Source organism: Pan troglodytes, chromosome 10 (assembly GCF_028858775.2).
Source record: "Pan troglodytes isolate AG18354 chromosome 10, NHGRI_mPanTro3-v2.0_pri, whole genome shotgun sequence".
In the NCBI taxonomy this organism is placed as follows: Eukaryota; Metazoa; Chordata; class Mammalia; order Primates; family Hominidae; genus Pan; species Pan troglodytes.
The window spans coordinates 118,574,235-119,149,503 of record NC_072408.2 but is presented as its reverse complement, the minus strand read 5'-3'; the positions used below and the strand labels follow the sequence as shown (position 1 = coordinate 119,149,503).

Here is a 575,269-nt window from a genome sequence, read left to right as displayed (position 1 = left end):
CTGTGATCCTCCCACCTCAGCCTCCCGAGTAGCTGGGACTACAGGCACCTGCCACCATGGCTGGCTAATTTTTTGTATCTTTGGTAGAGACGGGGTTTCCCCTTGTTGCCCAGGCTGGTCTCAAACTCCTGAGCTGAAGCAATCTGCCGGCCTTGGCCTCCCAGAGTGCTGGGATTACAGGCATGAGCCACCCTGCCTGGCCTGGAGTTGCTTTTCTAGGAATTTTATACATTCTTCTACCCATTGACCCGTATGATCACTGGCATCTGTTTGTGAGAAAGAAGTTTCACTACCTTTGTTTTCCAGTAGACTAATTGCCTGCCTAGAGAACAGTTAGGACCACAGCCTGACAGATTAGTGTCAGTATTCTGTCTGTCTTCCGTAGAATTTTTTCCTTGGTTGGGATCTTCTTTCTTTTAGCCAAACATCTGTGGGAGAATTCTTCTTGGATAATTATGAAGTTCTTAGTTATAAGTCTTCTTGCCCTGTTTTTCTCTGTATAGTTTCAAAGTTGACCTTCAAATGATTGAATCTCAAGGGTTTTTTTAAGGCAAAATGGCACCAGTGTTTATTGTAAGTTTCTTTGCTCTGAGCAAGCTGTCATAGCCTAGTTTTAGATCCCCTAAAACTGTGGTTTGTGAATCCTGACATGTGCTTAATTCTAGAGTCATTGTGTGGTACTGAAATAAGTTTCCTTGTAAAGGCTTTATATTGGATTGATTTATTTTCTGCATATGCAGAGACAATTTCAAGTCCAAGATCTGTTATCACTGTGCAAATTCCATTTGAGAAAATGTGCTTTTAGACAGTACTATCTTTAGACAGATTTAGGATGTTAGGAATAATTATCAACTCTTTAGTTTCAAACAGTTTAAGTTATTAATTGTTGGTTCATAAAACTCACATTTTTATTGTGTACCCAAATTCAGCCTATACCAAAAATAGTTATTGAACTTACTTCCTGTGCTGGACATTCTAAATTTCATTCAGCAGAAATGTTGAAATGGATGTATTTATTTATTTATTCTTCTTGGGTTTTTTTTTTTTTTAAACATGGTTCCTACATTTTATTGCCAATATCATGTTCTGGACTTCAGAAGTCATGTGCTTTTCAGTGTTAGATCATCTTACTAAAGTTATTAGTGGCATATTATTGAATTTTTGGGTTGATGCTCTCAAAGACAAAGTAACCCTTCCCCAAAATTATTATGAAGATTATTCATTCAACCAACTAACATTTATTGAACATTTCTGATGTACAGGAATCTTGCCCGGTCTTAGGGATATAGTGATTCTAGGTTTCTTACCTCACAGAGCTTACGGTTGAATGGACTCAGGGTGAGTCATTCTGCAAAACCTTATTGCTCACTTACTGCACGGAAGGCATTCTCTTGGTGGTAGGGATACAGTGGAGAGCAGGTAGACCGTGCCTAAAATTGCAGAGCTTACATAGGAGTGAGGGAGGCAGACAGTGAGCAACAAATATAGGTAAAAGATCATTGTAGAGAGGAATATTCACTGTAGGAAAAGACAGAGAGATATTTTGATAGAGAATGACTGTGGAGGTGGAGAGCAGCATTAGCTGGAGATGCCAGGGAAGGCCTTACTGAAGAGATGACACTTGAACTGGGCACTGGATGATGAGAAGCAGCCAGTGGCAGAGAGTTCCACGTAAATGGAGTGGCGAGTGACAAAACTGACATTATTCTTGTGCTTGGGGTATCTGAGGGGACAGCACAGTGGGCAGGGTTTCTGGAACGTGATGGTAGAAGGAGAGGGGCAGGAGATGAGGTTGACAGGGCCCAGATCACATAGGGGCTTGTGAGCCATGGAAGGATTTTACATTTTACTCTTAAAATCTGATTGAAGGCTGGGTATGGTGGCTCACGTCTATAATTTCAGCACTTTGGGAGGCTAAAGCAGGAGCATCTCTTGAGGCCAGGAGTTCGAGACCAGTCTAGGCAACATAATGAGACCCTGTCTCTCTCTTTTTTTTTTTTTTTTTTAAGACATGGTCTCATTCCGTTGCCTAGGCTGGAGTGCAGTGGTGTGATCATAGCTCACTGCAACCTTGAACTCCTGTGTTCAAGCAATCCTCCTGCCTCAGCCTCCCAAAGTGCTGGGATTACAGGTGTGAGCCACTGCACCCAGCCAGACCCTGTCTCTTTTAAAAAAACAAATCTGATTGAATCTGGCAGGTAATAATTCCTTAGAGTTGGTTAATAGTTCTAAACTTTCTAAATGTTAAAGGTTTTGTTTCTTTATTTTAAACCTCACTGTTCCCCAGGAAAGTGTCCCTGTTGGGCAGATGAAGAAGCAAAAATCCATAGGAGTTAGGTGACAGGACTGAGATTGTGCAGCTGATGAGTGGCAGAGCCAGGTTTTAGAACCCATGTGTCCCGATTCCAACTTGTTTTTATATTCTATCTGCTGCCTCCTTGCCTTCTATTAATGCTATTCTTTTGTTTTTATTCTCTGAAACTAGAGATAGCGAAAGGGGCAATTAACAGGAAGACTCTAGGCCTACTTGGTTCTGCGTTAGGTATTCCATTTCTATTGGCGTTTAGGCATATGATACCCAGCAATTAAAGCCTTGGCTAAGAGACTAAGGCAGCAAGTCGAAGTCAGCCCGTCAGATACAGGCGATCATTTAGTTCAGGAAGTGTTCTTGTGGTGATTTGTACTTGGGATGCGGCCAGGTAAGTCTTGTGCATCTTAAAAGCACCTTCTTTTAGATCTTGCTGACCATATGACAGACTTCCCAGAGCCTTGAGTCTTGGAAACCACAAGGAATTCAGGTAGCGGTGAGCCCTGTTGCAAGTATTACAACTATGTGCAGTCAGAGGGATACAGAAGGAGCATCTCTCAGCACAGAGCATTATTTATTTGAATATATTCTTTTTGGTCATATTTAATGTGATGGAGTTTAGTTAGCTGTTTTTCCAAATGAATGAACTTAGCAAAGATTTTAAAATCAAGCCTGGAAATACTGTTAGACTTTATGATCCTCCAGAGGGTGACTTGGTGATATAGTAACCAAGCATAATAGCCACAAGTTCTTTGTGCTCGAGGCTTATGTTTTGAACTTTTATGTCAGGGGAAAATTGTTTACTTTTCCAAATGCAAGGAGAACTTCTTCATAATTGGCATGGTGTTGTTTTCGTTGTATCTTTGTGTATGAGCCAATGGTGATAGTTAATAATCAAGTATTTTTTTTACAACACATCATCTGACCAGCAGAAGCAGAGAGACACATTTTGGAACTTTTCCATGTGGTTAATTAAATTAGCATTAATGACCTAAATTATTTGATTTTAAATTTTGATGATTTACTGTTCCTTCCTTTTATTTTTAGGGGATCATTGAAAACTTTCGTCCATACAGTCCATCTATTACAGAAACAGACGGATCTAGGGTCCCTGCCTGTAGCTGATGTGCTATATAGGTAAGTTGTCACTTTGTATCCTTACCCTCCTTCCAAACTAGGCAGATTTGTGCCAAATGCTTCCTTTATTAAGTAGATTGCTAAACTCTTATCAATTAGTGATTCATTTTAAAATAAGTATAGACTCATATTTACCTTCTTAAGTAAGAATTTTATTTTTTATCTTTCCTTTTTGGAAAGTTTTTAGAGCATGTTATTTTTCATTATTTTTTAGTTCTATGTCTTTAAAAATGCAATAGCTGGTGGGGCATAATAACTCATGAGTGTGGTGGTGCGTGCCTGTGGTCCCAGCTACTAGGGAGGCTGAAGCAGGAGGATTGCTTGAGGCTAGGAAGCAGAGGTTACAGTAAGTCGAGATCACACCACTGCACTCCAGCCTAGGTGACAGGGCGAGACTCTGTTTCAAAAAATAAAGATGCAATAGCTTATAATGAATTCTGATGCAAATTTTGAGATGATAATATATTAAGGTATAATGAAGAAAGTGAAAATCATTCATAATCTCATTACCCAAAGATAACTACTCCTAACATTTTGGTACATATGCTTCCTAATTCATAACCCACTCTGTCTCTCTGTCACACACAAAAATACACATAAAATAGTATATTTTACACACAGATATAATTTTTATAAACATAGCTTCGTAATTTTTTAATTTAAAAATATTGTAGCCGGGCGTGATGGCTCATGCGTGTAATCACAGCACTTTGGGAGGCCAAGGCGGGAGGGTCACTTGAGGTCAGGAGTTCAAAACCAGCCTGCCAACATGGCAAAACCCCATCTCTACTAAAAATACAAAAAAATTAGCCGGGCGTGGTGGTGAGCCCCTGTAGTCCCAGCTGTTTGGGAGGCCGAGGCAGGAGAATGGCATGAACCTGGGAGGTGGAGCTTGCAGTGAACCGAGATCACGCCACTGCACTCCAGCCTGAGTGACAGAGCGAGACTCTGTCTCAAAAAAAAAAAAAAAAAAAAAAATTAGCCGGGCATTGTGGCAGGTGACTGTGGTCCCATCTACTCTGGAGGCTGAGGCAGGAGAATCGCTTGAACCCAGGAGGCGGAGGTTTCAGTCAGCTGAGATCGCACCACTGCACTCCAGCCTGGGTGACAGAGCGAGACTCTGTCTCAAAAAAAAAGAAACATAAATAAAAATAAAAATACTATAAATGTCTTTTTTGAATAATATTTGTATAAAATATTATACATCTTAGTTTTAAAATTTTGGTTTCTACTCTTTGGGGTAGCAGGTATACTTCTTGCTGAAATGGATTGTCTCAGTGTCTTTGTGATTTTCTTTCTCCCCCATATAGGCTGTTGCTTTTGGAAGGGGGGCCTGGATCTCCCTCCTGTTTGCTTGGGGGCAAACACATAGTATCATGGGGTTATGAAGACATGTTGCCTGCGCCGGATAGCAACACTGGCTCCAGTTCTGAAAATAAAGGTAATGTAAAAGTTTTTGTCCTGTGATTAATAGTAAGATGTAAATAAAGAGGTTTTAGATCACTGTAGCAAATGATATGGCTATAACTCTGTATGTTCCTTTTAATTAAGAGCTCCAGATTTCTATTCAGTATGTTCATTGTCTGCTTTATCAGTAAACGTATAAAAGCTGATACTGGTGAGGTAAGAAAATGGATAGGTTTTATTATCACAAGGAAAAGATATCATCCATACACTCTTGCCAAGGAGCCATGAATTACTTAAATTGGCTGCTGGATATTTGAGTTTGGGTATGATAGCCTTAAGTTGAATTTTTTTGTCTGCTAATAGAATATCAGGTCTTACTGCTTGATAATATTTCCTTTAGTAATTTATTGTGTGTGTGTTAATGAGCCCTCCTGTCCTAAAAGCAAAAAATGAAGAGGTTCAAGGGAGCATGAATTGTTAACATCTACTTTAAACAAATAAGCTAGGTTAAAATGTTTTTACAGAGCTTTACAGTATTACATGTCAGTTTCTTACATTATCTCAACAAAAATGGCAGAAGCTCTCTTAACTGACTTGCCAGATGGGATAGACCTCTCCATTCACTCAGTAAAATGTCTAGGCTGCTGCCCTGCCGTGGCCCACTGAACCCACAGGGCTGGTCAGCTCTGCTCCCACCAGCGGAGTTGCAGGCTTGCCAAGAGGTAGGCTTGCTCCCAAACCAGTTTGTTAATTGTAACTGGTACTTATTATTGTGATTTTATCATTAAATCTTACATAACTGATGAAATAGGAATTTTTTAAAAACCCAGGAAATAGTTACCATTAAGAAGTTGAATGTTTTAGAAAAACTCCACGAAGTGAGTCTCTAAGAAACTGGTGTTCATCAGGTGTGGGACAGAGAGTCTGTTCCTCCCTCCCTTTCATTTCCCACTTTCCATGGGGCGGCCTTCCTGGGCAACCCCACCAGCACGTTGGAGAATCTAAGCGGCAGGCCCCCTCGCATCTCTCAGCCCAGGGCTTGTACCTTTCCGTGGTCTACCATTTCTTCTAAACAGGCATGAGAGTGTGTGGAGAAGAAGCGGCAAGGCTTTTAAATGTGATTTATTTCCTTCACTAATTCAACCAGAGTCAACAGGAGAGGGAGAACGCCTGCAGTACCCAAGAAGTTCTCAGACATTATTGGCTCCAACTTACTTCTTAATATAGAACTAAAACTTCTTTCTTGATTCTCTCCTTTTAAAAAACTCCATTTGGTATCTCCCTTGGGGTAGTTTCTCACTGAGGAGGATGGCATTAAGCTGATCTGTTTGCTTTCATTTTCCTGAACCTTTGGTTTTGCATCTAGGGAGAAGATGGTTTTCTTTTTTTCTCTCTCTCTTTTTTTCTTTTTCTTTTTTTTCTTTCTTTCTTTTTTTTTTTTTTTTTTTTTTGAGATGGGGTCTCGCTCTGTTGCCCAAGTTGGAGTGCAGTGGTGCAATCACAACTGCAGCCTCGACCTCCCAGGCTCAAGCAGTCCTTCCACCGTAGCCACCTGAGTAGCTGGGACCACAGGCATGCACTAACATGCCTGGATAATTACTTTATTTATTTATTTATGTATGTATGTATGTATGTATGTATGTATGTATGTAGAGACGGGGATCTCGCTTTGTTGCCCAAGCTGGTCTTTAACTCCTAAGCTCAAGGCATCCTCCCACCACCTCAGCCTCCCAAAGTGCCAGGATTGTAGGTGCGAGCCACGGCGCCTGGCCTGTTTTTCTTATAATAGTTTTTAGACTAATTTATGTAATCTTTTTTTTTTTTTGAGACGGAGCTTCGCTCTTGTCGCCTAGGCTACAGTGCAATGGCGCGATCTTGGCTCACTGCAACCTCTGCCTCCCAGGTTCAAGCAATTCTCCTGCCTCAGCCTCCCTAGTAGCTGGGATTACAAGTGCCCACCACCATGCCCGGCTAATTTTTGTATTTTTAGTAGAGATGGGGTTTCGCCATGTTGGCCAGGCTGGTCTTGAACTCCTGACCTCAGCTGATCTGCCCGCTTCGGCCTCCCAAAGTGTTGGGATTACAGGCATGAGCCACTGTGCCTGGCCACAGTGTAACTTTTAATATTGAAACATTCCACATTTGACTGAAGTTGAGAGAATACTATAATAAGCCCTGTGTACTCATCACTCAGCTTCAACAAGTATCCATTCCTGGCCAATCTTGTTTGTTTGTCCTTTTCACTTCTGCGCCTCGACAGAGCCATACCCAGAAGGCCTTGGGCCTTAATCTAAAAATTGATGAATAAATGTAATCTGTAAGTTTTAAATTAAAATGTTTAAGATGTGAAATTAATGTTTTAAAAATGGTTACCCACTTTAACAAATTTTTTCATTGAGGAACCAATAGGTACAGGTCCCAGTTGTCTCAGATTAGTAGACTGAATTTTTAAGCTAACAGCATTTTTAGTACTAATTTGACGGTGTGACATTGCATTTCCTCCAGCTAATATGGCATGCTTCAGGTGGAAAGACTCCACTTAAACATAGTGAGCAGAATGATTATGAAAATAAACAATGAAAGTTTTATCCATAAGCTCTATTTTAAGGCAAATTCTTTGGAATTTGAGTTACTAAACCAATTACTATCATATAGAGAGATACTGTTTTAGATTGAGGAAGACAGAGCTAAGGGGAAACATATTGCTGTTTTAAAATAGAAAAGATATGAAACTTTTGTGCTTTGTCCCTCCAGAGACTAAAATTAGGATCTCTGAATGGAAAATCTACAGAGGCAGATTTTAGTTTAATGTATATCATTAGTATATTAACACAATTTCATTTGCCATTTATGGAATACTAGCTTTGCATCAGAGAGCAGTATAGATGTATTTACCTCTATTATCTCATCTGGCCATCACTGTAACCCTTGAGGTACATACTATTATCCTCATCTTACAGATGAAGAAACTGACGTTCAAAGAGGTTCAGGGTCACTTACTGAGCTCATAAGAGCTCATGCCTCTCTTACTATGCAATTACTAATAAAAGTGTACTGTATTCTTAGTCATTTCAAATTAGAATTATGATTAGTCATTTCAAATTAGAATTAGGAATGACTTGACTAAGTACAAGCTTTTCAAAAAAAAAAAGAAAGAAAAACATTTGGCGGGCTAAACCACATTCCCCTGCTGGTAACTGTCTGACCATATCTTGGTCTCTGGTCCACATGCATTTTGGATGTTTGATTTGGGGGCTTAAGCCATCTTCTCTGAAAGTCACATTGAAGCTCTTATTTTAGAAGTGAGAAGTAATCTTTCACTCAACCTCCTAATGGCTTTTTCATTAGAAAAAGCATGTTTATAATTTCAATAGAAAAAACATATATATAATTTACCTGTGAAAAAACGATTTCAGATGCTGACTTGGGACGCTGTCTCACGGCAGATGGTCTTTACCTGTATACTACTAACTCAGTTGGAAGAGGAGTAAGCAAATTGGGATCTGGATTACATGGTACTCTCAGGTCAGTTGCATGGAACTTCCTGAATGATTAGGCTAGAACATTTTCCTCCTTACATAAATCTCTGAAGAAGACACTGTGGGTAGATTCCAGCTCCCCATAGACGAGTAACTAAATAACAAGTCTGAACTAATTCAAATAATTCCAATCTTCTCTTATTGCCACCTTTCCCCATCTTGTTCTGTTAATGCATTTTAGCCTTGTTTTGGCCCAGAAGAGTTTGGTAGCCCCAAGATCATTGTTTCCAGCCAGAAAGTCCTCCGTGATCCGTATTTTTGTAACAATATCAGTGACTTCTCCATGTTAATAAGTGGACATTTTTCTACTTAAGTCTCTTTGAACTTGGGTTTGACATTGGATTAGCAAGTGATTTTCAGTTGGGATATAAGATCTATAAACTGCTGCCAAAAGAAACTACAGTTTGAGAGCCTTGTATACATTTAGATCTTTTCCCCCAAATTTTTCTCCCCTCTAAGTTATTGTGGAAAGTCAATATTTGCTATAGTTTGGCAGTCCTGAAGTTAATGTAATACATTCACTTTCCTTCAGATGTTTTACATACTTACTCATTTTTTAAAATTAGGTCGAAAATGTTGTTTGTGTCTGTTGTAGCTTGTGTGGGGTTTCTGACATAGCCAGGTGATTCAGCCTGTGCTCCATTTCATTCCACAGAGGTTTTGTGTACTGCCGGAACGAGGAGTTGGAACCAGGATGGGTGGCTTTTGGCAGCGGCAGTCTTCTCCACCGGCCTGTCTCTTTCGATAATAAACCTCACTCCCTTTTCCAGGTCATTGACCAGAACACCCTTCAGGTAAACAGAAAACCAAGGCATTTTTAAAACATATTTTAGAGGCAATAAAGAAAGTTCCTATATCATCAGAAGTAATAATAATACAGTTGATATATTTTCCTCCCAGAGTGGCATCCTTTTAATTGTTATAGTTTGGGCATTCTGTTTTTTATTTAATGTCTTAGACTTTTCCCATATGAACTGAGTGAATGTGTTCTCTAAGTTTCTGCAGCCTGCAACAAACTTTTTTTTATAATTAAGAAAAAATTCTAGACAGTCAAAGATGGTATAAATACTAGCTGGGTTTTTTTTTTTTTTTTTTTTTGCTTTTTTTGAACCAGATCTATTTTGGGAAGGCATCATTTCCTTATTCAATTTGTTCTAAACAGCCTCTCTGTGGGAAAGGGAGCTTTGAAATGAGTGTAGAGTAAAATCATTGTGTGCTAGGGATTGAGAGCTTGGCTTTAGTGCTCTCGTAAGCACTCTGCCATGGCACTTGCTGTATTATGCTGCAGTTACCTGCTTTTCTGTCTGACTTCACTGACCATGCACACCTTTAGGTATAGACCCTGTCCTACTCATCTGTGTATCCTTAGAACGTAACACACTGCCAGACATTTGACTGATAATAATAACAATGATGGTAACTACCATTCCTCAGCATCTCCTATGTGCTAGGCCTTGGCCTAGGCAATTAACATACACTTCCTCTTCCTACCTGTGAGGCATTACTATGTAGGTTTATCTTACAGATAAGGAAACTGAGGCTAGGCACCTAGTAAGCATTCAGTAAGTGTTTATTGTTGAGTGTAAGAATACAGCTCAGAGAAGTTAAGTAACTTGCCTAAGGCCATACAGCCAATAGTAGCGGCACCAGAACTTGAACCTTTGGTTCTCTGCCCAGTACTTTGAACTCTTTACTCTGCAACTTTCTGCCTTTCAAACAAAGTTGGATTAAATGATTAGAGTTGGCGTCTGTGGAGTGAGTGCTCTAAGAGTAGTCACATCTAGAAATTAAGTGTAATGTTACATTTCTTCTTGTTTGTCACTCAACTGCCTGTCCTAGAGAACAGGGACTGAGTCTTGTTCACCACTGTCATCTCCAGAGCACATAGTAGGTGCTCAATAATTGTTGGATGAATAAAATGAACAAATTAACAAATAGATGCCCAATTAACCTAATTTCTTGTCACAAGTGCAGACAGATGAGAATGTCTCATACTCATTTGAAATAGAAGTTATAAGACTGGTAGTTAAACAGATGTTAAATCTCAAAACATGATTTACATTTGAAGTAATGCCAGGTTCCTCAGTGTTGTTGCAGAAACTTTGACACTGTCCAAGAAAGCAGGGCTGTAGGTCACAAACTAGATATGTGCATTGCAATGGAGCACTTTGGGGATAGCACAGGCCAATTAGTAGCTGTCAACTTTCTAGTCTTCCTGGCACTGTAGGTTCAAAGTATGGTTACATCAACTAAAAGAGTTTTTACTTTTGAGCTAGACAAAACAGGTCTGGAAAAAAGTTCATGTGAAATCAATTGAGGGGTCAGAGATTGCCTTGGGAAAACTAGTGCCCCCTCCCAAAGTAATGGGGAATTGAACATTGTTCTCACTGTTCTCTGAAGGCATCTGACTTTCTCTAATTATTTTTATTTTGAGTTTCTCAGCTCTTCTATTTCTGGATTTTTTTTTTAAACCTAGCCAGCAGGTTTTTGTGGTTCTAATGTTCAGTCATTTTAAGTGCCTGTCTTTGGCAGTAAAAATTAGTATGTAGCTACACATTTAATGTGAAATGATGCAAAGCTTATTCATTATGCTGAAACAGAAGGATGTTTAGTATTAGAAACACATGCCTTCATGTTTAATATACAGAATTGGTGTTTGTCTTTTCCTCCTGATGGACTTGGTGAATTTCAGTAAGCCCTCATGTGCTAAGTTAGGATCTGTCATGGGCCTTTATATTTTTTTACTTTGTTTCTCCTTCTCCCTCTTCTCAGCTTTTCCTCTTGGCTTTCTTTTGCTGTCTCTTTTTTCCTTCTTTTCATATTCATTAAATAACTTTGAGTTAGGCTTTCCATTAGGTACTGGAGATATAGAGGTGAATAAGACACAGTTCTTGTCCTTTAAATAAAATTATCATAAATTCATTTACTAAAGAAATTTCAGAAAGTGTTGCTTCTCTAAAACTTTGTTTTTAATAAGTGTTAGATACAACACATATGCATAACAGATTCAAAGTGTTTAGTAAATACTTTTTCCTATTAAAAAGTAATTTGAATTAATCCCAAGAACCTTTTCATCTGTTGCATGGCTGTTCATATTTATTCTATTGCCCATTGTATGAACTTTTATATTTTTGCCATGTAATTTGTGTATGTTATTATTAGAGATAAATATCCATTTTATTTTGACCAGAAAGCCTAGTGAATTCTCATCTTGGACATAATGGCATTAATGATGAGCTGATAGGATTAATCAGAATTTATATGTGGCTCTAATGGAGATTTCCTCCCTTTCATGCCCAGGTGTGCCAGGTTGTGCCAATGCCAGCCAATCACCTCCCCATTGGCAGCACCATGAGCACTGTGCACCTGTCTTCAGATGGCACTTACTTCTATTGGATCTGGTCTCCTGCCAGCCTGAATGAGAAAACACCGAAGGGACATTCTGTCTTCATGGACATTTTTGAACTTGTGGTAAGTTTGAACTTTCTCGCTTGTGTCTTTGCAGAAACATTTCTGTTTGCTTTCTTTTTATATTGGTGTGCAAAGGGCCTAAGAACCTTGCAGCGTGTATAGTGTGTTCAGTGTTTCCTTAAAATTGATTTTTCTCTTAGATGTCTTTGAAGGTTTCTTTGTTTGGAGTTGTATGACAATAAGTAGAGCCAAGCTTTCTGAATGTTAATCTGATGACTGGAGATAACATTATTTAATGTGTAGACAGAAGGGTATTTAAGTAGAAATGCTCACAGTCTGTTGGAAATGTGGGGCAACATTACAGTAGCAAGAATGGGTCTACAGATAGAAATTGGGAGTCTCTGAGAGAGATAACAACATTGTGACACGTCACTTACCTTTTAGATATTAGCCAAATGCTCACTGAGAGCCAAGTGTGTTCTGTCTAGGTGGTGGGAGTACAGAGATGGGCAGGGTGGGCAGGGTTCTTGCCCAGATGTGATGTGTATTCAGGCTCCAGAGTTGGGTGGGTTGATGATGGTGGAGAGGCATAAAGATTAACCATAAACAAGTGAGCAAATAAGTGCACGAGATAATCGTAATTAGTGAAGGAAAAGTAGTCATGTACCAGATGAAGAGGCTGGGGAGTAGGTGAGGGAAGAACATTCCAGAAAGAGGATACCACACGTGCAAAGTGTCTGTGGCAGGAGGCAGCACGTTTTAGGGAGAAAAAGTGGGCCAGAGTGGCTGGAATGCAGAGAGAGGAGGAGGGCTTGGGGCAAGAAGCAGCTGGGAGCCACGGCGCTTTAGATCCACACCGTCCTGCACAGTGGCTGCTAGCCATACGTTGCTATTTAAATTTCACTTGAAATTTAATAAAATTAAAACTGGAGTTGCATAGCTTGACTAGCCACAGTTCAAGTGCTCAGTAGCCATATGGCTAGTGGCTTCTTCGTTGAACAGCAAAGATATAGAACATTTCCATCATGAAGAATGTTCTATTGGACAGAGCCGTTCTAGGTAGGATTTGTAGAGACTTATAAAAGAACAGATTGCCCCAAGCCAGGTCTGTGACAAAACCTTTTTTCATGAGGTAATTTACAGTCTCCTTCTGGGAAGAAATTAGCATTCCTGTAAAAAAAAAAAAAAACAAAAACACCGAAGCAATTTTCTAATAAATTTTAACAGGATTAAAACATGTTCTGGGAAGCCAGTCATCCAACCCAGCAGCAGACTATCCATCAGGAGTCTCATAACCTTTAACTGTGCAGGTTATTTTTCTATTGAATCTCACAGTGTCCTCTAACCATTATCTTATAAAATGTCCCTGCCAGAGTGAATCTTTGAATTGGTCTGCTACAGATTGAACATGTGTTCATAATTGTCAGAAAAGCTTTTTTTTTTTTTTAATTGGTTTTTAAAGAGACTTACCAGCTGTTTAAGGAATTTTCATTTAGGTCTTGGCTGAGCACAGTGGCTCATGCCTGTAATCCCAGTGCTTGGAAGGCTGAGATGGGAGGATCTCTTGAGCCCAGGAGTTTTAAAAAGGGAGCTGGAACTTAAAGTGGCAGTGTTTGTCTGAGGTGACGGTGCTCCTGCTCTGTCAGAGACTAGCCTGGGCAACATAGCGAGACCCCGTCTCTGCAAAAAAATACAAAAATTAGCTGGGTGTTGTGGCATGTGCCTGTAGTCCCAGCAACTAAGGAGGCTGAGCAGTAGGATCACTTCAGCCTGGAAGGTCGACCAGAAGGTTGATCGGGGTGACAGTGAGCCCTGATTGTACCAGTGTGCTCCAGCCTGAGTGACAGAGACAGACCCTGTCTCAAAAAAAAAAAAAAAAAAAAAAAAAAATTAGGTCTTTAGCCTAAGAATAATGGGAACATTGAAGAATTCCCTGATTCTCTGATATGCTTTTTTTTAATTAAAAGAAAAAATTGTATCAAAAAAATCCACACACTTTTTTCTTTTTGGATACAGGCTCATAATGAAAAACAGGAGACCCTTGCCCCACTCCTCCAATCCCAGCATGCTCTTCAGGCAATCACATTCTTCTGGTGATGACCTTCATATCCCTAAGTAAAACGCTTATATTGCTGTTTCTTGATTTATGAACGCCAGATATAAACAAAGTTGATTTTTCTTTCTTTTTTGCTGTGATAGATGAGAGTTTGTCTCAATTCTCCCTCTTTTCTTTTTTTCCTTCCTTTTTTTTTTATTTTTTATTTTTTTATTTTGAGAGAGAAAGAGAGGGTCTTGCTCTGTTACCCAGGCTGGAATGCAGTGGCACAGTCATGGCTCATTGTGGCCTCAACCTCCTGGGCTCAGGTGATCCTCCCACCTCAGCCTCCCAAGTAGCTGGGACTTAGGCGTGCATGACCACACCCAGCTAATTTTTGTGTTTTTTTGTAGAGACAGGGTTTCACCATGTTGCTTGGGCTGGCTTCGAACTCCTGAGCTCAAGTGATCAGCATGCCTCGGCCTCCCAAAGTGCTAGGGTAACAGGCCTGAGCCACCACACCTGGCCTCCCTCTTTCTTTTCTGATTCCGCCTAGCATATTGATTTCCTTTGTTTTAGTTTTTCTTTTAGTTATCTTTGTAATTTACAGTTAAACCTTTATTTCTTCTTTATGAACTCTAGGCAGTATCTCTTATCCCCCTACTTTAGAAGATAAGATGGAGAGTGTAGTATCCTTTCTCATACTTCCGTGTGGAGAAAGCCAAGTATACGTTTAGGGGAATACCCAGAGGAAGAGAGATGACTCACCCCACCAGCCTTAGAGCATGTTAGCAACTGGGACATCAGATGTGGTACACAGCCATTGTGAGACAAGGTGGTAGACCATGAGTTTACATAAGGGCCTGCAGGCCCCCTTCCTGTTCACACATTTGCATTCAGATGCTGGCTGTCCAGGCCCAAGACTTAGTTATTTTCTGAAGAAACTGAATGACCCTGGAAAAAAGACCTCTCATACTGATGTTGGGGTCATCTAGGAAAAAGACTTGCCTCCCTGGTGAATCACCCACAAGTGATGTCTTCCAGCAAGCAAGACTCAACCCTGTCCACAGAATTCCTGATTAGTGCTGAACTGTTAAAAAAAGAGCAGACAAAATAAAAACCCAAACAAACAAAATTCCAAACTTTGGAGAGGTATGTGTGTGGAGGGGAGGCAAATGGGTTAAAAAAATAGTGCTAATGATTGAAGCCAGGGGTTCAGCACATAGGAAGCTCATTGTTCTATTCTTTTTTCTTTTGTGTGTGTTGAAAATTTTCCCTAATAAAAAGTTTTAAAATTAAACAAAAAGAGCAGACTACCAAGGATCATTAGAAAAGTGAGGAAGCTTCTAATATGAAGATTAAAAATGAGAAAAAGTTAAAAAACAGCTAACTGGCCTCCCACTGCCCAAGACGCTGAAAGGAAAGAAGGCCAAGGGGAAGAAGGTGGCCCCGGCCCCTGCTGTTGTGAAGAAGCAGGAGGCCAAGAAAGTGGTGAATTCCCTGTTTGAGAAAAGGCGTAAGAATTTTGGTATTGGACAGGACATCCAGCCCAAAAGAGACCTCACCTACTTTGTGAAATGACCCGCTATGTCAGGTTGCAGCAGCAGAGAGCCATCCTCTATAAGCAGCTGAAAGTGCCTCCTGCGATTAACCAGTTCACCCAGGCTCTGAACTGCCAAACAGTTACTCAACTGCTTAAGCTGGCCCACAAATACAGACCAGAGACAAAGCAAGAGAAGAAGCAGAGGCTGTTGGCCCAGGCTGAGAAGAAAGCTGCTGGCAAAGGGGGCGTCCCCACTAAGAGACCACCTGCCCTTCGAGCAGGAGTTAACACCATCACCACCTTGGTGGAGAACAAGAAAGCTCAGCTGGTGGTGATTGCACACGATGTGGATTCCATCGAGCTGGTTGTCTTCTTGCCTGCCCTGTGTTGTAAAATGGGAGTCCCTTACTGCATTATCAAGGGGAAGGCAAGACTGGGCCGTCTAGTCCACAGGAAGACCTGCACCACTGTCGCCTTCACACAGGTGAACTTGGAAGACAAAGGCGCTTTGGCTAAGCTGGTGGAAGCTATCAGGACCAATGACAATGACAGATACGATGAGATCTGCTGTCACTGGGGAGGCAATATCTTGGGTCCCAAGTCTGTGGCTTGCATTGCCAAGCTCGAAAAGGCAAAGGCTAAAGAACTTGCCACTAAACTGGGTTAAATGTACACTGTTGAGTTTTCTGTACATAAAAATAATGAAAATAATACAAATTTTCCTTAAAAAAAACAGCTAGCTGAAGAAATAGAGTAAAACTTCACATAAGCACCCACTGCTCTGTGAGATATGTGAAGATATTGCATTCATATTATAAAACAGGACAGGATGCCTCAAAAAGGAATTATCAGGGAAAGAGAAAATTAAAACTATGATTATCCAAATTTGAAAATTAGTAAAAGAGTTAAGAAATATTTCAGAAAGGACAAGTAGATAAAGAACAGTAAATATGAGAGAAAAGATAAAAGATGTGGTGGAGCCATCCATCTAAAATCTTGCTAATAGGAGTTCCAAAAAGAGAACAGAAAATAAAGAGGATGACATGATCAAGAAATAATACAGGCGGAGGTCTGGGTGCAGTGGCTCACACCTGTAATCCCAACACTTTGGGAGGCTGAGGTGGGCAGATCATGAGGTCAGGAGTTCGAGACCAGCCTGGCCAATGTGGTGAAACCTTGTCCCTACTAAAAATACAAAAATTAGCTGGGCATGGTGGTGGGCACCTGTAAAGCCCAGCTACTAGGGAGGCTGAGGCAGGAGAATCATTTGAACCTGGTAGGCTCCACCAAGGCGGAGCTGAGATCGCGCTATTGCATTCCAGCCTGGGCAACAGGGCAAGACTCCATCTCAAAAAAAAGAAGTACGACCGGGCGCGGTGGCTCATGCCTGTAATCCCAGCACTTTGGGAGGCCGAGGTGGGTGGATCACAAGGTCAGGAGTTCGAGACCAGCCTGGCCAAGATGGTGAAACCCCGTCTCTACTAAAAATAAAAAAAAAATTAGCCGGGCGTGGTGGCAGGCGCCTGTAGTCCCAGCTACTCGGGAGGCTGAGGCAGGAGAATTCCTTGAACCTGGGAGGCGGAGGTTGCAGTGAGCCGAGATTGTGCCACTGCACTCTAGCCTGGGCGACACAGCAAGGCTCCATCTCAAAAAAAAAAAAAAAGAAAAAGAAGTAATACAGGCTGGGTGCAGTAGTTCATGCCTATAATGCTAGTAGGGCCAAGAAGTTCAAGACCAGCCTGAGCAATATAGTGGGATGCCACCTCTACAAAAATTTTTTTTAGATTATGCAGGCATGATGGCACACTCCTGTAGTCTTAGCTACTCGGGAGGCTGAGGCAGGAGGATTGCTTGAGCCCTGGAGGTCAAGACTGCAGTGAGCTGTGATTGCACCACTGCATTCCAGCGTGAGTGACAGAGTGAGAACCTGTCTTGGAAAGAAAAAAGAAACAATACAGGAAAGACTTCAGACTGAAGGACGTTGGTATCTGGATTAAAAGGTGTCTGACATAGTTAATGCAAAATGCCCACACCATCATGAAATTTCAGATTACCAAGGATAAAAGAGGATTCTAAATCTTCCAGAAATGTAAAAAAATAATATACAAATGTTGAGCAATTCGAAAAGCACCAGGCTATCCAATAGCATTCCTGGATGTGAAAATGGAGCAGTACTTTCAGAATTCTGAGGGAAATTGTTTTTGTTTCTTTCTTTTTCTTTCTTTCTTTTTTTTTTTTTTTGAGATGGAATCTTCCTCTGTCACTCAGGCTGGAGTGGAGTGGCATGATCTCGCTCACTGCAACCTCCACCTCCCAGGCTGAAGCGATTCTCCTGCTTCAGCTTCCCTAGTAGCTGGGACTACAGGCCATCATGCCCAGCTAATTTTTGTATTTTTAGCAGAGACGGGGTTTCACCATGTTGGCCAGCCTCGTCTCAAACTCCTGACCTCAAGTGATCCACCCCCTTGGCCTCCCAAAGTGCTGGACTTGTAGGCGTGAGCCACTGTGCCTGGCCTTGGGTCTTCCTTTTTAATAGTTCAGTGTCCCCTGCCTCCTGCCAGAAATTTTCAACCTAGAAGTACATATTCAACCAAAGTGTCAATCAACTGTGAAGACAACATAAAGATATATTTAGACGTATAGTTATGTAATCAAAAGCTGATACCTGCCTTGGAGGAAATAGAACAATTAAAAAACAGTCCCTGCCTGTGGCATGAAATAAAAAGTTGAGGAGGAAGGAACCTGCTCTACATTAAAAGAACAACTTCTGAATAATATTCAGAGTCTGAATAAAACAAACCAATTAAAAAAATCTTTTTGGAGATAATTTGAATATGAAAGTATTAGGAATATTAGATGAAACCAAGGGGCTTAGTCTTAGTTTACTTTGTTTGTTTGTTTGTTTGTTTGTTTTTTGAGACAGAGTCTGTCTGTCACCCAGCCTGGAGTGCAGTGGCTAGATCTCGGCTCACTGCAGCCTCAGACTCCTGGGCTCAAGTGAACCTCCCACCTCAGCCTCCCAAGTAGCTGGGACTACAGGCACGTGCCACCATGCCTGGCTAATTTTGGTATTTTTTGTAGAGACGGGGGTGGGAGGTTTCTCCATGTTGTCCAGGCTGGTCTTGAACTCTGGGCTCATTGGATCCTCCTGCCTCAGTCTCCCAAAGTGTTGGGATTACAGATGTGAGGTCCCCACATCTGAACTTAGTCTAATTTTTAAGTATGGTGGTGAAATACATAAGAAAATGTCCATATTTTTAAAGATGCTTAGTGAAGTATTCAGAATATTCAGAAATGGAATTGCGTGATGTCTGGGATTCACCTTAAAATAGTTGAGCAAAAAAGAAAAAATAGGAGGCTAGGTTAAACAGGTGTGGCAATAGTTGAATCTGAATCATGGATACATGGAGGCTCGTTGTACTATTCTCTTTTTTGCATATGTTTGAAATTTTTCATCATTGAAAAACTTTTTAAGTGTCACTCAGCCACTAATTTAGCAACTTTCCTTAAACGCTAACTTGGGAAGCTAAACATAGATATCTGGCTTACTGCCTATGGTACTTTCACAGAATGGAACACTGTGAAATATATACGGCAGCTGGGCATGGTAGCTCATGCCTGTAACCCCAGCACTTTGTGTTTTTTTTTTTTTTTTGAGATGGAGTCTCACTCTGTCACCCAGGCTGGAGTGCAGTGGTGTGATCTCGGCTGACTGCAACCTATACCTCCCAGGGTCAAGTGATTCTCCCGCCTCAGCCTCCTGAGTAGCTGGGATTACAGGTGCCCGCCACCACACTGGCTAATTTTTGTATTTTTAGTAGAGACAGAGTTTCACCATGTTGGCCAGGCTGGTCTTGATCTCCTGACCTCAGGTGATCCACCGGGCTTGACCTCCCAAAGTGCTGGGATTACAGGAGTAACCCACCATGCCTGGCCAATCCAAGCACTTTGGGAGGCTTGAGGCAGGAGGTTCGCTTGACTCTGGAATTTTGAGACCAGCCTGGGCAACATGCAACACAGTGAGACCCTATCTCTACCAAAAAAAAAAAAAATTAATATAATTTTTTAAAAATTAAAAAAGTGCGAGGCAGATCTACCTAGAATGAAGTAGATTAATTTCCATGTTTAGTACAGAAAGCTAAGCTCAGAACACTGTGTGTATTCACTACCTGCTGTGTAATAAAAGGGGCTAGGGGACAGAATTTTTCTGCAATTGTCTTTCTTCTGTGTTAACAACTTTTCCTCTCTCAGTTGATTGTCCACCACAGCATACAGATACGTTAGAGTATATCCCATCTTGAAAAAACAAAACCAACTCTCCTGATTTGTGCCCACCTCAAGGCACTCTATTTTTTTGGCTCCCTATTATAGTGAAACTCTTGACAGCATTTATTTTCATTGTCTTTGCCTCCTCTCCTTCCATTTTCTCTTGAACCCATCGCTCTTGATGTATCCTCATCATGCCACTAAACAGTTCTTCCGAAGTTCACCAGTGGCTCCCACATTGCTGAATTCAGTGGTCCACTATTATTTGACATGGTTGATCACTTTGGCTGTGGACACCCCATCATACTTCTACTTGCTGGTTGTTCCTGCTGAGTCTTATCTGTAGGACCTCTTCTCTCTGCTCTGTCTGCTTCTGTCAACTGTCTTAACTTCTTAGTTGATCTCCTCTTGTTTTGTGGCCTCAAACACCTGTATATGTTGATGATGCTCAAATTTTCTTCTCAGCCAAAACCTGTTACCAAAACTCTAGGTGCATATTGATGTGGCTGTTTGCTTGTATGTGCACAGAATATTAGACTTCTCCAGTTGGAAATCTGATGGTCACCTCAAGCTAAATATGCCCCCAGCTAAACTCCTGAGGTTAGCTCAGATTTGCTCCTTCCAAAATCTTTACCATTTCAGATAATGGCATCTGTGTCTTTCCAGTGCTGGCCAGAGACCTTTGGTGTCACTCTGGACTCTGCCTTCTCCCCCTACCCCTGCCAAATTCCATATCTAGTCAGCAAATACTGTCTGCTCTATCTTCAAACTGTATCCCATCCCATTACTTCTATAGAGGTGCTGAATGATTGGGTCCCCACTGCACCTACACCCTCTGTACTGCCATCCACTGCACCTACAACCTGTTGCACCTATATCCTCTGCACCTACATCCACTGAACTTACACCTTCTGCACTTACCACTTGCTGCATTTACACCCTCTGCACCTACATCCACTGCACCTACACCCTCTGCACCTACATTCACTGCACCTACACCTTCTGCACTTACCACTTGCTGCACTTACATCCTCTGCACCTACATCCACTGCATCTACACCCTCTGCACCTACATTCACTGCACCTACACCCTCTGCACCTACACCTTCTGCATCTACATCCACTGTACCTACACCCTCTGCACCTACATCCACAGCACCTACACCCTCTGCACCTACATCCGTACACCTACACCATCCACACCTACACTATCTGCACCTATATCCACTGCACCTACACCTTCTGCACCTACATCCTCTGCACCTACACCATCTGCACCTACATCCACTGCACCTATACCCTCTGCACCTACACAATCTGCACCTAGATCCACTGCACCTACACCCTCTGCACCTACACCATCTGCACCTACATCCACTGCACCTCCACCTTCTGCACCTACACCCTCTGCAGCTACACCATCTGCACCTACATCCACTGCACCTCTACCTTCTGCACCTACATCCACTGCACCTACACCCTCTGCACCTACACCATCTGCACCTACACCATCTGCACCTACATCCACTGCACCTATACCCTCTGCACCTACACCACTGCACCTAGATCCACTGCACCTACACCCTCTGTAGTTACCACTTGCTGCACCTACACCCTCTGCACCTACATCCACTGTACTCACACCCTTTGCACCTACATCCAATGCACCTACTTCCTCTGCACCTACACCGTCTGCACCTACATCCACTGTACTTACACCCTTTGCACCTACGTCCAATGCACCTACATCCACTGCACCTACACCCTCTGCACCTATATCCACTGCACCTACACCTTCTGTGCCTACATCCTCTGCACCTACACCATCTGCATCTACATCCACTGCACCTACACCCTCTGCACCTATATCCTCTGCACCCACATCCACTCCACCTACACCTTCTGTACTTACCACTTGCTGCGCCTATACCCTCTGCACCCACATCCACTGCACCTACACCCTCTGCACCCACATCCACTGCACCTACATCCACTGCACCTACACCCTCTGTACCTACATCCACTGCATCTACACGCTCTGCACCTACCACTGTCTGCACCTACATCCACTGAACCTACATCCACTGCACCTACACCCTGTGCACCTACCACCTGCTGCACCTACACCCTCTGCACCTACCATACCTTCTTGTTCATGCCACTTAGCCATGCTTCCTCCATGTTACTCACACACACCAAGTATGTTCCCCCTCTGTCCCTTGTGCTGGAATATTGGACTGTAGATAACCACATGGCTGCTTCTCTCACTTTTTAAATGTCTCTGCTCAAATATCACCTTATCAGGCCAGGCACAGTGGCTCACACCTGTAATCCCAGCACTTTGGGAGGCCAAGGTGGGAGGATAGCTTAAGGCCAAGGATTTGAGACCAGCCTGGGCAACAGAGTGAGACCACATCACTATGTGTGTGTGTGTGTGTGTGTATATATATATACATATATATATATATTTTTTTTAATTTAATGGTGCATGTCCGTAGTCCCAGCTATTTGGAGGGCTAAGGTGGGAGGATTGCTTGAGCCCAGGAGTTTAAGGCTGCAGAGAAGTACAATCACACCACTGCACTGCAGCCTGGGCAGCGGAGTGAGACAGACCCTGTCTCAAAAAAAGAAAAAAAGGGCCAGGTACAGTGGCTCATGCCTGTAATCCCAGCACTTTGGGAGGCTGAAGCAGGAGGATCACTTGAAGCCAGGAGTTCAAGATGAGCCTGGGCAACAAAGTGAGGCCCTGTCTCTACTAAAAAAAAAAAAAAAAAAATTAATATTAGCCAGTTGCTGAGGTAGAAGGATCACTTCAGTCCAGGAGTCCAAGGCTGTAGTGAGCTAGGATTGCACCACTGCATTCCAGCCTGGGTAACAGAGTAAGACCCTGTCTCTTAAAAAAAAAAAAAAATCACCTTACCAGAAAGACTTTTCTATATGAAATATTTTATATAAAACAAAAGACCATTCTATATGAAATATTTTGTATAAAATAAAATCCTGTTCCTCCCTATCCTCTTTGCCCTGCTTTAGTTTTCTTCTTACTGCTCATTTATTTGCTTATTTATTGACCGTCTCCCCTGCTTAGGATGTCAGCTCCAGCAGGGAAGGGATTTTTGTTTCTCTCTCTCTCTTTTTTTTTTTCAGACGGGATTTCGCTATGTTGCCTCGGCTAGCCTCGAACTCCTGGACTCAAGTAGTCCGGCCTGCCTTGGCTTCCCAAAATGCTGTGGTTGTAGATATGAGCCACTGCGCCCTCCGGTGCTAGAATAGTACCTGGCACACAGTAGAAGCTTATTAAATATTTGCTAAATGAATGAATGAATTAATTAATTAAACATCACAAGAGACTGGAAGCATTGGTTTCCCCGGGAAGGCAACTGGTTGGGGCAAGACTTACTTTCCACCATTGATCTTTTCATATGTTCTTAAAGTTTAACAATGGGCTTTTTAGAAAAATTAACTTTTAAAAAAGGAATTTTTTAATAAAAAGGAGAACTTGTTTAATAGCATTGAATTCTGCTGGAGAAGTCAAGGTCAGACTGAAAGAGGCCTTTTGAATGTATAATATGGAGGCCGTTGCAGCGCTAACAAGAGCTGTTTTGAGGAATAATAGGAGTGGCAGCCAGATGGAGTTGGTTGAGGGTAAGGTAGGGAGGATAAGATGGAAAAGAATAGATCTTTCTCTCCAGGGGTTTGATGTGAAAACAGGAGAGAAATCGGAGGGGGATGATGGAATGGACTGTGGGGACATGGAAATATTTTAATTTCATTTTTTAAAATTTAAGTTATCGAATAGATTTTAAAAAGTACCTGTTTCTAAATTCACAAATGATAGGGCTTAGCCATAGACCTCCTATGATTTGCTGGGCCAAACCAGGCAAAAAACTTTATGAAATAATGCTTTAGATGAAATGATTCATAGAGTTCTAGCCCTGAAATTCTCTACTGAGTTATGATTAATCTTGCTTTCTAAATAATGTAGATACTTGTCACATAGATGTGGCCAATAATAATTACTGGAAGGAATTAGATTTGCTGGGAATTATGATTTCACTCCGATACTTAGGAGTATTGATAAGTGCTCACTTCAGCAGCACAGACATCAAAATTGGAATGATACAGAAAAAATTAGCATGGCCTGTAAGAAAAGAAAAAAAGAAGACCAGTCTGAGCAACAAAGTGAGACCTCATCTCTCCAAAAAATAAAAAAAAATTAGCCAGGTGTGGTGGTGCACGACTGTAGTCCCAGCTACTTAGGGGGCTGAGGCAGGGGGATTGCTTGAGCCCAGAAGGTCAAGGCTGTAGTGAGCTATGATTGTGCCACTGCACTCCAGCCTGGGTGACAGAGTGAGACCTTGCCTCCCCGCCCACAAAAAAAGAAAGAAAACTAAGTATTGATAACTTTCTCTTCAAGCTTAGTAATAGCTATGTTGTTTTAATTAAAAATATTTTTAACATGATATTCACATAGTTATACAACTCAGAAGGTACAAAAGTCTCTCACCTACCCTGCTTCCTAGCCCAGTTTCCCTCCTCAGAGGCAAGTGAGGTTAGCATTTTCTTCTATATCCTTCCACGGACGGAGCACATGCAAACAAGTGCATGTGTTTGTGTTGTTTTTCCTTTTCTGTTTTGTACACAAATGGTGATTTATTATACACATTCTTCTGTACCTTGCTCTATTATTGAAGTAAAATTCTACTTTAAAGCAAGATTGATTGATTGATTGATTTTGAGATGGAATCTTTTTGTGTCACCCAGGCTGGAGTACAGTGGCACGATCTCGGCTCACTGCAACCTCTGTCTCCCAGGTTCAATAAATCCTCCTGCCTCAGCCTCCCGAGTGGCTGAGATTACAGGCGCAAGCCACCACCACCATGCCCAGCTAATTTTTTTTTTTTTTTTTTTTTTTTGAGACAGAGTCTTGCTCTGTTGCCCAGGCTGGAGTGCAATGGTGCGATCTCGGCTCACCGCAACCTCCGCCTCCCAGGTTCAAGCGATTCTCCTGCCTCAGCCTCCTGAGTAGCTGGGATTACAGGCACCACCACCACACCCAGCTAATTTTTGTATTTTTAGTAGAGACGGGGTTTCACCATGTTGGTCAGGCTGGTCTCGAACTCCTGACCTCAAGTGATCCACCCGCCTCGGCCTCCCAAACTGCTGAGATTATAGGCGTGAGCCGCTGCATCTGGCCCTCATTCGATATTTGAATCCCCTCAATAACATCCCTCATGAAATATTTTTTTACTTATTTTTTACATGGAGTCTCTCATTGCTGCCCAGGCTGGAGTGCAATGGTGTGATCTCGGCTCACTGCAACCTCCGCCTCCTGGGTTCAAGCAATTCTCCTGCCTCAGCCTCCCTAGTAGCTGAGATTACAGGTGCCCGCCACCACCCCTGGCTAAATTTTTGTATTTTTAGTAGGGACAGGGTTTCACTATGTTGCCCAGGATGGTCTCAAACTCCTGACCTTGTGATCTGCCCACCTCGGTCTCCCAAAGTGCTGGGATTACAGGCATGAGCCACCGCACCTGGCCGAAAGATTTTTTTCCCGGTATTTTTATTTTGTGGCATGCTTGTGATCCTAATCCACTGTATACAAATGGAAGCTTCTCATCCAGCCTTACTGATGTAAGTGCTGGGCACTTCATGCAGTAGCCTCAAGTTTAGATATCTATGTCTTCACATATTCATTCATCTCCTACATTACAAAGGGCCTTCTACATGCCAGGTAGTATCCTAGGAGCTGGTGATACAGTATAGAAAAGACAGTGAAATCTCTGTCCTCATGGAGCTTACATTCTTGTGGAGGAGACAGAAGCACAGTTTCAAGCATTGGTAAATATTATAAAGGAAGATGAAGTAAAGCAATAGAGAAATGATTTAGTGTGTGTTTGGTGTGGGACTATTCTAGGTAATGATCAGGGGAGCCTCTCTGAGGAGGTGGTATTTACATTGACACCTGAATAAAATAAAGGAATGAGACATGTAAAGATCTGGCAGGAGAGCATTATAGACAGGAAATGGCATATGCAGATGCCCCTGAGATAGGCATGAGGTTGGCATGTTGAGGAAGAACAACAAGAAGTCTGTGTGTCTCAAGTGGAGTGATGAGAGTGGGTAATGGGAGATGGAGAGGTAGCCAGGGCCATATCTTATAGGGCCTTGCAAGGTATTGGGATTTTATTCTAAGTGAGATGGGAGACTCCTGGAAATTGTTGAGCAGGAAAGTGATGGGATCGTGGTTTAAAGGTTCATTGTAGGTTTGGGGTAAAGAATAAAGCCAGAAGAGACTTAAAGAGACAAACCAAATGTATATAATGTGTAGGTTGCATCTTGTTTGGTTCCTGAATCAAACAAACCAATTGCCAACTGTAAAAAGTATTTTTTTTCTTTTTCTGAGATGGAGACTCACTCTGTCACCCAGGCTGGAGTGCAGTGGCGCAATCTTGGCTCACTGCAAGCTCCGCCTCCCCGGTTCACGCCATTCTCCTGCCTCAGCCTCCCGAGTAGCTGGGACTAGAGGGGCCCACCACCACGCCCGGCTGATTTTTTGTATTTTTAGTAGAGACGGGGTTTCACCATGTTAGCCAGGATGGTCTCGATCTCCTGACCTCATGATCCGCCCGCCTCGGCCTCCCAAAGTGCTGGGATTACAAATGTGAGCCACTGCGCCTGGCTCTTTTTTCTTTTTTTTTAAAGATGGGGGGGTCTCACTATGTTGCCCAGGTTGGCCTTGAACTCCTGGGCTCAAGTGACCCTCCCACCTCAGCCTCCCAAAGTGCTAGGATTATAGACTTGAGCCACTGCACCTGGCCTGTAAAAAGTATTTTTGAGAAAATTGGGGAAATTGAATTATGGACTCAATATTAGATGATGTCAAGAATTATTGCTAATAATAAGTGTGATTACATTGTAGTTATTAAAGAATATCTATATTTTATAGTGATATACACTGAAATATGTGGGGGTGAAATGACATAATGACTGGGAGAGATGAAGCAAATATGTTAAAATCTTGATAACTTGTATCTAGAGTGATAGTAAGCGGATATTACTAGTTCTTTTTGTGTATATTTTAGTATTAAGAAAAATTTTGTAAAGAAACATTTTTTACATGTTTCTTTTTGTGTATATTTTAGTATTAAGAAAAATTTTGTAAAGAAACATTTTTTAAAAGAATGCACCTTGTGAGAAGGGGGCAGGAATGGGATTAGTAGGAAGCTGTTGCCACAGACCAGGTGAAAGATAATAATGTGTTAGACTGAGGGTGAAGTAATGATGGAGGTGGTAAAAAAGTGAGCAGAATCGGGATATATTCTTTTAAAAATTGGTGACAAATCCTTTTATTGATCCCAGTGGTATCATGCAGCATCCAAAACTATCTGTGATTTGGTTTTTTTTGTTTGTTTGTTTGTTTGTTTGAGACGGAGTTTCACTCTTGTTGCTCAGGCTGGAGTGCAATGGTGTGATCTCAGCTCACCGCAACCTCCTCCTCCCAGGTTCAAGTGATTCCCCTGCCTCAGCCTCCCGAGTAGCTGGGACTACAGGCATACACCACCATGCCCAGTTAATTTTTGTATTTTTAGTAGAGACAGGGTTTCTCCATTTTGGTCAGGCTGGTCTCAAACTTCCGACCTCAGGTGATCTGCCTTCCTCGGCCTCCCAAAGTGTTGTGTTTACAGGCGTGAGCCACCACATCCGGCCTGATTTCTTCATTATATTTTATTTATTATTATTATTTTTTGAGATGGTGTTGCTCTTTTGCCCAGGCTGGAGTGGAATGGTGTGATCACAGTTCACTGCAGCCTAGAACCTTGCAGGCTCAAGCGATCTTCTCACGTCTGCCTCCCTCACAGCTGGGACCACAGGCGCCCACCACCATGCCCAGCTAATTTAAAAAATTATTTTCTAGAGCCTATGATTGATTGATTGATTGATTTTTTTTTTTGAGACTAGCTCTCACTCTATCACTCAGGCTGGAGTGCAGTGGTATGATCACGGCTTACTGTAGCCTCAACCTCCCGGGCTCAAGTGATCCTCTCACCTAGCCTCCCAAGTAGCTGGGACCACAGGCACACACCACCTTGCTGGGCTAATTTTGGTATGTTTTGTATAGATGGGGTTTCACCATGTTGCCCAGGTTGGTCTCAAACTCCTGAGCTCAAGCAATCTACCAGCCTCGGCCTCTCAAAGTGCTGGGATTAAAGACATGAGCCACCGTGCCTGGCCTGACTTCTTTAAATGCTAGAACTTAAAACATTAACTGATTATCCCTTTAAAAAGAAAGAATAGGCCGAGTGCGGTGGCTCATGCCTGTAATCCCAGCACTTTGGGAGGCCGAAGCGGGAGGATTACCTGAGGTCAGGAGTTGGAGACCAGCCTGGCCAACATGGTGAAACCCTGTCTCTACTAAAAATACAAAAATTAGCTGGGCGTGGTGGTACACACCTGTAATCCCAGATACTCGGGAGGTTGAGGGAGGAGAATTGCTTGAGCCCAGGAGATAGAGGTTGCAGTGAGCTGAGATCATGCCACTGCACTCCAGCCTGGCTGACAGAGTGAGACTGTCTCAAACAAACAAACAAACAAAGAATAATGGTAGCTTTTCTTATTTATAGTTTCCTTTCTTCCCCCCAGATTTCCAAGAGTAACCATATATTAGTTTTATCATTAGAAAAAAAAACCTAAACATTAAAAAAATTCTTGGAACACCATCTGTATTCCTCCATTATGTCATTTTTCATAAAACAGTCAGCTCAGCTTGATTATACCAAATAGATCTCTTGGTACCTAAGACTCAGGGAAAACTAATGGATTGAAACGACTAAGATCAGAGAGCAGAATCTAACTAGCCATGCTTACCTCTCAAAATGATACCTTGTTAACTAAGCATGGAATTAGATAACTAGTTGTTATAAAAGGCAGACTATAGAAATATATTTAGGCCAGCCTGGGCAACATAGTGAGACCCCATTTCTACAAAAAAAATTTTTTTAATTAGCTGGGTGTGGTGGTTCACACCTGTAGTCTCAGCTAATAAGTAGCATGAGGTGGGAGGATCGCTTGAGCCCTGAAGGTCAAGGCTGCAGTGAGCCATGATCGTGCCACTGCACTCCAGCTTGGGTGATACACCAAGACCCTGTCTCAAAAAGAAAAGAAAAAGAAGAGAGGAGAAGAGATATATTTAGGAATATGATGTAACAAAATGGAATGTCGAGATTATCCTGCTTAACTAACAAACTATTATTAATATAAAATGACCTCTAACATTTGGATCATAGAATTTCTCTGACTTTTAAGGTATTTCAGTTATTTACTTTTACTCAATGAACAATCCCCAAGCTAAGTAACTTCAGGTAACAATGATGTATAGGTTGATGGGGCTCAGCTGGGTGGTTCTTCCACTCTGCATGGTGAAGCTGAAGTCACATCTGCAGCTTCATTGAACTGGGAGCTTAGCTTGGGCTGTGCCACTGAAGATGGCCTGTCATCCTCTAGGGCCTCTCTCCACTTGGCATCCATTATTCAGTAATGTATGCTGAAGCTCGACATCATGGAAGCTGGTTTTCAGGAAGGAGCTTTTCAAGAGGACAAGTGGATATCAAGTCTCTGCTTGCATCATGCTTTCTTTTTTTGAGACATTGTGTTGCTCTATGGCCCAGGCTGGAGTGTAGTGGTGCTACTATCTCCGCTCACTCACTGCAAACTCCCCACTCTGGGCTCAAGCATTCCTCCCACCTCAGCCTCCTGAGTAGCTGGGACTACAGGCTCATGCCACCATGCCTGGCTAATTTTTATATTTTTTTAATAGACTGAGTTTTGCCATGTTGCCCAGGCTGATCTTGAACTCTTAGGCTCAAGCAATCTGCTAGCCTCAACCTCCCAAAGTGCTGGGATTACAGGCATGAGCCACTGCCCCCTGCTGCATCTTTTTTTTTTTTTTTTTTGAGACAGAGTCTTGCTCTGTCACCTAGGCTGGAGTGCAGAGGTGTGATCTCCGCTCACTGCAACCTCTGCCTCCTGGGTTCAAGCAGTTCTCCTGCCTCAGTAACTGGAATTACAGGTGCATACCACCACACCTAGCTAATTTTGTATTTTTAGTAGAGATGGGGTTTAACCACGTTGGCCAGGCTGGTCTCGAACTCCTGGCCTCAAGTGATCCACCTGCTTCAGCCTCCCAAAGTGCTGGGATTACAAGCATGAGCCACCGTGCCTGGCCAGCAACTTGCTTTCTAATGTAGAAAAAAAAAAAAAAAAAGTCATCTGACCAGGTCCAGACTTGGACGGGGACTATACAAGGGCATGAATACAAGGATACATCATTCATTAGGGGCCACCAATGTGACAGTCTACCCACATGGAGCAACAGGCCTTCTGAAACTCTAGAACACAATTCTGGTCTTTAAGACTACAAAATAGCTGAGGCATGTAATCTTTCTGCCTGATTTGGCTACTTCTACTCTGGACACATTCCTGCTTGAGAATCTTCTATAACTCTTTTTTTCTTTTTTTTAGAGAGTGGGGTCTCACTGTGGTCTCTAACTCCTGGGCTCAAGCTGTTCTCCTGCCTCTGCCTCTACCTACTGGGATTACAGGCGTAATCCAGCTGGGAGCCACTGCACCCAGCCTATAACTCTTTTTTACCTTTTCAAGCCTCTTTTGAAAAAATATCCTCACTTCTGTTTTGTTCTGAGAGGTCTTCTGCCCCCATGTGCTCTATATAAACTGCAGTTTTAAAATTTTATTAGTGACAATTTTATTGCTATTTTTGTCTCCTTATGTTACTTCCTAAAGATATTGTCAATGTAGTAATGGACACACTAAACGTCTTCCCCTCTTCTCCCTAAGGGTTTATTGTTTCCTTCCAGTTATGATCCAGATGACTAAGCTACCCTTCCTTCATTCTGTATTAATTGAGAGCCTATACTATATTGCCATATCTGGGTAGCCCAGTAAATAAGCTTTTGTTTTTGTGGAGCTTATGTTAGAGTATGGGAAGTGGGACAATACGGAAGTAAACAATAAGAACAAAATAATTTCAGCTAGTGATAAATGCTGGGGAGAAAATTAAACAGGATAATGTGAGAGGGAGTGCATGGGGTGGAGATGGGGAGCTCCTTTAGCTTGCGGGGCACATAAGGCCTTTCTAAGGAAAGACATTTGAGCTGAGACCTGAATGATAAGAAGCCATCCATCCTGACAGACAGGGTGACCAACTATCCCAGTTTGCTTGAGACTGAGGGATTGCTCATGACATGGAACTTTCGGTGCTAAAACCTGCAGTTCCAGGCAAACTGCAACGGATGGGTAGCACAAGAGGGAATAGCAAGTACCAAGGCCCAGCATTAGGAGGAAGCATGGTATTTTGGAGGTGTGACAGAAGGCGAGTGTAGCTAAAAATGTAGTGAGAGAGGGTTGAGTTGAGGCAGATGATGCTGAGGAGGTCAGCAGACATTGGCCCTTGTGAGGCCCTGTCAGTAATTTGGATTTTATCATAAGTGTGTTGGAAAACCACTACAGGGTTTTAAATGAGGGAAGACATGGTTTTACCTTTTTTTTTGGTGGGATGGGGTGGGACAGGATCTCCCTCTGTTGCCCAGGCTGGAGTGCAGTGGTGCAATCATGGTTCACTGCAGCCTTCCCTTCCTGGGCTCTTTCAATCCTCCCGCCTCAGTCTCCCTTGTAGCAGGGACTACAGGCGTGTGCCACTGCCCTTGGATAATTTTGTGTGTGTGTATGTGTGTGTGTGTGTTTGAGACAGGTTGGTCTCAAACTATGTTGCCCAGGCTGGTCTCGAACTCCTGGGCTCAAGTGATCTTCCCTTCTTGGCCTCCCAAAGTGCTGGGATTACAGGTGTGAACCACTGTGCCTGGCTTTATTTACATTTTTAAATGATCACTGGCTATGCAGAGAGTAAACCATTGGGGTGCCTGTGGAAGTGGGAAGACAGGTTGGGAGGCTGGTCTAATAATCTCTCTTGAGATGATGTGGACTTGGACCAGAGTGGTTGCCAGGAAGGAAGCCTGGGCTGCTTCTCACTCCTCCCAGCTCTTCCTCTCTTCCTAAATCAGCAGCTTCTTACCCTGAAGAGCACCTTTGCTAAAGTAGGGATTTCCAGCAGATTTACCATTTTGCAGCAAACTTCAGCCCTACTTGTATCACACAGGTGTTTTATCAGTTTTTCTTTGCAGTATTTTCAAAGTACTCAAATACAATAATATAGTGTTTTGTTTGTTTTTAAGGTATCTATTGATTTTCTCATAGGGCCAGATTGGGTAATGCTTTTGAATGCCAAGCTTAAAGTGATTGATTTTTATCTTGGATGCTTTTGAAGGAGTATATTTAGAATTGTGCAATGTAAATAGAGCTATGCTTGCTAAAAGTTAATCTAGTAGGAGAGTTGGGGTAAGACAATGAAGTAAGAGGTGGATGTGTTGAATTTTAGGTGACAGGAGGCTGTTCAAGTAGAAATGTCGGTGGGGAGGGTGAGGGGCAGTTAGAAAAGTGGAACTAGATCGTAGTAGCAAGGATGGGTCTGTAAATAGAAATGTGGGAGTCGCCATAGAGAAGTGGAGTTGGATTTGGGGGAGGGCCCTGATCTGTTTATTCAGCAAGCAATCGAGTATTCATTGAATGCCTCCTAAGTGCTGGGGATGTTATGGCAAACAAGGCAGGTGGATCCCTGTTCTCAGGGAGTTGGCATTCATTGGGACGTGTTAAGGTAGAAGGGCAAAGAATAAATGACTTCATGAGTAAAATAATTTCAGAGAGTAGTACATGCTGTGTAGATAATGAAACAGCATGATGTGCTCTGGGTTGGGGTGCTGGGGCGGATTCTTTTTTAGATTGGCAACCAGGGCAGACCTCTTTGAGTGGGTAACGTTTAACTAAGACCTGAATGATAGGAAAGAGCCAGTCTCTGGAAGGTCTAGGGATAGAGCATTCCAGGTGGAGGTCTTGGACACCAGGGGTAGGTCTAATCTTGGGAAAGGTCCCGTTTAAGCAAATGAAGATGTTGACCAGCAAAGAGAGAGACAGGAAGGAGGGCAGGGACTGTGCTGGCTTCACTCGCCAGCACAGTGAGCACTTTACACAGAGGTAAGCGTTCATGTTAAAAAGAAACAAACCAGGCTGGGCATGGTGGCTCACGCCTGTAATTCCAGCACTTTGAGAGGCTGAGGCAGGCAGATTGCTTGAGCCTAGGAGTTCAGGACCAGCCTGGGCAACATGGCAAAACCCTGTCTCTACAAAAAATATTAATACAAAAATTAGCCAGATGTGGTGGCGCATTCCTGTGGTCCCAGCTACTCGAGAGGCTGAGGTGGGAGGATCATCTGAGCCTGGGGAGATTGAGGGTTCAGTGAGCTGTGATCACACCACTACACTCTAGCCTGAGTGACAGAGCAAGACCCTGTCTCAAAAAAAAAGAAACAAAAAGAAACAAACCAGGCTTGTGTTCTGCCACCAACACTAAGGAATCAGAATCCCAAGAAGGATGGCAGTGATGGCGCGACCTGCAAGGAAGTCAAGGAAAAGGTCAGTGGTTTTGGTTTTAGGTCACTGGTGGACCATTGAGATTGCCGACTCATTAGAGGGTGCTGAATTCAGAGACTACGAACTGCAAAGGGTTAAAAAGCAGGGGGTGGGGAAATAGAAACAGCATTTTTGGACTCTGTAACAAAACTTTTTCTTTATCATTTGTGAATATGTCATAAAAGACTCCCCCACTACGTACATCCACCTTTGGGAATCTTTCCTGGCTGTGCTCCTGAGTTTACTCACTTTCTCTTGCCCCTTCTGTGTTACCAACCTTTCCCTGTGGACTCCTCTTTTGCTTTCCCTTTGCTTCTGAAGATTTGCCACTTTGCACTCCCATTCCCTCTTATCTCCACACCCCACAGCTGCAGGCCAGTCCTGCCTGTCTTTGCTGGTGGGGACCCAGTTCTTGGATCTAGAAAGGGGCCATGAGAGATTTGACAAAAGGGATGATATTTTAATGGGCCACGAAGGTTTTGTTTAAGACCTGTGAATATTTGAAAACAAAGAGAAGGAACTCAATAGAGAGGGAGACACTAATGATGAAGAGGCAGAGGGGAGCACAGGACTTGAGGCAGAAGTGGAAGGGTTCATCTTCAATAATATGAGGTGAAATCCTTCTTCCTCTGAATTAAGACAAAGGAAATAGTAAATGAGGCTGGATCCCAAGATTCTTAAGTTGGAAGAGACATGAGTAGGAGAAGCTTATAGTAAGTGGTCTGGATCTTTTTAGCAATACAGAAAGCCAGGTGGAAAAAGAAAAAAAAAAAGAAGAAGAAAGAAGAAAACCAGGTGGTCTGCTGAAAGTCAAGCTCAAAATTGGTGAAGGAATTTTGGAGTCACCACTCCAAAGATTTTTCTGGGGAATAACCAAGTGATGAATGAAAGAACTGGAAAGCACCAGCAAAGATCCAGTTGAAGTTGATGTGTATTTTTAGCAAAGTCTGGCTTTGTCCAGGCTTGCTCTGCCAGGGCCTGAGCAGCTGGTGCTAATGTTAACTGCTGTTAATAAAGAGTTTGGATTTTAGCCACTGAAGATATTTCGAGAAGACATTATCCTCATAGTTGTCCTTAACAGTAAATCAAAGACTGATTGATTTGTTTTCCTCTCATTTGACTTCAACCTGTCAGAGGCATGTAATTAGTAAGCGCTGCCTGTGGAATCCAGTGTAAGGAATTTTAATCAACAACTTTTCATAGACCTATTAAACATTATAGCTATTATGAAAAGTGAAAAATCTCAAACTTAGCATAGTCTCTTTTGTTTGTAGTAGTTTCTATAGCACATTTAAGTTTTAAGGTATACATCTACTCAGGAGCAGTTTTTGAAATATTTTTTATTTACTCACAATAATATCCTCAGTAGAAATTTGCTAACTAAATGGAAACAGATATCATTTTAGGACCTCCTTTTTTTCTGTGTTAGGTTGAAAATGGTGTATTTGTAGCCAACCCACTTCAGGAACGTACAATTCTAATGAGAAAAGAGGGCGAATCTGCCAAAAGCATTAATGAGATGCTTCTAAGTAGACTTTCTCGGTATAGAGCCTCCCCGTCAGCAACGCTTGCTGCCCTGACTGGTTCCACCATCTCCAACACACTGAAAGAGGATCAAGCAGGTATGTTACTCTGTGCTTCCCAGATCTGTTTCCTTGTATAGCTCTGTTCAGCTACGTCTTATTGAGCACTTCGTCCGTGCTGTACAAAGCCCTTTCCTTTGCATAGTTGACTTTATTTGGTCTTCCAGTCATTGTCCAGCTTTTTATTCCAAGCCAATACATGTTGTAGGCTATGGACACAAATTCATATGAACCTGTAAGAATGCAAAATAGCCCCATGTTAAATTGTAAACACCTTATCATCATCACCATTCATAGAAATTAGTTGATTTCATATTTTGCGTATGCTTTGTGAATGAGAAAACCTGATACTTAGCATCATCTTCCCTAAATACAGTCTTGACCAAGCAAATAACAGAAAAGCCTTCTACAGTAGATATTTTGTTTTTTAGAATTTATCATTTAGTTTTTTAATTTAATGTTTTAAAATAGATAATACACGTACAGAATTTGAAAGTCAAAACAATGTAAAAAGGTATATGCAGAGAAGTCTTATTCTTACCATGTTGGTAAATTTTATATTGTGACCCCACCCTACCCCACCACAGGTAACTATATTTATTAGTTTTCATTTATCCTTCCAGTGTTTATTTATGCAAATATAATTAAAGATAAATTTATATGTTCATAATTTCTGCCTTTTCTTAATAGAAGGTAGTATACTATATACATTGTTCTGCACTTTTTTTTTCGTTGTTGTTGTTTTTTGTTTTTGTTTTTGTTTTTTGAGATGGAGTCTTGCTCTGTCTTCCAGGCTGGAGTCCAGTGGCGCGATCTCAGCTCACTGCAAGCTCCGCCTCCCAGGTTCACGCCATTCTCCTGCCTCAGCCTCCCAAGTAGCTGGGACTACAGGCGCCCGCTACCACGCCTGGCTAATTTTTTGTATTTTTAGTAGAGACGGGGTTTCACCGTGTTAGCCAGGATGGTCTCGATCTCCTGACCTCGTGATCCGCCCACCTTGGCCTCCCAAAGTGCTGGGATTACAGGCGTGAGCCACCGCGCCTGGCTGTTCTGCACTTTTAAAGTAGGAGTTCTTAACCAGGATACACCTTTAAGGGAGTATGTTATTAAACATACTCCCTCAAAGTTTTAGATATCATTTTATATGTATCTGTCATAACTTTCATCAGATTTTCAGAGTCATCTATGACCCCCAAAACATTAAGAACCATTATTCCATAGAGTTTACAGATTACATACCAAATATTTGGATTTATAGCAAACTATGAACTGCAGTAAAAGATAAAGCTAGAAAAAGATGCCATATGTAGAAAACTGCATCTGAATTAATATGCATTTAATGAATTCAGTGTAATCTTATGCTTTATTTTTATAGTTGGAAATGCTAGGAAGAGAAAATATTTATAGTTAATTTATTATGAGACTACCAAATTAAATACTTATTAGTCCATATTAGAATTTAAGGACAGTATTTTATTTTCACAGGCTTCTTTTGTATCAAAGATAAGTGGCAAAATTGTTAATAGTTTTTATGATTTGGGTAAGTGGATAATTCCAACTGTAGAAGATACTTTCTAGAGGACAGTTTTTTTTGTTTTTGTTTTTGTTGTTACCTAAATAAACATTTTCATGACAAGCTGAAGGCCTGATCTGGGTTTGTCCCTTGGGAGAAAATGAAATCTTACCCTAAACAATGGAAATACTAAAAGAATGCTTGTTGAAAATATGTATAATATCAAAGAAAGACCTCAGAAGGCAAGGACATATTTAGAATTTGGTAGAAATGTGCATGCTTTGGCAGCACATATACTAGAATTTGGTAGAAACGGGTATCTGTATTCTAAACATGTGGTCTCATTGTACTTTTTTTTTTTTTTAAAAACATGAGGTCTTGTTATGTTGTCCAGGCTGGTCTCAAACTCCTGGGCTTAAGCAATCATCATACTTTTATGTGGATTCTTTAACGTGATGTTGCTACATTAAATTAAAAATTCACCAGTTATAAACTAAGAAACTTTTCAAAAGTAAGCGAACATTCAAGGTGTCTATAAGGTTTTGGCCAGGGGCAGTGGCTTATGCCTATAATCCCAGCATTTTGGGAGGCTGAGGTGGGTGGATCACCTGAGGTCAGGAGTTCAAGACCAGCCTGGCCAACATGGTGAAACCCCATCTCTACTGAAAATACAAAAATTAGCCGGGTGTGATGGCCGGCTCCTGTAGTCTCAGCTACTTGGGAGGGGCTGAGGCAGGAGAATTGCTGGAACACAGGAAGTGGAGGTTGCAGTGAGCCAAGATGGCGCCATTGTACTGCAGCCCAGGCAGACAACAGTGAGACTCAGTCTCAAAAAAAAAAAAGTTTTTATTCCATTAAAAACTAATACCTATTGCCATCTTAATAAGCATATGTCTATTGAAAACATCTTGGTGAAAATGTTATACTCACAAAGTTGCTAATTTTCCAATTATTGCTGTCTTTAGGTTTCTTACCAGTGGAAATTTATCTTCTTGAATTTATGTCCTTAATGAAGAATATACTTGGTGGGGGCTTGCAGCTTAAAAAAAAAAAAGCTTTTTAGAAGCACAAGCATTCAAAACAAATATCAGATAGATTAGGTTTCACTTTACTCACTCTTCTAATCTAAACCATCTAAAAATGATTTTCATCTATCCAGGCTATAGATAATAAGTTATATTTTATAGCCTGACAGCTTTCTAAGTAAAGCACTCCAGTTGATTCTCTGTTGACATAATCAATCCTCGCTAGGCTTGTATATAGAAAATCCGTAAATTCACTCCACTTTCTAGATATGCCAGTAAGGGAGATTAAAGTACATTTTACACCTCTTGATTAGAAACAATAATTATTTTCCTAATGACAGTTTATGTCATTGACCCTTAAAAAAAAGAAAAATGTATATAAGGGGTTATAATAAATTACACAGCTATAAAATTGTTTTGTGATAGATATTGTGAAAGCTTTCATTAGGTTGAAATTTTGGCCGATTTCATGTTGAAAGCTGTTTGTTATGAGTTTAATATCACAAGCCTGTCAAGAATTTGTTCTATATAAAATGGGAAAGAAAAACCAAGATCTTGATTGGAATATAGGTTGTTCATCCCAAATCTAAAAATCTAAAATGCTCCCAAATCTGAAACTTTTTGAGTGCCTACATGATGCTCAAAGGAAATGTTCTCACTAATCTCAGATGTAATGAGTAAACATAAATGAAAACAAAGGAAATGTTCACTGGAATATTTTGGATTTTGGATTTTTCAATTAGGAATGCTCAACTCTTAAGTATAATCCAAATATTTCAAATTCTGAAAAAATCTGAAATCCAAAACACTTCTGGTCCCAGGCATTTCAGATAAATGTACTCAACCTATATCAGTTTTCTAGGGGAAACACAAACAAATACTAGGATTCTTCTCTTATTTTGAGATTTAGTCCATGTGAGGATTTATTTTTTTGGAATAATTTGTAGAGGCATGATGGCATATTGAGGATTGGGAGCACTGTCAAGAAATGTTCAGACCATATAAATAGGAGGCTCAGGGTCAGGCTGTGGAGCCAGAAGATAATTATTTTTTTCCTTAGCTATTACTTCTTATTCTGTTTTCCTAATCTGGAAATCTGTTTTCCAAATCTTTGTTTGAGTTTGGGTCTCCCTCATTATATCCTAATCTGTGTTGGTAATCAAATTAACTTTTGTGTCAAATATTTTGACTTAGCATTTTCATTCCTTTCTCCAGCAAATACTAGCTGTGGGCTGCCTCTAAAAATGCTGCGGAAGACACCCATATATACCTGTGGCACCTACTTGGTGATGCTGGTGCCTCCTCCAGGGGGATCAGGCAGCTCTGCCACCCGATCTCTTTTTGGTGGAACAAGTGGTTTGTCATCTTTAAAAAGTAAGTGAATTTTACTTGTGGCACTTTCCTCGATTTATCTCAAACTCTGAAATTTAAAGCTTTCCTATTAATTATTTAAAACTTACTTTGTTAAATAGTTGTTTGCAATAGCTCTCTGATAAAAAAAATACCAATTATCAAATAGGCTAGGAAGATTTAACAATATAATTTTTTGTGGATGACATATTAGTATAGTTTTGAAAACTATTGTCCTATAAAATTAATAGAAATAATCAGTTCAACAAAGTTTTAGGAAATAAAATAATATTTTGTCACATTATTTACTGATGATACAGCAAGAGCTCTACTCACTATGATAGAATTTCTTTTTTTTTAGACGGAGTCTTGCTCTGTCGCCCAGGCTGGAGTGCAGTGGCATGATCTCAGCCTACTGCAACTTCTGCCTCCCGGGTTGAAGTGATTCTCCTGCCTCAGCCTCCCTAGTAGCTGAGATTACAGGCACATGCCACCATGCCCGGCTAATTTTTTTATTTTTAGTAGAGATGGCATTTCGCCATGTTGGCCAGGCTGTTCTGGAATTCCTGGCCTCAGGTGATCCACCCACCTTGGCCTCCCAAAGTGCTGGGATTACAGGCATGAGCCACCACGCCCTGCCAATAGAATTTCAAAGCTATTAAAATACATATGTAAAACACCTCCATTTTAGGACACATATACAAAATACTAAGCATAAGACATAGAAAAGCAAATGTGTAAAAATGTGTTAGTATTTTAAAATATCCATATATTATTATAAGGAGGCACACTATAGTAATGAAAGCAGTGTAATTTTGGCTTCAGAGTGCACACATAGTTAAATGGGATAAAGTATAGAATTAAATGTTCCTCAGGCTAGGGGCGGTGGCTTTATTGAAATATAACTCACACACCGTAAATTTCACCCCTTTAAAATATACAATTCAGTGGTTTTTAATATGTTCACAGAGTTGTGCAGTCATTACCACTAATCTATCCGTCACCCCAAAAAGAAACCTCATACTCATCAACAGTTGCTCTCCTACTCCCTGACCCCTGGCATCTACCAATCTACTTTCTGTCTCTGTGGAGTTACCTATACTCTACTTTTCATGTAAATGGAATTATACAACATATGGCCTTTTATGACTGCTTTTTCGTTTGTTTGTTTATTTGCTTGATTTTTAATTTTTGGTTTTACTCGATAGTAGCAAAATACCACTTATTGTTTTGTCTCATTCTGTGCATATTATGGTGGCTGAGCTACGAATAAAATCAGGAGCTATAAAAGTAGATGCAGACAGACATGTAAAAATCTTGTTTCTTTTAGTAACTGTTATCTTGGGGAAATTAATCATTCAAAGCCTCAACTTTCCCATTAAAAAAAATGTGCAGATGATTATACCTACCACATAGGATAGTGTGAGGACACTTGACACATTATGGAGAGTTATATATAAATATAGAATCATTTTTCCCTCAATGTAACTATAGTTGAATATTGTATCAACTGGAGAGCTGTGTGATGTGAGAAGAGATGGAGAGTGTTCTCTACTCATGCACAATTCCACCCTCGCTTGAAGATACTCCTTGCTGTAGTGGGCTTGGTCTCCAGGAAGAAAGTACATGGAGTGAGGTTTTCTCCTTAGTGCTTGCAAATGTGCATTTATTATTGGACACCAGTGATCCTAGATCTTTCTCAGTCTTTAGCCATGGGATCACTACGTGGTTACTGAGGCTCAGACAGGTGAAGTGATGTGGTCCAAGTCTCTTGACACCAGACCCAGCTCTTTTTTATTGGTTCCAAGTTGTTTTATCCATCAGTTACGCATTGCTGGAGAGGCCTTAGGAAACTTACAATCATGGCGGAAGGCAAAGGAGAAGCAGGCGTCTTCACAGGGTGGCAGGATGGAGTGAGTCTGTGACTGCTTTTTAAACTTAACATAATGTTTTCGAGGTTCATCCATATTACAGCATGAATCAGTACTTCATTACTTTTTATGGTTGAATTATATTTCATTGTGTGGATAATATCCCATTTTGTTTATCCATTCATAAGTTGATGGACATTTGAGTTGTTTCTACTTTTTGGCTATTTTGAATAATGCTGTTATGAACATTAGTATGTAAGTTTTGTGTGGATGTTTTTCATACTCTTGGGCACATACGTAGGAGTGGAATCGCTGGGTCATATGGTAACTGTATGTTTCCCCTTGGAGGGACTGCTAAACTGTTTCCCAAAGTGGCCATACCATTTTACGTTCTCATCTCCAAAGTATAATGGTTCTATTTTCTCTACATCCTCACCAACATTTGTTATTTTCCATTTTTCTGATTATAGCCATCTTTGTGGATATGAAGTTGTACCTCATTGTGATTTTATGCATTTCCTTAATGACTAATGATGCTTAGCATCTTTTCATGTGCTTATTGGCCATTTGTATACCTTCTTTGGAGGAATATCTATTCCTCCAAAGTCTTTTATCCATTTAAAGATTGGGTTTTTTGGCCAGGCGCAGTGGCTCACGCCTGTAATCCCAGCACTTGGGAGGCTGTGGCGGGCAGATCATGAGGTCAAGAGATCGAGACCATCGTGGCCAACGTGGTGAAACCCCATCTCTACTAAAATACAAAAATTAGCTGGGCATGGTGGCGCGTGCCTGTAGTCCCAGCTACACAGGAGGCTGAGGCAGGAGAATTGCTTGAACCTGGGAGCTGGAGGTTGCAGTGAGCCTAGATCGTGCCACTGCACTCCAGCCTGGCGACAGAGCGAGATTCTGTCTCTAAATAAATAAATAAATAAATAAAACAAAAATAAAAATTGGGTTTTTATGTTATTGACTATCAGTCTTTTCTTTTTTTCCCCCTCTTTTTTCCTCCTATTACCACATATTATGACCATTAGTCTTATTAAATTGTGTTTAGTCTCCTTGGCATGGCTTTTTTGCTCAGTTGAAATTGACCCCATTTAATTAAAGTGGGTCTTCATGGTACCATTCTTTCATGAGGATATAGCTTGCACAGTGATTCTGCTTTAGTGCAACAAATCAGTAAATGCTTAAATTCCTTCTGTGTCCTGTTCCTCTTCGGCTACTGTGGGGGCTGCTCAGAAAGTGGAAGAATTGGTGCTTGCCTTTAACAGCTCTTAGTCTAGTTAGGAGAGATGACGTAGATATGTGAGACAATGAGAAAATGATAGACAATGCTGCATCCCTGCTGGAAGGATCCATGTGGAGCAGATTTGTGAGCTGCACAATCTGAGAAAGGAAGGCTCATTGTGGAGTGGGGTAGAAAGGAGAGACTTCATGAGGTTTTGAGTTTAAGCCATAAAGGACGGATATTATTCATATAAGTGGCCAAGTGGGGAGAAAGCATATGTATGGTAAGTACCATGAAAAAAGAGATTTGGAGGTCTGTTTTCCACTGTCCCATTTTGTTTAATGAAACAGTAGAAAATAGAAAAAAGAGTATCATTTATGTTATAACTTAAGTTAGGCACGATGCGGATCTGGGCTACTAGGGTGATTAAAATATGAAAAAGAAGAAAACTCAAGAGACACAGTGCTAAAGTTTTGTTTGAAAATGGGGAAGAAAATAAAATCAATGATAGCAATTAATACATATATATATATATGCTGGTGTGGATCCTTGACATATTTTAACTCATTTATTCTTTAAAATAACTATATAAGGTAGGACTTTTATTATTTCCACTCTAGAAATGAGGAAACTGAAATGTTCAATGACTTTCCCAGGGCCACCCAAAAGTTTTAGAGCTGGGATTCAAACTCTGAAGCCCAAAGTCCATGCTCTTTAATACTGCACTATCCTGTGTTAAGGGAAAAAGCCAGGGTGTGTCCAAGTTGTAGAGCCAGTATTAGGAAAGATTGCAGCTGAGCTGTGTTTGAGTATACACCAAGCTTTATTGAACACTGACTAACTGCAAAGTGTTTCTTGTAAACATTTGCATCTTGTGATATTAGTGATCATAACCCCTCTTGCAGTTACCCTTTTGATAATGTATATCGGAAAGAACCGTCATGCAAAAGTTGCCATTTTAAAAACACTTTGAAAACTATGGTTCAGTATTAAATTTAGGAAAATTTCTGGTGGTGACAGTTTTCTTTCTGTGGTCTTATGCATGTATTCTCCATCTCTTTACCACCAATTACCACCAATACACAACAACAAGAAAAGGGTGTGATTTTTATAAAAGTCTTGTTAAAAGCCTAAAATTTAAACTTTAAAAATAATCTTCAGGCTCATTAAACAGCTTAATGTTTGTTTCCAAAGTCCTAGCCTCCAGCTTGGTGTATAATATTTCGGATGGTCAGTTTACAAGTCGTGCAGATCTCATAGATGCTGCTGGAAGCTCACTGGGGCGTGGTGCTCTCGTACCAGGATTGGGTAAGAAATAAACTTGCACATTTCTTTGGAAAATTTCAAGTTTTAGCAAATTTCTCTTGAACTGTCTTGCCAGTTCCCTGTGGCATTCTAGTTTTCTTGAAAAGAAAGACGTTTTTTGTTTTGTTTTGTTTTGTTTGAGACAGGGTCTCTTCTGTCACCTAGGCTGGAGTGAAGTGTTACGATCTTGGCTCACTGCAGCCTCTACCTCCTGGGCTCAAGCAGTCCTCCCATCTCAGCCTCCTGAGTAACTGGGACTACAGGAGCACACCACCATGCCCAGCTAATTTTGTTTATTTTTTGTAGAGCCAAGGTCTCACTATGTCACCCAGGCTGGTCTCAAACTCCTAGGCTCAAGCAATCTTCCTGCCTTGGCCTCCCGAAGTGCTGGGATTACAGGCATGAGCCATTGTGTCCAGCCAGAAAGAATTTTTTTATATTAAATTTTAATTTGGGGAATGAGTATAAGACATTGCCATATGTAAAATTCCTCTGAATAAACTGCAATTGAAGATACTGTTGATTAGGTTGTGTGATGATGCCTATAAGAAATTCTCAGGTTTATGCCACAAAAAGTTTATTTCCTGTGAGGAATTGGTATACCTGTTATTGTTAGAAAATGAACATTAAGTAATATACTGGATTTTCTCTTTGCCCTGGGTGGTAGGAAGCTTATTTCTAAGTTTTGGGCTCAGTTATTAGGGCTTTTTATTGTGTATTAATGTTAATTGGTCCTATTATACCTGTGTTTTTAATGTAAGCCACTTAAATCCTCTTTGGAAGTAGGTCACAGATAAATCAGTTACTAAGAGCTATCTATTTTGTGAGATTTACTCCTCACACAGGAGTTAAGCAAAATTAAAAATTAAATGCTGGCTTTTGCCGAGTCCCAACCTAGTGCCTTGCCAAATAAATCTGTGGGACTAGGGTTGTGGGTTGTCAACATTAGAGAGCATCCTTGCCCTTCCACTTTGTAGCAGTGCTTGTGAGAAATATGTATACAGGTAGCTGGTGGCATGGTGACTGAATACAGTATGCTCTTTTTGCAGGAGCGTGTTATGACACAGTGAACAACATGCTATGGACATGCTCAAATGACTATATCGATCAGTGGTGTAACCCTGGGAATCAAGCCTTCCATTATGTCTGCCAGAGACTTGGAGTCAGTCACATTATCACTGAGCCCAAAGGTGAGGTGCACTCAGGGTCTTGCAGGAAAAGATTTTCCTCTGAAATATGAGAGAATACCACAGCATTAGTAGGTGAAAACATAGCCCAACCCCAGAATGTGTCACCAGTTTTCCCTCTTTGAACTTTTGAAACCTAAAGTCCTTTGTTATCTGTAACCATGAAAGATGAGTTATGATTAAGTAAATAAGTATGTAAATAAATAGAGCTTTTGAGGTGGTCCATAGACTTTTTTAAAGGAAAATTGTTATGTCCTTCCTGAAATTGTTGGAACTTTGTTGCAAAAATTGATTATTTGTATTTGGCATGGGATTATTTGCTGTTGTAATGTTTTGCATTGGTAATGACTTAATTATACACAAACTTAGATAGAATTACCAGTGAAGGACCTTTGTATTTTTCAATATTAATATGAACATTCTTAATACTAAGTTAATATTAAAATCTTTTGGCTTTAAAGTCAACTATGCTAATATGGAGGAATTAATCACTCAGCAAGTCCCCTACCCATAAAGCAACACTAAAACAGGCAATTATCAAAAACAACTATTTCCAGGCCCTGGAAATTGCCAAGGCATACACTAAATTGAGAGTTGTTATTCATTTTAAAAAACCTTGAACTTTGGGTAAGAACAGTGGAAGTCCATGGTGTTCTTCGCTAGAACTGCTCCTATCCTCCACCTCAGTCTGCATTGAGAGAATTACTATGCTGACCACCTCAAGCTTGGTCAGCACAGTAATTCTCTCAGGGTGGAGAAGATTGTGAAAAGCAGCAGCTTTGCTGCCAGAGGGGGCTGACTTGATAGGGAGCAGAGCGTGGAAAAACCTCATGTCCAGTAGCATTGTCAGTAACAGTAGTCATCTTGGTGGCAAACAAACAGAGACCAGTGGCTCAGCAGGTCTTAGATCTTGATCCCAGTTAGGGCAAGCAGTGGCCCAGCTGACTAGCTAGAAGTTTACTAGGGAGATCTGGATAGTGAGAAAGCTGTGGGGGACCACACATCTACACAGAAGAGGCCTAAGACAGCCTAAGCTACTCACACAATTCTGGCTAAACATGAGTCTGCATACACATGCAAAGATGTGAGAGGGCCCAACAGGAAGTAAAAACCAGAGCAGAGTTTAAAACCGCTTGAACTTTGCTGCACTTCTCCTGAAATACACAGATCCATCCAGGGTGAAAGTATTACTGGCTCAAGGTGTTTGACCACAATCATTGGTTGACAACCACTAAGGAATACAGATAGGGGTGACCCCTAGGAAGCCAGGCTGAAAAAGAAAAACAAGAATAATTAAAAATAAATGAGGCTAGGCGCTGTGGCCCACACCTGTAATCCCAGCACTTTGGGAGGCTGAGGCAGGCAGATCACCTGAGGTCAGGAGTTCGAGACCAGCCTGGCCAACATGGGGAAACCCCATCTCTACTAAAAATACAAAAAAGTTAGCTGGGTGTGGTGGCAGGCGCCTGTAGTCTCAGCTACTTGGGAGGCTAGGGCAGGAGAATCACTTGAACTGGGAGGCTGAGGTTGCAGTGAGCTGAGCTCATGCCATTGCACCCCAGCCTGGGCAACAACTTAACTTTTTTGAAACTCTGTCTCAAAAAAATAAAATAAGATAAAATTAAAAAAAATAAATGCAAGAAAGAAACAAGTATTTGAAAAAATAAACTGAGCAGAGAAATCAGTAACCACGCAATGCAGGAGAAATGCAGATGTTGGACTGATGACTTTAAAGTCAGATGAAGACTTAAAGCAGCCATTATAAATACATTTAAAGAACTGAAGGAATCCAAGTTTTAAAAAATTAAAGGCAAGTATGATGACTATGATTAAGCAAATTGAGAATTTCAGTAAAGAGATTATTTTAAAAAACAAAACAAAACAACAACAACAACAAAAAGTGGAAATTCCAGATTTGAAAAGAAAAATTTAGTAGAGTGGCTCAACAGCAGATCTGAGCTGCTGGGAGAAGAAAGCAGCAAACCTGGGCCATAGATTAGTAGAGCTGTTCTGTCTGAAGAGCAGAACAGGACACTTGGGGAGTACTGGTCACACATTTGCAGAATAGAATGTCCTTCCCTGTGGGTTCATCTGATGCTTTCTCATGGTTAGACTGAAGTTACGGATTGGGGGAAGAATACCACAGAAGCGGTATCCCCTTCACATTACTTCTATTCCAAGGTACATGATATTGACATGACTTATTACTAGTGATATTAAAAACTGATCACTTTGTTTAAATGATGTCTGCCAGATTTCTCCACTATTAAGATTCCACTTCTCCCTTTCTACACTCTGTTAGTCTCGACCACACTGAAGGGAAGGGGAATTAAGCTCCACCTCCTAGAAGAAGCATATCAGAGAACTTGTAGACTTGGTCCTTCAGAGGACCAAAGCCAGTTCATGTAGACAAATGTTAATCACCACAGTAATTAGTATCTGTAGGGTCAGTGTTTTTTCTCAGCTTTCATTCTTGATTTTGGTATTTGTGTAAATTTACTAAAACTTGGTGAGTTGTGCATTTAGAGTGGGCGAGTTTTATGGAATGTAAATTATATCTTGATAAAGCTTTTTTTTTGAAAAAGTAGAAAAGAAAGTCCACTTTATATTACTGACTACCAAGCCTCTTGCCTGAACTCCAGACTGTGGATTCACTTCCACTTGGTTATCTAACGGGCATTTTCAGCTTAACATGTCAAAACATGAGGAGCTATTTATAGACAGGAGTTCTAATATGGAGCAGACATAGGATATGGAGAGGTTTTACTAGAATGGTTACCAGTAGGGGCTGTGGAATGAGGTGGCCTGAATCCAAATCCCAGTTCTACTACTTCTTAGCTGTGTGACCTAGGGCAAGTACCTTAACTTCTCTGACTCTTGGTTTATTGCTCTACAAAACAGGGCTAAAATAGTCTAAGTTGAGAACCATGTAAAGCATTCAGCCCATTCTTCAGCATATAAAAAGGGCTCAGGAAGTGGTAGCTACTTATGTTCCAAACAAATGAACTCCCCAGGTGTTTTCACCCCAGCACCTGTGGCAGGGAGAAGCGTTCTCTGGCAGCAGTGAAAGAGATTATAGCCAAAATATCCTTTTCTAGTGCGCACGCACCTTTTGTAAGTCAGAGGTCTATTCTTTGGGGACCACCCATAGAGATGTCTTTCCTCACTCAGTTTCCTTTTCATCTTCTAGAAGAGGCTATAACCACGAATGAGGTTATAAACCAATTATTGCACCACGTTGGTGCGATGTGCATACACCAACTCAATCTTCTTGCCACCAACCCCAATCTTCCAATCACAAGTGTCTTGGGCAAGCAGCATCCAATTGAAGCACATCATCTTAGCAGTATTTGTGACATTATGGAGAAGGCCATGGTTAATGGAGATACCTGTATTATACGCTGCATTCTCGTTGTCTTTCAGGTAAATACACTGTTTTGAAATAAATAAGATGATAGAGAAAAGGAAACGCATACCTTGGCTTCAGCCAGTTCATTTTTACCAGAAGAAAAATTTAATGATTTCCCTGTTCTGCATCTTACCACCTTCTAATCCTGGAGTTAGAATTATCATATTCATTGCACTGTGCTTAATGGAGTATTGCTATACATAGCTTATTACAATTAATATATGCAAAATATTTACTATAATTATACCTTTACACAGTAGAAGAGATTGTGGTTAAACAAAATCCACCTGGTTATTTGTTCATAGGATATCTACCATGTACTTTCTTTGTAGAGATAATTTTATCCCCAGTAGAATTAGCATTTTTAGATAGACTCCTTCTGTTTCTGTAGGTGGTATTTAAATTTTTCTTCAGCCCACAAACTGAAAGGAATCGAGACATCATTCGACGGTCGGGATTGCTTCTTTGGCAGTTGTTGATGGCTCCAAAAGATCAAATTTGCCCTGAAATTCAGAAGGAAGTCTGCCTTGCCATCAGGTAAACAGCTAATGATTTTTGTAGTGCTCTCTGCAAAATGATTCTTCTGCAAGGCATTGTAATCTTCCCTGAAAGCTGGTAGTATAAATGCCTCTTACCCCATCCCACAGTTGGGACCTCATGGATTGGGGATAATTTCACTGGAGAGGGGTTTGTGGCCCCACCTTCAGAGGACCAAAGCCAACTGTGTACCTGCATTTCCTTATCTCACTGTTTGGATCTAAAACAAACAAACAAACAAACAAAACCAACCCTTTAAGTGGATATTTTTATTGTTTCCAAGCTGATCTCATTTTGCAGAGTGTGGCAGGGTGGTTAAGAAGCAGGCTTTGGCAACAGGCAGACCTGGGTTCTAGACTTTGCCACTCACTAGTGTGATCTTGGTTTAAGGTTCGCATTTCCTTAGCTGTAAGATGGGCATAAAAATAGCACCTGTTTTATGGGTTTGTGAGGTTTTCCTAAGGTAAGGCCTGATGCAAAGTAAGTGCTCAACAATGCAAGCCTTTATCAACCTGTTTAAAACCTTTTCAGACAAGAGAGCAGAATTTATAGGCCATTTTCTATTTATTTTAAGTCTTTTTTTTTGTTTTGGTTTTTTTTTTCAGTTCAGTGAACTTTTTTTCTTTTTGCTTGTTTGAGACGGAGTTTCACTCTTGTTGCCCAGGCTTGAGTGCAGTGGTGCGATCTCAGCTCACCGCAATCTCCGCCTCCCGGCTTCAAGTGATTCTCCTGCCTCAGCCTCTCAAGTAGATGGGATTACAGGCATGTGTCACCATGCCTGGCTAATTTTTGTATGTTTAGTAGAGATGGGGTTTCACCATGTTGGCCAGCCTGGTCTTGAACTCCTGACCTCAGGTGATCCACCCACCTTGGCCTCCCAAAGTACTGGGATTACAGGTGTGAGCCACCACGCCTGGCCTCAGCAAACTTTTATACAGGAATACAGCCTTAAAGTGATTAAGTATAATTTAGTGTCCAAGAGAGAGCTGAATGGTTGGTCTGAAAGATCTGTATGACAGGGGTGAGCATAGATGACAGGAAGTTGTTTTCCTTCCACAGCACATTATGCTTCGAATCTCTTTCTGTGGAGCATTAAGGCAATGATTGAAATCTGATGCTCTGAGGAAACTTTTGGAGGGGATGGGTATATTCACTATCTTGATTGTGGTGATGGTTTCATTGGTGTATACATATGTCAGACTTATCAGATTGTACACTGTAAATATGTGCACTTGATTAAATGTTAAACCTCAATTAAAAAAGAAAAGAGGCTGAGTGTGGTAGCTCATGCCTGTAATCCCCAGCACTTTGAGGGGCCATGGCAGGTGGATCGCCGAGGCCAAGTTTGAGACCAGTCTGGGCAACATAGTAAGACCTTGTCTCTACAAAAAAAGTAAAAACAAAATTAGCCCGATGCCCTGGCAAGAACCTGTAGTCCCAGCTATTTGGGAGACTGAGGTGGGAGGATCACTTGAGCCTGGGAGGTCAAGGCTGCAGTGAGCTGAGATCACACCACTGCACTCCATGCACTCCAGCCTGGGTGACAGTGAGATCCTGTCTAAAACACACACATGCATGCATATAAGCACACACACAAATAAATTAATGAAAAGAAAAAAGATTCTGATGCCATTTGCAATATTGTTCTTCCCTTCTCTTCGGAAAAGCTGAGAATCAGAAATTTACTTTCTCAAGTGTTTTTTTGGGGAGGCACAATAGTTATATGTAGGCTTGACTACATTGACTTTTCATAGCTTACCAATTCTCTCTAACCAGTTCTGCATCTAGCCCCAAGTACTTATCATTTTGGTAATTCACAGGAAGAGGAGGAGAGGGATGCCACTTATCAGGGAAGTGATTGGACTGGATCGTGACAGTGAATTTAGGTTCAAATGCCTTTTTAGGCCAGGTGCAGTAGCTCACACCTGCAATCCCAGCACTTTGGGAGGCCAAGGCAGGTGAATCGCTTGAGCTCAGGAGTTTAAGACTAACCTGGGCAACATATTGAGACCCTGTCTCAATTTTTTTTAATGCCTTTTTAGTGATAAAAGTTATTTCACAGTTTTATGTAATCAATTGACATCTTGTTTGGAGGTTCTAGCAGGGGAGCGCAGCTACTCGTATACCCTTGACCGAAGACCGGTCCTCCTCTATTGGGGATGGTCGTCCTCTTCGACCGAGCGCGCAGCTTCGGGAGGGACGCACATGGAGCGGTGAGGGAGGAAGGGGACACCCGCCTAGCCAGCCAGATCAGCCGAATCAACCCTAGCGATCAATGGGGTGACAGATGTCGCAGCCAGATCGCCCTCACATCCAATTGACATCTTTAATAAAAATATGAATTTAAATATTTACAGTTGATTTTCTAGAACATTTGCTTAAATGTTTTTGACTTTTTTGTCATTTCAGCTCTGGTTTAAATATTTTGTACCCAGGTGAAACTGAAATCAATAACTTACTTAAACTGGTCTTAACAGAAGGTAAGAATTATCCTTTAATTATCTTTGAACAGCCGTCATTTTTTTGTCCCCAAGGAAACAACTGCATATTCAGATAATATTTACACTTCTTCATGTATGTTAGTCAGCATATTTAAGAAATGTATCTGCAGGCCAGGCATGGTGGCTCACACCTGTAATCCCAGCACTTTGGTAGGCCAAGGCAGGAGGATGACTTGACCCAGGAGCTCGAGACCAGCCTGGCCAGCATAGCAAGACCCTGACTCTACAAAAAATAAAAACAATTAGCTGGGCATGGTGGCCCATACCTTGTCATCCAAGCTACTCAGGAGTCTGAGGCAGGAGGATTGCTTCAGCCCAAGAGGTTGAGGATGCAGTGAGCTGTTATGACACAACTGCACTCTAGCCTGGGCAACAGAACGAGACCCTGTCTCAAAAAAAAAAGAAAGAATGTATCTGCATATATGCTTACACTTCAACCAGATTGAAAGCAAAAACCATGTTTTATATATCTGCAAGCTTTATAAACTTTCTGTCTCCACTGCTTAGCATAATGTATCTGACTATAGATGTTTAATAAATAAAATAATCACTTATTGGTGATTTCTAAGCCAGTTATCTTCACACATTAGAGCCTAACATTTTAAGTTAGACTAAACAACACAACAAAAGGTACTATGTTAAAGACAGTTGGCATTTAAAAGCAACATTAAGGAATAAAAAATCACACTTCATGATCTATCAAGAGGGTAATTACACTTTAATCGGGATGCTGGTTAAAAAGTCGGATTCGTTGTGATGTCATTTTTGCCACTCTTATTTGTATAAGTCCATATGTCTGGTGCCCCTAGCTTGCCGACAATCTATTTGTTTAAAAACTTTTTAAAAATAGCATCAGTATTCTAGGAGTCATTACCAGGGTAGTTGATGGAGCTTTCTTCTGTGTTAGGAGAGAGAAACAGTGGACTCTCCCAGCTACGGGATGTGATCCTAACCAACCTGGCTGAACAGCTCCAAAACAACCGATTTGGCAGTGATGAGGATGATCATTACAGGTGACACCAGTTATATTATTCACTTCTAGCCTTTGTGTTCTCAGTCGTTAGTTTACATTTAAATGTGTTTGATCAACTTTAGTCTCCTGTTATAACTAATACGATCGTTAGCATGTTAAACCTAAAGCATGGACCAGTTGAAAGATAATAGATTCCACAGTTCCCCTCAGAACTGATAATTGCACATTTCAGTTTTATCAGTAAAGTAAGTTGGGCCTGGGGAAAGGGTCTTTAGCAAAAATAACAGATGGAACTTACTTAGGAGATCTTGGTTCAGAGTACCATCCAAATTGCTGGTTTATGAGAAAGGCTGAGTATGTGTGTTAGAGCTGGTGAAGGGGACGAAGGTGTTGTTTTTCTATGTTATTTATAAAATACTTTGACTTTGTAGTTGGGTGCCATTTGATTTCTATAAGTTTGATTTAAATAATATACCTAATTGTTAGCATTATTACTAAGGTGATTTGCTTAAGAATCAATTATGTATCTTTTATTTGTCATCTTATACTAATTATATAAAATTTATCCTTTTATGAATAAACCATCAATATTTTATTGTTACATTTTTCCTGCATTTTAAAGACTAAATGATGAACTTTTACACTACATTCTGAAGATTGTTGTACGAGAATCCTGTATCTTAATCACCAAGTGCCAAACTGTCTCTAAAGATGATTTTCAAAAGCTCCTTTCAACTGTGCCTGTAAGTAAAAATGTGTTTAATGAAAGCAAAATTATATCAAGCATCCCTGTTTTCATTTTATTGTATTGACAGGTGTGTGTATACATACAGACTTACAATAATTTATGAAAGGCCGGGCGCAGTGGCTCACGCCTGTAATCCCAGCACTTTGGGAGGCCAAGGTGGGTGGATCACCTGAGGTCAGGAGTTCAAGACCAGTCTGACCAACATGGTGAAACCCCGTCTCTACTAAAAATACAAAAATTAGCAGGGTGTGGTGGTACAAATCGGTAATCCCAGCTACTCAGGAGGCTGAGGCAGGAGAATCACGTGAACCCAGGAGGTGGAGTTTGCAGTGAGCTGAGATCGCGCCACCGCACTCCAGCCTGGGTGACAGAGCAAGACTCCGTCTCAAATAATAATAATAATAATTTATGAAAGTCCGTGGATTACTACTTACCCTAGAAATGTAGAACTAGACAAATCCACTTGAAAAACTTTCCAAAGACTATTCCCCCTGCTTAAATTGCTTGATGCAATAAATTGATCAGATTTGGGAGTTTTTGTTTTATCTAGTGAGAGTGTTTTTTCCCTATTAATTTTTAATTTTACATTGTTTTCTAAACCATGAGTGTTTTATAGAGACCAATAGGAATCAAAAGATTCTTTTAAGGGTTTGAGTATTCTTCTATAATGGAGATGTGTGTGAGAGGGAGGGGGAAGAATAATTATTAAGAGGCAAAAATTCAAGTAAGTATTCTAATTAGTGAGGATTGTGTACCAAAAGGCAGAAAGTTATAGTAAGTGTGTCAAAGTATGTGTGGAAAGCCATGTGGAAATAAGGCACCTGAAAAACTAACTTGGTCTGTTTTTTTTATTTCTCTTTTTGTTTTCTTTGTCAAAATCTTTTAAAAACATGAGGATTACATGATCGCTCTTTCAGTAGGATTTAGATCATTTAAATGCCCTTATTTGTATTAAAGGCTGCATCCTCCTGCCTGCGCTATCTGATGGCAGTTCAGAATCACCTTCTCAGTAACACTATTTTGATTAAACCTGATGAGAATGATGACAGTGACAGCTCCTTGCAGGGAGAGACATTGAAGGTACAGGTAAACACCAAGCTTTATTTTAACGATGCGTTCTACCCAGTGTGAAAAGCAGCTTAATTGGCTAAATTTCTGTGTTTTATGATGTCAGAATTCACCTTGTGGCTTATATTCTTGTGAGAGGTAACATTAGGCCACTCATTCCATAGATTTTTTATGTCATTGCACAGTAGTCACCTACTTGTGACACTCATAATGTGTCATCCGTGTGCTCCTGTCAACCTTTTTGTGCCTTTGTTTACTTCCATCTTCTTTTAAGAACTATAAAATATGGCACTTACAAGTGATCTCATGTGTACCTGAGAGTTATAAGTTATAGCTACATAGACATATATATGTGTATGTATGTGTGTGTGTGTGTGTGTGTGTGTATATATATATATATATATATAAATCTTGGGAGCATTAAATAATTTCAAAATTTTAGATGGTTTATTATATTCTCTTGATTAAAATAACTTTTAAAAGGTGATAATTTTTTCATTCTTTGTATGGAATAATCTAATTTCTAAACCTATAGTCAATTTCATTTTCTGTGATTATTTTTAAATTAGCTTCTGTGTAAACTCACTAACTTGTTCCCACATGACAATTTATAGCAGTCCAAAGATTTTTTTATAGCCATGGTTGTTATAATTTTGACAGATGCTCAAGGCTGTTGTTTGCATTGTTCTTCAGAATTTCATGTTTGTGGGAGAATCAGAGAAATCAACAAGAACTTTATTCTTTCTTAAAATGTTAAACACACTGAAAAATCAACCAAGGAAGCCACAGTTAAAGATAAAAGCCAATGCAGTTTGCCCCTTTCTTACTCCTTTATGCATATATACTATTTAAATAATACATCTGATAGTTTGTACTTATGAGTTTACCTCATTGTATAATCCATTTTTAAATAGGCAGACATACATGCACTTTTAATTTAAGTTGTTGATAATATTTATTTAACTTCTCTTGCCTTAGTTTTCTCATCAGTAAAAAGGGACAATAACATCTTCTTTGTAAAGTTGCTGTATTAACAACAAGCCCTGTAAATACCTGGCACTTTGCTGCCATGTGGTATGGAGTCAGTAGATGATCATGAATGTCATTAGTGTGACTTAAAACATGATTTGGCTCATCATTAGTTCAGAGTTCCTACTCTCTTAAAGATTAAAAAATATCTCAATAATACTAAAAACAGCTGGGTGTGGTGGCTGACACCTGTAATCCCAGCACTTTGGGAGGCTGAGGCAGGTGGATCACTTGAGGCCAAGAGTTAGAGACCAGCCTGGCCAACATGGTGAAACCCCATCTCTACTGAAAAATACAAAAATTAGCCGGGCGTGATGGCACTCCCCTGTAATTCCAGCTGCTGGGGAGGCTGAGGCGTGAGAATTGCTTGAACCCAGGAGGTGGAGGTTGCAGGGAGCCCTGATCATGCCACTGCACTCCAGCCTGGGTGACAGAGTGAGACTGTGTTTCAAAAAATAAAATAATAATAATAATAAAGACCCCAGAAAATTCCAACAATGAGAAAGTTTTTTCTATTTGAAGGCTAAATTTTAGCCTTAGTAGATTCTTTTTTTTTTTTTTGAGATGGAGTCTCTCTTTGTCGCCCAGGCTGGAGAGCCGTGGTGCAATCTCGGCTCACTGCAACCTCCATCTTCTGAGTTCAAGCGATTCTCCTGCCTCAGCCTCCCGAGTAGCTGGGATTACAGATGTGCGCCACCATGTCCAGCTAATTTTTGAAATTTTAGTAGAGACGGAGTTTCACCGTGTTGTCCAGACTGGTCTTGAACTCCTGACCTCAAGTGATCCACCTGCCTTGGCCTCCCAAAGTGCTGGGATTACAGGCATGAGCCACCGTGACCGGCCTAGCCTTAGTAAATTCTTAATTAAACCTAGAAATGTAAAGACTCTTAGGAAAGGCTGAATAGGCTCAGTTGTCTAGGTTTCTGGGGAAACATGTCCCCCAAAGAGTTTGTATTTTTTTAACTGAAAATAATTGTAAACTAAACATTTCTATGATGTTAGCTAGTCTTTCTTAACACATTATTTAGTATTTGTACTCCCACGAACTCTCTAATAGTTATTTTAATGTTTAATAGCCTGTAACTGCTTGCTACTTTAATTGAATTTTTTTAGCTGCCTGTTTTTAACTGTGATTTGTTTAGGACATTGAGTAAAAGGTCACTTGTACTGTTTTAGAATGTTGTGTTTTTGTCTCATTTTATTCACCGCCTCTACATGTGCCTTTTACTGTTCTGTTTTTCTCTTTAGCTATCCTCATACCACCCAAGGCAGTCTTCCACCTGGACAGTTTCTGGGCTGGCCACCAGGAGCTCTCTTGTGCTGGATGGGATGGGAGATATTTCTTGTGCTGGCTGGGATGGGAGCCTTTTCTCCTAGGGACTCAGTGTGATCCCTCTGAAATACTGCGTATTTCTGTCAGCTCTCCAGACCTTGGCCTCCCAAATTGCTACTTGCCATTTACTGCTTTGGGCTTATTCTGGCCACCTCATTATTTCTAGCAGAATTTACTGCTTTGGGCTTATTCTGTCCACCTCATTATTTCATTTGGAAATACATCATTAAATACATCATTTAATGTTGTCATTGTGAACGTATGTTCATCACAAAGCTTAAAAATAATATGATGATATTTTCTGCCTAGGAGCTAAAAGTCAGTATTTTGGCTCTTGCCACCCAAATCCTGACTGGATGTGATGAAGTGTTGGAAATGCTACAGCAGGTCACAACTGCCCTCATAAATAGTGACATAGCAGACCGTGAGCAGAGGTGAGGAATGGATTGTGGGCTGTGACCAGCTGCCCTGTGGGAAGAAAAGTTTGTTTATTGAAATTAAATCTTTTTAGAATATAGAAGGATCAATTTTATATATAGAGATTTTTGTGAGAATAGGCTAAAAGGGCAAGTGTTTGAAAGCCAAGTGCAGTCACACTCTTTCATGTGCTTTCAGGTGAGATTGGGCCAACAGCCATGATCTAAGGGTAGCGAGGTTGTGGAGGGCACAGCCTAATCTCTGCCACTTGAGACTTCTACTGCCATCACTCCCAAAATGGCCTTTCCTTTAATTATCAAGGTCAGCACCATGCACACTTAGTTTCCTCATGATAAAGACTTTTGGGAGGAAGAAGTGACTTACCAACTGCTACACAAAGGATGACACTGATGTGGTACCTCAAGATTTTACTGTAATTTTACTTCTCCAAATACATGGCTGACCTATATAGAGGGCAGACTTCCCTTTCACAGTAATAAAGCCCTTTCTCAGCCTTTCACATTAAAATTTCTGCTGTAACCCCATCTCTACTAAAAATACAAAAAAAAAAAAAAATTAGCCAGGCATGGTGGCAGGCACCTGTAGTCCCAGCTACTCAGGAGGCTAAGGCAGGAGAATGGCCTGAACCTGGGAGGCGGAGCTTGCAGTGAGCCGAGATCGTGCCACTGCACTCCAGCCTGGGCGACAGAGCGAGACTCTGTCTCAAAAAAAAAAAAAAAAAAATTCTGCTCTGGTTTGTTTTTAGAGATGCATTGAATACTGTGTTTTTTGACAATTTGCATGTTGGAGCTGTAGATCTAAAAGAATCCTACAGTGTAATTTTTGCTTCCGTAACCCTGTCTGTTCCTATGGACTTGGTTCTTAGCCACTCCCAGAGAGTAGATAGGAGGTTGGGATTGAGAACAATATAACCCAGATAGGCATTGCATTGAGGCTTAGTAATACGTAGTTCTGTCTAATGGGAGAGCCTGGGTTTCTGGTTCCACTACCAATATCCTAAGTAGCCTTAAGGAATTTACATAATCCATTTCTTTCTACATTCCTTAATTCTTCTAGCAGAGGACAGGGATATTAAGAATGTGATTTTAAAGATAAATTAAAAATTTGCCTACTTAGATGAGTCAAAATCATAGAGACAGAAAGTAGAATGGTGGTTGCCGGGGGCTGGGGGCAAGGGGAAAATGAGGAGTTATTGTTTAATGTGCATAGAGTTTGGGTTTTATAACACAAAAAGAGTTGTGGAGATGGATGGTGGTGATGGTTGCACAACATTATTTAATCACACTGAAATGTACACTTAAAATGGTTAAGATGGTAAATTTTGTGCTATGTTTATTTTACCATAATAAAAAAAAAAAATTGGGGGAAGAAATCTGCCTGCTTCTGCATGCCCCAGACAAGCCTCAATTTCTCTAGACCAGTAATGGATGTCACAGCTCTGGGCAGGTGAATCAATGTTGTAGCCATTCACTTCCTCCTGTTTAGAGCCACTGTGTAGCATAGTGACCAGCAGCCCCAGAGGCAAGAGAACTTTACAGGTAGTAGCCATTGGCATTTTAGAATCCATTTGTAAAGTGCTTCAAACGTGCTATGAAATGCACCATGTAGCAACCTAGAACCTAGAACCTAAGTAGTTCATACCTGTAATCCCAACAATTTGGGAGACCGAGGTGGGAGGATCACTTGTACCCAGGAGATCAAGGCTGCAGTGAGCTGTGATCGTACCACTGCACTCCAGCCTGGGTAACAAGAGTGAGAGCCTGTCAAAAAAAAAAAAAAAAAAAAAAAAGGCAGCTTATAAATTTTTTGGCAAAAATCAGAGACTGAAGGTGAAATCTATTAATAGCTTTATTTCTGTTCTTCCCCTCTCCCTCAGTGGCAGAAGGTGGAAAATTTGTGGACTGAATTGCTATCGCTGAAAGTGCTTAAGTAGTTTAAGGAGGTGCAGTTTAGGAGAAATTGTCAGATAAAGATGACATTAGTGCTTCTTCACATGTTTGGGCATTGCTTAGGCTGTGTGTTTTTCTTGAACTTTTTGTAGGTTAAAAGGCTTGGAACAAGTTACTAAGGCTACTATGCTTGGTCACCTTCTTCCAGTGTTACTGACCTCCTTGATGCATCCAAATTTACAGACTCTGATCATGGCGGATGCCCTGATGCCTCAGCTAGTGCAGCTGGTACTCTATACCAGCCAGGTATGATCCTTGGTGTGCCAAAGTGAACTGCTTTTTGGCCAACCTGCTTCACAGGGTGGCTGTTTGCTTTCACTGAAGACAGAATAAACATAATCCTGCCTTTCAGAAACCAAGGGAAATAATGATGGAATGAAGAAAAATATCATGTCATAAAAATAAATAATAAGGGAAAACATTTTATTTGTTTGACTAAATTACTAACTGCAACCTTTTAGCAAGTGTTCATGGCTGATCAGCTATAAAAATGCTAATATACAATGCTACTAAAAACCTACCATTATAGTTTGTCTCCTGAGTCCTTGCCAGCTAATAGTAGCTAATATAAATGATGCATTCCATTACAGCATTAAGTAAAATAATGTTAAGTGGTCTAAGTAGCACAGCATTTCTTAATGAAGGAGAGCAGACTAGGATTGTAAAAAGATGATTTAAGAGAGACCTGTAAGTTTGGCTGTCATACCATTCAGATAACTGACAGTAGCCCTGGAAGACATAATGATGGTTTTGTGTTTCAGACGGCGTTGCTGCTTAAAACCCAGTGTCCGGTTTTTGCTGAGGTGGGCTGTTCCCCGTGTGGTGCACCAGACCAGAAGTGCAGGCTGTTCCCTGATGAGAGGTAATGAATGCTGCTTCCTTGCAGGAACCCTTTTCTTGTTTTCTTTGGGTGAAAGTGTAGTACTCCTTTTATGAAAATGATTTTTAGCAAGGATTATCTAGCTGTGAAAAGAAGAAGACTTCAGAATGAAAATTTTAGATAACTGTAGCATTGCTTTGTAGATTTATAGCAACTGGTTAGAATACATTTCCCCATGGATCAAGAGATTAGTTCAAAATTGATCTGAAATTCTCATATGCTAATAGTGGGGATGTAAAATATTATGACTTTGGCAGGCAGTTTGGCTGTTTCTTTTTTTTTTTTTTTTCTGAGACGGAGCCTTGCTCTGTCACCCAGGCTGGAGTGCAGTGGCGCAATCTCAGCTCACTGCAACCTCCACCTCCTGGGTTCAAGCAATTCTCCTGTCTCAGCCTCATGAGTAGCTAGGATTACAGGCGTACGCCACCACACCCAGCTAATTTTTGTATTTTTTAGTAGAGAAGAGGTCTCACTGTGTTGGCCAGGCTGGTTTTGAACTCCTGACCTCATGATCCGCCCACCTCGGCCTCCCAAAGTGCTGGGATTACAGGCGTGAGCCACCACACCCTGCCGGCTGTTTCTTAAAAAGTTAAACATACACCTATTGTATGACCCAACTATTTCACTTTTAGGTATTCACACAAGAAAAGAAAGCATAGGTTCTTACAAAGCTTTGACATTAAGGTTCGTAACAGTTTTGGTTAGAAGAGCCCAAAACTGGAAACAACATAAACGTCCATCAGTAAGTGAATGGATAAGCAAATTGTGATATAGTCATACAATGGACTCTAATCAGCAATAAAAAGGAATGAACTTTTGTTATATACAACAATGTTTATATAATCTCAAAATACTTAACCCTGAGTGAAAGAAGTCACATACTATAAAACTCTAGAAAATGCAAACTAATCTCTAGTGACAGACAGCAAATAAGTGATCACCTGGCAGAGAAATGGAGTGGTTACAAAGAGGAAGAAGGAAACTTAATGGTATAACAAATGTCCAAACTTATCAAGTTGTATGTTTTAAATATGTGCAATTTATTATGTCAATTATGTTGCATTAAAGCTGTCTTTAAAAAAGATTTCCTGGGTTTCTCTAGAGCAGCAGGCTATGGAATTGAGCTTTTCGCAGTGATGAAAACTTCTATCTGTGCTGTCTAGTTCCATAGCCACAGGTAGTTATTTAGCACCTGCAATATAGCTAATGTGACTGAGGAGCTGAATTTTAAATTTTATTTCATTTAAATTCAATTTAATTGAAATGGCCACATGTGACTAGTAGCTACCATATTGGACAGTAAGGCTTTGCAGCTCAAGCTTCGGAGTTGAAAGAATAAGAGAATTCCATGGTAACTAAGTTTAAGTCTTAGGAGTTTGTATTCCACAACCTCAGGCTCCATGTCGCCCTTGAGAGTTCAATTACAGTAGGTAAGAGAACCTTTGAAGTTACCTTTCTTTAGTAAAAATTATGGTGAAAAGTAGCTATGTAGACTCCTGGAGTTTTCAACAATTGTCGTGTAGATATCAACAAAAGGAAATGTTTACAGGATGCTAACCCTGTGGGATTTGCAAAGTGGCCAATCTTAAAGATCCTTTACAGTATCTTTTTTTTTTTTCTGAGTACCTTTAAATGAGAATTGATCAGGTCTTCTCTTGGATATCAACTGGGCTTTGCCCTTGAAAAAAAGAGGGAAAAATGAAAATATATCTCTGCTTCTTGTCCTGGAAAAAGGCAAAAAAGAAAAAAAAAAGCAAGTATAATATCTGACAACAAGGAAAGAAAAAACCCTTAAATGTAGGAATTTTTAAAATGTTTCTGATTGCCACTGATATCAAGCATTTAAAAGCCTCAGTGTTATCATACTGCATGCTGTGGAAAATTAAAGAGCAATTTAATGTTTACATTGTTTTTCCTTTCCTTGGCTGCTAAGCTAAATCACTTTCTCTTTTTCTGTTTAGAATGTTAGAAGAGAAGGAAGAGCCAGGATTTCTCACTGGTTTAAAGATTCCTGCCCCATGGGCTGCTGGAAAGACTGTGGAAACAGTCCACCCCGTCAGAGACAACTATAAATTTAAAGAAACGGTCCATATCCCAGGAGCTCGCTGCCTGTACCTTAGATTTGATAGCAGATGCTCTTCGCAATATGACTATGACAAAGTAAGTAAGAACTGGGTTACTATTGGTTCCACCTCGAGTAAGCTGATTCTTAGATGCTTCTTATTTTTCTTTGCTGCTGGTCACCATTCTTGACTGATTTCTGTCTGCAGATATCTCTAAGGAGAACTTTCCTAAGATAAAGTTCTTATCTTTGAAGGGTAGTGATTGAGGGAGTTAAAGAAACACCACCTCTGCAGTCTAAGAACAATGTTTTAATGATATGTTGAAAGTGTACTTTGTAAGCTTTCAGGTGCTTAGATATGAGAGGAAGGAAATGTTCCTTTTCATTCTGCTTACCCCCTGCCCTCCCTCTGTGCTTGAAGTTACCCCAGATGTGTGATGTCCATTAATCTAGAAAGGTCTCACTGCCCAATTCTTGGGGCTTCTCATGTATCTTTTGGGAAAAGGTGGCTTTTTAGAAGGGTTTCAGAGGTGCTAGGATCTGGTTTATATTTATTTAAACGTTTGTTCTTTTTTTGAGGAAGAGTAGTTTTCCAACCTGGTGGCTTAACAGTTATGAACGAAAGGAAGCATCTTAGGGGTTGAAGCATTTTCTTCTACTTAGAATTGTTGAATTGTAACCCGTCATGTGGTCTTAGGGGGAAAGGCTAATGAAATATGTAACGTATGAAAGAACAGTTGGAGGATTATCTAATAGCTTCGTGCATACTATTTTTATGTAGCTTCTTAGTGATCTGTTTTCTCTCTCCCCTGTGAACTGTGTGAGGGCAAATGGGCTTAAATCCTAGCAGGGGATTCTGACTTCTGAGGCTGACTTTTAAAAAAATTCTATCCGGGGAGGTTTTTAGGTTAAAAATAAAGGACTTCTTAACTGTATATACTATGAGATGGTGAAACACATTTCTGGGCAAGTTATAGAATCCTCTTCCCCATTATCTTTTAGGATAGTGAAGATTCCCAGGTGTCCCCAAAGCCTTGTCTTCAAAACTCACCTTAGCTGGAAGCAAGAAAATATATGAGATGATCTTTAGTAGGCCTTTCAGAAACATATCTCTCCTAGCATCAGTCCACCGTAATTCATAGCTCCTGGCATTGGCTACCCCCATTTCCCAGGTTCAGGTGAAGTGACTTTTAATATAGAAATGGGAGAGGCTGCCATTTTAGTTGGTGTCATTTTGTTTCTCCTTTAAAAACTGTATTTTGCATTTCCAATATGCGCTAACTTATGCCTGCAGTAGACATTAGTGTTAAATGGTGAAGCACAAAGAGGCTTACTACATGGATAAAAGTACATTTACTTTTCCAGTGGTCCCTGGCTGGTGTCAGCAAAAGGCCCCAAAGGGTAAGAAATCACGAAATAATAAGCATTCAGGGCTGAAGATAGAGCTACTAAATCTGAACTTAGATGCAGTGAGAAGCAGTCAGAGCGCACATTAGAAGACAGGGTTTGGTATTTACAGAAGCCAGAGCTTTATTTTTCCTATGGAAGTCTTTGAATGCCAAATGAGCTATAAATGTTTCTTCTGCTGATTAGAAAGTCAGCCAGCTGGTTATAAATGAATTAGAGAAATATTGATACATGAAAACTGACCCAAGAAGCAGCAGCCCCCTTTCTGGCCCAAATTTGTATCATTTTCTTTTTATACCATTAAGCAACATCCTAAGAATATATGGCTTATTTTCAATTTGTTGCATTTTTAAAAATTCTTATTTATTCATTGATTTTTTTTTTTGGTGCTTTTATTTTGTTGTTGTGTTAGATATAACCATATTTCCATCTGTATTTGCTCACTTTATTAATTTTGGGGAGGACTTAAGGGGCCAAACTGTTATTAAAGAGTTATTTGTTATTAATTAGCATTAAAATAGCTATTTCAAAAATATTGATGTACAATAACTGAGTATAACTATTTAATGTGAGGTCCCCAAGCCAATTAAAGTGTGGTAATATAAAAAGTATACTTCTTTTTATTAAGAATTGTTATTACTCTGTGGCTTCCCTGTAAATACCAATGACTGATTGCATCCAAACTAGTATCAGTTATACCTAAAAAAATCAGGAAATACTAGTTATACTATAATGACACCAATGCCTGGTTATAATTGTATTTTAAACAAATGTTTTTGCAGCCTTTTTATTTGTAGATGTTGTTTTTGTTTTTCTTTTACAGTCTAACAGTATATTTTCTGTTTTGAAGTTGGTGATATATGCGGGGCCTAACACAAACAGTAGGAAGGTTGCTGAATATGGAGGCAACACACTGGGATATGGCAGCCGTAGTGTCTTAGGAACTGGTTGGCCGAAAGACTTGGTGAAGGTATGGTATCCAGTCATAATCGCTTCCTAGAAAAGAAAATGAACTTGCAGTCCTCACAGGTCCAAGTACTAACTGTAATCCCAGAAAAACATTTGCCCTGGGGGCTTTTGTTGAGGTGGAGCCACCTTACCAGGCCTGTCAGCTCACTCCTTCTATTCAGAATGACCCTCCTTTCACTTGTAGGACATCAGACCCCTGTTCACTCCCTTTCACAAGTTACTCCATGCATAGAAGTTGTCACAGCATTTTCTTCCTTGTTGATTAAAAGGGTTGCTAGATCTTCCAGCTTAGTTCTCCTCTACACTCCCTGTTGACAAGTACCCTAGAACCACAAGGCCATTGCAGTGTAAAAGTATTGAGTTAATGTGTTCAGATGAATTTGGGCCTTTGGAGCAAAAACAATTATCCATTCTCAAACTGATGAAATTAGTGCCATGCTTTGTAATTTGGCCCTCAAACTACTTAACTGTGTATCTGCCTGGAATATGAATATAAGACTGAAATGTCTGTTAAAACCCAAAAATGTCTCCAAAGTCTGTTCCCGGGGCCTTTATTTCATATATGTTATGGACTCTCTTTAATTCAGCCATAGATGGCAAGCCATTTGTTAGAAATTATGGCCAGGTGCAGCTGCTCACGCCTATAGTCCCAGCACTTTGGGAGGCTGCGGCGGGCAGATCACCTGAGGTCAGGAGTTTGAGACCAGCCTGGCAAACATGATGAAACCCTGTCTCTACTAAAAATACAAAAATTAGCCGGGCGTGGTGGTGTGTGCCTGTCATGCCAGCTACTCAGGAGGCTGAGACAGGAGAATCGCTTAAACTCAGGAGGTGGAGGTTGCAGTGAGTCAAGATTGCGCCATTGCACTGCAGTCTGGGTGACAGAACGAAACTCCATTACAAAAAAAAAAAAGAGAGAAATTATGCTCAAGGCCGAGCAAGGTGGCTCACGCCTGTAATCCCAGCACTTTGGGAGGCTGAGGTGGACAGACTGCTTGAGCCCAAGAATTTGAGACCAGCGTGAGCAACATAGTGAGACCTTGTCTCTACAAAAAAAAAATAAAAAAATTAGCTGGGCATGGTTCTGCACACTTGTAGTTCCAGCTATTCAGGAGGCTGAAGTGGGAGGATTGCTTGAGCCCGGGAGATTGAGACTGCAGTGAGCCATGATTGTGCCACTGCACTCCAGCCCGGGTGACAGAGTAAGACCTTGTCTCAAAAAAAAAAAAAAAAAAAATTATTTTCAAGATTTGATTAACCTTTACCTTGATCTTGCTAATGGGCAACTGTGGCCCATTTCACAGATGCCTCATCCCAAAGGCGACCTCATCAGGAGAGACACTTAAAGGACTGGTTGTCTAAATGAGAGGGAATAGAATTTGAATCAAAAAGCAAATGAGAAAAGGAGTGAAATATTGCTGTGGTCCTTTTTGAAAGTAAACCTCTGAAATTCATTGCTCTTTTGAAATTGTGTATCTTGTTTTTAAAGTGCATTTCCCCCCTTGCTTAAATTTTAAGGTGGAAGGAGATACAGTCACCTTCTCCTTTGAAATGAGAAGTGGCCGTGAACACAACACTCCTGATAAAGCCATGTGGGGCTTTGCTTGCACAGTTCGCGCTCAGGTACTTGAATCTAACCACTGCCGTGGACAAAATGTACTATCTGCTATGTGCCTTGATTACATACAGCATATTTGCCTTGGAAACAGGGCAGAATATGAGTCACTCTTTCATCTTTCTCTTCTAGTTGGCACTAGTCAACTACTAGCAGTTAGTAGTACTTTTACAGAATAAAACTAGCCATGACCTAAAATCAACTCAGCAGCACAGAAATAAATCTATTGATTGGAGCTCCCTCTTCAAAGCTTGGGAGGTGACCTGACCCCAGCATCTTTCCACAGGGCAAAGAGGACTCAATAGAACTTAATAGAAATAAGCACTTAGATCCTGGGTTTTAAGAGTAGTTAAGCATCTGGCTGGGCGTGGTGGCTCACACCTGTAATCCCAGCACTTTGGGAGGCTGAGGCGGGTGAATCAGCTGAGGTCAGGAGTTCGAGATCAGCCTGGCCAACTTGGTGAAACCCCGTCTCTACTAAAAATACAAAAATTAGCCAGATGTGGTGGTGGGCACCTGTAGTCCTAGCTATTCGAGAGGCTGAGGGAGGAGAATCGCTTTAACCGGGAAGCAGAGATTGCAGTGAGCTGAGATCATGCCACTGTACTCCAGCCTGGGTGATAGAGTGAGACTCCGTCTCAAAAATTAAAAAACAAACAAACAAACAAAAAACAGAGTACTTAAGCATCCTACTTACCCCTCCAGTTGCCTGATTCCAAAAACGTATTTTAGACTTTGAGGTTTCTTAAGCTTAACCAAGCTAAGACTCTCCAGAGTGGCATTAACTGCTAGAATGTAAGCTCCGTGAGAGCAGGGATCTTCATTTCATTCTCCGATGTATCTCAGGCACCTAGAACAATGGCTGGCACATGGAGGACACCCAGTAAATATTTCTTGAATGAATTCACTGCAGTCATTGACAACATCACAGTTTGAGCACAGGGTGGAAGTGAAAAAACAAAATAGTGATTTATACTTAGGTGGGCACAACAGAGAGGAAGCTATCAAAGAATCAGGCTTCTTTATTTCATTTGTACTATTTATTTGATTTGTACTATTATATATGGGGTCTGATCAACTATTTTCTCTCCAGAAATGTGTTGAGACTTCACTCTGGTCATTCCAGTGCCACCATCTAGTCATGATTTGGGTGCTGTACCTGTGTCCCCTAGCAGTGATACTCGATGCTGCTCTGTAGAACCCTGTGGTTGGGGACAGTGCAGTGTGGGGCAGCACAGGTAGCAGCCTCTGCCAGTGTACACTGACCAGTGTGGTTTACCCCTGTCTGCATTGTAGGAGTCTTCGGAGGATGTCTCAGGAGGCTTGCCCTTTCTGGTAGACCTGGCTTTAGGTCTTTCTGTGTTAGCTTGTTCCATGTTAAGAATCCTGTACAATGGACCAGAAATTACCAAAGAAGAAGAAGCCTGTCAGGAGCTATTGCGGTCCAAACTTTTACAAAGGTAACAAAAAGGTTGAAATTGAGCTAGTGTTGCCTGCAAAGGAAAAAGGACTTTATGTGGAAAAATCCTTTTGGTACATTTCCCAGGTGATTGTGCCTACTGCCTGGCAATCTCATGGGTGTCATTGTGTCTAAGAAAAATAAGATGAAAATTACACCATAGTGCTTTCTGGCCCTTACTTTACTAAATTTAAAATTACATCTTTGAACTGCATAAGCTTTTCTCCAACACAATTATTGTCTAATTAAATTGAATGATCCCAAGAGGATGTGTGGATGTGTGATAAAGCAAACACAGCAAATGTTTATTGTACAATCTAGACAAGTGTCTGTGGATATTAACCATGTCATTCTTTCAGCTTTTCTGTACATTTAAAAGTTTTAATGATTAAATATTGGGGGGAGCTAGATCCCCAAAGATGGGCTTTCATACAATGCTCACTTGTCTTTAGCTTCTGGAGAAGGTTTGATGAGTAATTACTTAACACAGAATATGATCCTTCATATGTTTGATGTATCTGCAAACATCCAATAGCTTTCCAATACTCTTGTTGAGAGAGGAAGTGAAGAGCCTCTTTTCTGTCTGCTCAGGTGCCAGTGGCAGGTGGAGGCCAATGGCGTGATCTCCCCTGCCCTTACTCCGAGCCCCTCTCCACTGCCTCTGACCATAGAGGAAGACAGAGAATTCACCTACCCCTCTGATGTCCTCGTGCCTCCTGTTGGAAACTACTTTGATCTGCCTCGGATCAGACTGCCTCCAGGAATCATGATAAAGCTCAGGGAAATTTCTGGGCGTGCTAGACCTCAATTTAGACCAAGTATAAAGTATGTTGCTGTGTAGTGTTTTACTTTTCCCAATGGGAAAAAAAAGTTTAAACAATTGAAATGGGTATATTTCTTTTGTGGTCTAGTAAATGAAACTTTAATTTTATGTTTACTCCATGAATGTTAAAATTAACTGAGTCTAGAGGGCCCACCAGGCAGTATTCCAGACTAGGGGCTCTCAAAATTTGGCCCACCAGTCAGCAGCATTGGCATCACTTGGGAACTTGTTGGTTCTTGGACCCCATTTTGCACCTATTGAATCAGAAGGTCTGAGGATGGGGCGCAGCTTAACAAGTTTCCCATTTGACTGATGCATGCTAAAGTGTGACAAGTGCTAGGTTTATCTCTAGTATTTTGACCTTCTACTAGCAGTCAGCCTCTACTTTACTTTCCAGAGTCTAGAGACATGTGTTTATTTTTGATGCCTAGAGAAATGGTGAGGAGTTCTCTAATGTAGAATGTACATACAGTTACAAATGTCTGTGGTATTCTTGCTTAAAGTCAAGTCTGTTTTGCAGGCCTCTGCTCTGCCTCCTGAGGCAGGATTTCAGAGAGAAAACTTTAGAGAATATATGAAATTTAAAATGAAAAAAATACAGAAAACACTATCGTTTTTAGCCCAACATCCATATGTACTGAACACTGCAGGCCATAATACCGCATAAAATTAATTAGTGGATAGATGCTGCTGAAGATCTTTTCTTAGCCTTAGCCCTCTTCCAGCTCTAATATGTCTCTAACTCAAAATGTAGCAATCATAGAAAATGAAGTCTCTTTTTTTTTTTTTTTTTTGAGAGGGAGTCTCGCTCTGTCACACAGGCTGGAGTGCAGTGACGTGATCTTGGCTCACTGCAACCTCTGTCTCCTAGTTTCAAGAGATTCTCCTGCCTCAGCCTCCCTAGTAACTGGGATTACAGGCACACACCACCACACCCGGCTAATTTTGTGTTTTTAGTAGAGACAGGGTTTCTCCACGTTGGCCAGGCTGGTCTCAAACTCCTGACCTCAAGTGATTCACCAGCCTCAGCCTCCCAAAGTGCTAGGATTACAGGCTGAAGTCTCTTTACTCTTGATTTTCAGCTTTATCAGCCAATGTCAGTTTTATCAGTCAATATACTAAATTATTTGCCAACATAAGACTCCGACAATGCCATTATACTATTCATACCTCTTACTCTATTGTAATAAAGGAGGTGTGGTGAATGTTTAATATCTTTAGATCAAAGCCTAAGTTCTCCAACCTGTAAAATACTCTCTTGGGCCTGGGGCATGGTGGCTCATGCCTGTAATCCCAATACTTTGGGAGGCCAAGTCAGGAGAATCGCTTGATCCCAGGAGTTCAAGACCAGCCTGAGCAACATAGTGAGAAACCACCACCCTAAAATTTTTTTTCTTAAATTAGCTGAGCATGGCAGCATGCACCTGTAGTCTCAGCTACCTGGGAGGCTGAGGCAGGAGGATCCCTTGAGCCCAGGAGTTTGAGGCTGCAGGCTGCAGTGAGCCATGATTGCTCCACTGAACTGCAGCCTAGGTGACAGAGGGAGACCTTGTCTCTAAAGAAATAAAAAATAAAAATAAAATACCGTATTGAGAAGCTGAGAGCATGGCATATACCTGACTGATTTCCATTGTGATCACAGAGAAGTGATTCAGCCAGACGTGATGGAGGAAATGGTGGTATCTTGTGTTATTAAGCACTTGAACTTGGTTGATGCACTGCAGTCTCTAATAAATTTCCAATATCAAGAAGAACATGCTGAAGAATATGATTTATTATGTAAAATTATGGGAGAGACCTTTAAGAAACTCAATGCCATGGAGAGACAGCTGCAGGTAAATGTCTGATAACTGTTGGAAACAATTTCTTTTATGGAAATTTAAAGAAATTTAGAATGTGATCTAATTTTTAAAATTACTATTGTGACTAAAATTTTGAATCGTACTTGTTTTTATTTTGCATCTATTTTAATGTATTTATTAGAGTGTTGCAGAACTGGAACAAAAATGGCAAAGTGAAGTTGATGATGCCATGCAGGGGAAACTGGAGAACAACATACCTTTCTTTTATGATTACCATTTTAATGAGGTGAGCAAATTGTATGATTTGTCACTGGGGTATTGCCATTTAGAGAGCAAAGGTATATACTGTGTGTGTGTGTGTGTGTGTGTGTGTGTGTGTGTGTGTGTGTGTGTGTAGAGGTAAAATAATGTCATTTCCTAAAATGTTGCACACTCCAAAAATGTACCTATTCTTTAAAAGAGGTTAAATGAAAATTGATTAGATCAACATGCAGTATACAAATAATTACTCATTAGGTTGGTTTTTTAACTGATTAATAGTTTTATAAAGATATATAAAGAAGTTGTCATCATGGTCAAATTTTGCTTTCAAGCCTTAAAAAACAAAAAATAGGCAAAATTATAAGCCCTGAAAGAATTCCCAGAAAGTAGTCAATGCCATTTTTAATCATTAAAATATCAAATAATAACTTACAAATGAGTTTCAAGCATAGAAATGTAGACCAAAGGTGGTGGTTTTTCTCTGAAATTTTCTGTTCATTTTAATATATGTATAGTAAAACTTGGTTCTTGCAGATCCTGCATACCATCTTTTTTTTCTTTAGAACAAAATGAAAGAACTAGAACTTTTATGTTCAATGAAGGAAGTCTCCTTTGATGGGAATGATCTTGAAAACATGGTCCTATCACTGAGGTTAGTCGTATTAATAACTATTAAGGCTATTATCACCTTGATGCTCAAAACACACTGTAAAGGTCTAGTCTCTTAATAGATATATTTTTAAATGTTGTGAATTTACTAAATATTTTAGAGTTGGAACTCATTTGGTAAATTGGAAATTTTGGTTTTAGCCTTCCAAAGTTAGCATAGGCATTTGAAACAGAAAAAGGAGCCAGAAGTGGCCAGAGTTTCTAACACTGTTACTTGGATGAGGAAACAGGGAAGTAAGCAATGTTGATTAGGTTACTTTTGCTTAGTTTCCCCTGTGTCTTCTCTTATTCTTTGTAAACATTTTTTTTTAATAGTTGTTTTTGATAAGCTAGAGAACAACTCAATGCACATCAGTCTTTCTTTATAGGGAGAAGTTCCTACAAGAAGTGAATTCTCTTATTCAGAAACCCTCACACCCACTGGCTAAAACAAAGACGTTAGTGAAGAGTTTAATGAACCGAGCCGAGCTGTTGCTGCATGTCACCATCGCAGCCCAGTCGGGCCTCACGAGAAGCATCTCTGGGACCCCTGCTGAAACACCAGGTACTGCTCAAAGATAGCCCCTAATCGGCTTCTGTTATATGAACAGAGAATATACTCTGTTCATACAAGACACACAGCTATATCTTGAAAAATTCACTCTTGGGTACTCTGAGAAAGGAAAACAAAAGGAAATTTTAACATATTTAATTTTGCCTTATACTTTCTCTGCAAAGCACTTGAGTGACAAAAGAAAAACAAAGAAATACTTGTATGTCATTAAATTCCTGTGGTCAACTTCTTGTTTTCTTTATTTTATTTTATTTTTTGAGACTGAGTCTCACTCTGTCGCCCAGACTAGAGTGCAGTGGCGCAATCTTGGCTCACCGAAACCTCCGCCTCCCAGGTTCAAGCAATTCTTCTGCTTCAGCCTCCCGAGTAGCTGGGATTACAGGCGCATGCCACCATGCCTGGCTAATTTTTGTATTTTTGGTAGAGATGGGGTTTCACTATGTTGGCTAGGTTGGTCTCGAACTCCTGACCTCAGGTGATCCGCCCACCTTGGCGTCCTAACATGCTAGGATTACAGGTGTGAGCCACTGTGCCCGTTTTTGTTTTCATACTAACATATATAATTATATTTCATAGTAACATATACAATTAGTCAACATCATAAATCTTGTAACATTTTTTCCTCTTTACTTGAAGCTGAGTTTGCATTTCATCTTTAATAATTATGTGGAACCTTGTGATATGACTTCCTGGAAATTAACTTTTTCTAGGTCACATTTTATTTTATTTTATTTTATTTTTTATTTTTTTGAGACGGAGTCTCACTCTGTTGTCCAGGCTGGAGTGCGGTGGCACAATCTCTGCTCACTGCAGTCTCTGTCTCCTGGGTTCAAGTGATTCTCCTGCCTCAGCTTCCCAGGTAGGTGGGATTACAGGCGCTCACCACCATGCCCAGCTAATTTTTGTATTTTTAGTAGAGACAGGGTTTTGCTATGTTGGCCAGGCTGGTCTTGAACCCCTGACCTCAGGTGATCTGCCCACCTCAGCCTCCCAAAGTGCTGGGATTACAGGCGTGAGCCACCACGCCCGGCCTAGGTCACATTTTAATTGTTAGCCTAAAAATGCATCTCTCAGGAAAATCATTGAGTCTTCTTACTTAAGACAGGATCTGTAACATGGCACAGCCCACAAGCATTCATTCTTAACCTGAGAGATAAAGTTAAATAAACATGTTCTTAAATGAAAGAGTCCATGTTACGTAGCCCCATTGCCCAGTGGGCAGTAGAGAGCAGGCAAACTTGTTTTCATCCCAGCTGGTCATCTAAGGCTCTTCTTACTTGGGATTTGAAGTCTAGGAGGACTCCCAGGGTCTCGCTCTCTAATACAGGTTCTCCCTGAGAACTTCAGGGGAAGACACAGGTTTGGGAGAGAGTGTGTGGTACAATCACATGCCAGGATGGTCTGCTATACACATAAGCCCTTGTTAAAGGTCCTGTATATAGACCTGACCACTTGGTAAGGCTGTTAGTACTGTCCCAGAGGCTCTTGACCTCAGAGATAACAGTATCTTCAAAAATTATAATTTTTTTATATTTAAGCTATCTAACCACTCTTAAGATTTAAGCTGTCTAACCACTCTTAAGACAGATACAAAATGGTTTTCTCAGCTGGGCACAGTGGCTCATGCCTGTAATTCCAGAACTTTGGGAGGCCAAGGCAGGAGGATCGCTTACACCAGGAGTTCAAGACCAGGCTTTGCCACATAGCAGGACCTGGTCTCTACAAAAAAATATAAAAATTAGCCAGGCATGGTGGCATGCACCTGTAATCCCAGCTACTTGGGAGGCTGAGTTGGGAGGATTGCTTGAGTCCAGGAGTTCAAGGCTGCAGTAAGCCATGATTGCAGCACTGCTCTTCAGCCTGGGCAACAGAGCAAGACCCTGTCTCTAAATAAATAAATAAGTGAAAATTTTAGAAAAATAAAACAAAATGTTTTTTTTCCTGCACTTTCTCAACATCTTTTTTTCTTAGCTACTCTTGACATATAGTTTTATCTTCTTCCATTTAAGGATTGTTTTATAAAACATCTATTTCCCTGGATAGGGTTAAGGAGTATATCTTATAGAAAGACCAGTTCAGATTCCAACTCAAGTGTAATATTTATTCCTACCAACTATGATCAAAGCAGAGGTATCATTAAATGACAATAAATCAGTTAAATATATCTGGGGTTAAAGCAGGGGAAAAGGCCATCTCTGAAAAAAATGGATTTGGATGTATTTGAATTAAGAAATTTGGGCCAGGTGTGGTAGCTCACACCTGTAATCCTGGCACTTTGGGAGGCCAAGGTGGGCAGATCACTTGAAGTCAGGAGTTCGAGACCAGCCTGGCCAACATGGCGAAACCCCGTCTCTACTAAAAAAATACAGAGGTTACCTGGGCGTGGTGGTGCACGCCTGTAATCGCAGCTACTTGGGAGGCTGAGGTAGGAGAATCGCTTGAACCTGGGAGATGAAGGTTGCAGAAAGCCGAGATCACACCACTGCACTGCATCCTGGGTGACAGAGCGAGACCCATCTTAAAAAAATAAGAAATTGAAAAACTAAAAAAAAGAAATTTGTGATTTTCGGCAATACTTTCTATGTCCTCCATTGCTTTTTAGAATGCTTACATTAAAGTGAACATGGATAGCTATGAAATTCAATGAATTTTTCAGCTTTTCTTTGGAAAACCAATTTAATAAAAAGATTTTAATTTTTTTAAGTTAAAATAATTTTTAACCTAATACTTAGGTTAAAAAATTGATGTAAAAACCATCAGTATGCTGTGCTAGCTAGATTGGTGGCTGAACTGTGATAGAAAGCAAAGATACACTTAGACTGTTGGGTAGTTCTGTGTTGCATTTGGCTATTGTACAGATAGCAGAAATGTCAGCCTTTTTATTCCTTTTTTTTCTAGCTTGTAAATCAGCTTCTGAAACAAAAGTGATATCTCACGCTGTCAGGCAGCCTGTTTTTCTTCGCAGCATGTCAGCTCCTTCTGACCTGGAAATGATTGGTAATGAAGATTTGGAATTTACTAGAGCAAATCAGAGGTACATGGCTAATGGCCGGGGTTGGGTTCCCACATGCAGCTGAATGCATTCATCAAAACAAGCTCCCTGAGTGTGTTTCTCGTCTTGCCAGTCTGTTCTGTGTTCCCCGTAGGCGTCGCCACGTGACCAGCCACCGCAGCAGCTCCTTTACACTCCTGCAGTCGCTGGCCATTGAGGACAGCAGGGACAAGCCCACCTACAGTGTCCTGCTAGGGCAGCTGTTTGCTTTCATCGGCACCAACCCTGACCAAGCTGTATGTCACATTTTGCGGGCTCCAGATGAATAGCACCTAACAGCATGCAGGGTCTTGCGGCAGTTAGCAGGAGTCAGGTGTCCCTCCTTCTTGTGCGTTTCAGGTGTCCAGCAGCAGTTTCCTTTTGGCTGCACAGACAAGGTGGCGGCGGGGAAACACTCGCAAGCAGGCACTGGTGCACATGCGGGAATTGCTGACAGCTGCCGTACGAGTCGGGGGAGTGACGCATCTTGTGGGTCCAGTGACGATGGTCCTTCAGGGAGGACCCAGGTTAGTTGTTTCTGTTAGTTTATACTGTCCTTTCTAGAATGGTCAGAGCCATTCAAAAGATTATTCTTGGGACCCAAACATAGGCGGTAGTATTTGCTAATGTTTTCCTATAAAATATTTATATAAAAGTGGTACATGATCTTGCAAAAAACTCAACATATTAATAGAACGTAAAACTCTCAGTATTCACCTTCTTCTCCTGAATTCCACTCTGTCCATTAAGAGCTCATTACAGCAACCATACATGCATAAGCAGCTGTATAATTCTTTTTGTACACATAACTGTGTTTGTGTGTAAATTTTTTTCAACTTAATTCAGATTATATTATCCATGCCTTTCTATAACCATGGTTGTTTTGCTCAGTATGTCTTAGATATCTCAGATATCTGTGTTTTCATATCAGCACATATAGGTCTGGTCTGCTTTATCTTTTTTTTATTTGACACAGAGTCTCACTCTGTCACCAAGGCTGGAGTGCAGCAGCACGATCTTGGCTCATGGCAGCCTCTGCCTCCCGGGTTCAAGTGATTCTCGTGTCTCAACCTCCCAAGTAGCTGGGATTACAGGCACATGCCACCACACCTGGCTAATTTTTATATTTTTAGTAGAGATGGGGTTTCACCATGTTGGCCAGGCTGGTCTCAAACTCCCGACCTCAGGTGATCTGCCTGCCTCGGCCCCCCAAAGTGCTGTGATTACAGGCATGAGCCACCGTGCCCAGCCTTTTTTTTTTTTTTTTTTTTAAGCAGATTCTCGTTCTGTCACCCAGGCTGGCATGCAATGACGTGATCATGGCTCACTGCAGCCTTGACCTCCCCAGGCTCAAGCGATCTTCCCACCTCAGCCTCCCAAGTAGCTGGGACTATAGGCGCATACCACCATGCCCAGCCAATGTATTTATTTTTTGTAGAGATGGGGTCTTGCCATGTTGCCCAGGCTGGTCTCAAATTTCTGGGCTCAAGGGATCCTCCTGTCTCAGTCTCCCAGACTGCTGGGATTAAAGGCATGAGCCACCACACCTGGCTGCTTTAAGATTTTTAAGAGCTCATAGATATACATTATATAGATGACCTTTTCTAAAAAAATTAACACATCCTCTGCTGACGGACACATAGGTTCATTTGTCTTTATTGCTTTTGTTTTTGCTTTGTTTTGTTTTTGCAGTAACAACCTCCTTCTGCCTATATTTTTATACATTTCCATAACTGTTATTACTGAACCAATTTCTAAAAATGTAATCATAGATACTAACTCTGAAGATGATTTTATAACTCATTTGTGAGTTGTTCTATATGAGTTTCCTATTGGGCTTCAAAAATCTTCAAATAGAAATAGAAAATGCATTTCTCTGCAAGCCCTGGACTGGAGCTGCTGGAGGCTGCTGTGCTTCCTGGCAGTTCTTTGAGGAATTCTGGCCAACAGGCAGAGAGGGTTCAGTGGCTGGAGGAAAATGGGTTAATTAAGAGCTGAAGTGAGTATCTTGAGAAATCTTGAGATCTTCCCACCTCAGCCTTCCAAGTAGCTGGGAGTACAGGAGAGGTCAGACTATTATTTGGAAACAAGTCCAAAATTTAAGTGGCTTAAAAGACAAAATTTTGTTGGGCCCAGTGTCTCACACCTATAATCCCAGCACTTAAGGAGGCCAAAGCAGGAGGATCACTTGAGGCTAGGAGTTCAAGACCAGCCTGGGCAATATAGTGAGACCCTGTCTCTACAAAAAAGAAAAAATTAGCCGTAGTGGTGGGGCATGCCTGTGGTCCCAGCTACTGGAGAAGCTGAGGCAGGAAGATCACTTGAGGCCAGGAGCTTGAGGCTGCAGTAAGCTGTGATCGCACCACCCTGCACTTCAGCCTGGGCAACAGAGCAAAACCTTGTCACAAAAAATGAAGAAGACAAAATTTTAGGTCTTGCTTCTGTTCATGATGGGTTCATGCTGGCTCATGGTAATCACAGAGGAGGAAACCATCACCTCAAGAGCTGCCAGGCTCCTTGTCAGAACTCTGGCTCATTGACCAGACTTGTCACTGCCCAGCCAACCACAGGGTGCCCAGAAAGAAATAGGGAAAAGCCCTAATGATTACCACAGCCTATTTCCAGAATTTAATTTCTCCATAAAACTGGCAGCACTATTCCTTTTCCCTCAATTATTGTCATTTGTCAGAAACTTGAAAAAAAAATGTAGAAAATGCCAAAAAATACAATGAAAATCACCTACAAGTACACCCTCTTAAGATAACATTCTGTTAACACTTTAGTGTCTGTGTTCTAACTGTAGATGTCTCCTGTAGTGTTCTTAGTGGTTCTGTAGCACTGCATTATATGCTTGAAACTTTAACAAATTCCCTATTTTTGAACATTAGGTTAGTTTTTCTTGTTTTTGCTTTTATAAACAATACTATGTTGCATGTCTTTGTAGATAAATCCTGATAGTTTCAGTTCTAAACTAATATTAATTGGTATAGAATCGGCCCTATGTTGTGTTTTGCATTGGGAAAGTTTTATTTTATATCAACTAGGCTTTCATCTTCTGCTAATAACTGAAGTGTGAACTCAAAAACAGACACTTAGCTAATCCATTTGAGCCTTAGTTGTCTCATTAATAAAACTGCCTTGGCTAGGCACAGTGGCTCAGGCCTGTAATCCCAGCACTTTGGGAGGCCGAGGTGGGAGGATTACTTGAGCTCAGGAGATTGAAACCAGCCTGGGCAACATAGCGAAACATCATCTCTACTAAAAGTCAAAAAAATTAGCTGGATGTGGTGGTGTGCATCTGTGGTCCCAGCTACTTGGGAGGCAGAGGTGGGAGGATCACCTGAGCCCAAGAGATCAAGGCTGCAGTGAGCTGTGATCGTACCACTGCACTCCAGCCTGGGTAACAGACCAAGACCCTGTCTCTAAAAAAAAAAAAAAAGAAAAGAAAAGAAAAGAAAAGAAAAAGCACTTACAGTATTCAGTGCTACTTAGATTATTGTAGACATGTCTGAAATAACTGGTTTCATGATCAAATAAGTTTGGAAAATGTTGAATGTCCCCTGCTTGTAGAGAGGCCATTCGCTTTACCCTTACTGAAGGCTCTGAAAAGTCCTACAGTAGTCTGTTTTAATTTCCCTAACCCAGGATTTCCTAGACTTTTCTGGAGTGTGGACCGCTGTTTTGGAGGCACACCTAAAACTTCTGTCCAGCAGTCTTGCATAGTCTGGGAAACACTGAGCTGGATGTTCTCCAAGATCCCTTCAGTTCTGGATTCATCCAGATACTCTAGAGTTTCTCAAGAGGCCTCTCCTGCTCAGCCACTGTTCTTGACATGGTTCAGGAAGCCTGAGCTTTGGTTTCTCTTTCACAGAATTGAAGAACTCACATGTGGTGGGATGGTCGAGCAGGTCCAGGAAGCCTTTGGCGAGACCATGACCTCTGTTGTGTCTTTGTGTGCTCGTTACCCTATCGCTTGCGCAAATAGCATTGGACTCTTATGTACCATACCTTACACCAGGTAAGTACGGAAAGGCCTTTTGTTGTATGTAAGTTGCCCTGCAGTATAGTCGATTAAGTGAAAGTATTTTTAATTTTAAAAATTGGATTTTTTGCTTTCATTATCCAGAACTAGCTATACAAAATTTTTCTCCTGAAAGACACTTAAGGTTCCTATGTAAATTTCTTATTATTGAGTTCCTACATGACTAAATGCAGCCATTAGGATTATATTACATTGTGAAGATACAGAGGTTCAAAGAAAAATAAAAGGTCCCTAGGAAATTACTTACATATTTGGCAGAAATATTTTGCATATATACATTTATTTCCTCTCTTGGGTCACTTAGTTACTAATTTGAAGATGTCAAGCATTCATTGAATCCCCTTAGGACAAAATACATGATTTTTTTCCATCATGGCAACACTGAGTTGATTCCATCGATTTTTGCTTGATGTTGTATATAAACAAACCAGAATTTTAAGTTCCTTGTTAATGAAGGGAATCATCATTATAAGAAAATCATTTTGTGTTTGATTGCACATGGCAGTATCCTAAGTTGTAGGGAAAGAGCTGCACCAGCATGTTTTATGCCCCTTTGAACCTCACATGAGAGTTTCCTGAGTGTCGGTCAGTTACGTTTATCTAGTGTAATCCATGACCCTTTGTCAGGAGCGAAGAGAAGTGCCTGGTACGCAGTGGCCTTGTGCAGCTCATGGATCGACTGTGTAGCTTGAGCAATCAGACCGAGTCCAGCTCCAGTGAGAAACAGACCAAGAAGCAGAAGGTGGCCACCATGGCCTGGGCTGCCTTCCAGGTGCTTGCCAACCGCTGTGTTGAGTGGGAAAAAGAGGAAGGTGAGATGCCAGACTCCTTTCTAGAGCTCACTGATTTCTTCTATTGGTGTGTTAGTTTATTGGTTTTTTTATGCTAAATGAAAGAGAGAAAGGCTCTATTAAATGACATGATCAGATGGGTTAAATCAGTGGATGATTTCATGAGAGACTTTTCCTCAGTGTGGTTTTATAAAAACTTACAGCATTACGATGAGACTGAATGATATCCCTGTACCCTGAAGGAGTACAGTAATCCCAGGAAATTGAGAAGATATTTTTTATTCTCTCCTTGTCAATACTGCTAGTAGTTTCCAAATATATTTTTTTAATTAAAAAAAAATTATTAGACACAAGGTCTGTCACCCAGGCTAGGGTACAGTGGTGCAATCATAGCTCACTGTAACCTCAACCTCCCTGGCTCAAATGATAAGAGATCCCCCGACCACAGCCTCCCAAGTAGGACTATACGCGCACTCACCATGCCCAGCTAAGGTTTTTTGTTGTTGTTGTTGTTTGTTTTTAGAGACAGGATCTTACTATGTTGCCCAGGTTGGTCTCAAACTCCTGGCCTCAAGCAGTCCTCACGCCTTGGCGTTCAAAAAAACAAATATTTTTTGAAGTGGCTTTTCAGTTGCATTTTCAAGGTGATGTTTCCAAATTTTATTTTTAGTGACCAATCCAAATAAAAAGTAAACCTGGGCTGGGTGCAGTGACACGTGCCTATAGTCCCAGCCACTCAGAAGGCTGAAGTGGGAAGATTGCTTGAGCCAGGGAGGTCGAGGCTGCAGTGAGCTGTGATCGTGCCTCTACACACCCTGGGCAACAGAGCGAGACCCTGTTTCAAAAAAAAAAAGTAAACTTGAAGGATAAATTTCCCAATAAGATTCCAGGCCTGTGTGTATAACTTGTTTATTTATCTGTTTATTTGTTCACGATGCATTTTAATGTCTTGAGAGTCTATTATATGCCAGGCAAAAGATAAATAAGGCATTATTCCTCCCTTTAAAAATATGGTCTGTCATAGGCTGGGTGCAGTGGCTCACGCCTGTAATCCCAGCACTTTGGGAGGCTGAGGAGGGCGGATCACCAGAGGTCAGGAGTTCGAGACCAGCCTGACCAACATGGAGAAACCCCATCTCTACTAAAAATACAAGATTAGCCGGGCATGGTGGCACATGCCTGTAATCCCAGCTACTAGGGAGGGTGAGGCAGGAGAATCGCTTGAACCCGGGAGGCGGAGGTTACGGGGAACCAAGATTGTGCCATTGCACTCCAGCCTGGGCAACAAGAGCAAAACTCCATCTCAAAAAAAAAAAAAAGGTCTGACAGGGAAATAGACCAATAAGCAAATACTTATAGTGTAATCAGTGCCACAACCGAGGTAGATAGGATGTGCAGTGGGAGTGTAGAGGTTCCAGAGACCAGCTGTGCTAGGGATCCAGCAAAGCTTCCCAGAGAAGGTGACACGGGAGTTACTCTTGAAGGAAGGAGAAGACTTTCGAGCAGAACAAACAGCGTGTGTAGACTCAGGGATCTAAAAGAGCATGGAAAGTTCAGGAAACAACAAATACTTTTTCATAACTTTTACATGCTTGGGAGGTTCTGGAACTATGGTAAACATGGAAGAATCCAGAAAGGTCTTTTATTGTGTTTGGGAAAGTATGAGTTAAGAAATCAAGATGTTTTCATCACCGGTGAAGTAATGATTCTTCCCTATCAATCAAAGTATGTTCTTTGGTTATGTATGGATTAATCATATTCAATTTTCATTAATAGTAATGTCTACCCCCCACATTGAGTTATTTTTAAAATAACTATTATCCTTTTTATGTATAGATATTATCTAATGAGGAGACACTATTAGATGGTTCATGAAACATTAAGCAAGATAAATGGACAGGGCTCGCCGCCCCCTCAGGCTCACCATGGCACCCTTAGGTTTTCACCAATCTCTTTTTTTCTTTCTTTAACTGTGAAGGTGGCTCCACAGAGGCTGTGCACTCAGGTCTGGCCCGGCAGGTGTCCAGCCTTCTCACTAACCATCTTGCCCGAGCCACAGAGTGCTGTGGCAACCAGGCTGCTGGGAATGACGCGCTCCAGGATGTACTTAGTCTTCTCAATGATCTCTCAAGGTATGCAAGGTCCAGCCTGGAGCTCTGGGAGAAGCTGGCTTTCCTCTTGAACGATTGGGGTTTCTTTTGGTGGTGGTTGTCTTTTTGAAATAGCTAAATTACTAGGCCATTTTGACACACTCTTGCCTCAAAAAAATAATGGAGGATAAAGTCATTGAAACATAGTATTTAGTTCCAAAATATAAGGATTATTTAGGTGAATAGCTAAATCATAAAATAATATATCATCATTTGCTTTAATACCTTACTGACAGCAGCTGCTAACCTTTCCCATAGATGCAGTTGTATTCATTAACCAAAAATCTTACCCTCATTGTAGCAAGATTAAAGAGGAATGAGTCAGGGCCTGTAATTAACTCACTTTCTCATGCTGTGTCTTTAAAAGAAGATATTCTGTGCTGGTTATATACTCCCTGTGTGAGCCACGAGGCCCATAAAATATCCACATATGACTGACTGCATGTTATTTAGCTTTCTTGGAATATAACAGTTTTAGCTGTGGCAGATCCTAGAACATTGAAGCCTATGAAACACTGTATGATAGCTTTGGTCTTGAGGTACTCATTAAGAAAGAATAAATAACGTAAATTCCAAAGAGAACTATTTACAAGTTAATCTCTGTTCCCAGATCCAGTCATTCTCCCTAGCAATCATTTATTATAGAATGCTTCTCCCCTCTCCCTTAACCTGGTTTACCAGGATCCAAGCCCCCATTCTTTCTGTAACCTCAAGATGGTAGATAAGCTTCTGTAACTCATGGGAAATTGAGTCTTCACTCTGAAGGCTCCTGTGTATACATGTTAAATAAATTTGTATGTCTTTTTTCCCGTTGAAAAAATGAAAGAATAAATGACAAACTGAAAAGCTCTTAGTTTGAGTTTCTAAGTCTCAGTGCTCCATGAATCACTCTGAATTTAGGATCTCAAGTAAACATCAGAGATCAGAAAATATTCAAAAATCTTTCCTTTTAAGTATTAGTGTTGTTTGGTTTCATCAAATGTTTCCAAAATTCTTAATTCTTCACAGAAGCATAGTGCCACATTCATGATTCCTCGTGAAATCAGATTTCATTGGTTTGTTTCATTCAGAGAACTCTTGCTTCTGAATGTCTATAGGTCAACATTTCTAGCACTGTGTACCTTTTCTTCCTTTTTTCCCAGGAGCCACATAGGTAAAGCCATCCTGAGCCAGCCAGCTTGTGTGTCCAAACTCCTCTCCCTGCTGCTTGACCAACGCCCGTCTCCAAAGCTAGTCCTTATTATTCTCCAGCTGTGCCGGGCGGCGCTGCCCCTGATGAGCGTAGAAGACTGTGGAAACGTGGAGCTCCCACCCTGGAGCTACTCTGTCCCCTCCTTAAACAGTGAGCAGGAGGATCCCAGCGACCCAGCTTCCAAGATCGCCTCCCTGCTCTTAGCAAAGCTGGCAGATTATGTGGTTCCAGGTGAGAAGCTCCTCAACAGGAGAGTAGCATGGCAGTGCAGCATTCCTGTGCCCAGTCAGGTCCCCCTTGCATCTGTGCTTCCTATGATGAAAGAGTGAGTGACAGAGAAGGGAGCGGGGACAGGAATAGAGAAGGGGGAAGAAAGATTCCAAATCCCAAACCATTATTTTTCATTTTAGCAGAGCCGCCAAAACAACACTGCAGTTTTCCTGAATGAGCTTTGTTTTTTGCTTAAAGGATGTCAGACAGTTCTTTCTCCAACCGCTTCTGAACCTGACACCACATTGACAAAAACCAGTCCCAAGAATTCCTTGAAAGGAGATAAAGATCCTGGAGAAGAGAGTGAGGCTGTGGATGGCAAGCTCTCGATATTTATCCACAAGCGGGAAGACCAGTCATCCCATGAAGTCCTCCAGCCATTGCTAAGGTGACCGTAATGATTGTGATAGCTACACATCCTCAAGCACCACCCATGTCACAGGCACTGTGCTAAATAAGCCCTGTACATGTATCGACTGCCTCGGCCCTCTTTACACCCCTTTCAGGTAGACACTGTCACTGTGATTCCTGTGGTGACACAGAAAGAAACTGAGGCAGAGCTGAAATGCAGATGTAGTCTTCTCTGACCATAGAACCCAAGCTCTGAACCACAACTTGGTACTGTCTCTCTAAGCGCAACTGAGAGCTAAAGCCATGTGGACGATGTATTATTGTCTATGGGAAGCCTCCAGTGTGACTTGGGCTTTGAGAAGGAATAATGCCATTTGATTTTTAGTTGTTGGCATCCTTCAGCTGTTGGTAAATTTAGGTAAACTCCAACTCATTGACTGTGAGTTGGAGAAACAAGAGACACTTTTTTAAACCTTTAATTAGTTGAAGTATGAAATGGTGTGATTACTCAAGAAGAAAGTAAAAATATAGTCACTGCCCAAATATTACAAACCTGCAGGGCTTTGTTAGTGGGATCCAGGGCAACAGGAAGGCTTGCCACATAGCACAAGGGAATTCAGAGCAGGTATTTATGTCTCAGATTGAATAGGCCTCTCTTTACTTAAATGATCTGACGATGTTGTCATCCTCATAATTGAATCCCCTGTCTGCCATTATGGCAACCGAAAACACTAATGGGACCATGGTGTAAACTAAGCGGGATTATGGCAGGTCAGGGCTTATATGAGGAAATCTCCAAGAAACATTCCTGGACATTGCAATGCATCATAGTACAAATTTGATGAAAGATTTTTTTTGGAGAACCAAGTTCAGGAGGCAGGGGAAGAAGAACTATTAGAAAGGAACTCCAATAAATTTTTTCTTAGCTCTTTTAAGAAAGTTTAATAGTTTGAAGTTGAAAATAGTTTAATAGCCTAAAAATAGTTTGAGATAGGTGAGATAGTTGAAAATAGGTGAAAGGTTGCTAAGAAAATAACAGATAATAAGTATTACAAATACCTTATTAAAAATATAAAAATATACCCAGGCTCACAAATAATTAAAGGAAAGGAATAAAAACAATAGTAATATATCATTTTTCATCTGTCAGACAAGTAAAATCAAGAAAGATTAGTAATACCCTTTATTGTCAAGGTGAGGGTAAATTAAGTCTCAAGTGTCCAGGGAGAAACACACAGGGTGTTCTTCACAGTTTTGTTTGAAAAAACAAACAAAATAGGCCAGGCGCTGTGGCTCACGCCTGTAATCTTCCTTTCTAATAGATGTCATTCGCCAAGGGATCACATCTATGGTGTCGTTAAAGTTCCCTCTCGTTGGGGTTTAGATGATGTCCTCAGGCCCTGCTTTTGTTCTGGGTTCATGTCAGTTTTTCATTTTGTGCATTATTTTCATCTGGATTTCTAGATACCCTTACAACTCTAAAAACGCTGTTGTTTTGGGCCCTGAAGTGCTATAATTAAGCAGTAATAAATTATTTCCTTTTTGAAAAATTGAGTCTTAAATTGTGGATTTTAAAAGCTAGTGTTAGAGGTCCAGGCATGGTGGCTCATGCCTGTAATCCCAGTGCTTTAGGAGTCCAAGGCAGGAGGATGGCTTGAGCCCAGGAGTTTGAGACCAGCCTGGGCAACATAGTGAGATCCCATCTCTTCAAAAAATACAAAAATTAGGCAAGCATAGTGGCATGAACCTGTGGTCCCAGCTATTTGGGAGGCTGAGGTGGGAGAATCACCTGAACCTAGGGAGATCGAGGCTGCAGTGAGCTGTGATCACGCCACTGCACTCCAGCCTGGGTGAAAGAGCAACACCCTGTCTCAAAAAAAAAAAAAAAAAAAAAAAGCTAATGTTAGTGTATAATAGGGCCTCACCATGACTGGGTGACCCCATGGCATGCAGCCCACTTTTGGCAGTGCCTGTAAGGTGTGCTGTGTTCTCTGCCTGCCTTTTTTCAGTAGTTCAGAAGGACGGCCCTTCCGACTTGGTACTGGCGCCAACATGGAGAAAGTTGTGAAGATGGATCGAGACATGACCAAGGTAACCTCATGAGGTTAAAACGATGAAACCCGAAATTGTAGAGTATTTGTCATGCTTTAGATTTTCAGAACAAATTAAGAAAACAAAAAATTAGTTCAAGTTCCAACGAAGAGGCAAGGTGAGAAATTGAAGTCAGTGCCTTAACTGAGGCCATTTTAAAGAGAACTAGTTAAAATCAGTTTGTCAAAATCAAAACTTTTAGTTTTGACCTAGAAATTTTTTCTTAGCTCTTTTAAGAAAGTTTAATAGTTTGAAGTTGAAAATAGTTTAATAGCCTAAAAATAGTTTGAGATAGGTGAGATAGTTGAAAATATGTGAAAGGTTGCTAAGAAAATAACAGATAATAAGAATTACAAATACCTTATTAAAAATATAAAAATATACCCAGGCTCACAAATAATTAAAGGAAAGGAATAAAAACAATAGTAATATATCATTTTTCATCTGTCAGACAAGTCAAGAAAGATTAGTAATACCCTTTATTGTCAAGGTGAGGGTAAATAAAGTCTCAAGTGTCCAGGGAGAAACACACAGGGTGTTCTTCACAGTTTTGTTTGAAAAAACAAACAAAATAGGCCAGGCACTGTGGCTCACGCCTGTAATCCCAGCACTTTGAGACACCAAGGCAGGTGGATCACCTGAGGTCAGGAGTTTGAGACTAGCCTGGCCAACATGGCAAAATCCTGTCTACTAAAAAATACAAAAATTAGTCAGGCGTGGTGGCAGGCTCCTGTAATCCCAGCTACTTGGGAGGCTGAGGCAGGAGAATCGCTTGAACCTGGGAGGCGGAGGTTGCAGTGAGCCGAGATCGCACCACTGCACTCTAGTCTGGGCAACAGAGCAAGACTCAATCTCGAACAAAACAAAAACAGAAAATAGGATCCACATACTCATAAAGAGGGGATTGGTTAAAGAAATTATTATAGTCATATAATGAAATGCTGTGCAACTATGAAAAACAATGAGGTAGATCTCTGTGTATTGATGTGGAAGAGTCTCCGCGATACACTGATAACTGATAAAAGCAAAATGAAATGCAGCCTGTGTCGGGGCCCTGTGATATGTATGCCAGAATTTGCACAGAAGTTATCTAGATGACTAACCATTATCTCAGCCTGGATGAGGCCTGGGATGTCTATGGAAATTTTACTCTACATATAATATTTTATGTTTGAATTAAAAAAAATGAGTGTGGATTGCTTTGGTAATTGAGGGGAAATAGACTTGAAAAATATAGTGCTGGGAAGAGTGAAATGAATCTTCTCAGCGTCTTCAACCTCACCCCAGGGTGGCTGTTGCGAAGTGATTACAGAAGAGGCTGCAGCCGCCCTGCGGAAAGCCACCAAGTGGGCACAGTCGGGCCTCATCGTCAGCATTGGGCCACCTGTAGAGTCTATCAACCCAGAGACTGTGAGTGGACTATCCACAGGCGACAAAAAGAAAACCGCCCAAACTTCCATTTGCCGAGAGAGGAACTCGGAGCTTGCAAGGTAAACCTTCCACAGGTAGGAGCTGTCCACACTCATCTCAGGTTTACTTTATAATGGGTTTGTTTTTAGCTTTTTAATTTTCTACCATCCCCTTGACCTCTTGGAAATGAGGCCGCCATCTGCTGTAGTAGTTGCACTCAAGGTACAGCCTGGAGTACGTCGGGGAGTAATGACCATCCAGGTAGATCTGAGGTTGTCATGAAAGAATAGAGGGATGCTCCTGGCTGAGGGGACATTTATAGCCAGAGGATTCTTTTGAGTAGTATTAATAAACTCTGGTCTTGCTACCTTTATTTCTTGCAAATGGTACATCTCCACTGCCCCAACTGAACACAAACTTCTTTCTAGGAGCAGAAGCAGCAGTTAAGTGTTGCCTCTGTGAAGTTGGTTCGAGGTGATTTGTGCTTGAAAGCCAGGAATAGTTGCAATGCAGTGTCTTTCACTGATCCTCATGGCTTATAAATAAAGTTTGAGGTCCACTGTTTGAGGCAGTTCTTCAGATACCACAAAGAATATGACACAGTGATTTCTTCCTAATGATAATGTAGCTTCTTGTTTTCTCGGTCAATGGAATCCACTTTTTCTTGTATAAATAGAAAAGGTTTTCCTCTGATGCTAACCCTGAAAGCCACTTCCCTGCAGTCTTAACCATCACTGGGCACTGACACTTTTTCCTGTTGACACTTGCAGGACTGATCCTGTGCGTCCCTTCATCAGTGGGCACGTGGCAAACAGCATGGCTGCAGAAGTGATCGCCTTGCTACATAGCTTGCTCATGGCACCTGAATCAAATGCTGCTCAAATATGGACCACAACAGCAGAGAAGGTTAGCGCAGTGTTGCTACTCAACTGAGAAAATAAGAAGTAAGCTAATTAGAATTAGAATCATACCCAGCAAGGGGCATTTTAGTAAAGAGAAATTTTCCAAATTCATCAGATACCTGTTAACTGACTTTCCCCTGGAATTTGCTTTGCTGTAGTAGTTTCAACTCTGTTAACCTATATCACCTGTCACTCCCGGTTCTCATTTTGCAGACGATAGGACAGTATTCTCAGGGAAAGAGTGACAGGCCTTGTTTCTCTTCTTCTTGCTTATGTTAGATTGGTACTGACATTAGGAGATCATGCAGTGTTGGTTTATTGGATTTAAGTGTACTCACTAAGTCCAAGGAGGCCTCTGCATGATTTACACTGCCTGAGTGCCCTGTCAGTAAGTGATTCATCATTACAAACAGTAGTCCAGTTGCCTGAAACTACAGATCTGTAAGCAATTCCCCCTTTCCACAGCCACTCTTCAAATGAACCCCTTATGACATGTCCTGAAGGTAACTGAGTGTTGCCAAGTGGACAGTATGCTGGGATAGTTTTCCTTCAGATGAATGATTGTTTCATTTTAGAGGTTTTAGTGACATGATGTTTGATTCTCCCAGTTGTGTATTTCCAATTTTGTCCAGTTACATAGACAAATATGGGCAGATGTCATTGGCCATACCTGATAGTTTTTTGGTCCCTCACATGTCCAGAGTTCCTTCAATACATGGGACCCAGGCACTGTTGTAGACACTTTATCACCCTTGGCATCAAAACAACCAAAGCTTTAACTCCTAGTGCACGGGCTGCTTCTATATTTAGGTTCTGTCTCGAGCACTGATGTACATTCCACAATTGGGGAAATACGCAGAAAGCATTCTGGAAAATGGCAGCAGCAGTGGCAGGAAACTTGCCAAACTTCAGAGAATTGCACGCCAGGCCGTTGCCGCACTGTGTGCACTTGGAGGCTTCAAAGAGACAATCAAGATAGGATCCGAGGTTCAGGTACCAACCACCATGTTCCCCAAATCATTGCTTCCCCCATATATATAAGCATCCATTAATTAATTGATCATCTGTAAGACAAGTATTATCCAACCAGCTGTACAAAAAAACCTGTTTCTTCAAGCTAAATAAGGAATCTGAGAAATTCTTGAATTCAAATCCACACTGTGCCACACATTATTCAGATATTAATGCAATACTGTCTTAGGTTAACTACAATACTTGTGTCCTGTAGTGTGATCAGTATCAGTCTTAGAATTGATGATGGAATTAGAATGGAAGGAAAACAGTGTTTTCCTGCAAATATTTATTTACCATTAAACAGCAGTAACAAGTTTGTTTGTTTGTTTGTTTGTTTTGAGACAGAGTCTTGCTCTGTTCCCCAGGCTGAAGTGCAATGGTGCAATCTCAGCTCACTGCAACCTCTGTCTCCCGGGTTCAAATGATTCTCCTGCCTCAGCCTCCCAAGTAGCTGGGATTACAGGCGCCCACCACCTTGCCTGGCTAGTTTTTGTATTTTTAATAGAGATGGGATTTCATCAGGCTGGCCAGGCTGGTCTCGAACTCCTGACCTCAAGTGATCCACCTGCCTCAACCTCCCAAAATGCTGTGATTACAGGCATGAGCCACCACACCTGGCCTAGCAGTAACGAGTTTCTATTTGAGATGACAGCATGTTGTGATCACCTTGCAGTTAGGTTTTAGGGCCTATTATAAGTCATGTCTAGGGCTTGGTATCTGCTACCCTAGTAGTATAAACTATTACTGTAACGCCAACAATGACAACTATAAATTTACTTTTTCCTCTTGTCTCATAAGACAGCTGCCCACACGTCAGAGCTGGTTGGTAGTGCTAATCTATCTCTGTCTCCAGGTTTTAGGTAGAGGAATTTCAGGAAGCATTGGAGTAGTGGCTTCTATCAATGAACAGGAAGGTATAGCTACAGTCAGATTCCCACCCATAGACTGTAGAAAGACTTCGCAAGCGTCAGACACATTGACTATTCCATTGTCTAGACTTTGTGTTCCAAGATCAGAGGTAAGGTGATTTTTAAATGCTTTGTAAAATGTCTGCCAATGGTAACTGTACTGTAATGAGTCTATGCACATGCTCAGTGCAGAAGCACAAATGCTTGATTATCTTAAATTGTACTTGTGATGTATATTTATGTATTGGTTATAGTTATTTAATAGTAATGCTTATGTGAAAATTTTCATCTAGATGACCAAATTCATTTCTTTGTTGGTTAGGGCTCTTCTACAATGTATTTTTAATTGTTTTGATGTGGTTTGTAGTTTTCTGTATGGTGATTTTATTTTTTTAACGGAAAATTTAAGAATTAACTCCAGATAATAATAACACCCTCATTTCTTATAAACTAACTACTTGAATTTAACTTTTTGCCATGCCCCCCCACCACCATCAGGCATTGCCTCTTCATAAACTGTCCATTACTGAGAAGGTAGTACAGGCAGTCCAGTCCATGTTGCTTCCTCAGGAGGGAAGTCTCTCTATTCACACCTCACTTCCTGCAACAGGAGATGGGTCAGCTCCTGTGATGGCAGTCGTTCGGCTCCTTGCTGAAATAAGGACAAGGTGAGTACCCTCCCCACATTGCCTTATGTGCTGACATGGTGCAAGCTGACAGAAGAAGGGATCCTTGGTGGGCCCCTCCACTCCCAACTTAGTGAGTCCACAGCTTGAAGCTCACACTAAACTGAGCAACAGTAACCATTCTTTTACAGTTTTTACCATAGTTCGTTGCATTCCTTAATTTCTTCAATTTTTGTTGCATTCCCCAATGTCTACACTTCAAAATAAAGTTTAGCATACAAATGAAATGTGATGTATGAAACACATATATAAGGCTCCACTGATTTGCTTTGTTAAAAGAACTCTGTTCCATCACAGGAATAACTCTACTACCTTGAGGCAGGAGAATCGCTTGAACTCGGGAGGCGGAGGTTGCAGTGAGCCGAGATGGTGCCACTACACTCCAGCCTGGGCAACAAGAGCGAAACTCCATCTCAAATAAATAATTAAATAAATAAAATGGTTCAGGCCACATTGATACATATCTGGCCTATCACTTTCCAAACTGATGATGGGAAAACTAGGACATGCACACAGGGGTTGGTGTTGGTCTTTTCCTGCAAATACATTTATTTAGCGTTAAACAGCAGTAACAGGTGTCTCTTTTTGACAATGAAACTTCTTTTTTTTTGGACACAGAGTCTTGCTGTGTCACCCAGGCTGGAGTGCAGTGGCGTGATCTCAGCTCACTGCAACCTCTGCCTCCCTAGTTCAAGCGATTCTCCTGCCTCAGCCTCCTGAGTAGCTGGGATTACAGGCGCATACCACCACTCCTGGCTAATTTTTATATTTTTAGTAGAGACGGGGTCTCGCCATGTTGGCCAGGCTGGTCTGAAACTCCTGACCTCTGGTGATCCATCTGCGTTGGTCTCCCAAATTGCTGGGATTACAGGCGTGAGCCACCATGCCCGGCCAACAATGACACTTCTTAGAAACGTCTAGTGTGTATTTTGAATCAGGTGAGAGTGATCGCCATACAGATTTTCCCACTTTTTGAATCCCTCTTGCTTCCCTAGGGCAAAGTTAGGAAAAGCTTTTAAGAGACAGTGCTGATTTCTCACCCGGCACTTTGTATCTCCATTTAGTGGCGATGGCAACCATTTTTCTCTTTTCCAATTCTTCATGCAGTGTCAGCAGTTACTGTGTGGCAAAAGAGAAGTTATTTATATATTTCCAAGACAGTCCAGCTCAGAAAAAAAAGCAAGATGAGTGGGGTGTTTGAACCTTGTTGTAAACTGGGGGGCAAAATTGATTGAAATGTTTTTCACAGTTGACTTTTTTAGACAATGAACACTGATGACTTTGAAATATTGTAAATCTTTTAACATTAAGAGCATGCCTGGTCATGGCCCAGCTTTTAGAAGACAGCTTATTTTGTGAAGAATTCATACAACAATGTCCAGCAGCTGTTGAAGTTCTTAACCTAGTAGCCCAGGAATGTAGTGCTGGTGAGTACCTGAACTTGCCTTACCACCCTGTTTTATTGAATTTTCTCAGCACATTTGCAATTTGATAATGGTATGTTAAGTGTTTTCATACACACACATCAAAACAGCCGAGCTGTAAGGACAACACCTGTCACAACTCACGTGCATCACAGACCTAGAAATGTAAATAAAAAGCTTTTAATCTACACCAGTTAGGAAATCAGCATTTTTCAATTAACTTTAGGACCATGTCAGAGTGTTTTCTTTTCTTCATTCCTATTGATTTGTTGCCTTTATTTACCTATTAGAACTATAATATTTAGGAGCTGTCCTTAGGGCTGGCATGTACATTTTGACTGTTGTCATTGGCTACATTTGAATTCACAGTCAAGAGTTTGCACTAACATCCATCCTTGCATGTGTGTGTGTGAGTGTGTGTGTGTGTGTGTGTGTGTGTGTGTGTGTGTGTATGGAAAAGTCCAAACAAATACCAAAATTGAGAGACTAGTATAATGAACCTTCAGGGTTCCATTATCCAGTTTCAACAGTTGTCAACTCATAACTGATCCTGTTTTATCTGTGCTGCAACCCCTGGAATTATTTTTAATCCTAGATATTATTTTATTCATAAGTATTTTAGTTTACGTCTCTGAAAAATAAAGAATCTTAAATAACTACAACACCATTATCACCTGTCTAAATTATTAACAGTAATTTTTAAATATTATTAAGTATCTAAGCTGGGCATGGCAGCATGTGCCTGTAATCCCAGCTACTTGGGAAGCTGAGGCAGGAGGATCGCTTGAGCCCAGGCGTTTGAGTGCAGCCTGGGCAACATAGTGAGACCCTGTCTCTAAAAATATGTGTATATACATATCTAGTCAGTGTTTAACTTCCTAATTTTCCCATAAAGATCATCCTTGTTTTTACATTTATTTATTTGAATGAGGATCCAAATAAAGTTTACAAATTGTTACTTTGTTGCTGTGTCTTTTTAATCTATTTTAAAATATAGATTCCTCTTAGTCTTTTTTTTTTTTTTTTTTTTTGCCTTACAATTTGTTTGTGGAAGGTTTCCCAGTCTGGATTTTGATGACTGTATCCCTGTGGTGTCATTTACCATGTTCATTTGCCGTTTTGTTTCCTGTAAATTGGTAGTTGGCCTGGTTAAATGAAAATTTATCTTTTGTCCCCAAGGATATAACTGGACCCTAAGTGAAATTGTTCACAATTCAATTAACATAACTCCAATGCTAACATTTTCACAAACTACATGTTAGAAATGGACAGCTTTAAATCCCTTAGTGCTTGTAGGTTCATCCTCTTTTTTTTTTTTTTTTTTTTTTTTTGGTCTTTTAAAAAATCTGTATTACTTTTTCTCATGCCGTTTATTTTGTCAGTAACTCTCTAATACCTTTTCTGTTTGTAGTTTTTGTTACTCTTTCACATTGTGGTCATTTCTGTTGTTTTCTTTTTATTTTTAAATTTGTCTGTATCCGTTTTACTTCTCACATCTCTTTCTTTTGATAAGGGTAGTGCCTTGGATTCAGCAGAAGCTCCAGCTGGGAGATCCAGGAACCATTAATAAACCTCAGAGAGATCCTAAGAATAGAGAACAAGAACAGAAGCAAGGGGTGTGCTAGGCTTCAAGGGTGAAATTACTTGTGACTTCGTTTTGTACTCTTAGTAGGTCCTTAGTTCACTGCCTCTGACTTTTTTTATATTGTTGGCTTAGATTGCATTCGAAGACATATTTTGACTGATTATAGCAGCATATAACATGCTGAATTAATCACTTGCTTTTCTATGGGACTGTTTCTGGGTATCCTCTTATATATTTTATAGAATAAAGAGGTCTTAATTGTGAAATTTACATTGATACTTAATGCATAAGGTAGGATTTGTAATAATTTAGAGCAGTGGTCTCACATGGTTTTGATCATAGTCCACCTAACCTATTTTTCCTAGTGGAAAACCACTTTGTGGTAACAAAGAGTTGCAAAGAAATGTATGGGAAGTGCTTGTTAATTACTACAAAAGAGAAGACTATGAGCTTATGCGTATTGATTTGTATTCTAAATAGTATCCTATGTAAAGTTTAAGAATCCTTGGGCCGGGCGCGGTGGCTCATGCCTGTAATCCTAGCACTTTGGGAGGCCGAGGCAGGCAGATCATGAGGTCAGGAGATGGAGACCATCCTGGCTAACACGGTGAAACCCCGTCTCCACTAAAAATACAAAAAATTAGCCAGGCGTGGTGGCGGGCGCCTGTAGTCTCAGCTACTCTGGAGGCTGAGGCAGGAGAATGGCGTGAACCCGGGAGGTGGAGCTTGCAGTGAGCCGAGATCATGCCAGTGCACTCCAGCCTGGGCAACAGAGCGAGACTCCATCTCAAAAAAAAAAAAAAAGAATCCTTAATAACTCACTTATTAGGTTACCAGAAATGGTTCTGACATTTGAAGTAAATGGCAAAGTTTACTGACTCCTGTGTCAGTTAGTGATAAAAACCAAAGGGAAAAACCTACATTCCGGGTTACTTTGCAGAACAGTGGTAGATTCTTAGGCCTACAAGGGAGGCATAGACTATACTCAGGAGAAAAGCTGTTTAATAAATAAGATTCAAGGTGAGGAGTAGGTAGAAAAGACAGAGTTATTTGATTTTCATTTTTTAAGGTATTAAAATTTTTTACTTTATATATGAAAATGTCATGAAATTTATAAGCAATAATGTATTGATACTCAAATTTTTAAAAATTTTTAAATTTTAAAATATTTAATCAACTTCTATTATTTTTCCTCTTCTGGGATGAATTAAGTGGCAAACTTGGCCATTCTAATATTTACTCACTGATAGCCAAATTTTATAGCGTCTCTATCTAAAGAAGACAGTACCAGATTCCATTTGATCTAGGGAGATAGCACTACAAAACTTTTTTCCTTGAAAAAATATTCCTGAAGGCCGGACGTGGTGGCTCACGCCTGTAATCCCAGCACTTTGGGAGGCCAAGGTGGGCAGATCACTTGAGGTTAGCAGTTTGAGAACAGCCTGGCCAACATGGTGAAGCCCTGTCTCTACTCAGAATACAAAAATTAGCCAGATATGGTGGGGTGTGCCTGTAATCCCAGCTACTTGGGAGGCTGAGGCATAAGAATCAGTTGAACCCAGGAGGTGGAGGTTGCCATGAGCTGAGATCGTGCCACTGCACTCCAGCCTGGGCGACAGAGCAAGACTCTGTCTAAAAAGAAGAAAGAAAGAAAAAAAGAAATATTCCTGAGACGTTAACTGGATCCCTTGGTTGAAACAGCAGAGGAAGCAGATTTTTGAACCTGAAGAAAAGGCACATAGAAACCAAAAAAGTTCTCAACATTATTTTACCCCCTTGCAGAAGCTAGAATCTCCCAGTTTCAGCTGTTTCCTCTTCTCCCAGCTTCCTAATGTACTTACTCCCTGAGCCAGATATTCTCCAACTTTGGAAGTTCCTCAGAACTCCTGGGAAGCATGATTACAAAGTCAGAATTGTAAGTAGAGGGTGGTCCCAGACAGCAGGCTACCGGAACCATCAGACCTCACTGGAAGAAACAGGGCTCCAAGATTCACCCTGACCCTCCTTACTTTTACCTACCCTTCTCCTGAGCTTTCCTGGCTTCTACACTGAGCAATCCCTCAGCTGAGATCCAGGCTTAGCAGCTACTTCTTTAAAAATATCCCCCTCCCCAGCTTCATGAATGCACCAAATTGATAACCAAAGTCATTCCTTACTCTGGAATCAGCTCTCCTTCCCGAGTTCCCTGTTTTACTTAATATTCAGACTAATTTTGTTTTTGCTTTTGTTTTTGTTTTTTGAGACAGGGTTTCGCTCTGTCACCCAGGCTGGAGTGCAGTGTTGCGATCAAGGCTCACTGCAGCCACAACCTTCTGGGCTCAGGCAATCCTCTTGCTTTAGCCTCCTGAGTAGCTGGGACCACAGGTGCACATCACCATGCCCGGCTAATTTTTTGTTTGTTTTTAAAAGACAGAGTCTCACTCTGTTGCCCAGGCTGGAGTGCGGTGGCACGATCTTAGCTCACTACAATCTCTGCCTCCCAGGTTCAGGTGATTCTCCTGCCTCAGCCTACCGACTAGCTAGGAATACAGGTGCCTGCCACCACACGTGGATAATTTTTGCATTTTTAGTAGAGACAGGGTTTTACCATGTTGGACAGGCTGTTCTCAAACTCCTGACCTCAAGTGATCCGCCCACTTCAACCTCCCAAAGTGCTGGGATTACAGGTATGAGCCACCACACCCAGTGTAATTTTTTTAATTATTAGAAAAATGAGGGCCAGGTGCTGTGGCTCACGCCTGTAATTTCAGCACTTTGAGAGGCTGAGGTGGGTGGATTACCTGAGGTCAGGGGTTCCAGACCAGCCTGTCCAACATGGTGAAACCCCATCTCTACTTAAAATACAAAAATTAGGCCAGGTGCAATGGCTCACGCCTGTAATCTCAGCACTTTGGGAGGCCAAGGCAGGCGGATCATGAGGTCAGGAGTTCAAGACTGCCTGGCCAAGATAGTGAAACCCCGTCTCTACTAAAAATACAAAAATTAGCCGGGTGTGGTGGCACGCACCTGTAGTCCCAGCTACTCAGGTGGCTGAGGCAGAAGAATCACTTGAACCCAGGAGGCAGAGGTTGCAGTGAGCCGAGATCACACCACTGCACTCCAGCCTGGGTGACACAGTGAGACTCCGTCTCAAAAAAAAAAAAAAAAGAAAAATCAGCCGAGCATGGGGGCGAGTGCCTGTAATCCCAGCTACTCAGGAGGCTGAGGCAGGAGAATCGCTTGAACCCAGGAGGCGGAGGTTGTAGTGAGCCGAGATCATGCTGTTGCACTCCAGCCTGGTCGACAGAGCGAGACTCCATCTCAAAAAAAAAAAAAAAAGAAAAGAAAAAGAAAAACAAGAGACAGCGTCTCCCTATGTTGCCTCTGGGCTCAAGTGATCTTCCCTCCTTAGCCTCCCAAAGTGCTAGGATTACAGGCATGAGAAACCGCTCCAGGTTAGTTTTGATGCCCAGATACTGAGTCAAGTATAATGCCTCTTCTTTGTCCCTTCACATCCAATCACTTGCCATATCCAGTTCTTCCTTTAAAATGCTCCTGAGGCTAGGCACAGTGGCTCACATCTGTAATCCCAGCACTTTGAGAGGCCAAGGCAGGCGGAATGCTTGAGCCCAAAAGTTTGAGACCAGCCTGGGAAAAATGGAGGAAACTCCCTATCTACAAAAAAGCCAGGCATGGTGGTAGATACTTGTAGTCCCAGCTACTCGGGAGGCTGAGGTGGGAAGATCACCTGAGTCCAGGAAGTCAGGGCTGCAGTGAGCTGTGATTGCACCACTGCCCTCCAGCCTGAGAGACAGAGTGAGACCCTGTCTCAATAAAATAAAATAAAATGCTCCTGAAATTTATCCCTTTCCTGCCCGTTTTCACTACCAACACTTTAAAACAGGTGCTTTTTTTTAATTGTAATTTTTATATCCTGGGCAACATAGCAAGACCCTGTCTCTACAAAAAATACAAAAAATTAGCCAAGTGTGGTGGCTCACGCCTGTGGTCCCACCTGCTTGGGAGGCTGAGGTGGGAGGATCACTTGAGCCTGGGAAGCAGAGGTTGCAGTGAGCTGAGATTGCGCCATTGCACTCCAGCCTGGGCAACAGAGCGAGAGACCTTGTCTCAAAAAAATAAAAATTTGTAGAGACGGGGTCTCACTATGTCTCCCAGGCTGGTCTCAAACTCCTGGGCTTAAGCAGTCCTCCTGCCTCAGCCTCCCGAAGTGCTGGAATTACAGGCATGCACCACCATGCAGGGCCAAGGCAGGTGCTTCTTATCTCTTGTTTATTTATTTAGAGACAGAGTCTCACTCTGTCACCCAGGCTGGAATGCAGTGGCATGATCTCAGCTCACTGCAACCTCTGCCTCCTGGGTTCAAGCGATTATCATGCCTCACCCTCCCGAGTAGCTGGGATTACAAGCATGTGCCACCATGCCTGGCTAATTTTTGTGTTTTTTGTAGACATGGTGGTTTGCTGTGTTGGCCAGGCTGGTTTTGAACTTCTGGCCTCAAGTGATCTGTCTGCCTCAGCCTCCCAAAGTGCTGGGATTACAGGCATGAGCCACCGCACCTGGCTTTCTTAAGATCTAACTTAATGATATTTTCATTAAGCCTTTCTGGATGCTCGAATGAAGTCACTGCTCATTCACCTGTGCCTCTGCTTGTACCTTATATTACATAATCACATACTGCAGCCCAGCACTGTGCTCTTTACTGTGTGTGTGTGCCTGTGTGTGGTCTGCGTGTATGTGCATCTTATTTTCCCTCCATAGTAGGGGCTTTGGCTCATATATCTTTGTGTTCTCCAACACTTCGCAGTGTGCCTTGCTCATAGCAGGTGCTCCATAGATATTAGATTTTTAAAAATTAATTTAGGTGATAAGAATAATAGTCTTCATTTATTAGATGATGAGAATAACAACACATTTATTGAATGCCTGTGCTAGGGACTTAGCCAAGGGCTTTACTTAAGTTATTTCATCACATCTTCACAACAGCCCTGTGAGACACAGGTGCTGTTGTTACCCAGTATTGCAAGTGAGATGATAAATACTGAGTACTGGGGCCAGGTTCTGAATCCAGGAGTTGGACTGCACCAGAGGCTAAGCACTTGCCCTCATTGTTGTGATGCTGGGCTACGTATGGAAGACAAAGATGTCTCGGGGTATTTGTTGTTTTATAAGAATTTCAGGCTGGGCGCGGTGGCTCAAGCCTGTAATCCCAGCACTTTGGGAGGCCGAGGCAGGCGGATCACCTGAGGTCAGGAGTTCGAGACCAGCCTGGCCAACATGGTGAAACCCTGTCTCTACTAAAAATACAAAAATTAACCGGGCGCAGTGGCATGTGCCTGTAATCCCAGCTACTCGGGAGGCTAAGGCAGGAGAATCTCTTGAACCCGGGAGGCAGAGGTTTCAGTAAGCCAGGACCGCGCCACTGCACTCCAGCCTGGGCAACAGAACGAAACTCTGTCTCAAAAAAAAAAAAAAAAATTCAATGAGCTCTATAAGTGCATTTTATTGTTTTGATGCTGCTCCAAAAGAGTCAGCACCCACTTGGGAGTTGCGGGAGTTGTTTTCACAGATTCAACATGTGCCCTCTACAGGAGAGCGACTTGCAGTTGTGGAGGTACAGTGTGAACGGCTGAGGATGCTCTACCGGGACTGTGCTCGGCCCCCACCGCCTCCTTTGCAGGCTGACCGAAGACAGGTGAGCCCTCTGCGGTGCTTCGCACCTCCTGCAGCCGCCACACACATCACTGAGTAAGGCCAGCAGCAAGTTAAGGACATTTAGAATAAGTGTTTGCAAAGCCGTTTGGAGGTGCATTCTTTTGCAGTGACATGCCCTCTTTGCGGTGCCATGCTCTCATCTTTGAATGTCAGAGCAAATTGAGCTGACATTCTGAATATTGGAAAATTATAGCAGGGGAGCGAAACTTCGTAATTTATAAATAGCTTCTTTGTGCTGTCAATAACAAAAAGAAAGCTTTTTTTTTAAAGTTTAGAGATACAATCAGTTTCATAACAGAGAACATAAGTGAGTAATTAAAAAACAAAAGTGGGCTGGGCATGGTGGCTCACGCCTGTAATCCCAACATTTTGAGAGGCCAAGCTGGGCAGATCACATGAGGCCGGAAGTTTGAGACCAGCCTGGCCAACATGTTGGAACCCATCTCTACTAAAAATACTAAAATTAGCTGGGCATGGTGGTGCACATCAGTAATCCCAGCTACTTGGGAGGCTGAGGCAGGAGAATCGCTTCAACCTGGGAGGTAGAGGTTGCAGTAAGCTGAGATTGTGCCACTGCACTCCAGCCTGGGTGACAGAGCAAGACTCTGTCCAAAAAAAAAAGAGGGGCAAAATGTTAAAAATTGGTACATCTATTAATGTTCTTAGCAGCATTATTCACAATAGCCAAAAAGTGGAAACTGCAAATGTACATCAACTGATGAATAAATAAAATATGCAATAGCCATGTAATGGAATATCATTTGTTCATAAAAAGGAATGAGGTATTGATATATGCTACAACGTGAATGAACTTGAAATTACACTAAGTGAAAGAAGCCAGACACAAAAGACCACATCTTATATAAATTCCATTTATATGAAATGTCTAGTGCAGGTAATTCCATAGACATAGAAAATAGATTAGTGATTGCCAGGAGCTGTGGGGGCAAAGGAGAGTTAAGGGAAGAGAGGAACAGGGATTGACTACTAAAGGGTATGGAATTTCCTTCAGTAGGGACAAAAATGTTCTAAAATTAGATCACGATAATGGTTGCACAACTCTGTGAATATATTAAAAACCATTGACTTACCCCATAAATATATACACCTACCATGTACCCATAAATATTAAAAATCAAAACAAAACATTGACTTATACACTTCAAATGGGTGAATTGTGTGTTATATGAATTTTTTTTTTTTTTTTTTTTTGAAATGGAGTCTCGCTCTGTCACCCAGGCTGGAGTGCAGTGGCCTAATCTTAGCTCACTGCAACCTCCACCTCCCGGGTTCAACTGATTCTCCTACCTCAGCCTCCTGAGTAGCTGGGATTCTGCAGCCTGGATGACAGAATGAGACTGTCTCAAAAAATAATAATAATAATAATAATAAATTTTTTAAAAGTTGCTTTTATCTGATAGAGAAGCTTGAGATTTTTATGATTAGAATGATTAAAAATAAAACTGAGAAAGCAAGACAACTAACCTTTAAAAAAAGAAAAAGGAAGTGTCACCATGGTTCCCCTGCTTAGCCTTGAGCTGAATATTAAGTCATGCATTTATAAATTGTACTAAAATTTGTTCAGTAACTACATGGGGGCTATAAGAGGATGAGGACCAGACCTTGGAATTGATGATAATGGAAGATAAATAGTGTCTTAAAGGGATAGTAAAAATTTTATTTGGAAAAAAGATACACTTTTTAAAAAATATATGTGCCTGGCTGGGCATGGCGGCTCACGCCTATAATCCTAGCACTTTGGAAGGCCAAGACAGACAGATAGCTTGAGCCCAGGAGTTTGAGATCAGCCTGGGCAACATAGCAAGATCCCATCTTTACAAAAATTAGCTGGGTGTGGTGATGCACACCTGTAGTCCCAGCTACTGGGGAGGCTGAAGCAAGAGGACCACTTGAGCCCAGGAGCTTGAGGCTGCAGCGAGCTATGATTGCACCACTGCACTCCAGTGTGGGTGATAGGAGTGAGACTCTGTCTCTAAATAAATAAATGTGTGTGTGTGTGTGTGTGTGTGTATGTGTGTGTGTGTGTGTGTGTATGCCTATATTTTAATACCATCAGATAAAATTTTTTTCTTCTTTGAGAGAGTAAAGGGATTGTGTTTGCAGTTCTACTGAATATGGGTTTTTCTCCCTGATGCAGCCCAAAGAGATTACTTGGAGCCCCTCGCGAGTGTTTCCGCCTGTTCGAGCCTGCATGTTCTCATCTCACCTTACCTCAGTCACCTTCCTGGCTGACCCCAGCGCTGGGGGAGGCCTGCCCCGGGGCACTTTTATCTATGCCACTTCACCACTGCCAGTTCAGGTGAGACATCACATGACACACTGTCTTTTGCATCTTCAGATTTGAAAGAAAAAGCAGGTCTCAGGCCCAGGTTTAGCCCTCTGATTGCTGCTCTCTTCTGGTGTCTCTTCAGGCCCCGTCTTTTTACTGGGAAATTGAAATCGTTTCCTATGGAGACACCGATGATGACACCGGACCCATAGTTTCCTTTGGCTTCACTACAGAAGCAGAGAAGCGAGATGGGGCTTGGACTAATCCAGTGGGCACTTGTCTTTTCCATAAGTAAGTAAAAGAAGTAGCTCAGTGTGACAGAGAGCAGTAGCCTCCCACAAGGTGTGTATAGGTGTTCAGGAAGTCAAAACAGAGTTCTGTCTTCAAGTGAGTTTGGGGAAAGGAGAGCATTATTTTTCCTTTCTGGAGATTTCCAGTGCACATTAGTAAGATTCCTTCCTAGTTGACCTGTAATTTTTTAAAAATCTGTTTATTTTGCAAATTCTATAACCCTTTATTCTAGGAATACAGTTTGGGAAATATTGGTGTGGGTATTTTAATACTAAAGTGATATTATAATAATCTCACAATGCTGACCACCCCCCCTCCACTTCACCACTTCCCTGTTTGTGTGTTGGCCAGTGAGGCTTATCTTTCTTGTCTTTGACCTCCCTTCTTTGTATTTTTCATAGCAACGGCCGAGCCGTGCACTATAATGGCTCCAGTTTGTTACAGTGGAAGAGCGTTCGCTTAGACGTGACTCTCTCCCCCGGTGAGTGCAGTGGGAGCTTTTCCACCCTGTGTGATTCTGTTGGTCTCAGGTTTGGGTCTAAACAGGTTAAAGTTGAATAAATTTAGCAATTGGAAATGGGCAGTTTGTCATTTAGCAAAAACCAGACACGTCCTTGCTGCCCCCTAGTTTACACCAAACCCCTCACTTTATGAGCCCTCGCCATTAGAGCCTCCATTTGGTAACTCCAGAGTTACGTGTACTTTTGTGCCTTCGTCATTAGATAATTCAGAGATTTTGCTTCTATCTGAAGTTTAGTCTTTCATTAATGAGCAGATAAATAGCTTCAAAAAAAGAGAACTCCACCTCTAGCTGTGAGGCACTGGAGAAGTGCCTTATTGGGCCAGGCACAGTGGCTCATGCCTATAATTCCAGCATTTGGGGAGGCTGAGGCAAGAGGATCACTTGAGCCCAGGAGTTCAAGACCACCCTGGGCAACATGGCGAAACCCCATCACTACAAAAAATACAAAAATTAGTGGTGGCGCATGCCTGTGGTCCCAGCTACTCGAGAGGCTGAGGCAGGAAAATCACTTGAACCCAGAAGGTTGAGGCTGCAGTGAGTTGTGATCATACCACTACACTCCAGCCTGGGTGACAGAGTGAGACCCTATCTCAAAAAACAGAGAGAGAGAGAAATGCCTTATTGGTAGATACAGCCTATAAACATCTGGTCAAGCTTTGACAAATATTCTGCCTCTATGTTTCAGTCACATAGACAGTCAACTCAATAAAGAACCCTTTCCTCCTTCTTTTTAGTCTCCATGTAAATAACTAGATCTGTATAGTAGTTGAATTAGGATTGGCCCTACGTACTCCAGCTATAGCAAAAAAACAGAACTGTCCTGCTGACATTCAAAGCAGCCGAATATGTTGGTTACTTATTTTTAGACAATGCATCTTAGGCTTCATCTATAATAGAACTTAAATTGAGATACATAGTAAACAATCTGCGATGATGAGATGGGGAATATGAAGTCACTCCAATAGGTAGCCTCTTGTAGCTGCCTGGAGGTTACTTTTGCCATCACTTGTCCTTAAGGGGGCTGCTTGTTAAATTACACTTTTCCTGGGAGCACAGTGCGGTTTTTTTGTGTTTTTTGTTTGTTTGTTCTTTTGAAATGGAGTCTTGCTCTGTCACTCAGGCTGGAGTGCAGTGGTGCAATCTCAACTCACTGCAACCTCCGCCTCCTGGGCTCAAGCAATTCTCTTGCCATAGCCTCCCAAATAGCTGGGATTACAGGTGCCTGCCACCATGCCCAGCTAATTTTTGTATTTTAGTAGAGACGAGGTTTCACCATGTTGGCCAGGCTGGTCTCAAACTTCTGATCTCAAGTAATCTCCCTGCCTAAGCCTCCCAAAGTGCTGGGCTCTCAGGTGTGAGCCACCACACCCGGCCCCTGGCAGCATAGTGTTTTTACTCAAGCCAAGTCATATTATGACTTGGAAATCATTTCAGGGCAAAGTAAAAATTTTTCTCTTACTTCACAAAGCAGAACTCAGACATCTCAGCAGAGTACTTACCTAAGTGCTTTCAGCACAAAAGGGTGTGTGTCAGGGGGTGGGTGGTAGGCTGGGGGAGCGTTTTCAGTGTTTTTATTTCCTTGTTGCTGTATTTGTTGTTTTATCAGTTGTGGTTTTTGAGAACATTTAGGACTGGACTACGGGCACACAGACTACCCTCTTTCTAGAGAAATGTGTCTGCAAAGGAATAGGAATTAGAACCCAATCTGTCTAACATAATCTCAACCCCTCTACCAATACGTGGGCTTCCATTCATCAACAGATACTTGCTGAGCATCTCCTACCTGCTAGACCCTCTTCTGGCTCCTGGGGATGCCGTGGCGAACAATGACAAGTCCCCAGCCACTGGGAAGCTCCCATTCCTGTGGTACCTAAGCCATAGGAGACTCTGTGATCAAAACAGAACCTTAGAACTTCATGCACTTACTGGAGAGTTTACAAAAGATAAATTATAAGGCCACACGTGCTAGCAGCTTGCTTGAGGCAGCTGATGTAAGAGTGCCAATGCGATTGACAGGCTCCTCTTGGTTCTGTAAGTCCTACCCCAGTGTCCAGTCATCTTATCAGATAACAGCCTGGATTCTGTTGGTTATCTTCACTTTTTGCAAAATGCCTTAAATGCTTATAAGTAGGAAACATAATGGAATTTAGTGGTCTATCTTTAGCTTACATTGTAGGTGAAGTTTAAAATTATATATGTATTTTTTTTCTTTTTTATTTTTTTTGAGACTGGGTCTCACTCTGTCACCCAGGCTAGAGTGCAGTGGTGCAATCACAGCTCACTGCAGCCTTGACCCCCTGAGCTCAAGTGACCCTCCCACCTCAGCCTCCTGAGTAACTGGGACCATAGGCACACACTACCATGCCTGACTAATTTCTGTATTTTTTGTAGAGACGAGGTCTCACTGTGTTGCCTAGGCTGGTCTTGAACTCCTGGGCTCAAGCAATCTTCCCACCTTGGCCTCCCAAAATGCTGGGATTACAGGCATGAACCATCATGTCTGGCCTTAAATTATATATATATATATATATATTTTATGTATATATATATATATGTATATATTTTTTTGAGACGGAGTCTTGCTCTGTCGCCCAGGCTGAAGTGCAGTGGCACAATCTTGGCTCACTGCAACCTCCGCCTCCCGGGTTCACGCCATTCTTCTGCCTCAGCCTCCCGAGTAGCTGGGACTACAGGTGCCTGCCGCCTAGCCCGGCGAAATTTTTGTATTTTTAGTAGAGACAGGGTTTCACCGTGTTAGCCAGGATGGACTCGATCTCCTGACCTTGTGATCCACCCACCTCGGCCTCCCAAAGTGCTGGGATTACAGGCTTGAGCCACTGCGCCCGGCCTAAATTATATATTTTAAGGCCATTTCTGAATATTCACCGGAGATGATATTACTAATACCTTTTTACTTATTCGTCATAAGTGATCCTCCATGTGTCAAAAGAGAAAAACTTCATTTTTCTATTTTAAAAATAGTACCTAGTGTTTTTCATTTTTTTCTTGCCTGCCAGGAAAATAAAGGCTAAATTTAATATGTAATTGCGGTAGCTAATTTAACACAGACACTAGGCATTTTCCTTCTAAAAATTCTGACAGCTTCTTTAAATGGGTTGTTTCTGTTATGTTACTTTATATCTAAATACAAAAACTTAGGCTGGGTGCGGTGGCTCACGACTGTAATTCCAGCACTTTGAGAGGCCGAGGCAGGTGGATTGCCTGAGGTCAAGAGTTCGAGACCAGTCTGGCCAACGTGGCAAAACCCTGTCTCTACTAAAAATACAAAAATTAACTGGGCGTGCTTGTAGGCGCCTGTAATCCCAGCTACTCTGGAGGCTGAGGCAGGAGAATTGCTTGAACCTGGGAGGCAGAGGTTGCAGTGAGCCGAGATGGCACCACTGTACTCCAGCCTGGGCAACAGAGTGAGACTCCGTCTCAATAAATAAATAAATAAATAAATAACAATAACTTCATGTCCATTTCAGAAGTAAATGAGAGCATAAATAGTCTGTGATGTGTAGGGTGACACTCTGGTTGCAAATTTAAAATTTACTTAATAAAAGGGAGAAAATATGTTTTCCTTCCCGTTCTCTGCTATAGGTGACGTGGCAGGAATTGGCTGGGAGAGAACCGAGGGGACTCCACCTCCTCCGGGACAGCCAGCCAAGGGCCGGGTGTACTTCACGTACTGCGGGCAGCGCCTCTTACCATATCTTGAAGACGTCTCTGGTGGCATGTGGCCAGTGGTTCACATTCAGAAAAAGGCAGGTTACCTTGTTGGGAAAGGAAAACAAATTCTCCTTCATCACCTGTTCCTGTTAGACATGGAAAAATGAAAGGGAGCAAACAGGCCCTCATTGTACATAATATTGGTACACAATGGCAGAGGAAGGGCAGAGCCAGCTTGAGCAAGTGTGTGTCTTCCTTTGTGTTGACCCCACAGTCTTAGCTTGAACAATGCTATATCAGGAACTTAGTGCTTCATTGCCTTGACATCTTTTTAGCAACCTTTCCCAGACAACAATGCAAGGAACACTAGAGTTCTTTCAAATGTCAGTAAAATGATTATGTGATTAAGTAAATTTTGAAAGTGATTCTCTTTGGTTGCTCAGTATGTCAGAAACTTGGAGAGAACCTTCGGTAAAGATTTGTAAGTTCAACTTAGTTAACCAGCATCCTCATACATATTTAATGATGGAACTCTTGTTTCTTAAGGGGCATCTATTAATATCCAATGTTCTGGAACATTATTACTTACTACATGCTGGTAGCTCCCAAATCCATATCTCTATCCCAGACCTTTCCCTAAACTCCATGCTCACATACCCAGCAGCCTGGGCAGCATCTCTAAAGAGATGCCTTATTGGCATGTCAAGGTTAACGTGACCAAGACTTAGCCTAACTCTCCCCCAAACCCAAAGCTGCCACTTCCCCGGTCTTCTTCATCTCAGGAAATGGCAGCTCCATGCTTGTAGTTGCTAAGGCCAAAAACCTTGATATTCTCCTTGACTCCTCTTTTTTCTCCTGCTCCACATCCAACCTGTCAGCAGATCTTGGTTTTAACCTTCAAAATGTATCTAGAATCTGACCCCTTCTCCCATTCTTCCATCAACAACCCGGCCCTGCCGCCATCTTCCCTTGGGTAGCTCATTACAGTGTTCTAACTCCTCTCCCAGCCCCCATTCTTGCCCGTTCACATGTCTTATCTTTTTTTTTTTTTCCCCCTTCAGGACATCTCTAAGGTAATACATGTCTTTTCAACCCAGCAATCACAGTGATCTTTTCAAGATGTTAGTTGGAATGTCACTATCCAGTCAGTGGCTTCTCGTGTCATGCATTTTAAAGGCCCAAGTCTTTATAATGACTTACAAGATGCCAGGTGTGGTGGTGCCAGAGTAGTCCCCGCTGCTCTGGAGGCTGAGTTGGGAGTATCACTTGAGCCCAGGAGTTCCAGGCTGCAATGCGTTATGATTGCACCTATGAATAGTCAGTTGTACTCCAGCCTAGGCAACATAGTGAGACTCCAGATGTGTACCACCACACTGGGCTAATTTTTGTATTTTTAGTAGAAATGGGGTTTCACCATGTTGGCTAGGCTGGTCTCGAACTCCTGACCTCATGATCCGCCCACCTCGGCCTCCCAAAGTGCTGGGATTACAGGCAAGAGCTACTGCATCCGGCCAAGACTCCATCTTTTAAAAAAATAACCTATAAGGTCCTATAGGATCTGGCCCTGTACCATGTGTCTGATACCATCTTTTATCTCTGTATTTGTTGAGTGAATTAATGATGCCAATAATTTAAAGCAGCATTTCTCAGCCTGTTCCATTCATGCATTCAACAAATATTTATTGAATACTTACTCTATGTCAAGCACTATGCTAAGCTCTGGATATATAGCAGTGAGCAAAACAGATATGATCTCTGTCTTCATTGGGTTATGATCAGTTGGAGGAATCAATCAGACAGTAGTCAAATAATCACATAAATATGCATGTGTATGTATGTAATCACAGACTAGTAAATGCTGTGAATGAGAATCACAGACTTCCTAGAAGCAAGTGGCAGGCACATCTGATCTTGTATCTCTTAATCTGAAGAAGTGCTGCTTGAGCCAGGTCTGGAATATTAGCTGGTCTTAACTAGGCAAAGTTGGTCAAAAGAATATTCCAGGTGGAAGGAACAGCATGGGTGCTGGTGTCAGGTAGAGAGGAGCAGTGTCAGGTAGAGAGGAGCAGTGTTGGAAACAAGAGAGGTCAATGTGTTTGAGCAGCAAAGTACATGCGAGTGTGAGGTGAGGGACAGGGAGGCAGGGCTGGCTATACAGGGCTCTGAGCACAGGTGTGCTCAGTCCCTCCAGCCCCCACCTGGTTTCTCATGCCAGCACACACCTCGGGCTGTTCTTCCAAGGTGACGTTTAGTGAGCTGCGCCTTGGGCTCTTGCAGAAATAAAAATAAACGTAAGTCTTTCCAAATCCTTCATTTGGTCTCCTTTCCAGAACACCAAAACCCGAGCTAACTTTGGCTCCCGGCCGTTTGCCTACGCGGAAGGGCAGGCCCACCGCAACGCTGCTGACCTGTGCACTGACCTAGCAGAAGAGATCAGCGCTAACTTTGAGGCCCTGCCTTTCGCCATGGCATCTGACAGTGACAATGATGCTGGCACCAGTATTGCATCAGACCCAGGCACTCATGGGCCACCATGCCGGATTGCTGCCGTGGCCACCGCTCAGCAACGTAAGTCACCTCCTGGAACTTACTGCCTCCATGGCTTCCTGAGACCATGAATGTTATGAATTCCATAAACCCATTGCACTTGAGCATCCTCATTAAAGTCAGGAGTTGCAAACTCACGTGCCCATTGGTAATGGGGTCACAGGCCTGGTGAAAGAAGGTGGGGAGCAGGATGAAGCACAGCAGACCAGAAAGTTCATCCCCATTTCCAGGAAGCCTGCTATGCCTTAGGGCAGCCAGTGCAAGACCACTAGAGCCCCAGGACTTTGTATGAAGTCTCCTCATGTCACAGTGTTACTCATTTTCAAAAATTGTCCTAAAACCAAGGTAATCACAGAATAATAAAATGCTAGGCAATAGATATATAGGCGTGCACTAAAAACTTTTATGATGGTCAGGTGAGGTGGCTCATGCCTGTAATGCCAGCACTTTGGGAGGCCGAGGTGGGCAGATCACCTAAGGTTGGGAGTTCGAGACCAGCCTGACCAGCATGGAGAAACCCTGTCTCTACTAAAAATACAAAATTAGCTGGGGGTGGTGGCGTGTGCCTGTAATCCCCAGCTACTCAGGAGGCTGAGGCAGAAGAATTGCTTGAACCGGGAGGTGGAGGTTGCAGTGAGCTGAGATCGTGCCATTGCACTCCAGCCTGGGCAATAAGAGCGAAACTCCATCTCAAAAAAAAAAAAAAAAAAAAACTTTTATGATTACTTGTAACAATTTTTTCATAAAATTAAATAAAACAGCTCACCAAAGTAAGGATGTCTGCAGGCCATATTTGGCCCATTGGATACTAGTTTGCAAACTGTTTTAAGATTCTGTTTAGGGCCAGACACTGTGGCTCACATCTATAATCCCAACACTGGGAAGTCAAGGAAGGAGGATAGCTTGAGCCCAGGAGTTTGAGACCAACCTAGGCAGCACAGTGAGACCCTGTCTCTACAAAAAAATTTTAAAAATCGCCAGGCGTGGTGGCACACACCTGTAGTCCCAGCCACTCAGGAGGTTGAGGTGGGAGGATCACTGGAGCCCAGGAGGTTTAGCTGCAGTGACCTATCTTTGCACCACTGCTTGCCAGCCTAAGCAACAGAGTGAGCTTCTGTCTCAAAAAAAAAAAAAAAAAAAAGCCTGTTTATTTCTATCTATACTGAAGGACTTTCTAAAGTCTTCTCTGAATTGAATGAATTATACTCATAAAAACTATTTTAGGATTCAGGGTAATTATAGATAATTAGTTATTCCTAGACTCTGTGATTTAAAATTCCTCAGTGTACTAGGAGTCTTCCTATCATGCAAATTAAGATAATCTGGTTTGTCTAAGGGTGAGAAGTTAAGGATTTTTCTAGCCTGCTCTTGTTTAGAATTCGCTGTCCTTGTGCTCTGTTACAGAATATGATAGTGACACCTCCTGTCATTATAAAGTCGAGCTCAGCTATGAGAATTTCATCACCTCTGGCCCAGACCCTCACCCGCCTCCCATTGCAGATGATGAAAGCGATGATGATGACGATGATGACATCCCTCAGGTAAGAGACCCACAGGCTTAGATCAGGACTCAGCAGCATTTGCTTAGCTCCCTAGTGACTAGGACAAGCCTGGAGGAGTGATTTTGATGTGACAGTGCAAAGCTGGTTTTGTTACTCTCAGTGACATCATTGTGCTTGAACAGTGACCTTAGAGTGTTAATTTTTCTAAACCCCTATCAATAGCGATATCCGTTGGGCCATTTTGCCCGGTGAAGATCCAGAAACTGGAGAAGTGAAGTGCTTTGCAATAGTTCAGAATCCTGTGAAAGTGCTTCTATGGCTTCTTTAGAGGGAAACGAAGAGCTTGCCCTAGTGTTGCTGTTCCCTGCCCTGGCATCTGGGGATGTATCTAGTACAGGGGTCTATGTCTGATCTTTCTATTACTGGCATTTAAGTGGGGTGAAGACCTCAGGGTGAGGGCTGTAAGTTAGGGAAACAGTGATGCCTGCACCAGATATTCCTTCTCCGTTCATGAGGTTCCTTCTGCTTCCAGGAGGACCACTACGCCCTGCTGGTGAAAGCATGGGAGACCAAGGTTTTTCCTACCATCCGAAGACGCTTCCGCAATGAAGCAGAGCGGAAATCGGGCCTGGACCAGATAAAGGGGGCCTTACAACTAGGTCTGGTACTTTTTGTTCTGCTAAGGAGGTTACTTCATGACTTGAAGTGAGGAGCTGGATGAAAATCAGAATGTAAATCAGGAGAGACTCATCTAATGTTGCACCAGACTTAACAGTGTCTTTGACCTTACCTTTAGTGAACTCTGATCTTTTGTTTTCATTGCTGGACTTTGATTTGCTTGTCAGTTTAGCTGAATATTTTGGGTTGATGGGCTGCTGCAGTGAAGCTGGAGTGGTTATAATGGGAAACTCTGTGGTCTGGTGGTTAACAGTTCACATCTGAAGTCACACTGTTTACCAGCTGTGTGGACTTGAGAAAATTACTTAACATCTCTGGGCTTTCCCCATCTTTAAAATGGAATATGTGCTCTGCAAGGTTGATTTGGCAGTCTCTCACTGTTCCCTGATTCCTGCTTATTAAACAGCATTTTTGGCCGGCCATGGTGGCTCACGCCTGTAATCCCAGCACTTTAGGAGGCTGAGGTGGGTGGATCACCTGAGGTCAGGAGTTCGAGAGCAGCCTGGCCAACATGGCGAAACCCCATCTCTACTAAAAATGCAAAATTAGCTGGGTGTGGTGGCACACGCCTGTAGTCCAAGCTACTCCGGTGGCTGAGACGGGAGAATCGCTTGAACCCAGGAGGCAGAAGCGGCAGTGAGCCGAGATTGTGCCACTGCACTCCAGCCTGGGCAAGATAGAACAAGAGTCTGTCTCAAATACATACATACATACATACATACATACATACATACATACATACATACATACAGTGAGCTGAGATTGTGCCACTGCACTCCAGCCTGGGCAAGATAGAACAAGAGTCTGTCTCAAATACATACATACATACATACATACATACACACACACACACATACATAAACAAACAGTATTTTTTTCTCATACCCACTGTTCCTTTTGAAAACATTGCAAAGATTATTGTTCCCTAATCTTCTAATCTTAGGCCACAATTTCTTGTTTATTCTAACACTTAATTCCAAAAGTGTCTGTCTCTAATCACAGCCCCCTTTTAAACTCTGCTCAGAAAATTGCCATGCTTTTTCCTTACAGTAAGACCAGTGAATAAAAGAATGGTAGATAGGTGGGATGGAGTTAGGCCTTGTGTAAAAAAAGCAGATTCTAGGCCAGGCATAGTGGCTCACGCCTGTAATCCCAGGACTTTGGGAGGCCGAGGCAGGCGGATCATGAGGTCAAGAGATTGAGACCATCCTGGCTAACACGGTGAAACCCCGTCTCTACGAAAAATACAAAAAATTAGCCAGGCATGGTGGCAGGCACCTGTAGTCCCAGTTACTCGGAAGGCTGAGGCAGGAGAATGGCAGGAACCCGGGAGGCAGAGCTTGCAGTGATCAGAGATCACGCCACTGCACTCCAGCCTGGGCAACAGAGTCAGACTCCGTCTCAAAAAAAAAAAAAAAAAAAAAAAAGCAGATTCTATCAACACCCACTTTTTTAATTATTTTTTTGAGAGAGTCTCGCTCTATATTAACTGGGCTGGAGTACAGTGGTGCAATCATAGCTCATTGCAGCCTCAAACTCTTGGGCTCAAGAGATCCTCCTGCTTCAGCTTCGCGAGTACCTGGGACTACAGGCACTCACTACCAAGCCCGGCTAATTTTTTTATTTTTTGTAGTGACAGGGTGTTGCTATGTCCCTCAGGGTGGTCTTGAACTCCTGGCTTCAAACAGTCTTCCCACCTGGGCCTCCAAGGTGCTGGGATTACAGGTGTGAGCCACTGCCCCTGACCAACACCTGCCCTTTCACCCACAACGTCCTGGGCACTGTGGGGCCTAAGGCAACAACAGGATATGGAGGAATTGTGCCCATTTTGCTTTCCTCCCATAATGCTTTTCCTCCCAGGTCTTTGGACATTTAATTACTTGGTTTATTAATTAATAGTAGCTGTTGCTATCAAACATAATCGTATGTTCTTTCTCTGGGAAGAAAGAGCAATCTCAATAAGTGGATAGAAGAAGCTCATATAGCCTTCTCTCTTTCTTAAACAAGCAACATGTGTTTATTGCAGTAAAAATCAAACAGTACAAAAATATAGAGAGAAATAAACATGGCCAGCCACGGTGGCTCACACCTGTAATCTCAGCACTTTGGAAGGCCAAGGCAGGCGGATCACTTGAGGTCAGGAGTTTTGAGACCAGCCTAGGCAACATGGTGAACCCCCATCTCTACTAAAAATACAAAAATATTAGCCGAATGTGGTAGTGCGCGCCTGTAATCCCAACTACTTGAGAGGCTGAAGCATGAGAATCACTTGAGCCTGGGAGATGGAAGTTGCAGTGAGCCAAGATTGCACCACTGCACTCCAGCCTGGGCGGCAGAGCAAGACTCTGTCTCAAAAAAAAAAGAAAAAGAAAAAGAAACGTTACCCTCACTTTCTTCTTCCTCTCCATTTGTCCTGTAATTTGTTATTTTGAGTTAACGAAAATGAAATAACTGCAAAATAATGGACCATTTTTAGTCATTTTATACTGATGAACACTTCGGTTTTTTCCACTTTTTTGCTATCTACCAACAGTGCTACTTGCTCTGTCTCCCAGGCTAGAGTGCAGTGGTGCAATCTCAGCTCACTGCAACCTCCACCTCCCGGGTTCAAACAGTTCTCCTGCCTTAGCCTCCCGAGTGGCTGGGATTACAGGCACCTGCCACCACGCCCAGCTAATTTGTATTTTTAATAGAGACGGGGTTTTGCCATGTTGGCCAGGCTGGTCTCAAACTCCTGACCTCAGGGGATCCACCCTCCTCGGCCTCCCGAAGTGTTGGGATTATAGGCGTGAGCCACTACACCTGGCCCTTTTTTTTTTTTTTTTTGAGATGGAGTCTTTCCCTGTCATTGAGGCTGGAGTGCAGTGGCGCCAGCTTGGCTCACTGCAACTTCTGTCTCCTGGGTTCAAGCAAGTCTCCTGCCTCAACCTCCCGAGTAGCTGGGTTTACAGGCGCCTGCCACCATGCCTGGCTAATTTTTGTATTTTTAGTAGAGACGGGGTTTCACCATGTTGGTCAGGCTGGTCTTGAACTCCTGGCCTCAAGTAATCTACCTGCCTCAGCCTCCCAACGTGCTGGGATTACAGGTGTGAGCCACTGTGCCTGGCCTTAGTGCTTATATTTCTGTGGAAGAGATTTGAGACATTCCTAAAAGTAGTACATTTAGTATTCCAAACATGGTAGATACTGCACAATTTCCTTCGCCAAAGGGTTATGTACTTTCATAAACAATGTTTGAAAGATTCCCTTATCATTTCACCCTACATGTAAGTCAGTGTCATGGTTGATCTGTGTGTACTCTTTGGGGAGTTACCCTGTGCTGTTATATTTTTTAGGTATGGTGGATATTGCCCGACAGACGGTTGAATTTCTCTACGAAGAGAATGGTGGCATCCCAAGAGACCTTTATCTTCCCACCATTGAAGACATTAAAGACGAAGCAAACAAGTTCACAATTGATAAAGTTCGAAAAGGTTTTGCTTTCCTCCTTACTCCACCTATGAAATTTCCTATGAAATGAGAGGTTGAATTTTCCTTAATGTGCACAAGCAGCTGGTGGTTCTCCTAGGGTGACTCTCCTTACTCCGACTGGGCTAACCTCTTCCACACCGCCCCATGTGAAGCCCTAGAGCAACCCTGGTGGGGCCCTTCCCACTTCCCAGAACTCAGTAGCATGAGCTGAGTGGGGCAGGCAGCTGCACAAGAAAAGAGGTAGGGCCTGGGCTCCGTCTCTACTAAAAACATAGAAAATAGCTGGGCCTGGTGGCGCACGCCTGTAATCCCAGCTACTCTAGAGGCTGAGGCAGGAGAATCACTTGAACCTGGGAGGCGGAGGTTGCAGTGAGCCGAGATCACACCACTGCACTCCAGCCTGGGCCACAGAGCAAGGCTCTGTCTCAAAAAACAAACAAAAAATTCTTTGCCCATTTTAAACTGGCTTATTTGTCTTTTTATTCTTCAATTGTAAGAGCTTTTACAACGTTCTATTATATTACCTTCCAGACTGAGTTGTGTTCTTGCTTGGTTATAACAAAACTGAGGGTTCTGTTAAAGCCCGTAGAGCTATTTTATTTTATTTTATTATTTTATTTTTATCTGGAGAGCTATTTTAGATGCTACATGTAAGAACCCAGATGCAGTGGTACTTTTTCCTGAAAAACTTCTCCCTCTACACTCCTCAGGTCTCACAGTAGTAACCCGCTCTCCAGACAGCAATAATGTAGCCAGCAGTGCTGTTGGAACTGCTCTGCCAAAATTTGCCATCCGAGGGATGCTGAAAACCTTTGGGCTTCATGGAGTCGTCTTAGATGTTGATTCAGTGAGTGAACAGCCATTCTGATTAATAAGCTATTTTATATATACTGAGGCTGTCATGCCCAGATTCCCAGGTACCTTAAAAAGTGATTATACAGATGAGTTTCTCTTCAAATCAGGGATGAAGACACAAAGCAAAAATGCTCTAATGCCAATTGACTTGCCTGAGCTTTCCTCAGGGACTCAGATCAGGGCTGGCAGTAGATGGTAGGCTCTCCAGTCTCAAAGCTGTGGCCGCCTTCAGACCACACCACCTCTACCATTATTTTCTGTCTGACATGTTCAAACTGTTCCTGCATTATATCTACCCAAGTTCCCAGGGAAAAGTCCCCATTGTCCTTGATGAATGGATGATCTGTCATTGCCATGATGGTCATACAGACACAAATCAAAGAAATAGGCTGGGCGTGGGGCTCACACCTGTAATCCCAGCACTTTGGGAGGCCGAGGAAGGAGGATTACCTGAGCCCAGGAGTTCGAGACCAGCCTGGGCAACATGGCGAGACCCTGTCTCTACAAAAAATTAGCTAGTCATGGTGGGCATATCTGTAGTCCCAGCTGTGTGGGAGGCTAAGGTGGGAGGATCGTTTCAGCCTGGGAGGTCAAGGCTGCAGTGAGCTGTGATGGCGTCAGTGTTCTCCAGCCTGGGCAACAGAGTGAGTCCCTGTCTCCAAAGGAAAAAAAAAAAGAAAAAAGTTTTGTCATTTTGATCACGTCATCTCACTGATTCTCTCAGCCTCAATTTCCCTATCTGTAAAATGAGTGTATTAAACTGGATCAGTGGTTTCCTCCTCCATTTTGCAAAGCTCTCTCCTAGGACACAGCTAGGACTTTTCAGGAAGGGGGCAGAGTGAGAGAGGACAAGGCCAAAGCTTTCTTTTGAAAAGAGACTCCTGTTTGAAAGCCATGACTATGTGATTCTGAGGTTGCATGCCCATCCTTGTATTTGAGAAGCTTCCTATGCAGGAAAAACTGGTGAAATAATATACAGATCAAGCCTGAGAGTCTCTGATAAAATATTAATATCATCAATCACTGTATAGATATAAACTTTGGTATCTGTCTAGAGAGAGATACAGATGATACTAGGTTCCATTAATGCTTTGAAATTTACCTTGAAAAAATTTACATCTTTAGGCCAGATGCGGTGGCTCATGCCTGTAATCCCAGCACTTTGGGAGGCCGAGGCAGGTGGATCACTTGAGGTCAGGAGCTTGAGACTAGCCTAGCCAACATAATGAAACCCCATCTCTACTAAAAATGCAAAAATTAGCTGGGCATGGTGGCACGAACCTGTAGTCCTAGCTACTTGGGAGGCCGAGGCAGGAGAATTGCTTGAACCCCAGAGGCAGAGGTTGCAGTGAGCCGAGATCATGCCATGGCACTCCAACCTGGGCAACAGAGCAAGACACTGTCTCAAAAAAAAAAAAAAAAAATTACATCATCTGACTCTATTTTGTCAGAATGTAATTTAACTCATTAGATTTTTTTAGAGGGGCTATTGACTGGTGGTCACTGAGGTGAACTTTCAAATGGAAAATTCCATCAATAATACTGTTAATCTCCCACTGCCTTCTGATGCAAACTTCTGACTCTGATTGTAAGAAAATACATTAGGATGATATTTTTGAGCAATAGAAATGTGTGAAAATAAAAATTAGAAAAATAGAATTGTCCTTATTATAATCATTCTGTTATTTCTAAGGTAATTTCTCTCCAGTTTAATAATCCCTAAATGAAAATTGCATTGGTATTTGCATCCAAAATACATATGTATGAGCTTACTTTTTATTTTCCTAGAAATAAAATACAGCTATCAGACAGATTCCCTGCTTTTAAGATATTATTAACATAAAAACAATGAACATAAATTTTACCTAGCAACAGTGTGCGCTGGAAATATAGCACTATTCTCTTTAAATTGCTAACTTATGATTACATTGAAAATCTTTATTGTATCAATTAAAATTTTCCATCTGGTATGGAAAAACTAAAACACTCAGTACTAAGCAGATGTCTTTGAACTTAGACTAAATCAATGGCATGAAACTAGCATTTATTGCTATAATCTGGTTATATATGTATAAATATATATATATAAGTCTGGTTGTTTGTGTGTTTATGTATATATTATCCTGTTCTTTTTTTATTTTGATTGAAATTTTTTTTTCAATAATTGGCTTTTGGCCTTTCTAGTATGTCATTAATTCACATTTATATTTAAGAATTCATTTAAAATCTCTCTGATTCCTGGCTGGGCATGGCGGCTCACGCCTGTAATCCCAACACTTTGGGAGGCCAAGGCAGGCGGATCACTTGAGGTGAGGAGTTTAAGACCAGCCTGGCCAACATGGTGAAACCCCACCTCCACTAAAAATACAAAAATTAGCTGGGCATAGTGGTGGGTGCCTAGTCCCAGCTACTTGGGAGGCTGAGACAGGAGAATCTCTTGAACCTGGGAGGCAGAGACTGCAGTGTGCCGAGATGACACCACTGCACTCCAGCTTGGATGACACGGTGAGACTCCATCTCAAAAAAAATAAAATAAGATCTCTCCCATTTCTGATGTTTGTTATTTTGTTATTTTCTTAGAAAAGCACATAGCAAGTTTATATAGTAATAAGATTACTTATAATATGTGTTTCCAAAATGTATTGTGAATTCTCTTTCATTTGTTTTGTCTATGAAATAGCAATTAGTTACAAATTATAATACCTAAAAGCCTGGACTGAAAATACACACACACACACACACACACACACACACGCACGCACACATGGAAAACAAAAGCAAACAGCACAAACAGACATTTTCTTTTCCTATTGTAGGTGAATGAACTGGTGCAGGTAGAAACGTACCTCCGCAGTGAAGGTGTGCTGGTGCGATACTGGTATCCTATTGACATGTTGGAAAGGCCCCCAGCAGGCTACCGAAGGACTGCCACCAATGGGCTGGTCACACTGGACAATACCAACCTTCAAATTCACAGGTACAATTGGGCCCTTCTTTCTACGGGGTCACAGAAATCCACCAACTTCGCTCTACCACATGTACCATGTACCATTTATCCTCGGCAAGAAAGTTTTTCCTTCAAAGCTAACACTTAGAGAAGGCAGCTAATAAAGATAACAGCAAAATTGCAGGAGGTGTGAAGAAAAGTCGGGGGATCTAGGGGCCAGGCACGGTAGCTCACGCCTGTAATCCCAGCAGTTTGGGAGGCCCAGGTGGGCAGATCACTTGAGGTCACAAGTTCGAGACCAGCCCGGCCAACCTGGTGAACTCGCATCTCTACTAAAAATACAAAAATTAGCCGATCTTGGTGATGGGCACCTGTAATACCAGCTACTCTGGAGGCTAAGGCAGGAGAATCTATTGAACCCGAGAGACGGAGGTTGCAGTGAGCCAAGATTGTGCCACTGCACTCCAACCTGGGTGACAAAGGGAGACTCCGTCTCAAAAAAAAAAAAAAAAAAAAAGTTGGGGGATCTAGAATCATCTGACTTATGCAACATGCACCCTACTGTGATTTGGGAGGACTGATGGGTAGCTAGAGATTGACTGACTCATTGAACTTAAGACCACCCAAATGCTGCAATGCAATCTCAACCGGAGACAGCAAGAGGTCTTGCCGTCTAGACAGATAAGCGTATCTGGAGTTCTAGTGAGAGATGAGAGCTGGAGATACACTCAACTTGATTCAAAATTGTCAACATCACAAGAAATCGTGATAGCTAATGGATGAATAGCCATCACATTCCATGGATTGGAAGAGCGTGGAGAAAGTTACGGAGAGTAAAGCAAGTCAAGAAAAGGTAAGAAGATGTCCAGGTACAGTGTAAGCTCCTTTCACTGTGAAGCCAATCAGGTATTGGTTGAGTGCTTTCTATGTGGCTAGCACTGTGCAGGCTTCCAGAAGAGAAGGTGTTCAAGGCATGTGCCTGCCCTCAGTGGGCTGAAACCTAAAGATCTGGCAAAGCTCCCTCATGTTCACCATTGCCAATTCCCCTGAGAATTATTCCTTTCCATCTTAAAATGTCTTGTAATAATTCAGAGGAAAATATAATAATAAATGGAATTCTCTAATAAAAATTTCCAGAAACTATTTTTCATGCTGTTCATCCGTTAGCCATCACAATTTCTCATGATGTTGACAATTTTGAATCAAGTTGAGTGTATCTCCAGCTCTCATCTCTCACTGGAACTCCAGATATGCTTATCTATCTAGACGGCAAGACCTCTTGAGATAGACCATCTCCACTTGAGATTGCATTGCAGCGTTTGGGTGATCTTAAGTTCAATGAGTCAGTCAAATTCACAAGACCAAAATAGGTCACATATGACTTTCTTAGCTTTACTTAGCGAGATACAGGACAGGAAGTAGGCATACCACAGGGCAATATCACAAATGTTTCTTCAACAGGGGTCCTCACAGTCGTCCACATAGAAGTTCAGGGGCTATTCCCTGACCCTACCTACTGACCCCACCTACATACCTACCCAAGTGTCAACTCAGGTGTGAAGGAGAAATGTCCCACAGCAGGGCTCCTGTGGCCGGCGGCTCAACAGCCCCGTGTCCTAATCCAAGCTGACATCTCTTGTGAACACTCCACAGGCATGGCTTCCAGGGATTCCAGCAAGAGGCATGCCCAGTTACAAGCATCACCATGCTCCAGAAGCCTTGAAGCTGTGGCTTCCCACCAAGAATGTTCTTCTTCACAGTCCTCCCCATTTAGACACAGCTTGCCTGTGAGGGGTCACTGGTATCATAAGCAGTGCCTTGTGATGTTGCCGACATTCTTTGTCAGGTTTTCAGAAGAACTGACTTTAAAACACCTTAACCAAGGGCAGTTCTGAGGTAGACAAGGATAGGGTTTTGTTGACCTTTAACTCACAAATAATCTCATAAGCCCCTAAAGTTTCTCGTGTGAGGTGGAATCTGAATTTTTCCCTGAAATCTCCTCTGCCTCTGGCCTCCCCATATCTGGAAGGGGCACCACAAACCATCCTTTTTCCTCAAGAGAGCTATCAGCAGGTGCCATTGACTGTTCCAAAATATGTCCCCATCTGCACACGTCTCCATTCCTACCTCCACCACGACAGCCCAGGCCTCGGCTCTCCTCTCCACAACAGCTGGAGCGATCTTTTAGACACAGAAATCAGCTCTCCCTCCTCTAATGCAGACCTTCCCATGGAGTACATTCAAACCTAACCTGCTTCACAGAACCCCACAGGAGCCTCTGAGCTTGGCAGCCCCTCCTCTGTGGTGCTCACACAGCTAGTGTGTTGCTTCCTTAGGGATGGCCCAGAGCTCCCCCTGGCCGTCTCGTTCTGTAATTCAGATCTCAGTGAATACTCACCTCTTCAAAAAGCTCTGCCCTCACCATCTAAGGTGACTGTCCATGCGCTTTTTGTCAGGAAACTACAGTATTTTAATGCTCTCCCAGGACCTGATGTTTTTACTGCTGTTATTTTGCTTGTTTGTTAAAATTTGTTCTTGTGGGCTGGGTGCAGCGGCTTGCACCTGTAATCCCAGCACTTTGGGAGGCCGAGGTGGGCGGTTCACTTGAGGCCAGGAGTTCAAAACCAGCCTGGCCAACAGGTGAAACCCCATCTCTACTAAAAATACAAAAATTAGCCGGGTCTGGTGGCATGTGCCTATGGTCCCAGCTACTCGGGAGGCTGAAGCATGAGAATCACTTGATCCCAGGAGGCAGAGGTTGCTGGAGTCCCCAGTGCCTAAGCTAGGCCCTGACACACATTGTAGACTCAAAATAGATGCTGAAAAGGGTCCCCAAACATACATGCTTGAATATCAACATGGTATTATTAAAAGCTTTTAAAGCTTTATTTAATAAGTCTTTTGGTCATTTTTTTTAGCAAACAACTTTGATAGATGAAACCTGTTGACTGCTGACTAGCAACTGAGAGAGAAGGCAAGAAAGTCCTTATAGAGTTACAATCAACTTACAAGTGTAGGATGTTTAATCAGTGTTAATGCGGTGGTCCTGGTATTGGAAGACATAGGAAACATGCCATGCAGATCTGTGTGATCATTCAGTGGTTGGATTTCTGGTCCTGGCACAGATTTTCATCAAGATTGTATTCTGTGCTAAAGCACTCACAGTGGTTTTAAAGAAGACTTTGGTTAGCTGGGCTTGGTGGTGCATACCTGTAGTCCTGGCTATTTAAGTGGGAGGCTGAGGTGAGAGCATTGCTTGAGCCCGGGAGTTCAAGGCTGCAGTGAGCCATGATTACCAGTGTCCTCCAACCTGGGCAACAGAGCAAGACCTTGTCTCAAATTTTTTTTTAATAAATAAAGAGGATTTTGGAAAACAGAGGCTAGAGCAGCAGTGGCTTCAGAGGCATTAGCAGTGTACAGTGTCCAAACCGGGGCTGCAGGTCAGACCCAAAACAAGCTCATAGCCAGGCGCGGTGGCTCACGCCTGTAATCTTAGCACTTTGGGAGGCCAAGGAAGGAAGATCATTTGAGCCCAGGAGTTCAAGACTAGTCTGGGCAACATAGAGAGACCCTGTCTTGGCTGGGCACAGTGGGTCACGCCTATAATCCCAGCACTTTGGGAGGCCGAGGTGGACAGATCACTTGAGGTGAGGAGTTCGAGACCAGCCTAGCCAACATGGTAAGGCCCCGTCTCTACTAAAAATACAAAAATCAGCCAGGCATGGTGGCACACGCCTGTAATCCCCGCTACTTGGGAGGCCAAGGCAGGAGAATCGCTTGAACCTGGGAGGCGGAGGTTGCAGTGAGCCGAGATCACACCACTGCACTCCAGCCTGAGTGACAAAGCAAGACTCCCTCTCAAAAAACAAAAAAAAGAGAGAGAGAGAGACCGTGTCTCTACAAAAATAAGAAAAAATTAGCTAGGAGCAGTGGCGCATGTCTGTAGTCCCAGCTACTCAAGAGGCTAAAGCTGGAAGATTGCTTGAGCCCGGGAGGTCAAGGCTGCAGTGAGCTATGATCACGCCACTGCACTTCAGTTTGGGCAACAGGGCCTGTCTCAAAAAAGCCCAAGAAAACAAAACAAACAGTTCCGTCCCTGGTAACTTTGGCCTATAAACTCTGAGGTGAAAGCCAAGGGGAGAACCGTGGGGTTCTCAGCTTGCCCATTCAGTCCTTACCAATTTTGTTGCCGTGGTCCTCATGTGCTTTGTTAATGCAGTGAACACATGGGCTTCCAAGGAGGGAGGAGACAGGAGAAGTGTGTTTATTGTTCATCCTGGCATGAGAACCACACAGACTGGTGTTGATAAGGAAGAAACCACCTACGATGTAGTTTCTTAGCTGTCTTCTTTTTGTTTATCTTCACTTCACACATACACTCATCAAGTGTTCCATATGGGGTTGTTTCTTTAATTGCCATTACACCTAAATTTGAATTATGATACACCAGCATTAAATTTAATTAGGGTCAGTAGGAATATCAAATGACCCCTGTGGGTTCAGAGTGAGTTTGGGGCCTAGGTTTTTGTGTTTTAGAAACAGAGTCTTGCTCTGTCACCCAGGCTGGCGTGCAGTGGCACAGTCATAGCCCACTGTGGCCTCCAACTACTGGGCTCAGCAGTCCTCCCACCTCAGCCTCCCAAGTAGCTGAGACTACAGGGCGATTTCTATTTTTTGTAGAGAGGGATTCTCACTATGTTCCCCAGGCTGGTCTCAAACTCCTGACCTCAAGTAATCCTCCTGCTTTGGCCTCCCAAAGTGCTAGAATTACAGGTGTAAGCCATTGCGCCTGGCCCATAAGACATGCTTAGGCACTAATGAGCTATTATTCAAGTTGAATGCCGATCACTTTACAAATTCATCACATAAAAAAATGCCCACGATGGTATTTTTATAATAGCTGTATTGAGATATAATTTACATACCATGCAATTCACCCATTTAAAGTACACAAGTCAGTGGTTTTTATTATATTCACAAAGTTGTCCAACCATTACCACAATCAATTTTAGAACATTTTCATCACCCCAAAAGAAACCCCATATCCATAGCAGTTACTTCCCATCCTCCTTTCCCACCAACTCCTGACAACCACCAATCTATTTTCTGTTTCTATGCATTTTCCTCTGGACAATTTACAGAAATGGAATCCAATATGTGGCCCTTTGTATCTGGTGTCTTTCACTGAGAACATGACGTTTCAAGGTTTATTCCCATTGTGGCGTATGTCAGTCTTTGATCTGTTTGATGGCTGAAAAATACCCCATTGTATAGACTTGAGTTAATGGACACTTGAGTTCTTAACTCAATAACCATTGAGTTAATGGACACTTGAGTTCTTATCACTATTTGGCTATTAGGAATAATGCTACTATGAACATACATGTACAAATTTTTGTGCGGACATGTATTTTTATTTTTTTCCCTACAGTGCTTTTTTGAGCTGGGAAAAATCAAACGTAACAATATAACTTAATGTGACTTTTGTTTAAAACTCAAGTGACTCCTTTAGGGTTTGGAACATCAGGCTGGAAGAGAAGCCTGAGGCGGGATCCTTTTCCTTCAGAACCTGCGACCTGGTCCCGGTATGGGGGCTGGAGCATCAGGGCTTTGAGTATCTCACCCACCTTTTCCCTTGCAGGGAGCTGCTGCGCTGCGAGGCTGCGCTGGCCAGGCTGTACTGCCGCATGGCCCTGCTCAATATCTTCGCCCCCAAGTTGCCTCACTTGTTCACTCGCCTCTTCCACATCCCTGCCATCCGGGACATTACCCTGGAGCACCTGCAACTGCTGTCCAATCAGCTCCTCGCACCTCCTCTCCCAGGTAAAACTTGGCTTTGCTGCTGTCACTCTGGAACTTAGCATCAGGCGGGCGCTGTGCACAGTGTAGTCATTCCCCGCATGAGGGCGAGAAATGCCTCATGGTGCGCATAGGCTCACGTGAGAAATTGCACGCAGGAACTGGGATTCTCCTGGCAGGGCTTTCTCACTCTTCGAAAAATGTAATGGATTACTCACTTGAGTCATTACTCTGTTAAGCATTCATCAAGTTTCCCAATGTAATTGTGGATCAAGGAAAATTAAGTATTACTTATGAAACCAAGTCACTGTATTGTTGCCACAGACATTCTATTTGACATTAGAAAGAAAGGAGATGTTCCTGTCATCAGCATCCTCCAAAGCAGACCTATTTGGTTCATCATAAGTTCTGCTGAGGCTGTTCCAAAGGCCAGCCTGTGTGCCCTTGGCATGAGGGCTGTGTCTGATCCCCAGTGAATGCCAGGTGATGAGTCTGCCCTCACCACTATCCAGGACTCAGGGGCCCTTTCTGTCTTCCCCTGGCATCTCAGCCTCCAGCCTGCCCCCTTGATCTCCCAGCAACTAAGATGGGAACAAGAGGTGAGGCAGGCAGGGGGCACCCCTCAAAGCTCACTTGCAGATAGCAATCTAGGCTCAGTCAGCATCCTGGGTAGCTGCCCTCCAGCTCACAACTGTGGGGTCCCACCCAGCCAGGGCATGTGTGCACTACATCGCTACTGGTCCATATGAGCGCCTGGGGTCCACAGCCCATCCCAAGAACTTAGATGCCCTGAAACATACCTGGAAAGCATCAAATGTGGTGGCAGAAGCTTTGCCCTGATGATCTAACAAGTTTCTCTACAGGCTGTGCCCTGAGGTACCCTGGGGGGGTGGGCCAGGGTAGTCAGACAGGTCAGGCTCTGGGAACCCCTGGATCCAAGCAGCCCCATTTGATATATTTCATAGACCTGGGCCTCTGTGTAGATTTTATTTTAGGAAACAGTTTCACAGCTGAAAAGAAAGCAAAAGTATGAAGCCCATTGATCTCCTGGGTCCCCCTCCACCATCCTGGTGCAGAGGATCTGATTGCCGGCATCTGTTATCCAGGACATCATATCCAGGATAACCCTCCCATCTGGGGTTTCTGGATGGGTTATTCATTGTCTGTTACTTAGACTCTCACAGCTACTGGCTGCTTTGATTCTTGTCAACTTCTGTTTCCTTTCCGTCCCCAGACGGCACCATCAGCTCCAGCTCGATCCTCCTGGCGCAGTCTTTACAGCATTGCATCCATTCCCAGAACTGCTCCGCCACGGACCTCTTTTACCAGGGCAACTCCCAGACAGTGAGAGAGTGGCTCAACGTGGCCATCACCCGGACCCTGCACCAGGGCGAGGAGAGCCTTTTAGAGCTGACGAAACAGATCTGCTCTTTCCTGCAGGTAGAAGTCTAAAGCTCATGTTCCTGCAGTGTGGTTACCATTTTTAACTGGGAGTCTCACTGGCTTGCTGAAAATGACTTCCCTTTCCCTTCCAAGTCCCTATTCCTCTCGATTTCCTTTTCCTAGAAGCTCTTCTGCTTTATCTCATCTGTAGCTTGCTTCCTTCCAGAGGGCTATTTAGTCGTTTGGCTGATTTCCTGGGCCATGTGAGATGAGAAGATGAAATGCTGTCCCTGTGTTTAGCCCGTGGCTTTCCTTATTCAGTGTCTCTTTGCAGACAGCACCAGAGCAGTTCCCCTCCGAAGAGTTCCCAATTTCCGAATCCAAAGTCAACATGGACGTGAATTTCCCTGGGGCAGCTTTTGTTGTTGTGTCTTGTAAAGAAAGTCAATCTGGATTCCGCAAAGAGTAAGTTGCCTGTTCTCAAGAAGATGATGATGGGGAGAGGAAAGCTAAATGAATTCTGGTGAAACTGGCCAAGGAAAAAAATTCAAATCACTGATTCTTTAATGCAAATGACTTACAATTCTCTCCATATTTCTATGTTTGGGGAATTAGTCTATAAAGAATGACCTTCCAAAGTGTGGTGGAAATGACTTGGGCCCAGTTCTCATCTAACGTCCCCTGGTGAGAAGGCAAAGCTGCCTGTCCCCATGTGCATGGCTAGACCCTGTATTAACACCCACCCATCCCTCCTTCTCAGCTCCTCTCTGTACAAGGCACCGTGGGCACGGGTGCTCGTATATGGCCTCGGCCACAAAGTGAAGCGAAATGGCCAGCTGAACCTCATCGAGGCCGCCTGTTACCCGCGGGACGCGTCCCCAGCCAACACTGGGCTTGCACCTCCCCCCACCGCTGACCAGTACCCCTCTGTGGTCCTCTCCACAGACAGGGTCCACATCAAACTGGGTGAGTCTCCAGCAGCTTGTCATGACGAGAACAGCTGGAGTCATTCTCCTCTTGCCTTCTTTTTGAAGCTATAATGAATTTTGTACCTTGCATGTTCCAGTTCCTATTGATAAAGAATAGGACTTCTGGGGACTTCTGGAAGAAACTGCTGCTTCTTTTAGAGGCAGTAAATTAAAAGACTTATCTTTCCTACCTAGGGAAGGCCTGACAGATGCTGTCCAGACTACAGTGGAGATTTCCTTTCTTTTCACAAGTATGTGCTGAGATGTGTCTGTTTAGAATGATACAACCAGAGCAATCACATCCTTACAGCTGGCTCAGGCTATGATAATCCCAGTTGCCATTCCTTGAATTCTCATTAACCAAATTCTCAACATGGCTCCCCAGGGCACTGGCCACTGTGAGAGTCTGCTCCTCAACTAACTGGAAGCTCGATTGCTCTCATCTCCTGGGCATTTTTTTGAAGCCTCCATCGTTTTAGAGTTAGATGAGGGCTCTGCCTCCACATGCCCTGAAGCTGTCACTGCCTGTCCTCTGTATGCACCAGGGCCTGCTGGCTCTGTGTCTGAGTATGCACAGAAAAGAAAGGAAATCCTCATCACAGGCCTCCACTGCTCCTCCTCGGCATGCTTGACAGGAAAAGACTGACGCGTGTTTGCCAGAGACAGAAAACATGTGAACTTTTAGCCAAAATAACAGGCCTGGGCTTCTCCACACCCCAGTCCTTGAGACAATGCATCTTAGGGAATGAAATGAAAGAACATTTCTTCAGTGATTTGGTCATTGCTAAACAACTTTATGGTCTTTTTTATTAGAGTCTGTTTTTCATAGTATTTTTCCTATACTAGCTGTTTTTTAAACTTTACATTTAAAACAGAGGATCTCTGTCATTCCACAATTATCACTATGTAAACATTCACCCCAGAGTATACAAGCCAATGTGGTTTGCTTCTGACTTGTCCAAAGCCCTCTGATGCCCTGGCTTCTGTCTGACTGGTGTTTATAGAGAGGCTTCAGGGGCAGTGCAGGATGTGAGGGGGATCAAGCCTTGGACCTTCTTCCTCTCACTGTAGACAGCTTTGGTCACACGTAGGCCATGGCAGTGACAAAAGGTGATAAGATAATCAAAACCCAAGGTGCCAGTAGTCTTAAGTCTTGGGGACCCCTTGCTGGTCCACTGTAATAAGCATAATGGTCTTAGTGGGATTGCAGCCATACCAAAGGACTGATTATTTCTTTACCAAGCTGGGAATATCCCAGTGAGTCATCTTTTAAAGTGTTACTTACTTTCCCCATTCTGGTTGGTATCTAACTGAATGACAAGTGTGTGTCCTCTGTTCTCATCTCCGTTCTTTGTCCCATTTGCCAAATCCACCCCAGTAAGCGGACTCCCTGGAGGGATGGCCTCCATCTCCTCGTGTCCCTGCAGCCCACTGTCCAGAGTGTCAGGAGTTATGTGTCCTCCTGCTGGAGCAGATGAGTGGGTGGGCTCTCCAGCCCTGTTTCTACGTGCACACCTGGCAGGACCTTTTGTGAGGCTTATTTGGGTCAGGTGCTGCCAATCATCTGCTTTCTTCCTGGGTGCTTCTTGCAGGGGTGTCTCCACCTCCTGGAGCAGTCCTGGTGTTACATTCCCTGCCCCTGGAGTTCCCACTGGCTATGGCCTTCGCAGAGCAGCTGCTGTCCTGGAAATCAGAGGACAGTGAAGGGAAGTCCGAAGATGAGCCTGACACCATTCCGACATCCGTCCTCCTGCAGGTGGTGGAGCTGCTAGGTGAGGCTGCCTTCCCTGGGGATCGGAATCTAGGGTGGGGGTGGAGCTGGCATGGTGCCTGAGGAAGGAGCTTGCCAGGTGGTGTACGGAGTGGCCACAGGTAGCCCAGGCAGCTGCAGCCTCCTTCAGATTGCTGTCATTTGAAGTGGGCTTGGGGAATAGATCTTAAGGTACAACCTAGACTCCCAAATCCATGATTTGCCGGGTATTTTCATTATTTTGAGGATTGGAAACTAACCAGGAAAATAAGATTAACTTTATCCACTTTACTTTAAAACAGAAGTATATGCCATTATTGTAACTTTAGGGGTGAAGGGTGGTGTGGAAATGAACAATGTTGCAAAATCAAAGGTTATAACTGCATAGTTCCTCAAAGGGTCAAAAAGGTTGCAAAACTCATGGAATGATAAATGTAAAAGTTGTGCATTTTACCATATGCAAATTTACCTAAACAAATTCTAAATAAATATTAAACTTTAATGATATGCCTCCTTAAGTGTTTAGGGATGAAGCATACTGATGTCTACAACTTATTTTGAAATAATCAAAAACTAAGATGGGTTTGTGGATGAATAGAGGGGTAGACAGATATGTAGTAGAGGAAATACAGCAACATGTTTATGGTGGAATCTAGCTGGTAAGTGCACAGGTGTTTACTGTATAATTTCTTCAGGCTTTCTATATTTTTGAATTTTTCCATAATGTTGCAGGGAAGAAAACATTGCACACTCGGGCCAGACGCAGTGGCTCACGCCTGTAATCCCAGCACTTTGGGAGGCCAAGGCGGGTTGATCACCTGAGGTCAGGAGTATGGAGACCAGCCTGACCAACATGATGAAACCCTGTCTCTACTAAATACAAAAAATTGGCCGGGCATGGTGGTGCATGCCTGTAGTCCCAGCTACTCAGGAGGCTGAGGCAGGAGGATCGCTTGAACCTGGGAGGCGGAGGTTGCAGTGAGCCAAGATTGTGCCATTGCACTCCAGCCTGGGCAACAAGAGCGAAACTCCATCTCAAACAAACAGAAAACACTGCACACTTGGATGCCTTCAGTGCCTTCAGGGTTCAAACAGATCAGCTAAATGAGGGAAATAAAGAGGAAAGTTGGCAGGGGGACTTTGGTGAGCTGGAGGCACAGAGGACACGTGCCCTGTCATCCACTGCTGCAGGAGAACATGGCCCTGCTTCTGCCAGAACCGTAATTTCTTTCTTTTTCTTTTTTTTTTTTTTTTTTTTTTTGAGACGGAGTCTCGCTCTGTCGCCCAGTCTGGAGTGCAGTAGCGCCGTCTTAGCTCACTGCAAGCTCCGCCTCCCGGGTTCATGCCATTCTCCTGCCTCAGCCTCCAGAGTAGCTAGGACCACAGGCGCCCACCACCACGCCCGGCCAATTTTTTGTATTTTTAGTAGAGACAGGGTTTCACCATGTTAGCCAGGATAGTCTCGATCTCCTGACCTCGTGATCCACCCGCCTCAGCCTCCCAAAGTACTGGGATTACAGACATCAGCCACTGCGCCCGGCCTGGAACCGTAATTTCTTATTTCAAGAAAATCCAGGAATCCAAATGTTGATGTGAATTTCTCAATTTTTAAATGTTGGCAACCAAGTCAAATGCTTTCATACACCCTAGGAGGGCCAAGCGCAGTGGTTCACACCTGTGATCCAGCACTTTGAGAGGCTGAGGCAAGAGGATCACTTGAGTTCAGGATATGGAGCAACATAGCCAGACCCTTTCTCTGCAAAAAATAAAAAACACCCAGGGAGTGGATAGGGGGGACGTAAGCAGAGAACACTGTCTGAGAATGAGTTTCAGCTCATAGGCCGTCATGTGCAATTTTGGTGAAGAATTCTCTCCAAGGTCGTCTTACATGAATGCTAAATGGTAGAGCAAGGACAACGGAGGTGACATGAATAGTTCTGGCATCTGAGGGCCTAGCCCTGTGCCCCAGCAGAGAGGGGAGCAAGGACACCTGTCCTCTGTGGAGGTTCTATGAGAGCCCATGTTCCAGGACAGTCACAAACTTGTTTCCAACCAGAATTTGCAAGCAGTGTCAGTCCTGAGAGAGCAGGAAGCTTGATCCCCTCTTTGGTAGGTGCTGGACTTAGTAAGTCAGCTTCAGCAGGCCCTTGGGATTCCCCCGGCCAGTAATCTTTTATCCTGTACAAGAGCCATCTGGATGTAGCAAACTGCAGTTCACTCTTTTGCAGGGTAAGGGCTCAGCTGGCTCAGTGGGACACAGGCTTTAGATGTTCATGATCCCTAATCGTGTCTCACGTACATGAGCTTTCTCTCTTTCCACTCAGATCCAGGGTACATGACTATGTGAATGTAAGATATGCGTCTGGTATGAAGGAGACCTTGGCACAAACGTGTGTTCCATCTTGTGGTTCTAGACAGTGTTTCCCAAACTTCAGTCATTATCATGCCACCGTTATATGATTGTTTCCATGTCCACAAATTGTGCCTGTCAGCATTTATATACTTACTTATTTTATTTTTTTGAAATGGAGTCTCACTCTGTCACCCAGGCTGGAGCGCAGTGGTGCGATCTCAGCTCACTGCAACCTCCACCTCCTGGGTTCAAGTGATTCTCCTGCCCCAGCCTCCTGAGTAGTTGGGAATACAGGTGCCCACTACCATGCCCAGCTAATTTTTTTGTATTTTTAGTAGAAACAGGATTTCACCATGTTAGCCAGGCTGGTCTCAGTCTCCTGACCTCAGGTGACCCACCTGCCTTGGCCTCCCATAGTACTGGGATTACAGGCATGAACCACTGAGCCCAGCCAGCATGCATATATTTAACAGTTTTTATTGCAATCAACTCCTCCTTTTTTAAAACTTAAATTTAGTTTTAAGGAAACCTTGGCTGGGCACGGTGGCTCATGCCTGTAATCCCAGCACTTTGGGAGGCCAAGGGGGGCGGATCACGAGGTCAGGAGATCAAGACCATCCTGGCTAACACAGTGAAACCGTGTCTCTACTAAAAATACAAAAAATTAGCCGGGTGTGATAGCGGGCGCCTGTGGTCCCAGCTACTTGGGAGGCTGAGGCAAGAGAATGGTGTGAACCCAGGAGGCGGAGCTTACAGTGAGCCGAGATGGCACCACGGCACTCCAGCCTGGGCGACAGACTGGGACTAAAAAAAGGAAAGGAAACCTTTACATCACTTCTCTAAATACAAAATTAGTATCCATTGGCATAACTAACAGGTACCCATAAAAATAAATACAGGCCGGGCCTGATGTCTCACGCCTGTAATCCCAGCACTTTGGGAGGCTGAGGCAAAAGGATGGCTTGAGCCCAGGAGTTCAAGACCAGCCAGGACAACACAATGAGACCCTGTCTCAATCAATCAATCAGTCCATCTATCCATCCATTCATACATACATACATTTGAAGAAAATAGTTGCCGTCACAAAAATCTAGCTGAATGCTGTTCCCTGTCAAAGGCTCTGGGACTCTGGCCCACTTTCTCTTAAGGCTATGCCAGCCGGCCAGGCGCAGTGGCTCACACCTATAATCCTAGCACTTTGGGAGGCTGTGGGCAGATCACCTGAGGTCGGGAGTTCGAGACCTGCCTGACCAACACGGAGGAACCCTGTCTCTACAAAAAATACAAAATTAGCCAGGTGTGATGGTGCATGCCTGTAATCCAAGCTACTCGGGAGGCTGAGGCAGGAGAATTGCTTGAACCTGGGAGGCGGAGGTTGCGGTGAGCCAAGATCGCGCCATTGCACTCCAGCCTGGGCAACAAGAGCGAAACTCCGTCTCAAAAAAACAAAAAAGAATATGCCAGCCTTGGCCAGGTGCAGTGGCTCACATCTGTAATCCCAGCACTTTGGGAGGCTGAGGCACACGGACCACTTGAGGCCAGAAGTTCAAGACCAGCCTGGCCAACATGACGATACCCCATCTCTGCTAAAAATATAAAAATTAGCTGGGTGTGGTGGCACATGCCTGTAATTCAAGTTATTCTGGACACTGAAGCATGAGAATTGCTTGAACCTGGGAGGCGGAGGTTGCAGTGAGCTGAGATCGCGCCACTGCACTCCAGCCTGGGTGATAAGAGACAGACTCTGTCTCAATTTAAAAAAAAAAAAAAAAAGCAGCTTAAAAAATTATTAAAGAAGGTCGGGCACAGTGGCTCATGCCTGTAATCCCAGTACTTTGGGAGACTGAGGCGGGTGGATCACGAGGTAGGTCAGGAGTTCAAGACCAGCCTGGCCAAGATGGTGAAACCCCATCTCTACTAAAAATACAAAAATTAACTGGGCATGCTGGTAGGAGCCTGTAATCCCAGCTATGCGGGAGGCTGAGGCAGAGAATTGCTTGAACCCAGGAGTCAGAGGTTGCAGTGAGCTGAGATCACGCCACTGCACTCCAGCCTGGGTACCAGAGTAAGACTCACTCTCAAAAAGAAAAAATTATTTAAAAAATAATTTAAATTAAAAAAAAAAAAAGAATATGCCAGCCTCACGGCCAGGCACAATGGCACACACCTGTAAACCCAGCAGTTTAGGAGGCTGAGGTGGGAGGATTGCTTGAGCCCAGGAGTTCTAGACCAGCCTGGGCAACATGGCAAAACCATGAAAACTGTCTCTGCAAAGGAAAAATAATAATACAAAAATTAGCTGGGCATGGTCTCACACTCCTGTAATCCCAGCTACTCAGGAGGCTGAGGTATCACTTGAGCCTAGGAGCAACAGTGAGCTATGATTGTGCCACTGCACTTCAGCCTGGGTGACAGAGCAAGACCCTGTCTCAAAAAAGAAAAATAAAATAAATAATGCCACCCTCAAAGTAAGGCTTTCTTGTTGGCAAAAATCAGGACTAAAAGAGGAGTTTAAAAGGAACAGTGTTTCAGTGTGTGTTTCAGTGCCGTTTGGTAAAATTGGCTTGTGTGCCCCATAGTAAGCATCCAGTACTTTGGGAAACATTATTCTAGGGACTTATCACCAACATGCTGCATAACCTTTTGAGACAAAATATGATGGTGTTTTGCTGGCACCCTGCCATTGGGCACAAGGGTCAAAGCCGTCACCTCTGGAGCCGACCTGTCAGCTCTGAATCTCAGCTCTCTTGTCTGGTAGCTGTGTGCCTTCCAGCCAGGCCTCCACCTCCCAACCTCTGTTTCTCCATCTGTAAGAAGGGACTGAATTGCGCAGTCACTGTTCACAGGGTTGTTATGAGGGTTGATTCCAGGCTCAGAACTGCGCCTGGAACATAGCCAGTGCTGCATAGTAATTACTGTTACTATTTTCATTTGCCTCAGGAAACTTCTTGTGGACCACGGACATGGCAGCCTGCGTGAAGGAGCTTGTTTTCCATCTCCTGGCAGAGCTCCTGCGCACGGTGCACACCCTGGAGCAGAGGCGGCACCCCGCTGGCCTGTCCTCCTCAATCGCCCTCCAGCTGAACCCCTGCCTGGCCATGCTGATGGCCTTGCAGTCGGAGCTCCACAAGCTGTACGACGAGGAGACGCAGAACTGGGTCTCAGGCGGCGCCTGCGGGGGCTCCGGGGGGGCGGCGGCCGGCGACCAGGGCAGGTTCTCTACCTATTTTCATGCACTCATGGAAGGGTGCCTGGCTGTGGCCGAAGTGACCCTGCCTACTAACATGAGTGTCACAGCCAGTGGGGTGACCTCAGCGACCGCCCCAAATCTCAGTGACTCGTCCTCCTCCTCCTCGTCCTCCCCAGGACAGACCCCACAGAGTCCCAGCCTCCTCTCCAAGAGGAAGAAAGTCAAGATGAAGCGGGAAAAGGCCTCCTCGTCGGGCAAGCGCCAGTCTTCCCGCACCGTGGACTCGGACCCCACCGTGCTCAGCATCGGAGGCAGCAAGCCCGAGGACATGCTGTGGTTCCACCGCGCACTCACCCTGCTCATCATCCTCCGCCACCTCACCAGGAAGGACCCACAGGGGCTGGGCGTGACGAGTGACGCCATCGCCGATGCCTGCCAGGCCCTGGTGGGCCCCACCGCCCACAGCCGCTTGCTGGTGATCTCCGGGATCCCCACCCACCTGGACGAGGGCGTAGTCAGAGGCGCCATCCGCAAGGCCTGCAACGCCCACGGCGGGGTCTTCAAAGACGAGATCTACATCCCGCTGCAGGAAGAAGACACCAAGAAGCCGAAAGACAAGGCCGAGGGCGGGGACGGGAAAGTTGAGCCCGAGAAGACACTGGCCTTCCCTGGCACAGACAGCATGGAGGTCAGCACGTCCAGCAGCCTGACCCCCGCCATGAGCATCAGCGCCTCCGCCTCCACCAGCCAGGCCTCCATCTGCAGCTCGCAGGGCATCTCCCAAACCGTCAGCGACCTCTCTGTGGATCCGCTGCCTGCCGGCCTCGAGCTGCCCATCCCTCCGGGCCTGTTGGAGCCCCACGCGGTGTCCAGCCAGGAAAGCCTGGACATTTCCCTGTGCAGCACCGGCAGCCTGGGCAGCCTGGGCAGCCTGGGGGAGCCCCTGGACAATGCAGAGACGGCCTCGGTGTCGGACATGGGCTCCATGTATACAGTCACTTCCCTGGACAACCAGCCCCTCGCCGCCCGCCCCATCAAAGGCTTCGCAGTCGTGGAGGTAACAGCTTTCAAGCCTCTACAACCACTAAATCATGACCCATTTCAATCCCCCAAGCCTCTTTAAATCTTCCAAAGTTATTTCCTAGTAGGTAATGGTGGAGCCGTTGGGGGCTCCCTGGGGCAGCCCTTGGAATGAGCACAGTGAGGCTGCTTGGGGTAACGTCGCTGAGTGACACCAAGTCCCATATCACGAAGTAAAGGGGAGCCAGAGGGCTCAGGGCCTGGCCTTCCGCGGTGGGTGGGCGCCATCAGTGCATTCTGACTCAGCCCCATCGCATCTTGAATGGCCTTGGGTTCTTTTTGTTCTTTTTGGTGTTGCCATTGGCAGGAGGGATGGTCACTGAGCAGCATGAGAATAGACTCCTGCCATTCTGTCCCAGGTGATTCTGAGTTTCAGATGACCTGCATGCTAGTGAGTCATAGTTCCACTTCAGGATCCCATGTATTTCTTAGGCCTCGCTGTTTAGAAATCCTGCATCAGAGCCTTTTTGTGCTTTTGCATAACAGTAAGGTAGGGAACTGACATGCATTACTCTCCCAGCAGGCTTTGCAAGGAGGGTTGAAGGATCAAGCAGCTGGTTTCTTTCCTAGAATCACTTCTTTGAATCCATCATCCTCCTTCGTGGGGACTTCCTCAGAGTTAGGCATGAATTTTTCCTCCCTGGGAATCAGAGTAAAGCCACAGACCTGGCCGGGGATTAGTGACAGAGATTTCAGGTTGAGTCATTTGCTAAAAGTCACTGTTGTTGGCCTGTGGGAGAAAGTTTCCCAGGAGGTCCAGCTCACCAGAGTAGGGCAGCTGTCACATCTCTCCAGATGAATAGAGGGTTTCCAGGAAAAGGTGGGAGGGAGAAATTCACTCACACTGAATGACTGGTCAAGCTACTCAAATCCTGACCCTGTTCTCTGTTCACACAGATAAGATCCCGAGCCAAAATTGAGAAAATTCGAGCAAGTTTATTTAACAATAATGACTTGATTGGTTTGTCAAGTTTGGATGGTGAAGATGAATTGATGGAAATGTCAACAGAAGAGATTCTAACCGTGTCTGTAGTAAATCAGAGTCTCTTTGATACTCAAGGGAGCCCAGGGTTAGAAGATTATTTCAATGATAAGTCAATTAAAGGTGGGTTCTGGATTTGTTTTTAATCTGTAGACTTTTTGTGGAGCAATTTTAGGCTCACAGAAAAAAATCTGCATTAAAATCTCCTCCCCTCCCCAGTGTCCCCTATTTTTAACATCTTGCATTAAAGAGAAATTTGGCAGCTACTCCTGGGTTGCAGATTTTGAAAACAATTCAGAGAGTGTTGGTGAGATGGCACAAGAGGCTCCATTGTTTGTCAGTGGGGGCTGGTTATGTGCATCTTTGTATGATGTGAAAAGAAATGTTCCCCCTTCTCCCAGCTGTCAGGGCGCTGAAGGCCGTGGGGGCAGCCCCTGCCACAGGCCTGCCGCGTTCCAGCTGGAGAGGCTACCAGGGGTGGCTTTGCGCCGCCTGCAACAGGCTTGAATGTGGGCTTGTATTCAAGTCATTTTTTCCTTTTTGTCTAGCCAGGCTTCCCCTGGTTCAAGTGCAGTGTATTTATTTTGTTCTGTCCTGTGCAGCTAGAACATTGCTGGTAATTATTTCATCATATGCTTGAGGACAGCTCATGCGTCCCCCTTGTAAACTGACTCCTGGGAAAGAAACAGTTCCGTCCCTTTTTTCTCCGAAGTCCCATTTGCCAGCCCTTTTGCCATTCTGGTGGCTCTTTTGTGGAGCAAATTCTGCTTCCCCACTAATTTCTTTTTTTTTTTTTAATTCCTCTTTTTTTCCTTTTTTAATTCATTTTTTCTTTTTAAAATTCTTTTCTTTAAAAAAAATTATTTTATTTATTATTTGTACAGAGAGGGTCTTCCTATGTTGCCCAGGCTGGTCTCAAACTCCTAGGCTCAAGCAGTTCTCCAGCCTCGGCCTCCCAAAGTGTTAGGACTATAGGCGTGAGTCATCACACTGGCCTTAATCTAATTCTTTAATGTTTGAAATTTCATCTTAGAGTTGCTATGTTGTTCTATGTTTTTGAAGTATAAAATTGTAATCTTTTTTTTTTTTAAGACAGAGTCTCGCTCTGTCACCCGGGCTGGAGTGCAGTGGTACAATCTCAGCTCACTGCAACTTCCACCTCCTGGGTTCAAGCAATTCTCCCTGCCTCAGCCTCCCCAGTAGCTGGGATTACAGGTGTACGCCGCCATACCCAGCTAATTTTTGTATTTTTAGTAGAGACGGGGTTTCACCATGTTGGCCAGGCTGGTCTCGAACTCCTGACCTCAGGTGATTTGCCCGCCTTGGTCTCCCAAAGTGCTGGGATTACAGGTGTGAACCACTGCGCCCAGCCAAAACATGTAATATTGAGTAGAGGTTTTGTTGTTTTAAATTATTACCCCAGGCCGGGCACGGTGGCTCATGCCTGTAATCCCAGCACTTTGGAAAGCCGAGGCAGATGGATTGCTTGAGCCCAGGAGTTTGAGACCAGCCTGGTCAGCATAGTGAGACCTCGTCTCTACAAAAAATAAAATAAGCTGGGCGTGGTGGCGTATGCCTGTAGTCCCAGCTACTCAGGAGGCTAAGGTGGGAAGATCACTTGAGCCCAGGAGTCAAAGGCTGCAGTGAGCTGAGATCATGCCACTGCACTCCAACCTGGGTGACCCCATCTTTAAAAAAAAAACATGGTTACCCCAATCATGAAATCTGGAAATGTTCCCTCAGAGGTAGGATCAGGGTGAGGTAAGTGAGATCTTGGGTACACAATTTAATGGGGCTCCAAAAAACTCAGTCAGTAAGAGAAATAATATTGTAGTATAGTTTTTTTAAAGTCAAAATTAAAGTATCCATGATCAGCAAAGTGTTAAAATTTTAAATAAAGATAGGATCAGCATTACTGATCTTTTTCTCTTCCTCAGGCTCTGATATGGGTCAGCACAGCACTGTAAATATTTTGTTCATCATGGAGGTTTTTTTACGTTAATTTTTTTTTTTTTTTGAGATGGAGTCTCACTCTGTCACCCAGGCTGGAGTGCAGTGGTGTGATCTCAGCTCACTGCAACCTCCACCTCCCGGGTTCAAGCAGTTCTTCTACCTCAGCCTCCTGAGTAGCTGGGACTACAGGCACTCACCACCATGCTGGCAAATTTTTGTATTTTTAGTAGAAAGGGGTTTTCACCATGTTGGCCAGGCTGGACTCGAACTCCTGACCTCAGGTAATCCTGCGGAGGCCTGCCTCAGCCTCCCAAAGTGCTGGGACTACAAGCGTGAGCCACTGTGCCCAATTTTTTTTTTTTTTTTTTTAGCTGATGAGTGCTACTAAATAATTTTGACTGATTAAAATACTGCAGTAAAGTATTGTTTATCTTGATGACTGAGGTTTTTGGTGTTTTCTTAAATCTTGCCTGGCATTGAGCAAAGACCTCGGTGGGCTCACCCTGGTCCCCGCCTTGTCCCACATTGGCATGCGTTTTGCCCCCTCAGCTCTCAGCTGCCCCCAAAGTCGATGTCAGGTCTGCTTAACAGGAAGCCTGAGGTCTTTCTGCCATGATTATCTTTCCCAGTCTTCTCATACTTAGATACTGAATTTTAGTTCTAGTTCCTGGTTCTTTTACAGTCAAACTTTCCACATATGGTACCTGGTCTTTTGGTACTGCATGGATCTGCCTCATGGTGCCAGGTACACTCCTCATGTGAGGGTTGTTTGTTTCCTTTTTTGTTGTTGTTGTTGTTGTTTTTGAAACAGTCTCACTCTGTCACCCAGGCTGGAATGCAGTGGTACCATATCGGCTCACTGCAACCTCCACCTCCTGGTTTCAAGTGATTCTCATGCCTTAGCCTCCTGAGTAGCTGAGAAGACAGGCACACGCCACCACACCTGGCTAATTTTTGTATTTTGCTTCACCATATTGCCCAGGCTGGTCTTGAACTCCTTACCTCATGTGACCCACCTGCCTCAGCCTTCCAAAGTGCTGGGATTACAGGTGTGAGCTACTGCACCTGGCCTCATGTGAAGGTTTTTAACTTGTGACTCTGCTGAGTCAGCTGAGGTCTCAGCCTCTCTCTTCCACACACCTGCCTCTCCCACCCTCAGCCCAGATATGCTGGAGTTGCCACAGCTGGGCCTGGCCTAGGCCAGACTCCCCAGGAGAGGGAGCAGTCCAGAGGGAATGAGGGGCCTGGGCTGCCGGGAGAAGGGAGTGATTCCTGAGAGCATGCAGATGGGTTCATGACTGGCCCTTAGGAAAGGTGAGAGCACCTTCTGGAGTGCTTGTTTGGGGACAAAAAAATATTTTTTCTGGTGCTTATAGACAGTTTTTTTTGTATCTCAGAAAACTTTCTTTTTCACCTGCTCATTGCGCCAGTTTTGAAGAATATTTCCTATGAATGAGATCACCTGTTTAACAAGTTGTACTTCCCACTAAAAATACTTGCTGGCTATCTATCCTCTGGGATTATTCTAGACTAAACTGCTATGATAAATAGCCCCAGGAGGACAATGGCTCAAGTCCAGTGGAAGTTAATTCCCTGCAGATATAAGAGTGAGGGTGAGCACTGAGGTGTGCCCACCCTCGGGGAGGGGCCTGTCGTCCCCAAGCAACCAGGTAGGGGCCAAGTGCAGAGGACAGGAGCCTGGCCCCCATGTGGCTCACATCCCACAGTGACCACGGTTGCAGGGCCGCACCTTACGGCAAGGAAGGCTGGGCATGTGCTGGGCTGTGCCCAGAGAGGGAGCCAGGCTTTGGTGGGCAGCTCTTCCTTCCACTAATGTCCATCCACTGCCCCTTTCAAACAGTGTTTGGAAACAGAATGCTCGCAGGGCTTGTCCCGATGCATGTTCATGGCAGAATTGTTTTGCCCCCTCTCCATCCAACAGGGGAGAAGCTGGTGCCCGGAGCCAGAGAGGTTCTGACGGAGATATTTAAGAGTTGTGCCCATTCAGAGCAGACGCTGAGCCTGACACCAGCGAAGCCCATCAGAGTCTCTGACATTTATCTTAGCAAAGAGCAGATCAACTCCCAGACCCCAGGCAACCTCCTCCACCTCTTCTTCACCAATGTCCGGCCTCCAAAAAAGGTGCTGGAGGATCAGCTCACCCAGGTAGCTGCCCGTCCCCACCATACCCAGGCCGGGCCTTGGGTGCCCTGCAGGGCGAACCTGAGAGCCTCCCCGCTGCCTCTGTGCTCCACAGATCCTGAGGAAGTATGGCGTGCCAAAGCCCAAGTTTGACAAGAGCAAGTACAGCAAGGCCGGGAAGGAGCAGCACCCCGTGAAGGTGGTGAGCACCAAGCGGCCTATCACCAAGCCGCCTGCCAAGGACAAGGCTGTGCTCAACAGCGTCAGGTGCGTGCCCCAAGGAGCCTGGGCAGCCCGGCCTGTGGGCAGATGTGGGGGAGGCCTCCGAGCAGGAGCCTGAGGGGCGGCAGCTCCTCTAGAGGAGCCTGGTGTCAGGCCTTTTTTGTCATGCTTTGTCGCCCAGGCTGGAGTGCAGCGGCCCGATCACAGCTCACTGCAGCCAGGCTCAAGCGATCCTCCCACCTCAGCCTCCTGAGTATCTGGGACTACAGGCACATGACACCTCACCTGACTAATTTTTTAAAATTTTCTGTAGAGATGGGGTTTCACCATGTTGGCCAGGCTGGTCTTGAACTCCTAGGCTCAAGCGATCAGCCTGCACTGGCCTCCCACAGTGCCGAGGTTACAGGCGGGAGCCACTGCGCCCGGTGGGTGTCTGGGCCCTTTCTGCTGAGCTCCTTTCTCAGTCCTCAGCTCCATCAGGTGAACATCAGAGTTTCATTTTATCCACAAGTGTGGTCAGATTCTGACCATGAAGGCTGGAAAGCCGACCCATCTAAATGAAGACAACATTTTCTTTAATCCTGCTTCTTTTAGTCACACAAATAATGCATAGTTATTGTAGAAAGATTAGAAAATGCATAACGCCTTAAGCCCGGGAGTTCAAGACCAGCCTGGGCAACATGGCAAAACACCATCTCTACAAAACAATATAAAAATTAGCTGACTGTGGTGGCATGCACCTGTGGTCCCAGCTACTCAAGAAGCTACTCAAGAAGCTGAGGCAGGAGGATGGCTTGAGCCCCAGAGGTCGAGGCTGCAGTGAGCCATGATCACACCACTGCACTGGTGACAGAACGAGACCCTATCTCAAAAAAAAGAAAAAGAAAATGCATAGTGCCTATTGGAAAAAATTAAATTGCCCCTTGCATAGCAACTACTTTTAAGTACATGACCTTTGATTTATGCCTATATATTATTTTCTTAAGTTTTGAATGACCAAAATAGTACAAGATTCAAAAGCAGATGCAGTGAAAAGCCACTCTTCCTCCGGACCATTCTTAAGCCTTGAAGCTCCCCTCCCTGAGCCTGCAAGGTTACTTCTGTAGCTTTTGGGAAGAACCCTTTCTATAAATACAGAAGCAATTCTATACATATGCCCAGTGTTGGGTACCATACACAATGTCCATACCTTGCCATTTTTATTTAATACTAATTTTGGAAATCATTTCAGACCAGTACAAAAAGAATTCCCCATTCCTTTTTTAAAAAATAGCCTCATAGGCCAGGCGCGGTGGCTCACGCCTATAATCCCAGCACTTTGGGAGGCCGAGATGGGCGGTTCACAAGGTCAGGAGATCGAGACCATCCTGGCTAACACGGTGAAACCTCGTCTCTACCAAAAATACAAAAAAATTAGCCGGGCGTGGTGGCGAGTGCCTGTAGTCCCAGCTACTTGGGAGGCTGAGACAGGAGAATGGCGTGAACCCGGGAGGCGGAGCTTGCAGTGAGCCGAGGTCACGCCACTGCACTCCAGCCTTGGCGACAGAGCAAGACTCTGTCTCAAAAAAAAAAAAAAAAATAGCCTCATAACATTCCATGTATGGATATGCATATAAATTTAATAGAATATTATTTATATACAGGTCTGTGACTCTCGAGTACACAGAGATGAAACCTTGATAGCAAAATATTACCCAGCAAGAATCTCTAGAGGAATTGTTTAACCAGAAAAATAAAGGTTTTTAAAAGTTAATTCATTATATAGAAATGGTGTTTCTCAATCAGCACTGTCCCATAGTACTTTTCTGTGCTGGTGGAAATCAGTGCTGTATCTATATCCGTGCTGGTGGGTACAGCAGCCCCTAACCACAACTGGCTATGGGGCATTTGCAGTGTGGCAAGGGTGAACAGGAACTGAATTTGTGATTATATTTCATTTTAATTAACCCTAGGTAGCTACATCTGGCTAGCAGCTACCTTATTGAACAGTGTAGCTCTAAAATATGTAGAAAGAGTGTTTGAAAAGAGTCTCTACAAGATTTTTCATGTTTTAAGGCACGGATATGTCCTTGTAATTTGCTCAGTGAACTTTTCTCACTCAGAACAAAGGCGGTCTTGAACGCCCCCGCCCTATCTGAGCCCTAAGCCCTAAGTTGGAGGAGGGAGCAGGAATGAATGACTATGAGGCTGTGTATTTCCTATCGGGAGGAGGTGTGAACGTGCATTAGTCTAATTCCAGTGCTTTGGTCTACAGCAGGACTGCCTTAAGTGAGAAGAAGCCAACTGTGAAGCCAAAATCACCAGAAAAGAGCAAACCAGATGAAAAGGACCCAGAAAAGTCACCTACCAAAAAACAAGAAGGTGAATGAGCAGACGGGGCCTGGAGTGGGCTGGGACCTACTTCCATCCTGGAGACTAGGCACCCCCCGAGGAGCAGGCCTCTGCTTTTCCCGACTGGCCACTCCTACTGGGATGGCCTCTGCTCTGGGCTCTGGGTTCCCTGGGTTATCAGGCAGGGCAGCATTTCCAGAGATTCTGGGAAATATTCCTGGCCAGGGATCGCCCCTCGATGCCATCTTTGATGACCATGAACTTGAGGAAGTAAAATAGCAGTTCCAGAAACACCGCATGCCCAGGATAAAGAACAGATGGTTGTGACCGAAAAGTGAAGCTTGGGAAATCTGCATGGACGCTTTCTTCTAGAAGGCACTGGCCTAAGCTAGCGGCCTGTGCTGGGGCAATAGAATGCAAGCCTCCAGAAAGGCCCAGGCAGCATTGGAGAAAGCTATTCTTGTTGTCTGGAAAATTGCTTTGTCAGTCGGGGATGTTTTAGAGATTCATAGAAAGAGGGGATGTGGGAAACTGCAGCCTGTTGAGGGAGACAGAGCCCTCAGGGGCCTGGGCACATGAGGGCTTATGAGTATCCTGTGCGCAGTGGGTCACAATGGCAAATGACAATTCCCAGAGTTACGGGAGGGAGAGGGGAATCAGATGGGTTGGGCCGTAGGGGAGAGGCTGTGGTGAGAGCAGAGCACGTTGGAGGCGCGCGATGTGCGCAGGTCTCACCAGATTCCTCACACTGAACCCTTTCCACCAGTCCCTGAGGAAAAATACCTGACGCTGGAAGGATTTCACAAATTTGTTATTGACCGAGCCAAGCAAGATATCCGTAGCGTCTGGAGGGCGATCTTGTCCTGTGGTTATGATCTTCACTTTGAGAGGTAAGAGGGTTACCCCTCGACTCAGTTGGCACCTTGCATAGAAATTGTTTTTAGCCAAGAGCATAATTTCTGAGGAGCTGATCCGTCTCCCCTGTTGATAATGCTTTCTGAGTTATTTCATAATTTCTGAGTTTTTTCCTAAGTGCTAAATGGGTTTTCTAACCCATTTGTAAACAAACCTGTTCTTTTTCTCCACACTCCTGACTTGGAGACTGTGCTGGTCAGCTTGGGCTGCCGTGACAGGACACCACACACTGAGCTTAAACAACAGAAATGTATTCTCTCTCAGTTCTGGAGGCTGGAAGGCCCAGATCAAGGTGTCAGCAGTGCTGGTTTCTCCTGGGGCTGCTCTCCTTGGCTCCCAGACTGCCAACTTCTCAAGGTCCTCACATGGGGTCTTCCCTCAGTACCTACCTGTGTCCTAATCTCCTGTTCTTACAAGGATACCAGTCCTGTTGGATTAGGAGCCCACGCTGATGACCTCTTTTAACCTGAATCACCTCTTTAAAGGCCCTGTCTCCAAATGTAGTCACACTGGGGATTAGGGCTTCAACATACGTATCTGTTCGGGGACTGGGAGGACACAGTTCAGTCCCATAACAGTTTCTCACCCCAAAGAACCTTATCCTCAGAGTCACACTTTGCCTCGAGTCCACATTGCCCTCACTCCTTCCCAGGCAGGGGCACAGCTAGGCCACAGCTTGCCAGGGCTCCAGGGCTAAATATGGTTTCCCCTTTCTAGCTATAAGTGAATCCCAGGCACTCCAGAAATCACCCTGCCCTGCCCTCCCTCTGGCTCACGCACGTGTGCACATACACACACACACGCCCCTACTCAGCCTTGTCCACAGCAAGTGCACCCGGCATCAATCAATGAAAATGGCTACCAGGCCAGGCGCAGTGCCTCACACCTGTAATCCCAGCACTTTGGGAGGCATGAGGTCAGGAGCTTGAGACCAGCCTGGCCAATATGGTGAAACCCCGTCTCTACTAAAAATACAAAAATTAGCCGGGCATGGGGCACATGCCTATAATCCCAGCTACTCAGGAGGCTGAGGCAGGACAATCGCTTGAACCCAGGAGGCAGAGGTTGCAGTGAGCCGAGATTGTGTCACTGCACTCCAGCCTGGGCGACAGAGCGAGACTCCATCTCAAAAAAAAGAAAAAGAAAATGGCTACCAAGGCTGAGCATGGTTGCTCACGCCTGTAATCCCAGCACTTTGGGAGGCTGAGGCGGGTGGATCACCTGAGGTCAGGAGTTCGAGACCAACCTGATCAACGTGGTGAAACCCCGTCTCTACTACCAGCCAGGTGTGGTGGTAGGTGCTTGTAATCCCAGCTACTCAGGAGGCTGAGGCAGGAGAATCGCTTGAACCCAGGAGGCAAAGGGTTGCAGTGAGCCAAGACTGCACCATGGCACTCCAGCCTGGCCAACAAGAGCCACACTCTGTCTTAAAAAAAAAAAAAAAGTCAGACGAGGTGGCTCACACCTGTAATCCCAGCACTTTGGGAGGCCAAGGCGGGCAGATCAACTGAGGTCAGGAGTTCAAGACCAACCTGACCAACATGGTGAAACCCCGTCTCTACAAAAATTAGCCGAGCGTGGTGGCGCACGCCTGTAATCCCAGCTACTTGGGAGGCTGAGGCAGGAGAATCACTTGAACCTGGGAGGCGGGGGTTGTGGCGAGCTGAGATTGCGCCATTGCACTCTAGCCTGGGCAACAAGAGTGAAACTCCAACTCAAAAAAAAAAAAGAAAAGGAAAGAAAATGGCTACCAAAACATGCTTTTTTAAAAAATCCATTTTCAGAATTGAGAAATGCTTTACTGCTTGGTGCCAGCCTTTTGTACCATCGTTGAAGGCTCAGAGTCAATCCCTGAATGGATCTTGCATTATGGTGGCAGGGACAAGTTTTCTGAACTTGTTTTAGAAACCCTAGCACTTTGGGAGCTGAGGTGGGAGGATGGCTTGAGCCCAGGATTTCAAGAACAGCCTGGGCAACACAACGAGACCCCATCGCTACAAAAAAAAATTAAAAATTGGCCGGGCGCATTGGCTCACGCCTGTAATCGCAGCACTTTGGGAGGCTGAGGCGGGCGGATCGCAAGGTCAGGAGATTGAGACCATCCTGGCTAACACGGTGAAACCTCGTCTCTACTAAAAATACAAAAAAAAAAATTAGCCCGGTGTGGTGACAGGCGCCTGTAGTCCTAGCTAGTCAGGAGGCTGAGGCAGAAGAATGACGTGAACCCAGGAGGCAGAGCTTGCAGTGAGCTGAGATCGCACCACTGCACTCCAGCCTGGGCGATAGAGCGAGACTCCATCTCAAAAAATAAATAAAAATTAAAAAATTAAAAAATTAAAAGTTTAAAATTAGGCGAGCAAAGTGGCTCGCACTTGTGGTCCCAGCTACTGGGGAGGCTGAGGTGGGAGGATCGCTTGAGTCCAGGAGTTCAAGGCTGCAGTGAGCTATGATTGCCCCACTGCACTCCAGCCCAGGCAACAGAGCAAGATTTTGTCTCTAAGGAGAAAAAAGTTGTGTGACACACTGCAGGCTGATGCTATTAGGAGCTCCTCCTTCACCCTCACGTGCTGCTGCCGACACACAGGAGTGAGGCATGGGTGGGTGCATGGTGCCACCTCCCAGAAGGATACAGCATTCCCACTCCCACCGGCATGCTTGGCTTGCTTCTTTTGAAAGAGCTTTCCCCATGAGGAGCTGTCCAGGCACCAAGAAATAACCTGGAAGGCGAGGCCGTCTTCTGAATGTGCTCCAGGAGCTGAGGACAGGGCTCTGTAAGAGAAATGCAACAGTCATCCCAGTGTGCTCTGCCTCACTTTGCCCCTCTCCCCCTGTCCCCACCCCAAGGTGCGCATGCATCGATGTCCGACATGCACAGAAGGCCTCAAGAAAGTGGACCCTGGAGATGGACGTGGCACTCGTGCAGTACATCAACCAGCTATGCCGCCACCTCGCCATCACACCCGCACGGCTCCATCCCCATGAGGTGTACCTGGACCCCGCGGATGCTGCTGACCCCAGAGTGGCCTGTCTCCTGAGTATGTGGCCCTGGGCCTATCCCCTCCCCTGCTGCCTGATGCGGGCATGCCCCATGACAAGGGGCATTTACAAGGGCTAGATTCATTTAGACGTCCATCGAATGAACACTTATGAACACCTGCTATGCACCAGGTGTGCAAGGAAGAGTGGGCTGATGAAACAGGGAGGGCAAGGCAGGGAGCCAGGACTGTGGCCTAATTAGTCTGGGGCCTTTTTTAATGCCAGTGACAACAAAGCCAGGGAGCAGATACAGAAATGCACGGCACGGGGAATGCCCAGGCCGCTGCCTGGAGGCCCCACTGAGGCCAGGCTGCCATGGGGAGTGAGAAGCATTTATAGTCTGATAACTTGCAGTAGAGGCATTAGCCTTCATAATGGGGAACACCATGTTTTTGTTAAAAGCTAGGATTGCAGGAAGGCCCATTCAGGTGCCCCTGTGTTTCCAAAGAGAGAAAGCTGTTCTCTGGGCCAGGCGCGCTAGCTCATGCCTGTAATCCCAGCACTTTGAGAGGCCAAGGCGGGCGGATCACTTGAGGTCGGGAGTTTGAGACTAGCCTGACCAACATGGAGAAACCCCATCTCTACTAAAAGTACAAAATTAGCCGGGCGTGGTGGCGCATGCCTGTAATCCCAGCTACTTGGGAGGCTGAGGCAGGAGAATCGCTTGAACCCGGGAGGTGGAGGTTGTGGTGAACCAAGGTCACGCCATTGCACTCCAGCCTGGGCAACAAGAGCAAAACTCCGTCTCCAAAAAAAAACTAGGATTGCACACAAAAAATAAATTGTTAATTCCCAGACGCCCCCCGTTTACAAGGTATTGGCGAGCAGCTCATTACACTCGTCCCAGGGGCTGTGCTCAGCCGCTTGCCTCATCAGCAACAGACACAGAGCCCTGGCTCTTTCCTGGGTGCCAAGGAGGTAAAGGTGGACAAGAGGTTGTCCTGACTTCCTTCTGTTACAGTGAGAAGGGTGAAGGACTGAAGGGCAGTGTGCCAGTGGCACAGTTTCCTGGTTTTGATATGACATCACCATTGGGGGACACTGGGAGAAATGTACACGGGACTCTTTGTGCCATTTTTGCAACCTCCTATATTATTATTTCAAAATAGTAAGTCAAAAAATAACATAGTGCACAGCCCTGGCATGGCCCTGAAGGTAGATGAGGGGCCTTGGACTCCTTAAGAGCCAGCACCTCCATCTGGCCAGCCAGGCCCTCGCCCTTTGTGTCTGCTTGGCATAGGCACAGGCACATTGGGGGCCGCTCACTCACTGACAGCATCTCCAGGGTCCCAGGTAAAAAATCCACCAATCCTGTTCGCAGTGATAGGGTTGCCTGTGTTGCCTGTGAGTCAGGCATCTCAGCCACCTGGCCGAGATCTCAGCCTGACTGCTCCTGCGCCCTCAGACGTGCCCATCGAGAGCCTGCGCCTGCGCTTCGCCTTGCTGCAGTCCCTCAACACCACACTGGAGACCTTCTTCCTGCCCCTGGTGGAGCTGCGCCAGACACCCATGTATACCCACAGCATCGCCGCCCTGCTGAAGGAGGCCAAAGGTCAGTGCCTGCGCCTGCCCTGGCCCTGCAGGAAGAGAGAGGTGACCTGCAAGACGCCAGGGCCAGAATCCACGGGCAGAGTCCTTGGGCAGCCCCGCCAGGAAGATGCCTCCCCACCTCAACCTTTCATGTAGCAGGCAGGGCTCCTCTGGAGCAACAGGCCCACCCAAGGGAAGTTACTTTAATTATAAAAGTAACATATGCTCTGAAAAATAAAATTATTTTTAAGGTTTTCAAATTAATTAGAAATCATATATGAAGGTCTGTTTACTATCTGGCCTCCACATCCCTACATCCCAGAAGTGACATTGTTAACAGATGAGTCTCTCTCCTTCCAGACTTTTCTCTTCACATATAAACAGACACATGTGTGCACACACACAGCTTTTTGTCTTTTTTTAAATTAAAAATAGGTATCATTTTCTACATTCCATTTTGCAACTCTAGTTTGTTTGCATTGTTTCTAGAAATTGGATGTCTCCTGGGAATGACAAAGGGTATATGCTGGGTGGATGCTGACACACCACCCTCCACAGTCAGGGCCCGGCTCTACTGCCACCAGGGGGCCTGAGAGTGCCACACCCAGGGACCGAAAGAGAGTCTTGGGGGGACTGGGAAGGAAGGGACAAAGCCCCACCCAAGCCTCTCCCACGTTCCTCTCCTTAGGGCTGATCTTCTATGACACGAAGGTGACCGTGATGAATCGAGTGCTGAATGCCACTGTGCAGAGGACAGCGGACCACGCGGCCCCTGAGATCACCTTGGACCCACTGGAAATTGTGGGAGGTGGGGTTGGCTGCGGAGAGCAAAAAATGCAAAATGGCAGTGCCTAAACACACTAGCGGATTTCTGGAACATAAAAGAAGGGGGTCCAGGGCTGGTGCAGCGGTTCCTCCTGTCGTTCTGCTGGAACGCCCTGGTGTGTGGCTTCCTGCTGGAAGGTCCCCTCAGGAGCTCAGGGAAGGGGCATAGCAGAAGGAGCTTGGCTCCCGGGGGCCCGCCCAGCTGCATGGGGTCAGGTGGGGCAGGCTTTGCTCTGATCAGCCATGTGCCTGCCAAAAATGGGGATTCCAGCATCAAAGGAAAGGGAGAGAAGGTCACTGGGGAGGCTCCCCAGAGTCTCTGCCACAGCGTATAGACAGAAGGGATATGCGCAGAGGAAACGAGAGAGGAGTTGGGGGGCGAGGACCTCCCCGAGAGGCAGAGGGAAGCCTCTAGAAGATGAGAAGGGGCCAAGCACTGGGGGCCCAGGAGGGCAGGTTCCAAAAGTGGGAGCCATGAGTGCTAAGGCACAGAAGGCTCTAAGGTGTTCTGAGGGCAGAGAAGGCACAGGGGGCCGAGCGAGGGAGCAGGGGTCCAGGGACAGGCATAGGCCTGCTAGGCCCAGGGTCTGTCCTCAAGGGGAGGGGAGAGGGCAGCCACGGCGGGGTGCTTTGATCAGCTCATCTCACTTTCCAGGGGAAATCAGAGCTTCTGAAAACTCCTACTTCTGTCAGGCTGCCAGGCAGCTGGCCTCAGTGCCGTCGTCTCAGCTCTGCGTCAAGCTGGCCAGTGGCGGTGACCCCACATATGCCTTCAACATCCGCTTCACTGGCGAGGAGGTCCATGGCACCAGTAAGTGGTGGCCCGCCAGGCTCCCCGCTGGAGGAGCTGTGTTTAGTGTCCAGCCTTAGCCCCAGCTGCCCAAGACCTCCATTTCCAAGAGTAAAAGCCACATCCTCAGCACTTGTGCTGCAGAAGCCAGGTCTGCACCCAGAGTGGCCTCATGCCTGTGTCCTCCAGACCAGCCCCCTGTGGAAGCCTTGGCCAGTCCCTGCTGGGCTTGGGGACGGCACCTCTACTCAGGGCCCTCCTCGGTGCTGATTGGCCCCCTCCCCGGGAAGGGCCCTGGCTGAGGAGTTGGTGGGCCTAAAGGCTTGTGTGTGCCCCATGAGAGGCAGGGTGTTGGGGAGTCCTTGGTTAAGATGGCACCATAGCACTCTGCAGGGATGAGGACTGGCAGCTGAGCAAGTGCTCCCTTGTGACCTCTTATGCTTAGCCCCAGGAATTCAGGAAACGTGTCCACTGCAGATGGAGAAGAAAGCTAGTTTCTCCACAGCCGGGCACACTGGAAGGAAAGGCTGTCCGGGCAGGAGGAAGCCCCCATCCAGCTCCTTCTCCCCTTTCCTCTGATCTGCCCCCACGGGAACGCAGCTGCCTCCCAGACGGGGGACCCTGGCATCCTATGGGCAGGCCTCCTAGGCCTCTCTGAGAACAGCTCTGGTTCACTGACAGCCCAGACTCACGCTCGACACCTTATCCTTCCCACAGCAGCGAACCTGCCCAGAGTGCCAGCCCTGGCCCATCCTACACATAGGGAAACTGGGACTCTACAAAGCCAAGTCACTTCCCAAGGTCATGCAGCCAGCTGGGGTTCCAGGGTCCAGGCCCCTGGCCTTCCAGGCGTCAGCAGTCAGGATGCTCCTGCTTCTCCTTGAAGCAGAGGTGAGGGCCAGGCCCACCATCTGCCCCTGCACTGGGCCCCCACACTGGGTTTCCACGTGGCTCTTACCAAGCAGGGTGTGGGCACAGCTGTGCTCAGAGCTCCCTGACCTCAGGGTACCGATAGGGAACACAGGGAAGGCCAGAGGAGATTTACAACAAAACCAAAGGCCCATCTTGAATGGCGGCGGGAGAGGATGAGCAGTTACCGTTGCCCTTTGCACATTCACACATTTGTCCATTCACTTACGCATTCATCGGACAAACACGAGCCCGGGCACTGGGGGAGGCAGTGCTGAGTGAAACAGGTGGTCCTGCCCTCAGCCTGGCCCAGAGGGACAGACATGGACCAAACAAGTCCACAACTCAGGCAGGCTTGCAGCTGTGAGAGGTTGCCTGTGTGGGGACCTGCGGTGACCTCACTGAATCTTCGAATGGCCTTCGGGGTAGGTACGGTCACTCTCCCATTTGACAGACAGGTGACTGAGCCTCAGGGACATCTTGCCCTCCGTGGTATCCCTGGGTGGCCCCACTAGTGAGTGGAGAGCAGGATTGGACCTGAGGCCTCCCAGGCCTGGGGTGGCTTCTTTCTACCCCGCCACAGCGGCAGGCAGGCCGTGGAAGGAGTAGCCGCTCCAGCCAGCAGGTGAGAGGGAGGGAACGGTGTCGCCTCCCGCCGGGACACCCCAGGTGCCCATGTGTCTCGTCTGTCCTACAGGCGGCTCTTTCCGCCACTTCCTGTGGCAGGTGTGTAAGGAGCTGCAGAGTTCCTCGCTGTCGCTGCTGCTGCTGTGCCCCAGCTCAGCTGTCAATAAGAACAAGGTAGGCAGAGGCAGGGAGGAGGCTCCACGCCCCCGAGCTCATGTCCTGCCCAGTGGCTGGGGTGGCGGGCAGTGTGTGTCTCATCAAAGCCAAACCGTTTCAGAAACCCTCCCAATCTGTGGGGACAGGTCCTTGCCTCACTGGATGGGCAAGCTCTGGGAGCTTGCAGTGACTTCTCTCCTGCCTGCCACAGGGTATGGTGGCTTGAAACACATGTTCCCTGGCGGGCACAGAGGCCCACGCCCAGGTCACCTCATGCCCACCTCCGCTTCCAGGGCAAGTATATCCTGACCCCGAGCCCCATCACCTACGGGGAGGAGCAGCTGCTGCACTTCCTGGGGCAGCTGCTGGGGATTGCAATTCGGGCAGATGTCCCGCTGCCCCTGGACCTCCTGCCCTCCTTCTGGAAGACGCTGGTGGGCGAGCCCTTGGACCCTGAGCAAGACCTGCAGGAAGCGGATATCCTCACCTACAATTACGTCAAGAAGTTTGAGAGCGTGAGTGCAAGGCACAGTTCTGGGGGGCTGCAGAACCCGGGGCCTCCCCGCCACCTTGCTTAGGCCTCCATGCAGACCCGAGCTCCCTGCTGAGGCTGGGTTGGGATCCCACAGAGGACCTTAGGGGTGTGAGCCATGTGCCAGGAAGGCTTGTTTCATGGGGACAGAGGCCTCTGGCCTCCCTCCCTGCTGGCAGCAGAGATTGGAGGTGACACGACCAGCCCTGCTGGCCCTCCCCTCCCACATTGGTGCTCGTTGCCTGGCCATGGGCAAGGGCTCCTGGAGTTGAGTGAACAGGCACTGGGAGAACAGCTGTAGGGGTGAAGGCTAAGAGTTTTTTTCAGGGACTCAGAGCACAGGAGTCAGCCCTGGGACCACCTGAGGTCCACCAAGGGGGAGGCGTCAGGATGGAGCCCTTCCTGCCTGTCCAGGGCATGCGTACGCCACGCACAGATGTTGACAGCATGGTGCTGTTGCCCAGTGCCCCCCTGGAGGGAGATGGGGTCCACAGTCCCTCCGTTCACTCAGTGGCCGTCACTGAGGCCCAGTCACGGGCCAACCAGGCTCTGGGCACTCGCCCTGTCCTCAGGGAGTGTCCAGGCTCGTCTCCTTCGTGTTGGAGGGCGGAGGGCTTTATTCCATCATCACAAGGCCAGGAGGAAAGTGAGGCTCACCAAAGGGGGGTGACTTGCCTGGGCCCTCACAGCTGGCAGGGAGCAGAGCCACCAGGAGCCCAGGGCTGACTGCTGTGACTTCCGGGCTCTCCAGCACCACATGCCCTGCAGCTGAGAGAGCCATCCTGGCTGAGTGTGGAGGGCAACGTCCCACCCAGCGCCCCTCAAGGCCACGAGAGTGGACGTCGTGCCTGAGGCCCGGCAGAAGCTGCTCTCTCCTGGGCCTCAGGTGAAGGAGGTGCCAGCTGCTTCTGCCTATGCCGGCAGAATACTCCATGGCCAACTGAGGCACTGCTTGGCCAGGTCTCTGGTCTCTGCCATTGTCCCCCTGGGTCACTCAGGGCAGCCATTGCAAGACAATAGCAGAGCCAGAGTCCCGGATGCCAGTGGCTTCTCGGTAGAAACAGGGATGACAAGGCATTGTCTAAAGGGTGGAAGAACACCCACAGTGGGCTGGGGGTTTATGCGTCTCCTGCACTCCTCCGAGGAGTCCTCCTGGGGCTCTGGGTGCAGCACAGGCTGGGGCAGCAGGGGATGTGAGGCGGGGTCCCGGTAGACAGGCCAGCTGAGGCTTCTGGCTACAGGGATGGCCAGGGCCCCAGAGGGTATGGGATGCAGAACCACATGGTGTTGTGGGGTGCGTACTAGGAAGAAGTGCTCTCGACTTGTATCAGTGGAGTGTCTGCAGTGAAGGGGTAGGGAGGTTGCTACTAAGGAGACTCCAGGCTTAGACCCGAATGTCCATCCACCTGTCACTGTCCCCAAGCTGCAGTCAGTCTCCTTTGGGTCTGACCCTGTCGTCTCCCTGGTAGCCCAGCAGGCACAGTGCGAATCAGTTTCCCCTGGACCCTGATCCTGGTCGCCATATGTGGGGAGGCGATAGCCTGTACACCTCCACAGACAGGACTAAGTCAGGGCTGTCTGGTGGCAAGGGACAGAAATCCCAACTCCAACAAGCTTTAGAAAAAAATTGTTTAAAATGAGTTGCTCTTAGGCCGGGCGCGGTGGCTCACGCCTGTAATCCCAGCACTTCGGGAGGCCAAGGTGGGCAGATCACAAGGTCAGGAGATTGAGACCATCCTGGCTAACACAGTGAAACCCCGTCTGTACTAAAAATACAAAAAATTAGCCGGGCATGGTGGCGGGCGCCTGTAGTCCCAGCTACTTGGGAGGCTGAGGCAGGAGAATGGCATGAACTCGAGAGGCGGAGCTTGCAGTGAGCTGATATTGCGCCACTGCACTCCAGCCTGGGCAACAGAGCAAGACTTCATCTCAAAAAAAAAAAAAAAATTAGTTGCTCTTAAAACAAAAAGCATGATGGGTTTGACTTCAGGCAGGGCCAAATCCAGGTGTTCAAACAGTATCATCTGGTATTGGTCTCAGGCCTCTGATCCAGATTGCTTTAAAAAAAAAAAGAAAGAGGACAGGCGCGGTGGCTCACGCCTGTAATCCCAGCACTTTGGGAGGCTGAGGCAGGTGGATCACAAGGTCAGGAGTTCAAGACCAGCCTGGTCAAGGTGGTGAAACCTCGTCTCTACTAAAAATACAAAAATTAGCCAGGCATGGTGGCGGGTGCCTGTAATCCCAGCTACTCGGGAGCCTGAGGCAGAGAATTGCTTGAACCCAGGAGGCAGAGGTTGCAGTGAGCTGAGATTGCGCCACTGCACTCCAGCTGACAGAGCGAGAATCTGTCTCAAAAAAAAAAAAAAGAAAAAGCGGTCTGGGTGCAGTGGCTCACACCTGTAATCCCAGCGCTTTGGAAGGCTGAGGCAGGTAGATCACCTGAGGTCAGGAGTTAGAGACCAGCCTGGCCAACATAGTGAAACCCAGTCTCTACTAAAAATACAAAAATTGACCAGGCATGGTGGTGGGCACCTGTAATCCCAGCTACTCGGGAGGCTGAAGCAGGATAATTGCTTGCACCCAGGAGGCGAGGTTGCAGCGAGCCAAGATTGCGCCATTGCACTCCAGCCTGGGCAACAAGAGCAAAACTCCATCTCAAAAAAAAAAAAAGCAAGCATAATTAGCCTCAAGCAGTCTCTCCCAGCACACGGGCAGAGGTGGCCTCCAGCGGTAAAGGGTTTCCCATCATAGTCGGTCCATGCCAGTGAGAGAGGATCGCTGCCTCCAAACAGACGTGGGAAGAGGCCTGGAATGTGGGTCTCTTTAGCCTGGCCTGGGTCACACGCCCGGCCCTGAACTGATGGCAGGTTCTGATTGGCGAAAGCTGTGTCACATGCTCATCTACACGGCCGAGGGTAGACCCCACCAGCTGCGCTTGGGGTTTACCCAGCCACCTGGGGATCAGGGTTCCACCTCCCATGGCCTCATAATGAGCCTCGCTCTGCCTCCACCCTCCAGATCAATGATGAGACCGAGCTGGAGGCCCTGTGCGCTGAGATCGCCTCCCAGCACCTGGCCACCGAGAGCCCTGACAGCCCCAACAAGCCCTGCTGCAGGTTCACCTACCTGACCATGACGGGCGAGGAGGTGGAGCTGTGCAGCCGGGGCCGGCACATCCTTGTGGCGTGAGTGTGTGCGCGTGTCAGGGGCTGGCAGGGGCTGGCCCGGCCAGCCAGCCAGGGTATGACAGCAGCATCTGTTCCTGGGCAATGACACGAGGACCTAGGTCAGGTGACAGGTGGATTTCACCAGGAGAGGGAGATGAGGCAGGATGGTGGGTGCCAAGAAAGAGGGTCCTCAGCAGAAGGGGTTTACTAAGAAAACAGCAGCTCTGAGGTGGCGGCACCAGAGGCAGGAAAGGACTGGGATGACCAGGGCGGCTGGGCCCCAGGCCTCTCCCAAGAGAGGATCCGGGACCTCCAGCTGAGTGGGTGTGACCCCCAGACCCAGCCTCTTCGGCGGTGTTCTCCCTCACCTGTGCTCCTCACCCGGGCAGGTGGGAGAACAAGGACATCTACGCAGCAGCCATCCGGAGCCTGCGGCTGCGGGAGCTGCAGAATGTGGAGTGCGTGACGGCCGTGCGGGCCGGCCTGGGCTCCATCATCCCCCTGCAGCTGCTGACCACGCTCAGCCCACTGGAGATGGAGCTGCGCACCTGCGGCCTCCCCTACATCAACCTCGAGTTCCTCAAGGTAGACATCCCAGGGCCAGGCTGGGCGGGGAGGTGGTGAGCCCCAGGCGTGCCTCCCTGTCACCCTCAACTCCAGCAGCAGGCATTGGCAGTGGCCTGTTTCAGCTCTGTCCTTGCCACAGACCTGTATCATTGTCATCATTGTCATCTCCCTGTGCTCACAGCCCACACGTTGCACCCTGCCCCAGGATTGGGCCTGGCCTGCAGACCCCAGGGCTGGGGAGGCACTGGGTAGGTGGGGCTCCAGGGCTCCTGACACCTGGACTTCTCCTCCCCAGGCCCACACCATGTACCAAGTGGGGCTGATGGAGACGGACCAGCACATCGAGTTCTTCTGGGGGGCCCTGGAGATGTTCACCCAGGAGGAGCTGTGCAAGTTCATCAAGTTTGCCTGCAACCAGGAGCGCATCCCGTTCACCTGCCCCTGCAAAGATGGGGGTCCCGACACCGCCCATGTGCCCCCGTACCCCATGAAGATCGCCCCCCCAGATGGCACAGCAGGTACCGCCCTCCCCTGGCCATGTCCCAAGTAGGGACACACTAGCCTTTCTCTATTTGGAACTGGGGCTGCCAGGCCCCATGTGAAGGGAGAACAATGAACAGGGGCCCCATGTGAAGGGAGAACAATGAACAGGAGCCCCACGTGCCAAAACTCAGACACCATTGAGGATTAGGGCCCGGCAGGAACCAGCCATACAGGCCTGCTGTTAGATACTTTCTCATATCTTAAAAGAAGCTGAAAATCCAGAATGCTTCAAATCTTCTAACTTTTAAATGCAGAAAAATGGTTAAAAAAAAAAAAAAAAAGAAACAATTTGCTGGGCAGACAAACCCATCAGCAGTTTGGCACATGCGCTGTCCAGCAGCTCTCTCCCCTTTTCCCTCCAAGAACATCTCGCAGGTTCCCAGGCCCTCATCCCCCTCCTCCTGGGCCCCAGGATTGGCTTGGGGCTACCCAAGGAGGCAAACCTGGAAGCAGAGGTCAGCCAAGCTTCCCTGGGAGCCTCACAGATGTGGGCCCAACCCTCTGATGCTGGCTCGGTTTCTTGTAGGTTCCCCAGACTCTCGCTACATCCGCGTGGAGACCTGCATGTTCATGATCAAGCTTCCCCAGTACTCCTCTCTGGAAATCATGCTGGAGAAACTTCGTTGTGCCATTCACTACCGTGAAGACCCCCTCAGTGGCTGATGGGAGGGAGCCCCAGAATTAGGCTGTCACTGAGGCACCCACTCTGCTGGCTTGGGAAGCCACCACTGCGGCCCGTCCCTCCAGGGCCCTGCATGAGGAGTTGGCAACATTTTGCTTTTCCAAACTTTCGTCCACATTCCAGGGCCTCCTGGAAGACTTAACCTTTTGTCTTTGTACGTTTCGTGATGGGTTGGTTCTTTTGCTGCCTGTTTGTGGTCTATTTGTAGGATAGTTTAGTTCCCAGACAGTTTGTGTCTAATTTGATCTTCTTGGACATTGTCCCTCGTGGCCACCAGATTCTAATGCCATAAGGCCCCAGCTGGTTCCCCATCACAGAACCACCCAGCAGGAAGCCGGGGGTACAATGACCTCGGCCACACAGAGCGCTCGTGCTTTCAGCAGAGCGCCTCCACAGACAAGCCTGTGGCCAGCCCTGCCCTCCAGCCTCGAGCTGGAGTTGCTCCAGAGGCAGCCCCAGCAGGCCTCCCTCCACATAGAGGTGGCTGGGCCAATTGCCCAAACACGTGAGACACACAGGGAGCTTTATGTGTTCATCTTCCTGCTTTAGAACTTGCTCCCGGTCTTGGTTTTTCTGAGGAAAAGCCCACAGTGGTTCCCCTGCCCCTCCCATACCTCCCTATCTGCCGTCTGTCTCTTTGGGCCCTGGTCTGACAGTTTTCATCTGAGGCCTCTTCGGGAGCAGGAGACTTAAGGGTTCATCCCGACCTTAGTTCACAGAGCCTAGCTGGGTGCATCCCAGCCGCAGGGGGTGAGAAGACACCCAGAGATGGGGGACAGTGCTCAGGTGGGGGCCTCCTCCGAGACTCTGGTTGAAGAGGAAAGCACATGATTCAAGCCTACCCCACAAAAAAGGAGCACAAAATGCTCAGAAATGGCCCTTCCTCCCTGCAGTGACGTAGGACAAGGGAAAGGGCCACACCCGTTTTCAAAAGAGTGGACTGAGGTGCTCTGCTCAATTTGGGGTCTGCTTTAGTGACCCAGACACTCAAGTCCAGATGGAGACTCCAGGGGGGTCCTTCTGCCCCTCTGACCAGCCCCACCCAGCACTCCCCATCACCCCATGTAAGTGTGTATGCCAGGGCTGAGCTGCCTCCAGGCTCACCCACTGCCCCAGTGCATCTTTGCCCCAAATAGGTCTTTGTCCAGTGGTACTTTGTTCATGAGCAGCACAGGCCATCTTGTTGGACACTGTCACTATGGGCCTTGCCAGGTCTCACAGAATCACATCGCTGTATTTATTGTATAATATTGTGAATATTGGAAGTTTTGAGTGAGTGCTGTCTAGAAGGTTTTGGAGTGTGGATGCTGGTCCAAGAAAGAAGATGTGCCCTGGCCTGCTGGAAAGATTGTGAATTCTAGAGATAGAGCCGTTAGCATCCATCTCCTCCCTGTAACTCTTAGGAAATGCATCAAGGACCATTATAGAAAGGATCCCCTGACCTAAGGATGAAATCGACCTAGGGTTAATCATGACAGCTGCATCAGTTGTATTGGATGCAAGTCAACTCTGGAGGTGAGTGCCCGCAAGCAGTTCCCCTGCTTTGAAAGAAGATGGTCAGCCCGCTGCCTCCCCAGCGGCCACAGCTCCTTTGAGTGTGGGGGGTCACATCCAGGACGTATTCCTGACAATAAGGATCCTTTTATTTTCATTTCTGCATAATGAAAGAGCCTTTCGATTTATTAGAAGTGGTTTTTCCTCCCTACATCTTTAAATTCTTGGTTCTCTTTAGTCCTCATCCCTTGAATGGACTTGTCAGCTACCTCCCCAGGAGGAGTTCAGAAGCTTCTGTTGGCCATCACTTGAGTAGATGACAAGCTGTAAGGTATCTGCTGCTAACGTGGCTGCTTCTCCGAGAGCACATTGAGGTCCAGACAGATCCAAACCTTGGCCCTAAAAAATGTGTGCTGTAAAGTTACTTGATGTATATTTATTATAATTATTTATGGTTGCATTTAACAAACTTTTCATTCAATCTGATGCTATTTACACCATGCTGTGTAAAGGAAGCTCACTAAAGGAAAAAAGTCACACCAATAAATAACCTTCATCTAATTTTGATTTACCTTAAGAGTTGTGTGATCATCTACTCTTGCTGAGCAAGTTCAAAGGCTGGCATGCTTGGATGGCTCTGATATTTAAGTGCTGCCAAGTGGCTAGGAATTAAAGTGTTTCTAATTATTATGGTCTCTTGGCATTTGACGTGATTCTTACTCCGTGAGGCTTTTAAACTACCCTTCCCCAAACCTGACTCTTCAGTCTGTGCATTCCATGTAGAAATTACGAAGGCAGGGGAATCCAAAATCAAAGTTAAACCTAACCCTACATCCCCTGCCCACTTTTTGTCCTGGCAGCTAGTCTATGCGCTTGGGCCTGGTGTGGGCATTTTCCTCAAGCGGATTGTTATCGTGGCAGAGTCTGGGCCCCTCTTAGACACAGCTCCTCCTTCAGGAGCAGGCAGTGGATGTAGACCTACCTTGTGCAGAAGGGACATACAGGAAAGAGGTGAGGACTTGCTGAGTCTTGCTGTCCATGATCAACACTCAGGTCCTTGCACAGCTGCCTCCCTGGCCAGGGAGCCCAGGTTGGCTATACTCCAGATAATCTCAGTTCTCTGTGACCTGCTTGTCCCCTCCTACTGTTCCATGGTAGTCCTCACCCAGAGCCGCTTTATTCTCATGCTCTCAACTCCACCTTTCTTGTACTTCATAAACACTAACTTTGGAAGGGTGGCAAGATGGCCGAATAGGAACAGCTCTGGTCTGCAGCTCCCAGCGAGACCAACACAGAAGGCAGGTGATTTCTGCATTTCTAACTGAGGTATCTGGCTCATCTCAATGGGACTGGTTAGACAGTGGGTGTAGCCTACAGAGGGTGATCTGAAGCAGGGTGGGGCATCGCCTCACCCAGGAAGCACAAGGGGTCAGCAAACTCCCTCCCCTAGCCAAGGGAAGCCATGAGGGACTGTGCCGGGAAGAACGGTGCACTCCGGCCCAGATACTATGCTTTTCCCACAGTCTTCACAACCTGCAGACCAAGAGATTTCCTCCAGTGCCTACGCCACCAGGGCTCTGAGTTTCAAGCACAAAACTGGGTGGCCGTATGGGCAGACACCGACCTAGCTGCAGGAGTTTTTTCATACCCCAGTGGCACCTGGAATGCCAGCAAGACAGAACAGTTCACTCCCCAGGAAAGTGGGCTGAAGCCAGGGAGCCAAGTGGTCTAGTTCAGCAGATCCCACCCCCATGGAGCCCAGCAAGCTAAGATCCACTGGCTTGAAATTCTCACTGCCAGCACAGCAGTCTGAAGTCAACCTGGGATGTTCGAGCTTGGTGTGGGGAGAGGCGCCTGCCATTACTGAGGCTTCAGTAGGTGGGTTTTCCCCTCACAGTGTAAACAAAGCTGCCAGGAAGTTCGAACTGGGTGGAGCCCACCACAGCTCGGCAAAGTCGCTGTAGCCAGACTGCCTATTTAGACTCGTCTCTGGGCAGGGCATCTCTGAAAGAAAGGCACCAGCCCTGTCAAGGGCTGATAGATAAAATTCCTATCTCCCTGGGACAGAGCACCTGCGGGAAGGGGCAGCTGTGGGCACAGCTTCAGCAGACTTAAACTCCCTGCCTGCCGGCTCTGAAGAGAGCAGCAGATCTCCCAGCACAGCACTTGAGCTCTGCTAATGGACAGACTGCCTCCTCAAGTGGGTCCCTGAACCCCACGCCTCCTGACTGGGAAACACCTCCCAGCAGGGACCGACAGACACCTTATACAGGCGAACTCTGGCTGGCATTGCGTGGGTGCCCCTCTGGGACAAAACTTCCAGAGGAAGGAACAGGCAGCAATCTTTGCTGTTCTGCAGCCTCTGCTGGTAATACTGGTCTGGAGCGGACCTCCAGCAAACCCCAGCAGACCTGCAGCAGAGGGGCCTGTTAGAAGAAAAACTTAACAAACAGAAAGGAATAGCATCAACATCAACAAAAACAACATCCACACAGAAACACCATCCAAAGGTCACCAACATCAAGGACCAAAGGTAGATAAATCACCGAAGATAAGGAAAAACCAGCGCCAAAAGGCTGAAAATTCCAAAAACCAAAACACTTCTCCTCCAAAGGATCACAGCTCCTCCCCAGCAAGAGAACAAAACTAGATGGAGAATGAGTTTGATGAATTGACAGAAGTAGGCTTCAGAAGGTGGGTAATAACAAACCCCTCCAAGCTAAAGGAGCATGTTCTAACCCAGGGCAAAGACGCTAAGAACCTTGAAAGGTTAGAGGAATTGCTAACTAGAATAACCAGTTTAGAGAAGAACATAAATGTCCTGATGGAGATGAAAAACACAGCATGAGAACTTCGTGAACCATACACAACTATCAACAGCTGAATCGATCAAGCGGAAGAAAGGATATCAGAGATTGAAGATCAACTTAATGAAATAAAGTGAGAAGACAAGATTAGAGAAAAAAGAATGAAAGGGAATGAACAAAGCCTCCAAGAAATATGGGACTATGTGAAAAGACCAAACCTACATTTGATTGGTGTACCTGAAAGTGACAGGGAGAATGGAACCAAGTTGGAAAACACTCTTCAGGATATTATCCAGGAGAACTTCCCCAACCTAGCAAGACAGGCCAACATTCAAATTCAGGAAATACAGAGACCACCACAAAGATACTCCTCAAGAAGAGGAACGCCAAGACACATAATCATCACATTCACCAAGGTTGAAATGAAGGAAAAAATGTTAAGGGCAGCCAGACAGAAAGGGCGGGTTACCCACAAAGGGAAGCCCATCAGACTAACAGCAGATCTCTCTGCAGAAACCCTACAAGCCAGAAGACAGTGGAGGCCAATATTCAACATTCTTAAAGAAAATAATTTTCAACCCAGAATTCCATATCCAGCCAAACTAAGCTTCATAAGCAAAGGAGAAATAAAATCCTTTACACACAAGCAAATGCTGAGAGATGTTGTCACCACCAGGCCTGCCTTACAAGATCTCCTAAAGGAGGCACTAAATATGGAAAGGAAAAACCAGGACCAGCCACTGCAAAAACATACCAAATTGTAAAGACCATCGACACTAGGAAAAAACTGCATCAACTAACAGGCAAAACAACCAGCTAGCATCATGATGACAGGATCAAATTCACACATAACAATATTAACCTTAAAAGTAAATGGGCTAAATGCCCAAATTAAAAGACACAGACTGGCAAATTGGATAGAGTCAAGACCTATCAGTGTGCTGTATTCAGGAGACCCATCTCACATGCAAAGACACACCTCACGTGCAAAGACACACATAGGCTCAAAATAAAGAGAAGAATGTTTATGAAGCAAATGGAATGCAAAAAAAAGCAGGGGTTGCAATCCTAGTCTCTGATACAACAGACTTTAAACCAGCAAAGATCAAAAAAGACAAGAGCATTACATAATAGTAAAGGGATCAATGCAACAAGAAGAGCTCACTATCCTAAATATATATGCACCCAATACAGGAGCACCCAGACTCATAAAGTAAGTTCTTAGAGGCCTACAAAGAGGCTTAGACTCCCACACAATAATAGTGGGAGACTTTAACATCCCACTGTCCATGTTAGATCAATGAGACAGAAAATTAGCAAGGATATTCAGGACTTGAACTCAGCTCTGGACCATGTGGACCTAATAGACATCTACAGAACTCTCCACCCCAAATCAACAGATTTCTTCTCAGCACCACATCACATTTATTCTAAAATTGACCACATAATTGGAAGTAAAACACTCCTCTGCAAATGCAAAAGAATGGAAATTATAACAAGTAGTCTCTCAGACCACAGTGCAATCAAATTAGAACTCAGGTTTAAGAAACTCACTCAAAAACTGCACAACTACATGGAAACTGAACAACCTGCACTTGAATGACTACTGGGTAAATAATGAAATTAAGGCAGAAATACATAAGTTCTTTGAAACCAATGAGAACAAAGACACAACGTACTAGAATCTCTGGGACACAGCTAAAGCAGTGTTGAGAGGGAAATTTATAACACTACATGCCCACAGGAGAAAGCAGGAAAGATCTAAAATCAACACCCTAACATCACGAAAAGAACTAGAGAAGCAAAAGCAAACAAATTCAAAAGCTAGCAGAAGACAAGAAAGAACTAAGATCAGGCAAAACTGAAGGAGATAGAGACAGGAAAACCCCTTCAAAAAATCAATGAATCCAGGACTTCATTTTGTGAAAAGATTAACAAAATACACCACTAGCCAGACTAATAAAGAAGAAAGAAAAATCAAATAGACACAATAAAAAATGATAAAGGGGATATTACCACTGATCCCACAGAAATACAAACTACCATCAGAGAATACTATAAACATCTCTATGCAAATAAACTAGAAAATCTAGAAGAAATTGATAAATTCCTGGACACATAACACCCTTCCAAGACTAAACCAGGAAGAAGTCGAATCCTTGAATAGACCAATAACAAGTTCTGAAATTGAGGCAGTAATTAATAGCCTACCAACCGAAAAAAACCCAGGACCAGATGGATTCAGAGTCAAATTCTACTAAAGGTAGAAAGAGGAGCTGGTACCATTCCTTCTGAAACTATTCCAAATAATAGAAAAAGAGGGACTCCTCCCTAACTCATTTTATGAGGCCAGCATCATTCTAATACCAAAACCTGACAAAGACACAACAAAAAAAGAACATTTCAGGCCAATACCCCTGATGAACATCGATGTGAAAATCCTCAATAAAATACTGGTAAACTGGCTGGGCACGGTGGCTCACGCCTGTAATCCCAGCACTTTGGGAGGCCAAGGTGGGTGGATCACAAGGTCAGGAGATCGAGACCATACTGGCTAACACGGTGAAACCCTGGCTTTACTAAAAATACAAAAAAATTAGCCGGGCATGCGCCTGTAGTCCCAACTACTCGGGAGGCTGAGGCAGGAGAATGGCATGAACCCGGGAGGCAGAGCTTGCAGTGAGCTGAGATCACGCCACTGCACTCCAGCCTGGGCAACAGAGCAAGACTCTGTCTCAAAAAAAAAAAAAAAAAAAAACTGGCAAACTGAATCCAGCAGCACATCAAAAAGCTTATCCACCAGTCGGCTTCATCCCAGGGATGCAAGGCTGGTTCAACATACTCAAATCAATAAATGTAATCCATCATATAAATAGACCAATGACAAAAAACACATGATTATCTCAATAGATGCAGAAAAGGCCTTTGATAAAATTCAGCACCCCTTCATGCTAAAAACTCTCAATAAATTAGGTATTGATGGAACTCATCTCAAAATAATAAGAGTTATTTATGACAAACCCACAGCCAGTATCATACTGAATGGGCAAAAACTGGAAGCATTCCCTTTGAAAACCGGCACAAGACAAGGATGCCCTCTCTCACCACTCCTATTCAACATAGTGTTGGAAGTTCTGGTCAGGGCAGTCAGGCAAGATAAATAAAGGGTATTCAAGTAGGAAGAGAGGAAATCATATTGTCTCTGTTTGCAGATGACATAATTGTATATTTAGAAAACCCCATTGTTGGCCGGTCGCAGTGGCTCACGCCTGTAATCCCAACACTGTGGGAGGCCGAGGTGGGCAGATCACGAGGTCAGCAGTTTGAGACCAGCCGACCAACATGGTGAATCCTGGTCTCTACTAAAAATACAAAAATTAGCTGGGCATGGTGACGCACACCTGTAATCCCAGCTACACAGGAGGCTGAGGCAGGAGAATCACTTGAACCTGGGAGGTGGAGGTTGCAGTGAGCCAAGATCGCACCGCTGCACTCCCGCCCGGGCAGCAGAGCAAGACTCTGTCTCAAAAAACACTGTAAAACCAACCAACCTCCTACTATTTTACTCAATGTCTAATCCAACCAAAGGCAGAGTGGGGAGAGTTTGACTTTCTGGCAGGTCTATCCCCACACTCCAACAGACAGTTAAGGGCAACATGACTGTTCTCTGGCCCAGCTGGGGAGAGGACTTAGAGCTGCCCTGGATCCTTCCTCCCAACTTTTTGAAGTTCCAGGGAGATTTCAATGACAGCAGAAGCCATGCAAGTCTGAGTGCCTCCAGTTTCTTTCATGCAACAACACATGAAAGTCTCACTGAGCTAAGATGATTTTGTTTTACTGAGATATAACTGACATACACTAAAAGATCTAACCCTACTATGTATCGTTTGTGTGTGTGCGCGAGTGCATGCACACGCAGCTTTTTTCTCTCAGGATAATTCTTTTCAGAGACCTGCCTCTGCAAAGAACTGGCCGCATGGTTCCCGTGTCTAGTGTTCCATCTATGAAATAGGGCAGTTCCTCCCACCTTTCCCACCCCAACAGGTTGTTGGAAGAACAAAGGAACTCAAAATGACCTACGGTGCTCAGTGGTCCTATGCAGACGGAGGCACTGAGGGGTAACAGCTAATCCTGCTAGGGCTCAACTCCTCTCAGGATGAAGGCTTTTGAAGAATCTGCTTTTCTCTATTCAGTCAGAGGCACCCCTTCTAGCCCCAGTCATCACCAGAGCTGCAGCAAGCCTGTCAGTTTTCTCAGAAGTCCAATTTAAAACACTACACGTTCAATGTCTGTGTACTCCAAGAAGGGACTCATGGTGGAGCTGTGAGGGTTACTGGAGTGCCGGAGAAAGCCCAGCCCTGCTCACCTCCTCCAACCCCAGGGCTGACTCCAGCCTACCCTGCCCTCCCTGCAGTCTCTAAAGCACACAGGAGAAGGAACCACAAGACTGAGCTCAACTCCAAGTACAAACTTTATTTCTATTACAAGGAAGTTAATAATTATTATAACAGTAAAATAAAAACAAGGGGAAGGGGCTCTGACACTTGGTTTTCAGAGCAAGTGTGGGGCTGGGGCAGAGCCCAACATACCTGCTGTGGGGACAGGGAGCCCTCAGCCCTCCCCATTAGAAAGCAGTGAGGACAAAAGATCCATGCTCCCCCGGGAACAGAAGGCAGTGATGCCAAATGCCAAGGAAGCAGCTTAAAACACAGCCCCCAGTCCACTCACCTCCAGCTCAACACATCAAAAGCCTCGTTACTGACAGACATTGCAACTGGCCTGAGCACCTTACCAGAGCGCCTCATACACACCTGGGGCCCAATCGAGTGTGGACAGACGCAGTACACGGAGAGGTTGCCCAAAAGCCCCCAAATTTAGGCCCCAACAGGGCAGAGAATCACTTTACCGGTGGCTACCAGGTTTCCAAAATCTTCCCCTCCTTCCACCGGGACCACACAGCACCAAGGGGCAGTGGCGACAGTAAGTCAAAAGGGAGCCCTGGCAGCCGAGGCTGCAGCTTGTATTTCACTGCTGCTGAAAGGTAGCAGCTAAGGCTGAAGCGTTCCTCAACCGCCACCCTGCTCCCTTCCCTCAAACCCAAACCCCCACAGCACAACCTCAAAAGACACAAAATGGCCATAACCTAGAAAAATCTAAAATCTGGAAAAACTCTCCCACCCAAAGAGCCAAAGAGGTGGGCCTGCACAGCGGCAAGTGCTGCTGTGCACAGAAGACAGGAACCAATGTAAAGTCTCTGGAGACACCATTACTCCTCCTCTTCCTCTTCTGCATCCCCAGCTCCCTGTTGCTTGGAAGGCTTTGCCTGGTGAACAACACAACACAAACGAAGCTTTACATAAAAAGTGAAAAAGCATTACTCCTCCCCTGGATCCCCGAAAACGTCCCGCTTCCTTAGAAACCTCCTTCTCAAAAGCCAAAGGAACAATCTTTGAACCACAACCAGCCTGGTCCCAACAACTTCTACAACTTCAGGAGCCACACAAGCCCCACCATGTCTGAGTACCCCCTGAGCATCATGGGCTGGAGCCCACCTTACCTTTGCAGTTCTGCTGCGGTAGTTGGCAGCTGCAGGGGTGACCCGGGAATTCCTGCCACCTTCACTCCTACCACTGAAAGAAAACAATTAGAAACTAGCTCCTGAAGTGTCCCTGAGCAAAGGTCAACAAACTCAGAGGGAACAGGAAGCAGCCCTATGCTAGCAGACAAACCCCAAAAAACCCATGGGCCACAAAATAATTTTTTTGGAGTCAGGTGACAATACAGGGAAAATCCATACTCCTCCCCTTACCATGCAAGGACCTCAGTCTTACCCCAGGCCTGGCAAGGGTAACCAGGCCTTTGCCCATGTTTGCTTCAGCTACTCCCAAGCTCCATTCCTGGGCTACTGATTCTTACCTAGCTCCGTATCTCCCTGCAGGCCCAGGGGAGAAAGAGGGCACAATGTTTTCTGGGTAGAGATTTTGAGGAGGGCGAATCACTGAAACGTGCCCAGGGGCTATGGCCCCATTCTGGCTGTTTCGATTCCGCCCCTGGATGTCCTGGCTGTCTGAGTTGCTGAGCTTCAGCACACGAGGAGGGCTGGGCTGGCACCCAGGTCTGGGGCCTGATGTTGATCTCGATAGCTGGTTATAGGTAGCTGTCATATTGTTAATGGGTCGGCTGGGAGGCAGACAGGAGGTGGGCCCATTAGCTGTTTCCTGCTTAATATCATCCAGGTAACCAGAAGACAGGTCTCCTGAGAAGAGAAAATGGTAACAGCTTTAGGAAAAAGCCTGCTCTGGCTATAGTGCCAGGTTTAGGGCAGGAACAAAAAGATTCCAGATAGAAGACAACTGCTCAGCCAGGCGTGGTGGCTCATGCCTGTAAACCCAGCACTTTGGGAGGCCGAGGTAGGGGGATCACCTGAGGTCAAGAGTTAGAGACCAGCCTGGCCAACATGGTAAAATTCCATCTCTACTAAAAAAAAAATACAAAATTAGCCAGGTGAGGTGGCACAGAGCTATAGTCTCAGCTACTCAGGAGGCTGAGACCAGGAGAATCACTTAAACCCAGGAGGTGAAGGCTGCAGTGAGCCAAGATCATGCCACTGCACTCCAGCCTGGACAAGACAGAGCAAGACTGTGTCTCAAAAAAAAAAAAGACAACTGCTCACCCCAAAAGGCTGCTGGAACCCACATCTCCAGGGCAGAGATGGGGATATTTTATCAATTCTGCACATATTATCTGAGTCCTCAAAGACAGCCTCCTAACTATTCAACAATAGTGTGCAAGCAAACCTTGAAAAATAATTTTTTTTTTGAGATGGGAGTCTTGCTCTGTCGCCCAGACTGGAGTGCAATGGCATGATTTTGGATCACTGCAGCCTCTGCCTCCTGGATTCAAGTGATTCTCCTGCCTCAGCCTCCCAAGTAGCTGGGACTACTGGCGCCCGCCACCACGCCCGGCTAATTTTTGTATTTTTAGTAGAGACGGGGTTTCATGATGTCAGCCAGGCTGGTCTTGAACTCCCAACCTTGTGATCCGCCCACCTCAGCCTCCCAAAGTGCTGGGATTACAGGCGTGAGTCACCATGCCCAGCCGAAAAATAATTTCTAATTGGCTTTGTAGTGGTGAGGTTTCAAAAACAGTTTACTTGCCTAAACATAATGGTCTTAAGTAATAATAATAAGTTTGAGGCTGGGTGTGATGGCTCACACCTGTAATCCCAACACTTTGGGAGGCCGAGCTGGGAGGAACACTTGAGCCCAGGAGTTCAAGATCAGCCTGGACAATGTGGCGAAACCCCAACTCTACAAAAAAAAATTAAAAATTAGCTGGGTGTGTTGGTGGGCACCTAGCCTACCCATAGTCCCAGCTACTCAGGAGGCGAAGAGTGGGAGAATCACTTGAGCTCAAGAGGTTGAGACTGCAGTGATCACGCCACTGCACTCCAGCCTGGATGACAAAGAGACCCTGTCTAAAAAAAATAAATTAAATACATAAGTTTGAGGTCAGTCACAGTGGCCTACGCATGTAACCCCAATGCTTTGGGAGTCCAAGGCAGGAGGACTACTTGAGGCCAAGAGTTCGAAATCACCCTGGGCAACATAGCAAGACCCTATCTCTACAAAAACAAAAAAATTAGTTGGGTGTAGTAGAGTGTGCCTGTAGTCCCAGCTACTTGGGAGGCTGAGGAGAGAGGATCACTTGAGCCCAGGAGTTTGAGGCTGCGGTAAGCTATGATTGTGCCACTGCACTCCAGCCTGGGTGACAGAGCAAGACTCTGTCTCTACAAAAAAATTAAATAATAATAATAGGTTTGAGTACCCTAAGTGTATTTCAACTTGAAATGGGGGCCCAGGGTAGCTACCATAAGGTCTGCAAATTATCTACAAATAATCCACTAAGTGCACAAACAGGAAACCAGAAACTTATTACAAGCACTTACTACTACGTGTATCTCATGGATGTCCGCAAAGCCATTACCCTAAAAATCACACACTTGAGAGAGCTCAGTCTAATGTGGGACCACAACTACCTGCAGAGGAGTCCCCTATGAGACCCTAGTGTGTTTGGAAATTTGAGATGCAGGTAATCCCCACATTAGAGCAGTGGATGAGAAGTGGTAAACAGGCCAGAGCCAGCAGTAGACCTGCGGCCTTGGCTGAGTCCTGGCTAATAAATACCCTGGTGTCTGACACGCCTCCTGGGCAGCTCTGGTGAGGTCTCTTGAGGCTGGGAATCCACTCTAGGAATCCCCTCTGTCACATTGTTGGTTGCAGTGGCTGGGCGTTGGTCACACTGGTCCTAAACAAGAAAAACCAGAATTAGTACCTCTGAATTGAGTCATTCCCAGAAAAGAGCATGCGATGGGAGGAACAGCAGTGTATTCCTCATCTGGAGGGGGACTTTGACAACCTCTGAAAGTTCTGGGAACTTTCAGAAACCACACATCTGGAATGGTTGCATTCAATCCCATCGGCACATGAGGCACTGACAGAAACACTTTCTGATTTGTGCAGGGATGCAGGAAGGGCTGATCTTGGAGCCCAGAAAAACATTTCTTTCTTTTTTTTTTCTGTTTTTTAAGACTATTCAAGTCCAATAGTGAGAACGGGGAAAAGAGTAGAACAAGGAGTTCGATCTGTAACTGACTGTGAACAATCAACTGAGATAACTCACTACCTTCAGAGCAGCTGAAAAGCATTTCTATACTCTCACCAGAGTATTTATTTGTGTGGTTGCTTATTTCAGTCTGCCCTAGAGGGTAAGCAGTCACTTATCTACTGTTTGATCCCAAAGCAAAAGTCTTTTTTTTTCTTTCTTTCTCTTTTTTTTTGAGACAGAGTCTCGCTCTGTCACCCAGGCTGGAGTGCAGTGGTGTGATCTCGGCTCACTGCAACCTCCGCCTCCCAGGTTCAAGTGATTCTCATGCCTCAGCCTCCCGAGTAGCTGGGATTACAGGTGCCCGCCACCACATCCAGCTAATTTTTGTATCTTTAGTAGAGATGGGGTTTCACCATGTTGGCCAGGCTAGTCTCAAACTTTTGACCTCAAGTGATCTGACCGCCTCAGCCTCCCAAAGTGCTGGGATCACAGGCATAAGCCACCATGCCTGGCCTCTGAAAAGCAGGAGTCTTTATTACAGAAATGAAATGTACAATGTTCTAGTAACAGCTACATGGCATCAACTACAGAAATGGTAGCTGCAGTGTTGACTCTCACTCCCTGTAACATATACAATTGGGCAGAAAACATATTTTCCACTAATAGATTGGAATCCTATACTGTAAATGCTGAAAAATGACTTCATATTGTCTAGTCCAACTCCCTCACTTACAGATGGCCCCAGTGAGGGTCATCCACAGGACAAAACCAGAAGTAGACCCTCAGGTCTCCTAGAATGCAAGTCTCAAATGCCACCACAATGGGAAGAACCCACCTGGTGAAAAGCAGGGAGACTGTCATCTAAACTCTCTGACAAGGCTTCCTTCCACACCTGCTCAAATAGAGTCCTGGCTCTTTGGTCCTCAGCTAGTAACAAGATGGCTTCAGTTGCCCGAAGGGAGGGAAGGTCTGAAAGCCTGCGGTATTGGTTACCACAGACAGCTCACAAAGATGACATGGCCAGAAGCCAAGTGTGTGCATTCCTTGTCAGGATGGAATGCAACTTAAAGGCTAAGGAAGTGTTCTCAGCTCTGGAAGCCTCAGGTTCACGCACAGAGCCACATGGACAGGGACTCCAGGGACCCTTACCTGGTGATGGAACAGCACCTCCTCTTCCAGCTGTACCCCACAGAATTCACATGGGATAATGATGCTCTCCTCCACAGGGTGTGAATTGCTCAGGCCCATCAAAGAGTCTAACTGGTTACTTGCAGCCTGTTGCAAGAAGTTCTGGAAGATGACATCAGGTTCCTCCACCCCTCTGGGGGAAGAGCTGCCAGTATTGAGTGAAGGTAAGGCACGTGAAGGGTTACAGCTTGTCTGTCATTCAAAAAATATAGGTTAAAAACAAGAATCAGAGGTTAAGAAAAAAACTACATTCCTAAAATATTTTCTAGAATAAGTCATATAATTTTAACAATGCTTGGCCGGGCGCGGTGGCTCACGCCTGTAATCCCAGCACTTTGGGAGGCCGAGGCAGGTGGATCACGAGGTCAGCAGTTCAAGACCAGCCTGGCCAAGACAGTGAAACCCCATCTCTACTAAAAATACAAAAATTAGCCGGGCGTGGTGGCACTTGGCTATAATCCCAGCTACCTGGGAGGCTGAGGCAGATAATTGCTTGAACCTGAGAGGCAGAGGTTGCAGTGAGCCGAGATCGCACCACTGCACTCCAGCCTGGGTCACAGAGCGAGACTCCGTCTCAAAAAAAAAAAAAAAAAATTTTTTTTAAATGCTTAATATTGGAAAGAGGAACAAAAAAGAGGAATACACATAGAACACTCATTTTACTTTTAAATATTTTTATGGTTTTTTTAAGTGTGTTCATTCTTTTTAAATTAATTTGAAAAGATTCAAGGTTCTTCCCACCACACCCATACAGTAAAAGAGAGGCACAAATATTCTTTATTATCTTTGTTAATGGATTTTCTATGGTACTCCCAAAACAAAAACTACATGTATTCAAATAATATATTATTTCATTTATGGGGGAAAGTATGTTCCACCATCCAGAGCACAGGCACTATTTGGTAGTTGTGGAAATGCCAGACTAGGCCAAACCAAATCAGAGTATTGAGGGAACAAGAAGTTCCCTCCAGGCCAGACGTGGTGGCTCACGCCTGTAATCTCAGCACTTTGGGAGGCTGAAGTGGGCAGGTCACGAGGTTAGGAGTTTGAGACCAGCCTAGCCAACATGGTGAAACCCTGTCTCTACGAAAAATACAAAATTAGCCAGGCATGGTGGTGTGTGCCTGTAGTCCCAGCTACCCTGGAGGCTAAGGCAGGAGAACAGCCGGAACCCCGGAGGCAGAGGTTGCAGTGAGCCCCGATCGCGTCACTGCGCTCCAGCCTAGGCGACAGAGTGAGACTCCATCTCAAAAAACAAAAAAAACAGAAGTTCCCTCCATCAGGTAATCCTCAAACACATAAAGCTATTTGCTCATCATTCCTAAATGGCTCAAGAATAGTCAATCATTCAAATAACTGACACCTTTTCAGATACCAAGTATTTAGAGATTCCGAAACTGGGAAAACCCAGAACCTGCCCTCAGGGAACTCAGCCTAGTGGTGCAGACCAACAGGAGATCAGAAGACCACATCATAAAGTGACAAACTATAAGAGAGGTGGGCACAGACTTTTAGAAGCACACAGGTGTGGTTCCTGACCTAGCCTTCATAGTACCTATCAGGATGGCTTCCATAAAGTCACATCTGAACCAACTCTACAAGTAAGGGGTCTGTGTTGTTGGATGTGTTAAGGAGACAGGGGCAGAAGGCCAGACACCTTTCAGGTAGATAAAGTAATGTGCAGAAAACACCCTTGACCTTTCTAGAAAAATGCAAGGACTTCAATACAGCTCCAATAAATCAAAATGTGGCATGAGATGAGACCAGATCACAAAACGGGTAGTGGAGATATATGTGCACCAGTCACTACCATGTGAAAGGGCTGCTAGCATGAGATTTCCAGGTCTGCTGAAATGAGCATCATTCCCTGCCCCCCCCTTTTTTTTTGGTAGAGCTGGAGTCTCACTATGTTGCCCAGGCTGGCCTTAAACTCATGGGCTCAAGCAATCCTCCCACCTCAGCCTCCTGAGTAGCTGGGACTACAGGCATACATCACTGCCATCACTTTTTTTTTTTTTTTTGCTGTTATTTCACTATCGTTTTTTTCTTCTTCTTCTTCTTCTTCTTCTTTTTATTGTTATTATACTTTAAGTTTTAGGGTACATGTGCACAATGTGCAAGTTAGTTACATATGTATACATGTGCCATGCTGGTGTGCTGCACCCATTAACTTGTCATTTAGCATTAGGTATATCTCCTAATGCTATCCCTCCCCCCTCCCCCAACCCCACAACAGTCCCCAGAGTGTGATGTTCCCCTTCCTGTGTCCATGTGTTCTCATTGTTCAGTTGCCATCTATGAGTGAGAACATGCAGTGTTTGGTTTTTTGTCCTTGCGATAGTTTACTGAGAATGATGATTTCCAATTTCATCCATGTCCCTACAAAGGATGCCATCACTTTTTCTAAGAAGGAACAAGGCTAAGTTTTCATATCTGTATGCCACTCACATCATGGAAAAGAACACTTGCTATTCCTACCATGGGCATTGTATTAAAATGATTTGTTCAAGGCCTCATGTGGCCTGTAACACCAATTATGGCCTGCATACAATCCTACTAAAAGTCCTCAAGTAATTCATAACACACCTGATGGTCAATCAGCAGTTCCTCTGGGTAGAGCTCCTCACAAAATTCACAAGGCAACATGATCTCGTCAGCTGCACCTAGGTATTAGGCCACACAATGAGACTCAGGATGAACAAAAACAAACTTGAATTTAACTTTTTATCCTCTTTATGGGGTCTTATATAGAAGGTTGGCTTTCTTTAATGTTTCTTATAGATAGCAATTTGTGGGGCTGTATATTCTCAGAGGGAACCCATCCAAGAGATAAACTCTAGGCCAAAACTTCCATGACAAAACAAGAAATGTACTTGACCCCAATTTCCTGAGTAGCAGTATAGCAGTGGTTTACCTGCTACTCACTACTCTAAGGAAGCGATTTAAATGTGTAATAACCATAGGCAATAATCTTAAGTGTTTTCCACACACTATTTCAATCCTCAGAAAAAACTTACGAAGTAGATCCTACGTTATCCTTATTTTACGGATAAACTGGCAAACAATATCCTGAATACTCCTCCCAGTACCAAAAAATGCTGCCTAAAAGTAACTGAAGTGAACAAATCGATACATTTTAAACCCAAGATTCCCAGACACAACATCCTCAGGAAAACTGCTAAACAAATGGGAGGGTGAACAATGGCGGGATGTAGGGAAATTTACCCTTCTACCCATCTAGATTTTAGTTCTGGGTAAAAGAAAAGTCTCTACCAAGTAGAGTAACTAGAGCTTGGCCCCTTACATAGGTTTGGGGTCACAGTCTGTGCTTCTGTTTTTTATGTTTCTATTTTTACATAAATTCGCATTTGTGATTTTTTTTCTGTTGCCTAGATTGGAGTGCAGTTGTGCAATCTTGGTTCACTGCAGCCTTGATCTCCCAGGCTCAAGAGATCCTCCCACCTCAGCCTACCCAGTAGCTGAGACTACAGGTGTGTGCCACCATGCCTAGCTAGTTTTTGTTTATATTGTGTAGAAATGAAGTCTGACTCTGTTGCCCAGGATGGTCTTGAACTCCTTGGCTCAAATGAACCTCCCGTCTCAGCCTCCCAAAGTGTTGGGATTACAGGAATGAGACATGATGCTCAGCTATGTTTATGCTTTTTAAAAGTCCAAGCCAGCCGGGCATGGTGTCTCATGCCTATAATCCCAGCACTTTGGGAGGCCAAGGTGGGTGGATTACCTGAGGTCAGGAGTTCCAGACCAACCTGAGCGACATGGTAAAACCCTGTCTCTACTAAAAATACAAAAATTAGGTGGGCATGGTGGTACAAGCCTGTAATCCCAGCTACCCTGGAGGCTGAGGCAGGAGAAATCACTTGAACCCCAGAGGCGGAGGTTGCAATGAGCCAAGATCGCGCCATGGCACTCCAGCCTGGGCAACAGAGGGAGACTCTGTCTCAAGAAAAAAAAAAAAAAAAGTCCAGGCCAAAAGCTTAAAGTTACCCCTAATGGTAGTATCTCTATGTGCCTGCCAGAAGCATTTATAAATTCTCAGAGGAACATGCTAGAAAACTTGGTGTTCACACACACACGTAGCAAGCCTCCATGAACAGGAGACGCAGAAACAACATAGCAAAGAAACAGTTTTTGCTATTTTTGGACACAAAAGAAAAATAAGTATATTTAACATGTTTAAAGACATGTTAAAGAGGGAACTATGCTGGGCGCAGTGGCTAATGCCTGTAATCCCAGCACTTTGGGAGGCCAAGGCGGGCGGATCACGAGGTCAGGAGATCGAGACAATCCTGGCTAATACAGTGAAACCCCGTCTTTACTAAAAATACAAAAAATTGGCCGGGTGTAGTGGTGGGCGCCTATAGTCCCAGCTACTCGGGAGACTGAGGTAGGTGAATGGCGTGAACCCGGGAGGCGGAGCTTGCAGTGAGCCGAGATCGTGCCACTGCACTCCAGCCTGGGCGACAGAGGAAGACTCTGTCTCAAAAAAAAAAAAAATTAGCCAGGCGTGATGGCACATGCCTGTAATCCCAGCTTACAGGAGGTTGAGGCAGGAGAATCACTTGAGCCCAGGAGGCAGAGGTTGCAGTGAGCCGAGATCGTGCCATTGCACTCCAACCTGGGCAACAAGAGCAAAACTCCATCTCCAAAAAAAAAGTTCAGAATAGTACAGCAAATGCCCATATACTCCTCATCTATATTCACAAAGCTTAATATTTCCTCACATTACTTTTATGTATTTTTCCCCTGAACTATTTGAGAATAAGTTTGAACACATAACATTTTATTCCTAAGTACTTCATCATGTGCCTTTGAAGAACAAGGGCACTGCTTTCTCCTATGTAAACAATACGGATGTCACTCTCAGCAACTTTAATGTAAGTTCTCTACTTGTACAATAATGTCCTTTAGAGCCTTTTTTTTTGAGACAAGGTGTCACTCTGTCACCAGGCTGGAGTGCAGTGGCACAATCTCAGCTGACTGCAACCTCTGCCTCCTGGGTTCAAGCATTCACCTGTAATCCCAGCTACTTGGGAGGCAGAGGCATGAGAATCACTTGAACCCAGAAGGCAGAGGTTGCAGTGAGCCGAGATCATTACATTGCACTCCAGCCTGGGTGACAGGGCGAGACTGTCCCAAAAAAGAAAAGAAAAAAGAAACAAAAAAGAGTAAGGCAAATTCTATTTCATTAAAATCTTTCAATTGTATAAGAATTGTATAACCTAAGACTTACAAAAACTGTAGAGAAAGAGGCTAGTGCAGAATAAGCAAGCCTACCCTTTATGTCACTCAGAGACCTGGGACCGCCATGAGACTGGTCGGCCTCACATACGGCCCTCCAGAAGTCCTGCTCTGCCACACTGGAGGCTTGGCCTTCATTTTGCAGACTTAGGGCCAACATGAAGTCCAAGTTTGCACTCTCTTCACCACCCTCTTTGGGGGGCTGTTGGCCTCTATTCCTTTCCTGCCTCTCTTGTTCTTCAACTGAAAAAAAAAAAAAAAAAAACCAACCAACATTCAGGATACATTAGAAATGTTACCACCCTCAACTCAAGTCCATGCCTAGCAAATAGTCAAGGTTTACAGGCATCCGGGTAGGAAAAAAATGACCATGTTCAACTAGCTCTCTTCACCCTCTGGGTCTCCTAGCTTTGAACATTAAAGTCTGCCATGTGAAAAGGCTCCATTATTATTCTAACTGTATTATTAAGCAATATTACTGAGCCATAATTATGAGACAGGCACTGTGCTAAACATTTTATACTTATTTTCTGAATTACAGTAGAATGGTTTAAAGCACGAGGTCAGATTATCTGAATTCAAATCTCAGTTCTACCTTCAAATTTACCTACCTTCAAATAATGAGAGAATTAAATGAGTTAATACGTATAAAGCACTTTGCAAATGCCTAAGGGAAATAAGATACAGGTTGAGCATACCAATCCAAAAATCCAAAATTTGAAACTTTTTGGGCATCAATATGGCTCTCAAAGAAAATGCTCACTGGAACATTTTGGATTTCAGATTCTCAGATTTGAGATGCTCATCCAGTATATATAATGCAAATACTTCAAAAGCCAAACCACTTCTGGCCCCAAGTATTTTGGATAAGGGATACTCAATCTGTATAAGTGTTGGCTATTTACAACACTGTCATCATACTCACCATTATGAACCCTAACTATAATCCAATGGAGGTTATTTCCATTTTATAGGAAAGTGAGGTATTCTTCCCAGTGTTACTCAGCTACAGTCGGGTTTCTATAATCAAGATCTATGTGGCCCCAAAGCCCTGTTCCCATTTGCCTTGGGATTTTGATACCATTCTAGTTCCCTAATCCCAAGCACAACTCACACAGATTATTCTGAATTGAAACCTGGGCTGTAATGTTCCTTTGGTTGGTAGTTCTATTGTGGAAAACATCTGATTCAAAGGCTCTCAGGGGCCTTCGCGGCAGCCTCATGGGTGGGTCCAGAGCCTCAATTTGTCTGAGGAGTTGGGATGCAATCCAGATTCCATCCTGACCCCAAGATTCATCATATGCATTAGAAGGTATGGCAACCTCATTTCTCTTTTCCTCCCCCTCTCTCCCACAAACTTCAGGGTGAGTCTTCAGATCTTTCACAAGGACATTGCGACCACAGTTGCCACATAGTTCCGTCCGGGCACCACAATAATCTTCATGTTCCTTCAGTTTGAGAATGGAAAGTTCTAAATCACAGTGCTGGCAGACAGCAAGCCGCAAAGGGCACTCAGTCTCCTACAAAACAGAGGAATGAGGCAGTTAATATGCATATCTAGGAGAGGTGTGTTTTAGTATAGGGCAAGGAAAGCCAAGAGTATCTACTGCAATCTTCTCTTCCAACCCTTGATTCTCCTACCCTTTTTTAATGTATTTAATTATTTAAGAGTCACAGCTTCCCCTTTTGTTCCTGCCACAATGTTCTATAAAGGAAAATAAAATATTAGAGGGAGCCCACTACTCAGCCACCCTGTCATATTGTTTTGTGCACACATTACTTAGTAATCTAAAACCAGCCAGAGAAGCCCAGGAGCAAATAACAAGAATCATAGCAAGTCAGATGTTTGTCAAAGCTCCAATGTCCCTGTCCCCTACCAACTATTCCAATTCAGTCTTTTTTTTTTTTTTTTTGAGACAGTGTCTCGCACTGTCGCCCAGGCTGGAGTGCAATGGCGCAATCTCGGCTCATTGCAACCTCTGCCTCCCAGGTTCACACGATTCTCCTGCCTCAGCCTCCTGAGTAGCTGGGATTTCAGGCACACACCACCACACCCGCTTAATTTTTTGTATTTTTAGTAGAGACGGGGTTTCACTATGTTGGCCAGGCTGGTCTTGAACTTCTGACCTCGTGATCCGCCCGCCTCGGCCTCCCAAAGTGCTGGGATTACAGGCTTGAGCCACCGCGCCCGGCCTCCAATTCAGTCTTAAGTACCTAATAATGAGGAAAAGAAACTGCACTTTAGAAAGACACAGGTTTCTCTAACCTTCATATTTGTATTTAGCACAGGCTTTTTCATTTATTATTATTATTTTTTGAGAAAGTCTTGCTGTCGCCCAGCGACAGAGTGGTGTGCATGGAGTGCATGGTGCAATCTCGGCTCACTACAACCTTCACCTCTCGGGTTCAAGCAATTCTTGTGCCTCAGCTTCCTGAGTTGCTTGGGACCACAGGTGCGTGCCACCACACCCAGCTAATTTTTTTGTATTTTTAGCACCGAAGGGGTTTCACCACGTTAGCCAAGTTGGTCTCAAACTCCCAGCCTCAAATGGTATGAGCCACTACTCCTAGCAAATCCATGTTATTTATCTAATAAAAGAACTTTGGGACCCGGGCAGTGGCCCACGCCTGTAATCCCAGCACTTTGGGAGGCCAAGGCAGGCAGATCACCTGAAGTTAGGAGTTCAAGACCAGCCTGACCAACATGGTGAAACCCCACTCTACCAAAAATACAAAAATTAGCAGGGTGTGGTGGCATTCACCTGTACTCCCAGCTACTCGGGAGGCTGAGGCAGGAGAATTGCTTGAACCCGGGAGGCGGAGGTTGCAGTGAGCTGGGATCACACCACTGCACTCCAGCCTAGGTGACAGAGTGGAAAACAAAAAAAAAAGCTTTTGAAAAAAAACTTTCTGAATTGGCATTATATCTACATGGTATCAAATTTTATTTTTTAATTTTAATTTTTCTTTTCTTTTTTTTGAGACAGGATCTCAGTGTCACCCAGGCTGGAGTGTAGTGGTACGATCATGGCTTACTGCAGCCCTGACCTCCTGGGTTCAAGCGATCCTCCCACCTCAGCCTCCCAAGTAGCTGGGACCACAGGTATATGCCATCATGCCTAGCTAGGTTTTTTGTTTTATTTTTTATTTTGTAGAGACAAGGGTCTCCTTATGTTGACCAGGTTGATCTCAAAACTCCTAGGCTCAAGCAGTCCTCCTACCTTGGCCTTCCAAAGTGCTGGGATTACAGGCGTGAGCCACTGTGCACAGCTGGTATACAATTTTAAAGCCCAAAAAGGATATATGTAAAAATCATGTCTCTTCTCCCCTGTTCCTCAGCTACCTAAGGCCTTTTTATCAATTTATTGTGTTTCCTGCAAGAGGTAGTTCATGTATATACAAACAGTGCTGAAAATGTTGGAGTAGCATTTAGAATAGAACTTTAGTTTAATTTTTTTTTTTTTTTTTGAGACGGAGTTCGCTTCTGTTGCCCAGGCTGGAGTACAATGGCATGATTTCGACTCAGTGCAACCTCTGCCTCCTGGGTTCAAGCAATTCTCCTGCCTCAGCCTCCCAAGTAGCTGGGATTACAGGAGCCTACCACCACACCTGGCTAATTTTTGTATTTTTAGTAGAGATGGGGTTTCACCACTTTGGCCAGTCTGGTCTTGAACTCTTGACCTCATGTGATCTGCCTGCCTCAGCCTCCCGAAGTGCTGGGATTACAGGCGTGAGCCACCACGCCCAGCATTTTTTGTTTTTGTTTTTGTTTTTTTTTGAGACAGTCTCACTCTGTTGCCCAGGCTGGAGTGCAGTGGCGTGATCTTGGCTCACTGCAACCTCTGCCTCACAGGTTCAAGCAATTATCCTGCCTCAGCCTCCCGAGTAGCTGGAATTACAGGCATGCGGCACCATGCCTGGCTAATTTCTGTATTTTTAGTAGAGATGGGGTTTCACCATGTTGACCAGGCTGGTCTTGAACTTCTGACCTCAAGTGACCCACCCTCCTCCGCCTCCGAAAGTGCTGGGATTACAGGCTGAGTCACTGCGCCTGGCCTACCTTTTTATTTTTTTGAAACAGGGTCTTACTTTGTCGCCTAGGCTGGAATGCAGTGGCACAAACAGGGCTCACTGCAGCCTCAACCTCCAGGCTCAAACAATATCGTACCTCCGCCCCTCAAGCAACTGGGACTACAGGAACGGACCACCATTCCCAGCTAATTTTTTAGTTTTTTGTAGAGATAGGGGTCTCACGATATTGCCTAGACTGGTCTTGAACTCCTTGGTTTAAGCAATCCTCTCGCCTTGGCCTCCCAAAGTGCTAGGATACAGGCATGAGTCACTGTAGCCCACTGTGAATTACCTTTAAGGGTAATTTAATTATAAATTAATAAAATCAAGTTGTTACAGTTTGAGGCACACAGAATGAAATGCACAAATCTTTAAGTATATACCTTGGTGAATTTTTACATATGTATATCCACTCTTCTATAACTACCATATAAACAGCTGTTTGGATTTTTATTTATTTATTTTTTTAGACGGAGTCTCGCTCCGTCGCCCTGACTGAAGTGCAGTAGCGCAACCTCGGCTTACTGCAAGCTCCGCCTCCCGGGTTCACGCCATTCTCCTGCCTCAGCCTCCCAAGTAGCTGGGACTATAGGCGCCCGCCACCACGCCCAGCTAATTTTATGTATTTTTAGTAGAGACGGGGTTTCACCGTATTAGCCAGGATGGTCTCAAATCTTCTGACCTCGTGATCCGCCCGCCTCAGCCTCCCAAAGTGCTGGGATTACAGGCGTGAGCCACTGCGCCCGGCCAAGAAATGAAGATCAAGGCTGAGGGATGCTCCCTACTGAATGGGAAAACTGTCCTTGGTTCCACATGGGCTGTAGACACAGCCCTTCTGCCAGCAACTGTTCCTGCAAGGAACTTGTGCTCAACTGAACAAACTGTCACGTGGCTTCTTGAAGGGGCACAGCACTGATTTCACCTGCATTATAAAAGATAGAGTGGTGCTTTTGACTGTTTATGTCAACACTTCAAAACAAGGTGAGCCAGTTTTTTTTTGTTTGTTTTAGATGGAGTCTCACCCTGTCACCCAGGCTGGAGTGCAATGGCACGATCTCGGCTCACTGCAACCTCCACCTCCCAGGTTCAAGCAATTCTCCTGCCTCAGCCTTCCGAGTAGCTGGGATTTCAGATGTGCATATCCATGCCCAGCTAATTTTTGTCTTTTTAGTAGAGACGGGGTTTCACCATATTGGCCAGGCTGGTCTCGAACTCCTGACCCTGTGATCCACCCGCCTCAGCCTCCCAAAGTGCTGGGATTACAGGCATCAGCCATCGCGCCCGGCTGGATTTTTAAATTGGTGAATTAACATACTCATTCAACGTTGGCCAGTTTTGGCCAGGTGCCATAGCTCACGCCTGTAATCTCGACATTTGGGAAAGCCAAGAAGGGAGGATCACTTGAGGCCAAGAGTTCGAGACTAGCCTGGGCAACATAACAAGACCCCAACTCTATGAAAAACAAAAATAAATAAAATTAGTCAGGCATAGAGGCCTATACCTGTAGTACCACCTATGCAGGTAGATCATTTGAGCCCGAGAATTCGAGGCTGCAGTGAGTTATGATCATGCCATTGCATGCTAGCCTGGGTGACAGAGTGAGACTGTGTCTCTTAAAAAAGGTTTTTAATTAAAAAAAAAGAAAAATGACCGGGCATGGTGGCTCACGCCTTTAATCCTAGCACCTTGAGGGGCCAAGGCGGGTGGATCACCTGAGGTCAGGAGTTCAAGATCACCCTGGCCAACATGGCAAAATCCTGTCTCTACTAAAAATACAAAAAAAATTAGCCAGGCATGGTAGAGCACACCTATAATCCCAGCTACTCAGGAGGCTGAGGAAGGAGAATCGCTTGAACCTGGGAGGTGGAGGTTGCAGTGAGCCAAGATTGCACCACCGCACTCCAGCCTGCAAGATGGGAACAAGACTCCATCTCAAAAAAAAAAAAAAACTTTGGGCTGAGTACAGTGGCTCATGCCTGTAATCCTAGCACTTTGGGAGGCTGAGGCAGGAGGACCACTTGAGCCCAGGAGTTCAAGACCAACCTGTGCAACACAGCAATAGAGACAACACCTGTCTCTATTTTTTGGGTTTTTTTTTTTGAGATGTAGTCTCACCCTGTCGTCCAGGCTGGAGTGCAGTGGCACGACCTCGGCTCACTGCAACCTCTGCCTTCCGGATTCAAGCGATTCTCGTGCCTCAGCCTCCCAAGTAGCACACACCTCCACGCCCAGCTAATTGTTGTATTTTTAACAGAGACAGGGTTTCACCATGTTGGCCAGGCTGGTCTCAAACTCTGACCTCAAGTGATCTGCGCACCTCTGCCTCTCAAAGTGCTGGGATTACAGGCATGAGCCACCATGCCCAGCCGACCCTGTCTGTATTAAAAAAACAAAAACAAAAACCTTCGGCCAGTTTTATCTCAACTAGCGAGCAAATGATACTCTATTCTCTCTCACCAAATGCTGAGGAATTTCTTAGGTTAAATAGCATGTTATCCAGGTGTTCAAGATTTTAAAATGAAGCCAGATGTGGTGGTTCACACCTGTAATCCCAGCACTTTGGGAGGCTGAAGACAGGCAGATCACAAGGTCAGGCCAACAGGGTGAAATCCCGTCTCTACTAATAATTAGCTGGGAGTGGTGGTGGGCGCCTGTAATCCCAGCTACTCAGGAGGCCGAGGCAGGAGAATTGCTTGAACCTGGGAGGCAGAGGTTGCAGTAAGCCGAGATCACACCACTGCACTCCAGCCTGGGCAACAGAACAAGATTCCGTCTCAAAAAACAAACAAACAAAAAAGAATTTTAAATGAAATGACAGCTTGTAAGGCAGGCTGTGTGCTAAAGAGGTTATCCCATACTGGCAACTCTAGGGCTGGCTTCATATTCAGTGAGGCTGCCAATAACCAAACCCCAGCAGAAATAATAGACTCAGTTCCAAAGGGAGATACTTCGCGAGTCTCAACATACACAAGGGAGTTCCAACAGCCAGGTAGCCGAATCTGGCAGCAGTTACATAGTCAAGGCCTCAAACAGGCTTTGAGAAACAGTATGCATGTGAGCTCGTGGAGAACTAACACTCAACCAGACTGGCTTCCTGCTCTGCATGTGGGTCTGTAATCTCAGCAGGACTGGGCCCACGGTAACTCACTCTATGGACTAACCTCATGCTTCTTTAACAGCCTCTTCTCCAACTTCTTGTTACATTTGCAGGTCACCTAGAGTAAGAAGTGAGAATCAATAAATTAGCTTTGGGACAATATGCTCATTTGCTATTGCACAATAGCAAACAGAATACATTTACGAACAACAGCAAGTATAACACATGTATAAACATTTGAGTACTTGGTGGCTCACCTGACAGTGTTCTGCAGCCATGTGAGTCTCCATGTCAGATTTGGGAAATGGTTCCTTACAGGTAGGACACATACCAATGTTCCTTTGACAGTGGATCTCATGGATGGTAAAGTTAAACACAGGAATTTCTTTTTTGCTACGGAAATAGACCAAAGAAAAAGGCAAGCATTACTGACTAATCTATGCCTTTTCTTGCACAGTGGCATCACATGGAAATCTGTCCTGTCCAATCTTTAGTCTCCATTATTTATCTTTAGTGAATACCTACCCTACAAACTCATGACTATTACCATTCCTGCTTTTCAAGAACTAAATCCTGGCCGGGCGCAGTGGCTCATGCCTGTAATCTCAGCACTTTGGGAAGCCGAGGCAGGCGGATCACCTGAGGTCAGGCGTTCGAGACCAACCTGGCCAACATGGTGAAACCCCATCTCTACTAAAAATATAAAAATTAGCCAGGCATGATGGCGGGCACCTGTAATCCCAGCTACTCGGGAGGCTGAGGCAGGAGAATCGCTTGAACCCAGGAGGCAGAGGTTGCTATAAAAAAAAAAAAAAAAACAAAACTGGCCGGGCGCCGTGGCTCACGCCTGTAATCCCAGCACTTTGAGAGGCTGAGGCGGGCAGATCACCTGAGGTCAGGAGTTCGAGATCAGCCTGGCCAACATGGTGAAACCTCGTCTCTACTAAAAATACAAAATTAGCCAGGTGTGGCGGCACATGCCTGTAATCTCAGCTACTCAGGAGGCTGAGGCAGGAGAATTGCTTGAACCCGGGAGGCGGAAGATGCAGTGAGCCTAGATCGTGCCATTGCACTCCAGCCTGGGCAACAAGAGCAAAACTCTGTCTCAAAAAAAAAAAAAAAAAAAATTAAATCCTTTCCAGGTGCAGTAATGCCAGCACATTGGGAGGCTGAGGCAAACAGATCACTTGAAGTTAGGAGTTCAAGACCAGCCTAGCCAACATGGTGAAACCCCGCTTCTACCAAAAATATAAAAAATTAACCAGGTGTGGTGGCGGGTACCTGTAATCCCAATTACTCGGGAGGCTGAGGCAGGAGAATCACTTGAACCCGGGAGGCGGAGGTTGCAGAAAGCTGAGATCATGCCATTGCACTCCAGCCTCGGGGACAGCAAGATTCCGTATCAAAAAAAAAAAAAAACTAAATCCTGAAGGCTCTTCTGTGCAACATTCTGAGTTACCGGTGCTATGCACTACTACATCTAAAAGCTCAGCCTTACTTTCTCAAAGTCAGAGCTGATCACAACATGAAGTCAGATGCCAAAAAGAGTGGAGCTAGGCTATTCCAAAACCATCCATGTCCCAAAGCAGAGTGATACGCTCCAGGATTATTTTAAAACAGAAAACAAACCAAAACAACAACAAAAACAAGTGAAAAAACACCCTACCACTGATTTTCCCTCACTTTTAAGTAGTTTAATTTCATTGGATTTTATTCCATGAAAAGTCAAACCAAAAAGAGAAGACTCCAGCTTTCGGATAGTCAAAGGGGAAGGGGAAATTGTCTCCTGTATGCCTCACATGCCTTTCAAAGCAGGCTGGATGCTTCCTGACTACAGGAACATGCTTTCTGGCTGGGTTGGTAGAAACTTCACTGTAAAGCTGTACAAAAATGAAATCCTGAACCCTTTCCTCCACCAGTCTGGTCTCTCTACTTCATTTTTGCCTTTCTCACTTAGTTTAGTGGTTCAAAGATCATATCTAAGCTATACAAATTAAGGAGGTAAAGTGATAATGTTACATGAAAGAGTAAGACCATTTAAACATGAAAAGATTATACATGTACTCGAACTAAAGGTACATTCTATTCAAAGGCCTTACTTTTACTTATTTGGATAGGACCATTGTAAAATTCCAATTTCACCAGCTAAAAACTACATTAAAGAAGGTACGTATAACAATAATTCAGAAAAATAAAATACTGAACAGGATCAATACAGATAGTCATAAAACACATTATTTAATACCATATTTTGCCTCTGAAGCTGAATACTAGAAGAACTCTCTCCCATACTAAATTATAAATAGCTTATTTCTCTTTTAATAACCTTTAATATTCAGACATTGTCTAAGAAACATTTTGAAGTAGGATAAATGATGTGCCTCCAGCTATAGTCATTCTTCCAAACTGAAAGACCAAGACACCAAGGAAGTGCAAATTCATTTTCATCCAGTGGTGGAATTATCAAGCTAGGGACCCCAAGGCAGCTCTCAAAGCAGCACTGGAAGGTGACAGAACAATCAACTGTGAGAGATGGGAAGAAAACTCAAATGGATAAAGAGGAAAATTACTGACAGATTTAACTTCCCATATTTCTCTCAAATTTTTAGCTTTCTAAGGAAACTACTCATTTTGAATTAATTTAGTTAAAATAATACATCCCAACTTTTTAAAGATGTTGTGAAATGAATACTTTAATACATTACTGGTGGTAGTATAAACTGCCTAAAAACAGTCTGAAAATTCATTTCTAGGACCATAAAATTATATACTCTGTAACACAATAATCCTACTCTTGGGATTATGTATGAATATTTTCATTACAGTATCATAGAATGGTAAAAAATGAAAGTCATTAAAAATACCTAAGCAAGAAAGGAATAGCTAAGTTACATATAGTATACCAACAAAGTGAAAGAAGAAATGTTATATTGTGATTGTAAATCATGTATGTACAAATGCCATGAAAATTAAAGCCAGTAATTACTGCTTAGGGTGTAGAAAACCTGGGTTCCTTTTTCATAATATTGACAATAATTTTTATTTTAATGGTAAATATGGAGACACTAAATGTCTAGCATTTACTTTACAAGGCTGTTCAGGATAACTTGTTGACATACTACATACACAAGGCCCCTAAAACTTTAGAATTAAAACAAAAAATATTAAGGACCACACCATCATAATATGAAGCAACAAGAATCAAAAGCAGCTGTCAAGTAAGACCACAAAGCATTTACTATTGCACATATTCACCTCTTAGGAAATGCTGAAATAAAAAAGATATTTGCAACAATTATATAAAACATTTGCCTGCTGGGTTTTTTTCTTTTAAAATTTAACTGCCAACATATTCCTACCAAACATTCCAACCAGACGAAATACTAATATGCTTACTTCCTACCTTCGGATAAAATGAAGATGTTTTAAGTGAGATAAATGAGCACACAATTCCGTATCCAGATAAAACTGCTAAAAGTCTCAAGGAAGGGCTAGCAAATTAGAGGTGAAATTTCATTTAGATAGAAATAGCTGAAAGGCAAACCAAAGCTTCCAGAAAAATTCCCAAGAACTTTCCAAACACTAAACACAAACAGCCAGAAATTAATTCTTTACAGGTTTAGTCAGCCTTCTATGCTAATCTGCTTTTTTCTTTAATTTCTTTGGCTTTGAATAGCATTGTTTTTCACTAGCTTTCCATTAACTCACCCTTTAACTCTCTTAGCATAGTTATTTATATTTTGTCCTAGGCTTGAGATTCCTCCTAATTGGAGTGGACTGATAAAATAGGTGTATCTTAACTAATGCTAAAAACCAATGTGTCTGTTTTCTTACAAAATCATGTTTTCTTTTGATTATTTGTTTCACTGATTACTCTGTTTCAGTAGCTATACATATAAAACCCAAACAAAACTAAAATAGTTTATGAAATGGTAGAAAGTGATAGTGGCATAGCAGAAATACTCTACAATATGGCAAGACACCTACAATGAGATGAAATCTTAATTCCAAGCAGGTAAAGAATATTGTAACCAGCTGTTGCTCTAATTATATTCTAATTCTGCCAAAGTTAGGCTGAGAAGAAAGAAAAAGACAATGATGATGACAAAAATGTTATTTGGCTCAAATATTCCACCAATGAGTCAAACTATTTTCCTTATTCCACATCTCTTTCTACCACAGTTTGCTAAGGTAAACATAGCATATTGTGAAAGAAGTACCCAGTGAAGGAAAATAAAGTAATAAACATAGCAGACAGTTCTGCTTTGCTTTTTTTGTCAGCTTACAGTAACAGCACTTGTATAGCACCAAGATACCAAGATAAGTTCTTAGGAAAACCCCAACAGGAACCAGCTGATTATTAACTTTACGACCGGTTTCATTTCATCAGGAAAGAGATGCTCTTTCTTGTAATTCATGTGGGTTATAAACACCAAAACAGAAAGCTTAACTCAAGACTGTGCCAGTCTTCACTAACAGTTTTTAAAGCAGGAAATGATAGTGATTAAGCTTGACTGTCCTCATTCCACTAACATTTCTTAGATTTAATGTCTTACCAGTTGTCACACAGTCGAGTTTCCTGGTCATCTAGAAATTCAGCCATCTTTAGCTCTTCCTGAAAACCACAAAGGAAGACATGAACTTTCTCTTTCATTTCTGCTTTAAAGATGACATGCAAAAAAACAAAATAAAAAACTAGTATACAGAAACTGTCACCCAAACCTGCATGTTAAAGCATTTTATTCAATATCCAGTCCCTTGGGATTTTCTTATTTTAAAATTTTCAATTTAAAATAATTTTATTGGATAAGGGAGTTTTAAAAAATAAAAATAATAAAATAAAATACTTTTACTAGGCTGGGTACAGTGGCTCATGCCTGTAATCTCAGTACTTTGGGAGGCCGAGGCAGGCGGATCACTTGAGCCCAGGAGTTTAAGACCAACCTGGCCACAACATGGGGAAACGTCATGTCTACAAAAAATACAAAAAAAAAAAATTACCCAGGCATGGTGATGTGTGCCTGTAGTCCCAGCTACTCGAGAGGCCGAGGCAGGAGGAATGTGCAAGAGGAATGCTTGAGCCTAGGAGTTTAAGGCTGCAGAGAGCCATGATCATGCCACTGCACTCCAGCCTGGGTGACAGAGTGAGACCCTGTCTCAAAAATAATAATAATAATAACATCCTGGCCAGGCGCGGTGGCTCACACCTGTAATCCCAGGACTTAGGGAGGCCGAGGCAGGCAGATCACAAGGTCAGGAGATCGAGACCATCCTAGCCAACATGGTGAAACCCCCATCTCTACTAAAAATACAAAAATTAGCTGGGTGTGGTGGCGCATGCCTGTAATCCCAGCTACTCGCGAGGCTGAGGCAGGAGAATCGCTTCAACCAGGGAGTCAGAAGTTGCAGTGAGCCAAGATCGTGCCACTGCACTCCACCCTGGCGACAGAGTAAGACTCCGTCTCAAAAATAAATAAATAAATAAAAATAAAATAAAATAACATCCCTTACAGACTTCATCCAATTACCCTAAAAGCATCATAACAATAGTAAAATTATCAAATAGAGGAAATTAACACTAATACAATACTAGTAACTAATCTATAGAATTTATTCAAATTTCACCAACAAGTCAGGCACAGGGGCTCATGCCTGTACTCCCAGAACTTTGGGAGGCTGAGCTGAAGAGGATCGCTTGAACCCAGGAGTTTAAGATCAGCCTGGGCAACATGGTGAAACCCTTCTCTACAAACAATTTAAAAATTAGCCAGACGTGGTGGCACACACCTGTGGTCCCAACTACTCAGAAGGCTGAGATGGGAAGATCACTTAAGCCCAGGAGGTCAAAGCTGCAGTGAGCAGTGATTGTACCACTGCACCCTAGCCTGGGTGACAGAGTGAGATCCTGTCTCAAAAAAAAAAAAAAAAAAAAAAAAAATCACCATCCCACCCTTTTTCTGGTTCAGCATTCAATCTAGGATCACACACTGCATTTGGCTATTACTTGTAGTTAATCTCCTTTGATTTGGGAGAGTTCTTCAGTCTTTCCTTCTCTTTCATGACCTTGTTAAGCATACTGGCTTTTTTTTTTTTTTTTTTAAAACAGAGTCTCACTCTGCTGTCTAGGCTGGAGTGCAGTGGTGCGATCTCGGCTCACTGCAACCTCGACCTCAGCCTCCTGAGTAGCTGGGACCACAGGTGTGCGCCACCATGCCCAGCTAATTTTTGTATTTTCAGTAGAGATGGGGTTTCACCATGTTGACCAGGGTGGTCTCAAACTCCTGACCTCATATGATCCACCAGCCAGCCTCGGCCTCCCAAAGTGCTGGGATTACAGGCATGAGTCACCGTGCCCAGCCAGCTAGTTATTTTATATAATGTCCTTCAATTTGGGTTTGTCTGATATTTTCTCATGATTAAATTCAGGTTATATATTTTTGGCAAGAACACCATAGAAATCATGTTGTGCTCATCTCAGTGCCTTATATCAGAAGGTACATGATGTCAACAGTCTTATTTTACTATTGATGTAAACCATGATCACATAGTTGATATGGTGTCTGCCAAATTTCTTCACTATAAAGTTTCTCCTGCTTTTTAAACAAGATGTCAATGCAGAAAGCAAAGCACTGGCAACTTTACTACCATTGTTTAGTTTAGATTATTCCTTTCCATGATACAAAAATGGTCTTAAATCCTGCCCCCAGTAGGGTTCTTTAAAGGTTTTGGCATTATCAAGCGAGTTGCCACTTTTCAAAACATGTATTTAGTCATTTGTTCAACATGCTTAATTAAGACAATACTTTGGGGCTGGGTCCAGTGGCTCATGCCTGTAATCCCAGCACTTTGGGAGGCTGAGGTGGGCGGATCACTTGAGGTCAGGAGTTCAAGACCAGCCTGGCCAGCATGGCGAAACACCTCTCTACTAAAAATAAAAAAATTAGCCGGGTGCCTGTAGTCCCAGCTACTAGGGAGGCTGAAGCAGAATTGCTTGAACCCGGGAGGTGGAGGTTGCAGTAAGCCAGGATCACACCACTGCACCCCAGCCTGGGCAACAGAGTGAGCCTCTGTCTCAAAAAATAAAAATTAAAAAAAAAAAAGGACAATACTGTGGGCCAGGTGCAGTGTCTCACACCTGTAATCCCAGCACTCTGGAAGGCTGGGGTGGGTGGATCACTTGAGCTCAGGAGTTCAAGGCCAGCCAGGAAACATAGTAAGACCCTGCCTTTATAAAAAATAAGCAGCCGGGTGCGGTGGCTCATGCCTGTAATCCCAGCACTTTGGGAGGCCGAGACAGGTGGATCACAAGGTCAGGAGATTGAGACCATCCTGCCTAACATGGTGAAACCCAGTCTCTACTAAAAAGAGCTTGCAGTGAGCCGAGATCATGCCACTGCACTCCAGCCTGGGCGACAGAGCGAGACTCCCTCTCAAAAAAAACAAAAAAAAAAAGCAAAAAATTAGGTGGGTATGGTGGCACATGCCTGTAATCTCAGCTACTTGGGAGGCTGGGGTGGGAGGCTGAGGTAGTCCCAGCTACTTGGGAGGCTTGAGCCCAGGAGGTCGAGGCTACAGTGAGTTGTGATCACACCACTGCACTCCAGCCTGGGTGACAGAGTGAGACCCTGTCTCAAAGAAAAAGAAGACCATACTGTGTGCCACTGTGCCCTGGCACTAAAAATACTTTACAAAATAAGGAAATATAGTCTCTGATAAAGCGATTTAGTGGTAGAGAAAAACAATAAGCAAAAAAATACATATAACTTGAGTATTGTGATGGAAAAGTATACTGACAAATAAATGGGGGCGGAATAGAGGCAAATCTACTTTAGGTAGATAAGAGTGGTCAGGGAAGAACTTTCTGGGGAGACGACATTTAAATTAAGAACTGAAGTACAAGAGCCAACCACGAAAAGACAAAGATAGAGGATGGGAATGCGGGGAAATCCATCCAGGCAGTGGGAAGGGCAAAAGGCCTAAAAGCAATGAAAGAGAAAGTAAAGGCAGATCTGGAAGAGCATAATAAAAACGGGGAATGACTCAAGAAGGTCTTGTCATATCAGACAGAAAGAATATTGGATTCGATTCCAAGCTCAATGGTAAACCACTGAAGGGCTTTAAACTAGGGAATGACATAATTCAAGACACCCATTCTGGGGTGGGCGCAGCAGCTCACGCCTGTAATCCCAGCACTTTGGGAGGGCGAGGTGGGCAGATCACTGGAGGTCTGGGGTTCGAAACCAGCCTGGCCAACATGGCAAAACCAAGTCTCTACTAAAAATACAAAAATTAGTTGGGCGTGGTGACGGGCGCTTGTATCCCAGCTACTCAGGAGGCTGAGGCAAGAGAATCACTTAAACCCAGGAGGCGGAGGCTGCAGTGAGCTGAGATCTCGCCACTGCACTCCAACCTGAACAACAGAAGGTGACTCCATCTCAAAAAAAAAAAAAAAAGGTATTCACTCTGATATGAAATGGCAACTAAGGAAGGCTGTCCGACTGATTTCAGGTGTGCTCTATTCCAGCCCACTCTGGCCAACTCTAAGGCCAGAGCTCAGATGTAGCAGGTGCTTGCTTTTCTAGATGCAAGGAGACTGGGGGTAGCCTGCAGGGTCCCCCTCTGGGGGTCAAGGTCTGGCTGGTTCTGCCAGATTTAACCTCTCTGGGCCTCAGATTCTTCAGGCAGAGGACTGACAATACTTCAAAGGGTCAAGGAAACGGGCGAATGCACGGAAGAGTTGAGGCACAGAAAAGTCTTCAAGCTTATAAGGAGCCTGTTGGGGGTCAGCTAGATCTCTCTAGTCCGCAGAGGGGACCGTCCCTCTGCCCGAGGCGGCGGAGCTTCCCCTGCCGGGTCCAGATACCCCAAGGCAGTTTCCAATCGCCCCCTTCCCCAGGAAGGTCGGTGATGGGGAGTGAAGAAGTAAGCGGCTTCTCAAATAATAGCAGTTGCCAAACGCTTACCGGGAAAATCTTTTAATCCCGACTACAATCCTAAGAGGTGAAAGTCTTGGTCCCCACTTTAGAGGCTACGAAAGCGGAAGGCCACCTGAGTTTTCCACAGCACCAGCGGGTCGGAGTGCGAGCTCGGACTCGGGTCCTTCGGCCTCGAGGCCGCATTAGGCCACTCGCGACCCCCCACGCCGGCAGCTCGAGGCTCGGACTCTAGGCCCAGGCCGGCACTGAGCCCAGCTCCGCCCGGGACGCGGTGGTCACAGCGGCGCTGCGAACGACGCCCGCTTCCCGGCTCACCAGACCAACCTAGGCCGCGAAGGGGGCGGCGTCGCCGGGGGCTGCCAAGGCGCCGGTTCCCTGAGGAGAAAGCGCGGCCTCCTCCAGGTGCCTGAGATGCCGCCGCGCGGGCATCCTCTCCTCACAGCCGCGACCCCGGGCCCAGAGACCCCTCGCCCACACACCCCTCCCTTGGGATGCTGGACCCTTCCTAAACTGGAGGCCACAGGGGATCTCCAGCCGCGTGCCGCCGCTACACCTCACCAGGGACGAGAGGAGAAACGCTGAGTTGACACACTAGCTGCAGACACGGAGCCTCCTCTGTCAGACCCCGCACTGAACAACGGCCCTCAGAGCTGCCTCACCACTTCCGCCCATCGCGGAGGAGCGCGCCCATTGGCCAGGGGCGGCTCCAGCTGTCGGCCCATTGGATAACACCGTTGTCGCTCCCAGGGCCCCGCCTTCTGCGCGTCGATTGGCTCCCTGGAGGCCCACGGGGGCGTGTCCCTGGAAGCCCTGGCCCCTGCACCTGGAACCAGAGGCACGAAGCTGAGCCGTGAGCCTGTTGCTGAGTTTAACAACTGTCCCCGACACAGGCTAATAATATTTGCATGAATAATTCTGCACAAACATTACTAATATGCCTAATATATTGAGATAATTAATGGTATTTGTTCTTTTCTCATGGGCCATTAATACTTATTAGTCATTCTTATTGCTATGATAATGCCCTTGTGCAAGACTTCTGCAGATCTGTGACCATATTTTTTGAGCACTTTGCTTTTTTGCAGTGGAAGAATGAGAGCCTGAGATGCAGGTTTGAGAGCTAGTTTCTCCACTTGCTGCCTGAATGGATTCCCTGAGCTTCTCTTACCTCATGTATAATAAAGGAGAGAATAATTATATAAGTATAACCAAGCACATATTACAAACCAACTTATAATTATATAAGTATAACCAAGCACATATTACAAACAATACAGCAATTTAAAATTATGATTCCATTGCAGATTATAATTGCAAAATATGGAGGCCAAGGCGGGTGGATCTCTTGAGCTCAGGAATTAGAGACCAGCCTGGGCAATATAATGAAACCATATCTCTACAAAAAAAATACAAAAATTAGCCAGGCGTGGTGGCACGCACCTGTAGTTCCACCTCCTTGGGAGGCTGAGGTGGAAGGATCCCTCGAGCCCAGGAGGCAGGGCTGGAGTGAGCCCTGATCATGCTACCGCACTCCAGCCTGGGGGACAGAGCAAGACCCCGTCTCAAAAATAATATGATATAATATAATATAATATAATATAATATAATATAATATAATATAATATAATATAATTGCAAAATGTTAATGAGATAGTACTAAGCAAGAAAAGCATCTAACAGGCTGGGCGCGGTGGCTCACGCCTGTAATGCCAACACTTTGGGAGGCAGAGGCTGGTGGATCACCTCAGGTCAGGAGTTCAAGACCAGCCTGGCCAACATGGTGAAACACCGTTTCTACTAAAAATACAAAAATTAGCTGGCCGTGGTGGCAGGCGCCTATGATCCCAGCTACTTGGGAGGCTGAGACAGGAGAATCGCTTGAACCCAGGAGGTGAAGGTTGCAGTGAGCCGAGATTGAGCCACTGCACTCCAGCCTGGGCAACAAAATCAAAACTCCGTCTCAAAGCAATATTTATAACAAGATAAAATATTTAGCTTAAATATGCAATATAATTTGTGTGATTCCAAACATATAAAGTTTAAAACCAGGGAAAATTAACCTAAAGTGAGAGAAGTAAGTAACTGGTTCCATTCAGAGGGTATATAGCCTGTAAGGAGATATGAGAAAGATTTTCTAGAAATGTTTATATCTTGATCAGCAAAGTGATTAACACAGATGGATTAATTAGTAAATAGTTATTAAGCTACACACCTATATCTTAAGCACTTTACATTGTATGTTACATTTTAATAACAAAACTTACTGGAGTTCAAAAGAAAGCACAATCATTAACAGTTAAAAAGCAATCAGAAAAAATGTGTATTAATATGAATTAAGTATATTAATGTATTAAGTATATATAAAGAAAAAAGATAACCATATAGTGTGTTCTTTTATGAATAAGGTGTTTTAACTCAGCGTAATATTTTTGAGGTTTATCCATGCTGTTGATAATATCAAGTCTATTCCTTTTCAGTGCCAAGTAGCATAGCACATGGATATGCCACAATTTATACTGACAAACATTAGAGCTGGTTCTAGTTTTTGGCCAGGCATGGTGGCTCACGCCTACAATCCCAGCACTTCGGCAGGTCAAGGTGGGTGGATCGCCTGAGCTCAGGAGTTCCAGACCAGCCTGGGCAACGTAACAAAACCCTGTCTCTACAAAAAATACAAAAATTTAGCCAGGCATGGTGGCTCATGCGTGTAGTCCCAGCTACTTGGGAGGCTAAGGTGAGAAGATTGCTTGAGCCTGGGAGGCAGAGGTTTCAGCGAGCTGATATGTCACCACTGCACTCCAGCCTGGGTGACAGAGCGAGACTCCGCCTCAAAAAAAAAAAATTGATTCTAGTTTAAGCAGTAGTAACCATTCTTGTGCAAGTCTTTGGGGATATATGTTTTTATTTCTCTCAGATAAATACTTGGAAGTGGGATTGCTGGATCATATGGTAAGTCTATGTTTTAACTTTACAAGAAACTACCAAACTGTTTTCTGAAGTGATTGCACAACTAAACGTTCCCAACAGTAGTGTAGGAGTTTCAGTTGCTCTGTATAGTCATCCACTTGGTATAAACACATTTTGAATAAATAAACAGGAGAATGGCAGTCCTGTCTTCTGTTGCCTGAGTGACCCAGAAGCTCCTCTAAATTCATAGTTCACAGTGGGAGGAGACAACAAGGTCCAGGGTAGCAAGGAATGAACTGAAATAATGATAAGCTCAAATTTCACTTAACCCCTGGGGTGCCTTATTTTCACTGGCCTAAATCCAACAGCAGAAATAAAAAAAGTTTAGGGGTATTTTATTCCTGACCAAAAAAGGCAGGCAAGGCGGGGTGATTACAGTGGCAGCAGAAAGGATTTAGATTAGGTTAGAGGAAGAGCTGCTTCTTGGTTTACCAGGAGTCACCTGTATGAGAGGATTAGATGGAGTTCCCCCCAACCTCCTTGTACCAGAATCTTTAAAGGGTTTGTTAGAAACTTATTTTTATTTATTTATTTACTTATTTTTTATTTTTCTGAGACAAAGTCTCACTCTCTCGCCCAGGCTGGAGTGCAGTGGCGCGATCTCGGCTCACTGCAACCTCCGCCTGCCGGGTTCAAGCGATTCTCCTGCCTCAGGCTCCCGAGTAGCTGGGACTGTAGGTGCCCACCACCATGCCTGGCTATTTTTTTGTATTTTTAGTAGAGACAGGGTTTCGCCATGTTGGTCAGGCTGGTCTTGAACTCCTGATCTCAAATGATCCTCCCACCTTGGCCTCCCAAAGTGCTAGGATTACAGGCATGAGCCGCTGCGCCCAGCCGGCTTGTTAGAAATTTGAATGTCTGCTCAAGGTCAACCTCCTCACTATCCCAATTCCCTAGTACCTCAACCTCATCCCTAAAAACTCACTAAATTAACTGAATCTGGATTTCTGGTGTCATGGCCTAAACGGCACTTCTGGGCTCTGGCAGATTTAGCATTCACTGCAGTGGAATTTTGATAAAGCCCAAAGGGAGAGGTGTTGCCCTACCCTTCCCAGCTCAGCCCTACTCAGAGCCCTGCCAGGCTGGGGGAGGGAAATTCCTCTCCTCTAGCCAAAGCTGTCACTACCCAGTCTGAGAAGCCAACGTGACTCCTCCATTCCCCAACACGCCCCCATCCCTTTTCTGAACTGTCTTCTGCCTCCCGCAGCCTCAGCCCCGCTCAAGGGCTAGGGATCTTCCCTGACAGAATGCAGCTTTTCCTTGTGGTTCTAGTTGCCAACGTGTTCCCTTCCTCCCACTTTTACTTCCCAGCAAGCAGCTGCTTAGAGTCACAGATTCCTGGCCCCATGCCTAGCCCGGACACATGGAAGGCACTCAGTTTCTACTTGCAGAATTACCTCAAGGTGCTGCTTTACAATAAATTCTTTTTTTTTTTTTTTTTTTGAAACAGAATCTTGGCTGGGCGTGGTGGCTCATGCCTGTAATCCCAGCACTTTGGGAAGCTGAGGCTGGTGGATCACCTGAGGTCGGGAGTTCGAGACCAGCCTGACCAACATGGAGAAACCCCATCTCTACTAAAAATACAAAATAAGCCGGGTGTGGTGGTGCATGCCTGTAATCCCAGCTACTTGGGATGCTGAGGAGGGAGAATCACTTAAACCCGGGAGGCGGTGTTTGCGGTGAGCCGAGATCAAGCCATTGTACTCCAGCCTAGGCAACAAGAGTGAAACTCCGTCTCAAAAAAAAAAAGAAGGAAAAAAAGAAACAGAATCTCGCTCTGTCACCCAACCTGGAGTGCAGTGGTATGATCTCGGCTCACTGCAACCTCCACCTCCTGGGTTCAAGCAATTTTCCCACCTCAGCCTCCCAAGTAGCTGGGATTACAGGCATGTACCACTATGCCCGGCTAATTTTTGTATTTTTAGTACAGATGGGGTTTCACCATGTTGGTCAGGCTGGTCTCGAACTCCTGATCTCAGGTGTTCCACCTCAGCCTCCCAAAGTGCTGGGATTACAGGTGTGAGCCATCTTGCCCAGCCTACAGTAAACATTTAAAGGTGGTTTTTTTGTTTTGTTTTTGGCCAAAACCAAATCTGTTTTCATCAAACTGGGTTTTCATGAAACTGGGTTCCTTTCTACCCTGTAGCATTCCATCCTTTGCACTTCTCTCAGCCCTTCGCCAGCTCCCTCTGTCTTTTGAGGCCCCTTCCTGTTCATCTTCCTGGTACTTTTTTGGGTGCACCAAGAGGCGACTCTGGCAGTTAGTCCCTTGCTCCCTGGCATCCCAACAAGCACCCGATCCCAAATATCTTCTCCCTCTCTGCCCATCTTCTCAGACACCTCTGGTAGGAAACTACTATTGTTTTGTTTTGTTTTGTTTTCAATTTGACTGGGGTAGAAGTACACGCCATAAAGTGCATACATCTTAAGTATATTGTGTAAGGACTTTTTAAATAACAGTAACAGTTTTATCAAAGGTATAATTCACATATCAGACAATTCATCCATTTAAAGTGGACCTGGCATGGTAGCTCACACCTGTAATCCCAGCACTTTGGGAGGCTGAGGCAGGAGGATCCCTTGAGCCCAGGAGTTCAAGATCAGCTTGGGCAACACAGGGAGACCTCGTCTCTACTAAAAGTAATAAAAATTAGCTGGGCGTTAGTGTGCGCACCTGTAGTCCCAGGTGCTTGGAAGGCTGAGGTGAGAAGATTAATGGAGCCCAGGAGCTTAAGGCTGCAGTGAGCTATGGTCACACCACTGCACTCCAGCCTGGATAAGAGAGAGAAACTTTTACCTCCAAAAAAAAAAATTGTTTTTGGCCAGGCGCGATGGCTCATGCCTGTAATCCCAGCACTTTGGGAGGCCAAGGCAGGTGAATCGCTTGAGGTCAGGAGTTCGAGACCAGCCTGGCCAATGTGGTGAAACCCCGCCTCTACTAGAAATACAAAAATTAGCTGGGCATTGTGGCGTATGCCTGTAATCCCAGATACAGGGATTTGGGAGGCTGAATTAGCAGAAACGCTTGAGCCCGGGAGGTAGAGGTTGCAGTGAGCAGAGATTGCGCCACTGTACTCCAGCCTGGGTGACAGAGCGAGACTCCGTCTCAAAAGAAAAATTAGCCAGGTGTGGTGGCAGGCACCTGTAATCTCAGCTATTTGGGAGGCAGAGGCAGGAGAATCGCTTGAACCTGGGAGGCAGAGTTTGCCTCCCAGAGTTTGAGACTCTGTCTCAAAAAACAAAAAACAAAAAAAAGAAAGAAAAGAAAAAAAGTAGACTTCACAATGATTTTTTAGTATAGTCACAGATTTGTGCAACTATCACTGCAATCTAGTTCCTGGACAATTTTTTTTTTTTTTTTTTTTGAGATGGAGTCTCATTCTGTCGCCCAAGCTGGAGTGCAGTGGCGCAATCTCGGCTCACTGCAACCTCTGCCTCCCAGGTTCAAGCGATTCTTCTGCCTTAGCCTCCTGAGTAGCTGGGACTACAGGCACCTGCCACCACGCCCAGCTAATTTTTGTATTTTTAGTAGAGACAGGGTTTCATCATATTGGCTAGGCTGGTCTCAAACTCCTGACCTCAAGTGATCCGCCCACCTTGGTCTCCCAAAGTACCAGGATTATGTGAGCCACTGTGCCCGGTGATCCTGGACATTTTTATCATCCCCAAAAGAAACTGTGCCCATTAACAGTTACTTCCCTCATCTCCATGCCCGGACTGACAATCACCCATCAGTTTTCTTTCTTCATAGATTTGCCTATTTGGGACATTCCATATGAATGGAATCATACAATATGGAGACTTTTGTGATGGTTTATTTCACTTAGCATGATGTTTTCAAGGTTCATCCATATTATAGCATTCATCAGTACTTCATTTCTTTCCTTTTCTTTCAATTTTTTTTTTTTTTTTCCTGAGACAGGGTCTGCCTTGATCATCCAGCCTGGAGTGCAGTGACGGCACAATCTCGGCTCACTGAAACCTCTGCTTCCTGGGATCAAGGAATTCTCCCACCTCAGCCACCTGAGTAGCTGGAACTACAGGTGCATGCCAGCACACCCAGCTAATTTTTGTATCTTTTGTAGAGATGGGGTTTCCTCATGCTGTCCAGGCTGGTCTCGAACTCTTGGACTCAAGCAATCTGCCTGCCTTGGCCTCCCAAAATGCTGGGATTACAGGCTTCAGCCACCTTGCCCAGCCAAGAATGCTGTTCTACATAACCGTATACAAATTTTGCATGGATGTATGTTTTCCTTTTTTTTTTCTTGAGACAGAGTCTCGCTCTGTCACCCAGGCTGGAGTGCAGTGGCGCGATCTCAGCTCACTGCAACCTCCGCCTCCCAGGTTCACACCATTCTCCAGCCTCAGTCTCCTGAGTAGCTGCGACTACAGGCGCCTGCCACCACGCCTGGCTAATTTTTTTGTATTTTTAGTAGAGACAGGGTTTTACTGTGTTAGTCAGGATGGTCTCGATCTCCTGACCTCGTGATCCGCCCATCTCGGCCTCCCAAAGTGCTGGGATTACAGGCGTGAGCCACCGCACCCAGCCCTGCATGGTTGTATGTTTTCATTTCTCTAGGAGAAATTTCACCTAGGAGTGGAGTTTTGTATTTGTATATACCCCTGTTACCATCACTCAGATCAAGAAATAGAAAATGCCCGGCCAGGCACGGTGGCTCATGCCTATTATCCCAGCACTTTGGGAGGCCAAGGCCAGCAGCTCACGAGGTCAGGAGTTCGAAACCAGCCTAGCCAACATGCTGAAACCCCGTCTGTACTGAAAATACAAAAATTGGCCGGGCATGGTGGCTCATGCCTGTAGTCTCAGCTACTTGTGACTTTGAGGCCAAAGAATCGCTTGAACCCGCAAGGCAGAGGTTGCAGTGAGCCGAGATTGTACCACTGCACCCCAGTTTGGGCAACAGAGCGAGACTCCATCTCAAAAAAAAAAAAAAAAAAGAATAGTTTTGCCTGTTCTATTCCGTAGGAACAGATAGAATGATGCAATATATACTATTTTGTGTCGGACTTCTTTCAGGCAATATCTTGAATGTTATATTCACCCATGTCATTGCATATAACCTTAGTTCATTCCTTTTCATTGTCATGTAGTATTCTTAATAAATTGTGAATATCTTCACAACTTCACAATTTATTAGCCCATTCTACAGTTAATGAACATTTGGCTTGTTTCTAGTTTCAGCCAAGTATGAATATTCTTGTTCTTGGTTAGATATGATGTTAATTTCTGTTAGGTATACACCCAGGAGTAGAATTACTGGAATGGGCTATAGAGTTTGCCTTTATTTGGCTTTTGGTTATTAAAAGTTCCAGTCATCCGTGTGTACATAAATATCTCTAGCTCTCATGATTTATTAATATTTATTTAGCCCTGGCTTCTTTTTTTTTTGAGACGGAGTCTTGCTCTGTCACCAGGCTGGAATGCAGTGGTGTGATCTTGGCTCATGGCAACCTCCTCCTTCCAGGTTCAAGTGATTCTCCTGCCTCAGCCTCCCGAATAGCTGGGACTACAGGCGCATGCCACCACGCCCAGCTAATTTTTGTATTTTTAGTAGAGACGGGGTTTCACCATGTTGGCCAGGATGGTCTTGATCTCTTGACCTCGCGGTCTGCCCACCTCGGCCTCCCAAAGTGCTGGGATTACAGGCATGAGCCACCGCACCTGGCCCCTGGCTTTTTTTTTTTTTTTAATTAATTAAAAAAATTTTTTTTGAGGCAAGGTCTCACCCAGGCTGGAATACAGTGATACAATCACAGCTCATGGCAGCCTTGACCTCCTGGTCTCAAATGATCCTCACACCACAGCCTCTTAAAGTGCTGGGATTACAGGTGTAAGCCACTGTACTGGCTCTGGCTTAAAAACCAAAACAATGCAGTCTTTTAATTTCTACCTACAAGTTTTGGAATTCCATCTTTTTTTATTTTTCAGTGGCCCCAGGGTGACTCAGGCACTCACTCATTAGCTGGCCATCTGATTACTCAAAGAGGCTTAGATAATTGACACACTGGGAGGGGAAGTAACCAGGGAATAACAGGGGAGTAACCAGGGAGGGAGCTATTAGGGAAGCAAGAGCAAAGGACAGTGCCTGCCACAGAAGGACATCACGCACTTTTATTTTCTAGATGGAGTTAGGTCTTCCAAGGCGGGCTTTAGACATTCATCTGATTTTATTATTATTATTATTATTATTATTATTATTGGCACATAGTCACAAGTATATTCATCTCTAACTGGAGAATTATTTGTGAAACCACTGCTAAAAGCCAGTTTCCTAATCAAGGTGCCAGGCCCTGAAACACTCTAGATATGTCCTCAGGCCCTGAAATGTTCACATTATTTCATCAGTTCTGAAGCAAGGAGCAAGAGATGTTGACAGTTATCAAGGAGAAGAGGAAGGGTGAGGGATGTTTGTGTGGGGAAGAGAGCGGTGGGGGGTTGAGCGGGGAGGAAGAGGCTCAGAGCCGCAGCTGATAACTGGGGACTCATACATATTCATGAGGAGGACTGGGATTGGACCAGAGGCCTCAGAGCATGCTGGGACATTTTCCAGGCTGCCTGGTTGCCAGGCAGAGTTCCCAGGGGCCACCGCTGCCTTCCCCGGGCAGCTTCAACCCACAGACACCTGCAGAGACCCTCCTAGTGTCTAGAGGAGGAGAGTTAGGATCACTTTGTTTTAGTCTGATTTCCCAGGAAAAGCCCTCACTCAGTTCTCTCCCCCAACACTGCCTAAGGTGTGAGGCCGGGCACAGTGGCTCACACATATATGTAATCCCAGCACTTTGGAAGGCAAAGGTGGGAGGATTGCTTGAGCCCAGGAGTTTAAGACTAGCCTGAGTAACATAGCAAGACCCCTGCCTCTACAAAAAAGTGAAAAAATTAGCTGGGCATTCTGATGTGTGTTTGTAGTCCCAGCTACTCGGGAGACTGAGGGAGGAGGATCGCTTTAGCCCAGGAGTTCAAGGCTGCAGTGAGCTGTGATTGTGTGACTGCACTCCCTCCTGGGTGACAGAGTGAGACCTTGCCTCACAAACAGACCAAATAAATAAATAAAAACATAACCTATGGTTCCATTTACTGGGAGAAAAAATCTTTTCTCCACTGAATTTCACTTGGGCCTTTGTCATAAATCAAGTGACCATATGTATAGAATCTATTTCTGGGCTCTCTGTTCTACACATCTACCTGTTTATCCTTATGCTATTTCTCCACAGTCTTAACGAATGTGGCTTTATTTATTTATTTATTTTGAGAAAGGGTCATAGCCCACTGCAGCCTCAAACTCCTGGCTGGATTAAGCAATCCTCCCACCTCACACTCCAGAGTAGCTGGGACCACAAGGGTGCACCACTACTTCCAGCTAATTTTTTTAGTTTTGTAGAGATGGGGGTCTTGCTATGTTGCCCAGGCTGGTCTTGAACTCAAGCAATCGTCCTACCTTGGCCTCCCAAAGTACTGGGATTACAGATGTGAGCCATTGCAACTGGCCTTGCCATTTTGGCTATTCTAGGTCATTACTATTTTCATATAAATTTTAGAATTATTTAAAAAATTTCCTGGGTGGTTTTAATTCCTTATCTCATACGCTTTCTCAGGGAACTGGCCACAAAGCAGCACTACCCTCTCAGGGTGACTTCATTCCAAATCAAGGGCCTCATTCTTAGCATCCAGTAGCCCAAATGCAGCTGACAATGTTCTCCCAAGAGTTGAGTAGTTCAGAGGCTGTACAGAGCAAGCCCAGACTCAGATCAGATAATCCAGCCAACTCTGCAGACTCTGGTGTTGACCTGCCCTTGAATAGAGACTAGAGACTGTTCCATGACTAGCCAGAAATGCATATGGAAATTTAATATATGATAATGATGGCATTGGGTGCTTTGTGAAAAAGATGGACTATTCAATAAATAGGGGTTGAGGTCAGGCATGGTGGCTCCCTTGGCTTTGAGAGGCCGAGGTGGGAGGATTGCTTGAAGCCAGGTGTTCAAGACCCTGTCTCTACCAAAAAATATATATATATATATATAAAAAATACATTTTATATATATATATTTTTTTTTGAGATGGAGTCTCACTCTGTCATGCAGGCTGGAGTCAGTGGCGCGATCTCAGCTCACTGCAACCTCCATTTCCAAGGTTCAAGTGATTCTCCTGCCTCTCTTGTAATCTGGGATTACAGGCGCCTGCCACCACGCCCGGCTAATTTTTGTGGTTTTAGTACAGATGGAGTTTCAGCATGTTAGCCAGACTGGTCTTGAACTCCTGACCTCAAGTGATCCGCCCACCCTGGCCTCCCAAATTGTTGGGATTACAGGTGTGACCCACTGCGCCCAGCCTGCGAGCCACCGCACCCAGCAAAAACAAAACAAAACAAAACAAAAATATATATATATGTGTATATATATGTATATATATATTCCCTTTATATATTTATACAGCTACTATATATATTTATATGACCACTATAGATAGATAGATACAACTGAAAAAGATAAAACTGAAATCTCACCTTATTTATTTATTCGTTTTGAGACAGAGTATCACTCTGTTGCTCAGGCTGGAGTGCAGTGGCGAGATCTCAGCTCACTGCAACCTCCGCCTCCTGGGTTCAAGCAATTCTCCTGCCTCAGCCTCCCAAGTAGCTGGGACTACAGGCGCACGCCACCACGCTCAGCTAATTTTTTGTATTTTTAGTAGAGATGGGGTTTCACCAGGTTGCCCAGGCTAGTTGTGATCTCCTGAGCTCAGGCAATCTGCCCACCTCGGCCTCCCAAAGTGCTGGGATTACAGGCATGAGCTACTGCACCTGACATTTATTTATTTATTTATTTATTTATTTATTTATTTATTTAATTTGTTTATTTTGAGAGGGAGTCTTGCTCTGTCGCCCAGGCTGGAGTGCAATGGTGAGATCTCAGCTCACTGCAACTTCCTCCTCCTAGATTCAAGTGATTCTCCTGCCTCAGCCTCCTGAGTAGCTGGGAATACAGGCACGTACCACCTCGCTCGGCTAATTTTTGTATCTTCAGTACAGACTGGGTTTCACCATGTTGGCCAGGCTGGTCCCGAACTCCTGACCTCAAGTGATCTGCCCATCTTGGCCTCCCAAAGTATTGGGATTAGTGTGAACTACCACGCCTGGCCGAAAGACTACCTTATTATTCATATGGAAATAAATACCAAATGGATCAAATATTTACGTGTTAAAAATAAAACCATAGGCTGGGCGCGGTGGCTCACGCCTGTAATCCCAGCACTTTGGGAGGCCGAGGCAGGCGGATCATGAGGTCAGGAGGATCCAGACCATCCTGGCTAACACTGTGAAACCCCGTCTCTACTAAAAATACAAAAAATTAGCTGGGCGTGGTGGCGGGCGCCTGTAGTCTCAGCTACTCGAGAACCTGGGAGGCGGAGCTTGCAGTGAGACGAGATAGCGCCACTGCAGTCCGGCCCCGGGCGAAAGAGTGAGACTCCGTCCCCCCTGGCAAAAAAAAAAGAAAAACTAGAAGAATCATTGGGTGGAGACACCCACATCACCATATTCAAGTAATGCAGTCCCCCTCCCTGGTGTCCTTAGCTATTCAGGCACAAAGCACCCAGGTGTCTCACTGCCCTTTAGGGAAAACATTTCTTCTTCCTCTTCCTCTTCCTCTCCTCCTCCTCCTCCTCCTCCTTCTCTTCTCCTTTTCCTTCTCCTCCTTCTCCTTCTGCTGCTGCTGCTGCTGCTGCTGCTTCTGCTTCTTCTTCTTCTTCTTCTTCTTCTTCTTCTTCTTCTTCTTCTTCTTCTTCTTCTTCTTCTTCTTTTTTGGCGGTAGGGGGACAGAGTCTTGCTCTGTGGCCCAGGCTGGAGTGCAGTGGCGTTATCTCGGCTCACTGCAACCTCTGCCTCCTGGGTTCAAGCGATTCTCCTGCCTCAGCCTCCCAAGTAGCTGGGATTAGAGGTGTGGGCCACCACACCTGGCCAATTTTTGTATTTTTTAGTAGAGATGGGTTTTTGCCACGTTGGCCAGGCTGGTCTCAAACTCCAGACATCAAGTGATCCACCTGCCTCAGCCTCCCAAAGCGCTGAGATTACAGGTATGAGCCACCACACCCGGCCAGGGAGAATGTTTCTCACCAGAGAAAATGTTACCAAATGAAGAGTGTATGACCCTCCTCTAAGTTGAGAAAATGGAAACCACTACTTAATGAGCACCTGCTGTATACCAAGCACTTTTCCATAATGTCATCACTAAGAGCTCCAAGTTCTGAACTGTACAGCAAGGATGGGCTTTTGGCTTCCTCAGAGGTCATCTTGTTACCTGAAAAGATTCAGGCCTGCCAAAGGGTGTGCAAGCTGCCTCCCAGCGGCAGGTAAGGACAGGCCCAGAGCCTAGCGAGTCACTGCTTCATTCTTAGGTTCTGAGGACAAGCAGTAGGAATGGGAAAAGAGAACAACCAATTAATCCTAGTTGGATGCTAAACAGTCTTTCAGAGTGGAGGGAAATATATCCCACTAAGGATGGTGACCTAAGACTCTAGAAGCCTCTGCTAGGTAGGTACATATGACGCCCTGGTCTTGCCAAGTTCAGGGAGCTGGGTGCCAAGTCTATCAGCATTCCTCTGGGGTCAGGCCAACAAAGGTAGCGTAAGAACATGGCTGAGTAACCCGAGCCTTGGTTAGTAGCCTCATATGTGCTCCCCTTAAAGGTGCTGTATTTTTCCATTCCTGGGAAATTCTTAAATCTCAGGTGACTCATCATCTCTTTCACTTGCACCAAAGGTGAACCCCAGCTCTCCTCCCTCCTTTTCCCTGTCCAAGCCCAACCTCAGCAGGGTCACACGCCATCTCTGAGTGATCCTAGGGTCAGCTTGCCTGAGGCATCTGCCCTTCATTGTTGCTGCTTAGCATGACTTGGGGGGCATGGAGTTTCCCCTAGCGCAGGGTTGCCCGATTTAGCAAATAAAAATACAGGACACCCAGTTAAATTTGAATTTAAGATAAACAGTGAATATATGTATGTATGTCTCAAATATTTTGTTGTACTTTGCCTGATAACTTCATCCCGGGAGTCTGTTTGTTTGTTTTTGGAGAGTCAGGGTCTCGCTCTGTCACCCAGGCCGGAGTGCAGTAGTGCAATCATAGCTCACTACAGCCTCAAACTCCTGGGCTCAAATGATCCTTATCCAGGGAGTATTTATTTATTTATATATTTTTTTGAGACAGAGTCTCCCTCTGTTGCCCAGGCTGGAGTGCAGTGTTGCAATCTCGGCTCTGCAACTTCCACCTCCTGGGCTCAAGCGATTCTTGTGCCTCAGCCCCCTGAGTAGCTGGGATTACAGGTGCGCACCACCCTGCTCAGCTAATTTTTTTTTTTTTTTTTGGAGATGGAGTCTCACTCTGCTGCAGGCTGGAGTGCAGTGGCACAATCTCGGCTCACTGCAAGCTCCGTCTCCTGGGTTCACGCCATTCTCCTGCCTCAGCCTCCCGAGTAGCTGGGACTACAAGTGCCCGCCACCACGTCTGGCTATTTTTTTGTATTTTTAGTAAAGACAGGGTTTCACCGTGTTAGCCAGGATGGTCTCGATCTCCTGACCTCGTGATCCGCCCACCTTAGCCTCCCAAAGTGCTGGGATTACAGGCGTGAGCCACTGTGCCCGGCCGCTCAGCTAATTTTTGTATTTTTAGTAGAGATGGGGTTTTGCCATGTTGCCCAGGCTGGTCTCGAACTCATGTCCTCAAGTGATCCGCTCGCCTAGACCTCCTAAGTGCTAGGATTACAGGCGTGAGTCACCATTCCCGACCTCTGGAGTATTTAAATGCCTTCCTTTTTTTTTTTTTTTTTTTTTGAGACGGAGTCTTGCTGTGTTGCCCAGGCTAGAGTGCAACAACATGATCTTGGCTCACTGCAACCTCCACCTCCTGGGTTCAAGCCTCAGCCTCGGGAGTAGCTGGGATTACAGGCACGTGCCACCACGCCTGACTAATTTTTTGTATTTTTAGTGGAGATGGGGTTTCGCCACGTTGCCCAGGCTGGTCTCAAACTCCTGACCTCAGGTGATCCACCCCCCTCGGCCTCACAAAGTGCTGAGATTACAGGCACGACCCACTGCACCCGGCCTATTTATTTATTTATGCAAGAGTCTTGCTCTGTTGCCCATGCTGGAGTGCAATGGCACAATCTTGGCTCACTGCAACCTTTGCCTACCGGGTTCAAGTGATTCTCCTGCCTCAGCCTCCTGAGTAGCCGGGGTTACAGGCTCACACTACCACACCCAGCTAATATTTGTATTTTTAGCAGAGCAGGGGTTTTATCATGTTGGCCAGGCTTGTCTTGAACTCCTGACCTCATGTGATCCACCCACTTTGGCCTGCCAAAGTGGTGGGATTACCGGGGTGAGCCACCAAGCCAGCCTTACCACACTATTTAAAATTACCTCCCTCTCTCACTGCCCCCCTTTCCTGCTTTATTTTTCTCAGTAGCATTTATCACCATGTAATAGGCTATCTACTTATTTATTGTCTGTCTCCCTCACTACCAATAAAAACTCCATTAAGTCTCTGTCTATTTTATTTATTGATGTATCCTCTGTGCCTAAAACAAGAGTATGTCAAATAATAGGCACTCAATAACTCAGTGTTGTATGAATAAATCTATCTGTAAAAAGAGAGGTAATAATAAGATCTACCTCCCAGGGAAATACGATGACAGTTATGAAAATTAAATGAGAGAATAAATGTAAAGACCTTGCATTTAAATACTCTAGGCAGATACCGAGTAAGTATTCATCTAGGATGCTTCTTTGTTGGCTGAGTCCTGGGAGAAGGGTGTGTGGCAGGCCAGGTCTCACTAACACAGGCCTCCATAACAACTGTTTCAGTACTAACTGAGTGGTTCAGTTACATATTAAAAGCTAAAAAAAAAAGCCAGTACCCTTATACAAAGGATGGAATGTAACAAAAGCCCACCAAGAGTTTTGCCTAGGCCTTTCCTTGGCCTTAAAGCATGACAAAATAACGAAAGAATTCCTAACAGGACCCATTTAGGATTAAACAAATTTTATTGGGGGTCTGAAGTAACTCCCCAAACCTCCGTGATTTAGTAGGAGGCAAGATAAGGATAATCACCCCAGCACCTATTGCCATTTAGATTAAGTAAATTTACTGAGGCTTCAAAGGAAGGTCTTCAGGATTCAAACCTTAGTTATAGACTAAAGTGAGTTAATCAATTATTATTATTATTATTATTATTATTATTTATTTTTTTTTTTTTTGAGACGGAGCCTCCCTCGCCCAGGCTGGAGTGCAGTGGCGGGATCTCGGCTCACTGCAAGCTCCGCCTTCCGGGTTCACGCCATTCTCCTGCCTCAGCCTCCCTAGTAGCTGGGACTACAGGCGCCTGCCACTGCGCCCAGCTAATTTTTTGTATTTTTAGTAGAGATGGGGTTTCACCGTGGTCTCGATCTCCTGACCTCGTGATCCGCCTGCCTTGGCCTCCCAAAGTGCTGGGATTACAGGCATGAGCCACCGCGCCCGGCGAGTTAATCACTTATGTCTTTAGATGAATGCACATTTACACGTAGACATATAGCTTAGAAGGTATATAAGCTCTGGAAAGCTTTGTAATTTTAAGTTGGTCTGGTGATAATTTCCAGGCCTTCTCCCTGTAACTGGTTGCAGAAATAAAAACTCGCTTCCTCTCCAGTTCATCTGCATCTCCTTACTGAACCAGGAGAAACAGCAGCCTGACGCTCAGTTTGGTCCAGGAACAGGTGGTGGAGGGCTCTCGAACTTTTTTTTTTGAGATGGAGTCTCGCTCTGTCGCCCAGGCTGGGGTGCAGTGGCGCGATCTCGGCTTACTGCAAGCTCCGCCTCCTGGGTTCACGCCATTCTCCTGCCTCAGCCTCACGAGTAGCTGGGACTACAGGCGCCCGCCACTACGCCCCGCTAACTTTTTTTGTATTTTTAGTAGAGATGGGGTTTCACCGTGTTAGCCAGAATGGTCTCGATCTCCTGACCTTGTGATCCGCCCGCCTCGGCCTCCCAAAGTGCTGGGATTACAGGCTGAGCCACAGCGTCCGGCTCTCTCGAACTTTTTTGGCAGATTTTTGCTGTTGATCAGCCCCGCTTCCCCAACTTTCCCCTGGGTCTCTCTCCCCCGGGAGTTTCTGGTTCCTCTGCGATTAATCACAGCCAAGTCTAGCTGGTTCTTCAGGACGGAGAATAAATAGGATAAACAGGAGCAGCCGAACCCTAACTTTGAGAGCTTTCTCCCCTCCTCTCCTAACTTCCCAGTCAGTGACTCGGAAGATTTTAAGAGCAACAGCTGCCTCCTCTTGCCAGCTTGATCCCACCTGCTAAGTGAAGGAACAGCGTTTAAAGAGGTGGCAATCGGCAAGGGTGGATGCTTCCCTTTCCGCGCAGGCGCGTTCAGTCGCAGCACCGCGACTATCGTGATAGACAAGCGAGATCGACGCTGGCCCTTTAATAGCCCTTTCCCGGGGTCCTGCCCCGCGCGTGCGCACTGTGGTTCTGCGCTTGTCATCATGGCGACGCGGGGCCATGTGCAGGACCCTAACGACAGGCGCCTCCGGCCCATTTACGGTGAGTGTCTTGGACCAGCCCGCTCGCCAGCCCGACGCGCCGAGGGCTGCCGAGGCTGGGGCGAAAGCCCAGGAGGGGTGCTGAGGGCCGGCGCGCGGGCCGGGCAGGCGCAGGGGGCGGGCCGCGCGGGCCACTAGGCCGCAGCCGCGGGCCTCGCGTAGGCGCCGGCCCAACCTTCCTCAGCCTTGGGGTGGTAGTGGCGCGGTCTGGGCAGCAGCTGGTCGGCAGAGCTGGCCTGCTTGGCAGGCCCCGTGGGACGCGTGGTTCTGCAGACACCTGCGCTACCCGCAGGCTGCATCGTTACCGCCGCTCCTAGGGAGACCGGAGATCTCCCCGAAGGTGGAAGCCGGCTCCGGCACGAGGGTGGGACGCCCTGCCTGAGGGAAGATTCCCTACCAGAGATTTTTTTTTATTTACGGGAATTGGGCCTAGAGGGTTGTCTGACTAGGTGGGCTTCGGTGCATAGGAGAAACTGAGGTCCGGAGTGGGGAAGGGGCTGACGCAAGGTCACCCAGATCGAGTCAGAAGCAGGCCCGAGATTCCAGGCTCCCAATCCAGAGCTGTTGGGTGGAGAAGCAGCTGCTCTGGTCACACGTGGGAGGCGGGGGGAGGGGGTCTTGGGCCTAAAATAGCGGTGAAGAGATTGTGATAGCTCGTGTCAGAGGGGCATGCAGAGCTACTGGAGGGCTTCTCCTTTCTGCAGCTTCTCTGTGGTTTTCTCTGCAGCTTTCCTTCCCTGTGCTAAGCAGATCCTTCTCCACAACTCTTACCTCAACCCGCAGACTTGAAGACCTTGATGTCATCTCGTCCATTTACCCTGGTAGTGAAAAATCACAGATTTGAGTTTGGGAGAAACCCTTTTCCAGTAACCGAAATGTGTAATTGGATTGGTCCTTTTTGCATTTCCTTTCCTCTTAGATGGTTTTATGGTCTTGGTCTATCTCACTTAATGGTGAGGAAGCTTCAAGGTCAGTGGTTTTTACAAAAGTAGACATCGTATTTATAGACCTCATGTGGATGTTACTAAATTGGAGGCTTCTCTCCAAGGCGGGAATCGTTTTGGGAGCGGGGGGCGGTGGTTAACTTTGTTTCTGGCCACAGTTAGTCCGGCTTTTATTTCATAATTTGTGTGATTTTTTTTTTTTACTCTCACATCTCATTTGATTTTAGCAACAATCCTATAGCTAAGGTTTATAGATGACTCATTATGACAGTCACTGGCCTTGGCCTTTTATATGGGTTATCTAATATAATCTTCACCCATTCTCAAAAGGTGGCTACTGTTTTTTCCTGCCCCTGAACCCTTTAACAACAACAACAACAACAACAAAAAACAGATGAGGAAACTGAGGCTTTATTGATGTTGTGTAATTTGTCTGAGGCCACTCAGTTAGTATTTCTTGGAGCTAGAATTTGAACCCCTGTGGACTGTTTCAGGCTCACCTTTTTTTCTTTTGAGATGAGTCTCACTCTGTCGTCCAGGTTGGAGTACAGTGGCACTATCTCAGTTCACTGCACCCTCTGCCTCCCAGGTTCAAGCGATTCTCCTGCCTCAGCCTCCTGAGTAGCTGAGATTACAGTTGCACGCCACCAGGCCCAGCGAACTTCCATGTTTTTAGTAGAGACAGGAGTTTACCATGTTGGCCAGGCTGGACTGGAACTCTTGACCTACTCAGCCTCCCAAAGTGCTGGGATTATAGGTGTGAGCCACCATGCCTGGCTCCAGGCTCACCTTTTTTTTTTTTTTTTTTTTTTTTTTTTTGGAGACAGTCTCGTTCTGTCATCCAGGCTAGAGTGCAGTTGCACAATCACAGTGCACTGCAACCAGCCTCCGCCTCCTGGGTTCAAGTGATTCTCCTGCCTCAGTCTCCTGAGTAGCTGGGATTACAGGTGCCCACCACCATGCCGGCTAATTTTTGTATATATTGTAGAGAATGGGTTTCGTCATGTTGCCCAGTCTAGTCTAAAACTCCTGAGCTCAAGCAGTCCTGCCTCAGCCTCCCAGAGTGCTGGGATTACAGGTGTGAGCCACTGTGCCTGGCCCAGGCTCACCTTCTTAACCACTGTGCTAGAAACTACCTCACTTTGAGCTGAAGACACTGATTTGCCTGAGGTCACACAGATGGTAAGTGGCAGAGAAAGGACTCTGATTTCCTATTTCCCCGGGGCTGCATATTCTCATGCCCTTGCCCTCCAGTGTATATTTTCAGAGGGCAGAGATACATATACAAGGTGGGTGATGGAAGGTGAGAACTGAATCCAGGGTTCATAGTTTGTGACTCATTACAGCTTTGTGCAGCAGCTGCCTGCAGACTTTTTTTTTTTAAACTAAAAAGACTCAATACTTTCGAGAATAATTTGATTTTTAAAATTGTTCTTGAGGACCAAAGAGAATTTCTTTGGTCCCATAGTTATTTAGAATTAATAGTGTTTTGACTGTCCAATGGGAAACACCATGTCCATTTCACATCACTAAACATCAGGATATATTAACAAGTTATATTCTCAAAACTGAAGTCAGAATTATGTAGCTTTTGTAACATGTACATGGGAAGAGGATTAGAAGAGGCTTTCTTCAGTAATTCTAAGGCGATTAGTATAAACTGGCAGGACTAGGAAAAGAACGGTACAGACTGTCCGTGAATTCAGCACTTAAGCACATTTGACTTTTGAACTCCCCACTTTTGTTGTTTAAATACATTAGTACCCCCAAACAACCATGGTTCCTTGAATTCAGACATTCTGACAAATGAACAAACTCATCTGTGGTGGTACTTGCCCACCAGCCAAAAATTCAACAACTATCAGCATTAATTAGTGTTTACTGGTGGGCTGACTGCCCTATTAGGTAGGTAAGATTATTGTGATCAAACTGAAGCCTAGAGATTAACTTGCTCAAGGTTGTAGCTACCAAGTTGTAGAGCTGGGATTTGAACATAGACATTCTCACTGAGAGCTCAGCTCTTCACCAAGTTCAGATTCAGTAGCATCACTGTCTTTGTACAACAGTATTTGTACTGCCAAGGTTTCAGGATTTATTTTACAATTGTGTTGGAAACCTTGCTTGGGGCCTCAGCTCTTGCTGGAATTCATTGAGGGTATATGTGGACAGGGCTATGTGGTGATAAATTGTGGTGGGTTGAAATTTTACTGGTGGTGTCTAGGGTTGGAATAGCTTTTCTGTGTGCATAGATTTGAAACATCTTCCCAGTGCATCTCACATTACTAATAAGTTTGGGTATTGCATTTTTCGTTTTTGAAAACCTCCACCCATGACCTTACTGGAACCCATACTTGATTATTTGGTCTCCTTTTGCTAAAATTATTCTCTTTTGCTACGTAGTTCCCAGCAGATTTTGTACTCTTGTGTGACTTGGTAAGCCCCAGTGCCTTCTTTCATTATTTTTTTGAGACAGGATCTGGCTCTGTCACCCAGGCTGGAGTGTCTTGGCTCACTGTAACCTCCACTTCCCAGGCTCAAGTCATCCATCCACCTCAGCCTCCTGAGTACTGGGACTGCAGGCGGGCACCACCACGCCTGGCTAATTTTTGTATTTTTTGTAGAGACAGCATTTCACCATGTTGTTCAGGCTGGTCTCGAACTCCTGAGCTCAAGCAATCTGCCTGCCTTGGCCTCCCAAAGTGCTGGGGTTACAGGCGTGAGCCACTGCGCCCTGCCCATTATTATTTTTTTTTTAAGAAGGAGTCTTGCTCTGTCACCCAGGCTGGAATGCAGTGGCGCGATCTTGGCTCACTGCAACCTCCGCCTCCTGGGTTCAAACAGTTCTCTGCCTCAGCCTCCTGAGTAGCTGGGTTACAGGCATGCACCATCATGCCCGGCTAATTTTTGTTGTTGTTGTTTTTTTTTTTTTTTTGAGATGGAGTCTCACTCTGTCCCGCAGGCTGGGGTGCAGTGGCGTGATCTCCGCTCACTGCAAGCTCCACCTTCCGGGTTCACGCCATTCTCCTGCCTCAGCCTCCAGAGTAGCTGGGAATACAGGCGCCCGCCACCACGCCAGGTTAATTTTTTGTATTTTTAGTAGAGACAGGATTTCACCACATTGGCCAGGTTGGTCTTGAACTTCTGATCATGTGGTCCACTTGCCTCAGCCTCCCAAAGTGCTGGGATTACAGGTGTGAGCCACTGCGCCTGGCCCCATTATTCTTAATTTTAAAACATTTTCAGTGGTTATGGATTAGGGAAGGGAAGGGATGGAGGGAGATAATAAATATTTGACTCTGTTTTGTTATGCAGCCTCCTCTACCCCATACTTTTATTTATTTATTTTTCTTTCTTTTTTTTCTTTTTTGTTTTTAATTTCACGCTCATATTTTTAGATAATTGGAAGTGGAATTGATGGTCAGGTATGGCACTTAATAAATTTGTATAGAATATGGGAATTGCTAGGTCAGCAAATTGCATAATAGAAATAGAGAAAGTTCAAAGTAGAAAAAATGTGTGCATAGTCTTTAGAATATACACACATACACAGGCATGAGATCCCTTGTTTTAATATGTCGTACTGACCTGCAGTCTTGGATTAGCCTGGATCAGGTGTAAGATATTTTCCAGTGTGTCTCCCGGGTGACAGTCACTTCTTTGCTGAGTTAGGACATTTCTCTTGGGTGCCTGGCTCAGGTAATTATTCCACTATAGTTCATAGTTTAGGAGTTCCTGACCCCAGGATGGTGTATGATACTGGTCTGTGGCCTGTTAGGAAATGGGCCGCACAGCAGGAGGTGAGCAGCAGGGTGTTGTGGGGGAGAGCATTACTGCCTGAGCCCTGCCTCCTGTCAGATCAGCTCTTAGGAGTAGGAACACAAACCCTGTTGTGAACTGTGCATGTGAGGAATCGAGGTTGGCGCTCCTTATGAGACTCTAACTAATGCCTCATATCTGAGGTGGAATAGTTTTATCCCGAAACCATCCCTCCCTGCCATCTGTGGAAAAATTGTCTTTCATGAAATCGGTCCCTAGTGCCAAAAAGGTTGGGGACCACTGCTCTAGTTCATAAATGAAAACTTGCAGGTCCTCAATCAAAAGTGGTATTTATTCTGACCTCCCCTTGGACAGTGTGGTAGCTTTGTGAGTCTGGTCCTATTTTGCCTCAGAAGTGACAGGGTACCTTGGTGAGTGAAGACTATCTTGCCTTTCTGTAGAAAAGTCACTTGGCACAACCTATTTTTTTCCATTCTGAAAATATGACCATTTAAAAAGCCCAGACTTACTAGAACTTCTCTCAATGAATCTAGAACTTCCATCACCATTGGATGGCTGAGACCACCTCTGCCATACCAAAACCTTGCTCATAACCAAAACAGTCCCTGTTGGTCTTTTGCCCTGGACCTGTGACATTCTGGACTATTTTTGTGTTCAGTTTTGGCCAAGTGTTAACAAGCATACAAAGCTGGGCACAGTGGTTTGGCTGGGTGAGGTGGCTCATGCTTGTAATCCCAGCACTTTGGGAGGCCGAGGTGGGTGGGTTGCTTGAGGCCAGGAGTTCGAGACTAGCCTGGCCAAAATGGCAAAACCCCATCTCTACTAAAAATACAAAAATTAGCCAGGTGTGGTGGCAGGCGCCTGTAACCCCAGCTACTCAGGAGGCTGAGGCAGAAGAATCACTTGAACCCGGGAGGCGGAGGCTGCAGTGAGCTGAGATTGTGCTACTGTACTCCAGCCTGGGGGACAGAGCGAGACTTCATCTCAAAAAAATAAAAAATAGGGCTGAGTGCAGTGGCTCACGCCTGTAATCCTAACACTTTGGGAAGCCGAGGCCGGCAGATCATGAGGTCAAGAGTTTGAGACGAGTCTCACCGACATAGTGAAACTCCGTCTCTACTAAAAATATACGAAAAATTAGCCGGGTGTGGTAGTGTGCATCTGTAATCCCAGCTACTCGGAAGGCTGAGGCAAGAGAATCGCGTGAACCCAGGAGGCGGAGGTTGCAGTGAGCCGAGATCGCGCTATTGCACTCCAGCCTGGGCTCCAGTGCGAGACTCCATTGCGGGGGGCGGAGGGGCAGCTAGTGTGATGGTGCATGCTTGAACCCAGGAACTTCAAGCTGCAGTGAGCTGAGATTGTGCCACTGTACTCCAGCCTGGGCAACAGAGCAAGATTCTATGTCAAAACAAATAAACAAAAAACTCTTCTGCTGTCTTAGCTGAATAATTCAAACAAACAACAACAACAAAAAACCCTGACCTAGACTTTTAAACTGAAAATGAAGGTTTTAGTGCACAAAAATATTCTTAGATGAATACATAGATTAGAGGGTAGTTGTTGAAACATAGGGCAAGACGAAGAGATTAGTACATTTCTTTTTTTTTCTGTTTTTGGAGACAAGGTCTTGCTGTGTTGTCCAGGCTGCAGTGCAGTGATGTGAACATGGCTCACTGCAGCTTCGACCTCCTGAGCTCAAGTGATCCTCCCGCCTCAGCCTCTGGAGTAGCTGGCACTGCAGGCACATGCCACCATGCCTGGCTAGTTTTTTAAATTTTTATTTTATTTTATTTTTTTGAGATGGAGTTTCACTCTTGTCGCCCAGGCTGGAGTGCAATGGTGCGATCTCAGCTTGCTGCAACCTCCGCCTCCTGGGTGGATCACTTGAGTCCAGGAGTTTCAGACCAGCCTGGCCAACGTGGTGAAAACCCATCTCTACTAAAAATACAAAAAAATTAGCTGGGCATGGTGATGCACGCCTGTAATCCTAGCTACTCGGGAGGCTGAGGCAGGAGAATAGCTTGAACCCAGGAGGTGGAGGATGCAGTGAGCCGGGATTGCACCACTGTACTGCAGCCTGGGTGACAAAGCTAGACTCTGTCTCAAAAAAAAAAAAAAAAGTTGAAAAGATTTGGAAAAAATTTAATAGCTGGTAGCCATCACTAATCACTGGTTCTTTGAACTTCCTGTTGTGATCACTTTGTATTATCTTTTTTTTTTTTGATAGATTTTTTAAGATGCAGTCTCACTCTGTCACCTGGGCTGGAGTGCAATGGCGCGATCTCCACTTGCTGCAACCTCCGCCTCCTGGATTCAAGTGATTCTCCTGCCTCAGCCTCCCAAGTAGCTGGGATTACAAGCACCTGCCACCACACCTGGCTAATTTTTGTATTGTTAGTAGAGATGGGATTTCACCATGTTGATCAGGCAGGTCTTGAACTCCTGACCTCAAGCAATCCACCTTCCTCGGCCTCCCAAACTGTTGGGATTACAGGCATGAGCCACCGCACCCGGCCTGTATTATCTTATATATATATCTTTCATTTTTCTAGCAGACTGCCCTTTTTTCCCCCATACAATTTGTTCATTTATGCATTCCTTCATTCAACATTTATTGAGGGCCTGATATGTGTTAGGCACAATATAGATGCAGGAAATGAGTACTAAACAGCACAGACATAGTTTCTGCTTTCAAGGAGCTTATCTCCTTGAAATGACAGTACACATCACCATTACAGTTATGTTAAGGGATTTGAAGGAATAGGACAGTTTGCCATGACAGCATACAATAGGGGCATTTGGACTGTTGGGTTCAGGTCAAGAAAAGGTTTCCTGTGGAAATGATGTTTTACTTTGGACATGAAAAGAGAACCAGGGTTAGGCAAAGAGATGGGGAGAGGGTGGTGAAGACCCTGAGAAAAGGAGCTTGGTCCATTTGAGGATGTAAGCAAAGGCTTGTGCAGTTGGAATGAAGAAATGAGTGAGGAAGTGAGATGAGGCTGGGGTGGGCAGCGACTCAGCTTTGTAATCCATTTTAAGGATATTGAAATTTGTTTTAAAGACAGTGGAATCAGGCCGGGTGCGGTGGCTCACGCCTGTAATCCCAGCACTTTGGGAGGCCAAGGCAGGTGGATGACGAGGTCAGGAGATCGAGACTATCCTGGTAACACGGTGAAACCCCGTCTCCACTAAAAATACAAAAAATTCTCCGGGCGTGATGGCGGGCACCTGTAGTCCCAGCTACTCCGGAGGCTGAGGTAGGAGAATGGCGTGAGCCCGGGAGGCGGAGCATGCAGCGAGCCAAGATCGAGCCACTGCACTCCAGCCTGGGCGACAGAGCAAGACTCCATCTCAAAAAAAAAGACAATGGAATCAATACCTGTGAAAAGAAAGAAAAGGACAGTGGATGACATTAAAAGGATTTAACCAGAGGAGTAGAGTGATAAGGTGTGCATGTAAAAAAGATAGCTCTGAATACTGTGTGGGAAATAAACCTTTAAACTAAAAGGGAAGCAAGGCCAGGTGTGGTGGCTCACGCCTGTAATCCCAGCACTTTGGGAGGCTGAGGCAGGAGGATCACGAGGTCAGGAGATCGAGACCATCCTGGCCAACATGGTGAAACCCTGTCTCTACTAAAATACAAAAAAATTAGCCAGGCCTGGTGATACGCGCCTGTAGTCCCAGCTACTCAGGAGGCTGAGGCAGGAGAATCACTTGAACCTGGGAGGCAGAGGTTGCAGTGAGCCGAGATCGTGCCACTGCACTCCAGCCTGGTGACAGAGCAAGACTCTGTCATAAATAAATAGGAGGCAAATGTAGAATGGGTCGGTCAGTTAGGAGGCATTATTCATTTTTAGGTTCATCCTTGTCCCTTGCAATCTTGCACATGGTAGGTATTTAACAAAGGCTTGCTGAGTGAAGGAATGTGTCTTCTGTAATTTGTATTCATGGTAAAAGCAAGGCTCCTATTCTCCAACTTTTAGAATTTTTAAGTAAAGGATATTGTGTTTAAAGATGGAGCTCTCTTCTATTTAGCGTTTTTATAAGTTGGGGCAATATCTTTAATAGTCTCTGAAATTCTTGTAGGAAGTGGAAACTGAGCATACTATTTCAGCTGCTAAGGAGACCATTCATGGCAGCTGCAAGAACATGCAGATGAAAAACTTTCCTTTTTATTTGCAAAATCGATACTTTTCCTACTGTCAGTATCCATCCCTCAGTAAGATTGGATGAACAAATCCCAGGACCTCTTCTCCAGGGCATGTGGACAGCAGGCCTGCATGTGTCCAGGCCTGCTGCTGCCTGCATCTCCAAGGACTAGTAGCTTCTTTGGGAAGTGTTACCTCAGGAGTGCAGCTTGTGCGTTCATTCAACAAATTTTGATAGTGTCTTGCCAATGATTTATCCCAGTTCTTCCCAAATTTCTATCGTTCTTTTACCTAATCTCATTATTTTAGCTGCATTATAGTATTATCTGTGCTATCACTTAATATTTTTCTCCAAGGTGACTTTTAAAATTAAATTTATTTTATAATTATATTATTGCTATGAGTGGAAAACTTGTATCACTTGCTCTAGGAAAATAAAACTGTAAAAGTAAAGTACAATGAAAACTAAACAATGTTATTAACCAGATTCTGATACTTGTGAAACTTCAGGACCTATTCCTTCCTTCTGGAAAAAAAAAAAAAGGCCGAGGGCGACAGCTCATGCCTATAATCCCAGCACTTTGGGAGGCCGAGGCGGACGGATCACGAGGTCAAGAGATTGAGACCATCCTGGCCAACATGGTGAAACCCCGTCTCTACTAAAAGTACAAAAAAAATTAGCTGGGTGTGGTGGTGCGCGCCTGTAGTCCCAGCTACTCAGGAGGCTGAGGCAGGAGAATTGCTTTAATCTAGGAGGTGGAGGTTGCAGTGAATTGAGATGCCACTGCACTCCAGCCTGGCGACAGAGTGAGACTCTGTCTCCAAAAAAAAAAAAAAAAGATACTAGCAATTTTTAGAGAAATAGTAGGCTAGCACCAAACTGACACTTTCTCCTTAATGTAAAGGAAGTATTAGAAAAGAGATTAGGGCCAGGCGTGGTGGCTCACGCCTGTAATCTTAGCACAATCCCAGTTGAACCTTGGAGGCGGAGGTTGCAGTGAGCTGGGATCGCGCAACTGCACTCTAGCCTGGGCAACAGAGCGAGTCTCAAAAAAAAGAAAGAAAGAGATTGACTTTTTCACTGTGAGTATTATCTAGGGCTGTCTGCAAGGACTAAAAACATTTCATTTGGAATGGCACTCACCTGTGCTTTGGAAAATACTGCTTTAACCAATACATCTTATTGTTTCCATTGCCTGATCTGTGGATGGCTGATTTTGGCTGACTCCTGTTATTAAGGGAACAGCACCATTCCTCATGGCCAAACTACAATTCCCCTTGAGTAGCTTTTTAAAAAGACTTACTAAGAAGACAGATTTAGGATATCGTTTTTATTGGCTTGTTTTCTCCAAGGACTACTTAACTTATATTACAGATTTAGTAATGTAAAATGAAAATAAACTTTCCCAAGAGACTTAGCAGCTAATTAATCACACTCTCCTAGGTCCAGGAAATGGGAGCCTGATACCTGGCTGAATGTGGTAAAGTGTTTTAAACTCTTTCAGGTGAAGAAACAATCTCTTTGATACCAGCGCAAGTAAAGACGGTTACTGTAAATCCTTGTGGGAGCCAAGGCAAGAGTGTAGTGCCCCAGGACCTGATGGAAATGAGAAAGTTGTCAGGACCTGAAGCTTCTTTTTCAGTTGCTCATCTCTGCTTTTCTCTGTGTCTATTCATTTCTCTGCTTGTTTTTTTTTTTTTTTTTTTTTTTTTTTTTGAGATGGAGTCTTGCTCTGTCGCCAGGCTGGAGTGCAGTGGCACAATCTCAGCTCATTGCAACCTCCACCTCCCGGGTTCAAGTGATTCTTAGGCCTCAGCCTCCCAAGTAGCTGGGATTACAGGCGTGTGCCACCAAGCCCAGCTAATTTTTGTACTTTTTTTGGTAGAGACGGGGTTTCACCGTGTTGGCCAGGTTGGTCTTGAACTCCTGACCTCAAGAGATCTGTCCGCCTCTGCCTCCCAAAGTGCTAGAATTACAGGCGTGAGCCGCCGGGCCTGCTTGGTTCTTCATAATGTTTTTTCCTGCTTACTCATCAACTTACCCAGAACCCAACATGTTGACTTTTGTAGCCACACCAAGCTGTGGCTGGAGAAGGGAGGGTTCATTAGCCTCACCCCGTAAGCTTAATTTCTCTAGATTTTCCAATAAAGGTAATTGACATTTTTCATTTTTATATAAATGCTGTGTGAATAAAGAGTCAAGAGACAACTCTTTTTTTTTTTTTTTTTTTTTGAGACGGAGTCTCGCTCTGTCTCCCAGGCTGGAGTGCAGTGGCGCAATCTTGGCTCACTGAAACCTCCGCCTCCAGGGTTCACGCCATTCTCCTACCTCAGCCTCCCGAGTAGCTGGGACTACAGGCGCCCGCCACCACGCCCGGCTAATTTTTTGTATTTTTAGTAGAGATGGGGTTTCACCGTGTTAGCCAGGATGGTCTCGATCTCCTGACCTCGTGATCCACCCGCCTCAGCTTCCCAAAGTGCTGGGATTACAGCCGTGAGCCACCATGCCCGGCCGAGACAACTCTTTTTCTTTGCTGCACATCAATCAACTTGCATCCCCGAAAGTGCCTTCAAAATAGAAATTCTGGAGCTGCCACTGGTAAACTCAGACTTAAAATTTTTAAGATTTTCCACCTGAGGTTCCTTGTAACTTACTGACTCTGGCTTTCAGTTTTATAGTTAGAGAGTACCAGGAAGAAACCTGATTTACCCAGCTTGGATCAAATGTCCAACCTGGGGTGGGCTGCAGTTACATGGTCTAGACATGGTCATCTAGTCCTACCCCTTCAGCAGGGGCACTGGAAACCATTTCCAGACAAGAGGGCATGGGCAAGTAGGTACATTATATTAGAACCTCGTCAACTACAGAGGGGAAGGGAAAAATACCCTTATAGTCCTAACCTCTGGTCTGATCCATTTATGGGCAGACCTTCAGAGATGGGTCTTATCAAAGATGTTTACCCTTTGAGAAGGCTTCAAGATAGGTTCTATGAACCTGGAACCTTGCAGGACCACTGAGTCAGCAATGACTTAGAACTGACTCAGAATGAGATCAGCATCAAGTTATGAGGAAGAGAGGGTGTCGTTTATTGAGCTGGTTTATCTTTGTCGATAGTTTATAAGGACAAATGATGGCCTGTCAGCTCAGCTAAGGATTTAAGAAAACTGGTATTAGATGTTTAGGTATTTAGGCCAAGATTATGTGCTTTTAGATATCTGTGATTCTCCAATGCCTCTCCAGAATATTAGGTCTTTGGCCTTCCTCTCTAAATTGTGATTTCCTACAGAGTAAGGCTTCTTATCTTTTTACCTAGCATTATTGGTGCTCATCAATATTAAGTGCATTAAGTGCATTGAACTCATGCATTCATGAGACTAAGTTTTAGTTAAGTGTTAATTGCAGAAAAATTTAGTATAGTAAAATGACAGTTTATTTCTGTTCTGTGGGACACTCCGAGCCACCAGGGTCATAGATTATTTTAAGTTGTCTGTGCCTTTGCTGATATGGAACCTTGATGAGCAAAGAGGAACCTGGTAGTGGTAGAGGATTGTGAACTGGCCTGTGTTCAGTCATCATTGTATATTTAGAATTGACAGCTACTGTACTGTTTCCCATTTATAACACTTCTCATTTTTCTTCTCTAGAAATGAATCTTTGCTTTTGTTAGACTTTTTAAAAGAATTAATAGACTGTTTTTAGAGCATAAAACTGCTTTATGGTTTACAGAAAAATGAGTAGAAAGTACAGAGTTCCCAAATACTCCCTCTCCCCATCCCCATGGTTTCCCTTATTATTAACAACTTGGACTCATATACGTTTGTTACCATTGCTGAGCCAACATGATACATAATTGTTAATTAAAATCCGTAAATAGTTTAGGCTTCATTCTTTGTGTTGTGTATTCTCTGGGTTTGACAAATGTATGAAGACCTATATCCACCATTACAGTATTATATAGAATGTTTCAGTGCCCTAAAAATCCCCTGTGCTCCACCTATCCATCCCAACCTCCATCCTCTGTCAACCACTGATGATTTTACTATCTGTATAGTTTTTCACCTTTTCCAGAATGCCATGTAGGAGATATATAGTATATAGCCTTTTCAGATTGGGTTTTTTTCCCTTAGCAATATGAATATAAGCCTTCCTCCATGTCTTTTTTTTTCTTTCTCTCTGTCTTTTGTGCTTGATAGTTCATTTCTTGTTTTTTTGTTTGTTTGTTTGTTTGTTTGTTTTTGTTTTTTTTTTTGAGACAAGGTCTTGCTCTGCCACCCAGGCTGGAGTGCAGTAGTGCAATCATAGCTCACTGCACCTCTACCTCCCAAGCTCAAGCAGACCTCCCAAGTAGCTGGGACTATAGGCATGCGCCACCGTACCTGACAAATTTTTTTAATTCTTTTTTTTTTTAGACGGAGTCTCACTCTGTCACTTAGGCTGGAGTGCAGTGGCGCGATCTCAGCTCACTGCAAGCTCCACCTCCTGGGTTCACGCCATTCTCCTGCCTCAGCCTCACAAGTAGCTGGGACTACAGGCACCCGCCACCATGCCCGGCTAATTTTTTGTATTTTTAGTAGAGATGGGGTTTCACCGCGTTAGCCAGGATGGTCTCGATCTCCTGACCTCGTGATCCGCCCGCCTCGGCCTCCCAAAGTGCTGGGATTACAGGTGTGAACCACCGCGCCTGGCCAAATTTTTAAATTTTTTCTAGAGATGGTGTCTTGCTGTGTTGCCTGGGCTGGTCTCGTACTTCTGGCCTCAAGTTATCCTCCCGCTTCAGCCTTCGTAAGTGCTGGGATTGCAGGCATGAGCCACCACACTCAGCCTAACACAATTTTATGGTGGGTCTCCATATTCCTTAAAATTTGAAATGTATCAGCTGGGCATGGTGGCACACTCCTTTCACACATGTACTCCCTTCACTTTGGGAGGCTGAGGCGGGCAGATCACTTGAGGTCAGGAGTTCGAGACTAGCCTGGCCAACATAGTGAAACCTCGTCTCTAGTAAAAATACCAAATTTAGCTGGGCATGGTGGTGCACACCTGTAATCCCAGCTACTCGGGAGGCTGAGGCAGGAGAATTGCTTGAACTCAAGAGGCAGAGGTTGCAGTGAGTCAAGATTGTGCCATTGCACTCCAGCTTGGGCGACTGAGCAAGACCCTGTCTCACACACACACAAAAAAGTACTATTTTCCCTACATCCTTGCCTACTCCTGCTATTATTGAAATTCATTCCCTACCTCCCAATCTTATGGGTAAAACTTTCTCTTATTTTTTTCTTCAGCAAATTAGACTTAACTCTGTGGCAAAGTCAGTACTCATTAAATATATTTCATTGAAGGAACATAGTCCACTTGGTAGATTTGAGGCCTGAATACTAGAAAGGTTTCTTTTTTGGTTTTTATTTTAATTTTTAAAAGATTTTAAGATTTTGGTGACTAAACTCATTACTTATCCATGGATAAAAATATTAATGTTATCTCATCTAAATATGTATAGTCTTGAATCTTCACTAAGGACTACATAGTGTGATTATATTACTTGTAGATGAGAGATGACTATAGGGACGTAAGTTTGTATTCTTTTTTTTTTTTTTTTTTTTTTGAGACAGAGTCTCCCTCTGTCACCTAGGCTGGAGTGCAGTGGCGCCATCTTGGCTCACTGTAAGCTCCGCCTCCTGGGTTCACGCCATTCTCCTGTCTCAGCCTCCCGAGTAGCTGGGACTGCAGGAGCCCGCCACCACGCCTGGCTAATTTTTTGTATTTTTTAGTAGAGACAGGGTTTCCACCATGTTAGCCAGGATGGTCTCGATCTCCTGACTTCGTGATCCACCCACCTCAGCCTCCCAAAGTGCTGGGATAAGTTTGTATTCTTGACCGTCCTAGCCATTTATAGTTAAAATTAGATCCATAATGTTTTTATTTGTTGAAAAAAATTTTTAAATTAAAAAAAAAGTTTTTTTGAATCAGGGTCTCCCTCAGTTGCCCAAACTGGAGTGCAGTGGCACGACCGTGGCTCACACTGTAGCCTCAACTTCCCAGGCTCAAATGATCACCCCACCTCAGCCTCCTGAGTAGCTGGGATTACAGGTGCATGGCAACATGCCTGGCTAATTTTTATATTTCTTCTAGAGACAGGGTCTCACTAAGTTGTCAGAGCTGGTCTCGAATTCCTGGGCTCAAGTGATTCACCCACCTTGGCCTCCCAAAGTACTGGGATTACAGGTGTGAGCCACTGGACTGTGCCCATGATGTTTTTATTATTTTGTTTTATTATTATTATTTTGTGTTATTACTTTTTTCTGAGACAGGGTGTCACTGTTTTGCCCAGGCTGGAGTGCAGTGGCATGATCTCAGGTCACTGCAACCTCTGCCTCCCAGGTTCAAGTGATTCTCGTGCCTCAGCCTCCCGAGTACCTGGGGCTACAGGTGTGCATCACCACTGCCTGGCTAATTTTTGTAGTTTTAGTAGAGTTGGGGTTTATCCATGTTGCCCAGGCTGGTCTCGAACTCCTGGCCTCAAGTGATCCACCTGCCTCGGGCTCCCAGAGTGCTGGGATTACAGGCGTAAGCCACCACGCCCGGCCTCCATGATGTTTTATATAGCAAATTAAGATATTTTCCAAAACATCTCATACCAGTTGGTGCATTTTTTATATTTGTTATTGAAGGAATATAATAACTGTCACATAATTTGTTTTTTCATAGATTATCTTGACAATGGTAATAATAAAATGGCAATTCAGCAAGCAGATAAACTGTTGAAGAAACATAAGGATCTTCATTGTGCTAAGGTAACTTCATTTGCCCTTCAGTTACTTACCTGTGGTGGGTTATATTTGTAATTCCTTACCTTAAAGAGAAAGGAGGGCCGGGCATGGTGGCTCAAGCCTGTAATCCCAGTACTTTGGGAGGCCGAGGCAAGCGGATCACGATGTCAGGAGTTCGAGACCAGCCTGACCAACATGGTGAAACCCTGTCTCTACTAAAAATACAAAAATTAGCCTGGCGTGGTGGCGTGCGCCTGTAATCCCAGCTACTTAGTAGGCTGAGGCCGCAGAATCACTTGAACCCAGGAGGTGGAGGTTGCAGTGAGCGGAGATCGCATCATTGCACTCTAGCCCAGGTGACAGAGTGAGACTCCGTCTCAAAAAAAAAAAAAAAAGGGGGGGGAGAAAGGATGTTAAATCTCTTTAGTGACTATTAGTGTCTTTTGTTTTTGAGATGGAGTTTCACTCTTGTTGCCCAGGCTGGAGTGCAGTGGCTTGATCTCAGGTACCGCAACCTCTGCCTCCCAGATTCAAGTGATTCTCCTGCTTTAGCCTCCTGCGTAGTTGAGATTACAGGCATGCGCCACCACACCCAGCTAATTTTGTATATTTTTTAGTAGAGATGGGGTTTCCCCATGTTGGTCAGGCTGGTCTCAAACTCCCGACCTCAGGTGATCCTCCTACCTCAGCCTCCCAGAGTGCTGGGGTTACAGGCATGAGCCACTGCGCCCAACTGACTATTTGTGTTTTTTTCTCGGTACTTTATAGGTCAGTTATTTCCATAGTCACTTACATGCCACAAGTGGTATTTCTTTTTTCGTTTTTTTTGAGATGGAGTCTTGCTGTGTTGCCCAGGCTAGAGTGCAGTGGCACGATATTGGCTCACTGCAACCTCTGCCTCCTGGGTTCAAGCGATTCTCCTGCCTCAGCCTCCTGAGTAGCTGGGACTACAGGCGCGTCCTACCACGCCCGGCTAATTTTTTTGTATTTTTAGTAGAGACGGGGTTTCACCATGTTAGCCAGGATGGTCTCAATCTCCTGACCTCCTGATCCGCCTGCCTCGGCCTCCCAAAGTGCTGGGATTATAGGCGTGAGCCACTGTGCCTGGCAGTGATATTTCACTAAAAGCTAGCTGTTTATTTCTTTGCATATTACTTACCTAATTTATTTTCACAGAATCCTTTTAAGCAATATTGTGCACTTCTTTTTTTGAGACAAGGTCTCTATCACCCAGCCTGGAGTGCAATAGCACAATCATGACTCACTACAGCCTTGGCCTTCTAGGCTCAAATGATCCTCTCATCTCAGCCTCCTGCATAGCTGGGACTACAGGGTGTACCACCATGCCTGGCTTTTTTTTTTTTTTTGGAGATAAGGTCTCTCTCACCCTGTTGCCTAGGCTGGACTGCAGTGGCATGATCACAGCTCACTGCAGCTTTGACCCCCCGGGCTCAAGCGATCCTCCTACCTCAGCCTCTCGAGTAGCTGGGACCACAGATGTGCACCACCACACCTGGCTAATATTTAAACTTTTTGTAAAAATGGGATCTCACCACGTTGCCTACCTAGGCTAGTCTTGAATTTGTGGGCTCAAGCAATCCTCCCGCCTCGGCCTTCCAAAGTGCTGGGGTTACATTCGTGAGCCATTGCACCTGGCCTATTTTTTTCCTTCAAATTTTTTCTAGAGATGAGGTCTCACTGTGTTGCCTAGGCTGGTCTCAAAGTTCTGGGCTCAAGTGATCCTCCTGCCTTAGTCTCCGAAAGTGTTATACACATGAGTGCACCATGCCAGTCCTATTGTTCACTTTTTTTTTTTTTTCGAGACAGGATCTCCTTCTGTCACCCACGCTGGAGTGCTGTGACGTGATCAACCTCCCGGGCTCGAGGAGTCCTCCCATCTCAACCTGTCAAGTAGCTGGGTGCACACCACCATACCCAGCTAATTTTTTATTATTTTTTGTAGAGATGGAGTCTCACCACGTTGCCCAGGCTGGTCTTGAACTCCTGGGCTCAAGTGATGTGCCTGTCTTGGCCTCCCAAAGTGCCGGGATTACAGATGTGAGCCGCCGCACCCAGCCTGAAACTAGTATATCAGCAACCTAGGCATAACTTAATACTTGTTCTTTCAGATTGGCTTTCTTTGGTTCATATTTCCTTTTCTGTCTTTTTAAAAACTGATTTTTCTTTTGTTGCTATCAGGTTTTAAAGGCAATTGGTTTACAGAGAACTGGAAAGCAAGAGGAAGCCTTTACTCTTGCACAGGAGGTAGCAGCCCTTGAACCCACAGATGACAACTCACTGCAGGCACTGACTATCCTTTACCGGGAGATGCACCGACGTATGTTTCTTTCTTTTCATTGTTTTTAAACTTGAGCTGAAAATTTTGGATATTTCTGACTGTCTGTTTGCCCTTGTCTGATTCCTCACTCATGATTTGAATGGATACAGTAGGTAGAATAACGCATTAGCCAGGGTTTGCGAGAACTGTAGATAGAAAGGATAGTTTACATGCATTAGGATCCTTGAATTGGAATGAGGATTAAAGTGACTTCATTTGTGATATTTTGATTTGCTAAATGGAGGCTTCACCCTTATTTTCACTTTTTAATATGGAAAATTTCAAGCAGACAAAAATAGAATAGAATAATAAACCCCATTGTTCTCATTATCCACCTTCAGCAATTAACACATGGCCCATTTTATTTTATTTTTACCCTTTCCCCTGGCAGATTACTTCAGAGCATATCCTAAGTAGTCCATTGTTTCTTCTGAAATAAAGGTTTTTATTGTTAATTTCTTAAATATTTTATTGTGAAATCATACATATTTTTCATAGTACATATTATACAATAATCTTGTTTATGTAACGTATAAGTAAATTTGATGTGTAATAATGAAAACTCATGAACCTACCACCTAATTTAAGAAATGGAGCGTTGCCAGGCGTAGTGGCTAAAACTTGTAATCCCAGCACTTTGGATGGCCGAGGCTGGCAGATCATTTGAGGTCAGGAGTTAGAGACCAGCCCGGCCAACATAGGGAAACCTTGTCTCTACTAAAAATACAAAAATTAACTGGGTGTGGTGGTGCACGCCTGTAATCCCAGCTACTTGGGAAGCTGAGGCAGGAGAATCGAAACTTCCACCTTCTGAGTTCATGCATCCTCTCCTGCCTCGGCTTCCCAGGTAGCTGGGATTACAGGCATGCACCACCATCCCCAGCTAATTTTTGTATTTTTAGTAGAGACGGGTTTCACCATGTTGGCCGGGCTGGTCTCAAACTCCTTACCTCAAGTGATCCACTTGCCTTGGCCTCCCAAAGAGCTGGGATTACAGCCGTGAGCCAAGTGCGCCTGGCCTCCTCAATCAATCTTAATTCTCCTTTTACCTACCAAGAGTTACTCGCTATCCTGAATATTTTTTATTCTCTTGCTTCTCTTTAAATGTTTATTACATTTATTTCTCTTAGTAATACATTATTAGTTTTGCTTAATTTTAAACTTTTGTTAGTGCATCTGTACTATGTATATTCTATGACTTGCATTTTTCATCTAATAGCCAAGTGGCTATAGTTAATCCATTTTCACTACCACAAAATATTTCACTGGGTTACATTACAATATCTAGGAGTAGAATTTTCAAGTCATGGGGTAAGTGTATGTTTAGCTTAAAGCAAGATAATGTCAACTTCTTTTATAAATAGAATAGCAGTTTTTGAGTTCTGATTGCTTACATGCTTGTCAACACTTGGTATTCTTTCTCTCTTCATTCATTCAAATAGCTCAGATTGTAACATTTGGTATTTGTAACCTTAATCATTTTTGCCAATTTCTTTTGAGACAGGATTTTGCTGTGTTGTCCAGGCTAGTTTTGAACTCTTAGGCTCAAGCAATCCGCCTGCCTCAGCCTCCCAAAGTGCTGGGATTATAGGCACGAGGCACTGTGCTCAGCTTCAATTTTGTTTTTAATTTTTACAAAAGATAAAACCTAAGAGTTGAGGTATTATATCTGAGTATTTACAGATTGTGTTGATTTAGGGATATGGATTCTTCTCCAGTGTTTTAAAAAAAATCATTTACTCCACAAATATTGGTGGCATGTTTCTCTATGACTGGTATTCTATCAGAGTCAAAGATAAAAAATGCACTTTCAGCCGGGCGCAGTGGCTCACGCCTGTAATCCCAGCACTTTGGGAGGCTGAGCTGGGCGGATCACCTGAGGTCGGGAGTTCGAGACTAGCCTGACCAACATGGAGAAACCCCGTCTCTACTAAAAATGCAAAATTAGCCGGGTGTGGTGATGCATGCCTGTAATCCCAGTTACTTGGGAGGCTGAGGCAGGAGAATCACTCGAACCCAGGAGGCAGAGGTTTCAGTGAGCCGAGATCGCACCATTGCACTCCAGCCTGGGTAACGAGCAAAACTCTGTCTCCAAAAAAAAAAAAAAAGCACTTTCTGTTGTCATGTCACTCATTGTCTATAAGGGGAAATAGATCACTAGACAGTATACTACATTATGTGTTAATAAATGCTATAGTACAGCCTGGGCAACATGGCGAAACACTGTCTATATAAAAAATAAGCCAGTTGTGGTGGTATGTGCCTGCAGAACAGCTACTTGGGAGGCTGAGGTCAGAGAATTACCTGAGCTTGAAAGGTCGAGGCTGCAGTGAGCCGTGATTGTGCCATTGCACTCCAGCCTGGGCGACAGAGTGAGAACCTATCTCCAAAAAAAAAAAAAAAAACTACAATATACTTACTTATATAAGATTCCAAGATGGCAGAGGGAGGCAGTGGTCAAATTGCAGTGGAGAAGCAGAGATGGCGTTCAGAGAAAGTCTTACAGTTCAGCTTACATTTGAATTGGGTCTTGGCTGATGTTCACTAAGATAAAAGAGAGGAAAGGAGAATTCAGGCAGAGCGAAGAGTTTAGAGGCATAGAGGTATGTATGATACATCCCAGAGAATCTGGTGGAACTACAAATAGTTTGTGGCTACATGATAAAGTGCTGAGGGAAAGAGGAGACAGAGGCCAGATCCTATAAGGTCTTATATGTTGTAAATGCTATGAGAAGGCTTGACCTGTTCCATGCTTCATTTAAACACCACCTAACCAAGAGATGAATGATGATTGGATGAGGCAAAGCAGATACTTCTTCTATAATGATAGGAGACATCTATTTCTGCCAAATAGGAAGAACATTAAATGCCATTAGAATGTTCTTGAAGTATAACTTAAATCTTATTTCTCTTTATCTTAGCGGAGTTAGTTACAAAACTTTATGAGGCAGCTGTGAAGAAAGTTCCCAATAGTGAGGAGTATCACTCTCACCTCTTCATGGCCTATGCCAGAGTGGGTGAATACAAGAAAATGCAACAGGTAATTTGATCCCCAAACCTACTGGGCTATGGGATTTACTATTAGAGGCAAAAGTCTCTTTCTTGTGATTTAACTGCACTGGGTATGTGTGTGTGTAGAATTGAATTTATGGATTTTTCTGTGTGGAGGTCAGTCAGTTGTTTTCCTTATGTGTTTAAAGTTGAACTATTATTCAAGATCTTTAAATGTTTTATTTGGGAATAAGTTGATTGTTCTTTTGTGGCCTGATGTTATGTTTTGTTTGGTTTTGGTAATTCAGCTTCAGATTGTCCTACTGCATCAGATTGCTGTTAAATTTTCAGAAAATGAGCAGATATACCAGAGCAAAAAATGAACAACTATGGAAAGAGTAACTTTAAAGTTTACATCTAATTTGTAAATTTAAACTGTTGATAGCCTGCTAAGATTTTTAAATCCACCAGGGGGAAAATCCTTGTTGCCTGGGATGTTTCTTTTTAAATTTATTTTTTGTTTTTTGTTTTTTGGTTTGAGGCAGCTTATTTGGCAGCTACCATATTGTAGATATTCTTTACATACATCTGAAGGAGCCTCATTTGAACACATTTGAATTAGGTTGCGGGTAAAGCTAACATCTCAGAGAAATGTAATCAGCATTATTAATTCCATAAATGGCTCTGATGTTAAGCTAGTATTTTTTTTTTTTTTTTTGGAGATGGAGTTTTGCTGTTGTTGCCCAGGCTGGAGTGCAATGGTGCGATCTTGGCTCACTGCAACCTCTGCCTCCTGGGTTCAAGCTATTCTCCTGCCTCAGCCTCCTGAGTAGTTGGGATTACATGCTTGCGCCACCACTCCTGGCTAATTTTTTATTTTTAATAGAGACAGAGTTTCTCCATGTTGGTCAGGCTGGTCTCAAACTCCCGACCTCAGGTGATCTGCCCTCCTCGGCCTCTCAAAGTGGTGGGATTACAGGCATGAGCCACCACACCCAGCCCAAGCTAGTACTTTTTTAGAAATGCTTTCTTTGTGGGTATAATATCTTCTGAAGGCAAAATTTTTTGGATTTTTATCTTATTCTTTACATTAAATATCAAGTTATAACAATAGATAATTTGGGCAGGGTGGCAGATACTATATTAATATAAACTCTTTCTTAAAATCAGTCTCTATATTTTAAGTTTATGCAAGTTTTAACATAGGAGAAGTTTTTTTCTTCTTTTTTCTTTTTTGTGATGGAGTCTTGCTCTGTCGCCCAGGCTGGAGTGCAGTGGCACGATCTCGGCTCACTGCAACCTGGCCTCCCAGGTTGAAGCGATTCTCCTGCCTCAGCCTCCCGAGTAGCTGGGATTACAGGTACACACCACCACACCTGGCTAATTTTTGTGTTTTTAGTAGAGGCGAGGTTTTACCATGTTGGCCAGGCTGGTCTCGAATTCCTCACCTCAAGTGATCCACCCACCTTGGGCTCCCAAAATGCTGGGATTACAGATGTGAGCCAGTGCGCCCAGCTGGAGAAATTTTTTGAGGGGTCCCAATGTAATTATTTAATAACATTTTATTAATTTATTTACTGAAAGGTATTTAGACATTATAATTTTTAAAAATGTAAAATGGTTATGGGGGTGTGTGTGTGTGTGTGTATATATATATATATATATATATATTTTTTTTTTTTTTTTTTTTTTTTTGAGACAGTCTCACTCTGTCACCCAGGGTGGAATCCAGTGGTATGATCTCGTCTCACTGCAACCTCCACCTCCCGGGTTCAAGCGATTCTTCTGCCTCAGCCTCTCAAGTACTGGGACTACAGGCACATGTCACCACACCCAGCTAATTTTTGTATTTTTAGTAGAGATGGGTTTCACCATGTTGGCCAGGCTGGTCTCGAACTCCTGACCTCATGATCCGCTCGCCTCTGCCCTCCCAAAATGCTGGGATTACAGGCGTGAGCCACTGTGCCCAGCCATAAAATGGGTATATTTTTTTAAATTGGCAATGCTAACATATATACATATAAATCCTTAATATCATTTTTATTTGTAAGATTATGTTTTAAGCAAAATATATTAAATATTCATTCATAAGGATAGAGTAAAAGAAGTTATAGTTCATCCCTATGGTACATAAAATACATTCCCACATCTCTCCAAATAATACTGGGTGTCTTTATATGGTTGACATATAAAGATGTTTCTAGTATATGTTAATTGAGACAAGCAGGTTGTAAAATGACCTTCTCTTCCCATTCTTCTCATGTTGTCCTCAAAAAAGATATACTTCTTTTCTTTCTTTTTTCTTTTTCTTTTTTTGAGATAGACAGACTCTCTCTGTCACCCAGGCTGGAGTGCTGTGGCGTGATCTCAGCTTACTGCAAACTCTGCCTCCCAGGTTCAAGAGATTCTCCTGCCTCTGCCTCCCGAGTAGCTGGGATTGCAGGTGCCTGCCACCACACTTGGCTAATTTTTTTTTTTTTTATGATGTAGTCTTGCTCTGTCGCCCAGGCTGGAGTGCAGTGGTGTGATCTTGGCTCACTGCAACCTCCGCCTCCTGGGTTCAAGCGATTCTCCTGCCTCAGCCTCCTGAATAGCTGGGATTACAGGTGCACACCACCATGCCTAGCTAATTTTTATATTTTTAGTAGAGATGGGGTTTCACCATGTTGGTCAGGCTGGTCTCGAACTCCTCACCTCTTGACCCACCTGCCTCAGCCTCCCAAAGTGCTGGGATTACAGGCGTGAGCCACTGCACCCACCTAATTTTTGTATTTTTAATAGAGATGGGGTTTCACCATGTTGGCCGGGCTGGTCTCGAACTCCTGACCTCAAGTGATCTACCCGCCTCAGCCTCCCAAAATATTGGGATTACAGGCGTGAGCCACTGCACCTGGCTAATTTTTATTTATTTATTTATTTATTTGATATGCAGTCTCGCTCTGTCTCCAGGCTGGAGTGCAGTGGTGTGATCTTGGCTCACTGCAACCTCCACCTCCCAGGTTCAAGAGGAGATCCTCCTGTCTCAGCCTCCCGAGTAGCTGGGACTACAGGCACGCGCCACTAAGCCCAGCTAATTTTTTGTATTTATAGTAGAGATGGGGTTTCACCATGCTGGCCAGGCTGGTCTCGATCTATTGACCTCATGATCTGCCCACCTCGGCCTCCCAAAGTGCTGGGATTACAGGCGTGAGCCACTGTGCCCCGCCCGCGCCTGGCTAATTTTTATACTGTCATTGTTGCTGCTTAAGGAAGTTACAATTTCTTAGCTTAAGTATGTTTATTTTGAGTGTGGAATGTCAGTCTGAGGTAATAGGTATTTCACAAATTTAATGTCATGTTTCATATGGATGAAGGTTTTTGTTTGATTTGTTCATTGTTGATTTTCCATTGCCTAGAATAGCATCTGCACAATAATTTGTTAAGCAAATAAATGATTTGTATAAACTCGTGGAGGTAGGAGGGAGGGAAACTTAAGAGCTTCTGCTGCCCCAAATAACATCTCTGGCTGGTGATTTTGAAACCACCATAAATGAAGAGTAGCTAGTTATTCATATGGTGATAAGGCTTTTCTTTTCCTGTAAATGACATTCTCATTCTGAATCACCAACTTAGATCCATGTTTTTAAACTTGTCTGTCATCAAAAATTTTGTTTCAGCAGATTATCAGAGCCTGCAAGATCATAGGGTATGGACATGAAATTTTTGCCTTGCATTTTATATTAATTCATATTCTAATGTTACATATTTTTATCTCTGTATGTCATTGTAAAAATGTTTTCCCATATTCTCAAGTAAAATGAATTTCCTAACTTTTATTTATTTTTAAGCATTTATTCATTTTTTGTAGAGTTGGGATTTCGCTATGTTTCCCAGGCTGGTCTTGAATTGCTGGGCTCAAGCAGTCCTCCTGCCTTGGCTTCCCAAAGTGCAGGGATTACAGGCATGAGCCACTGTACCCAGTCGGTTTTCTAACTCAAAGACAAAATTATTATTTTTTCTTTTGATTGTAAAGCCTTCCCAGGGATCAATGGAATTTCCTAACATTTTTCATTTTATACCTGTGGAGTATATATACCCCAGTGTTAGAAGCAGATGCCTCAAGCCATCTTAGACTCTCCTATCCTGTATGTCCTTGTCGTCTCTAGATCATGTTTATTCTGCCGCTGCTGTATCTTTTTTTTTTCTTTGAGATGGGGTTTCACTCTTGTCGCCCAGGCTGGACTGCAATTCAGCACCAGCTGAATTGCAGTGGTGCAATTCCAGCCCACTGCAACCTCCACCTCCTGGGTTCAAGCGATTCTCCTGCCTCAGCTCCCTGAGCAGCTGAGATTACAGGCACCCACCACCACGCCCAGTTAATTTTCATATTTTTAGTAGAGATGGGGTTTCACCATTACTTTTATCTTTTACCTTAACTTTATTGGCCAAGTTGGTCTCGAACTCCTGACCTCAGGTGATCTTCCTGCCTTGGCCTCTCAAAGTGTTGGGATTACAGGCGTGAGCCACGGTGCCCAGCCTCTGCTGTATCTTTCCAGGTTTCTTTTCTATTTGATCTACCCCATCCTGGTTTTGTGCCTCATCACCTCACCTTTTCTTTCTTCCTATTTTGTCTCTTCACAGTACTGCTGAGATACTATTCCTAGAAGAGTATAGATTTATAAATATCACTTCTCTATTCTGTATAGGCTCCTTTTTTAATACCTTACAACAAAAGTACCTTGGTCTACCTTTCAACGCTTTTCCTGCTACTCTTAATTGTTTTAGCCAGACATCCTACTTGTTCTATCAGCATACATCCCTTTACTTTCTTGAATGTATTTTGTTCAGACTCATTTTTCTCCTACTTCGCATTGATTCATTTACCCATTCACCTCAAATATCTGTAGTTTTATATGTATCGTTACCACACCCCGCACCCCCCACCCCCCGCCCCCTGCCACCATGTTATGTTTGACCTTCAAAGTCATCTGAAAGATGGCTACTTTGGAGGGGCTTTAATGATAATGTTCTCCTCTCTACTTTCCCTTAAAGAAAGAAGAGGTAAGAAAATGAACAATTTTTGCCTTCCTTGGAAATACCCTAGGATGGTGTTTTATATAGGACATTTATTTTTATATTTAGTTTTATTATTTTGATTTTGAGACAGATTTGATTTTAATTTGTTGCCCAGGCTGGAGTGCAGTAGTGTGATCATAGCTCACTGTAGCCTTGACCTCCCTGGGCTTAGGTGATCTTCCCACCTCAGCCTCTCGCCAGTAGCTGGGACCACAGGTGCTTGCCACCACCCTGGTTAACATACATATATGTGTGTGTGTGTAAGGTTTTACAATGTTGCCCAGGCTGGTCTCAATCTCCTTGGGCTCAAATGATCCTCCTGTCTCAACCTCCCAAAGTGTTGGGATTACAGTCATGAATCATCATGTCTGGCCTAGGACATTTATTTTTTATTTTTATTTATTTATTTTTTGGAGACAAAGTCTTACTCTGTTGCCCAGGCTAGAGTGCAGTGGCACGATCTCTGCTCACTGCAACCTCTGCCTCCCGGGTTCAAGCGATTCTGTTTTAGCCTCCCAAGTAGCTTGGATTACAGGTCCCTGCTGCCACACCTAGCTAATTTTTGTATTTTTAGTAGAGGTGAGGTTTCTCCATGTTGGCTCAGCTAGTCTCGAACTCCTGACCTCAGATGATCTGCCAGCCTCGGCCTCCCAAAGTGATGGGATTACAGGCATGAGCCATTGCGCCTGGCCCAGGACATTTATTTTTATTGCTAAATACATTTCAGTCATTTATGTATTTGTTTTCTCCCCTGCTTTTAAATGCCTTTGGGACAGGGACACGATCTTTGAATCTTTGTCAGGAATAGATAGTTTCTTCTGCTTCATAGGACCTCCATGTAATTTTTGAATTAGATTGGCAGTAGGCAAAAGATGAAAAAACATATGAAAATTACCTGATGGAGTTTTTAGCATCAATTACTAGGTGGCTAATTATGGATAGAGTCTCAATTATGCTTGAATAGGTCTATTCTTTTTTAAAAGCATGTTCTTGCTTTTAAGTATTTGCATATTATACATTTCATAATGAAAGATTTCAGTTCTAATTATTGGAATCTTGAAGGAACCATATTATTTTCCTAAGCTAAGAAGAATTTTTGAATTATGGCATGGTAATCTTTTCTGATATTGAAGTTTAAGTATATTCTCTGGGCATGTTTATTTGTTTTTGCTAATAACTGGTTAGTATGGTATCTTAAGTAAAGTTTATTGATGTACACTTACAAGCCAAATTTTGTGTTTGCTTTGTAGTCTCCTAGAACTATATTGGATTGCAGCGTATTCTGGAAATGTTGGACTTTAATTTTAGTAAATTCTGGTTCAAAAAGTAAAGTATCACTCATAACATGAAAATTCACCTTTGTGATTACTGCTGTTGCTAAAGCCATCAAGTCACTAGGAATTTACACTAACTGGGATATATGTGTAATATATTGCTGTTCTCCCAAGAAACTTTTTGTCGTGTATCTAGATCATTAATCCCCTTCTGTATGGTGTTTTCTAAATAAAATATTTATGGTTCTCTTTTAGGCTGGCATGGCTCTATATAAGATTGTCCCCAAAAATCCCTACTACTTTTGGTCTGTGATGAGCTTAATTATGCAAGTGAGTATGGCATTCAGAATGGGATTGAGGTTTGGTTTTATTTTTTATATAGTTATTGTCCTCAGTGTGTCTTCTGAACTGGTTTTTTTTGTTTGAGACAGGGTCACGCTGTCACCCAGGCAGGAGTGCAGTGGTGCAATCATAGCTCACTGCTGCCTTGACCTCCTAGGCTCAAGCAATCCCTCTACCTCAACCTCCCAAGTAGCTGGGACTACAGGTGCATACCACCTTGCCTGGCTAATTTTAAAAAATTTATTTTTTGGTCAGGTGTGGTGGCTCACGCCTGTAATCCCAGCACTTTGGGAGGCCGAGGTGGGTGGATCACGAGGTCAGGAAATCGAGACCATCCTGACCAACATGGTGAAACCCCATCTCTACTAAAAATATAAAAATTAGCTGGGCATGGTGGCATGTGCCTGTAATCCCAGCTACTCTGGAGGCTGAGGCAGGAGGGTCGCTTGAACCCGGGAGGCGGAGGTTTCAGTGAGCCGAGATCATGTCACTGCACTCTAGCCTGGTGATAGAGTGAGACTCTGTCTCAAAAAAATGTTGTAGAGACAGGGTCTCACTCTTTTGACCAGGCTGGTCTTGAACTCCTGGCCTCAAGCAATCCTTCTGCCTCAGCCTCCCAAAGTGCTGGGATTACAGGCATGAGCCTCTGTATCTGACTGTGAACATTTTGTGTAATGTGTTGCAGCATGTCAAACAGGGACTTTGTGTTGTCAATTGACTTAAGTTAGGGGTTTTGAGTTTTTTGGGTTTTTTTTTTTTTTTTTTTTTTTTTTTTGAGACAGAGTCTCGCTCTAACCCAGGCTGGAGTGCAGTGACCCGATCGCAGCTCACTGCAAGCCCCACCTCCCAGGTTTACGCCATTCTCCTGCCTCAGCCTCCTGAGTAGCTGGGACTACAAGCATCTGCTACCATGCCCGGCTAATTTTTTGTATTTTTAGTAGAGATGGGGTTTCACCATGTTAGCCAGGATGGTCTCGATCTCCTGACCTCGTGATCTGCCCGCCTCGGCCTCCCAATGTGCTGGGATTACAGGCATGAGCCACCGCGCCCGGCCCTTGAGTATTCTTTATGAGTTGGTATATCAGTTTATTTGTGGGTAGCATGGACTGTATTTCCCCTGAATCTCTAATCTATTGCTGGGTTGCTTGATCAAGCATGAGCCTTGAAATGTTTGATATTACAACTTGAGGTTTGCTTTTAAGACAATATTGCTGGTTAGTTAATGGCTCATTGAACTGGGTGGCCTTCTTTTATCACTTCTCCTTTCTGAGCCTCAGTTTGCTCTTTTGCAGAAAGGAGACACTTTTCTCCCAGGGATCAAAGTGAGATTCTGTATAGGAAAGGATGGGGAGGAAGGATTTAAAAGTAGTGTTTAAGAACAGATGTTATGGGGTCAGACAGGTCTGCCTTCATACATTAGCTTTACCACATGTCTGGTAAAGCTGTCTGGGGAATTTATTAACCTTAGTTTTTTTTTTTTTTTTCTGTTGTCCAAGCTGGAGTGCAGTGGCATGACCTCAGCTTACTGCACCTCCTAGGTTCAAGCGATTCTCATGTCTCAGCCTCCCAAGTAGCTAGGATTACAAGCATGCACCACCACACACACCTAGCTAATTTTTTAAATTATTTTTCAGTAGAGACGGGGGTTTCGCCATGTTGGCCAGGCTGGTCTCAAAATTTCTGGCCTCAAGGGATCCACCTGCCCCAGCCTCCTGGAGTGTTAAGTTTACAGTCATGAGCCACCACGCCTGGCCTAACCTTAGTTTCTTTGTAAAATAAGCATAATATCTACCTTGAAAGGTTGTTTACAAGGGTTAAGTGAGCTGTGAGCAGAATCTGGTGTTATTAACTTTATTAATTTCATGTGTTAATTGTTGTTACCAATTTAAGGTAACTAGCTACTAGTAAACTGTGTAATGAAAGGAATTGGCATTTCTCTTCTAGTATGTGAACATCTCAAAGATACCTGGAAGGCTCTCCTCTTCAAATACCTGATAATACTCATAAATAATAAACAGCATAGGCATGCTCCCTCTTTACATTCTTCTAGAAAAATGTATAAATAACCGACTTAAATGCTAGGTTGTATTGTGGAAGCTCAGTATTTCAAGAACACATAGGATAATGAATCTTTAGCAAAGAAACCTTTGTAAAACAAACCGCTCCGTAATGTACCTCCTTGGCAGGGAATTCATATTAGGTCTGATATTTGACATGGTGGATTGATAATTATGTGCCCAATTAACAGTAATGTTAATATCAATAGTGCAAGCAGGGGAGAATTAGAATGAAACATTATTTTTCTTCTTTCAGTCTATATCGGCACAGGATGAAAACCTCTCAAAAACAATGTTTCTGCCCCTTGCTGAGAGAATGGTTGAAAAAATGGTGAAAGAGGACAAGATAGAAGCTGAGGCTGAAGTGAGTATTTTAAGCCTTACTTTTGTGTTTTCATTTTTTTGCTAGTGCTACAATATTATGTTATAATACTATGAACTGTTGTTTTGTTCCAGTTTGATAGCTGGGTCCTCACTTTTGGCCTTTGGGTAAATCTGAAGCCCTCAGCGTAGGTCTAATCACTGACCTGTTTCCAGCAAGTACTCTAGGCTGAGATGTGTATAGACGGGAGAGATATAGATGGAGAAGATCCTGTTACCTACTTCGTACTGTCAGTTTCATCTCATTTGAAGACATGCTCTATTAAATAACTTTTTAAAAACCTATAAATGACTGTCTTTTTATTATTGAAAAGTTTCAGAGGTTGCACTTCTTGTTTTTTTTCTGTAAGGTTGAACTTTATTATATGATCCTGGAACGTTTGGGAAAGTACCAGGAGGCCTTGGATGTCATCAGAGGGAAATTAGGAGGTAATTTTTAAACATTTTCTTAAAGCTTTTTTTTTTTCCTATTTAAACATGAAAAATGTTTATTGTAGAAAATTTCCACATAAGGATATAAAGACATAAACACTTTTGATCATTTTCTTATATTCTTCCAGACTTTTCTGTATGTTGTAAATTTATTTTTAAAAATGTTTTTACTTGAAAATAACAGATTCAGAAACTTCAAGGAGTGTGAAAGGTTATACTCCAGATCTCTAGCCGTCTTCCCCTAGGTTTTCCTCCAGTTACACTTTATATTCTTGTAAAGATTCATCTTCCCCACTTTTTTTTTTTTAAACACGAATGAAAACATAATATACCTGGCTCATAGAATAATCTTATTCAGTTAGCACAATGTTTTTATTTAAAAAAAATTTTTCTTTAAAAATTTTAAATTAATTAATGCCCCTCTAGTCAGGATTTGTACTCTGTAGATACCACAAACATTCCTTCCTTATTTGTATGTCTGTCTTATGAAGGCATTTGAGTTTGTGACCTCTGCTGTGCATACTCTTATACCCATAATTTATTTTTATTATTTATTTATTTATTTTAAAGAGATGAGGTCTCACTGTTTTGCCCAGGCTGGACTTGAACTCCTGGGCTCAAGTGATTCTCCCATCTCAGCCTCCCAAGTAGCTAGGACGACGGGCACACACCACCACACTGGGCTCCATTATTTCTTTCTTTCTTTTTTTTTTTTTTTGGAGACAGAGTCTCACTCTGTGGCCAGGCTAGAGTGCAGTGGTGCGATCTCGGCTCACTGCAACCTCTGCCTCCTGGGTTCAAGTGATTCTCCTGCCTCAGCCTCCTGAGTAGCTGGGACTACAGGCACACACCACCACGCCCAGCTAATTTTTGTATTTTTAGTAGAGACGGGGTTTCACCATGTTGGCCAGGCTGGTCTCAAACTCCTAACCTCAAGTGATCTGCCTGCCTCTGCCTCCCAAAGTGCTGGGATTACAGGTGTGAGCCACCACGCCTGGCCTCCATTATTTTTTTATTATTATTATTATTATTATTATTATTATTATTATTTTAACTAAATAGTATTTCCTAGAGATAAAGTTCACTACCTCACTCCTTTAATAACTGTCCAGTGTTCCACAGTGTGAACGTAGAAATTTACTTAACCAGTTTTTGATGGATATTTAGGCTACTCACAAGAAACTTCTTTGTTGTTGTTGTTGTTGTTGTTGTTTTTGGGACAGGGCCTTGCTCTGTTAGCCAGGCTAGAATGCAGTGGCATCATCACAGCTCACTGCAGCCTTGATCTCCTGGGTTTAAGTTATCCTCTCACCACAGCCTCCTAAATAGTTAGGACTCCAGGCGTATGCCATCAAACCTGGCTAATTTTTATATTTTTTCTAGAGGTGGGGTCTCACTATGTTGCCCAGGCTGGTCTCGAACTCCTGGTCTCAAGCGATCTGCCTGCTTCAGCCTCCCAAAGTGCTGGGATTACTACAGGTGTGACCTGTCAGGCCTGGCCTTTTTTTTTTTTTTTAAACTACATTATAGCTCTATGGATAGTAAAAAGTTAGATTCTCAACAGGAAATTCATAATGTAATTTTTGGTATCCTTAATCTGCTAAACAGTTGGGCAAATCTAATTCGGTCAGAACTATCATCCTAGTTTTTTTGTTTTCAGTTGTTTGGAAAGATTTGATTCCTCTCCACTCTTTTTTGTCTTCTTCCAACATCTCATCTTTCTTAGCTCATGTCAGCTCAGTCCTCTTTGATGTTTTGGAACTGTATGGATGGGCAGCTTGTCTATGGACTAAATTTACTAGTCCCTAGATGTTGTTGGGATTTTATAAGTATATCCCATGTACTATTAATAGATGTTCAACCCAATACATTGTGAAACCTATCCTTTTACAAAGAAAATGATTATAAAAATTTACTGTCAGTAATGTACTTTTTTCTTTGAAGTAAAATAATCTTTAATAAGATAGTAGTAGTTTGTATGTAATAGTGGTCCCATTTTCTAAGAGAGTGAATAAGAAAATGTGACATTTAGGCCGGGCCCGGTAGCTCACAGCTGTAATCCCAGCACTCTGGGAGGCTGGGATGGGTGGATCACCTGAGGTCAGGAGTTTAAGACCAGCTTGGCCAACATGGTGAAATCCTGTCTCTACTAAAAATACAAAAATTAGCCAGGCGTGGTGGCAGATGCCTGTAATCCCAGCTACTTGGGAGGCTGAGACAGGAGAATCGCTTGAATCCAGGAGGTGGAGGTTGCAGTGAGCCAAGATCGTGCCATTGCACTCCAGCCTGGGTGACAAGAGTGAAACTCCATCTCAAAAAAAAAGAAAAGAAAATGTGACATTTTCCTTCTGGTAAGGTTGGACTCTATTCTGGTTATTGAGCAGAAATGAAACCAGCTTACCAACTTTTATAACTTTTGATTTTAGAGAAGTTGACAAGTGAGATTCAGAGTCGGGAAAATAAATGCATGGCTATGTACAAGAAGCTGAGCAGGTGGCCAGAGTGCAATGCCCTTTCCCGGCGCCTCTTACTAAAAAAGTGAGTAAAAGCTTTCTTTTGTACCATTTGACTGTAGTGAGGCTTTAAGACCTCACTATTGATTTTCTTGGTGTCTGTGTTTTGAAGTTTCTGGGCATAAAGTCTTCTTCTAGTAGTTGTGTCCTGCATGTTTCTAAAAGTTTTTAAGGAGGCTTCATCTTTCAGTAGAGTATTATAATGGTACTTGTAGGCTGGGCATGGTGGCTCATGCCTATGATCCCAGCACTTTGAGAGGCCAAGGTGGGCAGATCACTTGAGGTCAGGAGTTTGAGACCAGCCTGGCCAACATGACGAAACCCTGTCTTTACTGAAAATACAAAAATTAGCTAGTTGTGGTGGTGCATGCCTGTAGTCCCAGCCCCTCGGGAAGCTGAGGCACAAGAATCGCTTGAACCTGGGAGGCAGAGGTTGCATTGAGCTGAGATCGTGCCACTGCACTCCAGCCTGGGTGACAACAGTGAGACTCCATCTCAAAAAAAAAAAAAAGATACTTGTGCCACCATGGTGCTGAATTCTAGTTAGGGCTTAAGAATGAACACTGAAAATCATTAATTTCTCAAATTCAGTATTCCCCTAAAAGAGAGAGGCTTCATTCTTTGCTACAACACTTCTCTCCCCTTCCCTCTATTTCGGAAGTGCTTATGTGGGGACTTTTCTGTTATGAATATTAGTTTTCTAGACCTGGTCATTTTATTGAAGGAAAGAGTAGTTTACTACTCTTTACAAATACAAAGTAGTATTACTTTGAAAATGCCTCTGGAAAATGCCCTTTTAGATTTGCAAAGGAAACATGGAGTGGGTGGGGGTAAGCCAACCTACTACATACTAAAATATAACTTACAAAATAAATTGAATATCATGGTTCCTAAGGAAGATCTGTCACAACTTGGGTTTAATCCTGTGTGCATCATTCAATCTGATTTTAGCTCAGATGACTGGCAGTTCTATCTGACTTATTTCGATTCTGTCTTTCGACTGATTGAAGAGGCCTGGACTCCTCCTGCTGAAGGTGAACAGTAAGTTGTCTTCTTTCCTGAATTATAACAGCACTTTTTAATATAGTGTAGTGAAAGGATTTCATTATAAGCCAATTGAATTCTCTTTTTCTGTCTCAATAAAGTATTCCTTTCAAAGTAAGACATTTTTTCATATTTTTTAAAGTATAAAATACACAAGTTCATTCTAAAAATCATGTTAGTGCCAAAATATGTGGTGTGCTAATTTCCACTTATCCTACCATTCCAAAAATAACTCTTGTTAATAGTTTGGTGCCTTTCCGTGAGATTTATTTCCATCTTTATGCTAAGATAATTATTCTTTTTCTTTTTCTCCTTTTTTTTTTTTGAGATGGAATTTGGCTCTTGTCACCCAGGCTGGAGTGCAATGGCACGATCTTGGCTCACTGCAACCTCTGCCTCCCAGAATCAAGCGATTCTCCTGCTTCAGCTTCCCGAATAGCTGGGACTATAGGTGCCCACCGCCATGCTCAGCTACTTTTTGTATTTTTGGTAGAGACGGGGTTTCACCGTGTTGGCCAGGCTGGTCTCGAACTCCTGACCTCAGGTGATCCACCCACCTCAGCATCTCAGCCTCCCAAAGTGCTGGGATTACAGGTGTGAGCCATTGTGCCCGGCTTAATTATTCTTATATTTAATATAAAAATGGGATTGTATTAGACACGATTTGCAACCTGTTATTTTCAGCCTTGAAATATATCTTGAACATCTTTCATTTCTGGTACATGTAGATCTCTTTCATTTTTTTTCCCCCCAGTGGCTTAAGAGTACTCCAGATGTACCATAATTCATTTAGCATTTTCCCTATTGATGATACTTGGATTTTTGAAGATCTCTTTTTTTTTCCTTTGTCCTTTTGTTATTGGCTATTGTAGGCAGTACTACAATAAATTTTTTTTCCTTTTTATAGGCATCTAGAGTTAAATGAATAAATGGGGCCGGGCACAGTGGCTCACGCCTGTTATCCCAGCACTTCGGGAGGCGGAGGTGGGCGGATCACAAGGTCAGGAGATCAAGACCATCCTGTGAATGGTGAAACCCCATCTCTACTAAAAATACAAAAAATTAGCTGGGCGTGGTGGCGGGCACCTGTAGTCCCAGCTACTCTGGAGGCTGAGGAGGGAGAATGGCGTGAACCCGGGAGGCGGAGCTTGCAGTGAGCCGAGATCGTGCCACTGCACTCCAGCCTGGGCGACAGAGCAAGACTCCCTCTCAAAAAAAAAGTGAATAAATGGGATCTTTTAAAAAATTAATACAGAAGTAAAATTCAAGATGACAGTTATGAGCTGATGCTTGCTTCGTAATATTAACTAGGTTACCTAATTTTTCTCAGCTTTCATTCTTAAAGCAATAAAATGTACAAGACCCCATCTCAAAAATATATGTGTGTGTGTGTATTTAATTTTTAATTTTTGTTTTTTTTGAGACAGGGTCTCACTCTGTCACCTAGGCTGGAGTGCAGTTATGTGATCTTGGCTCACTGCAACCTCTGCCTCCTGGGCTCAAGTGATCCTTTTGCCTCAGCCCCAAAAGCAGCTTGGGACTACAGGCATGAGCCACCACGCCTGGCTAATTTTTGTATTTTTTGTAGAGATGGGGTTTTACCATGTTGCCCAGGCTGATCTTGAACTCGTGAGCTCAAGTGATCCACCCGCCTTGGCCTCCCAAAATGCTAGGATTACAGGTGTGAGCCACCGTGCCTGGCCTTTTTTTTTTTTTTGAGATGGGGTCTTGCTCTGTCACCCAGTCTGGAGTGCAGTGGTGTAATCTTGCCTCCCACTGTAATCTCTGCCTCTCAGGCTCAAGTGATCATCCCACATCAGCCTCCCAAGTAGCTGAGACTACAGGTGTGTGCCACCACAATTGGCTGCTTTAAATTTTTTGTAGAGATGGGGTCTCCATGCATTGCCTAGGCTGGTCTCAAACTCATGGGCCCAAGCAGTCCTCCCACCTCAGCATCCCAAAGTGCTGGGATTTTAGGTGTGAGCCACCACACCCAGCCTTATATTTTTATTAGGCAATTTTTTTTCTTTTCTTTTTTTTTTTTTTTTTTTTTTTGAGATGGAGTCTCTCTCTGTCACCTAGGCTGGAGTGCAGTGGCATGATCTCAGCTCACTGCAACCTCTCCCTCCTGGGTTCAAGTGATTCTCCTGCCTCAGCCTCCTGAGTAGCTGGGACTACAGGTGCATGCCACCACGCCCGACTAGTTTTTTATACTTTTAGTAGAGACGGGGTTTCACCATGTTGGCCAGGCTGGTCTCGAACTCCTGACCTCAAGTGATCCGACCACCTCAGGCTTCCAAAGTGCTGGGATTACAGGCGTGAGCCACCACGCCCAGCCAGGCAGTATTTCATATATACAAAATTATGCATTCTTTTTTTAAAAAGGTAAGTTATGCTGCAGTAATCAAATGCCAAAATTGAGAGTAATCTTATAACATGTTATCTGTTAGAATATGTTCATAGTTCTCTTTTATTCCTTTTTCTATTATTTCATATTATCAAAGTCGTTTTTCTCTTTTTAAATGAGTTTGGCTTGACTTTAAGCTTCGGGAAGGACAATAGAGGCAATAAAATTCCTTTTTCATGTGCTTTTCCTCAGCTCTTTAGAAGGAGAAGTACATTATTCTGCAGAAGAAGCTGTGAAGTTTATAGAAGATCGGATAACGGAAGAATCTAAAAGTTCTCGCCATCTCCGAGGACCACATCTAGCTAAATTGGAGCTGATTAGGCGTTTACGAAGTCAAGGTTGTAACGATGAGTACAAACTGGGTAAGAAACCATGATATCTGGGAAGCCTGGAGAATGCCCTTAATACCCAAGTGCTATATTCATTAGTTGAGATCTACACTGGACAGAGTCATGTTTGGGAAGCAGATGTCTTCATAGCCTGAAAATATTTGCTAATGAATGGATCACTTATAAAATTAGTCCTTTATCATATATTCACCTTGGCTTAACATTAACTTATCTCCCTGTTCCGTCAGAGTCTTTGTCAGGCATTCTGTTGCTGACCCAACAATAAAGTCAAAATCAGCTGGTTGCGGTGTCTCACGCCTGTAATCCCAGCACTTTGGGAGGCTGTTGTGGGTGGATTGCTTGAGCTCAGGAGTTGGAGATCAGCTGGGGCAACATGGTGAAACCCCATCTACAAAAAATACAAAAAAATTAGCTGGGCATAATGACGCACATCTGTAGTCCCAGCTACTTAGGAGGCTGAGGCAGGAGAGTCTCTTGAGTCCAGGAGGCAGAGGTTATAGTGATCTGAGATCGTGCCTTCACTCCAGCCTGAGCGACACAGCCAGAACCTGTCTCAAAAATTTAATTTAAAAAAATAAAAAAACCTGGCTGGGCGCATTGGCTCACACCTGTAATCCTAGCACTTTGGGAGGCTGAGGTGGGCGGAACACTTGAGCTCAGGAGTTCAAGACCAGCCTGGCCAACATGGCCGTAACCCCGTTTCTGCTAAAAATACAAAAAATTGGGTGGATGTGGTGGCTCATGCCTATAATCCCAGCACTTTGGGAGGCCGAGGCGGGCGGATCACCTGAGGTCAGGTGTTCAAGACCAGCCTGGCCAACATGGCCGTAACCCCGTTTCTGCTAAAAATACAAAAAATTGGGTGGATGTGGTGGCTCATGCCTATAATCCCAGCACTTTGGGAGGCCGAGGCGGGCGGATCACCTGAGGTCAGGTGTTCAAGACCAGCCTGGCCAACATGGTGAAACACCGTCTCTACTAAAAATACAAAAATTAGCCAGGCATGGTGGCGCATGCCTGTAGTTACAGCTACTTGGGAGGCTGAGGCAGGAGAATTGCTTGAACCTGGGAGGTACAGGTTGTGATGAGCTGAGATCATGCCGCTGCACTCTAGCCTGGGTGACAGAGTGAGACTCTGTCTCAAAAACAAACAAAAACAAAAAATTATCTGAGCGTGGTGTCGTGCACCTGTGTCTCAGCTACTCGGCAGGCTGAGACACAAGAATCGCTTGAACCAAGAGATGGAGGTTGCAGTTAGCCAAGATCGCGCCACTGCACTCCAGCTTCAGCCTGGGCGACACAGCGAGACTCTGTCTCAAAACAACAAAAAATTAAAAAAAATTAAAAACGGTCAAAAACAATAAAGTCAAAATCAACTTCAAAGTAAAATTGCCAGTTTGGGAAAAGTTTCATGAAGTGGATGAAAGGTTTCTTGAAAATCTGCTTGAAGCACTCACAAAACTATTGACAAAAGAATATTTGGTGGAATTAGCAATTTATAACTGAAGAGAAAATTTACTAGGATAATGACAAGATAGCAGAAAAGAATGATGTGGATAGTAAAGCATTGAGAGAATCCTTCAGGAAATTTGATGAAGCCCTTAGATCTTTTTATAAAATGATTCTTTATGATCTTATTGCTCAATAAGTAAAGGATATCGTCATTGTACTAGTTCACAATTTTGCTGGAAAAACTACCACCTCCCTAAAAGAAAGCAGTAATTCTTTGCTCATACTAAGAATTTGCTTACAGATTTTTATTTTATTATTATTATTTTTGAGACAGTGTCTCCCTCTGTTGCCCATGCTGGAGTATAGTGGTGTAGTCTCCACTCACTGCAACCTCTGCCTCCTGGGTTCAAGTGATTCTCCTGCCTCAGCCTCCCAGGTAGCTGGGATTACAGGCGAGCGCCACCACACCTGGCTAATTTTTGTATTTTCAGTAGAGATGGGGTTTTGCCATGTTGCCCAGGCTGGTCTCAAACTCCTGGACTCAAGTGATCTCCCTACCTTGGCCTCCCGAAGTGCTGGGATTACAGACATGAGCCACTGCACCCGGCCTAGCTTACAGTTTTGTTTTTTTTTTTGAGATGGAGTCTCTCTCTGTCGCCCAGGCTGGAGTGCAGTGGCGCAGTCTCGGCTCACTGCAACTTCCGCCTCCCAGGTTCAAGCAGTTCTCCTGCCTCAGCCTCCCAAGTAGCTGGGATTACAGGTGCACACCACCCCGTCCAGCTAATTTTGTATTTTTGAGTCAAGACGAGTTTCTCCATGTTGGCCAGGCTGGTCTCGAACTCTTGACCTCAGGTGATCCTCCTGCCTTGGCCTCCCAAAGTGCTGCGATTACAGGCATGAGCCACGGCACCCAGCCTATTTTATAATCTTTAACTTAATTTAATTTAATTTTTGAATGGAGTCTTGCTCTGTTGCTCAGGATGGAGTGCAGTGGCATGATCTTGGCTCACTGCAACATCCACCTTCTCAGTTCAAGCGATCCTTTGCCTTATCCTCTCAAGCAGTTGGGGATTACAAGCATGTGCTGCCACGCCCAGCTAATTTTTGTACTTTTAGTAGAGATGGGGTTTCACCATGTTGCCAGGCTGGTCTTGAACTCCTGACTTCAAGGGATTGCCTGCCTTAGTCTTCCAAAGTGTGGGATTACAGGTGTGAGCTACTGCATCCAGCCTATTTTTTTATCTTTTAAAGACTAGTCAGGTGCAGTGGTGAAAAGGGGGAAAGAGTAGAACAATGAGTTCAGTCTGTAACTGAACAAGTAATTGAGATAACCCACTATCTTGGGACCAGTCGCAAGCAAAATTTTGTTTTAATTGAAATGAATGTTTTCAAATTAATTCTCACTTAAATAGAAATTGCTTCTGTTCATGAGTAATAAAGTGATTTTGTTCCCCGTCCCCCAGGTGATCCAGAAGAATTAATGTTCCAGTATTTTAAAAAGTTTGGCGATAAACCTTGTTGTTTTACAGACCTTAAGGTGTTTGTTGACCTCTTACCTGCTACACAGTGTACAAAAGTAAGTACTATACAGTTTAGAAGTTTGTTGGGTGCCTCTATTTGTTGAAACACAGAGGTTAAATGTTTGGGTTTCTTTTCTAAAATGTACAGAATTGATAATCATGAGATACAATGATAACTGCCCTGTCAAGCTAAGTACTCTATGTGTTACAACATTGAAGGCATAATTTCTGGTTAAGTCACAATGGGAGTAAAGCCCTAACAGATGGTGGATTCTCCTTTTTTTGACTGTCTTATTTTGAGATAATTATGGATTTACATGTAATTGGAAGAAATAACACATCTCGATTTACATGTAATTGGAAGAAATAACACATCTCATATATCCTTTATCTGTTTGTCCCAATGGCAACATCTTGCACAATTATAGTGTAATATAATTAGGAAATTGACACTGCTCTCATCTGTTGAACTTACTCAGTTTTTGCCAGTTTTGCATGCACTGATTTTTGTGTGTTTGGGTGTTGTGTATGGATTTAGTGCAGTATGTGGCACATATGGGTGTGTGTGACTATTACCGTAGTCAAGATACAGAACAGTCCCACCACCACCAGAATCCCACATGCTACCCTTTAATAACAATAGCCACGTCCCCCTCTCCCATCTCTATCTATGGGCAGCTATTATGTTTTCCATCTTTATAATTTTGTCATTTTTTGAATGTGAAGTACAGCCAGGTACGGTGGCACGTGCCTGTAGTCCCCAGCTACTTGGGAGACTGAGGCGGCAGGATCGCTTGAGCCCAGGAGTTCGAGGCTGCAGTGAGCTGTAATCATGCTGCTGCACTCCAGCCTGAGCGACAGAGTGAGACTCTGTCTCTTAAAAAAAGAAAAAAAGAGGCTGGGTGTGGTGGCTTACACCTGTAATCCCAGCACTTTGGGAGGCTGAGGCGGGTGGATCACCTGAGGTCAGGAGTTTAAGACCAGCCTGGCCAATAATGGTGAAACCTTGTCTCTACTAAAAATACAAAAAATTAGCTGGGTGTGGTGGTGAGCACGTGTAGACCCAGCTACTTGGGAGGCTGAGGCAGGAGAATTGCTTGATCCCAGAAGGCGGAGGTTGCAGTGATCTGAGATCACAGCAACCACATGATTGACTCTCCAGGAATTTATGCGGAGTGAAATAAGCCAATCTCAGAAGTTACACATAGTATGATTCCGTTTATTTAATTTTTTTTCTTTTTCTTTTTTTTGAGACAGGGTCTCGCTCTGTGGCCCAGGCTCATTGCAACCTCCACCTCCTGGGTTCCAGTGATCCTCGTGCCTCAGCCTCCTGAGTAGATGGGACTACAGGCACATGCCACCAGGCCTGGCTAATTTTTGTATTTTTAGTTAGAGACAGGGTTTTGCCATGTTTGCCAGGCTGGTCTCGAACTCCCAACCTCAAGTGATCCACCCGCCTCAGCCTTTCAAATTGCTGGTAGTACAGGTGTGAGCCACTGTGCGTGGCTTTATTCTATAAAATAGAACAAGTGTTCCCTACTGTTGAGTTTGCAGAGTTTTTTATATATCTTAGATACAAGTTCTTTGTCAGATATGTGGTTTCAAATGTATTCTCCCAGTCTGTAGTTTGCTCTTTCATCTTTTTCATGAAATTCTGCAGCACAAAGTTTACATTTTAAAGTCTAGTGGGCTCTCCTTTTAATGTCTTGTTTCTTTGTTTCTTTTTTTTTGAGACGGAGTCTTGCTCTCGCTCTGTCGCCCAGGCTGGAGTGTGTTGGTGCGATCTCTGCTCTCTGCAACCTCTGCCTCCTGGTTCAAGGGATTCTCCTGCCTCAGCCTCCCAAGTAGCTGGGATTACTGGTGTGCTACTATGCCTGGATGATTTTTGTATTTTTAGTAGAGATGGGGTTTTACCATGTTGGTCAGGCTGGGAAGATTGGAAGTCTTTCTATAACGGGGCTGCCATCATCCGTTCTCCCAGAAAGCCTTCTATTGTCCCAATGTGGAATGAATGAAGTGCACTGGGAGCACAGTGGATATAATTAGAGTATTTTTTTAGTGACCACATTTGTAGTCCATGAAGGTTCAGTACTTTGGCAGACTTGGGGTTACACATTTGGGCAGATAGAGCAGTGCATTCCCCAACTGATAAGTAACCAGTGGTCTCTGGGGTTCTGAAATGACTGCTGCCATTCACGTTGGTTTAGTAAAGCTCTGTTTGAGTTGCTGTGGTTATAGGGCTCAGGCCAAGCCTAGAAGTTTCTGGATAAATTGTAACACATCCAGAAAGGAGAGTTATGGGTTATAGGAGGATTTAAAAGCATATAAGAGGGAAAAATGGTTGAGTGGAGGAGAGGTTTGGTCTGTCAAGGTCAGAGTGATATTGCCGTTCACTTATTTGAAAAGCTGTCTTTAGAAGAGGGAGGAAAACAGGGACCAGCAAGAAGTTCTACAGGGAGCTCAGAATTTGGCTCACTGAGAAAAAGATCTTTCTTAGTAGTGAGAATTCTCTCAAATACTGTGTGCGAGCTTCATGTTACTGGAGGGATTGAAGTAGAATGTAGATAAACCACGTGGGAGGGATTCATTCAGTAAGTGTCGAGCATATTGTGTGCTAAGCCCTAAGATAAGGAATAACTGATCTTGTCTTACAGTGCTTATTGTCTTGCTAGTTGAAGCATCAAATGGTGGGGGTGCATTAGAGGAACACTTTGCTACTTTTAGATGAGATTTATGAAGGTTTGCTACCATGAATCTAGTACCAGTAACCTTTTCTGTACAGCTCTACTTCATTGGTATGTTTGAGAATCTTAGGTCATCTCATGTGATCCCACATAGTAAGAATCGTCTATTCAGATGACCCTTACTGGAATGCTAGCAGTGATAAGCTCTAGTCACTGTTCTGTGAGAATAAGGATTTAAAGCTATTACATTGAGTTTATAGTCCTAGTCTATGTAAATTTTACTTGAGAGAGGTAATTTTGCTGCCACTTTTTGACTGTAGGATAACTTCAGTAGCTAAATATCCTGCCAGTCAGCAAGTATGTTTGTCAGAGGATTACGAACTGTCCAAGTCAATCTGAGAATTGTCCTAATGAATTATGAACCAAATCTTTCTAAAGTCTGACTAGCCCCTAAGAGTGAGCCAGTGAGTTCAGTTATCCTGAAGTGGCTCGCCCTGGGTGATGTTCTAATCTTTTGTTTCGTTTGCTTTGGGGTTTTAGCTAAACAATAAAATGATTCTAGTTTTTTGTTGTTGTTGTTGTTGTTGTTGTTGTTTTTTTGAGATAGAGTCTTGCTCTGTCGCCCTGGCTGGAGTGCAATGGCACAATCTTGGCTCACTGCAACCTCCACCTCCCGGGCTCAAGTGATTCTCCTGCCTCAGCCTCCCCAGTAGCTGGGATTACAGACGTCCATCACCACCCCTGGCTAATTTTTTTTTTTTTTTTTTTTTTTTTTTTTTTGAGACAGTTTCGTTCTTGTTGCCCAGGCTGGAGTGCAGTGGCGCAATCTCCACTCACTGTAACCTCTGCCTCTCGGGTTCAAGAGAGAACCTGCCTCAGCCTCCTGACTAACTGGGATTACAGGTGCCCGCCACCATGCCTGGCTAATTTTTTTTGTATTTTTAGTAGAGATGGGGTTTCACCATTTTGGCCAGGCTGGCCTTGAACTCCTGGCCTCAAGTGATATGCCCGCCTTGGCCTCCCAAAGTGCTGGGATTACAGGCCTGAGCCACTGTGCCCAGCCTAATTTTTGTATTTTTAGTAGTGATGGGGTTTCACCATGTTGGCCAGGCTGGTCTTGAACTCTTGGCCTCAGGTGATCCACCTGCCTTGGCCTCCCAAAGTGCTGGGATTACAGGTGTGAGCCGTGAGCCACCATGCCTGGCTGATTCTAGTTTTTATTTTTTTATTTTATTTTATTTTTTGAGACGAGTTTCGCTCTTCTTGCCCAGGCTAGAGTGCAATGGCGCGATTTCGGCTCACTGCAACCTCTGCCTCCTGGGTTCAAGCAATTCTCCTGCCTAAGCTGCCCAAGTAGCTGGGATTACAGGCATGCACCACCATGCCCAGCTAATTCTGTATTTTTAGTAGAGACCGGGTTTCTCCATGTTGGTGAGGCTGGTCTCGAACTCCCGACCTCAAGTGATCCACCAGCCTCGGCCTCCCCAAGTGCTGGGATTACAGGCGGAAGCCACTGCACCCAGCCTCAACGATTCTAGTTTTTAAAGAAATTTTTTGCACAGCAGTAAAACTGTACAGACTAAAATAATGAGCAGATTATTTTGTAACAAAACCTTGTCAGGAAGATTTTTCTTTAGAATTCACTAAAGAAGGCCACAATAAACCTAACTAATATATAAAATGGCTTGCAAGAATAGAAGAACTGGCAGTAGAAACTATAGAAGCATTTAATCAAAAACATGAAAATAATGGCTGGGCATGGTGGCTTATGTCTGCAATCCCAGCACTTTGGGGAGGATGAGACGGGCAACTTGAGTTCAGGAGTTCGAGACCAGCCTGGCCAACATGGCAAAACCCCGTGTCTACTAAAAATACAAAAATTAGCCAGGTGTGGTGGTGCATGCCTGTACTGTAGTCCCAGCTACTCGAATGGCTGAAGCAAGAGAATTGCTTGAACCCGGGAGGCAGAGGTTGCAGTGAGCCGAGATTGTACTACAGCACTCCAGCCTGGGCAACAGAGTGAGACTCCGTCTCAAAAACAACAACAACAAAAACATGAAAATCAGTGCTGCAGTTTGTTAAAATTATGAAATATATATATCTGACCATAATGATTAAAATTAATAGAATTATAGGTAAATTGAAGCAAATTCATTACAGATGTTAAACTGCAGGATGAGTAGGATTTTGTTTTAATTTTTTTTTATTTGTATCAAAAAATTACATATACTGAAGCTGGGTGCAGTGGCACACACCTATAGTCACAGCTACTCAGGAGGCTGAAGCAGGAGGATTGCTTGAGCCCAGGAATTCGAGTCCAGCCTGGACAACATAGTGAGACCCCCTCCCAAAAAAGGAAGAAGAAATACATGTACTGTATAAAATTGAAAAAGTCAAATAGTATCGCAAGGCTTATATTGAGAGGCAGTAGTCACTCCTTTTGTTCCAGCTCAACAGATGCAAATCACTTTCAACTAAATTTTTTGTTATTTTCCTCCATATTTCTAAATTATTTTCTTATTTAATAATTTATTTTTATAGTTATAGTCTTAACCTATTGGTGCCCTTCTGTGTAAGGTGATTAGTTGTTTATAACAAATCAATTTCCCCCAATACACTTAGGATAAAACATGAGATTTTGTTCTCTCTACCCTTCTCTTCACCAATGTAAGAAATGCTTTCCATTCCAAAATGCCTGTTTGCTACTATCTGTTTAGGAACTTACATATTTGTCGGATAGCATTCTGTGATATGGTTGGGAGTATAGGGTGGGAGCCTGAAATTATCACTGAATAAGCAAATTTTACTTTATTCCCCTGTTTTCAGCTATGACTGCTGTCTCTGACTCTGTGTCTCTGGTTCAGTGCCTTATGGCTGTAAAACCCAGGCTGTTCTACTCACACTTAGAAATTCCATCTGTGAACTTTTGGAGGAGCCTAACTTCTTAGAAATTAATATATTCTATTTTAGTCCCATCAGCACTTTAGCCTTTAGGGACACCTGGTGCCCTTAGTCTCTGAGTCTTCCAAGATTCTGTGACTAGAGTGCGCTTCCTGCTTATTGGGGTCTGCCTCATTGCGTACTGTTAGATTTCAGTGTTCTTGGCAACGTAAGTTACTACTTAACCACCTGTTCTTGTATCTTTTGAAATCTTCATGATTTTTATTTGCTGTCATCTCTCATTTCTTCATGTATTATTCTTTTCTTCTTTTTTTTTGAGACAGGGTCTGGCTGTGTCACCCAGGCTGGAGTGTAATGGCGCGATGACGGCTCACTGCAGGCTCAAACTCCTGGGCTCAAGTCATCCTCCCGCCTCAGCCTCTTGAGTAGCTGGGACTACAGGCATGCACTACCATGCCTGGCTATGTGTTTTGTTTGTTTGTTTGTTTGTTTTTTGAGTAGAGATGAGGTCTCACTATGTGCCTAGGCTGATCTTGAACTCTTGAGCACAAGTGATTCTCCCATCTCTGTTGGGAATATAGGTGTGAGCCACTGCTCCCGGCCTCTTCACATATTCTTGATCTGTGTGGATTTATTCTTTTTTTTTTTTAATACGGAGTTTCACTCTTGTTGCCCAGGCTGGAGTACAGTGGTGCGATCTCGGCTCACTGCAACCACCGCCTCCTGGGTTCAAGCGATTCTCCTGCCTCACCCTCCTGAGTAGTTGGGATTACAGGCACCCACCACCACACCCAGCTAATTTTTTGTATTTTTAGTAGAGACAGGGTTTCACTGTGTTGGCCAGGGAGGTCTCGAACCCCTGACCTCAGGCAATCCACCCTCCTTGGCCTCCCAAAGTGCTGGGATTATAGGCGTGAGCCACCGCACACTGCACTCGGCCTATTTTTTCTTTTATAACTTTTTTTTTTTTTTTTTTGAGATGGAGTCTCACTCTGTTGCCCAGGCTGGAGTGCAGTAGAACAGTCTTGGCTCACAGCAACCTCTGCCTCCCAGGTTCAAGCGATTCTCCTGCCTCAGCATCCTGAGTAGCGGGGATTACAGGTGCGCGCCACCATGCCTGGCTAATTTTTTTGTGTATTTTTAGTAGAGATGGGGTTTCAGCATGTTGGCCCAGCTGGTCTTGAACTCCTGGCCTGAAGTGATGTGCCCACCTTGGACTTCCAAAGTGCTAGGATTACAGGCCTGAGCCACTGCGCCCAGCCTCTTCTTTTTTTATTCCTTACTGGCATCTTAATAGGATTTTAGAAGTGAGAGGAAATAAGCGTGTATTTAATAAATACATAACTAGAACTGGTATGTGGGTTTTATTTTTAAATTTTTATCCAAATTTAAAGGATGAAAAACATTTTAAGGCAAGATGTAACCATTCGGAGAAAACTGGATGAATGGTACATGGGATCTCATTTCTCATAGCTGAGTATGAATCTATAATTATAAGTTCAATTAAGAAAAATGTAGGGTCACTGACATAAGGTAAACAGTATCTTTCCATGTATAACCTTTCCTTTCAGAATTTATCAGCATAATTACAAATTAAATTTTTTTAAATTTTTTGGTAATCTGCTCTTTTCTATAGTCTTCCTAATGTTTTCATTGCTGTAATATATATTATGTTAATATGCTGTAAGTTATGGAACATTTTCAGAAGTATAAAAATCTTTCACTGCCTGTAGTACGTGGTATTGACAAATACTTTTGGCCAGTAATGAATGAGTGTGCCAATTTCATTGGAGCTTCACCAGTGTTGTGTGCTGTCACAAATTTTTTTTGTTTTAGCTATTTTGGTAGATAGAAAATGGTTTATGAAAGGAATTTTAGTTTTTTTTTTCTTGATGTCTTTTTCTAGACCATTCAATTTCTGTTAATTATGGCCTACTGAAGACTAGTTGTGTTTTGAGACCTTTGCTCCTTTTTTCCCCACTTTGCAGTTTATTAATCAGTTACTTGGAGTTGTTCCTTTGTCGACACCAACAGAGGATAAGCTGGCACTGCCTGCTGACATCAGAGCTCTGCAGCAACATTTGTGTGTGGTGCAGCTGACGAGGTTACTTGGCTTGTACCACACCATGGATAAAAATCAGAAATTGAGTGTGGTCAGAGAATTGATGTTAAGGTACCAGCATGGACTGGAATTTGGTGAGCAACCATTCAAAATGTGCAGTAGTTCCCTGATCTACACTAAGACTTAGAAGGCAGTTTTTTAAGCACCTGTAGCACCCTGTTTTAATGAGTTTTGTAAGGAGACTATTTTGTCTGGGAAGACCATCTAAGTAATATGATGTAAAGCCTTTCTTAAGCCTGGAGTTTTAAATAATTCTGATTGGCTTTCAGTTGTCTGTATTCTTCTTGATCTGATGAGCTAACTTTTTATTAGATTGGGGCTCATATAGATTGCATAGTTTATGATAATTATCACATTTTCTGCTTGTAGGCCTAAATATTCTTAATATATAGACTGTAAGTGAACAAAAAGAATATTGTAAATTGTAAGATAAATATTTAGTTTAGAAATAGATGATCTTCAGATAGGTGTGGCCTTTGCTAGATATATGTGATAGACATATAATTGTCTGACTATAAGATGTCAGTATTTATCTGTAGTCTAAAGAATTAGATGAAGTCAGGAGCATATTGTGAATTTAGTTATACATGGCACTTGGCTTATGTTCTTTTCTTCACCTCAACCTCCTTCAAATCTTCCTTCTCTCCCTTTGGGACCATCATGGATACCACCTCTGCTCTGGAACCCTAGCTTCTGTTCCAGCTGAGTGTGGTCTCACCTTCTTTTGAACCCTTTGAATCGTGGCTTATATTTTTCTCCTGGTACTTATCTTATTCTTAATTTTCTTTTACTTTTCCTCCTCTCCCTCCTGTCACTTTCCTGCTTTTAAAAACTCCTTTGGGGTCAGTAATAGTTGAACAAATGTTAAAATAGATATGATTTTTTTCCCCCATAGGGAAAACCTGTTTGAAAACAGAATTGCAATTTTCTGACTATTACTGTCTCCTTGCTGTCCATGCGCTTATTGATGTATGGAGGGAAACAGGTAAGTAGCAGTGATTTCAGTTCAACTTTACTTTTTGCTTTTATTGATTATTAGTACTGCATTCTTTCATTAGACTAATTTTACAATCCACAAATTTTATTTATGCTTTTAGGTTCTGCTTTTCTTGATATTTCTAGGGTGCTTCCAGAAAAACCTATCTTGGCCAGGTGCGATGGCTCATGCCTGTAATCCTAGCACTTTGGGAGGCTGAGGCGGGTGGATCACCTGAGGTCAGGAGTTCGAGATTAGCCTGGCCAAAATGCAAAAAACTTCGTCTCTACTAAAAATATAAAAATTAGCTGGGCATTTGGGCGCATGCCTGTAGTCCCAGCTACTTGGGAGGCTGAGGCAGGAGAATTGCTTGAGCTTGGGAGGCGGAGGTTGCAGTGAGCTGAGATCATGCCACTGCACTTCAGCCTGGGCAACAGAGCAAGACTCCGTCTCAAAAAAAAAAAAAAAACCTGTCTCCAGTTTATCCCCTTGTAACCAGGATAATGTTAAATGAATGGATATCTGTTCTGTTTTTAAGTGTTTGTGAATAATAAGTAATGACTATTTAAAAAATACTATGACAAAGCTACAAAAATTAAAATACAGTGAAACTGACTAAAAAATACATGCACAGGCCTATGGAACAGAATATCTTTTACTCACTTCAAAAATTTTTATATACAGAAAAATGCATTCTTTCTGGAATATAGTTTGTCTCATTTAAGATAAAAATGTAAGACATGGTAAAGGAAGCATCATGAGTGATTGAGGAAGAGAAGGATGATTCAGCAAATGGTATTGGGATTGCCTTTTCTTTAGGTCCCACCCCCTGACATTTTCTCTTATTAGCAGTTTTGGAGAATAAATAACTTTAGGTGCTTATGGCATATTATTCATGAGAATTGAACTATAGAAGAAACAAAGGGCTGAAGAGACAGTGGTAAGCAAGATAAGCACAACCCCTGCCCTCATGGATCATTTCACAGAGCACTCAGTTTTGTTTTTTTTGAGATGGAGTCTTGTTCTTGTTGCCCAGGCTCGAGTGCAGTGGCGTGATCTCAGCTCACTGCAACCTCCGCCTCCTGGGTTCAAGCGATTCTCATGCCTTAGCCTCAGAGTAGATGGGTTTACAGGCACATGCCACCAAACCCAGCTAGTTTTTTTTTTTTTTTTTTTGTGAGATGGAGTCTCGCTCTGTCGCCCAGACTGGAGTACAGTGGTGCAATCTCAGCTCACTGCAAGCTCCACCTCCCAGGTTCACGCCATTCTCCTGCCTCAGCCTCCCGAGTAGCTGGGACTACGAGTAGCTGGGACTACAGGTGCCCGCCACCATGCCTGGCTAATTTTTTGTATTTTTAGTAGAGATGGGGTTTCACCGTGTTAGCCAGGATGGTCTCAATTACCTGACCTCGTGATCTGCCCGCCTCGGCCTCCCAAAGTGCTAGGATTACAGGTGTGAGCCACTGCGCCTGACCAGTTTTTGTGTTTTTAGTAGAGACAAGGTTTTGCCTTGTTGGCCAGGCTGGTCTCGAACTCCTGACCTCAGGTGATCCACCCGCTGCGGCCTCCCAAAGTGCTGGGATTCAGGCGTGAGCCACTGCACCCAGCCTTATCATGCCATTCTTAAAATCCTTCAGACCTCAGGAAGCCAAGGCTTGAGCCCAGTAGTTCAAGGCTGCAGTGAGCTATGATCACACCATTACACTCCAGCCTGGGTGACAGAGCAGGACTCTGTCTCTAAAAAATTTAAAAAGAAAAAAAGTCCTTCAGAGGTACCCTGTTTTCCTGAGGATAAAAGTCAAGTGTTTTGGGATAGTTTATAATGCTGTTTATAATCTGGCCTGTGCCCACATCTCCAGATTCTTAGGTATTTATGGTCTTGAATCTACTTTAAAATTTTTTTGCTACTATCACTTAACATCATGTTGCCTCTCTTTGAAATAACTTTCTTACCTCCCTCATCTAAGTTTTACTCAAATGGTGCCTTTAACAAAGCCTGTCTTGATTTTAACTCCTTCCCCACTGGGGATTTTATGCTCCTCTGAACTTCTGTAGGACATTGTATGTAACCATATGGTAGTGTTTTTTTTTTTTTAGTTTGTTTTGAGATGGAGTCTCGCTCTATTGCCCAGGCTGGAGTGTAATGGCACAATCGTGGCTCACTGCAACATCCTCCTTCCAGGTTCAAGCGATTCTCCTGTCTCAGCTGCCCGAGTAGCTGTGATTACAGGCACGTGCCACTATGCCTAGCTAATTTTTGTGGGTTTTTTTTGAGACAAAGTCTCGCTCTGTCGCCAGACTGGAGTGCAATGGCACAATCTTGGCTCACTGCAACCTCCGCCTCCCAGGTTCAAGTGATTCTCCTGCCTCAGCCTCCCAGGTAGCTGGGACTACAGGTGCCCACCACCACACCCGGCTAATTTTTTGTATTTTTAGGAGAGACAGGGTTTCACCATGTTGGCCAGGATGGTCTCGATCTCTTGACCTCGTGATCCACCCACCTCGGCCTCCCAAAGTGCTGGGATTATAGGCGTGAGCCACTGCGCCCGGCCTAATTTTTGTATTTTTAGTAGGGATGGGGTTTCACCATGTTAGTCAGGCTGGTCTCAAACTCCTGACCTCAGGTGATCTGTCTGCCTTGGCCTCCCAAAATGCTGGGATTACAGGCATGAGCTACTGCACCTGGCCAGTAATACTTCTGACACTATATTGTACCAGGGATGAGAGTGAAATCCTTGTCATCAGAGAACTTGTTATTTGAGCCCCTAGATTCATGAGGCTGCATAGGGCAGCAAAAGTCATTTTAACATGAAAACATTAATGAACTGATCATGTAGTAATTTGATCCCCACACAGATAGCCTTTCTTACTGATGCCTAACATCTGTTCTCACCAATAGTGACTATGGCTTTGCTAGTCTCTTATATTAATATTTTGAGCAAGATATGTGGCCATATGATAATAGTAACAACTGACAGTTGATTATTAGGCATGTGAAAGTACTTTACACAAATTAAACTATTTTATTTTATTTTATTTTATCTTATTTTACTTTTTTGAGATGGAGTCTCGCTCTGTTGCCAGGGCTGGAGTGCATTGGTGCGATCTTGGCTCACTGCAACCTCTGCGTCCCAAGTTCAAGCGATTCTCCTGCCTCAGCCTCCTGACTAGCTGGGATTACAGGCGCGCACCACCACGCCTGGCTAATTTTTGTATTTTTAGTAGAGACGGGGTTTTACCATGTTGGTCAGGTTGGTCTTGAACTCCTGACCTCGTGATCCGCCCGCCTCAGCCTCCCAAAGTGCTGGGATTTCAGGCGTGAGCCACCACACCCAGCCGATTTAAACATTTTAATAATACAGTTATTGTCACAGTTTTATAGGTGAGAGAAATGGAGGGCAGAGAGAAAAAAGGTAAATTGTCGAAAATCCTGCAGTGCAGACAAATACATGGGAATCATTTGCAAAATGAAATTGTAGATCTTGTGAAGATGCAGGGCTTCTTGAAGTCAGCGAAAGGGATGTTGAAGTACTCCAGTCACAGTCATAATCATTGTTCAAGGTGCACCTGGCAGAACTTAGAAATCAATAGAAAGTTGATGAGGGCATTTAAAGAGATTGATTTGAATTCAAAAGGATTGAGTGTTTTAGGAAGTTGGTGCTCTCAAATATTTTTTCTGAAAGGCTATTTTTTTATTTTGAGACAGGGTTTCACACTGTCATCCAGGCTAGAGTGCAGTGGCACCATAGTAGCTCTCTGTAGCCTCAACCTCCTGGGCTCAAGGGATCCTCCCACTTCAGCCTCCTGGGTAACTGGGAGTATAGGCACATGCCACCATGCCTGGCTAGTTTTTGTATTATTTATTTAGTTAATTTTAAATTTTTTTAAATTTATTTTTTATTTATTATTAAATTTTATTTTTATTTTGAGATGGAATCTTAACTCCGTCCCAGGCTGGAGTGCAGTGGTGCAATCTCGGCTCACTGCAACCTCTGTCTCCTGGGTTCAAGCAATTCTTCTGCCTCAGCCTCCTGAGTAGCTGGAATTATAGGCACCCGCCACCACGCCCGGCTAATTTTTGTATTTTTAGTAGAGAAGAGGTTTTACCATGTTGGCCAGGCTGGTCTCGAATTCCTGACCTGAGGTGATCCGCTTCCCTGGCCTCCCAGAGTGCTGGGATTACAGGTGTGAGCCACTGTGCCCAGCCAGTTTTTGTATTTTTTGTATAGTTGGGGTTTTGCCATGTTTCCCAGGCTGGTTTCAAAGTCCTGGGCTCAAGCCATCTCCCTGCCTTGTCCTCCCAAACTGCTGGGATTACAGGCATGAGCTACTATGCCCGGCCTATCTTTCTTTTCTTTTGGAAAACAGCATATAGAATATTACCTTAAAATCTTACTGCATGGTACTTTCATTTTTGCTGTTGTTACTGACTGTAAAAGTAGCTTGTATAAATTTTGGAAAGCAGTTTACTTAAAATCTCACTTTTTTGGACCTCAAAAGCACTCTTATCACTTTTGCATTTTTTTTTTCTTTTTTTTTTTCTTTTCTATTCTTGAGACAAAGTTGCACTCTGCTGCCAAGGTTGGAGTGCAGTGGCATGATCACAGCTCACTGCAGCCTCAACCTCCTAGGCTGAAGCAATCCTCCCAACCTCAGCCCTCCTGAGTAGCTGGAACCATTGGCAGTGTGCACCACCACATCTGGCTAATTTTTTCAAAAATGTTTTTAGTAGAGACGAGGTCTAGCTATGTTGTTCAGGCTGGTCTCAAACTTGTGGGCTCAAGTGATCCTCCCACCTCAGCTTCCCAAAGTGCTGGGAGTATAGGCATGAGCCACCATGTCCAGCTAACATTTTTGTTTGTTTTCTTCTTCTCTCTCTCTTTGTGCATATTTTAAGAGTTGAGATCAACTCTTTGTACTAACTTGAATTTTCTGTGTGTGTGTTTTACTGAACATTATTGCACAAACATTTTCCTTTGTAATTAAAAACTCTTCATTAATGTCAAGTAGTTATATGACATTTCCATGTGTCGAAGTTACCATAATTTACCTACTCATCCTCCCATCATTACATCACTAGATAGTACTATAACTATTTTTGTATATAAACCTTTATCTGTATTTCATAGTATTTTCTTTAGATGGATCCTAAAGAATAAGTAACTTAATCTTGAAGACTAGAGATACATGTACCTTTTGAAATTTCATAGACCCAAAAAAAGTATCATTTTAGTTTGATTATTAATGAGTAAATATTTTCAAACATCCTATTTGCCATTCTGTTAGTAGAGTTACATATGGAAGAAAAATGATGTCTATAGATAACATCTGTCTGGGGTTTTATAGAGGAAATCCTGCAGGGGCAAGGTGCTGAGCTCCAGTTTTCCTTCAAAGTCCATCTCTTCCCAGAATCTGAGATTCTGTGAGATTCTATAACTTCCCCCCACAAGACCTGGCCACTTAAAATCTGCATCGTTTTTGCTGTGGGCATGTTTAAGAATAGACTTAACTATTGAAGGACTCTCTGTTGAGGCGAAATTCTCTGTTTTGGTTACAGGTGTATATCTAAAATTTGTTCTCTGTCATTTAACTTCATTTATGGGGGGGGGGTGATGATGTCAATAAGGTTTTGTTTTTTGTTTTTGGGAAGCTTTCATTTGCTGTCAAGATCAGTGGATAATGCTGTATTTTGGTTCTAGGTGATGAGACCGCTGTGTGGCAGGCCCTGACTTTGCTGGAAGAGGGATTAACCCATAGCCCTTCCAATGCTCAGTTCAAATTGCTGCTTGTTCGAATCTACTGTACGCTGGGTGCATTTGAACCAGTGGTGGATCTTTACTCCAGCCTCGATGCTAAGCATATCCAGCATGATACCATTGGGTTGGTAGTATATACTCTGAATAATGAGCAGCCAGCTATACCAGTGTGGGGTACACAGGACTCTAACTTAGATTTTAAAGTTGATTGTGACATTAAGCCTTTCTGATTAAATAATAACCTGTTATGATCCATTGCAAACCAGAAAGATTTTTATATCTCCCAGCATTTTGTGGTAATTTGAAAATTTGCACAATTTAGAAATGTAAGAGAGTTTTCCCCAGAGATAGCAAACACCTATATACTTTGAACCCTTATTCTTAGCACACATTATTTTGAAGTGTTCATTTCCGCTTTGCAGTTGAAGTTGACACATGTAATTTATTTATTGACCTCAACAAAGTTTGAATTTGTATTTTGAACTTGTATTTAGACTACTCTTTATTATTATGCTAGTATCACTTAATGGCATTTTCTCTGTTGTCTGTGGTGCTGTTTTAGGAAGACAGCATTATGTTCTGTTAGAACTTTTATGTGTCATTAATCATCAGAGTGTAAGAAAGCCTAGTACAGAACTTTAGGTCTCCCACAAAACTGAGTTAACTTTTGGCTTTTTTTTTTTTTTTTTAATTTTAACTGGTGAATTAGATCATTTCTGTGGGAGTATGTTTTAGTGTTTTCTTATGCCTAGCTATTTTTTTGCCAAGTAATTTGAAGCATAATATTTGTTACTTGAGCTAGGTAAGTAAGTATAACATGTCTTTTTTTTTCCTTCTTTCCTTCTGATCTAGTTATCTTTTGACCCGATATGCTGAATCTCTAGGTCAGTATGCTGCTGCGTCCCAATCCTGTAACTTCGCACTCAGGTTTTTTCACTCCAACCAGAAAGATGTAAGTGAAAAACTATTTTTTAACTGTGATCTTGCCTGCTGACTGCACACTATTGAGGAGCATGTCACCTCATGTCACAAGTACCCATGTTAAGGTGCACCATGCTGAACTAGCAAGTGCCCTTAGACCAAAGCTTACTGTCCAAGGCTGGTAGGGAGAGGTAGAGAGTTATTTGTGTTTGTTAGAATGGGCGTGTTTAATAGAATCCTTGGAAAGTTGCATTTAAAAACTGGTATTTACTGACTAGGAAGTGTTAGTCCTCTTAGACCTGGCTTTTAATCTCTAAGAGACTTTTCCAAGGGTATAAGAAACAGTCCATAAGCGTTCATAGCCTGGGATGCCGTGTAACATCCTGCAATAGCAGCTGCTCTCTGTTACTTTTATTTAACTCTGAAATGTATGTCCATTGTGCTCTTTGCCAAAGGTGAATGTACTTGTATTTTCTTAGAAAATTAAAAGGCATTCCGAGAAACCTAGGTGAATAATATGTTTTTTAAAGTAGCAATAAATAGAGCTTCTCTGTGCCATAATGAAAGGATGGGATTTGCACCATATTTTTCACTGCAAGCAGACTTGGGCTCTACTTGTTGGTTAAGCAGAAGTTTTTGTAGGAAAACCATACGGTCTGTACTCAGTTGACCAATTATAAAAAACTGCCCAACAATGAATGTGAAGAAAAGGAATGTCTCCAGGGTGGTCACTGCCTACTTGGTTTTCACAGACTTCTAAGCCTCATCGCCTGAAGTTGGCTGTGCCAGCTATCTGCCCATAGCTTTCCATTCTCATGGTCTACCAGCAATTAAGGAACTAGCAAGGAAGCTAGTTTCTGGGGTTCTTCTTGGCAAACACTCGTGAGGATTTTTTTTAAACCCTTTTGTTTTACTGTAACAGGATGACTAATCTGTCTTCCATCTAATTCTTTAAGGGTGTATTGTATTAAATAGAAGCATTTCTGAACATGGGATATAGGTTTGTTCTCAGTTTATGATAATTACATTCTGACAAGTTTTAGGGAATGGCCTAGAGGGCTGGAGTAGCAAAGGACAGCTCTAAGCAGGTGGAAAGCAGCCTCTTGTGCTTAGATAATGAGCTGTGTACCATTAGTTGGTTCTTAGTCCTGTATCCCCTCCCCAAAGTGGCCCCCTTACCTCTGCAGTGATTGGTATCTCCGTTCAGACCTCATTTTGTGGCACAGCATCTGATCAGGGAGAGAGGAAAATGAGTATCAGCATCTGAGCATGTTACTCAGAAGGTGTGCTGGCCTGGCTTAGAGGTCAGAAGGTCATCTCTAGGATGTTGGGTTTCTAAAATCTAGCATGGATGAGCTATAAACCTATGAATTTTCATTGTGTGTTCAAGTATCTGTACTTGCCCTCCTGTTTTCAAGAGGTTTCACTAACTCAAAAAATCAAAAGGATTGGTTTCCTCGTCTCATTATTTATGGCCTCATTTCTGTATTTATAAGAGAGATGAAAGAAACATTTGATTTACTGAAGATTCCTTTTCAAAGGTTTGTTTCTCAAATAGCTTTGAGGTAGTGGGAGTAAATCAGGGATTAATTCCAGCCCGGTGGCTGGTTTTCCTCTAGCTTTCAATCATCCAGCATTCTAGAAGAACTGTATTACTCATGAAGATGTGGTCAATAAAGACACATTACTTTATATACATCAGAATTAGGCTTTAATTTTTTCCCAGAAATATTATGTCTGAAGAGTTGTTTTGAAAGAAAATCTAAAAATAAAATTACAAAAGTGTTGCAATATAGGCAAAGGAGACCCCTAGGAGCAATTTGAGGGGATGTGTCATCCTCAGAGTTTTTTTTGTATCTTTGTTTGATGTTTTGCTGATGGTTGTGTGTGGCAAAAGTGACTAATTCATCTGAATGTATGTGATGTTGAACCTGATAAAATTATAGCATTTTATTGATCAGAGACTAGGACACTTGAAATATATTTTGATTACCGCTAAGAAGATAGAGCTTATTAAATCTGCTGACAGGAGATAATCTTGAAGAGTCCTAGAGGCAAAAGAAAAATACAGTACAGGCTGGGCACAGTGGCTCACGCTTGTAATCCAAGCACTGGGAGGCCGAGGTGGGTGGATCACCTGAGGTCAGGAGTTCCAGACCAGCCTGGCCAACGTGGTGAAACCCCATCTCTACTAAAAATACAAAAATTAGCCGGGCATGGTGGTAGGTGCCTGTAATCCCAGCTACTCGGCAGGCTGAGGCAGGAGAATTGCTTGACTCGGGAGGTGGAGGTTGCAGTGAGCTGATTGTACCATTATACTCCAGCCTGGGTGACGAGAGAGACTCTGTCCCCCCACCAAAAAAGAAAAATATGGTACAGCTAGGAACATGTAGCTTGACCTTAATGTTGAGTGCCAGATAGAGACTGTGGTGTGAACTGTTTCCTAAAGAAATCTAAGGCTAAGAAAGATTATGATTGTAGTGTCTTACTGTGTGTGTTCAACCTTGTGCTTAGAGTATCAGAAATATCTCTCTTCAAATCCAGAGCTCTATACTATGCATCTTTTATTCTTGGTAGTTTTTGGGATCCCCGGATGCTTTTTCCTTGGGTGACTGATGCATTTCAATTCCCACCTAGCTCTTTGACAGGACACTTTTACTTAAATGGAAAATCTAGTGTTTTGCTTAGTAATGTTTTGTGCTATGGGATTGAAAGTTGTATTTGGAAGGTCTGCATAGGGATTTTCTTTCTAGAAAGGTTATTTTCTGTTGTCATCTTACTTTGGAATAGATTTTTTAAAATATGAAAATAAGCACTAGATTTTCATATCTTTAAAAGTCACTTACGTGTTTTTACTTCTTTAAAATTTCCCTTTAAAATCTCTATTTTATACAAAAATTATCTGGGTGTGTTGGCGAGCGCCTGTAATTCCAGCTACTTGGGAGGCTGAGTCAGGAGACTTGCTTGAATCTGGGAGGTGGAGGTTGCAGTGAGCTGAGATCATACCACTGCACTCCAGCTGTCACTCTTGGATGATAGAGTGAGACTCTGTCTCAAAAAAAAAAAAGTAAATAAAAGAAAATAAAATCTCTAGGTATTCACAAAGGTCATTATTCAGGGGTTTTATGTCCATATATTTCACTAATTTTTACAGTGACCAGGGTTCATTTCAGGAATCCATTCGGGATCTAAATAGCCTCATTGGTGCATAAATGAGTAGAAAGTAGGTACGGACAACATACTTTGATATTCAAAAGTCTTTAAAGTGCCTGTGGCTTTCAGTTTTGCCTGCAGTTCCAGTAGGGGGTTGTTTCTTCACGTAGTACTACTTCCACAGCCTTGGTCCTAGTGGTTGCATCCCAGGCCCTTGTCTAGCTCTGCAGTGGTACTTTACTGCAGTGTTACAGAAGGACTATCTAAAAAAGATAAGCCAGAGAACTGTGACTACCTTCTTAGTTTGTTAAAGACTATACTCTCTTTGTTGCCCCTTATTTTTCTCTTTGAAAAGCTATTGCCTTTTTTTTTTTTTTTTTTTTTTTTAAATAAAGTGGTGTTCCACGGACCACTTAGAAATTAAAGCTGCCTCTACACTTGGTAAGGCTGGGTTCCCTCCTTAAATCATAGCATACTTTGGAACTGTAATTATAACTTTGATTGGAATTACTAAAGTCATATTTTCTTTTTGATTAATTGCTGAATCATGTGTTCCTAACCAGCTGTTTTTTTTTCCCCAGCTGTAAGTTCCTATTACAAGGGCTAATAGTAGTAAACCTTGCTGTGTTTTCTAAGCCAAGGGGCCATAGGATAGGCATATGTGTTTAGAGTATCCTGGCCTCCTCTTGATAGGGTGTATCACTGTCCTTTAATCAAGCTAGAAGGTATACTCGAGCTTTTTCAGGTAGTCCTTCTTGAAACCTGCAGGATCACAAGTAATCTTTTTAATTTTCTTGTGTCCGTCCGTCTTTAATTTCTCCAGATACTGCAGGCAAACAGCTCGCCGAGGTGTCCCATGGGGGTTTAAAAGCCGCATCGAATGCAGTTGAATTAGCGCCCGTGGCGCAATCCCGCGGCCTGAAATGAACCCTGCAAGGCTGTATATCAGAGGGTATGTTGTTGACTATTGGCCTATTTTCCTACTGGGCAAATTATTCAGACGTAATGGAGATGGGGGCAGAGCTGATTAACTGAGGCTGTGTAAAAAGACTGTTTTTTCTAGAAAGGATCTTTTCTGGGGGCAGACATCAGCTTTGAGCATAATAGTTTCCTTGGCCCAAAGGGGAAATCTCCTGTCTTCTGATCCTGATGGCATAGACCCACACCCATGAAATGTTCTTCCCTGAGATTTTCTTCTATTGTGCCAGAATTTCTGCTTAGAATTCTTTATCTTGCCTCTGTTCTGTAATGTTTGATCTCTGTATATGTATTAAGCTACAATTAAAGCACATGTGGTGAATGTTCCCTTCACATACTTGTTTAAGGAAATTTCCAGCAGAGGTCTTACGTAATGTAGATGGACAAGAAACTTGGTTCTAGAAGTCTTTGTCCTCAGAATAGATTATGACATGAATTTTGATAGGTCTTTTGTTTGGTGTCTTACTTCTATCCTGACGTAATGCTCATATGCCCTGTGTTTCTAATACAGTATTCAGAAATAAGCAAAACCAAGGAGCAGCCTGTCTTTTTCTGAAGGAGAGTGGTTTTTATTTGGGTTGGGGGGGCAGGTGGTTCTATTATTCTGGTGCTTTTGGAACCTTTGTATGAAACACAGTTTATCTTAGATGCAGAAAAACATGGAGTAACATCCCTTCCAGAATGGCACTAACCAAATTTTTGACTGATGTGGCAAAACAAAACCTCAGTTCCTATTGAATTGAAAGACATGACTGCCAAGAGAAGGCTTATGTGATGGTGGCAGAAGCTGGTTATTACAATTAGTAATATTAGTAAAGGAGACATTTGTCTAAAGTATAAGAAGGAAGAAAAACATTTTAAAAAGCTAATATTCTACTTGGTGACCAAGACCTTTAAAGATTAGATTTAAAACTTAATTTTAGTTTGAGTGTTTTGTTTTGGCTGGCAAGGTTTGCTTACATTACCTGACTTGTGAACTATTTATACCAAGGTGATGTCTTTCCTTCTCAGACCTCAGAATATATTATTCAAGCTTACAAATATGGTGCATTTGAGAAGATCCCAGAGTTTATCGCTTTTAGGAACAGGCTGAATAATTCTCTTCATTTTGCACAAGTCCGTACTGAACGGATGCTGTTAGACCTTCTACTTGAAGCAAATATGTAAGTATTGCATGAGAGCTATAAAGGAATGGGCTCATGGGTGTTATTAGCAGGCTTAAGGTAAAATAGGGGGAAAAAAGGGAGAGAGACAGTGGGGAAACAGAACTTGGTACATGTCATGGGGAATGATAGAGTACTGCCAGCAACATCTTGAGACCATTACAGAAGCCATTTAGGTCATGGTCATCAATACCTGGTCCATATTGTGCTTACGAAGGTTCCGCCTCCCCTACAAATCAAGAGATTTCAGGAATTAATGCTGATCCCCTTTGTTTTGTGTGGGCTTCCAGAAGCCTTTTTCTTGCCATGTAGCAAGCCAGTTTGATCTGCGCTTGGTTCTATTTCACCTTATTATGAGCCCTTCCTTCCTCTTTCCCTTCCTGTCTAGTAAAACAGGAAGTCCTGATTAATAATATTTTCTGGCTATTTTACTATTAAAATAATATGTGGATTTTTCTTTATCACAGATCAACCAGTTTAGCAGAAAGTATAAAGTCAATGAACCTTAGGCCAGAAGAAGATGACATTCCATGGGAAGATTTGCGAGACAACAGAGACTTAAATGTTTTTTTCAGCTGGGATCCAAAAGACAGGTAACTGGAATTTAACCCCAAGCAATTTTTAAAGTTTTTGTTTGTTTTTTGTTTTTTTAAAGAGACCAAGATCATAGCTCACTGCAGCTTCGAACTCCTGGGTGAAGCAATTTATTTTTAAAGAATTAGGTTAGGCTGGGCATGGTGGCTCAGGCCTGTAATTGCAGCACTTTGGGAGGCCGAGGCCGGTGGATCACTTGAGGTCTGGAGTTCGAGACCATCCTGGCCAACATGGTGAAACCCTATCTCTACTAAAAATACAAAAATTACCTGGGCGTGGTGGCATGTGCCTGTAATCCCAGCTATTCGGGAAGCTGAGGCAGGAGAATTGTTTGAACCCAGGGAGCAGAGGTTGCAGTGAGCTGAGATCGCACCATTACACTCCAGCCTGGGCAACAAGAGCAAAACTCCATCTCAAAAAAAAAAAAAAAAGAATTAGGATGAATCTAAAATTAAAAAAAACAAACTTCACTTTACACAAATATAAAATAACATGTGTTTGTTGTAGGGATCAGAAAATATAGGTAAGCCAAATGAAGAAAGTGTAGCTCACCCCTATGCTGGGACTGCTGGTTAATCTAAAAGTTAGATCTACTTCACAGCATGTATGAGAATTCCAGATCGATTGAAGACTGTATGCTAAATTCTAGATTCCTTAGAAATTCTAGAAGAAAATATAGAAAATATTTTTAAATAGGTGAGGAAAGCCTTTCCTAGTATTATACCAAATCTGGAAACATAAAGGATTTAACTTCTGTAAATAGAAATGATAAATTTGTTAAGTTCTAAAGGTTTGTAGTAAATTTCTTCATACAAGTATCCTTCATATATAGAGAGAACTCTTAATAAGTCAATAAGAAAATAAGAAATTGGGCAAAGAAACACATCTTACAGCAATAAAGATTTTGTTTCTAGCAAAAAAGATGAATACTTGTCGTCAGCAAGGCTGTGTGGTAAATACTTATGCATTTACACAGGGATAAATTTTATTCAATCTTCCTATAGGGAGTTGTAGTGATATGTATCAAGATTTAAAATGCCACATACCATTTAATTTGGCAGATCTGCTTCTAGGAAAGTAGAACCTAAGGAAATAAATGCAGAAACATGCTAAGAAGTGTATATGAGGTAGTTCTGAAAATTCTGTGATTTGTGGGTTGCCAAGGCCACATTCAGTGATTTAGGATTGTTGAGTCCCAGAAGGATTCACAGGGCTGAGCATATAGTTGCACTCAACGGCTAAGGTTTATTACAGTGAAAGGACACATGACAGAATCCGGAAGGGAAAAAGGAACAGGCACAGTCTGGAGAACTCAGACTTCCGGTGCTTTCTCCCTCCTCTGAGGGGAAACACTGAGTATGCTCCTTTCTCCAGCAGGGAAAAATGCAGTAACACAGGTGGAATGTTCCTGCCCAGGGAAACCCAGTAGAGACTTGGTGCTTAAGGTTTCATTGTTATGTGGGTACACTCTGTCTATCCTGAGTGGAAAGAAAGCAGGTATTCACCATAAACAACATGGTTTATATAAACAATCTAGGCACAGCGAGCCACTCTTACCATTTTAGGGAACAGTTGGAGTGCAAAGTTCCCAGACATCAGCCAAGGGCCAACCTTGCAAGTAGGCCTTTCTAACGATAATAGCTGCAGGCCTGCTATGTTAACTCTTTTCTACACATACTGTCATAAAAAGATGAAGTTTGCAAAATAATGTAATTACTGTAACCAATTTGTTTAAACTTAAGTTGCATACATACTATTTTTAGTTACTTTTTTTTTTAGATGGAGCCTCTGTTGCATACTGTAACCAATTTGTTTAAAATTGTTAAGTTGTGTAAGTATTATTTTTAGTTACTTTTTATTTTTGAGACCTAGTCTGTCTCTGTCGCCCAGGCTAGAGTGCAGTCCCATGATCTCGGCTCACTGCAACCCCCACCTCCTGGGTTCAAGGGATTCTCCTGCCTCAGCCTCCCAAGTAGCTGGGATTACAGGCCCCTGCCACCACGCCCGGCTAATTTTTGTATTTTTAGTAGAGACGGGGTTTTGCCATGTTGGCCAGGCTGATCTCAAACTCATGACCTCAGTCGATCCCCCCATCTGGGCCACTCAAAGTGCTGTGATTATAGGTGTGAGCTATCGCAACCAGCCCCTATTTTTTTTTTTTTTTTTGTGATGGAGTCTCACTCTGTCGTCCAGGCTGGAGTGCGGTGGCGCAATCTCGGCTCACTGCAACCTCCGCCTCCCGGGTTCAAGCAATTCTCCTGCCTTAGCCTCAGCTGGGACTGCAAGCGTGTGCCACCACGGCCGGCTAATTTTTTTTGTATTTTTAATAGAGATGGGATTTTACTGTGTTAGCCAGGATGGTCTCGATCTCCTGACCTCATGATCTGCCTGCCTCGGCCTCCCGAAGTGCTGGGATTACAGGCGTTAGCCACTGCACCCGGCCACAGCCGCTATTTTTAGTTAGACTTTTATACATCCACATTACAAAAGTCTAAAAAGATCTATACCAAACTTGATAATACTGTGGGTATTGGTTGTCAGGGCACCTTTTCTACGTTTTACATTTTTCTATCATTTGAATTTTTTATGTTGTGTATTATTTTTATTAGAGACAGGATCTTACCCAGGCTGGAGTACAGTGGCGTGACCATATCTCACTGCAGCCTTGAACTCCTGGGCTCAAGCAATCCTCCAATCTCAGCCTCCCTAGTAGCTGGGACTACAGGTGTGTGCCACCACGTCTAGCCAATTTTTTGTATTTTTTGTTTTTTTTTAGAGACTGGGTCTTGCTATGTTTACCAGGCTGTTCTCCAACTCCTGGCCTCAAGCAGTCTCTCACCTCAGCTTCCCAAAGTGCTGGGATTACAGGTGTGAGCCACCACACCTGTCCTCATGTTTTATTTTTATAATCAGAGAACAAAGTGTCACTTATAAGGAAAATGACCTGTTTTTTTTGTTTTGTTTTGTTTTGTTTTGAGATGGAGTCTTGCTCTGTCGCCCAGGCTGGAGTGCAGTGGTGCAATCTTGGCTCACTGCAAGCTCCGCCTCCCTGGTTCATGCCATTCTCCTGTCTCAGCCTCCCGAGTAGCTGGGACTACAGGCGCCCACCACCATGCCTGGCTAATTTTTTGTATTTTTAGTAGAGACGGGGTTTCACCGTATTAGTCAGGATGATCTCGATCTCCTGACCTCGTGATCTGCCCACCTCGGCCTTCCAAAGTGCTGGGATAACAGGCGTGAGGCACCGTGCCCAGCTAAAAATGACCTGTTAAATAGGTTATCATTCCCATTTTATTGATAGTGAAATGGGGTTTGAGAACATTTTGGCTTGTCTTAGGTCATTCAGCTAGTAAATGAAAGCTGGAATCATTCAAAGCCATCTTAACTGGTGAAAGTTAACTTTAAATGATTTGAGGCCAGGCGCGGTAGCTGACGCCTGTAATCCCAGCATTTTGGGAGGCCAAGGCAGGCAGATCACGAGGTCAGGAGATCAAGACCATCCTGGCTAACACGGTGAAACCCCGTCTCTACTAAAAATACAAAAAAAAAATTAGCCGGGCGTGGTGGCAGGCGCCTGTAGTCCCAGCTACTTGGGAGGCTGAGGCAGGAGAATGGCATGAACCCGGGAGGCAGAGCTTGCAGTGAGCAGAGATAGTGCCACTGCACTCCAGCCTAGACGACAGAGCAAGACTCTGTCTCAAAAAAAAAAAAAAAAAAAAAATTGAAAGCAATGGATTGAATATTGAATAAGTTAGATAATTTGGGGATGTTTCTGTTTAAGGGACGTTTCTGAAGAACATAAGAAACTTTCCTTAGAGGAGGAGACCTTGTGGTTAAGAATCCGATCCTTAACATTGAGGCTGATAAGTGGACTTCCAAGTCTCAACCACCCTGTGGAGCCAAAGAACTCGGAGAAGACTGCCGAGAATGGGGTATCCTCCCGGATTGATATTCTTCGTTTGCTCCTTCAACAGCTGGAGGCAACCCTGGAGACAGGAAAGCGATTTATTGAGAAGGATATTCAGGTACCATCAATACGTATTTACCATCAAAGTTGCAATAATTATATTTATGACTGTTTTATAAACAGGAGTTTGGGGTGGGTGAGTAGTAAGGAATTGTTTTGTCCCAGTTTATGGCTTCTGCAGGAGAAAGAGGAATATTTTAGACTCAGAGGGAATTGCAGAGGCTTCCTCAATATCCAGACTAGTGAGGGAGAAAGCAAAATAACTTTTTGTGGTGTTAAGTTTTTAATAGCTAGCAACAAATTAATATAAATGTTCTGTTTTTACTGTAATGATTCATTTATTAGTTTGCTGATTAGTGGCTTTTAGCTGAACCGCTGAGACAGGTTTTTATCTACTAGTTACCTGATTTTCTTATTTTGTATGCATTTAGATGGATTTAAAAGAGCATTATTTTTCTCCCTTTTTTCCAGTATCCTTTCCTTGGTCCTGTACCTACCAGAATGGGTGGATTCTTTAATTCTGGCTGTTCTCAGTGCCAGATAAGCTGTTTTTATCTTGTCAATGATATTTATGAGCTGGATACCAGTGGTTTAGGTAAGTGTACACTGTGTGTTTATAGGGTCTTTGTCATAGAAAATGTAGTACACGTAATAAAATGTCTATAACCTCACATCTGGAAAATTTTAGAGTACATGGAACCTGGAAGCTGTTCTGCAAATGTGTGGTGTGTAGTGTATGAGAGGGTACAGTCGTAGGTTACAAAGTAATGTTTTAGAAGCTTAAGTCCATTCCATATTTAAAATCACTTGTTAGGTTCAAAAGTTGAAGAAATTCTTCATTTGTTGAAAGGCTGTTGGATTTTAAAAATGAAGCAGTAGGCTGGGCGCAGTGGCTCACGCCTGTAATCCCAGCACTTTGGGTGGCCAAGGCAGGCGGATCACCTGAGGTCAGGAATTCGAGACCAGCCTGGCCAACATGGCAAAAGCCCGTGTCTACTAAAAATACAGAAATTAGCGAGGCAAGGTGGCGGGCGCCTGTAGTCTTATCTACTCCAGAGGTTGAGGCAGGAGAATCGCTTGAACCAGGGAAGCAGAGGTTGCAGTGAGCCGAGATGGCACCACTGCACTCCAGCCTGGATGATAGAGCGAGACTTTGTCTCAAAAAAAGAAAAAAAAAAAAAGAAGCACTAAACTTTGTAGAGAAGAGATTTTTTTTGTAAGCTCTCAGTGAAAATCACAAATACTCCATAGACCTTTTCCTTTTATTTATTTATTTTTTAAATCATAAGGTTAGTAGATCCTACCATTTAGAGTGTTTGAAGCACATAGATTTTAAGCTCTCTTAAGGAATTTTAGGTAGTACCTTTGGCAAAAAGGTAATTAGTGCCTTTCTTTTTATTCTTCCTTTTCCTTTCATTATCATTTTCTTTTTGTCTCAAAATAATGAAAAATGCATAAGGGTCTGTAGAGAAAAGAAAATGTCCTTGCCCATGAACTTCTTGCAGGTATTTATCTTGCTTCTTTATCTTACTAAAAATAGAATCGAAAGTTTTTCATTTTTTGTTTTTCAATTTTAGAGGATACAATGGAGATTCAGGAACGAATAGAAAATAGTTTTAAGTCTTTACTAGACCAGTTAAAAGGTAAGTTTTCCTACTGTAGATTCCTCTATTTGTATCTGGTTGTATGGCAATAGCTTGGAAGTTCTTTCCCCTATTCCCAAGCCCAATCACCCAGAGATAAGTAAGTAGTTTTAACACTTTGGAGTCAATACTCCTAGATGCCACCTAAACACATATGTGTGTGAATGAAAATACAGATAAAAAGTAATCTTTAAACATAGGAAATGGTGTAATCCATGCTTTTTTGACTTTAATTTTTTTGTTATTTTGGATACCTTTCCATGTCAGTTATATATACCCCATTTATTTTCAAGACTGCATAATATTCTATAGTATTGTATTAACATTTTTTATGTTCTCGCAATTGGTGACATATTATGTATATGAGTTATTTCTTCTACTGATGCTGAAATGAATATCTTGGGACAAATTGTTAGGGTATTATTTGAGTCCTTCCTTGGGATTAAATTCCCAAGAATTTAATAGAATTATTAAATTGTTAAATTCCCAATAATTTAATAGAATTGTTAAAGGGCACATATATGCATCTTGTATCTATAAGAGTCTTTCTGGCCGGGCATGGTGACTCACGGCCTGTAATCCCAGCACTTTCGGAGGCTGAGGTGGGCAGATCACGAGGTCAGGAGATCGAGACCATACTGGCTAACACGGTGAAACCCTGTCTGTACTAAAAATACAAAAAAATTAGCCGGGTGTGGTGGCGGGCTCCTGTAGTCCCAGCTACTCGGGAGGCTGAGGCAGGAGAATGGCATGAACCTGGGAGTTGGAGCTTGCAGTGAGCTGAGATAGCGCCACTACACTTCAGCCTGGGTGACAGAGCGAGACTCCATCTCAAAAAAAAAAAAAAGTGTCTTTTTAGGACCCTAAATGATTTTTTTTTCCCCCCCCAAGAAATGAGGTCTTGTTATGTTGCTCAGGATGGACTCTAACTCCTTGGCTGAAGCAATCCTTCTACCTCAGCCTCCTGAGTAGCTGGGACTACTGGCGTGCACCACCAAACCTGGCTCGGTCTTATATTTTATTGTCCAGGTGAAGAATGTCTGAAAATGATTAAGATTATGATAATAAAATTTATTATCTGTTATGAAGATGCATTTCTACAATGTACTTTTTTGGTCTTTCAGTCCATAATGGCATAAGTCCTCTGAATCATTCACTTAGAGTCTTAGTCTTATTGTGCTGATGGCCTATCTGAAAAGGCTTCGCTGGTGTTTAGACCCTAGAATGTATAATTTTTAAGGCTACCTTTTATATTTTGAAGAGTATAGAGCAACAGCATGGCTTTTTAAAGAACTTAAAATGGATAGTCTGTCCTTTGGAGTTTGGTTCATTATGGAAAATGAAAAACAAATAGCTTTCTAAATTAAATTTTTATTTGCTTATTCTTTATTTGTGTGTTGTGTTCCTTAAAATAGCATTGAAACAAAAGCTGAATAAAACTAAAATGTTTTTTGTTTTCAGATGTCTTCAGTAAATGTAAAGGTGACCTCTTAGAAGTTAAAGACGGTAACTTGAAAACACATCCTACTCTTTTAGAAAATCTAGTTTTCTTTGTTGAGGTAAGTTTTTGTTCTCTTCCTAAAAGACATTGTTGTTCTTAATGGTCTACAGGATTCATTTTTCAACAGTGAACAGGTAATAGGCACCTTATACCTGCAACTTAACCCTCCATCCCTGTTTTTGTTAATTGAAAAGCAATTTAAATCATTTTCTAAACCAATTTCTTCCAAGAATTCTAAGATGATTTCATTCATAATACTTAGGTAAAACTTCTTGAAATTTGCTGTACTCATCTCTAAACTTCCCCAGATTCACCTCAAATCTAGCTGTTTTCATTCTCCTTTCTGACTCACTCTTTATTATGTAGTTTAATTCCTCCAGCTTCTTTTATTTGTTGTCATTTATTAATTGCTAAGATATTATGCATTGTGATAGTGTCCAGCAACTGATACAGCAAAACTCCCTCCTCTTTTTTTGCCAGAGAGAAGAGAAGGAAGATTGCAAACACTCATAATCTATTATCTTTTCTTTTATTTCTGTCACATATTTGTTGACTGTTCTCCCCTTACTACTCTGTGTGGGGAGTGTACACTGTTCTGGTGATTGGCAAACTGTAAGTGCCTAAGAGATTTTTATTAAGTGAATGAGTAATAAGCGGACATATATGTACATGCACACACTGTAGTATAGGAGAAGACATATAAACAGCTAATTTGATACAGTGCAGGATATGTACTGATCAACTGGGTAGATTTTGCCATACATATGTAAGTTAAGATTTGCAGGTAAGGTGGTATCTTACCTGCTTGGAGAGATGTGAGGGGAGAGGCATATTGTAAAGAACCTTTGGATTCCATGCCTAGGAATTTGGACTCTTCTCTGAGTGAAAAGGATGTTAATCAGTCCCCACTTCTTCAGGGAAGTGACAGAAAATTGGAGTGAAGTGGAGGATGGATTTTGAGCTAGGAGAGCCAGAAGAAATGCTGAAGAGTTAGGCCATTGTAGTATTCTGAGCAGGAGATGATGAAGGCCTGGATCAGTAGAGTGATTGCAGAAAGTAGAGTGGAGATTCACATGAGAAATTGAAGGGATTTACATAGAAGAACTGCGTTAGAATTTATTGAATCCATTGCCTCTAATTTCCTGATAGATATTTTTAGTGTAATCCTTATTGGTGAATTTGCAATTTTTCCTTTCAGACTATTTCTGTTATCCTTTGGGTATCCAGTTACTGTGAGAGTGTCCTACGACCATACAAACTAAATTTACAGAAAAAGAAAAAGAAGAAAAAAGAAACCAGCATCATCATGGTAATAACAGTAACACAAGTGATATACAAGGAACAATCTGACCACATGCTACTTTTTCTTTTCACTGTTTTCCTCCATGTTGAGTCCTTAGGATCCTATATGCCAAGCTTCTCCAACCCATGGCCCACGATGACTTTGAATGCGTCGCAAACCCGTAAACTTTCTTAAAACGTTATGAGATTTTTTGAGTTTTTTTTTTAAGCTCATCAGCTATTGTTAGTGTTTTTTTTTTGTTTTGTTTTGTTTTTGTTTGAGATGGAATCTCACTCTATAGCCCAGGCTGGAGTTCAGTGGCACTATCTTGGCTCACTGCAACCTCTGCCCCCTGGGTTCGAGTGATTCTCCTGCCTCAGCTTCCCGAGTAGCTGGGATTACAGGCGCCTGCCACCACACCCGGCTAATTTTTGTATTTTAGTACAGACGGGGTTTCTCCCTGTTGGCCAGGCTGGTCTCAAACTCCTGACCTTAAGTGATCTGCCCACCTCGGCCTCCCAAAGTGCTGAGATTACAGGCGTGAGCCACTGCGCCTGGCCAACATTAGTGTATTTTATGTGTGGCCCAAGACAATTCTTCTTCCAGTGTGGCCCAGGGAAGCCAGAAGATTGGACATCCCTGCATATGCATTGTTTTTCTCCCCTAACTTAAAAAAAAATTAAATTATACACCTACAGAAAAATTGAAAGATTAATATGACACCCATAAAGATCTTTACCTGGATTATCAATTTTTAACCATTTATCTCATTTGTTTTATCTCTCATTTGTTGAACCATGTAAAAGGAAAGTACAGACTTGTGACATGTAACACATCAGGATAGAACAAGGACAGGTCTCTGCAAAACCATAATACTCAAGAAAATTTCAAACTCAAGAAATTTAGCATTGATACAATGATATTATCTAATAAAGTCCATATTCAGGCCGGATGTGGTGGCTCACACCTGTAATCCCAGCACTTTGGGAGGCCAAGACAGGCAGATCACTTGAGGTCAGGAGTTCAAGATCAGCCTGACCAACATGGTGAAACCCCATCTCTACTAAAAATACAAAAATTAGTCGGGCATGGTGGTGAGCACCTGTAATCCCAGCTACTTGGGAGACTGAGGTATGAGAATTGCTTGAACCCGAGAGGCAGAGGTTGCAGTGAGCCAAGATAGCACCACTGCACTCCAGTCTGGATGACAGAGCAAGACTCCGTCTCAGGAAAAAAAAATCAGTATTCAAAGTTTTCCACTTATCTCAATTATGTCTTTTATACCTTTTTCAAAATACTAGAATGCCATCAGGGATCTGACATGACCTTTAGTTGTCATGTGTGTTTACCCTTCTTTAATCTAGAACGCTTCCTTAACCTTTTACTTTGTTTTTATTGTTGAAGACACTAGCTTGCTTTTTGGTAGAATGTCCCACAATCTGGATTTAGCTGATTGCTAAATGTAAGCTGATTGCTTATATTGAAGTTAAATATAGACATGTTGTCCTTTTTAGTGAGTTAAATCAGGAGTCACTAATATTGTTGTGTCCCATTATTAAATAATGAAATCTGAAATCACCAATAATGGGACACTAATGTGATTAATGTTGTTGTGTCCCATTATTGGTGATTTCAGATTTCATATATGATTAAGGACATATCTACCAGATTTCTTTATAAAGGTGCCTTTTCCCCTCTGTAATAAGTAAGCTATAGGATAATGCTTGAGTCTATGAATATCCTATTTCCCAATGGCCCTTCACCCACTGGTTTTAGCATTCATTGTTAGTTCAGCGCCTGAATTAGTTATTACATTGACGTGTCCCAAATGATGATTTTTAAAAATTCTGTCTTTTATCATTTATCAGCTGCTATTATTTTGTAAAATAAGAGATGTCCCAACCCATTCATACATATTTGAATATATTCCAATTTGAATATATATATATATATGTATTTTTTAAAATGTCACTATCTGAGTATCACCATGGACTCTTTTTTAAAAAGTTCACTTTATTATAAGCCATTATCATAATTTTCATTTGGAAGCCCAAATTATGCCAAATTTGGCTAGCTCCTTTAAGCTGGTTTCTGTCCTTTAACATGTCCTCATCAGTTTTAGGGCGCTTTCTGGAACAGCGTAAATGCTCCACATACTTGGTATTTTTTCACTGAACTGAAATCAGACATTTTTTCAAGAGCACTGGTTCCTTTCTGGGGAATGAATTTCAAAACCAAGATCTAGGTGTTAGTGTGCTCATTGCTATTGGGGTTCACTGCTTCTAGTTTATTTCTATGACGAGACCTAGACAGCGTTTTTATGCACACGCGCGCGCGCGCACACACACACACGCACACACACGGTTTTACGTACTTTTTTTTTTTTTTTGAGATGGAGTCTTGCTCTGTTGCCCAGGCTGGAGTGCAGTGGCGCAATCACTACAACCTCCACTTTCCAGTTTCAAGCGATTCTCCTCCCTCGGCCTCCTGAGTAGGTGGGATTACAGGCAGATGCCGCTCTCCCAGTTAATTTTTGTATTTTTAGTAGAGATGAGGTTTTGCCATGTTGCCCAGGCTGGTCTCTAACTCCTGACCTCAGGTGATCCACCTGCCTCGGCCTCTCAAAGTGCTGGGATTACAGGCATGAGTCACCATGCCTGGCCTACATAAAGAATTTTTAGTGATACTTTCAAGCCAGCATTTTAGTGATACTCTCAGTTTCAAGAGTTCTTTCCACTCTTTCCCTCATTCCCTTTTTGTAGCTTCCTTTTCTCAGAGTGAGAACCCTGCATCCAAATATCATCAATATATTTATTTGTTGTTTCACAGTAAATACTAAATAGTTTTGGGGATTCATACGTCAGTTCCACTACTAGTTCCAATAACAAACTCATTAAAGTTCAAATGTTTTGCAATTCTTTTTGTCCTTAGAATACGTTCCAGTGAGTATAGACAGTTAAGATACTCTGTAAACTGGAATTAAAAACTGAGATTACTTTTTATTAATATCATATAAAGTTTATTTCCATTTGTATTCAGTTTTAGGGCTCTCCCCATCTTTATTGATTTAATTTTTGAATGTGAAAAACAGTAACATAATTTTTTTCCATTTCACAGGAAAATAATTTAGTGCTCATTACAGCTCATGATGTGCTGTTTTATTAAGGTTTGAGTTTATGCTGTTACTATCAATGGGGGTCTTTTGTTCGCTATAGCATTATAATAATCATTATCATTTGAAAATGTTGGCTGGGTGCTGCGGTTCACACCTATAATCCCAGCATTTGGGGAGGCCAAGGTGGGGAGATTGCTTGAGCCCGGGAGTTTTGAGACCAATCTGGGCAGCATAATGAGACCCTGTCTTAACAAAAAAATTTTTTAAAATTAGTTGGGCATGGTGGCACATGCCCGTAGTCAGTCTTAGCTACTCAGGAGGCTGAAGCAGGAGGATCACCAGAGCCTGGGAAATTGAGGCTGCTATGAGGGGTGATCGCACCACTGTACAAGGCTGGATGACAAAGCAAGACCCTGTCTCAAAAAAAAAAAAAAAAAAAAGAAAGTTGATGTTTCAGTTGTAAATTGACTTTCTGAACAATTCAGTTAAATACAGGAGTTCTTTAGATTGGATGCTCTGCTGAGTGTTACTATTCATTCACAAACAAAGGGTATTTAGATATGAATGAGGGTGCTTCTCTCCTTCACTCAATTCAGGAGAATTAAACAAGAACAAGAACAGAGACAAAGATGATTTAACTGATCAAGAGTACAAAGTTCGAGGCTGGGCACTGGTCGTTCATGCTTGTAATCCCAGCACTTAAGGAGGCAGAGGTGAGAGAACAGCTTGAGCCCAGGAGTTCAAGACCAGGCTGGGCAACATAGCAAGACAAAAAGGAAAAGAACAAAAAGGAAAAAAAAAAGGAGGGCAAAGTTTGAAAGTATAGGTCAGATTGGCTTTGTTGCTCTCCTTCTAATGAAAGCTTTCAGCCCTAGAACATGTCAGATAGCTTTTTGGGAATTGTCTTTTGTAGTGTTTTTTGTTGTCTTTCTGGTTTCTAAAAATGAGAATGGTTTTTCTGATATCAGAGTAACCCATAAAGGTGTGAATAAAGTGAAGATCATTCATATACTTACCAGTCAGTAGTAACCACTGGGAAAATTTTCATGGTAAACAAACCTGCTATCCAGAAGGTTCTGTAACTTGCCTTTTTGTTTTCATATAACAGGGTATCTTGGACATTTTTTCATGTCAGTAAATATAGATATATCTCATTACTTTTAATGGTTATATATTATACTGTTATATTAATATGCTATAATTATATTGATGAATTGTTGGTTCTAATTTTTGAATATTATAAATATGCTGCTATTGATACAGACAGATTCACAAAGATACATTTATAATATAATTTCTTTTCTTTTCTTTTTTTTTTTTTTTTTGAGACAGAGTCTCACTGTCGCCCAGGCTGGAGTGCAGTGGTGGCGGATCTCAGCTCACTGCAGCCGCCGCCTCCTGAGTTCAAGCGATTCTTCTCCCTCAGGCTTCCGAGTAGCTGGGACTACAGGCGTGTGCCACCATGCCCAGCTAATTTTGTTGTTGTTGTTGTTGTTGTTGTTGTTTTTGAGACGGAGTCTCGCTCTGTTACCCAGGCTGGAGTCCAGTGGCGCGGTATCGGCTCACTGCAACTTACGCCTCCCAGGTTCAAACAATTCTCCTGCCTCAGCCTCCGGAGTAGCTGGGATTACAGGCGCCTGCCACCATGCACGGCTAATTTTTGTATTTTTAGTAGAGATGGGATTTCACCATGTTGGCCAGGCTGGTCTTGAACTCCTGACCTCAAGTGATCCGCCTGCCTCAGCCTCCCAAAGTGCTGGGATTACAGGCGTGAGCCACTGCACCTGGCCGTATTTTTAGTAGAGATGGGGTTTTACCATGTTGGCCAGTCTGGTCTTGAACTCCTGACCTCAAGTGATCCACCCGCCTCAGCCTCCCAAAGTGCTGGCATTACAGGCGTGAGCCACCACACCTGGCCTATAATATAGTTTCTTTAGGATAGCTCTTAGATCTGAAATTAACTGTATATATACATTTATACAGTTAATAAATGTATATGCATATATACATTTGTACTCATCCCCAACAGTGTTGAGTATGTATCTTTAACCATCTGGTAGGTGAATATTGGTATCTCCTTTTTCTAATACTGATTTTTAAAATTTTATTGATATTGAACTGTCCAAGAATACTTCTTGAGTGAAAAGCTAGCTTTATTAATTGATTGGCTAGGTTTTTTAGTTGTATCACATGTTTCTTGGATTTCTTTGATATATCTTCTATTCTTTGTCCAAGTTTCTTATTGTGGTAGTAATATTTTTCCTATTTATATGTGTTGAGCTACTGGGTTCTTAACATAATAATGTTACTAATCCCCTGTCATAGGTGATGCAGTTTTTTTTTTTCAGTTTGTTATTTGTCTTTTAAGTTGAGTGATTTTTTTTTTTGTCAATGTAGTAATATTTTTAAAAACAAGGATAATCTTTAATGGTTTTTAGCTTTGTGTGGTGTTTAGAAAGGGTTTTTCAGCTGTCAGTGTCATGATTGCAGAAGTTGTTACCTAATTTTCTTCCAGTGCTTTGATGGATTTTTTTTTATTTAAGTATTTATCTGAAATTTATTTTAATATTACTGTGTTATTTTGTATCTCCAAATGTCTAGCTGGTTATTTTAGTACCATTCATTCACTTGAAACCACTGGTTTGAAATGCCACTATTTAAATTCCCTCACATCTTTCAGTAGCTTTTGTGATGTAGATATGGGTAATATGTTTGATAATGTTTCAACTCTTTTTTAATCTTTTTCCCAGCCACCTGTCTTTACCAGTTTCCAAGACTATGTTACTGGGCTTCAGACTTTAATTTCCAATGTTGTGGATCATATTAAAGGGCTTGAAACACATCTAATTGCACTTAAACTTGAAGAACTTATTTTAGAAGACACTTCTCTCTCACCGGTAAGAGATTGTAGGCAATCGGCAATGTTTTCTACACACACACAAACACTCTGTCTCTCTCTCTCATCTTTATCACAAGGACAAGTTAAAGTTCAATTTGTCATTTCCTCTTTATAAAACTTGTGACTAGAAGGTGCTTGGCAGTAGTTTCTTGTTGTGTTGTTGGTGGTAGGTTTTTTCCCCTCTTCATTTCTCCCCATACGTCCTCCTTTCTATACATTTTTGGGGTTGTTCTTTTACTATGAAAACTAATGCCAGCATTTTGAGCAACATGGAACCAGCCATATTTTGAAATCCAGGGACAATCTTCTTGAATAGAATTTACCTGCTGCTGAGTTAGCTGTCTTCCTTGCCACCCAGTTATCACCTGAGAAAGGAGAAATGCTGGACATGAGAAGTAATTATGTCAGTAATAATTAGGCTAGAGCAAGCCAACCAAAAAGGGAATGAAACCAAGTATGGAATCAAAGGTACCACCATCAAATGTCTTCTGATATTATTTTAGGTCTTTTCAAATTCTATTAGTTAGCAAAATCCTTATAAAGCCTTTGCCCTTAAAATGACGATTCTTTTTTGTAAATGTTAATTCACCGGCCTGGAGTAGGTTTAGGATTTTGGTAGGGGCCAGAAGGACAGTGGTGGAGTCGTCTGTTTCTAGCCTGTTGCTCCAGTGATGAAACTGATCTTAAGAAAATGCTTCCCTCCGGGAGTTTGTCTGAGCTAAACTGCTGAGCTAAACTGCTGATGAGGGAATTTATCCAGTAACCTGAGGGCAGCCATCATCATAGCCCCAGACCTTCATAGGGAAGGGAATGAATAGAATTTTCCTTAGCACACCAGCCTTAAGAGATTGTAAGCCCCTCTTTTGTAAAGCTTAAAAACGTTAGACTTTGAACAGAGTGCTTACTGTGGGAAAGGGCTCAGAGCAGTTCACATTACCAAAGATTGATTAAAAAAAGCAGACATGGGCTGGGCACAGTGGCTCACGCCTGTAATCCCAGCACTTTGGGAGGCGGAGGCAGGCAGATCACGAAGTCAGGAGATGGAGACCATCCTGGCTAACACGGTGAAACCCTGTCTCTACTAAAAAAATACAAAAAAATTAGCCGGGCGTGGTAGTGGGCGCCTCTAGTCCCAGCTACTCGGGAGGCTGAGGCAGGGGAATGTTGTGAACCCCAGAGGCAGAGCTTGCAGTGAGCCGAGATCACGCCACTGCACTCCAGCCTGGGTGACAGAATGAGACTCCGTCTCAAAAAAAAAAAAAAAAAAAGCAAGAAAAAAAAAAGCAGACATGTTCATATTGAACCCAGTGAGTGAAAAAGTACCTCCTTTCAAAATGAACATGTCTGCTTTCTTTAATGAAGAGTGGGGACATTTGAGGAAGATTAATTGGTTTTCACCAGGTAGAAAGAAATGTAGGAAAAGGATCCCAAGCAGAAGGAGGCACAGATAAAAGCACAGGGGCAGGAAAGTGAATTCTGTGGCGCAGTGTGACACAGTTGGCAGGGCCAGAGCTTATGGTATACGGGAAGTACTGTTAGATATGAAGGTGATAGGCACAATAGCCCTGTTGTGACTATCAAGTGGTTGTTTATGTTAAAAGATCTGTCTGCATCCTGGAATGATGAGCAAGAGTTCTTGTTTTCAGAGTTCTAGAGGTTATCCTTAACTTGGCCATACTCTCTGGATTTTTTAAGCCCTAGCTTCTGTTCTTGTCTTTTGACCTTGGGAAAGTTACCTAACCTCTCTAGGCTTCAATCTCTTTATCTGTAAATGGAAATGATAATAATGCCTACTTCATAGGATTATGGCAATGATTAAACAAAGCAATAATCGGCCTTATATTGTTAAAGTCATGTTTCATATAGTTACTGAGCAGTACCAAATACCTGATGCATATAGTTTTGGCTAATTGTCTTTTAAAGGTAAAAATCTCTTCAATTCAGTTTCCATTAGGCTCCTCTGCTTTCTTTCCTCCCTTTCTAAATTTGAAACACTGTGAATAAGGCCTCTGGACTGTGACCTCTAGTCCTGATTCCCTTTCTTCCTTCCTATGGGGTATCCCAGTGAAACTGGCTGTGTGTTAGGACCTTTTTGTGTGTATTTATATTCATAGAGAAAATATCCAGTATTATTGTATTATTTTGTACTTTAAAAAATGTAAATTCGGCCAGGTGTAGTGGCTCATGGCTGTAATCTCAGCACTTTGGGAGGCCCAAGGCTGGAGGATTATTTGAGCTCAGGAGTTCAAGACCAGCCTGGGTAACTTAGTGAGTCCTGCCTCTTTTAAAAAAAAAAAAAAAAAAAAAAAAAATTTTTTTAAATTCAGTTTTATATTCAAGAGATCTGTTCAAGCTAATGCCTGTGGATCAACCTTGTTCATTAAACAGCTGCAGAATATAAATGCACCACTGCTGTTGGACATTTTAGGTTGTTTCTTTATATTTGCTTTTACATATGTTACCAAGTGAAATGTATTTGTGCACACCTTTCTATGCACATTTGTATTTCTAAGGAAAATTAGGTCTGAAGTACTAGTATTGTTGGGTCAGAAAGTATGTTCCCTGTTTCTTCTACAGTTCTGGGCTCTGCAGCAGTCAACTTCATGTAAACCTAATCAGTCTTCAGCCAACCTCCTTTCTCTGTGAGAACTCACCCCTTCCCTTTTGTTTTTTGTGATCTCTACTACAGCAAACATTTGCCAGCAAATAATAACTCATATTGAAGAATATATAGTTGGTCTCTTGAACTCAGGGGCTTTGTCAATATGGAGGAGACTTGTTAATATTGTAACTGGAAATGATGGAGTTGGTAAAGTTGAGGCCATTATTAAAAGTGGCTATGATGATGTACAAATTAGTAATAAATTTCTACTTTTTTCTGATGAAAACAATCAGAAATCTCAAAATTTCCACTTTGCACAGGTTATAACAAAATAGTAGGGATTTTATGTCCAAACTAGTCATAATTTTCTGTTTTTATTGATTAAAAAGTAGTGATCAGAAATCTCAGTTTTTCTTCTTTTTTTTTTTTTTTTTTTTTTTTTTTTTTTTGAGACAGCTTTACTCTGTCACCCAGGCTGGTGTGTGGTGGCACGATCTCAGCTCACTACTACCTCTACCTCTCGAGTTCAAGCAATTCTCGTGCCTCAGCTTCCCAAGTAGCTGGGATTACAGGTGTGTGACACCAGGCCTGGCTAAGTTTTGTATTTTTAGTAGAGATGGGGTTTCACCATGTTGACCAGGCTGGTTTCAAACTCCTGGGCTCAAGTGATCCACCTGCCTGGGCATCCCAAAGTGTTGGAATTACAGGCGTGAGCCACCGTGCCTGGCCCAGTTTTTCTACCTTATATAACTTACAACAAAGGGTACTTGAAAGAGTAATGATGCTAAAGCAATAGGGTTTCCATGAAGAATCACATGGAAAAATACCCATTCGTGATGACCTTTTGCCTTCTTTGCATTTTATGCAATTGAAAATGACCCACTGTGTTCTGATGGAGCTTGCAATGAGACCAAAGGTAATGGCAGCTTTAACTTTTATCTGAGAACTAGAATCTGGGGGGATGGTTTTTAAACAAGACTAATTATTCTTGTCTCCTCCTTTATAGGAAGAGAGAAAATTTTCAAAGACTGTGCAAGGGAAGGTGCAGAGCAGTTATCTGCACTCACTTCTGGAAATGGGGGAGCTGCTGAAAAAAAGACTTGAGACCACAAAGAAACTAAAAATTTAAGGAAGTATCTATCACGGGCACTGATGACTCTGCAACAGAATATGACACCATCTTCCCAGGCAAAAGCAACATCTGCTTGACCATGATTTTAATCCAGAACTTCCTCATAAAATGCATGAAGGACTTTGATCGTGAATTTTTTTATGTGTTAAATATATACAACTGATTAAATTATTGTATATAAACCAGAAGCGGGACCCTCATCTGGGTTTGACCACTTTTTATACATGTTCATATGCATATGGCAGCAACAAGAGAACCCTACTTTTCTTCTTCCCATCACCAGAAACATCTTTTCAGGGGAGCGGGGGGTCTATAAAAACAGCAATAGAAATTAAGCATAAAGCATCAACCTCATAGCAACTGAATAGCCCTTCCATTATAAATAACATTGAGAGTTTTTGGTCTGGTCCTTGAGCCACAAGAAGTGGAGGGGAGACCATGCCTGGGAACAGACCCCCTTTTCACAGCAGTAAGTTTGTTTTGAGGATTTCTCAGCTACTTGGCTCCCACAGAACCCAAGGCAGGTACACAAAGGACCTTAGATGAGATCTGGCATATGCACCCGTAATAGAAGGGCACCACTTGGATGACCACAGGCACTTAGTTTTTGGCTAGTTTTTGTCTGATAGTTAAGACATCCCCATCCTAGCTTCTGTGAGAGTTAAAAATCTCAGGTAAGAAGGCAAGGAAGGCTCTGTTAATTTATAGCTGTTTAGAGGGGAAAGCAGTGCAGACCACTTATTAAGCCCGCTGAGGACTAGCTTTCTGTCTTTCATACATTTGGGAAAGATAGAAATGACTGTTTCAAAGAAGAGAGGTGCACATAATTTATGCAGGCAAGTATGATACTTATTGCATTGGTTTTGTGAGTCGTATATATATATATATATACACACACACACACATATATATGACTTGAAAATTAAGATTTAATACTTTAATGTTTTAAGTGGGGGGTTTGGGAAGGAAGGAATGTAATATTATGGATTTAGCCTTAGGCTTTAAGTTTTAGGCTGGCAAAAGAAATGTTATTCAGTGGGTTTGAGGTTTGGACTACTTTCTTCAAACTTAGAGAATTATAACAGGATGGTGTTTACTTTGTTCACCTGGATGTCCCCAAGACTCTAGCTTCTTCTATCAGTGGTTGGTCTGATAGAAGAGGTAAAAATTGCTCTTGAAAATGTCCTACAATTTATGCAGTTTCTTTGATAATATTTTTCTGTTTAAATCCCTGCTTCTGTTTTTGGTCTGTTACCTAAATATAGTTCAAGTTTAATTCTGTAAGAGCAAAGAAATGAATTTGATGAGGAAATTAAGCATCCAATGGAGGATTGGTCTTGAAGACCTTAAAGGTGCTTTCCAACCTGCACTGCTCCAGTGAAATGTGGTACTTTTTTCTTTTAAAAGCAACCAAGAGAGCTGGGAATATCTGTGTACGCAAAGTAATTGCATTTTGTCCCTTCATTTTGACTTTCTTAGATTCATAATTTGATACAGTGCTTAAACTTCCAAGGAAATTTTAAACAATTACTACATTACCTGTTCAAAATAAGGCTTGTTGGAAATCCTAGTCCATCAACTAATTTCAAAAATTTATTTTTGATATGAGTAGCAACAGCTGGTCATATACCCTATCCCAAAAGAAAGAACTGTCTTGAACAAGATGAATGGAAAATTGTGGTTAATTCTGAATTTCATGTAATGACAACATATTCTTTCATAAAACTATGGCCTGTTTAAGATGGAACTTTGCGTGTGTCTGCTGGGGAGGGTGGGGTACATGTGTATGGCGTGTGTTCTTGAAATGATGTCTCTCTGAATATCCAAAAAAGTACTGTACTGTAGAAATGCTCTTTGAAAAAGTCTATCGACTGACCATGATCAATCTAGCATATGTATGTTCAGTGGGCTGGCCTTGGTCCTCAGGGACAGTGTGTGACTCTAGTGGTCTTCCTAACCAGTCTCTTGCCTAAAGATACTGGCTTTAATGACAAATGTTATGTTGAGGTTATGCTTCCTTTGTTATTTGCTGATTTTCCTACTAAATGTAGCATTTCAATTAGATCCAGCTTTCACATTTTGAGATAATTGTATAAAGAATGAAATTATGCAGAAATGGCCAATATCTCTTATCAATCTGTTCTTTTGGAAACCCTCATGCACTATAAATTGTGTACAGTTAAAAATATATATATATATATATATTCTTACATGAGTAAAAAGCACCCTCTCCCAGCAATCGTATGCCATTGGTATTTGAAGAGAATTCCCAAATAACCCATTGCTGCTGCTGCTGTTTTTGATTTGTATGGGTTTTTTTGTTTTGTTTGTTTTTGTGTGGTAAACTGATATTTAAAAAAGGAAAGGAGAAAAATCACGACTACTGTTTACAGACTGAAAAATTATTGCTTTTTATACTACTGAGATCCTAAGTTAAGACTCTCCAAAGCAAACATTTGGTTTAAATCATTTATCTGATGTAGATAAAAGGTAGAGAAACTTGTAGTGTTCTCCACATAATGGAAAATGTACAAATGCCTAGTTGTGTTGCCCATCAATTTTGTATATTTTCATAATTTTAATTGTTGAAAATTGCATTATATTTTGCAATCACTATGTTCAATCTGGATTTGTCTTTCATTTTAACTTTTAATATAAAAAGGGGTTTCAATGTATCTACAGGCTTGTTATTGAAACTTCCTACTTATTTGATGTGATTTATTAATATGGGAAGTATATATTCTTCCTTAAGTAAGTGAAGCATAGCAAATCTACTTTAAACTGGATGGGTTAATTTACATAAACATTTTCATTTTAAGTTGGCATTTCTGCCTGGTTCCTTTTTGTTCAGATTCTTAGAAGCCACAACCTTCTGAATGGTGTAATTCATCTCAGTTGTGAATTTAGGGCTATATCCCAACATATTTTTAATATTTGAGAATTTAGAATTTTTATTTGAAGTCAGCTAGTCCTTTTGACTCAAAAGTTAGTACCTTCTATACTTGCAGTTATTAATTCAACATATATGTATTGAACACTTAAATTAGCATATAGCAGATTCCACTTTAGGCTCTGGTGAGACCCTGTGTCCTAGTTAGTAAGTGAGTAACATATATCCTAGTTAGTGGCTGTGAGGTGGGGAAGAGGCAATAAAAATATTAGTTTGTAATTACATCCTGCTTAATAATGTAAATCACAGTATGTGAATTGAGTGTGTCTAGAGGGTCACTTCAGAATGGGTCACAGGAGGACCTCCTAAGTGGTGACCTCTGATCTGAATGATGAACTGTCAGGAAAAAAGTAACACACATGCAAATGCCCCAAGGCAGGAAACTGCTGAGCCGGTTCCAGGAAGTGAAAAAATGTTCAAGTGGCTGGGACTTAATGAAAGGGGTAGGATTGAGATAGAAAGTTGAGTAGGGATGAGAGCCATCAGGACTTTGTAGTCCGGGGAAGGAATGAGATTTTATTCTAAATTTAGTGGGAAGTTACCAGAGGATTTCAGGCAGGCTGATGACATGATTTATCCAAGGGTACTCGAACCCACAAGCTGGGATTCGGAACTTATTCAGGTACATTGACAACACAGTGGAAGTAGGAACTTTTTCTCTTTTTTACTTTCTGTCCTGTGATATTGTCTTGTATGAGCCCCAAAGAGTCAGTTTTTGCCTGTTTCTTCAGTTATGAATTAACTCCATCCCAAGGTTTTTCTTTTATTTTTTTTGAGACGGAGTCTCGCTCTGTCGCCAGGCTGGAGTGCAGTGGCACGATCTTGGTTCACCAGTCTCCGCCTCCTGGGTTCAACTTATTCTCCTGCCTCAGCCTCCCGAGTAGCTGGGATTACAGGCGTGTGGCACCACACCCAGCTAATTTTTGTATTTTTAGTAGAGACGGGGTTTCACCATGTTGGCCAGGATGGTCTCGAACTCCTGACCTCGTGATCTGCCCACCTCGGCCTCCCAAGGTTTTTCTTTAGCAAAAGATAGGTACTTGGATATACCTCACTGCCATTCTTAATTTTCTCGAGAGATGGGCTCAGGTTTATGCTTTTTTATGTGCCCTGTTTTTTTAGATGCTGTTCCTGTCTTGGTGCAGACATGTATTTTACAGTATGACTGGAGGGTAAGCTACCATGAACCAAATGCTTATACAAATTATTTGTGGGGTTCCTAAGGCAGTTTATGCTTCAGGAGTGCAGAGCTTTTCTGCAACCTCCAGCTTCCATATAGCCCAGTTAATTTAGGCCTCAGATACTTTTTTTTTTTTTGAGATAGTCTCACTCTTGTCCCCCAGGCTGGAGTGCAATGGCGCGATCCTGGCTCACTGCAACCTCCGCCTCCCGAGTTCCAGTGATTCTCCTGCCTCAGCCTCCTGAGTAGCTGGGATTACAGGCATCTGCCACCACGGCCGGCTAATTTTTGTATTTTTAGTAGAGACGGGGTTTCACCATGTTGGCCAGGCTGGTCTCAAACTCCTGACCTCAAGTGATATGCCCGCCTTGGCCTCCCAAAGTGTGGGATCACAGGCATGAGCCACCGCACCCGCCCAGATACTGGACTATTTTACAAATGAGAAAAGTAGTTGTTGCAGGTAAGACTACTGTTTAATATTAAAATTATCGAACTCTCCTGCAAACGATTCAAACTCCCTTAAGCATTGAGGAAATGAGCTAAAATCCAGATCCCCCTCACCATCTCCCTCACCTTCTTAAGTCTTGTTGGCCGTGTTCATATTCCCAGATTAGTTCCCTATGTATAATCTCTGCTAATATATTCCAACTCCAACATTTTTTGTGGTGCCAATTACCAAGAACTATTTGTAAATTACCCTTCGCACCATTTGAGATAACTTGCAAGTTCCTTAAACACAATTCATGTTGGATCCAGTGTCTGCTTTGCTTCAGGTTATCAGGAAATTCCCTTAAAATTGAAATACTTAACAAGGTGCAGCGGCATGCACCTGTACTCCCCAGCTACTCAGGAGGCTGAGGCGGGAGGATCGCTTTAGCCCAGGAATTCAAGTCTAGCCTGCGCAACAAAGCAAGATGCCCATCTCTTAAAAAAATAACTATAAATATTTGATTGATTCTGGGAATCCAGTCCATAGTCTTCATTAGAATCTGAATAGCAGCACTTGAGCCACAATATTAGTAAATTCTAAGAGGTAAAGGAATCCATTTGACTTGGGTCAGGGAAGACTGTATTTTATGTGACATATGCAAATCACTTAAGACTCTAGAAAGAGGGCTCACCTTTAATGAAAACAACTATTGGGTAACAAAGGGCCTCTGACATATGATAATGTAGTTCCGCCCAATAGCTCAGGTTTCTTCAACTCAAGGCCCTGGGGTTGTAAATAACCATATCCAGCCAGAACCCATCCAGTGCCGTGCCCATGGAGGTACTGTCACCTTCCTGCTTCTTACAATTGAAAATCAAGATTAGTCTTCATTCAGGGACTCTGGATGCATTTAATATTAAAGTCCTTTCCCTACCTGCCATTTGTTGTCTCATTCTAATTTCCATAAAACAGTGAATACTTTGCTCTTTGGAAGTGATCCCGTTTACACGGAACACACTAGAACAGCCAAAGCAAATTTACCAGTTAGAAGTATCCAAAAAGATCTTCCAGAAGTTTCAGTGAGAACTGAAGTAAAAATGTAGAAATTATTATAGTAAATATTATATTCTTTCATTATATGTAGAGTACATAAGCTGTCAGCAGGTGGATGTTTAGGTTTAAACACTTTTTACCTACTTGGTTTGAATTGTTAGCCTAAGCTACCACAATTTTTTGTCCCATCCAATTCAACATATGGAATTTCCTCTATTTTTTGTTTCCAGGACCTAAATATATACCAACCTGGATAAAATGGAGGAAAATAATTCAAGGTCTTATTTGCCAACTCCATTCTTTGTGTGGGTGCAATTAGATATATTTCAGGAGCTGTGGTCTCATGACATTTTCAAATGGTTAAATATGAAAGTAGAGCTGTCATGAAGCTCACTTTTGCAGATAACTGCTTCTGAGTCTGAAGAAAAGATGTGAATGTTGGCACAAGTGCTCTTTATTCTGCTTTCTAGAAGTTAGTATTTATTTAGTGATAGTGATTTAGATGGAAAATATTTTTTAATTTTCAAATCGGACTATATCATTTAGCTGTGTAAATCCAAGTCACAGAATATATCAGTAAAACTAAGAATTTGCTATGTGTACCTCACAAAGCATGGAAAATAATTACACCATGGTCCATCAATGTTGGTTCAATATATTCATCAATACTGCTATTGAGTTTTAAGGACTGGAAAATAGACAAACTTTACCATTGACAGTCAATCCATGTCAGTCTGAATATCACTGGAAAATAACAAAGGTATGCCAGTTTCCACAGTGTTATGAGGATAGTTTGTTACCCTGGGAAAGTGGAGTCTATACCAGCTTAGATTCAAAGAGGAAAGCAGGTCATAGACGAAAGTATAATTTGAAAAGACAACAGAATGGCTTCAGGTCCACTTAACCAAAACACTGAAACTTTAATTGAATGAGAATTACACCTGTCAAAGACCTGGGCAGTACACTCCTCTCTCCTCTCTATAGCACTCATTCCTTCTGAGGTGTCATTTCACCAGCCACCTGAGTAAGTGCTCCAGCTATCCCCAGACCAGCTAGAGACATCCCAAGCATGGTCATGTCAGCATCAATGTCCAGGCATACTCACGGCTCAGAATCGTGGGTTAGTACCACTTTTCCCACTACCCCCTTATATTCCACAAGGGACTCACAGCCAGCAGGTTAACTCTCCCCTCCCTACCCCCACCAAACCCTGGAAAATCACAGACAGCCTTTTTACAGCTCCTCTTTCTCGGCCCCCTTCTTCTGGAAGGCAGTCAGGATGTTTAAGCTCTTCTGGAGCTCCTCCTTCTTCCCGTCACTCATCTTGTTCTTCTCAATCAGCCTGGCGATCCGTGTCATCTCTGATGCTGGGAAGTCCTCCCCTTGGTCTAAGATCTTCCCCATGATCTTCAGGTATTGCTCGGCCCACTTCTTCTGAGTCTCCTTCACACTTGAGAGGTTATCTTGCCCCTGCTTCAAGAGGGCCTGGCGGGCCTCCACACCAGAGGCCCTGATGAACTCCCCGGCCAGGGCGTCGTATACAGGCAGGCAACCAGGCATACCTAGGTAGACCCCTTGCCCCTTCAGCCAGCGCTGGATGGCTCCAACCTTAACTGCCCCAGTGTATGGGACTGGGTTCTCAAAGTCCCCATCCCGGAAGAGGTAGAAGACTGGGTAGCTCTCTTTGTCCAGCTTGTATTTCTCACTCAGCTCCATGTTCAGCTTGTCACCATAATCTGTGAGCAGAAACCAGACACAAAAAGCAAGACCATAAGGAACTCAGGGCAGAAAATTGCTATGGGACCTAGCTGAACTGAGGGAAAGAAGAATTTTCTTGGCCGTGTCATGGTTCAAAGTGAGGAGCAACCATACAGACCTGTGTTTGAATTCCTCCTCTGCCACTTCCTAGCCATGCAGCACTAGGCAAATCATTTAAACTCTCTGAACTGTTCTTCATCTGAAAAAATGGAGATTCTTCTGAATATTTATTATATGCCCACTATGTGTCAGATGCTGTTCTAGGTGCTGGGGGTCTGGCTGTGATTAAGAGTATTAAGCTCGGCCGGGTGCGGTGGCTCATGCCTGTAATCCCAGCACTTTGGGAGGCCGAGGCGGGCAGATCACGAGGTCAGGAGTTCAAGACCAGCCTGGCCAACATAGTGAAACCGCCGTCTCTGCTAAAAATACAAAAAAATTAGCAGGGCATGGTGGCGCGTGCCTGTAGTCCCAGCTACTCGAGAGGCTGAGGCAGAAGAATCGCTTGAACCCAGGAGGTGGAGGTTGCAGTGATCCGAGATCCCACCACCGCATTCCAGCTTGGGCAACAGAGTGAGACTTTGTCTCAAAAAAAAAAAAAAAAAAAAAAAAAAAAAAAAAAAAGACTATTAAGCTCATATTCTTCTAAGGGAGAGAAGAGACATAACAAACACATAAACACAGGTGATGAATGCCACAGGGAAAACAAAACAGCGCGATGTGACAAAGTGGGTAAGAAAGCCCACTTCAGGTGGTCATGGCAGGCCTCCCTGTGAAGGTGACATCAGCTAAAGGACCTGAATGTCCTGGAGCAAGCTACGTGAAGATTTGGGAAGAGTGTCTCAGGCAGAAAGGACTGCAAGTGCAAAAGCTCTGAGGCAGGGCTAAGCTCAGGAAATTTCAGGATTACAAAGACCAGTCTGGCTGGAGCTGGGTGAGAAAGGGGAGCATGTGGTAGGGAAGGAACACAGTCCCTGCCACATGGGGGCTGTTGGGAGGACTGGATGAGGGAATATGTGCGTGATACTTGGTAGGGTTATATGCTTAATATGTGGTAGCTGCTGTTAGTATCTGCAACATCCTTCCTAACGAGCAGTAGCAGCCCCAAGGACTGATGCTGTGACAACTGGTTTCTTACACTTTACCGAGAAACGGCTAAGACCAACTACTAGTAGTGGTAGTACTGGATGCCTAGGGTTCCAAACCTAGTTCTGCCACTTAACAATTCCACAATCTTGAGCAAGTTACTCTAAGCATCCATTTCTTCATTTGAAAAAGTGGAGGTAATAGTACCACATGGGACTTCCTTCACAGAGCTCTTGCAAAGATGAAACACATGTAAAACACTCAGCACAGTGGCCTGGCACACAGTAAACATCTGATAAATATTAACTATTATTATTATTCTAATAAAAGCACCAAGGGAGTTACCTGAAGTTGAGTCAAATCTGACTGACTGTCCTGGAGAGGTGTGCCAGCTATCTCTACCCAGGACCAGACGCTCTACTAAGTTCCCAGCTTACTATGGAATGGAGGCATCCAAGCTGGGAGGGAAGTGAAATAAGTAAGCCCCTGCCTGGGACTAAACACTTAGGTGGAGCTCTGGATGAGCCACTCTATCACCCACAGTCCTTTAATCTTTGAGCTTCAGTTTTTTTTTTCCTGAAGTATAACATGGAGATAATACATATTGCTTCTCAGGCAGAGTTCAAGTGAAGATTTAAAATGCAATGGGGGTGCAGATCTTTACCCTGTCAGCCACTAAATGCTGGTGACTATTAAAGCTGTCGCTGTGGTTGAGAGGTGCCCTTGGATTAGTGGTGGCATCAGTGCATTTGAGCTAACGCCAAAACCCAACAGTTTTGGTACAGAAACTGAAATGAAGACAGAAGAACTGACTATGCTGTCCCCTAGGGGACATAGCACCCCCTCTGCCCAGTGTTCCCTGCAAGGAGAGCTCAAAGTTCTCACAGTTTAATGTCAGAGAGGGGTGGAATGTGAAGGAAGAGGGGTTCCCTTCCCTTCAGGCACCTGTACAGCTGAGCTGAGATTCCATGGTCCCAGAATCTGCTCAGGTTAAGCCTACTGTGGGCAGCAGATTCCTTTAGAGGCCATGAACCTGTTTACTTACAATCCTTGAGAGTGGCTCAGAAGGAAAGATGCTGGGTATTCCTGTTCCAAGTAGGGAAACGATTTCTAGCTTCCTCCCTCTCTGCCCCCCCCAGCCGTCCTGGACTTGTCCATACCTGAGATCCCCACCTCTGCCACCAAGAGATCATCGCTGGAAGCCGAGTTTTCAGCAAGACGCTTGAACTCATCCTGCTTCTCACCGTAGGGGTACTGGGTGTCGAACTTCACCAAGACGAACTTGCTTTTGGGAATGACCTGAGGGCGTATAGAGCTGAGCAAGTGGGTGTTCCAGGGACTTTTGGGGCTAACTCCCCTTCCCAAGGGGCCCCTGTTTAAGAAATAGAGTGGAAACAAGCCCACAAGGGAGGCAAGCTCTCACAAACTAATATTTATTCATTCACCCACTGACTCATTTAACAATTTAGTGAGTGCCAGCAACATGCATGGCACCCCATTAGTACCTGTTCACACTAATCAAAGATATACACAACCCTGTCCAGAATAAACAAGGCTGCAGACATACTAAGGCCTTCTCCTTCAGGGTTCCTTTCAGTTAGGTGAAGGAGACCCTCTGCATACTACATCAGCCCCTGTCATGCTCATCATCCCAGGAGGCCTTTCTCAGTAAACCCTGAACAAGAAATCTGACAAAAATAAACAAAACTACCTACAAAGGAGTTGGCATCATGGAGGACGCTTTGGCTAGATAGGCCAGAGTTTGAACCCAGCAATTTCAGGGCAGATAAGCTAGTGAGAGGCCAGGCTTGGGACAATGTCTTCTCCCTAGACTACACTTCCCTCTGGCTAGATCTCTGGGTTTTAAACTGTCAGGGCCAAGACTTTTAATTGCAGTAAAATTCACATAATATTTGCCATTGTAACCATTTAAAAGTGTACATTCTGCATGATTCAGTGCATTAAGAATGTGCAACCATAGAGGTTACTATCTAGTGCCAGAACATTTTCATCATCCCAAAAGGAAACCCTATACTCATTACGCAGTCACTCCCCAGTCTTCCTCCTCCCAGCCCCAGCAACCACTAATCTATTTTCTGTCTCTATAGATTTGTCTATTCTGATGGAAATGTACAATATGTGCCCTTTTGTGTCTGGCTTTTTTCACTTAGCATGTTTTCAAGGTTTGTCCATGTTGTACCATGTATTGGTACACTGTTACTTTTTATGGCCAAATAAATATTACACTGTACGATAGACCACATTTTTGTTTATTCACTCATCAGCTGAATGTTTGGGTTGTTTCCACCTTTTGGCTACTGTCAATAGTGCTGCTATGAACATTCACATAACACGTTTTGTTTGAACACCTGTATTCCACTCTTTTGGGTATATATACAAGTGGAACTGTGGCGGTCATATGCTAAGTCTACATTTAACTTACTGAAGAAGCCAAGGACTTCTTTTGATGGTTTCTCCCAATGCACAAGTTTTATCTAACAAGCCACCTTAGGGTAACACTGCCTTCCTCACTTCCATCAACTTTTTGTTTTCCTAATCTAAGTGATCCCTATCAAGTTTTTTCATCACAGGCAATCACTGTAAATAATCATGTCAAGGCTGAGCATGGTGGCTCACACCTGTAATCTCAACACTTTGCGGGGCTGAAGTGGGAGGATCACGTGAGGCTAGAAGTTCAAGACCAGCCTGGGCAACATAGCTGGCTTAAAAAAAAAAAAATTAGCTAGTCATGGTGGCACACACCTGTATTCCCAGCTAAACTACTCAGAAGGCTGAGGTGGAAAATCACTTGTGCCTAGGAGTTAGAAGTTACAGTGAGCTATGATTGCACCACTGCAATCCAACCTGTGTAACAGAGTGAGACCCCATCTCTCTCTCTCTCTCTCTAAAAAGAAAAAAAAATTATGTCAAGCTGACATAATTCTGGCTGAAGGCAAAGATACAATGTTCTGGGCTGGGCACAGTGGTTCATGCCTGTAATCCCAGCACTCTGGGAGGCTGAGATGGGTGGATCACCTGAGGTCAGGAGTTGAAGACCAGCCTGGCCAACGTGGTGAAACCCTATCTCTACTAAAAATACAAAAATTAGCTGGGCGTTGTGGTGGGCGCCTGTAATCCCATCTACTCGGGAGGCTGAGGCAGGAGAATTGCTTGAACCTGGGAGGCGGAGGTTGCAGTGAGCCGAGATCGCGCCACTGCACTCCAGCCTGGGCGAAAAGAATGAAACTCCATCTCAAAAAAAAAAAAAAAAAGAAAAAAAAAAGATACAATGTTCTTGTTAGTCTTTGTCCTTTACAGTGTACTGATGTCCTCTTGGTTTTTAAAAATATTTAACACTGTTTAGGGACACAAAGGAGGGAGGAGAAGACAACAGAACAAGTCATCTTTAAATGCCAAAAAGCCTGAGCTCTGGGGGCCTAAAAGCAGGAAAGACTTAAAATACAAATGAGATCACATCCCTCTGGCCCAACTGGCCTTATTTCACTTCAGCACATGAAACTTATTCCCACTCAAGAGCTTTTTCATTTGCTCTCTGCTGGCTGGAATGTCCTTTCCCCAGTTCTTTTCATGGTTATTTCTTTATCATTCAAGGCTCAGTTCAAATGTCCCCTGCTACTGGGGACTCCTCCAATCAGACCATCTAATATGGCTTCATTTTCATCATACCCTGCTATCATTACCCTGCTGTATTTTCTTCAGTGCATTACTCACTCTCTGAAATCCTTATTTGCTTGTTTTCCATCCTTTCCACTAGAATACATTTATGAGAATAAGGACCTTGTCTGACCTGTTTTCTGCTGTATCCCTAGTGCCCAACAGTGCCTGGAATGTGGCAGATGTTCTGAAAATATCTGATGAATGAACAATACTCTGACAGGCTTTGTAGCAGATGCTACATGTTGGGGAAGGGGAGAATGTTTAAAAAGCAAAACGGGATACCTACTTTCAAGGGCCTGCACTTGTATTATGGAATAATATTAATAATTATACAGTGGTCTAACATTAAAATAGAATTCAGAGATCTCCACCTTCTACTTTCACCATTCTTAGTTTCAAGGGTAAGGCAGAATGGTTTTGAATGGCAAACATTTGCATAAAGAATTTTCTCTTGTTATCTTAGTCTGTTATTTATTTTTTTTTTTTTAGGCAGAGTCTCCCTCTGTTGCCCGGGCTGGAGTGCAGTGGTGCCATCTCAGCTCTCTGCAGCTCCGCCTCCCGTGTTCACGCCATTCTCCTGCCTCAGCCTCCCAAGTAGCTGGGACTACAGGTGCCCGCCACCATGTCCGGCTAATTTTTTTGTATTTTTAGTAGAGACAGGGTTTCACCGTGTTAGCCAGGATGACCTCGATCTCCTGAACTTGTGATCCACCCGCCTCGGCCTCCCGAAGTGGTCTGTTATCTCTTAATGATAGCTTTAGAAGTCTATTTTCCTCATCTACTTCCTACCAGCCCTTGGTGTCCAATGGGCTAGTGGGAATCAGCTCTACCATTACCTATAATCAGGCAACTCACTTCTTTAAAGTATAGATAAGTTCATTATTCATTCATTCGTTCATTGAGTAAAAAGTTACTAAAGGCCTATCATGTGCCAGGCACCATACTAAGTGAACACAGCAGGGAACAAAATGGCATCTCTTAGCTCATGAAGCTAACATTCTAGTGATGGTGAAGGGAAAGAAACAACAACAAAAAAGATACTGGAAATCACTGAAAGGCAAAGCATGGAACAAGGCTGCCAGACAGAACACCAGTACATTTCCTTTTGGTTCAGTGGTGATGGAAGAGAAGATTTGAAGAGACTGGAGAAAACGTTTGTTCATTCACACAACAAAATAGTTATTGTGCACCTTCTATGAGACAGGTAATCTGTTATGCAGCGCAGACGATCAGGAACAAAATAGACAAGGAGCTTCTTCATGAGCACATAATATTCCAGTGAGAGAGAAAGATGGCAAAATAGATTTTTAAAAAATCAGTGATGAGTGCTGTATGGAGAAATAAAACAGATTAATGTGACTGGCACTTTAGACTGGGGGGAAGATAAATCAAGGAAGAACTTTAAGGAGGAAACACTTAACCTAAGCCCGAATGATGAGAAGTAACTAACTAGCCTTTCAAAGTTTGGGCAGAGAATATTCCAGTCACAAGGAACAACTAGTGCAACATATCCTAAGGCAGTAAAGAGCAAGGAATATTCAAAAGACAGGAGGAGAATGGTTGGGAGATGAGAGGGAAGCCAGGAGTCAGGTCATATAGAACTTAGGCTACTGTGTGGAGTCTCAAGAGTGGAAGCAGGGAGACCAGAGAAGAGGCTATTGTAATGTTGACCTAGACTAGGGTGGTAATAGTAGAAAACACTGTTAGCTTTATGGCGCAAAGTTTCCCTTTGGGTCACACTTGTTCTGTGATATTATCTGATTCCCATGGAGCAGGGTGGGGTAGGGGTGTCATTTTGCCAGTAAAGGCCCCCAAAGCATAGGGTGCTGTAGGGTGTGTCTGAGCATGCCTGACAACCAATCAGCCACACCTACACCTTTTTTTTTTTTTTTTTTTTTTTTTGAGACAGAGTTTTGCTCTTGTTGCCCAGGCTGGAGTGTCATGGCATGATGACGGCTTACTGCAACCTCCACCTCCCAGGTTCAAGCAATTCTCCTGCCTCAGCCTCCCGAGTAGCTGGGATTACAGGCACCCGCCACCACGCCCAGCTAATTTTTGTATTTTTAGTAGAGACAGGGTTTCACCATGTTGGCCAGGCTGGTCTCCAACTCCTGACCTCAGGTGATCTACCCGCCTCAGCCTCCCAAAGTGCCGGGATTACAAGCATGAGCCACCGCACCCAGCCCACACTTTTTTTTTTTTTTTTTTTTTTTGAGACGGAGTATTTGCTCTGTCACCCAGGCTGGAGTGCAGTGGCGTGATCTTGGCTCACCGCAACCTCCGCCTCCTGGGTTCAAGCAATTCTCCTGTCTAAGCCTCCTGAGGAGCAGGGACTACAGGTGTCCGCCACCACGCCCAGCTAATTTTTGTATTTTTAGTAGGGACGGGGTTTCACCTTGTTGGTCAGGCTGGTCTTAAACTCCTGACCTCAGGTGATCTACCCGCCTCGGCCTCCCAAAGTGCTGGGATTACAGGCGTGAGCCACTAAGCCCGGCCTACACTTTAAAATTCTTGAAACTTTGCCTTGAATGAGCTGCAAGTGCCAAATCCACGACAGGGAACGCTTGAAAATAGGAGACTTCAACCACTGGAGACAACTACTTCTTGGTTTCACTTCCCCACAATGAGTACAAAACCTGAAAATGAAATGACTGGCTCTCTCGCAACACTAAGCTTGCCCATTTCCTAGAGGAAGTTAAAAGCTGCTCGTGGGTGAAGACAGGTGCAAGAGGAGGGGACTGGGACTGCGGTGTTGCATTCAGCCACCATTTCCAACCGTCCATTTACCCAGGCCAGGATCCCTAATTCTGCAAAAATGGAAGGGGGGAAAGGCGGAGGTAGTGGCAAATTCTTCCATGCCTTGACCCAATTTTACTGATTTTGTTGCCAACCCCAAGATGTTTCCTACAACAGCTATCCCCAACCTTTTTGGCACCAAGGACTGGTTTCATGGAAGACAACTTTTCCACGGGGGTGGGGAGTGGGGGGGGGCTGGGTGGTTTCGACATGAACCTGTTTCGCCTCAGATCATCAGGCATTAGATTCTGATAAGAAGCACACAACCTGGATCCCTCACATGCGTAGTTCACAATAAAGGTCGTGCTCCTATGAGAATGTAATGCCGCAGCTGATGTAACAGGAGGTGGAGCTCAGGCTGTAGTGCTCGCTCGCCTGCCGCTCACCTCCTGCTGTGCGGCCCGGTTTCTAACAGGCCACCGACGGGCCTGGTGGTTGGGGACCCCTGCTTTACAGGGTGGCTGAACTGAAGCTTATTCTTCACGCTTGCACTATTCAAGATGTATGATATCTGATCATTGTTTGCACACTGCAAAGCAGGCTGCAATCCAACCCTGGGAAGAGGGGCGCGGACACGCAGGCTAACGCGCCTGCATTTCCCCCCGCCAACCCCTCCCAGCTTCCACAGCCGGGAGCCCGGTGGCGTCGACCTCGCACCGCCCTCCGGTTCTCCCACTTGGGACTCGAGGGTTGGATCTCGCCAGGCACCGCCCTCTCCCCACAGGTGAAGGGAAGGGGCACCCAGTTCCCTCGGCTGCATCTTTGCAAGGGAGGATGCAAGTATAAATGCTGCAAAAGCAAGGGTGCGCCGGGGCCCTGAAGCGTGCATGCCCGGTGGTCATAACATTCCTCCGCTCAGAGTCCACTAGGCCTGTAGGACGCCGGGAAGCTCTGGGACCGTTGCTACAGACCACCTCCCGTCAGCTCCCGGAATCCAGCGTCTCCCCACGGGCGCGCGCTCTTCCGGGCGCCCCGGCGGCACCTGCGCGCGACGTCCCCCGCCCCGGTTACCTTGTAGAAAGTGACCGTATCCAGGGGAAGGGCGCCCTTGGTGTGCAGGCCGCTGCCGCCATGCGGAGCGGAGAGGAGCAGGAAGCCCAGGAGAAGGGGAAGCAGCGGGGAGAGAGACGCGGCGCGGGGCACAGCTGCAGCCATATCGCCGGGTTCCGGCAGAGGGAGGTAGGTAAGCGGTAGTGGAGAACGCCCCGAGTCAGCGGTCACGTGACTGGGGGGGGGCGGACTCACGCGCGCTCACGTGGACACCCCAGGAGGCTCCCATCTGTCTAGGGTGAGAGGGTGGGGCCACGTGAGGGGCGGGGCGAGGGCGGGGAAGCTGCTGCGCACGCGTACTCGGCGAAGCTCGCGTAGGGCCTGGGTAAAAGGGCGGGGCCACGTTGCGGGCGGGAAAATGGGCTCCTGCGCGCGCGCACTCGCCGAGTCTCCCGGCGGGTCCGCCCAGTTCCGTTCCTGCTCCGCTTGAGGAGAAGCGCCAAGTGCGCATGGGGACGCTATAGCAATTCGTTTGCTGTCCTTCCTCTCCTTCGAAGATGACAAGGCCTACCATCGTTTCTTCCTGCCTTTGGGCCGTCAGGCAGTTGGTTGGGACCCGCTCCAACCCTCGGTCAGTCTGTTAGTCAAGTTCAGCCGTTATTCTCAGTCAGGCTCCGTCACCGCCCTGACCCAGGCGGGCAGTGGCTCCGCGGCTTCCCTGAGCTTCTTGGCCAGGCTTGGCGGTCAGTGTGGCAGGCAGGGCCCTCTTAGGCCTGATCTGAGGTGAGCGCCTCCCCTGGGAGACGCCAGGCTCCTGGGATCCGCCCAGCCAAGGCCCACCCTCCAGGAACCCCAGACGCAATTCTAATCATTCTGTTCCGCAGGTAGTCACTCGGTCCCTGGCTTGTGCCAGACTCTGGCTTCGCCTGCGGGGCTACGGAATAAGCAGAAACAAGACCGTTCTGTGCTGAAGGCACGCACTTTGTTGGGGCAGGAGGCGGCATAGGAATAATGATCTAAACAGTGCAGTGTAATTGCTGTAAAATATTATTCCGGCTGGGCGCGTTGACTCACGTCTGTAATCCCAGCACTTTGGGAGGCCGAGGCAGGTGGATTACCTGAGGTCAGGAGTTCGAGACCAGCCTGGCCAACATGGTGAAACCCCGTCTCTACTAAAAATACAAAAATCAGGCGAGTGTGGTGGCGCGTGCCTGTAATCCCAGCTACTCAAGAGGCTGAGGCAGGAGAATTGCATGAACCCAGGAGGCGGAAGTTGGGGTGAGCCGAGATTTCGCCATTGCACTTCAGCCTAGGTGACAGAGCGAGACTCAGTCTCAAAAAAGAAAAAAAAAAGACCGTATTTTCTTATTGTAAAGAGACAGAGATTCAGCCATCCCTGCTCAGGAGCATCAGAGGAAGTTGTAGACAGGAGGTGACTTTTGAGCGGGACCTTGAAATAAGAGGGGGCGTGCATGAGGCAAAGAGAAACAGGGCATTTCTAACAATGGGAAAATTATGCACAGGCATGTTGGGGAACTGGTTGAGATGAATCTGTGTAAAGGCGAACTGGCGCAGCAGCTGCTGCCGCTCTTTTTTATTTTGATTGATTATTACTGAGCTTCCATGGGGCGGATTCGAAAGGGTCTCACCAAGCTAAAGGGTTTGGAGTCACCAGAAGTTTTAACTAGGAGAGTGAGGTTAGATTTGTGTGTAGAAACAGCACCCAGGTCAGCCTGGGCAACGTAATGAAACCTCGTCTCTACAATAAGTAGAAAAATTAGCCATGTGTGGTAGTGCATGCCTGTGGTCCCAGGTACTTGGGAGGCTGAGGCAGCAGGATCACTTGGACCTGAGGGGTCGAGGCTGCAGTCAGCCCTGATTGCTGCCACTGCACTCCAGTCTGGGCAACAGAGAAGACTGTCTCAAAACAAAAACAACATTACTCAGGAATGAAGGAAATGGATTGGAATTGAGAAGACGGGACTAAAGCCAATTAATGGGGTATGGCAATAGTCTAGTTGGAAGAGGTTAAGGTCATGCAGTAGGACATAATAGGGCTGAAGAAGTATGGATGGAATTGACAAACTTTTAAAGGGTAGAATTCACAAGATTTGATGAACAAATGCATGTAAGAGAACATATACAATGCATTGTAAGGGACTTAACTGCTATAATTAACCATTGTATGTATCCAAAATGTATGTGTATAAATAGTCAACAGTGATAACAGGATCCAATCATGGACAACCAGTTTGATTGGATATAAATTTTGAAAGAAAGTGTGTGTGTGTTTGTGTGTGTGAATGTGTCTGGGGAAGTTAAGAAAAATTTTGAGTTTGCCCTATTGATGGCAGCCAGCTGCAGCAGGGAGGCGTGACTGGGGCTGCACACTCCATGGAGCCTGTGGGAGCCCCGCCCCTTCTGAGTTGAGGCAGGAGCCCCTGGTGCCATTGTGGCTGCCCTCCCAGGTGCAGGACCTGGGCATCTCTGCAACCTGCACCCTTGGGGGACCAGCAAGACACCCTACTGCAATCCCTGCAGGCTCAGGAGTGTCTGCTCCCACCGCCTGGACTCTCTCTACTCCCGGGGCCTGCTCCAATCTCAGAGCGGGCTTGGGGCCAAGCATGGCAATGGGAGGCAGATTGATTCCAGGGTAGAAGTGGGTGAGTCCCCAGTAAGACCCCACCTTCAGGTCAGGGAGGGCCTGAAGACAGGGGTCCAGGCTGCCAGTCCTGCAGACTGGAGTAGGGACTCGTGGTGCATCTTCTGGCCTGCCCATGGACCAATCGGCATGTACTTCCTCCCCTCGGAGGTCCATAAAAACCCTGAGCTCAGCCAGAGTAGGGCAGAGGACTGCCAGAGGACCAAGAGGGCAGAGACCTATGGGTCAACAAGCCTAAGAGAGGAGCTACCCTCTCTGCTGATAGTTGGAGATGATGGAACAGCCAGTTGCAGAAAGGACCTACCCTCCCTGCTGACAGCTGCAGAGACAACCTGCGGGCAGAGAAGAGCCACCCTCTCCAGGGCCTCCTCTCTTCTGAGAGCTGCAGACATCAGGACGATCAGTTGCAGAGAGGAGCCATCCTCTCCAGGGCCTCCTCTCTACTGAGAACTGAATACCTGATGGACGACCTGCCTACAGAGAGGAACTACCCACTGGAGGTCTCCTCTGAGCTGTTGTAACACTCAATAAAGCTCATCTTTGTCTTGTTCACCCTTCATTGTCCACGTACCTCATTCTTTTCCTGGATGCAGGACAAGAACTTGGGCAAAGGCACTGTGGCCACAGAGGTTTCCGGCCAGAAAATGGACACCCCAAAGACCTCGTAACACTATGAGCTACAAGACAAGTGATAGAAATTAGAAGAAGGGAAAACTATGAACTGAGGTGGTGAAACAAGGCTTTATGTAATTGGTGGAAATAGAGTTAAGCCTTGGAAGGAGGAACATTTTAGATAGAGAACAAGTGGAAAAGGAGCAGATACGGGAATGAACATGATGCTTTGGGAGAATGACTGGCTTGGTTGGAGGGAGTTCTCCAAACAGGAGATAGTAAAACAGTTTTAAGCCCAGATAGGAGGGAGTCTTGAAGTCAAACTAAGAATTTTCTGTTCTGTAGTCTATATGGAGCTATTAAGAGTTTTAAAATTTCTTTATAAAACATTTAAACTTCTAAAATTATTCACTTCTCAGTATAAATAACTTCGGTTATACCTAGTTAGTAGAATTGATCAGCAGTGACTTTCTAGTCATGGTTAGTTTAGAAGTAGGTTTTTTTTTTTTTTTTTTTTTTGAGACAGAGTCACTTGGTCACTCAGGCTGGAGTTCAGAGGCCTGATCTCAGCTCACTGCAACCTCCACCTCCTGGGTTCAAGTGATTTTCCTACCTCAGCCTCCTGAGTAGCTGGGATTACAGACGTCTGCCACCACACCTGGCTAATTTTTTTTTTTTTTTTTTTTTTTTTTTGTATTTTTAGTAGAGATGGGGTTTCACCATCTTGGCCAGGCTCATCTTGAACTCCTGACCTCAAATGATCCACCTGCCTTGGCCTCCCAAAGTGCTGGGATTACCGGCGTGACCCACTGCACCCAGCCTTTTTTTTTTTTAAGTAAACCCATGCTGATTTAGCAGTTACTTTTTTTTTTCTAATTGTTTGCAAACACATCTTTTGGACAATTCATTCTAGAATCTTATTTGGGATCAATACTAAGATCCTTGACATATGGTTTGGTTTGCAGATTTCACATCTTTTTGCCTTTAATTTAGTTATTACCAGGTTTCTAGCAAGTTTCCCATTTTTACATGAACTCTCAAATTTTTCTCAAATGGTTTATTGGGTTAACTGGCAAGTTTTATCAAAATTCTGGAGTGTAATTTGTTCAGGCCAGGAGTGGTGGATTTATTTAGAGTAGTCAGGTGCTCTCTTACAATCTTTATCTTCAGTTCCTTCTTACAATGTTTGTTTTATACTTTATATTGTGAGTATTATCCTTTTTAGTCAGACAGAAACGTCCATTAATCATTACACCATGAATTCTAGCACTGGGCATTTCCTTCCTTGCTTTTGTTCCAAACTTCATTTTATTGGCAGTAATTTTACTAAGATACAATTCAAAAGCACTTCATAATTGGTAACTGTTATTACTAGAAATCTTTTTTTTTTTTTTTTTTTGAGATGGAGTTTCACTCTTGTTGCCCAGGCTGGAGTGCAATAGTGCGATCTTGGCTCACTGCAACCTCCGCCTCCTGGGTTCAAGCAATTCTCCTGCCTCAGCCTCCTGAATAGCTGGCATTACAGGCACCCACCACCATGCCTGGCTATGTATTTATTTGTATTTAGTAGAGAGAGGATTTCACCATGTTGGTCAGGCTGGTCTCAAATTCCTGACCTCAGGTGATCCACCCACCTTGGCCTCCCAAAGTGCTGGGATTACAGGCATACTCCACTGTGCCTGGCCCTAGAAATCTTTAAATGTTATTTTTAGAAAACTTTTTGGTTAAATAAAAATATTTTACAAAGGCAAGTGTCTTTCTTGACTTTGAGTAACTTGCTCATGATAGCAATTTTATGAATATGTGTTAACTTGAATTGATATGGAATATATAGTAGCCCAATAAGTTAAGAACTGGGATAGGTTTGAACTTGCTAAGGAGGTTTTTTTTTTTTTTTTTTTTTTTTTTTTTTTTGAGGTGGAGTCTTGCTCTGTCATCCAGGCTGGAGTGCGGTGGCATGATCTTGGCTCACTACAACTTCCGCCTCCCGTGTTCAAGCAATTCTCTGTCTCAGCCTCCCGAGTAGCTGGGATTACAGGCGCCCGCCACCATACCCAGCTAATTTTTGTATTTTTAGTAGAGGCGGGGTTTCACCATCTTGGCCAGGCTGGTCTCCAACTCCTGACCTTGTGATCCACACGCCTAGGCCTCCGAAAGTGTTGGGATTACAGGTGTGAGCCACCGCGCCCAGCCCTTTTTTTCTTTTTAACACAGGGTTTCACTCTGTCGCTCAGGCTGGAGCGTGAGTGCAGTGATGCAAACACAGCTCACTGCAGCCTGGACCTCAGCCTCAAGAGATCCTCCTGCCGCAGCCTGCTGAGTAGCTGGGACCACAGGCATGCAAGGAGCTTTTTGCTAAAAAGAGAAAAAGGAAAACTGAAAATAAATATCACCTACTTCATCATTTGAGCTTGGACTAGCCCTTTTAGAAAAGGAAGATGGCAAGATTATGTTTCCAAAGATACTTCAAAGGGACAAAGTGCTGAATATACAGCAAGCAGGGGATTAATTTTGATAGAAAAACTGAAAAGTAAATTCCCAAATGTTGGTAGATGGTATAGATGTTTTAGAAGAGAACGCCAAAGAGAAAAGTTATTCATCATTGATTATCCTAACAAGAGCAGCAGACTAATTTGGCATGGCTGTTCTCTGAGCAACATGAGATTTGTTCTTGACTGAAACAACAGTCCTTTGTCTAAAAGCATTTTCTTATTACTTGGTGAAACTGTCAGTAGTCTCCTCACCTTTATTAGGTAAGATGTATGAGTAGAGGCCTTAAAATACTTCCTAAGACGTTATGCTGGGGATTTCTGATCTAGAAATTTCCTGGTATTTTTATTTATTTACCTAACAATTTAAGCAAAGTGATTAGAACTTAACCTCTATTTAACAATGTCTGGTCTTCCGCTATAGACTATAATCTTTTTGTTTGGTTGGTTTGGTTTCTGTTTTGTTTTATTTTTATTTATTTATTTATTTTGAGATGGAGTCTCGCTCTGTCATCCAGGCTGGAGTGCAGTGTCATGATCTCGGCTCATTGCAACCTCCGCATCCTGGGTTCAAGTGATTCTCATGCATCAGCCTCCCGAGTAGCTGGGATTACAGGCGCATGCCACCCCGCCTAGCTTATATTTGTATTTTTAGTAGAGAAAGATTTTGCCATGTTGGCCAGGCTGGTCTCAAATTCCTGACCTCAAGTGATCCACCTGACTTGGCCTCCCAAAGTGCTGGGATTACAGGCGTGGGCCAGCACACTGGCCGTGTTTTATTTTGTTTTAGAAATGGTGTTTTGCTATGCTGCCCAGGTTGGAGTGCAATGGCTATTCACAGGAACAGTCATAGCACACTGCAGCCTCAAACTCCTGGCCTCAAGAGACCCTTCTGCCTCCACCTCCCAAGTAGCCAGGACCACAGGTGCATGACATTGCATCTGGCTGTTTTTTGTTTTGTTTTGTTTTGGACTGTAATTTTAACCTGATATGAATAAATTAGTCATGTATTTAAATTACTCTAGCAACGCAAGTGATTTAATTTGTTATCAATAAGGATTTGTAGACTATATGAAATTATGGCTAGATGAAAGATAAATTACATAAATGAATGGTCTTTCTTCTGCTCTCTTTTTTCCTCCAGTCTGTCCAAATTTTATCAGTTCTTCCAAATCCTCTTTGAATGCTACTCTGTGTAGGTATATTCTTGCTGTGCGCAGATCATTTGAATTTTTGGTATTCAGGCCATTTTTCCTACTATATTATAAGCTGTCAGAAGGCTGGGTCTATATCTTATTTCTTTTTATATCTTCCATAACACACTGCTTTGCACAAAGTTGATATTTAAGCATCAGTGTATTAATGAATAATGTAATTTATGACAAACATTAATAACCACCTCAGCTTTTCACTAGTATTACTAAAACTTTATTAACTGAGTGAATATGCAATCTCTCTTTTCCATCACAGGCTTCTGTCTCTAAACAAGGGCAAATTTTAGGGAGACCTCCTTTCTATCCCATTTATTTCTCCACCCACCCCTTTTTTTAGTTCCATTTCTCTATTGCAGCTCTATTTATCTTTTCACTATGACTCATCTTTTTTTCTCAATCCTGCCCCTTCTGTATCTGTCTGCTTTTTATTACTCCTGCCTCTTGCTCCTTTTAATTCCTAATGCCACTTACCACTTTGTTTCCCTGTTACCTGGTCTTTCTGTTTTTGTTCTTTCTGCTTGGCTTTCTCCTCCACTTGTCACTACCTCTCTCCTTGCCCTCAAGGTACAGAGCAGGATTCAGTATAGGAGGAGCCCAGCTGGGGTAGGGGTGGAGCCACCTGTTCACTGCTTCAGGATTCAGAACCTGACTAGGAAGGATCGGCTGCTCAAGGGTAGCTGGGACTGAAGTCCCTATGACCTTTCCACTAGACGCTAGCATTCTGGAGGACAGTTGGGACTTGGTAAGGTCAGAAGCTCTCCCTGTCTTCCTTTGTGTTCTCCCTTTCTTCTTTCCTGTTCTGCATTTTTCACTCACAATCTCTTTTCATACTACTAACTTTTCTTCAGTTTCTCTGTTTTACTAGTCTATCTTTCCTCTTTCTACCTATCAGTGAACTCTAGTATTTGTCTCTTCTGTTACCTATTCTTTCCACACATCTCTGTATTCTCTCTCAACATTTAACTTTTTCTACCCACTCTACATTTTGTTCTTCCTTTTATTAGTTTTCTCTCCCAGGTTTCTTTTTTCTTAAACTCCTGGCCTCAAGTGATCCTCTTACCTCAGCCTCTCAAAGTGTCGGGATTACAGGTATGAGCCTCAGTGCCTGGCTAGTTTCCCTTTTTCATTTAGTCATTTTTCAATCCACAACTCTATTTTTTAAAAAATCATACTATTTCCCAGTGAAATAGAAACAAGAGAGGAAAAAAGGAGCACCTTGTCTTTCCAGGGGCCTGTTCAGCCTTTTAACTCATTCTCAAGCTTATAGTATGTTTTGAGATTAGGCTTTGAAGAAAAATTCATGCTGTACAGATAGTTAATAATGAACTTAGGTTGAATATTCAATGTAAAAGGTTTAATTTTATTCCTTTTTCCTTGTTTTGCTTAGGTTCTTCCTGCAATACAGTGGATACAATTTGTCATGGCTACTCTGAGGTATGTTTATTTAATCTCATATAACTAAACTAGTATAAGCAAAATTCGTCAATTCTGTAGTTTTCCACATTTCCCCCTTGGGGATTTGCTTTTACTCTTTAGTTAAAGAGAAATGATATTCTTTATCATGTTGATATTTTCTTACTAATAAAATGACAACATTAACAACAATAACAACAAAAAATTGATTAAAGGATAACATCTGAACATCAGTGGACAACCTGGTCAGCAGGATCAGTTGCAAAATCAATAGCAAAGTGCTTACTTAAGCAGCACCTATACTAAAAATTGGAATGACATAGAGAAAATTGGCAGGGCTGAGCTCATACCTGTAATCCCAACACTTTGGGAGGCTGAGGTGGGCAGATCGCTTGAGCTCAGGAGTTTGAGACCATCCTGGGCAACATAGTGAAACCCTGTCCCTACAAAAAAGCAAAATAAAACAAAACAAAACAAACAAAAAAACCCCATAAAAATAGCTGGACATGGTGGTATGTGTCTGTAGTTCCAGCTACTCAGGAGGAGCTGTGATTGTGCCACTACATTCCAGCCTGGTTGACAGAGCAAGACCCTATCTCAAAAAAAATTAAAAAAAAAAAAGATTGGCATGGCCTCTGGATAAGGAGAACGTGCAAATTTGTGAAGCATTCTATATTTGTTTAAAAATATTGGCTGGATATGGTGGCCCATGCCTGTAATCCCAGCATTTTGGGAGGCCAAGGCAGGAGGATGGCCTGAGCCCAGGAGTTTGAGACCAGCCTGGGCAACATAGCGAGACCCTGTCTCTACAAAAAATTTTAAAACATTAGCTGGGCATGGTAGCAGATGCCCGTAGTTCCAGCTACTCAGGAGGCTAAGGTGGGAGGATCACTTTAGCCCAGGAGTTGGAGGCTGCAGTGAGCTGTGATTGTACGACTGTACTCTAGCCTGGGTGATGGAAGGAGACCCTGCCTCTAAAAAAAAAAAAATATGTGCAGGGCTGGGCATGGTGGCTCACACCTGTAATCTCAGTGCTTGAGAGGCCAAAGTGGGAAGATCACATGAGGCCAGGAGTTTGAGACTAGCCTGGGCAACATAGCAAGACCCTATCACTACAAAAAATAAAATAATTAGCCAGTTGTGGTGATGCACACCTATAGTCCTAACTACTCAGGAGGCTGAGACAGGAGGATCACCAGGGCCCAGGAGTTCAAGGTTACGTTGAGCTATAATGACACCACTGCACTCCAGCCTGGCTGACATAGCAAGACCCTGTGTCTAAAAATTTTTTTAATGCAGTTTATTTTATATCAATTATGCCAATAAAACTGTAAAAAAAACCCCAAAATTAATAACAAAAACGATGGCACTCCATTGTCCTGCTTTAATGATCAATCATCTTCTAAATCTCTCAGTGTTATAGGTTCAAGTTCACTTATTGCCTATGCTGTATTCCAGAATATACAGAAATCTCCAGAGGTGAGTGATTTCTCTTTGTGTTGGATTTGAACTTTTTATTGACCTAGTCTCTGAAACAAATAACAGATGTTACCTGTAAGTGGTGAAATAATTCTATGAATTACTTTTAAATTTGTCATGATGACATGATGAATTACTTTTAAATTTGTCACGAGATATTTTTGGCATGGTCAATAGGGCTCCCTTTTCTTCTAGGTAGTTATTTTAGCTATAACTTTGAATTCTGAGAGATTAAATATATATATATATATTTTTTGAGACGGAGTCTTGCTCTATCACCCAGGCTGGAGTGCAGTGGTGCGATCTCGGCTCACTGCAAGCTCCACCTCCCGAGTTCACGCCATTCTCCTGCCTCAGCCTCCCGAGTAGCTGGGACTACAGGCACCCGCCACCACGTCCGGCTAATTTTTTGTATTTTTGGTAGAGACAGGGTTTCACCGTGTTAGCCAGGATAGTCTCGATCTCCTGATCTCATGATCCGCCTGCCTTGGCCTCCCAAAGTGCTGGGATTACAGGCGTGAGCCACCGCGCCCAGCCCCGAGATTAACTATTAAATGTGGATTTCTTTGGTATGCATTAATTGCTAAGGCTAAGGAAACAGAATGTTGTCTGAATCCAATATTCACTCTAAGCATAGCAGGAGCTTGCCTAGAGGTGAGTTCTCTGATTTTGATACTTTAGTAAAATTGCTACTGGGACTAGGAGATAGTTTAAAAACTTTGCTATATGAAACATACTTATTTTGCTTCTCTGGCCTTCTAGGCAATTGCAATTTTATGGTGAAAACAGAGTAAAAATACATTTAAACTATTCATACCAAAAAGATCAAATTAAAAACCTTCCTGATTAACAGAGTACTAGGGAGAGTGATGTATTTTCTAGCTTAGTAAACAGATTTTAAGAGAAATATAACAACTATTCTCTAACCAGACCAAATAGCACACAATTAGACAAAGCATAGGTCAGGACATGTATGGGAGAGCTTTTATATGTGGAAAATGCCATTGGGTTTTATTGGGCCCACTTTAATAATAAAAATAACTTCTGTATGTTGAACACTTACTATTTTCTAACTATGCTGAGTGCTTTACATACTTTATCTCATTGGTCCTCATCAATCTATAAGAGGGATAGTATTAGGCCCATTTCACAAAAGAGGAAATTGTGGTTCAAAGTCAGGAAATAATTTGTTCAAGTTACACAGTAAATAGAAGAGCAGGGGTTTTTTTCTTTTTTCTTTTTTTCTTTTTTTTTTTTTTTTGAGATGGAGTCTCACTGTGTCGCCGAGGCTGGAGTGCAGTGGCACGATCTTGGCTCACTACAATGTCTGCCGCCCAGGTTCAAGTGATTCTCCTGCCTCAGCCTCCCAAGTAGCTGGGATTACAGGTGACTGCCACCGCATCCAGCTAATTTTTTTTTTTTTTTTTTTTTTGAGACAGAGTTTCACTCTTGTTGCCCAGGCTGGAGTGTGATGGTGCAATCTCGGCTCACTGCAACCTTTGCCTCCTGGGTTCAAGCAATTCTCCTGCCTCAGCCAGGGTTTCACCATCTTGGCCTGGTTGATCTTGAACTCCTGATCTCCCGATCCACCTGCCTGGACCTCCCAAAGTGCTGGGATTATAGGTGTGAGCCACCATGCCTGGCCAAGAGCAAGGATTTTTTAAAGTCAATACTCTTAACTATAATTGCTCTCCAAACTAAACAAAATTTTTAGTATTTATTCTAGATAGATTTGCTCAGTGCTTTCAGTGTATTTTTCATTTAATCCTTAAAAAACTTTGAGATGGATATTATTAGTCTGATATTGCAGACAAGGAAACTGAATCCTGGTAAGGTTAGGGGACTTTCCTAAGTTCTTACAGCTAGTAAGTGTTGGAGCTGGAATTTGAATGCAGCCTTGTCTTGTTCCAGAGCCTCTCCCCCATACACTTTTAAACCACCAAAATATAATGTCCAATGAAAATGGATTTTGAAGTTTCAGTGGTAGATTGTGACTGTGTAAGTCAAACTGGAAAGTAAAAGTCTTGCTACTGTATTGTCATTGCCTGCCAAAGTAATTTTAAGTCAAACATCTTGTGATTCAGATTTTCCTAATGTTTATTTCCTTTGCTGGAATTTGAGTTCAGATGTGATTAAGTTAATAAAGTATGACTTACACACAGAGAGAGCTAAGCTTTATCTCTGAAAGCAGGGTTTCTCAACCTCAGCTTTATTGAGATTTGGGGCTAGATAATTATTTGTAGTCCTGTACATTAGGACGTTTGGCAGCCTTTACCAGCTGGATACTAGTAGTAAACCCTCTGTTCTTCAGTTGTGACAACCAAAAATTTCTTCAAACAATGCCAAATGGTCCAGGTGTAGTGGCAGGTGCCTATAGTTCTAGCTACCCAGGAGGCTGAGGTGGGGATTGCTTGAGCACAGGAGTTCAAGGCTGCAGTGAGCTATGATCATATCACTGCACTCCAGCCTGGGTGACAGAGCAGGACCCCATCTCTTAAAAATAAAAAAATTGCTGAATGTCCCTGTGAGGGTGGGATTGGGGCAAAATTGTTCTTGTTTGAAAACTACTGTCCAAGGTGACTTTCTGGCATAACAGTAGGTTGGGACTTTATAAAGATATAAGGTGTTAAGGTCTAATTTGGCCTAGGACGTGACTCTTTTTTCTTACTAATTATAATTAAAACAAAATAGAGATGCTCTTGAGTAGGGAGAGCTCTTGGTTATTCTGCCCGTGGTTTAAATTAAAGACAGATAGAGAGGAAAGCACCAGCCGTGGTGGCGCCAAGTCCCTTGTGGCAGCAGAGAGGAATCAGTTGGACCTCACGGGAGCTTGGATGGTCATGGCCTTTACCTTGTACTCACTGCTGCAGGCAGCCCTGCTCTGTGTCAGTGCCATCGCCATGCTGCACAAAGAGAGATTCCTCAAGAACATTGGCTGGAGAATAGACCAGAGAATTGGTGGATTCGGGGAGGAGCCAGAAATTAAATCTCAGCTAATGAACTGTATTCAATCTGTAACAACTGTGATGAGAATGCCATTGATAATAGTAAACTCAATTGCAATTGTGTTACTTTTATTATTTGGATGAATATCAGGAGAGGAAATGGAGACTCAGAAGAGATGCTAGCAGAAGTTATTATTTAGGTCATTATTGGAATAAAGGCTGAGATGGGAGGATCACTTGAGCCTGGGAGGCTCAGGAAGTAAGTAAGTAAGACTGCAGTAAGCCAAGATCGGGCCACTGCACTCCAGCCTGGGTGACAAAGTGAGACCCTATTTCAAAAAAGAAAAAAAAATCAGATCATGAGAGGCAGTAACTCTCCAGGACTGGAATATTTGCTTACTGTTAATAGTAGCTTGCTCTGTGCTGAGATTGTTAAAAGAGTGCATAAGACTGTTGTTTCTGTTTTTAAAGATAGTTTTCTATCTCTCATTTCTGAGGGATGAATTTTTTAAAAAAGTTTTGAAGTTCTTTGGGACTTAGCCATGATGTGAATGCTTATCTCTAGATAAAATTTAAAGGATTTTAAAAAAGTAATTGCTACACGTAAAATGATAAATAGGTAATTTGAGTAATTTTATTTTGAACTCCTTGGTTAATTATTTTGTTTGTATATTGTTTCATCTATGAATAATTCAAATTTATAGACACTATTGAGGAGTAATACTCTCTGATATATCAAGAAGAATTGTGTTAGTCACATGATGATTTTGTTTTACTTTTTTAATGCATTTATTATTTTATTAATTGGACTAAATGATGAGACCAGACCAGTGTCTACATATTTTCATTGTTAGAAAAATCTACAAAAGTCTACCCTTTCTACAGTGATGACTTTAAACAAAAAAAAGCAGCATAAATATTAGCCTGCAAGAGCAGTCCTAAACAGTCACAATTAAACTATACTACACAAGAAGACTGTTGTGAAGCATTTACCTCCCCCAAAATCTTTACAGTTCCATTTCTTGGTGAAGTGGCACACTGTGGGTTGTGATTCTTAATTCTTCATTGTGTTTGTCAATAGGACATTCATGCTGGTTAGGTTGTCTTTTATTTATTTTTTTATGTCTCAAATCATCTTGTGGGATTGTTTGCTCATCTCATAATACAGTTTTAAGCAGAAAGTTTGAAACAATGTAAATGGTTTTTGTGAAAATTATTAGTTACTGTATACATGTGTATATATATATGTATATATAATTTATTTTATTTTATTTTTGAGATGGAGTCTCGCTCTGTAGCCCAAGCTGGAGTGCAGTGGTGCAGTCTCAGCTCACTGCAACCTCTGTCACCAGGGTCTCGGTTCAAGCAATTCTGGCTCAGCCTCCCGAGTAGCTGGGATTACAGGCATGCGCCAGCATGCCCAGCTAATTTTTGTATTTTTAGTAGAAATGGGGTTTCACCATGTTGGTCAAGCTGGTGTTGAACTCCTGACCTCGTGATCCACCCGCCTTGGCCTCCCAAAGTGCTGGGATTACAGGCGTGAGGCACCGCGCCCGGCCAAGTTACAATATTTTTAAAGAGCTAGAATGGCCTCTTTGTAAATAGAAGAACATTTGTAAATAAAGTTGAATTTCTAAGTTAAAAAAAAGGACAAATACAAATGTATATATATGTGGGTTTTTTTTTTTTAAGAGTTTTTGCTTTCATGTTTAGGATCATATCTTATGCTTTTTTGGGTTTTCTTTATTACCAGGCACTAGGCTGGTTGTATTTTTCTTAAGAGCATGACCTATATTATACATTTCTTTGTATTTCCTTCAAAATAATGCCTTGTTATACATAGGAGGGGTAGAATCTTTCTTGATTTCAATAATAGGTACTCAGTTAATTTTTGTTGTATAGTTGATTGAACTTTATCTCCTGTTATTAGAATTGAGTGCAAGCAAACCTCACCTCGTTTTGTCCTCCTTTGCCCTGCCAAAGACTTCTGATATGTTTTAACATCTCCCTATACATAGGGTCCTTTCCTTTCCTTTCCCCCTTTCCCCCTTTGCCTTTCCTGAGAGTCTCGCTTTGTCATTCAGGCTGGAGTGCAGTGGTGTGATCTCAGCTCACTGCAACCTCCATCTCCTGGATTCAAGTGATTCTCCTGCCTCAGCCTCCCAAGTAGCTGGGACTACAGGCATATGCCACCATGCCTGGCTAATTTTTTTGTATTTTTAGTAGAGACAGGGTTTCACCATATTGGTCAGGCTGGTCTCAAACTCCTGACCTCAGGTGATCTGCTCGCCTCGGCCTCCCAAAGTGCTGGGGATTACAGGCATGAGCCACTGCGCCCAGCCTCATAGGGCTATTTCTTGAATTAATGATCAGAATGTTATTGCTCACAAAAGCTGCATGGCTGCTTTTCTTCTCCAGGGATTATTTATGTGAAAGTTGATTATACATATTGGATCATTCTTGTCATACCCAACTAAATTGGAGTCGAGAAGCCAAGGGGAACAAGCTCTCAGAGCACATAGCACCTGCTCCAATAATTAATATTTTCACAAGCCCAGCTACTAAAATAGTCCAATGTAACCCTGAGACCAGTTTGATCTTGTAGTTGCCAAAATGACTTGCCCTGACTCTTAGGACTAGTTTTACATACCACGGTCACTCACTAATCAGAGTTTGCCGACTCCCAAAACTTTCTTTGGTGCCAGTGAGCTTGCTTTCAAAACAACATGTACTATTTCCCTTTCTAATAAAACTCCTAGTCATCTCTTTGTTCTTCAGACATGTCCAAGACCACGCAGTCTGTGTGTATGCCCTGAAATGCAATTCTTGCTTCCCAAATAAAACATTTTAAATTTAGAGATTTGTCTTTATATATTTCTTGACTTCACCATTTCACATTTTTAAATCTCTTAACAGTTATAAACTTATGATAGGTCATAAGCCAGTAGAATCTATGACTGTGCCATCCAGCTGGAATTTTAGCAAGCTTACCCAGAGAAAAGGCCATATGTGATTAACATAATAGCTGATATTTATTAAATACTTTATACTTTTAAATGTTTTATTACATATTATTTCACTTTTTTATGTTTCTGTTAGCCAAGGCAACTTGACCATCTAACCCTATTAACAAGATATTAATTAGCATCTTACCTCTTTTTCTGGTTTGGGAGAAATATATGAGAAAAATCCTCTTGTATAGGTGGGCTTGGGAGAAAGAGATGAGAAAAATTCTGTTTTGTACATGTGGGGAGATTAGTTCTCATATTAGGTAATATCTGTTCTGTTTTTTTTTTTGTTTTTTTTTTTTTTAGATAACAGTATTTTGCTGTGCCACTCAGGCCATAGTACAGGATCATAGCCTACTGTAGCCTCAAACTGCTAGGCCCAAGCAATCCTGCCACCTCAGCTTCCTGAATAGCTGGGACTACAGGTGCACGCCACTATAGCCAGCTATTTTTTTTAATTTTTAATTTTGTAGAGACAGGGGTCTCGTTATGTTGCCAAGGCTGGCCTGGAACTCCTGGCTTCATTCAGTCTTCCCGCCTCAGCCTCACAAAGTGCTGGGATTACAGACTTGAGCCACAATGCTTGGCCAGGACTTTAAAATTTGTAAATGTATTTTTTTATTGTGAGATATATCAGACATGAACTAGAATGCATGAAACATGTATGTACTGTTTAAAGAATGATTATAAACAAACACTAGTGACAAGAAATGGAACATTACCTGTACCTCCAGACATAGACCTATTGAGGTTCTTCCCAATCACAGCTCTCCCTCTCACCTCTAGAGATAATCAGTATCCAGATTTTTGTGATAAGCATTTTTTTACTCTTATGTACGGTTTACCAGAAATGTATGTATGTTTAAACAATTTGGTTTTGCTTGTTTTTGAACTTGATATAATTGGAATAATGCTATATGTATTTTTGTACATATTGTTTTATGAATTGCTTTTATCCCTCAATATTATTTGTGAGATGTATCCACGTTGTATAGAGCATGAGTTCATTTCATTTTCATTGATGTCTGGTATTCTGTAGTATGAATATACTAAAATTTATTTACCTGCTTATGCTGCTATAAGCATTCTTGTACATGTTTTCTTGTACATAAGCATTATTGTATAAGCATTCTTGTACATTATGCTGCTATAAGCATTCTTGTACATGTTTTCTGGTGCGCAAATGCATAAGCTTATCTAGTATATTTGCCCAATATCAGAATTGTCATAGGATTTCCACTGCCCCTAAATTAATGTCAAACTCTTTTCCAACTGGTTGTGCCAGCAGTGTATAAAGGGTCCTGTTGCTTTTTGTTCCCGTTAATACTTGCTGTTATCAGACTTAAAATTTTTGCCATGGGTGTGTAATTATTTTCTTATTGTGGTTTTAATTTTTCATTTCCTTTATTACTAATAAAGTAGGGCATATTTGCATATGTTTATGGCCATTTGGATTTCCTCTTTTGTTAAATATTTTTGCCTGTTTTTCTGTTGAGTTTTTCTTACTACTTAATTTTTTTAAAACACAGTTTGTCAGTTATATGTGTTACAAATATCTTCTATTTTGTGGTATGTCTTTTTACTTTCTTTATGGTGTCTTGACACAGACTCAATTTTTCATTTTAATGTGGTTGATTTTTTTCATTATTTCTTTTAGAACTTTTTGTGTTTTGTTTAGGACAATTTTCCCTAAACAAAAATTGAAGACATTCTCCTATAGAATGTAAAAAAAAGGTTTACAGTTTTTGCCCTTTCACATTTAGGTCTTTAAACTACTTGGAATAGATTTTTTTTTTTTTTTTTTTTTTTTGAGACAGGGTCTTGTTCTGTTTCCCTGGCTGAAGTGCAGTGATGCAATCACGGCTCACTGCAGCCTTGACCTCCTGGGCTCAAGTGATCCTCCTGCCTCAGACTCCCAAGTAGCTGAGACCACAAGTGTGTGTCACCATGCCCAGCTAATTTTTTTATTTTTTATTTTATTTGTAGAGATGGAGTCTCACCATGTTTCCCAGTCTGGTCTTGAACTCCTGGGCTTAAGCAGTCCTCCTGCCTCGGCCTCCCAAAATGTTAGGATTATAGTCATATAGTCACTGAGCCTGGCCTAGAACTGATTAGATGGAGTCTCACTCTGTCGCTCAGGCTGGAGTGCAGTGGCGTGATCTCGGCTCACTGCAACCTCCGCCTCCTGGGTTCAAATGATTCTCCTGCCTCAGCCTCCTGAGTAGCTGGAATTACAGGCGTCCACCACCATGCCCAGCTAATTTTTGTATTTTTAGTAGAGATGGGGTTTCACCATGTTGGCCAGGCTGGTTTTGAGCTCCTGACCTCAGGTGATCTGCCCACCTCCCAAAGTGCAGAGATTACAGACGTGAGCCACCATGCCCGTCCTAGAACTGATTTTTTGAGTGTAGTGTGAGATACAAAGTAGGGGCCTAATTTCATTTTTTTTTTCCTGTATGGATACCCAATTGTTCTAGCTTCATATTTTGAAAAGACTGTCTCTTTTCCACTGATTGAAAAAGCCACTTATGTCATACATCAGAGATCTATATATATATTGCTGGGTTTAATTTGGGCTATTTTCATTTTATTCACCTATTTGTCCATCCCTGTACTAGTACCACAGTATCTTCACTCTAGGTCTATGTTAGTTTTTGTAGGGAGACCTCCTGAAACTATTGCTATGGAATAAAAGATGAAATGCTCCTGATTATTGTAAATACAAAATTGCATGCAGGATTTTGTAAAGACAATGCAAGGTTGGGCTGCCAGAATGAGCCAACAGTGCGTGATGTGCTTCTCCCTGCAGAGAGCCTATAAACGGACGTGCAGTCAGGGAGGTTTCACATCACCAAGATTACTATCCCAGAAAAGCAGATGTTCATAGCTCTGGGAATGGAATGCAACCCTTGTGGAGAGCCTATAAATAGACACATGAGGGGCGCCTGTTCATATGGGTAAGATAGGGTTATAAACACCCTTATCTTGCCACGGCTTTTCTGGGTCTCTTTAGGGTTAAGGCATACTCCCTTCTGAGAATTTGTGGTCTAACCGGTTGTTTCACGTCCTGTTTCTGTTGATTGTTTGCAACCAGCTTTTGCTGCAAATATTACTGCTGATTAGTATCTTACTAAACATAGGTTATGGATAGACTGTGTTTCTGTTTTAAGGCTCTGTTAGAAATTGCTGACACACACACTATATTGTAAATTCTTATCTCTGTATACTGTACTTATGCATACCGATGTTACGTTAAAGAATTACTTCATCCCCATGTGATCATCTCACCTCATAATCAAATGACCCCCTAAATCCCTCACTAACCTACCCCCGCCCTCACTAAACTTAATAATAAATGCTGGTATATCCAGTGCATTGGCGGCATCACAGGACCAGAAGGTGGTGACACCCTGGACCCAGCTTTCACTATTTTGTGTGTGTCTTTTATTTCTCGACCTGCCGATCCGCCTGGGAACAAAGAAAGAGCCCCGTTGCATTGCGGGCTGCTGGCCAGATCCCTCGTCTTAAGACGAGGTGGGGCAAGTTCTTCTTTTTTTTTCAAGAGTGTCTTGGTTATCTTAATATTTTATATTTCTTTCTTTTTTTCCTGAAGAGTTGGGTTTATTTCGATAGTAAATTTGAAACTCTTGACTTAAGCGAAAGTACTCTAGTAATTATATCAGGAATAGACAATTTCCTACACTGTCAAATATATGAAAGTTCCTTTTGTACGTTCTTCAACACTGATCAACAAGCAGTTTCAGTCCACATTTGCTTTGATCTGTCGCTGAGTTAACCCAAGCTGCTTCTTCAGAGATTCTGGCATCTTGGGGGAGGGCAAGGGAGGCTGAAGTAGACCTTCACAGAATCGTAGATAAACTACTGTAGTGCAGTCAGAGTACCAGTCATAATGATACAGACAAACATTCCCTTCCATACACCTTTAAATCCAAGTCTCTGGAGGACTTGAGAAGCACTGCTACCTTTTTCTTTATTCAACACAGATACCACAGAATCATCAGGGTGAGAAACAATTGCACAAAACACTCCAGGTATGTAACCTGCTACAAATGTTACAACCAGCTCCTCTGTCTTTGAACATTCACCACAGGGCTTCCGAACCACGAATTTGTACAATGCTTCAACAGTACCTTAAAAGCAGGCAAACTTCATCATGGCATATGCTATCTGTCTCATCCAGAGAGGAGCAACCCCTTTGTAGAATGTTTTTAGGCCTTCTTCCTTATACATCTTGGGAGCTGCATCCCTCAAAGTCTTGGTCTAACCTGGTTGGGTTTGAATTTGAACCTTAGCAGCTTCCATAGGGCAATTACAGCAAAGAATTCAGCACTGGCAGAGGCAGCCAAATACGGTGATGTGCACCAGAGATAACATGCTCTGGGAGTATGTTGCTATACAAGACTTTAAAGACTTCATAAAAGCCAAACTTGCAGAACACCTGCATGGAGTGGCCAATGAAAGTCAGAGCCTGTCCTTTAGCCAAACAATGAACACCATCCTCCTTAAGTGTAACTGAGAATCCATTAAATATGCCCTTCTACTTTTGGGGGTCCACCTGCATACAGCATTTCACTAAACCCAGGGGAATGACCGCAGTGTGTGTCAGACCACAACCTGAGACCCCACGAGAGCCACACAGTGCATAATACTTCGTGGAGTCAAATTCACAACTGTACTTTTATAAGGCAGCAGCTGCCAGGTTAAGAGAGCAGTGGGGGGGCCTTGCGGGTCTTGTGGGACTGCTGTGGAGGTCCGTGAGGCCATCGTCCACCAGCTGCAGGTGTGGCACATTGAAGGAGTTCACCCATGCCAGGTGTGCCATGGATGAGAGCTTCTCCCTAAGATGGCAAACACCCCACCGTTACTCCCTTGGATTGTGGCTCACAGGGTGATATTTTGTACTTCTACGTCAGATTCAGAGTCAGCTTGTCAAGTTCCACAGGAAAATAGGTTGAGATTTCATTGAGATTGCATTTAATCTTTAGGAGTCCCTCAGTAAATGGTTTATAATTTTCTCCATAGGACCAAAACTATTTTTAGATAAGTGGGAATGGGGATGCCAAAAGGAGAAGAATAAGAAGAGACAAATTTCACCAGTGTGGTCAGAAACTGAAAGGCAACACATACAGTTCATTCTGACATTTTTCAGTATTACTGACTTTTTACCCTGACTTTTTATTACTGTAAACATGTTTTCATTTTCTTTAAGTCCTCAGCCACATCCCTAAACACTTAGCAGAATACCTCATTTCTTGTATTTAGAAGATGTTTGGCTCATGCCTGTAATCCCAGCACTTTGGGAGGCCGAGGCGGGTGGATCACAAGGTCAGGAGATCGAGACCATCCTGGCTAACATGGTGAAACCCCATCTCTACTAAAAATACAAAAAATTAGCCAGGCGTGGTGCTGGGCGCCTGTAGTCCCAGCTACTTGAGAGGCTGAGGCAGGAGAATGGTGTGAACCCGGGAGGCAGAGCTTGCAGTGAGCCGAGATCGTGCCACTGCACTCTAGCCTGGGCGACAGAGCGAAACTCTGTCTCAAAAAAAAAAAAAAAAAAGTAGAAGATGTTGCCTGTGCCACTAAAGCACTCTCAATTGTCTCCTTGTGGTACATCTCCACCACAAAATTTCTCATCTTTCCACTCTTTTTTTAACCCTATACCTAAGAAAGGAGTGTCCCTGTGAGTAAGAAGGTTCAGTACTAATCTATCCATGAGTACTCTGATTCCAGAACAGTTGGGATAACTGTGGTTATAGTGGTTATAGATTCCTTCCTATCTGTAGTCTTCCCTTGCTTTCCCCGCAATCAACCAATGGCAGAGGCCCCAGAAAAATGATGTCAGTTTCCTACTAGAAACATAAAATGTAAGAACTGTTACATTGTTAACATTCTCCTAGCTACATCACATATGAAATGAGGATTTTATTACTTTGACAGATAAGACCACTTTTTTATCTGAGCTTCTGTGACCTGCTCCTGGGACTTTGCTGGCTCACGGAGACACTTCTCTATGGAGCTTCAGTAGCAAATAAGGACATCATCTGCTATAACCTACAAGCAGTTGGACAGGTGAGTGCTACAAGACTGTCACTGCACCTTGCAAGAAAGGCACACTCAGATCTAGATAGAAACAAAGATGATTCACCTTGGGAAGTGGAGACCTATTTGTTTGTTGTTACATTTTGAAACAATAGCTTTTATCTTTTTTCATATTAAAAACACTATTTATTATAGAATATTTTGAAAATTCAGAGAAGCAAAAAAATAATGTTATCTTTACTCTTTAATTTTTTTTTTTTTTTCTGAGACAGAGACTTGGTCTGTCACCAGGCTGGAGTACAGTGGTGCGATCTCGGCTCACTGCAAGCTCTGCCTCCCAGGTTCATGCCATTCTCCTGCCTCAGCCTCCCGAGTAGCTGGGACTACAGGCGCCCACCACCGCGCCCGACTAATTTTTTTTGTATTTTTAGTAGAGACGGGGTTTCACCGTGTTAGCCAGGATGGCCTCGATCTCCTGACCTCATGATCCACCCGCCTCGGCCTCTCAAAGTGCTAGGATTACAGGCATGAGCCACCGCACCCAGCCATTGTTTTTTTGTTTTTTTGTTTTTTTGTTTTTGAGACAGAGTCTCGCTCTGTCGCCAGACTGGAGTGCAGTGGCGCGATCTTGGCTTACTGCAACCTCCGCCTCCTAGGTTCAAGCAATTCTCCTGCCTCAGCCTCCTGAGTAGCTGGGACTACAGGCGCGTGCCACCAGGCCCAGCTAATTTTTGTACTTTTAGTAGAGACGGGGTTTCACCATGTTGGCCAGGATGGTCTCGATCTCTTGACCTCATGATCTGCCAGTCTCAGCCTCCCAAAGTGCTGGGATTACAGGTGTGAGCCACCGTGCCCAGCCAATGAATACTTTTTATAACCTGTTTTTATTATTTATCATATTGTGACCGTATTTCCAGGTAATTAAGTACTTTTCTATAACATCATTTGAAATGATTGGATGGTTTTGTGTTACAGGAGTGAAATAAACACTGGATTTTGAAAATACTACAGATAATCATATATGGATTGTATATCTTTTATGAATTTTACTAATGGATTAATCCACATAGTGCCATCAGTATGTAATACTGCTTCTATATTTCTGAGACACGCAGTGTGAAAAAAGTAAAGGTTTAAATGCAGCCTATGCTCACTGCTAGATATTTCCTTTGGAATTTGTTACTAGAGGGGAAATTTCTTTCAATTTAGTAAGAAATTAATAATATGTAATTGGTGGTATAAAATCTGTGCACTAATGTTACCGATCTCATATGAGTTTAAAATGTTTTAGAGTCATACTTTGCTCAGTCCTGCTAATAACCTCATGAATTAAATAGAATTAAGGCTGTATTGTTTATTCAGGTAATTATAGTCTTTGATCAGAAAAGTCTGTATTAGAATCCTGGACCTGATTAACTTTGTAATGTTTCGCCAGTACCTAATCTTTCTGAACTTCAATCTCCTAATCTGTAAAATGTTCATTAATAATATTTACTTTGTGCTTGGTACAGATGTGGTTAATGTTACTTTTTTTTTTTTTTTTGAGGCGGAGTCTCGCTCTGTCGCCGATGCTGGAGTGCAGTGGCATGATCTCGGCTCACTGCAAGCTCCACCTCCCGGGTTCACACCGTTCTCCTGCCTCAGCCTCTCAAGTAGCTGGGACTACAGGCGCCTGCCACCACGCCTGGCTAATTTTTTGTATTTTTAGTAGAGACGGGGTTTCACCATGTTAACCAGGATGGTCTCGATCTCCTGACCTCGTGATCTGCCCGTCTTGGCCTCCCAAAGTGCTGGGATTACAGGCGTGAACCACTGCACCCGGCCTGTTACTTTATTTTTTTACAACTTTATTGAGCTGTATCTATAGTAAACTATACATATTTATGGTGTACAGCTTGATCAGTTTTTACATATGTATTCCCCTGTGAAATCATCACTACAATCAAGATAACAAGCATTCCTGTTTCCATCACCCTCCAAATCATTTCAGATATGTTTTCCTTTACCTCTTTGAGCTATGTAGTATAATAGCTGCTTTTAAAAATCTTTGTTGGATATTTCCAATGTCTGGCTCATTTCTAGGCTGGTGTCTGTTGATTATCTTTTCCCATGAGAATGGGTCACATTTTCCTGTTCTTTGTATGTCAGGTAATTTAGGATTGCAACTTAGATGTCATGAATACTATGTTGCATAGACTCTGGGTCCTTTTGTAACTCTCTAGAGATTGTTAATATTTTATCTAGCAGGCAACCTGATTAGGTTTAGAATGTAAATTTGGTCTCATCATCTGTGGACAATGGTTCAAATCTCAATTTAGTTCTATAAGCCTTGGCTACGCTGGTTTGAGACTGTCATGCACACGCATAGTAGACAGGTTAGGCTGAGACTTGTTTGGATTAATACACAGAATTAAAGCATCCCTTTTCCTGGCTGCCTTTCTTCTAGAATTCCCTCCATACTTTCCTGCCTAAAGGGGGCCCTTTTCTGATCTCTGTTGCCTAAAATAGATTTCTATTAGAGTAGGTGCCTTCATTGAGCAGCATCATGACTGAGGTACATGCTTGAGCAAAACTAAGAGAAAAGAGAGGAAAAAGTTTGGGAAACTCACTTCTTCTGTTTGGTTTACTTCTCCAAGTTTGACTTCTTTCCACAATCTACCAGTTTTTGTTTACTTTTCAGAGTCTTCAAGTGGTTGTTTTTTATATTTTTCCTAGGATTCTTACTTGTAATCAGGGATGAGCTGGAGAGGGCTTAAACACACTAGTTTGTTTTTTGTTTTTGTTTTTGTTTTTGTTTTGTTTTTGTTTTTGAGACAGAGTCTCACACTATTGCCCAGGCTGGAGTGCAATGGCATAATCTTGGCTCACTGCAACCTCCACCTCCCAGGTTCAAGTGATTCTCCTGCCTCAGCCTCCCGAGTAGCTGGGATTACAGGCGCCCGCCACCACACCTGGCTTATTTTTTGTATTTTTTAGTAGAGACGGGGTTTCACTATGTTGGCCAGGCTGGTCTTGAACTCCTGACCCTGTGATCCACCCACCTCGGCCTCCCAAAGTGCTGGGATTTCAGGCGTGAGCCACCGCGCCCGGCCTGTTCGTTTTTTGAGATGGAGTCTCACTCTGTCACCAGGCTGGAGTGCAGTGGCACAGTCTCGGCTCGCTGCAACCTCTGCCTCCCAGGTTCAAGCGATTCCCCTGCCTCAGCCTCCTGAGTAGCTGGGACTACAGGCATGCGCCACTATGCCCGGCTAATTTTTTTTTTTTTTGTATTTTACTGGAGATGGGGTTTCACCATGTTAGCCAGGATAGTCTCAATCTCCTGACCTCGTGATCCACCCGCCTCACCCTCCCAAAGTGCTGGGATTTCAGGTGTGAGCCACCGTGCCCGGCCTTGTTTGTTTTGTTTTTTAAGATTGTGGTAAACTATACATAACGTAAAATTTACTATTAAAAAATTTTTAAGTATGATAAAAATGTAACATAAAATTTACAATCTTACTTCTTTTAAGTATACACTTCAGTGATATTAAACATTCACCTTGTTATACAACTATAACCACAGTCCATCTCCAGAACTTTTTCATCATCTCAAGCTGTGTACCATTAAACAATAACTGCCCATTTCTCCCTAGTACCAGCTCCTGGTAACCACTGTTCTACTTTCTGTCTCTATGAATTCAACTACTCTAGGTACCTCGTATCAGCGGAATCATATAATATTTGTCCTTTTGTGTCCGGCTTATTTCACTTAGCATGTCTTTAAGGTTTATCTTGTTGTAGCATGTGTCAGAATTTCCTTCGTTTTTAAGGCTGAGTAATATTCCATTGTATTGTATGGATAGACCACATTTGGTTTATCCGTTTATCTGTCAATGGACACTTGGGTTGCTTCCACCTTTTAGATGTTGTGAATAACGCTACTATTAACATTGATGTACAAATACGTTTGATCCCCTACTTTCAGTTCTTTTGTGCATATACTCAGGAGTAGAATTACTGGATCAGATGGAAATTCTGTGTTTGATTTTTTGAGGAAACACCATGTTTTCCATAACAGCAGTGCACAGTGCACAGTGCCCTGGTTTCCACATTCATGCCAACATTTGTTGCTGTTTTTTTGTTTTTTAAGTAATAGCCATCCTAATGGGTATAAAGTGGTATCTCATTGTGCTTTTGATTTGCATTTCTCTAATCATTAGTAATGTTGGGCAGCTTTTCATGTGCTTATTGGCCATTTATATATCTTCTGAAGAAATGTCTCTTCAAGTCCTTTCCCCCCCTTTTTTTTTTGAGGGGGGACAAAGTCTCACTTTCTCACCCAGGCTGGAGTGCAGTGGTGCTATCTCGGCTCACTGCAACCTCCACCTCCCGGGTTCTAGTGATTCTCCTGCCTCAGACTCCTGAGTATTTGGGATTACAGGTGTGCGCCACCATACCTGGCTAATTTTTGTAGTTTTAGTAGAGATGAGGTTTCACCATGTTGGCCAGGCTGGTCTTGAACTCCTGACTTCAAGCAATCCGCCTGCCTCAGCCTACCAAAGTGCTGGGATTACAGGTGTGAGCCGCCATGCCCAGCCCCTTCCCCATTTTTTAATCAGATTGCTTGCTTTTTTGTTACTGAGCTGTAAGAGTTCTTTATATTTAACCCCCTGTCAGACATACAATGTGCAAATATTGTCTCCCATTCTGTAGGCTGCCTTTTTATTCTGTTAATTGTGTCCTCTGATGCACATAAGTTTTATAAATTTTGTTACAATTCATTTTTTCTTTTGTTGCTTGTGTTTTTGATGTCTTACCCAAGAAATCATTTTCAAATCCAACATTATGAAGCTTTTACACTATATTTTCTTTTAAGAGTTTTATAGTTTTAGTCTTACATTTAAGTCTTTGATCTATTTGTAGATTTTCATATGTGGTGTAAAGTAAGGGTCCAACTTCATTCTTGTGCTTGTGGATGTTCAGTTTTCCTGGTACCATTTATTTATTTATTTGAGACAGAGTCTTGCTCTGTTACCCAGGCTGGAGTGCAGTGACATGATCATGGCTCACTGTAGCCTCGACCTTCTGGGCTCAATTAATCCTCCCACCTCAGCCTCCCAAGTAGTTGGGACTACAGGTGCATGCCACCACACCTGGATAATTTTTGTATTTTTGGTAGAGATGGGGTCTCCTATGTTGCTCACACTAGTCTTGAACTCCTGGGCTCAAGCAGTCCTCCCGCCTTAGACTTCCATAGTGCTGGGATTACAGGCGTGAGCCACCATGCCTGGCCCCATTTGTTGAAGAGAATGTCCTTTCCCCATTAAATGATCTTGGCACCCTTGTAAAAATCATTTGATTATATATGTAGGATTTATTTCTGGGCTTTTAATTCTGATCCATTCAGTCTATATGAAACTGGAAAGTGTGAGTCTTCCAACTTTTTATTCTTTTTGCTTTTTGAGACGGGGTCTTGCTCTGTCGCCCAGTCTGAAGTGCAGTGGCATGATCGTGGCTCACTGCAGCCTCAACCTTCTGGGCTTAAGTAATACTCCTGTCTCAGCCTTCTGAGTAGCTAGGACCACAGGTGCACATCACCACAGCTGGCTAATTTTTAAATTTTTTTTTGTAGAGAGAGGATCTTGCCGTGTTGCTCAGGCTGGTCTCAAACCTCTGGGCTCAAGTGATCCTCCTACCTCAACCTCCCAAAGTGCTGGGAATACAGGCGTGAGCCATCATGCCTGACCTCTTCTTTTTCAAGATTGTTTTAGCTATTCAGGGTCCCTTGAGATTCCATATGAATTTTAGTATGGTATATTTTATTTCTGCAAAAAAAAAAAGTTGTTGGGATTTTGATAGGGATTGCATTGAATCTGTAGGTCACTTAGGGTAGTATTGAACATCTTAACAACAGTAAGTGTTTCAGCCAGGTGTGGTGGCTCATGCCTACAATCCCAGCGCTTTGGGAAGCTGAAGCAGGCAGATCGCATGAGCCCAGGAGTTTGAGACCAGCCTGGGCAACATGGCGAAACCTCGTCTCTACAAAAAATACAAAAATTAGCTGGGTGTGGTGGTGTGCGCCTATAATTCCAGCTACTCTGGAGGCTCTGGAGGCTGGGATGGGAGAATTGCTTGAGCCCAGGAGGTTGAGGCTGCCGTGAGCCATGATTCCGCCACGACACCAGCCTGGGTGACAGAGCGAGACCTTGTCTCAAAAAAACAAAAAACTATAATAGTAAGTCTTCCAATCCATGAACATGGGTATCTTTCCATTTATTTGTGTCTTCTCTAATTTCTTTTAGCAATGTTTTATACTTTTTAGTATACAAGTCTTTTCCGTCCTTGGTTAAGTTTATTCCTAAGTATTTTATTGTGTTTAATGATATTGTAAATGGAATTATTTTCATAATTTCTTTTTTGGATTGTTCATTGTTAATACATAGAAGTGCAGCTGATTTTTGCATGTTGATTTTGTATCTGGCTACTTGGCTGAATTCTATTATTTGTTTGAACAGTTGCGTGTGTGTGTGTGTGTGTGTGTGTGTAATCTTTAGAGTTTTCTACATATAAGATCGTGTTATCTGCAAACAAAAATGATTTTATATCTTCCTTTTCGATTTCATTATCTTTTATTTCTTCTTGCTTAATTGCTCTAGCTAGGACTTCCAAAACTATGTTGAATAGAAGTGGTAAAAGCAGGCATCCTCACCTTGTTCTGAACTTAGAAGAAAAGCTTTGTCTTTCATCATTGAGTATGATGTTATCTCTGGGCTTTTCATATATGGACTTTATTATGTTTTTTGATTTTGTTTTTGCTTTTTCATTTATGAAATGATTTAATATTGGTAAATGTATAATAAAATGGGAATTGTTATATACCTTTGGTGGAGGAAGACTATAAATTGGTAACATTAAAAAATTTTTTTTTAATTTTGTGGGTACATAGTAGGTATATATATTTATGGGGGTACATGAAATGTTTTGATACAGGCATGCAATGTAAAATAATCACATCATGGAGAATGGGATTATCCATCCCTTCAACCATTTTTCCTTTGTGCTATAAGCAATACAGTTATACTGTTTTAATTCTTTTAAAATGTACAATTAAGTTATTGTTCACTATAGTCACCCTTTTTCCTTTGTGTTATAAGCAATAGTTATACTGTTTTAGTTCTTTTGAAATGTACAATTAAGTTATTGTTGACTATAGTCACCTTGTGCTATCAAATAGTAGGTCTTATTTATTCTTTCTAACTATATATATTTTTTGTACCCATTGACCATCTCCACCTCCTTCCTACTTTTCCACCACCCCTCCCAGCTTCTGGTACCATCCTCCTACTCTTTATGTCCATGAGTTCAATTGTTTTGATTTTTAGATTCCACAAATAACTGCAAATATACGATGGTTGCCTTTCTGTGCCTGGCTTCTTTCACTTAATATAATGATCTCCAGTTCCATCTATGTTGTTGCAAATGACAGATCTCATTTTTTTTATGGCTGAATAGTACTCCAGTGTGTATATGTACTGGCCTTTATTTTGCTGAGATAGTTTTCTTCTGTTCCTAGTTTGGGAGTTTTTTTGGGTGGGCTTTTTTTTAATCATGAAAAGGTATTGAATTTTGTCAAATGCTTTTCTGCATTAATTGAAATAGTCATATAGTTTTTTCCTTAATTCTATTAATGTGATAATATTAATTGATTTTTGTATGTTGAACCATCGTTGCATTCCAGGAACAGCTCCTATTTCATCATGGTGTATAATCATTTTAATGTGCGGTTGAATTTTGTTTGCTACTATTTTGTTGAGGATTTTTGCAACAGTATTCATCAGGGATATTGGTCTGTTCTTTTCTTGTAGTGTCATTGTCTGGCTTTGGTATCAGGGTTTTGCTGGCCTCATAGAATGAGTTGGGAAGCATTGCATCCTATTCGACTTTTTGGAATAACTTGACAGGTTTTGGTGGTAGTTATTCTCTAAGTGTTTGATAGAATTTACCAGTAAAGCCATTTGGTTCTAGGCTTTGTGTTTGGGGAAATTTTTTGATTACTGATTAAATCTCCTTACTAGTTATAGGTCTGTTCCAATTTTCTATTTCTAAACTATTATTATTATTACTATTATTATTGTTTGAGACAGGGTCTTGCTCTGTCTCCCAGGCTGGAGTGCAGTGGTTCAGTCACAGCTCATTGCAGCTTCGACATCCTGGGCTCAAGCAATCCTCCCACCTCAGACCCCCACGTAGTGCATGCCACCATGCCCAGCTAATTTTTTTGTGTTTTTTTTTTTAGATAGAGTCTTGCTCTGTTGCCCAGGCTGGAGTGCAGTGGCATGATCTCAGCTCACTGCAACCTCCGCCTCCCAGGCTCAAGCGATTCTCCTGCCTCAGCCTCCCAAGTGGCTGGGATTACAGGCATACGCCACCATGCCCAGCTAATTTTTGTATTTTTAGTAGAGATGGGGTTTCACCATATTGGTCAGGCTGGTCTCAGACTCCTGACCCCAGGTGATCTGCCTGCCTTAGCCTCTCAGTGCTGGGATTACAGGCATGAGCCACCGTGCCTGGCCCCAGCTAATTTTTTTTTTTAGAGAGATAGACAAGGTCTCGCTATGTTGCCCAGGCTAGTCTTGAACTCCTGTGCTCAAGTGGTCTTCCCACCTCGGCCTCCCAAAGTGTAATCCCAAAGTGGGATTACAGGCATGAGTCACTGTGCCCAGCCTAAACTATTATTTTTAAAGACTGTATTCTTTGCCTAATGTAGTCACTGAAGTATCTTTCCATTACCTTAGTGGTGAGCTTGTGATTGGCCAGAAATTTCCTTAGATTCCTCATACAAAAACAAACAAAGAAAAACCTTTCATGGTCTTTGCAGATTGGTTCTGTATTGGAGCATTGTTTCAGTGCTTAGCTATGTCATTTACACCTCTTTCTTAGCCTTTGCTTCCTACTTGCATGAAGCCTGAATGTCCATAGGAGTTGCAAATGTAGATTTTTTTCTGAGTATGTGTCCTGCTCTGGACATGCATGTGGCCTTCTAGATTCCCCAGTATCTGCATGTACTTTTCTGATTGATTGATTGATTGATTTTCTATATTGACAAATAAAAATTGTATGCATTGGCCAGGCACGGTGGCTCATACCTGTAATCCCAGCACTTTGGGAGGCCAACGAGGGCAGATTGCCTGAGCTCAGGAGTCCGCAACCAGCCTGGACAACACGGTAAAACCCCGTCTCTACTAAAATACAAAAAATTAGCTGGGCATAGTGGCATGCGCCTGTAGTTTCAGCTACTCAGGAGGCTGAGGCAGGAGAATTGCTTGAACCTGGGAGGCAGAGGTTTCAGTGAGCCGAGATCACACCACTGCACTCCAGCCTGGGCGACAGAGCGAGACTCCGTCTCAAAAAAAAAAAAAAAAAAGGTATGCATTTATGATGTAAAACATAATGTTTTAATATATGTATATATTTTGGAATGGCTAAATCATGCTAGTCAACATATCCATTACCTCACATACTTAACATTTTTTTGTGGTGAGAACATCTAAAATCTACTCTGTTGGCAATTTTCAAGTATATAATATTATTAACTGTAGTCACCATGTTGTACAATAGATGTCCTGAACTTTTTTCTCCTATCTAACTGAAATTTTATATACTTTGACCAATGTATCCCCAGTATGCCTCCTCCCCACCTCCTAGTTCTTGGTAATCACCATTGTACTATCTACTTTTATGAATTCAACTTTTTATAATTTCACACATAAGTGAAATTATGCAGTATTTGTCTTTCTGTGCCTGGCTTATTTCAGTTAGGATAATATACTCCAAGTTTATCCTGTAGTTACAAATGACAAGATTTTCTTCCTTTTAAAGGCTGAATAGTATTCCATTATGTATATATAACATATTTTCTTTATCCATTCATCTATTGATGGACACTTAGGTTGATTGCATATCTTGGCTATTATGAATACTGAATACAGGATTTCTTTCAGAGTTCTTATTTCCCCATGTATTTCCTTCCCCAGCCTCTTTCCCAGGCTTTTGGTTCTCTCTGCTGTTTGACCTTTCTGTTGTCCCTTGCCCCAGAAGGCTGTGGCTAATGTATTTGCCTCTAAGTACTTTTGACATATGCTGTCTTTGAGGCCACTCCTGCTCTGAGAAAATTCCAAGTGGATGAAATAAAAGCAAGCCCCTATGTTGATCCTGCAGGGAAGGACCAGACACACCAAAACATGTAGCTGCAATTATTTGAGAATAAGGTCCATATTGATCCCTGTGGCACTAACAACCTGCAACAGGAATGCAGACTGCTGTCCCCAAAGTTGTCATCGAATTAGGGAGTTGGGGGTGGTAAGGCAGGTAAATTAAAATGCCATAACACTCTCTTACCAAAATTTACCATGCCTTCCTTCACTAAGCATTCCCCTGGGTTTTGTAAATTTTTGATTAGATTCTAGAGCTCAAAAAAAGTTGGTTTTGACTGGTTTTTATCCAGCTTAATTGTTGCGTTAGTGGAAGGATAGATTTTTGGAGTTCTGTACTCCATCATTTTCTGTGATGTTACTCTATTTGTTTATTTTTTAAACAGCTTAATTGAGGTATAATAGCAAACATTTAAAGTATACAATTTGATAAGTTTCTTTTTTTTTTTTTTTTTTTTTTTGAGACAGTGTCTCGCTCTGTTACCCAGCAGTGGCACAACCACTGCTCACTGCAGCCTCAACCTGCTGGGCTCAAGTGATCCTACCACTGCAGCCTCCAGAGTAGCTGGAACTACAGGCACACACTACCACACCCAGTTAATTTTTGTATTTTTTGTGGAGAGGAGGTTTCACCATGTTGCCCAGGCTGGTCTCAAACCCCTGAGCTCATGCAATCTGCCCACCTCAGCCTTCCAAAGTGCTGAGATTACAGGCATGAGCCACTGCGCCAGGCTGATATATTTTTTATCTCTATGTAAATATCGTGCTGGTTTTAAAAATAGACTTTATTTTTAGAACAGTTTTAGATTTACAGAAAAATCGGGCAAATACTACAGAGTTCCCTGGTACCTACCATACCCTCCCTAGTTCCCAAAGTTTCCCCTATAATCATTTTGCCTTAGTGTGGTACATTTATTACAATTAATGAACCCATATTGGTACATTATTATTCACTAAAGTCAGTAGTTTACTCTAAGTTTCAGTCTTTGTGTTGTGCAGTTCCATGGCTTTTGATAAATTCATACTGTCATGTGTCCACCATTATAGTATCATCCAGAATAGTTTCACGGTCCTAAAATTTTTTATTCATATATTCATCTTTCGCACACTCTTCCTTTCCTTGGCAACTCATTGATATTTTTATGGTTTCTATAGTTTTGCCTTTTTAGAATGTCATATAATTGGAATCATACAGTATATAATCTTGTCAGATTGACTTCTTTTCACTTAGCAATATGTATTTAAGGTTCTTCCAGGTCTTTTAGTGTCTTAATAGCTCATTTCTTTTTATTTGTTGTATGGGTTTATCACAGTTTTTAAAAATTCTTTCACCATTATAGGACATCTTGGTTGCTTCTAGTTTGGGGCAATTATAAATAATGCTTCTATAAACATTAGTATGCAGGTTTTTGTGTGGACATAAGTTTTCAGTTCAACTGAGGAAATAACTAGGAGGATGATTGCTGGATTATATAGTAAGCCTATGTTTGGCTTTGTAAGAAATTGCCAGACTGTCTTCCAAAGTGGCTGTACCCGCTTTCATTCCCACCAGCAATAAATGAGAGTTTCTACTGCTTGGCATCCTCAACAGCACTTGGTTTCAGTATTTTGGATTTTTGCCATTCTAGTAGGTATGTATTGGTGTCTTGTTGTAATTTTCAGCTCTCTAATGACATATAATGTTGAACTTTTTTTTATATGCTCATTTGCTACCTGTCTTCTTTGGTGACATATCCAAATATTTTGTTTTCTTATTGTTGAGTTTATGAGTTATTTGTGTATTGTGGATACAGTTCCTCAGTCAATGTATTTTGGAAATGTTTTCTTCCAGTCTGTGGCTTGTCTCTTCATTCTTTTAACAGAGTCTTCTGCAGAACAGATTTCAAAATTTTTTTGAATGAGGCAAAATTTATGTAACAGCTTTTTAAGTGAACAATTGAGCAGCATTTAGCATATTCACAGTGTTGTTCAACCACCAGCTTTATGTAGTTCCAAAACATTTTCAATACACTAAAAGGAAACCCTGTACCCATTAAGAGATTACTCTTCATCCCCCACCAGTCTGCTTTCTGTTTTCCTTCTGTTTCTATATTCTAGGTATTTACTATAAATGGAATCATACGATATGTGTAACATTTTGTGTCTGGCTTCTTTCACTTAGCACAATGTTTTGAAGTTTCATCCACATTGTAGGATATATCAGTACTTCATTCCCTTGTATAAATAATATTCTATTGTGTATATATATATATATATATAATATGTATACACAATTTATTCATCCATTCATAAACGTGAGGGTTGTTTTCACCTTTTGGCTAGTGTAAATAGTGCTTCTATGAACATGTGTACATGTATTCATTTGAATACCTATTTTCCAATGAAGTTCCACTCATCCATTTTTTCTTTCATGGATCATGGATCTAGGTGACCCAAGGTCATCTAGATTTTCTCCTATGTTATCTTCTAGACATTTTATAGAACTTTTGTGTTTTACATTTAGATCTGTGATCCATTTTGAGTTAAGTTTTGTGACAGGTATAAGGTCTTATTTTTGCATATGGATGTCTACAAGTCTAACACTATTTGGTGAAAAGACTACACTTTTTCCAGTGAATTGCTTTTGATCCTTTATCAAAGATGAGTTGACTATATTAGTGTCTGCATGGTGTCTTAGTTCAGGCAGCTATAACCATACAATGTGTGACTTAAACAACAGACATTTATTTCTCACAGTTCTGGAGGCTGGAAGGTCCAAGATTAAGATAATCAGCAGATCTGGTGTCTGGTAAGAGCCCACTTCCTGGTTTGCAGATGGCTATTTTCTTGTTGTATCCAAACATAGTGGAGACAAGAGACAGAGAGCAAGCCCTCTCATGTCTTTTTATAAGGGCACTAATCTCATTTGTGAAGCCTCCACCCTTAGGAGCTAATTGCCTCCCAAAGGCCCCACCTTCTAAATGCCTCACCTTTGGGGTTAGGATTTCAACATATGAATTTTGAGGGACACAAACATTCAGTCCATAACACGTGGTATATCTCTGTACATCCTCTTTATCTGTGACTTTATATTAAAGTGAGTTTTTTGTAGACAACATATAGATGGGCCTTTTTTTTTTCTTTTTTTTGAAATGAAGTCTCACTCTGTCGCCCAGAAGTGCAGTGCTGTGATCTTGGCTCACTGCAACCTCCACCTCCCGGGTTCAAGCGATTCTCCTGCCTCAGCCTCCTGAGTAGCTGGGATTACAGGCATGCACCACCATGCCTGGCTAACTTTTTGTATTTTTAGTAGAGACAGGGTTTTACCATGTTGGTCAGGCTGGTCTCGAACTCCTGACCTCGTGATCTGCCTGCCTCGGCCTCCCAAAGTGCTGGGATTACAGGCGTGAGCCACTGCGCCAGCTGGGCCTTTTTTTTTTTTAATCTACTCTAACAGTCACTATGTTTTTATGGGTTTGTTTAGATCATATTGAAAGCAATTATTGATATAGTTGGATTAATATCTGTTTCCTATTTGTTGTATCTGTTCTTTATCTTCCTCTTTTTTTCTTTTTCTGGTTTTGAGCATTTTAAAAATTATTCTGTCTTCTCTCTTTTCTTAGCATATCAATTATACTTAATTTTTAAGTATAGTTTTTAGTTACTCCCCAAGAGTTTGTCTTACACATTTACTAATCTAAGTTTACTTTCAAATAATACTATATTGTTTCATGGGTAGTGCAGGTACCTTGTAACAGAGTATTCCTAATTGTTCTTTCCTGTCTCTTATAATATTGCTGTTGTTTATTTTACTTATCCTTATGATATAATCACTCAATACATTTTTGCTATTACTATTATATCAGCTAAGAAAAATGAAATATTTTATTTGAGCTTTATTTATTCCTTCTCTGATTTTTTTTCTTTATGTAGATCTGAATTTACTGACATACACAATTTTCATTCTTTCTGAAGAACTTCTTTAACTTTTCTAGGAAAATAGGTCTACTTGGTGATAGTTTTTGTTTGTCTGAATTTCTCCTTCACTTATTTTATTAGGGTGAAATTCACATAACATAAAACTAACCGTTTTAAAGTGTACAATTCAGTGGCATTTAGCACATTAACAATGTGCAACCATCTCTCCTTCATTTTTATAGAATAATTTTACTGGATACTGGAAACAGAATTCTAGGTTAGTGGTTCTTTCTTTCAATAGTTTAAATATTTCACTGTACTTTCTTCTTGTTTATGTAGTTTGACAAGAAGTACAGTATAATTCTTATCCTTGTTTCTCTAAAAAAAGTGGTTTTAAAACTGGTTTCTTTCTAGATTTTTCTCTTTGTCTTTGGTTTTCTGCAGTTTGAATATGATATTCCTAGGTGCAGATTTTTTGGTTTTTATCTTGCTTGATGTTCTGTAAGCTTCCTGCATATGTGATTTGGTGTCTGTCGTTAATTTTGAAAAATCCTGAGTCATTATTACTTCAGATATTTCTTATGTTTCTTTTGCTCTTTCTTCTCCCTCTGGTAATTCCATTATACCTATGTTACACCTTTTATAACTGTTCCACTGTTATTCTGTTCCTTTTGACATTCTGTTCCTAATTCTTTTTTTCTTTGCATTTTATTTTGGGAAGTTTCTATTTACATATTATAAAGCTTACTGATGATTACATTCATGGCTATATTCAGTTAATTGATGTGCCCTTTCTTTATGTCTATTACAGTATTTTTGACGTTTAATGTTTCCTTTTGATTCTTTTTAAGAGTTTCCATTTTTACATTAACTGTCTGTTCTTACACGTTGTCTGTTTTTTCCATCAGAGCCCTTAACATATTAATTGTTATTGTTTTAGATTCCTTATCTAATAATTTCAAAATCTGATTCATAGCTGAAACTGGTCTAATGCTTGTCTTGTCAGACTGTGTTTGCTTTTCTTGCCTTTATGTGCCCTGTAATTTTTTGTTGAAAGTTGTGAGGTATTAGGTAATAGGAACTGAGGTAATTAGATTTTTAATGTAAGGTTTTATGTTTTGTTTTGTTTTGCTTTGTTTTGTTTGACAATTTTGCTCTTGTTGCCCAGGCTAGAGTGCAGTGGCGCAATCTCAGCTCACTGCAACCTCCGCCTTCCAGTTTCAAGCGATTCTCCTGCCTCAGGTTTTATGTTTATATGACCAGGAGTTGGGCTGTATTTAATGTATGCCATAGCTTTTGGTGCCAGAGGCCTCAGTTTCCTACAATTTACTGGGTTCCCTCCCTTACCCCATTGTCTGTGGGTTTCTCGGGTAGATTACAAGGTCAGGAGTTCGAGACCATCCTGACCAACATGGTGAAACCCTATCTCTACTAAAAGTACAAAATTAGCTGGGCGTTGTGGCGTGCGCCTGTAATCCCAGCTACTCAGGAGGCTGAGACAGGAGAATCCCTTGAACCCAGGAGGCGGAGGTTGCAGTGAGCCAAGATCGCACCACTGCACTCCAGCACTCCAGCCTAGGTAACAGAGCAAGACTCCATCTCAAAAACAAAAACAAAAACAAAACAAAACAAAAAAACTTCTTAAATGGAGTTGATGGTTTGAACCTCTCTCAGTTATAATTACACTGAAGCCCCTTTGACGTGATGGTAAGGTGTTGGAGAGGGGAAGCATTCTATAATCTTATAATTAAATCTTAAGCATTTATTTTTGTGGGCCTGAGCTCTTGGGCTGTGACCTTCAGAACTTTTTCTCAGTGTTTTTTTTTTTTAAAGTATCCCTTTACATCAGACAAGAAGGCTAGAGGAGCCGAAGTTGACTAATTGTCCTTCCCCCATGTCAGATAAGGCTCTGATGAAGTAGTTTCTCTGGAAGGCAAGTCTATTTGGCTTTTTTCTTGCTATAAGGATAGGAGTGGTGACTTCTAAGCTCTTTGCTCATTGGAACTGAAACCAGAAGTCCCTAACATGGTATTTTGATTATTTTAGCTGTAAACCGTTTCTTGAAATTAGGCAGTATTAGCTCTCCAATTGTGTTCTTCTTATCAGAGTTGATTTGGCTCTTCTATGTTCTTTACCTTTTTCATATGAATTCTAGAATATGCTTGTTAGCCAGGGGCTGTGGCTCATGCCTGTAATCCCAGTACTTTGGGAGGCTGAGGCAGGAGGACTGCTTGAGCCCACGAGTTCAAGATCAGACTGAATAACCTAGGGAGACCCTGTCTCTACAAAAAAAAAATGTTTGTATATATAAGCTGGGCTTGCAGGCACATGCCTGTGGTCCCAGCTACTCAAGAGGCTGACTGAGGTGGGAGGATTGCATAAGCCCAGGAGGTTGAGGCTACAGTGAACCCTGACCGTGCCACTGCACTCCAGCCTGGGTAGGAGAGCAAGACTCTGTCTCAAAAAAACAGATATCGCTTGTCAGTTCCTACAGAAATGTCTGCTGAGATTTTAATTGGGATTGTATTGAATCTGTATATCAATTTGGAGAGATGTGACATCTTTACAATATTTAGTCTTCTGACCCATGAACAAGGTATGTTTGGCAAATTGCTTAGGTCTTCTTCAGTATCTCTCTGCAATATTTTGTAGTTTTCAAGTATATAGGTCTTTCACATCCTTTGTCATATTTATCTCTAAGAATTTGATATTTTTTATGCTATTGAAATAACATTTTTTAAATTTAAAATTCCAATTGTTTATTATTAGTATATAGAAATAAAATACTTTTTTATATATTGGTCTTGTATCCTGCAACCTTGCTAAAGTCGTTCATTAGTTTGAATAGCTCTTTTGTAGACATCATTGGCTTTTCTACATGGATGATCATGTTGTCTACAAATAAAAATGTTACTTTTTCCTTTCCAGTTCTGGATGCCTTTTATTTCTTTTCTTTTTTTTTTTTTTTTTGAGACAGAGTCTCACTCTGTCGCCTAGGCTGGAGTGCAGCGGTGCGATCTCGGCTCACTGCAACCTTCTTCTGGGTTCAAGTGATTCTCCCACCTCAGCCTCCCTAGTAGGTGGGATTATAGGCGTGCACCACCACGCCCAGCTAATTTTTGTTTTTTTGTATTTTTAGTAGAGACAGGATTTTACCATGTTGGCCAGGCTGGTCTCGAACTCCTGACCTCAAACCTCAAATGATCCGCCCACCCCGGCCTCCCAAAGTGTTAGAATTACAGGCATGAGCCACTGCTCCTGGCCTATTTCTTTCTTTCCCCTGCCTGATTGCAGTGACTAGAACCTCCAGTACAATGTTGAATAAAAGTGGTGAAAGTGGACAGTCTTGTCTTTTTCCTGATTTTAGAAGGAAAGCATTCCATCTTTCACCTTAAGTATAATGCTAGCCATAGATTTTTCATAAATATCCTTAATCAAGTTGAGGAAATTTTTCTAGTTTGGTGAGAGTTTTTTTTTTTCTCTGTTTTTAAAATTGAGAATGGATGTTGTATTTTTCCAAATGCTATTTTCTGTACCTATTTAGATGATCACTGGTTTTTATTTTTTTAGTATTTTAATACGATGATTTAAATTGATTTACTTTTGAATGTTGAAACAACTCTGTAGGCCTGAGATAAACCCCACTTAGTTGTGATGTATTATTTTTATATACTGTAGGATTTTTTGTTTTTTTGGTTTTTTGGTTTTTTTTGACAAAGTCTCGCTTTTGTTGCCCAGCTTGGAGTGCAGGCCACGATCTGCAACCTCCACCTCCTGGGTTCAAGTGATTCTCCTGCCTCAGCCACCCAAGTAGCTGGGATTGCAGGTGTGTGCCACCACACCCGGCTAATTTTATATGTTGGCCAGGCTGGTCTCAAACTCCTGGACTCAAGTGATCTCCAGCCTCGGCCTCCCAAAGTGCTGGGATTACAGGTGGGAGCCACCACTTCTGGCCTTGATTTCCACTTTGATCTTCATTATTTCCTGTATTTTTACTATGGGTTTAATTTGCTCTTTCTTAAAATGGAAGTTGATGTCATTGATTTGAGATATTTCTAATATAAGCATTTAATGCTACAAATTGCTACCTAATTACTGCTTTAGTAGCATCTCGTAAATTCTCTTTACTTACGTATATTTTTAGAGATGGAGTCTTGTTTATGTTGCCTAGGCTGGACTCACACTCCTGGACTCAAGTGAACCTCCTGAGTAGCTGGAATATGGGCATGTGCCATGGTAGCTGGTATATCCTGTAAATTCTAATATGTTGTTTTAAAATTTTTCTTTAGTTAAAATACTTTCTAATTGTTCTTTTGATCTTTAATCCATGAATTGTTTAGTTATTTAGAAGTGTATAATTTAGTTTCCAAATATTTGGGGATTTTCTGTGGATCATGCTGTTATTGATAATGTAATTTAATTTCATTGTGTGATTTGAGTGCTTTTGAAATTATTGGCTTGTTTTTTAATTTATTTTTTATTTTTTTTGAGACAGAGTCCCACCCTGTCGGCCAGACTGGAGTGCAGTGGTGCAATCTCAGCTCACTGCAGCCTCCACCTCCTGGGTTCAAGCAATTCTCCTGCCTCAGCCTCCTGAGTAGCTGGGACTACAGGAGCGTGCCACCACACCTGGCTAATTTTTGTATTTTTAGTAGAGATGGGGTTTCACCATGTTGGCCAGGATGAACTCGATCTCCTGACTTCGTGATCCATCTGCCTTGGCGTGTTTTTTTTGTTTTGTTTCTTTTTGAGACAGAGTCTTGCTCTTGTCACCCAGGCTACAGTGCAATGGAGCGATCTCAGCTCACTGCAACCTCCTCCTCCTGGGTTGCAGCAATTCTGCCTCAGCCTCCCGAGTAGCTGGGATTACAGGCACACGCCACCACACCTGGCTAATTTTTGTATTTTTAGTAGAGACGGGGTTTCACCATTTTGGCCAGGGTGGTCTTGAACTCCTGATCTCAAGTGATTTGCCCGTCTTGGCTTCCCAAAGTGCTGGGATTATAGGCATGAGCCACCACACCCGGCAAGACTTATTTTATGGTCTAGAATATGTTCCATCTTGGTAGATGTTCTGTATGCATTTGAAAAAAAAATTACATTCTGCTGTTGTTGGCTGGAATATTCTATAAATATCAATTCTGTCAAGTTGGTTGATAGTATTGTTTAAGTTTACTAAATCTTTGCTAATTTCCTATTTATTTTATTCATTAGTGAGTGAGGAGTATTGATATCTCTGACTATAATTGTGGATTTGTATATTTCTCTTTGTAGTTCTATTTTGCTTCATGTATTTTGAATCTCTTTTATTAGGTACATGAACAGTTAGTATTTTTATGACCTCTTGATTAAGTGACACCATTATTATGAAATGGCCTTCTTCATTTTGAAGTCTACATTTTCTGTTACTTATATAGCCATTTCAGCTTTCTTTTGATTACTGTTGCCATGGTATATATTTTAATATCTTTATTTTTTCTCTAGCCTGCTTCAGAGGAAGAGTTGGGTTTTGTTTTTTTGTTTTTGGTGGGTTTTTTTTTTTTTTCACAGATAGGGTGTCACTCTGTCACCTAGGCTGGAGTGTAGTGGCATGATAATAGCTCACATGACCTCAAACTCCTGGGCTCAAGCAATCCTCCAACCTCAGCTTCCTTAAGTTGGTAGGACTACAAAAACCACCATACCTGGCTAATTAAAATATTTTTTTTGTAGAGATGGGGTTTCACTGTGTTGCCCAAGCTTGTCTCAGATTCCTGGCCTCAAGCAATCCTTACACAAGTGAGCCTTTCAAAGTGCTGGGATTACAGGCATGAGCCACTGAGCCCACCTATTTTTTTAATTTTAATTTGTTTGTGTTTTATATATAAAGTACACTTCTTGTGGTAAATATTTAGTTAGGTCTTACTATTCCAGTCTGACAATCTTTAATACCTTACATTTAATTTGATTATATAATTACACTTGAATCTAACATTTTGCTGTTTGTTTTCTATTTGTTACATCTGTTTTTTGTTCCCTTTTCCTTCAATTCTGCCTTTTTTAGATTAATCTACTACATTTTGTTATTACATATTGTCTTTTTTGTTGGCTTATGAACTAAAATTTTTTAGTTTTTTTTTTAAGTTACTGGTTGTGTTACAGGGTTTACAGCGTACATTTTAACATTGCAGTTAAACTTTAAGTGATATTATGCCACTTCACATATAGGATAAGAATCTTACAATAGTGTACTTTCATTTCTCTTCTCCCAATCTTTATGCTATTGTTGTCATGCATTTTTCTTCTCCATGTTTTAAAACCCACAATCCATTGTTATTATTTTTGCCTAAATAGTTTATTATTAATGGTATTTAAGTAGTAAGAAAAAAACATACTTTATATTTACCATTTCTGGTGCTCTTCATTTTTTTGTGTAGATCCCTGATTTCCAATCAATATTATATTTCATCTGCCTAAAGGTCACCCTTTAACATTTCTTGTAGGGTGAGTCTGGTTTCATGTGTCTGAAAATGTTTTTACTGCACCTTTGTTTTTGAAAGTATATTTGCTAGGTATAGAATTCGAGGTTGACAGAAGTTCAGTATTCTAAACATGTTACTACACTTTTTGCTTGCATTGTTTTCAACAAGAAATCTGATATTATTCTTATCGTTATTCCTCTGTACGTAACATGTCGTTTTTTTCTCTGGTTGCTTTTATGTTTTTTTCTTAAAAAATGAACCATTTGGGCTGGGCGTGGTGGCTCACGCCTGTAATCCCAGCACTTTGGGAGGCCAAGGTGGGCGGGCGGATCACGAGGTCAGCAGATTGAGACCATCCTGGCTAACACGGTGAAACCCCATCTCCACTAAAAAATACAAAAAAAATTAGCTGGGCATGGTGGCAGGTGCCTGTAGTCCCAGCTACTCAGGAGGCTGAGGCAGGAGAATGGTGTAAACCCAGAAGGCAGAGGTTGCAGTGAGCTGAGATCACGCCATTGCACTCCAGCCTGGGTGACAGAGCAAGACTCCGTCTCAAAAAAAAAAAAAAAAAAAAAAAAAAAACCCATTTGATTATGAAGTGCCTTAATGCTATTTTCTTTATATTTCTTGTTCTTTTGATTCATTGGGTTTTTGAATCTATTGGTTTATTGTCTTCATAAGATTTGGAAAGCTTGGGGCCACTATTTCTTCAAATATTTGAAGAAATATTTTTCTCATTCCTACCACCTAAACTGCTTTCAGGCCTTTTATTACCCAGGTATTAGGATTTCTCACAGTTCACCAATAGTCTTTGCAGTTTTGCATGCTTTTTTCCCCCCATGTTTTCCATTTTGGAGATTTTCTTTTCTTTTCTTTTCTTTTTGGAGATGGAGTCATGCTCTGTCACCCAGGGTGTAGGGTAGTGGCATGGCATGATCTTGGCTTACTGCAACCTCTGCCTCCCAGGTTCAAGTGATTCTTATGCCTCAGCCTCCCAAGTATCTAGGATTACAGGCACCTCCCAAGTATCTAGGATTACAAGCCCAGCTAATTTTTCTATTTTTATAGAGATGGGGTTTCACCATGTTGGACAGGCTGGTCTTGAACTCCTGACCTCAAGTGATCTGCCTGCCCTGGCCTCCCAAAGTGCTAGGATTACAGGCATGAGCCACCACATCCAGCCTACCATTTGGATATTTTCTATTGCTACACTTTGAAGTTCATTAATTTTTCTTCTGCAATGTCTTATCTGTCCTTAATCTCATTTAGAGATTAAAAAAAAATCTCAGGCCAGGCGCAGTGGCTCACACCTGTAATCCCCGCACTTTGGGAGGCTGAGGTGGGTGGATCACTTGAGGTCAGCAGTTTGAGACCAGCCTAGCCAACATGGAGAAACCCCGTCTCTACTAAAATACAAAAAAATTTAGCCAGGCACAGTGGCGGGCACTTGTAGTCCCAGCTACTCGGGAGGCTGAGGCAGGAGAATGGCGTGAACCCGGGAGGCGGAGCTTGCAGTGAGCCAAGATAGCACCATTGCAGTCCCGCCTGGGCGAAAGAGCGAGACTCCATCTCAAAAAAAAAACAACAGAAAAATTAGCCGGGTATGATGGTGCACACCTGTGGTGTGCCCAGGTAGTCCCACCTATTCGGGAGGCTGAGGCAGGAGAATCACTGGAACCCAGGAGACGGAGATTGTTGTGAGCCGAGACCGCTCCACTGCGCTCCAGCCTGGGCAACAGAGTGTGTCTCAAAAAAAAAAAATAAACAAAAAAACTCATCCATTATAGTTGCACTGTAGTTTTTGCCTCTATCAGTTTAATGTAGATTTTTTTTTTTTTTTTTTTTTTTTGAGATGGAGCGTCGCTCTTGTTGCCCAGCCTGGAGTGCAATGGTGCAATCTTAGCTCACCACAACCTCCACCTCCCAGGTTCAAACGATTCTCCTGCCTCAGCCTCCCGATTAGCTGGGATTACAGGCATGCACCACCATGCCTGGCTAATTTTATATTTTTAGTAGAGACGGGATTTCTCCATGTTGGTCAGGCTGGTCTTGAGCTCCCGACGCCAGGTGATCCACCTGCCGTGGCCTCCCAAAGTGCTGGGATTACAGGCGTGAGCCACCGCGCCTGGCCATTTTCTTTTTTTTCTTTTCTTTTCTTTCTTTTTTTTTTTTTTTTTTTTTTGAGATAGAGTCTCGCTCTGTTGCCCAGGTTGGAGTGCAGTGGCACGACGTGGGCTCACTGCAACCTCCGCCTCCCGAGTTGAAGCGATTCTCCTGTCTCAGCCTCCTGAGTAGCTGCGATTACAGGTGCCCGCCACCACCCCCGGCTAATTTTTGAATTTTTAGTAGAGACGGGGTTTCACCATATTGGTCAGGCTAGTCTAGAACTCCTGACCTCAGGTGATCCACCTGCCTCAGCCTCCCAAAGCTGGGATTACAGGCATGAGCCACTGCACTTGGCCTAATATAGATGTTTTTAAAAAATATTTCTCCAATGTCTCAACTTACTGAAAAGATAGAATGTAGTTATGATGACTATTTTATTGTCCTTTACTTCTAGTTCTAATATCTGTTTCAGTCCTGGGTAGGTTTCAGTTGATTTAGTATTCTCCTTAGTATAGGTCATGTTTTCCTTTTTCTCTGTATGACTGGTAATCTTCTACTGAATGCCAGACATTTCAAATTTTATCTTCTTGGGTGCTAGATATTTCTGTATTACCATAACTATTCTTGAATTGTATTCTTGGATGCAGTTAAATTACTTGGAAATAGTTTGAATCATTCAGGTCTTGCTTTTATAATTTGTTAGGTGGGTATGGAATGATGCTCATTCTCAGGATAATTATTTCTCACTAATGAGGCAAGACCTTCCTGAGTACTCTACCCTATATACCTTGTTGAATTATCAGTTTTTCTAGTCTTGGTGGTGAGAACAGGCACTATTGTTGGCACCATGTGGACTCTAGATACTGTTCTATCTAATCTTTTCAATGGTTCTTTCTTCAGCTTTGAGACGTTTATTTAGACACATGCGCCAGTCAGTAGATCTTGCAAATCCTCTGCAAATCTATGAGGTTCTCTGTGAAGCCTTTTTTTTGTTTGTTTGTTTTTCTTCAGCACCCTTTCCAATGAATTCTAGCTACCTTGGTCTCCTTGGACTCTCAGTTCTGTCTCCTCAATGCAGGGAGTTCACAAGGCCTCCCTCAGTTTCCATTTCCTGTGCTGTGGCATAAAAACTTTTTCTAGGAGGTAAGATAGGGCAGTTAAAGAGTTCACTTTATTCATTTCTCTTCTCCCTGAGATTATTGCCCTTTGTTGTCTGATGTCTGGTGTCTTGAAAACCATTGTTTCAGATGTTTTAACTAATTTTCGTTTGCTTGCTAGGAGAGTAAATACAGTTCTGTCACTCCATCTTGGCCAGAAGTGGAAGTCCCAGTTTGTTTTTGTAAAGTGTATTTTTTTCCCCACCTATGTAGGGATCATTAGGGCTTGTATCATTGTGTCATTACTGTGATATCAAGTGTTTATTATTATAGTTGTTAGGTGCAAATTTTATACTAAAACTCAGGGACAGATAATATGCTAAAAATATTTCAACTTTTGGATATTCAGGGAAATTGAGAGGCCTCAGATATCATATTATTTAAACAACTTATAATATATATCTAAATTATTCTTTAGAAAAAAAAATCCAGGTGCTTCCAGACTTAAGTAAAAGTTTCAGTATTCCTTATTGTCTTTTCTTCTGATAAGCCTGCCAGGTTGGAGGAAAAAAATACACTATTTTACTTGGCTCCCTTCTTTAAATTGAGGTCCACAATTCAAATGAAATAGTGCAGCTTGTCCATTTATTCAGCTTTAGGAGAGCAATGGTAAAGAAAGTACTACAGCTAGACTTAGGAGACCTAGATTCTCATTTTAGTTTTGTTATTAAGAATCTGTATGACTTCGAGGAAGTTGTTTTTATATTTATCTAGTTTTTTTCTAAAAATGAAAATCATTGCCATTCTAATCTACATCAGATTTAAAGTGTTAAATAAGATGTCTGCACACATGTTTTGTAAAATTAAAGGTTCTCTATGAGTGTATGGTGTTTTTATGGATTTCTCTGAGCAAGGGAATCAAGATCATTAAACTAAGTACTATACCAATAGTGATTGTTTCTTCCTAGGCTTGAAAGTGGATCCAGTTTATTGCATAGTTTGGAAAGGCTTCAGACAGTTTCCTATGGAGAGATCTGTTTGATTAGGAATAAGCTTCTGTCTGACAAGATAGGCTGACCAAGCTGGTCTGTTAAGGCATTAGAGCCTCTTTCTCCCAAAATTGGTTTGGAAATGTCCTAGATCTTTTGACTAGATGTAGGAAACTTAGAGCTGGTCATGGAGGAGAAATGGCTCAGTACAGCTGGAGCACTCTTAGTTTGCAAGCCCAAGAGAGGCTATGAGAAGAGAAAATATACTCCAACTGTATAAGCCATCAGAAGAGAAATAGTAAGAAGTGCCCTGAACAACAGGTCAGGAGATCTGGGTCAGTACCAAACCATAGCCCCATTTTATGTGGTCTAACACCTCTTTTACGAGTTATGATGCTAAGAAACTGGCAATTCTCTTTTAAAAACTGAGTAGTTCCAAATCCTGAAACTATTCCAAGTTTGGCTTAAATATAATTTTCCACAAACCTTAGGAAAACATTTTCTTGTCTAGACTGTATTAATTTTCTGATTTTCCTATTACTATTGACCTATCTAAGTTGACAGTACACTCAGGCATCAGTTTTACAGAATCAGAATTTCCTATAGTAGTTTTTAAGTAGTTGACGAGATCACCTTAAGTCTGGTACCACAGCTAAATTTCTTCTTTGTTTTTTTTTTTGAGATGGAGTCTTGCTCTGTTGCCCAGGCTGGAGTGCAGTGGTGCAATCTCTGCTCACTGCAACCTCTGCCTTCTAGGTTCAAGCAATTCTTCTGCCTCAGCCTCCCAAGTAGCTGGGATTGCAGGTGCACACCATCACACCCGGCTAATTTTTGTACTTTTAGTGGAGACAGGGTTTCGCCACGTTGGCCAGACTGGTCTCAAACTCCTGACCTCAGGTGATCAGCCCGCCTCAGCTTCCCAAAGTGCTGGGATTACAGGCATGAGCCACCGTGCCTGGCCTCAAATTTCTTCTTAGACAAATGAGGATGAGAATGTTTTAAATGGAGCTTTATCTTAATTTTTTGTTGTTGTTTATTTATTTATTTATTGAGACAAAGTCTCACTCCTTCACCCAGGCTGGAGTGCAGTGGCATGATCTCAGCTCATTGCAACCTCCGCCTCCCAAGTTCAAGTGAGTTTCCTGCCTCAGCCTCCAGAGTACCTGGGACTACAGGCATACGCCACCATGCCTGGCTAAGGCTAATTTTTGTATTTTTTTTTTTAGGGGAGACGGGGTTTCGCCATGTTTGCCAGGCTGGTCCTGAACGCCTGACCTCAAGTGATTCACTGCTTGGGCCTTCCAAAGTGATGGGATTACAGGTGTGAGCCACTGCACCTGGCCTCCTTAAATGTATCTTTATGGCCTAATTTTCACCTTTGCACCCAGTTAGTAAGAACTGTTTAAAAATACTTCCTATTTCCTTCCACTTTAGAGCTGGGAATTAGATGTTGTAATTGCTTATTTTGTTATTCCAATGAAAAACCCAAACCTGACTCTTTCCTCTCTTTCCATGTTAATGGAGCATTCTGGTAGCTAGTTTAATACTCTTTAAAGATCTGGAGACCAAGACAGAAATATGTACTCTCCTTATAAATGGATGATTTTTATTTTTTCTGTATTAAAAAATTTGGTGTGTTGTTCACTATGTAAGTTAAAATATCAAAGAGGGATATACAACTGAAAAGTAAAAGTTCACCTTTCTTTCCTTTCTCCTACTTCTATAATTTGATCAGTTTAGATAAAATATCTCTGCTTTTCAAAATTACTCTCTAGCTGGCTCTTGAGGAAAAAAAAATGGGGGTAGGAGGAGCTGGGGCCTTCCCTTATTTATACAAGCAGATGAAGAGGTCCTAGACTTTTGGAGAGTCACAGTAAAGAAAGAAAACCAGTCACCTGATTTAAACAAACAATATATTCAGGTTTCTGAATCTAGATTTCTAGTTCTAGTCTTTGAACAGAAAAAACCTTTTAGAAAAACTCTTTGCTCTTTACCTGGGCATGGTGGCTTCATGCCTGTAATCTCAGCACTTTGAGAGGCTGAGGTGGGAGGATCGCTTGAGTCCAGGAGTTCGAGACCAGCCTGGGTGACATATTGAGAGCCCTGTCTCTACAAAAAAAATTTTTTTAATTAGCTGGGCATGGTGGTGCGCACCTGTGGTCCCAGCTACTCAGGAGGCTGAAGTGAGAGGATCACTTGCACCTAGGAGGTCGCGGCTGCAGTGAGTTGCGATCACACTACTACACTTCAGCCTGGGTAACATAGCAAGACCCTGCCTCAAAAGAAAAGAAAATAAATCTTTGTCCTTATTGTAAACTGTTGCCACACTTTGGAATACGGTTAGCAGTTATTAATTAATCATTTTCACTGGAGCAGAATTAAGAGAATGGGCTTAAGAAGTAGCAGGAAAAAAAATTTGGTTCGTGTAGAAACCTTGAGGATTGTTGATGAGAATAAATTCTTAGAGTCACTTTGGTGTTTCCTTATCACAAATGTTCATAATGTCATCTGTGTGAAACTGATTTACTTTTTTTTTTTTTTTTGAGATGGAGTCTCTGTCTGTTGCCAGGCTGGAGTGCATTGGTATGATCTCAGCTCACTGCAACCTCCATCTCCCGGGTTCAAGTGATTCTCCTGCCTCAGCCTCCCAAGTAGCTGGGACTACAGGCATGCGCCACTACCAAGCCCAGCTAATTTTTGTATTTTTAGTAGAGATGGGGTTTCACCATGTTGGCCAGGATGGTCTTGATCTCTTGACCTTGTGATCCGCCCACCTCAGCCTCCCAAAGTGCGGGGATTACAGGCATGAGCCACCGCACCCAGCCTTTACTTTTTTTTTTTTTTTAACCTGAAATTCAGGTGATATAGTAGAGAAGTAGTTCAGTGGGTCCCAGACTTCAGAATTTTAGAAATGAGAAAAACTAAAAAGAAAAAAAAAACGGGAGTTGTTTTAATGTTGCCGAGTTTATATTTTGCTAACTGAAGAACATTTAAAAACAACTACCATAACTACCATCTACTTTCATAAAAGAAATAACATTTGAGACAAAAAACTTGGCAAAAAAATAATATCAGAAGAATTGGTGGTTCTTTAAATTAGTAAATTTAATCATATGAAAAACTAATTTCATTGCCTCTATTTTCCTCAGCATTTCTTTTTTTAAAAAAAATACTTTAAGTTCTGGCATATGTGTGCAGGACGTGCAGGTTTGTTACATAGGTATACATGTGCCATGGTGGTTTGCTGCACCCATCTACCCATCATCTCCATTAGGTATTTCTCCTAATGCTATCCCTCCCCTAGCCCCCAACCCCCTGACAGGCCCTGGTGTGTGGTGTTCCCCTCCCTGTGTCCATGTGTTCTCATTGTCCCACTTATGAGTGAGAACATGTGGTGTTTGGTTTTCTGTTCTTGTGTTAGTTGCTGGGAATGATGGTTTCCAGCTTCATCCATGTCCCTGCAAAGGACATAAACTCATCCCTTTTTATAGCTGCATAGTATTCCATAGTGTATATGAGCCACATTTTCTTTATCCAGTCTATCATTGATGGGCATTTGGGTTGGTTCCAAGCCTTTGCTATTGTGAATAGTGCCACAATAAACATACATGGGCATATGTCTTTATAGTAGAATGATTTCTAATCCTTTGGGTATATACCCAGTAATGGGATTGCTGGGTCAAATGGTATTTCTGGTTCTAGGTCCTTGAGGAATTGCCACACCGTCTTCCACAATGGTTGAACTAATTTACACTCCCACCAACAGTGTAAAAGCATTTCTATTTCTGTTCCTATTTCTCCACATCCTCTCCAGTATCTGTTGTTTCCTGACTTTTTAATGATCCCCATTCTAACTGGGGTGAGATGGTATCTCATTGTGGTTTTGATTTGCATTTCTCTAATGACCAGTGATGATGAGCTTTTTTTCATATGTTTGTTGGCTGCATAATGTCTTCTTTTGAGAAGTGTCTGTTCATATCCTTTGCCCACTTTTTGATGGAGTTGTTTTGTTCTTATAAATTTGTTTAAGTTCTTTGTAGATCGTGGATATTAGCCCTTTGTCAGATGGATAGATTGCAAAAATTTTCTCCCATTCTATAGGCTGCCTGTTCACTCTGATGATAGTTTCTTTTGCTGTGCAGAAGCTCTTTAGTTTAATTAGATCCCATTTGTCAATTTTGGCTATTGTTGCCATTGATTTTGGTGTTTTAGTCATGATGTCTTTGCCCATGCCTATGTCCTGAATGGTATTGCCTAGGTTTTCTTCTAGGGTTTTTATGGTTTTAAGTCTTATGTTTAAGTCTTTAATCCATCTTGAGTTAATTTTTGTATAAGGTGTAAGGAAGGGGTCCAGTTTCAGTTTTCTGCACATGGCTAGCCAGTTTTTCCAACGCCATTTATTAAATAGGCAATCCTTTCCCCATTGCTTGTTTTTGTCAGGTTTGTCAAAGATCAGATGGTTGTAGATGTGTGGTGTTATTTCTGAGGCCTCTGTTCTGTTCCATTGATCTATATATCTGTTTTGGTACCAGTACCATGCTGTTTTTGTTACTGTAGCTTTGTAGTATAGTTTGAAGTCAGGTGGCATGATGCCTCCAGCTTTGTTCTTTTTGCTTAGGATTGTCTTGGCTATGTGGGCCTTTTTTGGTTCCATATGAAATTTAAAGTAGTTTTTTCTAATTTTGTGAAGAAAGTCAGTGGTAGCTTGATGGGGATAGCATTGAGTCTATAATTACTTTGGGCAGTATGGCCATTTTCATGATATTGATTCTTCCTATCCATGAACATGGAATGTTTTTCCATTTATTTGTGTCCTCTCTTATTTCCTTCAGCAGCAGTTTGTAGTTCTTCTTGAAGAGGTCCTTCACATCCCTTGGAAGTTGTATTCCTAGGTATTTAATTCCTTTTGTAGCAATTGTGAATGGGAGTTCACTCATGCTTTGGCTCTCTGTCTGCTATTGGTGTATAGGAATGCTTGTGATTTTTGCACATTGATTTTGTATCCTGAGACTTTGCTTAAGTTGCTTATCAGCTTAAGGAGATTTTGGGCTGAGACAATGGGGTTTTCTAAATATACAATCATGTCATCTGCAAACAGAGACAATTAGACCTCCTCTTTTCCTATTTGAATATGCTTTATTTCTTTCTCTTGCCTGATTGCCCTGACCAGAACTTCCAATACTATGTTGAATAGGAGTGGTGAGAGAGGGCATCCTTGTCTTGTGCCAGTTTTCAAAGGGAATGCTTCCAGTTTTTGCCCATTCAGTATGATATTGGCTGTGGGTTTGTCATAAATAGCTCTTATTATTTTGAGATATGTTCCATCAATACCTAGTTTATTGAGAGTTTTTAGCATGAAGGGGTGTAGAATTTTGTCAAAGTCCTTTTCTGCATCTATTAATCATGTGGTGTTTGCCATTGGTTCTGTTTATGTGATGGGTTACGTTTATTGATTTGCATTTGTTGATCCAGCCTTGCATCCCAGGGATGAAGCCAACTTGATCATGGTGGATAATCTTTTTAATGTGCTGCTGGATTCAGTTTGACATATTTTGTTGAGGATTTTCGCATCGATGTTCATCAGGGATATTGTCCTGAATTTTTCTTTTTTTGTTGTGTCTCTGCCAGGTTTTTGGTATCAGGATGATGCTGGCCTCATAAAATGAGTTAGGGAGGATTCTCTCTTTTTCTGTTGTTTGAAATAGTTTCAGAAGAAATGGTACCAGCTCCCCTTTGTACCTCTGGTAGAATTTGTCTGTGAATCTGTCTGGTCCTGGACTTTTTCTGGTTGGTAGGCTATTAATTACTGCCTCAATTTCAGAACTTGTTATTGGTCTATTCAGGGATTCAGCTTCTTCCTGGTTTAGTCTTGGGAGGGTGTATGTGTCCAAGAATTTATCCATTTCTTCTAGGTTTTCTAGTTTATTTGCGTAGAGGTGTTTATAGTATTCTCTGATGGTAGTTTGTATTTCTGTGGGATCAGTGGTGATATCCCCTTTATCATTTTTTACTGTGTCTATTTGATTCTTCTCTTCTTCTTTGTTAGTCTGGCTAGTGGTCTATCTATTTTATTAATCTTTTCAAAAAACCAGGTCCTGTATTCATTGATTTTTTTGAAGGGTTTTTCCTGTCTCTATCTCCGTCAGTTTTGCTCTGATCTTAGTTATTTCTTGTGTTCTGCTAGCTTTTGAATTTGTTTGCTCTTGCTTCTCTAGTTCTTTTCATTGTGATATTAGGGTGTTGATTTAAATTTTTCCTGCTTCCTCCTGTGGGCATTTAGTGCTATAAATTTCCCTCTAAACACTGCTTTGGCTGTGTCCCAAAGATTCTGGTACGTTGTGTCTTTGTTCTCATTGGTTTCAAAGAACTTACGTATTGCTTCCTTAATTTCGTTATTTACCCAGTAGTCATTCAGGAGCAGGTTGTTCAGTTTCCATGTAGTTGTGTGGTTTGAGTGAGTTTCTTTTTTTTTTTTTTGAGACGGAGTCTTGCTCTGTCGCCCAGGCTGGAGTACAGTGGTGCAATCTCGGCTCACTGCAAGCTCTGCCTCCCGGGTTCACGTCATTCTCCTGCCTCAGCCTTCCGAGTAGCTGGTACTACAGGGGCCCGCCACCACCCCCAGCTAATTTTTTTTGTATTTTTAGTAGAGATGGAGTTTCACCATGTCAGCCAGGGTGGTCTCGATCTCCTGACCTTGTGATCTGCCCGCCTCAGCCTCCCAAAGTGTTGGGATTACAGGCATGAGCCACTGTGCCCGGCCGATTCTGAGTGAGTTTCTTAATCCTGAGTTCTAATTTGATTGCACTGTTGTCTGAGAGACTATTTGTTACTATTTCCGTTCTTTTGCATTTGTGGAGGAGTGTTTTATTTCCAATTATATGGTCAATTTTAGAATAAATGCAATGTGGTGCTGAGAAGAATGTATATTCTGTTGATTTAGGGCAGAGAGTTCTGTAGATGTCTATTAGGTCCGCTTGGTCTAGAGCTGAGTTCAAGTCCTGAATATCCTTGTTAATTTTCTGTCTCGTTGATCTAATATTGACAGTGGGGTATTAAAGTCTCACATTATTGTGTGGCAGTCTAAATCTCTTTGTAGGTCTCTAAGAACTTGCTTTATGAGTCTGGGTGCTCCTGTATTGGGTGCATATATATTTAGGATAGTTAGCTCTTCTTGTTGCATTGATCCCTTTACCATTATGTAATGCCCTTCTTTATCTCTTTTGATCTTTGTTGGTTTGGTTTAAAGTCTGTTTTATCAGAGACTAGGATTGCAACCCCTGCTTTATTTTTTTTGGCTTTGCATTTGCTTGGTAAATATTCCTCCATCCCTTTATTTTGAGCCTATGTGTGTCTTTGCACGTGAGATGGGTCTCCTGAATACAGTGCACCAATGGGTCTTGACTCTTTATCCAATTTGCCGGTCTGTGTCTTTTAATTGGGGCATTTAGCCCATTTGCATTTAAGGTTAATATTATCATGTGTGAATTTGATCCTGTCATTATGACGCTAGCTGGTTATTTTACCCATTAGTTGATGCAGTTTCTTCGTAGTGTCGATGGTCTACAATTTGGTATGTTTTTGCAGTGGCTGGTACCAGTTGTTCCTTTCCATGTTTAGTGCTTCCTTCAAGAGCTCTTGTAAGGCAGGCCTGGTGGTGACAAAATCTCTCAGGATTTGCTTGTCTGTAAAGGATTTTATTTATCCTTTGTTTATGAAGCTTAATTTGGCTGGATATGAAATTCTGGGTTGAAAATTCTTTTCTTTAAGAATGTTGAATATTGGCCTCCACTCTCTTCTAGCTTGTAGGGTTTCTGCAGAGAGATCTACTGTTAGTCTGATGGGCTTCCCTTTGTGGGTAACCTGACCTTTCTCTCTGGCTGCCCTTAACATTTTTTCTTTCATTTCAACCTTGGTGAATCTGATGATTTTGTGTCTTGGGGTTGCTCTTCTCGAGGAGTATCTTTGTGGTGGTCTCTGTATTTCCTGAATTTGAATGTTGGCCTGTCTTGCTAGGTTGGGGAAGTTCTCCTGGATAATATCCTGAAGAGTATTTTCCATCTTGGTTCCATTTTCCCCATCACTTTCAGGTACACCAATCAAACGTAGATTTGGTCTTTTCACATAGTCCCATATTTCTTGGAGGCTTTGTTCATTCTTTTTCATTCTTTTTTCTCCAATCTTGTCTTCTCACTTTATTTCATTCAGTTGATCTTCAATCTCTGATATCCTTTCTTCCACTTGATTGATTCAGCTATTGATACTTGTGTATGTTTCACGAAGTTCTTGTGCTGTGTTTTTCAGCTCTATCAGGTCATTTATGTTCTTCTCTAAACTGGTTATTCTAGTTAGCAATTTGTCTAACCTTTTTTCAAGGTTCTTAGCTTCCTTGCATTGGGTTAGAATGTGCTTCTTTAACTCAGAGGAGTTTGTTATTACCCACCTTCTGAAGCCTACTTCTGTCAATTCATCAAACTCATTCTCCATCCAGTTTTGTTCCCTTGCTGGCAAGGAGTTGTGATCCTTTGGAGGAGAAGAGGTGTTTTGGTTTTTGGAATTTTCAGCCTTTTTGTGCTGGTTTCTTCCCATCTTTGTGGAATTTATCTACCTTTGGTCTTTGATGTTGGTGACCTTCGGATGGGGTCTCTGAGTGGGCCTCCTATTTTTTTTTTTTTTTTTTTTTTTTTTTTTTAGTATTTATTGATCATTCTTGGGTGTTTCTCAGAGAGGGGGATTTGGCAGGGTCATAGGACAATAGTGGAGGGAAGGTCAGCAGATAAACATGTGAACAAAGGTCTCTGGTTTTCCTAGGCAGAGGGCCCTGCCGCCTTCCGCAGTGTTTGTGTCCCTGGGTAGTTGAGATTAGGGAGTGATGATGACTCTTAACCAGCATGCTGCCTTCAAGCATCTGTTTAACAAAGCACATCTTGCACCGCCCTTAATCCATTTAACCCTTAGTGGACACAGCACATGTTTCAGAGAGCACGGGGTTGGGGGTAAGGTTATAGATTAACAGCATCCCAAGGCAGAAGAATTTTTCCTAGTACAGAACAAAATGGAGTCTCCTATGTCTACTTCTTTCTACACAGACACAATAACAATCTGATCTCTCTTTCTTTTCCCCACATTTCCCCCTTTTCTATTCAACAAAACCGCCATTGTCATCATGGCCCGTTCTCAATGAGCTGTTGGGTACACCTCCCAGATGGGGTGGTGGCCGGGCAGAGGGGCTCCTCACTTCCCAGACGGGGCTGCCGGGCAGAGGGGCCCCCCCACCTCCCGGACGGGGCGGCGGCCAGGCAGAGGGGCTCCTCACTTCCCAGACGGGGCGGCTGGCTGGGCGGGGGCTGCCCCCCACCTCCCGGACGGGGCGGCTGGCCAGGGGGGCGCTGCCCCCCACCTCCTGGACGGGGCGGCTGCCGGGCAGAGACGCTCCTCACTTCCCAGACGGGGCGGCTGCCGGGCGGAGGGGCTCCCCACTTCCCAGATGGGGCGGCTGCCGGGCGGAGGGGCTCCTCACTTCTCAGACAGGGCGGCCAGTCAGAGATGCTCCTCACCTCCCAGACGGGGTGGCGGCAGGGCAGAGACACTCCTCAGTTCCCAGACGGGATCGTGGCCGGGCAGAGGCACTCTTCACATCTCGGACGGGGCGGCGGGGCAGAGGCGCTCCCCACATCCCAGATGATGGGCAGCCAGGCAGAGATGCTCCTCACTTCCTAGATGGGATGACGGCCAGGAAGAGGCACTCCTCACTTCCCAGACTGGGCGGCCGGGCAGAGGGGCTCCTCACATCCCAGACAATGGGTGGCCAGGCAGAGACGCTCCTCACTTCCTAGACGGGGTGGTGGCCGGGAAGAGGCGCTCCTCACTTCCCGGACTGGGCGGCCAGGCAGAGGGGCTCCTCACATCCCAGACGATGGGCAGCCAGGCAGAGACGCTCCTCACTTCCTATACGGGGTGGCGGCTGGGCAGAGGCTGCAATCTTGGGACTTTGGGAGGCCAAGGCAGGTGGCTGGGAGGTGGAGGTTGTAGCGATCCGAGATCACGCCACTGCACTCCAACCTGGGCATCATTGAGCACTGAGTGAGCGAGACTCCATCTGCAATCCCAGCACTTCAGGAGGCCGAGGCTGGCAGACCACTCGCGGTCAGGAGCTGGAGACCAGCCCAGCCAACACGGCGAAACCCCGTCTCCACCAAAAAATACGAAAACCAGTCAGGTGTGGCGGCACGCACCTGTAATCCCAGGCACTCGGCAGGCTGAGGCAGGAGAATCAGGCAGGGAGGCTGCAGTGAGCCGAGATGGCGGCAGTATAGTCCAGCCTCGGCTCGGCATCAGAGGGAGACCGTGCAAAGGGGAGAGGAGGACCATGCAAAGGGGCGAGGGAGGGGGAGGGGGAGATGGAGGGGGAGAGGGAGAGGGAGGGGGAGAGGGAGGGGTCCTATTTTTTGATGTTGATGCTATTCTTCTGTTTGTTAGTTCTTAGAGCAATGTCAGGGATCAGCATTAATTTCTGAACTGGCATTTGGAAATTATTACACTAAATGGCTTTTTAATGTGCTTTCCAGGTTTAGGATGCTAAATCTTCAGGACACATGAATATTTTTGTTTTGAGCTTTCCATCTTCCACTGGGGTACACATGGGATACAAATTAGAATGAGATTTGTTCACTTCTTATATTATAACCTTATTATGTGGCTGCAGTTATTGAGTTCCTGTTTGATTCACATAATGAAAAGAGTTTTATAGGAAACCCATAGCTGATCAGAGCAAACTGGATCAGTACAGCTGGAGCACGCTTATGCCACTTCACTGAACTGGAACAGAAGAAATCAATCATTTGCCCATAGCTAGTTTTTAATTCTGGAACTTACCTGAGAAGCAAAGTGAATTTTTGAACTAAGCCATCAGAAATACAGTCATGCATCGTTTAACAACAGCAATACATTCTGAAAATGCATCATTAGGCAATTTCATCATTGTGTGAACATCATAGAGTGCATTTACACAAACCTAGATGATATAGCCTACTATACACCTAAGCTATATGGTATAGCCTACAGCTCCTAGGCTATAAACCTAAACAACATGTTACTGTACTGAATACTATAGGCCATTGTAACACAATGGTAAGCATTTGCATATCTAAACATAGAAAAGGTGTGGTAAAAAATACAGTATTATAATCTTATGTGGCCACTGTCTTATATGCGGTCTGCTGTTGACCGAAATGTTGTTATGCAGTGCATGACTGTAATTTCAGTTTTTGATTAATAGGCTGAGATGTGCTGTTTTCCAAGTACTATTTCTTTTGTGAACTCAGCCAACCAGTAAAAAGATGTTGCAATGCAGGATAACATTTGGATCAGAAGGCTTTGTCTGCACTACAGCATCTGCCTCTGAAAGATGGAATCTGATCCATGGTCAAACCTCAGATTTTTTTATTCCCTTAGATGACTAGCTCTGCACTGAGAGGATTAATTTGGATATATATGATTGTCCTGTAGAATTTTTGGATCAGGAGCAAATTCCATGCTTTCTCCAAAAGCATCTGAGAGGGTTGTTGCACTAAGATTTCTGTTTACCTGCCAGGTCCAACCCGCAGACCCTGGCTGAACAGTGGATGAACAAATGCACTCAGACACAGGGATCTAGTGAAAGAGTGGGCTACGGGACCGGGCCACCCACAGACACCAAGGAGGGTACTGTAAAGGGTCAGCAGCTGCAGCCCTGACAAGCCAGTGCTGCGGGCATTTATTCAGTGTAGATTTAATGACAAAGGCCTTGAGTCAACACATTTGTGGGCAGATGATTAAAAGCCAGGTTCCGAGGCCTATGTAAACTAACTTATCTAGATCAGTTTCTTTACATCTCCTTGTTATCTAACCTAAACTTTCAGGCACTGGATAAGAGAATCTGGCTACCTTCAGCCAAATCTTTTTCCAAAGCTTTTGTAAAAACTTCTGGCCTTCCAAGAAGGTTTGCATCTTTCTACAATTTTTCCCACCACCCTGACTGATCTACGTTTACCAGGAAAACTGCTATGGAAAAACAAGATACAGAAAAAACAATGCCAGACACTGTCCCAGTCAGCCTTTCCATTTAATCTTGGCTATTCTTCTGTATACTTTGATACAAGTTGAAGTGCCATCAGCTATATTTTCTTAGTGAACCGTTTTATTTCCTGGAAGAATGTGCTAGTCAGATATGTTAGAGACACCAGTTTGGGTTGCAAATGACATGAAGTTTAAGGCTTAGAATTAAAGCTGTAGTTTGCAGTCGATCGGACCTGGGTTCAACAGCTGCCAACAGCTTTCACAGCTGTTAGCTCTGTGACTTTTTAAGCAAGTGAACTTCTCTAAGTCTTAGTTTTATCTTGTAAAATAAGAATAATGACAAGGTTCTTAAGAGTTGTTGTGAAGAAGAAATTAGATAACAAATGTAAAGTGCCCTTGATTAGTATAAACTATTATTGTTCTGTTTATTTTTCAAGGTAATATAGAATCTCTCCCTACTTCCTCAAACAGAGGATTCACTTGCAATCCTCTCATTCCTGCACATCCTTACTGATCGATTACTTTCTGCATCTGCCTGGCAATAGAAAACAGGGTCTGCATCTGCCTGGCAATAGAAAACATATTCTCCCATATAGAATTAAATTTTATGATCTTTGCTTGTTAATGTAGTCTCACTCCCTCACTGACCTTTTGGACTTAGTTTGCCTAACTCTAAGGCCTAAATTTTACAGTGGCTATGGGTTTATGTAACATTATTATTGTGATTTTTTAGGATCTTCTAATGGTTCAGATATCAAAGGAGATTAAATTTTTGCTAATCAATAGCAAAAAATAGATTTTTTCAGCTTTATTGGCATGTAATTATTTTTTATTTTTGGTTTTTTAAACATTAAACTAGGGTTAATACTGATGTGTAATTAAATGAAAATATGATAGTATTTTTATGCTTTATTGGAAACTATTTTCTATGATAATCTTGAGCTGCCATCTAGTCAAGATCATTTTACAGAGAATTAGACAACCACATGTTTGTGATAGTTTTAAATGTGTTCTTGTAGAAGAGTGAACTAAGTAAGCTATTGAGGTTGTCAGCCTAAATAACAGAGAGAGAGACTCTCTAAAAGAAATAGAATTTATTCAGAAGTAAGCACTGCAATGGGAATATGATGGGCATATTCAGGGAGGTAAAGGAAAACAAGGGTTTTTAAAGGAAAAATAAGGAGGATTACGTAATTGTTATCTTTGGATACAAGGATTAACAAGCGTGGCATCAGTCCAAGGTTAGACAGGCAGTTGTTAGGCAGATATCCTTGCATAAGTACTTTTTGTGTGTGTAAGGTTGAAGTGGCCTATGTGCAATGTTGTGATTTTTGCAGGATCTTTTGTGATGGTTCTTATTATCAGGCATACGTACATGAGAACCTCTGTTCTTGGCCTTCCCTGGCTCCATTTGTCAGGGATTTGACCCGAGTGACTCCATTTTGATTCTGACAATTTTCGCATTTCTCCCCTTTGATCAAGATCTTTTTCTGAAAGCATTGCTGATCAGTCATCCTGGTTGTTTGATTGAAAATTATGTTTGATTGTTTCTTGGTGTCAGGATGGATTTGTCTCAGGTTGTTGGTCTGGTCCCATGTCGAAGGGAGTCATTGGTGACTAGGAGTTAGTGTCAAACTCTTTTAGTCACATTTGAGCAACAAGGGAAGTTTGGAGGGAGTGGCTCACAGGGTAAGTCTACCAGGTGGAGTCTATTGTTAAGTTTAATTTTGCTATTTTGTAAGTGTTGTTATCATCACAAAGTGTTGGGCCAGCATTATTTTGTTAGGAGTTGTACTTTTGTAGAAATTTGGGAAGTAATAGGTACAAAGTTAAAAAAATACAAAGTAAAGTTCATAGTAATATGATAATCTCATTTCACATAATAGTTTTGAGCCATGAACCTAGGATTAAAGGCAACCAGTTGAATAAATCAAATGACCATGGGGAATTAGGTGAGACCTTGTATTAGGGTTCTCTAGAGGGACAGAACTAATAGGATAGATGTATATATAAAGGGGAGTTTATTAAGGAGTATTAACTCACATGATCACAAAGTCCCACAATAGGCTGTCTGCAAGCTGAGGAGCAAGGAAGCCAGTCTGAGTCCCAAAGCTGAAGAACTTGGAGTCTGACATTCAAGAAGAGGAAGCATCCAGTACGGGAGAAAGATGTAGGCTGGGAGGCTAAGCCAGGCTAGTCTTTTCAGGTTCTTCTGCCTGTTTTTCATTCTGGCCGCACTGGCAGCTGATTAGATTGTGCCCACCCAGATTAAGGGTGGGTGTGCCTTTCACAGTCCACTGACTCAAATGTTAATCTCCTTTGGCAACACCCTCACAGACACACCCAGGAACAATACTTTGCATCATTCAATCCAATCAAGTTGACACTCAGTATTAATCATCACAGACCTCTTGTATTTATGTGGCCTGCTTTTAAATTATGTGTATATGGGTCTCAGCTTTTCCAGAGGAATTTATCTATCCACACCATGTAGTATTAGTAATATCTTAGACTTTTTGTTATTGTTGTTGTTCAGCTAGTAGATAGCAATCTTATTACTTAGCATTTTATGACTGGGTTGATTTGAAGCAGAGAGAGCCAAGTCAGCAAGTCAGTTGTGTGTGTGTGTTTTTTGTTTTGTTTTGTTTTGAGATGGAATCTCGCTCTGTCACCAGGCTGGAGTGCAGTGGCTCAATCTTGGCTCACTGCAATCTCCATCTTCCAGGTTCAAGTGATTCTCCTGCCTCAGCGTCCCAAGTAGCTGGGATTACAGGCGCATGCCACCACACCCAGCTAATTTTTGTATTTTTAGTAGAAATGGGGTTTCACCATGTTGGCCAACATGGTCTTGATCTCCTGACCTCATGGTCCACCCACCTCAGCCTCTCAAAAGTGCTGGGATTACAGGCATGAGCCACCGCACCTGGCCAAGCCACCGTGCCCAGCCACTAAGTCAGTTTGAAAACTTAGTGCAAGCTGAACAAAAAGTTGTATTGGGATGTTGCTAACATCACCTACTAGGTAGGCTAAAGGATTTTTTTTTCCTTTTTTTTTTAACTCTTATTTTAAGTTCAGGGGTACATGGGCAGGTTTGTTATATAGGTAAACTTGTGTCATGGGGGTTTGTTGTACAGATTCATTCATCACCCAGGTTTTAAGCCTAGTATCCATTAGTTATTTTTCCTGATCCTCTCCCTCCTTCCACCCTCCATTCTCTGATAAGCCCCAGTGTGTGTTGTTTCCCTCTATGTGTCCATGTATTCCCATCATTTAGCTCCCACTTATGAGAACATGTGGTATTTGGTTTCCTGTTTCTATGTTAGTTTGCTAAGGATCATGGCCACTAGCTCCATCAATGTTCCTGAAAAGGACATGATCTTGTCCTTTTTTATGACTGTATGGTATTCCATGGTATATATGTACCACATTTACTTTATCCAGTCTACCACTGATGGACATTTAGGTTGATTCTGTGTCTTTGCTATTGTGAATAGTGCTGCAGCAAACGTATGTGTGCATGTGTCTTTATGATAAAATGATTTATATTCCTTTGGGCACATACCCAGTAATGGGATTGCTGAGTCGAATGGTATTTCTGTCTTTAGATCTTTGAGGAATCACCACACTGTTTTCCACAATGGTTGAACTAATTTACACTCCTACCAACAGTGTATAAGCATTTCCTTTTCTCTACAACCTCACCAGCATCTGTGGTGTAACCACACCATTCTGACTGGTGTGAGATAATATCTTATTGTGATTTTGATTTGCGTTTGTCTAGTGATCAGTGATGTTGAGCTTTTTTTCATATGCTTGTTGGCTGCATGTATGTCTTCTTTTGAAAAGTATCTGTTCATGTCCTTTGTGCACTTTTTAATGAGGCTTTTTTCTTATAAGTTGATTTTTAAGTTCCTTATAGATGCTAGATATTAGACCTTTGTCAGATGCATAGTTTGCAAGAATTTTCTTTCTTTCTGTAGGTTGTCTGTTTACTCTGTTGGTAATTTCTCTTGCTGTGCAGAAGCTCTTTAGTTTAATTAGATCCCATTTGGCAATTTTTGCATTTTTTGCAATTGCTTTTGACGTCTTTGTCATGAAATCTTTGTCTGTTTCCATGTTCAGAATGGTATTACTTAGGTTGTCTTCCAGGATTTTTATAGTTTTGGGTTTTACATTTAAGTCTTTAATCCATCTTGAGTTAATTTTTATATATGGTGTAAGGAAAGGGTACAGTTTCAATCTTCTGCATACGGCTAGCCAGTTATCCCAGCACCATTTACTGAATAGGGAGTCCTTTCCCCATTGCTTGTTTTTGTCAGCTTCGTCGAAGATCAGATAGTTGTAGATGTGCAGCCTTATTTCTGGGCTCTCTATCCTGTTCTAAAGGATTTTTTTTTTTTTTTTTTTTTTTTAAGATCAGGTCTTGTCAAGTTATCTGCAGTGGCTACTGATTGTGAAATTTTAATTATACCAATGTTCTGCCAAGTGAAAGAGGTAGGCATAAGCAAGGAAAAATTAAGAGGCAAGAGTCTCATTATGATGGGGAGTCTTATTCCAATGTTTCTGGGGAAAGATGTCCACAGCATAAAGGCATCAATTTCTCATCTTGGTTTGTAGTTTTTAATGTCTCTGGTTATGGCATTGGGCAGTCCAGTGAACTTTCTGTGTTGCCCATACCCCGGGCACAAGACCCATCTCTTAAAATTTCTTTAGTTTTAGGTTTTTTGGGGGTTTTTTTGTTTTGTTTTGTTTTTGAGAGGGAGTCTCACTGTTGTCACCCAGGCTGGAGTGCAGTGGTGCGATCTTGGCTCACTGAAACCTCTGCCTTCCAGGTTCAAGTGATTCTCCTGCCTCAGCCTCTTGAGTAGCAGGGACTACAGGTGTGCACTACCACGCCCAGCTAATTTTTATACTTTTAGTAGAGACGGGGTTTCACCATGTTGACCAGGCTGATCTTGAACTCCTGACCTCAGGTGATCCACCCGCCTCGGTCTTCCAAAGTGCTGGGATTACAGGCATGAGCCATCACCCTGACCTATTTGGTTTTAGTTTACAGGGTTTTAGGAACAGCATTTCCTGGTTTTAGTAATTTTATGGAAGAAGGTTGGATTGGAGATACCTAGAAGATTTTAGGATCTAGTCCATTCTATAGGTACATAATAAAAACTTGAAAACAATCCTCAGGGCCACAGTCTAATAACAGGTGTATTACAGATTTTCTTAGAAACATAAGTTTTTTCTTTACCATAATTGCGATTTTTACCAAAGATAATAGAGTAAGACTAAATTGTTTGTAAAATAGTTTAGTTTTATCAAATATTACCTGATCATTAATATAAGTGCAGCAGGAATAGCAACTGACCACACTGTAATTTCAGATTTAAAAAGTTCTTAAGTCTAGGAAGCCAAATGAAGGCAGACTTTAGACTTTGTCCATAGTATCTATAAACAATTTAAATATGACATTCTAGTCAAAACCTTGCTAATATATATAAGCAATGTTTTAAATTGTATTCCATTATAAAAATAGCATATTTTTATTGAACTTGTGGAATCAACTATATTGTTATAAGAATAAGAATACTTATGGGTAGTTTTTTAGTTTTGAAGGGATCAAGTAGGGAGAAAAAGTAAATGATTTTACTTTTCTTTATAAAAGCATATTTTATCAAATTAGTGTAAACTGTAGATAGCTTAAGAGAAAAAGATTTTGTTTTTGTTTTTGTTTTCTTTCTTTTTTGGGGGTGGAGGTTGGGGGAGAGGGCCTTGCCCTATTGCCCAGGTTGGAGCACAGTGGCGCAATCATAGTTCACTGCAGCCTCTAACTCCTAAGCTCAAGCAACCCCCGCCACCCCCGCCACCCCACCACCTCAGCCTCCTGAGTAGCTCTGAGTAGCTGGGACTGCAGGTGTGCACCACCATGCCCAGCTAATTTTATTTTATTTTATTTTTTGTAGAGATGAGGTCTTGCTATGTTGTCCAGGCTGGTCTCAAACTCCTAGCCTCAAGTGATCCTCTTGGCTAGGACTACCAAAGTATTGGAATCACAGATGTGAGCTACCATGCCCAGCCATTTTTTAAAAAGAATTTATTGGAACTTTGCAATTTACAAAGCCCCCCTGCCATATAATCACATATGATGTATAAAATTAAAATAAATATATGCATGAGTATATTTGTTTTAAATTTTTAAAAGTTTTAGTTTACTTACTAGTAAATCTGGTAAAATTGTTGCCATTTTTGTTTTGGTGCTTTGATTATTCCCCAAGATACTGCCACTTGTTTTATGTACCAAGTTTGAGATGCTCTAGGTATGCAGGTGGCCTGAATATCTTTTAGCCATCCAACAAAATATTTACTGACTACCTACTATTGATCAAAATATTTACTGAGGACCTACTATTGATTGGCACTGTATGAAGCACTAAGTTCCTGTGGGAAACTAGACATCCTTATTCCTGTCTCTGCCCCTTTTCCTATTCTAGCCCTTTGTTTAGAATGCCCAACCCTCTTCCCCCAACCTATTCAAATTCTATCTGTGAGTCTGTCTTCTCATCTCACCTTACTCTGAACTCCTACGTTTCTCAGAAGACTTGAACTATTTCTTTCCTGGATGGGCACGGTAGCCCTCCCTCAACAGGAGCAGCAAGGTGGCTGAGCAGGGAGGAATATAAGTTTCAAGGTTTCTAGCTGAACTCAGTACTTATATGTAAATTAACCTCTGAGAAAAGGATGTTTTTTACCTTGTACCTGCTAGGCTGGATCTCCCAAATCAGATGAGTGATCCTTGGCCCGACCAGTTTTTAAAATTTGGAAAACAAAACATTTAAGTAAAGAACCAACAGTGTTTTTTCTTTTTCCTGAGTCCCAACAGGAAACAAAAAACAACAAGGTTTTAAAAAATGTATTTGTTTTACCAGCCAAATACTTTAATTCCAAATAAACTTTTAAATAAAAGTCATAAAAACATTACTTTTATGTTATTTAATCTCATGTAACTAATTTGTTGGTTTTATCTTGATTAGCAGTTTTGCAGATTTATTAATTTTTGCATTGGAGTTTTGGAAAATTTGTATTTAGTCCATTAATATTGAAGTTATTAGAAATTTGTATTTAAGAGTACTTGTTAGAGTCTTTTTCATGAATCTGATTGCAGATACCTGTAGGGAAGAATGAAAACAATAGCTGAGGATGACACAACCTTTGAATAACCATGTAAAATCTGGTGAAAGTTTACCATAACCAGACATTCACAATTAAATGTGGTTATTTTTGTGGTATAAAATAGTAATCAGAATTATGACTGATACCATATTAGATTTTAAGAGTTTTGTACAATTTTGGAACATCTATATCAATAACATACCCATAAAAGTAACTGAAAGTAGATCTAACATCACTTACCTTTTCACAATGTTTTCCATATAATTTGACATCTCAAGTAAGCCTGATTTTGTTTAATATTTCTCTTTTATAAACTTTTGAGAAGTTCTGAGGCCAAATGGAATAACCCAAAGTTAGTTTGAAGTCAAAAAAGACTTAATTTAGAGTCTGATTCTGGGGAAGCCTGTCAAAGATGTTAAAAGGTTTAAAACACTTGCTCAAAACAGGATCGCATGTCACTATGAAATAATAATCATTTATTTAACCAGAGTGACCATCAAAAGTCTTTAAAAGCAAAAAAAAAAAAAAAAAAAGTCTTTAAAAGCAAGTACAGAAATTTATGTAGATATAAATTTTTTAACACTAAAAACCCAATATAACAGTATGAAACACAGGAAATTATTTTGATTAAATGTAAAATCTTTGGTTTTTTTAGGCCAGTTATCAAGAATTTAGAGAAAAACCTGTAATATGATTTTTTTTTCTTTTTATGGAAAGTTCATTTAGATGACCTGGGAGTCAAATCTGATGAAAAGGTACTTGACTTTAACCCATTTATGCTGGAGGTTGCAGCTTTTTTGAATTGCAGACGTGTGAAAAATCAGACCTTGGGGATGACCTTGAGCAGTAGGATGTAACTTCTACATGCTTAGCATTCCAATAATGGAACACTAGGCATAAATGGGTTTTAATCAGATACTGGAAGAGTATGTGTTCAAGATTATGAGAGTGTACACAGTTTTATAGGAGAAGTAAACAAGAAAACTAGTATCTTAAGCAGGGGTGTTGGGAACAGGCCCCCAAATCCCAAACTGGCCATAAACAAAATCTCTGCAGCACTGTGACATGTTTGTGATGGCCATGACGCCCACGCTGAAGGTTGTGGGTTTACTGGAATGAGGGCAAGGAACACCTGGCCCACCCAGGGTGGAAAACCACTTAAAGATGTTCCTAAACCACAAACAATAATATCCTGAGCGATCTGCGCCTTAAGGACACGTTCCTGCTGCAGATAACTAGCCAGAGCCCATCTCTTTGTTTCGGCCCATCCGTTTGTTTCCTGTAAGGAATACTTTTAGTTAATCTATAATCTATAGAACTAATGCTTATTACTGGCTTGCTGTCAATAAATATGTGAGTCAAACTCTGTTCAGGGCTCTCAGCTCTGAAGGCTGTCAGCCCCCTGATCCCGCTCCACACTATATTTCTGTGTGTGTGTCTTTAATTCCTCTAGCACCACTGGGTTAGGGTCTCCATGACCAAGCTGGTCTTGGCAAGGGGAATGTATGGATTTTAGAAAAAGTAAAAGCATGTGAAATTGTCTGGTTACATGGAACAATTTTGACAAATCAAGAAAATCCAGGAGTACAGAATCAAGTTATACTAGAGGAAAACATTGTTCTAAACATAAAGCTTCAGTTTAGGAGATGGTTGAAAATTTAAAGAAACAGATTGTGGAATTAAAACATCATAGCTTTGCCTAGCCTAACTTAAACATGCTCAGAACACTTACATTAGCCTACAGTTGGGCAAAACACAAAGCCTATTTTATAATAAAGTGTTGAATATCTCATGTAATTTATTGAATACTGTCCTGAAAGTGAAAAACAGAATGGGTGTATGGGTACATAAAGAAGTACAGTTTCTACTGAATGCATATCTCTTTTATACCATAATAAAGTTGAAAAATTATAAGTTGTACAATTATAAAGTTAGGGACTATCTGTATGAGATTAAGCAGAAGATTCTCATTTGTCTTCCCTATCATAGATTCTTCTTTATGCAAGGTAGTCATTCAATGAATATTTGTGTCTCTGGGAGTTTAACAAAATAAAGATGAGTCCTGAGTCTCTCAAAATAATACAAAGTAGTTAAGATGATAAATTAATAATCATTTATCTTTGCTATTGAAGAATATTAACATTAATTACAGTTCTTGAGGTTTTTAACAATATCACTTAAGGTGTTACAAAATTTTAAACCTGAAAACTTCAAGAAGGGTCAAATTTAGAATGCTTATGTATCTGCTATGAGGGCTGAAAAAAAATCTAACAGATACAATGACATCCTGGTTCCCTCTACTGGGCGTAAATGAAATTACCTATTTCTTCTTTTTCTTTTTTTTTTTTTTTGAGATGGAGTCTAGCTCTGTTGCCCAGGCTGGAGTGCAATGGCTCGATCTTGGCTTACTGCAACCTTCACCTCCTGGGTTCAAGCGATTCTCCTGCCTCAGCCTCCCGAGTAGCTGGGACTACAGGCACACACCACCATGCCTGGCTAATTTTTGTATTTTTAGTAGAGATGGGGGTTTCACCATACTGGCCAGGCTGGTCTCGAACTCCTGACCTTTTCAAGGTTTGCCTGTTTTTTAAAGGCTTGCTTTTTTTTTTTTAGATGGAGTCTCACTCTGTCATCCAGGCTGGAGTGCAGTGGCGCGATCTTGTCTCAGTGCAACCTCCATCTCCAGGGCTCAAGTGATTTGCCTGCCTCAGGCTCCAGGGTAGCTGGGATTACAGGCATACACCACCCCCCCCACTAATTAGGCTTGCTTTTAAGCCTTGTGAGGGCAGCCTTTTATGTACAGCTAATTTGGTCCCATTACAGAAGCAATACTCTTCTTATGATTATGCCCTGTGTATTCTTCCACTCTGATTGATGAGAAAGCAAACAAACTATTCCTGGCCCTGTGTGAGCTTTAGGGATTGTCCCACCTACTCTTTTCTGAGGATTCTTTCTCTGGTTTTCATGGTTTTCTCTTCCATATACATTGATTAATACTTAACCAAAGACTTGGGGTGACCTCTGCAGCTCTCCTGAGCATTGTCTTACCATATAGCTTCCTCTGCTCCGATACTGTACTTCACAAATTTTAGCTGCCTTGGCCTCCCAAACTGAATTCTGTCGCTCAGCTCACCAAGACAGTGGTCTGTTTGGATTCCCCCTCCTGTACTCACTCTAATTTTTGTATTTATAGTAGAGATGGGGTTTCACCATGTTGGCCAGGATGATCTCGATCTCGACCTCGTGATCTGCCCACCACGGCCTCACAAAGTGCTGAGATTACAGGGTGAGCCACTGTGCCCAGCCCTCCTATACTCACTCTTACCAGCTGGTGAGCTGGGGTACTTGATGGACTCGCCTTGCTTTTCTTTTTTCAGGGATTGCTGTTCTCTTCTGCTTGTTGCCTACTGTTTGAAAACTGGATATTTTCATATATTTTATTCAATTTTTAGTTGTTTAAGGCTGGAGGGTAAATTCTATTCCTGTTATCTCATCAAAGCTGGAAGTAGAAATTCCTTCTCTTAGATTTTATCCTACTAGTTCCTTGATATCATCTCAGTTCTGAGGTTCTTCTAAGGATTTTTTAAAAAATATCTTATTCAGCATGTTTAGTTCTTTTGAATGGAAAGTTGATTCAAATAGCTTAGCCTGTCATTACTAGAAGTAGAAATCCTTATTGCCTTTTCAATTAAAAAATAAAATAGAAAAAGATTATATGATATCTTCGTAAAAGTGGGACTGTGGGGCAGGTAGAGGTGGATAATGCTGTGGTTCTTTTGAACAGTCCAAAGGATAAAATAAGGAAGCAGGGCATGTTTTAGGTAGGCCTGTTAGAGTTTCAGACTTGGGGCCAGGTGCGATTGCTCACACCTGTAATCCCAGCACTTAGGGAGGCCAAGGCAGGTGGATCACCTGAGGTCAGGAGTTCGAGACCAGCCTGGCCAACATGGTGAAACCCGATCTCTACCAAAAATACAATAAAATTAGCGGGGCGTAGTGGCACGTGCCTGTAATCCCAGCTATTCGGGAGGCTGAGGCAGGAGAATCGCTTGAACCTGGGAGGCAGAGGTTGCAGTGAGCCGAGATTGTGCCATTGCACTCCAGCTTAGGCAACAATAGCGAAAACTCTGTCACATACACACACAAAAAAGAATTTCAGACTTGGTATGGTTTTGCCTGGTATGGACACTAGATGGTACATTACTAATAGACTAGTAGGTAGGATTCTCATAATAGAAAATAATGAAGTATGTTCAAAGAACTTCACCGTGTCAGAGTGAGATAGTTATGATGGGTTGTTTTGATTTTAACCTAGATATTCTACATTTCCTCATTTCTCTACACCGTCAATTACATCTGGTATTTGTACACAGCGCTGAGGATGAAACACACCCAGAGTGGACAGAGCACATCTCCACTGGTAAGTTTTATTCAGGGCTGATAGTTAATAATAGTATGCTAGGCCGGGTGTGGTGACTCCTACCTGTAATCCCAGCAGTTAGGGAGGCTGAGGGGGGCAGATTGCTTATGCCCAGGAATTCGAGGCCAGTCTGGGCAAGTGGTGAAAGCCCATCTCTACAAAAAATACCAAAAAAATTAGCCGGGCATTGTAGCACATGCCTGGAGTCCTAGCTACTCCGGGGGCTGAAGCAGGAGGATCACTTGAGCCACTGTACCCCAGCCTGGGTGACAGAGACAGACCCTGTCTCAAAAAAAAAAAAAAGTGTGTAAAAACAATCCCTGTATATCCCTGATAAACGGTGTAAGCATTTAGCACTAGCTAGGTGCATTTATGGAGGTTAATTGAAGAAAAAACGTGTTCCCACTGTTTCCATTCTTTTGACATCACTTCCTCTTCTCCCTTCTCTCTCTCACACACACACACACCCACACCCACACACACACACACACACACATACACATACAGGTTTGATTATAGGAGTATTATTTACAGTGCTGGCATTCCTGCCTGGTTTGACTCAGCAAGGGAAATTCTTCTTGACTCCATGCCAACCCTGGGAGACCCAGTTCTGTTATTTATCTCCTGTTGTGACCTTAGACATATCATCTCCCTTTCTTGCACCTCCAATTTTTCATTGTAAAATGAAGTGTTGGCCAGGCGCAGTGGCTTATGCCTATAATCTCAGCACTTAGGGAGGCCAAGGCGGGCAGATCACGAGGTCAGGAGATTGAGACCATTCGGGCTAACACGGTGAAACTCCATCTCTACTAAAAATACAAAAAATTAGCCAGACGTGGTGGCGGGCGCCTGTAGTCCCAGCTACTCAGGAGGCTGAGGCAGGAGAATGGCGTGAACCTGGGAGGCGGAGCTTGCAGTGAGCCGAGATCATGCCACACTGCACTCCAGCCTGGGCGACAGAGAGAGACTCCGTCTCAAAAAAACAAAACAAAAACAAAAACAAGCAAACAAAATGAAGTGTTAGCCGGGCGTGGTGGCTCACACCTGTAATCTTAGCACTCTGGAAAGCCAAGATGGGTGGATCACCTGAGGTCAGGAGTTCGAGACCAGCCTGACTAATATGGAGAAACCCCGTCTCTACTAAAAATACAAAATTAGCCAGGCATGGTGGCGCATGCCTGTAATCCCAGCTATTTGGGAGGCTGAGGCAGGAGAATTGCTTGAACCCAGGAGGCAGAGGTTGCGGTGAGCCAAGATTGCACCATTGCACTCCAGCCTGGGCAACGAGAGCAAAACTCTTGTCTAAAAAAATAAAAATAAAAATAAAATAAAATGAAATGTTAGTCTATGTGATCTTTAATGTCCCTTCCACCCCCAAGATGCTATGATTCTATGAACTCTTCATCTGATTGACTTCTTAAGGAGGTACTCTTCTTACTTTTTTATGTTGTTCTAGACGTTCATGTTTGAAGAAGGGCAGGGGCAGAGAATGCTTTTAAAATTTCTGTCTCTTACTCTTTCTCGCTTTAAGGAGAAAGGACACTGAGGAAATAACTGAAAAAGTAACATGAAGAGGCCCTTAAGCAGTATCCTGAACAAGATATCATTGTCTATATAAGAGCTGTTCAACTTTTTTCAGTAATAAAAATATTTAATTCACAGTCTAGTTCAGTAGCTACTAGCTATATGTGGATACCGAAAACTTATAATGTGGCTAGTGTGATTGAGGAATTGAATTTTAAATTTTATTTAATTTTAATTAATTTTAATTTAATTAGCCACATGCAGCTACTGTATTGTGCAACACAGGATTATACTCTGGCACCTTTTCTTTAGTTTACCTCTGGGTATTCCATACTAATAATTACTCTTTTTTTTTTTTTTTTTTTTTGAGATGGAATCTCGCTCTGTCGCCAGGCTGAAGTGCAGTGGCACAATCTCGGCTCACTGCAGCCTCCGACTCCCTGGTTCAAGTGATTCTCCTGTCTCAGCCCCCCAAGTAGCTAGGATTACAGGCACATGCCACCACACCCAGCTAATTTTTGTATTTATAGTAGAGATGGGGTTTCACCATGTTGGCCAGGATGGTCTGGATCTTCTGACCTCGTGATTTGCCCTCCTCAGCCCCCCAAAGTGCTGGGATTACAGGCATGAGCCACCGCGCCCGGCCTACTCTTCCATATTTTAAACTCGCTTAGTTTCTTAGCTCCCTACAAGTTAGTAAGGACCCGTGGCTATATATCCTTTAGTATTCTGTAACTGAAAGATACTGTAAAGAAATAATTATTCAGTATCTTTCCCTTTAGGTAAATGAATGTCTAAAAAGTCCAGCAGCCTTACAGGGATAGCATTTCAAGTTTTTATTTATTCATTCATTCACTCAAAAGCCAGTAGACTAACTGTAGCTTGTGAGACTTATTCAGCCATAAGTCATTCCCTAAAGAAGTTGCCATGATTAGACCAGAAGCCAAGAATGGAGAAAACATGGGGCAATAATTTTCTGAGGCTTAAGCTCCTGGCAGCAGAACAAAAAAATATTTGAAAGAAAAATGGGAAGGGCATAAGATTAGCTCTCAAATATGGTATCCTACTGCTTTCTATGCATACAAATGCATATCCTGTACTCTCTTTATAACCCATACTCTATCACTGGTTTCAAGAAGAAAAGCTTTAGCCGAAGATATATATATATATATATATATATACACATATATATGTGTGTATATATGTGTGTGTGTGTGTGTGTGTGTATATATATATATGTGGGGGGCAGGAGATTGAGGCCACAATGAGCTGTGATCATACCACTGCACTCCAGCCTGAGTAACAGAGTGAAACCCTGTCTCAAAAAAATAAAAAGAAAAGAAAACCCAAAGAGGAAAAAGTATTTTATATGTATATATATATATATGAAGAAGGGAAAATATACATATATATATATTTTTTTTGAGACAGAGTCTCACTCTGTTGCCCAGGCTGGAGTGCAGTGGTGCAATCTTGACTCACTGCAACCTCCGCCTCCCAGGTTCAAGCGATCCTCCTGCTTCAGCCTCCTGAGGAGCTGGGACTACAGGTGCATGCCACCACACCCGGCTAATTTTTGTATTTTTAGTAGAGACAGGGTTTTGCCATGTTGGCCAAGCTGGTCTTGAACTCCTGACCTCAGGTGATCCACCCACATCAGCTTCCCAAAGTGCTGGGACTACAGACATAAGCTACCATGCCCAACCATAGCCTAAGATATTAACTCCACTACCTATTAGTCTGCTGTTGTAGTAGCTACATACACACACACACACAAACACACACACACACACAAAGAGCTTTGAAGATACTTTTTCTTCTTTGGGTTTTCTTTTCTTTTTATTTTTTTGATACAAGGTTTCACTCTGTCACTCACGCTGGAGTGCAGTAATATGATCACAGTTCACTGCTGCCTCAATCTCCTGGGCCCAAGTGATCCTCCCATCTCAGCCTCCCAAGTTGCTGGGACCGCAGATGTGTGCCACCATGCCTGGCTAATTTTTTCTTTTTTTTTTTTTAATTGTAGTTTTGTAGAGATGGGCGGAGTAGGGGGTCATACTATGTTGCCTAGGCTAGTCTTGAACTCCTGGGCTCAAGTGATCCTTCTGCCTTGGCCTCCCAAAGTGCTGGGATTACAGATGTGAGCCACTGTGTTAGGCCTGAGTTCTCTTTGAAATACTCTAGCAAGACTTCTGCCATAAACTTTTTTTTTTTTTTTTTTTTTTTGAGACGGATTCTCATTCTGTCACCAGGCTGGAGTGCAGTGGCATGATCTCTGGTCACTGCAACCTCCACCTCCCGGGTTCAAGCAATTCTCTTGCCTCAGCCTCCTGAGTAGCTGGGACTACAGGTGCATGGCACCACACCCAGCTAATTTTTGTATTTTTAGTAGAGACAGGGTTTCACTATGTTGGCCCAGATGGTCTCAATCACTTGACCTCGTGATCCACCTGTCTCGGCCTCCCATGGTGCTAGGATTACAGGCATGAGCCACTGCACCCAGCCAGCAATAAGCTTTTTATCAGAGATTCATTGGTACCCAGGTAAAAATAGGAGTTAAACACTGGATAACCACCTGACAGAGGAAAGAATAAAAAGTGAAGAAGGGAAGTGAGTGGGAGGGGTCACAAAAAACAATTTTATTTATTTTCCTAAAGTCAACGCTAGCTGTCCTATTCCTGCTCCAAACTGTTTGGGGCAAATTAATTACCAATATCTGATTATTGATTAATTACTCACTTAATGCTTATTGATCCCTAACAATGCCATTCTATATAATATGTTTTCTATCTTAAATTAGAAAAAAGCTTATTTTTAATTCTATTATTTCTTTAAGATGTTCTGTTCAAAGTCTTACATCATAAAGTCCTAGAGGGTAGGAAAAACTATTCTGTAAGTTGTTTTACAGTGTCTAACACAAGTCAAGATTTTGAAAATGTTCTATCGTGTAGTGTCTAACAGTCTTATATCCAAAGGGCATATTTGACCCTGCCCTATTATACTAATCCTGGACTATTACACTTTTTACTGGTCGTCTTATAAGAAGGGTTTCATTCCACTCATAAAGTCTGAAGAAGTCCACACATATCTGGGTCTAAGAGAAAAGAGCTGAACTGTTATTAGAAGATAGAGGGTTACTATATGATTTCATATATGCCTTTCTTTTTAAAAGAATTTGTTTGAGTACCCAAAGTCCATATTAGGCTACTTCCTGCAGGCTTTCTTTGTGGCTTTGTTGTTGTTGTTGTTGTTGTTGTACTTTTTAGAATATAGTAATAGAGATAAAATTCTATTATATACAGTGCTAATAAGGAACTATCTATTTGATGAATTTTATAGCAAATATTGCTTGACAGAAGCAAACTGGCTTTTGGAAATCTTTTTGTTCTATTGAGTGTTAACTGATGATCTGGTATTTATTATTATATGATTGACAATGTCTTAAGACATTTCTCACATTTATTCTTTTCATAGGTGATAGATTATACTTGTCGAGTTGGTCAAATGGCCTTTGTTTTCTCAAGGTAAAATTTTTTCTTTACTTCTTAGCGAGGTGTAGACTCTCATTATTCTGGTGTTCAGGTGGGAACAAATAGGACAGTGCCCTTTATTTCCATTGTCAGTCCTAAGTCCTCACAGAGCCTAACTTAGAAACAACAAATATGTGTTCATTGGTTCCATTTTTCCACATTGAATAGGGAAGTAGCTTGATGTTATAGATTTGGGTTTTAGCTCCAAATCTACCATCAACTCTATGTAACTAACCTTGAACAAATTTCTTTGAGTCTTTGGATCACTTATTCCTTTTCCTGTATCATAAAGAGTTGTAATAGATGGCCTTCAGGATATCATCTACTTTATAACATTGGGTAAGACTCTTAGGATTACAGAGTCCAGAAAGGGTTTGGATCTCACCTAAAGTGGTGGCCATATCAGAGTTGGTTTTAGACTTTGTGACTTTTGTTCCTGGATTTTTTCCTCTTACAGGGAGCTGGCTATATTTAGCAGGATAAATAGCTGGCTATTTAAAGCTACACTTTGGAAAAGCTCCCAAGAAGGGGCTGATGAGAATGAGATTATCCCTGGTCACCATAGAAAGTAAAACAGACTGCACACAGAACTCCTTAGTAGATTTTCCTTTCACTCTGACCCGCTTGCATTTTTATCTGACCATACAGCTCCCAGAGATTCTCTGTGAAACTATGGTAGCGTTCATTAACCTAGGTATAAAATTAATTCCCTACTGCATTGTACTTCCCTAGGAACTGGAAAAGAAGGAATACCTAAGGTATTTGAGGTATTTTTCTTGAAGAAATTAAATGTGTTATTTGTGGAGATTGGTGGGATGATAGAGTTGAGGGAAGAGCAGGATAATATTCTTCAAAGGAGGAAGGGCATGAAAAAGAGTGGATATTAGGGTGATACTTTTTTTCCCTCCCAGCCTGATACCTCTGCTATTGATGACACCTGTATTCTGTCTGGGCAATACTAGTGAATGTTTCCAAAACTTCAGTCAGAGCCACAAGTAAGTAAGAACTAAATGTATAATTTTCATGGCAGACTACACCTATTTGTTTCTATAAATAGAGCTGGAAAAAGACTTTCCACATAATTCTGACCAAAGTGCTAATATTAGAAATGGGCTAAGGAACAAGATGTAGTAAAGGCTGAAAATATATAAGTAAAAGTGTAACACAAAATGACTACAAGATAATGTGTCTGTGGGGGAGAGACAAGGTTTTATGAGCAAGAGTTAGCAAAATGATAAGTAAAATAACATGCTTATTAACTCTTGTTGAGCAGCTCTTTTATTACATCTGTAGTAGTACTCCTGTTTATTGATTTTCTTCCTAGGTGTATCTTGATGCACTCACCACCATCAGCCGTGGCTGAACTCCCACCTTCTGCCAACACATCTGTCTGTAGCACACTTTATTTTTATGGTATCGCCATTTTCCTGGGCAGCTTTGTACTCAGCCTCCTTACCATTATGGTATGGTACCACCCTACCTTCCTTTGTGGAGAGATGAGGAAATGAAGGGGATGGGCCAGTATTCCCAGGACCTGGGAAAGATGGGGCGGAGAGGCACTTCTTGTGGTCCTAGAACTAAGAAAGTAGCTAGGAGATCTTGACAATATAATTACTGCCTCAGACTTTTGCACTTCCCCAAATCAAATGATAAGAGAGAGAAAAGAGCTTGTATTTATTAGGTGAAAATTATGCTCACTCTACAACTAGTATAGGCTTCATCAATCCCCTATGGCCAGAAAACTCATATGTGCCAAATATATCCTTTACATAGTTAGGATGACACTCGGAAACATAGAACATATGCTTTGATTTAATTTTCCAAATAATAAAATAATTTTCTTTTTTAAATTCTTCATTTGGCCATAAATTTGCATTTATGCTATGTCTAACTGGGGCTAAAGTGCTAAGTGGCTCATGAAGTTTTCAGATACTCATTTGATATCATCAGGATGATATACAATTAGAATAATTAGCCAGGGGATAGTAAGTTACATAACTGCCTCATACAAAAGCAGTAAATGAGCAAATATGCCTTTGTATTTCCCATATCTATTTTTCAGTATCATTTTCTCCTCTTTTTATATTTCAGTTCAAGAATTACAAGGTATCTACCTGTAGATCAAATGTGTCCCACTAGCACCTGTGAACTAGATACAGTTATGGGGAATTTCCTTTGGCAATTCAAACATAAGTTATAGAGATGGCTCGGTTTGGCTGGGCACAATGGCTCATACCTGTAATCCCAGCACTTTGAGAGGCCAAGGCGGGTAGATCACTTGAGGCCAGGAATTCGAAACTAGTCTGGCCAACATGGCTAAACCCCGTCTCTACTAAAAATACAAAAATTAGCCAGGCATGGTGGCATGTGCATATAGTCCCAGCTACTCAGGAGGCAGAGGCATGAGAATCGCTTGAACCCAGGAGACAGAGGTCACAGTAAGCTGAGATCGTGCCTGGGCACGAGAGGATACTCTGTCTCAAAACACACACACACACACACACACACACACACACACACACACACACACACGAGATGGCTCAGTTCAAATCAACAGGTTGTAAAGAGTACACAATAACTAGTTCATATTAAAATGGGTTTGATGGTTTACGTTTGGAACTGACTAACAAGAGAGACAGGTCCCAAATCCTGGCACCCTGAGGATTCCTGATTGCTTCTTTAGAATAGCCCAGGTTTCAGTGTATATTCAGAATTAGCATTCTAGATTCTTTAAAAATCAGCAGATGGCGGCCGGGCATGGTGGCTCATGCCTGTAATCCTAGCACTTTGGGAGGCCGAGGCAGGCAGATTGCCTGAGCTCAGGAGTTTGAGACCAGCCTGGGCAACACAGTGAAACCCCGTCTCTACTAAAATACAAAAAAAATTAGCCGGGCATGGCGGCATGCACCTGTAGTCCCAGCTGCTTGGGAGGCTGAGGCAGGAGAATTGCTTGAACCCGGGAGGCGGAGGTTGCAGTGAGCTGAGATCGTGCCACTGCACTCCAGCCCGGGCAACAGAGCAAGACTCCATCTCTAAAAAAATAAATAAATCAACAGATGGTGAACTGATTCTTTTAGACGTTAAGTTTTCTCAAACTCAAGTCTCCTTTTGATGCTTATGTAGCGAAAAGAGACTATGTACATGGCTGAACTTGATTAAGTAATGAGGTTATTAATTTAGAGAGTAGATCTGGATTAGGGAAAAGATTCAGATTTGTTACCAAGAGTGTTATCTAATTTAATTTTTGCAAAAAAACACATTGGACTTTTGAACTGATTTATATTTGTCTCATGAGCTAAACCTTATTCAGACAGCTGACAGTAGGGAAAAAGCAATTTGTTTTCCATCTAAAGGCAAGAAGTGACTTTCTTTCTTTCTTTCTTTTTTTTTGAGACGGTGTCTCGGTCTGTTGCCCAGGCTGGAGTGCAATGGCGCATCTCAGCTCACTACAACCTCTGCCTCCCAGGTTCAAGCAATTCTCCTGCCTCAGCCTCCTGAGTAGCTGGAATTAAAGGCACATGCCACCACGACTGGCTAATTTTTGTATTTTTAGTAGACACAGGTTTCACCATGCTGGTCAGGCTGTCTTGAACTCCTGACCTTGTGATCTGCCTGCCTCAGCCTCCCAAAGTGTTGGGATTATAGGTGTGAGCCACCGCACCGGGTGCAAAGTGACTTTCTAAAACTTCTGTTGCTTAGAGTTGAGAATTTAAGCTCAGCCATGGTGCTGAAGTGTTAAGCATAGAACACTTTCTAACAAAATCTCTAATAAAGTGTTTTAAGAGGAACTAGTTAGAGCTTACTTTTAACTTCCTGGGTAAACTGTGATTAGCCTCAGTGGGGGGAAATGCCCAGAGGTTGATGTAAGGTTCATGTGTTAAACGTGATACACAAGTTTGGCTAGTTATCTGTCCAGTTCCCTAGCCTAGTAAAAGTTCACTCTGAAGGTAATTTTCTCTTAAAAAAAGCCTGATCTCAGAAAGTAAAGACAAGAGAATGGGGTCGTTCCTGTTGTGAGATTCTAAGAGAATAATCTTTTTAAAATGATAGGAGGATAGACCTGGGGCATTTTACTAAGCTTTAAGCAAACTGCTCACTGCTGTACTCATATTTAGGTCTTACTTATCCGAGCCCAGACATTGTATAAGAAGTTTGTGAAGTCAACTGGCTTTCTGGGGAGTGAACAGTGGGCAGTGATTCACATTGTGGACCAACGGGTGCGCTTCTACCCAGTGGCCTTCTTTTGCTGCTGGGGCCCAGGTAGGTACTTAACAAGAAGAGATGGGCAGTGAAGAGGGCAGTTATTAGGTTCTGATCAAGCAAAGTGGTCTCACTAAAAGAAGGATGGCTGAGGTCGGGCACAGTGGCTCACACCTGTAATCCCAGCACTTTGGGAGGCCGAGGCAGGTGGATCACGAGGTCAGGAGATCGAGACCATCCTGGCTAACATGGTGAAACCCCGTCTCTACTAAAAATACAAAAAAAAAAAAATTAGCCAGGCGTGGTGGTAGGCGCCTGTAGTCCCAGCTACTTGGGAGGCTGAGGCAGGAGAATGGTGTGAACCTGGGAGGTGGAGCTTGCAGGGAGCCAAGATTGCACCACTGCACTCCAGCCTGGGTGACAGGGCGAGACTCCATCTCAAAAAAAAAAAAAAAAAAAAGAAGGATGGCTGCAAATTCCTATTCAGTTTATAAAATTTGTATGGGCCCTACCCATATTTCCAGTTTTTACTACCCTCCTTAACTCCTTTTGCTTCTTATGTTTTAGAAATTGAGATAATTAGACATGAGATGCACCATGATATAAGAGGAGAAAACATTGTGACAGACTTGGAGATATTAACACCTGCCCTTCCTACTACATAAGGTTATAGTGAGGATCAGGTTAGATAATTTTTTTTTGTTTTTTGAGACAGAGTCTCACTCTGTTGCCCAGGCTGGAGTGCAGTGGTGCAATCTCAGCTCACTACAACCTCTGCCTCCCAGGTTCAAGCAATTCTCCTGCCTCAGCCTCCCGAGTAGCTGGGATTACAGGCGCATGCCACCATGCCCAGCTAATTTTTGTATTTTTAATAGAGACAGGGTTTCGCCATGTTGGCCAGGCTGGTCTCAACCTCCTGACCTCAGGTGATCTGCCCACCTTGGCCTCCCAAAGTGCTGGGATTGTAGCCATGAGCCACTGCGCCCGCCCAGATTGTATAATTTTTATGAAAGAGCTTGGGAAAATCTGAATTGATAGGAAGTATAAATTATTACCTTCCTGTAGTATATCCTGCTACCATTACTACACTAATAATCTACAAAGTTTCATCAATAAAGACTAGAAATTGGAGGCCTAAGACTCATTGGTTTGCATAACAAGTTAACGTCACTGATGGATTTTATTATGCCTATTGTTTCCATTCTGATAATGCTCAGACGTGTGTGGAGGAACCTGATACTTTAGCCAGTCAGGGCTGACAAGAAGGTTTACACTTTGTGTATTCACAGCTGTCATTCTAATGATCATAAAGCTGACTAAGCCACAGGACACCAAGCTTCACATGGCCCTTTATGTTCTCCAGGTAACACCTTCAACATTCAGTATCTCTGTTCTTACACCCGCTTATCCTATTTTCTTATACTACCTTTACTCGGTAAGGATGATTTTTTCCCTCCGGGTACTTCTACATTGCAAAAGAGAAAATGTATTATTTACACTCAGTTATGAAGAATGTGAAAATTTTGTCAAAGTCGAGGTAGATGATGTTGTAAAAGTACCTCCATGCATTCCAGAGCGTATATATCTCTGGTCAACTTCATTTTACTGATGTGTTTTTAAGGAATGGGCAGCAAAAATAAACAAGATCTGCCAGGTATGTTCTTATGAAACATTGATAGTGACATGGTTCTCTCCCATCCAGAGTAAACTGAATGGGACAAATGAGCTATTCTTGGTGAATGGTGAGGAGGGGATGGAATGATCATCTCTCTTTTTTTTTCTTTATTGGATTTAAGAAGATTTTTGGGCTATCTGACTATTCTGATGAGACAGTTTTCTCAAGGGTACCCTGGAAAATGAGGCAATAAGGGGGGCACTGAAGCTATTTCATTGTCCCTATGTATATACTAAGAAGTATGAGCAACTCTCAGTCATCCGTAACAGTGTAGTGTAGACAGTGAGTTCAGGATGAACTAGAAAAATATAAAAAACTGATGTCAGATCTTCATGTTTGAGATTGAGAAAATATAACAATGCTTTATGAATAAGGGGAGTGAGAATTATTCCCTGGATCCCTGAAAACCTGAAGCATGGGCTGCATCACCCCTTCATCTCCTCCAGGCTCTAACGGCAACATCTCAGGGTCTACTCAACTGTGGAGTATATGGCTGGACGCAGCACAAATTCCACCAACTAAAGCAGGAGGCTCGGCGTGATGCAGATACCCAGACACCATTATTATGCTCACAGAAGAGATTCTATAGCAGGGGCTTAAATTCACTGGAATCCACCCTGACTTTTCCTGCCAGTACTTCTACCATTTTTTGAAACTACAATACTGGAACATCCAGGAACTGGAGTTATTCTACGCTAATGGATTGGAAAGAATGTTGGGAAAGGACATCTTAAATCTTTTCTAACTATGCCCTAAACTGCAGAACTCAAAGGAAATATAGTGCCATTGTTAGTAGTCATTCTAGATGAATTGGGAGTATCTCTCCAGTTATTCCCAGATTCACTAGTGATCCTTAAAGTCTCTATTCAGGGAGAGGAAGACACTTTCCATCTCAGAGATAGACTCGTGTTACCTTGATGGATATTGGATTTGTCTAAGTGTCTTCTAGAAAAAATAAATTCTAGATTATTATTTATATGTGTCATTTCAAAGCTGTCTACTCCATGGTTGCAGGGGAAGTGGGGGCAGGGGGCATGCAACAACTTGCTCAGGTCTTGCCATTGCTATTACTGTCTCTAAAGTTGAACACAGAAAATCCTGGGTTTCCATTCTGTGAAGAGTTTTGGAAACTCATAAGAAACAAGGAGAACTACTATCAAAAAAGTGACAGTGGGACCTTTAGACACACCACATCTTAGTCTCATATGTTCAGTTCTGTTCTAGGACTTGAACAATAGGGATCACCCCACTCTAGAATACTAAGACTAAACTTTTGAAGTCACAGGGACAATAAGATTTAAGAGAAATAGACACTAAAAAAAACAGATGTTCACACGCTGGCCAAGTGATACAATAAGGAGCTAAATAATACTTACTGGTTAGATATATGGACTAGTTGGAGATACGGACAGAGAGAAGGCTAGTGCAAATGCCCCTGAATCTGCAGAAAACGTTTCAAAATTTTAACTGCGGAGAGACCAGCTGGCACCCCTTCAGAAAGGTGAAACATGTTGTTGCTCATATTTGGACCATTGGTCAAAATCCTGGAAAGTACCAGGGCTATGCATTTCTCAGTTGTATCTGTAGAGCTAAGAATACAATGAGTGTTGAATCTTTCTTTCATGAAGATATACCCCACTTTGCAGCTCTCATAGCTCATGAGCTTGGCCACAGCTTGGATATGAAACATGACTATATGGCCTACACGTGTCATGGCCAGAACCTTTGTATTATGCATAAATTTATTACTATAGATATGGGCTTCAGCAACTGAAGCTTCCACTGATTCCATTAGTTTTTGCATAGCCACAGAGAAGACTGACTGTTTAATAAACTTGAGCACCAAATCTCCTTTGGAAAGCCATATTGTGGGGACAAGATAGTGATGAAGGAGAAGAATGCAAGTGTGGCATTCTTTGATTGTGATTCTTCTGCATGGACATTTACCTCATTTAAATAGACTGATTTTGATCCTTGGTCTAAAATTCCCTCTGTATCTGAGATATGGGCACTTCCCTATTTGATATGATATATGTCCATTAGCATAAGGGGAATCAGCTATGAGATCCTGAGTATAAAACACCAGGGATCGGCTTGAAAAAAAAAAAAAAAAAACCCAGCAAGTCCTGGAAGGAAGTATGAGTAGACCTTTCCTGTAATACATAAGTAGCATGGAAAGGAAAAAGAGATTAGAGCGCCAAGTTGTTTTAAATGTTCCAGGGTCTAGGGAATAAATCTCTCCGATGTACTCATATCTAGGGCATCAGATGGGGTTTCACCATGTTGCTCTTTGAGACAGAGCGATACTCTGTCTTGAAAAAAAAAAAGAAAAGATAAATTCAGCTGATATTACAGTGTTCCCATGTACCTCGTCTACCTCCACACAGGATTTCTCCATTAGCATCTTTAATTAGTATGGTATGTTTGTTACAATTGATGAGCCAATACTGATACATTACTATAAACTAAAGTCCATAGTTTACATTAGGGCTCATTTTTTGTGTTATATAGTTGTATGAGTTTTGACAAATGTATAATGTCATGTAGCCACCATTGCCATGTTGTACAGAACAGTTTCACTGCCCTAAAAATCCCTTGTGTTCCACCTATTTATCTCTCCCTCTTTCTCTCCAAACCCCTGGCAACCACTGATCTTTTTGCTTTCTCTATAGTTTTGTGTTTTCCAAGTGACGTATATTTAGCATACAGTATGTGACCTTTTCAGACTGTTCTTTTACTTTACAATATCCAGGTAAGATTCCTCTATGTCTTTTTGTGACCTTATAGATCATTTCTTTTCATCACTGAATTATATTTCACTCTGGATGTACCACAGTATGTTTATTCACTCACTTATGAAGGCAAATCTTGCCAATTGAAGGACATTTTCCTGTGTTTGGCCATTATGAATAAAGCTGCTATCAGCATTTGTATACAGGTTTTGTGTGTACATAAGTGTTTGAGTAAATACCTAGGGGCATGATTGCTGGATCATATGGTAAGCCCATATGTAACATTGTAAGAAACTGCCAAACTATCTTCCAAAGTGGCTATACCATTGTTCAGTGGATTACAGTTCCTGATGCTCCACATTCTAGCTAGCTTTTGGTATTGTCAGTGTTTTGTGTTTTTATTGGGGTTTTTTTGTTGTTGTTCGTCTGTTTTTTGAGACAGAGTCTCGCTCTGTCACCCAGGCTGGAGTGCAGTGCACAATCTTGGCTCACTGCAACCTCTGCCTCCCTGGTTCAAGTGATTCTCCTGCCTCAGCCTCCCGAGTAGCTGGGACTACAGGCATGTGCTACCATGCCTGGCTAATTTTTTGTATTTTTAGTAGAGACGTGGTTTCGCCATGTTAGCCAGGATGATCTCAATCTCATGACCTCCTGATCTGCCCTCCTCGGCCTCCCAAAGTGCTGGGATTACAGGTGTGAGCCACTGCACCTGGCCTCGTTTTGCAATTCCCTAATGTCATATGATATTGAGAATCTTTTTATGTGCTTATTTGCCATCTGTATATCTTTGGTAAGGTGTCTGGTCAGATCTTTTGCCCCTTTTTAAATTGGATTGTTTTCTTTTTGAGTTTTAAGAGTTCTTTGTATATTTAGGTACAAATCTTTTATCATATATGTATTTTTGAAATATTTTCTCTCAGTCTATTGCTTGTCCTTTCATTCTCTTAACAGTGTCTTTGACAGAGCAGATTTTTAAAATGTTATTGAAGTCCAACTTATCATTTTTTTCTTTCATGGATCATGCTTTTTTGGTATTGTCTCTAAGAAGTCATCATTGGCCGGGCACCATGGCTCACGCCTGTAATCCCTGCACTTTGGGAAGCTGAGGCAGGTGTATTGCTTGCGCTCAGGAGTTCAAGACCAGCCTGGGCAACATGGCAAAAGCCCATCTCTACCAAAAATACAAAAAATTAGCTGGGTGTGGTGGTGAGCACTTGTGGTCCCAGCTACTCAGGAGGCTGAGGTGGGAGGATCGCTTGAGCCTGGGAGGCAGAGGTTGTTGTAGTGAGCCAAAATGGCACCACTGTACTACAGCCTGGAAGTTGTACAGCTTTGCGTTTTACATTTTAGTATATGATTAATTCCGAGTTAATTTTTGTGTAAGGAGTAAGTTCTGTGTCTAGATTCCTTTTTTTTTTTTTTTTTTGTAATGTGGATGTCTAATTGTTGCAGCACCATTTGTTGAAAAGGCTATATTTTCTCCATTGAATTTCCTTTGCTCCTTTGTCAGCAATCAGTTGATTGACTGTATTTTTGTGAGTCTGTTCCTGGATTCTCTATTCTATTTCATTGATCCATTTGTCCACTCTTACACCAAGATCACACTGTCTTAATTACTATAACCTTATAGTAAATTTTGAAGTCAGATTGTGTCAGTCCTTCAACTTTGTGCTTCTTCAGTATTGTGTTGGTTTGTGATTTCCATGTAAACTTTAGATTCAGTTTGTATTCGCAAAATAATTTGCTGGGCTTTAGATTGGGATTGTCTTGAATCTGTAGATCAAGTTGGGAAGAACTAACATGTTAACAATATTGAGTCTTCCTATCCATAAACAGGAAATATGTCTCCATGTATTTAGACCTCCTTTGATTTCTTTCAGCAGGGTTTTGCAGTTTTCCTCATATAGGTCTTGCACATATTTCATTAGACTTATATCTAAGTACTTCTCCCTTTGGAGGTTCTAATGTAAACAGCATTATGGTTACAATTTCTAATTCCACTTGTTTATTGCTAGCATGTAGGAAAGTGATTGATTTTTTATATTAACTTTGTAACCTGTAACCTTGCTGTAATCACATCTTAGTTCCAGAAGGGTGGTTCGTTTTTTGTTTTTGCCTATTCTTTGGGATTTTTCTACATAGATAATTGTGTCATCTGTAGGCAAAGACAGTTTTGTTTCTTCAATCTCAATCTGTTTGCCTTTTATTTCCTTTTTATTGTTTTATGGTGTTAGCTAGGACTTCCAGTACGAAGTTGAATAGAAGTGTTGAAAGGGTCATCCTTACTTACCTTATTCCCAATCTTAGTAGGAATGCATGCAGTTTCTCACCATTAAGTATAATGTTAGCTATAGGTTTTTTGTAGGTAGATTTTTTTATCAAGTTGATTTTTTTTTTAAATCAAGCTCCCCTCTATTCCTAGTTTGCTGAGAGGTTTTACTATGAATATGTGTCGATTTTGTCAAATTCTTTTTCTGCATCTACTGGTATTATTATATGATTTTTCTTCTTTAGTCCATTGACATAATGGATTATTTTAATTGATTTTTGAATGATGAACCAGCCTTGTATACCTGCAATAAATCGCACTTGGTTGTGGTGTATAATTCTTTATACACATTGGTTCAATTTGCTAATATTTTGTTGACAATTTTTTCATCTGTGTTCATAAAAGATACGGTCTGTAGTTTTGCTTTGATTGTCTTCATCTGGTTTTAGTATTAGGGTAATGCTGGCTTCATAGAATGATTTAGGAAACATTCTCTCAGCTACTGTTTTCTGGAAGAGATCGTAACTAGTTGGTATTGCTTCTTTCTTTTTCCCTTTTTTCTTTTCTTTCTTTTTTTTTTTTTTTTTTTGAGATGGAGTCTCACTCTGTTGCTCAGACTGGAGTGCAGTGGCATGATGTAGATTCACTGCAACCTCTGCCGCCCAGGTTCAAGCAATTCTCCTGCCTCAGCCTACCAAGTAGCTGGGATTACAGGCGCCTGCCATGGCGCCCAGCTAATTTTTGTATTTTTAGTAGAGACAGGGTTTCACCATCTTGGCCAGGCTGGTCTTGAACTCCTGATCTTGTGAGCCACCTGCCTCAGCTTCCCAAAGTGCTAAGATTACAGGTGTGAGCCACTGCGCCCAGCCAGTATCGCTTCTTTCTTAAATGTTTGGTGGAATTTACCAGTGAACCCCCATCTAGGCCTGGTGCTTTCCTCTTTGAAAAGTTACTAATTATTGATTCAATTTTTCAATAGATACAGGCTACACTAAGATGATGTGTTTCTTTTCGTATGGGCTTTAACAGATTGTGTCCTTCTAGGAATTGGTCCATTTCATCTCTTACCAAATTTGTGAGCATGGAAGTATTCCTAATATTTATTATGGGATCAGTAGTGATGGGATCAGTAGTGATGTTTATGGGATCAGTAGTGATGGGCCCCTCTTTCATTTCTGATATTAGCAATTTATGTCTTTTCTAGTTTTTTCTTGGTTACTTTGCCTAGAGGTTTATCAATTATATTGATTTTTCCCAAAGAAACACATTGGTTTCATTCCTTTTCTCAATAGATTTCTTATTTTCAGTTTTATTTATTTCAGTTTTTATTTTTGTATCTCTTTTCTTCTGTTTGCTTTAGGCTTACATTGCTTTTCTTTCTCTAGTTTCCTAAATTGAAGCTAAGATTATTGATTTTAGACGTTCTTTCCTAATATATTCATTAAGTGCTATAAATTTCATTGAAGTATTGCTTTCACTGCATCCCACAAAATTTTGACAAGTTGCATTTCATTTTAATTTAGTTCAAAATATTTTTAAATTTCTCTTGAGACTGCTTTGACCCATATGTTATTTATTTATTTATTATTTTTGAGATGGTCTTACGCTGTTGCTCAGGCTGGAGTGATCCTGCTGCCTCAGCCTCTCGAGTAGCTGGGACCACAGGTGCACACCATCAGCTAATTTTTAATTTTTTGCAGAGATGGGGTCTCCCTGTGTTGCCCAGGCTTGTCTTGAACTTCTGGGCTCAAGCAGTCCATCCCTTTGGCCTCCCAAAGTGCTGGGATTACAGGCATGAGCCACCATGCCCGGCTGACCCATGTGTTACTTAGAAGTGTGTTGTTTCATCTCTAGATATTTTAGGATTTTCCAGCTATCTCTCTTACTGACTTCTAGTATAATTACATTTTTAAGAAATCTATTTTTTATTTTTTAAATTGAAATAAAAATATAGATCTGATTTACCATCTTTACTATTTTTAAGTGTACAGTTAATAAATACTCTATATATTTTTTCAAAAATAATTTCATTGTGGTCCAGGAGCATACTTTGTTTGATTTCTATTTTTAAAATTTTGCTAAACTATGTTTTATGGCCCAGAATGTGGTCTTAGGGAATGTATCATATGAGCTTGAGAAGAATGTGTATTCTGCTTTTGGTGAATGAAGTGTTCCATAAATATCTTCAATTCTCAGCTACCTTCCATGTCTTCTTAGTGGAGGTAGGAGTAGATATAACATTTTTTGTTTTTTTGTGTGTGGTGATGAGGTTTCACCAAGTTGCCCAGGCTGGCTTGAACTCCTGGGCTCAAGAGATCCACCTGCCTCAGCCTCCCAAAGTGCTAGGACTACAGGAGTGAGCCACCACTCCTGGCTGGGTATAACTTTTTAATAAATTATCCACTGCTTTCAACATAAACCACTTCTATATCCAATTCCCAAATCTATCTTGGAATTTTTATAGCTCTTCTAACAGGGTTTTAACTCTAAGGGAGCAAGCCTTTACACCAATGTCAAAATTACCTCACTGTCCTATCTGAATATTCTCCAAGGTTCTTCCTCCTTCCTTTACCCAGAGAGGATTTTTATTTCTTTTTTTTTTAAATAATGAATAAACTGGTCTTTTTTCCTCTCTGCCTTATAGTATAAGCCCTATTCTCTTAAGGAATCCAGGTCTTGACTTCTAGGAACATGACTCTCCTAGCTTCTCAAAAAAGCACCCCCACCCTCACCTTTTTTTTTTTTGAGATGGAGTCTTGCTCTGTTGCCCAGGCTGGAGTGCAGTGGCACAATCTTGGCTCACTGCAAGCTCGGCCTCCCGGGTTCACGCCATTCGCCTGCCTCAGCCTCCCAAGTAGCTGGGACTACAGGTGCCCACCACCATACCCGGCCAATTTTTTTGTATTTTCAGTAGAGATGGGGTTTCACCGTGTTAGCCAAGATGGTCTTGATCTCCTGACCTCATGATCCGCCCATCTCAGCCTCCCAAAGTGCTGGGATTATAGGCGTGAGCCACTGCACCCAGACTTTTTTATTTATTTTATTTTTTATTTTTTTGACAGAGTCTTACTCTTGCCTAGGCTGGAGTGCCGTGGCGCAATCTCAGCCCACTGCAACGTCCGCCTCCCAGGTTCAAGCAATCCTCATGCCTCAGCTGCCCAAATAGTTGGGACTACAGGTGCACACCACCACCCCCAGCTAATTTTTGTATTTTTAGTACAGACAGGTTTTCATCGTGCTGGCTAGGCTGGTCTTGAATTCCTGGGCTCACTTGATAGGCACACCTCGGGCTCAAAAGCACAACTCCTGTTTTGTTTTGTTTTGTTTTGTTTTGTTTTTGGAAATAGAATCTTGCTCTGTCACCCAAGCTGGATTGCAGTGGTGTGATCTTGGCTTACTGCAACCTCCACCTCCCAGGTTCAAGCGATTCTCCTGCCCCAGCCTCCCAAGTAGCTGGGATTATAGGCATGCATCACCACGCCCAGCTAATTTTTCTGTTTTTAGTAGAGACAGGGTTTCACCATTTGGCCAGGCTGGTCTCAAACTCCTGATCTCAAATGATCCGCCCTCCTCAGCCTCCCAAAGTTCTGGGATTACAGGTGTGAGCCACCATCCCCGGCCATCCACTCTTAATAAATAAAAAATACTTTGATCCTAAGACTATTTTTTTCTGCCAAGGATTCAGCTTCCCAAGTAGCCACATGCTGGGCTAGTTTTTTGTTTGTTTGTTTGTTTGTTTGTTTTGGTAGAGATAGGACCTCAGTATTTAGCCTAGGCTGGTCTCGAACTCCTGGGCTCCAGCAGTCCTCCTGCCTTGGCCTCTCAAAGTGCTGGGATTACAGGTGTGAGCCACCATGTTCAGCCCTGCCAAAGATTTTGAGAGCCCATTTTGGAACTCAAAACCAAAAATTTGACTCTTTATTCTTATTATTTGATTCCTTTCTTCCTGGGACAATAAACTTCAGCCTCACTGTCTCTATTTAGTTAGAAGAGCTTTCATTAAGAAGAAATTACTGAGAAGAAAATTATTAATAAGAGGAGAAAATACATTGTCATCCAATTCAGAATGCTATTCTGAAAATTATATAATATTTATTATACTTTCTATTGCTTCCCTTTTTTTCCCTGTCTTTCACTGGCTTGGATAGATTTCCTTTATTCCTTTTCTTATTCCTATGTTACTTTGTGAAGTTTTACTTTGCTTGTCAATACTCAGTTACTCTAGTGGTTACTTTCCTGTTTCTAATAATCATGAATAAACCTCTATCATTATGTCAATATAAATAGTAAGTTATAGCAGTTAAGTGCTCCATCAAAATAATTTACTTGTGGCCAGGCACAGTGGCTCATGCCTGTAATTCCAGCACTTTGGGAGGCCAAGGCAGGCAGATCACTTGAGATCAGGAGTTCGAGACCAACCTGGCCAACATGGTGAAACCCCATCTCTACTAAAAGTACAAAAATTAGCTGGGCCTGGTGGCATGCGCCTGTAGTCCCAGCTACTTGGGAGGCTGAGGAACAAGAATCACTTTAACCTGGAAGGTGGAGGTTGTAGTGAGCTGAGATCACACCACTGTACTCCAGCCTGGGTGACAGAGCAAGACTCCATGTCAAAAAAAAAAAAAAAAATTTATTTGCCATTCCCCTTACCTTTTTCTACCATGAAAATATAATTAAAAGGTTGAGCACAAATATTCCAGGCAAAAACAAATAAGAAGAAAGCAGGGATTGCAATGTTCAAAACAAAGTAAAATTCAAGATTAAAATCATTAATTTTACAGGCAGTGGCTCACACCTCTAATCCCAGCACTTTGGGAGGCTGAGGTGGGCGGATCATGAGTTCAGGAGATCAAGACCATCCTGGCTAACATGGTGAAACCCCGCCTCTACTAAAAATACAAAAAATTAGCTGGGCGTGGTGGCAGGCACCTGGAGTCCCAGCTACTCAGGAGGCTGAGGCAGGAGAATGGCGTGAACCCAGGAGGCAGACAGAGGTTGCAGCAAGCTGAGATCGCGCCATTGCACTCCAGCCTGGGCGACAGAGCGAGACTCCATCTCAAAAAATAATAAAATGAAATGAAATGAAATAAAATAAAATCATTAAAGGGGAAAAGAGGATATGTAGTTATTAAGAGGTACACCCAAAAAAGAAAATTTAAGTCATAAATTCTTGTTTTCTTCTTCTTCTTCTTCTTCTTTTTTTTTTTTTTTTTTTTTTTTTTGAGGTGGAGTCTTGCTCTGTCACCCAGGCTGGAGTGCAGTGGTGCCATCTTGGCTCACTGCAACCTCTGCCTCCCTGGTTCAAGTGATTCTCCTTCAGCCTCCCGATCTTGGCTCACTGCAACCTCTGCCTCCCTGGTTCAAGTGATTCTCCTTCAGCCTCCCGAGTAGCTGGGACTACAGGCACGTGCCACCATGCCCAGCTAATTTTTTGTATTTTTAGTAGAGATGGGGTTTCACTGTGTTAGCCAGGATGTTCTCAATCTCCTGATCTCATGATCCGCCCGCCTCAGCCTCCCAAAGTGCTGGGATTACAGGCGTGAGCCACTGGGCCCAGCCTAAATTCTTGTTTTAAAACAATATGGCAATCAAGAATGAAATAATATATCACTACAGACCTAACAGATGCCAAAAGAATAATGAGGAACCACTACAAACAGCTTTACAGACGTACATTTGATACCTTAGATAAATGGACCAATTTCTCAAAAAGCACAAACTACTACATCTCACCCAATGTGAACTAGATAAGTTGAATATCTTTATAGCTATTAAGAAAATTGAATTTCGCCAGGCACGGTGGCTCATGCCTGTGATCCCAGCACTTTGGGAGGCTGAGGCGGGCGGATCACCTGAGGTTGGGAGTTTGAGACCAGCCTGACCAACATGGAGAAACCCTGTCTCTACTAAAAATACAAAATTAGCCAGGCATGGTGGCACGTGCCTGTAATCCCAGCTACTTGGGAGGCTGAGGCAGGAGAATCGCTTGAACCCAGGAGGTGGAGGTTGCGGTGAGCCGACATCATGCCATTGCACTCCAGCCTGGGAAAACTCCATCTCAAAAAAAAAAAGAAAGAAAAAAGAAAATTGAATTTATAACTTCACATCTCCCAAGAAAAATAATCAGGCCCAGATGGTTTCACTGGAGAATTATAACAAACCTTTAAAAATAAATTAACACTAATTCTACACAATCTCTTCTAGAAAAATAAAAGAGAAGGAAAGGGAACCCTATCCGATTCATTTTATGAGGCCAGCGTCACCCTGATACCAAAACCAGAGAAAGACAGTACAAAAAAAGAAAACTACAGACCAATATCCTTCATGAATATAGATGCAAAAAAAATTTAACCAAATATTAGCAAATAAAATTCAGCAATGTGAAAAAAAGAATTATACACCATGACCAAGTTTTGTTTTTTCCAGGGATGCAGGATTGGTTTATGTTTGAAAATCAAACATTGAATTCACCATGTTAGCAGGCTAAATAAGAAAAATCCCATGATCATATCAATTGGTGCAGAAAAAAGCATTTGGCTAAGCTTTACATCCATTCATGATAAAAACTCCCAGAAAACTAGGTAGAGAGTGAAAACTACCTCAATGTAATAAGAACATCTACAAAAAGCCTATAGTTAATGTTTTACTTAATGGTGAAAGACTGAATCTTCCCCCTTGCAGGATACAGTAGCAACATATAAAAATCAATTATATTTCTGTATACTAGCAATGAACAATTTAATCAAAATAAAAATGCAATTTAAAATCACTCAAAAAATGAAATATTTAGATGTAAATTTAACAAAATATGTACAGGACCTATTAAATGAAAAACCACAAGACACTGATGAAAGAAATCAAAGATGTAAATAAATAGAGATTTGCTATGTTTACAAATTGGAAGACACAACGTAATAAAGATACCAGTTCTCCTCAAACTGATACATAGACTTAACCCAATTCATATCACAATCTGAACAAGATTCTTTGTAGATACAGACAAGAAAATTTTAAAATTTATATTTTACAATATAAATTTTCTAAAAGACAAAGGAACAAGACTAGCTAAAACAACTTTGGAAAATAATAACTTGGAGAAATCACTCTTTTCTGTTTCAATAGTATGCGGTATTGCTGATGAGATACACACATAGATCAGTGGAACACAGGAAACCCTTAAATAGAGTTTTTGCACTTTTTAAATTTAGCATAATATTCTTTTTTTTTTTTTTTTTTTTGAGACGGAGTCTCGCTCTGTCACCCAGGCTGGAGTGCAGTGGCGCTATCTCAGCTCACTGCAAGCTCCGCCTCCCGAGTTCACACCATTCTCCTGCCTCAGCCTCAGGAGTAGCTGGGACTACAGGCGCCTGCCACCACACCCAGCTAATTTTTTGTATTTTTAGTAGAGACGGGGTTTCGTCATGTTAGCCAGGATGGTCTCGATCTCCTGACCTCATGGTCTGCCCACCTCAGCCTCCCAAAGTGCTGGGATTACAGGCATGAGCCACCGCGCCTGGCCAATTTAGCATGATATTCTTAAAGTTCATCCACATTGTAGCAGGTGTTAGTATTTCATTCCTTTTTTTTTTTTTAAGAGTTAGGGTTGGCCGGGCGTGGTGGCTCACGCCTGTAATTCTACCACTTTGGGAGGCCAAGGCAGGCAGATCACAAGGTCAGGAGATCGAGACCATCCTGGCTAACACAGTGAAACCCCATCTCTACTAAAAATACAAAAACAAAATTAGCCAGGCGTGGTGGCGGGCACCTGAAGTCCCAGCTACCAGGGAGGCTGAGGCAGGAGAATGTTGTGAACCCGGGAGGCGGAGCTTGCAGTGAGCTGAGATCATACCACTGCACTCCAGCCTGGGCGACAGAGCAAGACTGTCTCAAAAAAAAAAAAAAAATTGTTGGGGTTTCACTCTGTCGCCCAGGCTGGAGTGCAGTGGTGCAGTCATGGCTCACTGCAGCCTCAAACTCCTGGGCTCAAGAGATTCTCCTGGTCGGGCACAGTGGCTCATGCCTGTAATCCCAGCACTTTGGGAGGCCAAGGCAGGTGGATCACTTGACCTCAGGAGTTCCAGACCAGCCTGGCCAACATGGTGAAACCCCGTCTCTACTAAAAATACAAAAATTAGCTGGGCGTGGTGGTGCACATCTGTAATCCCAGCTATTTGGGAGGCTGAGGCAGGAGAATACCTTGAACCTGGGAGGCAGAGGTTGCAATGAGCTGACATCTTGTCATTGCACTCTATCCAGCCTAGGTGACAGAGCAAGACTCCATCTCAAAAAAAAAAAAAAAAAAAAAAAAGGAGATTCTCCTGCCTCAGCCTCCTGAGTAGCTGGGACCACAGGTGCATGCCACCACAAACTTAAGTTTAAAATTTTTTTTAGAGACAGAGTATCACTATGTTGCCCAGGCTGGTCTGGAACTCCTGGCTTCAAGCAGTTCTCCCACCTTGACCTATCAAAATGCTGGGATTACAGGCATGAGCGATTGTGCCCAGCTCAGCTCATTCCTTTTTTATTGCTGAATAGTGGTCCATTATATGGATATACTACATTTTAGTTAATGATAGACATTTGGATTGTTTTCATTTAATGTATAAGTAACATGCTATAAATACTCATGTACAAGTTTTTGTATGGATATGTTTTTGTATTTCTTGGGTATATTATGCATATATGAGTGGAAGTGCTAGGTCATAGGATAACTCTGCATTTATTTAGCATTTTAAGAAACTACCAAGCTTTGATTCAAAGTGGCTGCACCATTTTACATTCACACCAGCAGTGCATGTGGGTTCTAATTTCTCTACATCCAGAATCTGTGTTTTTTATCTTTAACCATTTAGTTCCTAGCATATAAATATTTCTTAAAAGTAAATGTTTAAATTTAAAGAATGAAGTCAATAGGAAAATAAACAAATGAACTGAGGTCAGATTAGTTTGTTGGGTCTTTTTTTTTTTTTTTTTTTTTTTTTTTTGAGACAGGGTCTCACTCTGTAACCCAGGCTGGAGTGCAGTGGCACCATCACAGCTCACTATAGCCTTGACTTGGCCTGGGCTCACTGATTCTCCCACCTCAGCTTCCCGAGTAGCTGAGACTACAGGCGCAAGCCACCATGCCTGGGTAATTTTTATATTTTTATATTTTTATATTATATTTTACCATGTTATCGAAGCTGAGCTTGAACTCCTGGATTCAAGCAATCTGCCCCTCAGCCTCCCAAAATACTGGGATTACAGGGGTGTGCCACCACGCCTAGCCTGAAGCCCAGATTTGTATCATTTGCCTGTTTCTGTGGTATAAATACTCCCACCACCATGACATAACAAGATAAGGTAGTGGAGTATACATATATATGGGGGAGAGTTATGGAAGATTTTCTCCCCGTGGCAGAGTAATTATCTGGAGCCATATTACATATACAATGGGGAAGTGATAAAAGACCTCACAATTTTTTAAAGCTTTATGTCTAAAAGCAGGGTGAAAACATTTTACAGTTGTTCAACATTTTGCATTCTCATTAGTAGAGGAAGACTGCCTTTTTTCTTTTTTGAAAAAATACTTCAGTGATACTTTTCTGCCCCTTTCCACAGCTTGCCCACAAAAAATGACAAAATTCAAGAATGAAGTTTGGGGGAAGAAGAGGCTAAACTGTTATCAAGTTAGTGTAACACTTTGCCTTCATTGTGGGCAGAATTGCACCTATCTGAATTTATGATGGTGTGATCTGGGTTTTCAGTAAATTACTTAAAAAAAAATTTTTCCCTCTCACTGAGCCCAGAGAATGAAATGGAGTATGACCCCAGGTTAGGAGGAATTTCCATCAGACATTCCTAAAAGGACAAGAAAAGATGTCAGGTTGGGGCCAAGGAGAGAGATCACCAATCCAAGTCCCCCAGGGAGGGGCTTGGCCCCTGGGCTCCAGGAACACTAATATCTGTAACATCCAAATGTATTTTCTTTCCCATATCGTCATTCCTTTTGTTTAACTCAAGTCTAGATAAAACTAGAGCCTGAACTTGGCAGTGCTTTGGGTAAGTAAAAGAAGGACCTGGTTCTCCACTGGCCTGAGGCAGCACAGAGAAGACAAAAACGGTCCAGAGAAGGCAGATAAAGGATGGCAAGAAGTCACCAGTCAACACCAGAGTCTCTTGGGGCAGCACCTGGCTGGGTCACAAGTGACTACCAATGACAACACGTAAACATTCCTCATAATTCCCCAACACACTGGGGAGAGGAACCAGGAGAAAGGCTATACTTCCTAGAGGCACAAACACACCATGCAGAACAGACTATTCTCACTCATGCTTAAGGGAACTCTGACTCTTGAACCCAGACATTTAAGATCCCAAGTTCCATGTACCTGCTCATTCATTCCTGCCTCCATTAAAACTCATCCTTCCCTGCCACAGTCTATCCTAAAGGGGTTCAGCCTTATTTGGCTGGAGTTTGGGGTTTATAAACATTCAAAATTTACTTAATGAGCTTTATAAAATTAACAATATTGTATCTGAACAAGATTTTGGATTGTGCAGTGGCTATGGACTGGCAAAAAGCATCCTACCTGGCTGGGCACAGTGGCTAATGCTTGTAACCCCAGCACTTTGGGAGGCCAAGGTGGAAGAATCACTTGAGGCCAGGAGTTCAAGACTAGTCTGGGTAACAGAGACCTCCATCTCTAAAAATAAAAATAAAAATACTTAGCACAAGAGGCTGAAGTAGGAGGGTTGCTTGAGCCCAGGAATTTGAGGGCTATGATTGTGCCATTGCACTCCAGCCTGGGCAGTAGAATGAGACCTCATCTCTCTTTTTTAAGAAATTTTTCTCCAAAGCAGTTTATTAATTTTTTTAATTCTAATTTTTGTGGGTACATAGTAGGTATATATATTTATGGGGTACATAAGATGGTTTTATACAGGCGTGCAATGCATAATAATCTCATTATGGAGAACGGGGTATCTGTCCCCTCAAGCATTTATCCTTAGTGTTATAAACAATCCAGTTATACTCGTTTAGTTATTTTAAAATGTACAATTAAATTATTACTGACTATAGTCACCCTGTTGTGCTATCAAATAGTAGGCCTTATTCATTCTTTATTTTTTTTTGTACCCATTAACCATCCCTACCTCCCCCTACCCTCAACTACCCTTCCCAGCCTCTGGTAGCCATCCTTCTATTTTCTATCTCCATGAGTTCAGTTGTTTTAACTTTTAGATCCCACAAATAAGTGAGAACATATGATGTTTGTCTTCTGTGCCTGGCTTATTTTACTTAACATAATGATCTCCAGTTCCATCCATGTTATTGCAAATGATAGGATCTCATTCCTTTTTATGGTCGAATAATACTCTGTTGTGTACATGTACTGCAGCCTCAACTTCTGGGGCCCAGGTGATTCTCCCACCTCAGCCTCCAGAGTAGCTAGGACTATAGGTATATGCCACCACTCCTGGCTAATTTTTTGTATTTTTTATAGAGACACGGTTTTGCCATGTTTCCCAGGCTGGTCTCAAACTCATGTGCTCAAGCAGTTCACCCACCTGAGTCTCCCAAAGTGCTGGGATTACAGGCATGAGCCACCGCACCCAGCCCACATTTTCTTTATCTATTTGTCTGTTGATGGACACTTAGGTTGCCTCCAAATCTTGGCTGTTGTGAACAGTATTGCTACAAATATGGGAGTGCAGCAGATATCTCTTCAATATACTGATTTCTTTCCTTACCCAGCAGTGAGATTGCTGAGTCATATGGTAGCTCTAGTTTTAGTTCCATAGTGGTTGTACTAATTTACATTCCCACCAAAAGTGTAGAAGGGCTCCCTTTTCTCCACATCCTCGCCAGCATTTGTTATTACCTGTCTTTTGGATATAAGCCATTTTAACTGGGGTGAGATGATATCACATTGTAGTTTTGATTTGCATTTCTCTGATGATTAGTGAACAGTCACCTTTTCATATGCATGTTTGCCATTTGTGTGTCTTTTTTTGAGAAATGTCTATTCAAATCTTTTGCCTATTTGATCAGATTAGATTTTTTCCTATGGAGTTGTTTGAGTTTCTTTTTTTTGAGATGGAGTCTTGCTCTGTCACCCAGGCTGGAGTGCAGTGGCACAATCTCGGCTCACTGCAAACTCCGCCTGCCGGTTCACGCCATTCTTCTGCCTCAGCCTCCTGAGTAGCTGAGACTACAGGCGCCCGTCACCACGCCTGGCTAAATTTTTGTATTTTTAGTAGAGACAGGGTTTCACTGTGTTAGCCAGGATGGTCTCGATCTCCTGACCTTGTGATCTGCCCACCTCGGCCTCCCAAAGTGCTGGGATTACAGGTGTGAGCCACTGCACCCGGCTTGAGTTTCTTATATACTCTGGTTATTAATGCTTTGTTAGATGGATAGTTTGCAGATGTTTTCTTATATTCTGCTGGTTGTCTCTTCACTTTGTTGATTGTTTCCTTTGCTATGCAGAAGCCTTTTCACTTGATGTGAGCCCATTTGTCCATTTTTACTTTGGTTGCCTGTGTTTGTAGGGTATTACCCAAGAAGTTTTTGCCCAGAGCAATGTCCTGGAGATTTTTCCGCATGTTTTCTTGTAGTTGTTTCATTGTTTAATGTCTTAGATTTAAGTGTTAATCCATTTTGATTTGATTTTTGTATATAGCAAGAGATAGGGGTCTAATATCAGTCTTCTGCATATGGATATCCAGTTTTCCCAGCACCATCTATTGAAGAGACTGTCTTTTCCTGTTCTTGGCACCTTTGTCAAAAATGAGTTCACTCGGTGTGTGGATTTGTTTCTGGGTTCTCTATTCTGTTCCATTGGTCAATGTGTCTGTTTTTATGCCAGTACCATGCTGGTTTGGTTGCTATAGCTCTGCAGTATAATTTGAAGTCAGGTAATGTGATTCCTCCAGATTTGTTCCTTTTGCTTAGTATAGCTTTGGCTATTCTGGGTCTTTTATGGTTCCATATAAATTTTAGTATTGTTTTTTCTATTTCTGTGAAGAATGTCATTGATATTTTGATAGGGATTGCATGAAATCTGTAGATTGCTTTGGGTAGTATGGACATTTTAACAATGTTGATTCTTCCAATCCATGAACATGGAATATCTTTCCACTTTTTGGTATTCTCTTCAATTTCTTTCATCAGTGTTTTATAGTTTTCATTACAGAGATCTTTCACTTCTTTGGTTACGTTAATTCCTAAGTATGTAATTTTATTTGTGGCTATTATAAATGGGATTACTTTTTTATTTCTTTTTCAGATTGTTCACTGTTGCATACAGAAATGCTTCTGATTTTTTATGTTGATTTTTTATCCTACAACTTTACTGAATTTATCAGTTTTAATAGTTTTTTTGTGGAACCTTGAGGTTTTTCCACATACAAGATCATATCATCTGCAAACAAGTTTAATTTGACTTCTTCCTTTCCAGTTTGGATGCCTTTTATTTCTTTCTTTTGTCTGATTGCTTTAGCTAGGACTTCCAGCACTATATTGAATAACATTGGTGAAAGGGGGCATCTTTGTCATATTCCATATCTTAGAGGAAAGGGTTTCAGTTTTTCCTCATTCAGTATGATACTAGCTGTAGGTCTGTGGTATATGGCTTTTATTATGTTGAGGTATGTTCCTTCTATACCTAGTTTTTTTATAAGGGTTCTTATCACGAAGGTATGCTGAACTTTATCAAATGCTTTTTCAGCATCTACTGAAATGACCGTATGGATTTTGTCCTTCATTCTGTTGATATGATGTATTACATTAATTGATTTGCATATGTTGAACCATCCTTGCATCCCAGGGATAAATCCCACTTGGTCATGATGAATAATCTTCTTAATGTATTCTTGAATTAGATTTGCTAGTAATTTGTTGAAGATTTTTATCAGATATTCATCAGAGACCAATGCCTTTAGTTAGTTTCCTTCCTTCCTTCCTTCCTTCCTTCCTTCCTTCCTTCCTTCCTTCCTTTCTCTTTCTCTCTTTTTATTGATGTGTATTTGTCTGGTTTTTGGAATCAGGATAATATTGGCCTTGTAGAATGAGTTTGGAAATATCCCTTCCTCTTCTATAGTTTGAGTAGGATTGGTATTGGTTCTTCTTTAAATGTTTGGTAGAATTAAGCAGTGAAGCCATTGGGTCCCAGGCTATTCTTTTTTTTTTTTTTTTTTGAGACAGAGTTTCACTCTTGTTGCCCAGGCTGGAGTGCAATGATGCAATCTTGGCTCACCGCAACCTCCGCCTTCTGGGTTCAAGTGATTCTGTTGCCTCAGCCTCCCAAGTAGCTGGGATTACAGGCATGCACCACTACGCCCAACTAATATTTTGTATTTTTAGTAGACAAGGGGTTTCTCCATGTTGGCCAGGCTGGTCTCAAACTCCTGACCTCAGGTGATCTGCCCACCTCGGCCTCCCAAAGTGCTGGGATTATGGGCATGAGCCACTGCGCCTGGCCCTTTTTCCATCTCTTTGTTTTCAGTCTGTTTGTGTCTTTATAGGTGAAGTGTTTTTCTTGTAGGCAAAAAATCAGTGAGTCTTGCATTTTTACCCATTGAGCCACCCCATGTCTTTTGATTAGAGAGTTTAGTCCATTTACATTCAGTGTTATTATTGATAAATAAGCACTTACTCCTTCCACTTTGTTATTTATTTTCTGGTTGTTTTGTGGTCTTCTTTTCCTTCTTTCTTTCCTTCCTGTCTTCTTTTTTTTGTAAAGGTGCTTTTCTCTGATGATATAGTTTCTTGTGGCCAGGTGTGGTGGCTCATAGCCATAATCCCAGCATTTTGGGAGGCCGAGGCAGGCGGATCACCTGAGGTCAGGAGTTCAAGACTGGCCTAGCCAACATGGAGAAACCCTGTCTCTACTAGAAATGCAAAAATTAGCTGGACGTGGTGGTGGGCACCTGTAATCCCAGCTACTTGGGAGGCTGAGGGAGGTGAATTCCTTGAACCTGGGAGGCAGAGGTTGCAGTGAGCCAAGATCGCGCCACTGCACTCCAGCCTGGGCAACAGAGTGAGACTCTGTCTCAAATAATAATAATAATAATAACAATTTAGTTTCTTGCTTTTCATTTTTTGTGTATCTATTATATGTTTTTTTGGCTTGAGGTTACCATGAGGCTTGCAAACACTATATTATAACCCATTATTTTAAACTGATAACAACACTATTTGTATAAAAAAACAAGCAAAAAGAAAACTAGTAAGAACTCTACACCTTAACTTCATACCTCTGCTTTTTAACTTTTGGTTGTTTCTGTTTATATTTTACTGTGCTATGTCTTGATAAGTTGTTGTTATTATTTTTGATTGGTATATTATTTATTCTTTCTACTTAAAATAAGAGTAGTTTAAACACCACAGTTACAGTGTTATAATATTATGTGTTTTTCTGTGTATTTACTATTACCAGTGAGTTTTGTACCTTCAGGGTGATTACTTATTGCTCATTAATATTCTTTTCTTTCTGATTGAAGTGCTCCCTTGAAAGCATTGCTTGTAGGGCAGGTCTGATGTTGATGAAATCCCTCAGCTTTTGTTTGGGAAAGTATTTCTCCTTCATGTTTGAGGGATATTTTCACTAGATATACTATTCTAGGGTAAAAGCTTTTTCCTTCAGAACTTTAAATACGTCATGCCACTCTCTTCTGGCCTGTAAGGTTTCCACTGAGAAGTCTGTGACCAGAAATATTGGAGCTCCACTGTACGTTATTTGTTTGTTTTCTTTCTTTCTTTTTTTATTAAAAAAAAAAATTGATTTTCCCAGCCCCAGCCCCAGCAGTCCATGGGGCTGAGGAAGCCTGGCTGATTTGCTTGTTTTCTCTTTCTGCTTTTAGGATCCTTTATCCTTGATTTTTGGGAGTTTGATTATTAAATCCCTTGAGGTAGTCTTCTTTGGGTTAAATCTGCTTGGTGGTCTACAACCTTCTTTACTTGGATATTGATACCTTTCTCTAGGTTTGGGAAGTTGTCTGTTATTATCCCTTTGAATAAACTTTCTACCCCTATCTCTTTCTCTACCTCCTCTTTAAGGCCAATTAATCAGATTTGCCCTTTTGAGACTATTTTCTAGATCCTGTAAGCATGCTTCCTTTTTTCCTTTTCTTTTTGCTCCTTTGGCTGTTTATTTTCAAATAGCCTTCTTCAGGCTCACTAATTCTTTCTTCTGATTGATCAATTCTGTTACTGAAAGCCTCTGATGCATTCTTCAGTATGCCTATTGCATTTTTAGCTCCAGAATTTCTGCTTGATTCTTTTTAATTATTTCAATCTCTTTGTTAAATTTATCTGATAGAATTCTGAATTCCTTCTCTGTATTATCTTGAGTTTCTTTGAATTTCCTCCAAGACAGCTATTTTGAATTCTCTGTCTGAAAGGTCAGATAGCTGTTTCTCCAGGATCGGTCCCTGGTACCTTGTTTAGTTCATTTGATGAGGTCATGTTTTCTTGGATTGTCTTGATACTTATAGATGTTTGTCTGTGTCTGGGCATTGAAGAATTAGGTATTTATTGTAGTCTTCGCAGTCTGGGCTTGTTTATACCTATCCTTCTTGGGAAGGCTTTCCAGATATTTGTAAGGACTTATCTAAGCTGTATCTGCTTTAGAGGGCACCCCAAGCCCAGTAATGCTGTGGTTCTTGCAGATTCATAGAGATACTGCCTTGATGGTCTTAGACAAGATCTAGGATAATCTGGATTGCCAGCCAGAGACTCTTGTTCTCTTCCCTTAATTTCTCTCAGACATACAGAGTCTATCTCTGTTCTGAGCCACCACTGGGGGTGCAGTGACACAAACACCCCTGAGGCCACCACCACTATGACTGCACTGGGTCAGACCTGAAGCCAGCACAGTACTGGGTCTTGCCCAAGGTCTGCTGTAACCACTCCCTGACTACCGCCTATATTTATTCAAGGCCTTGGGGCTCTGCAATCAGCAGGTGGCAAGGCCAGCCAGGCTTGTGTCCTTCCCTTCAGGGTGGCGAGTTTCCCCGGGCCCTGGGTGGGTCCAGAGGAGCCAGGGACTAGACTCAAAAACCTTAGATGTCTACCTGATGTTCTGTTGTACTGTGGCTGAGCTGGCACTCAAACCACTAGATGCAGACCTTCTCACTCTTCCTTTCCCTTTCCAAAGGCAGAGGAGCCTTACCCTGTGGCCACCGCCACCATGGGCCCATGGGATGTACTGCCAGACTACTGCCAAAGTTCCCTTAAGACCCAAGGGCTCTTCAGTCAGCTTGTGGTGAATGCTGTCTGGCCCAGGGCTCACCCTTCAGGAAATTAGGCTCCCCTCTGGCCCAGGGCAGGTCCAGAAATGCCATCCAAGGCTAAGTCCTGGAATCGGGGACTCTAGCCCACTTGATACTCTACTCACCTGTGGCCGAGCTGGTACCTAAGGTGTAAGAGAAAGTCCCATTTACTCTTCCCTCTGCTTTTCTCAAGTGGAAGGAGTCTTGCCCCATAACCACCACAGCTGGTAATGTGCTTAGTCTCACCTGAAGCCAGCAAGTCTCAGACTCTCGCCCAAAGCCCTCGATGTAGTGCCTGGGTATTGTTGCTGGTTATTCAGGGCCCAAGGGCTCTTCAGTTAGTAGGTGATGAATGCTGCCAGAACTTAGTCCTTCCCTTCAAGGCAGCAGGTTCTCTTCTGGCCCAGGGTGTGTCTAGTATTATCATCCAGAAGTTAGGGCCTGGAAAGTGGGCCCCAGAACTCTGACCAGTGCCTTATCTTGCTGTGGCTGAGCTGGTATCTTAAGATATAAGGCAAAGACCTCCGCACTTTTCCCTCTCCTCTCCTCAAGTGGAGGGAATGGGAGTCTCTCACAGCTGTGAGCTGTGCAGCCTGGGGTGAAGGGGGAGGGGTGATGCCCTTAGCCACCCCAGCTGGTTTCAAAGTAGGTCATGTCCCCACCACCCTCTCACCCAGTCCACTGTCTCAGGGCCAATTCAGCACTAGGACTCACCTAGGTTTTGCAGTCCCTGTGTCCTACACTGCCTTTCAAGTTTCTTTGGGGCCCCAGAACACTTTAGCCCATGGTGGTGAGGCTTGCAGGAACTCAAGTTCCAATGCTGGGATCTATCATTTCCCTCTGGCTAGAGCTGGTTTAAATGCTCCCTCTGTTGGCAGGATCAGCTGTGTTTGGTCCAGTTATCCTTTCTGATTTTTAGTTCTTATGAATGTGCTTTTTTGTGTGTAGATAGTTGTTAAGTTGGTGTCCTTGCTGTGGTGGGATGATTGGTGGAGTCTTCTATTCCACCATCCACCCTGCCTAGACACCATCTTTAAAAAAAAAAAAACAAAAAACATCCTGCTCAAGGTACAAATATTGCCACAGTTGTGACAGTTGGATTTGATTAAATTATTCACTTGGTCAACATTTATTGAGCATCTGTATGAGCTGGGCCTACAAAACTAAATAATGATGCCAACTTGCCACTCCATTCTGTCAGGATGTAGTAGGGGAAAAGACATTTTCATCCATAATAACTACACAATGTAGTAGATTCATGACAGATATCAGCATCCATTTGTAAGGCTTTGGTTTCGTTAGAGTCACTGAAGAAGCACCTCTGTTCTGGGCAATTAAGGACATGTCTTTCCCTTCAGTTTTTTTTTTTTTTTTTTAATGGAAGGAAAAGGTTCATGAGGCAGTAGATTCACTCATTTCTGGGGAGGGATGCAGGTCCCACCACTTACTAGCTAGCTCTAGAGCAAACTCTTCAGTCTCTGTTTCCTCATGTACAAGATGGAGGTTTTATTGGGAAGTTGGGAGGATTAAATTAAGGTAATGAATGTAAAGTATTGCTTTAACACAGTGCCTAGAACAGAATGAATGGTTTTTATTTATTTGAGACAGGGTCTTGCTCTGTCGCCCAGGCTAGAGTACTGTGGTGGTATCATAGCTCACTGCAACCTCAAACTCCTGGACTCAGCAATCCTCCTGGCTTAGCCTCCTGAGTAGCTGGGATTATAGCTGCACACCACTATGCCCAGCTAATTTTTTATTATTATTATTTTTTTTGGAGAGACAGGGTCTTACTATGTTGCTCAGGCTGATCTTGAATTCCTGGCCAAAAGTGATCCTTTCAACTTGGCCTCCCAAAGTGTGGGGATTACAGGCATGAGCCACCAAGCCTGGCCTAATGTTAACATTATATTTGCTTTGTGCTCTCTTCTCAGAGAAGTAATTGCCACCTCCAGAACTCTATTACCTGTACTGGAGAAGTTCCTTCTGATATTCAATCAACAAGTTATTAATATAAATAAATTTTTTAAAAATGAAAACTAGAGGAAAAAATACTTTATTTATTTTTAGTTTAGTTTTTTTTTTTTTTTTTGAGACAGAGTCTCGCTTTGTCACCCAGGCTGGAGTACAGTGGTGTGATCTTGGCTCACCGTAGCCTCAACCTCCCAGTTTCAAGCAGTTCACCTGCTTCAAGCCTCCAGAGTAGCTGGAACTACAGGCACATGCTACTACTCCCGGGTAATTTTTGTATTTTTAGTAGAGACGGGGTTTCACTACGTTGGCCAGACTGTTCTCAAACTCCTGACCTCAGGTGATCCGCTCTCCTCAGCCTCCTAAAGTGCTGGGATTACAGGTGTGAGCCACCGCGCCTGGCCAAAAATAGTTTAATTTCGTACATATACTCAGCACTGTGGTAGATGCCAGTATACTATTATAGAATTAATGTAAACACAGTTTCCTAACTCTAGGTGATGTTCATCAGCCACGAGTTATCTGAGGGGTATGAAGTTCATCCCAGGAAAATTAGTAAAACAGAAGAGCTATGAAAGTTGGCCTCACTTTGGGAGTCTGAGGCAGGTAGATCAGGAGTTTGAGACCAGCCTGGCCAACATGGAGAAACCCCGTCTCTACTAAAAATACAAAAATAAGCCGGGTGTGATGACATGCACCTGTAATCCCAGCTATTCTGGAGGCTAAGGCAGGAGAATCACTTAACCTGGGAGGCGGAGGTTGCAGTGAGCTGAGATCGCACCACTGCACTCCAGCCTGGGTGACAGAGCAAGACTCCATCTCAAAAAAAAAAAAAAAAAAAAAAAAAAAGCTGGCCTCGAAGAAAAAAAGTATTTTAGGTAAAAAGGGAGGATGGCTATAGGAAGCATCTAGAAATATTGGGAAGTAATAAATCAAATATACATATTTCATATTAAACATCTGCCAGATTTGGAAAGCAGGTGACCTCAATGCTGACCTCTTAACCTACGGGCAATCAGGGTCTTCTACTTTGATATAGTCCCTCCCACAGTGCCCCAGAATAAAGTGGACTCAGTAACTATACCATGTGGAACCTGAAGAGTTGTCTAATATGAATCGGGTTTTATTTGTTTTTGCATTTAAAAACTTCTCCTTTGATGAATGCACATTTATAGGGCAAGTTAGAACAACCAATCACATAAACAACTGTCCTCACATAATAGGTAGTTGTTACTTAAAATGAAAATCCCAGAGTTAGTAATAAATTCAGGTACATACAATTCTGTATGTCAAACAAATAGAAGATAGCATGTCCTGAAAAAGTTTCTGGTGACTAAAACAATTGGGCCAAAAAGACAAGGACATTGATGTCCAAAGATGCATGTTAATGGTTCAAATGAAATGTGAAAAAGCAAAAGGTACTAAAATATTTAACATATTAAATTAATGTAAATTTAATTACTAAAATGAATAATAAAAGTGAAAGAATCCTTCCTTCTACATTAGTATATCTGAGTCAGAGCCACTAAAGCTATCTATTTCTACTTCACCAAACATCTCATTCCCACTCAGTACTTGAGGAGTTTGATATACTTGGCTTCATCTCCCTATTTCTAACCTTAGGAATCTGATTCTTCCTCCTCTTCTTCCTCCTCCTCTTCTTCTTCTTCTTCTTCCTCCTTCTCTTCTTTTTCTTCTGTGGCCACTTCTGCTGCTTCTGGCTTTATTTCTGGGGCCGGTGGTGGAGCCACTGCTGGAGGAGCTTCTGCTGGGGCAGCCTCTGGTGATTTTTTAAGCAAGCAGATCAAGCAAATAATTGTACTTAATATTATAAAAAGTATAATGAATGATAATATCATCATGTCTACAGCATGTTCTTCACGTCTGGAATGAGTCATATTGTGATTTTCACCTTCTCCTGAAGGTGTCCCACCTAGCTTACCAGGAGGGCCACTGTCCACACTACCTCCACTTCCTGCAGTAACACAGTCAGGGGGGGCATGCCCTTCATTACAGTGGCAGTGCCCTAAATCATTACAAACTCCCTTCCCATTACACGTTTTTTCTGGGTTGCAGGCAGAAATCACTGGGGTTTTATCTGTGCAGGCAGAATTTAGGCAGACTTTGTTTGGTGCACAGTAAGTGCCATTGTGCACATCTCCTTCATCAGGAATGTCAGTACTCATATAGGCATCCATGCTCCAACATGAGCCATCTCCCTGAGGGACCTGAATCATTGTATGTTGGAGATTGATTTTTGGTAAGCCTGTAATACCTGAACATATAAGTTTCCCACAAAATATATTACCATCTGAACACTGAACATATTGTGACCCAGGACTGGTAGAAATGCCACAGTTTCCAAATCGGTCCCCTTTGCTGTTCATTGAATTGTAACACTCTTGTGAGGCTGATTTTGCACCATATCCATATAATTGTAAGCACTGATTATTAGGGTCCATACAATGACCTTTAAGGCACTCGTAAATTTTATGACATTTTGAGCCATCTTGCTTATGCCTGTTGTTGGGTCATAATGCAGATGTACCATTGCAAAATTCTGGGAGATCACAGGAACGACTAGAAGGACGGCAAGGATATCCCTTACGGTGAAATTTACACTTATGACAACATGGACCATCACTGCACTCTGCTTTCGCCTTCAATATACAGTTTTCATCACAACATGGGTGATGCTGACAGAGAACCACAGTCACACTGCTCCGTGTCCTCCACCACACCATTTCCACAGGCAGAATCCCTACGCTTGCGGCCCCTGGGCCATGGCTTGTTAAATAGGCAGGCCCCTTTGTGTTCTCGAAGGAACTGGTAGAAGTAGTCAGAGCTGCAGTTGCTGAAGCCACTTTCTTTTGTGATATTTTCATGCATGAGGCAAAAGTGCTTATCTTTACAAAAGCAGACCGAGTGGTCGTGCTGAATACCCAGGTTGTGCCCGAGCTCATGGGCCATCAGGGCTGCAAACAACAGCACATCTTCATGATGGAAGGATTCAACAGCTGCCACAAAACCGCTTGAGCAGGCACCACTGAGAAAGGCCTGGCCCATATTCTGTCCAGGGTGATGCCCAACGATCATGTGGGCAACATCGTGTTTTGCGCGATGGAAGAGCATCTCTTGTCTCCAGTGATTGAAATTCCTGAGTGTGATTTGCAAGTCCACTGTGACATCTATTAGGTCCCCCTCGGTCCAAATCTCCATTCCAGCCAGCACCACCTCTGTGTTTATTCCCCTAGTGAAGCTGTTGGCCAGAGCAATGACATCCACTACTGTCTGGACCGTCTCATTGACGTTACTGCCCCACATCTGGAACCGCTGGTTGTTGACCACGACAAACATTTCCACGTACTTTTTGTGTGACCACAAGTAGGACAGCGCCTGTAGATCATGAGGCTTCCTGCTCCCTTGTTGCCAGCTAGTAGACACCACATGGCTGTCTCTGGAAGTGACACCACAGGAGACTCGCGCTTGATGTGCCATGGTGTATAACACATGTTCAAACCGTCTTGAAGAGTCCATGGGCTCACTGCTGTAAGATTTTTCCTCCTTAATCAGGATGCCCCTGAGACCTGCACAGATGTTGACAGAAACAAAAGAACCTGACACTCCTTCTATGTAGCCTTCATAGTGGCAGTCATGTGAGATGAAAGGCAATTCTTGCCCCAGGAGGCCATTGTGGTAACTGTAGACTGGAAAGTTATTCACAAAATGGTTTCTCTTCACCTTCAGGTGAACCAAGTGTTTCTGGCCTTGCATAAGTAGCAAATAGGTTGCCTTTTCCACTGGGTCTTCACTTCCCCTGACCATCAGCCACTTTGGGATGACTATTTCATAGGAAGAGTAATATACCGAGGCCATGTCACAGTATATGCTCGGGAGAAAAATTATCCCCAAGAGCAACATGGTCCCCAACCTGACACACGAATGACCTGGCATTAGCCCCAGCCTCAAACTCTTCATCTGGGGAGCCCAGGTCTGAAGCACCCTCCTAGCCTCATACAAAACCACATGGAGTTTCATCAGAGAAGACAAGAAGGAGGCATAGTCTCTCACAGAGGCTGTTACTGACATGACCCTAGGGAATCAGTTGATGATGCAACTTATGTCCATGAGCAGCAGCTCTCCCTGACACGCAGACCGTCAGACACAGGTACTAGCCCCAGATCTATGCCGGCTGCATGAAGCTACTTTCAACTCTGAAAGACCCAGCTTTCTGGCTGAGTCTCTGCCTAGTCTTCCGGGTCTATCTCATATCGTTCAGAAATTTTCCATACTTGATGACTTTCCCTTTCAGCTTCAGCTTCAGTGCTCCTGATTAAGGTCCTATTGACACCATGAAGGAAATTCTATAATGTAGGACTGTACTGTGCAAGAGGAAACAAAATCTTCGTGCCTTTCTTCAACTGAGCCACATGGAACAACCCCTCCCCCACCCCTCCTGTTGTCCGTTGCTCAGCTAACTCCAAATGTTCCAGACCAGGGGGCTTGGAGATCTCTCTGGTGGGCATAGTCCACTGTCCATTTCCTCTCTTCTAAAACTCATGTTCTGAGCATATGAACATCTTTACCCAGGGTGCTCTTTTCTTCTCAGTGAGGCATTATGGATATGTGTGTCTGCATTTCAGTGGCCAAGTGAGGTGGCTACCCTGTGCCTCAACATAAACAATAGGCTGGTGACCCATGGACAAGGCACAGTAGTGTTTTTTTGGTTTGTTTTTTTTTTTTTGAGACTGAGTTTCGCTCTTGTTGCCCAGGCTGGAGTGCAATGGCCTGGTCTCGGCTCACTGCAACCTCTGCCTCCCAGGTTCGAGCAATTCTCCTGTCTCGGCCTCCCAAGTAGCTGGGATTACAGGAACCTGCCACTGCACCTGGATAATTTTTGTATTTTTAGTAGAGATGAGGTTTCACCATGTCGGTCAGGCTGGTCTCGAACTCCTGACCTCAGGCAATCCGCCTGCCTCGGCAACCCAAAGTGCTGGGATTACAGGCATGAGTCACCGCACCCAGCCAGTCCTATTTTTTAACATCATCAAAGTTGAGTTTTTACGTTCTGATTATAACACTATCCAAAAGAGTATATGGGAGATGCCAACAGAGCAGCTTTCTATTATATGTGATTATCATAAACACATTGGCTGGTACCTCCAGGACTACACTCTCCTGGGGATAGCCTCACATAGGGAGGTGCTAAGATTATTCTTATGTCTGTTCAAAGGTAGGTGTGCTAAAAGTCACCCTGTGTTAGAATATAATCTCTATGCTTTCAGTGACCACCTCTATTTGTTCATCCTGATACCATCAGGCTTATAAGAGGCCTTGTCCAAGAGTAGATGAACACGAATTATTTTTGAATGAATAAAGGACTCTTGGGTATGAGTGGTACAGTGTGTCATCTGTTGTGTGTTATTTGTACTTGTGTATTAGGTCTCCTTTCATTTCACTTTCTTATGAACTTCATTGTATGATGGGCCCTTCTCTCTTCTAATCTTAAAAATGTGTTTATCCGTTGGATCAACCTCTTTATATGCTGCACTTTCTCACCTTAATGAAACCATTCCATTCAATCCATATCATTCTCCAGTAACCATCCAAATCTTGCCTGTGTTTTATACTGAATGGCTTTGAGAAAGAGAACATACTTGCGCTCTCCATTGTTCATCACCTGTTGTTTGTTTTTAACATTTTAAATTCTGGAATACAGTGCATTCACTAAAAGGTGCATTTTTTTTTTCAGACTGAGTTTCCCCCTTGTCGCCCAGGCTGGAGTGCAGTGGCGTGATCTCAGCTCACTGCAAATTCCGCCTCCCACTGTCCATTTCAAGGTCTCCCAGGTTCAAGTGACTCTCCTGCCTCAGCCTCCCAAGTAGCTGGGATTATAGGCACCTGCTACCACACCCAGCTAATTTTTGTATTTTTAGTAGAGACGGGGTTTCTACTAAACCAGGCCAGGCTGGTCTTGAACTCCTGACCTCAGGTGATCCACCCACCTCAACCTCCCAAAGTGCTGGGATTACAGGTGTGAGTCACAGCACCTGGCAGAAAAGTGCATTTTTGACATAGATGTAGATTTGGGGGAATTATGAAAAATAAAAAAGCTGTATAAGCATAAATTTGTTAAAGCAATCAACACTTTGAGCTCCACAGAATAAACATAGGCTCCTCTTTATAATTACAAATCCCTCCTCTTGCATATGTACCCAGGATGCTGTCTTTTTATTATTATTATTATTATTATTATTATTATTATTATTATTATTATTTTGAGAGACAAGGTCTTGCTCTGTCACCCAGGCTGAAGTGCAGTGGTGTGATCATGGCTTGCTGTACCCCTGAACTCCTGAGCTCAAGCAATCCTCCTGCCTCAGTCTCCCAAGCACCTGGGAAGACAAGTACATGCCAAAACACCTGGCTAACATTTATTTTTGAACTTGTGGTAGGTTAACAGCTTCCTCACTTTTTTTGTACTTTCACCTTCTAAATATGCAACCTGTAACATGTAGCTTCATTTCACCTGTGTTTAGACTTCATATGAATACATAAAAGTATAACTTTTTAACGGGGCTTCTTTTATTCCATAGTTCACTTAAGTTGCCTCCATGTTGTTGTGTGAACCCAAAGTTCATTCCTCTCCATAGCACAACACTGGTATTTCTCTGTGTGAATCCCTTATGACTCATGATCCTTTCTTTATCGGTTATCCTTTGCTTTCAGGGTATACCATGAACACTGCTGCTGTGAATATTATTGTCTATGTAACATGATGCAAATGCATATGACCTTCTAGGGTATAAACCTAGAAGTAGGGCCAGGCATGGTGGCTCATGCCTGTAATCCCAGCAGTTTGGGAGGCCGAGGCGGGCAGATCATGAGGTCAGGAGATCGAGACCATCCTGGCTAACACAGTGAAACCCCGTCTGTACTAAAAATACAAAAAATTAGCCCGGCATGGTGGCGCGCGCCTGTAGTCCCTGCTACCTAGGAGGCTGAGGCAGGAGAATGGCATGAATCTGGGAGGCAGAGCTTGCAGTGAGCTGAGATCGCGCCACTGCACTCCAGCCTGGCTCATCCTTTCTGTATTGATTCTAGTAGAAAAAGGCTTGCATCCCTCAGCCCCCATCCAGCTAACTGCTCTACTACAGGTTACCAGTGAATACCTCCATTGTTAAATCACATGATCAACCCTCAGTCCTGTCTTTATGAAACCATCAACACCACTTGCTGAAGCAGGAGGATGGCTTGAGACCAGGAACTTGAGACCAACCCTGGGCAACATAGCGGGACACCATTAAAAAAAAAAAAAGTTGGCTGGGCATGGTGGCTCACGCCTGTAATCCCAGTACTTTGGGAGGCCGAGGCGGGCAGATCATCTGAGGTCAGGAGTTTGAGACCAGCCTGGCCAACATGGTGAAACCCCATCTCTACTAAAAATACAAAATTAGCCAGGTGTGGTGGCACACACCTGTAATCCCAGGTACTTGGGAGGCCGAGGCAGGAGAATCGCTTGAACCCGGGAGGCGGAGGTTGCAGTGAGCCGAGATCATGCCATTGCACTCCAGCCTGGGTGACAGAGCGAAACACCATCTCAAAGAAAAAAAAAGTTAGTGTGAGGTGCCTTACATATTTAAAGAATCACTGTACCTACTGGATGGACAATAGGCTATAAAGGCAGTCAGGATGGAAGCAGAGGACCAGTTAAAGCCTTGTGCAGTTGACTGTGAGGAAGTTGAAGGTGACTTGCACCACTTTGGAGACTGGGGGTGGGGTAAGAGGTCACTTTCTGGACATATGTTAACCATAGAGCCAAGAGGATTTCCTGCTGAACTGGGTTTGTCATGAAAACTCCTCCAGAAACTCTTTTCTTGGTTTTCTGAACAGAGCTCTCCCTTGCTGGTACTCTACCACACTGTGTCCAGTCTTTCTGTGTCCCATCTTTCTCTGACTTATTTCCTGACACCACTGCCTCGTAGCAACATCCACATGTGGAACACCCTAGAGCTAAGTCCTCACCCAGTCCTCAGATCCCTTCTCTAGCTATAATCCCTCTCTAGGCAATGTCAGCCACTCCCCATGGCTTGAAGTGTCACTGATGCATAGACAGCTCTCAAATATGCTTCTCTTGATCATGTCTCTCCTGAAATCCAGACCCAGTCATCTTACTGCATAGCTGACATGCCTGCTTGGATGTTTAGCCGGCATCTCAAACTGTCAACACTTCCAACACCTGCTCTATCCAAACTCATCCCCATCTCAGTAAATGACAACTCCATTGTTGCAGTGGCTCGGGGCAAAGCCTCTGGAGCCATCCTGCTCTGCTGCCTTTCTCTCACACTCTACATCTGCTCTCTCAGCCAACCCTTTACCTCCATCACACAGTATTTCCATATTCCAACCATTCTCACAGTACCACTCCAACCACCTTCCTACAAGCTTCCGACATCTGCTTGGCAAATCACAGGCACTGCTAAGCATTGTTGGCTCCTACAATGGATTGCCAATTGCCCTCTCCTGCCTGGTCCTCACATAGGAGATGGAGTACTCCTTCCACGCGTCTCAGTTCACATCACTCCTGTGCTACAACCTTCCGTGCTTGCCATCTCCACTGCAATAAAAATGCCATTCCCAAGGCTTTATGTGACCTCTGTCCACCCACAGCCCTCATTCACTACTCTTCGCGCTGCTCACTCTGTCCAGAAGTGCCGACCCTCCTTGCTGCTCTTACATGCCGAGCAAGCTCCTGTCTTAGGATCGTCTGCTTAACATTCCTTCTCCCTGGTTTGCCCATCCGTGGATACCTGCAGAGCTTTCCCCCTCACTTTCTACACATCTCTCCTCAAATGACTCCTTATCAGACAGGCCCCTGTGACCACCGTTTAATCTAGCACGCCACCCTAACATCACTATCAGTCCCCTTGCACTGCTCATTTTGCTTCACTGCACATAGTAAAACCTGGCACATCGTGTAGTTATCTGATTATTGCTCACCTGCCCCAACCCCAGTTCATAATTTTCATGGGAAGAGGCTTTGTCTTACTCACTGCCACATGCCATAGTGCCTAGAACTATGCATGAATAAAGACTCGATACAGAGTTGTGGAATGAATGAATGAATGAAAACACAGGAAGCTAAACAGGTGCAAGCCTCTCAGTACAATGGCACTTCTTTTAAAAAGTATAAATCTGGGCAGTCAAGGCCTGGTGTGGGCCAATAGATTTCCCCTGGAGATTTGGGCACTAAGGACAGAAGACAGGGTCAGAAGAGGCAGAAGATCAGGATTCTTGATTTGGGATCCAAGAAATAAGATTGCCTTAATGTCATCATGGTCTTGAGTGGGGCTCTGAGGAAAGCAAGAAAGTGTATGCCGGCCTTAGCCATATGGTTTGGCTCTGTGTCCCTGCCCAAATCTCATCTTGAATTGTACTCCCATAATTCCCACGTGTTGTGGGAGGGACCCGGTGGGAGACAATTGAATCATACTGTTCTCATGGTAGTGAAGAAATCTCACGAGATCTGATGGTTTTATAAGGCGTTTCCACTTTCACTTCTTTCTCCTTCTCTCTTGCTGCCTCCATGTAAGAATTGCCTTTGGTCTTCTGCCATGATTGTGGGTCTTCCCTAGCCACTTGGAGCTGTGAGTCCATAAACGTATTTTTCTTCCCAGTCTTGGGTATCTATTTATCAGCAGTGTGAAAACAGAATAATACACTTAGCCATAACTGAGCCCAAAGTAGTGAGTGATTGCCAAGTTAACCAAACTTTGCTCCTCACCCGCAGAGATTTGCTCTATAGTAGTGGAGACAGAATATGTTTGCAATGACCACGTAGTAGGTCAGAATGCCATATCAGAGAAATTCAGTATTATAAGCTGATGGTGATTAAATCTGATCGTTGCTGAACAATACACAATTAATAATACAATCTATATTCGTCATGGCATTTGATTTGAGATGCCATCAGCATTTATTTGAGCACAGGCTGTATGCCAGGCACTGCACTAGATCACCTCACACACATTATCCAATTTAACCTCACCAATACTCTGTGAGAGGCAACTTTTATGTGGCATCTTAACTGAGGAGGAAACCCAGGTCTCAGGAAGTTCAGTTCTGTGTCTTAAGGCACAGTGAGAACATGACACCTGCTACTTAGGAATGTGGAACACGGAAGTCCCCTCAATCAGAACAAAGATGACTTTCTCCCTTTTAAAAAGGTTCATTTTTGCTCTAAAATATATCTTCCGGGTTGGATTTATTAGGCTAGCAAAACACAAGATGCAGAGCTGACATAGTTCTCAGAGAAGTTCTTAGCATCCAAGGCAAGAAGAGAGCTCCTGGAGGGCTCAAGAAAAGTGTCTCAAATGTTTTCTACTGAGTTGTTTTGTAAAACATTTTTAGGTATTTAGAGTGATTATAAACGGCTGGGTGCAGTGGCTCACACCTGTAATCCCAGCACTTTGGGAGGCCAAGGTGGGCCGATCACCTGAGGTCAGGAGTTTGAGACCAGCCTGACTAACATGCTGAAACCCCGTCTCCACTTAAAAAAAAACAACACAAAAATTAACTGGGTGTAGTGGCAGGTACCTGTAATCCCAGCTACTCAGGAGGCTGAGGCAGGAGAATCACTTGAACCTGGGAGGCAGAGGTTGCAGTGAGCCAAGATCGAGCCATTCATTGCACTCCAGCCTGGGCGACAGAGACTTATTAAAAAATAAATAAATAAATAAATACTTAAATAAACAAACATGGCCAGTGTACTGAGTCTGATCAGTTGTCTGCTCTTGTAAAAGCTCATGAATAAGATTAACAGGCTCTTATTTTAGGTGTATTAGTGTAAAAATATAAAACTTTCCATGAAAACCCTTCATAGTTGTGAAATTTGATGCACTTATGTAATTTTGTGGCAGCAGTTTTAGTTTTTCGATAAAGAGATACATGAATGTCTAGAACTTTCCATAAATCATGACACATTCATTACCTCAAAGTGGGGACCCATTCTTATTTTTTTAAACCAAAGAATTAATTGGTGGCCTTTTGCTTTGTCTTAGTATATTTATTTGTATCTCTGCCTAGTTATAATACATAAGTTATTCATGGAAATAGAAAGGATGGCTTGGGTGTGTAAGGGACCAGTGGCAGGCATGAGGGAGAGCTTTTTCTCCTGTTCCTTAGCACTGACATTATGCTTTTTTATTTCTGTTTTTCATGTGAAGTTGTCTGCGACACCCAGCTCATCACTATCTGTGAGAAGAAAGGTTTCCACTATTGAAAATCCTCTACCAGAAGAAATGTTGTGGTTTGAGGATTATTTCGTGTGTCTCTTACAAGGTTTTGTTTATGTTTCTCCTCTAAGACATAAGTACACCTCCAGAATTGTGGTTCTGAGAACACGTCTCATGAGGAAACACATTTCTCACTCACAGTACCATCTCATCAGTCTGGGTAACATAGGGAGACTTTTTTTTTTTTTTTTTTTTTTTGAGACAGGGTCTCACTGTTGCCCAGGCTAAAATGCAATGGTGCGATCATGGCTCACCATAGTCTGGACCTCCCCCGACTCAGGTGATCTTCCTGCTTCAGCGTCCTGAGTAGCTGGGACCAAAGGTGCTCATCACCACATCCGGCTAATTTTTGTATTTTTTATAGAGACAAGGTTTTGTCACGTTGCCCAGCCTGGTCTCGAACTCCTGTGCTCAACCGATCTGCAATCTCAGCCTCCCAAAGTGCTGAGATTATAGGCATGCACCACCATGCCTGGCCAGGGTGATCTTGTCACTACAAAAAAATTAAAAAATTAGGCCAGGTGCAGTGGCTCACGCCTGTAATCCCAGCACTTTGGGAGGCTGAGGCAGATGGATCATGAGGTCAAGAGATCAAGACCATCCTGGCTAACATGGTGAAACCCCGTCTCTACTAAAAATACAAAAATTAGCTGGGCATGGTGGCACATGCCTGTAGTCCCAGCTACTCGGGAGGCTGAGGCGGGAGAATCGCTTGAACCCCGGAGGCGGAGGTTGCAGTGAGCCAAGATCACGCCACTGCACTCTAGCCTGGCGACAGAGCAAGACTCCATCTAAAAAAAAAAAAAAAAAAAGATTAGCCAAGTGTGGTGGTACATGCCTGTAATCCCAGCTACTCAGGAGGCTGAGGCCGGCAGATGCTTGAGCCAGAGAGTTCAAGACTGCAGTGAACCCAGATCACACCACTGTACTCCAGCGTAGGTAACAGAGCAAGACCCTGTCTCAAAAATAAAAGGCAGAAACAAGAATTAGGAAGACAATTAAGGGTTAATATTGAAAACAAAAACATTTATTTTCAGCTCCAGGCTTCATTGATCTAGAATATATGAACACTCAATTTCAACAGTGCAGTATCTGTTTTTCTTTTTTTACATTTTTTGCAATTTTAGAAAATGAGATAAAATTCAATAATATAAAATTCTCTATTTTAAAGTGTACAGTTCATTGGCTTGTAGTATATTCACAAGGTTGTGCAACTGTCACCACTACCTAATTCTGGAACACTTCCATCACTTCCAGAAGAAAGCCTGTATCCTGTTAGCAGGCACTCCCCATTCGTCTCTTCCTGCAGCCCTGACAACCACCAGTCTACTTACTGTGTCTATGGTCTGGCCTGTTCTGGGTATTTCACAGATACCTTAGCATTCAATTTTATACCAATCTGATATATTTTAATGAAATATAGGAACAATTCACACTTACATCTTCAGATTTCAGCACTTCAGCTCTTTCCACATACACTAGCTGGCAAATGTCACCTTCTATTGAGTTGAACTGATGGCCATTGCATGCCATGTAAAAACTATCCACATCAGCCTATGTACACCAATGGGGGAAAGGAAAAAATTAAGACAGATACCTTAAAAATCTGCTTTATATTCAATATGCATGGTTTTATTCATTCTCATCAGCTTTTAAAATTTATACTTAGGAGAGAAAGCAACCACCAAAAGTCACATCTATTGAAGCTGATTGGTAGGCTAATCGCACTCTGTAAGTCAGTATTCTATGTCTACAGTGTTTCCTGGGCTATCACAGAGTTTTTAGTTGAACTGGCAGAAGGTACTGAAGTGCCAACAAGTTGAAAGCTGCTACAATTTTAATATGCAGCCAGCAACAGTCAACATTTCCCTTAATAGCGATTTTTTTTTCCTCTAGTCATCACTTGTGCAGCTGAAAGTAAACACTCACTTCTGCAAAGCCTGGAACCAAATCATAAGTGACGCTTGTTATGAAAGAACTCTTTAAGAAAATGTCAGTATTTATGTTAGAAAAAAATAAAAGACCAGGGGAACTGGTATGAGATGAAAAACCAACTCCTCTTCAATAAATCAAATAATAATACGTGATAGTTAGATCCCATCTAATGGATCCCATCAGGAGGTCTTAAACTGCCACCTAGTATCCAATACCAAAAGCAAAGCTCTTGGTCAAAGTCAAGAGGCCCAAGATGAACCAGCCTTTAAAATACTAAGTCTCATTCCCTAGCAGTAGAAAATGGGTGAAAATGAGGAGAAACAGCCCCCTTGAGGCTAAGCTGCGAAGGCACATGTGCGTCTGTGAAATGGACACAGGTAAACAGGACCTTCTAGTCTAGCCTTAGTAGAAGCAACAGAGATGATTCCAGTTTTTACACTCAGCCAATTTTTTGAGGCAAGCAGGGAAGCCAAGGTTTGTCTGGATTTTATTCCCACACGGGCATTAGCCCAAACACAGAAAGTTGTGTGCTTTGGCCCTACCAACGTTGACAGGCTGCTTCTGGGAATTCTGCAAAAGGAAACACTGCATTGTTAACCTTAAGGAAGAGACTCAAGGCTACACCAGGCAAAAATAGTCCTGCCTGTCCACCCTCACAGGGCTCTGAATCTCACAGACACTGTAAGCTTCTCAGCAGCTTTTAATTACCCTCCAATGCGGTAATTGTGAATTCTTGATTACCTCTGCTTTTTTTTTTTTTTTTTTTTTTTTAGACAATGTCTCACTCTGTCGCCCAGGCTGGAGTGCAGTGGCATAATCTCGGCTCACTGCAACTTCCACCTCCCGGGTTCAAGGGATTCTCCTGCCTCAGCCTCCCAAGTAGCTGGGATTATAGGCGCCCACCATGATGCCTGGCTATTTTTCCTATTTTTAGTAGAGACGGGGTTTCGCCATTTTGATCAGGCGGGTCTTGAACTCCTGACCTAAGGTGATCCGCCTACCTTGGCCTCCCAAAGTGCTGGGATTACAGGCATGAGCCACCGTGCCTAGCCTTATGATTTCTTAATATGACCAAGTGAGCTAAGCAGCTGAGGAAGATCAATGCTGAATGTACTTTTATTTTGGAGGGGCAAACTGGCAGGAGGTAGGGAGGCTTTACTTAGGGAAATAATCCGTGTATTGAGTATAGTGCATTTTAATTTCAAAATGTTTAAAGCAGGCTGTTGGATAAGAAGCCTCTTTAAGGCTGGGTGCGGTGGCTCATGCCTGTAATCCCAGCACTTTGGGAGGCCGAGGTGGGTGGATCACAAAGTTAGGAGTTCGAGACCAGCCTGGCCAATATGATGAAACCCTGTCTCTACTAAAAATACAAAAATTAGTCGGGCGTGGTGTGGGTGCTTGTAGTCCCAGCTACTCAGGAGGCTGAGGCAGGAGAATTGCTTGAACCCGGGAGGCAGAGGTTGCAGTGAGCCACGACCGAGATTGTGCCACTGCACTCCAGCCTGAGTGACAGAGCAAGACTCCCTCTCAACAACAACGAAAAAAAAAAAAAAAGCCTCTGTAATACTAAGAGGTTATAACCTAAGATGGCTTCCCCCATTCTTCAGGAGCAATGGCATCTTTTTGAAATGCTTTTGGCTGAGTAAGCAGAGAAGTCAGCACATGGATTCACCAGGAGAAAACCTACCACCTGAAAGTCAGGGCCTCTGCTCATCTCTTCAGAGCCTCAGGCACCACCAGGGGCTGGCAGAGCCCTCCTGGGGTCTAGAGCTCTGCCAATGCTCACTAAGCAACCAGGCCGCCTCAGAGGAAAGGACAAGGCATGTGACCAGATCCATTCAATGAATTATTTCTTTCTGCTACCTGAGCCCAGGAGTTTGAGACCAGCCTGGGCAACCTGCGAAACCCCGTCTCTACGAAAAAAATACAGAAATGAGCTGGACATGGGGATGGAAGCCTGTAGTCCTAGCTATTCGGGAGGCTGAGATGGGAGGATCACTTGAGCCCGGGAGGTGAAGGTTGCAGTGAGCTGAGATCGTGCCACTGCACTCCAGCCTGTGCAGCAGAGCGAGACCTTGTCTCCAAAAAAATAAAATAAAAAAGGAAAAGAGGCATCCAGGTGAGTCATGATGGCATGATGATGGCCTAACCAGAATGTTGCAGCAAAAATTTTTTTTAAAGTGTACTTTTTTGAAATGACAACATCACTAAACGGTTCAGATTTCCCAGTTAACATATTGGTCTTTTCTTTAAAACCTTTTTTTTTTTTTTTTTTTTTTTTTGAGATGGAGTCTCGTTCTGTCGCCCAGGCTGGATTGCAATGGCACAATCTTGGCTCACTGCAACCTCTGCCTCCCGGGTTCAAGTAATTCTCCTGCCTCAGCCTCCTGAGTAGCTGGGATTACAGACGTGCGCCACCACGCCCAGCTAATTTTTGTTTTTTTAGTAGGAATGGAGGTTTCACCATGTTGGTCAGGCTGGTCTCGAACTCCTGACCTCATGATCCGCCCGTCTCACCCTCCCAAACTGCTGGGATTACAGGTGTGAGCCAACGCGCCCGGCCTAAAATCTTGGTATTAGAAATGCACCTTCGCCTGTTCACATATTTTCTGAGCATCTAGTATGTGCCAGGCCCTGTGCTATGTACTAGCTAGAGAGTAGGGAACAAACTACACATGGTTCCTACTTCAACTCACCATCTAAATGCACTAAACAAAAGCCTGAAGCTAACTGCCAAGAACATTGCAGAAACAGCTTTTATTGAAAATGTTTGCATTGTATGGACCCAAAATTTTAAATAAACCTGGCTTTTGTTTCCTTCTGGTCCTTCGGTTTTATTGTTCTCTTCTGAGGATTAACTCAGAAAAAGACAAATCCATTATGATCAAGGTCCTTCACTGTCACAGGAATCAACTACAGTGTTGAGAACATACCTCTACTTCTCCAAGGAGGTGTCTGCTAAGGCTGTGGTAACTAAGCATGCAGGTGAAAAAAAGCCAACATACTCTATTAAGTGGTCATCTGTCCTTTTCTGCCCCCAAGAAAAACAAAATTGAACTTCCTTCTGCTTTTCCTATGTCCTGAAGAATTGTAAATTCTCTACCCAAAGACCAAGTTTCCTGAGTGTGACACTACAAATTTGTAAGCACAACCTTTTTTTTTTTTTATCTTTTAAAAAAACTTTTGTTTGTTTGTTTGTTTGTTTGAGACCAAGTTTCACTCTTGTCGCCCAGGCTGGAGTGCAGTGGGATAATCTCAGCTCACTGCCACTTCCGCCTCCCAGGTTCAAGTGATTCTCCCACCTCAGCCTCCCGAGTAACTGGGATTACAGGCACCCGCCACCATGCCCGGCTAATTTTTTTGTATTTTTAGTAGAGATGAGGTTTCACCATGTTGGCCAGGGTGGTCTTGAACTGACCTCAGGTGATCCGCCCGCCTCGGCCTCCCAAAGTGCTGGGATTACACGCCTGGGCCACTCTATCCAGCCTAAAAAAAAATTTTAAGAGACAGGGTCTCACCATGTTGCCCAGGCTGGTCTTGAACCCCTGGCTTTAAGCCATCCTCCTGCCTTGGCCTCCCAAAGAGTTGGGATTACAGGCAGGAGCCACTACGCCTGGCCTCACAACTCATTTTTATAAGACCTCCAGCGTACAGCTAAGGCCAACAGAAATTCAAAAAATTATCAAAGAGAAGGCTCATGAGTCCTTATTTAAAAATCTGTGGTGGGGAAAATAAAAACATAGTTAGGTGCCCAGGCTATGGAGTCAGGCTGCCTAGGTTTGAACCTTAACTCTGACACCTACTAGCTGTTTAGCTGTGGGCAAGTGACATATCTGTGCCTGTTTCCTCAACTGTAAAATACATGGAATCTTTTTTTTTTTTTTGAGACAGAGCCTCGCTCTGTTGCCCAGGCTGGAGTGCCGTGGAGTGATCTTGGCTCACTGCAACCTCCGCATCCCAGGTTCAAGTGATTCTCCTCATCAGCCTCCCAAGTGGCTGGGATTACAGGCGTGCGCCACCAATCCAGATAAGTTTTGAATTTTTAGTAGACATAGGCTTTTGCCATGTTGGCCAGGCTGGTCTCAAACCACTGCCCTCAAGTGTTCCGCCCACCTTGGTCTCCCAAAGTGCTGGGATTAAAGGCGTGAGCCACTGCACCTGGCCAAGATGGCATCGTTGAGAGGATTCAAGGAGACAATGCATGGAAAGCACTTGGCACAGGGTCCGGTCTCTAGTAAGTGCTTCAGAGTTGGTAGCTACTGAGCCTATTATTCTCACTATAGCCGATATTAGTTTAACTTCCAGTCTTACACCAAGAGGGTATTATTAGGTATTAGAAAATCCCTGTTAGGATGATAGGGATTAGCCCCTAAGACCCAGAGTTAGCAATAAATAATACAACTCATGATACCAAGATAAAGGGTTCTAGCCCCATGGGGAAGAACATGCAGCAACCTGTTTCGCAGTCTCAGAAAAACATGTCAACTTGAGCAACCTTCACTTGATCAAAAGACACAAGGGGAAGGATAGTGCAGATGTACAAGGAAAATTCATTCACAGTAAATATCCACAGTACTACCTGCACATTATGAAGGGCAGTACTTGTTATAGGGAACTGTGTGGGTTTATTAAACAGGTGACTGTGGTGGATTTATACGACTTCAGACTATTTCAAAAGCCTAAGTGCTCTTAAACATTTTTTTCCCAATCTATTTCTGGGTCTTTTCCTTTGTTACTTGCTTATTGCCCTAGTTGTTAAGTAGAAACTGTAACAATACTGCTGTCATAGAAGGTCTCACAAACAACCGCCTCCCTTCCCCACACCTTCATCCCACTCCTACTAGAAGAGGAATGCGTCCCTGGAATTAAAAGTGAGGGTGCCACACTCTTGCTTGTCACTTATGTCTAGCTGTGTAACCCTGGGCAAACCACGTATCTCCCTCTGCAGTCACCCTCCTCATCTGTAAAACAAGGATAACAACAATGTCCGTCTCCTCGAAGGTTGTAGTGAGGATTAAATGAGATAAAGTGTGTTAAACATTTAGCACAGTGAGTGATACAGAAGCCATCAATAAACATTACATATTATCATTGTTGTCCTTATTATTACATGTGCTATCAGACTGAAATGGCTTAAGGCACGATTTTCCCATGGTTTGCAAAGCTCCTTGGCAACCTTGGAAGGCTTTCTGATGGTCAGTGAAAGGAGCTATTTAAGTGCTTTTCTGTTCTTAATGTCAGCTTGTAAACTCTAAATCCACCGGATAATTGAAACGTGTTTTAAATGTCTCCCTATAATCATCCCTGTTTTACAGAGGAGTAACCTGAAGCCTACAGAAAGAGTAACTGGCTCAGGATTTCACGCGTAGTAGGTTGCAAAGCTGGAATGTAAATCCAGGCAATTTGAATCCAGAGACAACACTCTTTATCTCTTTTTCTCTTTACCAAACAAACCATCTTCTTAATGTATGACAACACACACTGTGTGTGCATATTTATGGGAGCATCGTTTAGGTAGCAAATCTGCATTATCATGCTAATCCCATTCTGAGTGTCAGCAAGAAGTCAAATCTTTATGGTAGATGTCAGTAACAGACAACTGTTAGCCAGAGTTGGGCAGGTTGGGAATGTTTCAGCTCTTTGTGGCTCCCAAGGACTAAATCTGTTTCCAGCTTTTCCCTATTTTCTGATATCTCCAGTTTATGCATCATTCCAACTCATACTGAGCACCTGTTATGTATCTAAAAATTGTACTAAAGGCCGGGCGCGGTGGCTCACGCCTGTTATCCCAGCACTTTGGGAAGCCAAGATGGGTGGATCACAAGGTCAGGAGACCAGCCTAGCCAACATGGTGAAACCCCATCTCTACTAAAAATACAAAAATTAGCCGGGCATGGTGGTGGGTGCCTGTAATCCCAGCTATTTGGGAGGCTGAAGCAGGAGAATTGCTTGAACCTGGGAGGCGGAGGTTGCAGTGAGCTGAGATCGTGCCACTGCACTCCAGCCTGGGAGATAGAGCAAGACTCCATCTCGGGGAAAAAAAAAAAACTGTGCTAAGTCCCACAGGATGTATACCAAGATGAATAAGATACTCCTTGTCTTAAGGAGTTTATGAGTATAGAAACACATAGACGTGAAAACAGGCTGGGCGCAGTGGTTCTCACCTGTAATCCCAGCACTTTGGGAAGCTGAGACAGGAGGATCACTTGAGGTTAGGAGTTCAAGACCAGCCTGAGCAACATGGTTAAATCCCAACTACTAAAAAAATACAAAACTTAGCTGGGCATGGTGGTGCACACGTGCAGTCCCAGCTACTCAGGAGGCTGAGGCAGGAGAATCGCTTGAACCTAGGAGGCGGAGGTTACGGTGAGCCAAGATTGCACCATTTGCTCTGGCCTGGGTGATAGAGCAAGACTCTCTCTGAAAGAGAAAAAGAAAGAGAGAGAGAGAAAGGAAAGAAGGAAGGAAGGAAGAAAGGAAGGAAGGAAAAGAGAGAGAAAGAAGAAAGAAAGAGAAAAGGAAGGCGAGGAAGGAAAGAAGGAAGGAGAGAGAGAAAGAAAGAAGGAAAGAGAAGGAAAGCGAGAGAGAGGAAGAGAGAGAGAGAAAAAGAAAGAGTAGCTCGCTGCCAGCGCAGTATTCTCAGGGTAAATGGGATGTGAGTTAAGTAATCGCTAAATTACTTATAATACCTAATACAGTGTAAATGCTGTGTAAATAGTTGTTAACTTGTATTTTTTATTTGTATTTTTGATTGTTGTACTATGACTTTTATTGGGATTTTTTTGTTTGTTTTTGAAACAGACTCCCGCTCTGTCACCCAGGCTGGAATGTGGAGTGCAGTAGCGGGATCTCAGCTCACTGCAAACTCCACCTCCCGAGTTCAAGCGATTCTTGTGCCTCAGCCTCCCGAGTAGCTGGGATTATAGGCGTATGCCACCATGCCTGGCTAATTTGTGTGTGTGTGTGTGTGTGTGTGTGTGTGTGTGTATTTTTAGTAGAGATGGGGTTTCACCATGTTGGACAGGTTGGTCTTGAACTCCCAACCTCAAGTGATCCACCCGCCTCCGCCTCCCAAACTGTTGGGATTACAGGCATGAGCCACCGCGCCTGGCCTGTTTTTACTTTTACTTTTTCTTTTTTTTTTTTTTTTTACTTCGAATATTTTCTATTGTAGTTGGTCGAGTCTGTAGATGTGGAATTCACAGATATTCAAGATTTACCGCTTAAGAGTCCTTTCTCTAGGTGGTTATAGAGGTTGAGTATCCCTTATCCCAAATGTTTGGAACCAGAAGTAGTTTGGATTTAGGATTTTGGTATATCTGCCTATATATAATGAGCTATCTTGGCGTTGGGATCAAGTCTAAACATGAAATCCATTTGTTTCATATACATCTTATACACATAGACTGAATTTAAAATTTTATACAATATTTTAAATAATTTTGTGCATGAAACAAAGTTTGTGTTAAGTACTTATGTGTGGAATTTTTCACTATGGCATCGTGTTGGGGGGGTGCTCAAAAAGTTTCGGATTTTAGATCATTTTGGATTTCAGATATTTGGCTTAGGGATGCTCACCCTGTACAGTTTTTTGAGTCCTGGCCTGGAGCGGTGGCTCATGCCTGTAATTCCAGCATTTTGGGAGGCCAAAGCGGGTGGATCACCTGAGGTCGGGCATTTGAGACCAGCCTGACCAACATGGCAAAACCGCATCTCTACTAAAAATACAAAAATTAGCCAGGTATGGTGGTGTGCGCCTGTAGTCTCAGCTACTCAGGAGGCTGAGGCAGGAGAATTGCTTGAACCTGGGAGGCGGAGGTTGCAGTGAGCCAAATTCATGCCACTGCACTCCAGCCTGGGTGACAGAGAGAGACTCTGCCTCAAAAAAAAAAAAAAAAAATTCTGATTTTGGAGCATTTCAGATTTCGGATGTTTGGATTGGGGATGCTCAAATTGCCTAGTTTTTGGAGTCCTTTTGACCCCACTGAAGTGACTCTCATAAACTCAGAGGCTGTTTACCAACCTGTTTTGTGCTCTCCTGATTTTCAGTAAGCTTTTTAACTGTAGAAATCACATAAAAAGCTTAAAGATTTTCATGAAGAAAATAGAATTTGCCTTCATTATTTTGTTTTTTTCCCCATCTTTTTATTTCAAGCTTATAGAAAAGTCGAAAGAAGGCACAATGATCTCCCGTTATACCTTTCATCTAGACTCACTATTAATGTCTGGCCATGTTTGGTTTTCTCTATACACAGGTGTATATAGGTATGCATCTGTATACGTGTGCATGTATGTGTGTTGTGTGTGTTGTGTGTGTCTTTTATTTCTGAACCTTTTGAAAGTAAGTTTGGGGAACAGTTACCAGGCTGCTGCAGTGATCTGTAAGTGGAAGTGATGGTGTTTTGTGGTGTGAGGGTGTCATGTAAGTGCTAGGAGGAGGCAAGTACAGGACATCTTAGGAGCACACAGGAGAGACTCCTAATGAGTCTTTTCTGGTAGACAGAAGGGGTTTCATGAAGACAGTGACTGGTAAACTACAACCCAAAGGACTGCTTGGAATTAGCCAAGCAACAGGTGGAACAGAGCATTCCAGAGAAGAGAACAGTGGATGCAAAGGTCTGGAGCAGGAGGAGAACATGCATTTGAGGAAACTGCATGTAGATGTGCGTGTCCAGATCATCCCAGATTGAGGTGAAAAAAATGGGGAATTGCTACAGAAAGGAAGGAGTAGACCTTTTGTTTGTTTGTTTGTTTGAGACAGAGTCTTGCTCTGTCGCTCAGGCTGGAGTGTAGTGGTGCAATCTTGGCTCACTGCAACCTCTGCCTCCCAGGTTCAAGCGATTCACCTGCCTCAGCTTCCCGAGTAGCTGGGATTACAGGCACCCACCACCACACCTGGCTAATTTTTATTCTTTTAATAGAGATGGGGTTTTGCCATGTTGGCCAGGCTGGTCTCAAACTCCTGACCTCAAGTGATCTGCCCGCCTTGGCCTCCCAAAGTGCTGGGATTACAGGCGTGAGCCACCACACCTGGTGGGAGTAGATCTTAGAGGGCCTTTTAAGCCAGGCTTAGGAACCGAGAGTTTATTTTGAGGGCAGTGGGGAGCCATTGAAGGTTTTAAATGGAGTTAGGATGTGATCAGATTTGCAATTTTGAAAGAATACTCTGACTGGAGGGTGAAGAAAGAATTGGAGAGAGGTCTGAGAAGAGGCAAGGGGGCCAGTTAGGATCCACGGGCAAGATGGTAGCAGTGAGAATGCAAAGAGGTAGATGAGATTTTCAGGAGAAAGACTTGACAGCACAGAACTAGATAGGGCGAGGTGAGGTAGAGATTGCAGAAAGTCAGAGGCGAGTCCCAGCTTTCTAGCTTGGGCAGCCGAGTGGGCGATGGAGCCCTTGACTAAGTAGCCAGGGAGGGAGGAGACACTGAGGTCAGTTGTGGGTGTGATTTGAAGTGCCTGTTGGAGATGGGTTAGAGATGTCTGGCTGGCCCCTCTGAGCTCCAGGATGGAGGCCTGGTTGGGAGGCAGTGCAGGCAAGTCACGCCCTGTGCCTTCTTCCCACACAGCCTCGGCCTCACCATGTGTGTCAGGAGCTGTTTCCAGTCCCCCCGTCTCCAGTGGGTGTGGAGGACAGCCTTCCTGAAACACACCCAGTGCAGGCACCAGGGGTCCCACCGATGGACGCACCTTGGAGGCAGCACCTACAGAGCGGTGATTTTCGACATGGGCAGAGTTCTCATTCCTTCTCCAGGGAGAGTCGCTGCAGGTGAGCTATTGATTCTGTTTCACTTTGTGGGACTAGAGTGGCGGTGGGAGAATGGAGGGTGATCGGGAAGGCAGAGGGGAACACTTGGGCAGCAGTGTGTCCCAGCAGGCCATGCTCTGGCTCTCGAGATGAATTCCAAGCACCACTAGGGGGCTGAGTGTCTTGGGCGCATGGTTCAGCTTCTCCAAATCTTACTTTCCTCATCATTAAATGAGCTAATGGTAGTGCCTTCCTCCTTGGGATTTGGCGGAGAGTTATCCGTGGGAAGCACTTGCTTAGCACAGTGATTGCTCAGTGCATCCTAAATTCTCAATCAGTGATGAGCTGCCATGAATGCTGTGATTAGAATTTAACCACCAAGGCAGGGCGCAGTGGCTGAAGCCTGTAATCCCAGCACTTTGGGAGGCCGAGATGGGAGGGTCGTTTGAGCCCAGGAGTTCAAGACCAGCCTGAGCAACATCATGAGACCCCATATCTGCAGAAATTTAAAAATTTTCTGGGCACAGCCGGGCGCAGTTGCTCACATCTGTAATCCCAGCACTTTGGGAGGCCGAGGCAGGTGGATCACCTGAGGTCAGGAGTTCGAGACAATCCTGACCAACATGGTGAAACCCTGTCTCTACTAAAAGTATAAAAAAATTAGCCAGGCATGGTGGCGCAAGCCTGTAATCACAGCTACTCGGGAGGCTGAGGCAGAAGAATTGCTTGAACCCGGGTGGCAGAGGTTGCAGTGAGCCAAGATCGTGCCATTGCACTCCAGCCTGGGCAACAAGAGTGAAACTCCGTCTCAAAAAAAAATATCTGGGCACGATGACACACACCTGTAGTTCTAGCAACTCGGGAGGCTGAGGTGGGAGGGTCACATGAGTCCAGGTGGTTGAGGCTGCAGTGAGCCATGATCACACCATTGCACTCCAGCCTGGGCAACAGAGCAAGACCCTGTCTCAAAAAAAAAAAACAAAAGAAAACAAAACAAAAAACAGCAAGGCGCAGTGGCTCATGCCTGTAATCCCAGCACTTTGGGAGGCTGAGGCGGGCAGATCACAAGGTCAGGAGATTGAGACCATCCTGGCTAACGTGGTGAAACCCCATCTCTACTAAAAATACACGAAATTAGCCAGAGGTCGAGACCAGCCTGACCAACATGGTGAAACCCTGTCTCTACTAAAAATACAAAAAAAATTAGCCGGGCCTGGTGACGCGCACCTGTAATCCCAGCTACTCAGGAGGCTGAGACAGGAGAATCACTTGAACCCGGAAGGCAGAGGTTGCAGTGAGTCTAGATCGTGCCACTACACTCCAGCCTAGGCAAAAGAGTGAGAGTCCATCTCAAAAAAAAAACAACAAGGCCGGGCATGGTGGCTCACGCCTGTAATCCCAACACTTTGGGAGGCTGAGGCGGGTGGATTGCTTGAGGTCAGGAGTTCGAGACCAGCCTGGCCAACATGGTAAAACCCCGTCTCTACTAAAAACACAAAAATCAGCTGGGCATGGTGGTGCATGCCTATAATCCCAGCTACTCAGGAGGCTGAAGGGGAGAATCACTTGAACCTGGGAGGCAGAGGTTGTAGCGAGCCGAGATTATGCCACTGCACTCCAGCCTGGGCAACAAAGCGAGACTTTGTCTCAAAACAACAACAACAAAAAACAAAAACAAAGAATTTAACCACTTTTCCTTGGGAACTGTGCTACTTCTGAAATCTAGAATGCTGAAATTCCCCTTTTGATTATAGCCTTCCTCTCTTCTACCCCCACTCCCTCTAAACCTGCTTCTGGACCGACAGGATAAGAGTCAGCCCTCTGGTCTCTGGTCTTCTCTTTACCAGCCCCTTCCTGGTTTTACTTCTTTTCTACTCAGTTCAGCTTTTATTAGCTAGAGTCATTTTGGCTTCAAGCAGTAGAAAACCTAACAAAACAGTGACTGAAACAAGCTAGAAGTTTCTTTCTCTTGCACATAAAAGCCCAGGTATGTGGTCTGGGGCACTGTGTGATGCGACTCTGTGGTATCAGGGACTGACTCTTTCTAGCATGTTGCTCTGCTGTGACTTTTCATTTCCACTCTCACCTCGTGGTCCGTCTTGGCTGCCTCACCTCCTGCTATCACATTCTCATGCCAGCCAGCAGGAAAGACAAAGGGTCAGAGAGCCATCCCTCTCCTTTTGACCTTCTGTGGTGGCTGGTTGGCCAGTTCTCCATCCTAAATCAACTCAGGCACAGGTTTTCTATGCCTGCGTGTCTAGGCTTTCCAGCACTGCTGACCAAATTACTCAGCCGTGCGAACTGGCTACACAAGCTGGTTTCTGAGCTCCAGCCTCAGTTGGGCCATTGGTGCTACGCCTGAGCCTCTCTGTTCCTTCACTCTTATCTCTCTCATGTTTAGGATTGCACCACTGCACCCCCGCCTAGGCAACAGGCTTTTTTAGATAACCTGCTCTTAAAAAAAAAAAAAAAAAAGGCAGTGGAGAAGAACATAAAGATCACTGGACAGAAAGTTTCTTGACTTTCTCCAGAATATTTTAAGAACCAGTTCACTTCACTTCTCTCCATTCCCACTGCCTCCACCCCTACCTTCTCTCACCCAAATGATGTCATCAGCCTCCTAACTCTTCCCTTGCCTCTGGCTCTCTGGATTTTACAAAATCCCCTCCCACCTCCAGAGTTACCTTTCTAAAACACAGATCTTGTGGCTGGGCGTGGTGGTTCACACCTGTAATCCCAGCACTTTGGGAGGCCAAGGTAGGCTGATCGCTTGAGCACAGGAGTTCAAGACCAGCCTGGCCAACATGGTGAAACCTCGTCTCTACGAAAAATACGAAAAAATAACAATTCATGTGAGAGTTTATAAATATGTCCAATTTCCTAACATCATTTCTGAGAACATCTATTCAAATACCTGTTTTGGGCAAGGCACAGTGGCTTACACCCGTATTCCCAGCACTTTGGGAGGCTAAGACAGGAGGATCACTTGAGGCCAGGAGTTTGAGACCAGCCTGTGTAACATACTGAGATCCCCATGTCTAAGAAGAATTTTTTTTTTTTTTTTTTTTTTGAGACGGAGTCTCATTCTATCACCCAGGCTGGAATGCAGTGGCATGATCTCGGCTCATTGCAACTTTCGCCTCCTGGGTTCAAGTGATTCTCCTGCCTCAGCCTCCCGAGTAGCTAGGATTACAGGCATGCACCACCATACCCGGCTAATTTTTTATATTTTTGATAGAGATGGGGTTTCACCATGTTGGCCAGACTGGTCTAGAACTCCTGACCTCAAGTGATCCGCCTGCCTCGGTCTCCCAAAGTGCTGGGATTACAGGCATGAACCACCGTGCCCGGCCCTAAGAAGAATTTTTTTAAAAAATTAGCCAGGCATGGTGGCATGTGCCTGTAGTCCTAGTTGCTTGAGAAACTCCAGCAGGAGGATTGCTTGAGCCCAGGAGTTTGAGGCTGCAGTGAGCCATGATCATGCCACTGCACTCCAGCCTGGGCAACAGAACTAGACCCTGTCTCAAAAGAAAAGAACAAAAACCAAACACTTGTTCTTATCTTGGTTTCCCATCTTCAACATGGTCTTGTAACCCTGAAGCTCAAATCAGTCATAAAGATAAGCAACTAAAATATTAAAAGTCTATTACAAAAAAACTCTTTATTTGCCAAATTTCTTAACTTCTTTGTCCAAGGCTGTGAAATCCTATATTGGCTTTATGTATTGCTTCCCAATTATCTACTTGCCTATTGGTCCTTAAAGAGCTCTATTATATCAGCCAAGAATAATCATCCTGTGTATAAATCATGATTTATGTCATGATTCCCTTACCCTTGATGCTTTAAATATGATGCTCATTCTCTTTATTACAGTCACCATCAGCATGCCCACTATGAGGGTTACCCCTTCTGTAACTCCCCAGTTCTCTGTACAAGTGCTTTTCAGCTTCACATCTTTTGCAAAAGTCTCTAATACAAGTTTACATTTGGAGACCTTTAATTAAACAGTTTCACTTTTGTCCTCAAAACTCTCAAGTGCGTGCCAACTGATAGCATGGGTTCTTGCTTTTTTGTTTTGAACCAGAATCTCATTCTGTTGCCCAGGCTGGAGTGTGGTGGCACGACTGTGGTCCACTGCAGCCTCTAACTCCTAGGCTCAAGGGATCTTCTCACCTCAGCCTCTGAAGTAGCTGGGACTACAGGTGCACACCAGCATGCCCAGCTAATTTTTTTAAATTTTCTTGGTAAATTTTTTTATGTTGCCCAGACTGGTCTCAAAGTCCTGGATTCAAGCCATCCTCTCGCCTTGGCCTCCCAAAGTGCACTGTGATTACAGGCGTGAGCTCCCACCCCCAGCCTGATATCGTGGTCTCTCACTGTGAATTTTGATCTTTTGGCATAAAACTCATCCTGGATTTGATTATCAGAATCAGACCTGAGAACTTGTGACCTGGTTTTCCTACCTGTTTCCCTTGTAGTCACGTATCCACAACTGAAGGCTTCGTTTCGGATTTTGCTTTGAAGTTTTTATTCCACTCAGAGTAACTAACATAAGTTTCTTGAAAGCAGACAGCAGGCGTTATCCTTTGGTTTGTTCTGTTATCGCGCATACAGAAGGCAGTTAGAAGAGAGGCTCGGCAAGTGTGTGCTCAGGGACTGATGCTCAGGACCTTCCCTGAGACAGAACATTTGCTCAGTCTGTAGCTCTATCGTACCTGAGAAAGATTTTGCATGTGCCATGCCTAGAGACTAGCAATCCCCATATTTTGAGGTTGGCTCTGGTTAAGTCATTGACTTGGCCAACACTTATTGAGCACCTACCATGAGCCGGGCCCTCAGAGCTAAATAAGATGCCAACCTTATTGCCAGCCATGCTGTCAGGATGTAGTAGGGGAAAAGATACTTTAAACCGTAATGACTGCACAATGCCATAGGTTCATGATAGGATCGACATTCATTTGTACGGCTTTGGTTTCATTAGAGTCACTGAAGATAAAGCCGTGTTCTGGGCAGTTAAGGACATGTCTTTTTGCTCACTTTTTTTTTTTTTTTTTTGAGACAAAGTCTTGCTCTTGTACCCCAGGCTGGAGTGCAATGGCGCAATCTCTGCTCGCTGCAACCCTGGCCTTCCGGGTTCAAGCGATTCTCTTGCCTCAGCTGGGATTACAGGGAGTGATGATTCATGTGGAAAAAAACCTTTTTATTTAATTAAAATCACCTATATTTCTTGAATAGAAGCAGACAGGGCATATTAGAATATTCAATCACTATAATAACATTCCTAACATAATGGGTCACTATTACTGGGATGGATAACCCAGTCACAGCAATACAGGCATGGATAATCGATAATACATTACATCAGATCATGTGAATGAAAGTTTATATGCCCTGAAAAGCAATTTGGGTGACTCAGAAATTGGCCCAATTGAAACAAGAGATTGATAGCAATGACCCATGAGAAGAGCTAAAATTATTTCATGAAATGTGAGAAAACAGAAATACATAATATTTTATATATGATTTTATGTATGAGAATATAACGAGTTTACAATGAATACTGGAAGTGAGGAAATCCCTCTTCGTACGGGTGGAAATCCCTCTTCGTACATTAGCATGTTTCTACAGATTACATAGTCCAGTCACAGCCTCTGTAGACACCAATTCTCACTTCACCTTTGCTTCTATGAGCTTCTTATTCCCACTCAATGCCTGACATGTTTGAGATATTTGGCTTCATCCTTCATTCTTCTCCTTCAGCTTTTCCTGTCTTTTACCTGCTTCCTCTTTTGGTGCTGGCTCTTTCTGGGCATCTGGTGGAGGGGCCTACTGTGCTGGTGGGGCCTCTGGTGGTGGGGCCTGTGGTGCTGGGGGAGCCTCTGGTCGTGGGGCCTGTGGCGTGGGGGGAGCCTCTGGTTGGGGGGCAGCCTCTGGTGGCGGGGCCTGTGGCGCAAGGGGAGGCTCTGGTGGCAGGGCAGCAGCCTCTGGTGCTGGGGCAGCCTCTGGTGGCGGGGCAGCCTCTGGTGGTGGGGCCTCTGCTGGTGGTGGGGCCTCTGCTGGTGGTGGAGCTTCCTCTCCTGGTGGTGGGGCCTCCTCATCTGGTGGTAGGATTTCCTCTGCTGTTGGGATCTTATCTGCTGAAGTCAGCTCTGATTCCAATGTTGTCTCCGTTGATGACTCCTCTACTTCAGCCACTGCTGTCTGAACTTCAGAGCAGAGGTAAGACATTGTAAGTGGAGTGCACAATAAAAGTACAAGAAACAAAGGGACCAGGAACACTATCAGTTTATAGTCTAGGTCTTGTCTCTGACGTTGAACACGAGCACTACCTTCAATACCACTTTCATTGTTGTTAGTAACTTGCATTCCTGGGGGACCACTGTCCACACTGCCTCCATTTCCTGGATTTTTGCAGTCAGGAGGAGCAAAACCAAACTCACAATGGCAGTGCCTTAAATTGTTACAAACACCTTTCCCATGACACGATTCCTCTGTTCTGCAGTCATACAGGAGTATGGAGTGATGAACACAGGAGTGATCCATGCAGACTTTGTTTGGGGCACAAGAAGTGCCGACGCGCACATCTCCATCATCAGGGATATCAGTAATGTTATGGGCATCCATGCTCCAGCACCAGTCATTGTCATGAGGGACCTGGATCACTGTATGTTGAGCTTTGACTCGTGGTAAGGATTGAACACCTGTACATATGAGTTTCCCACAAAATACATTATCACCTGAACATATAACATATGTTTGCTGATCCTCAGTGGGACGGCCACAGTTTCCAAACCGGTCTCCTCTGGTATTTATTGAAATGTAACAGTCTTCCGGGGCAGATCTTGCAGGGTACCCATATATATTCACACATTGGTTATCAGGGTTCTTACACTGACCCCCAGAGCAATAGTGAATTCTATCATACAACGTGCCATCTTGCTTGTAGCTGTCTGCAGGGCATTCTGCAGAGCTACCGTCACAATATTCTGGGAGGTCACAATCATCCTGAGTAGGACGGCATAAAAACCCCTTCCTTCTGAAAGTGCAGCCCAGACAGCAGAGGCCATGGCTGCACTCAACATTCTCCTTCAGAGTACATGTGGCATCACAGCATGGGTCGAGGTGACAGGCAGAACCACAGTCACACTGCTCTGTGTCCTCCACCACACCATTTCCACAGGCAGAATCCCTACGCTTGCGGCCCCTGGGCCATGGCTTGTTAAATAGGCAGGCCCCTTTGTGTTCTCGAAGGAACTGGTAGTAGTAGTCAGAGCTGCAGTTGCTGAAGCCACTTTCTTTTGTGATATTTTCATGCATGAGGCAAAAGTGCTTATCTTTACAAAAGCAGGCCGAGTGGTCGTGCTGAATACCCAGGTTGTGCCCGAGCTCATGGGCCATCAGGGCTGCAAACAACAGCGCATCTTCATGATGGAAGGATTCAACAGCTGCCACAAAACCGCTTGAGCAGGCACCACTGAGAAAGGCCTGGCCCATATTCTGTCCAGGGTGATGCCCAACGATCATGTGGGCAACATCGTGTTTTGCGCGATGGAAGAGCATCTCTTGTCTCCAGTGATTGAAATTCCTGAGTGTGATTTGCAAGTCCACTGTGACATCTATTAGGTCCCCCTCGGTCCAAATCTCCATTCCAGCCAGCACCACCTCTGTGTTTATTCCCCTAGTGAAGCTGTTGGCCAGAGCAATGACATCCACTACTGTCTGGACCGTCTCATTGACGTTACTGCCCCACATCTGGAACCGCTGGTTGTTGACCACGACAAACATTTCCACGTACTTTTTGTGTGACCACAAGTAGGACAGCGCCTGTAGATCATGAGGCTTCCTGCTCCCTTGTTGCCAGCTAGTAGACACCACATGGCTGTCTCTGGAAGTGACACCACAGGAGACTCGCGCTTGATGTGCCATGGTGTATAACACATGTTCAAACCGTCTTGAAGAGTCCATGGGCTCACTGCTGTAAGATTTTTCCTCCTTAATCAGGATGCCCCTGAGACCTGCACAGATGTTGACAGAAACAAAAGAACCTGACACTCCTTCTATGTAGCCTTCATAGTGGCAGTCATGTGAGATGAAAGGCGATTCTTGCCCCAGGAGGCCATTGTGGTAACTGTAGACTGGAAAGTTATTCACAAAATGGTTTCTCTTCACCTTCAGATGAACCAGGTGCTTCTGGCCTTGCATAAGTAACAAGTAGGACAGTCCTTCCACTGGGATATCTCCTCCCTGGACTGTCAGCCTCTTTGGAATAATTATTTCATAGAAAGAGTAATAGATTGATCCCAGGTGACAGTACATGCTTGGCACAAAAATCACCAAAAGCATCAAAATCTCTAACCTGATACATGAAGGTCCTGGTACTAGCCCCAGCCTTAAGTTCCACTTCTGTGGAGCCCAAGTTTGAAACTTTATCTTAGCCTCTTCCAAGGCCACTTGGTTTTTCCATAAAGCAGGATGTTGGCAGAGTCTTTTAATAATGCCACCAGTGACATGGCCCAAATAAATCAGTTAATGATTCTGGGCCTATGTCCATCAGCAGAGCTCTCCCTCGCACACAAACCCTCGGAGGCTCAGGTGTTAGTCTCAGATCTACGCTGGCTCCCTTATTGGCAGTTCTTGCCCAACTCTGATTCTTACAGAACTTCAAGCCGTGTTTCTCTTCCTGCTTCTCTCCTGGCCTTCGGCAGTTTCTTTAGTATGTCTTCCTTCCAACAGCAACAACTTTAATCTTCCTTAGTTATATTCCTTTTACTTTCATGGGAAGATATTCCAAGTAGAAGGCCTGTAGTGATCCAGCCAGTACTGTAACTCAGGCAAATTATTCTTTATCCTCAGCTCAGGCCACACAACTTGATATCCGTTAATCTGCTCATTCTTTGAAACCCAACATTCTGTCAGGGGGTGGGGGGAAGGGGGCAGGGCTTCTCTGGGGATCTCTGAAAAGGTCAAAGTTCTTTGTGGCCCACTGCCTCTTTCCCTCATTTCTGCAGTTTTCAGGGTACCATTTCTCAGTTCAACTCTCCTTTGTCAGTGTCTGGTTTTTTTTCTTTAATTCAAGAAAATCTGTATGTGGATGTTCAAGTTTTCCCTCATTATCGTTGGTTCATAACAAATGAGTTTAGATATTTTATATCTGCATATAATCTTCTCTACCAAGTTTTCCTAATGCACGGATATATTATGTGTTAAGTAAAATGGGCTCAAGTTTCACCATGGGAGTATATAAAGGATCAGGATCAAAGTTCAGTTCCTCCAACTGCCCTAACATAAAAACAAAGTGTGGGGCCCGGGCACGGTGGCTCACCCCTGTAATCCCAGCACTTTGGGAGGCCGAGGCAGGCGGATCACCTGAGGTCGGGAGTTCGAGACCAGCCTGGCCAGCATGGTGAAACCCCGTCCCTACTAAAAATGCAAAAATTAGCGGGGCGTGGTGGCAGGCGCCTGTAATCTCAGCTACTCAGGAAGGTGAGGCAGGAGAATCGCTGGAACCCAGGAGGCGTAGGTTGCAGTAAGCCGAGATCACACCTTTGCACTCCAACCTGGGCAACAGAGTGAGAATCCGTCTCAAAAAAAAAACTGTGGGGTCAAAATAAAAGCTGACTAACCAGGTGTCTAGTTAACATTTCATCAAGAAAAGAAAACTGGGCTATATAAGAACTTTTAAAAGATTTCTTCGGTTTGGAACTAAAATTGACCTGAAATGTCTGTGGAAGTCCTTGAATTTGGTTTTGATGTCAATTTCCTTGGTGTATTTAGCAGTACAAATTTAAAAGGAAAAGAAGCCCTATGCACCCATTCCTTACGCAGTTATTCTGTGCATTCTAGATGAAGAAAAATAAAACTCTACATTTTTTATCTTGTATAATTTTACAGCAAGTCAAATATTTACAACATGAGACCTTTCAAATATGAGATACGACTACAGAAAGGAATGTAATGGTAGCATAAGATCTTAGATAACAGCATGAGAGCAGATCAATTTATTCACTATTCCTATTAAATATTTAATTCCTAATACAGATAATACAATGTATCATTAGCATCTAGCAAGAAAATTTATACTGTCACAAACCCACTAAAAAAATTTACAGCAAGAAAAGTGAAATGATTTCCAGCTGTATTTCTTCTTGTGATTTATGTAAGCGCAAAGCTTCTTAAAATTATATTTTGAAAATTATCACAGATTTTAGGGTGTTTCCCTGTTTCTTAACCAAAATAGGCAGCGCAAATTAGGTTAAGCCATTTGGTGGGATAAAAGAAGATTCAATAATGGAAGAACATTCTACTCTTTAAATAAATAAAATGAAATATCCAATTTTCTAATTCTCAAATTGAAACGTATTTTCTTCAATAAATACATGCACATACACATACCCACACACAAGACCTTATTTAAATCTTTTGGCTTCTTTGACCAACAATTACCATTTCTTCAACTCATTTTTTCTCAAATGAATACAAGCAACATAAACTCTTTTTAAAGAGTAATTCCTGCCAGGCACAGTGGTTTGCTCCTGTAGTCCCAGCTACTTAGAAGGCTGAGGCAGGAGGATTGCTTGAGCCCAGGAGCTTGAGTCTAACTTGGGCAACATAGCAGGATCACGTCTCTTTTTTAATTTTATTTCTGAGATGGAGTTTCGCTCTGTCACCCAGGCTGGAGTGCAATGGTGCGATCTCCACTCACTGCAACCTCTGCCTCCCAGGTTCAAGCAATTCTCCTGCCTCAGCCTCCCGAGCAGCTGGGATTACAGGCATGTGCCACCATGCCTGGCTAATTTTTTTATTTTTAGTAGAGACGGCATTTCACCATGTTGGCCAGGCTGGTCTTGAACTCTTGACCTAAGGTGATCTGCCCGCCTCAGCTTCCCAAAGTGCTGGGATTACTAAAGGCATGAGCCACCACGCTGAGCCTCATCTATGTTTCAAACAGTAAATTCAGACTGGCATTCTCCTATATTCATACATATTAGTCAGAGAGAGACAAGTTTTTTTACTACATCAAGCTGACTTTTATAACTGTGGTAAAGTCTAAAAGTATCTGATTGACCAGTAATGGCTTTAGTAAGCAGAAGGTTAATAAATCATGTAGGCAAACAGGAGAGCATAACCTGCTGCTTTATAAGAATTATATTTACAGTGTTATGTTTCCACAGGTATAGGTGTTTGTTAGGCCAAAAAATATGAGAAAGATATCGTTTCACTTCCAGTTATGTGCAAATTTCGAGTAGCAAACCTGACAGTTATGTTAAAGCAGAATTTACTGCTGGACTAGGAATATACAAACAAAACTCCACTTCGAAGACCAAGCCATGCTGAGTCCCTTGGGAGCTACTGTTTTTTTTCAAGGTATGCTGTTGCATTACAACAGCTGGGGCATCCTCCAGTGTGTTCACAAACTTCCAGCTTGGTGCTCATTTGGATGTGTCTGGACACAGCACTTACATTGAGGGCATGAATTCAGCTTGAAGTGACTGAAACACGGGCAACAGATGCTCAGAGTCAAAGGGAGTATCACTTTGGATACCTTTTCCATCGCACCTAAAATTCAGCATACACTGAAGGAAAAAATAATCATCCTGAGCCTTTTTAGAAGACACTCAAGTCACAAATTTAAGAAGTTATGGATATAATGGATATGCTAGAATATTCCTCTAAAGAAGGAGAAGAGTAACAAAGGTAATTACTGTTTTTTTCTCCCCATGGAATACTGAACCTCTGCCCTAAGATAGGAAAACTACAGTTGTTCTAATATTACACAAACAAGTGCAGTATTCCTAACTGTAAGAAGTGATCTGTAAGATTTGCATTTCACTGAAAAAAACAACAGGCACTTAATTCAACTCTCAGTCAAGTTTTCTGGTCAGTAAATTTAAAAACATTGGTTTTTCTTCTGTTGCTGGTTAGATTTTGCCATCATGAAAAGTATTCAGGTCGCGCACGGTGGCTCACGCCTGTAATCCCAGCACTTTGGGAGGCCGAGGTGGGCGGATCACGAGGTCAGGAGTTTGAGACCAGCCTGGCCAATATGATGAAACCCCGTCTCTACTAAAAACACAAAAATTAGCTGGGCGTGGTGGTGTGTGCCTGTAGTCCCAGCTACTTGGAAGTCTGAGGCACGAGAATCGCTTGAACCTGGGAGGCAGAGGTTGCAGTGAGCCAAGAGCAAGCCACTGCACTCCAGCCTGGGGGACAGAGCGAGACTCTGTCTTGGTGGCAGCAGCATGGGGGGTGGGGGGGAGACATATTCTCCTTACAGGAAATCCATTTATAACAATTATCAGTCACCTAAGATTAGTGAACTTTATCTCAAAAAATATCTTTCAATTAAATTCTCCAAGATAAAAAGGAACCAATGTAGGCCGGGTGCAGTGGCTCACACCTGTAATCCCAGCACTTTTGGAGGCTGAGGTGGGCGGATCACGAGGTCAGGAGATCAAGACCATCCTGGCTAACACGGTGAAACCCTGTCTCTACTAAAAATACAACAAGAAATTAGCCGGGCGTGGTGGCGGGCACCTGTATAGTCCCAGCTACTCAGGAGGCTGAGGTAGGAGAATGGTGTGAACCTGGGAGGCAGAGCTTGCAGTGAGCCAAGATCGCGCCACTGCACTCCAGCCTGGGCGACAGAGCAAGAATCCATCTCAAAAAAAAAAAAAAAAAAGGAAGCAATGTAATAAGGTAATTCTTAAGACACTTGTTTTTTATCATCTATTCCCACAGGCAGTCACACACATACAGGGCATACTAACCAAATGTCACCCTAAAGATTCAGGGTGGAGGAATTACTCAGCACAGTGGAGGAGTTAGAAAATAAGTTGCTGGTGAGATCAATTTTGATCGAAGAGAATGAGATGAGAAAAAATGGAATAACAGATGACTATCCTCTCCCTCTGCTCTGCGAGCTGGAGTCTACCTGCCAGCTTTTCTATGTACCAACATAAGTACCCACCAAAAACTGCTACACACACACACACACACACACATACACGAAAATTGGTTTGTTATGGAAACCCATATGCACAACAGAAAACTAAAAAAGGACCTAGCCTTATTTTTCCTTCAAACAGCTGCTCTCGGGGCCAAAACCATGCTTCCTGAAAATGAAGGGTAATAAATAAGATAAATGCAGCCCAGAGGATGCCAACACAAAACCCAGACAGACATATTACAGAGAAACAGGGCAGCCTTATAAAAAAAAAAAAAACCAAAACTGGATCATCTTACATGATAATCCAATAGTCCCACTTCAATTAATTACATGTAAATTTCTCGGACAAATTATTCCAAAAACAGGACCAGAGGAACAGGGAACAGAAATAAGGAGTAATGGAGCTGGTGAAGGCTGCAGGGAAGGGGAAAGGACAAAGCAGGACCTCCTGGAAGGGGAAAGGGAAGCTCCGGTTAAACATATAAAGAATAGGCCAGGCTTGGTGGCTCATGCCTGTAATCCCAGCACTTTGAGAGGCTGAGGTGGATGGTCAGGAGTTCGAGACCAGCCTGGCCAACATGGTGAAACCCTGTCTCTACTAAAAATACAAAAATTAGCCGGGCGTGGTGGCGGGCACCTGTAATCCCAGCTACTTGGGAGGCTGATGTGGGAGGATCACTGGAACCTGGGAGGCGGAGGTTGCAGTGAGCGGAGATAGTGCCACTGTACTCCAGCCTCCACTACAACAGCAAGACTCTGTCTCAAAAAAAAAAAAAAAAAGAATAAACCCAAAAGAAAACCCTGTTAGATTTAAGAAACACACCAGTACCCTTTTAACAAACAGATATGACAAAAAGGAAATGTTCCTGCTTTTCTCTTGGGAATTAGGGGGCAGGAGAAATGAAGGCTCACCTCCCTCTTCTTCCATCATGGAAGTTGGCTCCCCAAGCTCAAGTGTGCCTCCTGTGAGTTCCAGCAAGCAGTCTGCAATGACAGCCACAAAAATGTCTTGGCAGTAGAGCTAATCTAGCAATGGTGTGGAAAATAAACACACAGGGCAATTGAAACCAGAATCCAGAGTCCTTGATTCAACTGTTTACTAATCAGAAAGGTCGGTATAGTCGGTCCTTTTTCTACTACTGGCAAGTGATTTTTGTATATTTTATTACAAATAAAACAATATTGCTTGACAGCATCATCTGTCATCTTACAAATATACAACTACACAGTCCTAAAGTAATAATATGTCTCTAGAACTGAGCTTTTCTTAAAAACAAACAATAACTAACTATACTATTATTAAGTCCTGCACCCTAAATCTATACAGCAACTTTAATCAATGTGGAAATGAAATTATGATTTATTAATTTACATAAAATTACTTTATACATTAAAGAATAATTTTTCAAATTGTTTAAAAAAACAAAGTCTGAAGCTGTCATTATTGGGATTCGTGGGACGTGGTTTGCTCTTCTATCACCTGCTTCACAATTTCTGCCAGTTTTAGTCGATCTACTTTATCTGTGAATCCACGACCTGAAAGCAAAAAAAGAACAAGGTCAGTCCTCAAATTCTTTGAGAGGTGGCAGACTCTTGACAGAGACCCAATAAGGTCCACCTTACCAGTATCAAATTCACCCTCACCAGTGGAGGAACCACCCCCACCACTGATCAAAAGCAGTTCAGATCCCCCATTTTTCAGGTAGCAATTGTACAGTTCCACTAACCTGGCAGTAAAAATCCAAAGCTCACAACACACAAGCAAACCACAAAGAGAGACAAGATCTTTGTAATACATACAGCTGACAAAAGACTCATATCCAGAATATATAAAGAATTCCTATACATCTATAAGAAAAACACAACTCAGTGAAAAAAAATGGGCAAAAGACTTGAATAGGTACTTCACAAAAGAGGAAATCTAACTGGCCCATAAACATTTAAAACGTATATCAGTACGTTTTAAGGGTACATTTAAGGGTAATGCAAACTAAAACCACATTGCAATACCACCTACAAACTAACCAGGATAACGAAGATTTTTTTAAAAGACAATAGCAAGAGTTAGTGTGGACGTGAAGTAACCAGAACCCCCAAACACTGCTAGTGGGAGTTCATAAATTCACTTTGAAAAACTGGTAGCAGTACCCACTAAAGCCAGACAGATGAAGACCTCCATGAACCAGCAATTCTAATCCTATACACGTAAGATAAATGAGCTCATCAAAAGACATTCGCAAGAGTATTCACCACAGCCCTTTTCTTAATTCCCCAAATCTGGAAATAATCCTAAAGTCCATTCAACAGTAGAATGGAGAAATATAGCACACATTCATACAGTGAAAATGAATGATCTGCTGCTACACACAACATGGATGGATGTCACAAATATAATGACTAAAATTTAATTGACTAAAAGAAGCCAGACATAAAAGAACACAGACTTGTCTGACTCCATTCACAAAGAATACAAAACCAGGCAAACTTAGGCTACAGTGCTAGAAATCAGGACTGTGATTACCCTTGAATGGAGGGAGGGAGTGACTGGAAGAGGATGCATGTTCTACTGCATGATCTAGGTGCTGGTTACAGAGGAGTGTTCACTTTGTGAAAATTCACTGAAGTCTGTATTTCATATGTGATCACTTTTCTAAAATGACATATTTCAAGTTTTTTTTTCCCCTTTTTTTTTTTTTTAAAGACGGAGTCTCACTCTGTTGCCCAGGCTGGAGTGCAGTGGTGTGATCTCAGCTCACTGCAACCTCCGCCTCCCAGGTTCAAGCGATTCTCCTGCCTCAGCCTCCTGAGTAGCTGGGACTACAGGCGCATGCCACCATGCCCGGCTAATTTTTTTTTTTTTTTTTTTTTTTGTATTTTTAGTAGAGGTGGGGTTTCACCGTGTTAGCCAGGATGGTCTTGATCTCCTAACCTCATGATCCGCCCGCCTTGGCCTCTCAAAGTGTTGGGATTACATGCGTGACCCACCGTGCCTGGCCCTCAAATTTTTCTTTAAAAAAATCCCAGGGAAGTGAATCTCCTCCAAGAATGGGAATGGCCAGGCTAGCACTTTAGATTTCTTATGGCATGTCTAAGAAACAAGAAGGCAGGCCAGGTGCAGTGGCTCACACCTGTAATCCCAGCACTTTGGGAGGCCAAGGTGGGTGGATCACTTGAGGTCAGGAGTTCGAGACGAGCCTGGCCAACATGGGTTGAAACCCCGTCTCCACTAAAAAAAAAAAAAATACAAAAATTAGCTGGGTATGGTGGTACGTGCCTGTAGTCCCAGTTCCTTGGGAGGCTGGGGTGGGAGAATCGCATGAGCCCAGGACGGGGAGGTTGCAGTAAGCCAAGATCGCACCACTGCACTCCAGCCTGGGCAACAGAGGGAGACTCCATCTCAAAAAACAAAACAAAACAAACAAAAAAAAAAAAAAACGCGGAAACAAGTGAGGCATTGAAATCTTCAGTTTGCTCCCTTCCCTGAGCATCCTGGAGCATAAGTCTAGTAGAGTTTGCTCAACTGGAAAGACAATATTAAAATCAGTTTCAAGCCAGGCACAGAGGCTCACGCCTGTAATCCCAGCACTTTGGGAGGCTGAGGCAGGTGGATCACTTGAGGCCAGGAGTTCAAGACCAGCCTGGCCAACATGGTGAAACCCCATCTCTACTAAAAATACAAAAATTAGCTGGGCATGGTGGCACTTGCCTGTAGTCCCAGCTATTCGGGAGGCTGAGGCAGGAGAATCACTTGAACCCGGGAGGCAGAGGTTGCAATGAGCAAAGATTGCGCCACTGCACTCCAGCCTGGGGGACAGAGTGAAACTCCGCCTCAAGAAAAACAAGGCAGTTCAAGAAATTCATCTCTACCTTATTTGCTTCAGGAAAAAAAACTTAACCAGCAGTAGATTTGGCAAACTTTCTCCTCTTTCGTGAAACAGCTCTTCTCTAAGCGCAGATCAGCGGGATCAGCAGGGTGGACTCGCTGGCACTTTGTCCTCTTTCTCCCCTTCAGCATCTGTTGCTTCTTAATGACCTGGTGAATAGTCCTGGTATCTGAGAGGAGTTCTGAAATTTGGGTTTTTTTTTTACCCAAGTGGTGTGTGATGGGGGCTTTCTAGTGTTGAATCTGCAATACACAATTCACTTGAACTCCGGAAAATAAGTGAAAGGGCCAGATATCCAGGTATGCCTGGGCAGTTAATGTAGAGCTAACCCCCATTCCACAATGCTCCACTCACTCTCCAGCCAGCCTCACTTCACTTCAAAACAGCCGCAGCTCAGGCCCCAAAGAGATCCTATATGTTCTAAACATAATCACTTGTCTGCATTCCTGGGGAAGGGAGGTGATGAAGGCTCCTACCATTCCAGCTGAAGCTCTGCAGAGTATCTCTTAGGAGTTTGCATTCCCGGTTATACTTCCAAGCCTCCTGCATTACTTCATTCAGTTTCTCATCTTCATTCTCTCCTATTGGTAAGGATGAAGAGGAATTTGCATTTTTCCTGCAGCATCATGGGGTTTTAGTGTGAGAGATGGAAGGACGTGATGTCCAACTGGTTGAAAAATGTTGACTGAATGTGCAAAACTTCACCAGACAAGGGCTTTACTGCTAGTCCCTACATTATGTAGACCGCATCTGGTATGTGGACTCTTTTTTACTCTGACATCTTTATACAAATCCACTGATGGCCCCAGAGTCTTAGCACCAGGGGATGGGAAATAGGCTGTGGCAGACTCTATTGCTGAACAAAAGACACCTGGTCAACCAAAGACCAAAAAGTGGGAGAGTGGGCTACTTTCTCTCCCCTAAGCTCATTTCTTACTTTAGAAAGCTATCTGAGGTACACTACATGAGTTCTCTTAAAACCCAAGGAATCTAGGGAGATAGATAGGTCAACCCAACTGTTTTCTGGCCTAGTACGTGAAGCCTCTCATTTATCTGCTGAGAATAGCCCCTCACCCGCCGATGAGTGGAGAGAGAACATAACGAAAGAAAGCTCTCACTCCAAAGGACCCACATGTAAGTCACTCTGCCCATGACATGAGTAGCAGCAGGAGCCACTTCTGAACTAAGGAGGTATTCTCATATTTATGAGCTAATGGCAGCCTTGCACTCTAAAGGCTCTGGAAATGGTTAACAGCCTGCAATGAGATTCAGACCCTACCCACATTTTCCATTCTCTATCCCCCAACCTGTGCCCTTGTTGTCAAACTAAGAAAACACAAAATTGCATGCTTGCACCTGACACTGCCAATTAAGTCTAAACTAGAAATTCCACAGAAACAAAGGAGGGGCAGAACTTAACTGCATTTCTAAGCTCCCACTGTCCAATCTTTTTAGTGGGCATAGACTACCTTATATAATGTACTTTTCTTATAACACAAGATGAAACAGACAACCCAAAATTAAACCATTCCTTTTGCCATGTGCATGCATACACCCACCCACCCCTGCACACACACACTCACAGACACACAGAGGATTAGTAAATGGTGTGACCTTTACCAGCCTGGGGGAGAATACACTGAGCAATCACATCTCGGAGTTTTTCCAAGGCAACATTGGAATCCTCGGCTCCATTCTCATGGTCGTGGATATAGACACTGTCCTTTGGCTTGGTGCTTTAAGAGTTTGAGGGAGGGGTAATGACAACGTGAGACCCCAAAAACCAACTCTGGACAGATATTAACTCTAAACATAAGGCAACAGATGTATCAGAAAAATAACAATAGTGTCCAACTCCTGATACTATTTTAAGAGCTTATCCTCTCCACCCTCTTCAGAGGCTAAAGAAAGACCCCTAGCTGAGCAAGTTAAATTTCTTAAATTTCAGAACCCAGTACTCAGCCATTCCAGCCATGAAGAAGAATCGAAGAAATAAGCTCAGTTACCCAAGTAACTTCCTCTTCCGCAGAATGGGGTTGTTCACTGAGTGCAGGGGTTTGAGGCTGACTTTCAGATCCTGGATTCTCATGTTGGCCAACTGTTCCGCGTGAGCCTGCTGGATTCCTGCAACCACTGCCTGAATGCAAACACTGCCATCAGTTTTTCATATTCATTGCTGGGCACCTAAAAAGCCAGTCTAAGAAAGTGGAAAGGAAAAGCCCAAAGTACTAAGAAGGTAATTTCACTCTTATGCTGAAGGAATATAAATATTTTGATAAGGCAGAGGACTCTTCCCCATGGATCAGCAGGAACCAGGAAACACCAGGCCAACCAAAGGTCACACAACAACTAGCCCTTCTTCCCTGGTGGGGGGACAGAAATGCAAGTAAGAAATACCAGCAGGAACCCCACTCAAAGCCACTACTGAGGGGAAGTGTAAAGAGGCACATATGGACATCAGCGGAAAGGCTGGCAGGCTGCTGCCCAAGAAGCCTTACAGACGGTATTGATTCACCTCAGCCCTGACAGCTCAGAGCCCTGACCATCTCACATGGCCAAGGCTGAGGCCACATGACCGAGGCCACAACCAGTCAAGTAATTTACAGTAAGAAATAGCTGTCATGGAGTCTGGAACTCTGGAAGTTTGTGCTTTTATGAACAGTGTATAATCTCACTACGGGCAGACGAAATCATCAGAAGGCTTCATAGGAATATGATCCCATTTTTGTATTTTTTTTTTTCCATTTTTGTACTTTAAAAGAAGGACAGAATGTGTGTGTGTGTGTGTGTGTGTGTGTGTGTGTGTGTGTGTATCCCAGAAAACGATCAGGAAGTATACATCAAGCCATAGATTACCTCACCTCTGAGGGGTGTGACTGTGGCAGGGAATGAAAGGGAACTTTTACTTTTTAACACTGCTGTACCACCTGAATTTTCACAACAAGAATTTTTTTGAGACGGAGTCTTGCTCTGTCTCCCAGGCTGGAGTGCAGTGGTGCAGTCTTGACTCACTGCAACCTCTGCCGCTGCCAGGTTCAAGCAATTCTCCTGCCTCAACCTCCAGAGTAGCTGGGATTACAGGCGCATGCCACCACGCCCAGCTAATTTTTGTATTTTCAGTAGAGATGGGGTTTCCTCATGTTGGCCAGGCTAGTCTGGAACTCTTGACCTCAAGTGATCTGCCCGCCTCAGCCTCTCAAAACTGCTGGGATTACAGGCGTAAGCCACCATGCCTGGCCTTATCTCCTCATTTTTAAGATCTTGAGTAACCTCTATGTGCTGACAACCAGGATCTAAGTAATCCCTTTGGATTTTTGAATGACCAAACCATTTCTGGAAAACAGGAAGACAACCACCCACAAATCAAAGAGAAGACAGAGAACTGTACTTTCCAGTTCTCCTTTTTCTTCCATGCTCCAGCTAAACTTAGAAAGAGACGTCTAACACTTCCACCCTACCCCTTCAAAGCTGTTAACACTCAAGTCTGTGTCACCGCTTTGAGCTCACAGCCACACTATGGTCCCACCCTATAAATCTCATTCATTTGAATGTTCCTCTGCCATCTCAAACAATATCTAAAACCTAAGAGACTCCCTCTCACCCAAACCAGCCTCCTTCCTAATCTGTCAATGTTATCACCAGATATGCCACAACTGTCCCCTTATATCTAGTCTATCACGAAAAACTGTAGAAATTTTTCTTCAAAAATATTTAGCCTGTTCATTCACCTCTACTTCTCTGCTCCCACAGCCACCTCCAACTTCTAGATTACTGCAGAAGTATTAGGCTGGCAAGTCTGCGAGTCGCCAAGTCTGACTATCTCTAAATACCTTCCTAGTGGCAAATCTCTTCTCAAAAAGCTACCATGGCCTCTCAGCTGCATCCCACTAAGACTTAAACCCCTCTGTCCACTTGCAAAGCCTGGCCCTGCCACACCCATCTCATTAACTTCCCATTAGTGAGGCCAAATTATTTTTCCCGATGATGTATTTGCATGTGTTTTTTTGCTTATGCTGTTCGCCACGCATGGGCGTTTACACTGTCTACTCAAATTCTTCAAGGACAGCGCATGTCCGAACATGAGAAAGAACTCAGATGCTGCAACACAGAAGACAGTTAATACATGTGAGGGGTTCTGCCTTCTCTTTGGGAAAATTACATCCCTTCAAAGATGTGCTCTTTTTCTGAATTCCCACAGCATTCACAGAAAAGTTAACATGCAAAGCTCTGATATTTGAAATGTTCCCTCTTTGTTTCATGTTTATTGGCCTTGCCTTCCCAGCCAGTCTTGTTTAAACCCCTTGGGGAAAGGGAGGGAATCTTAAACTGTTCTGTGCCCGCAGCCCTGTAGCAGAAATATGGAGGCTATTCCTTTGAGTGCTCCCTTAGTTTATATTCACCAGGCCTTGATTTGGTCTTTTACCGAAAGAAATTCCTTATTTTGGATCCTGACTCTCAGGAAACCAGAGATGTTTCTCTGGGAAGGATCGTGTACTCTGCACTGTTTTGCCTTTAACCCCTCACTGAGCCAAGCCCCAGCATTCCTTCCCAACACAGTCTTTTCAGCCAACAAAGTAAACATCATTCAAAACCTTGTCCATCATCAGCTGAGCAGAAGGCAGCACATTATCCAGGGCCTCAGTGGAATTGAGCCAGGGGTGGTCCAGCACTCCCTCGATGGTGAGTCTCTCCTCCGGTTTGACCTTCAGGAGCCTGTGGAGAAAACGCCAACAGGGCTGCCATGCACAGTTGCTACCAAAAGGCCATAGGAAGTTCCTGGACCTGGCTCTAAACAGTTCTGGTTACTTCTGACTTCTGCAAGCCTGGGCTTTCCACCTGCAGAGCACAGATGGGATTCTAGTCTCCAACCACTTGTAGGGGTACTATGGCTTGAGGCAGTCCTTTGTATACTGGAAAAAGTGAGATTAAAATGGTAGAAAAGGGCTTAATCCAGTGATACTTTTGAGTTCTAGGGTTTAATAAGGTAATCCTACATATGGCTTATAGTTCCTCAGACCTTGAATCTCCATACTGAGGTTTCTAGGACAATGGGCTTTAACTTCCAAAAGGAACTCAGAGTGCTCTTTTTGGCTGATAGTGGCTGCAGAATTAGTTGAAGGGTCATGAGGTTCTGGAAAAGCAGGTTGCTACCCAATATAAAACTCTTAGATGTCACCATATGGCAGGACATGAGCCCATTATTCCACAGACATTCAAAAGCTAAAAACCTAGAGTCTCTGAGACAGGGATGGCATTTCCTTCTAAGCCCAGGGTGTTGCTTCTGTGCTGTCTGCCTTCAGATCATGCTTCTTTCCATCTTGTTCATTCCCACTGATGTGGTTCCTAGCTCATCTCAGCCCGTTCCCTCCTTCCAACTCCATCTCTCATTACAAATGTCAGGACAACATGCCTAACTGCTCCTTCAGCTTGTCTGCCACCTTCTTCTGGATCATTCTGAACAGATGGCTTCAGATTCTAAAGAAAGGATTATCTGGAAGATCCCAAAACCAAAAAGATAATCAGCGTTGCTCTAGGGACAGGAAATGTATTCTATAGAAAACTGGCAAAGAACTACTTACAGGACATTGAGGTTTTGGTCAAATAGCTGGGAATACAGCAAGGAAATAGCATGTCAAGACAGATGGTGATTTAATCGTTGCACCCACGTTCCTAAAAACTTGTACTTGTCTATTTTAGAAAACAGTCCCTCTTTATAGCACACAGAACCTGCCCCCAACCCCCACCCTCTAATCAACAGGACAAGCTTACTTTTGAAAGGGAGTAATTTCCACGGAGAAATGGCTGTACTGTTGGGAGACAGCTCCCAGGTGTTGCCCCTAAACATGTACCTTCATCCCATTATAGAGGAAGAAACTGAGACCAACAAGGGAGACACTGCTCAGTGAAGACCCAGCAGTGGGAAGACAGGGGCAGTGCCTAAGTCCATGGGCACCCAGCCTCCCACACAGGTGGGCAGAAAAAACAAACATATTCTAATTTAGGCCTGACTTCTTACCTAGTCCTCCAGCTACCAAAAGACTCTGAATATCAACTCTCCCTCATCCACTCACTAGCCCTAATTCTGACTAAATCTTCCCATCTTAAGATATGCCAGAGCAGCTGGGTGCGGTGGCTCACGCCTGTAATCCCAGCACTTGGGAAGGCCGAGGCGGGCAGATCGCTTGAGATCAGTAGTTTGAGACCAGCCTGGCCAACATGGTCAAACCCCATCTCTACTTAAAATACAAAAATGAGCTGGGCGTGTTAGCGGGCTCCTGTAATCCCAGCTACTGCCGAGGCTGAGGCAGGAGAATCACTTGAACCCAGGAGGCGGAGGTTGCAGTGAGCCAAGATTGTACCACTGCACTCCACCCTGGGCAACAGAGTGAGACTCCGTCTCAAAGCAACCAACTGGCAGCGCGAAGGTGGAGGGTGGGGTCCAGGCCTGACAAACCCACATAACCACAGCATCCAAGGATGCTGTTTGTCATCTCGGCACCTAGTTCACCTCCTGGCATTGTATCTGTCCCAAATGACATGCCAGCTCACACGTAAGGACAGCACACCAGGTTTATAATTTAGGGTCTTGAATTAATGTGCAGAGACTGCCTATGGAGGGACCTGGGTTCACACCCTGGGGACAAAGTCTAGGGATGCAACAGGAGGGAGGAAAGCTTCATTCGCACCAAGGTGTGGACACTGAGAACAGTCACCTCAGGCTCCAGAGAGATTTCTGTGATATTAAAACGGGGAGGAGCCTGCCTAGGAAACCAGTGACTTTTCTCTACCCACATTCCCTTGAGCTCCACCACCTGGAGGCCTCCTTGGCCTCCCTGCCCAGCAGCCCGTGAACTCACTTCCTCACAACATCTTTGGCCATCTCTGAGATCTGACTCCACTCTTCCTCTGGGAACTCAAAACTGCCTGTCATGATCTTTCTTCGCATATCCTTTGGGATAGTCCGGCTGTGGTGTTTGGAGTAAAAAGGAGGGTATCCGCACAGCATCACATAGATAATCACCCCTAGGGACCACAAGTCACAGCTCTGAAAGCAAAAAAGAAAATGGTCACTCACAGCAGAAGCAGAGCCCCCAAATAAACACCCCATGACAGGCTCAGGAATAGCCCCTGCAATATATAGGCTGATATAAACTAGAGTCACTTAACAGAGACTAGGAAAGCTGAAGGAAGTCTTAGGAGAACTAGTCTTTATCTCCATATTTTCTTTCTTTCTTTTTTTTTCTTTGAGACAGAGTCTTGCTCTGTTGCCCAGGCTGGAGTGCAGTGGCGTAATCTCAGCTCACTGCAACCTCCGCCTCCCAGGTTCAAGCGATTCCTCCTGCCTCAGCCTCCTGAGTAGCTGGGATTACAGGCATGTGCCACCATGCCGCCTGGCTAATTTTTGTATTTTTTTTTTTTAGTAGAGATAGGCTTTCACCATGTTGGTCAGGTTGGTCTCGAACTCCTGACCTCGTGATCTGCCCGCCTTGGCCTCCCAAAGTGCTGGGATTACAGGCGTGACTCACCACACCTGGCCTCTCTCCATATTTTCAGTAAGCTACCAATACTACATACATGCATCCCATCATACAAAGCCAGTCTGGGATAAAATGTACAGGTACTTTCATTCTCACTCTTTAGGCCCAAGCACCTATCTGATCCCTGTGTACAGGTATAGGATGCTTTGCCCCAGCCAGAAAAGAAATAAATATAAACCAGCTGGTTGTGAAACCTCTATGTAGAAACAAAGCAACTAAGAGACAGGTAGGCTCACCTACAGTACAGCACAGGCCACTTCATAAAGGCCCAAAGCAGTTTGACACAGATCATGGAGAGGACTGGAGGGAAGAACAGAAGGTCTAAATGCATTCCTTTGACCATGAAGGACTCACTAGGTCCATTTGCAAGCTCTTACACCATTCTGGGGGAAGATACTGTGAAAAAAAGAAAACTGCTACCAACTACCATGTCTGCAGGTAGTAAGGTGACTCCATGGCCTATAATCACTGCATAAAGGACTCCTATTTTAGTTAAATGCAGCTCCATTTGCTTTGAAAACTGGGTTTGCAGAGGCTTCAATTCAAGCCTTTCTTGAACAGCGAGATAAAAGAGGTGCCTGCCTAAGATGGCAGCCCCATGAGCCTGCCACTGGGGCCCCACACTCCCCCTCACACCACAGCTGTGCGGTGCTCTGCATAAAGGCTGAATAATGGGGTGTCTCAGGTACTCTCGCCTGTATTTTCTTTTTTTGAGACAGAGTCTCGCTCTGTCACCAGGTTGGAGTGCAGTGGCGCAATCTCAGCTCACTGCAACCACTGCCTCCTGGGTTCAAGCGATTCTCATGCCTCAGTCTCCCAAGTAGCTGGGACTACAGGCGCCCGCCACCACACCCGGCTAATTTTTTGTATTTTTAGTAGAGACGGGGTTTCACCACATTGGCCAGGATGGTCTTGATCTCCTGACCTCGTGATCCGCCCACCTCGGCCTCCCAAAGTGCTGGGATTACAGGCGTGAGCCACCGTGCCAGGCCTGCCCATGTTTTCACATTATACTAGTAGATATTTGTGGATGACACAGCCCATGCTGTAGAACAGAATCACAGAATAAAATTACAGGGGTGGAAAGGGACCTTCAATCCCTTACTTTCCAGAAAGGGAACTAATACTGCAGAGATCATGTCATCTCTCAGGTCCTCTGTCAAGAGTGAAACCAAGTGACCTCACCAATGTCACACAGATTAAGAGTAGTGGAGCCACAGCAAGTGTCCCAGCCTACTGCCTTTTTACCATTCTCAGCCACTTCTGTCATCTATATCTAGCCTCAAGTCCCCAAGTAGCATCTTTTTTCTGATCTACTTACTCAGTGACTCCAGGGCCTATTTCTAGAGGCCCTAAACCTCTTGTGCTTTAGAACAGATAGGATCGGCTGGGCACGGTGGCTCACGCCTGTAATCCCAGCTCTTTGTGAGGCCGAGGCGAGTGGATCACCTGAGGTCAGGAATTCAGGACCAACCTGGCCAACATGGTGAATCCTCGTCTCTCCTAAAAATACAAAACATTAGCCAGGCGTGGTGGCAGGCGCCTATAATCCCAGCTACTTGGGAGGCTGAGGCAAGAGAATTGCTTGAACCCGGGAGGCGGAGGTTGCAGTGAGCCGAGATTGTGCCACTGCACTCCAGCCTGGGAGACAGGGTAAGACTCTGTCTCAAAAAAAAAAAAAAAAAAAAAAAAAAAAGAACAGACAGGATCAATATGTGGGCTACAGGCTGGGTGCAGTGGCTCACGCCTGTAATCCCAGCACTTTGGGAGGCCAAGGCGGGCGGATCACTTGAGGTCAGGAGTTTGAGATCAGCTTGGCCAACATGGAGAAACCCCGACTCTACTAAAAATACAAAAATTAGCTGAGTGTGGTGGCATGCACCCATCATCTCAGCTACCTGGGAGGCTGAGGCAGGAGAATCGTTTGAGCACAGGAGGTGGAGGTTGCAGTGAGCTGAGATCACACCACTGTACTCCAGCCTGGGCGACAGAGCAAGACTCTGTCTCAAAAAAACAACAAAAAAAATGTGGGCTACAGATTAAGAACCGTAATATTACCAAGTAACACTTAGGAGCCCTTGCTATGTGTATCAGATACTGTTCTAAGCTATGTGTATCAGATACTGTATTTTATGGGGTAACAAAGAATGGTGCCATAAATGACCACAAAGTGTTCTCTAGCGTCTGTATCTCAGAAATGGCCTCCACCTCAAAAACACAAGCCAACCATATGTTTTCAGTGTGGCCAGTGGACCATATGGACAGTCAAAAAAATAACCTGACTGATGATCACGGTCCCTAATTATCACTGCAAAAGCTAATTGGGTACAAACTTTATTTGATATTTCATTAAACAAAAACTTGAATTCCAAATACTTTTCTGCGAGTCTGGCTGAACCTTATCTGATATTTCATCAAACAAAAACTTGAATTCCAAATACTTTTCTGCGAGTCTGGCTGCTTCTTTAGGGCAGGAATATTAAGGGGTGAGAAAGGAATTGGCCACACTCCCAGAGGGCCACAAACACCTCACTAAAGGAGAGGGGCTGCATCTGTCAAATGAAGAGAAATCTCTTCCTGTACCTTGTTGTAAGTGTAGGGCGTCGGTGAGGTAGGTATGATGCCAGATTTCTCCTTCTGATGCCTTCTTTGCGCCTCCAGTACCTGTCAAGAGTCAGACCAAAGGGGACCATTTAATGAAAATCACACCACCGATAACCTGCCTTGAGACAGGCTACTATGAGACTGAAGGAGGTAAACAACTGGCAATCAGCCATCGAAAAAAAACTCCACATAAACACTACACTTCCAAAAACGTTTTTTTCTTACAACCAGTAATTTATCCATCAGCCAAGGAAATACTCAGGTCAAGGACATGAAGATGAAGTTCCTAGAGGAGATTCCTCTCTTCTTCCTGCCCATCAAGGAATCTGAGATCACTGACTTTTTCCTGGGGATAGCCCTTATGCCTATGCGAAAGCAGATCTGTCCAGCAGATGAGCTTCAAGCCATCTGTTACCATCAGGGACTGTGACAGTCATGTCAGTCTAGGTGTTAAGTGCTCCAAGGAGGTAGCCACTGCCACCGTGAGACCATTATCCTGGCCAACCTCTCTAATGTCCCATGAGGAGGGACTCCAGAGGGGGGCACAACATTAGCAGCCTCACACTGTTCCTTGAAAAGTCACAGGATGCTGAGGTTCTGTGCAAGGGGACTTCATCCCACACCCCGACCTACTTGATACTGTCTCAGCCCCTGTGCCCATGAAGCTGGGGCAGATGGGATACAACTGCTACCGCTTAGCCAGGGGCTGTGGTGCCATCTTGGGCAACTTTGCAAAGGCCATCTTCAGTGCCACCTCTAAGACCTGCAGCTATCTCACCTAATAGAAATTCACTGACCATCTTATAAAAACCTACACTAGGTTGGGTGCGGTGGCTCACACCTGTAATCCCAGCACTTTGGGAAGCCAAGGCAGGCAGATCATGAGGTCAGGAGTTCGAGACCAGCCTGGCCAACATGGTGAAACCCCATCTCTACTAAAAATACAAAAATTAGACGGGCATGGTGGTGGGCGCCTGTAATCCCAACTACGTGGGAGGCTGAGGCAGAAGAATCACTTGAACCCGGGAGGTGGAGGTTGTGGTGAGCCAAGATTGAGCCACTGCACTCTAGCCTGGGCAACAAGAGCAAAATCCCATCTCAAAAAAAAAAAAAAAAAAAAAAAAACCTACTCTAAAGTCTCCATGCAGAGGACCTGGGCTCTAATCACGACCACCATATAGAGCTTTTACACAAGAACAACAAAGTGAGTTAATTAAACCTGAAAATAAAACACCATTCACAACAGCAGAAAAAATATTAAGCATTAAGAATAAATCTCACAAACATGTGAGAGACCTATAAACTGACTACATAATATTGCTGAGCAAAATTATGAGACAAACATGAATGGAGTGATACAGCTTGCTCATAGGTCAGAAGACTCAATATCACTAAAATCTCAGCACTCCCACATTGAATGATAGCTCTAAAACAACCCCAGTCAAAACTCCCAGTAGGCTTTTTTATAGAAATCAACAGCTGACTGTAAAGTTCACATGGAAATGCAAGGAAGTCAGAATAGCAAAAACAACTTTGAAAATGAAGAACAAAGGTGGAGGGCCAACGCTACCTGATTTCAAGAATTATTATAAAGCTACAGTAATCAAGACAGTGTGGTATTGGGGTAAAGATAGAAAAAGAGATCAATGGAATAGAATAAAGAGTCCAAAAATAAATTCACACATATATGTTCCATGATTTTTGACAAAGGCTCAAAAGCAATGCCGCAGAGAAAAGACAGCCTTTTTCATGAACGGTTGCTTCTGAGGGTGGGGCTTAAAAGATAAAAATTAAGGCGGGGCATGGTGGCTCACGTCTGTAATCCCAGCACTTTGGGAGGCTGAGGCAGGAGGATCACGAGGTCAGGAGATGGAGACTATCCTGGCTAACACGGTGAAACTCCGTCTCTACTAAAAATACAAAAAATTATCCGGGCGTGGTGGCAGGTGCCTGTAATCCCTGCTACTCGGGAGGCTGAGGCAGGAGAATGGCTTGAACCCTGGAGGCAGAGGTTGCAGTGAGCTGAGATCCACCACTGCACTCCAACTTGGCAACAGAGCGAGACTCCGTCTCAAAATAAATAAATAAATAAATAAATAAATAATAAATAAATAGAACAACAAATGGTGCTAGAACAACTGGACATCCAAATGCTAATAAGTGAACTTGGATCCATACCTCATGCATTATATAAAAATTGACTCAACATGGATCACAGACCTAAATGTAAAACCTAACGCTATATAAAACTTCTAGAAGAAAACATAGGAGACTGATCTTGGGTTAGACAAAGATTTTCAACATAGGAAACCAAAAGCACAGGCCTTAAAAAAGTTTTCTGATAAACTGGCATTCATGAAAATTAGAATTTTCTGCTCCTCAAAAGACACTGTTAAAGAATGAAAAGATAAGCCACAGACTGGGAGAAAATCTTTGCAAAGCACAGATCTAATAAAAGATTCGTATCCATCTCTTGACAACCTGGGAGAGTTTAAAAAAAAAAAAAAAAAAAAGAGTCAGAGTCAGCTGGACGTGGTAGATCATGCCTGTAATCCCAGCAAGTTAGGAGGCTGAGGCAGGAGGATCACTTGAGCCCAGAAGTTCGAGACCAGCCTGGACAATGTGGTGAGGCCCCATCTCTTAAAAAAAAAAAACCAAAAATTTCTTAATTAGCCAGATGTGGTGGCGTATGCCTATGGTCCCAGCTCCTAAGGAGGCTGAGGTGGGAGGATCGCTTGAGCCCAGGAGGTTGAGGCTACAGTGAGTCGTGATTGTGCCACTGCATTCCAGCCTGGGTGGCAGAGCAAGACCCTGTCTCCAACAAAAAAAAGAAAGAAAGGAATTCATATCTGAAATATACAAAGAACTCTCAAATTCAGTAATAAGAAAATAAACAACCCAATTTTGTAAATACAGAAAAGGTCTGAACAGACACTTCCCGAAGAAAATATACAGAAGGCAGGTGCATACACAAATGTGTACACAAAAGAAAAGATGGCAGACATCATTACTCATTAGGGAATGCAAATTAAAACTACAAAGAAATACCACTACATATACACTAAAATGGCCAAAATAAAAAAGACTGACCATACCAAATGCAGGTGAAAATGCAGAAGACCTGAAACTTTCATACACTGCATTAAAAAAATGAGCAAATGGAGTCATTTGTAGGCCAGAAATATTAAAGAAAAAAAAACAGGCTGGGCATGGTGGCTCACGCCTGTAATCCCAGCACTTTGGGAGGTCAAGGCGAGTGGATCACCTGAGGTTAGGAGTTCAAGACCAACCTGAACAACATGGCGAAACCCTGTCTCTACTAAAAATACAAAAAATTAGCCGGGCGTGGTGGCACATGCCTTTAATCCCAGCTACTCGGGAGGCCGAGGGCGTGGTGGCACATGCCTTTATAATCCCAGCTACTCGGGAGGCTGAGGAAGTAGAATCGCTTGAACCCGGGAGGTGGAGGTTGCAGTGAGCCGAGATCGTGCTACTGCACTCCAGCTTGTGCCAGGAGCAAGACTCCATCTCAAAAAAAAAAATTAAAATTAAAATTAAAACCACAATGAAATATTACCTCACACCTTTTACAGTGGCTATTAAAAAAGATAAAAGATAACAAGTTTTAACAATGATGTGGAAAAAAGGGAGCCTTTGTACACTGTTTGTAAGAATGTGTATTAGTATGACCACTATGGAAAACAGTGGGAAGCTTCCTTAAAAAATTAAAACTAGAAATACCTTATCATCCAGCAGTGCCACTATTGAGTATATATCAGAAGGGAAGAAGGGAAGGGAAAGCAGAAAGAAAAAAAAGGATGAAAGAAAAGGAAAAAAGGATGAAAATACAAAAGATCAGAACTCCAGTTCCCTGTACAGTCTAATATATATGTCACTGATTGGAAGTCTCAGAAAACAAGTAGAGGAGTAGAAAAATTGTTGAAGAGATGATGTCTGAAAAATTTCCTAATTTTTATTTGATATGGTGTTTATTTGATAAACACCATAAACCAACAGATCCCAGGAGCTCAAGAGATCCCTGGCAGGAAAAACAAAGGAACAAGAATGCATACATAATCAAATTGTTGGGACTTTTTTTTTTTAACTTTTATTTTGGGTTCAGGGGTACATGTGCTTTATGCATGTTAATTATATAGGTGAACTGCAGTGTCTTCACAGGGGTTTGGTATACAGATTATTTCATCACCCAGGTTTTATATAAGCATAATACCACATAGGTAGTTTTTTGATCCTCACCCTCCTTCCACCCAAATTGTTGGGATTTCTGTTTCTGCTAGGATATAGAAAGCTGGAAAGTGTCAAAGATAAATTATAAAATCATCTTTTTTTTTTTTTTTTTTTTTTTGAGATGGAGTCTCGCTCTGTCACCAGGCTGGAGTGCAATGGCTCAATCTTTGTTCACTGCAACCTCCACCTCCTAGGTTCAAGCAATTCTCCTGCCTCAGCCTCCCGAGAAGCTGGGATTACAGGTGGCTGCCACCACACCCGACTAATATTTTGTCTTTTTAGTAGAGACGGGGTTTCACCATGTTCGCCAGGCTAGTCTTGAACCCCTGACCTCAAGTGATCCGCCCCACTCAGCCTCCCAAACTGCTGGGATTACAGGGGTAAGCCACTGCGCCCGGCCCATCACTTTTTTTGAACCCATCAAAGATCAGGTCTCAGGGCAACCAATTATTCGGAAATCTTTAAGTCAGGCCCTTCCAAGGAGAGATGGGGAGTGAAAGCTGGCTCACCTATGGCAGAGCGCAGGAGGAAGTGATATCACATGCCATTTGGGTAAAAAGAATTCAGCGAGGTTTTTAACAAACTGCTAAAGGCAAAATGTAGGCTAGGATAAGAGTACAGACCCTCTAGGAGCCATACAAACAAGGAAGACTCATGCCTGCTCCCATACTCTTCTGCACAGACTTCCACCAGATATTCATGAGACTCAAGAACACAGGTCCTGCCCAACAGCAGAGAAACAGATACCTCTCGGTCCCCCATTGCCATCTCCCTTTCTGCAGGCTTGCAGGGACCAAGCAGTAACTGACAGCAATCTATTGCTAAGGGGGGGCCAAGACTGTAAAAAGAGATCCCCTCTGAGGTACAGGTGCACTAGCAAGGCCAAGACTGAGGGTAGAAGTGGAATATTTTTTAAAAAATTTTTTTTAATTAAAAAAAAAATGGCATTTCAGATCCCACCTAACCATAAGGTAACAAAACAGGAATCCCATGCCACTGAGGCACTGAAGACAACGATAGCAACAACAAAACTCACACTCAGCTCAACTTTTGAGTAGAGTGATTTAACCCTCAAACCCAACACTAAAGGCCGAGCAACAGAAGAGGCATGCCCACTTTTTAGGCTCTCAAAAAAGAAAAAGAAAAAAAAGAAAATCCTAATAAATCTACAAAAAATTTACTAGATTTAATAAATGAATTTAGGAAGGTCCCAAGACACAAAGTCAATATACAAAAATCACTAGTATGGGCCGGGTGCAGTGGCTCACGCCTGTAATCTCAGCACTTTGGGAGGCCAAGGTGGGCAGATCATGAGGTCAGGAGATTGAGACCATCCTGGCTAACAAGGTGAAACCCCGTCTCTACTAAAAATATGAAAAAAAATTAGCCGGGCGTGGTGGTGGGCGCCTGTAGTCCCAGCTACTCGGGAGGCTGAGGAAGGAGAATCGCTTGAACCTGGGAGGCGGAGATTGCAGTGAGCCAAGATTGCGCCACTGCACTCCAGCCTGGGCAACAGAGCAAGCCTCCATCTCAAAAAAAAAAAAAAAAAAAAGTCACTAGTATGGCTGGGGGCAGTGGCTCACACCTGTAATCCCAACACTTTGGGAAGCCAAAGTGGGTGGATTACCTGAGGTCAGGAGTTCGAGACCAGCCTGGCCAACATGGTGAAACCCTGTCTCTACTAAAAATATAAAAATTAGCCAGGTGTGGTGGTGGGCGCCTGTCATCCCAGAGGCTGAGACAGGAGAATTGCTTGAACCCGGGAGGCAGAGGTTGCAGTGAGCTGAGATTGCGCCACTGCACTCCAGCCTGGGCAACAAAGAGTGAAATTCCATCTCAAGGAAAAAAAAAAAAAAACCCAAAACAAACAAAAAAAACCACTAGTATTTCTATAAACTAGTTAAAATTAGAAAATGAATTTTTTTTTTTTTGAGATGCAGTTTCACTCTAGTCACCCAGGCTGGAGTGCAATGGCATGATCTCGACTAACTGCAGCCTCCACCTCCCGGGTTCAAGAGATTCTCCTGCCTCAGCCTCCCAAGTAGCTGAGATTACAGGCACTGGCTACTACGCCCAGCAAATTTTTGTATTTTTAGTAAAGATGGGGTTTCACCATGGCAGCCAGGCTGGTCTCGAACTCCTGACCTCAGGTGATCCGCCTGCCTCAGCCTCCCAAAGTGCTGGGATAACAGGCGTGAACCACCATGCCCAGCTGAAATGTTTTACAATATCATTTCCAACAGCATCCAAAAACAAAATTTAAGGATAAATTTAAGAAAATATGTGCAAGACCTGTAACATTAAGAAGCATAAACATTTTTTAGGAAAATTAAAGACCTAAACAAATGGAGAGATATATACCTTGTTCATCGATTGGGAGACTTTTATATTGTTAAGATATCAGTTCTCTCCAAATTCACCTACAGATTAAATACCACCCCAGTCAAATCCCAGGAGGCTTTTCTGTTATACAGAAGTGAATTCTAAAATGTAGAGAAATGCAAAGGATCTAGAATAGCCAAAACAATTTTGAAAAAGAATGAATCTGAAGTCAAGATATAATATAAAGCTACAATAATGCAGATGCTCTTGCTATAGACACATACATATATTAAACAAACAGAATAGAATCCAGAAAAGACCAACAGATATATGGCCAGCTGGTTTTCAACAAAACTGCAATTCAGGCCAGGCGCAGTGGCTCCTGCCTGTAATCCCAGCACTTTGGGAGGCCGAAGCAGGCGGATCACGAGGTCAAGAGATCAAGACCATCCTGGCCAACATGGTGAAACCCCGTCTCTACTAAAAATACAAAAAATTAGCTGGACATGGTGGTGGGCTCCTGTAATCCCAGCTACTTGGGAGGCTGAGGCAGGAGAATTGCTTGAACCCGGGAGGCAGAGGTTGCAGTGAGTCGAGATCGCGCCATTGCACCACTCCAGGCTGGGCAGAAAGAATGAAACTCCGTCTCAAAAACAAACAAACAAACAAACAAAAAACTGCAATTCAATGATGCAATCCTTTTACAAATCCTTTTACAAATGATGATTTGTAAAAAACATTTTACCAATGATGCTGCAACAACTTGACACCCTTAAGGGGGAAAAAAAGAACCTGGTCTCTCATTTCATACACACACAAACTCAGATGAATTACAGACCCAAATGTAAAAGCTAAAGCTATAACCTCTTATAAGAAAACATCAGAGAAAATATTTATGCTTGTGGATCTTAGGAACAAAAAGTACTAAGCATTAAAAAAAAAATGGTGAAACAGACTTCATTAAAATTCAAAACTTCTGCTATTCAAAGGCCATTAAGAAAATTAAAAGGCAAGTCACAGACTGAGATGAATATTCATGATATATATATGGAAGGCAGAATAATGGCCCCCCAAGATGTCCATGTTATAATCCCTGGGATTATTTTACCTTGTATTGCAGAACAATTAAGTTAAGAATCTTAAAATGGGGAGTTATCTAGGTAAGGCCAATGTGATCAGTAGGGTCCTTATAAGAGGCAGGCAAGAGGGTCAAAGTCACAGAGAGAGACATTCATTGGAAGATGCTATGCTACTGGCTCTGATGATGAAGGAAGAGGCTACAAGCCAAATAATGTAGGCAGCCTCTAGAAGCTGGAAAAGGCAAGAAATGCCTCCAGAAGGAACACAGCCCTGCTGACACCTTGATTATAGCACTGAGTACCATTTCAGACTTCTCATTTCCAGAAGTATAAGATAATACATTTCTGTTGTTTTTATCTACTAAGTTTGTGACAATATGTTACAGCAGCAGTAAGAATACAACATACATATGGCAAAGAACCTGTGTCCAGAATATTTTAAAATTCTTATACCTCAATTCTTTAACAAGAAACCAACAATAACAAAATGGCAAAAGATGAATGCCCATACTTACAACAGAATGGCCAATACACATGTACAAAAAGTGCTCCAAAATAGTGGCCATCAGGACAATGTCGTGATTAAAACTATAATGAAGTAATACTCTGCCCGCTACCAGAATGACTAAGATGACAAATGCTGACAAGCAACAAGCATGAGGCGTTAGTAAAAATGTGAAATGACTGGAACTCTATACGTTGCTGGTAGAAGCATAAAATGGTATAGCCATTTTGGAAAAAAGATATGGGCATGGGGGAACATGTCCCCCCAAAACTGTAAATGAAGTGTTCCTAGCAGCTTTCTTCATAATAGCCAAAAATGAGAAACAACCCAAAATCCTGTCAGTGAATGGAAAAAACAAATGCAGCTTAGGTATATAATGAAATACTACTTGGCAATGAAAAGGAATTAACGAGTGATAAATGCAGGAACATGGACGAATCTCAAAAACATGCTAAGCAAAAGAAATGAAGCATACAAAGTCCACGATTACATTTTTCTGAAATTCTTCAACAGGCAAAACTAACCAATAATGACAGAAAGCATGTCAGTGGTTGCCTAGGGCCAGGGGTTAAGTTGGGAGGGGACTGACTGCAAAGTGGCACAGGCAGCTTGTGAAGTGAGGGGCGTGTTCCACATCTTCAATGTGGTGGTCGCCATATGGGGTATATATTTGTCACAACTCATCAAACTCTCCTTGAAGTGGAGGTATTTTACTGTATGTAAATCATACTTCTAAATCATACCTCAATAAAGTTTATTTTATTTTATTTATTTATTTTTGAGACGGAGTCTCGCTCTGTCGCCCAAGCTAGAGTGCAGTGGTGCCATCTCGGCTCCTTGCAACCTCCACTTCCCAGGTTCAAGCGATTCTCCTGCCTCAGCCTCCTGAGTAGCACGAATTACAGGTGTGCGCCACCACACTCGGTTAATTTTTTATATTTTTTTTAGTAGAGACAGGGTTTCACCGTGTTATCCAGGATGGTCTCCATCTCCTGAACTTGTAATCCACCCGCCTCAGCCTCCCAAAGTGCTGGGATTAAAGGTATGAGCCACCGCACCTGGCTAAAGTTGATTTTAAAAGAATAAAAGATCTACACCAAATAAAGCAATCTGTAGGTTTCTAAAGCTAAGTTCTCCCCCTCCCATCTGTAATATATGCCTACTTGTGCTGTAGAATAGAAGGAACACGAGTTGATGGGCAGCTTGGTGACAGATCTTAGGAGAGAAACCGCACATGCTTACCTGGGGTGCTACATAATAAGGGGTGAACTGGGGTGTCATCAAGTCACCTTGGTCAATCTTGGCAAATCCAAAGTCACACAACTTCACTGGGGCATCCTGAAATTAAAAAAAAAAGGAGTCACTGCTCCAGAGTGCTCAGTAAACATTAAAGGAAAATCCAGGTGTAAGACATGTTACCCTGAGATCTAACAAGTTTCTTTCCGGCTGAGATGCGAACTTATGAAAATAACATGTCCCCAGGTCTGGAGACAATGATTCACACTGAGGAACTGTCCTTAGTAATGCAGAAGTAAGGAATTCCTACCCACTCACACAGCTATTTTTGCTTTAGAACTTGTAAGGGCAGCACTAACGTCAAGGTCTTGGCCTAGGAACCCTTCACTCTATAAGCCCATCACCTCTCATCAATCTGGGATGCTACTTCACTTTTAATATCTGCCATAAGCTTCATGATAGACAGAGCAACTTATCTGGTGGGACATGGGGCAGGGGACAGAGCTGAAAGGGAAAACAGCAAATGAAACGAGATAATATATAACAGCATACAGATTCCTGCCCCTTCCCAAAGGTCCTCCAAATAATATCCAAAATCATTAAGTCCCACAAATACATATCAGTATCATCCAAAATTATCAATGCCGGGAGTACAGTAGTACAGCTTCTCTGAGCCTCTAGCAAGGGAACGAGTTGAAGAAATAAGCTGTTTGAAGCACTTTGGCTTAAAGCTTTTTCACCATGAATTCAGAGCGCTCCAAACACACCCACTCCTGAACTATGTTAAGAGTTGCAGCACTAAAATGCAGAAAAACAGTCTTCTCACCAAAGAGTTATCCTTAAAAAGCAGATTTTCAGGCTTGAGGTCTCTGTGCGCAATGTTTAACAAGTGACAGTGCCGCAGAGCCAAAGCTATCTGAAAAAAGACACAATGAAACAGTCGCTTCTTAGAAAAGATCACTCTTTAATACACCTGGTGTAGAGAACTCAGGATGTTAAAAAACAAGCCTTCATTAAGACTGCGTTCAGTTTCAATTTTAAAGCAGAAATTAAGAAAAACTTGGAATACCAAGAAACAGAATGGATTAAGCTTAGTTTAACTGCAACTTGTATTTTGTCAGACAGAAAGAAAAATATGATGGTACAGCAATTCTTTGTCAGAATAAACTGATGGGTAAATCCTGTAAGAAATGGGAAAAATGAAATGCTCCCACTTTCATTCATCTGAGGTATGACAGACACTGCAGAAGAAACACCTAAGCTGAGCAATGGTCAGCAGGCGCAGTTTCCACAGCAGGGCTACCGGCAGGCTCGCCTGGCTCAGACAAGAATGGCACTCTCCAGGGAGCTGAGGGTCAAGAAATCAGCTGACTGGGTTTTTCCAACTAATACTGGAAACTCATTTTGCTCATGATGCTTGTTGAAAATGTTGCCTGTTTATGTGGATTTGAAGGGGTTTTATTTTATAGAAGATTATCAGAGCTCATCCTTTAATCCTAATATTTGAAAAAATTAAAGGTATAATTTTAAAAATCAAACAGAAAGAACAGATTTTACTTGTTCTTTAACTCTCCATATGGAATTTTCTCAGCAATCCAAGTATCAGTTCCTCCCTACCAGAAAGGAGGCATCCAAAATTGCTTAAGGTTCATGGGAAACTTGGAAGAACTTTTTATTAAGAAGCAATTGGGCTGTGCTTCCTAATTCTCTTTGCTTTGCTTGCCTGGTATGAAGATAAGCCTTGAGGGTTTAGCTTTTCACCTCTGCAAGAAGTGATTATCAGCTGGATTCCTAGTATTGTTTGTGACATAAATCATTTCTATAGCAATAAAATGTGATGTCAACATAGAATATAACCAGGAATAATTCAGAATTACAAAGATCTTAGGATATTATTAAATCTGAAGAAATCACAGAAAGGTGGCTCACATGCAGGAAGCATCTTATGTACAATTCTCCTAAAATATATTTTTATACCATACAATCTTTCAGGTGGTATCAGCAGCATTTTATTGCAAAGTCCAATAACAGTACTTGGTAGCTACACGCCTAAAGATAACTGCAGTCTACAAAGCAGTTAAGATCGCCTTCCTTCCAGAGTTTATTGAAATCTCACAGCAGCCTCAGGAAACAGTTGACAACCAATTAAGAACACAGTACCCCCACCCCCAAGTATAAAAGGGGTCACATTTCTCCTGTCAAAACATCTTTTCTGATTACATAACAAAGCAGGCAATGAGAAGTCAAATAGAGCTTTTCTTTAAGTTTTCTTTTCTTCCCCCCAATGAAATTGCGCTTGTTAACCAACTTTGGTGGCAGTTTGGTTGGTACCTGGGGTTAACTTGCCTGCTTTGTTACTTGGCTGGCTTGCTTCTCTGTAAAGTGCCGGTGCTGGCTGATTCTGTGAAATAGCTCTCCCCCTTCCATCATCTCCATTACAATTAAGAGTCGGGCCCTGTTTGAAAGCATTTGATTTTGTTAAGTTAAAAAAAAAAAAGAAAAAGAAACAAAAAAACCCTGAAACATTAAGAAGCTGACCTAAAGATACTGCATCTACAAAGTGTGTAACAACTTCCTAAGTCCAGGGTAACACAGTTACTAAGAGCAAAAATTCTCATGTTCTGAAAAAAAAATTTTAATGTGATTTTTGGCTACCATTCTTTCATATATGCTTCCAGCTTCCATCCAAATGCTTTCACCAACAGAGCACAGTTGTGAAAAATAAGCGGTTTTTTCCCATTTGTTTGATTTCCCATTTGTTTTTAAAATTCTATCTTCTTTTTCCATCTGGAAAATTCCTACCCTTCCTTCAAGTCCTAGCTTCCACACAGCCTTTGGGAGACACCTCTCCTCCCAGACTATAGTTAGCAGCTCCTCTCCTTTGTAAGCTTAGAATATTTTAGGGATGCCTGTCCTTAGTGCCTATTGCACTGCTATGATGATGGGTTTACATCTCAGTCCTCCCAAAAAAAACCATACCTTATTTAATTTTGAATTTTAACAAAGAGACTTAGAATGCCACCCAATATGCTTGCCAAACATTTGGTAACTAAAAGAATAATGTTGATTTATTTCTTTAAAAGGAAAGTTAGACTAAGCAATAATAAAGGCTTTTTGATTTATCAGCCTCTAAGACTCTGCCTAGAATAATATTTGGGCCCCTTTCACTGATTTCAAATAGAATCTGTTTAAATTCTACATTAAATGCTTTCTTGAAATGAGAAAGTAATCAGAATCATCAGGGGATGTGAAGAGTGGCAGGGGCATAGATGAAATTAGACTGGCCACAAGAGGATTACTGTTGAGGATGGATCATGAGAACTTGAGGATTCATTACATAATTCTGTCTGCTTTTACAAATGCTTGACATTTTCCAAATTACAAAAAGGGAGATGGAGGGGGAGAAGGAAGGGCAGAGGAAGGGAGGGTAGGAGGAAGAAGGAGAGGGAAGGGGAGGGAGCACATAAAAGAGAGGACAGCTCCACTACACATTGGCCTACATGTGGGCATTTGATGATGACACTGTGTAGTCTTACCTAGGGCTGGACTCATGGGGAAACTGGACACTGTTAGCAAACACTTCAATAATCTGAACTATGTTTGGGTGTGTGGCACACATCATGTGCAGACGTACCTTAAAGAGAACAGAGGAAATGTATCAATAGGTAGGGGATACCAACATTTTCTCTCCAAAAACTGACCATACTAGGTACAAGCTAATTACAATAAAAACTTTATCACTGAGAATGATGTAAAAACCCAGTGTTTTCAAAGATTATCTCCTTAATGCTTTTTCCATGAATAAAAACTCACCAACAGATTTACTTCCTACTGTTCCATTTATTTGCAAAGGAAAATCTGGCAAACAATTCATTTCATTTTAGAAATTATTTGCATTTCTTTACGCAAAAGAAGTCCTTCATTGCACATGTTATTAGAATGTCATTACCATATCCAGATAATTTAAAACCAATGTATAACCAGGGGCAGTGGCTCACACCTGTAATCCCAACACTTTGGGAGGCCAAAGTGGATCGCTTGAGCCCAGGAGTTTGAGACCAGCCTGGGCAACATGGCAAAACCCCATGTCTACAAAAAATACAAACAAAATTAGCCAGGCATGGTGGCAAATGCCTGTGGTCCCAGCTACTCAGGAGGCTGAGGTAGAAGGATCACTTGAGCTTAAGGAGGTCAAGGCTGCAGTGAGCCATGATCGTGCCACTGCATTCCAGCCTGGGTGACAGAGCAAGACTCGGTTTCAAACAGAAACAAAAACAAACCCAATGTATATTTTTAAAAACTAAAGGCCGGGCACAGTGGCTCACGCCTGTAATCCCAGCACTTTGAGAGGCCGAGGCGGATGGATCACCTGAGGTCAGGAGTTCCAGGCCAACCTGATCAACATGGAGAAACCCTGTCTCTACTAAAAATACAAGATGCGTGGTGGCGCATGCCTGTAATCCCAGCTATTCGGGAGGCTGAGGCAGGAGAATCACTTGAACCCGGGAGGCGGAGGTTGCCGTAAGCCGAGATTGCGCCATCGCACTCCAGCCTGGGCAACAAGAGTGAAACTCTGTCTCAAAAAGAAGAAACAAACTAGAAACATCCTCAGAGTCCTCCTGTAGCATCACTTTTATACACCATTCACCTGACTCTTCCTCGTGCTATTTTATCTCCACCTTTAAGTACCTTCTTCAATAAGCAAAACTGAGGTAAATCTGAATACATGAGGGTACAAGAATCACATTAATTTTAAAAGAACAAGAGGTGGCTGAAAGGAAATGACTCAATGGCCTTTGATATTGACAGATCTAGGACTACTTTACTAAGATAGCATGAATGGGGAAGAGAGGTAAAGTTTGGACATAAAACTTTTTATGCATCACTGTATTCTCTCTAGGAAGCTGCCTTACTTGCAAAATAACAATTCTTAGGCACTTCAACTATTTAATTAAGTCGAGGCAATAAAGCATACCTCATTTCTAGCTTTTGGACGATCAAGAAGAATTTTCAGTGCAAACCGTTCTTGAGTAGATTTCTTTACACAGACTCTAGATTTAGAGAAAAAAAAATCAGAGATCATATATGTTAGAATGAAAATTAATTTAACAAGCTTTTTCTTTGAGATTTGTACTTCTAATCAAGGATATGGCCAGGTGCATCCAGAACAAACTTGCCCCCAAGGGTAGCAGGTGGGGGAAAGAAGCATCTCACCCCTCTGCCCAGCAGCCAATGCTCAGGCCTCAGCTTCTAAGCCATGCTTTTGGGGCTGTGGGTCAATGAAAAAATAATGGCCTCAGCTGGCTACAGGTGACTCTCACAGTGGCCCCACAGTCTCGACACCCTTTTTTTTTTTTTTTTTTTTTTTTTTTGAGACAGAATCTCGCTCTGTGGCCAGGCTGGAGTGCAGTGGCATGATCTCAGCTCACTGCAATCTCTGCCTCCCTGGTTCAAGTGATTCTCCTGCGTCAGCCTCCCGAGTAGCTGGGATTACAGGCACCCACCACCACACCTGGCTAATTTTTGTATTTTTAGTAGAGACGGGGTTTCACCATGTTGGCCAGGATGGTCTCCATCTCCTGACCTCATGATCCGCCTGCCTCAGCCTCCCAAAGTTCTGGGATTACAGGCATGAGCCACCGCGCCTGGCCAGTCTCGACATCTTAAATGACTCTATAAAAAGACCATGCGACTCAGTCACTCTTAACTAATTCCTAAATACATGAGAAAAAGCCTAACATAAAAACCTGTACTTGTTAAATTCAGCCTATTCCTCAAATCTGGCACACCTGATGTGTCTAATTCAAGATGTATTTCAAATGGCCCTTCTCAGAGTTTGCACATGCCAACAATTTGCCATAGTTTCTCATATGGATCTCTTACCTAACTGGACCACTAATTCCAGCTCCCAGCTTCTGAGTCCAATTGATACTGTATTCTTCTAAAATGGAAGTTTCCTATTAATATAAAAAAAGGGAGAGGACAGAGAATGATTCCTCAGTTAACAAACTGAATAAGCAGAGATGGGACAACAGAAGACCTGTCGCTCAACAGCTCATCTTCTAAGAGAATCTGATAAGCAGAACTTTGTGTTCTACAGGGCTTTATGACATTTTGTCTAAATGACAATGACTCAGACATTGTTTTCCAATTTTCCAACAAGAAAGCAAAGACTTCACGATAAAAGGAAATTATTCAGCTCATCTATAAGGTACATTTCCATAGACAATCAATGCTTTTGGGGGGTTCTGAGAGGAAGATACTCTTTCAAAATGCATCAATTACTAAATGCCTCTTTGCTACAATGGTCAAGTATATTTTATGAGATTCTAGAAAGACTAGTCAGATATATGCTGCCAAGCTGTAGAGGCCTATATCCCTGAACAAGTTGATTACATTATTGGAATAACTGAATAAACTGAGACTTAAAAGTTCAAAAAAAATAGTAACTAATCAATATCATAGTAAACATCCAATTTCCAACAGCACCATTTTGTGTACAGATATATTCTGTCAATTTCATTATGTAAGTATATTTCTGATATAAATAACTTTCAACAGTTTAGGATAGAGCCTCTACAGTTTAATGAAAGTTGTAATGGAATTCTTGGCTAACTATTGCATGTTAGCCTCTGTTGCCATATGCTTTTAGATAAAAAAGAATTTAATTAATTAATTCATTCACTCACTCATTTATTATAAGAGACAGGGTCTCGGCCGGGCTCACACCTGTAATCCCAGCACTTTAGGAGGCCAAGGCAGGCAGATCATGAGGTCAAGGGATCAAGACCATCCTGGCCAACATGGTGAAACCCCGTGTCTACTAAAAAATACGAAAATTAGCTGGGCGTGGTGGCGCGTGCCTATAGTCCCAGCTACTCGGGAGGCTGAGGCAGGAGAATTGCTTGAACCCAGGAGGCGGAGACTGCAGTGAGCCGAGAAGACCGAGGGTCACCCAGGCTGGAGTGCAGTGGTGTGATCATTTCTCACGGCAGCCTTGAACTCTTGGGCTCAAATGATCCTACCACCTCAGCCTCCCAAGTAACTAGGAAAACAGGCACACACCACAGCATCTGGCTAATTTTTTTCTTTTTTAGAGAGAGAGGGTCTCGCTATGTTGCCCAGGTTGGTTTCAAACTCCTGACTTCAAGCAATCCTCCTGCCTCAGCCTCCCAAATAGCTGGGGTTACAGGCAAGAAAGTCACATATTTAAATTGTGATAGTCTAAAATTCATTTTTGCAGGGTTCCACAGGTAAAATAGGAAACCAACTGCAGAACTTAAGAAATCAAAATCCTGCCGGGCACAGTGGCTCATGCCTGTAATCCCAGCACTTTGGGAGGCCGAGGTGGGAGGATCACCTGAGGTGGGAGTTCAAGACCAGCCTGACCAACATGGAGAATCCCCATCTCTACTAAAAATACAAAATTAGCCAGGCATGGTGGCGCATGCCTGTAATCCCAGCTACTCAGGAAGCTGAGGCAGAAGAGTCGCTTGAACCCAGGAGGCAGAAGTTGCTGTGGGCCAAGATCACGCCATTGCACTCCAGCATGGGCGACAAGAGCAAAACTCCATCTCAAAAAAAAAAAAAAAAATCAAAATCCATAAGACTTTCACGTTGTTTTGTTGCAATGAAAATCTGATAGACTATGCAGCACAAGAATCCTGCTCACTAGTATACAGGAATAGGATATTTGCTTACGTAATACACACTCACTGAGCAGCTAGTATACCAGGCTAAGTTCAGGTATGAAAACAAGGCCTCTACCCAGTGAATGTGCCAGGCTTGGAAAGTCTTCATCTCCACCCCTTTGTGTGTCCAATTCTTGGTAAAGGTTCTCAGCATACAGTAAATAACTATGGAATGAATGACTAGAAAGGAATTAATCCCTAGAAAGGCAGACTAAAGCCTTGTGATGAAGGGATATTGAGTTAGGAGGACCCAAAAGATCGCTACACAAACTCCCTTCTGAAAAACTGTGCATCAGGATTATGGAGCTTGTCAAGGTCACACAGTGAGTTATGGGCACAATCAAGGCTATAATCTATGGCTCTGGCGTCCTCTACCATTCCCTACCCTAAGCACCTTTCCATCTATTAAGGGTAACTGCCCAGGCCCCAGCATAAAGATTAGGAACAAGTACTGCCCAATCAGAGAGGTCCTAGGCTCCATCTTCACTCACCACCTCCTCAACAGAACTCAAACCTACCCACTTAACCTGCCTACTTCCTTCACTTATCTGCTACATGACCTGTTTGACTTAGGAGTATCTGACGAGACCCAGGGGAATAGAGTAGTGGGAAGGAGGGAGTTGAAGCAGAATTTAAGCATCGTGGTAAAAACTGTTCCACTCAACTAATGGAATCATACACTCACAGTAGACTCTATGGAAAATAAGATTTGTTCTACTGAACTATTCATTATAATCAGAGTTCATATGCCCAACCCCCCGGATGTAAAAATAAGTTGTCTGACCAAATTCTCCATTGTACTTATTTTTTTATTTTTTGAGACAGAGTATTGCTCTGTCGCCCAGGCTGGAGCACAATGGCGTGATCTGGCCTCACTGCCTCCCGAGTTCAAGCGATTCTCCTGCCTCAGCCTACCAAGTAGTTGGGATTACAGTTGCGCACCACCACACCCAACTAATTTTTGTATTTTTAGTAGAGATGGGGTTTCACTGTGTTGGCCAGGCTGGTCTTGAACTCCTGACCTCAGGTGATCCGCCCACCTTGGCCTCCCAAAGTGCTGGGATTACAAGCATGAGCCACTTCATCCGGCCCTCCACTGTACTTACTAAGTTAGTACTCTACCTGATGGACAGCCAAGAAAGTTCAACTTGTAGAGACTCTGATTGGAGTTTTGACACTGAACTTTGCAGAAGGTAGGAGAACCACTACCAGGCTCTCCTACAGCTGAATTTCTGGACCCCATTTTTTATACCTCCTGTCCTTTTTCCCAGGCTTAATTCTTCCATCTTTGTTGATGGTGCCATAAACACTAGCCAGCTAAGGCTTCACTGAGCCCAACTCGGTCAAAAAAGTTAACACACACCTTTCAACTAGATTGCCCACGGCTGGCACATTTTCTCACATATTTTAATGAAAAGGAGAAGGTAGGAAGGCATGGTCAATTAAAACACTTCTACTGAAGGAAATTATGGACTAATTCTTCAAAGACATCAATGACAAATGCAAAGGCTGGGTTGTGCTAAGAAATATACACACTACCTTAAATTAACAAGGATACAAACACTTGGAATAAAATCATTTTTGAGAATTCTCCAAGACAAGGGGTCAGCAAATTCAGCCATTGCCTGTTTTTGCAAATAAAGTGTATTGGAATATAGCCACATCTACTCGCTTTCATACTGTCTTTGGCTGCTTTCACACTACAACAACAGAGTTGAGGGGTTGCAACAGAGACCACAGGGACCGCAAAACCTAAAATATTTCCTATATCACCCTTTACAGAGAAAGCTTGCTTTTCTAAACACTGTTCTAAACCGCTGGATCTCAACAATAACTGCACATCACAATCGCCTGAGATTTTTTTAAAGCTACCTGATGCAGGCCGGGCATGGTGGCTCATGTCCATAATCCCAGCACTTTGGGAGGCTGAAGCAGGCGGATCACGAGGTCAGGAGTTCGAGACCAGCCTGACCAACATGGTGAAACCCCATCTCTACTAAAAATTAAAAAATTAGCCGGGTGTGGTGGCGGCGCCTGTAATCCCAGCTACTTGGGAGGTTGAGGCAGGAGAATCGCTTGAGCCTGGGAGGCGGAGGTTGCAGTGAGCCGAGATCACGCCACTGCACTCCAGCCTGTGACAGAGTGAGACTCCATCTCAAAAAACAAACAAAACAACAACAACAAAAAAAACAAAAAAACTACCTGACACAAAGGGGATTCTAATACTACTTGTTTGAGAAGTGGCCTGGGCATTAGTCCTCTATTCCTACCTTTATCTCTAGTAAGGCAGACCCTAGTCATTCTCTGAAGCTCAAAAACTAAGAAAAAATGGAAATTCTTTTTTTTTTTTAGACGGAGTCTCGCTCTTGTTGCCCAGGCTGGCGTGCAGTGGCGCAATCTCGGCTCACGCCAACCTCCACCTCCTGGGTTCAAGCTTTTCCTGCCTCAGCATCCTGAGTAGCTGGGATTACAGGTGCCCACCACTGCACCCAGCTAATTTTTGTACTTTTAGTGGAGACAGGGTTTCACCGTGTTGGCCAGGCTGGTCTCGAACTCCTGACCTCAAGTGATCTGCCTGCCTCGGCCTCACTTGCCTACCACTTCATGCTGTGAATACAAGAATTTCCATGCCTGTGCTGGGATTACAGGCATAGAAATTCTTGTATTCACAGCATGAAGTGGTAGGCAATTCCTCGCCACAATGGAAAAGTTAAAAATTAAAATTGTCAAAAAGAACTATTTCAATACAGTGTAAATCAAACAAACTGAGAAGTACAGATTCTTGAAAATCTGCTAGAGGTTCAGGTAAAAATAGTAAGCTTTCTAGCCTAGGATCCTGCCATCCTTCTACTCCTCTATCCCCACTGCTTACAGCATAGTCAGCTGGTGACCATGCTAGTTTTCCCAACATGGGGCCAGCTATGAAAATCAGCAGTTCTGCTGCTCTAGGGGGTGGACTCAATTTGGGGTGAGGAAGAAAATTCATGGATCTACCAGCTAAAAGTGGTGAATGTGGATGGAAATGAACAGCTTTGGCAGTCGTCCTTGTTAGATGGGCAGAACATCCAGAGATTTAATGGGAAAATCCTGAAACAGAGCCATAGAAAGTCTGAGTTAAGCTCTTCACATGACCATCACTGACTGGGAAATTATACCTAAGAGAACCAGGAAAAACTGAAAACCAAAGGAGACTTTAGAGCCAGCAGCAATTTTTTAGAGTTTCTCCAAACCCACATACACATTGATCAGGGGGGTATAGCTCAGCAGTAGAGCATTTGACTGTAAGTTGATCAGGATAGGGTAAAAGCCTCAGGGGCTGAAAGTATTTGAGAACCTCTGCCCAAATCACTGGCTGACAACTAAGTTAAACAGATACAGGGACAACCCACCAAAAGCCAGGCTGGGAAGAAAAAATGAAAATATTTTATTTTCTTTTGAGACAGAGTTTCACTCTTGTTGCCCAGGCTGGAGTGCGATGGCGCAATCTCGGCTCACTACAACTTCCACCTCCCAGGTTTAAGCAATTCTCCTGCCTCAGCCTCCCAAGTAGTTGGGATTCGCTGGGCACGGTGGCTCACGCCTGTAATCCCAGCACTTTGGGAGGCTGAGGCGGGTGGATCACCTGAGGTCAGGAGTTCGAGACCAGCCTGACCAACATGATGAAACCCCGTCTCTACTAAAATTACAAAATTAGCCGGGCATGGTGGTGGGCACCTGTAATCTCAGCTACTCAGGAGGCTAAGCCAGGAGAATCGCTTGAACCAGGGAGGCAGAGGCTGCAGTGAGCTGAGATCATGCCATTGCACGCTAGCCTGGGCAACAAGAGCGAAACTCAGTCTCAAAAAAAAAAAAAAAGAAGAAAAGAAAAGAAAAGAAAAAAAGAAGTGCTGGGATAACAGGCGTAGGACACTGAGCCCAGCTGAAAATAAAAATTTTAAAATTGACCGGGCACAGTGGCTCACGCCTATAATCCCAGCACTTGGGAGGCCAAGGCAGGAGTATCAAGAGGTCAACAGTTTGAGACCAGCTTGAAACCCCATCTCTACTGAGAATACAAAAATTAGCTGGGCGTGGTGGCGGGTGCCTGTAATCCCAGCTACTCGGGAGGCTGAGGCAGGAGAATCGCTTTGAACCTGGGAAGCGGAGGTTGCAATGAGCTGAGATCGTGCCACTGCACTCCAGCCTGGTGACAGAGTGAGACTCCGTCTCGAAAAAACTAATAATAATTTAAAACTAAGCAGAGACATTAGCACACCAAAGGAAAAATAGATTCTGGTTTAATTCTAAGCAATTAACTGTAAATATAACAAGCCACAGGGGGGAAAACTCAGAATCCAGAGTTGCTATATTATCTAAATGTCCAGTTTTCAACCAAAATTACTAGACTTGTAAAAACCAGGAAAGTGTCACCTAAGCTCAGGAAAAAGAGAAATCAATAGCATCCATCTCTGATTGGATGCAGATACCAGATTGAGCAAGTAGTTGCACTTAAAAGCAACTATTTTAAACGTCCAAAGAATTAAAGAAAACTGATGACGAAGTAAAAAATAATGATAAATAGAGATTTTCAGCCGAGAAACAGAAAAAAATGAAGAGGAACACATGGAAATTCTAGAGTTAAAAATTATAATGACTGGCATGAAAAACTGATCAGAGGTGCTCAACAGGCTGAGCATGGTGGCTCACGCCTGTAATCCCAGCACTTTAGGACGCCAAAGCGGGTGGATCATGAGGTCAGGAGCTCGAGACCAGCCTGGCCAACACAGTGAAACCCCGTCTCTACTAAAAATACAAAAATTAGCCAGGCACAGTGGCAGGTGCTGTAATCCCAGCTACTCAGGAGGCTGGGGCAGGAGAATTGCTTGAACCCAGGAGGCGGAGGTTGCAGTGAGCTGCGATCGCACCACTGCACTCCAGCCTGGGTGACAGAGCAAGACTCCGTTTTGGGAAAAAAAAAAAAAAAAAAAAAAAAAAAGAGGTGCTCAACAGATTTTCAGGTGACAGAATAATTAGTGAACATGAAAATACATAGAAAGAAATGATCAAATCCAAAGAATAGACAGAAAAAAGATTAAAGAAAAATGAGACCTGTAGAATAATGTCAAGCGTTCCAACATATGTGTAATGGGAGAGCCAAAGAGGGGTGAAGATGGGGGAGGTGGGAATATTTGAAGAAATAATAGGCAAAACCTTCCCCAACTTGATGAACAGTAATAACCTATGGCCTCCAAGAAGCTCAACAAACTCTAAATAAGATAAACACAAAAAGAACCACACCTAGACATACCACAGTCAAAACACTGAAAGACAAGACCAGGTGCAGTTGCTCACGCCTGTAATCCCAGCACTTTGGGAGGCTGCGGGGTGAGGATCACTTGAAGTCAGGAGTTCGAGACCAGCCTGGGCAACATGGCAAAACTCCGTCTCTACAAAAAATACAAAATTTAGCCTGGTGTAGTGGTGCATGCCTGTGCCTGTGGTCCCAGCTACTGGGGAGGCTGAGGTAGGAGGGTTGCTTGAGCCCAGGAGATCGAGGTTGCAGTAAGCTGAGATCATGCCACTGCACTCCAGCCTAGGCAACAGAGCAAGACCCTGTCTCACACACACACACAAACACACACACACACACAAAAACACTGAAAGAGAAAGAGAAAATAATGTAAGCACGAAGGGAAAAAATGACAAATCATGGACAGCAATATAAATAATGGCTGACTTTTCATCAGAAACAATGGAAGCCAGAAGACAGTAGAATCACATAATGAAAGTACTGAAAAAAAAACTGTCAAGCATAAATTCTATATTGAACAAAACTATCCCTCAAAAATTAACAGTGAAATAAAGGCATTATCAAATAAATAAACACTGAAAGAATTCACTGCTAGTAGACTTGGCCTACAAGAACTACCAAAGGAAGTCCTTTGGAGAGAATGGCAATGCTACTGTATGAGAACTTGGATCAGGCCGGGCACGGTGGCTCACGTCTGTAATCCTAGCACTTTGGTAGGCCAAGATGGGAGGGATCACCTGAGGTCAGGAGTTCAAGACCAGCCTGGCCAACATGGCGAAACCTCGCCTCTACTAAAAATACAAAAAAAAACCCCAAAACAGCCAGGCATGGTGGCACACGCCTGTGTTCCCAGCTACTACGGAGGGTGAGGAAGGAGAATTGCTTGAACCCGGGAGGTGGAGGTTGCAGTGAGCCGAGATCATACCACTGCACTCTAGCCTAAGCAACGGGAGCGAGGCTCCATCTCAAAAAAAAAAAAAAGAAAGAAAAAAGAAAACTTGGATCCACAAGAAGGAACAGAAAGTACTAGAACAGGTAAACATGGAAAAAATTATTTTCTTCTCTTAATTTCATAAATATACATAAGATAGGTTATAACATATAAAGATATACATGACAATAAGAACACAAGGGAGAAAGGAGGAAATAGAGCTACCTTGGAGCAAAGGTGCTGTATATTACCAGACTTTAGTCAATTTTAACCCAAAGTGGACTGTGATAAAGATGCATATTATAATCCTCATAAAAGCATTTCAAAAATACATATCCAGAAAATCAACAGAGAAATTACATCAGATGGTAACTTGGATCAAGAGGGGAAAAAATGAAGAATAACAAAAATGGTAAATATACTGTAGGTTAACATAAAAGGCTGTAAATATATTTTATTCCTTTCTCTCTTATTTAAAACACATAAGATTTAACTGCATAAACAAATAACTACAACACTGTATTTTCTGGTTTGTAATATATACATACATAATACATAGACAACAGTAACACAAAAGAAGAGGGAGAAGGCTGAGCGCAGTGGCTCACACCTGTAACCCTGGCATTTTGGGAGGCCAAGGCAGGTGGATCACCTGAGGTCAGGAGTTTGAGACCAGCCTGGCCAAAATGGTGAAACCCCATCTCTACTAAAAATACAAAAATTAGCCAGGCATGGTGGTGCACACTTGTAATTCCAGCTACTGAGGACGCTGAGATGGGAGAATCACTTGAACCCAGGAGGCGGAGGTTGCAGTGAGCCGAGATCGTGCTACTGCACACCAGCCTGGGTAGACAGAGTGAGACTCCGTCTCAAAAAAAAAAAAAAAAAAAAGAAAAAAAAAAAGAAGAGGGAGACAATGGAGCTAAACTGGAGCATTTTCTATATTTTACTGAAACTATTAGTATTAATTTAAAGTTAGTCTTAATCTGAAATGGCTTATGATAGGCCATATTCTAGATCATAAAAAAAACTAAATGAATTGAAAATAAATTATATGAAGTTCTCCAACCACCATGGAATTAAGCCAGAAATGAACAGAAGGAAACTTGGGAAATCCATATATATTTAGAAATTAAACAACACGACTGGACACAGTGGCTCACGCCTGTAATCCCAGCACTTTGGGAGGCCGAGGCGGGCAGATTGCCTGAGGTCAGGAGTTCGAGACCAGCCTGATCAACATGGAGAAACCCAGTCTCTACTAAAAGTACAAAATTAGCCGGGCATGGTGGCGTATGCCTGTAATCCCAGCTACTCGGGAGGCTGAGGCAGGATAATCGCTTGAACCTGGGAGGCAGAGGTTGCGGTGAACCAAGATCACGCCATTGCACTCCAGCCTGGGCAACAAGAGCGAAACTCCATCTCAAGAAAAAAAAAAGAAAGAAATTTAACAATGCATTTTTTTTTTCTTGAGATGGAGTCTCACTTTGTCACCAGGCTGGAGTACAGTGGTGCAATCTTGGCTCACTGCAATCTCTGCCTCCCAGGTTCAAGCGATTCTTCTGCCTCAGCTTCCCAAGTAGCTGGGACTACAGGTGCACACCACCACGCCCAGCTAATTTTTGTAATTTTAGTAGAGATGGGGTTTCACCATATTGGCCAGGCTGGTCTCGAACTCCTGACCTCGTGATCCGCCTGCCTTGGCCTCCCAAAGTGCTAGGATTACAGGCGTGAGCCACTGCACCTGGCCTAAACAACACACTTATAAATAACCAGGAGGTCAAAGAAGATTTAACATGAGATATTAGAAAATATTTTATCTCAATGAAAATGCAAACACAATTTGCCAAAAATAATGAGATGAAGTTGAAGTGGTGCTGAAACAGAAATTTATAGCTGTAAATGCCTACCTTAGAAAAGATCACAATCACTAACCTAACCTTCTACCTTTAAAATGTAGAAAAAGAGCAGACTATACTCAAAGCAAGCAGAAAGAAGAAAATAATAAAGATTTGAGCAGAGAGCTATAAAACAGAATACAGAAAAATAGAGAAAATCAATGAAAACCAAAAGTTGATTATTTGAAAAGATCAACAAAGTTAACAAACCTTTAGCTGACTTGACCCATAAAAAAAGGGGAGGACACAAATTATTAATATTAGAAAGGAAAGAGGGAACATCACAATTGACTTTACAGAAATCAAAGTATTAAAAGGGAAAACCATGAACGACTTTATGCCAACAAATTAAAGCACTAGATAAAATGGACAAATTTCTAGAAAGAAATTACCAAAACTCACTCAAGAAGAAAAAGAAAACCTGAATAGACCTGTAACAAGTAAAAAAAACTGAATAACTGAGTATCTTCCCGTGAAACAAAGTCTAGGCACATTGGTTTCAGTGGTAAATACTACACATTTGTAGGGTTTCTCAACCTCAGCACCACTGACATTTTGAGCCAGATAGTTCTCTGTTGTGGGGTTGCCTTGGCCTTTTAGGATGTTCAGCAGCATTCCTGCCGTCTACCCACTAGGTGCCAGAAGCACCCGCTGCCAATTGTGATAACCAAAAATGTCTCCAGATGTTACCAAATGTCTCCCAAGAGGTAAAATCCCTGCCCATTCCATTGAGAACCACATATTTAACGAAATAATGTATTCCAAACTTTGGCCTCCCAAAGTACTGGGATTACAGATGTGAGCCACCACACCTGGCTGTAAAATACCCTTTTATTTCATATTGAAAATCATTACTGGCCGAGCACGGTGGCTCATGCCTGTAATCCCAGCACTTTGGGAGGCCGAGGCAGGTGGATCACGAGGTCAAGAGATCAAGACCATCTGGCCAACATGGTGAAACCCCATCTCCACTAAAAATACAAAAATTAGCTGGGCGTGGTGGCGCAGGCCTCAAGTCCCAGCTACTTGGGAGGCTGAGACAAAAGAATCACTTGAACCAGGGAGGCAGAGGTTGCAGTGAGCTGAGATCGTGCCACTGCACTCCACTCCAGCCTGGCAACAGAATGACACTCCATCTCAAAAAAAAAAGAAAAAGAAAAAGAAAAGAAAATCTTTACTATGTTCATAGTAATGATCCCATAGAGGAGGGTATACTTTCTAACTTGTTCTATAAAGCTAGCATTACATTCACACCAAAACTAGAAAAACGCATCACAAGAAAGTATCTATCATGAATATAGATTAAACAATCCTCAACAAAATATTAACAAACTGAAACTAGCAACATGTAAGAATGATTCTACACCAGACTAAGTGGGTCTGAGTGGGGTTTATACCAGGAATGCAAGATTGGCTTAATATCTGAAAATAACGTAATATTACCATATACTATATTAAGAATAAAGAACAAAAACCACATAATTAACTCAATAGATGAAGGGAAAATATTTAACAAAAACTCAACACCCATTCCTGATAAAACTGTCAGCCAGGCCGGGCGTAGTGGCTTAAGCCTGTAATCCCAGCACTTTGGGAGGCCAAGGCGGGTGGATCACCTGAGGTCAGGAGTTCGAGACCAGCCTGACCAACAAGATGAAACCCCATCTCTACTAAACAGATAAAAATTAGCCAGGTGTGGTGGCAGGCACCTGTCGTCCCAGCTACTCATGAGGCTGAGATAGGAGAATTGCCTGAACCCGGGAGGCGGAGGTTGCAGTAAGCTAAGATCACACCACTGCACTCCAGCCTGGGCAACAGAGAGAGACTCCATCTCAAAACAAAAAAATTTTGTTTTATATGTAGAAAATCCTAAGGGATCTATAAGAACTAGTATGCAAATGTACTAAGGATACAAAATACAAAGTCAACATACAGAAATCAACTGTATTTCCATACACTAGTGACAAACAATCCAAAAATGAAATGAAGAAAACAATTCCATTCTTTTTTTTTTGAGACGAAGTCTCGCTCTGTCACCCAGGCTGGAGTGCAGTGGCGCCATCTTGGCTCACCGTAAGCTCCACCTCCCAGGTTCGCGCCATTCTTCTGCCTCAGCCTCCCAAGTAGCAGGGACTACAGGCGCTTGCCACCATGCCTGGCTAGTTTTTTGTATTTTTTTTTTTTAGTAGAGAGGGGGTTTCACTGTGTTAGCCAGGATGGACTCGATCCCCTGACCTCGTGATCCGCCCACCTCAGCCTCCCAAAGTGCTGGGATTACAGGCGTGAAGAAGAAAACAGGAATACATTTATCAGGCTGGACACAGTGGCTCATGCCTGTAATCCCAACACTTTGGGAGGCCAAGGCAGGTGGATTGCCTGAGGCCAGGAGTTCAAGATCAGCCTGGCCAACATGGTGAAACCCTGTCTCTACCGAAAATACAAAAATTAGCCAGGCATGGTGAAGCGAGCCTGTAATCCCAGCTACTCAGGAGGCTGAGGCAGGAGAATTGCTTGAACCTGGGAGGCAGAGGTTGCCGTGAGCCGAGATTGCACCACTGCACTTAAGCCTGCGAGACAGAGTGAGACTCTGTCTCAAAAAAAAAGAATAAATTTATCAAAAGGCAAGATTTATAGATTTATACACTTGGAAACTAGAAAACACTGCTTAGAGAAACTGAAGAAGCCCTAAAGAAATGGAAAGCTCTACTACGTTAATAGATAAGATAATATACTTGACCCTTGAACAACGTGAAGGTTAAGGGCACTGACACCCTGGGCAGTCAAAAATCTGCACATAACTTCTGACTCCCCCAAAATTTAACTACTAATAGCCTGTTAACCATACTGACAACAGAAAGTCAATTAACACATATTTTATGTATTACATACTATATTGTTACAATAGAGTAAGATAGAGAAAAAATGTTATTAAGAAAATCATAAGAGAAAACATATTTGCTATTCATTAAGTGGAGGTGCATCATCATAAAGGTCTTCACCCATCTTCAGGATGAGTAGACTGAGGGAAAGAAAGAAAAGGAGTTGGTTGGTCTTGCTGTCTTGGGGTAGCAGAGGTAGAAGAGGTGAAGGGCATGGAAAGGAAGGCAGGAGAGGCAGGCACATCTGGTGTAACATTACAAAAATACATCCTCATTTCTGTCCGACTTTTTTGCTTTTCCATTTCTCTAAAAACATTTCTATACAATACTAATCCTTCTTCCACCATTTGCTTTCACTTCAGTGCCAGTATCACAGAAGGTTCCATTCCATATTCCATAAACAAAGCTAAAGGAAGTCTTGAATAATTGGAACCCTTCTGGCAAATTGTCTAATGTCAATTTTTTCCTGCCCCTGTTTCTTGTACATCTTATTCCTCACTGTCTGGCACAGAAGCACTCATCTCCATCAAGTCATCTTCTATTAATTCCTCAGGTGTGGTGTCTATTAGCTCTTGAATTTCTCCAAGATCTGTACCTTAAAACTCTTCACCCTTCACCTTTTTTGCCATATCCACAATCTCTTTCATGATTTCCTTAACCAGCTCTGTCATAAATCCTATGAAGTCATGCACATCTGGACAGAGTTTTCTCCACCAGGAATTTATTGTTTCAGGCTTGATGGCTTCCACAGCTTTTTCCATAACAATGGCATCTTCAGTGGTGTAATCCCTCTAGACTTTCACTACATTCTATCAGGATTCTCTTCCTTGGTGTTAACAATCTTTTCCAGAGTATCCCATGTAATGAGTCTTGGAAGTCCTGGACCAGGTGCGGCAGCTGAAGCCTGTAATCCCAGCACTTTGGGAGGCTGAGGCAGGCAGATCACTTGAGGCCAGGAGTTCGAGACCAACCTGGGCAAAATGGTGAAACCCCATCTCTCCTAAAAATACAAAAATTAGCCAGGCATTGTGGAGCATGCCTGTAATTCCAGCTTCTCGAGAGGCTGAGGCATGAGAATTGCTTGAACCTGGGAGGCAGAGGTTGAAGTGAGCTGAGATCACCCCACTGCACTCCAACCTGGACAACAGAGCCAGACTCTTTCTCAAAAAGTCCTTGAGACCTCCTGATCTACAGGCTGGATTAGAGACACTGTTTGTGGACAAGTAGACCACTTCAAAGCCTAGTGTTGAACTCATGGGATTCTCAGTGGCCAGGGGCATTGTGTCAAAAAAACTTTAAAAGGCAGTCCTGGCCGGGCACGGTGGCTCATGCCTGTAATCCCAGCACTTTGGGAGGCCGAGGCAGGCGGATCACTTGAGGTTAGGAGTTCAAGACCAGCCTGGCCAACATGCCGAAACCCTGTCTCTACTAAAATACAAAAATTAGCTGGGCGTGGTGGCAGGCAACTATAATCCCAGCTACTCGGGAGGCTGAGGCAGGAGAATGACGTGAACCCGGGAGGCAGAGCTTGCAGTGAGCCACGATCGTGCCACTGCACTCCAGCCTGGGCCACAGAGTGAGACTCCTCTCAAAAAAAAAAAAAGAAAAAAAGAAAATGGGTTCTCATTATCCAGGCTTTCTTTTGGTAAAAACAGACTGGCAGCTGGTGTTTTATCTTCTCCCTTGAAGGTTCAGAGGTTAGCAGCTTTATAGACAAGGGTAGTCCTGATCATAAACTTGACTGTGTTTACACAAAACGGCAGTTAACCTAGCTCTTCCTGCCTTAAATCCTGGCACTCACTGCTCTTCCTTACTCATAAATGTCCTTTGTGGCATTGTTTTCCCCAGAACAGGGCATTTTTGTCTGCATTAAAAACCCATTCAAGCAGATATCCTTTCTCCTCAATGATTTTCTTAATGGCATCTGGGAACTTGTTTGCAGCCTCTTGGTCAGCAGAAGCTGCTTCTCCTGTTACCCTGACATTTTTTTAAGCCAAACCTCTCTACAGTTATCAAACCATCCTTTGCTGGCATTAAATTCTCCAACTTTAGATCCTTTACCTTCCTTTTATGACACAATGACTTTTTCTCGAAAAATATTAGAGTCTATAGCTATGCCTTTCTTATAGCACTCTTGCACCCACGTAAAAGCTGCATCTTCAATATGAAATAAAAAGGTATTTTGGCCAGGCACAGTTGCTCATGCCTGTAATCCCAGCACTTTGGGAGGCCGATGCAGGCAGATCACAAGGTCAGGAGTTCGAGACCAGCCTGGCCAACATGGTGAAACCCCGTCTCTATTAAAAAGACAAAAATTAGGCGGGCATGGTGGCACCCACCTGTAATCCCAGCTACTTGGGAGGCTAAGGCAGGAGAATTGCTTGAACCTGGGAGGCAGAGGTTGCAGTGAGCCAAGATCACGCCACTACACTCCAGCCTGGTCAACAGAGCAAGACTCCATCTATGAAAAAAAAAAAGGATATTTCACAACCAGTCGTGGTGGTTCATGTCTATAATTCTAGCACTTTGGAAGGCCAAAGTGGGACGACTGCTTGAGCTCAAGAGCTGGAGACCAGCCTGGGCTACACAGTGGGACCCGTGTCTCTACAAAAAAAAAAGTTATTTTAATTAGCCAAACATGGTGGTAGACACCTGTGGTCCCAGCTACTAAGGAGGCTGAGGAGGGAGAATCACTTAAGCCTAGAAGGACATGGCTGCAGCGAACTGTGATCGCATCACTACACTCCAGCCTGGGTGATGGAGTGAGACTGTCCTAACAAAATAAAAGAAAAAGAAAAAAATGTGCTAAACTGGACTTCATAAAATTTAAAACCTTTTGCTCTTCAAAAGACACCATTATAAAATGAAAAGATAAGCCACAGACTGGGAGAAAATATTTGCCAATCACATAGCTGATAAATGACTTTTATTCAGTTTATAAAGAACTCTAGGCCAGGTGCAGTGGCTGACGCCTGCAATCCCAGCACTTCGGGAGGCCGAGGCAGGCAGATCACAAGGTCAGGAGTTTAAGACAAGCCTGGCCAACATGGCAAAACTAAAATTTTTAGTCTCTACTAAAAATACAAAAATTAGCTAGGCATGGTGGTGGATGCCCATAATCCCAGCTACTTGGGAGGCTGAGGCAGGAGAATCACTTGAACCCGGGAGGTGGAGGTTGCAGTGAGCCGAGATCGTGCCATTGCACTCCAGCCTGGGCAACAAGAGCAGCAAGACTTTGTCTCAGAAAAAAAAAAAAAAGAAAGAAAGAAAAAAAAAAGAACTCTTGGCCAGGTGCAGTAATCCTAGCACTTCAGGAGGCTGAGGCAGGCAGATCGCTTGAGCCCAGGAGTTCAAGACCAGCCTGGGCAACATTGTGAGACCCCGTCTCTAAAAAAATTAATAAAAAAATAAATAAATAATCCTATAACTCAATAAGGCAAAGAAATCAATTTTAGGCTGGGCATGGTGGTTCACATCTGTAATCCCAGCACTTTGGGAGGCCAAGGCAGGCGGATCACTTGAGGTCAGAAGTACGAGACCACCTGGTCAACATGGTGAAGACCTCATCTCTACTAAAAACACAAAAAATAAATAAAAAAATACAAATACAAATACAAAAAATTAGCTGGGCATGGTGGCGCATGCCTGTAATCCCAGCTACTTAGGAGGCTGAGGCAGGAGAATCGCTTGAACCCCGGAGGAAGAGGTTGCAGTGAGCCAAGGTCGTACCACTGCATTCCAGCCTGAGTGACAAAGCGAGACTCCATCTCAAAACAAAAAAAAGCAATTCTAAAACGGGCAAAAAGAGGCCAAGAACAGTGGCTCATGCCTATAATCCTAGCATTTTGGAGGCCAAGGTGGGCAATCACCTGAGGTCAGGAGTTCAAGACCAGCCTGGCCAACATGGTGAAACCCCATCTCTACTAAAATACAAAAATTAGCTGGGCATGATGGCAGGTGCCTGTAATCCCAGCTACTCGGGAGGCTGAGACAGGAGAATCACTTGAACCCGGGAGACAGTGGTTGCAGTGAGCCGAGATCGTGCCACTGTGCTCCAGCCTGGGCGACTGAGCAAGACTCCATCTCAAAAAAAAAAAAAAAAAAAAATGGGGCAAAAGATTGGAACAGACCCTTCACCAGAAAAGAAACATGAATGTCAAATCTGCACACAAAAAGATGTCCAACAGCATTAGTCATTAGGGAAATGCAAATTAAAAGCGTAATACCACTACACACCCACCAGAAGGACTAAAATAGGAAGACTGAAAATACCAAATATTTGTGAAGATGGTAGAAAAAAACAGGACTTTCAAACACTGCCAGTGGGAATGTATAATGGTACAACCACTTTGGAAAACAGTTCGGTGGTTTCTTAAAAAGTTAAACATAAATTTACTATACTGCCCAGTTATTCCACATCTAGCTATCTACACAGAAGAAATGAATACATATATTCACACAAAACTTGTAGTTTTATCACTTTATTCACAACAGCTAAAAACTAGAAATAATCTAAATGTCCTATAACTGAGAATGGATAAGCAATAAAGACTACTGCTCAATAAAAAGAATGAACTGCTAAAGCATGCACTAACGTGGATGAACCTGAGAAATTTGCTAAGAAATCAAACACATAAAATTGGTAAGCTATTAAGGAAATAATTTCTGGAGAAGGCAAAAACTATAGTGACAAAGCAAATCAGTGGCCCTAAGGGGCGAGGAATGGGAACGGGGCTGACTGCAACCAGGCAGAAGGAACTTTCTAGTGGGGATGGAAATGTTATACACCAGAGTGTGATGATGGCTGCATGCCTCTATAAATTTACTAAAAATTACTGAACATTTACACTGAATGTACTGAACTGTACATTTATATTGGGGGTATTTTTATGATGTACAAACTATACAATTTTTTTTAATTTTAAAAACTAAGGAAATGGATTTTCACAAACTCCATCAAATATTAACGACTCGCTATATATATAATAGAAAACAATATGTAAGAATCCCTAATCCCAAAATGTCCACTCTCCAGATTTAGCTAAGTGCCTTGGGTGTAGCAAAGTCATGGGGCTATGGGACTAGAGATACAGGTAATAGAAGATACAGGGAATAGAAGATAGAGCCTCCACTTACAGCCATTTGACCTTATCCTAAATTTTTTTTTTTTTTTTGCACAGAGTCTCACCCTGTCGCCCAGGCTGGAGTGCAGTGGAGCAATCTCAGCTCACTACAACTTCCACCTCCCATGTTCAAGTGATTCTCCTGCCTCAGCCTCCCGAGTAGCTGGGACTACAGACATCTGCCACCACACCCAGCTAATTTTTTTTTGTTTTTTTTTAGTAGAGATGGGGGTTTCACAATGTTGGCCAGGCTGGTCTCGAACTCCTGACCTCAAATGATCTACCCACCTCAGCCTCCCAAAGTGTTGGGATTACAAGCGTAAGCCACCACGCCCAGCCCCTTATCCTAAAGTTTTTAAGAGTACAGTAGTCCCCACAGATAAGGGAGGATATGTTCCAAGACCTCCAGTGGATGCCTGAAACCTTGGATAGTAGTGAGCCCTATACATACTGTTTGTTCTGATAACCAAGATGACTACTAAGTAACTACAGGATAGGAAGCATATACAGTGTGAACATGCTGGGATGATTCATGTCCCAGGCAATATGGCAAGAGATTTCATTACACTACAAAGAATAGTGCTTAATTTGAAACTTATGAGAGCCAGGCATGGTGACTCACACCTGTAACTCTAGCACTTTGGGAGGCCGAGGAGGGTGGATCATGAGGTCAGGAGTTCGAGATCAGCCTGGCCAACATGGTGAAACCCCGTCTCTACTAAAAATACAAAAATTAGCCAGGCATGGTGGTGCACACCTGTAATCCCAGCTACTCGGGAGGCTGAGGCAGAAGAATTGCTTGAACCCAGGAGGCAGAGGTTGCAGTGAGCCAAGATCACGCCACTGCACTCCAGCCTGGGCATCAGAGCAAGACCGTCTCAAAAAAAAAAAAAAAAAAAGAAAGAAACTTATGAATTATTGATTTCTGGAATTTTCCACTTAATATTTTCAGACTGCAGTTGACCATATGTAACTAAAATTGTGGAAAGCAAAACCGTGGATAAGGGAGGATGAGATCTTAAAGTCCAATCAACCCACTCTCAGGTAGTCTGGCAGCAAGAGTTAAAGTGTTGTGGCTGGAGGCCAGGAAAATAGCTTTCCAGCTGAACACTACAGGTTTGTCTCAGTGCTCACCATCTGCTGAACACCCCCCAAAAAGCAAAACAATGAATACAACACAATGCCACAGACCAAATGTTTTTTATTTGATGTAATGCTGGCTTGCTTCCAAAGCAGTACATCCTAATCAGTACTGATTTTCAAGTCCACCAATAGGTATTGGCTGGACATGCCCAAATTAGCGTAGATTCACCATGACCTATTGAGTACTTCTGAGTGAAGAAAAGCTAAAAAAATTTTAAGAAAATTGGGCTGGGCAAGAGTCAAGTGAAAAAAACAACTCTTTCTAAAGCACCCTTAAGTTGCTATGAGCTACTATTCATTGAGCTCTTGCTGTTAGGTATTATTATTTTTTTGAGAAGGAGTCTAACTCTGTTGCCCAGGCTGGAGTGCAGTGGCATGATCTCAGCTCACTGCAACCTCTGCCCCCCAGGTTCAAGCGATTCTCCTGCCTCAGCCTTCTGAGTAGCTGGGATTACAGATGTGTGCCACCACACTCGGCTAATTTTTGTGTTTTTAGTAGAGACGGGGGTCTCGCCATGTTGGCCAGAGTGGTCTCCAACTCCTGACCTCAGGTGATCCGCCCGCCTAGGCCTCCCAAAGTGCTGGGATTACAGGTGTGAGCCACCGTGCCTGGCCTAGGTATTATTATAAGCACATTTGGGTATATCTGCTCATTTAATCCTCAAAAACTAACAAACAAACCAACAAAAAACCCTATGAGCTGGGAGTGCTTTTATCCCATCTACAGATGAGGAAACTAACGAGACAGAAGTGAAGTGATGTCGTACTCAGACACACGGCTAATAAAATAGAAAGGCTGGGCTGGGCGTGGTAGCTCATGCCTGTAGTCCCAACACTTTGGGAGGCCGAGGCGGACAGATCACCTGAGGTCAGGAGTTCGAGACCAGCCTGGCCAACATGGTGAAACCCCATCTTTTCTAGCAATATAACAACAATAACAACAAAACAGCAATAACAACAAAAATAGCCGGGCATGGTGGTGTGCGCCTGTAGTCCCAGCTACTCGGAGGGCCAAGGCACAAGAATTGCTTGAACCTGGGAGGAGGCGGCTGCAGTGAGCCGAGATCACACCACTGCACTCCAGCCTGGGTGACAGAGTGAGACTCTGTATCAAAAAAAAACATAGGGTGAGATTTCAACTGAGTCTACCTAGAGAAGCTATAACAACCACTAAGTGACATTGCTGCCCTATTTGTATACTTATCTCCTGGAACTATGTCTCTCTTCTGTTCAAAACTCTCCTATAGTTCCCCTTTTAATCAGGGTCAAAGCCAAAGTTCTTACGATGGCCTACAAGGCCCTAAGTGCCTTGCTTCCCATTGCTGCTCTACATCATCTCCACTGACCCACTGCATTCCAGCCACCTTGCTCTTCCTACATCACACTACACCTGCTTCTACCTCAAGGTCTGTCCTTGCTATTCCCACTGCCTGTTATACTCTTCCCTGAGACAGTGGTGGCTTGCTCTCGCATTTCCATCAGAACTCTACAGTGTCACCTCCTCGGACTACCCTATTTAACACAGTACTCCTCACCCTTTCCACACTTAATTAAAACCACCTAGCAGTAACCCCACCCTCTAGAATATAAGCTACATGACAGTAGGGACATCGAGGAGTCTGGCTTGTACCATTTGTGCCTAGGACACCATCTGGCACACAGGAGACAATGTTTAAAAACTGGCCACATATGCTTTGATTCACAACCCAATTAAATAACTTCAGGCGGCATATCATGCCTCTGTGCCAATAAAACCCAAACCAAGGCTGGGCGCGGTGGCGCACACCTGTTATCTCAGAACTTTGGGAGGCCGAGGCGGGCAAATCATGACGTCAGGAGATGGAGACCATCCTGGCTAACACAGTGAAACCCCACCTCTACTAAAAATACAAAAAAATTAGCTGGGTGTGGTGGCACGCGCCTGTAGTCCCAGCTACTGGGGAGGCTGAGGCAGGAGAATCACTTGAACCTGGGAGGTGGAGGTTGCAGTGAGCCAAGAGCATCCCACTGCACTCCAGCCTGGATGACAAAGCCAGACTCCGACTCAAAAAAAAAAAAAAAAACTCAAAACAAAAGAAGGATATGTCAAGGCAGTCTTTTAGAATCTTTATGATTTAAAACCTGGTCTTCCTTGGGCCAGGCACGGTGGCTCACGCCTGTAATCCCACCATTTTGGGAGGCCAAGGCCGGCAGATCACGAGGTCAGGAGATCGAGCCCATCCTGGCTATTACGGTGAAACCCCGTCTCTACTAAAAATACAAACAAAAGAAAAAATTAGCAGGGCGTGGTGGGTGGGCGCCTGTAATCCCAGCTACTCGGGAGGCTGAGGCAGGAGAATGGCATGAACCCAGGAGGCGGAACTTGCAGTGAGCCAAGATCGGGCCACTGCACTCCAGCCTGGGCGACAGAGTGAGACTCCGTCTCAAAAACAAACAGACAGACAAAAAACCTGGTCTTCTTTAATGTATATGTTATATGTTGATGCCTCCTTTAAAGGGTTAAGTTTCTTTGGAATGACTTGATGATTTTGAGAAACTATATACACCACCTAAAGAATTGGTAGAAGTGTAAATTCTTAATCATTACTAGCAACTGTCTTGAAGGGGAAAATAACCCCAAGCTGCCAATAGATGCCTGTCCTTCAAGATAAAATGAAATTATTCAATGCACTGGGTTGACTTAACACTACAAATAAGTAAATAATACATCAAACTTTAAGCGTCAATGTTTAATTTTCATAAGACTAATTTCTTAGCTACAGCTGTCAAGACAGATAACTGGCAAGACAGATAACTGAGTGGGCAAAATGTGCCTTTAAAAAAAAAAAAAAGTTAAAAACAGGTTTTAGAAAACTTATTTTATTTGTGTAATTTTCGAACACACATTTGCTTTTCTTTTGGTTTAAGTGCAGTTAAGTCACAGGAACTGTTAACTTTTCCTAAGTAAACTCAATGCTTCCTAGGAGAAAGAAGAGGAAAAAGAAAAAGGGAAGAATACACGGAAAAGTGAGGACAACCTATTCCCCAAGGGACAGGTTTTGTACGGCGAACCACCTTCTTCCAACGGCAGATTTCCAGAAGGCTGATTTCAAACAAATCGGGAGGGATGGATAAATTCCAACTCTCCAAGTTCTGTAGACCATCCGGAAGCAAATGCTGGCGGCCTTGGGGAGTGATCGAAACGTGTAGTAGTAGTAGTAGTAGTAGTAGGGCTCTCTTCGTCCCATTCATTGACACTTAATAGTGTCTCCAGGCCACTCACCTCTGTTCCAGCTGAGCACAAATCACACTCACCAGGGAAGCTAGAGGGAGTCGGACACACACCTACACCCACACCCATACCCTTGGCCCCAGGGCTGTAAAGCGCGATCCACGGAATCCGGGGGAGGCCGAAACCCGGTAGTCGATGGAACCTCTCACTGCAAAATCTCCCTGCTTTTTGAGGCTAGAGCCGAGAAGAACGCCACAGGACAACGCGGGGGAAGAGGGGGCACCTCCCCCTTACCTTGATGGCTTTGTCCATGTCGCTCTCCTCCGACATACTCAGTGGGGCCCCCACAGCCAGGAGAGGCGGAGGCTGCTCAGCAGCCCTGTCCCCGCGCGGCCGAGGGAGCAAAGGGCTCGGCACTCGGGCCCCTGGGCCTCGTGGCGACGGGCAGCAGCCGCCCCTCGGGACCGGTGGGGATGAGGACCCCGGCGCCGGCTCTGCTTCGGCGGGCGGCTCTAGGCTGGCGGCAGCAGCAGCGGCGGAGGCGGCGGCCCCTGGGGACAAGTCTTTGTGCTGGGCCCCGCGCGGCCGCCTCCTAGCCTCATCCCCAGCTGGGGAGGCAGGCTCCCGGGGTAGGGCGAGGCGGGGAGGGCCTCGACCCGGGGCGCTGTGCAAGGGCCTCGCGGGGCCGCCGCTTAGACCTGGGCTCGCCAGGTCCTAAAGAGGAGCCTGCGCCTCCGCCTCCGCCGCCTGCACCGCCGCGAAGCCGAAGCCGAAGCAGAGCTCGGCGCCGCTGCTCCCGCCGCCGCCTCAGCGCCACACATCGCCGGGACACCCGCGCCGGGCAGCCCCGCCGGCCGCCCTCACGCACGCGCTGTGCCCCGCGGGAGCTCCAGGCCGCCCCTCCTGCCGCCCAGCTTCGTGACTCCACGGCCCCACGCGCCCCTTGCTGCCTTCCGCTGGGGTTTCCGAGCCGCCCCCGAGCCGCGCACCCGACTTGCAGGCGTCCGCCTGGGCCTCCCTAAGACACGCCGCATACAGGACAGGCCCCTGGGCCTTCCGCGGCGATGGCGCTGCGCTAATGACGTCATAGGCCCGGACTCGCGTGAGTGCGCGTGCGTTGGGGCCTCAGCCTTTATCTCCACTCTGCGGAGATTCACGCCTGGAAAACGCTCTTCTGAGAGGATCTGTGGAGGTCAACCCAGGAGAGAGAAGACAGGACTGAAGCACTGAAAGGGTCCTGCCGTAAGGGCGCAGGATTGTATAGAATATATAATAGCAGTAGCAGCTCTGTTTACGGAGCATTAACCTTACGTGGAGTTATTTCCTGCATTTCCTCCTTTCGTCTTTACAAGGTAGCCGTTTGGCGTCGTGAGGTATGGATGTTCCCATCCCTAATTTGCAAAATAGGTAACTGAGGCTCAGGAGAGCTAGACTAGTTTGTGCACAGCCGAGAAGTGGTCAAGCTAGAATGGGACCCCAGGTTTGTGCTCCCTGCTCTCCACCGATAACCTATCAAAGGGCTTTGCAAGAGCTTTTGACTAATCGTCTGTCAATGGTTCTTCATTCACGTATTAATTGCACATCAGTATGTGCCAAATCTACTAGACATTGGAGAAACAGTAGGAACAACACATGGTACCGGCACATGGATCTTTCAGGAAAACGAAGTAGGTAATAAACAGGAAAAAGCCCGAGTCTGATGCTAAGAAGAACATAAACAGGATGCTGAGGTAAGAGAATAACTGGATGTGGGGACTTCTTCGTATTAGATGATTAAGGAAGGAATCTCAGGAGGTAACATTTAAGCTGAGACCCCTGAGGAATGAGAAAGGGCTGGCTATTGGAAATCCAAGGAAAGATTTCTGGGCAGATGGGTAGAAATTTTAAGGTGGAAATAAGCTAAATATGTTCAAGAATCAGCAAGAAGGTCATTGTAGCTGGAGTAGATCGAGTAGGAGGAGACTGATAAAGGGTGAGGTTGGAGGCTGGGCGCGGTGGGTCACGCCTGTAATCCCAGCACTTCGGGAGGCCAAGGCGGGCAGATCACTTGAAGTCAGGAGTTCGAGACTGGCCTGGCCAACATGGCGAAACCCCGTCTCTATTTCAAAAAAAGAAAAAAAAAAAAGTATAAAAAGGATGAGGTTGGAGATGTGGGCAGGGGCTGCATCATATGTGGCCTTTGGGGGTCATAATCAGGACTTTGGATTTTATTCTAAGCTATTGTAAGGTTTTAAAGTAAAGAGTGATGTGAACAAATTTGTTTTAAAAGATCACTCTGCTTTGTAGAGAATAGAATATAGGAAAGCAAGAATGGAAACAGAGCTATTAGGAGGCTATTGGAGAATAATGCAGATGAGAGATTATTACACTGTCTGAACTAATGAGGTGGCGGTAAAGGTGTAGAGAAGATGGATTTTTTTTTTTTTTAAACGGTCCCACTGTCTAGAGTGCAGTGGCGTGATCACAGCTCACTGCAACCTAGACCTCCTGGGCTCAGGCGATCCTCCCACCTCAGCATCCTGAGTAGCTGGGACTATAGGCGCATGCCACCATGCCTGGCTAATTTTTCGTATTTTTTTTGTAGAGATTGGGTCTCTCCACATTGCCCCGGCTGCTCTCCAACCCCTGAGTTCAAGTGATTCACCTCCCTTGGCCTCCCAAAGAACTGGGATTACAGACGTGAGCCACCGTGCCTGGCTGAGAAGATGGATTTAAGATATGTTTTGGAGGTAACATTGTCAGGACTTCCTGAAGGATTAGATGTGGAAGGGAAGGATAAGAAACAGACCAAGGATAACTTTCAAATGTATGCTTAAGCAACTGGATGGATAATGATGCCATTGAGTGAGTGAAAAACTTGATGGAAGTGGAAGATTCAGAGTTCATTTCTATCTAGGTTAATTTGAGACATACCAGAGCATAAGTTAAGTAAGTAATTGAATATTGGAGTGGAGACTTAGTCGTCTACCGAATTATTGTTTTCTTTGTCGGACATACACCTACACTGCATTCCTCAAAGTAAATTTAAGTGTGGCTCTGTGCCTATGCTCTCCCCAGCGGAAAGTGAGCAGAAGAGGTGTGCAGTTTCCAGGCCTGGCCCATACAGACCTCCAACAGGTGCTCCCCTGTGCTGTTACTCCTTCTGCCAACTGGAAGCAGATGGTGACCAGGCTCTGGAGAAGGCAAGGCCTGAAGATGGGAGATTCCTAAGTGGAGGAGAACTGTGCCTTACTGACCTAAATATCCACTCAGTATTGTTATGTGAGAATAAATAAACTTGTGTTGACCGTTTACTTACTTTGAGTCTTTTGTTCTAGCAGCTTTGCCTATGCTACCTAATATGAATAAGAGCAATGATCCCGCGATGAACTTTGGGAGAAAATTTTTAAATGACTTCAATTGACATCTGTAACAGGAAATATTCGTGCAAAAGTAATTGTGGTTTTTGCCATTTAAAAGTAATGGCAAAAACTGCAGTCATTTTTGCACTAACCTATAGAAGATGCCTTGGATTTATTCATTCATTTCATCCAGTAAGAATTTCTCTCTGCCAGGCTCTATGTCTTGTAATAGAGATGCAGAGATGATGTCGTATAATAGAGATGCAGCAATGAAGAGACAAGGTCCCTGCTCTCAAGCAGCTTTTAGTCTAGCTGTTCAACTTACCGACTTATTTGCATATGCTTTCCCACTACCTAGAAACTCATGCTTCCCTCATAACACACACACATACACACACAGCCTGGTTTCTACTCATTCTTCAACTTTATTCTTCTTTGAGGCGGAGGCTCACTGTGTCCCCCAGGCTGGAATGCAGTGGTGCGATCTCGGCTCACTGCAACCGCCGCCTCCTGAGTTCAAGTGATTCTTCTGCCTCAGCCTCCTGAGTTGCTGGGATTACAGGCACCCCCTGGTGCCTGGTGGGATTACACCACGCCCGGCTAATTTTTGTATTTTTAGTAGAGACAGGGTTTCACCATGTTGGCCAGGCTGGTCTCGAACTCCTGACCTTAGGTGATCCGCCCACGTCAGCCTCCTAGAGTGCTGGGATTACAGGCGTGAGCCACCACACCTGGCCAATTCTTGATAATGTTTTTTCAGAAAGGCATGCCTTGCCCATACCCTCCTTTCCTAATCTAAATCAGATGTTCCTATTATCCTGTAACTAATCTCAACAAGGGAAAGAATCTTATTTGTCTTATTGGTCATATGTCCCTAATACCCAGTCCATTGTAGGTACTTAATAAATTTATTTGTCGAAGGAATCAATGAATGGAGAAGGCAGAACCCTGAAGAAAGCGGTTTCTTCCAATGAAATTCCTCTGTTTTTTGCTGGTGTGGCAGCCCTGGTTCACAGCCTCCAGTGATGCTCACATCTTGGTATTTATGATCTTATGTAGTCCTCTCGCCCTGCATGTGGTCTGGATCAAGTGGTTTGCTTTCGGTGAACAGATGTCATGTTCAAGATTAGGTAGCAGAAAAACTCTGGCTTCCATTGGGGCCCTCTCTGACTCTTTTACTTATCTGCTCTTAGGGAAGCCAGCTCACTTGGTTCCTAAGGCTGCTGTAACAAAGTATCACAAATTGGGTGGCTTAAAACAACAGAAGTTTATCCTCACAGCTCCAGATGCTAGAAGTCTGTAATGAATGTGTCAGCAGAGGCCAAGTACTGTGGCTCACTCCTGTACTCCCAGCACTTTGGGAGGCCAAAGCGGGCAGAGCACTTGAGGTCAGGAGTTCGAGACCAGCCTGGCCAACATGGTGAAACCCTGTCTCTACTAAAAATAAAAATAAAAAAATTAGCCAGTGGTGGTGGCAGGCACCTGTAATCCCAGCTACTCTGGAGGCTGAGCCAGGAGAATCACCTGAACCCGGGAGGCAGAGAGGTTGCAGTGAACAGAGACCGCACCTGTGCACTCCAGTCTGGGCAACACAGCGAGACTCTATCTCAAAAAAAAAAAAAAAAGTGGTGGGGCACGGTGGCTCATTCCTGTAATCCCAGCACTTTGGGAGGCCGAGTTGGGCAGATCATGAGGTCAGGAGATCTAGACCGTCTCAGCTAACACGGTGAAACCCCCCATCTCTACTAAAAATACAGAAAAATAGCCAGGTCGGGTGGCGGACTCCTGTAGTCCCAGCTACTCAGGAGGCTGAGGCAGGAGAATGGCGTGAACCTGAGAGGCACAGCTTGCAGTGAGTCAAGATCACGCCACTGCACTCCAGCCTGGGCGACAGTGTGAGACTGTCTCAAAAAAAAAAAAAAAGTGTCAACAAAGCCATGTTCCCTCTGAAGGCTACAGGGAAGACTCCTTCCTTCTGGTGGCTCCAGACAGTCCTTGGCATTCTTTGGCTGTATCACTCCAGGCTCTTCCTCTGTCTTCACATGGCCTTCCCTGTGTGTCTCTCTGTGTCCTCTCCTCTTAATAAAACAGTCGTTGGATTTAGGGCCCAACATCATCCAGCACGATCTCATCTTAATTACATCTGCAAAGACCCTATTTCCAAATAAGGTCACATTCTGAGCTTCTGTGCAAACATGAATTTTGGGGCAATATACTATTCAGTCCATTACAGACATGGCGAGGAACTAACGTCTCTTACCAGCTGCCAGTGAGTACCTAAGGACTACCCACACATACCTGAGCTTAGAAAGGATACTCACCAAATTGAGCCTTTAGCTGATGGCATCCCCAGCCCACAACTTGATCGTGGCCCCGTAAGAGACTATGCCAGGCGCACCCAGCCAAGCCATACCCAAACTCCCGACCCACAGAAACAGACTTTTAAATGTTTTTTAAAGTACTAAATTTGGCCGGGCACAGTGGTTCACGCCTGTAATCCCAGCACTTTGGGAGGCTGAGGTGGGTGGATCACTTGAGGCCAGGAGTTTAAGACTAGTCTGACCAATATGGTGAAACCCCATCTCTACTAAAAGTACAAAAATTAGCCGGGCGTGATGGCGCCTGCCTGTAATCCCAGCTACTCAGGAGGCTGAGGCAGGAGAATCGCTTGAACCCGGGAAGCAGAGGTTGCAGTGAGCCAAGATCACACCACTGCACTCCAGTCTGGGCGACAGAGCAAGACTGTCTCCAAAAAAAATTTTTAAATTAAAAAATTAAAAATAAATAAGGTTGGGCACCGTGGCTCACGCCTGTAATCCCAGCACTTTGGGAGGCCAAGATGGGTGGATCACGAGGTCAAGACTGGCCTGGCCAATATGGTGAAACCCCGTCTCTACTAAAAATACGATTACTCAGGCATGGTAGTGCGTCCGGAATTGGTGGGTTCTTGGTCTCACTGACTTCAAGAATGAAGCTGTGGACCCTCGCGGTGAGTGTTACAGTTCTTAAAGGTGGCGTGTCCGGAGTTTGTTCCTTCTGATGTTCGGATGTGTTCCGAGTTTCTTCCTTCTGGTGGGTTTGTGGTCTCTCTGGCTTCAGGAGTGAAGCTGCAGACCTTCGCGGTGAGTGTTACAGCTCATAAAGGCAGTGTGGACCCAAAGAGTGAGCAGCAACAAGATTTATTGCAAAGAGCAAAAGAACAAAGCTTCCACAGTGTGGAAGGGGACCCAAGCAGGTTGCCACTGCTGGCTCCGGCAGCCTGCTTTTATTCTCTTATCTGGCCCCACCCACATCCTGCTGATTGGTCCATTTTACAGAGAGCCGAGTGGTCTGTTTTGACAGGGTGTTGATTGGTGCATTTACAATCCCTGAGCTAGACACAAAGGTTCTCCACCTCTCCAGTAGATTAGCTAGATACAAAGTGTCCACACAAAGGTTCTCCAAGTCCCCACCAGAGCAGCTAGATACAGAGTGTCGATTGGTGCATTCACCAACCCTGAGCTAGACACAGGGTGCTGATTGGTGTGTTTACAAACCTTGAGCTAGATACAGAGTGCCAATTGGTGTATTTACAATCCCCTAGCTAGACATAAAAGTTCTTCAAGTCCCCACCAGTCAGGAGCCCAGCTGGCTTCACCCAGTGGATCCTGCACCCGGGCCGCAGGTGGAGCTGCCTGCCAGTCCAGTGCCGTGCGCCCGCACTCCTCAGCCCTTGGGTGGTTGATGGGACTGGGTGCCGTGGAGCAGGGGGTGGTGCTCGTCGGGGAGGCTCGGGCCACACAGGAGCCCAGGGAGTGGGGGGAGGCTCAGGCATGGGGGGCTGCAGGTCCAGAGCCCTGCCCCGACGGGAGGCAGCTAAGGCCCGGCGAGAAATCGAGTGCAGCACTGGTGGGCCGGCACTGCTGGGGGACCCAACACACCCTCTGCAGCCACTGGCCCGTGTGCTAAGCCCCTCATTGCCGGGGCTGGCAGGGCTGGCCGGCCACTCCGAGTGCGGGGACCGCCAAGCCCACGCCCACCTGGAACTCCAGCTGGCCCGCAAACCCCACGCGCAGCCCGGGTTCCCGCTCGCACTTCTCCCTCCACACCTCCCTGAAAGCTGAGGGAGCCAGCTCCGGCTTTGGCCAGCCCAGAAAGGGGCTCCCACAGTGCAGTGGTGGGCTGAAGGGCTCCTCAAGTGCCACCAAAGTGGGAGCCCAGGCAGAGGAGGCATCAAGAGTGAGCGAGGGCTGCAAGGGCTGCCAGCACACTGTCACCTCTCAGTAGTGCGTGCCTGTAATCCCAGCTACTCGGGAGGCTGAGGCAGGAGAATTGCTTGAACCCGGGAGGCAGAGGTTGCAGTGAGCTGAGATCACACCATTGCACTCCAGCCTGGGTGACAGGGCAAGACTCTGTCTCAAGAAAAAAAGAACAGATGGGGAGGAGGAGCAAAGATAGCCGAATAGGAACAGCTCCGGTCTACAGCTCCCAGCATGAGCGACGCAGAAGACGAGTGATTTCTGCATTTCCATCTGAGGTACTGGGTTCATCTCACTAGGGAGTGCCAGACAGTGGGCGCAGGACAGTGGGTGTAGTGCACCATGCACCAGCCGAAGCAGGGTGAGGCATTGCCTCACTCGGGAAGCGCAAGGGGTCAGGGAGTTCCCTTTCCTGGTCAAGGAAAGGGGTGACAGACAGCACCTGGAAAATCGGGCCACTCCCACCCGAATATTGCGCTTTTCTGACGGGCTTAGGAAATGGCGCACCAGGAGATTGTACCCCGCACCTGGCTCGGAGGGTCCTATGCCCACGGAGTCTCGCTGATTGCTAGCACAGCAGTCTGAGATCAAACTGCAAAGCAGCAGGGAGGCTGGGGGAGGGGTGCCCGCCATTGCCCAGGCTTACTTAGGTAAACAAAGCAGCCAGGAAGCTCGAACTGGGTGGAGCCCCCCACAGCTCAAGGAGGCCTGCCTGCCTCAGTAGGCTCCACCTCTGGGGGCAGGGCACAGACAAAAAGACAGCAGTAACCTCTGCAGACTTAAATGTCCCTGTCTGACAGCTTTGAGGAGAGCAGTGGTTCTCCCAGCATGCAGCTGGAGATCTGAGAAGGGGCAGACTGCCTCCTCAAGTGGGTCCCTGACCCCTGACCCCCAAGCAGCCTAACTGGGAGGCACCCCGCAGTAGGGGCAGACTGACACCTCACACGGCTGGGTACTCCTCTGAGACAAAACTTCCAGAGGAACGATCAGACAACAGCATTCGCGGATCACGAAAATCCACGGTTCTGCATACACCGCTGCTGATACCCAGGCAAACAGGGTCTGGAGTGGACCTCTAGCAAACACCAACAGACCTGCAGCTGAGGGTCCTGTCTGTTAGAAGGAAAACTAACAAACAGAAAGGACATCCATACCAAAAACCCATCTGTACATCACCATCATCAAAGACCAAAAGTAGATAAAACCACAAAGATGGGGAAAAAACAGAGCAGAAAAACTGGAAACTCTAAAAAGCAGAGCACCTCTCCTCCTCCAAAGGAACGCAGTTCCTCACCAGCAATGGAACAAAGCTGGAGGGAGAATGACTTTGACAAGTTGAGAGAAGAAGGCTTCAGATGATCAAACTACTCCGAGCTACAGGAGGAAATTCAAACCAAAGGCAAAGAAGTTGAAAACTTTGAAAAAATTTTAGACGAATGTGTAACTAGAATAACCAATACAGAGAAGTGCTTAAAGGAGCTGATAGAGCTGAAAGCCAAGGCTTGAGAACTACGTGAAGAATGCAGAAGCCTCAGGAGCTGATGCGATCAACTGGAAGAAAGGGTATCAGTGATGGAAGATGAAATGAATGAAACGAAGCGAGAAGGGAAGTTTAGAGAAAAAAGAATAAAAAGAAACGAACAAAGCCTCCAAGAAATATGGGACTATGTGAAAAGACCAAATCCACGTCTGATTGGTGTACCTGAAAGTGATGGGGAGAATGGAACCAAGTTGGAAAACACTCTGCAGGATATTATCCAGGAGAACTTCCCCAGTCTAGCAATGCAGGCCAACATTCAGATTCAGGAAATACAGAGAACACCACAAAGATACTCCTCGAGAAGAGCAACTCCAAGACACATAATTGTCAGATTCACCAAAGTTGAAATGAAGGAAAAAATGTTAAGGGCAGCCAGAGAGAAAGGTCGGGTTACCCACAAAGGGAAGCCCATCAGACTAACAGCGGATCTCTTGGCAGAAACTCTACAAGCCAGAAGAGAGTGGGGGCCAATATTCAACATTCTTAAAGAAAAGAATTTTCAACCCAGAATTTCATATCCAGCCAAACTAAGCTTCATAAGCGAAGGAGAAATAAAATCCTTTACAGACAAGCAAATGCTGAGAGATTTTGTCACCACCAGGCCTGCCCTAAAAGAGCTCCCGAAGGAAGCACTAAACATGGAAAGGAAAAACTGGTACCAGCCACTGCAAAATCATGCCAAAATGTAAAGACCATCGAGACTAGGAAGAAACTGCATCAACTAACGAGCAAAATAACCAGCTAACATCATAATGACAGGATCAAATTCACACATAACAATATTAACTTTAAATGTAAATGGACTAAATGCTCCAATTAAAAGACACAGACTGGCAAGTTTGATAAAGAGTCAAGACCCATCAGTGTGCTGTATTCAGGAAACCCATCTCATGTGCAGAGACACACATAGGGTCAAAATAAAAGGATGGAGAAAGATCTACTAAACAAATGGAAAACAAAAAAAGGCAGGGGTTGCAATCCTAGTCTCTGATAAAACAGACTTTAAACCAACAAAGATCAAAAGAGACAAAGAAGGCCATTACATAATGGTAAAGGGATCAATTCAACAAGAAGAGCTAACTATCCTAAATATATATGCACCCAATACAGGAGCACCCAGATTCATAAAGCAAGTCCTGAGTGACCTACAAAGAGACTTAGACTCCCAAGCAATAATAATGGGAGACTTTAACACCCCACTGTCAACATTAGACAGATCAACAAGACAGAAAGTTAACAAGGATACCCAGGAATTGAACTCAGCTCTGCACCAAGCGGACCTAATAGACATCTACAGAGCTCTCCACCCCAAATCAACAGAATATACATTTTTTTCAGCACCACACCACACCTATTCCAAAATTGACCATATAGTTGGAAGTAAAGCTCCCCTCAGCAAATGTAAAAGAACAGAAATTATAACAAACTGTCTCTCAGACCACAGTGCAATCAAACTAGAATTCAGGATTAAGAAACTCACTCAAAACCGCTCAACTACATGGAAACTGAACAACCTGCTCCTGAATGACTACTGGGTCATAACGAAATGAAGGCAGAAATAAAGATGTTCTTTGAAACCAACAAGAACAAAGACACAACATACCAGAATCTCTGGGACACATTCAAAGCAGTGTGTAGAGGGAAATTTATAGCACTAAATGCCCACGAGAGAAAGCAAGAAAGATCCAAAATTGACACCCTAACATCACAATTAAAAGAACTAGAAAAGCAAGAGCAAACACATTCAAAAGCTAGCAGAAGGCAAGAAATAACTAAAATCAGAGCAGAACTGAAGGAAATAGAGACACAAAAACCCTTCAAAAAATTAATGAATCCAGGAGCTGGTTTTTTGAAAGGATCAACAAAATTGATAGACTGCTAGCAAGACTAATAAAGAAAAAAAGAGAGAAGAATCAAATAGACGCAATAAAAAATGATAAAGGGGATATCACCACCGATCCCACAGAAATACAAAGTACCATCAGAGAATACTATAAACGCCTCTACACAAATAAACTAGAAAATCTAGAAGAAATGGATACATTCCTCGACACATACACTCTCCCAAGACTAAACCAGGAAGAAGTTGAATCTCTGAATAGACCAATAACAGGATCTGAAATTGTGGCAATAATCAATAGCTTACCAACCAAAAAGAGTCCAGGACCAGATGGATTCACAGCCAAATTCTACCAGAGGTACAAGGAGGAACTAATACCATTCCTTCTGAAACTATTCCAATCAATAGAAAAAGAGGGAATCCTCCCTAACTCATTTTATGAGGCCAGCATCATCCTGATACCAAAGCCTGGCAGAGACACAACCAAAAAAGAGAATTTTAGACCAATATCCTTGATGAACATTGATGCAAAAATCCTCAATAAAATACTGGCAAACCGAATCCAGCAGCACATCAAAAAGCTTATCCACCATGATCAAGTGGGCTTCATCCCTGGGATGCAAGGCTGGTTCAATATATGCAAGTCAATAAATGTAATCCAGCATATAAACAGAACTAAAGACAAAAACCACATGATTATCTCAATAGATGCAGAAAAGGCCTTTGACAAAATTCAACAACGCTTCATGCTAAAAACTCTCAATAAATTAGGTATTGATGGGACATATCTCAAAATAATAAGAGCTATTTATGACAAACCCACAGCCAATATCATACTAAATGGGCAAAAACTGGAAGCATTCCCCTTGAAAACTGGCAAAAGACAGGGATGCCCTCTCTCACCACTCCTATTCAACATAGTGTTGGAAGTTCTGGCCAAGGCAATTAGGCAGGAGAAGGAAATAAAGGGTATTCAATTAGGAAAAGAGGAAGTCAAATTGTCCCTGTTTGCAGACGACATGATTGTATATCTAGAAAACCCCATTGTCTCAGCCCAAAATCTCCTTAAGCTGATAAGCAAGTTCAGCAAAGTCTCAAGATACAAAATCAATGTACAAAAATCACAAGCATTGTTATACACCAATAACAGACAAACAAAGAGCCAAATCATGAGTGAACTCCCATTCACAATTGCTTCAAAGAGAATAAAATACTTAGGAATCCAACTTACAAGGGATGTGAAGGACCTCTTCAAAGAGAACTACAAACCACTGCTCAATGAAATAAAAGAGGATACAAACAAATGGAAGAACATTCCATGCTTATGGATAGGAAGAATCAATATCGTGAAAATGGCCATACTGCCCAAGGTAATTTATAGATTCAATGCCATCCCCATCAAGCTACCAATGACTTTCTTCACAGAATTGGAAAAAACTACTTTAAAATTCATATGGAACCAAAAAAGAGCCCGCATCGCCAAGTCAATCCTAAGCCAAAAGAACAAAGCTGGAGGCATCACGCTACCTGACTTCAAACTATACTACAAGGCTACAGTAACCAAAACAGCATGGTACTGGTACCAAAACAGAGATATAGATCAATGGAACAGGACAAAGCCCTCAGAAATAATGCCACAGATCTACAACTATCTGATCTTTGACAAACCTGAGAAAAACAAGCAATGGGGAAAGGATTTCCTATTTAATAAATGGTGCTGGGAAAACTGGCTAGCCATATGTAGAAAGCTGAAACTGGATCCCTTCCTTACACCTTATACAAAAATTAATTCATGATGGGTTAAAGACTTAAACATTAGACCTAAAACCATAAAAACCCTAGAAGAAAACCTAGGCATTACCATTCAGGACATAGGCATGGGCAAGGACTTCATGTCTAAAACACCAAAAGCAATGGCAACAAAAGCCAAAATTGACAAATGGGATCTAATTAAACTAAAGAGCTTCTGCACAGCAAAAGAAACTACCATCAGAGTGAACAGGCAACCTACAAAATGGGAGAAAATTTTCACAACCTACTCATCTGACAAAAGGCTAATATCCAGAATCTACAATGAACTCAAACAAATTTACAAGAAAAAAACAAACAATCCCATCAAAAAGTGGGCAAAGGATATGAACAGACACTTCTCAAAAGAAGACATTTATGCAGCAAAAAGACACATGAAAAAATGCTCATCATCACTGGCCATCAGAGAAATGCAAATCAAAACCACAATGAGATACCATCTCACACCAGTTAGAATGGCAATCATTAAAAAGTCAGGAAACAACAGGTGCTGGAGAGGATGTGGAGAAACAGGAACACGTTTACACTGTTGATGGGACTGTAAACTAGTTCAACCATTGTGGAAGTCAGTGTGGCGATTCCTCAGGGATCTAGAACTAGAAATACCATTTCACCCAGCCATCCCATTACTGGGTATATACCCAAAGGACTATAAATCATGCTGCTATAAAGACACATGCACATGTATGTTTATTGTGGCACTATTCACAATAGCAAAGACTTGGAACCAACCCAAATGTCCAACAATGATAGACTGGATTAAGAAAATGTGGCACATATACACCATGGAATACTATGCAGCCATAAAAAATGATGAGTTCATGTCCTTTGTAGGGACATGGATGAAATTGGAAATCATCATTCTCAGTAAGCTATCGCAAGAACAAAAAACCAAACACCGCATGTTCTCACTCATAGATGGGAATTGAACAATGAGAACACATGGACACAGGAAGGGGAACATCACACTCTGGGGACTGTTGTGGGGTGGGGGAGGGGGGAGGGATAGCATTAGGAGATATACCTAATGCTAAATGATGAGTTAATGGGTGCAGCACACCAGCATGGCACATGTATACATATGTAACTAAACTGCACATTGTGCACATGTACCCTAAAACTTAAAGTATAATAATAATAATAATAATAAAAAGAAAAAAAGAACAGACAGGATCAATATGTGGGCTACAGGCTGGGTGCGGTGGCTCACGCCTGTAATTCCAGCACTTTGGCAGGCTGAGGCGGGTGGATCACTTGAGGTCAGGAGTTTGAGATCAGCTTGGCCAACATGGAGAAACCCCGACTCCACTAAAAATACAAAAATTAGCCGAGTGTGGTGGCATGCACCTATCATCAAAATAAATAAATAAATAAGCAGATTCTGATTCCTTAGGTGTGGGGTGGGGCCTGAGATTCTGCATTGCTAAGAAGCTGCCGAGTGATGTAGATGCTGCTGCTCAGTCTAGGACCATACTTTGAGGAGCGGGTGTCAACACCTCCACGGTTCCTGTCACTCAACAGCCCCTACTTAAGGGATAGGCCTTGCTTCATGTGGATGCCATGTGACCCCATCCCCTGGCCATAGCTGACTGGCCCAGGAATGGCCATCTGACCCAAGCTGGGCCCTTCAGAGGCTCCTGGGAAGTGAGACTGGAACATTATGCCAATTGTGGGTGGCTGTGGACACAGAGAGGTCGTTTTGTCCCAGGCTGAGGCAGTCCTTATCTGCCTCAGGAAACGGAAGCAGTGAGGCTTTGGAGAGGCCAGAAGGACCAGCCTCCCAGCTCAGAGAGACTCGGCCCTGCCTCCCATTCCTCACTACACTAACTGTCCCTTGTCCTTCCCAGGTGTACCCCTATTGCCTGATGGTTGTGTTACCGGTGGAGGGTGTCCAGGTTCTTGGTGTCTTGAACAAAAAATTGGACAAAACGCACAAAGCAAGGAAAGAAATGAAGAAAATTATTGAAAATGAAAGTATACTCCACAGTGTGGTAGCAGGCTGAGCATAGGGGCTCAAGGGCCCCATTACAGAATGTTTTGGGGTTTAAATACCCTCTAGAAGTTTCCATCAGTTCCTTGGTATATGTCCTACATAAATGAAGAGGATGAAGTAGAGCTACAAAGTCATTTACTTGGTGTACGCCATATGTAAAATAAAGAGGATGAAGTAAAGTTACAAGGTCATTTACTCAGTGTACGCCCTAGGTAAACAAAGAGAATGAAGTAAAGTTACAAAGTCATTTACTCGGTGTATGCCCTATGTAAATGGAGAGGATATTTTCTGTCATAGCTGAAGTGTGAATTGGGCTTATGTTCCCTGCCTCCAGACCGTATTTTCGTGGCTCAGTTGGAGTGATGTCTCATCCTTCTGAATTCTGCCAAGCTGTCACAGGTTTTTCTCAGGCCATCTTCATTGGTTGAAGTTCACAACAACAGTGCTCTTCTCTAACGTCACACGCTTGGCCAATTGTGCTCTTGGATTAAGTTCTTAGTTGTGAATGCCTGCCAGAAAGGTTGTGCCTTCTGGGCACCTTGGCTCACGCCTGTAATCTCGGCACTCTGGAAGGCCAGGAGTTCAAGACCAGCCTGAGTAGCATAGCAAGACCTTATCTCAATAAAATAAATAAAAAGATTGGGCACGGTGGCTCACGCTTGTAATCTCAGCACTTTGGGAGGCTGAGGCGGGTGGATCACCTGAGGTCAGGAGTTTGAGACCAGCCTGGCCAACATGCAGAAACCCGGTCTCTACTAAAAATACAAAAATTAGCTGGGCATGGTGGTGCATGCCTGTAGTCCCAGCTACTCAGGAGGCTGAGGCAGGAGAATCATTTGAAACTGGGAGGCAGAGGTTGCAGTGAGCCGAGATTGTGCAAGTGCACTCCAGCTGGGGCAACAAGAGGGAAAATCCATCTCAAAAAAAAAAATAAATAAAATAATAAATAAATAACAAAATTTAAAAATAATAATATAAATGATAATAATAAAGGTTGCATCACATTATGTTTTCCTAGTAGTATGAGAGCATGCCCTGGTTTCTGACCTGTTTCTGTTCCTCAAATATAGCAAAACTGGACAGTCTGTGAATGGAAAGTTCTAGCATCTGCTGACCTGACTCAGCTCAAATCCTTCAGACCTCTGAGCTGGAAGGGGCCCAGAGGTCTCCAAGGCCAGCCTCACTCAGATGCAGCATCCATGCTGGGGCTTTGTGGGCCGGCTGGAGTACTCAGTGGTTGCTAACTGGCTCCTGTCTCCCCTCTCAGAGCTCACAGAATAAATATCATCCCTCTCCTGGGACAGCTTTTTAGGTATCTCACGTGGTGGTCATTTCCTTAAAAATTTTGTTATTCTGAGAAACAATGCATAGCATAAAATGTACCAGCCTAACCATTTCTTTTTTCTTTGAGATGGAGTCTTGCTCTGTCACCTAGGCTGGCATGCAATGGTGCAATCTCGGCTCACTGCAACCTCCGCCTCCTGGGTTCAAGTGATTCTTCTGCCTCAGCCTCCTGAGTAGCTGGGATTACAGGCACCCACCACCATGCCCAAGTAATTTTTTTGTATTTTTAGTAGAGACGGGATTTCACCATGTTGACCAGGCTGGTCTCAAACTCCTGACCTCAGATGATCCACCCTCCTCTGCCTCCCAAAGTACTGGGATTACAGGCATAAGCCACCATGCCCAGCTTCATCCTAACGATTTCTAAGAGTACAATTCAGTAACGTTAAGTATATCCACACTGTTGTGCAGCCAGTCTCAAGAACTTTTTCATGTTGCAAAACTGAAACTCTATACCCACTGAACAACTCCACATGGTAGCCTTGTAAAGCTGCTGAGGAGGCACGATTCCAAAGAATTTTAATACCTCATTTCACAATGATTATTCTCACTTTACAGCTGAGAAAAAAAGACAGTGTGTTAGTCTGTTTTGCATTGCTATAAAAGAATACCTGAAGCTGGGTAATTTTTTATTTTTATTTTTTTGAGACAGGGTCTGGCTCTGTTGCCTAGGCTGGAATGCAGTGGCACGATCTTGGCCCACTGCAACCTCTGCCTCCTGGGTTCAAGCAATTCTCATGCCTCAGCCTCCTGGGTAGCTGGGATTACAGGCATGCCCTACCATGCCTGGCTAATTTTTGTATTTTTATTAGAGATGGGGTTACACCATGTTGGTCAGGCTGGTCTCGAACTCTTGACCTCAGTAATCCACCTACCTCGGCCTCCCAAAGTGCTGGGATTACAGGTGTGAGCCACCATGCCCAGCTGTGAAGCAGAGTAATTTATAAAGAAACGAGATTGATTTGGCTCATGGTTCTGCAGGCTGTACAAGCACAGCACTAGCATCTGTTCTGTTTCTGGTGAAGCCTCAGGAAGCTTAGAAAGCCTGTCAGAAGGCAAAGGGGGAGCTGGCATATCCCATGGCAGGAGGGAGCAAGAGAGATGCCAGGCTCCTTTTCATAGAGAGCTGAATGCCTGTGGGTCGTGACCAACTCAGCATTCCACTGAGGCTATATGATCAAACAGCAAACTGTTTATCATGAATGCAGAATGTGAGCAAACTTGCTTCTGCTCCAGCCACCAGAAGGTTTGCTGAGGGCAATCACTCCCTGGCACTGTATGCCTTGAGGTTATCTACTGGGACATCCAGAGCCTACTGTTCAAATAATGCAGTCTTGCAAGCCTGCTGTAAATCAAGCTGCTGACCACCAACCACCCCCCACCCTTCTCCCTATCTCCTTTACCCAATAAATACAAAGGGCTCTAAAGCTCAGGGCCCTTGTTCACTAGAAGCAAGGAGCCCCCAACCATGTCTTCCAAATATGCTTTTTTGTCTTTATCTTTATTCTCTCATTCGTCCCCCTTTGTTCAGTCCACCAAGGTCCATTCACGCATCAAAGTGGCACCCCAGAACAGGGACTCTGAGGACATGAACGAAGAAGGTCTGCTGAAGCAGAGAAGCTGAAATTGACAAGACGAATGGGGACACTGGGATGAGTCCACTGGCAGCAGATATAAGGTCAGTGCCCTAACGAGGTACTGGGAGCAATATAAGGTCAGTGCTCTCTTAAAGAAGTACTGGGTCCCAGCACTTTGGGAGGCCGAGGTGGGCAGATCACGAGGCCAGGAGATCGAGACCATCCTGGCTAACACGGTGAAACCCCGTCTTTACTAAAAAATACAAAAAAATAGCTGGGCGTGGTGGCGGGCGCCTGTAGTCCCAGCTACTCGGGAGACTGAGGCAGGAGAATGGTGTGAACCTGGGAGGTGGAGCTTGCAGTGAGCTGAGATCGCGCCACTGCACTCCAGCCTGGGTGACAGAGCGAGACACCATCTCAAAAAAAAAAAAAAAAAAAAGAAGTACTGGGAATGGGAATTTTTCTGAATCAGGTAACATGGGGCAGAATTTGTCTGTTGAAAAAAAAACGTGCAGTTGCTTAAAGTTTTGTTGAAACAATCTGGTGCTCAGGTTAATTCTCAGACATTAACTAAGATGCTGCAGGAGGTTATTACGCATAACCCATGGTTTCCACAGGCAGGCACTCCTGATGTAGAAAATTGGCACACAGCAGGAGAAGGATTAACACAGGCTCATCAAAAAGGTCTTAAAGTTGATTCTTCTGCTTTCTCCACCAGGAGTTTAGTTCATACTGTCCTTCTGCCATTATATCCTTTTTATTCTGCTGGACAGCAGGAGTCATGTTCTGAGTCTAAAAATCTGAAAGAATCTGTTGTCCCACCCACAGCACCAATTGAAAATAAAAAACAGGAGAGGGAGGATAAAAATTGGCCTATACCGCCCCCTCCAGTTGCAGAAACATCTGTACCGCCTCCTTCAGTAGCCGAATTAGAGACCTCAGTACAAAGAATTTTATGCTCTGCTGCCTGCACTTTTCCTATTTCCATAAGGCCTGATCCAAACAATCCACAGCAGTTTATTCATGAACACACCCCACTAGAGTTTACGTTGTTGAAGGAATTAAAAATTAAGTGTAATTAATAATGGGATACAGAGCCCATTCACCTTAGGATTGCTAGAATCTGTATTTGGTGCTATGCGCCTTCTACCCTTTGATGTAAAACATTTGGCTTGCACTTGTTTGTCTGCTACTGCATACCTGACTTGGAATTTAAATTGGCAAGAAATGTGTGCAGACCAGGCTAGACAGAATCATGCTCCTGGACACGGAGACATTACAGAGGGTATGCTGTTAGGTAATGGCCCTTTATTCAGACCTGGAATGTCAAATGGCACTCCCAGATCCTGCTTATCAGCAGTGTGCACAGGCTGCTAAACACGCCTGGGCCACAATTCCAGAAGAGAGAGTCCCAGTACAATCCTTTTTACATCTCATGCAAGGCTCACAGGAACCCTATGTGCAATTTCTTGCAAGATTACAAGAGGCAGTGAAGCATCAAATTCCTCATACCGCTGCCACAGAAATGCTAACCTTAACTTTAGCTTTTGAGAATGCAAACGCAGATTGTAAACGTGCACTGGCACCTGTGAGGTGTACAAAACTTGGGAAATTTTCTCAGAACTTGTCAGGATGTAGGAACTGAGCTTCATTGCTCTGCAATTTTAGCTCAAGCAATGGCTAATTTAGTAGTTGACAAATCTAAAAGGAGCCAACGGTCAAACCCTAAAGTGGGAAAATGTTATAATTGTGGAAAAACTGGACATTTTAAAAAGGAATGCTGCCTGATCTCAGGGCAGAAAGGACCTTATAATGTGGTGCCCTCCACCCCCCTGGCCCAGCGGAAAAAAACACCAGGACTCTGTCCTCACTGTAACAAAGGAAATCACTGGGCTATTCAATGCCGCTCAAAATTTCATCAAAACCGCACCCACCTGTCAGGAAACGAGAAGGGGGCCTGGACCCGGGCCCCTCAAACAATGAGGGCATTCCCAGTTCAGACCACAACCCCACTTCAGAGGTGGGTCCCAGGAGGAACATTGATTCCCTCACCCCAGGAACACCAGGAAGTGCAGGATTAGATCTTCCAGTCAGAGAAAGAATTACATTAATTGGTGGAGACAAACCTATCAAAGTTCCCATTGGCATTTGGGGACCTTTACCAGCAGGATACATAGACTAATTTTAGGCAAAAGCTGCCTTAACTTGCAAGGCATTACTGTAGTCCCAGGAGTAGCTGACTCTGATTATGAAGGAGAAATTCAAGTAGTTTTAATGTCACAAGATCTTTGGGTTTTTGAACCGGGAGAATATATTGCTCAATTATTGCTTATTCCCTGCAAATTACACCCTTCTCCATAAAAGGAGAAACGAGGAAATAAAGGGTTTGGGAGCACAACTACATGAGAAACCTATGTTCACAACCTATAGCTTATAATAGACCCACCTGTGTAGTACAAAGTAAAGGAAAGAAATTGTATGGGCTTATGGACACAGGAGCTGATGTGTCAGTAATATCCAGTAAGGACTGGCCCCCAGCATGGCCTCTCAGACTAACCTCCATATCCCTAGTGGGAGTAGGAGCAGCTAAAAGTGTTCAACAGAGTGCTGAGATTTTACCTTGTCTTGGTCCGGATGGACAATCATGTACTTTCCAGCCTTATGATGCAAATATAGCTATCAATTTATGGGGTCAAGAATTACTTACAGCATGGGATATGAGACTTACAAATGAAAACTTTCATAACCCAGGATTTAAAATGTTGAAGGACATGGGATATCAGAGTGGAAAAGGTTTAGGGAAATTCCTACAAGGAAACCCTAACCCGATATCTATAACTGGAAAAACAGAAAAGGGCGAGGATGTCAGGATTTCTGATGGGGATCATTGATATTTCTCCTCGACCCACTGTCTTACCATTAGAATGGCTTTGTGACAAACCTATGTGGGTGGATCAATGGCCCCTAACACAGGAGAAGCTAGATCAACTTCATCTGTTGGTAAAAGAACAATTGAATGCAGGACATATAGAGAAGTCAGCCCCTGGAATTCACCGGTATTTGTTATTCCAAAAAAGTCTGGAAGATGGTGACTACTGCATGATTTGAGAGTTATTAATGCGCAAATTAAACTGATGGGTGCCTTACAGCAAGGTTTACCTTCCCCAGCAGCCATTCCAAGAGACTGGCCTCTTGTAGGAATAGATCTTAAGGATTGTTTCTTTACTATACCATTACACGAGAAGGATAAGCCTCGATTTGCCTTCTCTGTGTCTTCTATTAATCATAGAGAACCTGTTTCTCACTATCAATGGAAAGTTTTACCTCAAGGCATGCTTAACAGTCCTACATTATGTCAGCATTTTGTGGGAAGAGCATTAAAGGAGCCTTGAAGTATGTTTCCCACTGTGTATATCATTCATTTTATGGATGATATTCTTTTGGCCGCTCCTACAGATCAAATTTTACATCAGTTATTCAGAGAAACAAAACAGGCTTTAATTAAATGGAATCTCAAAATTGCTCCAGAGAAAGTGCAAACAACTTCCCCATACTAATACTTAGGAACTATTGTTATGGAGGGGAGTGTACTGTTGCAGGAAGTCAGGGACCCCAAACAGAGGGACCGGCTGAAGCCATGGCAGAAGAATGTGGATTGTGAAGATTTTATGGACATTTATTAGTTCCCCAAATTAATACTTTTGTAATTTCTTATGCCTGTCTTTACTGCAGTCTCTAAACATAAGTTGTAAAGATTTCATGGACACTTATCACTTCCCCAATCAATACCTTTGTGCTTTCCTATGCCTGTCTTTACTTTAATCTCTTAATCCTGTCCACTGAGGAGGATGTATGTCACTGCAGGACCATGTGATAATTGCATTAACTGCACAAATTGTACAGCATGTGTGTTTGAGCAATATGAAATGTGGGCACCTTGAAAAAAGAACAGGATAACAGCAATTGTTCAGGGAACAAGAGAGATAATCTTAAACTCTGACCGCTGGTGAGCCGGGCAGAACAGAGCCATATTTCTCTTCTTTCAAAAGCAAATGGGAGAAATATCACTGAATTCTTTTTCTCAGCATGGAACATCCCTGAGAAAGAGAATACGCACCTGGAGGTATAGGCTTATAAACAGCCCCCCCAGGTGCACCTGTCTCTTATGGTTGAGGCTGCAGAGATGAAATAGATTCCAGTCTCCCATAGTGCTCCCAGGCTTCTTAGGAAGAGGAAATTCCCGCCTAATAAATTTTGGTCAGAAGGTTGATCTCAAAACCCTGTCTCCTGATAAGATGTTATCAATGACAATGGTGCCTGAAACTTCATTAGCAATTTTAATTTCGCCTCGGTCCTGTGGTCATGTGATCTCACCCTGCCTCCACTCACCTTGTGATATTCTATTACCCTGTTAAGTACTTGATGTCTGTCACCCACACCTATTCGCACACTCCCTCCCCTTTTGAAACTCCCTAATAAAAACTTGCTGGTTTTTGCGGCTTGTGGGGCATCACGGAACCTACCAACATGTGATGTCTCCCCCGGATGCCCAGCTTTAAAATTTCTCTCTTTTGTACTCTGTCCCTTTATTTCTCAAGCTGGCCAATGCTTAGGAAAAATAGAAAAGAACCTACATGAATATCGGGGCAGGTTCCCCAGTAGTGTACGGCCTCAGAAAGTAGTTCTCCATAAAGGCAGGTTACAGACTTTAAATGATTTTCAATAATTATTAGGAGATATAAATTGGCTGTGATCAATGCTAGGTATTGCAACTTATCAACTTACACATTTTTATCAAACCCTGCAAAGAGATTCTTCCTTAAATTCCCCACAGCAATTGACCAAAGAGGCAGAAGTGGAGTTACAACTTGTAGAGCAGATGCTACAGCAATGATATGCCTCATGGCTACAGCCACAAAAACCTTTGCTTTTGTTTGTTCTTCCTATCCCTCACTCTCCAACAGGACTTTTAGGCCAATGCTTAGAGAAATCTGTAACAGTAATAGAATGGCTCTTTCTACCTAATCAGTCAAAACTTTGCAAGTCTATCTTTCTTTAATTACACAAATTGTGACTATGGGCAGGCATAGGTCAAAGATGCTTATGGGATATGATCCAGATAAAATTATTGTTCCTTTAGACTCTCAGCAACAGTCCACAGCTTGGGAAATGTCAACTGCCTGGCAAATCACTTTTGCAGACTTTGTGGGTGCCATAGACAACCACTGTCCCTCAGACAAAGTTTTGCAGTTTTATAAAGTCCATTCTTTCATTCTTCCTGTGATTACTCATCACAAGCCTATTTCAGGTGGCCAGACTTATTTTACTGATGTCTCTTCTAAAGCTCATGCAGCTATTTATGGACCTAAACATACTCAAACAATAATGATCTCTGGGGTTTCAGCTCAGCGCTCAGAGTTAATTGCAGTCATTCAGGTTTTACAGCTCACAGCTGCAGATCCTATCAACATTGTCTGTAATTCAACTTATGTTGTAAATGTAGCCAGTTGCATAGAAACTGCTACAATTAAAAATACACTAGACCCAGAACTGCTTAATTTGTTTCTAAGACTTCAAACAACTATTGGCTCTCCTTCATCTCCTTTTCATATTTCTCATATTCGCTCTCACACACAACTTCCTGGACCACTAACTCTAGGTAATGATAGAGCAGATAAACTGATTAGTTCTGTGTTTCAGCAAGCTCAAGCCTCTGCACCAAAGTACTTCTGCCCTACTCGCATGTTCCATTTCTCTCGCAGCCAAGCTAGGGCTATAATACAAGCCTGTCCTGCTTGCCAGCATGTCCCTGGAGCCACACCTGTAGAAGGTTGTAACCCATGAGGTTTGGCTCCAAATGAAACCTGGCAAATGGATGTTACACATGTAGCAGCCTTTAGTAAACTTAGCTATGTTCACTAATTATAGACACTTATTCTCATATGCTGCATGCTACATGCCAAACAGGTGAGACAGCTGGTCATGTATGGCAACATTGTCTGTCATCATTTACTCATATGGGGATAACTAAACAATTAAAACCTGACAATGGACCAGCTTATACTAGTCATGCTTTTCAAAATTCTTACAGCTTTGAGCTATAACCTATAAAAAAGGAATTATTATAATCCTAGAGGACAAGGAATTATGGAGTTGGCACATCAAACATTACAACACGTGTTGAAAAAACAGAAAGGGGCCAGGTGCGGTGGCTCATGCCTGTAATCCCAGCATTTTGGGAGGCCGAGGTGGGCAGATCATGAAGTCAAGAGATCGAGACCATCTAGCCAACATGGTGAAACCCCGTCTCTACTAAAAATACAAAAATTAGCTGGGCGTGGTGATGCGCACCTATAGTCCCAGCTACTTGGGAGGCTGAGGCAGGAAAATCACTTGAACCCAGGAGGTGGAGGTTGCAGTGAGCCAAGATCGTGCCATTGCACTCCAGCCTGGTGACAGAGCAAGACTCTGTCTCAAAAAAAAAAAAAAAAAAAAAAAGGGAAAAACAGAAAAGAGGGATAGGAGACCAGTTACACCTCAAACAAAACTACACTTAGCCTTATTTTCTTTAAATTTTTTTGACTCCTGGTACAGATGGTAAGACTCCAGCAGAAAGACATTGGCAAGTGTTAGAGGAAAAGAGGAAAGTTTATCCGAAAGTGTTATTGAAATCCCCTGGAAAAAAGACAATGGAAAGGTCTGTTGGATTTACTGACGTGGGGATGAGGGTATGCTTGTGTTTTTATGGGAGATGGACAAGCCGTGTGGGTGCCCTCAAGGTGCATGTGACCATGGAACGGGAGACTAGAGGAACCCAGGGTGGCCAACTATGGGCCTGGTCCCTCTGGTACGAGCCATGAGCCAGCTGAGCCTGAGTGCAAAGATGGAGAGAAGGCCAACCGGAGTCATGACGACATCAACCCCCATAACCTGGGGGCAACTCAAGAATACCACTCAGGAAGCTGGGAAACTACTGGAGCATCAGAGCCAGGCAAAAACCCCTGATTCCATGTTCTTGGCCATGTTAGCCATAATGTCCTATGTGGTATGTTTTCCCTGTGCAGAGGCAAAAACATTTTGGGCATATGTTCCCAATCCCCTAGTAGTACAACCTATGCTTTGGAGTGACACTCCTCCTGAGATTTATCATGATCAGCAAGTATGGGCTCCAGGACCCCTAACTCCCCTTAAAATAGAACAGTTAGACTCTCAGAACAATGTCATTAATTATACCACCCCACTAGAAGGACTCCCCTTGTGTATCACTACAAAGACATCGCTTAACTGTAGCTGTCTTATGATTCAAGCTCAAGAATGGTTGAGTCATTATGGAAAAGTCATGTGCCTATTAAGTCTTGGTTCTATTCATGTAACTGGTGTGCTAACCAACCATTCCCGGCCCAATCACCCTAATCGTGCTGACTATATGGAATGGATTCCCTTCGATAGTCACTACCCCCCAAGACATGGACCCAATGTCTTGACCCACTGGCTAGAAAACAATCTATGTTAACTGGAGACATTGTGGATTGGGGACCTAAAGGTCAACTGTATGGAAAACATGAAAATCAGAAATCATGGCACAAACTTTGCTGGCATTGGTGGCAAGATTTTAATGCTTCTTCTTTATACCACACCGGGATCTAATCCCAGTCTGCCACCCAGATTGCTTGGCATGGAGCAGGCTTTAGCCCGCCTCTTCCTCAGTGGCATTATCTAGGGAGGAAAGGACCAATCCAAGAGATGTTATGGAAGGCAGCACTCCCATTTATGAATGGCGGGATACTATCCAGTGATAGCAATAGTAAGCAACACAGTCTTAATGTTACATTTGTAAAGAATATCACCACTCAATTTATGGTTTGTCTTTTTAATCCTTATGTCTTTTTTGGCAACTAAGAAGGACCAGCTCCAGGTAAACAATATCCAATTGACCTGTAAATCTTGCCAGTTATGTCACTGCATTAATCATAGCACATTGCAAACACATGTCTCTACTTTGATAATTTTGGGTCACATCCCTGGGCTATGGATTCCTGTTAATCTGTCCCAGCCTTGGGCTACCACCCCTGCTTTGCACTTCATGAAACATCTTCTAACTCAACTTACTCATTGCGCCCATAGAGCCTTAGGCATGATAATTTTTGCTATTGTTTCCTTGGTCACATTAATAACTTCCGTTGTGATGTCCTCTGTAGCTTTGCATAGTTCTATTCAAACAACTCAGTACATGGAAAACTGGATGCGTATAGCCAACCAAGCATGGCCACTTCAGAATAAAATTAACACTGAGTTACAAACTGAAGTGGCATTGTTGAAATCCATGGCTCTACGGTTAGGAGAACAAGTACAAAGCTTGCAATTGGAACAGCAATTGCACCATCATTTTAATCACACTCATATTTGTGTAACCAACTTAGAATATAACCAAAGTGAGTATCCATGGGACCTTGTGAAAGCCCATTTGCAGGGAGCTTGCACATCCAACATCACCTTTGATATTGGTGAATTACAAAACAAAATTCTTGATTTAAATAAACAAACTCAAGAGTTTCAGCCTTCTTTAGAAGACTAGACCAAATTCCAGCAAGGCCTGGAGAGCCTCAACCCTTGGACCTGTCTAAAGCACCACATTAACATCTTATATGTAGTCCTTGGAATAATGTTGTTTTGTCTCTGTCTTCTGTTCATAGTCTGTAAAATTGGATGGACTGCCAATCAGAAAATGAGAGCTGCCCAGCCTGGCCTTACATTCTTTCAATTAATTCATAAACAGAAAGGGGGAAATGTAGAGACCTGAATGCCCATGGGTTGTGACCAACTCAGCATTCCATTGAGGCTATATGATCAAACAGCAAACTGTTTATCATAAATGCAGAATGTGGGCAAACTCACTTCTGCTTCAGCCGCCAGAAGGTTCGCTGAGGGCAATCACTCCCTGGCGCCATGCTCTTTGAGGTTATCTACTGAGACATCTAGAGCCTACTGTTCAAAGAATGCAATCTTGTGAGCCTGCTGTGAATCAAGCTGCTGACCGACAACCACCCCCCCTTCTCCCTATCTCCTTTACCCAATAAATACAAAGGGCACTAAAGCTCAGGGCCCTTTTTCACTAGAAGCAAGGAGCCCCCTGACCCCTTCTTCCAAATATACTCTTTGGTCTTTATCTTTATTGCTGTGTTCGTCCCCTTTTGTTCAGTCCAACAGGGATTAGGTCCACGTCACCTTTTAAACAACCAGCTCTTGAGTGAACTCATTACCATGGGGGAGGACACCAAGCCATTCATGAGGGATCCACCCCCATGATCCTAACACCTCACACCTTGCCCCACCTCCAACACTGAAGATTACATTTTAACATGAGATTTTGAGGGGATAAATATCCGTACTATCAGAGAGGTTACTTCAAATGTTCAGGTGCATGACATTTTGATATAGCTTTAAAAATAAGCTATTAGGGCTGTGCCCAGTGTCTCATGCCTGTAATCCTAGCACTTGAGAGGCCAAGCCAGCAGGATGACTTGAGGCCAGGAGTTCGAGACCAGCCTGAGCAACATAACAAGACTCCATCTCTCTCTCTCTCTCTCAAAAAAAAAAAAAATATATATATATATATATGCATGGTAGTGCACGCCTATAATCCCAGCTACTCAGGAGGCTGAGGTGGGAGGATCACTTGAGCCCAGAAGTTCAAGACCAGCCTAAACAACACAGTGAGACCCCATCTCTACAAAAAATAAGCCATTAGACTCTCAGGTTATTATTTTTATTATTGCCAGGTATCCTCACCCTTACTCCTGGCATGGAAGATACAGTAGGAGTCATAGATGGCTGTAGGTCAGGTGCTGTCTCATAAGTAAGCCATATATCGCCAGGCATCACATCTATGCTCTCACTCTAATATATGTATATTGTAACCCCTTCTATGTGCCAAGGCAGGAGGATCACTTCAAGCCAGGAGCTGAAGACCAGCCTGAGCTACATAGTGAAACCCTGACTCTCCAAAAATAATTAGCTGACTGTGGTGGCACATGCTTGTAGTACCAGCTATTTGGGAGGCTGAGGCAGAAGAATCACCTGAGCCTAGGAGGTAGAGGCTGCAGTGAGCTATGATCGCACCACTGCACTCCAGCCTGGACGACGGAGTTAGACCCTGTCACTAAAAAATATAAAAAATGAAAATATTGTTAAGAAGCTCTTGAGAAGGCTCCAAGTACAGTTCCTGGCATGTAGTGGGTGCACAGTTAATACTTCTCGGGGCCACAGGATTGGGCATCAGATTTACATTTCACTGAAACTTTCTATACCATCTGCATCTATTTCCTTTTGAAAAATGTAAATAAAATCAATACAAATGAACAAATGTCAGCTCTGTTTTATCCTTCACAGAATAAGCCAAATGAGAGTTGGAAGTGACTGCAGAGATTGTGAGGAAATGGAAGCTCAGAAGTTGTGTGGTTTGTCCAAGTTCCCCTGACCAGCTCTGGGACCCTGTTTTTTTCAGTTGAGGTGAAATTCGCATAACATAGCATTTACTTTTTTTTTTTTTTTTGAGACAGAGTCTCTCTGTGTCACCCATGGAGTGCAGTGGCACAATCTTGGCTAACCGCAACCTCTGCCTCCCAGGTTCAAGCGATTCTCCTGTCTCAGCCTCCCGATCAGCTGGGACTACAGGCGCCCACCACCACGCCTGGCTAATTTTTTGTATTTTTAGTAGAGACGGGGTTTCGCCGTGTTAGCCAGGATGGTCTCGATCTCCTGACCTCGTGATCCACCCGCCTCAGCCTCCCAAAGTGCTGGGATTACAGGCGTGAGCCACCGCGCCCGGCCGAGATGGGGTTTCACCATGTTGGCCAGGCTAGTCTCGAACTCTTGACCTCATGTGATCCGCCCACCTCGGCCTCCCAAAGTGCTGGGATTACGGGCGTGAGCCACTGCACCCGGCCTGAATTTGTTGTTTTTAAGTGAGCAATTTGGTTGCATTTAGTAAATTCACAATGTTGTACAACCACCACCTGTATCTGGTTCCAAAACATTTTCATCACCCCAAAGGGGCACCCCACCATTAGAACTCACTACCCCTTGGTCCCTTCCCAGGGCCCCCAGCAATCGACCTTCTCTCTATATAGATTTGCCTGTTCTGGATATTTCCTATAAGTGAAATCATACAGTCCTTCTCCTTTTGTGTCTGGCTTCTTTCACTCAGCATCATGTTTTCAAGGTTCATCCACATCGCAACATGCATCAGCACTTCCTTCCTTTTTATGGCTAAATAATATTCCACTGCATGGATATGTCACATTTTGTCTGTCCATTCATCTATTGACTGATATTTGGGTTGATTCCATCTCTGAGCTGTCGTGAATAGTGCTGCTGTGAACGTCCGTGAACAAGTTTTTGTTGGGAGTCCCTGTTTTCAATTCTTTCCAGTATGTGATCCTGGTCTTTGATTCCCTCATTACACTGCCTGCCAAATGTACAGCCAAATTGTATGCAACATCGTTGGAAGGACACCGGTGGGAGGGGCTGTCCTGTTAATTCTTGGAGAAATAGCGTCGTAGTTCAATGTACGTCCCACAAGGTGGCGCCCACACTTAGGAAGCTTCTCCGGGCTGAAGGAAAAGCTCTCTGTGCCCTCTGTGCAGCCACAAGTGGAGGCTCTACCCAGAAGCAGCGGCTTTACACCTAATACTCCTGTGACTGACCCACATCCGAATACCCAGGGAGATTAGGTGGTTCATCACCTGAGAGCTTTGTTTTTACTTCAGACAGCTGCTTAAGGTTCTAATGGGTTCCTGTCACTAAAAGTGCAAGGAGATTAATGTGTCTAGGTTGTCAAAATCAACATGATAGACATTTCTTCATAGCTAATATTTCCTTTCTTATCTGTTGGTTAAAAGAGCCGATCCTCTCACAGTTACAGTGAGTACAGCAGGAAAGAAATATTACATTTCTCTACTTTTTCCAATTCACCCCTACCAAGGTTCTTTGCAGTATTCTTTTCTTGTTTTTTGTGATTTTTTCAGAGATGGGGTCTCACTCTGGGCTGGAGTGAAGTGGTGCAATCACAGCTCACTGCAGCCTTGACCTCCTGGGCTCAAGTGATCCTCCCACATCAGCCTCCAGAGTAACTGGGACCACAGGCACACATCACCACGCTCAGCTAATTTTTGTATTTTTTTGTAGAGATGGGGTTTCACCATATTGGCCAGGCTGATCTTGAACTCGTGGGCTGAAGCAAATCACCCACCTCAGCTTCCCAAAGTGCTGGGATTATAGGCATGAGCCACAGTGCCTGGCCTAAAATACTCTTAAATGATGCACCCTCCATACATAGAAAATCTTCCTAGAAGTAATATCATCCTATATAATGAGATGAGGGTTAAGCTGGTGATAAAGTTAGGCATAAGTAGGGCATCACCCTAAATCCCGAGTTAAGAGGAGTTTGCTGTAGTTTGGGGAGCATATTGAAAACACATTGTTGGCTGTGGGCGGCAAGCCATCCAGGTGCTGAGGCAAGAGACCGAGGGCACGAGCTGTTCCAGTATAATAAAATATATAAAACAACAAGAGTTATACTAGATCTAGATCACAGACATGATTATATATGAATATCATTAATCATTAGTTATCCGGAGGCCTAACCGTCTCCCTGTGGTGCTGTGCTTCAGTGGTCACGCTCCTAGTCTGCCTTCATGTTCTATCCTGTACACCTGGCTCTGCCTTTTAGATAACAGTAGCAAAATTAGTGAAAGTACTAAAAGTCTCTGATATGCAGAAATAATGGCGTAAGCTGTCTCTCTCTCTCCCTGTCTCTCTCTGCCTTGGCTGCCAGGCAGGGAAGGGCCCCCTGTCCAGTGGACATGTGACCCACGTGACCTTACCTGTCATTGGAGATGACTCACACTCTTTACCCTGCCCCTTTTGCTTTGTATCCAATAAATAACAGTGCAGCCAGACATTCGGGGCCTCTACCGGTCTCTGCCTCTTGGTGGTAGTGGTCCCCCGAGCCCAGCTGTCTTTTCTTTTACCTCTTTGTCTTGTGTCTTTATTTCTACAATCTCTCGTCTCCGCACATGGGGAGAAAAACCCACCGACCCTGTGGGGCTGGTCCCTACAGTTGGCCGGGCACGGTGGCTCACACTTGTAATCCCAGTACTCTGGGAGGCAGAGGTGGGTGGATTACCTGAGGTCAGGCCTTCAACACCAGCCTGGCCAACATGGCAAAACCCCGTCTCTACTAAAAATACAAAAATTAGCCAGGCATGGTGGCGCACACCTGTAATCCCAGCTACTCAGGAGGCTGAGGCAGGAGAATTGCTCCAACCCAGGAGGCAGAGGTTGCAGTGAGCCAAGATCACGTCACTGCACTCCAGCCTGGGTGACAGACCGAGACTCAGTCTCAAAAAAAAAAAGAAAATACATTGTCAAGACTCAAATCACAGAGTGGTGTTTCACATGATGGTAGAGGCTGCTGATTGCCCTCTTGAACCCAGCTTCCATTTCTTCTTTTTCTTATTTATTTATATTTTGAGACGGAGTTTCGCTCTTGTTGCCCAGGCTGGAGTACAATGGAGCAATCTTGGCTCACTGCAACCTCTGCCTCCCAGGTTCAAGCAATTCTCCTGCCTCAGCCTCCTGAGTAGCTGGGATTACAGGCATGAGCCACCATGCCCGGCTAGTTTTTTTTTTTTGTATTTTCAGTAGAGATGGGGTTTCTCCCTGTTGGTCAGGCTGGTCTTGAACTCCCAACCTCAGGTGACCCGCCCACCTTGGCCTCTCAAAGTGCTGGAATTATAGGTGTGAGCCACTGTGCCCGGCCTTTGCCAGGTATCTTGACTAGAGGAAGATAGTGTTCTGGGTGGGAGACTCAAGAGGTCTGGTTACTGAAGATACAGATCTCACTTAAAGTAAGTAAATTGACATCTGGTTTCCAAATCAATCTATTATGAAATTGGCCCATGTCACTTTCATTTGGCCTGATCGAGTTTTTACTGAGAACTGAATTGGGCACAGTGGCTCACACTTGTAATCCCAGCACCTTAGGAGGCTAAGGCGGGAGGATCACTTGAGTCCAGGAGTTTGAAAACAGCCTGGGCAACATAACAAAATCCTATCTCCACAAAAAATACAAACATTAGCCCAGGAAACTGAAGCAGGAGGATCATTTGAGCCCAGGAGTTCGAGGCAGCAGTGAGCTATGATCGTGCCACTGCACTCCAGCCTGGATGGCAGAGCAAGACCCTGTCTCAAAAAAAAAAAAAAAAAAAAACATTTGAGAACATTGGACATTCAGTATCTCTCCCCTCTCTTGGGCATCATGTTTAGGTTCTGTCTCTAGAGCACATCTCAGAGCCTGCTACAGGTAAACAGGCCAGAAGTTAAATGCATGAAACAAATTAAATGCATGAAACATTCAAGCACATTCTTATTGGTGTAATTAAAGTAAAAAAGTAAATGCATGAAACAGAAGCTGTTTACCCACAGCAGAGGAGGGGCAGAAATCATATCCAGTGTGCCATATCATTACTGCCTGCCAGCATTTCCTTAGGCTATTTCATTTATTTACTTTTTTTGAGATGGAGTCTCGCTCTGACTCCCAGGCTGGAGTGCAGTGGCATGATCTCCACTCACTGCAACCACCACCTCCCAGGTTCAACCAATTTTCCTGCCTCAGCCTCCCAAGTAGCTGGGATTACAGGTGCCAGCCACCATGACTGCCTAATTTGTGTATTTTTAGTGAGAGACAGGGTTTCACTACGTTGGCCAGGCTGGTCTCAAACTCCTGACCTCGAGTGATCCACCCGCCTCGGCTTCCCAAAGTGCTGGGATTACAGGCGTGAGCCACCACGCCCACCTTCCTTTGGTTATTGAGATGGACAAAGAGTTACCCAGTAAGTTAAGAGCAGCTCGTTTTTAATGAATCTTAGCCCAGAATACAAAGCAGGGTGTAGCAGTTGCCTTGATGGTGATATAATTGTAAACAATAGCTTTTTCTTCCCCTATAAACTCGAGTTATAGGAAGCGTTTCAGAGAGAGCATAAGACATTTGAATCTATTTTTTAAAAATCAGCCTGAAAGCTAGCAGTATTGTTGTCGTTTAAAAGGTTCCTCATATACTCTTACCCTCAGCCAACCCACCATGTTTATCAATTCAAATTCTAGAACTTTCTTGACCCAAGAGATTTTGTAGGAAAAATTTCTTTTTTCAGATATTCAGCACGCAAGGATCATTTTTCTTGGTTTTGTTGCTGATCTTGCTGAACTTTCCATCAATGGCTGAGGGAGGAAGCTTGCATGGTTCTTATGAGTTCTTCTGAGGCACTTTGACTGTGACCTGTAAGGGGGACAGAGAAGCCGTTAGATCTTCCTGCTTCCCTGTGATCTGTAGTTCCCCTCAGCTAGGAGCTGACTAAGTGTGAGCAGAAAGGGCTTTTCTTTTTTTCTCTCCAGACTGGAGTACAGGGGTGCAATTACAGCTCACTACTGCCTTGACCTCCTGGCTCAAGCGATCCTCCCACCTCAGCCTCCCAAGTAGCTGGGACTACAGGCGTGCACCATAACACCCAGCTAACTTTTTGTATTTTTATTAGAGATGGGGTCTCACTATGTTGCCCAGGCTTGTCTTGAACTCCTGGGCTCAAGCGTTCCGCCTGTCTGGGCCTCCCAAAGTGTTGAGATTACAGGCGTGAGCCATGGCACGTGGCCTGTAACTATGATTTTGATGAACAGTTATAGGCCAATGATGTCAGAATTTCTATTTCAAATCTGGGTCTTGCCCCTGGAGCTCCAAGCCCATCTCCCTAGATGTGTTCTCCACATCACCTCTTGGGTTTGGACAGGTACCCCAAACACAACCCTAAAGAGAACCACAGTACTTCATTCAGTGTTCCCTATCACAGGACTGGCGTCACCACTCAACCCCTCCTTGGAAACCTGGGTGCCATCTTTGATTCCTAGTTTTGCTTTTCCTCTCTATATCCAGAGTCGCCAATCCTACTCCTGGCTTCCTGTCACATATACCCTCTTTTCTCCACCTGCACTGCACCACTCCAATCCAAACCACCATCCTTCTCCTTGGAGCAGTCTCCTGACAGCTCCCTCATCCCTCCTCATACCGGATGGTCCATTCTCCCTAGGGCAAGCAGAGTGAGGTTTCTTAAACTTTTTTTTTTGAGACGGAGTCTTACTCTGTTGCCCAGGCTGGAGTGCAGTGGCGCAATCTCGGCTCACTGCAACCTCTGCCTCCCAGGTTCAAGCAATTCTCCTGTCTCAGCCTCCCGAGTAGGTGGGACTACAGGCACCTGCAATCAAGCCTTGCTAATTTTTGTGTTTTTAGTAGAGAAGGGATTTCACCTTGTTGGTCAGGCTGGTCTCGAACTCCTGACCTCAGGTGATTCACCTGCCTCAGTGTCCGAAAGTGCTGGGATTACAGGCGTGAGCCACCGCGCCTGGCCGCTTTCTTAAATTTTTAAACAACTTTCTTGAGATATGATTTATGCACAATCAAGTGTAATTGCTTTTAGAATATTTTAAGTTGTGCAATCATCACCATACTCCAGTTTTAGAACATCTGCATCATCTCCAAAAGCAATCTTGCACCCATGAGCAGCCACTACCCATTCCCCATGCCCTAGATGACCAGTAATAAGTTTCTGTCTCTATAGATTAAGCAGAGCAATCTTTTAAAAATACAAATTGAGTGGGCCAGGCACAGTGGTTCACACCTGTAATCCCAGAACTTTGGGAGGCCAAGGCAGGCAGATTACTTGAGGCCAGGAGTTCGAGATCAGCCTGGCCAACATGGTGAAACCTCATCTCTACAAATACAAAAAATTAGCCAGGTGTGGTGGCAGGCACCTGTAATCCCAGCTAGTCAAGTGGCTGAGGCATGAGAATCGCTTGAGCCCGGGAGGCGGAGGTTGCAGTGAGCCAAGATCACACCACTGCACTCCAGCCTGGGCAACAGAGCAAGACTCTGGCTCAGAAAAAAAAAAAAAAATTGAGCCACCTAATTCTTCTACTTAAAATGCTCCCATAGCTGAGATCAAACTCCATTATCAAAGACATCAAACCCCACATCATGGCCAACAAGGGCCTGTGCATTCTGGCCTTGCTCTCTCCCCACTAACCACTACATCTTCCACCACCAGCAACCTTCCTGCAGTTCCTGGAAGAGCCATATTTCTCGCCATCACAGCTTTTCCAGAAGCTATGCTCTTTGTTTAGTACGTTCTTCTCTTCCTCCCCTCACCATCTCTACTTCCACTCATCCTTCAGGTATATCAGCTTAGATACCACCCTGTCACGTGGCCATCCTGGACATCGCCTCCTTAACACTAGTCATGTGCCAAGATTTAAGACTCACCAACTGAAGTTGGACCTTTTATCCAATGTCATAACTCAAAGCCCAGCACAGGCTGTCCACCCACATGGCCACCTCCTGCTGTTGTGGACTCTGCTCGGGCAGTGAATGAAGTGTACCCACTGGGAAGTAGGTGGGGTATACAGGAAACAAGACTGGCTGTGAGCTGATCTTTGTCATAGCTTTATGGTGGGGATACAGAGGCTCATTCTACTGTTTTTTTTTTTCGTTTTGTTTTGTTTTGTTTTTGAGACAGAGTCTCACTCTGTCTCCCACGCTGGAGTGCAATGGCACCATCTCGGCTCACTGCAAGCTCCGCCTCCCGAGTTCACGCCATTCTCCTGCCTCAGCCTCCCAAGTAGCTGGGATTACAGGCACTCGCCACCACACCTGGCTAATTTTTTGTATTTTTAGTAGAGACGGGGTTTCACCGTAGCCAGGATGGTCTGGATCTTCTGACCTTGTGATTCACCCACCTCGGCCTCCCAAAGTGCTGGGATTACAGGCGTGAGCCACCATGCCCGGTCTGTTTGTTTGTTTTTTGAGACAGAGTCTTGCTCTGTTGCCCAGGCTGGAGTACAGTGGCGCGATCTCAGCTCACTGCAACCTCCACCTCCCGGGTTCAGGCAACTCTTGTCTCAGCCTCCCAAGTAGCTGGGACCACAGACACATGCCACCAGCCTGGCCAATTTTTGCATTTTTAGTAGAGATGGGGTTTCACCATGTTGACCAGGCTGGTCTCGAACTCCTGACCTCAAGTGATCTGCCCATCTCGGCCTCCCAGAATGCTGGGATTACAGGCATGAGCCACCACTCCTGGCCTCATTCTACCATTATACCTATTCTTTGCATAGATTGGAAAGTTTCCACACTAAACAAGTAAACACGTTTAGTTGATTCCAGTGAGCTATTCAGGAACACAGGTTGTGTCCTCAGCCTCTCCAGTCTCAGGCTTGGCACTGTGGCCCTGAATGAGTCCCGTTTGCCTTTTCTCACCTGCTCCACAGCTGGCAGGCTTGCCCTGAGCCTCCTCTTTTCCAATCCTGGAAAGGCTAGCTCAACCCATTTGCCTCTTCCTTAAACATCACTTGTGTTTATGTTTTCTGGTTAAACTATAATTAGTATTCACAGTAAATCATTTTCACTTCAGTGTATATTTCCCTGGTTTTTTTTTTTTCTTTTTTTTTTTTTCCTGAGACGGAGTCTTGCTCTGTCGCCCAGGCTGGAGTGCAGTGGTGCGATCTTGGCTCACTGCAAGCTCCACCCACTGGGTTCATGCCATTCTTCCGCCTCAGCCTCCTGAGTAGCTGGGACTACAGGCATCTGCCACCACACCTGGCTAATTTTGTTTTTGTATTTTTAGTAGAGACGAGGTTTCACCATGTTAGCCAGGATGGTCTCGATCTCCTGACCTTGTGATCTGCCCACCTCAGCCTCCAAAAGTACTAGGATAACAGGTGTGAGCCACTGCACCCAGCCTGTTTTGTTTTTTTTTTGAGTCTCACTCTGTCGCCAGGCTGGAGTGCAGTGGTGCAATCTTGGCTCACTGCAACCTCCACCTCCCGGGTTCAAGCAATTCTCCTGCCTCAGCCTCCCAAGTAGCTGGGACTACAGGCACGTACTGCCACGCCCAGCTAATTTTTGTATTTTTAGTAGAGACAGGGTTTCACTATGTTGGCCAGGATGGTCTCAATCTCTTGACTTTGTGATCCACCCACCTCAGCCTCCAGAAGTGCTGGGATTATACGCGTAAGCCACCGCGCCCGGCCATTTTGTTTTTAATAAGATGGTATCTTGCTACATTGCCAAATTAATCGCTTATGAAATTGGCGAACATGACCCTTCAATTTGGCCTGTCCAAGTTTTTCGACTTACAAAACTGAGAGCCAGGCTGGGTGTGGTAGCTCACGCCTATAATCCCAGCACTTTGGGACCAAGGCAGGAGAATCACTTGAGCCCAGGAGATTGAGACCAGCCTGGGTAACATAGTGAGACCCCATCTCTACAAGAAATACAAAAATTAGTCAGGAATGGTGATGTGCACCTGTAGTCCCAGCTACTCGGGAGACTGAGATGCGAGGATCACTTCAGCCCAGGAGGTGGAGGCTGCAGTGAGCTGTGATGGCACCAGTACACTCCAGCCTGGTGATTCCAATCCTGGAAAGGCCTGCTCAACCCATTTTCCAGGCTAGCTTCAAACTTGTGGCTCAAGCGATCCTCCCACCTTGGCCTCCCGAGTAGCTGGGACTACAGGCATGCAATACCACGCTCCAGTTTTTCCTTTCTTTTTTTATATTTATAAGTAAATGTATCTGAGTATCTATCTATGTACATAAATTCCAAAAACTGGGCTTATATTGATGATATATTAGTTTGTATACTGCTTTTACTTTAAAGGCTAAGCATTTTTCATATCAAATATTCTACAAAAACATTTGTAACAGATACCTGTTACTCCTTGATTGGGGTGTTCCATAATTTATTGGGCATTAAGTTTACATCTGATTTTCCCCTCTTAGAGATAAAGCAGTGATGAACATTTATGGAAGGAACGCTTTCTTTGTATTTCTGATGGGTCCTTCAGGCTATATTCCAGTCATTGAAGTTGCAAATCAAAGGAGATGCATATGGTTATGGGCCTTGATATCTCATGCCTAATAGCTTATGTTTGTATTATTTATTTTTAAATATTTTTATTACTGTGGGAATTGCTCCATTCCAACCTAATAGCTAATTCTTTTTTCTTTTTCTTTTTTTTTTTTTTTTGAGACGGAGTCTCGCTCTGTTGCCCAGGCTGGAGTGCAATGGCACAATCTCGGCTCACTGCAACCTCTGCCTCCCGTGTTCAAGCGATTCTCCTGCCTCAGCCTCCTGAGTAGCTGGGATTACAGGCGCACGCCACCATGCCTGGCTAATTTTTGTATTTTAGTAGAGACAAGGTTTCACCATGTTGGTCAGGCTGGTCTCAAACTCCTGACCTCATTCGTGATCCACCCACCTCGGCCTCCCAAAGTGCTGGGATTACAGGTGTGAGCCACCGTGCCCGGTGAAAAGCCACCACGCCTGGTGAAAATCTGAAAAGATTCTTACTAGAAGCTTTTCCTCTCGGCTCCGCCCCCTGAAGTCTCTCCCTCTTCTCAGGCTCTACAGGCCTTGGCGTATAACGAAGCCCAGCAAATGACCGCATAGGCCTGATGGGGGCACGTCCCTCAGTATTTCTCACGGGACAGAGCAGAGGCTGGGTCTTTACCCTCTCTTGTCACTTCTCAGGCTTAAAATGGGAAATTAGTAGGTAACACTGATGGCCTCAAGCATGAGGGAGAGGCCAAAAGGTGGCCCGCCCAGCAGACCCTAAATCCCTGGCAGGCCCTGAGCCCCCAGTAGGCCCTGATCCCCAGCAGGTCCTGAACTTCCAGCAGGCCCTGAGTCCCCGGCAGATCCTGAACCTCTGGCAGGCCCCGAGCCGCCAACAGACCCCGATCCCCCAGCAGGCTCTGAGCCACAGCAGACCCTAAACCCCCAACAGGCCCTGAGCCCCCAGCAAGCTCTGAGCCACCAGCCGTCCCTCAAGCCCCAACAGGCCCTGAGCCCCCAGCAGGTCCCACACTCACAGTTTTCACTTCAGTGTATGCCTGCAGGCCGTACTCGCCCAACTCCCGGCCACTCCCCGACATCTTGTAGCCACCAAAGGGTGACTGGGCTCCAAACACATCATAGCAGTTGACCCTGTAATTTGAAACGAGATTGCAGAAATCACTCTTGGGGGTTATGGGTTACACTCCCAGGACCCCCTGTATTGCCCCAAAGTCTTTATTTTATTTTTAACTTAAAAAAAATTTTTTTTTTTTTGAGATAGAATCTTTCTCTGTTGCCCAGGCTGGAGTTGCCATGGCATGATCTTGGCTCATTGCAACCTCCACATCTGGGGTTCAAGAGATTCTCCTGCCTCAGCTTCCTGAGTAGCTGGACTACCGGCACGTGCAACCACGCCTGGCAATAAATTTTTTTTTAAGAGACAGGGTCTGACTATGTTACCCAGGCTGGTCTCCAACTCCTGGTCTCCAGTGATCCTCCTGCCTCAGCCTCCCAAGTAGTTAAGATAACAAGTATGTGCCACTATGCCTGGCTAATTTTTTTATCTTTTATTTTTTGTAGAGATGGGGGGTCTCACTATGTTGCCCAGGCTGGTCTCGAACTCCTGGCCTCAAGTAATTCTCCTGCCTCAGGCTCCCAAAGCACTGGGATTACTGGTATGAGCCACTGCACCTGGATGGCTTTCTTTTCTTTTCTTTCATTTTTTTTTTTTGCAATTTAAAAAAATTATTAAATTTTATTTGAATTTGAAATTTACCATTTATTTATTTATTTTTATTTATTATTATTATTTTTTGAGATTATTTTTTGAGATGGAGTTTCACTCTGTCGCCCAGGCTGGAGTGCAGTGGTGAGATCTCAGCTCACTGCAACCTCCGCCTCCCAGGTTCAAGCGAATCTCCAGCCTCCTGAGTAGCTGGGATTACAGGTGCATGCTACCATGCCCAGCTAATTTTTCTATTTTTAGTAGAGACAGGGTTTCACCATGTTGGTCAGGCTGGTCTCAAACTCTTGACTTCGTGATATGCCTGCCTTGGCCTCCCAAAATGCTGGGATTACAGGTGTGAGCCACCACGCTTGGCCTATTTTTAATTTTCTTTTTTTTTTTTTTTTGAGACAGAGTCTCGCTCCGTCGCCCTGGCTGGAGTGCAGTGGTGCGATCTCGGCTCACCGCAAGCTCCGCCTCCCAGGTTCACGCCATTCTCCTGCCTCAGCCTCCCGAGTAGCTGGGACTACAGGTGCCCGCCACCACACCCGGCTAAATTTTTGTATTTTTAGTAGAAACGGGGTTTCACTGTGTTAGCCAGGATGGTCTTGATCTCCTGACCTCGTGATCCGCCCGCCTTGGCCTCTGGGATTACAGGTGTGAACCACAGCGCCCTGCCCTTTTTCTTTTCTTTTTTTGAGACAGAGTCTCACTCTGTTGCCAAGCTGGAGTGCAGTGGTGCAATCTCGGCTCACTGCAACTTCTGCCTCTAAGGTTCAAGTGATTCTCCTGCCTCAGCCTCCTAAGTAGCTGGGATTACAGGTGCCCACCACTGCGCCCGGCTAATTTTTTTTTTTTTTTTTTTTTGAGACAGAGTCTTGCTCTGTCACCCAGGCTGGAGTGCAATGGCATGATCTCAACTCACTGCAACCTCTGCCTCCCGGGTTCAAGCGATTCTCCTGCCTCATCCTCCCAAGTAGCTGGGATTACAGGTGCATGCCACCACACCCGTCTAATTTGTGTATTTTTAGTAGAAACAGGGTTTCACCATGTTGGTCAGGCTGGTCTTGAACTCCTGACATCATGTTCCACCTACTTCGGACTCCCAAAGTGCTGGGATTACAGGTGTGAGCCACCACGGCCTTACAGGTGTGAGCCACCACGCCCAGGCCTAATTTTTGTATTTTTAGTAGAGACGGGGTTTCACCACGTTGGCCAAGACGGTCTCCATCTCCTGATCTCGTGATCCGTCTACCTTGGCCTCCCAAAGTGCTGGGATTACAGGGGTGAGCCACTGCACCCAGCCTAAAATTCACCATTTTAAAGTGTACAATCACTGGTTGACAGCATATTCACAGTGTTGTGTGACCATCACCACTGTCTAATTGCAGAACATTTCTATCACACTGAAAGAAGCCCTGTGCCCAGGAGGCAGGCACTCTCCATTCCTCCCTCCCCCAGCCCCTGGCAACCACTAACATACTTTCTGTCTCTATGGATTCGCCTATTCTAGATATTTATAATACTGTAAATGGAATCACACAGCATGTGGCCTTTTGTGCCTGGGTTCTTTTTTTTTTTTTTGGAGTCTCACTCTATCGCTCAGGCTGGAGTGCAGTGGCATGATCTCCACTCACTGCAATCTCCGCCTCCCAGGTTCAAGCGATTCTCCTGCCTCAGCCTCCCGAGTAGCTGGGACTACAGGCACCTGCCACCACAGCCAGCTAAGTTTTGTGTTTTTAGTAGAGATAAGGTTTCACCATGTTGGCCAGGCTGGTCTCAAACTCCTGACCTCAAGTGACTTACCCACCTCGGCTTCCCGAAGTGCTGGGATTACAGGCATGAGCCACCACACCCAGACAGTCTGGGTTCTTTCACTCAATGTTATGTTCAAGATTAATCCATGCTATTGCATGCATGGCTACTGATATGGCTTGGCTGTGTCCCCACCCAAATCTCATCTTGAATTGTAGCTCCCACAATTCCCACGTGTTGTGGGAGGTAATTGAATCATGGGGCCAGGTCTTTCCCATGCTATTCTTGTGACAGTGAGTAAGTCTCACAAGATCTGATGGTTTTATAAAGGGGAGTTTCCCTGCACAAGTTCTCTTCTCTTGTCTGCCACCACGTGAGACATGCTTTTCACCTTTCACCATGATTGTGAGGCCTCCCCAGCCACGTGGAACTGTGTGAGTCCATTAAACCTCTTTCCTTTATAAATTACCCGGTCTCTGCAATGTCTTTACCAGCAGTGTGAGAACAGACTCATACAGCTACTTCATTCCTTTCTGTGACTGAGCCACATTTCATTGCATGGACAGATCACATTCTGTATCCATTCATCTACAGATGGACATTTGGGTTGTGTTCACCCTTTGGCTGTTACAAATAATGCTGCTGTGAAGATTCATATACATGTTTTTATGTGGGAGCACATTTTTCTTTCTCTTGGATAAATACCTAGGAGTGGAATTGCTGGGTCATATGGGGGCTTCATGTTTAACTTTTTGAGGAGCTCCCAAATTATTTTCCACAATGAGTGTGCCATTTTCCATTCCCATCAGCAACATAGGAGGGTTCCGATTTCTCCACATCCTTACCAATACTTTAAAATATATATACATATAGCCCAGCCTGGGCAACATGGCGAGATCTCATCTCTACAAAAAATAAAAATGTTTTTTAATTGTCCAGGTGTGGTGGTACACACCTGTGGTCCCAGCTACTCAGGAGGCAGAGGTGGGAGGATTGCTTGAGCCCAGGAGTTCAAGGCTGCAGTGAGCTATAATCGCACCCCACAGCACTTCAGCCTGGGTAGAATATTTTTTTCTGTCTGAAAAAATAAAACTAAAAATAAATAAATAATAAAAATATAGCCATCCTAGTTGGGGCTAAGTGTGAAGCAGAGGCTAAGCTTTTAGGATCAGTGTCACAATCATGGGTCCCTCTGCTCTGGTCTCCTGCCCTGAGGCAGCTGGGGAGGAGCCCCACCACTCTGCTGCCTGCCAAGTTCAGGTGCAGGGCCTTTGTACCGCAGAGAAGCTTGATCCTTCGGAGGTGAGGTAGCAGGACCTCTCAAATCGACATCACACCCTGACCCAGGAGAAACTGAGCCCAGCTCCCCAAATTCCAGGATGGTGACCACCAGATTCCAGTAGGCCCTGGCTTTGAGGAATCTCTGTTGGGTTGTGAGGGGCTGCTGGGAGGCTCTTACCACACAGTGCCCGCCTGGAGGGCCTGGGACAGGTAATTGGCCTTGTCCAAATCCTTTGTGAAGACAGCTGCGGCCAGCCCGTACGTGGAATTGTTGGCTCTCCCAACAACCTCCTCTATGGTCTTGAACTTCAGGATCTGCATCACTGGCCCGAAGATCTGGAGTGAGAGAGCAGCGTAGGAGGGTTCGGCAACACGGAGGCACCTGCCATCGAGCTCTCTCAGAGCAGAACAGATGATTCCAGATTGGGGGATAAGCCCCCAGTCATGCTCTAACAGTTCCAGGGGAAGACAACAGCCATCAAGCTCAGCAGAACACAGAGGGAATGGAGCTAACGGGGGCCAACTTCCTCCTGTGCATCCCGGGCTTTACATACAGTATCCCATTTCTAAACAATCCTGCCAGGTATGTTATTCACACGTGACACGTAGATTTAGTGTCAAAGAATTTAAGTCAGCTGGGCATTGTGGCTCATGCCTGTAATCCCAGCACTTTGGGAGGCCAAGGTGGGAGAACTGCTTGAGTCTAGGAGTTCGAGTCCAGCCTGGCAAACACAGAGAGACCCTGTCTTTACTCAAAAAAAAAAAAAAAATTTGGCCAGGCACGATGGCTCACACCTGTAATCCCAGCATTTTGGGAGGCTGAGGCAGGTGGATCACCTGAGGTCAGGAGTTGGAGACAAGCCTGGCCAACATGGTGAAACCCCATCTCTACTGAAAATAAGAAAAATTAGCTGGGCGTGGTGGTGTGAGCCTGTAATCCCAGCTACTAGTAGGGTCTGAGGCAGGAGAATCGCTTGAACCCGGGAGGCAGAGGTTGCAGTGAGCTGAGATCGCACCACTGCACTCCAGCCTGGCGACAGAGTGAGACTCCATCTCAAAACGAGAAGAGAAAAAATAAGCCGGGCGTGGTGGCTCATGCCTGTAATCCCAGCACTTTGGGAGGCCGAGGCAGGCAGATCACGAAGTCAGGAGTTCGAGACTAGCCTGATCAACATGGTGAAACCCTGTCTTTACTAAAAATACAAAAATTAGCCAGGCGTGGCTAAAATTGGAGACAGAGTCCCGCTCTGTTGCCTAGGCTGGAGTGCAGTGGCGCGATCTCGGCTCACTGAAACCTCTGCCTCCCAGGTTCAAGCGATTCTCCTGCCTCAGCCTCCAGAGTAGCTGGGATTTCAAGCAAGCGCCACCACGCAGGGCTAATTTTTTCTTATTTTTAATACAGACAGGGTTTTGCCATGTTGGCCAGGCTGGTCTCGAACTCATGACCTCAGGTGATCCACCCACTTTGGCCTCCCAAAGTGTTGGGATTACAGGTGTGAGCAACTGCACCCAGCCTGTACTAAAAAAATTTTTTTAAAATTAGCCAGGCATGGTGGTGAGCACCTGTAGTCCCAGCTACTCAGAAGGCTGAGGTGGGAGGATCATTTGAGCCCAAGAGTTCAAGGCTATAAGGAGCCATGATTATGCCACTGCACTCCAGCCTGGGCAACAGAGCAAGAATCTGACTGAAAGAAAAAAGGTCATGGGAAGGAGCAGACAATGTCATTCCTAGACTCCTGGCTCTGAGGGCCAGGACACCAAGGCCTGCAGGCCATGCTGAGGAATGCAGACGATCTCCTAGACAGAGGGTACAAGCTGAAGAGGAGGGACAAGATCAGATACATACTATGAATAGCATGTTATGGGCACTGGTTCTGGGTATAACTTGAGATCTGGCCCCAAGCCAGCAGATGGGTGACAGCATCAGGATGCCAGGCTGAACTGTTTACCTCACCTCCCGCCAAGAATGTTTCCAGAGCACTGGCCCCAAGTGCTCACCTCCTCCTTGGCGATGGTCATGCCATCCTGCACATCTCCAAACACAGTGGGCTGGATGAAGTAACCACGGTCAGCAGCAATGCCCCCACCACACAGCAGCTTCGCCCCCTCTTGTTTCCCCGTGTTGATGTAGCCAAGGATCTTCTTAAACTGAGTTTCATCCACCTGTGGGAGAAGGAACCCAGAGTTATGGAGACATCGGATTCAGACCTCTCCTAGGCTTCAGGCTTAGAATTATGCAGGCAACAAGACAACTGGGAAATGGACCAAGGTCATAAGTAAGCAAGATCAGAAGAGGAAACACACAGGGCCAATAGCAGAAAACACAAAAAAGGCCCAACTTCCTCAGCCTACCGGAGAAAAGGACATCAAATCAATCTTTACTTTTCAATTATAAGATTACCAAAAAGTTTAGGAAGAAAATACACTGATAGCAAGAGACCGTTACATATACTGTTAGAAGGATGACAGACTGGTACAGCCTTTAGAGCAAGTGGTTTATTAATATTGCTCAAAAATTATATACTCAGATCCTTTGGCCCAGCTATTTAACTTCTAGGAATTTATTCTACATATGCACAAAGAGAAATGAACAAGGATATTCACTAGGGAGTTTTTTTTTTTTTTTTTTGTATTTTTGTTTTTGAGATGGAGTCTCACTCTGTCACCCAGGCTGGAGTGCAGTGGTGCGATCTCCACTCACTGTAACCTCTGCCTTTCACGCTGAAATGATCCTCCCACCTCAGCCTCCCGAGTAGCTGGGACTATAGGCATGCACCCCTACGCTGGGCTAATTTTTGTATTTTTAGTAGAGACAGGATTTTGCCTTGTAGCCCAGGCTGGGGGAGCATTTTGTAAAGGCAAAAGATGGAAACAATTCTAAGTATAAATCAGTAGAGGGGTTGGTTAAAATTATTACGGTGCATCCAGTATATTGTCATCACTAATAGATCTGTGAACTAACTGACACAGAAAGATGGCCCAAGATACTCTGTAAAAAGAAGGAAAGCTTGGGCCGGGGCAGTGGCTCACGCCTGTAATCTCGGCACTTTGGGAGGACGAGGCAGGCGGATCATGAGGTCAGGAGTTCAAGACTAGCCTGGCCAACATAGTGAAACCCCGTCTCTACTAAAAATACAAAAATTAGCTGGGCATGGTGGCACATGCTGAGGCAGGAGAATCGCTTGAACCAGGGAGGTGGAGATTGCAGTAAGCCAAGATCGCGCTATTGCACTCCAGCTCTGGCAACAGAGACTTCGTCTCAAAAAAAAAAAAAAAAAAAGAAGTAAAGCTTGTAGAACAATATGCACTATATACTCCTTTATGGGGTAGGGGAGAAAGGCGACAGGGTCTCACTCTATTGCCCAGTCTGAAGAGCAGTGGCACAATCACGGCTCACTGCAACTTCAACCTCCCTGAGCTCAGGTATCTTCTCATCTCAGTCTCCCGAGTAGCTGGGACCACAGGTGTGTGCCACCACACCTGGGTAATTTTTATATTTTTAGTAGGGATGGGGTTTTGCTATGTTGCCCAGGCTAGTATCTAACTCCTGGGCTCAAGTAATTGACTCACCTTGGCCTCCCTCCCAAGTGTTAGGACTACAGGGGTTAGCCACCACACCCAGCCTATTTTTAAAAAAATAAACATACAACAGCATAACTGTGTATGCATGAGTGGTTACCAATGGAGAATAAAAGAAATGCAACAAAGTCTTATTTTTTACATTAAATACCTTTTTTTAAAAAGAGTCAGGGTCTCACTCTGCCACTCAGGCAGCAGTGCAGTGGTGTGATCACTGCTCACTGCAGCCTTGACCTCCTGGGCTCCCACCTCAGCCTCCCAAGTAGCTGAGAGTATAGGCACGCATCACTACATCTGGCTAATTTTTTTTTTGCTTTTTTTAAAAAAAAAATTATTTATTTTTTGAGGTGGAGTCTCACTCTGTCACCCAGGCTGGAGTGCGGTGGCACGATTTTGGCTCACCACAACCTGCGCCTCCCGGGTTCAAGTGATTCTCCTGCCTCAGCCTCCCGAGTAGCTGGGATTATAGGCGCCCACCACCATGCCCGAATAGTTTTTGTATTTTTAGTAGAGATGAGGTTTCACCATGTTGGCCAGGCTGGTCATGATTTGCAATTTTTTTTTTTTTTTTTTTTTAGTGGAGATGAGGTCTTGCTGTAGTGCCCAGGCTGATCTCGAAATCCTGGGCTCAAGAGATTCTCCTGCCTCAGCCTCCCAAAGTGTTGGGGTTACAGATGTGAGCTGCCACACATAGCCTAAACACTTTCTCATTAAATTTATTAATGCAAGTTTATATTATCTTAATAATTAGCCACAAAGAGAAATGAGACAAAAAGAAATGTTAGGATGGGTGCAGTGGCTCATGCCTGTAATCTCAGCACTTTGGGAAGCTGAGGTGGGCAGATCACAAGGTCAGGAGTTCAAGACCAGCCTGGCCAAAATGGTGAAACCCTGTCTCTACTAAAGATACAAAAAATTGGCTGGGCATGGTGGTGGGCGCCTGTAATCTCAGCTACTCAGGAGACTGAGGCAGGAGAATCATTCAAACCTGGGAGACAGAGGTTGCAGTGAGCCGAGATCGTGCCACTGTACTCCAGCCTGGAGACAGAGCAAGACTCTGTCTCCAAAAAAAAAAAAAAGAAGAAAAGAAATGTTAGGACAGGTGTGGTGGCTCACACCTGTAATCTCTCAGCACTTTGGGAGGCTGAGGCAGGTGGATCACCTGAGGTCAGGAGTTCAAGACCAGCCTGACCATCTTGGTGAAACCCTGTCTCTACTAAAAATACAAAAATTAGCAGGGCATGGTGGCGTGCACTTGTAGTCCCACCTACTCAGGAGGCTGAGACAGGAGAATTGTTTGAACCTAGGAGGTGGAGGTTGCAGTGAGCTGAGATGTTGCCACTGCACTCCAGCCTGGGTAACAGAGCGAGACGGTCTCAAAAGAAAGAAAGAAATGTTAGTGCCCCTAGCTGCACTATTCACAGTAACCAAAAGGTGGAAACAATCAAGAGTCTGTCAACAGATTAATGGAAAAATAAAAATGTGGTCTATCCACACAATGGAATATTACTTGGCCTTTTATGTTCTGATACATTCTTATTACAACATGGATGAACCTTTAAAACATGGCTACTTGGAAGAAGCCAGACACAAAGAACCATGTAGGATTCCATTTGTATAAAATGTCCAAAATAGATAAATCTATAGGCAGAACATAGATTGGTGGTTGCCTGGGCCTGGTAGGGGGAGGAATGGGGAGTGACTGCTAATGGGTACAGGATATTTAGGGGAGGCGATGACAATATTATAGAATTAGTGGTGATGGTTGCACAAAGTTGTGAATATACTAAAAATCACTGAATCGTACACTAAAGTGGTGCATTTTATGCTATGTGAATTATATCTCAATAAAGCTATTAAAGATAGAGATGTTGGAGGCCAGGCACAGTGGCTCACACCTGCAATCCCAGGACTTTGGGAGGCTGAGGTGGGAGGATTGCTTGAGCCCAGCAATTCAAGACCAGCTTGGGTAACATAGCAAGACCTCATCTCTATAAAAAATATGAATATTAGCCAGGTGTGGTGACGTGTGCCTGTAGTCCCACCTACTTGGGAGGCTGAAGCAGGAGGATCACTTGAGGCCAGGAGGTTAAGCCTGCAGTGAGCCATGATCACACCACTGCATTCCAGCCTGGGCAACAGAACAAGACCCTGTCTCTAAAAAAAATCAAAGAGGGGGATGTTGGGCACATAACCCTGTCCCATGGCAAGGCCAGTCCATCCTCAGACATGGCTGTGGCTCTCCACTGAGGAATCAGGAATGCAAACTGCTAAAAGAAACAAGCCAGTCTGAGAAGGCTACCTACTGTATGATTCGTATAAGACAATCTGGAAAAGGCAAAACTATAGAGACAATAAAAAGATCGGCCAGGCACAATGGCTCACGCCTGTAATCCCAGCACTTTGGAAGGCTGAGGTGGGTGGATCACGAGGTCAGGAGATCGAGACCATCCTGGCCAACATGGTGAAACCCTGTCTCTACTAAAAATACAAAAATTAGCTGGGCATGGTGGCATGCACCTGTAAGTCCCAGCTACTCAGGAGGCTGGGGCAGGAGAATCACTTGAACCCAGGAGGTACAGGTTGCAGTGAGCCGAGATCACGCCACTGCACTCCAGCCTGGTGACGGAGAGAGACTCTGTCTCAAAAAAAAAAAAAAAAAAAAAAAAAATCAGTGGTTGCCTGCCAGGGCTCAGGGGAGGAAAAGAGGGAAGAATAGGTGGAGGACGGGGGTTTCAGGGCACAAATATATTTATATGATACTAGAATGATGGTATCATACACATTATGGTACATTTGTCTAGGCCCATAGTAAGTACAACACAAAAAATGACCCCGAGGCTGGGTGCCTGACAGCAGATTGCCCGAGCTCAGGAGTTCGAGACCAGCCTGGGCAACAGAGTGAAACCCTGTCTCTACTAAAATACAAAAAATTAGCCAGGCGTGGTGGTGCGCACCTGTAGTCCCAGCTACTCAGGAGGCTGAGGCACAAGAATTGCTTGAACCCGGGAGGCATGAGTCGAGATCGTGCCACTGCACTGCAGCCTGGGTGACAGAACAAAACTCTGTCTCCAAAAAAATAAAAAATAAAAAAAAAACCCAAATATACACTACAGACCTAAGTGAATAATAAGGTACCAGTATTGGCTCATCAGTACTAACAGATGAACCACACTCATGCAGGATGTGAATAAAGGGGAAACTGGTGGAACAGGGAGGTGCGAAGGAATATATGGGCACCCTCTGTACGTTCAGCTCTATTTTTCTATAAACCTACAACTGCTCAAAAGTAAAATCTAGGCCAGGTGTGGTGGTTCGTGTCTGTAATCCCAGCACTTTGAGAGGCCAAAGCAGGAGGACTCCTTGAGCCCAGGAATTCAAGGCTGAGGTGAGGTATGATTGCACCACTACACTCCAGCCTGGGCAACAAAGAGAGACCTTGTCTCTAAAATATAAATAGGTAAATAAATAAATAAATAAAATCAAACAGCTCAAAACATGAAGTGAAATAAAGTCCCTACACTAGCCATACCATGGCTCTCAGACACGAAGGTTCACAGAGCTGTGTATCTTCTGGTGGATACACTTCTACTGATGACCAAGGTCTTGGAAACACACACTCCCTTTTGCAGACACTCCTGGTATTTGTTACATATATGCAATTTACAAAGTGCTTCCCAGGATTAATTTCTACAACACAGCCACCCTGTGAATGAGGCAGGGCATGGCTCGGGATGGGGAAATGAAGGCTGAGGGAGGGAACATAGCTTCCCAAAGGCACACAGCTGCTGTGTGGTAGAGCTGAGACCTGAACCCAGTCCCAATTGATCTGAGCCCGATGCCCTCTCTGCTTCTCATGCTGGCTCTAGACACCCAGACCCTGCGGCACTGCCTGGCTCACCTGCGGCCCCTGCTCGGTCTTGCTATCAAAGGGGTTCCCGACCACCCGAGACTTGGCCCGGGCAACGCTCCGCTCCACAAACTCATCATAGATGTCCTCCTGCACGAAGGTCCGGGAGCCGGCACAGCAGCACTGGCCCTGGTTGAAGAACAGGGCGAAGTGGGCCTGTTCCACGGCCCAATCCACTGCGGGAAGTGGGCAGGAGACAGAAAGGTGACAGTGAGGAGGAGGACCCTGGCCCTGGTGGCCGCCTGCCCAATGGAGCCTGTTCCCACCACTGTAAGGGTTGATGCCTGCTGGGTGCCAGAGACAGATACAGGGAGAAGAGGGGTGATCTCGGAGCCCACTGCCAACCAGGACAAAGGGCGTGATGGCGGCAAGTGGATGAGTCAGATAGCAGGGGCGTGGCCTAGCCTGATGATGCAGAGAGCAGCCAGGGAGAGGCTGGGGACAGGCCAAGGCCAGGCCATGCAGGCCCTGCGCTGGCGTCTTATCCTGAGGCCCGAGGGACAGCAACCAACGCCATTGGGCACTGGGGGGGCGACAGGATCGGCTGGAGCCACAACACAGGCGGCCAGGGCTGCCTTCAAGGCCAGGCCTTCTCCAGCTGGAAACTCACTATCGGCATCTGACATGATGATGTTGGGGCTCTTCCCCCCCAGCTCCAAGGTCACTCTCTTGAGGTTGCTGCTCCCAGCAGCAACCTGGATTACGCGGCCAATCTGTGGGGACAGAAAGACAGGAACAAGCTCTCAGTGCCGGGAGAAAAGAGTCCAGCACTCTATAGACACAGAACAGAGTCCCCCACAGCTTGAGCGAGCAACTGGACCACGAGAGACCTAGAGAATTTCACCAAATAGACGTTCACTTTTTTTTCTTTTGGACAGGGTCTCGCTCTGTCACCTAGGCTGGAGTGCAGTGGCGTGATCTCAGCTCACTGCAGCCTTGACCTCTCAGGCTCTGGCAACCCTCCTGCCTCGGCCTTCCGAGTAGCTGGGGCCACACGCACACACCACCACACAAGGCTAATTTTTAACCACAATGGCAGTCCTGGTCAAGGAGTCTGACCTGGCCAAGATGCTTTGATTTGGGGCAAGCGGTCAGCTCTGGGCTGTGTGGAGTCTGGCCAGGCCTGGCCTCCTTAGTCCACATGGGACACTGGCCCCTCCCAAGGGCAGCTAGTGTGGCAACCAGACCACGAAGGGCTCAACCCTGCCCCACCCCTCCTGGTACCTATAGGGTCGTCCTGGAGGAAAAGACCTCCGCTTGACACCCGGGAGCTCACCTTGAGCATGTCGTCCACTGAGGACAGGGGGAGCTTGGGCCAAGGAGGCTGCAAGCTTGAGGCCAGGGTCACCTTACCTCAGTGGAGCCTGTGAATGCCACTTTGTCCACATCCTCATGGGAGGCAATGGCGGCCCCAGCCGTGGGGCCAAATCCAGGCACAATGTTGACCACACCAGGGGGAAAGCCAGCCTGTGAGCAAACAGCCAGGGGACATTAGGAGTCACCCTCCTATTCTGAAGGGCTCGACCAGGGGAAGACACATCCTTTCTCAGAGAGGGTGGGACAGTCTGCCAAGGACACATGTGGTCAGAAGCTAATTGTATGGGGCACTACATGGGAATTCTAAATGGGACGGAGAAGGAGTCTGTTCGCTGGGGTTCCCTGTGTCTTTGCCCCTCCCCTGACAGCATTCACTTAGAACAATAGTGGGTTTTTGTTTGGTTTTTGAGACTGAGTCTCTCTCTGGCACCCAGGCTGGAGTGCAGTGGTGTGATCACAGCTCACTGCAGCCTCAAACTCCTGGGCTCAAGTGATCCTCCTGCCTTAACCTCCCAAGTAGTTGGGACTACAGGTGCATGCCACCCAGCTGATTTTTAATTTTTTGTAGAGATGGGGTCTTGCTATGTTGCTCAGGCTGGTCTCAAACTCCTGAACTCAAGCAACCCTCCTGCTTTGGCCACCCAAAGTGCTGGGATTGCAGGCGTAAGCCACCAAGCCTGGCCTAGAGCAATATTTTTAATTCTTCAAAGGGGATCTTGCAGTGAAGTCCAATGTGGAAAAAAGCTAAGAGGGAGCCACTCTGGTTCACATGATGATGGGGGCTCCACAAACACACCTCCCTGTTTAGGGACCCCTGAGACCCTTCTCAGAACTCCTTTAGAACAAGCCTCAACAAGGGCATTTAGAGGTTAAGACCAGGACAAGCCACGCACCTCCTTGATCAGGTTGGCCACATAGAGGGCGGTGAGGGGTGTCTGCTCAGCTACCTTCATCACAACCACGTTTCCAGTTGCCAAGGCTGGGCCCAGCTTCCATGCTTGCATCAGGAGCGGGAAATTCCACTGCAACAAACAACAGCAGCCCTCGAAATCCAAGCTTCCTCAGAGAACTACACTGGGTAGCAGAAGGTGGCAACCCCAGAGGGCAGAAGCAGCACCGAGTTCTCTGAACCCTGCGTGTCCTCCCCTAACTCCATCCATCGTGGTTTTAAGATGAATGGATGAGGCAGGCGGTGCACAACGATGACAGACTCACATTTATCCGTGCTTTTATGTCCGTGACACCATGCTAAGCCCTAATTACCTCCCTAAGACAGGCACTATGCTCATTTCCACTTTTCAGATGGGGAAACTGAGGCTTGGGGGATAAGTGACTTGCCCAAGGTTACAGAATTCACGAGTGGCAGGGCTGAGACTCAAACCGGATTGGCTTTGTCAGAGCCCATCTTCTTACCTGCCACCCAGGCTGCCTTCCGACACCACCCCAGAACCTCTGCAATGAGCCTGGCAGACTGCCAAATCTCAGGGCACCCTGAAGAAACTCCAGGGAGGCTGGACTCACCGGAATGATCTGCCCGCACACCCCCACAGGTTCATGGCGTGTGTAGCTGAAGAAGTCTCCGTCAATGGGAATGGTTTTCCCGTGGTACTTATCAGCCCAGCCGGCATAATACCTTTAAACAAAGAAACGTTCAAGCTCGAATCAATGATTGTCAGGGACCCCTGCAAACCCTGGCAGAAAGAGAAGACTCAAACTGGTCCAGCTGAGTCTTTCTGAAAACTGTCTTTGCTTTTGGCTTATTCAGAGAAAGACAAGTGACTGCAAAGGTCACGAAAATCTACTCTAGGTAGCTAACCCCCAAGCCTCAGAATCGCCTGGGGTTCTTGTAAAAAACACCAGATCCCAGGAGTCCATTTCCAATCTACTCAATCCCACTCTCTGGGGCTCATGCCCAGGAATTAGATTTTTTTTCTTTCTTTCTTTTCTTTTTTTTTTTTTTTTTTGAGACAGTGTCTCGCTCTGTCACCCAGGATGGAGTGCAGTGGTGTGATCTGGGCTGACTGCAACCTCGGCCCCCCAGGTTCAAGCGATTCTCTACTTCAGCCTCCCAAGTAGCTGGGATTACAGGCACCTGCCACCATGCCTGACCTTCTTTGTTTTTTTTAAGAAACAGGGTCTTGCTGGGTGTGGTGGCTCACACTTGTAATCCCAGCACTTTGGGAGGCCTAGGTGAGCAGATCATGAGGTCAGGAGTTCGAGACCAGCCTGGCCAAGGTGGTGAAACCCCGTCTCTACTAAAAATACAAAAAATTAGCTGGGCGTGGTGGCGGGTGCCTGTAATCCCAGCACCTCGGGAGGCTGAGGCAGAAGAATGGCTTAAACCTGGGAGGCGGAGGTTGCAGTGAGCCGAGATCACGCCACTGTACTCCAGCCTGGGCAACAGAGCGAGACTCTGTCTCAAAAAAAAAAAAAAAAAAAAAGGAAAGAAAAAAAGAAAAAGAAAGAAACAGGGTCTTGCTCAGTTGCCCAGGCTGGAGTACAGTGGCACAATCATAACTCACTGTAGCCTTGACCTCCTGGGCTCAAGTGATCCTCCCACCTTAGCCTCCTGAGTAGCTGAGACTACAGGCACATGTCACCATGCCTGGCTAATGTTTTTAAATTTTTTGTAGAGATGTGGGTCTCCCTATATTGCCCAGGCTGCTCTCAAACTCCTGAGCTCAAGTGATCCTCCTGCCTTGGCCTCCCAAAGTGCTGGGATTACAGGCTCGAGCCATTAGCACCTGGCTAGTGATCTGGGTTTGAACATGGGTTTGTGACCCTGGAAGAAAGCTAGCTAGGGGGTTGCCAATCTATGCAAGCCCAGGCATTGCAGCTTCCCTCCCCCAGATCTATACAAACACAGTCTACATGACATGTGTTTTGCAAGCCCCAGAAGTTATTTCATCAGCACAAAAGCAGAATGCCAAAATTCAGGAAAGCATGTGGCCCCAACTGAGATGTACCAGGCTGCTCTCTCTGGGGTGTCCTTGCAGAGGGAGTTTTTCAGCCTTGGCACTGCTGACATTTGGGGCTGGAGAATTCTTTGTTGTGGGACTGTCCTGGGCCTTGTACGATGTTGAGCAGCATCTCTGACCTCTATCCACTAGATGCCAGTAGTACCCTTCCCCTCGCAGTCGAGGCTGCCAAAAATGTCTCTGGACATTGCCCAGTGTCCCCGGGGAGGCGTGATTGCCCTGGCTGTTGCACCTGTTGTGAAGGATACCGACTGTTTTCTTTTTTTTTTGAGACGAAGTCTCGCTCTTGTCTCCCAGGCTGGAGTGCAGTGGCGCGATCTCAGCTCACTGCAACCTCCGCCTCCCAGGTTCAAGCGATTCTCCTGCCTCAGACTCCCAAGTAGCATGCCTGCCAAGACGCCCATCTAAGTTTTAATTTTTTTATTTTTTATTTTTTTTTCTGAGACAGAGTCTCGCTCTGTTGCCCAGGCTGGAGTGCAGTAGCGCGATCTCAGCTCACTGCAAGCTCCGCCTCCCAGGTTCACACCATTCTCCTGCCTCAGCCTCCCGAGTAGCTGGGACTATAGGCGCCCGCCACCAAGCCCAGCTAATTTTTTATATATATATATTTTTTAGTAGAGATGGGGTTTCACCGTGTTAGCCAGGATGGTCTCGATTTCCTGACCTCGTGATCCACCCGCCGCAACCTCCCAAAGTGCTGGGATTACAGGCATGAGCCACCGCGCCCAGCCTAAGTTTTGTATTTTTAGTAGAGACGGGGTTTCATCATGTTGGCCAGGCTGGTCTCGAACTCCTGACCTCAGGTGATCCACCCAGCTCGGCCTCCCAAACTGCTGGGATTATGGGAGTGAGCTACTGCGCCCGGCCCAACTGTTTTCTTGTCCAACCTCTACTCTTCTGGCACTGCTTCCTCCCCACCACCTCTGTTTACATGTCACAGGGAGGCAGCCATTATGTACACAAATGATCTGTCCACCCTTGGCCACAGCTGGCCAGAACCAAGGCCAGCCACTCAGGGTCCTCCCTCAGGAATATGGCATTACAACTAAAAGATGACAGCTTAGCCTGGCTGGAATCAGGCATGGAGGTACAAGAACAGGTGGTGTGGGCTACCAGGTCCCAGTGTAAAAACTGGCCCTCAAAGCCAGTGTAGCTGAGGAGAATGAAGCAAGCAGGGAGGTGAGTGAGACTCAATGGCCTTTTGCATTAGAGACCCCTTGACTCTATCGTTTAAGTTGGGCTCAGTGAATTTCTTTCTTTCCTTTTTTTTTTGTTGAGATGGAGCCTCAGTCTGTCACCCAGACTGGAGTGCAATGGCACGATCTCGGCTCACTGTAACCTCCACCTCCTGGGTTCAAGTGATTCTCGTGCCTCAGCCTCCTGAGTAGCTGAGATTACAGGCATGCGCCACTACTGCCTGGTTAATTTTTGTATATTTAGTAGAGATGGGGTTTCACCATGTTGGCCAGGCTCCTCTTGGACTTCTGACCTCAAATGATCCACCCGCCTCAGCCTCCCAAAGTGCTAGGATTACAGGTGTGAGCCACTGTGCCTGGCCTCAGTGAATTTCTGGCAGCTCCAACACATGGGCTTTAACAAAGCCCTTGTTCCTTGGTCATTGAAATGTTTATGATTGCTGGGCATAGTAACTCATGCCTGTAATCCCAGCACTTTGGGAGGCCGAGGTGGGAGGATCACTTGAGCCCAGGAGTCCAAAACTAGCCTGGGCAACATAGCAAGACCCCCGTCTCTACAAAAAATTTAAAAAGTATCCAGGCATGGTGGTGCACGCCTGTGGTCCCAGCTACTTAGGAGGCTGAAGTGGGAAGATTGCTTGAGCCCAGAAGGTCAACACTGCAGTGAACTATGATTGTGCCACTGCACTCCAGCCTGGGCAACAGAGTGAGACCCTGCCTCAAAAAAAAAAAATTAAAATTATCAATCAATCGCCAGGCGTGGTGGCTCACGCCTCTAATCTCAGCACTTTGGGAAGCCAAGGAGGGTGGATCACAAGGTCAGGAGATTGAGACCATCCTGGCTAACACGGTGAAACCCCATCTCCACTAAAAATACAAAAAATCAGCCGGGCATGGTGGCGGGCGCCTGTAGTCCCAGCTACTCAGGAGGCTGAGGCAGGAGAATGGCATGAACCCGGGAGGCGGAGCTTGCAGTGAGCTGAGATCGCACCACTGCACTCCAGCCTGGGCAACAGAGCGAGACTCCATCTCAAAAAATAATAATAATAATCAATCAATCAATCAATCAAACATTTTTGATTAAACCAAACCCAAAGCTAGTAAAAGGAAGGAAATAAAGACTGAAACGGAGATAGACAAAAGAGAATATTTTCTTGAATAGAAAAATAATAAAATCAACAAAACCAAAAGTTTGGTTCTTTGAAAACATTTACAAAATGGACAAACCTTTAGCTAGGCTAAGAAACAGAGAGAAGACCCAAATAAGTAAAACTGAAAATGAAGACAACACTACAGATCTTACAGAGATAAAAAGGATTATAAGAGAATACTGTGAACAATTGTACACCAACAAATTAGATAACCTCGATAAAATGGACAAGTTCCAAATAACACAGAAAGGACCAAAAGTGACTCAAGAACAAAATAAAGCATTTATGACTAATCACAATTTGTGATATTGAAGGATTTTCCCATGAGCTGGAGTCTAAATAGAGTAGCCTTCTCTGACTCCTGTGATCCTTTTGAATTTTTGTAATTTATTCATTTTTTGTTTTTGTTTTTGAGACAGAGTCTCACTCTGTCACCTAGGCTGGAGTGCAGTGGCGTGATCTTGGCTCACTGTGACCTCCACTTCCAGGGATCAAGAGATTCTTCTACCTTAGCCTCCTGAGTAGCTGGTATTACAGGTGTGCGCCACCATGCCCAGCTAATTTTTGTATTTTTAGTAGAGATGGGGTTTCATCATGTTGACCAGGCTGGTCTCAAACTCTTGACCTCACGTGATCCACCTGGCTCAGCCTCCCAAAGTGCTGGGATTATAGGCATGAGATACCGCGCTCTGCCCCTTTTGAATTTTTGTAATTTAATTTTTACCTCCTAACAACGTTGCCTCCCCTTTTCCCCTGCCAGAACAAAGAACAGGAAAGCTGAGCCCATACCGGAGACATTTGAGGACCATGTCCAAATCCACCAGGTAGGAGATGACATAGGGCTTGCCATTGTCCAGGGTCTCCAAGGCCTGAGAAGAAAACAAGGTCAGCAGAGACATGGGTGCAGGAATGAGAGGAAAACAAAGGGCTGACAGAGGGCGCCAAGGCTGGGACTGAGAAGGGCTGGTGCAAGCCCAGGGTGAGAGTCCGCTTTGTGCCGCCAAATGTCACTAGCATCTCTGGACTATTGCCATGGTCTCTCCAAAGGCAGGGAGGAGGAGGAAGGGGGCCAGGCAGGATGAGCCACCAATTTCTCACTCAGTGATTTCACAAACACGCTTTTTTAGCTTCTGCTCTCTACCATATCCAGGTGCTGGGATAGAGACCAGCTTGGAGCTTACAGAGCAAAGAGACTGTGCATAATGACACAAGTCCTCAGTCACATGTGTTAAGAGTGCTAGAGGCCGGATGTAGTGACTTGCACCTATAATCCCAGCACTTTGGGAGGCCGAGGCAGGTGTTCGAGACCAGCCTGACCAAAACAGTGAAACCTTGACTTTATCAAAAATACAAAATTAGCTGGGCATGGTGGTGCACACCTGTAATCCCAGCTAGTGGGGAGGCTGAGGCAGGAGAATTGCTTGAACTTGGGAGGTAGAGGTTGCAGTGAGCCGAGATTGTGCCACTGCACTCCAGCCTGGGTGAAGAGTGAGACTCCATCTCAAAAAAGCAAAACAAAACAAAACAAAAAAACAAAGGAGACACTGAAAGGCTCCTCTGGTTAGTACAGAGGTGCCCCCTAAAGGTGTCCATCCTATGCCATTCCCATCAGTCCCGTGTCAGATGTGTGTTCCCTGGCTGTTCACAGGATGCTTGGTTCCTGGCTGTTCACAGGATGCTGCGAGCCCATTCACCACATGGGATCTGAGGGGGAGAAGGGCTGAGGACTCACCGCCAGGTAGGTCCGGTCCCGCTCGATCAGATCGGCCAGGCGGTTCAGCAGCCGGCCCCTGTGTGATGCGTCCATGCGGCGCCAAGGTGAGCCCAGCTGGAAGGCAGCCCGGGCGGCCTTCACTGCCTTGTCCACATCTTCCTAGAAAACACAGGAAAACTCAAGCCTTCCTGGAAAACTCAGGTCTTCTCAGTAATAACCAGCTCCGAATACAAACACATCCAGAAGGTCATCAGCATATCGCTGCACAGAAAACCTGCCCCGTAAACAATGCTCCTAGCCCGGCAGAGCCCTGATGAGCATCAGACTTCAGCAATGGGGTTGAATAACATGACCTTCCCCTCCTTTCATGAAGTCCTGGTGGGAATGAGAATCCGGATAATTTCTGTATTTTCTTTTTTTCTTTTTTTTTCTTTTTTTTTTGAGACGAAATCTCGCTCTGTCGCCCAGGCTGGAGTATAGTGGCACAATCTTGGCTCACTGCAACCTCCGCCTCCCGGGTTCAAGCAATTATCCTACCTCAGCCTCTTGAGTAGCTGGGATTACTCAAGAGATGCCACCACACCGGGCTAATTTTTGTATTTTTAGTAGAGACGGGGTTTCACCATGTTGATCAGGCTGGTCTCAAACTCCTGACCTCATGATCTGCCCACCTTGGCCTCCCAAAGTGCTGGGATTACAGGCTTGAGCCACTGCGCCTGGCCTGTATTTTCTTAGTTTTAAATTATTTATTTGTTTCTTTGTTTACTTTAGAGATGGTATCTTACTATGTTTCCCCGGGCTGGTCTCAAATTCCTGGGTTCAAGTGATCCTCCCACCTCAGCCTCCCAAAGTGCTGGGATTACAGGCCTGCGCCACTGCGCCCGGCCAAAAACACAAAATATTTTTACTAAGAGTCTAATTTAAAAATTTTAAACAGAATATTATCAGTTTCGATTGGTTCCTACAGTCTGTACAATTCAAACCTCCACAGGAGCTAGATCTTAGGAGACCCAAATTCTACCCAGCAAGGTTTCCATCTCTGACCTTCAACTTCCAGGTCTGGAAAGGAGACACTGTATTAGATATTTGCCGAATTTACTTCTAAGTCTATAGTTCTACACTAAGTGAATTAACACCGTTGTCTGCAGGCAAGTTTCTATTGATTAATTTACTCGGAATTTTTCACTGGTATCTGCTACTTGTGAAATTAATACACATATATGGTAAAGCTTTCACCACACAAAAACGTATAAAATAGAAGACGAATCCATCCCTCCCCCAAGGTAAGTCACCAGTTCTCACCTTGTCCCCTTCAGCTACCTGACAGATGACCTCTCCAGTGGACGGATTGACGGTGGGGAATGTTTTCCTGCTGACGGCATCGTGCCATTCATTGTTTATGAAAATCTACAATGAGAAGGAAAGAAGTTCTCAGGACCAGCTGTCAACCTAATACTGACTACCAGTATTGTAAGGAAAAAAAAAAAACAAGAAAAAGCAAATATGAATTAATTTCAGAGTGGTGTAGCCTACAAATGAAAAGCACAGGCCTTGCAGACAATCTAGGCCAGAATGCTCACTCTGCCAAGTGACCTTGGGTAAGTCACTTGACTTCTCAGTGCCTTGGTTTCTTTAAAAAATGAAGAGAATGTTCATACTTGTTCTAGTTATCCATTGCTGTGTAACAAAGCACCCTAAAACTTGGTGGCTTAAAATGATTTCTTATCTCCCACAGTAGAGTCCCCTGGTTGGGCTCATCTGGGCAGAGTTCCCTTGTGTGGCTACAGTGTGAGGACAGCTGGGGCCAATAGTCATCCACCTCTGAGGCTGGATGTGCAAGATGGCTTCTGCACTTACTCGTCTGGCACCACATGGCTGCTTGGGCTTCCTGACTGCATGGCTGGCTCAAGCTAGTCCGACTTCCCACATGGCAGCTGGCTTCCCCTGAGACAGTGTTCCTAGAGACCCAGGTGGAAGCTGAAAGGCTTCCTAAGATCTAGCTTCAGAAGTCACTTGGCCTCATTTCTGCCACCAAATTCTGTTGGTCAAAGTGAGTCACAGGCTCAGTCCAGAGTCCCAGGTTGAGGAGAGAGCCTCCCCTTCTCCCTAGAAGGAATGGCAAACAATTTGCAACCACCTTCATTCTATTCCACTCCCACACAAATTTGTTGTGAGAACTAAATTAGATTATTCTTTTTATTGTTTTTTTTCTTTTTTGAGACAGGGTCTCACTCCATTGCCCAGGCTGGAGTGCAGTGGCGTGATCATGGCTCCCTGTAGCCTATTCCTCTTAAGCTCAAGTGATCCTCCTGCCTCAGCCTCCTGAGTAGCTGGGACCACAGGCACACGCCACTACGCCTGGCTAATTTTTGTATTTCTTGTAGAGATGAGGTCCCTCTATGTTCCCCAGGCTGGACTCAAGCGATACTCCCTCCTCAGCCACCCAAGGTCCTGGGATTGCAGGTGTGAGTCACCATGCCCAGCCCTAGATTATTACTTCACTCACTCAGCAAACACTTAATGAACACCTGCGATGGGCCAGGCACAGTTCTAGGGCTGAGGACACAGTACAGCCAAAAGCCAACAAAGACCATGCTCTCATGGTGCCCAGGAAATAAAGAGGCAATCAAACACAGAAGACCACCTCAGACTGTACAGATGAAGGCGAAGGGAAGAAGAGGATCCAGAGAAGGTGACTAAGGTGGGGTGTAGAGAACTCCAGCCGTGGTGGTAGGGGCAGGTCACCTTGAGGAGCGGACATTTGACCGAGTCCGGAATGATGAAAAGGAGGGGTCCACAGGAAGAGCCGGAGGACCAGCAGTCCAGGCTGTGGAATAGCAAGTGCAAAGGCCCCAGGGCAGGAATAAGTCTGGTAGATTTGAGAAAAAGCAAAGGTGGCCAGAGTTACTGGTGAACCAGAAAGGAAGTGATAAAAAACGGGGTCAGGGAGGAGGGCGGGTCCCAAGACGGTTCCGCCTCTAGAATGTAATTCAGACCAGGCCATCACCCAACCAAGCCACATCTGGGGGAAAGACTTCCTTCCTCATGAGGCCAATGTCAGAGAGCCAAAGCCCCTCCATTTGCTCAGAGGAAGGGTCCTTACTTATTACCTAAAGTCACCTATTAAAGTGCAAGGCTGCGTGCGGTGTTCATGCCTGTAATCCCAGCACTTTGGGAGGCGGGGGTGGGCGGATCACCTTAGGTCCAGAGTTTGAGACCAGTCTGGCCAACATGGTGAAACCCCATCTCTACTAAAAATACAAAAAATTAGCCAGGTGTGGTGGCAGGCGCCTGTAGTCCCAGCTACTCGGGAGGCTGAGGCAGGAGAATCGCTTGAACCCAGGAGGCAGAAGTTGCAGTGAGCCAAGATCACGCCATTGCACTCCAGCCTGGGCAACGAGAGTGAAACTCCGTCTCAAAAAATAAAAATAAATACATACATAAAGTGCCAGAGTTCGCCCTCTGCTTTCCAGGCACCGGGCGATGGTCTTGGGGAGTGCAGAGAAGACATCTCCCAGCAAGCTGTTCCCTTCGGGCTTGGTAAACCAGTGTCCTGGCAGGGTCCATGGTCACCTCACCAGTGCTGAGGCAAAGGCTACAGGTGACGTGAAGGCAAAGACATCTGCCTCTCTGCCTGCCTTCCTTGGGGGTCCCTTTGGACCCAGCATCCCTGCATGTCCTGGCCCTGGCCTAGAACTCCAGTGAGACATCCATGGTCACTCTGGGCCACAGTCTCGGACCATAAAGAATACTGAGCTGCCAAGCAAAGCCTGGAGCGAGGCTCACAACAGGGCTAGGGAGGGGTGGCCAGGCTCACTGGTCAAAAGCAGACATTTGGCCTGGCACAGTGGCTCACACCTGTAGTCCCAGCACTTTTGGAGGCCAAGGCATGAGAATTGCTTGAGCTCAGGAATTTGAGACCAACCTGAGTAACATAGTGAGACCTCCATCTCCACAAAAAATGAAAAATTAGCCAAGTGTGGTTGCATGCGCCTGTAATCCCAACTACTTAGGAGGCTGAGATGGACGGATCACTTGCTTGAGTCTGGGAGGTTGAGGCTGCAGTGAGCCATGATCACACCACTGCCTCCAGCATGGGTGACAGAGCAAGACCCTCTCTCAAAAAAGAAAACACAAAAAGGAGCAGAGGTTCAAGACAAGAATATGGGTGGCCAGGCACAGTGGCTCACGCCTGTAATCCTAACAATTTGGGAGGCCAAGGCGGGAGGATTGCTTGAGCTCAGGAGTTTGAAACCAACATGGGTAACATAGTGAGACCCTCTCTCCACAAAAAATGAAAAATTAGCCAGGTGTGGTTGCGTGCCTATAGTCTCAGCTACTCAGGAGGCTGAGGTGGGAGGACCATTTGAGCCTGGGAGGTTGAGGCTGCAGTAAGCCCTGATTGCATCACTGCACTCCAGCCTGGGTGACAGAAAAAGACTCTTAAAAAAAAAAAAAAGAATCTGGATGAATATGGGCTTTTTTTTTTTTTCCTGAGACAGAGTCTCATTCTGTTGCCCAGGCTGGAGTGCAGTGGTGCAATCTCAGCTCACTGCACTCCAACCTCCCAGGTTCACACCATTCTCCTGCCTCAGCCTCCCAAGTAGCTGGGACTATAGGCGCCTGCCACCATGCCCGGCTAATTTTTCTGTGTTTTTAGTAGAGACGGGGTTTCACCGAGTTAGCCAAGATGGTCTCAATCTCCTGACCTCGTGATCCGCCGGTCTGGGCCTCCCAAAGTGCTGGGATTACAGGTGTGAGGGTTTTTTTTTTCTTTTTTTTTAGACAAAGTCTGGCTCTTGTTCCCCAGGCTGGAGTGCAATGGAGCGATCCCGGCTCACTGCAACCTCCGCCTTTCAGGTTCAAGCGATTCTCCTGCCTCAGCCTCCTAAGTAGCTGGGATTACAGATGCCTGCCACCATGCCCGGCTAATTTTTGTATTTCTAGTAGAGACGGGGTTTCACCATGTTGGCCAGGCTGGTCTCCAACTCCTGACCTCAGGTGATCCACTCACCTCGGCCTCCCAAAGTGCTGGGATTACAGGCGTGAGCCACCGCGCCTGGCCGAATATGGGCTCTTTTGCTCCTGATTTTGTCACATGGGACAAGCACCTCACCCCTGTGTCTTTGTTTCCTCATCTGTAGGGTGGGAATCACCCTAGAGCCCCCTTTTTATAAAGCCGTGTGAGGGTCTGAAGTCTCTGCGCCAAGCATGGAGTGAATGCCCAACGCCATGACGATGGCAGGGTGGAAACAGAGTGCCCCAGGAAGGAGTCGTTCAGGTAAGGGCCTAGCAGGAATCATATTCCCAGGCTGAAATTTGTTCCGCATAATCTCTATGGTGGAATCCGCAGCTGTGCACCCACAGGAAAGGCTCTTGGCACCGGAGAAGAACATGGGTAAACATTAACTGGGGTTCTGGAGGCGTGCTTGTGTGGTTTCATATTAGTTAGTCAATCGTTAATTTTTAGGGAAATGGCACCCTTCTTTCTTTCCACGGGAGGGCTGGGTCGTTTCCAGTGTGGGGACAGGTGTGGCAATAAAGAGCTCAGGTTCAAAGCCAGGAGACTGCCAGACCTAAGTTCAAGTTGGACTATGCCGTGCCTGGGCAGCAGGCCCTGGGTGTTTACTCCCCGACTCTGAAAGTCAGCTCCTCCTCGGGGTGCCCGTGGAGGAGAAGGGAGTTCCCGGGTCTGCCTGCTGGAAGATGGGGGCTCACAGGCGTGGGGGGCGGGCAGGCAGCCTGCAGCCATTGGGTAGGCATCCTTCTCTCCTTCCCCCTGTAGCACAGGCTCAGGGTTCACGCCTCACACACAACTGCCTCACAGCAAAGCACTTGGGTCAGCAGGGTTAGGAGAGTACAGAGAAGCACTAGGCTGGGCTGGGTGGAAGTAGGTCTGGTTGGCCTTGTACTATCCCCAAGCTTCTTCCTCCCCCACCCAGGGAGGAAGTCCACTCAGCCCTCTGCGTGTCATGGACATGGCTAACATTCACTAGCTACCCCTCAAGAACCAGCCCCACACCAGCGGTTCTGTGTACTTGGATTGTTCCCATTTAAACCTCATAGCAAACCTAGGAGGTGAACTTCATCCTCTCCACTTCACAGCAGAGGATGCTGGGCACAGAAGAGTCCAGCCACTTGGCTCCAGGTCACACAGCAGCAAAGGCAGAGCCAGGCTTTGAAGCCAGGTCTTTGGGACTCCAAGGCCTGTGTTTTTCCCTCAGTTCTTCCAACTCCAACCTCCAGCCATAGCCCAGGTCTGCCTTCAAGGAGGTTGGAATTCTGATTCCCAAATCTCCATCTTTATGGTTTACTTACTGACTCAACACACGTTGATTTCAGATTTTGATTCTGAGCCAGGCACAGTGGCTCATCCCTGTAATCCCAGCACTTTGGGAGGCCAAGGCAGGTGGATCATTTGAGGTCAGGAGTTCGAGACCAGCCTGGACAACATGGTGAAACTCTGTCTCTACGAAAAATGCAAAAATTAGCTGGGCATGGTGTCACTTGCCTGTAATCCCAGCTACTCGACAGGCTGAGGCAGGAGAATTGCTTGAACCTAGGAGATGGAGGTTGCAGTGAACCAAGATTGTACCACTGTACTCCAGCCTGGGCAACAGAGTCTCAAAAAAAAAAAAAAATTTTATTCTGAATGTTGTAAAAAGCACCAACCTCAAAGCCAAACAGATCTGGGTTTGAATTTTTTTTCTTAAATAAAGGTGGGATTTTTTTTGTATTTTTTGTAGAGATGGGCTTTCACCATGTTGGCCAGGCTGGTCCCAAACTCCTGTGCTCAAGTGATCCTCCTGCCTTGGACTCCTAAAGTGCTGGGATTACAGCTGTGAGCCACCATGCCCGGCCTGGGTTTGAATTCTGACTCCATCCCTTACAGATTTGACCCTGGGCAAATCCCTTCACTTCCCAGATGCCTCATCGAGTACTTCTGGGGGCTGATGTGAAGGTTAAATGCAAGAACGAGTGTACAGTTCCTAAGCTAGGACCTTGCCTGCAGGGGGTCCTGCAGTGTTCTAGATCCTGCAGCTCTCTCGTAGCTTAAAGATTCTTAGGAGCGAGGGCCAGGTCTATACTCTTTATGTTGTTCCCTGCACCAAAGCATACTAAATTGTCCTGGATTTTAAACTTTATTTTGCAAAGATCAGGAAGTAGGAAGGGGAGAGGTGGGCCAGTCTGGCTAAAACCCCACCAGCCCCACCCCTTCCTCGCTGGGCTGGCCCCTCTGATTTAGATTAGGATCCTGGAAAGACCACTCCCTGGCATGTTTGCCTTTCAAAGCCCAGAATGTTCTCAATCACCCTTCACCGCTGAACCAGGCTGCATTTTCAACAACCTATCCTCCCTTCTCCACTGATAAGATAAACCTGGGTCTGCTGTAGGACGCTGGAAACCTCCTCCGGTTTACATTTCCCATTTCCCTTCTCCCAGAGCCAGACTCAGTGGCTTCCCTCCCCGGTGGGGGGCTGGGTAGGAACTGTTCTCACACTGAGTTTCTGCCAAAGTTCTGCTTCAAGTGAGGAGCAGTTTTCCTGAATAAACACCAGGCCAGACTCTGGGCCAAATGCTTTATAACCTCCTGACCAGAAACCTGAAGCTCGACTTACATAACACACTTAACCCGGACGCTCTTGGGCGGGGCGTGGTGGGGGGATGTCCTAGCTCCCACTTCCTCTTTATAGTTTCCAGAAGCACAGTGATGTCTGGAGTTGACATTTTCAATCTAGACTGTAGGCAAAACATAAAGATTTTCTATCAAAATACTCTAATTCCTACATATTTTAATAAATACATCTCACTTTGTTTTGTAAAAGTTGGATTCATTCACCCACGCATTCCATAAGCTTTCACTGACAGCCCTGGCCACTCCAGCACAGGGAGTCCAAGAGCCAAGTCCTGGCTTGTGGGAGCTGAAGTCCTGGTGAGGAGAGGGCGCAGGAAACAAGCAAAACCAAGCAAGTGAGAAGCAGGAGGAGGCTTGGCCAGCTGAGGGGTCTGAAGGGTGACTGCTAGGAAGAGCCTGGGGACAGGAGGAGTGGCTGCAGGGTGTAGGTGAAGGGAGAGCAGGGGGCTCGCGATTCTACCCGTTGTGTGCCAGGATCTGCACTTGATGCTCCTGGGAGGACCCAGGAGACCAGAGAACCGGGACACTGCCGTGTCCTTTCTAAGTGGGGGTAATAGACTTGCTGTTTGCTAACTCGCTTTTCTCAGTTTCTCTTGGATGTTATTCCACAGGCAGCTCTGCCTCATGTTAAGCCACATAGCGTTCCTCAACACGGCCAGGCCATGGTTTATTTAACGATTTCCTACAAATGCACTTTTAGGACAAGTGATCGCCATTCCAGCAACAGCTGCGGCGAACCCTTTCACATGCGTTTTTCCAAACATGGGGCAGATTACTGTGTAGAAATTAGAACTACTGAGTTAGAGGGTAACAGGATCCCTCTTCACCTTGGCTATCTTGTTCTCCATGCCAGGCAGAGACTTAGTGGTGATTGTGGTGGTCGAGGGGCTCAGGAGCTGGGGCAGGGTCAGTGCCCAGAGCAGGACAACTGGACCTTGGGGGCGGAGGTCAGACCAAGGCCAGGAGAGAATGAAATTCTGGCCACCACCCCCAGACCTCATGACAATGGGTGGTTATCATCTGCTCAGGGTCTCCAATGAAAGGCTAAACTGTGTTCAGTAGTTCTGATTTAAGGAGGCAGGATACATTCTAGAAAGATTTCAGTTCAAGCTTTGATGCATGAGAGAACTGGGCATGTTACCTAGGAAATCCCCGTCCCTGGAACACCGTATTTTCCCAAAGAGTGAGCAAGCTAATGGCACGGTTTTGCAGCCTGGGATGATCCCAACGGCATGTGCTCTTTCACTTGCTGATCTGCGGTTAGGTGATTATGTCCGATAGAAAGCAGATGCCATTGCTTGTATTACAAGATTCCAGGGAGTAAAGTTCAAGACAAACACGGAATGCCACACACATTCTCTCTTCCCCACACATAATCCAGAACCCCAGGTTAGTTGGGGATCAAGGCGAGGGGCAGTCATCTCCCCAGGCTTGCTTGGGACACTCCCGAACCAAGACTAACCCAAGCAGACAGACGCCAGCCCTCTGCCCCACTCCCCCACCCCAGGGCCTTTTTTCACCACTTCAAAGATGGGAGGTTCAATTCCACTCTGGACTGTTTGCCAGACAGGCGCGGTTTCAACTTGTTCTGCTTACGGTTTGGCAACCTCTATCTTGCTGCAATGGACTTTCCCTGGGCCAGTTTCACCACTCCCTATGCGTCCCCATGTTCCCACTCTTTTAAACTTCCAAATACTTTGCAATAAGGCCCTTTTGAGTAGAAATACTGGGTTCCCATTAAGCAACCCTTTACCTCACTTCTGGAGCACAAAACTGTAAACATTGTTTCGTAAATGGCAACCATTCATTATTCAATAAATATTTACCCAACAGTGATCCTATGCTAAGGTGCTAGGTGCCAGGAATGCAAAAGTGAACAATACAAACATGGCTCCTCCTCTCTGATTTTAAAATTCTATTCAATTGTCCCTTAAATGTTTATTAATACATTCTTATGGTCTGATCATTATTCAGGGAGGTCAAGTTCACATTAAGTTATAAGTTTGAAAGTGGGCTTCAAATTCTGCCCTGCCCAACCTTCACACACATGCCCTTAGTTATACTTAATGTGAACTTGACCTCCCTGAGCCTCAGTTTCCTCACCCGCAAGACGGGACAGCAATACTACCAGGCTTATAGAGTTGCGGGTAGGATGAAAGGTGAAATGCAGGTAGAAGTCCTCAGTAGAGGGCCTGATGGAAAATAGGTGATGAATAATCATGATTACTGGAGCAGGGAATACATACACATGTCCACAACATGTAAATTCTCAACTCAACTTGACCTCAGGAACACAAACATTATTATAGCCCCGTCACCTGAAACTCAAGTGTGTCCCACAGATTCTGGGCAGGCAGGAAGTATTGAATGCCCATTTGTGTTCTCTGATTAAAAACACGGGCCGGCCACGGTGGCTCATGCCTGTAATCCCAGCACTTTGGGAGGCTGAGGCGGGCGGTGTCACTGGGCCCCACCACAACATCCGCCTCCTGGGTTCAAGCGTTTCTCCTGTCTCAGCCTCCCAGGTAGCTGGGATTACAGGTACACGCCACCACACCGGCCAATTTTTGTATTTTTAGTAGAGACGGGGTTTCATCATATTGATCAGGCTGGTCTCGACCTGAGGTGATCCGCCCGCCTCGGCCTCCCAAGGTGCTGGGATTACAGGCATGAGCCACCACACCCAGCCTGCCTAAATCTATTTCTTTTTGTTTTTTTTTTTGAGACGGAGTCTCACTCTGTCACTAGGCCTCACTCTTATGCCAGGGCGTGAGCCGCCATGCCCAGCCACCTAAATCTATTTCTATAGAGGCTCTTAAAACTCCTAGCTGGACGTTGTGGCCCATGCCTATAATCCCAGTGCCTCTAGTGGCTGACGCAGGAGGATCGCTTCAGCCCAAGAGTTTGAGGTTGCAGTGAGTTATGATCATGCCACTGCACTCCAGCCTGGGCAACAGAGCAAGACCCTGTCTCAAAAAAAAAAAAAAAAACCAAAAAAAAAGAGGCCAGGTGCAGTGGCTCACGCCTGTAATCCCAGCACTTTGGGAGGCCAAGGCGGGTGGATCACAAGGTCAGGAGTTTGAGACTAGCCTGGCCAACATGGTGAAACCCCAACTCTACTAAAAATACAAAATTAGCTGGGCATGGTGGCGGCACCCGTAATCCCAGCTACTCAGGAGGCTGAGGCAGGAGAATCGCTTGAACCCGGGAGGCAGAGGTTGCAGTGAGCCGTGATCGTGCCACTGCACTCCAGCCCGGGCGACAGAGTGAGACTACATCTCAAAAACAAAAACAAAAACAAAGGACACTCCTAAAGAAGTCATCAACCTGTACAATCAATAGGGAGATTCAGTCAGCACAAAGTCACTCCAAAACACAGGTTTTGGCTCATTCTGTAAGAATCTCCCAGGCAAACAAGAAAAAGCAAATTTCTGCTTCAGATATACTGTTAACAGTGATTATCTGCAGGGGTGGCACATCAGGGGACCATTATATTTTTTCTTTTTTCTTTTAATATCTGCTCATGGGGTATTAAGTTTTTTTTGTTTTTGGGGGAGTTTTTTTTTCAGACGAAGTGTCACTCTGTCACCCAGGCTGGAGTACAGTGGTGCGATCTCGGCTCACTGCAACCTCTGCCTCCCGGGTTAAAGTGATTCTCATGCCTCAGCCTCCAGAGTAGCTGGGATTACAAGCATGGGCTACCAGGCCTAGCTAATTTTTGTATTTTTAGCAGAGTCAGGGTTTCACCATGTTGGTCAGGCTGGTCTCGAACTCCTGTGCTCAAGCAATCTGCCTGCCTCAGCCTCCCAAAGTGCTGAGATTACAGGCGTGAGCCACCGTGCCTGGCCAATTTTTAAAGAAATCAAACATTTAAATGAAGCCAGAGTCCTCGTTCATCACTACCCTTATCCTGTCCTGCCCACTCAGGCAGTAACCACCCTCACACCAAGGAGAATTTTCCTTCCAGCACATTCTTACACATTTTTTATGGAGATCTGTCTATCTACATACAACATAAAGTTTTGTACAGTTTTCATGGTTTCATATGGTGTAGAGTGCTGGACATTTTTCCTCCTTGACACATTGTTTTTGAGATACATTATTTGTACAGGTTGAGCCAATGATTTGTAACTGCTACATGCAGAGGATTATTTCCTCCTATAACTGTAACATAGGTGTTCATCTATTTCCCAATGGAGCTCGAGCTGGCTTATTTCCTAAGCTTTTACTGACATAAAAGAAGTTGCAATGAACATTTCTGTACGGTGCCTATGTATACTTGCAGTGTTGCCCAGGACAGAGTGCAGTGGCAAGATCAAAGCTCACTGAAGCCTCAAACTCCTTGGCTCAAGCAATCCTCCTGCCTCAGTCGCCCAAGTAGCTGTGACTACAGGTGCTCACCACCATGTCCAGCTAATTTTTTTAAGCTTTTGTAGAGATGGAGTTTTGCTATGTTGCCCAGGCTGGTCTCGAACTCCTGGGGTTAAGCAATCTTCCCACCTTGGCCTCTGAAAGTGCTGGGATTACAGCTGTGAGCCACCACACCTAGCCTTGGGAAATCCATCCTTAATTGCCTGTCAGTTCTCTCTTTAGTTCAGTGCTTCACGCCTGTAATCCCAGCACTTTGGGAGGCCAAGGAGGGAAGATTGCTTGAGCCTAGAAGTTCAAGACCCAGCCTGGGCAACATGGCAAAACCCCATCTCTATAAAAATTATAAAAAATTGGCTGGCTGCAGTGGCTCATGCCTTAATCCCAGCACTTTGGGAGGCCAGGGCAGGTGGATCACCTGAGGCCAGGAGTTCAAGACCAGCCAGCCTGGCCAACATGGCGAAACCTCGTCTCTACTAAGAATACAAAAACATTAGCCAGGGGTGGTGGTGGGCACCTGTAATCCTAGCTACTCAGGAGGCTCAAGCAGGAGAATCGCTTGAACCCAGGAGGTGGAGGTTGCAGTGAGCCAAGATCACACCACCGCACTCCACCCTGGGCAACAGAGCAAGAGTCTGTCTCAAATAAATAAAATAAAATAAAAAATACAAAAATTAGTCAGGTGTGGTGGGGTATGCCTGTAGTCTCAGCTACTTGGAAGACTGAAGTAGGAGGATAACTTGTTGACTGAGCCTGGGAGGTTGAGGCTGCAGTGAGCACTACTACACTCCAGCCTGGGCAACAGTGAGAGACCCTGTCTCAAAACAAAAACAAAAACAGAAAGAGAGGGTAAGAATAAAGATGCAAGTTTTAATTCACCCCAAACTCCCATTCTACTTTACCACAATCTAGCTCACCCCTTCAGGAAACAAACTGCAAATACAACAGCATCCATATCAAATGGAGTTTGATCACCAAGACACTGCAAGTCCACAGCATCACTGTTATCCCAGCTCCTGCTTAAGGCTGCAGTCAATATGGAGGCACCAGTGGCCATGAAGCCAGCACTGCCTGTGGCTGCAGAAGCCTCACCCCATTTGGTCCTCACAGCAATTCGGTGATGCAGATGGAATTTTACCCCCCACATTTTTTTTTTTTTTTTTTTGAGATGGAGTCTCGCTCTGTCACCCAGGCTGGAATGCAGTAGTGTGATCTCGGCTCACTGCAACCTCTGCCTCCCAGGTTCAAGTGATGCTCCTGCCTCAGCCTCCCAAGTAGCTGGGATTACAGGTGCGCGCCACCATGCCCAGCTAATTTTTGTATTTTCAGTAGAGACAGGGTTTCACTATGTTGGCCAGGCTAGTCTCGAACTCCTGACCTCGTGATCCGCCTGCCTCAGCCTTGCAAAATGCTGGGATTACAGGTGTGAGCCACTGCACCCAGCCATTTTACCCCATTTTACAGATGAGGCAGCTGAGGTGCAGAGTCCACTGCTGTATGCACCGTCCCTCTTCCCTGCTGAGTCAGCAATAAGGCCACACTGCAAACAGCCCAGGGGGCTCTAAGAGGTCCAGTTCCAGCACGGCGCCACCAGAGTAGCATGCTCTGTGGTCCTTGGAAAGGGTTAAATGAGATCTGAATGTACTCAGAATGATAACCCAGGTACATTGTTCAGTGAGACGGGGAGCTTCAGAATATAAGTGGTTGCATCTCATTTATGTTAAAAAAAAAAAAAAAAGTCTGGTGTGCTTGCATTCTCTCTCTCTCTCTCTTGCTGCAGGCACTTGTAAATGCAAACAAAATGTCTACAAGAGACACACCCACCTGTTCACAGTGCTCTTGGAGGGAGTAAAATGGGGTATCCAGAGAGGTTTATTTATTTATTTATTTTTTAAGAGATGGGCTCTTGCTCCATTGCCCAGGCTGGAGTGCAGTGGCACAATCATAGTTCACTGCAGCCTTACATCTAATCTCAAGCGATCTTCCCACCTTGGCATCCCAAAGTGCTGGAATTACAGGCATGAATCACCTTGACTGACCGTGTCCAGAGAGTTGTAAGTCAGTCTTCTGCAATTTTATACAGTGGGCATGTGTTACTTTAATGATCTCAAAAAGTCTGATAAAGAAAAGCAGCCACAGGGAATTGACTCGGCTCCTCCAGCCTACACCCACAGAGTAAATATGGAGAACAGGACGTGTTACCTATGGGCCTGGGTGCACATCTGGACCCAGCTGCCTCACCTGCATGTGATAAAGGATAAAGATTTTAATCAGATCCTGTGGCCAGAAGGGTTCCTAGGGCGATGGCTGTTCCTTGAGGACATTTCTGAGACAGGGTCTTGTTCTGTTGCTCAGACTAAGTGTAGTGGCCCAATCATAGCTCACTGCAGCCTCGAACTCCTAGGCTCAAGTGATCCTCCCACCTCGGCCTCCCATATAGCTGGGACTACAGGCATGTGCCACCGCACCTGACTAATTTACTTTTTTAGTAGAGACTAGAGACAGGGTCTTGCTATGTTGCCCAGGCTTGTCTCGAAATCCTAGGCTCAAGGGATCATCCCACCTCGGCCTCCCAAAATGCTGGGATTTACAGGCATGAGCTACTGCACTTGGCCTCTGCTAGATCTTTTGATGCTCAAGTCTTCCAAGCATGAACTTGCACAGGCTGCCAAGGGAGCCATAGCTGCTGCCTTTTTAGCTTGTGTTATGCAAAAGATTTTATTTTATCCTTTTAAAAATTCCCTTGCAAATGACCTTTGTAACATCCCCTAAAATCACACGCATGTGCCTTTACCCATCACCTATATCCAGATTTGCAGCCACACTCAGGGCCAGACCAGCAGGTGTGCTGTTGAAAGCAGCTGGCTAGGAGCCAGCTCTACAGCATCCCAAATCAGCAATAGTCCCAGAGGATCGGTGGTCCCTTTGTTCCCACCCAGAGTCACAACATACCATGGAATGTTCTGGTTAGGGGCTTACTCCTGGAAGTTCAGCTGTGAACCCCAACTATGCCACTGACTTTGGTCTTTAGGTGAGTCACTAAACCTCTTTGTGACTCAGTCTCTTCATCTGTAAAATGGAGAATTACAGTCCCTTCCTACTGAGGCTGTTGTAAAAATTACCTTAAATTGCAAAACAGGTAGACGCTTAGAACAGTGCCAGGCACAAAGGCTGTGCAGACAGGACAGGAGCTGTGATTAACTATGAAGTGACTGGTTGATGAGGGCCTGTGTGAACCTAACCCTCAGAGCGCCTTTCCATTTATAGGAGAAAAAGCTTAAGTCAGAGAAGGCAGCCAACATGCACTGGCACAAACAAAACAAACTCTTTCATAACCAATTTCAGCCTCTGTGAAGTCTAGAACTTTAACCAAACTCAAAGATCAAAACAAAAAATATTCCAAAGTACTACTGATTGAGCAATCAATAAATGGACCACGGGAATCAGTTTTATCCTGGAAACCTCCTCCTTGGTTTGGTCGAAGCCGGCGTTGGAAGCCGCAGACACCCCTTGGGGTCGGCCCCCTGGGGCCGAAGGTCCTCCAGGATTCCCTACTCCCAGCAATGGAAGCAGCCGAGCGTGGCCTCGCCCATGGTGAACTGGAGAACGTGGCTGCAAATCACCTCTTTCCTGGTTTTTCCTTTTGAACTCCTTGGATGAGGGCATGAGTCAGGGGGTAAAGGGGATGACTAAGGAAAAGACAGAAAAGTTCCTGCAAAGAGGGACTTGGTCGCGTCTTCTGAGTGGGTGAGGGTGGGGACCCTGCGGAGACCCGAAAGCAAGGACCATGGGGAGAACGGAACCCCGAGAGTTGGCCCTGGAAAACAGACCGAGGCTGGGCGAAGACGGAGAGGGGGCCCAAGTCACGGGGAAATGGGACGGGGACTGTCAGAGGCGGCGAAGGGGCTAAAATGCTTGCAGGAGAGGAAGGGGCAGTTGTGCTTCCAGGTCAGCCTCTGCAAACCCCTCGAGCCCCAGATGAGTACACTAAGGCCCACGGCGGCGCGGGGCCTTCCTAGGGGCCTGCGGGGACTCGGGCCGGAGAACAAAGCGCGAGCCCGGCCGGTGGGCTCACCTGGTTGCAGAAGACCTCGGGCTGCTGGTTGGGGGCAGGCACGGCCTGGGTGGCGGCGGCTGACAAGAGGCGGCGGCCCAGGCGGGGCCCGAGGCAGGCGGCAGCGCGAAACATCGCAGCGGGCTAGCGGACAGCGAGCGGACCGAGAGCAGAGCTAGGGGCTCAGGGCCACTGAGCCGACCCCGCTCCCCGCCCCGCGCGGCTGCCAATGGAAAGGCGGGGGCGGGCCGGGGGCGGGGCCGCCTCTACCCATCCTCGGGCTGGGGCGCGCAGCTGATGCAGGCGAAGCGTGTGGCGCTAGGTACCCCCGGCCCGTGGCTGCCCCCTGGCTCGCGCGACGCTTCCGCGCCCGCCACCGCCCTCCGCCTGTGCGGAAAGACCCGGCCCCGCGAACGCAGCTCGCCTTGGTTGAGCCCCCAATGTGTGCCTTTGACCCCAATGTGAACAGGCCCGAGCCAGGGCGACCCTGACCTCCCTGGCTGATGCTCCAGGTGAAGAGACCGGCCGTAAACCCAAAAGCGAGATCATTTCGGAGGTGAAGGAGATGAACGAGGTGACATGGATGGGGCAGACGGCACTGCTTTTATAAGTACCATGGTCAGGAAATGACAAGTGAGACCTGAATGATGACAGGGAACAGCAAGGGCAAAGGCCAGGAGATGGGACCACCTGGCACGTGTTAGAGAAATGGAAAGAATGAATGGAGCCCAGTTAACAAGGAGAGAGGCGGCCAGGGCCAGGGCAGGGAGGGTCTTGGAAGCAGCGGTTCAGAGTTTAGAACAGGATGATTTGCATGATTTGCTTATTCTTTTTTTTTTTTTTTTTTTTTTTTTTTTTTTTTTTTTTGAGACGGAGTCTCACTGTGTCGCCTAGGCTGGAGTGCAGTGGCACGATCTCGGCTCACTGCAAGCTCTGCCTCCCGGGTTCACACCAGTCTCCTGCCTCCGCCTCCGGAGTAGCTGGGACCACAGGCGCCTGCCACCACGCCCGGCTAATTTTTTGTATTTTCAGTAGAGACGGGGTTTCACCGTGTTAGCCAGGATGGTCTCGATCTCCTGACCTCATGATCCGCCTGCCTCGGCCTCCCAAAGTGCTGGGATTACAGGCGTGAGCCACCGCGCCTGGCGGTGGGACTCTGATTTCAACACCAGATTCCACCAAAGTCGCCCTGGGGGCTCAGCACCATTCCACACAAACCAGAGGAAGAAAAGGCATGGGGGTGGCCCATGGGAGGTTTCTGTGGGCTGAGCCTGCTCGCCTGGCTGGATTTCAATCACACAACCATGCCTCCATGCAAAAGAGTCTGGGAAATGAGTGGCCCCTGTGCCAGGAAGAAGGGAAATAGGTTTGGAGATCAGCTGCAGAGATAATCTGATAACCAAGACTCCCTTCCTTCTCTGAATTCAGCCATGCAGGCCCCACTTCCCCTTCCCAATGGCGCCTTGCTTTTTTTTTTTAGATGAGGTTTCACTCTTGTTGCCCAGGCTGGCACCATGTGGGCTCACTGCAACTTCCACCTCCCAGGTTCTAGCAATTCTCCTGTCTCAGCCTCCCGAGTGGCTGGGATTACAGGCACATGCCACCACACTTGGTTAATTTTTGTATTTTTAGTAGAGATGGGGTTTCATCATATTGGTCAAGCTGGTCTCGAACTCCTGACCTTAGGTGATCCGCCCACCTTGGCCTCCCAAAGTTCTGGGATTACAGGCATGAGCCACTGTGCCAGGTACTTTTTTTCCCTTAATACTGTGTGTGGAGATCGTTTTGTCACAGCACACAAGGACTATGTCCCCATTCTCTTCAACAGTTTCATGGTATTCCTCTGGATACATGAGGTAGTTTTATTTCATGAATTTCCTATGATGGACATTTATGTTGTTTCCAATCTTTTGCCACTACAAACAATGCCACAATGTATGCTCTTGATTTGCTTAAGAAATTAATAGAAATGAGGCTGGCACCATGACTCGTGCCTGTAATCTCAGCACTCTGGGGGGGAAGCTGAGGCGGGTAGATCACTTGAGGTGAGGAGTTCGAGACCAGCCTGGCCAACATGGTGAAACCCCATCTCTACTAAACACACACACACACACACACACACACACACACACACACACACACACACACAATTAGCCAGGAATGGTCGCAGTGCCTGTTATCCCAGCTACTCCAGAAGGCGAGGCAGCAGATTGCTTGAATCTGGGAGACAGAGGTTGCAGTGAGCCAAGAGCTGAGATCGTGCCACTGAACTCCAGCCTGGGTGATAGAGTGAGACTACGTCTCAAAAAAAAAAAAAAAAAGAAAGAAAGAAAAGAAAAGAAATTAGTAGAAATGGAACAAAGAATATTTACAATTTAAATACAGATATATTACCCTCCAAAGAAGTTTAATTTATGCCCCACTACCTGTCATGTCTGAGTTTCCTTACACCCTCACCAGTAGAAGTTTCAGGATTTTTTTTTTAGCTTTGCTAATCTGAGAGACGAAAAAGTGGCATTTCACTACCACATTAATTTGCTTCTCTTTTACGAGTGAGCTTGAGCATCTCTGCCTAGATGAAGTCATGCATGTTTCCTCTGCTATGAACTAGCTGCTCATGTCTCTGACTCACTTTTCTATTGGATTGTTGGTCTTTCTGAAATTGATTTGTAGGTGCTTTATATGTATCCAGGCAATTAACATTTTGTCTATCATATATGGCACAAATACATCCTGCCAGTCATCTTTTTACTACTAAGTAACCGTAAGTAGCTATTTCTGAACTACTGTATATTCTGTGTCATTGATCTCTGTATGCGTGTGCCAGTATGACACTGTTTTCATCACTGTAGCTTTCTCCTAAGTCTTCTTGTTTTTTTCCCCAAGACCAGGGTCTCGCTGTCACCCAGGCTGGAGTGCAGTAGCACAATCATGACTCACTGCAGCCTCGACCTCCCAGGCTCAATTGATCCTCCCACCTCAGCCTCCTGAGTAGTTGTGATTACAGGTGCATGCCACCATGCCTGACTAATATGGTTTCACTGTGTCCCTACCCAAATCTCATCTAGAATTGTAACTCCCACAATTCCCACATGTTATGGGAAGAACCTGGTGGGAGGTGACTGAATTATGGGGGCAGGTCTTTACTGCACTGTTCTTTTGATAGTGAATGAGTCTCACAAGATCTGATGGTTTTAAAAACGGGAGTTTCGCTGCACAAGCTCTTTTTCTGCCTGCGGCCATTTATGTAAGACGTGACTTGCTCCTCCTTGCCTTCTGCCATGATTGTGAGGCCTCCCCAGCTATGTGGAACTATAAGTCCATTAAACTTCTTTTCTTTTCTTTTTTTTTTTGAGACACAGTCTAGCTCTGTCCCTCAGGCTGCAGTGCAGTGGTGCTATCTTGGCTCACTGCAACCTCCGCCTCCCAGATTCAAGCGATTCTCCTTCCTCAGCCTTCCAAGTAGTTAGGATTACAGACGTACCACCAGGACTGGCTAATTTTTGTATTTTTTAGTAGAGATGGGGTTTCAACATGTTGGCCAGGCTAGTCTCGAACTCCTGACCTCAGGTGATCCACCTGCCTTGGCCTCCCAAAGTGCTGGGATTACAGGCATGAGCCACCGCACCTGGCCTAAACCTCTTTTGTAAATTGCCCAGTCTCAGGTATGTCTTTATCAGCAGCATGAAAACGGACTAAGGCACCAACTAATTTTTTTTTTTTTTTTTGTAGAGATAGGGTCTCTTTATGTTGCCCATGCTGGTCTTGAACTCCTGGGCTCAAGCAGTCAGCCCACCTTGGCCTCCCAAAATGCTGAGACTACAGGCATGTGCCACCATGCCCGGCCGCCTCCTAAGTCTTAATAGCTTGTACTAATATTTCTCTTAACCAAGATCTTTCAGCCTGGAAGTGATGAGGTTGCACATGTGCTTTCGAGGGACTCCTCTGAGAACTGCATGGAAACTCAGTTGTAGTGGGGAGGCAGGCCAGAGGCAGAGAGATGAGGAGGGCTCAGTTGGCAGAAAGAGTGTGAAGGTGGAATTGACAGGTAGCTGTGTGGAGATGAGGGCGAGAGAGGAGAGGAGGGGGTGCTGAGGTTCTTACCATGTGCTATTCCCCAGGATGGGGAGCCAGGAGCAGCAGTAAACTTGGTTGTGGGGAGGGGAAGGAGAAAATGAGCTGACTTATCCACATTCGCATACATCGATACCATGTGGGCAACGTGCTTCGTCCCTGTTGGTGTGCGTGGTGTGTGTCTCAGTGCAGGACACGCTGGTCCACAGGTTCGTTTATTCTGGTTTGTCTGTGGTCTGTGGTGCTCACCATAATCCTAACCAGCAGCTCTCTCATCCCTGGTGCCCTACTGTTGGTGCACCTGTTCCACCCATGTCCTGCCCTCTCTCCTTATGGAAATCTTCCCTATTAAGATCCAGCCCAAGT

The 575,269-nt window shown here is 43.7% G+C and overlaps 12 protein-coding genes and 1 pseudogene across 76 annotated transcripts in view; 6 read left to right on the top strand and 7 right to left on the bottom strand.

Moving 5' to 3' along the window:
* HECTD4 (HECT domain E3 ubiquitin protein ligase 4) overlaps positions 1-157,681 on the top strand; it is a 222,107-nt gene extending 64,426 nt beyond the window's left edge. The window contains exons 3-77 of one of the 22 annotated variants that reach the window (XR_010147786.1): positions 3,356-3,445; positions 4,756-4,886; positions 8,269-8,377; positions 9,047-9,185; positions 11,692-11,862; positions 34,615-34,807; positions 38,522-38,680; positions 42,950-43,063; positions 44,110-44,250; positions 47,438-47,670; positions 48,048-48,193; positions 50,603-50,673; positions 51,602-51,707; positions 52,290-52,410; positions 53,373-53,501; positions 56,155-56,279; positions 58,325-58,478; positions 58,994-59,094; positions 61,074-61,272; positions 63,405-63,551; positions 65,069-65,173; positions 66,462-66,625; positions 67,216-67,449; positions 69,090-69,282; positions 69,431-69,535; positions 70,074-70,162; positions 70,548-70,723; positions 73,631-73,766; positions 73,858-74,020; positions 74,124-74,290; positions 77,635-77,781; positions 78,433-78,617; positions 80,575-80,728; positions 81,889-82,169; positions 82,407-82,596; positions 84,569-84,650; positions 85,938-86,140; positions 86,831-86,966; positions 87,773-87,955; positions 88,830-88,994; positions 89,383-89,552; positions 90,882-90,997; positions 98,168-98,271; positions 100,450-100,611; positions 100,724-100,872; positions 101,274-101,353; positions 104,999-105,162; positions 107,398-107,635; positions 109,019-109,155; positions 109,649-109,775; positions 113,130-113,267; positions 113,976-114,112; positions 116,937-117,097; positions 122,709-122,890; positions 124,101-124,306; positions 124,584-124,714; positions 125,010-125,215; positions 126,810-126,989; positions 132,261-133,567; positions 134,488-134,695; positions 138,468-138,691; positions 138,783-138,934; positions 141,147-141,250; positions 141,987-142,110; positions 144,980-145,170; positions 146,577-146,723; positions 147,390-147,509; positions 148,182-148,337; positions 149,034-149,207; positions 149,923-150,026; positions 150,302-150,523; positions 153,559-153,725; positions 154,097-154,292; positions 154,570-154,792; positions 155,344-157,681. Coding sequence is in view for 19 of the 22 variants with exons in the window: in XM_016924269.4 (XP_016779758.1) it covers positions 3,356-3,445; positions 4,756-4,886; positions 8,269-8,377; positions 9,047-9,185; positions 11,692-11,862; positions 34,615-34,807; positions 38,522-38,680; positions 42,950-43,063; positions 44,110-44,250; positions 47,438-47,670; positions 48,048-48,193; positions 50,603-50,673; positions 51,602-51,707; positions 52,290-52,410; positions 53,373-53,501; positions 56,155-56,279; positions 58,325-58,478; positions 58,994-59,094; positions 61,074-61,272; positions 63,405-63,551; positions 65,069-65,173; positions 66,462-66,625; positions 67,216-67,449; positions 69,090-69,282; positions 69,431-69,535; positions 70,074-70,162; positions 70,548-70,723; positions 73,631-73,766; positions 73,858-74,020; positions 74,124-74,290; positions 77,635-77,781; positions 78,433-78,617; positions 80,575-80,728; positions 81,889-82,169; positions 82,407-82,596; positions 84,569-84,650; positions 85,938-86,140; positions 86,831-86,966; positions 87,773-87,955; positions 88,830-88,994; positions 89,383-89,552; positions 90,882-90,997; positions 98,168-98,271; positions 100,450-100,611; positions 100,724-100,872; positions 101,274-101,353; positions 104,999-105,162; positions 107,398-107,635; positions 109,019-109,155; positions 109,649-109,775; positions 113,130-113,267; positions 113,976-114,112; positions 116,937-117,097; positions 122,709-122,890; positions 124,101-124,306; positions 124,584-124,714; positions 125,010-125,215; positions 126,810-126,989; positions 132,261-133,567; positions 134,488-134,695; positions 138,468-138,691; positions 138,783-138,934; positions 141,144-141,250; positions 141,987-142,110; positions 144,980-145,170; positions 146,493-146,723; positions 147,390-147,509; positions 148,182-148,337; positions 149,923-150,026; positions 150,302-150,523; positions 153,559-153,725; positions 154,097-154,292; positions 154,570-154,792; positions 155,344-155,480 (12,694 nt within the window). In the remaining 3 variants the exon portion in view is untranslated. Of the gene's footprint in view, positions 1-3,355; positions 3,446-4,755; positions 4,887-8,268; positions 8,378-9,046; positions 9,186-11,691; positions 11,863-34,614; positions 34,808-38,521; positions 38,681-41,958; positions 42,039-42,949; positions 43,064-44,109; positions 44,251-47,437; positions 47,671-48,047; positions 48,194-50,602; positions 50,674-51,601; positions 51,708-52,289; positions 52,411-53,372; positions 53,502-56,154; positions 56,280-58,324; positions 58,479-58,993; positions 59,095-61,073; positions 61,273-63,404; positions 63,552-65,068; positions 65,174-66,461; positions 66,626-67,215; positions 67,450-69,089; positions 69,283-69,430; positions 69,536-70,073; positions 70,163-70,547; positions 70,724-73,630; positions 73,767-73,857; positions 74,021-74,123; positions 74,291-77,634; positions 77,782-78,432; positions 78,618-80,574; positions 80,729-81,888; positions 82,170-82,406; positions 82,597-84,568; positions 84,651-85,937; positions 86,141-86,830; positions 86,967-87,772; positions 87,956-88,829; positions 88,995-89,382; positions 89,553-90,881; positions 90,998-98,167; positions 98,272-100,449; positions 100,612-100,723; positions 100,873-101,273; positions 101,354-104,998; positions 105,163-107,397; positions 107,636-109,018; positions 109,156-109,648; positions 109,776-113,129; positions 113,268-113,975; positions 114,113-116,936; positions 117,098-122,708; positions 122,891-124,100; positions 124,307-124,583; positions 124,715-125,009; positions 125,216-126,809; positions 126,990-132,260; positions 133,568-134,487; positions 134,696-138,467; positions 138,692-138,782; positions 138,935-141,143; positions 141,251-141,986; positions 142,111-144,979; positions 145,171-146,492; positions 146,724-147,389; positions 147,510-148,181; positions 148,338-149,033; positions 149,208-149,922; positions 150,027-150,301; positions 150,524-153,558; positions 153,726-154,096; positions 154,293-154,569; positions 154,793-155,343 lie in introns of those variants that run through there. The other 21 variants (XR_010147785.1, XR_010147784.1, XM_016924278.4 and 18 more) reach the window with 21 other exon arrangements.
* On the top strand, positions 15,323-17,310 carry LOC129136556 (large ribosomal subunit protein eL8). Its single transcript, XM_054663611.2, has one exon. It carries the CDS (start codon positions 15,415-15,417, stop codon positions 16,045-16,047), a length of 633 nt encoding a protein of 210 aa, XP_054519586.1. The 5' UTR covers positions 15,323-15,414; the 3' UTR covers positions 16,048-17,310.
* Positions 157,682-164,253: 6,572 nt separating the features above from the next.
* On the bottom strand, positions 164,254-191,828 carry TRAFD1 (TRAF-type zinc finger domain containing 1). 3 transcript variants are annotated; one of them, XM_509385.8, is made up of 12 exons: positions 191,517-191,828; positions 186,579-186,637; positions 182,280-182,415; positions 182,087-182,140; positions 175,969-176,374; positions 174,891-175,097; positions 172,182-172,258; positions 169,557-169,787; positions 167,987-168,107; positions 165,717-166,056; positions 165,358-165,430; positions 164,254-165,123 (listed from the first exon to the last, which is right to left on the bottom strand). In XM_509385.8, exons 2-12 carry the CDS (start codon positions 186,623-186,625, stop codon positions 165,067-165,069), a joined length of 1,749 nt encoding a protein of 582 aa, XP_509385.3. In that variant the 5' UTR covers positions 186,626-186,637; positions 191,517-191,828; the 3' UTR covers positions 164,254-165,066. The 3 variants fall into 3 exon arrangements, with proteins under 3 accessions (XP_509385.3, XP_003313995.1, XP_024203831.2); XM_003313947.6 differs by having other exon boundaries at positions 190,986-191,614; XM_024348063.3 differs by having other exon boundaries at positions 186,579-186,678; positions 190,986-191,575.
* Positions 191,829-207,804: 15,976 nt separating this feature from the next.
* NAA25 (N-alpha-acetyltransferase 25, NatB auxiliary subunit) lies at positions 207,805-290,381 on the top strand. 7 transcript variants are annotated; one of them, XM_509384.8, is made up of 24 exons: positions 207,805-208,525; positions 224,100-224,185; positions 226,361-226,499; positions 229,421-229,539; positions 236,075-236,149; positions 238,475-238,582; positions 238,950-239,028; positions 241,458-241,569; positions 242,496-242,585; positions 245,188-245,357; positions 248,261-248,373; positions 255,891-256,098; positions 256,920-257,009; positions 262,700-262,880; positions 263,609-263,708; positions 268,820-268,971; positions 269,439-269,564; positions 273,347-273,590; positions 274,004-274,127; positions 275,110-275,175; positions 276,637-276,734; positions 277,875-277,985; positions 283,824-283,970; positions 287,581-290,381. In XM_509384.8, the coding sequence occupies exons 1-24, from the start codon at positions 208,468-208,470 to the stop codon at positions 287,701-287,703; spliced, it is 2,919 nt and encodes a 972-aa protein (XP_509384.2). In that variant the 5' UTR covers positions 207,805-208,467; the 3' UTR covers positions 287,704-290,381. The 7 variants fall into 7 exon arrangements, with proteins under 7 accessions (XP_509384.2, XP_063641052.1, XP_016779756.1 ...); XM_063784982.1 differs by lacking the exon at positions 229,421-229,539 and having other exon boundaries at positions 207,807-208,525; XM_016924267.4 differs by lacking the exon at positions 242,496-242,585 and having other exon boundaries at positions 207,839-208,525.
* Positions 290,382-294,214: 3,833 nt separating this feature from the next.
* On the bottom strand, positions 294,215-304,049 carry ERP29 (endoplasmic reticulum protein 29). 2 transcript variants are annotated; one of them, XM_001139225.5, is made up of 3 exons: positions 303,646-304,049; positions 297,321-297,459; positions 294,215-295,055 (listed from the first exon to the last, which is right to left on the bottom strand). In XM_001139225.5, the coding sequence occupies exons 1-3, from the start codon at positions 303,787-303,789 to the stop codon at positions 294,553-294,555; spliced, it is 786 nt and encodes a 261-aa protein (XP_001139225.2). In that variant the 5' UTR covers positions 303,790-304,049; the 3' UTR covers positions 294,215-294,552. The 2 variants fall into 2 exon arrangements, with proteins under 2 accessions (XP_001139225.2, XP_003313997.1); XM_003313949.5 differs by lacking the exon at positions 297,321-297,459 and having other exon boundaries at positions 303,646-303,876.
* On the top strand, positions 304,010-496,524 carry TMEM116 (transmembrane protein 116). Of its 14 annotated transcripts, XM_063785002.1 has the most exons (13): positions 311,239-311,348; positions 311,606-311,690; positions 311,989-312,035; positions 313,430-313,493; positions 325,405-325,536; positions 373,780-373,884; positions 378,883-378,932; positions 379,850-379,933; positions 380,263-380,401; positions 383,054-383,198; positions 384,428-384,501; positions 431,837-432,036; positions 496,296-496,524. In XM_063785002.1, exons 1-13 carry the CDS (start codon positions 311,296-311,298, stop codon positions 496,444-496,446), a joined length of 1,329 nt encoding a protein of 442 aa, XP_063641072.1. In that variant the 5' UTR covers positions 311,239-311,295; the 3' UTR covers positions 496,447-496,524. The 14 variants fall into 14 exon arrangements, 13 of the variants coding, with proteins under 13 accessions (XP_063641076.1, XP_063641080.1, XP_063641079.1 ...); XM_054663596.2 differs by lacking the exons at positions 431,837-432,036; positions 496,296-496,524 and adding an exon at positions 420,264-420,648; XR_010147783.1 differs by lacking the exons at positions 384,428-384,501; positions 496,296-496,524 and adding an exon at positions 438,518-441,898 and having other exon boundaries at positions 311,244-311,348.
* LOC738404 (immediate early response 3-interacting protein 1-like) lies at positions 316,125-316,665 on the top strand. The gene has a single exon (XM_063785012.1). The coding sequence runs from the start codon at positions 316,187-316,189 to the stop codon at positions 316,580-316,582; it is 396 nt and encodes a 131-aa protein (XP_063641082.1). The 5' UTR covers positions 316,125-316,186; the 3' UTR covers positions 316,583-316,665.
* Positions 323,207-325,101, bottom strand: LOC104001716 (solute carrier family 25 member 3-like; annotated as a pseudogene).
* LOC452255 (disintegrin and metalloproteinase domain-containing protein 1-like) lies at positions 410,570-413,226 on the bottom strand. The gene is given in 2 exon segments (XM_009426272.4): positions 410,570-411,744; positions 411,746-413,226. Coding segments are annotated over 2 exon segments (2,469 nt in total). The 5' UTR covers positions 413,128-413,226; the 3' UTR covers positions 410,570-410,657.
* On the bottom strand, positions 437,522-440,525 carry LOC452254 (disintegrin and metalloproteinase domain-containing protein 1-like). The gene is given in 2 exon segments (XM_009426273.4): positions 437,522-440,483; positions 440,486-440,525. Coding segments are annotated over 2 exon segments (2,682 nt in total). The 3' UTR covers positions 437,522-437,841.
* On the bottom strand, positions 441,999-496,974 carry MAPKAPK5 (MAPK activated protein kinase 5). 21 transcript variants are annotated; one of them, XM_063784989.1, is made up of 16 exons: positions 496,838-496,968; positions 474,261-474,334; positions 473,353-473,428; positions 471,914-472,011; positions 470,724-470,832; positions 469,204-469,293; positions 468,384-468,479; positions 458,967-459,047; positions 455,703-455,890; positions 453,438-453,558; positions 450,852-450,982; positions 450,460-450,581; positions 449,322-449,426; positions 446,442-446,497; positions 445,874-445,945; positions 441,999-443,588 (listed from the first exon to the last, which is right to left on the bottom strand). In XM_063784989.1, the coding sequence occupies exons 1-15, from the start codon at positions 496,871-496,873 to the stop codon at positions 445,889-445,891; spliced, it is 1,440 nt and encodes a 479-aa protein (XP_063641059.1). In that variant the 5' UTR covers positions 496,874-496,968; the 3' UTR covers positions 441,999-443,588; positions 445,874-445,888. The 21 variants fall into 21 exon arrangements, 17 of the variants coding, with proteins under 17 accessions (XP_063641059.1, XP_063641058.1, XP_054519566.1 ...); XM_063784988.1 differs by having other exon boundaries at positions 445,874-445,987; positions 450,466-450,581; XM_054663591.2 differs by lacking the exon at positions 441,999-443,588 and having other exon boundaries at positions 450,466-450,581.
* On the top strand, positions 496,842-499,836 carry LOC737952 (putative uncharacterized protein encoded by MAPKAPK5-AS1). Its single transcript, XM_003952305.5, has 2 exons — positions 496,842-498,273; positions 499,128-499,836. Exon 1 carries the CDS (start codon positions 496,842-496,844, stop codon positions 497,259-497,261), a length of 420 nt encoding a protein of 139 aa, XP_003952354.5. The 3' UTR covers positions 497,262-498,273; positions 499,128-499,836.
* Positions 499,837-529,124: 29,288 nt separating this feature from the next.
* On the bottom strand, positions 529,125-571,220 carry ALDH2 (aldehyde dehydrogenase 2 family member). 2 transcript variants are annotated; one of them, XM_016924259.3, is made up of 13 exons: positions 570,851-571,220; positions 556,074-556,178; positions 554,790-554,930; positions 553,847-553,926; positions 549,254-549,365; positions 548,626-548,754; positions 547,769-547,882; positions 547,026-547,128; positions 546,407-546,591; positions 540,925-541,089; positions 539,105-539,262; positions 535,202-535,316; positions 529,125-529,562 (listed from the first exon to the last, which is right to left on the bottom strand). In XM_016924259.3, exons 1-13 carry the CDS (start codon positions 570,962-570,964, stop codon positions 529,530-529,532), a joined length of 1,554 nt encoding a protein of 517 aa, XP_016779748.1. In that variant the 5' UTR covers positions 570,965-571,220; the 3' UTR covers positions 529,125-529,529. The 2 variants fall into 2 exon arrangements, with proteins under 2 accessions (XP_016779748.1, XP_016779749.1); XM_016924260.2 differs by lacking the exon at positions 554,790-554,930 and having other exon boundaries at positions 570,851-571,029.
* Positions 571,221-575,269: the final 4,049 nt, after the last annotated feature.

Excerpts from the sequence above, each read along its gene's own strand:
- LOC129136556 (XM_054663611.2), top strand. The coding sequence starts at position 15,415 with ATGACCCGCTATGTCAGGTTGCAGCAGCAGAGAGCCATCCTCTATAAG.
- TRAFD1 (XM_024348063.3), bottom strand. The coding sequence starts at position 186,676 with ATGAAAGAGAAAGTTCATGTCTTCCTTTGTGGTTTTCAGGAAGAGCTA. Across the intron at positions 182,416-186,578 it reads ACTCGACTGTGTGACAACTG|CAAAAAAGAAATTCCTGTGT; the intron begins GTAAGACATTAA and ends CTATTTCCGTAG. Across the intron at positions 166,057-167,986 it reads GAGGCGTGTCAGACACCAGG|GAGACCTGTCTTCTGGTTAC; the intron begins GTATTTATTAGC and ends TTCTCTTCTCAG.
- NAA25 (XM_509384.8), top strand. The coding sequence starts at position 208,468 with ATGGCGACGCGGGGCCATGTGCAGGACCCTAACGACAGGCGCCTCCGG. Across the intron at positions 229,540-236,074 it reads AATACAAGAAAATGCAACAG|GCTGGCATGGCTCTATATAA; the intron begins GTAATTTGATCC and ends GTTCTCTTTTAG. Across the intron at positions 257,010-262,699 it reads TGATGTATGGAGGGAAACAG|GTGATGAGACCGCTGTGTGG; the intron begins GTAAGTAGCAGT and ends TTTTGGTTCTAG.
- ERP29 (XM_001139225.5), bottom strand. The coding sequence starts at position 303,789 with ATGGCTGCAGCTGTGCCCCGCGCCGCGTCTCTCTCCCCGCTGCTTCCC. Across the intron at positions 297,460-303,645 it reads ATACGGTCACTTTCTACAAG|GTCATTCCCAAAAGCAAGTT; the intron begins GTAACCGGGGCG and ends ATACGCCCTCAG. Across the intron at positions 295,056-297,320 it reads GGCAGAGGTGGGGATCTCAG|ATTATGGTGACAAGCTGAAC; the intron begins GTATGGACAAGT and ends TTCTGCTCACAG.
- TMEM116 (XM_063785002.1), top strand. The coding sequence starts at position 311,296 with ATGACCTTTCCACTAGACGCTAGCATTCTGGAGGACAGTTGGGACTTG. Across the intron at positions 379,934-380,262 it reads AACTTCAGTCAGAGCCACAA|GTGTATCTTGATGCACTCAC; the intron begins GTAAGTAAGAAC and ends TTTTCTTCCTAG. Across the intron at positions 380,402-383,053 it reads TCAGCCTCCTTACCATTATG|GTCTTACTTATCCGAGCCCA; the intron begins GTATGGTACCAC and ends ACTCATATTTAG.
- LOC738404 (XM_063785012.1), top strand. The coding sequence starts at position 316,187 with ATGCTCTTGAGTAGGGAGAGCTCTTGGTTATTCTGCCCGTGGTTTAAA.
- LOC737952 (XM_003952305.5), top strand. The coding sequence starts at position 496,842 with ATGGCTTTGTCCATGTCGCTCTCCTCCGACATACTCAGTGGGGCCCCC.
- MAPKAPK5 (XM_063784988.1), bottom strand. The coding sequence starts at position 496,873 with ATGTCGGAGGAGAGCGACATGGACAAAGCCATCAAG. Across the intron at positions 470,833-471,913 it reads CCCCATGAGTCCAGCCCTAG|GGCCCGACTCTTAATTGTAA; the intron begins GTAAGACTACAC and ends GCTTTCAAACAG. Across the intron at positions 446,498-449,321 it reads GCAGAGCTTCAGCTGGAATG|GTCGTGGATTCACAGATAAA; the intron begins GTAGGAGCCTTC and ends TTTTGCTTTCAG.
- ALDH2 (XM_016924259.3), bottom strand. The coding sequence starts at position 570,964 with ATGTTTCGCGCTGCCGCCTGCCTCGGGCCCCGCCTGGGCCGCCGCCTC. Across the intron at positions 554,931-556,073 it reads AGGTAGCTGAAGGGGACAAG|GAAGATGTGGACAAGGCAGT; the intron begins GTGAGAACTGGT and ends TGTGTTTTCTAG. Across the intron at positions 541,090-546,406 it reads AGACCGAGCAGGGGCCGCAG|GTGGATGAAACTCAGTTTAA; the intron begins GTGAGCCAGGCA and ends CTTCTCCCACAG.